Here is a 560,286-nt window from a genome sequence, read left to right on the forward strand (position 1 = left end):
TATTAATTGCCTAGGAGCTCAGAGAGCACAACCACAGTTGATCTTTTGAGTTCGCACAGCTTCCCTACAGGACCAAGCCAAAGGAGTTTAAACAGCTCCTGTAACTCATCAAGTTGTTGGCAGCGAGCATGGCAGCCACACACTTACATAAATAGCACTGGGATTGGGATGGCGGGAGCATATACATTTCACCACAGTTACCCCTTTAGGGGTAGATTTAGATTTAGAAATAGATGAGACGTGGGTGTTTGCCAGTTTAGTGATTTCACAGGTGAAATAGAAAACATTTAGGTTTTCCTAACATTGAAAGGACAACTGGTGAGGCCTTTTCAAAAGCCCCTCTGTGCGACCTAAATAATTCGTGACTACCTTGGACAATCTGACACCTTATCTTTAGCCCAGAGCTTCAGATAGGGTCTAGAGTCTGTAGCATTATCCAAATAAGAAGAATAAAATCTACCAGAAGCATTTTATTTTACTGAGAGTTTACTCAATGTATGTTTGTGTTAAATATCAAGAAACTCGGCAATAGCCTGGAAAAAACTGAAAAGACTTAATACTTCTACCTTGTATTTTGAAAACAGTTTAATAAAATCTTTAATGGGTGGTTATTTGAAGCTAGAAAAACAACTGAAGTTTGGCAGATTCCTTTAAACTTGCTGGGGGTTTATATACATTTAAATCCTGTGATGGTTTGTATATGCTCTGCCCAGGGAGTGGCACTATTAGAAGGTGTGGCCCTGTTGGAGTAGATGTGGCCTTATTGGAGTAGGTGTGTCACTGTGGGCCTGGGATTTAAGACCCTCATCCTAGCTGCCTGAAAGCCAGTCTTCTCCTAGCCGCCTTCAGATGAAGATATAGAACTCTCAGCTCCTCCTACACCATGACTTCCTGGATGCTGCCATGCTCCTGCCTTGATGATAATGGACTGACCCTCTGAACCTGTAAGCCAGCCCCAACTAAATGTTGGCCTTTATAAGGAGTTGCCTTGGTCATGGTGTCTGTTCAGAGCAGTAAAGCCCTAACTAAGACAACCCCTCCCCCTTTTTTGTTTATGTTTTTCCAAGATTTTTTTTCTCTGTTCAACAGCTCTGGCTATCCTGGAACTCACCTTGCAGACCAGGCTGGCCTTAAACTCACAGAGATCCACCTGCTTCTGCCTCAGGAGTGCTGGGATTAAAGGCGCATGCCACCATACCTAGCTCATAAACCTCTTTCTTTTTGATGTGATATATTCTGACACAAGTGTCATGAGTTTGTAGGAAGTGATAGCTTGAATTTTAAAAAGATAGTCACTGCGCTCTCCAGCAGCTCATAATCAGGCCTGGAAAGATGACATCTTAGTTTCCCTTCCTGGTGCTGTGATAAGATACTCTGACAAATGAGTAGGATGAGGTAGAAAGGACCGGTTTATTAGGTACTGATGTATTGATCTATTTAGTGATTTACTTACATCACTGCCTGTACTGCATATTTGCTGACACGATTTCGCTGCCTGGAACAGAATGACCCGGAGAGACAGTGGAAAAAAGGGATCGTTGCCCTTACCAACCTGCTGACTGGCACTTCTGTAAAATCTCCCTCGCTTGCCCTGTCTCTCCTTGTGGTTTCAGAGCTGTAGTTCTCAATCTTGTGAATGCTGTGACCCTTTAATGTAGTTCCTAAAATCAGGGTCAATGTTTTAGAGTCTAAAATGAGAATACAAGCTGAACCCAGGACTGAGGTGTTTGACGAGATGTCCTGGCTTCAGTCTACTGCTGTCATCTCCCCTCTTCCACTCTCATTGGTGCTAGCTTACAGTTGAAGGAAGGTACAGTCCATCATGGTAGGAAAGTCAACACAATAGGAGCCTGAAGTAGCTGGATGTACAACATCCAGTCTGGAAACAAGAAGTGACGAGTGCATGCTGTTGCCCAGCTCCCCTTTTCATCTAGGGAATGGCGCCACCCACAGTGGACGTGTCTTCCCTCTTTAATGTACTCGATGTAATCCCCCATGGGTATGCTCAGAGGTCTGTCTCCCAGGTGATTTTAGATTCTGTCTGGTTGATAATTTAACACTATCCATTATAGAAAAAAAACATGGTGCATAAATGTATTTTTAAAGTTTGCATTTATTTATTTTGTTCATTTGGAGGTTAGAACACAACATATAGTAATCACTTCTCTTCTACTGTGTGGGTTCTGGAGACTGAACTCAGATTGTCAACCCTTGGCAGCAAGCATGCTTACCTGTTGAGCCATCCTCCGGCCCTAATATTACCTCTTAAAACAAGTTAAAATCTCCAGTTAAGATTGTAGATAGACCAGAAGCACAGTGAGAACTGCTTCCTCTCTTTGTGTCTCTCTCAACCTTGATTTGATCTCTGGAATCCATATATAGGTGAAAGGGGAAAATTGATTCCACTGAGGGGTCCTCTGACCTTTCCATGTGCAATGATGTGGGTGCTCTCACACACACAGCTAAAAATAATATTTTTAAAGGGGATAACAAAGCTATTGTATGATGGCTATTTTAAAAATCACTTAATTGAAAACTTCATAAATTTGTACACTTCTGTATTCTTTTTTTTTTTTTTTTGTTCTTTTTTTTGGAGCTGGGGACCGAGCACAGGGCCCTGCGCTTCCTAGGCAAGCGCTCTACCACTGAGCTAAATCCCCAGCCCCACTTCTGTATTCTTTATCTTTAAAAACAAAACGGAACAAAACCAGAAAGCCCACATTTCCTCATCGTTTGTACTTCCTACATGTACTGCCTCCAGTTTGCTCCATTAGGGCAGCATTTCTCAATCTGTGGGTCTTGACCCCTTTGGAGGTCAAACAACCCTTTCACAGGGGGTGCCTGAGACCTTCCAAAAACACAGATTTAGCATTACGAGTCATAACAGTAGCAAAATTACAGATGTAAAGTAGCAAGAAAACTAATTTTATACTTGGAGTGCTGTGCCAAGAAGCATTGGTGAACCCCAAAAGACCACCAAGGAGCAGGCTCTGAGGTAAAGCAGCCCCCGAACTCTCATCGGTACAAGGTGTGTGTGTGCTCATGGGAGCAAGTGTGGGAGGGTGTCTATCCTGGCAAACGCCTAACTGAGTGCCTAGTGTAAGCTGACAGGTGGGTGCTCCGAAGCCAGACCATGAACAATCACAGTCTGAAAGTCCATCTGAAACAATCACACTAATCTTTGATTAAGTGTTGTTAGGAAGTAACCATGGAGTAACTCTGGCCAGGGACAAGCCATGGGTCCTTCCTGGTACTTGGGTTTAGCTGCAGGTCAAGTTCTCAGGCTTGCTCTTTTTCCGCTTAAGATGGAGGCTGGCTCCAAGATGGAGTAGGTTTGGTCTGCGGGGAGGGGGCTATCACAACATGAGGAACTGTGTAAAAGGGTCTGAGCATTAGGAAGGTTGAGAACCCCTGCATTGGAGAGATTCTCTCCTGGTCTACTTTACCTGCCTGCTCTATGTCATCTGTGATTGTGTAAAGGGAAGAGAAGGTAAGTTTCTCAGGTAAGGAGAACAGAAAGTACAACAAAACAAACAAACAAAAAGACTGGTGGTAGCACACACCTTTAAACAGCACATAGGAGGCAGAGACAGGCAGATCCATGAGTTCAAGGCCAGCCTGGTCTACAGAACAAGTTCCAGGACAGCTATGGCTATACAGAGAAACAAAACAAAACAAAATAAACAACAAAACAAACAAACAAAAAAACCTTAGAAAGTCACCACAACTTGTTTCCTAATTCCTGTATTCTCATTACTTAAAAAAAAAAAAAGTTCACCTAACTATAATGCATAACCAAGAACTGTGGAAACTTGGAAGGAGGGAAGGAAAGGGCTTGGAGATGTTGGGAATGTTTCTACAGAGGGAATAGAACCTGCCATGTTGTTGGGAGATTGGACAGGACCTTCATAGATGGTGGATGTCTTGGGGTCTTCTATGGAAATGTCAAAAAGGACGACACACTGAGTGTGTAGGAGGACGCTCTATTAGGAGCAATCTAAGACTTTCCAGGGAAGAGAATGGATTGGTTCACCAGGGCCAGGGGACAGAGCATCCTGAAGTAGAGGGCAAGGTGTGTAATCCTGTAGACATGCTTCCTTTAGAGTGGTTTTGAAGAGACTCAGGTGTGTGTGTGTGTGTGTGTGTGTGTGTGTGTGTGTGTGTGTGTGTGTGTGTAAAAACTTTGCCAATTACTGTGTTATTTATCACCCCCGTGTTTTTATCTGTAAAACAGCATTGTCTGTAGCTGTCCCTAAGTTTGGAATCACAGCAGGGTATTTGAATGTGTGAAAGGTTTGCTTTTCTCCTGACTTTTCTGGTCACACTTTGTTTTCCCCACAGCCTGCTGCGTGCATGCTTTACTTCGGACGGACAAACTGAATACTTCAAAACATCACGGAGTCAGCAAGGACACTGAGCAGAGTTCAGGCTGATTAATCCTCACTGATAGCTTATCTGGATTTAGAATTACCTAGGAGGCTCACCTGTGGGCGCATCTTGGGGAGCTTTCTAGAGAGGCTGAACTCGGGAGAGAAGACTAGCCCTGAATGTGAATGGAGGCATCCCTGGTCTAGGGTCCTAGACGGAATTTCACCAGAGGATGCCACTGAATACTGAATCCATCATCTCCCTCTGCCTCCCGTGACTAATGTGACCAGCTGCCTCAGGCTCCTGCTGCCAGGCTTTGCCCAGGACTCCAGGATAAACTACACCCTCAACCCATGAACCACACACAGTAAACCCTTCCTTCCTTAAGTTGCTTTTGTTGGGTATTTTCTTATAGCACCGAGGCTAGTAATTAGCAGAGTGAGAGGAGGGATTTTTATTGGTTCTTCAGGAACTAGCAAAGAGTCCTTTACTCCAAAAAGCTGCAGAAGGCCTGCCAGGCACCCACTTCACATGATTTATTCCCTTTGAGACGCCATGCATTGAATGACAATGGAGGAGATGGGAGGAGAAAAGAAATGGGAGTGGGCATAGACTCTGACAGTTAACACTTCCACCGTTATTTATTGTTAATCACTAGGAGAAAACAATAGTAAAGTGTTTACCAAGAAGGGGTTAGCTTCTGCTTCTAGGAGCACCGCGCTACAATTTTCACCCAAGGCAGTCCAACTCTGAGAAGAAGAATGTGTTGTCTGTGAACATCGATATTCTGTATCCTTCCCTTCCTCTTGGGCCTTTGTCTTCTCACAGCCCAAACCATCCCCAGCCTGGTTGGAGCGAGCCACCATTGGTCAATCGCAGTTCTGTCCTCTGCACTGTTAGTGAAACAGCCTCCAGCTCTGATCTTGCTGTTCTAGATGATTCTGCTGCCTCCTATGCCAATTCTTTTGGCAGTTGCACCTGCGGTTTGAGCATTCGGGGAAGAAAAAAAGTGAACCTTGGAAATATAAGAGCTGTAAAGCTAAAATCATTAAACTTACATGTCTTGATGGATGCAGAAGGCGTTAGAAATATTGGCCACAGAGCTCTCCAAAATCACCACAGAGGCAGACGAACCAAAGTCATTGTTTTGGGCATTTACCAATCCAGGGCTTGTTCGAAGGTCCGTGAGATTATGGGGAGATGGGTCACAGAAACAAGGGAAACTCGAAGCCTGGTGCCTAGAGTTTACCTGATGCTTGGTGGGTGCTAAGTGTCACTTTCCCCCCGCTGTAAAATGACAGTAATCCAGTCCATAGTGTGAAAGATTAAGTTATATAATGGGAGGGAGTGATAGACAGGGACAATTACTTTAAAACAAAACAAAAAACAAAAAGCCAAAAATCAATTCTTTCACTGTGTCTGTCCTACACCAGGCTTTGGAGGAGGAAGAGGAAGGAGAGGAGGAGGAAGAAGAGGGCTCTGAGCAGACGATGACTTTCCTGAGGTCACAAGGCTAGGGCTGCTGGAAAGACAGCTCAGCTGTGAAAACCAGCTCTGCAGACTTCCAGAATTCATTTCCCAGCACCCACGTTAGGCAGCTCCAGTTCTAGAGGATCAGGAACCCTCTCCCGGCCTCTCCAGGCACCCACGCTCACATGCACATAGCCTCACACAAGCATCTACGTATAATTAAGAATTATATATGTCCTAGGGGCTGAGGAGGGGATAGCTTCATTAGTAAAGCGCTTGAGTGGCAGATGAGTTAGACCTCCCCAAACGACATTTAAAAAGCCAGGTGTGGTGGCGCCTGCTCACTGTCTCAGTCTTCAAGGGATAGACACAGTGACCCAGAGGCTCACTGGCCGGCCTTCCCTGCCTGCTTATCAAACTTATAAGGCCAGTGAGAGGCCCTGTTTCACAAACCAAGATAAATAACGCCTAAGGAATGATGCTGGAGATTGACCTCTGACATGAAAATGTGAGTACTCTCTCTCTCTCTCTCTCTCTCTCTCTCTTTCTCTCTCTCTCTCTCTCTCTCTCTCTCGCACACACACACACACACACACACACACACACATACACACACACACACAGTCTATCCTTCTCGAAGCACATTTCTAATATAATGTTCAGTAACATCTAAAAACAGAATACAGTTCTTAAGAAAATATCTAGGTAAACTTCACAAGGACGCAGTAACTACAAAGAGTCACATCTGTCCAACTCCAAACTCTACATTCAGCTTCTGTTGCATAGCTTCAAGTCTAGTCAGCTCTTAAAAGGTTTTAAGTGGCGCTCTGCCTTAGGAGGTGACTCGTCCATCCTGTGTGCATTTTTCAGGAGATGCTGACGGTGCTAAGAGGATTGGAGTGTGTTAACAGCTGAACATGTTTTCCTCTTCCCTGCCCATGTGCGCCTGTCAGAGTGTGGGATCTGCGTGCAGTCAGTTCTTTGTCCATGCTCTCTGGAGAGGAATGTTTCCCAGTGTCCTGCCCTCCAGAGGGGACATTCAATATTCTCTTCAGGCCAAGGGCAGTCCCCATGTGCCTCTCTGACCCTCTGCACTTCTGGTGTCAGATTTCAAGAGAAAGGGAGTGGCTGTGCCTGGGTAGGATTTACCCATGAAAACCACCAATAATTAAGAGCATTGGGATTTAAAAAAAAATACATGGAATACTTTAATTTGTGAAGCTGCAACAAATAGCTAAAACAGTATGATCTTTGTGTGTGTTTAAAAACACATACGTGGAGGTTAAATAAATACTATTTTAAAAAGCAAAATGTGGGGCAATAGAGATGGGTCAGCAGTTAAGAGCACATGTTGTTTGAGGAGAAGACCCAGGTTCAGTTCCCAGCACCAATATGGTAGCTCATAGACATCAGTAACTCCAGTTCCAGGAGATCTGATGCCCTCTTCTGACCTCTGCAGGTAACAGGTACCTGTGTGGTGCACGTACAAACATGTAGGCAAAACATGCATGCACATAAAATAAAAATAAATAAATCCAAAAAAATTTTAAAGCAAAATGTAGCATTGGCCCACTCTAGGGACCAGGTCCATAACGCCATGTTCCAAACAGTACCAAGCCAGGGTCTCAGAGCATGGGATAAAGACCGAGTCACCAAATAATCATTAACTGCCTGGAAAAGATTAACAGGGCAGAGACCTTGCACCAGCTTATTTTCTAAAGTTTAACCCTTTAATTCATCCACAGCAGTAAGCCTTCTGGGAAAAGCCTGACTTTTAAATGAAGTTGTAAGAAAAGAGGAAGACATGTTTTGTCGTTAGAGATACCATTTCTCAGCAGAGCAAGCAGAAACCAAGGAAAAGATGACTAGATTTGATGTTGAAAAAAAAAATCAAACTTGAGCTGGGTGTAGTGGCACATACCTGTACCCTCAGGACTTGAAAGATGCAGAGAGGAGAAACAGGAGTTCAAGACCAGCCTTGCTGCTTACAGCAACAACAACAGCAGCAACAAACTTTAATTAAAGGTTAAAATATCAAAATCACAAACAGGAGAAAATCAATTCCTGTTATTAGTAGGGATTCCTTTCTGTTTAACTCATTAGTTTGGTAATTTTTAAGTGTATTTGGGATGTATGAGCACATACAGCTTTATATAGAATACACACACACACACACACACACACACACACACACACACAGGGATACTGGGAGATGTGGCAGGATTGTAAGATTTATTTTAGGTGGTTATTTAAGACATTACCTTGAATCTGGACCAACACATCAGTGGGTACGCAGAATATAGAGAACAAGACATGCATTAAGGAATTTGAGAGATGTACACTGTGTTCAGAAGGGCCCTAACCCTGAAGCAGATTACGGTATAAAAGAAGTTCCAGATAAGGTAGTTCCAGACAAAGATGTAGAATGGGCACTATTGCTGGCTTGATTTTGTGTCTAGGAAGTAGCATTTGAAATAAGACTTGGAACTTGTATTGATTTCAATTGGTAGAAGAAAAGATCATTTGACCTATTGTCCCCAAGGATGCTGTAAAATTGTTGTCATCGAACTGTGGTCCCTCAAATAAGCAGCATCAATATCACTAGGAAGACGGTCAGAAGGGGAAATTCCCAGTCTAAGACCTACTGAACCAGAAATTCTAGGGAAGAGCCCAGAGATGTAAAGGAGATTCTGATAATAGATTTTACAAAAATGGTATGTAAAAAAAAAAAACAAAAACAAAAAAACCCTTCCCTACGAATATTAGGGGAAGGCATTGACTCTTGTCTATTCTTCTGGTTCTATTTATTTTTCAAGTAGGTAAAAACTTGTTGGAGCTAAGTCCAAGACTTTTAAAGAAGAATGTGTGGGAGGGTGGACTCGCCAAAGGCCACTGAGTTGAAAAGCAACGTGGCAAGGCCTACACACAGGAGCTGGTGTGAGAACAGGCTGAAGGAAGACACTTGGAGAACCCTGGATTACCCAAACGGGACTGGCCTTGATTAGGTTCTACCCACACAAGAAGAGAAGGTGGTGAAGAGGCTCAAAAAAAGGACAGAAACCAAAGAACCTGGAGAAAAAGAAAGAACTTGATAAACAAAGCCAAGCGTGGGCAGGGACAGAGATGAGTGCTCAGATCTATCGTCTTAACCTCTGAAATTGCTGGTGTGCCACAGGGGCTCTGGTGAGCCAGGGCTGCACGTGATGCTATCACACTCAAGTCTGTCTGCAGAGAAAGCTTGGAGATGCTATTCCATTGCTGGCTTGGCTGGGAGCAGTCTCCCTGTGCAGGTGAGCCCAACGTGGAGTGGAGAGCATGTTTCAGTCCCCTTGATGAACTTGGCTCAGTTAACTTGCTGATTCTTATCTCAGTGAAAAGTACAAAGGTTTCTCTGTAATGGTAGGTGGTGAGTGAATCATAAACATTTTAAAGATAGATTAAAGAAAATGTGCATTTGTGGGGACGGGGAAACCTTGCTATGTGTTGGCATCAGAGTTACTGACAGCTATTAACATGTAGGGAAATGAGTCGGTTCTTACCTAAGAAATGCACGTTCTTAGACAAGACGTTAAAAACAGGAACAAACTAAAGAATTCTTCAGGAAACAATACACATGAATGAAGCGAGATGATCGAAGGTCAGACGGCAGGAGAAAAACTGGAGAGGCCACTAACCAGCCTACAGAGAGGCCACCATGCAGAAGGAACTGCCTGGAGAACATTTGCCTAGCATGTGCAAAGCTCTGAGTTCAATACCCAGTAAAACACACACACACGCATACGCATGCACACACACACACACGAACACATACACACACACAAACACACACACACACACACACACATATACCACTTCTGCCAGGCGCATGAAAGTTTTACATGGCTGGGTTTAATATTTCAGTGGTGCCAAATATTTGAATGTTTTCCGTGACATATAGAATTTACAAAATAATACCTTTCCCATTTAAGTCTGGTGGTGAGTGAAGTCTGGTGGTAAGCCTGAAGTCTGGTTTGTAGCTACCAGGTTTTAACATGGACCCAGAGAGGATATTTCGCTAACTGAGTTGAGTTCCTGTAGTATGTAGCGTTTGAGCAAAGCGTATAGGTTTTTCCTTTTTTTTTTTTTTTCTTTTTCTATTGATTCCCATTCAGAGATCCCAGGCCAGGAGCAGTGGTATTGAGAGAATAAGCTTTAAATTAAGAAAAATTAAAAATACAAACTGAGGGGTTGGGGATTTAGCTCAGTGGTAGAGTGCTTGCCTAGCAAGCGCAAGGCCCTGGGTTCGGTCCCCAGCTCCAAAAAAAAAAAAAAAAGAAAAAAGAAAAAGAAATACAAACTGATTATCAGGATATTCTCAAGAATACATAAAAACAACATTTCTAAGACTGAGAGGGAAAGGAGTGTGTTTTAAGGATTTCCAAGGTCAAAAGACTGACAGGTGTGTTTTGAACAGTCGATATTCTAATTTTAGGAGTTGCTGTTGTTAAGTTTCTACTGCTGCGATAAATATCATGACCCAAGGCTGCTTGGGGAGTGAAGAGTTTATTGCTCTTCACAACTTACAGCTGCTTCACTGAGAGGAACGATGGCAGGAGCTGGGGCAGAAGCTGAGGAGGAGTGCACTTTACAGGTCTGTTCCTCAAAGCTTGCTCAGTCTGCTTTTTCATACAACCCAGAACCACCTGCTTAGGGATGGCGCCACCCACAGTGGGCTCAGTCCTCCTACACTAAACTCAGCTTTAATCAAGAAAACGTCCACAGGCTCGCCCACTGTCCAGTCTTGGGGGGACATTTTTTCAAATGAGGTTTCCTCTCCTCAAATGACTCTAGTCTGTGTCAAGTTGACAAAAAACCAACAAGGACAGGGCTTAAAAGCATGTGCACACACACACACACACATACACACACACACACACACACACACACACAGAGGTATCAAAATTGTGTATTAATTTTCACCTCATTGTTGCACCTGTAGTTCAAATCCACAATACCTCCATCTCTCCTCTATAAAGTGGACCTGGTCAGGTCTCATATGACAGACCAAAGACAGACCTTTGTGCTGACAGTCATGACACTGCCATTGCTAGTGTGTATGGCAGTTGACTGAGTCTAAGATAGAGCTTCATGATGCTTCGGTTCCTCTGGCATGAGGAAGAACCTTGCAGTTGAAGGTGTTTACAGCGCATGCTACCATTGCCTCCAATGAGCCAGTGCCTTGGGCTCACAGCCTTGGGCAGCTGCATTGCATTTTAAGTAATGACAGCAAACGGGGAGAAGGTGATGGGCAGAGGTAAGAAGTCTGTGCTGGCTTTGAGCGTCTGCCAATCTAATATTATTTCAAAAGACAAGATTTTTAAAAAGTGACAGCAAACCACTGAACTGAGAATGGGACCCCTGTTGAAGGAATCTTAGAAAGGACTGAAAGAGCTTGAAGGGGCTTGAGACCCCATATGAACAACAATGCCAACCAACCAGAGCTTCCAGGGACTAAGCCACTACCCAAAGACTATACATGGACTGACCCTGGACTCTGACCTCATAGGTAGCAATGAATAGCCTAGTAAGAGCACCAGTGGAAGGGGAAGCCCTTGGTCCTGCCAAGGCTGGACCCCCAGTGAACGGGATTATTGGGGGGAGGGCGGTAATGGGGGGAGGATGGGGAGGGGAACACCCATATAGAAGGGGAGGGGAAGGGGTTAGGGGGATGTTGGCCCGGAAACCGGGAAAGGGAATAACAATTGAAATGTAAATAAGAAGTACCCAGGTTAATAAAGATGGAGAAAAAAATTAAAAATAAATAAAATAAACATTTAATAGTAAAAAAAAAAGTGAAACACTTTGAAATGATTACTTTATGGTCTGGCTTTAAAGCAGACATCTGTCCTGTGGGAAGAAGACACAGAGAGGTGGGAGCAGTTGGGCGTTAGTGAAGCTCGTCCAGCAGTTGAACGATGTGTGTGCACGTCATCCTCACAGAGTACTTGTAGAACTAAATAGAAGAAGGCATGGGTCATAGCCGAGATAGATACATGCGCAAAGACAGACATTGCAGTCTATGTCAGGCAACTGAAGGCAAGAGGAGCTGTCAGGGGCCGGAAGTGCAAAGCCATTTCAAAGCACATGTCAGTAAGCAAGGCTCCCGTTCTGAAAGGCTTTCCCTTTTTAGCTTATTGCTGCTGTTGTTTTAAACAATGGCACTAGGGGCCGGCTCAGAGAGCAAAGTGCTGACTGTGCAAGTATCAGGACCTGAGTTCAGATCCCCGGGGCCCACATGAAATGCTGGGTGATGGCGCATTGCCTCCTGCAGCCCCAGTGGTTCACTCCTTCCAGAGTCAGGAGGTTTCTGCAGATGGTCACTTGAGCTCCTCTCCCTTTAACATGGACTCTTGTTGCTCTCAGTATATTGTTTTCTGACTATATAACACCAAGGCAGCTTGACTATTGTCCACCCATGACTTCAAAGTGACAGTTTTTACACACAGCACCCTTACCTACTCCAGCAGTGGTCTGGCTTGTGTCCTGTCCAAAGGCAAGCAGAGGACCGCTGCCTGGCCTCACGTGATTTCTAGCATTCTACAATGACACCTGTCCTAGGACCCATCCAGCTTTTTCCAAATTACAGAGGAAAAACGTCTTTGATGCAGGAAATGGGACAATGACAATACGTTTCTAGGAGATGGGAATTCAAGAGATTCCTACACGCATATGTGAATAACGGCAGTTACCTTAAGATTAGATAGCTCAGTAAAGCTGGGGAAAAAATCACAGACTCACATGGGTATTTGTGTTCTATATCCTAAAAAAATGGGAACCTCTATGATGAAATAATATATTGACTATGTTGTCCACACAATCTTAGCTCAATTACATATATACCTATTCAATATATACTTACATGTTTGTATAATTATGTATTTTATACACTTAATAGAATGTTATATTATGTAATGCACATCATAGTATATAAAATAATATATATTTAATGGCAGTCACGTGTCAATCAGCATGGCCCGTGGACATTGATCTTCGGCCTGTATAACTATCACTGTCATAATGACCACAAAATATCATTTCTATAACCTAAGCTCAGGTAGTAAAGCCATCTCCCTGGTCAGCTTTATCACAGACTTTTATAGAGACACTATGAATATTACAACAGAAATAATAGATATTTTAAACTCTGTTGGCTCATGAGCATAGTGACCTGACGTCTGCCATTTGGCTGGCTGCCTAAAAGGCAAACAGAAATGCATTCGCAGGTGGTCTAGCTTCGTCTGCTGACGAAAAACCGAGTCCCTGGACCCTTTAGTCCAGATCCTACTTACAAATGTGCTTAATGTTTTTTCCTCATTCGCTCCTTCAAGGAGGCTTCTGGGGGTCTCTAATTCTCAGCTCTATGTGCTTAGAATGGTCTGGTTTTACATGTGCGCATTAAAGATTCAAAACAGCAAGCTAGGTAAAAGTTTGACACCTCAAAACTGAGTTTTAACATCAGTGCTACCACTCCCTAGCGGTGTCTGCTAGACATGCTATTAACTTCCCAAAGCATCTGCCTTTCCTTCACAAAATGGGGAGAATAACTGTGCCAACCTTCTAGAATTCCAATGATCAGATGAGTCAGCTTATACATGTATGTACTCAATAGACTTAGTTGCAAGTATTGTATATATTATACATGGGTCTGTCCCATAGAGGAACTAGTAATTTAACTGTATCGGTGTTACACCTCTGCTTAGGAACAATCAAGACCCCACGGCGTTAAACTAATGGGGCTAGGGCAGGGGAATAGCTCATTTGGTAATGCCCTTGCCTAACACGGACTTGCCTACTCCTGGACTCAGTCCCCACATAAGCGAGTCATGGTGGGGTACACCACCCTCAGCTACCTAGCAGATTCGAGGTCAGCCTGAAATATGGGAGAGCCTGTCTCTAAAATAAAATATAACATAGACAAGAGGGAGGAGAGGGAGGGGAAGTGGGAAGTGTTCGTCATTTCACCCTCCTATTACTTACAGGTTTTAGGTAGGCAACATTGCTGTGTCGGATGTCATTCAAGAGCTGGTCTCTGGGAGTGATTTCCACCAGCGGGGGCGGCCTATTTCTCGGCACTGGCTTGAGCGTTTTGATTACATCTTTGAGGTTGGTTTTCTCCTGCGACTCTCTGGCTTCCGGCATTCGAGATTTGCGTTGAATTCTCTTCAGCTTCACCACCCTGAAGGAGTCCGGGTCTGTCTTGTACTGTGGGGGTTGAGGCGGATTTTTGATCATTTCCTTTCTTGCACCGAAGGGGACTTCTTGAGCAGCAAGGGACCGCCCAGGTGAAGGCTGGAAGAATTCTTGCATTCTGGGATCGGGCATGGGTCCTCCCAGCCTCTCCCACATCCCAGGGGGCAGCCCCAACCCGTTCTCCAACATGGCTATCAGCTTTCTCTGCTCTTTAAGTTGCTGCTGCTGCTGCTCCTCCTGTCTTTTCTGTCTCCGTTTATCCTGGTTCCTGGTAAGCAGATTGGTTACCACCATTCTGGGACCCGGAAGCTCGAAATGGTAGCCCATCTTCAACAGGGTGTTGTTGGCCTTCAGAAGCCTTGATATTTCCATTTCGGCGTGGTGGCCCAGCATATGCCTCTGGTTGTGAAACCGAAGTTCAGTCAGAGTTTCGTTGAACTGGAGGCACCTCATGATGGCCACAATGCCCTTCCCGGTGATAAAGTTGGACTCAATATTGAGGGTGGTGATGCTCCTGTTTTCACGTAGCATGTTAGCCAAGGCGAATGCTACACTCTCATCTGCACCGACGTTGGCTAAACTGAAGCTTTTGATGTGTTTGTTTTTCTTCATTGCATTGACAAAGTCCAGCAACATTTCTTTAGGGATGTTTTCGATGTTGTTCAGGTTGAGTTCCTTCATGTCAGGGTCGTTCTGTCTCACTCGTCTCAAGCTTCCGTCCAGGTCTGTCTGGTTCCCTGAAGGCCTTGCACTTACCTTCAGAAAACTGGTATCAAGAGCTAACTTCTTAGGGTCTAATTTGGCTATTTTCTTCGCACCTTTTCCTTTGGTCTCTGCCGTGTCCTTTTGCTCTTCCATTGCTCTAGTAGCCTTTTGCTCTTCCATTGCTCTAGTAGCCGGCTGCTGGCAGATGCTGGCATTATTGTGGACTTGTTCCTTTGCTTCATTTTTTCCTCTGTTGGCTTGTTCACCATCTCCATCCTCTTCATCTTCATCACCCTCTTCACCCTCATCCTCATCTTCATCATCCTCTTCATCTTCTTCATCCTCCTCATCTTCGTCATCTTCTGTTTCTTGTACATTGTTGCTCCCATTTGATTGTCTTTTCTTTGCAAGGATTTCACTGTTGAGCTTTTCTTTTAAAAACTGGGGCATGCTTGCAATGCCTTTCTCTCTTACTTCGTGCTGTTTTTGAGTATTTTCCTAAAAGATAGGTTCACAGCAGTTAGAACCCACAGCAGTGAAGAAGTACAAAATGCAGCAATGTCTACCGGAGTTTAAAAATATTTTTTAGGGGCTGGAGAGATGGCTCAGCAGTTAAGAAATGATTGCTGCTCTTCCAGAGGACTGGAATTTATTACCCCACTTCCACCCCCACACGACTGGCTTCTGGCTGCTTAAAGCTGCTCGAAGCTGCTTGTAACTCCAGCTCCAGGGATCTGACGCCCTCTTCGGGCCTCTGTAGACACTGCATTCAAATACACTAAGGCTAGTCACACACACACACACACACACACACACACACACACACACACACACACGGAATGCACACAATTAAATATAAAAAAAAAGTCTTTCAAAAATATTTTTAGGGCTGGGAAAATGGTTTCATGGGTAAAGTACTGGCTGCATAAGCATTAGAGTCTGAGGACCTGAGTTCAAACTTGCAGCACCCACATAAAGTAAGATGAAAGATGGGAGATAGAGACAGAGGAATCTCTGGAGGCTCGGGGCCAGTTAAGCCTGGCATGCAGTGGTGATTATGATACTAAGAGATCCTGACTCAAAGAGGTGAATGCTGTGACGCCTGAGGTTGTCCGGTTGTCCTCTCTCTCTCTCTCTCTCTCTCTCTCTCACACACACACACACACACACACACACACACACAGGCACACATGCACACTCACTCATACACTCACACACACTCTCTCTCATACACAAAAACACATACACAAAAGATTTTGTAAAACCTTAAAGCCAGGCCTGGTGGCACCTGCCTTTAACTACCACCCTAGAGGCAGAGGCAGGCAGATCTCTGGGCTCTGGGCCAGCATATGGTCTCAATAATGTGTCTCTGACTACCCAGACCAAACTAGGGTCTTGAGAGAGACCCTGTCTCAAAACCAAACTAAACCAAACCAAAACTTAAATGAAAACCATTTTAAGTGAAATAACTCAATCTAATAAACCTTATGTATAATATTATTCTATGTATGTATACATACACATTTATATATGTATAGGAAAAAAGCTTCTAAAATTACTATGGAATTCCTGTTTTTGTTTTTGTTTTTCCAAGTCAGGAAGGTAACCCCTGGAAGAACTAAAGGGTCTGGGGGTGCCTGCTACTTGCTCTGTGTCTTTTGGTTTTAAGTTTTCCTTGTGTTGCTGATACAGAGGAGCCCACAATAAGCAAAAATAACCAAGTAAAGAGGGACTTTTGCAGACACATGCTTGGGATTGTGCCCATATATACATAAATATGCATATACACATTTCTATCCTGCATAACCACCTGTCCATATGAGAATATTTTACACTGTTTCTAGACCACCTAATGACTACTACAAATAATGTCAACAGGGACACTGTTTTGTTTTTAAAAAGACAAAGAAAAAGTCTGTACATATACAGTCCATGTGGCAAATAAATAATAAATAAATAAATAAATAAATAAATCTTTTTTCGTGTTTGCAGTTCACAATTCATTGAATTCAAGGGTGGAGTCCTTGAGGGTACACAAGACCAAGTGCATTAAAACAAAAGCCAGTTAATTTTGCTTTTAGATTCTATACTTTTAAAAGTTGCTTCTTAAAACATATTTGGAAATGATACTGATTTTTACATCCCTGTATCAAAGCCTTTGTTCCCTGTGTCGTTGAAAGGGAGCGTTTGTATTCCACAGAGCTGTGTTAAGAATAGCTTTCTGCTGGGCTATGGTGGTGCATGCCTTTAATTCCAGCACTCGGGAGGCAGAGGCAGGTGGAGCTCTGAGTTTGAGGCCAGATTTGTCTACAGAGCTAGTTCCAGGACAGCTAGGGCTACAGAGAGAAACCTTGGTCAAAAAAAAAAAAAAGTTCCTTATACCCTTTTTAAAGGATCCACTGTTCTCATAGACATGCATGATGTTGCATTTCCTGAGACTATGAGACAGACTATGGTGCAGAGAAATGAGACTTCTCTGATAATCTGGGGTGTGTTTTAAAACCTTGGTTTGGATCCTGGCTCTGGGAAAACCGCCCTCATTACTCACTAGTCTCTGAAGCAAAGAGCCTTGAGGGAAGAGGCAGCCTTAAAATGGAACAGGATTAGGGTAAGATGTACAACTCTGCCCTGTCTGGGAAGGGAAAGTCTGTCAGATCAGCGTTCACCAGTTTCACCTGCATCGACTGCTCCTCTTTGTGTGCATCTGTGCATCTTGCAGGTGTAATTCCCAAAGCTCATGGAGAAGTCTGACACCCAGTGTTCTGAGCAAGAACTTAATGCTGACGATACAGGGCCAGGTTGGATCTGACAGTTGACAATGCCGGCCTTAACTACCTCCTAAAACCTATAACATCCCATGCCTCGGCTGTCCCAGCAGGGGGAGCCAATCGTCAAGCTGTTTAATGCATGCCGGGGAAGGAAACAAGAGCACTGGTTCTGTAGTCCTCCTAAGGCTAGTCTTGGTGTGGAACTGTCTTTGAACCCATGGACCTGCAACTGTAAGAGGTCTGCAAATGACATGGCCAAGCCCTAGCCTGATCAAGCCGGAGATTTATTTCCCGGACTTCAGTTCCTGCTTAATGTTCACTACTTCCTTCCGTCACACCAATGTGATAAGATAGACCTGTAGGTGGGCCGGAAAAACCATACTAGGGAAATCTGTCTTCTGGTTTCTCAGTCATTTTTAAGTGCAACATTACAATTTTCCCTTTAGGGCCATCAAGACAGTTTATCAGGTACCTGCCACATACCTGACCTTTACACACACACACACACACACACACACACACACACACACACTTATGCTCACACAGAGACACACACACACATGCATGCACACACATATGCACGTACAACTAATAATAAAATGTAATTAAAATTTAACTGTGGTTTATACATAGTAGGTTTGCAAAGCTCATGCCAGCTCTAGCTTTTAGACTGAAGTGTCTCAAGAGAGGACTATGTTGAAGATGCCTTCTTAGCCACTGATTTCCAGATGTCACCACTGATGCCCGATAATATACAGTGAGCCCACATTTTCAGTCTTGGGTTTGGTTTAGTGGGCATGGCCAGATTTCCTCAGAAGTGGGGAATCTTTGATATTATATGTAAACTATTGTATGTGCATAAATACTCTGGAGAAATGGGGAGTAGAGTTTGGACAAGCTTCTCAAAAGGAGAAGCAAAAATTTAAAAAAAGTCTTAAGAGCTGTTTCTGAGTTAAATCATTAATTACGTATCAGGGCTACAGACCACAGACTCCATCCACACAGAGACCCCAGTGCCAATGTTGACAGAGAAACACTGACAAGAGGTTATCAACTCCCCCTCCCCCTTGCAATTATACCATTTGTCAGAAAGTTACGGGTTGGGATAGAACTTAATACTATGATTTAATTTAGATGTGGCAAAATCTAAAACAGAACCACACACTGTGGTCTTCAGAAATCACAATTGCGAAACAGTCCCTGCCAGCCCAGTCCCGGCAGCCATTTGTGTCCCACACAGATCCCTGGTTACCTCAGACTGCACAAAACTGACAGGAACTCGTTCATCTTCCAGCATGCGTCTAGACGCCTTTTGCAAATACATGTAATCGACGAGAGACTTATGGTCAAAGTTTCCTGTGGGAGCCTTGTCAGTTTGATCCTTCTGGATCATCCCCACAGGAAGGTGGGGGTCAGGGGCCATGACTTCCATCTCGGACTGCAGTTCCTTCAGCTCTTCAGGGGATAAGTTGGCCAAGATCTCATCTTCATCAAGCTCCTCACTAAGGGTGTCTTCTTGATCTGAGTTCCCACTGTGCTCCGACATCGTTGGCTTTTTCTATCTGTTTCTAGATCACCAGAAAAGAAATAACCCAGTATATGTTTTTAAAAATGGACTCAGTATGAAAACTCCTCAATGTCTTCTAATCAACAAAGATCTCAGGCCAACCCACCCTTGGGAGATTTTCTCACTCAATGGTGTTGGTTGAGCTGCTGGGAGTGTCTATAGCTCAGCTCATGTGGGATCTATATTAAGCAAGGTTTTCTGGGCAGAGTCAAGTCGTGGAGCTACTACATGACTCCCTTTTTGGCAACTTGAGTCATCCCTACAAATCCATCTGACATTTCAGTACAGCTGCTGTGCGGGACAGCGAGTAGCTGGTCTATGGAATCTCTGCAGGAATAAACCAAATTCTTTTCCAAAGTCCTCCCGCCCCAGGGTCCAGTTCCACGCAGCCCACACCCACATGCTCCAGGGCAAGCCTGCGGCTGCTCATTTAAACAACTCACAAAACCTCAGAGTGAAAATCCAGCCAGCAAATGCAGTTTCTCCTGGAACAGAAGCGTCCCTTGTAGGTAGAAGGTGAGCTGGGCTTTGCCGGTTCTCTCCAGCAGGTTCTGGTAACCGTGCCACTGAAGGGAACAGCTCAGGTCTTGCTGTGGTATTCGCCCCTGTGTAAGTGAAACGGTGCAAGCTGCTGTTATCTGCATCTAGATCCTGTGACCCGACAGATGGGGATACAAGGCCCTGAATTTCCATGTAAGGAGGGAGGGGCTGAACGTCTCAAACCATTTATGTCTTTAGTAAGTGTTTATCAAAGCTAGCTGAATTAAGATGGATCTGAAGAGAATTTTTTTTTTTAAATCGTACTGTTGAATTACTGGGCAAAAAGGGCTGTGAAGAGAAACTTTTTTGTAACCTGTGCGGGAGGGACACTAATTTTTTTTCAAATTCCTAAAATACATTTATGTTAACCCAGCAACTCTACTTTTCAAGGTGTATCTCTCAGACACACTCCCAGGAAGTTGAAAGCACAATTATATACATTAATTGGCTACAGAAAGCTCTACAGCTGCACAAGACAGGATATTTTTGAGACAATAAGTTATAAACGAATGAATGTATTCAAATAAGAATAAGAGCTGGGCCGGGTTCTGAACACCTTTAGTCTCAGCGCTCAGGAGGCAGAGGCAGGCAGATCTCAGAGAGTTCAAGGTCAGCCTGGTTTGCATAGTAAGTTCCAGGACAGGGAGTGCTACATAGAGAGACCCTGACTCAAATAGATAAATATAAAAATATCAGCGAGGTAGATCATTGAAAAAAAAGAAACCAAACATTTCAAGTATTTTTAGGGAGAGGCATGAGTGTCTGAAGGGCTGGGCTGGGGAAAGGCTTTACCATTATATTTGTATATATTTTTATATTTTTTCCAGAGACAGAGTCTTTCTGTGTAGCCCTGGCTGTCACGGAACTCAGTCTGTAGACCAGGAAGGCCTTGAACTCAGAGATCTGCCTGCTTCTGCCTAACAAGTGCTGGCCTTAAAGGTATGTGCCACCATAGGCTAACTTTTGTCAAATTCTGAACGTTGCAATGCTTTTCTCAGGAATTTAGATATTTTTGTACAGACTGGAACATAACATAAAGAGCTAGAGAGAAAATGAATTTTCCACCTTGTTTCCTGGTTGAGAGCAACTGCAATGAGTGCTCTGGCTGATTTCACACATTTCTTAGAAACAGGGTCTCCGGTCATTGTGTCATCTATATAGCCTTTGGCAGTTTGAACATGGAAGTCAGCTCTGCCCTCGGCTGCATCCCTCGCCCTGTGTTCTTTGGTTTATTGTTTGTTTTTGACATAGTGTTTGTTATGTAGCTTTGGAACTCACTTTTTGGTGTGGCTGGCCTTAAATTTGCAGCTGTCCTCATGCCTCCAACACCCAAGGGTCATGATTAAGGCAAGCACCACCATGTCCAGTCTGTGTTTTCTTGTTGATTAGATGACTTTTGAGGCAATTCTATATTTCTAGAACCACATAGTTTTTAAGATCTCCCTATAAAGAGCAAGTGCATAGTTCACATAACCAATCCTTAGTAGTTTCATAGCTAAACTGTTTTCACTTATCAGAAGTACAAACAGTTCTTCAATGAACATCTTTTTTTAAAAAAACATTATTTATTATATATAAGTACACTGTAGCTGTCTTCAGACACACCAGAAGAGGGCACCAGATCCCATTACAGATGATTGTGAGTCACCATATGGTTGCTGGGAATTGAACTCAGGACCTCTGGAAGAGCATTCAGTGCTCTTAACCACTGAGCCATCTCTCTAGTCCTTCAACGCACATCTTACTAGCTACATACTTGTATGTACCCAGGTTTATTTACTTAGGTTAAGTTGGATAAATTCTAAGAAGTCAGATAAATTGCAGGGTCAAAAAATATGAAGAACTAAATGCATTTCAGTGAATGTCTAAGTGGTTCTCTTAGTGTTATCCCATAGTAAATTATATCCATATGTTACTTACACACACACACACACACACACACACCCCTCCATGCTCTAGAGTTCTTCTTCCAGAGTCAACAAATCAATAGATTAAAAAAGCTTTAGAGAAACAATGTATCTGAACATGTATGTGCTTCCCCACCCCCAGTCATCATCCCTTCAAACAACACAGTGTGTCATGTTTCAGCAACAGCTACAGAAACAGTTAAGGAAAAACACGAACAAGGTATAAAATATAGAACATTAATAAGACATTAAAAATGCTTCCATGAAAGAAAACATTATATTAACAGCCATGAACGAGAGGCTTTAAAACTGTTGGCAATTTTACAGAAAGCAGCTGAGAGCTTTTAGATGAAATTGCCTCTAAAGAACACAGAAGCTCAGCGTTGAAAGGGAGACAGGAAGCCCTCTCAAGAAAGATAATCCGAATTCTGCTGACAGAGAGGGTTTTGCAGGTCTCATTAGTTTGACACTGAGATGAGTTAGCTGTGTTTGTTCTTCATGGTGCTTTACAACTGTCACCTCAGCATCCAGCATAAGCACAAAAGCAAGCAACTACCTGTAGAGGGACATGGCCCAACAGGTCACAGATCAACTGACTCTAGATCAGAGTCTAGAGAAGAAATGAAATTGACTCCCTCCTAGAAGCTGCTGAATCAGAATTCTTTTTTTTTTTTTCCCCCGGAGCTGGGGACCGAACCCAGGGCCTTGCGCTCGCTAGGCAAGCCCTCTTCCGCTGAGCTAAATCCCCAACCCTGAATCAGAATTCTTGAAGTTGGGTCTTGGAATCCGTGCTTTTGGCGGTCAGGGGACATCCTCTGGTGATTCTGATGTGGAAATCTAGAACAGCCCAACCCAGAATTGTACCTGCCTCAAAGACGTTGTTCATTCTCCTCCCATTGCTTTTCACAGGTCTGTGCTCATCTCCCAGACTTTAACAAAACCAGAAATGATTGACCCTGTCCTGGGCCTGGGAATCCCAGGGCAAGGGCCAAGCACTCATCTGTCAGGCCAGGTTTACATAATTCAAGACACAATGTTTGGTGAGCACCTGCTTTGTGTCATGCACCATGTTAGGTAGCTAGGAACGTGGCAGAAATTGAGGCAGAGAAAGTCACCGTATTCTAGTGAGGGAGACGATGGCAGTCATTTCTGGTTGCATGAAGTGCTGAGGAAGATGGATTCTATGTGTTAGAGAACAGCAGCAGAGAGCGATTCCACCTAGGAAGGGGAGTCGGAGAGAGAAGTGCAGACCTAGGAAATGCAGCGGAATGGCACACGCAAAGTCAGGCAGGGCAGATCTTGGAATGTGAGGTGACCGAAGCCTCACATGACTGGACACTGTTGGGCATGGGAGATTTGGTGGCAGGGAGGAAGGCAGAGCTAGGCAGGGTGTGTCTTTATGAGGAGGGCTAAGTCGTCCATTCTAAGCATCACCAGCAGAGGGTTTTACATGGAGCCTAGTTTATGCTTTCAGAAGGCCACTTTGACTACTGCTTAGAAAGCACATTGGAGGAATTCAAGGACAGGCAACACTAAAAACCAGATGAGTGGAGACCCTTGCCTTCAGATAGTCCTTAATACTGAAAGAATGTAACATTTTGGAGGTATTGGAGGTCTAACTCCATAGTATCCCTCTCCCCCAGAGTGCTGACCTTTAGTGACTGCAACATTTTGGTGTATGCCCTGTACTGCAAACCCCGCCCCCTGCCCCCCCCCCCCGCCTCCCCTGCCTCAGGAGAGGAGCACATCTAATTTTAATGGAAGACAGAGAGATGGAGGGAGGGGTGGGAATGAAAAGTAGGAGGGAAAGAAAACTGGATAAAGAGAGTAAGGGAGGAAAAACCACATCAAAGAAAGCCACTTGCTGTCTAGTCTATACATCTCAAATGATCTAATTTTTTTTAAATAAATTAGGAAAAAGGTTAGATACACACTGACTTATCTCTGTAAGAAATTAATACACACAATTTGTGTGGAAAGATAATAATTTAATTATATATACACACACATTTACTTGAAAATGGATTTGGTAACTCTGGAAAGCTGAGAAATGGACACTTGGCTGTGGAAGCTGAAGGGAAACCTAACCCTAGAGGAACAGACGTAAAACCCGCCGTCCACAGGATACACATTTGTATTTTGAAGTGTGGTGACTCCTCTGTGACATGAGGTTATAGGATTCCTGGCTTTTAATCAACCTGAAGCTTGCACATGTGCATTCGTGTGTGTGTGTGTGTGTGCGTGTGTGGTGTGTGTGTGTGTGTGCATGTGTGTGTATGTGTGTGTGCATTTATTTATTTATTTATTTATTTATTTATTTATTTATTTATTTTTCACCATTCACTGAGGTCATCTCCTTTCCAAGGGCCCTCCCTGATCTCTAAAACTGGGCTTGCATTTCTCTCAAGTCCTTGTCTAGAACAAGGCACCTGCCCTACAGAACTGTCACTACTAGTCACCCCTCAATCCCTCCCCTCCAGGCATTTTTTAACCTGCAGCCCTGCTACCTACATAACCACAGAATAGCAATTAAATGGAACCTAATACAAAAGGTAGAATTACTTAAAATATTATGAATTTTTCTGTGATTTTTATTCTAACTCAATTCTGCAGGTCTTAAGGGTAAACTGTATGCCACAACAGAGTCTTAATGTCAAAAAGTTGGACACACACGCTGAAAGGAAAAAGTTTAAAATTGCCCCCTAGACAAAAGTAGAAGCCAAAAGCAGGCCCTGGAACTGCCTGTTCCAGAAACTAGCTGATCACAGAAAGAGTAATTGCACCAGCTGGTTCAGCCACTTTGTTCCGGAAACTAGCTAACCATAACAGCAGCTGACCATAGTAGCAGGAATTGGTTAACCATAAAGTTAGATTAAAATCTTAAAGAACAATCATGAGAAACAGGTTCTTCCTTGTGATTCGGTATGTTTTTTTCCTTTAAACACCCCTTCTCCCAACCATTCGAGGTCAAACTCCTCTACCCCTGTGTGGGATATGAGTCTCGACCCCAGTGCACTGGTTTCTGTTGACCCTATCAATAAACCTCTTGTTAATTGCATCAAGATCGGTCTCTTGTGAGTTCTTGTGGGGGGGGATCATGTCATCCCGAGACTTGAGTGAGGGTCTCCCCACTCTGGGAGGGTCTTTCAATGCACCCACCCCACACTTACTTTGTAGAACACTTGGGAAAAAACAATGATATAATCGGTAGTAACTTAATGAACATTAGCTATTAGCTGTGTCCAATATCTAACAACTCTGCTCAAGACTGAGACTAGAACGCCTTAATCATGTTATTCTCTCTAAAACACATACATGATACTCGTACGAACATATGAAATCCTCCTAACATATGAGAAGTGCAGATCGCCGGAGAAGACAACACATCCTTCTTGGTCCATTTCCTTTTTTAAGTTTTTCCTCCTATATTGATCCTGGTTGTGAAGATGGTAGGTAAGCCATCTCTTGCTTCAGCTACATCCCCAGTTAAAAATGGACACAGCCTCTAGAGTAACTTCCAAGTGGTGCTAAATAAATCAGTTGTGACCTGTTTGTGGTATGCTACTCTCTTGTGCAATTCTCTTTGGATCCCCAAGGCCCTGCCGACTGGCTACAAATTGCCTGAAGATTTCATGAGTGTCATACAAATGCCTGGCTCTGCTCAAATTTCCCTGACCAGTAGTGCAGGCCCTCAGAATGGCCTCTGAATTGTACAAGGCAAAGGTTTCTCTAAGGTCCAGTACCTAGCCTGCCTTGCCAGATCAAGTTCAGCTACCTTACCTTAATTGTTTTATAAGCCAGATCAATTATTTTTTTATTGAATTGTAGCTGGAGGGATGGCTCAACAATTTAGAGCACTTGTTTTTGCAGAGGAGGAAGGCTTGGTTCCCAGCACCTACATGGTAGCTTACAACTATTCATAACTCCATTTTCAGAGGATCCAGTGACCTATTCCAACTTCTCATGTATATCCACACTGTGCATATAAATACAGGCAGGCAAAACACGCATGCACATAAAATAAAAATAAATATAAAATTAACTTTTAAAAATTAAATTGTGTCTATTTTGGTTTTATTCCAAAGGAGAATGAGACTGTTACCACAATCCTATTAGGGCAATGGTATACATTGACTACTGCAGTTTAGCACTGCCCTTCTGATCACTGTTGCAGCTGCTACAGCTGTTTCTAGTGATACCATTGTTACCAGTATTGTAAAGATCCTGCTGCTGCAACTGCTATTGATCTCAATGCTATTCTGTTAAACTTTATTGAGTACTTACCACTCTTAAGCATGTGAAAGCATTTCTTTTTTTCTCTCTTTTTAAAAGAAATATTTATCTTACTTTTTTTAAATCTTTATTAACTTGAGTATTTATTTACATTTCGATTGTTATTCCCCTTCCCCGTTTCTGGGCCAACATCCCCCTCCCCCTGCTCCTCCCCTTCTATATGGGTGTTCCACTCCCCATCCTCCCCCCATTACCGCCCTCCCCCCAACAATCACGTTCACTTGCGGTTCAGTCTTGGCAGGAACAAGGGCTTCCCCTTCCACTAGGCTATTCATTGCTACCAAGAGGTTGGAGTTCAGGGTCAGTCCATGTATAGTCTTTGGGTGGTGGCTTAGTCCCTGGAAGCTCTGGTTGCTTGGCATTGTTGTTCATATGGGGTCTCAAGCCCCTTCAAGCTCTTTCAGTCCTTTCTCTGATTCCTTCAATGGGGGTCCCGTTCTCAGTTCAGTGGTTTGCTGCTGGTATTCGCCTATGTATTTGCTGTATTTTGGCTTTGTCTCTGAGGAGAGATCTACATCAGGTTCCTGTCTGCCTGCACTTCTTTGCTTCATCCATCTTATCTAATTGGGTGGCTGTATATGTATGGGCCACATGTGGGGCAGGCTCTGAATGGGTGTTCCTTCTGCCTCTGTTCTAAACTTTGCCTCCCTATTCCTTGCCAAGGGTATTCTTGTTCCCCTTTTAAAGAAGGAGTGAAGCATTTGCATTTTGGTCATCCTTCTTCAGTTTCATGTGTTCTGTGCATCTAGGGTAATTCAAGCATTTGGGCTAATAGCCACTTATCAATGAGTGCATACCATGTGTGTTTTTCTGTGATTGGGTTAGCTCACTCAGGATATTTTCCAGTTCCATCCATTTGCCTATGAATTTCATAAAGTCATTGTTTTTGATAGCTGAGTAATATTCCATTGTGTAGATGTACCACATTTTCTGTATCCATTCCTCTGTTGAAGGGCATCTGGGTTCTTTCCGGCTTCTGGTTATTATAAATAAGGCTGCTATGAACATAGTGGAGCATGTGTCTTTGTTATATGTTGGGGCATCTTTTGGGTATATGCCCAAGAGAGGTATAGCTGGATCCTCAGGCAGTTCAATGTCCAATTTTCTGAGGAACCTCCAGGCTGATTTCTACCAGTCTGGAATCCCACCAACAATGGAGGAATGTTCCTCTTTCTCCACATCCTCGCCAGCATTTGCTGTCACCTGAGTTTTTGATCTTAGCCATTCTCATTCTCACTGGTGTGAGGTAAATCTCAGGGTTGTTTTGATTTGCATTTCCCTTATGATTAAAGATGTTGAACATTTCTTTAGGTGTTTCTCAGCCATTCGGCATTCCTCAGCTGTGAATTCTTTGTTTAGCTCTGAACCCCATTTTTAATAGGGTTATTTGTCTCTCTGTGGTCTAACTTCTTGAGTTCTTTGTATATTTTGGATATAAACCCTCTATCTGTTGTAGGATTGGTAAAGATCTTTTCCCAATCTGTTGGTTACTGTTTGTGACAAGCATTTCTTATACAGGTCAAGTTTTCCTAGACAACCTTGAAAGAATTAGAAAGAACCACAACGTTTGTCAGAAATGACATAAATATCAGGGATACAAACAAAACAAAACAAAACAAAACAAAACAAAGCAAAACAAAACAAAACAACTCATCATTTATCTGGGATTGCCCTGTATCCTGTACTCCTCCTGCCTCAGTCCTTGGAGTGCTAGGTTACGGGTATGTGTCTGAAGTCATAGCTCCTAGGCTTCTGTTGCCTCCTATAATTTGTCCAGTACAAATGCATTTAATATCCAGGGCTGAAATCACACAGCATCGAAGGTGATTATTCAATTACTGTGTGTGCAAGTGTGTGTGCATGTGTGTCCATGTGTGCCCATGTATGCAGAGGACAGAAGTCAACCTCTAGTGTCATGCCACAATGCCATCTAGCTTGGGTGTTTTGTTTTGTTTTGTTTTGTTTGAGGCAGGGTTTCTTATTGGTCTAAAACTTGCCAACTAAGGGTTTGGGGATTTAGCTCAGTGGTAGAGCGCTTGTCTAGCAAGTGCAAGGCCCTGGGTTCAGTCCCCAGCTCCGAAAAAAAGAAAAAGGAAAAAAAAAAAAACTTGCCAACTAGCCTAGGCTGGCTACCCAGCAAGCCCCAGCCAACCCCCTCAGCAAGCACAGCATCGTGCCTATTTTTTGTTTGTTTGTTTTATGTGTGTTTGTTGTTTTGTTTGTTTTGTGTTGTTTTTCCGGATAGAGTAGGGGACTTTCTAAGGATTGTACTCTGGTCCTCATGCCTATGTATAGTACACTAGCACTTAGCTGAGTCATCTCCCCAGCCTTGGTTTGCTATTTTATATAAATCATTAGAGATCTGCTGAGGATGTCAAGACATTGGCTACACACACACACACACACACACACACACACACACACACACACACATTCTTGAGTGAGGTACGTGGCTGTGTTATATGCCCTTTGGGAGGTAGAGTCAGGCAGATCTCTCTGAGTTCAGGGCCAGTCTGGTCTTCAGAGCAAGTTCCAGGAGAGCCAGAGCTACAGAAAGAAACCCTGTCTCAAAAAAGAAAAATCGGATCACACTGGTCTGGAAACAGACATACATGATGGCAAAACACCCATAATACAGAATTTTAAGAGGGGGGAGGCAGGGAGAGAGGGAAAGGTGGAGAGAGGGAAGGAGAGAGGAAGGGAGGGAGGGTGGGAGAGAGTTGACACAGTGGGTGGAACTGTATGATGACCCAGGTGCTTGCAAAGACAGTAAAGATGGTGTCATTTAAGATGAAGACTGCTCTACCAGCATCGCCTCTGGGATTTATCCAAAAGAACAGAAAGCAGGGTTGCAAAAGAGCCAAGCAGGTTGTCTGTCAGCGAATAAATGGGTGAGTGGTACATGCTATCTACACGTGAACATGTAAGAACTTGGTTGTACCTCTAAAAAGACAACAGCACAAGTGGGCCTTGATAATAGCATGTGACATGAGCCAGTCACAAAAGATTCCATCCCTGGCAGGCTGGCGCGGTCACTCCATAGAAGCAGACAGCACTGTCGTCATTGGCAGGACTGGGGACATGCGGAGTCTTTAACCCGTACAGAGGTCAGTTCCGTAGGTGAGAAAGTTCTACCAAGCTGCACTTTTATTTTTCTGTGATGATGAATTTTGTATTATACATTTTTTTTAGTTAAAAATATTAATGTAGGCAGAGCAGATTTCTGAGTTAAATGCCAGCCTGGTCTCTATAGTGAATTCCATAACAGGCAAGGCTACTTAGAGAAACTCTGTCTCCAATATGTATGTACACGTGTGCGCGCGCGCGCGCGCGCGCGTGTGTGTGTGTGTGTGTGTGTACGTACAATAAAAGGATCTGAAGCAGCTGGTGTGATGACAGCACTCAGTAATCCCAGTACTCAACAGAGAGAAGCAGGTGGATCTCTGTAAGTTTGAGACTAGCCTGATCTACATGAATTCCAGATCAGCCAGAGCCTCATACTGAGGCCATATTTTTTAAAGAGAGAGAGAGAGAGAGAGAGAGAGAGAGAGAGAGAGAGAGAGAGAGAGAGAGAGAGAGGAAGCTAGGCGATAGTGTACAACTTTAATCTCAGTACTCTGGAGACAGAGATGCATGGATCTTTGTGAGTTTGGCCAGCCTGGTCTACAGAAGGAATTCCCTGGACAGTCAGACTCAAAATTAACCAACCCATTAACCAACCAACCAACCCATCAACCAACCAACCAACCAACCAACCAACCAACCAACCAACCAACCAAGAAAACAAACAAACAAAAGGAAGGAAGGAAGGAAGCAGGTTGGCAAGTATGGCTTTGCTACTTACTAATATGTTAGCTGTGTAACACTCTATCTACCTGTGTTTACCATGTGAACTTTTTTATTTTGGATCATTTCCCAAAACAAAAGCTCATTAAAAATACTGGAGGTAGGACAATGGCTTGATGGGAAAAATCACTTAAAAAAATTAAAATGATTCATAGCATTAAGTCCACAACAGGGTGAAGTAGACTAAGGTAGAAAAGACTAGTTATTAGATAATGGTTTATGGAGTTTATTTAGTGGTTGGCTCAAAGCGGTGCCTGTAGGTCTATTTGCCAAGCCTCACTTCGCTTGCTGTCTGGTACAGAGTGACCCAAGGAACAGCTGAAACACTGGGCACTGACCTTAACAGCCCGCTGACTGCCATGCACCCTTCTGAACAGCCTCAACTGTCTGCCCGCTCCACCTTGTGGTTCTAGAGTATAAAAAGAGACTATAAACTGGACCCAGGACTGAGGTGGTTCATGAGTTGTCCTGGCTTTGGTCCACCAGTGACATCTCCTCTCTTCCACTCTCACTGATGGCAGAGGGATTATTCCAGAAAGACTTCAGCAGAAAGGCTGAGGGATGCAGCTTTGTCCTTAGAGTTTGCCTAGCAGGTCAAAGTCTTAAGGGGTCAAGCCCTCGCACCACTGATGCTGGGCATGGCACTGCAGGCCTGCAATCTCAGCACTTGGAAAAGGGAAACGAGAGGATTCCCAAGTTCGAGGTTGCCCTTGTCTATATATGGAGTTCAAGAGAAGCCTGGGTACCAGGAGACCTTGCTTTGTTTTGTTCTGTAAGTCCACCAACAGAAACACGAATCAAGATATTCTTACCCAAGGAATACGACGAAAGACTTCTCAGTAATGTAAACAATCAGGCAGTGTTCACGGCAACACCTCCACATTTCAAGGATATCAAGCTGAATGGAAAAAGCCAGACAGGAAGAACACACGAAGAGTGTTTTTTATGAAGGTCAAATTCGAGGTCGCCTGGGGAGAGTCAACCAAGAGTAACTGCTTACAGAGGGTGGGACTGACTGGAAAGTGGGTGTCAGGAGCATTCTCAGGTGACTGTTGTATTGGGGTGCTGGATACATAGGTGAATGCATTTGCCAAAGCTGACCCGTGAGAGTACTTAAGATACAGATATTTTGTTCAGCATAAATTATGTATCAATATGTCAATGAAATTTTAAATAAAACATGAAGGTTAAAAAAACAAAGCAGGCTAGGTGTATACTGACACAGGGTATGAGCACTTCAGCTAATTGAAATGCAAGGAGAATTCAGATCACGCAGGTGGTTACTCAAGAAGCAAGAGAGACATCGGAGAAAAGGCCAAAGCAACCGGAAACCTTAGCAGTGTAACCAGGAACTGCGTACAGTGTCTCAGGAATTATTTTTATTGAACTTTACTAAGGTACAACAGGCTTTTCCCTTTGTCTTTTTCCAAATATGTGTTTGAAGATTATGCTCAGTAAGTCTGTTTGCTCTCTGTCTTTAAAATAGCCTCTTTTCAAGTATAACCATATATATTTATTGTTTTAAAAAGCAGAAAATACAATATGTGGACAAGGAAACCCCTGAAATAACAGGCTACATGATGATTTTGCTCACTGTGTTGGGGTTCCTCTAGTCCCCTTTATTTTATTTTATTTTATTTTTTAGGATTTATTTATTTTCTGATTATGAATATTCTATCTGCATGTTCACCTGCTTACCACAAGGGGGCATCAGATCTCACGATAGATGGTTGTGAGCCTCCATGTGGTTGCGGGGAATTGAACTCAGAACCTTGGGAGGAGCAGCGGTGTCTTTAACTGCTGAGCCATCTCTCCAGCCCCTGGGCTCCCTTTTAAAGGCTGCCTGAGTGTTTTCCTTTAAAACAATTTCCTGTCCTCCCCCATCACATGATTTATTCTCACTCTGCTGCAATTGTGGCTGTCTTTGTTGAGGACGGTCCAACTGTGATGATATAATTAATCATGCCTGCCCCTACCTCCACCCACATTGGTGTCTCTGGAAGTCTGAAGCCTTTTTCTCTCTTCATCTGTCCCTCCTTTCTCTTCTCTTTTTGCTTTCTGAGGTAGAGTCTTAAGATGTGGCCCTGGCTGACCTGGAAATGGCTGTATAGTATCCAGGTGTCAGATTTATAGAGCTCCACCCACCGCAGCCTCTGAATACTTGATTTTCAGGCTTGTGCTACTAAATATGTCGGGCTCTCTTTTTCAAAACTGGATCGGTTGTTACCAAAAGGGAAAAAACGTCTTTCTTAATTGACCATTTTTTAATAATTGAGCATGAGTTTTATAATTTTGAGGGAAAGTACTTATGCAGGAATGTGTTTTTATAAATTCACAAGGCCAATTCCATAGACTTGTATGTGAAGCATAAAGTTCAGTTGCGGGACGACACGTTTTACGTATGTGCCAGGTGTATAAACACAAACGAGCTTGTTCCCTTCTGCCCCTTCAGGAAGTCACTTAGCTGGTAACTCTGTCAAATCATTTTAGCAATACTTTTTTGAGATTTACCTTTTATCTTGGGTGAACTCTATCATAAACTGCAAGATACACAAGCTCAGAGATATTGACTGCCTCGTCATCTTTCTCTAGGACAGAGAAAGAAAAGCTCAAAACAATCTATTAAGTGGATGGATGGATGAATGGATGGATGGATATGTGTATGTATGTATACGTGTATGTATGTATGTATGGATACATGTATGTATGTATGGATGGATACATGAATGGATGATGGATGAATGGATACATGGATGGATTAGTGAATGAAAGGTACTACCTTTCTGTTTATGAAAGGCCAGTAGATTGCTGGAATAATTGGTAGTTTCCTGTGATAACTATTCACATCCCTCTTTCTGACATCCTGTTGTTCTTTTCTAGGTATGTCAGTGGGGTTTTCAAGAAAGTCATGAATGAGGGTGAAGGTAATAAGAGGTAGAGTTGGGGGAGGGCAGAAAAAAGATACTACAAAACCTTGTAGGACATTTAGTCTAAATGCAACTGCTTTTCAAATGCCCTTGGGCTGAGGGTGTCATTCAGTTGGTAGAATGCTTGTCTGGTGTGCAGAAACACTGAGTTCATTCCCAGTACCCAGTACTTGCCTGTGATCCCTGCAATCAGCAAAGGGAATTGGGGAATCTAAAATTCATGGTCATTCTGGGTTACACAGTGAATTCAAGGCCAGCCAGGGCTACATCAGGCACTATCTTTCATAGACAAGAAAGCTGGGAAATGTTTTCAGAAAGTTCAGTTTTTAATTCAAATTTCAGTGAGTGGGTAGCTGGATCTGGCTGTCTATCCACAAAGGCTTCGTCCAATGAGGAAAAGAATGTGTGTGTGTGTGTGTGTGTGTGTGTGTGTGTGTGTGTGTGTTTGCACATGTACTCAAAAGCACACTATTGTTAGGGGAATGAGAGATTGCAGATTAGAAAAAAATAAAGGAAAGACAAAGACAACAGTTAAATTAGGTTGATTATTAAGTATCAAAGGGCTTAGGGCATCTTTTAGGAAAAGCCTCTGATGTATTTAAGCAGGCCAAAACTGGCTCTTCAGGAATGGACATGTGCAAAAGAAGCCTACTCATCCAGCTGTTATGTTAGAAGCTACAATATCCAAGTCCTCCACTTAAAAGAATCATGCAACCTCCAGTAAGGCATGCCCATCTATGCCTGCACAAAAGCACTCAGACTCCCCCTGTGCTACTCAACCAGCAGGAGAACTCTCTCCCTCTCTTTCTTCTTGCTACCAATTTCCCTGATGCCAAGACACTGGAAAGCAGAAGTGAACTTGGAGAACTGGCCTGCTTGCCTGTTGACCATATATAATCAAGCCTTTTCTGGTTGTAAAAGTCTGGTGCCCTAATGTTGTTTTGTATGTGTGTTGGGCTGAAAAAACCTTGTTCGGTATCATATTTTCTGCGTGCTAAGCTTACAGCCACATCATTGATCTTCTGTAGAAGAAAGGTTTTATGGAATATTAAGTGGTTGAATACATTAGGTTCATCTAATAAAATTACAGAGTAACATACAAGTCAAGAGTAGTGATATAAGCACCTGTAATCTCAGCACTTGGGAGGCAGAGGCAGGTTGATCTCTGTGAGTTTTAGATAGGTCAAGGCTACAGAGTGAGATCTCACTTCAAAACTAAACAAAAAATAAATAATGTTTTCTCCCCAATTCAAGTTCAAGCTGTGCCTTGCATTGCAATTCTAATAAGTTTGCAGCATTATTATTACTATTCAACAGCCTAGTTGAATAATAAAAATTACATTTTCTTCAGATTGCCTGGAGCTACCATTGCCATCTCATTCTCTCTGTTACCCACGTACTTGTGGATGCACACTGGGAATGGCACCAGCCTTTTGAAACCTCAAGCCTGCCACCAGTGACACACCTCATCCAACAAGGCCACGCCTCCTAATCCTTCCCAATCAGTTCCACCAACTCGGGACCAAGTACTCAATCATATGAGCCTATGGTGAGCATTCTTATCTAAACCATCACAAAAACAAAGCAACCCCCTAACAAACAAACAAAAACAAACAAACAAACAAACAGTACCCCAATAAACTATGTTCTCCTGGGCGATCCCAGCTCTTCAGTATGTAGATTTCCCATATCTAGATTCATCAAAGGCTCACAAATTTTGATGCCATTGCTGGAGCCAACTGAGAGAGTGTGTGTAGGTGTTCAGAAGGCGAAGTGCTACTCAAATGCAGGTTTGCTCATTAGCTCGCACTGTTTCAGGGTTAGGGATTCTGATTTCTTCCTGTGTTCTATAACATTGTCGGTCCTGACCTCCTTGCTTTTGGACTGGGCCACATTGTCTGTGTCCTGCAATCCCAGATTAATTATCAGCTCCTCTAAGAAGCCTTATCTCTTGGCCTTGCATCAGCCTGTGCTACTTCTAATAGAGCACAGTTTTGTGTACTGAGCGCATACATGGAATTCTCTTGCTAATTCTATTTCTTCTGGTGCTAGTCCGTGTTGTGATTCTGCTATCTTCTTCCATTCAGTCGCCTTGGTCAGACACGGGGATGGGGGTTTGTGTGCACTTGTTCTTTGTTTGTTTGTTTGTTTTGTGTGCATGTGTGTGTATGCACTCGTTTTTACATGCAAGATTAACTAAGAGTTTGTTGTGACTCCTAACTGTGTCTTTCTTATAGTCTAACTTTGGGATTATGAGTAAGGGCTATGAAGGATACCGGAGAGAATATGCAAGTGGTTTTTCCAATGTTTTTTGTTTTTTTCCTTTTTTTTTTTTGTTGTTTTTAAGCAACTCCCCTTTCACTGAGTAAAAAGGGGTGAAATGCAAATACATAAATGATAACTTAGTAAAAGTAAAATGGTTGTTATTTTCTTTATGCTAAAAGATTTGCCAATATTTCTAGAATGAGGAAGCTTTATACAAACAAGGACCAAATCTGTTTATTCTATGTTATCAAGGTTCAGTCCATCCAAAACTGGTCAAGTATGTCGGTGCCTTGAAAGATGAGTTGTTAAGTGGTTGGGAAGAAAGGTAAGATATATACGGTAAAAATCACTGAACGAACATGCAGGGTCATTAGAAACACCGAGAACATCACAGCTCACGCGGCTGCTCCTGCACTGAACTGTGGAATTGGCCTTCTCTTCAGTTGCTACAGAGGAGTGTGTACACAGAGGGCATTCACCTCCCACTCGGTCAGGACATGGATATCATCACCTTGCAATTGTATGCAGCCACCAGCGTGTCAGCTTACACAGCAAGGCCATCGGAGGTTGTGTGACTTCGTTGGAACAACCTGCACCAAAAATAACAAATCAAAGTCCAAAATAGCCAACTATACTGTAGCTGGTTCTTGCCCTGCAGAAGTCACATTTCATTCGCCTTGTGGGAGCTTACCAATCTACATAGAATGGTAGACAGGACTGAGAAAATGCTACAGCCAAGCAGAAGTGAAGCGAGTCCATTTTGCCCCTGGTTCTGAAGGCATAGCCAATAAGCAGGATGAACTGAGCTTTTAGGCAGGAAAGCTTCAACTGTCTTCAGAATTTCCCACTTAACCCCACCCCCCAGAGTCTGAATATTTTTACCCATCCAGAAATGCGAAACAACCATTAAAACTCCTAGGAAGCTTAGGACTAGAAATTCTTGCATTCTTACACCACCACCACTGTTATTTTAAGTCACCGTCTGACCCTGTGACAAATGGGATTCCTTAGGTACTTCACATTCTCCCGGGGTCTATTTTTAAATGAATGAAGGTAATATACGCTAAGTGCTTCCAAAGAAGTTTTACCCTGTTGGTTTTATTTCTAATATTTTATTTATTAAATCACTCCTTGATTGATTTAACCATTGACTACTGCAGTAGACTGCCAGCATCTCTGGTCTTTGCTTACTAACATCATTTGAGAACAACAAAAAAAAAAAATAGTACAGATATGATGGAGGTTTCTAAAATTGTGTATATATATATATATGCATATATATTTGTGTAAATGTAGTCCACTAAAGGTTACGGAGAGCCTAGCCAGCAGCCAGAAGGGTATCTGTGAGAAGCCCTGTATGTACCTGATGTTTTGAAGGTGGTAGGCAAATTATTTCATCATCATCATTATTATTATTATTATTAATATTATTTTACTAAACAGTTCTTGAGGTTTTTCCATATGTTATATGTTATAATTCCAGCGACCATGGTCTTCTGATGCCTTTCAAACTATGTGTTCCTAAGGTGAAGACAGATGGTATTCCAAAACTTCATGAGAAAAAAATAAAAACAAGAAAATCACAAGCATACTTTGGTTTAATGTACATCTAGCCCTTAAATTCATCCTGATAGAGCTTTCTTGGCATCAGAGTAAACATCAAAGCTTACATTCTTTTTAAGAGCTTGGACACAAGGTTTTTAAATCTGTTCACTTATTAGTCCTTTAAATAAGAATACAAATGTTAATGGCGTAATAGTAATTCTTGCACAGTAGGCAGGATAAATAAATAGCAAAACTGCTCTGCTGCTACCAAGGTATCCAAGCAGCTGGCCAAGGCCATGCCAGGGCACGACCCAGCAGAAAATGACAACTACGACTGGGGCTTATGTTACAGATCCGTGATGACAAACACCACTCTCCTTTGTCATGTGGATGGCAGACATCTCTAATCGATCGTGGATCTCTAACCTGAGGCACATCCGCCACAGAGCCTCATACCAACCAGCCACTCTCAAACAAGCTGCTTTCTGAGATAAAACCTGTGTTTAGCCACAAATAAAATAACTTATTTAAGGAGTGGGTGTCGTTCTCTTTTGCGATTACTGTCTGGGCTTTGGGATTCACACTTTTTTTGGTGATGCATATGAGGGGACCAAGAACGGAAAAGCAAAGTCAGATGTGAGTTTGTTCTGCAGAATCTGTACCTTTTGAAACCTCTCTGAAGGCAGAGGAACGAGAGCAGGAGATGGAGGAGGGGAAACGGGAGAAACATCGGATGAACAGGGCAAGTCAGGCCTCAAGCGGAGCTTGCGGACCCTACCTCTTCCTCTAACAGATATTAGCACACATCTCCAATGCTGATCGCAGGGCACCTGACGCCGCCATGTCACTCAGCATCATCCCAAGCTTTGAGGAAGCTTGATTATTAGAAATCATGTGTGCAGAGCTGGCGCGATGGCTCAGCCGGTTAGTACAGTCGGTGCTTGTTGACGTGGGTTTGATCCCCGGGACCCCAATGGTGGATGGGAAGAACTGACTCCTGCGGTTGTTTTTTGAGCTTTACGTTTGTGTCAGGTCTCACACGTGCGTTTGCGAGCATACATACTGATAATACAGTTTTGGGTTTTTTTTAGACAAAGAATTAAAGATTGTGTGAGTGAGCAGCAAATCAGAACTCCAAGCACGCCCTGGGCTGAGGTGAGGTATAAGGGAGAAACATGAGGTAGGGTAGGTGCACAGGGAGGCTCCCGCCTCTCTCCAGACCTGAGGTGTCTGCGTAGGGTGTCAGTAGAGCCCACAGATAGAGCTGTTGTTTCAGGCCAGGTCAGTGGGGTTGGCTTGTGGTAAATCCTGCTGTGTGGCTCAGCTAGGCTGGAAGGGGTGAGTTGTGAGATCTCCCCCCTCCCCCCATTTCCTTGTAGTGTCTCCCTGGACGCCGGGCTCTGGCTCCTTGGTGTGATCTATAAAAGGCAGCCCCCTCTGGGGGCAGGAGTGGGGACTTGACACTGAGACACAAGATAAAGCTGAAGTGATAAAGTGGCAGCAATTGGTTAAAAAAGAAAAGGAAAGAGGTGGAGGGAAGGAAGAAGAGGAGGAAGGAGAGGAGGAGGGGAAGGAGGGAGGAGGAGAAAGAGAAGGAAGAGGAGGAGGAGGAGAAGAAAGAGAAACAGGAAAACATCCACACTCCAAGGATACCTTTGTTTACATCATCCAGGCTGTGCCTGCTCTAGAGGCAAATGGGACTTGTGGACGAAGGGCTATTCACTAGGCTGGAGTCAGTTCATAAACTTGACTTCCAGATAATCTATAGAAACTAAGATAGAATTTTATTTTTAAAAAGTAGTTGGCATTCATTTAAATAAAATTTAACTGGCCATCCTCTATTTTTATTTCTAATTCTAACCTGGGCGTGTTACAATTTAAAATTGTGAGATTTTAGTGTAGAAGGAAGGGAATGCAAATGCTGAATACAGGACAGGCTACAGCTCCAACAGAGAGTGCTGTGCTTATTGCTATCCTATAGACTCAGGAGCTGGGAGAGAGAGAGAGAGAGAGAGAGAGAGAGAGAGAGAGAGAGAGAGAGAGAGAGAGAGAGAGAGAGAGAGAGATTTTCATTTCACATTTTACACAGCTAATAAGAGACATGGTATTGGATTCCAGAAGGCTAAACTCTGACCAGTTCACTATTGGTCCATGTGACCTAAGAGCCTCCAGACACCAAAGAGCCCGGGTTGAGAGTTCATTAACACAGTGACCACCCCATGAATGAAAAGGCCCAAGGTGGGCAGACTGTCACCGTGACGATCACACTGTCTCTAACTTGACCAGCAATGCTTCCCATTAGAAGAGTGGTTCTCTACTTGAAAAGAGGTGCCCCTTTAGAAGACATTGGCATGATGAGGTACAATTCTGGTTATTAAAAATGGAGGAGTATCATTGGTGTCCAGAGGTTGAGGCCAGAGATGGGGCTACATATTCTGGAATGTAGATCACCCTTCCTAACAAAGAAATACCTTCTGGAGGAAATGCTGAGAAGGACCAAGAATTTCCTAAAGACAGTCTGTCTTCCTGTCTCTCTCTGTCTATTTGTCTGTCTGTCTCTGTCTGTCTCTGTCTCTGTCTCTGTCTCTGTCTCTCTCTCTCTCTCTGTGTGTGTGTGTGTGTGTGTGTGTGTGTGTGCATGTGTGTGTGTGCGTGTAGGGACTCCCCTTACCATAAACTTAGAGTAGAACACAGCACATGATACTCCTTCTTAGATTTATACACCGAACTTCTCTTCATTCAGGAGTGGAAGTGAAGCATGGCAGGAGAACATAGTCAAGCACCACAGAGACCTGGGGCCTCACAGGGGACGTTAGTATTTGTACTCGTGAGAGCCTTTCTTATTGCAGAACCACTGTGGAACTGCGGCTTGAAGATGAGTAGCACTATGCACCAAAGAACTTAACACATTTACCTGCCTCATAAACACAAACAGAGCAACACACTTAAAGTCACATTTACTGCATGAGGGCTCCAATTTGAGTTAGTTTGTATTAGCCACATTATCCCTGTCCCCACCTCTGTGGTACCAGGCATCATGCTCATAAGCTTGAGATGCATACAATGTTGGCTTTGTTTGTTTGTTTGAGGCGGGGCTTCTCTATGTAGCCTTGGCTATCCTAGAACTCACCCAGGACAACCTTGAACTTAGATATCCCTCTGCCTCTGCCTCCTGCGTGCTGGGATTAAAGTCCTTCACCACTGCCCCCTGGCTTTCGTCTTATTTTTAGTTCGAGACCAGCCTACACCAGAGCATGCTTATCGGTTCATGTTTGAAATTAATATACACATATAATCTTTTTCACAGGTCATGCAAAAATAAGAAGTAAGAGTTGCCTTGTTGATGAATACACTACTAGTGGCTTGCTAGAAGCCACGGTTCTAGTGGTTAAAAATATATTGTTGATCAGAATCTGGGTCCTCCAAGTTAGAAGCTATTTTCTTTCTCTTCCAGAGTCTGATTACCTTGCTAGTCTCCTCCATGGTAACCTGTGATACGTCCCCAACAGAGACACTGGGCTAAGGATGTGCATATCCCTTGAGATTCCTGGTGCAGGTCCAGCTCAAGCCTTATTCTTCTGTGGAGACCATACCAGACAGACCATAAATGTCACAGCTTCTGAGCTTCTGGGGAGTCCGCTGGATCTTCTTGACTACCCTGACAGTCTTCACGTATCTAATCTATGCACCTAAAACTACAAATTACCATGTGGTTATCAAGTTGCCTGCATTAACTGGAGCCAGAAATTTAAGTTTATTAGTGACTTGAATTCCACGAAGCTCTTCCAAACGGGACCTTAGCCAAAGGATTAGTTACTGAAGGGGGCTCATTAGTGATTGGGCTCATTTCTAAAGTAGCCCAGTGGCATTGTTCCCAAAGAAAAGGGCCAGTAAGCCCAGATCACTGTCCCATTGGGGACTGTGCGTTTACATATTCACTGTCTACCTTTCACAGGGACAAATCTTTGTCCCCATTCCCAGATGAAAGAGGACCTCCGGTGTGAAACCGGATGAGTATCTGCTTGTTTATCTGTGAAAGGGAGTTGTGAGGTACCTTGAGGTACGCTGTGAGGATGAAATGGGGTTGGCATGATGCACCAGTTCCGGCGGGCTTACCTATTACTGTTCTTGCCATCATTGTGTCTACTAGTAAAATGACTCTCAAGTCGCTCTACCACTCAGGGTAGCTTGTGACCTGCCAATCACAGGCACCACCATGTTTTCAGTTATTTGCAAGCAATCTTAGGACAGCTTAGGACTTGGGCACACGTGGATCTTCTTCGATTTCTCAACTTTTAACTTACTGCCTCATTTCAAGAACTCTCTCCCTTCAGCTCCCCCTCCAAATGAAGGAAAGATAAACAGGCCATTTGGACAAACTCCCCCTCCACTTGAGACATTCTTTCCTTGGGATTTGAAGAAAATTATAATTATTTTAATGTGATACACTTGATAGCAGACAATAAAGAAGCCATTAGAGGAAGGACAGCCTGTAACTATTGGCCCGGAGCGTAAACCCTGTAATTGGCAAGTAGCCTCCAATGTTAGTACCACAGAATACTCTCTGCTGACTGCTCTTGGACAGAGACCACCAGTATTCCCTGATACTCGGCGAAAGGAAGAGGCTAACAAAAGCAGTATCTTTTTATTTATTTATTTTTCTCAGGACAAAAGATTGAACCTCAGTTCTCACACATGCCAGAAAAATACAATGTTTAGATCTTTAACTCTGTTTTTAAATTTTTATGTTGAAGCAGTCTTTTTAAATTTAATGTATCATCATCATCATCATCGTGTGTGTGTGTGTGTGTGTGTGTGTGTGTGTGTGTGTGTGTGTGTGGTGTGGAGGTACGTGTATACTTTAGCATGTGTGTGGAGATCTGAGAACAGCCTTCAGAGCATCAGTTCTCATTCCATGTAGGACCCTGAGATGGAATTCGGGATGTCAGGTTTCCATTTGGCCTCCACGGGTTTTAAAAATGAACCCAGAAGTGCCTTGAACTCACTGTGTAGCCAGGCAGGCTGAGAACTGGGATCTTTGTGCTGCGGCCTCTTTAGTGGCTAGGATCGCCAGCTTGTATATCTGCTCAAATACAACATTCCTTCTCTGAGAAGATGTAGGACTACTGAGTTTGCATCAAAATATACACAGAAGTTACTTCCTCCAGAAACTCTACCTGGACTCCAATCAGACCTGTAGTCACTTAGGTGACTGCCCACACCCAGTGGCCTACTCCATTAAATACTCTTCTTATTGCTATGACAAAAGTGACTTACAGAAGGGATTATTTTGACTCACAATTCAGGGACACAATCCATCTGGAAAGAAAGTATCTTAATTTTGTTGTAAAGAGTCACTAAGGCAACTTATAAAAGAAATTATTTAGTGGGAGGCTTGCTAACAGTTTCAGGGAATAAATCCTTAGCCATCCTGGGAGGGAGCATGGGAGCAGGCAGGTAGCATGGCACTGGGACAGCAGCTGAGCTTACTTCTTACTAGACAGTTGGAGACACACACACACACACACACACACACACACACACACACACACACATACAGAGAGAGAGAGAGAGAGAGGGAGAGAGAGAGAGAGAAAGTGCGAGCTAATTGGGAATAGTGTGGGCTTTTGAAAGTTCAAAGCTCACCCCCAAATAGCACACCTCGTCCAAGAAGGCCACATCTCCTAACATTTCCTGGACAAATCCAACCATTATAGACCAAGCATTCAAGTATATGAGCGTATGTGGACCAATCTCATCTAAATACCACAGAGGGCATAGAGCAAGAGTTGAGTCAGCTGGCCTTTGCAGTCACAGCCAGACACAGAAAGAGTTCTGCCTCTCCTTATTCTGTCTTAGCTCATAGAATGGCCTGATCTTCCCACCTCAGTTATTCTGATCAAGAAATCCCTCATAGTCAATCCTAGAAGTTTGTCTCTAGGCAACTGTAGATCCTGCCAAGCTGACAACCAATGTTAACCATCACATGAGTTAGGTGCAGGGCACATCATGTTTTATAGTTGCCTGTCAACCTGGCCTAGTACTGGAAACCCCTGTGGGTGGACCCTGAGTGGGAGACTATTGCCTCCCACTACCTAGCACATAATAGGTATTCTGCAATCTTTTACTTGTATTTTATGTGTACAAGTGTTTTGTGGACATCTATGTGCACCATGTGTATGCAGTGCCCGAGGAGTCCAGAAGAGGGCAGGTGCTGGGAATGGAAGCTGGGGCCTCTGAAAGTGCAGCGAATGCTCTGTCGTCCCCAAGCTCCCTGACGGCTTACCTATTACCTCGCAGAGCCCGTAGTGCTTTCTCCTGTTTGTCAAAGATGCTAGTGTTGGAGTGTGAGCTACACATGCAGGATATTTGAACCAGGTGTGGTACTGTGCTCCTTCGGTCCTACCACCTGGGAAGAAGGATCAGGCAGATCTCTGTGAATTTGAGGCCAGCACAGAGCACAGAGTATTCCAGGCAAGCCACAGCTACACAGTGACACCCTGTGTCTCAAAAGAAAAAAAAAGATATTTGAGAACCTTTAGCATTATAAAATGCTCACATTTAATAGTCACAGAGAAAGAGAGAGAGAGAGAGAGAGAGAGAGAGAGAGAGAGAAGGATAATAAAAACAAAACAAAAAAGGAACAAACAAAAAAAACAAAAAACAAAAACCCCAAGCCTTTGAATTGTGCTGGTGCTTCTGCTACAGAGAGCTTTGTTGAGCTTTTGTGGCCTTGGAAATCTGAAGTCTGAGTGGGCACCAAACAAAGCAACACAGCTGCTTCCTGTCCAGGGACAAGGATCCAGATGTGACTCAGCTCTCTTTAGTATCAAGATTCAAGGGATTCTGAATGAGAATTTACCTCTCAAACCCTTCCTTCCAGAATATATGCTAAGCTGCCACTGCTGTTTTAAAAACAGAAGTTGATAGGCTACAGTTTTTTTTAAAAAACAAAAACAAAACAGAACAGAACTTTATTGTTTCAGCATTTGGGAGACCAGAAGTCTGAACTGCAGGATTTGGTAGGATTGGTATTTTCTAGAAGCTCAGAGGAAATCCCTGCTTTGTGCTGGTCTCCTGGTTTCTGGTCACCTCCCATGCTCCTTGACCTAAAGGCTCTGTGATCTGCATCCTTTCTCACATGGCTGCCATCCCTCTTCGTGTTTGCCTCTGTTGACTTACAGTTTTTATCTCATTTAAGAACCTCAGAAAGTTGACCTCTAGATTTGGATGATGTTTCTTCTTGAAATGTGTCCCCAAGAAGAAAAGTTGTTGTCTTGCATTTTTTTTCAACTCGAATTTTAATGGCGGTTCTTAAATGCTTTAACCTCCCTTCTAGCCCATCGCCCAGCAGAGGTAGTGGAAAGGAAAGGTTATTAGGATCCAGGGGAAGTAGATCTGTTTAGAAACTGTTCTTTGGAGACATCTGCACTGATGGGAAATCAACAGTTCAGTTCACATCAGCAGTAATAGCCCCATCCACTCGCAAACACTTCACGAATCCACCAGCAGTCCAGTTCAGTAGAGTCAGGAGAGCAAACACGAATCAGCAGGGGTGGCACAATCTAGCAGAAACAGCAGCAGCGACCAAGACCAGCAGGGATGCCAGAAGTTCTCTGCCATGCCTCTCTCCACGAAACAAGAACAATGAAGCATTGCAAAGTGTTGCAGCAAGCCACTGTCACTGCTCGTTGAGTCCTAGTTATACTTCCTCCAAACATCAGTTGTCCTCCCACGGGTCTTGCCTCATCATGTGACTCTGTCTTAGCAAAACTCCCTGTGAGTCTGTATCAGTTGACATCACTCCACCAATTGGCCTGAGTCTGAGGAAGTGGCAAGAAGTCACCAGAGCACCACCCGAAGCTCCTCTTTTTATGAAGTCACAACAAGCAGAGCCCAACAATACAATGTAAGATGAACCAATGCTTGCACACCATTAGCGAGGAATCCTTCATCACGAGTCCTTTCACGTGTCTGCTTTAGCCTGTGTCTGCCTCAGGAAAACACTCCTTCACATGTCTGCCCCATCAAAACACCATCTCACACAACTGACTTCCCAAAGAAACCTGAAGTTTCCACTTCAAAAAGTCTGTTCCAACACCTAAACTCTACAATCTCAAGATGTGACCTTATTAAAACTTTAGAGATACAATCTCAGTACACTGAGATGGTTAGGGTGGGTCCTGGACTCACACAATTGGTCTTCATAAAAAGGGGAAGTTTGGTCACAAAGATTGGCAGAATAAACACCTGGAGAACAGGGAGGCACAGGCCAGGGTGGGGTTTGCACAAAACCAGGGCCAAAAAAGACCTCTATTGAAGATAACAGGCACTAGAGAAAGAAGCGTAGAACTGACTTTCCCTCAGAAGCTTCGGGGAGCATCGGCCAGAACAGAGCCCGCATCTTAGATGCTCAAGTTGCCAGGCGATAGATTAGTGTGGCTTACATCACTCCATTAATTCACCTCTATTTACAGAACTTCTAACAAAGAATGGGTCTCAGTGAAGTTCTCAGGCCTCTCAGCTCCAGGAGCACCTGTGCATGCCTTCTTTCCTTCCTTCTTCCCTTCTTTCTTCCCTTCCTTCTTTTTTCTTTCTTTTTTATTATGGGTTCTGGAGATCTGGAGAACTTGCAAGGCACTACATTGCTGGATAACAATGTGGCTTCAGAGTTCGAGGGAAACATATGTTGAAATAAAACATGAGGTGGGGGGCACGCTGGAGAGATGATTTAGCAGTTAAGAGCATTGGCTGCTTTTCCAGAGAACCAGGGTTCAATTCCCAGCACACACATGGCAACTCATAACTGTCTATAACTCTAGTTCCAGGGATCTGACACTCTCAGACATACATGCAGGCAAAGCACCAATGTCTGCAAAGTAAGAATAAATAAATCATGTTTTTAAAAAGTGTGTGTGTGTGTGTGTGTGTGTGTGTGTGTGTGTGTGTAGAGATGGTTCAGTGGTTAAAGCACTCGAGTGCTCTTCCAGAGGTCCTGATTCAACTCCCAGCAAGCACATGGTCGCTTATAGCCATCCGTAATGGGATCTGAGTGCCCTTTCTGATGTGCACAAAGACAGAGCACTCATGAACACAAAGTATATGTATAAATAAATCTTTAAAAAAAAACATGGTCCTTTATTTCTCTTATGCATGTGTGCACTACATGTGAGTGTGTGTATGTGTGTGTGTGTGTGTGTGTGTTTAAGTCAGAGAATACCCTCAGTTATTAGATACTACCCACTTTTTTCTTTTTTGAGATAAGGTCTCTAGCTGGCATAAAACTCCTCAAATAGGCTAGGCTGGCCAAACAAACAAACCCTAGCCATTGAGTTGTCTCTGCCTCCCCAATGCTAAGATTAAAATCATGTGCCACCAAGCCCAGGTGCTCAGGATCTAACTCAGGGCTTCCTGGGCTTGCTTGGCAAACACTGCACTCACGGAGCTCCCTCTTTTCCTCCCAAACCCCCATGCTTCAAGACAAGGCCTTGCACTGTGTTCGGCCTTTTGAATAGCAGGGTGACAGGTAAGCATCACTAAATCCAGTAGGGTCCCTGAAAGCTGAAAGCACACAGCTTAATGGAGGAAGAGACTGGTGAGGGACAGGACTCTCTGTCTCTCTGTCTCTGTCTCTGTCTCTGTCTCTCTTATACACACACACACACACACACACACACACACACACACACACCCCACAGTAATCCTGAGGTTGGCAGCTGTATAAAGCTACAGTTAGTGTTGCTCAGGGAAGGGTTTATTTATTTGGGAGGGACCTGAAAAACTTGCCTAGGTCTTGAAGGATCTGAGTTAGGAGTTGAAGTGGTCTAATGTTCCACCCCTCTATAATTAAAAAACAAATGCCCCAAATCTTCAACTGCTAACACGGAGGCGAACCTCGAGACATCTGTCTGTGTCAGCACACAGCCACGTTATTAGAAGAAATAACTGCTCACCACACACTCAATTTACTAAGCCCCAAGGAGTTGGAAGCCACTGGTGTTTCAGAGCCAGGTTGGCAATGTGATTACAGGTATTTTTTAAAGCCCCCAATTCACACGTTCTCAATCATTTACATTGCACGGTAAATGGAACTAGATTGTTGGAGGTTGGGCTGTTTGTTCTGCCAAGGAAGTATTTATGTTGCCCTGAGCTGGAGATCTCAATATAATAAACAGCATTTGCAGGATGGACCGGCAACACACTGTGTGCAGAGCATTTCCTGTACCAAAGCAGCTGTGGTGGTGAAGGCAACAGAAACCCAGCCTCAGCCTCTGCCTTGAAGCCTAAGACAGTGAGCCATGTTTTGACATCTATCTCGTTACTGTTAAAGCCATCTACACTTGCTCCTCTGTGCAGAGCACAGAAACGAAAGTCTTAACTGTTGTGTTTTATAAAGCACAGTCTAATACAGTGGGAGGGAACATCTTCGTGGGTCCAGCCAAGGTGTTCCCCTGCGGAATCATCACCACGTGACTGGCCTAGTGCAAAAGGAAGTTTACTGGGGGGAAGGAAGGGGAACCTGGAAAGGGAGGGGGACAGAGAAGGACAAAAAGAGAGGGGAAGAAAAGATAAGAGGAAGAGGATGGCTGGGAAGTTGTGGGGAAGAGAGTGATGGAAAGAGGGGAAGGGAGGGAGGGAAGAGGGAGCTGGAGAGGGGGAGGGGGAGGGGAGGGGGGAGGGGAGAGGTTGGCTAGCATTTGGCTAGCATGTGGCAAGCAGCTGCTGTAAGATGTTGCTAGGTAGCTGTTGGGTGGAGCCTAGAGGAATTGCCAACACTAACCAGGGAGATCCAGACCGTTTTGAAATTGTAGCTCTATTTACTAAACCATCAGGTTGCCTGGGTGACAGGGCAAAGGAGGGCATTGTCCAATAAAGTAGAGGGCACGCTGGGGACATAGACGCACCCTGTAGGCTCATCCTTGCTTGCTTCAAATTCAAACTTAACTGGGTATTCTTTGTTTCTGTTTGTAAAACACATCACCAGTAAACTCTATCACGTGGCCAGTAAAATGACAGCCTACAGTAGAAAACTCTGAGCCCAAATCGCTTTGCTCACAAGTAATAGTAAGAAGGTGGGGGGACATAGCTCAGCCAGTGGAATGCCTGCCCAGTATGTGCAAAGTCCTGGGTTCTGTCCCCAGCACCAAGTAAACCGAAACCTGGTGGTACACACCTCTAATCCCAGCACTCGGGAGGTAGGGTTAGGAAGATTACAAATTCAAGGTCATTCTCTGCTGCATATAAAGTTGGAAGCCAGCTTGAGCCATGTAAGACTCTGTCTCCTCTCCCCTCCCCTCCCCTCCCCTCCTCTCCTCTCCTCTCCTCTCCCCTCCCCTCCCCTCCCCTCCTCTCCTCTCCTCTCCTCTCTTCTCCTCTCCCTTCCCTCCCCCTCCCCTCCCCTCCTCTCCTATCCTCTTTTCTTCTCTTCGCTTTGCTTTCCTTCCCTTCCCTTCCATCTCCTTCCCTCCCCTCTCCTCTTCTCCCCTCCCCTCCTCTATCTTTCCCTCCTCCTCTCCCCTTTCCTACCCCTTCCCTCCTCTTCCCTCTCCTCCCCTTCCTCCCCTCCCTTTCCTTCCTCTGTCTCTGTCTCTCTTTGTGTCTTGCTGTGTCTCTCTCTCCCTCTCCATATATGAATGCATAGAGAGTTAAATACTATCCAGCTAGCATGTGCTGCAGCTCTAACCCAGCATGCATGAGGCCCTGGGATCTTCCACAGCCCTGTGCTTTTCCTTCATATGCCTTTTGAAAGGTGACTTGCACCAGGATGCTCCTGTGTGGGGTGATTTCCAGATTGTACTTGATTATGTGACCTTTGGTGTGTCTGAGCACTTGTCCTGGGCTCTCGTTCTTAAATCTAAAGCAAACAAAGAAGTCACTGGGCACTGTTGTTATACATTGGCAGAGTACCAGACAGGGACAAGCCATTTGCTGTCTGAAGCAAAGGAAAAACCAGACACATCAATTCTGTCTTTATTTAAAATCTGTTTTTTTTTAAACACAGAATGTGTGTGTGTGTGTGTGTGTGTGTGTGTGTGTGTGTGTGTAAATTAATTTTGACTTCTAAAAGATTGTGTTAAAAATCTTGCTAGTTTGGCTTGTTTGATTTTTTTTTTCCACCTGAGAAAGTACTTTACTTTCTATCAATCTTTACAGTGGCCTTCCGTGACTATTAAATATTTAAATCTTACATTATTGATGTTTAAATTTAATCCTGTTAAATGTTACCAACTCTCTTCCTTGCAGAGTCTCATTAGAAACAATAACAAGACCTGACTTACTTTGTCCCAAGAACTGTGGCACACGCTAAGGTCTTAAATGTTATTGAATCCTTACAATTTTCTATGTTTTTAAACCCAGAAACAACTTCCCCAAGAACTCAGCAAGTAATCTGAAGTGTTGGGGGCTAGAAATTAGAAACTGAGTTTTTGCTTGGCTTGTTTCCTTCCGTCTGTAGCCTACAGCACCTTGTTCATACAATATTGAAAACCCTGAATCCAGGGCAGCTAGGAGCTCCTGCCTGCAGGAAACCCGAACGGCCTCTAGGTGTCCTTCTTAACCAATATTGCATGCTTCGAAAGGCCAAGCGGAACCCAAGGATCAGAAGAAACCTGGCGTAGTCTGGAAGGTTCTGTTCAGATAAAGGGCTCATGCACTGAGCCGGGCCACCTGTCCGTGGCCCGGAAAGTCTGGACACTATCTGTGTGTGCCACTTCATTGCACAGACTTTTCACTCATGTATGGAACTATCCCAGCTGCCCCTGGACAGAGGAGAGTTTGCCTAGGGTTAGGTAAACCCAGGACACGTGACTAACTGAGGCACCTATTAACATACCGAAGCTGACTCTGGCTACCTCTCACCAAAACACGCAGTACCTGTGGCTTCTCCCAGCACTTCTTGTCCCTCCCCCTCCCCTAAACCTCTGTAGCCCTGGGTTTGGGCTTCCCTTCCCCCAGCCTCTGATCCCTATATAACTCAGCCATTTTGGCTACATGCCCTCTTGGCTCTTGATTCCTTTCTTGGATCACTTGCCACCCACTTCCTCTCTCACTCCTCATCCCTGACTGGCCCAGTTTAGTCTGGACCCTTCCAGATGCCTCTGGCTATCCTCTTCCTCATACCTACAACAAAGTCTTCTCTCCTCAGCCCAACCTAGGAGTGGTCTTGTCCTCCTTTTGCAGTCGCCTAGAATCTCAGGTCCACAGGACACTTCCCATACTGAAGGGTTTTGTTCTCAACTCTGTCTGGATTTTTCCCAGGATGCCTGAAAAATAAATTCTAAAGAAAAAAAAAATTGGCACTTAGAACTCTTTTCCAAATTTAAGTGCCCTTTTGTATTTTTTTGCTAAATCTTTTGCTTGTTTGCTTTCTTATGTGTGCCTAAAAGACACGGACTTGTCTTTGAGCCAACAGCATGACCTGACCCAGCATGAGCTAAGGAGGTGCCTGGGCGTCTGATTTTTAAGGTGGTATTCAGTCTTGAATACTCACAGGTATAATTTGTCCTTGTAGGACAGCTGAGGCAGGAGGAAGTGGAAAACACCTATTCAGGTCTCTAGTGCAGCCTCCCTGTCTGTGGACTCTGGGCAGAAGGAACTCACACTACACAAAGGCTGTCTCTTCTACTGCAGTAACCGGAAGCCACCCTTAAGTGCCTCTAACTACACATGGGGCACAAGACTCACATCCAAGAGCTTTGAGTTGGGATTTACAGTGGTGGCCTTGCTGTGAGGATTAAATAAGTGGGGAAAATTCTAGGAGCTGGGACTAGAAATCAACCCTCAGCTGGGATGTTTATTTCAGTACTGTTATTTGAGTGGTTAAATGAATGCACCTCAAGTTTGGGGCTGGGGGATGACTCAACAGGTAAAGCAACTGCCCCCTGACAAAGAGAATCTCACTTTGGATCCTGAGAAGGCAGAGGAGGCTTAGTGATAGATGGAGCTGCACATCTGTAATCCAGTGGTCCTACAGCCAGCTGGGAAGCAGACAGATTTCCCAGAAGTCCGTGGGCCTGCTAATCCGGCATAAATGGTGCCAGACAAGCAAGAGACTCACTCTCAAATAAGACCTAAGGTTGTTCTTTGGCGTCCACATGGGTACGGTGGTAGATATACCATGACATGTGCATGCTCTGCACTCATACACAGGAACACACACACACACACACACACACACACACACACACACACACAAAGATAAAAAAAAAAACCTCAGCTTTCTGGATTAGGAGCAGCACTTACTATTTTCCCACACAGGTTACTTTATTTCCTAAAAAAAAAACTTGCCTGGTACATTCTGCACTGTGTTCTTTGCAGCCATTACACTGTGTAACTTATACAGTGCCCTGGTGAGTCCTGTACCCAGGATGAACCTGAGCCCCAGAATACTAGTGGTAGTTTCAGAAATCAGCAAGCATTGAGCCTGGGATAGACTCCAAGCCAGATAGTCTGTCTCCGAGACTCCCTGACTTCAAAGCCCACACCTCTAACCACTACTTTGTGAAGACAGTGGTGTCTGTCCAGACACCACCATCAACTCCCTGAAAGGCTTCTTCAGTAATTGAAGGGTGCCTGGGATTCCTCTCCCAGCCTGGAGCTCCTGGGATTCCTGATGAGATCTTTTCAATTTCCTGGCTTTTGATCTTTTTAAGATGCCTAGATCTTCTGAGGAAAGGGCAAGCTGGAGAATAAGTTCCCCAACAAGAAGTGCGTGTGCATGTGTGTTTGTGTGTGCGTGTGTGTGTGTGCTCGTGCAGGTGCTGCTACGTATATTGGGAAGGAGAGGCCTGGGATGATGGCTGAGGCTCATTCCCAGCAAGAGAAGCATTTGGGGTGCAAACACCACAGCTCATTTTCCTCCACATTATTTGCAAAGATAATTCCAGCCCACTGGCTGTTCCCTGACCCTTCTTGGAGACTCCTTTCAAGTCGAACCTTGATGGAGAACATCCGAATCGCCCATCTTGTAAACCACTCCCCTACAAGCCTGAAAGTTCACGGACTGGACTTTCCTCCCTGATTGCTGGTTTTGACAAAGTCACCCTGCTGAGCTGACTTCAAGCATTTCCTCCTACTTCTTCCCCAAGCCTTTGCTCTTCTTATTCTTTCTTTTCTGTCTCCATTTTCTTTGGTTTCCATTCTAAGCAGTTTCCCTGTCACTCACCGCTTCCTAAGCAGCAGCGGGAGCTTCACAGAGCATTTGATGCAGCATCAAGCGGGAGGCTGAGAATTCCAGCTTTAACACTTACTGTGTGGTCATGACACCAACGATTTGGCCACCTTAGTGAGCCGCTCTTCAAGGCCTTATCAGGGCATACAACCATCTACCACATACAGTGGTAGGAGAGGGTTAAGTGAATAGCCCAGTTTGAGTGTCATTGTTGGGAGAGTTGTCTGTTCTGTTGCTCGGACTTCTTCAACATTAGCCTAAGCTGGCCTCCTGTTCTTTTAGTTTCTAAGGTCTTGCTTCCCAATATCTAGGGAATGACCCCATCCAGCATCAACTCCTCACAAGGACTCGGGGTGTCCCAGCAATCTCAGGAAGCATCTATGCCTCCTCCATCGTCTCTCATCGCCCTTCATCTTCATGGAAATAATAATCATATAAAGTCATTCAGAGACTTATGCTTCTCCCTCATGGATTCCAGCCCACTTTTTCCAATTGCCTGGGTCTGTGACTTACAGATATGCAGTTGGTACGCTGCCTGTTAGTTAGTGGTTAGGGTGCCTCCTATACTTTCCTCAATCACGTGCACCTTGTCTGACTCTCATCAACAAGCGTTTACTTCTCTTCTCCTCCATGTTAAGCTTAGGAACACAACGGCCAGATGCAACCCTGGTCGCAGGTGCTAAGGTTTCTCAAAGGATCACAGTGGCCACTCAGTGGGGTGGTGGATAGTTTGCTGTGTTTACTCATTGTTCCTGGCCCCTAAATGTCAGTCATACTCCCCGATTATTGGGTGAATCCAAAACATATCCACAGACTTCCCTGACACTCCACAGAGGCCTGCACAGCTGCAGGTGACACTCACAGACTTCTTTAACCTTGGTGGCTCTGTGCACGACCAGCATTGACGAAAATGACCTGAAAATCCCAAGTTGGGTCAACTCCTAGTGTCCTTCCAGCCCCAGGTCACTGTTCTTGTCAAGGCTGCTGGTACTTGAAAGCAAAAGGAATGGAGAAAGGCTGTGCGCGCGCGCGTGTGTGTGTGTGTGCGCGCGTGCACGCGAGCTCATGTTAAGGGCAGTGTCTGATAAGCATCACAAAAGCAGGACTCCCATTTTCTCCTGCTGGGAAGATAGACTCTTACTGACTCCACCAAGGAGGAAGAAGGTGGGGGTGATTTTTTAAAGACTTTTTGTGGAGGGCTAAGATTCTGCTTGGAGTCTAATGGAAGATCAGACTCGTCCTTTGTGAGTGCCCAGACATGCCGAGCTGTCGTGCAAGGTGGCTCCTCAGAAACCCCATAAAGGGCACGCCATATTTCATATCACTCTACTGTCCTTGAATCATCAAAACTGGGGAAGGATCAATACGTAGTTTCAGCGCTACTAATCAATACTTATTTCATTCTGCTTATGGGTGCTTGTAACAAGTATGTATGTACTGGAGCCAAGAGATTTTATTAACCAGAACAGTTTAGGGATTTGATCCATGGGTGAACTCGTGCAGCATTGATAATTAAGTCTAGTGAGAAGCCTGCTGGGATTTGGCGACACCCTAGTTACAGGTTATCTTAACCTGTGCTTACACACAGGCTGACTCTGCTTTTTGTCATTGGCAAATGAGAATTAGTCATATTAATTATGAGAGCTGGACTTAGAATATATCACACAGTTTTCACCAATCCACTGAAGATCTCCTTCCAGCCCAGGTATGTTTTCTGTTTTCACTAGAAGTGAGAAGGCCCAAGCACTCCTCTTTCTACCCCAGGCACCTGACTGGGGTTGGAAGGAAGGCAGAGCAAAAGACAAGACCTGGGGGAATTCGGAGGAGGGATAATAGGGCCAGAGCAGAGGAGGTAAGGTTAGCCGCCAACTTTAGTATTTAAGTAGCCCAAGATGGTCTTGAACTCATCTCATCATGTAGTTGAAGGCGGCCTTGAACTCCTTCCTGCTCCTCCTGCCTCTACTTCCCAGGGCAGGGGTTATGGGTACGCCCCACCACCACAGTCAGCTGAAGTACACTACTGGGGATGGAATCTAAGACTGTCCATGCTAGACAAGTACTCTATCAACTGAGGCGAATCCCTGGCCTGCGCTGCCACAATGAGCTTTTGAAAGGGGAGGTGTCTTGTTACCTACAGGGTTAGTCTGTGTCACAAAGTGTTTTCTCTCTCCAGAAAAGGGTCGCGGCTCCGATGCACTTTCAGATTATAAAGGTCAGTGATGACTTAACTTCTTAAGGAGCATTGGGTGAGTCAGGCAGTCCTAGTGCACACACCTTTAATCCCACCATTCGGGAGGCAGAGGCAGCCGGATCTCTGAGGAGTTTGAGGCCAGTCACAAGCCTGCTCTTCAGAGAGGGGGGGAGGGGGAGAGAAGGAGGGAGGGAGGGAAGGAGGGAAGGAGGGAGGGAGGGAGGGAAGGAGGGAGAGAGAGAGAGAGAGAGAGAGAGAGAGAGAGAGGAGAGAGAGAGAGAGAGAGAGAGAGAGAGAGAGAGAGAGAGGTCATGGATGGATGACGCACATTTCCAGGTCAGTGCTACTGGGAGTCTGAGAGCTCCGGTGCAGGAAGGCAGTGAGGTGTATAAAAATGAGTCAGTATCCAGACCCTGACTCGACTGAAGAGGTGTTTGTTTTTGAGACAAGTCTCATTAGTTTTCCTAGGCTGGTCCCCTGGGCTCACGGATTCTTGTCAAGGCCTTTGCAGCTTTAAGGACTGTAGGCCTGTACCACTGTGCCAAGGGATGGAGTAGCTTCCCATCTGCCAATGCTAACAATAAACACCAGCGTCCATTTCCAGATCTCTGTTAAATTAACCACTAATTGGTGGGTTTGGATTAATTTTCTCATAATAATCCAGTTTGTTTTACCTTACAAGTCTACAACTTCACAGTATATTGGAAAATTTAAAAACGTGTATTTTACCATTGACAGTTTGAGATGCACTGTAGCACAACACAATGGAAACTTAATAAAACCATTATTCCAATTCTGAAAACGCAATATTAGGAAACTCTTTAATTTAATTTAAACCTCTGTTCCTAAGAACAGGCCAAACTAATAGATCAAAATGATTCTGAAATTTTTATTACTTTTCACATTTGTTAGTTCCTGGATACAAAGGGGGAATTTATTTTATTTTTTCAGGTATAGAAAAGCAGAACAAACATCAAGGGAGGTTAGTCTATTTATTAAATTCACCTTATATATCTGTTTTTTATTTTATGTGTATGAGACTGTATTGTGTCTGTGTACCATGTTCATCCATATATATATATATATGTATATATATATATAGATACACACACATACACACACACACACACACACACATACACACACAGGCCAGAGAGGGTGCTGGATCCCCCAGGACTAGAGTTACAGCTGCTTGTGAGCTGCCATGTGGATGCTGGGAATCAAACCCAGGTCTTCAAGGAGAGTAACCAGTACTCTTAACCATTGAGTCATTTCTCAAGCTCCAAATATTCACATTTGTGAGGCAGATCAATATGCACTGAGAGGGAGTGAGCCCTAATATGTCAGATCTCATATATATATATATATATATATATGTATGTATGTATATACACACACATATATAAAATATGTTATATAACAGTATATATAATATATATCAATACATACCACATTATATAGAATATATACCTGCATACATATTTGTCATATATTTTATAATATGATATACACTGCCATATATCTACATCATATAATTATAAAACAACATCATATATAATATATGGTATATATGATGAACTATTACAGACAAAAGTGACTTGTGGGAAGAGTCATTTTAACCTGCAATTCCAGAACTGGAGTTGACAGTGGTGGGATGCATGGCACGCCCCCAGAGGCAAGAATCTGGCCGGTTAAATGTTCAACTCTACAGGAAGCAAAGAGAGAAGAGGTGGGGAGGGGCTAAGATCCTCACAACCTTCCTCCTCCAGCTAGGCTCTGCCTCCTACGGCTTCCACAATTTCCCCATACAGTGCCCTCAACAGGAAGCAAGTGTTCCAATGAATGCACCTTAAAGGGACATTTCTTTCCTGAACGCTTGCTGCTCTTCCACAGGACCTGAGTAGTTCTTGTCAAGCACCCGCACTGGGTGGGCTCGCCACTACTTGTAACTCTAGCTTCTGGGGATCTGACACTGTCTTCTATATTCTGGGCAACACTTGCAGGACATGATTACATGTTATATGTAATTCAAATGCCTTCTATGAGTAGAGGAATTATGTGTGTGTGTGTGTGTGTGTGTGTGTGCGTGTACGCGTGTGTGGAGTTAAGAAGAGAATGGATACATGTTGAAAATTTGCCTTTATCTGTTTTTGTTTTTGAGTAATTTCCACCAAAGACAGATGGCAGACCTGCTGTGCTTCTATGCGGAAGCTAAGTCACACTTTTTCCTTCAAGACTGTATTTGCGATTCTGAGCACATCACTTTTTTAGCAGGAAAAGGCGGACTTTCATGTAGGGCACATGCACAGAAACATTTATTTGTGTTTCCTTACATTTCATTTCCAACCTAGCTCTCTCTAATAAACAGGGTAACACAGAAGGGGAAATGCCTTCCTCTATTGAAAAGGGTTTGTATTAAAAGCAAAGATGAATTACTCATTATCAATCAGTTAATATTTTCAAACCTAAATCCTAAAAATTCCCATCAGTCCTTCTCAGTGAAGTGATTAACTCTCCCATTTGATCAATTCCAAGACACCCTGTCGTAAGGCACAGCAGTGGGCTGGGGTATATATTGCAGTGGTAGAGAATCTTGTGTACAAGAACCTAGGTTCAGGTCCAACACTGAAACAACAGAACAAAACAATATTTTATGTATGAATAAGAAAACAAACAAAACAAACAAACAAACAAACAAAACATCAGCCAAATTCACAGCAACCCAAACCATGGACAATTCCAATAAGACATGATGAATATATGAACCTTATTTTCTGATTGAATGATGAAAAGTGTGTATCTTGAAATCAACAAAACCTTGTAATATTAAATGTATTTGTGTGCCCAACGCCCTTGAGATGGATCCACACGGCCTCTTGTGGATCCCAAACATAAAGACAAGAACTCGGACATGTGTCAATAGCACACCATAAGTTTATTGCCCTACATAAAAAAAAATTAATAGGTCTCAAAAAGTCAAAACAGTGAAAGAATATGCAAAAGGCGATTTCCAATTTCGGGAGGCTATACAAATATGCAAAAAGGAATAAGTTATTTTTTTTAACTTGTGTCTTCTTTTTTTCCAAAAAAATTTTCCCCAAACTTCATTTCTAATGATACAAATGACAGAGTAGCAGTTATCAAATCATTTTTTATGTATATATTACATGCTTTGGAATACAAGTAGAAAAATGTTCCAGAAAACTTGTTGAGAAATGTCTCTATTCACAATATGAACAAGAAACTTGTATAAAAGGGAGGGGAAGGGAGCACCTTTTGTGGGACTCTGAAGCCAAAAAAAAAAAAAAAAAAAAAAAAAAAGACACAAAGAACAAGGCTGCTCTAGAGGCAGGCAAGGTCCTGTGAACAGCTAACCTACACAAACGACTTCCTCCGGGGGGTATGAGGTAGTTTAATCCTCATAATTCAATCTCCTGCAGCTTGGAGTAAATTCTTTCCTGCCAATCTCGGCTCGTCACTCTGTGACTCGGATTTACTTCTGGAGTTCAGATCGTAGGCTTCATTTTCTACGGCTCACCACTGTAAGGCACACGATTCATCTACGGTGATGTGGGTTGGCTTTGTCCTTTTGGGGTCCTTTCTGTTAGCATCTCCAAACACTTTTTCAGATAAGCTTGCCACCTCGAGCCCACCATTCAGATGACAGGCAAAGGTCACCAGTCTGAGCGGTGTTGGGAAGCACAGCAGGGACTGGTGGCATGTACCTTTAGAACGTTCTCCAAGCAGAACTGGCCAGTTACTTCATTTCCTCTAGTTGGCTACCTTTAAGTTATAGTACGGGATGCTACAGCAATCAGAAGGCTAGAATCCATACTAGGGTGCTTATGAAAAACGTCATTTTTGCAATAGCCTAAAACATTTACACTCATTCAGAACTTCATGAAAATCTAACTTCTCTTCAAGTAAGTTTCCAATACTGTCTAAATTGTCCTCATCGGTTTGTGGTAACAGGGTGTTTTCTGTCAGCTCGTGAGTTCAAACCTTGTGAAGGTGAGTCATGATTCAGGAGCTTCTGGGTTCCCTCTCTCCGAATTCTGAACTGTGGTCTGAAATCTCCCATCCTCCTCTCCAATGGGACAAACTCCGTGACCATCTTCCCAGCTTCGGGGCTTGCCTTTGGCAAATGTTATCCCCTTCATAAGAGCTCGCTGTGGGTCAAGGCTTTGTGCAGGCCCTCTTGACAAGAGTCCCACAACGGGATCCGACTTAGTGATGAGTCAGTGCCTACAATGTGGAAGGCAAGTCCTCATCCAGGGCTTTGTGGGGCTTAGTGTGTGATTCTCTTTCAAACCACATTTAAGTCTTGTCTTCGACCTTTCATGCCTTTAGTTTCTAAAGCCTTCTTGTAGAAGATGAACAGACTTTGCAAGGCACACTAGTGTGAGAACGCGCAGTGCTTGGTCAGGAGGTCCAGCTGCATTCAGACTAATGTTCCGGGCTTGGAGTCTTCATGCCAAAAGAGCCTCTGTTCACTACTCTCCAGGCTGTCTTCCAGCTGGTTTCCGTCTGTACCGTCCAGCGGAGTGCTCTCTGCGTACTGTCTGTTAAAGGGAACCAGGAAAGTTACTACTCGGATCTATTTCACTCCCTCAGTACAAACAGTCCAACAGGTTAGAGGAAAGCACTGTTAAGGAAAAAAAATTTCCAGAACCTAAGACGGGAGGGGGGAAAAAAGTGCATACTCGGTTCACAGCACAGTGAAGCATTGTCTGCCAGGCACACAAAAGATCGTTGGACTCTCAGGAGAGTTCTACCTTTGTTTAACTTTCATTTACTATTGATTAGGGCCCAGGAGGAATTAAGTTACATGTTAACTTAAAGGCGTTTGTCTGGAAGAAATACAAACATATCCTTTTGTAGAAGAAAGTGTTTCCAGTTTATTGCCCCATGGGACACTGCCTGATCTGGTATAAAATGGAACGTCTTATCCTGGAGCTTTCTTTTATTGTTTTGAATTCCCTTTAAAGAAGCATAGCAGGGTTGGGGATTTAGCTCAGTGGTAGGGCCCTGGGTTCGGTCCCCAGCTCTGGAAAAAAAAGAAAAAGGAAAAAAAAAAAAAAAGAAGAAGAAGCATAGCTAGCTTTCTTATCAATAATAAAAAGTGGATCTTTGACATATGCTTGCTTCTTAATTTTTTATATAATCATATTTTAACTTTTAAAAAAGGCATATTTTGGGCAACTCTTCTAAATAAAAGAATAAACGATGGGTTTTTCTCAGGAGTAAGATGAACGCTTAAAAGTTAGCAGAGATAGTTTGGGATATACATCATATCCTAAGGGCTTATGAGCCAAATATAAATTGTCAATGACTCAGGAAATTACATCACATAAGCATTTTGGTCCTAACACTGCAGGGGCCGGGGGAGAAACAGACATATTTGCTTGGTATATTCAAACAAGCACAGTATACATACAAACAGTTCAGCTAAGCAAACCAGTTCTGTAACAGTTAAAAAGAGGTTAGATAGTTAGTAGATTTTGTTTCCAATTCCAAAGTCTTTTAGTAAAGCAGAGTTAAAAAGTCTTTGGAAGGAGAGCTTTGGGAATAGATACTATGTAAATTCAGGATGTTTAGTGTTTTCAGGAAATGTCAAAGCCAAGTCAGATTTCACAACCTCACACAGCAGCCAGGGCAGGCCAAAGTCCTGCTGTAGGGAAAGAAGCAATCGGCAGAGCGCAGCACTGTACTTACTACGGCTGGCTACACTGAACAAGACAGAGCTTAGTACTGATCTCACTTCTGGAGCCACAGCCATCCTCTGCCACAGAGGGCCTCGATTGTGATTGTGCCTAGTGATGGGGGAAGTTAGACAGGAATAGGAAAGGGAGAGGAAGACAGGAAGTGAAGGAAAACAAGTTCATCTTGAAACTGTAGCAGCTGAGCAGGGATTGGTCTGCTTCAGGGAGCTCACCAATACCAGGTTTACCAAACCTTACTGGGGAAAAAAACTTGCCAATTAAAACTCCGAGCTTTCTCGGAGCTGTGTTATTTAAAAAAACAAAAACAAAAACACTCAAATGTTGCTGAGCATTTTAAAACTTTAGACAATCTAGAGTTATTCGTTTACATTATGAAATGTATTTTGCCTCTCACTGCTACTAGCACAACTAATATGTTAATTGTAAAGGATATTGTTATAAGATTTTCCACATGGAGGTATTCCATCTCTGATTTAAAAATCATGCTTTTTGTTTGGTTGGTTTGCTTTGGTTTTGAGACAGGGTTTCACCTTTTTGTCCAGACTGATTTTAATCTCACTAGGTAGAGCTTAGGTTGCCCAGAAATTTGCAGCAATCCTCCTACCTTAGCCTCTTGAGAACCTGAACCACCGTGGCAGCTTTAAAAACATGTTTACATAAAAATGTATCATGCGGCCTTAAGGCAAATTTATTAAACTTTGTGAATGATTATTGTTGTGTTTAGCTTATTAAACTGAATTAGATTAAAATGATCAGATTGTATCGTAGTTTTTAAGAATCCTACATGTGACGGGTTGAAATATGTGCTTCTACTATTTCGGCACCATAAACGTTGCCTGTTCATCTGAAAAGCAGGAACTTACAAAACACACTTTTAGCTAGGTGGTGGCGCACACCTTTCATCCCAGCACTCAGGAGACAGACAAGTGGATCTCTGAATTCGAGACCAGCCTGGTCTACAAATCAGGTTTCAGGACAGCCAGGGCTACACAGAGAAACCAGGTCTTAAAAAAAATCCAAATCTACTAGACAACCAGCCAACCAAACAAAAAGTTTAACCACATAGGAATGTATTTTTATGATATCAAAATTTTTTAGAATGAGAGATATAATTTCATAATAATATAAAATGCAAGACTGTATTTACTATACCATTATGATCATGTTAGAATGGACAGAGGAAAAGAGCGAAGTATGTCAAATGTTAGTCTTCCTGTCTCGAGCTGTAAGGTTACAGCTCCGTTTTATCTTTCTAGTTCTTTATTACTCTCCACATTTTCTCCACAGTGAGTGCCGGTGGGTGTGAACACCCACCCACACCACAATGGAGCTCTAAATAGCTTCCCATTTCCTGCACACTATGTCCCCTTTGACACCAGCCTCCTCTGTCCAGTCATCTTGCTCTTACTGAAATACATAGGCAGACTTGGTAAAAATAGATTTTCCTCTCAGAATGTTTAGCAGTTCCTGGATTCAATGAAAGTGGTGTTAAAGATATTGGAACCGGGGCTGGGGATTTAGCTCAGTGGTAGAGTGCTTACCTAGGAAGCGCAAGGCCCTGGGTTCGGTCCCCAGCTCCGAAAAAAAAGAACCAAAAAAAAAAAAAAAAAAAAAAAAGATATCGGAACCATCTTTGTGCACTGAGTCAGCAGAAAGGAGAGAAACGCTGTCCAAACACGAAAAGTCTTTGCAAATGTATTAGCCAGAGTGATGAGAGCTCCATTGAAAGGGTTCACCTCAAACTTGGGGGCTCGAGATTTGGATCTTGCTGCGGAACTTATTTTTAAGTATTATTTATACAAGTCCCAGCCCGCTGACGTCCTATGAAGTACAGTTTCACCAAAAGTCTATTTTGAGCACACCCTTTGTTGAGTTGAGACAATTGGCTTAATATTCCAAGCCAAGAAAAACTCCATGGAATGTGGGGAAGAAAAACAAGGACAGGGGTGGAAGTTGGGGGAGGAGGGACTGAATTCTTCCAATTAGCTCAGGACACCAACTGCCAGTGCAGGCAGCTGTCAACCTGCCCGGTTCCCTAGCACAGACACTGCACAGGCTGTAGTCTCTACATCAAGAGCAAAGGAAGAAAACAAACAAACCAAACAAAACAGAACCAGAAAAAGCGTGTCTTCACAGCGCGATGGGTGAGGGTGGGAGAGTGAAGAGGAAAGAATGAAGCTAGTTCCTCCCCTGCAGAAGAATTCATTTTAATAAGCCCGGGATGATACAATGATCATTGCTCCATCGACCTGCCTATCATCTATGCCAGGGGAGTCTCGTGTTCATCACAAGAAGCCACGGTTCTTCAGAGTCACACTGTGTGCACTGTGTGTTCCCTTCACTGCCTACAAGCGACTACCTCAGAAGACAAACAAGAGAGCTGGCTGTGGGGGCTGGGGATTTAGCTCAGTGGTAGAGCGCTCACCTAGGAAGCGCAAGGCCCTGGGTTCGGTCCCCAGCTCCAAAAAAAAAAAAAAAAAGTGTGCACCGAGTCTTAGTGAACACGAAATGCAGCAAGTGGTGCGATCCAACGCAACAACTGTTGGCTGGACTTTGGTACAAATGGCTTTACTGGGGGGCAGGGATTGTTTTCCCTGCAGGTTTTCTCCTTTCCAGAAAAGACTTGAAAGGACATTATCCACAATACAGTTAGTTCTAAGCACACCCTTAAAATAGACGAGAAAGAGAAGCCCAGCTTTGAGACTAAGACTTTAAAGCATATAGCCATAAGGACTGCCGGATTTGGGTGAGCTAGATGGAGCTCAGGAAACTTTAAGAGTCCAGTTAGCTTTGTCCTCAGAGCGTGGACACAGACAGCTTACGGGGAGGGCAATGAGTGAGGCTATTTTCCAGTGAAACATTTACTAGACAAGGTGGCAGTTGGGTTGGGCCTATAGGCTCTTGTCTACCAAATCCTACATTACACCTCTTCACAGTCAGACCACAGTGTAGGAGCCACACATCCTTCAAAGAGGACCAGGCTCCAAGAACCTGGCCAACGCGTTCTCACCTGTTTGGAGAGGGCAAGGGATTGTAGATGTTGCCATAGTAGCTGGTGTAGGGAGAATGCACTGGATTTTCGTATTCAGAGAGCCCAGTGGTTAACTGGGTCCTCCAGTTCCCAGAAGCATTTGTAGAAGACACTACAAAGAAAATGGGAAGAGAGAGAATGTTAGTTGAAATATTCCAAGCCGAATCTGCTGCTCAGGTTGCTTCACAGTCAGGTGTGTGTAGAGCAGAGAGACGAACGGTCTTGGTTCATTTGTATTTGCCCCTGCTGGGGATGGGTCCAGGCCTTGCCCCTGTTCTATCCCTGAGAGAGACCCCTATTTGAGTCAGAATTTGCAGTCAGTTCATTCTGCTGGATCAGTAGCTGGCTGAGTGACTTGGGCAAATAACTTCTCCTTTTTAAGCTTCGGTTTCCTTAGGTGTGGAGAGGATAACAGCATTAGCACATTCTCCTTGGTTACAACACCAGGACTGAAGGGAACTAGGAACACATTTAGCCTAGTGCAGAATAAAGACTCAGAACACAGTAAGTATTACTATTAACAGAAAAAATTTCAATAACACACATTTTTAAGTAGTCCAGAAGAAAAAATAGAAGAGGATTCTCATGGAGGAAGAGAACCTTCAGAGCCGGCCAGATGGTATTTGAGAACAAGCAGAGAGGTCTGTGGAGGGAAAGCATCCAGCCAGGTGACTTGTTGAGACCTGACTACTGAAGGCAACACTGGCCACTGGCAAGACAGGGCATTTTCTGTTGTTGAATAAAAAGTGGTGGGGGCCAGGGGAGAAGCTAGCAGAAGGTGGAAGAGGTTAGTTTTGTAGAAGGGTGGAACCAGGAGAGAACAAGGGCACAGTTTGGAAGCAGAGCCTGATTGAAGGAATGTCACTGGTCATCACTGGGTTTCTGCTATTCTCTTTGTAAAACCAGTCTTGCTCCATTCCTGGGCTGCACAGGCGGCTCGACAGCCCTGTGTGTATCCAAGCCTCACACAGACAAGCCCTGGTCATGGTTCTCCCTATTCCTCATTTGCTGTTCCTGGTCACTGACCTCTTTCCACACCCACAAGCCACTTGCAATCACCACTGACAAACTTCAAAATGTGTCAGTGGCCATATTACCGCCTGATTCACCCTAACAGATGTAGGATCCTCATGCAGGGTTTCCAAGACTGAGCACTAAGGGGAGGGCTCTGAAGTTTGTGGGGGTCATACTGTTAGAGCTGGGACAGAAGCCCTACTTTGTCACCTGCCAGCCTAGGGGACTGACAGAGCCATTTGAACTATCTATCTAAACCAGAGTCACCTTGATTGTAAAATAAGAATAAAAACACACCCAACTACAGCACTCGCCCTACAGCCCTGCTGTTCCCACTAAAAGTGCACCCTGGCACAGAGCTGTCAAGAAAAGGTGGTTACCATCACTCCTGAAACTGAGTCACCACGAAGCCTTCAGGTGGTGCAAAATCTGACTAACCAGAAACAGGAAATGTAGCTCTCCACGTGAATGATTCGAGCCTGTAGAAATACACCTCTAAAGCTATAAAGTAGGGGCAGGGAACATTCCAGAAGGGATTTCCGGGAGCCTTGATTTCATCCACTTAATGCTTTATAAAGGATGCTCTTAGCCAGGTGTGGTAGGGCAGTCACGGGAGCGGCCTTATGAGTTTGAGGCCAGCCCAAGATGCACAGTAAGATCCTATCTTGAAACGCCAAAGGGAGGTTGGGGTGAGGAGGAATGCTCTTGGTGGTACAGTCAGCGGAACTGATACCAGGTCTGAACCAGGAAGTATTAACTCTGTTTTCACCCTTGCCCTAGATACGAAGCCAACAGACAAGGCAGTCAAGAGTTTTGAATCACACCTGGTTTTCCCTGGGTGTTCACCCAGCCCTGTGCATCAAAGGCCATCCACAAGAATTTCTAGACCCCTGTTTGCTTTTATTCTTGTAGAGCTCTGTCTATATGTAATCTGTGAAAGCTTTTCATGCTTCACCCTGAACTTTAAGGAAGTTCAGAGTGTCCTCTGAGCAAGACAGATGTCCTCTAGATCAGGGCCATAAACTATAAGAAACAGTGATAGAAGCCTCTTCCTGTGTTGATGTGGTCATAGGTGGGATAATCCTAGCGGAAGTCCAGGTCATAGAAATAGTAATAAAATAGAACCCAAGCAGAAGTTTCTATGGCAATGTCTCTTGTCAGCAAGCTTATGAATCATAAAGGTGCAGTTCACTCTGACTGTTCCACAGGCTTGGCAATTCCCACACATGTTTCAGGGAGGCAACAAATCTCAAGACCAGGTTTTTGTGTAGTTTAAGGATTTCATGCATTTCTTCAAATCATAAATTCCTTCAGTTGCTGACTACACCCTGAGCTTGTAGAGGTCAGAGATCCTTTTAGTACTGAGCTCTCACTATGGAGGGCAGAGCAGTGTTCATCCTGTTTCTCCAAATTAGAACAGGTGAGGGTGTGAAACAGGTACTCTGCAAATGTGAGCAGGGGGAGTGGCCAAACCCCATATAAGGGTTAGAAAGAGAATGCTTTCGATGATCGAAATTAGCTACCAAAATCCCTGAGTTTTCAGTAATGATGGTGTCATGGAATAGGTTTTCAAACACCCCAGGCAACCACTGAACTATGACCCCAGCTCCCCCAAATTCCTTACATTAGCAATTCAGTAGAGAATCATACACACTGAGATAAGATAAGCAAAGTATGTAGAAAAAATACTCGCCAAATACCAGTTCTATCAGAATTACTGTGGGTGTTATGCAGGCAGGAACATCCTTAGATTTATCACATCTTAGCCAATAGGAAGGGATGTGTGATTCGTAATGCCTTCTGCTAGCCTTGTGTGTCTTCCATAATTCTTTCAAAACATCAACCTCCAATGGTGAGAATACTTTTAAGAGATGGGGCTATCAACACGAGATGAAGACCACACAAAGCTGGTGTAAGCACCAACATAGGACAGCGCACAGACTAGATCCTCATGGTGTCTGCCTGGCTCAAATCTACAGACAGCTTCGTCCAACTCTAATGCTCTGTGAAAGCTGTTCAAGTTGGCAGCTCTTATTACGGATTCACCTAATAACCGCCACTCTTAATGGTCTTGGGGATCAATTTATGACCCTGGACAGGAGTAGTGTGGGGTGGGTTGGGATTGTGATATACGGTGGCCCTTGGAGTGATGTGCCTCCCCCAGTATCTTACCTGAAGAGTAGGAAGATGCTCGACTGCTTGGAGAACAGGGAACCTGGAGCCCTGCAAATCCAAGGCACCTCTGTGATCCCCTGTCTGAGTCAAAGCTAGTCTGTGGGCTATGCCCCTGATCCTTTTGTCCAGAAGCCCTCTGATACCAGCCACGAAGGTGCTCGGCAACTATGGCCTTGTGGATGTTTTTGGTGATGTGCTCAGATTTCACAGCAGCCTTCCTTGGCAGCCGGAGAGTTGCATAAGGGTTATGGGGCACTCGGTCCACCTCGTCTTCGTGGAAAGACCTGCTATAGTCCCTCTGGCGGTCGTATCCATAGTGAGCTGAGGATTGGTAAGAAGGATTGACACTGTACTGTCCCTCAGTGTCATTCTCGTAGACGTAGCCACCACTGTAATACAGGTCGCACTCCGCATACGGTGGATATCCGGCGATATAGTAACCGGAAGGAGGTGGGTCCTGACCTTTTGAGTAGACGCCGTTCCTCAAGGTATCCTTTTGTGCTAGGTTGGGCATGCTTCCCGAATTGGAAGTAGAAACACTGTGTTTCTTAGACCTTCTTCTCCCCCTGGCACGGGTGTCTAAGGTCTGGGTGGTGTAGTAAGGGCCGGCAGCAGGCGTCACACAGTAATACTCTGAGCTTGACTGGCTGGTGTACGAAGACCCGTCGTCAAGGATCTCTGTGCTGCTGCTTCTTTGGGATTTGGAAAGGGTGAAAAATGGCTTATCGCTGTCCATCTCAGAGAGCAGGTGGGACTGGGACTCCAGGCTTCCGCTCCGTTGGCGGCAGTGTTGAGACGAGGAATCAGGTCTGAAAGGAGAGAAGGGAAGATGAATGAAGCAGAAGAGGGATCCAAGGGAGGGAAAAGGACACTAGGCTGAGGACAGGGGTGGGGTGGGGGATGGGGGGATGGCACCACAGCAGAGTGTGTGCTGGGTGTTGAGCATGGAAACTTGAGTTCAAGACCTCAGAACCCATGTTAAAAAGCAAGACAGGGTGCCTGTAATTGACACTAGGGAGGTAGTGGCAGGCAGATCGCTGAAGCTTGCTAGCCAGCCTGTCTAGGCAAATTGGTGAACTCCAGGTTCAACGGGAGACCTTATCTTAAAAAATAAGGGGGAGAGTTGCTTGAGGAAGGTACCCCATGTTGACCTTTGGCCTCCACAGTCAAGTATACAAGCACCCACACACATGCATCACACAGGAACACAGGCAACACAGAGAAAAGAACGTGCTGAATAGATCCATAACCTCTAAATTCAATAGGACTTTGTAGGTTGCATAATAGAGTCCACCCATTCCCGCCACGCACTGGTTCGAGTGTAAGCTCATCACCACAGTCAGAATTAGGGAAGAACCAGGTCCTGTTTTTGTGAAAGCCAAATCCTTTCTTGAGGCTAGAGAAGATATCTGTGATGATATGTAGCCTGCATTAAAGCTGGAAGATGCCCTCCAACAGGGCTTTGGAGGCTTCTCTTCTCACGTGACATTCAGTTACATAAGAGTAGGAGAGAAGGAGGGGAGGTGGGGTGGAGCCTGGACCGAAAGCAGGAATACCAGTGCTGAACCATGGCGTAGCTGTCAGCTGTAAGAGTTAGGGCAGGGTGTTCAACATCCCTGTTTTGCTTCTGTGTTCGTAAAACGAGATGGAAATGGTCCCTGATATGCACTTCATAACAGGCTTGCTGTGGGCACTAACTCAAGTAGCTTGGAAAAAGAATTTACAGGGCTGAGGTTACAGCTTAATAGTGCTTGCCTGGCAAGTGTGAAGCCCTGGGCTTAGACCTTGGCACCACGTAAGCCAGGTGTAGTGGTGTACACCTGTAGTCCAGCACTGGGATGGTGGAGGCAGGAGGATGAGGAATTCAAGGCCACTCCTGGCCACGTAGTGAGTTCAAAGTCAACTTGAACTATCAGAAGTGGTGTTGCTAAATAAATACCTTTTAAAAATAAAAGAAGGGGCTGGAGAGACGGCTCAGTGGTTAAGAGCACTGCCCGCTCTTCCAGAGGTCCTGAGTTCAATTCCCAGCACCCCACAGGATGGCTCACAACCATCTGTAATGGGGTCTGATTCCCTCTTGCTGTGTGTGTGTGAAGGCAGAACACTCATATAGAATAAATAAATACATGTCTTTTAAAAAGAAAGATAAATAAAAGAAAATGAAAACATTTAGGGCTGAACTCTGCAAGAGTCCCACTGCAATGATTCTCATCTTTGCCCATGAATGATGAAGAGTGGTACTAGCTAGGTGGGGAAATACGCAAGTACCAAGAATCCAACATATGCCTGGATACCACCATATCCAGTACATGGTCTTTACTGACCAACTGGAAACTGTAAGTTAGCAGGGAATGGGTTAGAATGAGTCAGGGTGAGCATTGCAGAAAGTCACTTTAAAAGATTTAGAAAGGGCTTGGGGATTTAGCTCAGTGATAGAGCGCTTGCCCAGGAAGCGCAAAGCCCTGGGTTTGGTCCCCAGCTCCGAAAAAAAGAACCAAAAAAAAAAAAAAAAAAGATTTAGAAAGGCAGCAAAGGCAAGGCAGACACTCAACCCAAAACTGACAGTGAGGAAGCTGAGGAGAAGTACTTACTCCAGGTGGCTGCTGCTGTAGGCATTCCGAGTCAGGACTGGCGTGGTGGGCATGCTCCGTCCTCCCTGGGGCCGCCTCTCTAGTGTCTTGTAAGGGCTGCTGTGGGTGGACAGCATTTCTCTGTGATTACAAAGGAATTGAAGAAACAGTGAGTCTCTCCATACTCCTGGCAGATTTGTCCTGTGTTCATATGAAGTTTACCGGAAAGGGATGGGAAGAGTGTTTGGGAGAGGATGGGAAAGAGCGTCTCTAGAGGTGAGAATCCTGAGTGGTCCTCGGTGACTATTAGTGGAAGCACATGTGGTCTGACTCTCTGGGGTCATGGATCAACTGGCAGCAAGTCGGTGAGGCTCGGCAAACCCTTCTTCTATCAAGTCTAGCAGTAAATATTTTGGGCCTTGACATACACGCAGTGTGGAAGAGGGCGGGCGTGGCTGTGTTCCAACATAATTTAACATAGCTTATAGACATTACCAAATATCATTACTTTTGACCCATTCCCTTTAATTTCTTGAAAGTAATTTTTTAAGGCAGTCAGCTCATGGTGGCAGAGTTGACCTGGCCCGTGGGCTACTATTGGCTGGTACTTGACTAAAGTGTATCGTCTTTACATTGTGTTTCTCTGCTTCCCCGAATGCTAAGAACATAACTGTCTAAGGGGAAGGCATAACACTGGTGCCAAAGCACATGATTAGCACACACAGATCCTGGCTCCAGCTCCCTGATGCCCAGAAGGAAACTTCCTGCACAACTGTCTACTTCCTGTGAATGTAAGCAAAGAGCATTATAGCTCAAAAGTACAAAATAAAGATTTGGGTAACCATAATGTGAGACTGCACCCACAACATGAAATGTTTTTGTAACTGTATATAATTACAAGTATCTGTATTTTTTTTTTTTTTTGGTTCTTTTTTTTGGAGCTGGGGACCGAACCCAGGGCCTTGCGCTTCCTAGGCAAGCGCTCTACCACTGAGCTAAATCCCCAACCCCAAGTATCTGTATTTTTAAAAAGAGGTCTTAACTTTGTATTTTAAAAATTTACTTAAAAATTGAAGTTACATATAATATTGAAAAATATCTATTTATACTGTTTTTTCGTTTTATTGTTAATTAACTAATTAATTGTTTTTAGTTTTAGTTTTGAGGATAGGATCTCTGTTGGTAGCCTGGACTGACTTTCAGGCTATCCTTAGACTTACAGTAATCCTTCTTCAGCCTGTGATGTTATACTAACAGGTACACATCACTGCTCAGGGCTCTACAATGTCATTTAGATGAATTTATAACCATTCTACCATGTGGTTTTATGATAGTTTATTTAAACTGTCTGCAAATTGTCAGTTTCTTTAGAGTCAAGGTTATAAAATTAAACTCTGGAATCCTAGGCCTGTTAGAAATTGACTTGAAAGTCTTCCTGGGGGTTTGCCAGAAGTGATGGAAACTTGGAGGTGTGGCAAGTAGGACTAGTTAGGACACCGGGGGCTCCCCTGGAAGGGGAAATTGGGATTAGCTACATCCTGTCTCTCTCTTATTCTCAGTTACCCTGAGGTGAGTACACTGATCTATCTTATGCTCCCCACTACAATGCTCCCCTAAATACAAAACCAAAAGGAAAGGGGCCAGGTGATCGTGTCCTCAAACCTCTTGCAGCCAAGAGATTTTTATGATTTCCTTGTTTCAGGTATTTTGTTTATTGTAAGAGCTGGTTAGGGGGTTGGGGATTTAGCTCAGTGGTAGAGCGCTTGCCTAGGAAGCGCAAGGCCCTGGGTTCGGTCCCCAACTCCGGGGGGGGGGGGGGGGGAAGAGCTGGTTAATACCATTCCTCAATCTCCAGCATCAAAGTCCTTGTAACTGGATCTAAGTCACACAGACTTTAATACCAAGGATAGAGTTAAGGACCTTTTCAAAGCCTTCTTAGAACATGCCCATTCAGCTGGGCAGTGGTGGCACATGCCTTTAATCCCAGCACCAATCCCAGGACTCAGGAGGCTGAAGCATGTGAATGCGCAAGTTCGAGGCCAGCCCGGTCTATAGAGGAAGTTCCAGGACAGCCAGGGCTACACAGAGAAACCTTCTCTTGAAAAAAACAACCAACCAACCAACCAATCAAGAACAAAAACCAAAAGCTAAAAGAAACATAAAACCAAAACTAACCAACCAACCAACCAACCAACCAACCAACCAAACCAAAAGCCCCAGCTTCAACAACAAACCTCTGGGTTAGTTTCCCTCCCTCGGTTTCATAAAAGAACATCGTCTGGAAGGACGAGTAACAAACAAAGAAGAATTTTTAGCTTCCTTCTTAGCTTCCAGGCATCAGCCTTGAGATAACAGCCACTCACCTGGACTGCCTGGTGTCCACGAACTGTTCATTGATGGAGGATTTTCTGAAGTGGATTCTCTCAATACCAAGAGACTTGGGGGGTAGAATTCTTGGAGAATGAGGTACTGAACTTGGTCGCTGCCCAGCAAGAGTGAAGGAGTCATTGGCTAAAATGAGTCAAGCAGTAATGAATAAAGATGAGCAAACGGACAAACGGAAGAGCTTGGCAACCTTTCCCAGAGGAATTGGTAGGTCAGATGAACAACGGTTCTTCTCAAGGCCACGTTGGTAGGAATGCGTACATTTTGTGTAATTACGTTTTATAATTGGCATGTTAGAAAGAAAGAAATACTGAGGCCTGAGCCAATTTTTCTCAACTCCCAGTGAGCACTCTGAGTAGGAAACTCACTCAGATGCAATGGGGGACGGTGTCACTTCCAAAAACTTTTAATTAAAGAAAGTCTGCAAGGCGTCTGGTGTGGCGGTGCACACCGTTAAGCCCCGTACTTTCGAGGCAGAGGCAGAGGCAGGTGGATTTCTTTGAGTTCGAGGCTTGCTTTGTCTACATAGTGAGTTCCAGACTAGCTAGGGTTACATTATGAGACAAAAAAAAAGAAAGGAAGGGGGTGGGAGGGAGGAAACCCCAACTTGCAAAAAGTCAAGAAAATACGCCAGGTGGATATTGTTCCCTTTGAGGACCTTGGGCCTCTGAGGCCACAGGCTCATCCTATGGGGGATGGGTGTTATTGGCGCAGATGTAGCATGCTCACCACCAACAAACGCATTTTCAAAAAAAAGAAAAAATGCCGAGTGCATTGGACGGCAGCTCGAAGGAGGACACTGAAGTAGTGAGATTTTATTTTATTTACCGTGAAACTCAGAAAAAAAGCAGTCTAGGGGAGGGGTAGGGGTGGGACAGGTGCAGGGCAGTGGCTTCCCGGAATACTTCAAATCACATCAGACACATAGCCAATCAGCTGATTGCTCATAAAGAATTACAAGAATTCCTTCCTTGTAATTCCTTGTAATTCCTTCCCTTGATAGGAAGGAAACACATACCATCCCAGAACACACTGAACTGATGTTGGCCACCGTAACACATGTTGTTTACTTATAGGAAATGGTAAGAATGACATGAAAATCTAATTCTCATAATGTGCCTTTCTTCCTGAGGAAAATAAAACCAATCCCCACTTCTCTTTTAGAAAGTCGTGGTATGCAAAGTGTACACTATAGTTTCCTGGTTTGATGCTGGATTCCAGATATGTAAAATATCACCGCTGGGAATCCTTAGGTGAAAGACCATGTAGCTTACACTGTTCTCCGCCTTTATTTAAAATACAAAGAAATGCAAAGTTTAAAAATAGGACTTCAACACCCTTTCAGATAGGCTTACTCAAGCTCTGGGTTTCTGATTAAGTGGACCTGTTTTTAATATTAGCCTGCATATATGATAATTGTAGACCTCCCTCCCTAATCGTTTGTATAGATGAAGTTGGTCTATTCTCCTTTTCCTCAAAGAGAGACAAGTAGGCTTCCCTTTATTGTTGCTCTTGTTAGGGTCATACGCTTAGAGCTCATTACATAGCAAAGGAAGGCCTTGAACTCCTGTCTGCTTTGGTTCTGCCTTCCAAGTCCTGGGACCGCAGGCACGCACCTGGATTATTTGGTTGGGGATCAAACTTAGGGCATCATGCACGTTCAGCACTCTACCATCTAAGTTACATCTTGTGCCCGAGTTTACTTAAATTAAAAAATTATCTTAGGAGGGGGTGGGGTGGGGTGGTGGTGGTGTCAGCTATTAAGAGTGCTTACTGCATTTTATGAAGACCTGAATTCAGTTCCTAGTACCCAGGTCAGGAAGGGTCAGACAATGGCCTGTAACGCCAGCTCCAGGGGATCCAGCTTGCTTGGGTACCCAGATATATATGGTCTACACACACACACACACACACACACACACACACACACACACACACACACACACACACACACACACAAGTAAAAATAAATCTTAAAAAAATGACCTTCGCTCCTCAGTGTCTAATATTTTTAAACAATAAAAAGCGCCACTTACGATCATCATAGGTGGTGGTGTCGGACAAAGAGCTACTTTCGGATGGAATGATGTCTTCTGTGAATATAAGTAGCTGTCTTTAGTATAATTGTGCATTTATACAATTAGAATGAGTTCAGCGAAGCAATTTTCAACCGAGCGCATTTTATTTCCATTTAGATAAATGTAAGCAATTACAGTACATTAAGAATAATTAGCTGTTGTCGGAATCACTTACATTCTACTGGAGATAAAAAGCATCTGACCTATTGTACAGATGTTACAATGGATTAGTCATTCCTCGGTACCCAGAGGGGAGACTGGTTCCTGGTCTCCCCAAGGATAGCAAATCTGAGGGTGTCCCATAGTTCTCTTGCACACTGTGAGTACTGTCTCTATTACTTATTATTCGTAATATGGTATGAATTCTGTTTAAATAGTTGTCCTGTTGTAATGCTTATCAAAGAACATTTCCCACAAATATTTTGACCTGAAGTCTGCAGATGTGGAATCTGAGGATAAAAGGGCTAACTATTTTTCTCTTTTCCTTCTCTCTTTCTTAATCTCATCTCCTCCCCACCTCCTTTCTGTAGATACAGTTTTATATAGAAGCCCAGGCTGCCCCTGAACTCTCTACAGTACTAATGATAACCTTGATACGCCCAAGTCCCAAATGCTAGAATTGCAAGCATACACCACCGTGCCTGGTTTATGCGGTGTTAGGGATTGAACCCAGGGCTTCACGTATTCTGGGCAATACCAACTGAGCGATATCATCAGCTCTTACAATCAACTTACAATAAGATTAAAAGCCACAAAGTTTGGCTCTTAAGCTAGTTTGCAATGTTTTCTATACCTTGAAAGGAGACTGCATACCATATTTGATCTAAGGAGCTCTTCTGTGCAATGAAGAAACAGTGCTTACAGACATGAACCAGCACTCTCACCTTCAGTTTTGACAGCCCCCAAATGTCCACAAATATCATCAAATATTTCTGGGGTGCAAGTATGGAGGGCAAACTGTCCCTACTTAAAAAGCACTGAATCAGAAGACTTGAAATCTTGTTTTTGTCATTTATCGTCCGCGGGAACTTGGGCAAGTGGCTTCATCTCACTGAGGATCTTTTGGCTCAGCTCTGCCATGAGGATAACAATGGTGCCTACTGCACGGTGCTGAGAGGAGCTATTAACTAATGGCGGGCAGAGTTTAGCCAGCTCCAGGCACACAACAAATGCTAGATAAATACCAACCACACTTGTTCGTTTTATTACCCATACTTGACTGTCTGACTGTGAATGACAGCCACGGTGCGTTGAGCACTTCTGGTGCCCCTTTGGTAAAAAGGAGACATCTCAGATGTGTTGATATGATTTTTGCAAATCATCCCATATTCAGCATTGACTGTTTTGGTGGAAGGTTCTAGCCCAATACAGCACCTCAATGTAAGTTTTAAAACCACTGTGAAGGTACCGTCTCCATTCAAAGTCAAATGCTAATCTTTATTAGAGCTGGGAGGACTCTCTCTTAATTCGAGTCACAGTGGAACATGAAGGCAAGATGCCAGGATAGTCAGCTGCTGGGTTCACTTACAAAAACATCTCTCCGATATATGCTCAACCCACGGCACCATCTGCTGCCCAAATGCCAGCCACCAACAAGGAGAACACTTGGGTCTAGCACAGCTTGAGGGTGAATTGGCTGTGACAAACGGCCATGAACATTAAGCACACTGTTAATCACCCATGTCTGAAGGCGAAGAATGCAGCCCTCATCAAACCAACTGCATTGCCCATTTAGCCTCTCCAGCTATAGTGGACCAACATTTGTGTGGTAGTGTCTGTGTATTCCCTCCCAGAGAGTCAGGCCTCATCTTGATGACTCATAGGCTCTAAGCCTGCTCTGCTCTAAACCCAGTTACCTCAGTTTATCAAGTAGAAAATGTGTGACTATTTCATGTTCCAGTGAAAACGAAAGGTACCAGTTAGGATCATAACGCACCATCCAGTGGAGCGTTATCATACACCTCATTTCATCAGGTGTTAACCCATGAAGGGGAGGGAAGGCTTGGGTTTAAAGAAACACCATCACATTTCAACCACGTTTGAGTCTAAAAAATTCCATCAGTTTTTGCGTAAGGTCAAATACTTTAAACTGACATAAAAAGACTCCTCCATTTGTCTATTTTCCTGAATATGAGCTTCATAGATACATGATGTTGAGAGTCTCGGAAATAGAAGAGAATTAGCCAGCTTGCAACTCCCTGGCTGTTAGTATTTTGAAATAGTTCCCCATCAGTCATCCTGTGTGCAGGTTTATACAAAGTCAGGATTACCTTGTGGTTATAATCTTATCTCTCGTTTTCCCGCATTCCCTGCTATCATCTGCCATTTGCCTACTCTTAAACACTCCTTTGCAATGGGATAATCTCGGGACCCCTTCTCTATCTGCACACGTGCGTGTAAGGACGGGTCTCTAAGAAAGATGCAGGGTATGCTGTATTCAAACATTTGTGGGAAGGCTTCTATGGAAAGCTCAGTGTTCTGAAGAGCCGGCATCATGGAAAGTGATATGGGGCAGTAAGTAACTCCAGTCGAGTTACAGGGAGTCTGTTTTATCGTGAGCCAACATCCCTGTGAGCCTTTATCCTGAAAGTTCATGTCCTGTCCTACAGAACTGCAATGGTGAGCCCACTGCCACTGTCACACGCCTTTGATACTGAAAATTTTGACCCTGGGACAGTTGCTTTTGATGCTGTTGTTCTGCTCTTTAACCACGTGAACAGGCTGAGGACTGGAAGATCCCGACCAGCAGGAGACCTGAGTAGGGGACTGCCACAGCTCTCCATTACTAACCTGGAGGGACAACGGCAGCTTTCTGACTGGGCTTCTTGCCACATCGGATTCGGTATTCGTTTATGGAATTTTCAATCTCCTGCAGTCTTTTCACAGCATCTGTGTAATCTTGCTTTCGCTTTTTCTTCACGGTTTTACAAAGGTCTGGCTCACTGGCAAGCTTCTTTGCAGCTTCGACCAGCTTTTGCTGTATCAGGAAATTGCTCTCCAGTTCTTGTAAAGCTGGATCCTGCATTGAGACAATGACACGGCTTTTTTTTTTTTTTTACGGACACACGCGCAGTCACTCTCTTGCATTATGGCTGGGTAATAATGAAAGATTCTTGCATGTTCCTGAGTAGTACACCCTTTGGGCATGAAACTGTCCAAGTTTTAATAGCTCAAGCATCCTCAGACACCCTCCAGGAAGACAAGACCTCTCTCGGCCACCTTAACTCCACCTTCTCATGGTCCAACCTCTTTTTCTTTTTAAGGAGGAAAATGACTTTACATTCATTCACGTGGCTGGGTTAAGACCAGTTTTCAGAAAGAGACTCTAACGTGTGACTCATGTGTGCAGAATGTTACATTCATATGTGGCCCTTTAGAGACACGTTGTTAGGACCTGACTACCCTTTCTGGTTGTTCTTGGTAGCATGACTGAGTGTACTACTCATAATCTTTTAATTCTTTAGCTTTCTGAATTTGCAAAAGGAAGAAAGTACTTTATGAAAGCACGCTGAAGATTAGACGACACACCACGCTAGGCTTAGGTCAGAGCTGAGTGCACGGGCAAGCACTCAGCAAATATCAAAACTCGCCTCCATTAGGGATGGAAGCTGAGATAGTAAAACTCCTGTAACAACCATGGGGTGGGTCATAATGGCGTAATTGCTTGATATGCAATTGAGAGAGCACACGCACTTTTGGCCATCAAATCTTTTAACTTAATTATACCAAATGTTGTATATACTATCTCATTTAACCCTTACCGCTCCCTTCAGAGGGGACGTCTGCCATTGCGAGCACTTTACAGATGAACCGACACTTGAGGGCAGTGGAACTATTTGCTGAAGGCTACTTGGTTTTAAGTGGAAGGATCTGAGGCTAAAATTCAATCTTAATTTCTGTAATACTATTGATGACTTCTACCCAGGGCTCACAGAATGCCCTCCATGACATGGGGAACAAAATCGTAAGGAACTCAACTTTGCTCAGAGTGTGCGTGAAAGTGTGCAACTTGGTCTATTGCCGTGGCTCAGAGAAAAATCTACAGCATGACTCAGAACCCCAGGGTGTAGATGGAGAGTAGGGAACAGACAGCTCCTCTGTCTTGTGCACAGCACGGCTCAGCACCACACTCATACCTCCTCAGTAGGCAGTAAGTTGTCATCCAACTTGAACGTGGTCCCCACTCGCCTCCTGACCTGAGGGGGCTTCTCGCCTATGTTCAGTGGATACTCCTTTGGCATTCTGCCTGTGAGCTCCTGTAAAACACCACAGGGTCAAGAGTACATAATGGGCACAGTCATCCAACACAAAGACAGCGAGGCCAGGGCCACTCACGGCCTCACGCAGGCAAATCTTCTTCAGCTCCTCGACTTTCTTCAAGAGCTTTTCCTGCAGCAGTTTTTCCTTCTTCTTGAGTTCGAGAATCTTCTCCCGCTTTTGCTCCTCCATGCCTTCCGAGTCCTGAGAACCTGGAGTGGGGGCAGGGCGGGAAGGTTCACACAGAGCCTGTTTCCTTCCTTGCTGAGTAAGGGACAAAGGGCTGGGGAGGCGAGCTGCTCCCAAATGCTGGTTTTATTTCTTTTCTTCTTGTTTCTGAACATAATGAAAGGAAACCAGGAAACCGCTCACGTGCTTCTGGGCAGCAGAAAGAGCCTGGTAAGAAAATGTCTCCTGCACTTTGTGGCTTAGTCCTTTTGGAAGCCCCAATAAAATGCTATGTGGTTCAGGCACACACAAGGAAAAATTACATTTCTTTATTTCTCTTCTCTCTCTCTCTCTCTCTCTCTCTCTCTCTCTCTCTCTCTCTCTCCCTCTCTCTTTCTTTCGGAATGAAGGGAAGATGGTCCCTGGGAAGGTCCCACCCACTCCATTTTTCTTTAGAAGGTAAGCAAGCAAGGTGCCGGAATGTTCGATGCAAAGGAACCCCCCACTCCCCTACACCCACTGCTGCAGACCCACAAGCTGAGAGGGAATTAGATGAGACAAGTCAGTTTAGTGAAGTTCCATAGACTTAGTGATAAGAGACTCCAAACGTCCCACAACGGAAAGGACTGGGCCTAGCGGTTACAGATTATACACTTGCATTATGTTCTGTGGAGAATTAGTGGCGTCAACCTAGCAGGGAGTCAACATCTTTCAAAGAGCCTTGGGTACTCGGTATTTTTTATCTCATGCTATTTATAGAGCCTGACCACCTACAATTTAACTTCATATTCTTTAAAAATAGTTAAAGGATGGCGGTGCATCAGAAGGCAGAAGCAGGCAGATCTCTGTAAGTTTGAGGCCAACAGGTGCTATACAGTGAGCCCCTATCTCAAAGTAAATAAATAAATAAATAACTTTAAAATATTATTCAAAGCTTTTGCATACTGTTGCATTTTAATAAGACATTTTTGGTTTGGTTTTGATTGTTTTGTTTTTGGGGTTTTTGTTTTTGTTTTGTTTTGTTTTTTGCCTCACCAAGACACATTTGGAAATGATTTATAGCAAACGCACAGAGAAGATTGTTTATACTTTCTAGAACAGGGAAATACCTGAGGATATCAGGCTGCCATTGCTGGCCATGATGAACTGACTCTTGGCTTCCAGAGTCACCAGTTTGGAGACCCTCTGTGTTCCGGTCTCGGTTAAATCCATCGCGATGTCATCTAAGCTTCTGGCTGAAGGAATTTTTGCCTATGAAGTAAATAACATTGAAATGGAGTTAAACACAATCACATTTAAAATCAATACAATGATTAGGTTACTGTGCAGTCAAAGATGTCAACACCGGGCCGTTTAGATCTGTGGAGCGGCACTTTGAAAACAACAGAAAACTTTAATTTTGTACATGGAAGGTTTCAGTAAAGCATGCAGGATCTAGTCATTAACTTTAAAATGTCCTCAGCAATGTCACCACTGGAGGACAATAGGCACACCAAACGTTACAACCTTTAAATTAGCCATATATATTTCCCACCTCTTAAAAATATATGAAAAACAAAAGTTTGGTAGCAAAGCATGAAACTTTTTTTTCTTATATGTTTTCTGGGAAAATTCATTTAAGAACAGAGAGGAAAGGGACTGGAGCCCCTCTAGGTACTCACTTTGCTCTGCTTCCGGTCCAGGTAGAACTGATGCTGGCTAATGGCCATTACCCAGATGGACTTGATGAGGGAAGAGTTTGCATACCAGGTTTGTACAAACAGGCCACTCTGTCCAAAGGTTCTTCTGGACACTGAAATCCTAAAACATGAGGAAAGCCAGGAGTTACTCACCCCTGGGCCAGCGGCACATGGCCTGTCTCTAGCAGACAGAGCTGTCCCACAGCACCTGACTTCCGTTTTTCTGCTGCACAGTCTTTGCCAGACAGGGCCTGAGGTTCTGATGTTGACCTAAAACCACTCAGCCCCAAGTGATCTCTGTATAAATTCTGACACACTCAGAGCTGGATGAGAGGTTAGTCAAATGAAAGGCTGTATGAGAGCATCTAGTCGGAAGGCACGGGGAAGTGGGACTGACTGCTGCAAGTTGTGAGAGGAGATAAGATCCATCATTCAACCACGAGCTGCAGAAACAGCACCTGCCCAAGGTGACGAGGGCCCATCGGAGGAAGCACCTCAGGGAGCACTGAGGGAGTCTCAGCTTGCAGGAGGTGAACTTGATGACGCTGACTAAAATTGTGTTGGACCACATGGGTCCAGACTGCTGCTTGTCTAGTGGGTAAAAACAGGAAAGGCAGGCAAAGAGGAGAGTCAGAGCAATGAAAGGCAGGACAGTAAGGAAGACACCACAGAACCACAGGGAGAGGAGAGCGGAGCTGGCCGGGGAGGGCAGAAGGGCCTGGGATGTGTGTGGGGGGAGGGGCTGGTGCACCAAAGCTCTCAGGGCTAATCTCCTTGGGCCATCTATTTGTCACAGCAGTTTCCTCCTGTCCCTCCGACCTCCAAACACTATCTAGTGTCTAAAGAGTAACCACTGAAGGATGATGCTTCTTGATTACTCAGAGAACCCACATCCTGACTATTCCACTCATGGGAATAACTTGGATGACTGTGACGTTTTTCTTTCTTTCAGGACTCACCAACACTCAAGATAAAAACTAGGCAACGCACCAGAATAGATAATTCTCTTAAGACGTTAAACAGCCAATTAACCCCTGCAGAGAGCTCTGGCTATAACCGTAGCCGGAGCTACACCCAGTCCTGAAGGGAACAGCAAACAACCATGGCTGCTTCCTATCACCAATGGCTTTAAAACGAAGGAAATGGCATTTCCTTCAATCCAGAAGTTCCCCCAAATGGGGCAGAAACGTGAGAGGAAGCCCCGGATCCTGCCTCCTCCCTACGCACCGCTGATCCTGGTACACTGACCGGCTGCAGTTGTTGGCCCAGCATCCGTAAGTATATGAGCAGCACAAATCGGACTCAGTGGGTTAAAAGAAAAAGCGTAAGAATTGGGTAGAGGGCTGGTCGAGTGATAGAGAGAAGTGGTGGAGAATATGAGCAAACCACATTGTATATGTGTATATGACTCCTCAGAAATTAATAAATGTTATATTTAAATAACACACCCACACACACACACACTAAGAATAATCAGAGCTGGAGAGACTACGCAGGGAACTGGACCGTCACATCCGTATCACTGGTAGAAATGTAAAGCAGCCCAGTGCTTTGGGAATGCCTGCCGGTTTCCCTAAAGGTTAAACACAGTTACTCTTGGACCCCAGAGGCTTCACTGGGAGGTAAATCTCCAAGGGAAATAAAAGCAAATACGAACAGCTATGCCCATGCAGCCCCAGCTCATACCAACTCTGATCACAGCTCATACACGCTCTGATCGTTACCTTCGGGGGTCGTGCACCTCCACAGCAAATTTCTTCTCACGGAAATACAAATTTTCCAGCTGCTTCCACTGAAATAACTGAAAGAAACGAAGAGAACCGTGTAGCTCTTATTACTCTTAGTTTTATACTAAGTCTGTAAGTCAGTCTCCCTAACCAAAAGATTGCAACTTCCCCGCAGAGGTACAGCAAGGAGGTCAAGCACAAACAGGTGATCTTTAAACGTCGGACGAGTCAACTATGACCCGAAACCATTTTATTTCCTAATGTTTACCGAGTAAACTTCACCTCACCAGTGAATCTTCCTTGAATAATAAAACCCAGCATCCGCAGAACTCGCATCAGTTTTTCCCCTGACTCAACCGCAGGACAGCAAACCTGCACGATTACTGTAAGCGCAGACCTTCTGCTTAAAGACCTAGACCTCACATTTAAATGGAAAAGCCACTACAGGGGACGTCTCAGAGAAGATCAAAGATAACATTTCAAAGGCTTGCAAAGTGAAAGTAAAAGAGCTTCCCAGGCTGAGGTGAGTCTGAGCCGGGCAGCCTCTCACCTAGCCCAGCCCCCCAAACTGACAGCAAACCGAGCGCCAGGAATTCGGCGAGAGCTGGAGTCCGGGTGAGGGCTGACTCTTGTAGCTTTCTCACGTGAAGAGGCTGCCAGGTATGGTCAGAGCTCCCAACCTCTGTCTGCCTTTGTCCAGCTGCCTTTCTGATGGCAGGACTCAAAGTGATTTTTTTTTTCATTTGGATGGAGAAACAAGCTTGGTTGGAAATGTGTCTTCAAAAGCCAGATACTTTGGTAAAACTGTGCATATTGACAGGACTGAGAGTGCCTGGCTGTTTTGTTCAGCCCTTTCATCAGGTTTTGGGTTGATGCAGGCTTTTCAAGGTCTCATGTTGGACCGGGTGGTCCTCTCTTCCAACTTGAGACATTACTAGGATCTGCCTCCACGTTAAAGCGATACCCGGCCTTTCTTCGAACACACTTAGTTGTCTAAGAAGCATTTCTTGCTCTGCAGCACACAGTCAGCAAACACAGTTCCCAGAGAACAGAAGCTTTCCACAAGTGTGGGAGCCCAGAAAGATGGGCTGAGCTGTAGGCTTGTAAGGGCCATCGTAGGGCCAGTGTTCAGACTGAACCTTGAACCCCAAACAGCACAACCGTCTAGCATGCACCAGCTGTCTGCAACTGCCCCGCTCGACAGTTTTAAAGAATCAGTAAACACATAAAGCTACATACCAATGTCCTATGGTTTCTGTGGAGTTGACGATGTTGTCATTTCCTTCAATCCAGAAGTTCCCCCAAATGGGGAAGAAACGTGAGAGGAAGCCCCCGGATCCTGCCCGCCTCCCTACCCACGATGGTAGCTCTGGTACCTTCTGAATCGAGTTTCATAAGACACTTAGGTGTAACTTGGTTTCACAAACCCGAGCCTCCCACGGTTGACACACCACTGACATCAGCCACTCTGCCGAGGGACACCTCCCAGGCGCACTCTTTCCCGTCAGGGAGAGGGGAGCCAGGTTCTCTCTGCTAGGTTTTCTCAGAGGAGAGTTCTAAAATGGGGCAGCCTGGACTCTCACAGTACTTCCTGGCAGGTGAGCCGACTTTGAATCCAGGCACGAATTTCACCCAAGGCTGTCTGAGGAAAACCTTTTTTACTCAGGTCTACTCACTGGCACAGGAACAGGTTCAACAGGAAGAGTCAGAAGGCAGCCGGGCTGTGTTTTCCTTTGCGTCCATTCCCACACACATAAAACCAGGGCTCCACTTGAAACCTGATCTCTGCGAGCCGTCACCTCCCCCCTCTTATCACTCACGAATGGGAAATGCTAGGCTGACTCCATTCAGCCTGCCCAGAGCACAGAGCAAGCTGGCACCAGGCAAGGAGAAACCCTACTTAAAAACCGAAGGGTTTCTAGTTATTTACAGAGAATCGGAAATAATTACGTGGCAACTGGATTTGCAGAAGAAGTTATGGGAGACAGGCAGGGCTTTGTGTGTGTGTGTGTGTGTGTGTGTGTGTGTGTGTGTGTGTGAAGAGCTCCCTCCCCTCCTCTCTCCAGATCTTAAAAGTTTATGCAAAGGGTGCTTTGAGATACAGCCAGAACAATATGAAAGTGGCCTGGGACGGCTAAATAATGTGGACTCTGGGTAGAATGGAGAGGGAGTAAGTGGGCCAGGAAACTTCAGCGTGAGAAAAGCTGGGATGAGGTTAAACTGACAGAATTAGTCGCTGTCCACGTGCATGTTTTTTGCTCGAGTTCTCCTATTTTCTGGAAGTTGGTCCTCAAAATTTACCCTCGAATTCAAATTGAAATATAATTGGAAATTACAATAATACTTAATTCTCTTTTTTTTTTCTTTTTTCTTTTTTTTCCGGAGCTGGGGACCGAACCCAGGGCCTTGCGCTTCCTAGGTAAGCGCTCTACCACTGAGCTAAATCCCCAGCCCAATACTTAATTCTCAAAATTATGAGTAAATTGACATAAAATGAATGGAAGTTGACATAAAATGGACGCCAGTCTGTCGGTTCAGAGCCCAGATCTCTGTCATCTGGGGAATCCTTTAGAAATTCCATGTGCCTATCAGTGTGATCCTATCAACATTTACTACGTTGCTACAAATACTTTTTATTGTAGCTGCGCCTGACCTAACTGGTGGTTAGATGTAAGATAGTGTTGCTTGATAGGTCTGTTTTTCTTTTCATGAAGTGTGCACCATTGTTCGTTCGTTCTCCCAGTACACTTTTCAAGTGTTTCTGAGAGCTACTTTTCAGGGGGGTGGGGGAGATGAGACTCTGGAAGGGCAGAGGGAGGTGGATGCACCATTTAAGGGTGCACTAGTGTTTGGGGTCTAGCAGACGACTGACTCTGGGACTGACTATGGACTTCAATCAGGATGTGGGCTCTTCTCTTGTCCCAGTGCATAAGAGCACAGAATAAACCAGAGGCTCCCTCTGGGCAAACTCCTGTGGAGATTTCAGACCAATGAAAAGGGGAAAGGGGAATTGCTTAAGGAACTATCCAAGGCAACTTGCCTGAGTTGAAACTCTTAGAGAAGTAGCCTCTGAAACAGATAAGAAGGACTCTTCATCTCCAAGAAATGAAGATGAGGCCAAAAGGGTTCTGAATAGGAAGGGAAGGTTTGGGCTTAAAGGGGGCAAAATGAAAGCAATTTTACACTACAGATGTACTACATCTTGGACGTAGTTGTCAGGCACGGTGTGTGTCGTGTTGTCTGAGTTAAGACAGTGAAGTATTATTCCTGCATGTGTGCACACAAACATACTTGCAATTTCCCTACTAAGACAGAAAAAAAAAATTGCCAAGTCAAAATCCCAATCCTGAAGACTTAAAGAGGAAATAGGAAGAAAAGGGGCAGGATTTGCTTCAGTAGCGTTCGGAATGTGGTAAGGACATGTTTTCTAAAGCTGGCTTGAATTAATGTCCATTGTTCATGTGCACTTAGTGGAAGCCACGCGTTGGAGAATCTGTTGTTTTACTGATGCTGCTAGTTGTGAAAGGGAAGTAGCTGAAGCGTGAAAGAAAGACTATCAACTAAGTCTTCCTGGTGTCTCTCTACTCTAGACCCTTTGCTATGATTAGTTGTCCCCTTTGGAACCAACAGAAGGAAGCAGACACAGGCTAGCAGGCAATTTCTTGGTTACTTTGATAGCAAAAGTAAAGGAATGGATAAAACATGGAAGGAGGAGGTGTCAAAGAGGATATAATCAAGAAACCACAGCAGGAAAACATCAAATCTCAAAATCATTGACCATCCGTCTTCAAACGAGGAAGAATCTAGGCCATCGATGCTGAAGCAGAGAACTATGTGGCAACAAATGCTGTTGAGAAAATGAACTCGTGTAAAATACTGTATTCACAAGATGTTTTCTTCCTGTTCAGACACGAAGGCAGCTGAAGGCTATAGGGAAAAACATGCCCCGTTATTCAAAGAAAGGAGTGTCTTAAATATTTAAGGCATTTTGTCGATATCAATAGTTGCTATTCCATTAGATCCCACCCATGAATAAGCCCTTGAAAAACTAGACAGAATTACCTCTGCCACATCTCCACCTGAACTGGGGCTGGCGAGATGAACCAGCGCAGGCCATTCTTCCAGAGAACCCGAGCACCCAGAGGGCAGCTCACAACTGCAAAACTAGTTCCAGGTGGTTTGACCTCTTTTGACCTCTACAGGCACCAGGCATACATGTGGAACACAGACACACATGCAAGCAAAACTCTCTCACACACAAACGTACGTAAATAAAACCTTCAAAGCGAATCAAAACAGTGTGGTATTTTAAAGGGGTGGGAGTTCTGAGGGACTTTTGGGAAATAGGTCTGATGTATACCCAGTAGATTTTGACACCTTTCTTCTCAATGATGGGCTATTGATGCTGGTGTTGTTAGTCATATAGCCCTGGCTGTCCTGGAAATCACTCCGTAGACCAGGCTGGCCTTGACTGCACAGAGATCTACTGGTCTCTGCCATCAAGTGCTGGGATAAAGCTATGTGCTACCAAGCCTGGCTCAACAGTATTTTTTAATACCTCCTGTGGGCAATGCTTTGAGCTGTGAGCAGGTCCCGTCCCTCATGGCATTGCACACACGGGACCTCCCTGCCTGGCTAGGCTTACAAGTGGACCCACTCACTACTCAAGAGCTGAACTGATCACCAGGGTGCTTAACTTTGCTAAGCCTCAGTTTCCTCTTCCGTTAAACGGATCAATGACGCCTGCCTCCAAAGGTTATCCAAATGTAAGTTTATGTTTATAGGGTACTAGGTTGGCCCTGAGCCTGACTTGGAATATCCATCAGTGAGTGGTTGAGCTAATGCGCTGTGAAGGGCTTGCTGAACACTCGGCTAATTGTTACTAAATGGACAACAGCCACTTAAGAGCAGAAACAGAACTAGCGATAGCTATCTGGCTCCACAGCTGTCTTTCCACAGAGGAAACAGCTCAGTTATTCTGTTGACATAGCTGTGTCATCAGGCCTCCAGTTCTCAATTCCTATGACCACACTGGGCTGGGAGTGTGGCTCTCTTTGGGTGGTTTCCCGATGCATCCTGGGAAGGGTCTCATGGGTGGTTTCCTGATATAACCGATAGGAAGGAAATCTGTTCCTCTATCCCGTACCTGACAGTCACAGAGAAATAGAGAAACAGAGGGGTGGGGCAGCGAGCTCCTTTCTGTCTGCAGTAGCCAGGAAGAGGGAATATGCCCTGACAAGCAGAGGAATGCTGGACAATCCGCTGCGAGGGGCAGGGTTTTGCTTGAGGATTCTAAGACCCCTTCTTCCCTCGGGGGAGCACTTTGGACAGAAGGGACCTGGTTTTCTTTAACATACTGACAAACTGCCACTAAACAACACCCAGGTCTGACAGTAAGGTGGGGTAGGAAAAGCTATCGCAAGGAGTTGGGACTTTCCTTTGCTCTTGGATTGTAGGTTAATCATTTAACTACAAATTCAAATGGAAATGACTAAATTCAGGATAGCCACAGCCAAGGCACATCGAACAGTGAGTCACTCGGCGGAGGGTGACTCCCCGATTCCCCACGATGGGAAGCAAAACAAACCCGGTATCACTAATTATTCTAAAGGTTATATCTGGTGAGTAAAGATATTGCTAATGTCTTCCGGGGTACCAAAACTTAGGTGCAACTGACTCTTCCTGACAATCAGTCATGGACGCACGTCTTAAGCTGAATCCTATCCAGGAGAAAACAAAGACTCACAGGAGCGCCACTGCACTAGCCAAGACACCCAGGCAGCAGGGATGGATCTGGTATTCACATGTAGCCACAGTCAGGATCCGAAACTCCAGCATAGCATCAGAGCACGTCGCTTCTTTTTTTTTTAGTCACGGAGGTGGGGGGGGGGGGGGAGAAAGATCTAACATTTGTTGTATTTTTTTTTATAGGAAGAGGAGGAGAGAAGAAGGACTGGAGAGAGTAATATTCACTTATACCCCAGATTTCAAAGAACAGAGAAGGCAATTGTGGCAGCCATTTGACGGGGTAGGACGAAGTCCCTGAAATGGGGTTTGATTTCCCAGCCAAGGTTACTTTTAGACCTATGCTGATCCTCCTGCCTCAGCTTCCCAAGCGCTGGGTTATAGATGTGCCCACGTGACCTGCATATCCCTCAACTCCAGGTACCAGTGGTGTGCAGCTCATGGAAACTGAACTCTTCCCCACCCACACCCCACCTGCAGGCCGCCTGGTGATGGGAGGGGACTTGGCTAGTGATCACATGGGAAGGGAGGATGCTACCAGGACGAGGGCAGCACTGTGCCCTGTGCTTCTGTGCTCAGGAAGATCCCAATACTTCCAAGGAAACAATAATCCAGCCGGGGCTTAGGGATGCTGAGGGGGGAGGCAATGTTTTGTGTTCTTTCTGGGTTCTGAGAGGTGGGATATGTAAATAAAGATACGTTTGCTCTATCACAGTAAGCATCAATTTTGCTTCTTTCGCGTAGATAGTACTTCTAAGGATCAACATGGCTGCTCAGGTACTTTTCTAAATATAAATGCTACCTGTCGCCTGCTAGAGAGACTTAACTATCCCAGACTAAAGGGGTCCTGCATGCCCAACAGTATCAGCTCTAGTAAAAACACGTTTGGAAGAGATCCCAGCAGAACATTCTCAGAGTCTGAAAACTATGTTTCTTCAGGAGTGATTTCATAGCCGTATGTACATAAAATGTCATGCCTCGCATGTAATCACTTAAACATGTTGGATATTTTGCAAATAGGTTTAGATGAAAAAAAGTTCTGGGTATTAAAAAATGTGTCATATAAAAGCCAGACATCTAAAAACGACATCATCTCACTGAAGTTTCCCCTGTGGCCAAGTCTCGACCCTCCCAGGGCTGAGAGATAGACTTCCTCCCTGTTAGAACTTGCATGGGGGCACATGGGCTCGTCAGTCAGACAACCAGGCCTGGCATGGTGCTATTCCCAGGTGTCACCACAGATGACCAGGTACTCCCTGTCTCTGTTTATGGTTTATATCTCTGTGTTTGTCTCTGTCTCTCTCCCCGTCCCCACACCCCAGGACTCATTGTTTCTCAGTCTGACTTTGTATTTGCTCTGAATCTAAGGATGACTTTGAATTTTTGATTTTCATACCTCTATATCCTGAGCACTGGGTCAAAGGTATACTACACCATGCTTGGTTTATACAGTGCTGGAAATCAAACTTAAGACCTCATATGTGTTAGGCAAGCACCCTGCCATTTCTAGGCAAACACCGAGCTACAACTCCAACTCTATGTGCCACTTTTCTTTGCGTGTGAACAATTCTACCATTGGTTAAGGCCTAGGTATAGCAAGTAAGAGGGTGGCCAGCTGGTATGAGGTGGTTCCCTCTGTGCAGAGACATTTCCTCTTCTTCAGAGAACACCTGCCATTCCCACGCAAGAGATTCTCTCATTCTTGAAGGTGTGGTCAGTGGTCTCCTTTGAACATTCGCCCTCCCTCCTTCCCACGATCGAAGAACAAACCGCCATGTTCTTTGCAAGCATTCCATCATTCAGGTCTTAGCTTAAATGTCACTTTTCTCAGGGACACCTTCCCTGAACACACCAAATGTCCCTCCCCATCCCGTGCCTGTTCTTCTATCTCAACAGAATTGCCAGAGGAAGTTCAGAGTTTGCAATTATATGTTTGCCTTGTTTCCACCGACCATCACTCTAGAATATTTTCAGTGAAACAGTAAGTTAGCAGGCACGATTTTCTCCGTGTGTGTGTGTGTGTGTGTGTGTGTGTGTGTGTGTGTGTTAACAAAAAGAACTTGAGTTATGGCTTTGGCCACAGCCTGTCAGCATGAAGATAATGCTTTCCCAGCATCCCTTGCAATGAGATGGGGACTTCCTGAAGGAGAAAGGGTTCACTCTAGAATGCCTTTTATCTTCTTCAACTATACTCAACTGAATCTTGGAAAGTCCTCATCACAGAATTAATTACAGGCCCTAACTGGGATTAAGCACAGAGGTGGAGGAAGATGTACTACTATGCAGGAAAATATGGCACATTCACTCCGAGCGATTTCCTGTAGCCTGCTTGGATGCCTACAGCACCGTGGGGTAAGAGGGGAGGGAGACTTCTCCGAGCTTCACAGATGAGAAAATGAGGGGGCAGAGAGGTTAAGTGGCAGTTCCAAGTCCTAGCTGGTCAGTGGGAATGAAGAACTGGTTCTCATTTCAAATCCCTGTGATGGGATTGGCGGTCTCCTCCCACTGGCTCTGCAGGTTTAAACAATCAGATTGATTATTGATGGGGCTGAAGCTTAATTACATACTTTCCCAAACAGGATGGACTGGTCCTCCGGCCACATTTTGTAATCCAGCGTTTCTCTTCCACACCAGACAGTGTGTTGTATTGATGTAGACAGTGCTCTCCTGGGTCTCCTAGCATCAACCCTACTCTGGGTAGAAGGACCTTCTATGTGGTCCATGGCGACAAGCTGGCAGTGAAATGAGCAAGGGGAAGTTGAAACAGTTATGATGTCTGGGATTAGATAACCAAGCTGCTGCCTTTCAGTAGAGGAGTGAGTGCTATTATAACAGTTGAACAGAAGGACTCTGTGTGTATTGCTTAACACATCCGCCTCCAGACACGAGGGAATTCCAACAGTTTTTAAAAAATCAGTTAACGGGAAGCCAAGAATGAAGATTTTCACCTCAGGGATCTCTTATCATGCTATGATGTAAAACGATGCTAATCTTGAAAGGCTTTTCTTTGGGATGGTCTAGGAGAAATACCTTGAGTAGCAGTGCCATATTGGTCCCCCACCTCTGCTCTCTTACAGGTCCTGTTTTCCCAGAATGAAGTCCTTGCTGTCCAGCCAGAGTTGGGTCATGACATACACACCAATGCCTTACTCGCCCACTGATGGACTGTCTAGTTTCTTGTGAAAGACATTTTTTTTTCTCTCTCTCTCTCAAAATGCTAAACAAGGGGCTGGAGAGATGGCTTAGGGGTTAAGAGCACTGTCTGCTCTTCCAGAGGTTCTGAGTTCAAATCCCAGCAACCACATGGTGGCTCACAACCATCAGTAACCATCCAATGACCTCTTCTGGTGTGTCACTGACAGTGTGCTCATATGCATAAAATAAATAAATAAATCTTTTAAAAATGCTAAACAAGCAGTAAAAAAAAAAAACTAAGAAGAGGGGCTGGATCAGTTGGTACTTGCCTTGTGTGCATGAAACCTTGGGTTTGAACCTCGGTCTCATATAAACAGGGCATAATAGCTGAAGGCTGAGGAATCAAAAATTCAAGATTTCTTGGCTATACAGCAAGTTCAAGGCCGGTCTGGGATACACGAAAGCCTGTCATAAAGTCATTAATATTTTTCTTTTCATTTATAGCAAGCATGTCTTCATGCATTACGGGTAACACAGGGAGAAAGGGTTTACAAGTACAGAATAGGGACTGAAAACAGGGACTTCTAATACACCAGGACTGCTCTGCAGCACCAGGACTGCTCTGCAGCACCAGGATTGCTTTGCCGCAATGCTGGGTTTGCCCCTATCCATAGAAAAATATTTCACATACTCTCTTTAAATGTTTGCTTCTCTCTCTCTCCCAAGGAATGATTTGTCCTTATCTGGTGATAGCTGTTTATCAGGCGCAGGACAGAATATAATCTCATTCAGTTCTCATGCCCTCCTCATGCAGCTAGTGGGATTACAGTTGTGCAAGATGAGGAAGACACTTTTAAAGAGGTGAAAACTATACCCAGGATCCCCCAGCAAATAAGGATTGGAGACATGGCTCAGTGGGAGAGCGCTTGCTTAGCCTGCCGGGGCCCCTGGGTTGGATCCTCAGCATGGCAAACACACACACGAATTCATACACAGAACCAAGATCACAGAAAATAGACATCGGGGTTAGGGTGGAGGATGTTCCCTCAACTCTTGGGCTGCAACATGGTGCTTCACTGATGGAAACCACTTGGGCCCCTGCCCAAACCCTGGATTGGCACAAATTTAAAGTAGAATAAATGAAGAATGCTTGCTTGTACCCTGGTAGTAAAACAAACATGGTCCCCAACATTTAGAGGCAATAATTAACAGACATTATCTAGAAGGGCTCCCTGGCCTTTGTTAACAGGCCTTAAACAACCTCTTTAAGAACCAGCCTTTTGGCATGAGTCTCTGATTCTTGGTATGTCTCTCTCCTGGTTTGCCTTTACATCAACAGGGCAGGCACATGGCCTTTCATTTGTCAACATGACCTTGATTCTTTCCTGGACATTGGAGAATTTGCTGTAGGCACAGATGCTGAAGCAGGAGCCTTCTTTTGTGTGGGTGCTCCCAACCCTTCAAATTATGCATCCTATTAACACGAGTGCAAGTTGGCCAGGAAAAAGCCTTGCAGAACACACTCCTGTCCTCAGCTCAAATCAGTAGGTTACAGAAAGCAAAATCTGCAAACAGATTTTAACGGATGAAAGCAAGATCCGCCATTGGATTTCAACACACAAGAGCAGGGTGCAAACCGCAGCCCAGAGTGGGCCCCTGAAATGATAGAGAAGAGGAGGGCAAGGAATCAACGGCACAAGGAGAGGGCTAACATCCTGTCAGACGTGAGAGGCAGATCTTGAAAATGAAAGAGGTAAACGGCAGACTGATAACAGGAAGTGGCCGCTGACCCTGTCTAGACTCCGGAATGAACAAGCGGGCCTGATTGTGATCGGTGTGAAGCAGTGTGTGCCGTTTCTTTATGAAGCCGTGAATGTACGGCAAGGCTTGTGAGTCAGGAGCCCTAGAGAGGAAATTACGCTTCAGTGTTTGCTGTGAGGATCTGACTCACCATATTATGTGGGGAGAAAAATCTGATGGCTTGTTTTTGTTTCTTTATGCACTGTAAACACAGATTTATTAAGGAAAGGGGAGAAAGAGCTCAGAGTGGAAGGAATGTTGATACTGCCTTTTTTTTTATTATTAAGAAACATTTCCATGTTGCGAGAATTTCATACTTCTTGAGGCCACGCTAGTTGATTATACGTTGACTTGTGAATTGACGTAGCTCTATCTTGCACACAAGTGTAGTAAGACCGAACAAGACTCGTGTGTGTTCTTTACTAAGAAGGTAAAATTCAGGACGGACTAATGAACAAACACACAGTACCACAGGTGAGCTATGCCTTAAGAAACCATGACAGGCGATAGCTTGGCTGGGGCTCCTTATTATGCCCGGTACCCTAAGTCCACTGCCCCACCCGTGGTGGAAACTGTAAGGTCCATCAAAAGAGAATTGGTGGTTAGTTAGGTGTGGTGGTTCAGACCTGTAATCTCGAAATTGGGTGGAGGGTGGACAGGAGGATCGTGAGAGAGAATCTGTTAAAAAGATTATGTATTTCCACATAATGGAACGCTGGGAAGCTTTAAAAGTGGCAGAAGGGTAGGGAAGCAGCGATTGTCTGGCTTTTGCAAGGCCCCGGGTTTGGTCACCATATTTCCTTATTCCACAGTTGCTCACAGGGCTGACAGAAACTGCCAGCCAGCTGATGACAGGCACAGGAGGATGTGGTGGTTGGAGGCTGCCTTGCTGCTTTTGTTAATACTTCTCTAATAAGCAGTGCCAAAGTGCCAAAGCCCGATTCGTCTGACCCAGCAGAGCTGGGCGAGCATGGGAAGAGAAGCCATGCTCTGCGCAACGCAACCTTCTGTATTATCTGTGTCAGTGTCACGACCGTGGAGTGGGGACAAGAAAGGCGCTCGGTTTCCATAACTTGAGGAAGATTGTGAGCACTGCTCGATGCGAGAAGGGGTCTCAGAAGACACAGATCATGGTTAGTTTCCAGGGTTGCTTTATGAAGGACACAGCAAAAGGCAGGTGGGCATGTGGCATTTTTGACTGTGATGCTGGGTTGTGAGAAGGAAGGTAAGCTAACCATAGTTTGCTATTAAGAGGTCACTGTTTCACTCCTACAGCCCGAGGGGGCGGCAGCAGAGGAAGGAAGAGTAGAACCTCATCCAGAACAGGGCAGGTAGGTTTTATCTTACTGTACATGAGGAGACCGATGGCCACTGGACGGTGATCTATACAGATTCGTTAAATCATAATTAGTGACAATGTGCACCGTGTGCACTTATCCTTGAGGTGAGAGAGTAGAGGTTTCATAAACAAGGTATTTCCCCCCTAATTTTAATTTGCTTTTTGGAAACAGGATCTCATATAGCCCATGCTGGCCTCTAACTCAAAACGTAAGTGAGCAGGACTTTACTTCTGATTCTCTATCCCTACCTCTCAAACACCATGATTACAATGGCATAATGATAAATAGTAACTTATTTAGCTTTGAAAAACCCAAATGCCAGAGATTCTGGCCCTTTAGCCCATTAATTTTTTTCTCTCTTCAGAAAGCAGATACATTTGCTATAAAAGAGAGTGAAAACGAAGATAAAAATAGCTGTGGTTGTAGAAAGATTGCTTATAACCATTTCATTGGGAAATAGTCACCACAAAAACTTTGGATTTAAACCAACGTGTAGGGGCTGTAAGCCGTACCGCGGCGGGCTTCATCGCCAAACCTTAGTGCACAGTTTAGGTTATCGGCTGGGAACAACACGGCCAGGTGTGGTGGCATGTGCATGGCATCCTAGCCCTCGGGAGGTGGAGGCCGAGAGATCAGTTCGTGTCACACAAGAGTCCGTCTCAGTGAATAAATGAAAAGATGGCCCGTGGCAGAACTGGGTAGATTGTGCATAAATGAGTCATTTAAAGGGTGACACTTTAACGAGAGTAACCTCTGCACCACAGCTTCACCTAGCAAAGCTCACTACCCGAGAGTGTTCAAGGTGCTACTGAAAGTGACACTGTCGATTCTAGAACATTCCTTAAATGTCTGCAGAGGCTCACACTTACTTTCCGAGGCTTCACCTTGTCTTGTAAATCATACTGGCCGATTCCTTTGTAGCTGATCCCAAGCCACCATGGAAGTCCTTGCTTATCCTAAGAAGGTAGAAAATACATGAGACTCAAGATCTAACTATTAAGTCTTCTAGATGGGAAATGATGTTTTTTACTAATTTCTTTCTATAAGAAGTGCCAACAAGCCAATATGAATTTGTGTTGGTAAGCAGAACTAGGCTGAGAAACTTAAACTTGTTAAAATATTTCCTTAGGGTCTCTTCAAATAATAAGCATGCATGCAAAGCCAATAATAGGGCCATTATCATCCAAGAGACTAAAGCATTACTGTTTTGATTAAATCGTTGGAGAGAATAAAAAAAATTGAATTCAACCAAGAATTAATTCAGCCCAAAGTTAGTTATGGTTTTTACAAAAGACCTTTGTTCTCTCAGCTAAGTCACCATCTCTAAAGGCTGGGAACTTTCCAAGGGGAAAAAAAAAACCAGGAGAGAAACAGAGGTGCCCAGCCCCAGTGCTCAGAGCTCAATTAACAATGAACAGAGGAGAAGTAAGAATACCTTTTGGGGAATTGGACAACTCCATACCGGCATGAATAACCAGTCTGAGATACATATGAAGAGCAGATATATATGATATTGTATTATAGATATAGTATGTGTTTCTAAGTTTGTTTATTGGGCTTTATTTTTCCAATGAAAAGATTGTATTGACAGAGGGAAACATTTAGGGTTCGGAATGTGCACAGCAGAATCAGTGAGAATTAAGATTAAATTTGGACACATTTTCAGCACAGGCATCCTCAATATGAAAGTGTGCATTATCTGATTTCCCTACGTCTGCAATGGTCAAGATGTCAACATTGCCATGACATCGAAAGTCACTGGAGAGCTTATCAGTTTTGAGATTATGCTTCTTTCAAACAGAACTCCCTTTATCTACGCTGCATCCTTTACCATGACAACGTTTCTTAGTCAGCTTCTTCCTGTTTATCAGCACAGGAAGACAAAGCACACTGATGAGGGCGTGATAATGCCACATTTGCAAAACCTTCAGCACATCCTATGGATGTTTGCATAAACATTGAGGGCTGGCGTGACTGTCACACAGAGGAGTGAGCCAAGTGAAGACCAGGAGCATTCACGGGGCAAACAACGGAAAACAAAAATCACTAAGGGCTGATACGAGGATGACCTAGAGCTGCAGGTGGACTCAGTGGTATGGTATGGACTTAGCATGCCACAGGTCCCAGGTTTGATACCCAGCATGCAAGGGGAGCAGGGAGGAAGGGAGACAGGTAGGGAGGGAGATGGATGGATGGATGGATGGATGGATGGATGGATGGATGGATGGATAGATAGATAGGAATATGAGCTAAGAAAGAATACATCTGGGAAAGCACCTGAATGTAGCATTTTGCAAAAATGCTATGCTTTATAGTCTGTTATAAACAGTAATAGACTTAAAACATTTAAGAAAACAATTCTATTTAAAATGATGAAATTTTGGGGCTGGAGGGATGGCTCAGTAGTCAAAAGCACGGGTTGGTCTTCCAAAGGACCAGAGTTCAGTTTCCAGCATCCACATGGTGGGTTACTCTTGAGTTCCTGAGAATCTGATGCCTTCTTTTGGCTTCTGTGTGCACTGAGTGCATGCAGAACACAGACATTTATGCAGACAAACACACACATATAAATACGATAAATAAATATTTAAAAAATTAAAACACTGCAAATTCTAGTCACAGTTCACACACACATTTAGATGTTGTTCTGTGACTTGCACTGCTTGGTGGGGATCGTGGGAAAGTCTGGAATATAAGAAGTGCTTACCTTCACTGCATAGTAATGGACTCCATAGGTTGGTAGGGCTTCTACTATTTTCATATACCTAAAGAAATGAACACATTGTTAAGTTCATCAAAACAGTAAGAGGGTCCTTTGGGAAAAACTGATTTCAGGAAACACAATTTGCTTCTGCTTCCCTCCTTTAACTGCGACTAAGCCCCTGGACTCAAGGAATCGTAGAGTAGTGAACCATTGTAGGGAGTAATGTGGTTTGTACCTTATGTAACGGTCAGGGGCTTGCTAACAAAACACAGTGAACATTTCTACAACTCACAGATAGATCACATTAACACTGCAAACTTTAAATCTATTTATTTGTGTTCTCCCACCCCCACCCCCTCTCTGAGAACCTCGCTCTGTAGACCAGGCCGACCTACGATTAGAATGCTGGGATAAAAGTCGTGTGTGGCCCGCTATTCGTGGCCTATTCATGTATTTCACGCATGTGGTAATTTGTATGCACATACATCTGTACACCAAAAGAGCTCATCAGAATCTACAGGACAATTATGAAAGTCTGGGAGCATCTATATGAGTGCTGGGAATTGAACTCAGGACCGCTGGAAGAGCAGTCAGTTCTTCTAACTGTTGAGTAATCTCCCCAGCCCCACATTACAAATATTTTTTAAGGCAAACACTTAATATGCAAACAGTAAGGATCAGCTTTCGAGCTAGGTATGGTGGCAAATGTCGCTGCTTCTGTTTTTGTTCATGAAGATACTATGTACCGTTAAAGAATGGGCTGAACTGTGCAAGAGTTCTCCATCCCTCTAGGAAATGAAATCCCTATTTAACTTGAGAGGACTTTTCCCCCTCAAGATAAAATAATGTTTTTATTCATTATTTGAAACTTTAATACAATATATTTTTATCATGCCCATTCCAATTAGAAAGGTTTTCAAATGGCATCTTGAAGATTAATCTCTTTGGACACTATAATCGCTAACTTGGTAATTTCTTAGGTAACTGCCCTACATGTGAATGAATATAAAGGGCGAGGTGAACGTGCCAGCATCAAGCTGTGATACAAGTGCACAAGCTCAGAGCAGGGATTCGAACCCCGCACACAAGCATTAACCAAGGTAAACAGTTAGTGTTTGTAACCATGTGACAAGGACCAGGAGAGGCCAACAGGCTTCTTTCAGGTAAGGACCCTGCCTAACGTGCACACCAGCCTGACTAAAATCTTTCAGGGAAGTTATCTTTCTATCCTTGCTCCATCCCTGGCACTCTCCTCTTCCCCCAGCCCAGGAAACAGGTACAATGAATGGGAGTGTCAGGGGCTCAACCTTAGAACTGCCGGGTTCCACCAGCTGCCCTAACATTGCAGTGTGTCCTGAGAATGAGATTGGTGAAGAAGTGACAGTGTGAAGAAGACTGTGTCCTCACCAGGGGACAGGCGACCCGAGTCCCTGTCTCACTTCTCACATGACCTCTGCAGCTCACAGCAGTGCGTACTCTTTCCCATAAAGTTACAGCCCTCAGCAGTTACCACTCTCCAGCTACCGGAACAGTCATGATGAACAGCAGATTGGTTTCCAGAACTTTCAATAACTTAGAAGTTATTATATCAAGTGGAGAGTCCTTAATACATCAATGGTACCTCTATACAGTCAGAGTATAGTAGACAATGGGTGTAGCGGCACTTAGAGTCCCAGCATCTGGGAAGTAGGTAAAGCCTGGATTTCAAAGCTATCCTTAGCTACTTAGTGAGTTCAGGGTCAGCCTGTGTACATGATATCTATCTATCTATCTATCTATCTATCTATCTATCTATCTATCTATCTATCTATCTATCCATCTATCATCTATATATCTGTATTATATAGTTTTATGCCAGTTTCACACAAGCAAAAGTCATCCGAGAGAAGGGAGAACCTCAATTAAGAAAATGCATCCATAAGATCAGGCTGTAAGCAATCCTATAGGGCATTTTCTTAATGATTTCAGGGAGGAGGGTCCAGCCCATTGTGGGTGGTGCTAAGCCTGGGTTAGCAATCTGGGTTCTATAGGAAAGCAGGCTGTGCAGGTCATGCAGAGCAAGCTACTAAGCAGCACTCCGCCATGGTTTCTGCATCACATCCTGCCTTCCGGTTCCTGCCCTGCTTGAGTTCCTGTCCTGACTTCCTTTGGTGATGAACACTGATGTGGAAGTGTAAGCTGAATAAACCCTTTGCTCCCTAAGTTCTTTTGGTCATTGTGTTTTGCCATAGCAGTAGAAACCCTAAGATACCATCCATCCATCCATCTACCCATCTATGTATCTATGTATGTATCTACATATGCATGTATGTATGTATCCATCCACCCGCCCACCCATCCATCCATTCACCCACCCACCCACCCACCTCTAATTAATGACTATGGTCTGTTGGCAGTAAGAGGAAGCAGAACTCCCAACAGCCAAGTGTATCGTGAGTTCCATCCATAGAGTCACAAACTGAATTTCCATCTTCTCTCAGAATATGTTGGAAGGTTTGGCACCACCATTCCTGAACTCAAAGCTAAGTCACCTTACCTGTGCCCAGAATCATCCTCACCATTTCCTAGGTGGCCAATACTTCCTTCTCTGTTACCTGCCCTACACTGGGGAGCATCTGAACTGGTAACACCCACTTATGGAATGACCAAGTTGTTTCCTTTAAGACTATATTTAGATGAGAAGAAAAAACAATACTTACTGGACCACAGCTTGACCCCGAGTGAGACCTTTGATTTTCAAATAATGCTCAATCACTCTGTCCTCACTGCAAAACAGGGAAACGAGCATGGTGACCATGTGTCTTTCTGACATCCAGAATCCATTTCTACGTTCTCGGGCAGGCGCTGGAAACCTGAGAAGAACTTCCTCACTTGGAAGGCAAAGTGGCATCCTCTGCTGTTTCTGTAGAACCTCACTCCTTAACTCAGTAGGTGACTGTTTCCACTATGACCTTTAACTTTTACATAAATATACGATTTGTACTCATATTTTAAAATGTTGACTGGGAAAGGAAGCAAGTTGACATTCTCAAATGGAAAACTAATATTCTAGATTCATCACAATAGATACAAAGTTGCAAATATTAAATACTAGTTGGAGATCACTGTTGAGGCAATTTTGAGCCTAAGACCTATTCTCTGGTTGTTGATTTAAAAAGAGATGTAGCTCCCTTGGTAGAGTGCTTTCCTAGCATGCACAAAGCCCTGGGCTTTGATGTAATCCCTGATATGATGTAATCCGGGCATAGTGGTCCATGCCTGTAACTCCAACACTTGGGAGATGGAGGCAGAGAAGCCAGAAGTTCAAGATCACCCAGAGTTACAGAAAGGGATGGGACTTTTTTGTTCTTATTGAAGGAAAACACAAGTGTTGTGAGGGAATGAAATGTGCTTTGAGTCTGAATACCAGCTGAAATATTCTTATTGACATTTCGGACACTGTGTTGTAGAAACAACTTTGATCGTATCCTGTAAGGGGAGAGACTTGGAAACTTCAGCCTTTCTTCAGACCCTACTTTACCCTACACTTCAGCTAGCTTTTCAGTCACACCCTGGTGCAAGAGTGACAATGCAGGTATCACTCTGAGATCGGTCATCCTCCACCCCACCTCACCTCACCCCAGCCTCCTACCCCACCTCACCCCCAGCCTCCCACCTCACCTCACCCCCAGCCTCATACCCCACCTCACCCACAGCCTCCCACCCCACCCCACCTCACCTCCAGCCTCCCACCCCACCTCACCTCACCCCAGCCTCCCACCCCACCCCACCTCACCTCCAGCCTCATACCCCACCTCACTTCACCCCAGCCTCCTACCCCACCTCACCCCCAGCCTCCCACCTCACCTCACCTCCAGCCTCCCACCCCACCCCACCTACAGCCTCCCACCCCACCCCACCTCACCTCACCCCAGCCTCCTACCCCACCTCACCCCAGCCTCATACCTCACCTCACCCCAGCCTCCCACCCCACCTCACTTCACCCCAGCCTCCCACCCCACCTCACTTCACCCCAGCCTCCCACCTCACCTCACCTCACCCCAGCCTCCCACCCCACCTCACTTCACCCCAGCCTCCCACCCCACCCCAATTTTTTCCACATGAGAGAGGTTTGTTGTGGGGGAAGGAGACAAAAGGGGCAAAAGAGACAAAGGGGGAAAAGAGAGAGAAGAAGGTAACCTACATTTTAAAGAAACTTTCATTTAACAGTAATTTGTTCAGAAGTTCCCAGTGTCTGAGTGCGGTGTAGGCTCTGTATATAATTTCAGTGTGTATTGGGAAAATGTATTCCAGCTTTCATATGTAAAGCTATCAAAATGGGAAGTTTTATCATCCCTATTTCATAATTTTTGTGTGCATGAGCAAAAGAAGGCCATTTTCACGGTTTGGAGACAGAAGCCATGGAGACTATGTTTACAAAGAGTACATGTAATTTGAATGGAAAAAAAGTGATTCTCTTTCATCTCCGGCTAGTACTCAGTGCTCAGAGGAGGCCCGGGTCTCAGCCCGGGGCTGTCTTGGCTTACCAGTACGCAAGCGACGGATGTTCCTGAAGAGTTTTGGTTGGGAAGACTGGCAGTGTCTTCAAGTCTTTCCTGGCATTCTCATCGCTGGGAAGAAACACAGTGTATTACTATCAGAGTGTCACCTCAAGCTTTGAGAATAACCTGGATGGTTATTGTAGGACCTTGGTCCCTGTTATTCACTAGAGACCACCCTCCAATGAGACAACTGCATCATATACTTCGAAGTCTCCAATACTTTCTGTGAGCATCAATTTCATTATGCAAGATAGATGGGACTGGACATGTTTTCGTATTTACTTTTACACAGCATCTTCGTACTCTACTATACATATTTCCTTGTTCTGATAGTGTCACCCTAATCACCTCCAGGAACTCCTAACATCCAGTGTGTTAGAATACCGGTCACCACAGAACCACTCACAGACTGTCTACAAGTTCTTCAATATAGACATCCCACAATAAAAAGGTTTACATAGACATTGCTGTCACTCCTGTCCCTATCATCTCTGAAGTACAATAGACCCACACAACAGGCTTTGGAAAGTTAATCTCTGTAGAAATCTCTGAAATATAAGAGGAAGGGAGAACACTTTTTAATAACGCAAGGGTACCCTCACATCATCCACAGTGAACTAAAATGTACTTGTATAGTGTTTGAACATTCTATAATTATAAAACTAGTAGTTATAAAATCTTATAAATGTTTATAATTTATAAAATTATGAAAACACTATATAAATTAGGCAAATTCTGGTGGTCACCAGAAAGGCGTGGTCTTTGTGGAGAACACATAAAATGAGCTAGTGAGAGCTGGTTCTCCACAGAGTCATATTAACTCTCCCTCTCCCCAACGGCCACATCTTCCTCTCTTCCTATTGACTAAACTTTGTTGAAAGGCTAAGGATGAGGCACTAAGCGGTGCATTTGGGGGTATTGTCCTTGTGTTGGGCTATGTGCCAATCTTCTCATGTAAGAGTTATCGTTATTCTCCATGTTTTTCTGGCAACACTGTGAGGTTGAGAAATACTGGCTCTGTTGCTAACTGTTCATGGCTATTATGTAGAGGAGAAACGCATTTGAAGTCAGTCTGCTCGGCTCCTAAGGCCCGGTTCTTAACCACTGTGCTCTAACCCTGACTCCTAGCTGTCCTTCCAAGGCTCCACCTACGATGACCTTAGAATGCTGAGTGTTCTCAACTCTGCAAAGGCACAATCCCTTACACCTTGTGATGGCGAACTTGGCTTGTCAACTTGAGGGCATTTAGAAACACCATGGAAACACACATCTCGGGGGTGCATATCAGGTCATTTCCAGGATGGTTTAAATGAGGAGCAAAAGCCCACTCTGAATGTGGGTAGCATCATCCCGTGGGCTGAGTCCATGGACTGAAAAGTGGGGAAAGCCAGCTGACAACCATCATTCACCTCTTTTTACTCACTGACTATGGACTATGACTATGACTATGCTATTGTGAATTCACTGCCATGCCTTCCCCGCCATGATGGACTGTACCCTCAAACTGTGAGCCAACATAGACGGATCCTTTCTTAAGTTACTTCTTGCCTGGTATTTGGTCACAGCAATGAAATAAGTAACTAATACACACCCTTCCCCCAGATGCAAAGGAAAACGCTGGCAAGTTTTAAAACTTACCATTTGGGCATTTTTTTTAACATTAACTTCCTCTATTGGTATCTTTTTCTGTGACTGTGATCCAACACCATGACCAAAGCAACCTACAGATGGAAAGGTTTACTTTGAGCTCACAGTTCCAGAGACATAAGAGTCCATCACCACGATGGCAGGAAAGCGTGGTAGGAAGCTCCAGATGTGGCAGCTGAAACAGAAGCAGAGTGCTCACATCTGGAACTGAATGCAGGAAGCAGGGAGTGAACGGAAGATGGCAAGGGCCTTTTGAATCTCAGTGCTCTCCCCCAGGGACATGCTTCCTCTAGCAAGACCACATCTTCTAAGACTCTTCTAATAGCCACCAACTGGAAACCCAATATTCAAATGCCTGGACTATGGGGCACATCTCATTAAAACCACCACACTTCCCATAATACTGAAGCACACAGACCTCCTTGTAGAGGACCATACATTGAATCCAGGGTGAATTTCCTTCCACACTATTCATCTAGACCTCATAGACCAAGTGTGCATCTATATGATGATGGCAGGGACCCAAAAGAAAAAGAAAAGAGGAAAAACAACAAGGAACTGGGGACCAAAGCATGGCGTCCGTCTGTGTGGCACACGCCTACCATCCTGTATTAGACGTTGCTCACTCTTATTACCTAGTTGAAAAAGCTTCTCCTTGGGCCTGCAGAGATGGATTGGTGGTTAAGAAAGCCGGCTGCTCTTCCAGAGAACCTGGGTTAAGTTCTTAGCACTCACAAAGCTCACAATTGTCTATAACTCCAGTTCCAGGGGAATCAAACACCCTCACACAGACATCCATGCAGATGAAACACCAGCGCACATAAAATTAAAAATGATTATATGGGGATAAAAAGAAGGGAGGCTGCTCCTTCGTTTTCTGGTTTTATCTATTCTAGAGATTTCTACAGAGATGAACTTTCCAAAGATGGTTGAGTTGGCCAATTGCATTTTGGGGGATGGTAGGGAAATAATAGAAGAACGACAGCAATATCTATGCAGATGATTTTATTGCCAGATGTTCATGCTGAAGAACTTGAAGTGGGCTCCATGTACACTCAATGTGTTTTCCTAAGAGGAGGGTTGGGGGTCTACCACAAAGGTGAAAGACTCAGCTCTCTTAATCACTACAGGAAACGCAAAGTCTCTTGGCTCCTGTTCTCACATCAGAACAACTCTCTCTACACACTTGGAATCTGAGCAGTAGCACTTAGTCAAACTGACAATCTTGGGAAACTGGTTTGTGCTTCCAAAAAAATCAAAATACACTACAGTCTATTTTATTCATATTAAAGGTCAGCTGTCAACTCTTAGGACTATTATTTATTTTCTTAATTATTTCATGCTCTGTTCTTCAACTCCCACGCCTCTATTCTCTTCTGTTGATTTTTGAGACCAGGGTTTAGATATATAGCCCAGGCTGGCCTCAAATTCATTATCCTCCAGCCTCTGACTCTCTAGTACCAAGCAGAAGCCACCACACCAGGCTAGGACAGAGTGTTTTGCAGTTACACCAACAAACCATGTATGCTTCTATATTTCAGTTGTAGGTGAACCACAAGGCATGTCTCAAGAACCCATGTTCCCAGGTCAGCACCTAGAATCGCTTTGTTTTACAGTTAATTTTGTGGCAATGAGACTTCAATAGACTGGGAAGTCGTCATGTCTCATAAATTTATCTATTCACTTGCGATAAGTGTAACATGCATACCTAACATGAAAACTTCCATATGATGTACTTACTGACTTTTAAGTTATAAAAACAAATAGCATTGGAGAGATGGCTTGGTGGTTAAGAGCACTTGCTCTTGTAACAGACTTGGGTTCAACTGGCAGCACCCACACAGAGGGAGGCTCATAAAAATCCATAATTCAAAAAAAATCCATAATTCTAGTTTCGGGTAATCTGAGACCCTTTCCTGAATTCTGAAAGCAGTAGGTACTGTACACATGTGATAACACACACACACACACACACACACACACACACACACACAAGCAGGCTAAGCACTCATACACATAAAGTAAATAAGAAATAACCTCAAATGTTATAAAAATGCAGTCAAGACAAAGGAGAAAATACTGGTGGAGGAAGAAAGGGAGGCATTGACCCCCTATTCTAGCCAATACACTCACAGATGAGAGTAAGCACTAATGGGTACTTATAGTTCTGACTGGCAGAGCTTTGGTCCTATGTCCCACCCAGAGGCAAGCATCTGAAACGCTGAGCTTATCAGTGCTCATCATGGCTGCCAAGTCAAGCACAGTCTGTGTCTCGCACCTAAACAGAGAACTAGCTATGTGTTTCAGATGATAAGTACTGTCTGCTAGAATTTTCATACACGAATTTTGGCCTCGGAGATGTCATTCTGCCAAGATCTCCTTCAAGAATGATTCCTATTCTAGACAGCCAGAGCCTCTCCCAGTCATAAAATGTGATGTTTCTGCTATCTTCCTTCGTGGTAAAATGTGGCGTTGTCTAGAAATGCTGCTGGCTGAATAAATCCATAAATCTCTAAAGGTTAGTCATGAGCCATCATGCTAAACAATGGATATTCACTCGTTAAGAGCATTCTTCTATACTAATTAATCACTGGGGGCGGGGGGACTAATACAGACACATTAATAGGAAAGCAGCGTGGTGATTATTTCAAGGAGTCCCAGCTAGTTTAAAGAGAAGCCAGCAGGAGCTGGAGAGATGGTTTATCCATTAAGAATATACACTGCTCTTACAGAGGACCTGAGTTGGGTCCCGGCCTCCATCTTGGGTGCTTCACAACCACCTGCATGGGATCCAGTACACAATTCTGAACTCTACAAACACCAGCACTCACACGTGCATAGCCCACACAGACACACAGACAAGCACATAAGTAAAAACAGGACGACTTTTTAAAGGAGAGGAGCCGACAATGAGATGATCATATGCAGAGGCTTTCCACCCATGGACTCAACCAACTACAGATTGAAACTATGAAAAACTGAGCCTGTGCCAAACACAGGCTCGTTTCTTCTGGTCATTATGGTATAAACAGTACAGTAGCCATTGGCCCACATAGCATTTTCACTGTGGTAAGCATAATTCATGGACAGGTGATTCAAAGTAAACGGGAATGGTGTGGGTTACGGGCAAATGCTAGACAACTTTATCCAAGGGACTTGAACGTCTGTGGGTTTTAGCAGAAAGGGAAGGGAGATCTTAGAACCAGTTCTTCCTGGACACCAGTACACTACTCTGCTTCAGTAGCAAAGCAGAGATGGATCATGGGGGTGGAGGGTGGGGGTGTGCAAGGCGGTGATTTGATTTATATGGCGCTGTAAAGGAGCATACGAAACACTGTGTGTTTGTTAGGACCTGTAGACCTGTACAACGCTTGTCTGTGTGGACTTGTATCACAAACGTACCACACATCTGCAAGATATTAGGATATGTAGTGGGCGGGAAGGAGACTAGCTAGAGAGGAAGTCTGCACTCACTGCTCAATTTTCTTTTAAGTTTAAAACTCTAAAAAAATAGAAGAAGAAAAAGAAAAAGGGGGTCTCCTTTAGGTTAGTGGTTTCCTTCCTTCCTTCCTTCCTTCCTTCCTTCCTTCCTTCCTCCCTCCCTCCCTCCCTCCCTCCCTCCCTTCCTTCCTTCCTTCCTTCCTTCCTTTCCCTCCCAACCCCCTGCTTTCCAAGACAGGGTTTCTCTGTGTAGCCCTGGCTGTCCTGCAACTTGCTCTGTAGACCAGGCTGGCCTTGAATTTAGAGCTCCACTTGCCTCTGCCTCCTGAGAGCTGGAATTAAAGGCGAGCTCATCACACCCGACTGTTTTTCAGTTTGGGGCAATTTTGCTCCTCAGGAGACAAATGCACTGAAGCCTTCTTCATAGTCACAGCTAAGGAAGGAGCTGCTATTGGTATGTTTTGGATAGAGGGTAGAATACTGTTCTACAGGGCACAGTACAGCTCCCAACTGCAAAAAACTGTCTCACTCCATTGTTTATAGAGCCAAGTTTAAGAAACCCTGAATTAGAGCATTACGAAAAAAAAAAATCTGAGGTTGCTGGGCATAAAGGTTGCTAGGCATACCTGCCTAGTGTGTGCATGGTTTGGGGTTCACTAGGATACAACTCCTCACCCAACAATGTGGGCCTGTGGCACCTGCCTTTAATCTGAGCACTTGGGACCTAATGGCAGGAGGATCCGGAGTGTGGTACAGAGTGAGTTCAAGGCCAGCCTGGGCTACAAAAGACGCTGCCTAAAAACAGAATGAAATGAAACAACAAAAGAAATTAAAAAAAAAAATGTAGCAAACAGGAAGAGGAGGAGGAAGTAGAGGAGGAAGAGGAAGAGAAGAAGGAAGTAGAGGAGGAGGAAAAGGATGAAGAAGAGGAGGAAGAAGGAGGGAGAAGAGGAGGAAGCAGGGGGTGCCACCACAGATTTTAGGTATGGTCTGTAATTCTGCCATTAGGAGGCTGAAACTGAGGAGGCTCCCAAGTTTGAGGCCAGCCTAAGTAACATAGCATTTCCAGGCCGGGACAGCCTAGGCTACACAATAAGACCTGGTCTTTAAAAAGAACAAATCATAGGAAAGAAAAGAATTCTGAGAACTCTATCCTACTCTTTTTTTTTTTTTTTTGAAGCCTATCTTTTACACACAATGGCTTTATTTTCTCAAAGATGCTTAAAACATGCTGGGCTGGGGAAATAGCTCAACTGGTAAATGCTTGGTGCACAAACAGGAGAACCTGTGTTTGATCCCCAGAACCACATGATAAAGCTGGGCACAGTGGTACACGGCCACAATCCCAGTGCTGGGAAGGTGGAGATAATCAGATCCCTGGTGCTCTCTGGCCATCCAACCTTGCCTCTTTTGTGTCTCAAAACAAGGTGGATAGCTCTTGTGGAGTGATATTGAGAGTGACCTCTGGCCTATACGTGAACATTCACACCTGGGCAAGCACATGCATACACACAAAACACATTAACTTACACTTGACAGAATTACCTGAGACCACTAAAGTTGTGACATTTATTAAATAATATTTTTGTCGGTGCCGATCACACAGCTGAGTAGAAACTACTGCTCGCACTTGACTGACATGTCTTTCCATAAAGTCAGTCCTGGACATACATGAAGGGATAAGGATTTTAAACTTTAATTTTGCCATCCCTGAGGTGTGGCCAGTTGTTAGATGGCCCAACTCAGGGCATCACCACACTGTGATAAAGAATGAAGAAGTGCCCACTCTCTTCCATTGGCAGAAGCTGAAATCCTCCCCCTTCCTAATTAATCTAGTTGGCCCATGCTTAACTGCGTGCTAGTGGCAAGGGTGGCTGGGATGTGTGCTTTTCGTTATGTGGAGCCCCAAACCAAAGTTCTAATTGTATGAAAGAGAGACTAGATGCTTGGGGAAGGCAATCGATCATATTTTTCCAGTCTCAGAGAGCTAATTTTTGATAGATCGGAATGCTGCATTTAAATTGTTTATAAGACAAAGAAGCGACTGAATAAACAAAAAGCCCAATTCGGCAGAGTTTTAGGCAAAATATCTGAATTATCTGAATTTAACTGGAGAACTGACCTTCATATCAAACACACCAGCAGACTACTACTGTTCCTTTCAGTCTCACTGGAAGTGTGCTTGTGTGTGTGTGTGTGTGTGTGTGTGTGTGTGTGTGTGTGTGTGCTTGTGTGTGTGTGTGCTTGTGTGTGTGCTTGTGTGTGTGTGTGTGCTTGTGTATGTGTGTGTATGTGCTTGTGTGTGTGTGTGTGCTTGTGTGTGTGTGTGTGTGTGTGTTTCTTCTCAGCTTAACTTGGCTCCCAGTTTAAGATAACCAATTATCAGTGTAGATTGTTAGTAGCATAAGGGTGAAGGAAACCTATGAGTAATTTATACAAGCATAGAATCAGGACCTTCTCAAGGAACACAAATTCCCATGAGAGAACACAAACTTTTCTCTGTACCTAAAAGTCTCCTTTTGCTAGCTTCAAATCTGATGTGCCGTGCAGAAGCACACACTCTTTGTAACCATGTGATTCCAGTTTCCTGCAGAAACTTTACTTAACACCAGGACACATCCAGAGATTCAACACTGACACCAAGGAACACCGAGCTTTGGCATTTAACACTAACAACAGTGACAGCCCATGGAAGACTCAGAGGCGGACAGCCTGGCAGTGAGGTCACTCTCTCAACAAACTGCAGCAAAGGGGGAACTCAAATGCCAACAGACGAAGGAAAATGCTCAACACTTCCAGGAAAAGCAGATTCAGCTTCAGGGACATCCTGACAATCAGACAATCAGATTTTTTTTGAGACCGTGATTCTATGTAAATTATCCCTAGATAAAAGTCAGTGGGGGCTCTGATCCAGGTTTTCGTGAGGGTCAATCGTTAATGAGGTTCTTTGGAAATCTGCATAGCTAGAAACATACGAACTTGGGTGAGGTTCACACCAGCATTGTTTACAGTACACACACACATAAAAAGAAAATACATACATATATACATAAACACATACATACATACATACATACATACATACAAATATCCAATAGTATGGGAGGAAAGTGCAATTCAGTACAATGCTTGTCTAGCACATATGAGCCCTGGGTTTGATTGTCAGCATTGCATAAAGTCAGGGTGACAGTACATAGATGTGGTCCTAGCATGCCAGTGGTAGAGACAAAGAGGGTCAGAGTTCAAAGTCACCCCCAGTTACATACTGAGTCTTCAGAGACCCCAGAAGCATAAGATCCACTCTCAAAACAACACAACAAACAGGTCCCCGGAAGTCCCCTAAAAGCGGGCTTGATAGAATGGCAGTTTGCTTATGTAATGTATTCATGTAGCTAAGAAAATGGACTCTGCTACCTAGACCATGCATGAATCTCATTAACATGGAGTAAATAAACATCTTGGCCTGGTGACGCTGAATTCCTGTAATCCCAGCCCTCCAGAGGTTGTCACTGGAGGATTCTAAGTTCAAGACCAGTCTGGACTACATACTGAGACCCTGTCTTAAAAACAGAACAAAACAAAACAAACAAACAAACAAAAAAACAATCAACCAACCAACTAACCAGACAACAGACAGTTCCATATACAGAAGGCTCAGTGTAAACAAAATGAAGCCGGACAGTATGGGAATGCTTCTGAGAACAGACATGGCATTGTATTGGCATGGGATGGGGGTGAGGGAGGGGGGGAGGGAATGGGGGAGGGTGCGACACAATGGAGATGACAGGGGCGAGTCCTGGGGGCTGTGGTTCTGTGGATGCACAGTCTCCATTTTGTTCTGTACACGGCCTGTGCATTTCTACATATTCTTCAGTATAATAATTCACAACGGACCGCACCAAACGTGGCCAGCAAGTGGACAAAGGGCTGCAAAAGGATGAGCTACCACTGAGGATGGGAGTGTGGATGCTAAAGCTAGAAGGCGGAGCCACAGCAGAGAAAGGAATCCAGCAAAGGAACTAATTTACTCCAGAGGGTTAATTCCGATCGCGTTCAGAATTTAGGACCAAACAGGATTTCACGTCTGAGCGCACCGCAGTGACTGAGTGACTATTTGTTCCCCCTCCTGGGGACTGCCCCTGGGGGCCTGGAACCCAGTGAAGCCATGCAGTCTGCTTGCAGGGACAGCTAGGGCTGGCTTCAGAGCAGAGGGCCCCCCTCCCTAAGGCTGTCCAGGCAGCACTGTTTATATGAACCTGGATCAACCTCTGAGTGCAGACGGAGGGCTTGAGAGCAGCTGGGGAGGTGAGGAGACCTGGGGATGTCTCTGCCTTTCACTAGCAATAAACCCACTCACCCTGGCTAGACATTCCTGACCCTGGTGGTGATGGGTATGTGATCACAAAGATGTATTTGACCAGAACTGTCATGAGACACTGCTTTCTCAAGCTCCAGTCAGAAAGCCCAGAGATCTGCATTCTCTGCTTCTCGGTGAAAATATCAACAGGCTTTTCTTTGTTATTACAGGGGAGTCGAAGGAATAGACCTGCAGGTCAGCAAGATGGCTCAGCAGGCAAAGGGGCTTGCTGCCAAGCCTGACGATCTGGGTTATGTGTCCAGACCTATATGGTAAAGAACTGCCAGAAGCTGTCCTCTGACCACCACTTGTGTACTGTGACATGTGTGTACCTATGTACACACACACACACACACACACACACACACACACACTAAAATAAATAAAATTTGATTTAAAAGAATTTTTAAAAGGACAGGCTTACATTTTATCTGATTGCCCATTCTGAACCCTACTATTCCAGCCTTCTCCTTTTATATTCCTGAACAAAGCTGTTCTGACCCTTCTCGGAAATCATCATTCAAGTAAGGATTCCTATGCTCATTCCCAGCTTTTTTTTCCCCCTGGGCTGCTTGTTTTATTCCGTTGACCTCAGAAAACCCTGTTGGAATGCGACACCCCAATCTTTTTGAGGAAGCCACATGACTGGCAAAACCGAAGCTCCCCTCTGCGTGTGCTGAAGCACAGGTGTGCGAAAGTCACCCCCGGCAACTGGAAGCACCTGCTTTCGTCACACACTGCAAGCTCGCTCACAGTAGCGATCAGCCACCTGCCATTGGTCGGACTTGGCATGGAAGGGAGTGTCCGCAATTAACAGCACGCACTTGTTAGCACAAAACAATCTCTGCTGTTTGTGCTCGTGTGTGGGGAACCCTGGGTTTCTAGGGCAGCTGAAAGAAAACAAAACAGGGCTGGGCATGTCACTCGTTTGGTAGAGCGCTTGCCTAACGTGTATAAAGTCCATCATTCAGTCTTGAGCATTGTACAAATCAGGCGTGGAGGCCCACAGAAGCCGGAGGGGCAGAAGTTCGTCATCCTGAATGTATACTGGATGAAGCCAGGACCGAGTACACTCTCCCCTCAAATAAAAAAAATAAATAAATAAAAAAGAAAAGGAAACAAAGCAAAGACCAGGCCCCACCCACATTTTACTTTGTTAGTGCCTTAGCACTTAAGACCCAGAACCAAGGTGCCATAAAAAGGTACAAGTTTAAAGTCAAGGACCAAGTAGAAATATCTGCAGAAACTTCATGTCCCTTACAAGATTAACTTGAGGGGCTGGCGAGATGGCTCAGTGGTTTAGGATTCCTGCTCTTCTAGAGGACCTGAGGTTGGTTTCCAGCACCCATGTTGGGTGGCTCACAACCACCTGTAATCCCACCTCTTGGAGATCTAGTGCCCACTTCTGGATCCTGTGGACACACACCTGCACTCATATGTGAACAAACACAAGGACCAGTACGCATATCGCATAAATAAAAACAAGAAGAAATCTTTTTAAAAAGCTAACCTGGAAATGGATCTCTTTTAACATTAACATTTAAGCATGTGTATGTGGATTTAAAAAGACCAAAACTATAGTTAATTTTCCTGGTTGAGCTTGCCATGAAGACACATTCGTAGAAACCCAGAGCTTGGGAGCCTGAGGCAGGAGGCCTGTTACCTGCAAGTGTACAAATACTTATCAGAAATGAACTGAAGGGTTGCAAGCAGGCCTCCAAGAATGGAGCAAAGTCCTTCAGCGGGGGGTTCTGTTTAATTCCGTTTTCCAAACAAAGATTTGCTGTTGGGGAATGGACCCAATTCCTAATACCTACGAGTCCTTGGCATAGCCTGGCAAAAGGTTTGCTGAGGGGCCACTTCTCTGCGTGTGCTAAAAGCCTACACAACCCCTTCAGGTTGCCACCTCTCATGAGGAATGGGAGACACTTAATAATCCCTAACAGAAAAGTGCTCTTTCCTTTCTGGCAAATAGTTGTTAACAGGGGTTAACCAAACCATTATCTGAGCTGGACCCAGGGGTTAGGGATAGCACCTTATCTAAATTATGTGCTTATTGAAAGAACCTTGGTTACTACTTAGAAACATAATTTCCTTGATGGTTAGGCAGGTGTGGATGACACCTGGGGGTTCAACACTAAAGGGTAGGCTCCAGTTTCCTATTGGGCAGACCGAATGCTGTCCCTCATACGCAATCCTGTTTCATGGGTGGAACTGTGGCTCAGTGGTAGTGTGATTGCCTAGCATGTACGAGGCCTTGGGCTTGACTCCCAACCCTGCAAGGTAAGGAAATAAATTCCCGTTTCTTTCAGTAATCTGTGGAATTTGGCCTTCAGTAGTAAACTTAGCCTATTATCCTCTTCACTTGGACTTGACCCCACGCCCTTCCTTCTCTCTCCCCTACTTCTCTCTCTGAGATAAGGTCTCGTATATCCCAGGCTGGCGTTTATTTGCTAGGAAGACCTTGAACCACTGGTGTCCTCCCACACCGAACATGACAGGCGTGGGCCACCATAGCCAGTTTCAGTAGTTTAGGAGTCGAGCCCAGGATTTCCCGGATGCTAGGCAGGCAGTCTGCCAACTCAGCCACCTCCCCAGACCTATTCAGCCACATCCATTTACTCGTTCCTAGAGAAAATGGTGGTAATGGTGGCAAAACCACACCACGCACAATCCCTTACACAAAATGAACTCACACACCTATCCGTTTGGCGTGGTGTGAAAGTGTCATTCCGATGTTCGCTATTGACCTCTTCCCCGGCTAGGTTTGACTGTATCTTTCTCATGCTGCAGTGGCAAGCTTCAGGGCCTCGTCAGCTATGAAGCCAGCACAGTGAGCAACCAGCCCTGGGTTGCCAGCCTCCGATGCGCAGAAAGTAAGGTACACTGAATACGTTCAGGCTCTGTGGTCAGAGATGCAGCTCAGTTGGGAGAAAGACTGCCTGGCATTATGCACGAGGTTCTGGGTTCCACCCCAATCCTGCATGAGCCAGGTGTCATGGTACACACCTGTAATCTCAACACGTTGTAAACAGGGGCAGGCTGATCAGAAGTTCAAAGTCATTCTCTGCGTAGAGAATGGAGCCCCAGCTGACCTACATGAGAACACGTCTCAAACAAAGACTTAATCCAGGTTCTTGGGCTCCATTCAGAATCTGCTAAATCACAAAGGCAGCAGTCTGTACACTATCAACTGGGTTAGAAGTCGGTGCAATCGAATCAACACAACACAAAACAGGCTCTGTGGGCAGTGACAGGAAATACCTCTCTGAAGGGAGAGAATTGACCAGGAGGACTGACCCAGCCTTCTGGCTACCCAGCACAAGCAGGGCAGTTTTAGGAGGCTCTGGGTAACCTACTGGTGACACAGCATGATGCCACCACTCACTCCCTTAAAGTAGTCTTCGAGGACATAGGTCCAGAATCACAGGGTGGCAAAGCTCAGACCAAACCCTTGGTCTGCAGTTACATCATAAACATTGTCATCCACGTTTCTGAGATGGGAAAACTGAAACTTTGGAGGTGAAGTGACTCAAACTCATGACAAGGACAGTGCAGTTATAGTTCCAGACATTTGTTTTAGCAACCTAGTGTCACCTCTCCCAGGTTCCTCGAGGAGGGGACAGAAAAACAGCCAGGGAAGGGGGAAGATCTTTTTAGTAAGAGACTTCAGATTTCCTTATTCTGGTGGCCTGGATGAATTCCTTCAGAATGTGTGTTCTATGGGTGTTGACGGCTTGCTTTTAAATCTAGATTAAACAGGATTAATTTAAACTGGATTAACTGCATGCAAGGATTTGAGCGCAGATAACAAGACTTAATGTGTTACTCTTTGATCATTTGGTATGTCTCGAAGTAAATCAAACCAAACCACAGACTGCATGTCTTTTCGTAGCCAAATACACCAAATTCAGCCACCTTTTGCCATTTTGGGTGGGGAGTTTCTCATGTAGCCCAAGTTGGCCTAAAAACCTGCTATGTAGCTGAGTCTGGCCCTGAATTCTTGATCCTCCTGTGGCCATCTCCAAAGTGCTAGGATTACACTTATATATAATTATGCCCAGCTCCAAATTCAGGTTTTTGAAAACTGGTTTATATATGTGACAAAGCCAGACCACAGTTATTTTCAGTAAAACCTTAAAACAGAGAGTGTAAACTCAACCAAGAGGCCTGACTCTCGGATAGTCCTGATGCCCAACTTTTATACTGATACCCATGGCACAAATGACTTATAGTAACATTCCTTCTCATTGACCTGTCAACTCTGAACAAGGGCAGATAGTGTTCTATGACCTTGTGTTTAGCATCTTCTCGACTCTACTTCTCAGGTCCTGTGATTACTGGCCTATGTTACCATACTCAGTTTCTGTGGTGCTGGGGAGTGAACCCAGAGCTTTGGGAATGCTAGAACTTCACTCTACCAACTGAGTTTATCCCTAGCGTGGAAATATAGGAGGGGCCTTTCCTTCCTGTCATCCCCACCAGGGATATAACACTATGCTATGGTTCTAGATTCTAATGCTATCTTGTTTTTGTTTGTTTGTTTGTTTGTTTTGAGGCAGAGTTTATCTACAAAGCACTGGCTGTCCTGAAACTCACTAAACTATGTAGAGCAGGCTGGCTTTGAACTCACAGCGATCTGTCTGCCTCTGCCTCCCCAGTGCTGGGAAGAAAGGCACGTGTGTCACCACATTCTGCAACATTTCTGATTAATTACTGTAACCAGTTTCTAAAAAATGTCCTATAGATTAAAGTCAATTCTGTTAGCAGCTAAAACAACACACTGCCTTCATCTACTGCCTGTACAGACCCAAAATCTAAAGAGCACAGCTCCAATCAGCCAGGTAAGTGAGCAGAACTCACTGGTTCTGGCTCCTGACTTGACAGATGGAAAGGAGGCCCAGCCATGTTTGAAGTAGCAAGGCTCCATGGTAACTAGTAACAGGTCCAATAGACCAGCGAGTTGGATCTTGAAGACATGGAGTTGAGCCACCAGGTAAGAAGAAGAGCATAGAGTCCCAAAGAGGGGAAGATGAGACCACGAGGGGCTAGGAATAGCTCAGTGGATGGACAATTGGGGACCCTCCTAACCGCCCAAGTTAATGGAGTCTTACCATTCTTGGAGTTCCCCTCCCACTTCCCTGTCATACATTAAACCAAATCAGGTGGTAGCTATTTGCAGAGGACAAAGCCAAAAAGAATTAAGTAGCCATTGTGTGCACCTCTGCTGATGCCAGGCTCCCCTTTCATCTCCACAAAAGAACCTTCTTCACGGGGCTCCAGGTGTGAGCATTCATTCTTAGGCTGTCTCTGGTCTCCCGCTTCCTGGGGTCTCTCAGCTCTGCCTCCAGAGAACAATTCAAAGGGGAAATCTAATTATTGGCTTCTCAGGATTCCAACCCTGGGCACTCGCTCCCCTCAAGGAATGTTCAGCATTGCCTTCGTGTGAATTATTTTATTTTGTCTTCATATCAGCCCAAGGTCGCTGCTATTTCTAATTTGCTGAGAAGTAATCTGTGGTTTGAGGCATACACCTGTCTCCCCTGTTGTACCAGAACAGACACAAAGACAGCTAAAGGATACCTTGAAAAATGACCAAAAGACCAGCCAACCAGTGTTACACTTATTTGTAACAATAAGCTTTGGGGTTTAGAACTCGATTTAGGACTGGGGATGAGGCACCCCATGCTAGAGTGCTTGCCTAGTGTCTTAGTTACGGTTTCTACTGCTGTGAAGAGGGAGACAGCATGACCATAGCTGCAGTCGGGGCTGGCTTACGATTCTGAGGTTCAGTCCATTATCGTCATGGCAGGAAGCATGGTTGCATGCAGACATAGTGCTGGAGAGGTAGCTGGGAGTACAACACGGGCAGGCAACGGGAAGAAAGTGACACTGGACCTGGCTTGAACTTCTGAAACCTCAAAGCCTACCCCCCAGTGACACACTTCCTTCAATACCTCTTAATAGCGGCATTCCCTGTGGGCCTATGGGACCATTTTCATTTAAAACTGCACACCTAGCATACTGCATGTCCTGGTTTCAATCCCTAGTACTGCATAAACCGGGCCTGGTGATACAGGTCCATAATCGAAGGACTCTTGAGGTGGAGGGAGGAAGATCAAAAGGCCCAACTAGTCACACTTAGCTACACTGAAAGTTCCAGGCCAGCTTGGGAGTCATGAATCTGTCTCAAAAACAAAACCTCCAGGTTCTACAGCTAAAGAGCACTGGCTGTTTTTCCAAAGATCCTGGGTTCAATTCCCAGCACCCATGTGGAGGCTTGCAATTGTCTGTAACTCCAGTTCTAGGGAATTGCAGGCACTAGGCACATATACCTACTTCTGGCCTCAGCAGGTCCCAGTCCAGGCACACTCATGGTACACAGTCATATATACTGGCAAAACACTCATACATATAACAAACATTTTAATTAGAAAATACAAACCAAAACAAAGTATCACACTGGATTCAGTTCCAAGTTCCCTGTTCCTGTTTTTGTGGTCTTAGATAAATTAGCTCTTATAAGCCCAAGTTTCCAAATTAAAAACAAAATATTTTTTTGAGACAAGAATCTCACTTTTCGGCCCTGGCTAGCCTGGAATTCACTATGTAGATAAGGCTGGCCTTGAATGCTGAGTAATCCTCCTGCCTCTGCCTGCCGAGTACTGAGGTTAGGGCATGTGCCACTATGCCCCAAATTCATTTTTAAAGGAAGGATGGTGGTGACGTCCTCATACTGTTCTTGAGAATATTGTGACGGATGTTAGAAGGCACCGCTCGCGCTCCGTGAATGTTCGCCTTGCTTTCCTGTCACAGCACCCAAGCGAGCCTCTACTCAACACTTCATTCAGATCCCCACCTTCAGAGCAGGCTGCCAGGGGAACTGTTACCACTATGTTTATTCTTATTTTTAAATCCATGTTTTTATTTTGTCTTTGAGGAGTGTGGGCACACCTGCCATGGCAAAGGTGTGGAGGTCAGAAGATGTCTTGCAGGTGTCTGTTCTCTTTTCCCACTCCTTGGGTCCCAGGGATTAAACTCCGGTTATCAGTCTTAGTGGGGAGTACCTTTCGCACTGTGTTACTGAACTATTATTGTCATTGAGCTTAGTAAATAATCAAGTCCCTGTTGCCAGAACAGATATTTTCAGCAGTCACCCTGAAATACACTTTGTTAGCTAACTGAAATTCCAACTGAACTTTAACTTCTAGGATTCTATTTGTTAAATCCGGTAACCCCAAGGGTCTGTGACACACTGCAGGGGGAAGGGAAATGACACTTCTGTGTGGGAAGCGAGAGTCCATGACAGGGAGGGGTGTCTGATCTGGACACACAACATCACAGTCACATACGTTGTTGGTGCCACCAAATACCTTGCTGGTCTCAGGACTCTTCCTCTCTCGGCCCTCTTGCCAAGACTTGTCCTGACACCGGACATCTGCTAGTATTCTGGAAAGCTCTTGTCAGTCCTTTGTCATTACCTTTCCTTCTGTGGCTAGACTTAAGGTTACAGGCTGGACTGGGACCAACTGTCAACTTTCTTTTCTAAGTCTAAAGAAAATGTGATGTGAGTTGTTGTTGTTTTTAAACCATTATCCTGTCTGCTGAGGACTCCTGTCATGTCTGCTTTGAACTGTCAACTCTTGGTTTGGCAAAAACCAAAACAAACCAAACAAAAAAACCTGTAAGAATTATCTAGGCTGAAAAGAAGGTTAATGTAGAGACTTGTAAATACTTTAAATAAAAATGTTTTAGCTCTCATCATAAGTCTGGGACTTTGGAGAGCCACTTATTTAGTGGGTACGGAATTACAATGTGCAAAGCGAGGCAGTTTCAGAGACTGTCTGCTTATGGGGAGCGCAGTGAACAGGAACGACCTATACTCTGAAAATCCAGAGCTAGAAAACCGGAAGCCAGGAGAACAAGAATCTACACAAGTGCTGTTTTCTTCAAAAGCACAGAGTCAGACTCGGCAAACTTCCTACTAGAGAAGCTGAGGTTATATAAAGTCAACTTGAGGCCTGGAGGCTTTGTCGGTTCTTCCTGCCTTAAGTAACCCAGTGCACTGACAGGTAGATTAGCTGCATTGGCCGTGTCGGTATGGCTGATTGCGATGGTTATGTTACAGCTCCTGTCATCGCTCCATGTTTCCAGAACCACACTAAAAGACGTGCAAGCACTCATCGGCAGGAATGCATGATGCCTTCCTCACCATGTCAGCCTTAGCTCCAGGGAATGGCATGCCTCTCGGGAGTCCCGAGTAGCTCAGGCCTACCACTCTCTATTGGTACAGAAGACTGGCCGGTCAGTGTCTGAGACAGCCAGCCATTGTCAACACCACAATGAGCTTCACTCCAATCTCACAGAGTTCTCAGGAGTGGCCTGGCCTGGTCCACTATTCTAGAGAGAATTTCACTGGGTAAAGAGAACAAGAGTGATCTCCTAGGGGTAGGGGGTGGGGTGGTAGATTCTGTTCTCTTAGTTGTGTCCCATCCTTCAGACGTTTGATATAAGGTAATTTAAGGTACACACTATACAAGCTGTAAGGCCCCCATACCCTGCAAGACTGTGGTTAGCAATATAAAGACCACAGAACACTGGTCAGCATGTTCGTCAGACATTAAACACTGCTGATGTGGCCCTTTTAGAACTCAGTGTATATGAGTAGACTGAAAACTTGGAGAAATATATAAGAAACTTGGTCTGATTTTTTTTGTTGTTTGAGCTAGTGTCTTATGTAGCTCATGCTGGCCTCAAATTCACCACATAGCCCAGGATGATGACCTTGAAATTCTGATCCTCCTGATTCTACCTCCCAGGAATGCACCAACAGGGCTTAGTACTGGGGATTGAACACAGGACTTCGTGCATGTTGCCAAATGGGCAACAAATGGTTTAAATTTAACCAAACAACACAAAGAACACACATGAAGAAACACACTTCTGTCTGTGTGTAGGTATGCTAAATTTCTTTCCATATACCATAAAGTCTTATTAAACAAACAAAAAACTTGTCTAGAGATTTTATTTTACATGTATGAATGCTCTGCCTGCATGGATGTCTGTCTAATGCTAGTACAATGCCCACAGAAGTCAGTAAAGGTATTGGATGTCCTGGGACCTAGGTTACAGGCTGTTGTAATCCTCCTCACAGGTGCTCAGACCAGCACCTAGGTCCTCTGGAAGAGCAGCCAGTGCTAGAAACCACTAAGCACCTCTCTGGCCACCACACACTCTTATTAATTCATTAATTCCATCCTGAAACAAGACAGACATGTTCAATTCTGACAGTTTCCATCTTTGCTCTGCTAGTAAGTGTGTGCTACAAGTTTGTGTTTTGTTTGAGATTCAAGGAAACCCCTAACACACTTGACTCATCCAGGGCTCCAAAGCGCAGTGCTGTAAAGTGGGACAGCAATAATGCCATTTTCATAGGGCTGGCTGCCAGGCTGCCAGGCTGCCAGGAGGGTGGAGGAAACGATAAAGCAGCCACACTAGGCTGCTATTACCTAGTCACTGTTACTAACTGAGACAAACTGGGTTCCAGACAGGGCAGCTACCACATCCTCCATCAAATGCTCTGAAACCAAGTGGTTAAATTCCAAAGCTCTGGAGCATCACTAATACCGCTTGGCTCATGCAAGGACTCAGTACAGCGCCTGACTTGCTGTTGCTTTCTCAAACTGCTGTAATGAGCCTGGGGTCACTGTTGTTTCTCATTGCACACAGACACCCTATATAGAATGGCATCCAGACACTGTTCTTGCTTCACAACCCTTAATTGCTGCTCTCTCTTCCTTCTCCTCTGATTCCCCACATTATTTTGCCCCAAACAAGCTCTGCTCAAACTCTTCTTCCAAATGCCTGTAAAAAAAACAAGCCCTGCCCCTCTCGTGTTCCTTCCTGCCAGGGATCCTTCAGAGTACTTAAGGTTAACATTATCGTAGCCAGTAGGAAGCCCTTGCTCTCAGAAGACTCATTAAGAGGTGGAGTGGGGACTTCCATTTGCTTTAAATAGCTGACAGCCTGAATTTTCAAGTCGGTCCTTACACCGCAAAGATAACAAGCGCTTTGGTGACACAACACAGGCAAACAGAGAATTCCTGAAAGCTGACCCAGCTAGGCTTTATCACTGAGCCACCAGCCACAAGTGAGTTTGGAAAGGCAAAAGGGGTTTCATTTGGCTTTGTTTTTAAGATCAGGAAAGCTGAGTGTTACTAAGTAACTAAGTGTTTAGATGCTTCGGTTTGGAAGTGGGAAAGGAGAGACAGATTTTTTCACTTTGCTTCTGGGTCAGAATAAGGGTCTGGTTAACACCTACCTTCAAATGGGAAGGAAATCTTACCAATTTACCATGGTGCTATAAAAATGCACCCATTTCCTATGGGAAAGGAACTTCTCTGGATGCCTGAGGGGAATTAACTGAGGGGTGGTGGTGGTGGTGGGGTGACACAAGATTTATCACCACCAAGCTTCATGACAACATGTGAGCTGTGACTTGCCCCCTCCCCATAAATAAATGAAGAAATTAAGAAATAATCTGTCTTACACACACACACACACACACACACACACACACACACACACACACACAGTGTCAGTTTCAGATACACACAGATGTTCACCATGACATTATTTACAACAGCTAACACATGGGCAATGAGTTGTATTTGTAACAGGAGAACGGTACACACGTCTGTCCATTTGATGGATTAGGCAGATATGATGGCAGGGCTTGTAATCCCACCAGTGAAGAAGGGAGGTAAGAGGGTCAGGAGGTCAAGGTCATCTATGGCTCTACAGTAAGTTTCAGGCACGCTTAGGCTAGAGGAGACATCGTCTAAAAACAAAACTGCAACCAACAAGGCACAGACAAATTCTGATGCTATATCAAATCGAGGATTCCAGGAACAGCTCCGGTCATCTCACAAATATTAATCTGATCCTTGTACCAACCTACAGCGTGCTTACAGTTATTACCAGTTCTATTTTATGTTCCAGGAAACTAAGGCGGGGAGGTAAGTTATTTTCCTCTAGATTATACAGGTAAAACATGGAAGTCTTAGGGTCTGGATGAGCCCATTGGCCTCTACAGTCTTTGCTCTAACCATGATGACATGGACTGATCATATTTTATTTTGCCTGATTTTCCTACATTAGTTCTATTAAGAAAAATGTTTGGCAGAAGAATATACCCTGGCTATCAGGGAGGAGATTAGACAGGGGTGGGTGGTATTGAATTCTTTTCTATTGTCACCTTCAGTGACAGATACTTATGCCTTTTGTTCTTCTTATCAATACTTAATGCCTTTGTAAAGTACACTTTGTAATTTACAGTTCTTCTATTCCACTAACTTCCTCAAGACCCCAACTTACAGATGAGGCTTGGCTTGGAAAGAATAAATGACTCATTTGGGTGACACTGTTAGTTTGTGCAAGGCTCAGTTTATGTAAGACTCAGGTTATGTTCTTTCCACTACTCAGTTTGAGATGGATAAACTCAAGAGAGTGCTTGACATATCTTCAGCCTAGACTTCCTCAAGGAAACTACTAGAGCCTGGCTGAACATAAGGAAGGACTGGATAAGACTCACCCAGAGCTAAGCCAACAAGAGCAAACTGCCATCTAAAGTTGAAACATGTACATCCCTCAATTGCTCACAGCCTCTGTCTGTCAGGTCCTGGGCTCTCCCTAAGGAAAGCTGGTGAACTCAACCTCTCTCTTTGTCTGCTACCCCGTAACTACAGCTTTCCAGGACCCACCTTTATCTTGAAATTCTTCTCAGAAGGAGACAGGAGACTAGACAGGTGTGGGTTACGGGGAAAGTAACCACTGTCACAGTTGAGGTGTGGTCGGAGCTGACGGCTGCAGCCCTTGACCCAGTGACCTTCACATATTTAATTCACAGCAGTTCTGTGGGCTAGGCTGCCTTTCACTGATGCGGATGCAGAGGCTTACAGTGTCTGATGCCTGCAGCCCCCACAGAGTCAGGAGTGGGGGAGAGTAAGCATCTAACACTACAGAGGCTGAGACCATCATAAACTGACTTTATCACTGCCCATACAACCACAGACTTTATCGATAATCAAGATCATACATACATGTGTACATGTACGACTGAAAGTAGGAGATGATGACTGGGGTTAGAAGTCAGGGGATAAGGGTGAGATGGGGGGGGGGCAACAGCCAAACATCATTTACTGCTGTGAAATGTCTTATGGAATCAATCCCTATGCATAATGAATTCATACACACACAAACATAGGCTCACATAAACACATGCACACACACACACACACACACACACAAACACACCACATGTACTCTCAATGGGAGTGGATGGTAGTAACTGAATGATAGGGTGTCAAGTGGGGCCCCCTACTCTATCATGCTAATGTGCAGGGTGAGGAGAGTGGATTATTTTTCAAGGACTGGAAGCTATCAAGCTTGGCAGGCATTATTTTATCAGCCCATCACCAAACACAAAGCTCAGCTTAGGGGAAGGAGTACTAGGTGATCTGTAAATAAAGCTCCCACAAGTGGACCGTTAGCCTGCCAGAGGCCAGGCTTTCCATGGGTCATTGGCTTGGGCACTGCTTCCCAGCAGAGGCCTCCCCTCCAGCTTTGACAATTCCCACTTTTCTACCTAGGACCACTGCATAGAAGGGAGAGCACGGGAGAGGGTGAAAACGCACGCATTCCCTGCTGATGTGGCCAGCGAGACACTTAGCCCCAGTGTGAGGGCAGCAACAATGCGGGACTGCTGGGTCAAGTGCATGAAGGGTGAGGTCCCTTCAGGGCAGCTGCAAAAGAAAGCCCCTATTAATCCCTTAACTAAGCAGCTGATGGATTTAGTCTGTTTCTGCATACGTTAGAGCCCCTGATACACAGCATCATTATACGCTTAAAAAAAAGCACTGTGCCAGTTAGCAAAGCTTTTCGGTTTTCTTCACCTCGGTAACCAACGTGATACAATAGGGACACTTTGGAGGGCTTCTGAGTATAGTTTCCTGTCACTCTGTCCTGAAGCATTGTGAGAAAGTTTTGTTCTTAGAGTCATTCACAAAAAGAACAGGTTTCTACTAGTGAAGGAAGAGCAGATCGGAGCAGCCAGCCACAATCTGCCTTCTTTTGATTTTGCATTCATTGTTATTTAAAATAACTCATTCCATAAAACCGGGGAGCCTCTTTCTACCCAGTAAGTCAGAAAAGGAATCATTACCTGGTATAATCTCCCTTGCTTTCCTGAAATAAAAATAAAGACATGATCAATATGTATTTATGCTAAGCTCGATGAATGGTTTATTCTTGGCTATTTTCTCCCTCTCAAAGTCCAGAGCTTTCTGTTAAGAAAAGTAGTTAAGGAGTACCACCCACAAGGTCACTATTGGTAAGAAGATACAAGGATCCTTGAGGTGTGTCTTACCCTTAACAGAAGAGACTAATATATAACTCTATTTTTATATATTATACATTCTTCAGGCGTATATTATGAAGAAGCACTGATAATCACTGTTACACTTCTAAGGTCACAGAATAAATACATTTGCATTGAAGTGCCAAACCTTTTAGACTATGACCCAGGTAAATCAACACACACTATTTACTTTTTAAACAAGTTCAGGAAACGACTTTGCTTTTCGGCTGCCAGTGCCTTTAAGAATTAAAGGGCTCTTTACACAACCGCAGGGAAAAAACATGTACAAAAGTTGCTAAATTTAAATGAAAATTACAGCTGTTTCTAACAACTGCTACCTCCCAAGGTCAAGTAACTGGGAGTCCTTTTCCAGGAACAGGGTCGGAACTCCATCCCCTTAGCACAGTCTAAACCTCATGATGTCTCAGAGAAACACTATCACGTGCTAGTTCATGCAAACAAATTTTAAAAGAGAATCCAGCACTTCGCATCTTTCATTGGTGAGCCATTTACTGGTTTGAAAAACCCATCAAGTGCTGGCCCAAGCAAAAGTTTCGGAGTTGCAGGCAGTTAGCAGGGAACCAAGGAACAAAAAAAGGGGAGCTGGTTAGAGGCGGCGAGTGAACTCTTACCTGCAAAACCAGGGCTGCCAACTTGAAGATGGTCTCGCTGTCTACTTCAATTTGCCCCTGTGGGTGGAAGAGGAGAACATCACTGAGCACACGTCTACCCTGGGCGGGAGCTGAAGAATCTGTCACAGCTTGGCACCTCCACTTTACGGTCAAATGCAGAACATACCATTGCAAGGAAGGGGGGTGAGCAGGGAGACCTCAGGGAGGGATAGGAAGAACCGGAAGAACACACTCTCTCTCTCTCTCTCTCTCTCTCTCTCTCTCTCTCTCCCACACCCTCCCCCCAATTGGGTAGGATAATTTTTCTTAGAAAAGACGAGTAACTTTGAGGCTAAAAATTTAGACAAATTTTAACTGGAAAATTCTTGGATACTTTCCTTTTATCTCTGCAAATTAATTGTTAAGCTCTGCAGGTTTTCCTATATTTGTTTGTTGTGGGTTTTCCTGAGATAATGTCCCCTCTCAGAGTCACCGCACAGTTACCTCAGCATATACCTGACGCAAACGTTGTTAAGGCACAATTTCCCTTCATTGTAAGGAGCAGACTATGGAGTGAATATTTATTCCATCCCAGCTAAAATGGGATGTCTTAAACATCAGTAGCAGGAAAAGCGAGGTCTAAAACTCTGTTGCTCTGAAAGTCTGATGAACTCACATTCATCATTTTCCCGTCTTTTTATTTCTTCATCCTTCAGGATCCCAGGGAAAACTGGGGTCCTGGGGTTTGATTGACAAGACTTTTTGGGGGGGGGTCTGGAATCATGCTTACCTGTGGGTGAACACTTCCATGTACCTTCACACCTTTGTGTGTGACATGTATGAATGGCAGTGCAGCGCTGTGTAATATTACAACAGTAAGCAGGTATAGAGGAACCTTGACTTTAGAGGTGGGGGGTATGTGAGCTTGTAAGGATTAACGTGCAGAAACAATGCCTACGCTTGTTAAGTGCAGAGTCCTCTCTGCTTGAAAGTGAGCGGTGTTTAAAGGCCTGGGAATTGCCTGGTACTTTTTCTTCCTCCCTTTTATCTGTTGAACTGAAGCTCTAGCATTTGCTAGTTATTCCAAATCCATCCCTGAGAGTCATTAAATAGTTTTAAGCCAATGCACAGTAGGACTTTACAGGGGCGTCGTACTCATGAGTGTTGCTGGAAAGACTGAGACTGTCTTGTAGCATTAACTCGGTTAGAGTTCTCCACCAGAAAACAAACTAATGATAATTCTTATAGAAACCATAGAACGAATTACACAACAAGGGAAACCAGAGCTGGTGAGACGGATCGGGAGGTGAGCAAGCCCGGTGATCTGAGGATCTGAGTTCTATCCCTGGGACTCAAGAGTTTGAGGAGAGAACCAGCTCCATAAAGCTGTCCTGACATGAGCCCTCCCACCCCATCCCTATTAAAACACTAAAAACAAAAACAAAGAGAAAAAGGGAAACCCCAGGGTATTACACCAGCAGTGATAATTATCGATTCAGTTGTATTAGAAAAACAATTTAATTCACCCATCAACACACAGTGGGTCCTCCCTTCTGAAACCCAAGGCAGAAAGAGCTGCTTCAAAGGTTTGTTTCAAGAGCTCACAGACCCCAAGCCTTGGAATTCAAAGCTTGCCCACAATCTTTTAGGAACTGATTATGAAATCAAAGAGAAGCCAGGCTGAGCTCAGGAATCAATGGCTCTCTGTCTTCCCAGCAAGACACTGGCTTTCTAATCTGAGGGATGACAGCAGGTAATCCACCAGGTGAGGTTGGCGTTGATTAGATTACATTCTAGAAAGGTCAAATTCCTTAAATTCAAACACAGAGAAACTATGGAGAATGAGGAGAGTTGCTGGCAGAACTAAAAAAATAAAATAAAATTAATCCCTGAGTTCCAAAACAGGCCACACCTCAAAGTTAAAGTCAAATTTGTCTTCACATATTAAGGGAAAGAAAAGGTGTATATATATATTTTTTAGAGTATTATACAAATCAAAGACGAATAAAATAAGTTGAAGTTTTCTGTCAACACCCTGGATTCCCACGGACTTCGTCTGCCTCATAGGAGCCTTAGATGAGTCATCTGAAAAATATTCTAGACACCACCTTTTCAATTTAGCAAATGGAAGTTCAGCAGACAGATAAAAAAAAAAAAAAAAAAGATACCTAAAGCAGATATCCCTTAGGGAGCTGCCACATAATTCTCTATCTCAGAAGGGTCATTAAATATTAAAAATGCTAAAAGGAGGATGGGAGTACCAGGCTCAGACAGCACCATGTGGAGGCGTCAAACACCAACTTACCTTTCCTAGCTAATGTGGCCCAAACCCAGTTTTGGCAAGAGTGAGGAAGGGTGGGGGAGAGGGAGGGAGAGGAATGTCTCAAACCTTGTTCCAGATAGGGAAGAAAACGACAGTTTGGCCAAAGCCCCATTTTCTTTTCTAGTCCTCATTCACCGCACCACATATCGTCCTGTAGATATCAGAGGCAAACCGTTCTGGGACTCATTTGTGGAGTTCACTAAACAAGGCATCCATCAAAAACAACCCATTTGCCCTTTCCTCAGCACTTTTCATTTGACAAAAGTCAATTCAGACTTTTAAGAGTTCTTAAAAGTTCACGCCTGAAGTAGCAACTCCGTTTTAAAACTGTAGACTGCCCAGGGAAGATTTCTTTTACCTCAGCCATGGCAACAGAGTAACCAGATACAGGGCAAGCTAACACTTGAGACTCGGAGGGAGCTCCTCACAGAGAAAGGTGAGGACATCCTTCAGTGGGTTTCCATGACTGCCAGCAGCTAAGAGCCAGATGACGGGGCCGAGCACATGAAGGTAAGCTGAGACAGTGTCCTGGCCCTTCACTCTCAAGGCTACTAGAGCTGCGTCAGTGGTTCAACCACCAGGCCAACTTCCACCTTGTGCCTGTGCCACTCACTGTGCTGACGAGGTGAATTCTAAGTCCCCAGTTAAGGGGATGAATAAAAGAAAAGTCCTAGGACCAGAAAGGGAACAGAGTGAAATAGGACCCAATGGGTTCAGTCAACACTGAAGATCCAGGAAATGGCCTGTAGCTTCCAGTCTCCTCACAAGTGGCTCTGGACTTCCTGTCCTGTATTCTTCCTGCTCTATTCTGCACAGCTAACCTAAAATTTCATTACCCAATCACTCCCTCAGCAATCTTCCAAAGGCATGCTTTGGGTGAAAAGCAGATTCAGGCAAGACAGAGGAAAATGACTCCAAATGTTGTCTCTATCAATGATGGAGCTGTATGTTATCAACGCATACACATTCTATAGGAGGGCAGGAAATCAGGTGTGAGGACTCATTCTGGACAGATGTTGTATTTCATGGAAACTTATTCTACACCATAGCAATGGGTATTAACAATCTGTCGTAAGCTTGGGAGAAGTCAGTTTGCTTCCTAATCTATTGCTATCTATTTTAAGAATAGGTTTATAGTAAAGAGAAAGGAAATTGCAGCACACCCACAAAAAGTGTGCAAGTGGCTGAGGAGTAGAGCATGTGCTTAGCATGTATGAGGCCTAGGTTCAAACCTTAGCATTGCTAAATATAAACAAGTAAATGAACAGCAAAAGGGAAGAGAAAATTACGGTTTTAAATTGTCACAATACTAATGGATTCAGGCAATAATGTATTTTGTTGTTATTGGCCTTGTATGTATGGTTCTGGGCATGAGACTTGATCCCTTTGCACACTAGGTAAATGCCCTACCACTGAGCTACACACCCAGAGCCCTACACAATAATCTGCCATAAATAAAATGAAAGTTCAGTTGTAAACGGATGGGATAAGCACATCTCCCAGGGATGATGTGAATAGTATCTTCTCGTGTACCACTTACCAAGAACAAAGGGGAGCACAGGGGATCTTCTTCAAGGAGAGCCAGATAGCTCTGATTTCAACCCAGGGACAAGGATGCGAACATCAGAACAGAAAAAAAAAATACCAGGTGCCTTCTGATGCTGTGCACTGAGGACACACACATACACACACACACGTGTGTGCTTTGCCAGTAGTGTATCTTACAGTTGCAACTCAAACGATGAGAGGATTTCCCAGCGGTATCTTTTGCTGATTTCTTTGAGGTCAGATATTCCTACCACGGCCTATTGCAAGCAACCAGTATGACTTCGCAGAACTTGGGGTTAAAAAGACACACGAGAATTGGCTAGTGTAAGCTCTCTCCAGCATACCATCGTGTACAACGTCTGTCAAAAATAAATCACACCTTTAATCCCAGCACTCAGGAGGCAGCAGCAGGTGGATCTGGATGAGTTTGAGGCTGGGTTAGCCTACATAGTGAGCTGCCAGACAGCCAGGGCTATACGAGATAAACAAAGAACGTCACTAGATTTAGTAGTGAGGAAGCATTCAGGAAACGTGATGCTGACGGCCGCCCTAGAAAAGATCTTGCCGACACTCATGCCACTGTACCAAACATCTGAGAGATGGAAACCACAGGGACATGACGACTAACTGAAGTACGTTATCCCGGATCAAGGAGGAAGGCAAAGAGGGTGGAATGCTGAAATGCATATTCTGCAACAGTTGGAGTCCAGTGTTAGATGTTCTAAGTGGGATTACAGTCAGACAGCTTGTACCGGGTAAGGCTTGTACCCGGTCTTGAGAAATACCCAGTGGCATTCTTAGGGGTTAACTGCTGTGATTTATAGCTTACTCTTGGTTCAACTAAAAACTCTACACTGGGTACAGAGAAAGTATAAATATGAATGCTGCACACTGTTAGGAGCCGATATGGTTTGGTAAACGTATACTGTTGTGCTTTGTGTTGTTCCTCCAACTCTTATACATTTGAAGTATTTCATAGTAAAGTTTGAAAGTTTGTTTAGAAGAAGAAGAAGACCCCATTCTCCTGGACTGGTAGACATCATTCTGTTTGGCCTGATGAGTGATTCTCCTTTGGAAATCACGTCTCTCTTTTTCGACTGTACTGGAAATGTAACCATCCTTGTTTGGGGACAAGTGGTGCAAGCTGGCCCAGATACCTTACAGGGTTTTACCAAATCAGAGCCGAGGGAAGAAAGTTTTCTCTCTCTAGAGAAAGCTGGGAAGATATGACCCAGATGGGATGAATGGCCGTACATAGATAGCATCCTTTTGACACTGGTTCTCAGTTATTTACACTGCTGAGGGAGGCTACAACTTCCCAGTCTCGCTGGAACTCAGACATTGCTAATGATGACGGAGATACTGGATAGGATGCTCCCAGCGTGATTTGACCCTAAGATAGCAAACCACAGTGAATAGGTGTGACAAAGACACAAGCAAACACATCTACATTGCTCCTTAGAGATCTTCTGTTTTTGTTTTTTTTTGTTTTTTTCTGAAGACATGTGAACACAGAGAAGTCTGCTAACTCAGAGGTGAACATGCTATTAGTCACAAAGCCAGCCTGGTGGGATGGCCAAGCTCTATTCCTTTGCAGGGCCACTCTCCCCAAGCAACGTGCTTGTTCCATTTTTCTAGAGATCACTATGCATATCACAGGTCATGCCATCGACTACCATATCTGCCTATATCCTCTGAGTCCATGACCTAACACATTTCTCCCAGTGATACATTCATTGTTCATTCAGTTTTCTAGACCACAGTGGTGTAAACTGTGGGCTGTGACCCCACACGGGGTTGTGTAACTGAAAACAGAGTAATGAAAAGCTTGGCGGGCTGGAGAGATGGCTCAGCGGTTAAGAGCACTGACTGCTCTTCCAGAGGTCATGAGTTCAATTCCCAGCAACCACATGGTGGCTCACAACCATCTGTAATGAGATCTGGTGCCCTCTTCTGGCCTGCAGTCACATATGCAGGCAGAAGGCTATATATAAAAATAAGGGGCTGGGGATTTAGCTCAGTGGTAGAGCGCTTACCTAGGAAGCGCAAGGCCCTGGGTTCGGTCCCCAGCTCTGAAAAAAAAAAGAACCAAAAAAGAAAAAAAAAAAAAAAAAGAAAAGCTTGGCAACAGTGGAACACACAAGACCAAAGCATAATTCAAACTCAAATGTGTAATGAATCTGAGTTGTTTGTGTCTGTTTTGCCTGCGCTGATCGCAGGACCACAGGACTTGACTGCAGTCTTGGGTCTACACATCACAGACCACGTAACACCAATGAGCACTGTCTGAAACACCTCAGCCTAGACCAGAGACTACTAGATATTGTAAACTACAAAATATGTTAGATTTTCTGTTCTTATACAAACAAAGTAGCTTAATTATAGAAATTGAAGACTTTTAATATTTTCCTATCATCATTTTTGAGGGTACAGTGATCAAATAGGTATATCTATTTATATATCAATTAGGTATATTTATTTTAAAAGCTGATGTTTGATCATGGATGAGGGATGGGATGACTCAGAGGATGGGAGGAGTGCCATGAAGATCTGTGTTCTCAACGGGGGATACTGTGGCAGGAGTCTTTCAGGAAAAACTACTCTGATACCAGTGAGATTGGAAGAGAGATCTCTTCTCTTCAATGGTGGACTGACTCAAGCTAGGACAGCTCCTGAAAGGTTCCGACGATGGGTCCAATTTGTATTCTTATTTTATACTCCAAAGCTACAAGCTGGGGCAGGAAAGCAAGTGAGACTTTAGAAGGGTGCATGGTAGTCGTCAGGTTGTTAAGGGGAATGCTCCACTGTTTCAGCCACTCCTCCAGGTTTTTCTGTTTCAGCCTAGCAAGTGAAGTCATGCTTGGCAAATAGACAGTACAAGCAGTGCTTCAATTAAATCACTGAATAAGTTAAAAAAAAATCAGTGTCTAATAGTTGGTCTTTTCTACCTTATTCTACTTCAATGTGATCATGGTACACATGAACGCATGAGCAGCTGTGGTTACTTACTTGTACAAGGCCTGCACAAGATCAAGCTAACAAGATGAGTCAACATTCCCGTGGGCATTGTTACAAAAGCAAACATGAAAACAAACACGAGAGCAACAAAAAAGGAAAGGATGTTGTGGTGGTTTGAATGAGGAACCCCCGTAGGCTAATACTCGAATGATTGGTTCCCAGTTAGTGGAACTGTTTAGGAAGGATTAGGAGGTGTGGCCTTGTTGAAAGAGGTGAGTCATTAGGGGTGGGCTTTGAGGTTTCAAAGGAGCTCTCAGCTACTGCTCCAGGGCCATGCCTGTCTGCCTGCTGCCATACACCATGCCATGATGATCATGGACTTATCTTCAGAAACTGTAAGCAAGCCTCCAATAACATGCGCTCTTTTATAAGTTGCCTTGGTCATGGGGTTTCTTTATAGCAATGGACCAGTGACTAAGACAGATATGAATGTGACAAAGTGATTTTTGGGGGAGAAAAAGTGAAAGGGTGGGGAACTATGGGTAGATAGGCTCAAAATACAGTGTATACATGTAAGAAATTGTCTTATACAAATAAGAATAACTAAAGGATATTTAAATATTGACTTCTGAGAACTAAACAAGATGATCCCAAAGCCTGTAACCCAGCATTGGTAGTGGAAGCAAGAGGCTGGGGAGTTTAAGGCTATCCTAGGCTACATAGCAAGCTTGAGAGTAGTCTGCTAGCCTGGGCTAGAGACCTCATCTAGAAACAGAAAAGGGAAGGACAGGACAGGAAAGCTGGGTGTGGGTAAAGGCATCTGCCGCCAAGCCTGACAACTATGTTTTTCTGTAGGACCTGTGGTAGGAAGATGGAGCCGACTCCCACAAACTTTGTTTTGTATCCCACTCTCATTGCAACACATGTAATACAAAACATACAAGAATACTATAAAGATTGCTGCTTGCATTGTTCATCCGAGTTGCATTTATTTAAAAACAAAAGTCATCCAATGAATTTGGGCTTGGGGATAGGTCAGAAATTCCACCAGTTTCTAAACTGACCTTACGCATACTCTGTCATTTTTGTTAAGCGAATTTTGTACAAAGCCCCATTCTCAGAACTCACGAGGATAACATCAAAGTATCAGGCAGCAGTGTCAAATGTTCGGCCGAGTTTTATTTGTTTTTACGTAACGTGAACAAGTATATCCTTCTCAACAGTATGCAAATTTGCTTTCATCTTGAATAAGTGGTAAAATTACTTGTAAATTGCTTTAAAATAAATGTATGCCAATGTGTGATGTGTGAATTTATTTTATATACCACCAGTCAAGCAAAAAGTTTTTGGGCAAGAGCTCTGCTCTAGATTGCAGGCCCAGAGCAAATGGCTTCTCTGAGGACTGTCCCATCTAGGATGCTAAATGGCATCAATGGTCTACTTACTTGATGCAGACAACACCCTTTCCCGAGTTGTGACAACTAAATTTGTCTCCAGACACTGCCGAGTGTTCCCCTGGGGACAAGACTGCTCCTAGTTAAGGACTGCTGTTCCAGATTCCCAGCGTTTTATTCTACAGCTAGCCCAGAGTCACCAGAAACCTACATAATTGAGCCCTAAGGGTTAGCCCAGATAAAACAGCTTTTGGGGAAATCTATGGTTCAGCATTACTCTCTGGCTTCAGTTGAAAAAACAATGCGGCAACACTCAGAGGTCATTATTTTAATAACCCCGGGTGGTTACTGAGGACACTATTGATTACATCATATAATAGCCCTTTATGAGGACCCATGGGAGGTATTTCCAAGCCTTAGTACCCAGGTTGACTATGTCCCTTCCTGCTTCGTATAAGTCTTAGTAGCTATGGTGAGCTACACATTGCCAGAATGTTCTCTGTCGTGCTCTGGCTCCTAAGAAGAACCAAGTTTAAAGTTGTGTGCTGACAGCTTTACACTCGTCAGACTACATTTAGTTTACACTAATTGTCTTCCTCGCAGCATCTAATTATTTCTGCTTATTTTCATAAAGATGACTCCAGTTTCATTTCTTAGTACATGTGACTTTTAACAAGTGAGACAGATACAGCTGAATGAGCAGAGTATAGGCGGATGCTTTTGCTCATGTGTGTTTGAGGTTTTGTTTTTGTGGAGGCAAGGTCTTAACTTTGAGATTCCCCCTACTCTGATCTCTCAAGTTCTGGGATTACAGGCATGTGCCATCATGCCCAGACAGCTAGGTGCATTGCCATGCATCTGTGTAGCACCTTTGACTTTCACACATCCATGCAGGCACCGATCGATGCACCATGGTGCACACTTCCTACACACCCTCCATTTCAGACCATTCCCTGCTGACACAGACAAATGAATAACTACTACAATTAAAAAATTAAAGTTCCCAACTCTCCACTCTTCCACTCCTCCCCCTCCCCCTCCTTTTTTTGGACAGGGTTTCTCTGCATAGCCCTGGATATACTGGAATTCACTTTTTAGACCAGGCTGACCTCAAACTCAGAGATCCTCCTGCCTCTGCCTCCCAAATGCTGGGATTAAAGCATCGACCACAATGCCTGGCTCCCAAACTCTTTTAATGATGTGTTCTGTACCAATACTTTGGATGTTACTCTGGTTGTTTGTTTTGTTGTTCTGAGACAGGGTCTCCTATAGGCCAGGCCAGACTCCAAGTTCCTATACGGTGATATTGAACTCCTGATCCTCCTGGCTGTGGGTACTGGGTACTGGGATTATAGTCAGTCACTACCGTGACCAACCTTATATGTCACCTCCAAATTCACATGTAATTGCATCTATGTCTATATTATCTGCTTTGTTTGGTGACACTTTGCCAAATTCTGTTATTTCATAAAATTGACTCAATATTCCTTATATATCTGGTAGGATAAATAAAGTATTTTTCATATTAATCTTTGACATGATCTTCAACTTCTATTTTTTCAGTTTGAAAACAATCATGTCATGTTTTTTAAAAAAAGTACCCTATTTGTCTTCCTGTTGAAAGCATAGCTCGTTTCTCCTGAAACTGCCTAACGGTGACTGTAATTAGAGTCTGTACTAGAAGGTCATTCGAGTTGTATGCTAGGATCAAGACTCAGTATTTGAGATTTTCCTTTATGAATGGGCTATCCCTTTCTTTGTCTGGTGGCCATCACTGCATAGGATTCTTTATGATAGTTAATAATGTCAATAACCTCCTGTCACTTTACTCCTATTTCCAGGCATGTGGTACGATTGTCTCAGTTCTTTGCACCAAACAGGATGCATCTGAGTTCGCTGTATGCTGAATATACCATGCTCCTCTCCTTCTGCTGTTGGACAATAAGTTGGGCCTGGACCAACTTTGGGGCAAGGTCTACCAAAACTTACCATTCATTACGTCTTATGGTCCAGGTAAATAACATATAACAATCATAGGCACACATGCCACAGACATGTATGTGTGCCTGGTACAAAACAGTCATTAGCATCCTCATGGGCATGCAATTGACAGCAACCAGAGTGCAAACTCCCAGACGACCATCAGTGGATAAACGAACTGTGGCATGGTCATACCATGGAAACCCCTTCCCTGACAGGGTTTCTTTGTGTAGCCCTGGCTGTCCTCAAAGTCTCAGAGATCCACCTGCCTTTGCCTCCCAAGTGCTGGGATTAAAGGCATCAACACCATCTGGCTATACCGGGGATTGTTCTACAGCAGAAAAAAAAAATAAAACTGTGAGTAGAAACTATACTCAAGAGTCTGATGATCTCAGCACCTGAACTCAAGGAGCCAGATATTCAGAGAACACAGGGACTCCTGCCCTGAAGAGGACATGGCCAGCTAAACCCGTCGCTTTACCTCACAGTGATTGAATTGGGAGGAGAGTCATAGCTGTGAAGGAACACTGCTCTGACACTGGCACTGGACGCAGCATCACGTCCACATTCATGAAACCGAGCTGTGCACTCAGGTTCTACACACTTTGCTCTTTGTGCTGATGCTTCAAGGTAAAGTCATGAAACAAACAGAACTCCCAGTCTCAACATAGCCTCTCTCCATCTTCTCCAAGAGCGACTCCATCCTCCGTCCTAACCTGCATACCGTGCGTGGTGACCGTTCACACCTTCTAGCACAGTACACACCTGCTGTTCTTTCTTTATTGCCCCCTAGAAAGAATCTTCAAGGACATGGATGTTTATCTGTTTTGGCCCCAGCATGATCTTCAGGACCCAGAATACCCCCTGCTCTGTAGCAGGTGTTTGGTAATATTTGTAGGCTATACACAGAACACGGAGGTGATAAGGATCTAGATCATGCTTTTAGTAAGAAGCGCTTTTTCTATTCGTGGAGTCATTGCACACTGGGTTTGCATAATCTTTTAACTTAGGGTAAACAAACAAACAAATACTTTATCTTTTTGAACTGTGAGGATACTAATCAGGCTACACCTGTGAAAACCATAGGTAGAGCGTGCGAGTGGTGGTTCTGGTCACACAGAGTGGAGATTATACACAGAGAAGCGTCAGATTCCAAAAAGACATTTACTCTTCTGGCCTCACTGTTTCATATATGGCAAGAACACAAGAACACCTGGCCCTCACACTTTATGGAAGCTGGAAAGAGAAATTATAGAAAGTTAAGCTAAGTGAGATGTATCACGAGAAAAAAAAAAGTGCAGAGTTTTTATGGGCGTGTGTCCTAATTGCAAAGACACAAGCAGCACAACCAGCGACCAGAGTATCTGCAGACAGCGTCTCAGAAACTTGATCACAGTGAAGATAGGGATGGGGAGGGAGAGGAGAAGAGAGGGGGAGGGAGAGTGGATGGAGAAGGAGAGGAGAGGGAGAAAGGGAGGGAAAAAGAGAGGAGGGAGGGAGGCAGAGGGAAAAGGGAGGGAAGGAAAAAGGAAGGAGGGAGAAGGAGGAAAGGAAGAAGGGAAGAGTGTGGGAAAGGGAGAGAAAGAGAGATTAAGTACCTAGCTGTCAGTTCCAGGAGAATAATGCAGACACACTTGTGGAGACAGAGAGGAGAAAGGAGGGCAAACCAGCCAGACTACGCTTTCCTTGCATGCAGCCCGGCACCTGTAAAGTGTACTTTCTGTTGAAGGCAGATAGAGGGCTTGAAAGTTTGTTCTTGGAAGGAGATTCCAAGTCACTTAAAGAGAAACCAGATTCTATCCCCCATGAAAAGGAAAACTGGCTGATTCCAAAGCCATAGCAACAAAAAATGTAAGGAGAGCCTGGGCTTGTCCAACTGTGTGCAAAGGCTTTGGACTGGGAAGGGGTGGCACAGGGCTGTCATCCTCTGGGAGACTAGAGACAGGCAAGAGATTATCGTTCTACCTGCTGTACATAGGTAGATCCTTTGTCCAGAAAGCAAAGTCAAACAAAGGGCGAGCAAGTGATGCAACAAACCAAAGGGGTATGGGGTCCAACTTAGCAGGGATTCCATCGGCCATGGTGGGAGAGGTGAACGGCAGCCTTGAGAGCAATGCAATGAACACAGAGGAGCCCATGAGCCCTTGCAGATTCCTTAAAAATACTTTAGAGGACAGGGATTGGGAAGAAGGGACAGTTGTTCTTTAGAAGAAAGTTGAAGGTGTCAGACTTCAAAATAGCCATTGACAGTGGCCACATTGTTAACTGAATTGGGAAAGGCCACCCTGACAATGCAAGAAGTTTTGCCAGACTGTGGGGGGAGAGGACAGACTGTCTCCAAGTACCCATTCCAGACAGTTTACTACAAAGAGGTAAGTTGGCTTCACAATGGAGAAACCTAGCAGACATCAGCTTAACTGTAAGCAGGATGCACCGATTCTGTTTGCCTCCCATGAGACATCCTGAAGGACATGAGACCATTTCTGTAGCATCCTCACAGTGGGATCATTACAAGCAAGATCTGTGCTCCTCAAAACATGTGTAGCAAAAGACTTGGGGATCTGAGAGGGGATCCAGGGGACCAGGCTCACTGAAGCAGGGCAGGATGTGCATTTCTATGTTTTCTCCTTATTTCTAGATGATTCAGAGACACACCCAACCTGGCATGGGTTTGAAACTCCAGAGTAAAGCACAGTGCACAGTGCAGAGGCATTTTCCGAGGCAATCTGCCTAGTCTCTTCCAATGTAATGGTATAGTAAAAGCCATAGGAAAATGGGACCCCAGTGCTTCAATGTTGTAGGTAGGAACAGTATGTGATTCTCGAAGTGTCCTGGGTCAGAAAACAGAAGAATTAAGAACCAAACCAAATCAAACACTAGAACCAGAGAGATCTGAGCCAGGACTGTGGATCACACACTTACGTTGTGAACTGTGGGTCATAGCTAAGAGATGCTTATGTCACTAAAGACTGCACACCCATCAGCTACGTAGGTCCTAGCATCCAAGACATATCCAAGGTAAGTATCTTTGAGTGTATTACTCCATACTTTGGTGTGTGTTTTCATGTGTGTCCATATGTGTGTGTGTGTGTGTGTGTGTGTGTGTGTGTGTGTGTGTGTGTGTGTGTGTATGCACGTGTGCACTCCAGTGGAGTCCAGAGGTCAGCCTCAGGTATTCTTCCTCAGGAGTGCTGCAACCATGATTCTTAAGGCAGTGCCTCTCACCGGGAGTCAAGGCTAGCCAATTACTAGGTTGACTCAGGACAGTGCCCTGAGGATGTTCCTGTTTCCCCAGCATCGCAGCATCGAGATTACACATACGTACCAGGCTATGGTGTGTGTATATATATATATATATCTAAAACATGTGTTCTGGGGATGAAACTTGTCTCCCTAGACCCGCTTCTGTTTTTTTCTTTTATTTGATTATTATTATTACTACATTACTTTTTTAATTAAAACATAGTTAATCACTTTCTCCCTCTCTCAACTTTTTTTTAAAGCTAAACTTCTTTTACAGGTTTATTTTATTTTTAATTCTTTCTCTGTGTGTCTCTGTGTCTGTGTGTGTGTGTGTGTGTGTGTGTGTCTGTGTCTGTGTGTGTGTATGTATGTGTGTGTATGTATGTATATTTGTGTGTGTATTTGTGTATATGTATGTACATTTGTGTATGTATGTGTGGGTATTATGTTAGTTTATGTGTAGCTGTGTGCACATGACTGCAACTACAAAGGAGGCTGGAGGCATCCAATGGAACTGGAATTGCAGGCAGTTGTGAGCTGCCTGGTGTGGTCCCCAGATTCTCTGCAAAAACCCACTCTTAATCTCCCAGCCAACTCTCCAGCCCAAAGCTCAGCTTTTGATGACAGTGTCCTAGCAGACTATGTGTCCCCTTTACTTCAGCTCTCACTCTTTTTTTTCCCTCCATCTTTATTAACTTGGGTATTTCTTATTTACATTTCAATTACCTTTCCGGGTTTCCGGCCAACATCCCCCTCCCCTCCTATATGGGCTTCCCCTCCCCATCCTCCTCCCATTACCGCCCTCCCCCCAACAATCACATTCACTGGGGGTTCAGTCTTAGCAGGATCAAGGGCTTCCCCTTCCATTGGCGCTCTTACTAGGCTATTCATTGCTACCGATGAGGTTGGAGTCCAGGGTCAGTCCATGTATAGTCTTTGGGTAGTGGCTTAGTCCCTGGAAGCTCTGGTTGGTTGGCATTGTTGTTCATATGGGGTCTCAAGCCCCTTCAAGCTCTTTCAGTCCTTTCTCTGATTCCTTCAAAGGGGGTCCTGTTCTCAGTTCAGTGGTTTGCTGCTGGCATTCGCCTATGTATTTGCCGTATTCTGGCTGTGTCTCTCAGGAGAGATCTACATCTCGTTCCTGTCAGCCTGCACTTCTTTGCTTCATCCATCTTATCTAGTTTGGTGGCTGTATATGTATGGGCCACATGTGGGGCAGGCTCTGAATGGGTGTTCCTTCTGCCTCTGTTCTAAACTTTGCCTTCCTATTCCCTGCCAAGGGTATTCTTGTTCCCCTTTTAAAGAAGGAGTGAAGCATTCGCATTTTGGCCATCCTTCTTGAGTTTCATGTGTTCTGTGCATCTAGGGTAATTTGTCAGCTCTCACTCTTGAGCACCTCCCCATTCCCCCAACCTGAGGGTGGAGGCCCCACTGGATCACCAGGAAGAGGAAGCTATCACCCGGTCAAATGCCAGACTGGCTCTACCATTCTTTACCTTCTTTATAGGCTCTTGGGCTGACACGTTTTCAAAGCAAGGGAGTGAATGTTTATGAGTCTGCCTTGGAAATTGGAGGCAGGGTGAGGTGCAGTCAAATAGTTATGTGTGCAAGAGAGACCGGGAGACTAGGTAAGTAGGTCAGGTGCTGCTAATAAGCGTACAGATTCTGAGGCAGCCACATCTGACACCCAAGCTGAGACAACCGAGGCAGAGATGAATAACCATTATGAAACAGTGAGAACCAGGTGCCCAGCTTCTGTCCTCACCCGTACACATGTAAGATTACATACACAGCACGCTTTAATTACAGCCTCCTAATTGCTTAAACGCAGCCTGGCACCAATTTACAGCGACAATTTGAATTTGTAGCAGGAGAGCATTCTGATAGAAAACTAGTCATTTAAATAAAAAAAGTGCAAGGTGTTCCCAAGGCAATCAGAGATGATTAGAGGGAGAAAAGGATGAATCAGGAGAAAGTGGTGGCTCTGATGTGAAAATTAAGCCTTGAGTGAATAGTGTACCCTGCTAAGGTTCCTGCCCTATTCGGATGTTTTACAAAATATACAAAATATACAAAGATAGCTTTTATTTTCAGGAGTACTGTGCCTCCATCTGATTAGGTAGTCCATCCATCCACACACCCACCCATCCACCCACCCACCCATCCACCCACCCACCCATCCACCCACCCACCCATCCACCCACCCACCCATCCACCCACCCACCCATCCACACACCCACCCATCCACCCACCCACCCATCCACCCACCCACCCATCCACCCACCCACCCATCCACCCACCCACCCTCTGAGCAGCACATACAACATTCCATGAGCTGGAGTACTGGATTAAACCAGGAGAAAGTGAGACAAGCTCCTGTTGCCATTCTGTGATTCCTTCCCTTTCTCCCTGTGGTCACAGTCAGCTGAAACTAGTCGCTTTGGCTAACAGTGATTGAATCGGGAAGAGATTCATAACTGGGAAGGAACACACTGGAGGCTTCTCGAGGATAGGACGCTCCAAAAATTATAAAGGAGGTGGGGGGAATGGGCAATAAACAGGGAAATAAAAGAAGAGTAAAAGAGAAGCTTCAAGCAGTAAAGCAAAACTAGAGGACATCTTACGTTACAATCCATGGTAAAGGACTACGGGATCAATAAAAGGCAGCTATTTCACAACAAACATGGTATCCAGAATTTAACACAAGAAAGTTGAAAGTAAATGATATTGTTTTCAGACAAAACAACGAGTGGTCCGTCATGCATAAGACTGGAATCAGAGGCGGGAGAGATGGCTCGACAGTAAAGAGTACTTACTGCTGTTCCACAGGCCAACTGTAGTTCTCAGAGCCCACAGCAGCCGGGCCTCTCTGGCACTGGCTGCACTATCGTGTCCCACTCTCGTGAAACCCCACCGAGCTGTGCACTCAGGTTCTACGCACTTTGCTCTTTGTGCTGATGCTTCTATGTAAAGTCATGAAACAAACAGAACTCCCAGTCTCAACACAGCCTCTCTCCTTCTTCTCCAGCAGCGACTCCATCCTCCGTCCTAACCTGTTCACTATATGTGGTGACCATTTGCACCTTCTTTTTTTTTTCTTTTTCCGGAGCTGAGGACCGAACCCAGGGCCTTGCGCTTGCTAGGCAAGCGCTCTACCACTGAGCTAAATCCCCAACCCCCATTTGCACCTTCTAACACAGTACACACGTGATGCCATCTTTATGGCCTGCTAGATAGACTCATCAAGGTCATCAAGTTTTAGCTATTTTGGCCCGGGGAGACAGAGTCTCAAAAAACCAAACTCAAACCCCAAAAGCAAACTAACAGACAAAAACATGACACAGAGAGGCTAAATGAACGGGTACACAGGGGACAAAGAAAGAGACCCTAGAACTCTCTTCATAGATCAGGCTGGCCTTGAACTCGCAGAGATCTGTCCATCCCTGCCTCCCATAGGCTGGGACTGAAGGCATGTGCCACTGTAAATGGCTGTAATGAAATTCTTATAGCTTACCTCTGAGATGATGGTATCCTCACAATATAAGTATGGAGTATAAATGTCTTAGGATAGTGCATGTTAAAATCACGCTATTATGAAATACGGGTCTTTCAAATGGATTTTGAGAAGCTCTTTCCAATGTATTCAGCAAATATTTGAGTTCCTACTTGGGCCAGCAATATATCAGTAAACAAATAATTTAATATTTGAGGAGAAAAAGGGGGCTGATTAATTTGCCAGAGGGTGTTCCGTCTCCTGCTTTATGGCCACATCCTTTTACAGTGCTGGGCTCCAGACTTTTATCTTCTAAGAGGGGAGAAAATTACATTTCCTTTCACCAGTTCAGGGAGGTGACAAAGACAAATGACAGTTCAGGGGAAAAGGCCCTGAGGACTATGGTCCAAATGGCAGGTGTCACACAAGCTCATATTATGAGAACCCTGATTCCCACACTTGCGGCTGGGGAAGGGAGCATGCGTCTGAGCACAGCGTTTCAAACAAGCACGGTTTCAATGTCAGACACACTGAGGGAAAACCCACAAAACCCACATGAAACAAGGAAAGGTGCAGTATTTATTACAGACCTTGCAACAGTCCTTTAAAATGCAACATTAGCTTTCTTTGTTCCTCACGGACTGGCTGCTCTTCAAACCAGCTCTGATGTTTGGTTTAGGACTTCGCTTGGTAAACACTGTGTTTACATGGCTGGGTGTTGGAACACCACACCCAGCTGTCCCGCCTGCCAAATTCAGTTCTGGCTACTGAGTCTTGAAGTTACGTCTTAATCGTAAGGTGGGTTGAGAACGAGACACACACATCCAAATTCACGTCTGTAAACATTCTCAAAGATCAAATGCTAAACTTAGCAGGGTCTCTGTAATCATCCGGTGTTGGCTATTGAGCTCCACGGAGTGACCGCAAGACAGGAACCACAAGTGTGCGGCTGACAGTCACAAGTGTGCTGCTGATAGTCATGGACTGGGTAAAGAGGAACATGCTTCCTGTTGGGTTGAGCAGAGTGGAAACCCACCCCTCCGTTGTTTTAGGGGCTTTGTTTGTTTGTGGCAGGATGTCATGCAACCCAAACTGGCCTTGAAATCACTATGTAGCATAGGAGGGTGACCTTGAAGCCATGATCCTTTGGTTTCTCCCTCCCAATTGCTGATGGTACAAAAGTATGCCACCATGCCTCTTCTTTCTTTTTCCCTTCTTTCCCTTTCGTACTTTCAGTGTGTGTGTGTGTGTGTGTGTGTGTGTGTGTGTGTGTGTGTGTGGAGAGAGAGAGAGAGAGAGAGAGAGGTGTGTGACATGGTGTATGTGAGTTGGTCCTTGCCTTCTATCTTCTTTTGAAACAGGGTCTCTAGTTCCTGTCTTTGTACATAAAGTTTTATCTTTGCCTCCCATGCACCTTTGGAGTGATGGAATGACAGTCATGGGCTACTGCATCTAGTTTGTTGTAGGTTCAAGGGTTCTGAACTCAGATCCTCACATTTGTGCAGTGAGAACTTTGTCCACTGTATCAGCACCCAAGCTCTAAGAATTTTTTCTGAAAGCACCATCAGTTAGGATAGCAAAAGTCCATGAGCACCTACTTAAATAAAGCCTCCTTGCTACGAACACTAAATTACTCAAATATTTTCCTTCCTGTTATCCCCCACCCCCAGAAATAAGGCTAACCATACAACCCACGCTGGCCTAGAATTGGAAATTCTTCTGCCTTAACCTCTGAAATTCTGGGGTTACAAGCATGTGTCACCACACCTTTTGAGTAAGTTTCAAGGTTAGAACGGTTCCATCCCAAACACAGGTAGGTTTTCACTATTCGTGATCAAGTCATTGACTTTTTTCCTTTCTTTTGAGACAAAGAGTCTCTGCATATAGCTTTAGCTTGCCTCCAAATCAATATGTAGACCAGGTTGGCCTTGAACTCAGAGATCCGCCTGCCTCAGAATCATGAGTGCTGGCATTAGGGGTGTAAACTAACATACTCAAAGCCACTGACTTTTGATGGACTCATTTTTCTATTTTCCTTTCCATCCCTGAGTTGCTGTAGCCATGCAGTAACTTTGGGTCTTATGACAAGAAAAAAGAAAGCCAATTCGAGTCAGGGCAGCTGAGCTGAATAGTCAGAGTAGAGAATATTTTAGAGATTTGGTTAAGATGAGGTTCCATACCTAGTTGAGTATATGCTCAACCCCTGTCCACCGAGAAGCAATTGGAAGCTGGCTGCTTGTTCCACAGAGATACATACCTGACTCTAAGAGCTGAAGTAGCCCTGTGTCTGGTTTAACACTTCTCCCATGTGTTTCCAAAAGGGGCTCTTCAGTGAGTGCAGACTCAAGAGGCAGACACACCAAGACTCTTGGCCCCCACATCAATAGAATGCACTACTAAATTTGTATTCCCATGACTTCACTGTATTGGATTTCAAGGTTCCCAGTACAAATCAACTCTGGAAAATTGAATTTAGACACAATAGGCCACTGTTTGGTAGCAAATATGGAGTAAGATTGAAAGCTGAAAATGTCTAATTTAATGGTTTAACTCAGAATTGCTTCTCAGTTTGACCTGATCCTTTCACAGGCCCATTTTGCAAAGTTTGATCCATTTATTTTCTAGTACAAGTTACATCTGGTTTGTTCAGTTGATAGATAATTCCTGAGAGCCTGTTATGGATGTTTGTCTGTGGACCAGCAGTGGGGAAGATCAAGATGGAACTGGACCTCAGAAGTGGCTGTAAGAGGGGCTGGGGGAACTCAAGAGTGGAGCCCTTAGCATGCGCCTGAGGTGAAGTAACAACAACGACAACAACAACCATGATAATTGATGATGGTGATGGTGATGGTGATGGTGATGGTGGTGATGGTGATGGTGATGGTGATGGTGATGGTGGTGATGGTGATGGTGGTGATGGTGATGATGGTGATGGTGATGGTGATGATGGTGATGGTGATGGTGATGGTGGTGATGGTGATGGTGATGGTGGTGATGGTGATGGTGGTGATGGTGATGATGGTGATGGTGATGGTGATGGTGGTGATGGTGATGATGGTGATGGTGATGGTGATGGTGATGGTGGTGATGGTGATGGTGGTGATGATGGTGATGGTGATGGTGATGGTGGTGATGGTGATGATGGTGATGGTGATGGTGATGATGGTGATGGTGATGATGGTGATGATGGTGATGGTGATGATGGTGATGGTGATGGTGATGGTGATGGTGGTGATGGTGATGGTGATGGTGATGGTGGTGATGGTGATGATGGTGATGGTGATGATGGTGATGGTGATGGTGATGGTGATGATGGTGATGGTGATGATGGTGATGATGACTGGAGAAATGGATACCAGTGGTAAAACAGCTGTCACCAGAGAAGAAGCAGCAAGGAATGGAATAAATTTGGCTAAGGGATACAGACTGGTTCCAGAAATGACTTCTGCTGTTTAGCAAAGGAGGGTATCTATGGTTAAGAATAGGTAATTGACTACTTCATGACCTCTCTTAAAGGGAATTTAGAGTGTTCTTATCATAAAGGCTTGCATAGGGTTGAAATAATGGCCACTTATCCTGATCTAATTGCATTAGGTAGATGGTATACATGTGCTTAAATGTCCTACAGTCCCACAAACACACAGACTGCTAGGTGCTGATGGAAATGTTGCCTGGAGTCAGAAACAAAGAATGCCCTGGAAGAAATCATGGAAGTGGTGGAGAAACTGCTTCCAGGTCAGGACTCAGGAGCAAAAGGGAAAATGAAGGTGAGAAAATCATTTAATGGAAGTGATGGACTAGGAGTTGGATAGAGCCCCTGATAGGCAGACAGATAGGGAGAGGAGCCATGACTAGATAATAAAGATGGTGAACTTCCACGACTTCTTCTTCTACCTCCTGACCTAAGACAAAAGCTTGTTAACTCCAGGAAAGGCCTGGCTGGCTTTCTCTCCCACCAGGAAGGCCACCCTGTCAGTGGACCAGCTTAGCATGTTTAAGTCCGGATCAGGATATGTTCACAGCAATCTTGTGGGCCTATTAGATACCTTATCTTCATTCAAACTGGCCAACCCCAATTTAAGAAAGTACTTCCCTCTCAGGGCAATGGTGGTGCATGCCTTAAACACCAGCACTAGAGAGGAAGGTAAATCTCTGAGTTCAAGCCCAGCCTGATCTGCAGAGTGAGTACTATCCAGGGCTACACAGAAAAACCCTGTCTTAAGACACCAAAACAAACCAACCAACCAAACAAACAAAAAAGCAAAGCTGCCCTCAAAGACCCCTTCAGTACAATATCCCTTGAGAAGAGACTAGATTTTAGACTCTTAAGTTCTTTCTTTGCTTTATAGAGGTCTTTCTTATGTGCCTTGCTGTGTGTTTCATTACCCTACCAAAAACCTTTTTACACAGGCTAATTCTGTCTGTCCTGGAACTCACTCTATAGTCCAGGCTGGCCTTGAACTTAGAGATCCACCTGCTTCTGTCTCCTGAGTGCTGGTATTGAAGGCATGTTGCCACCACAGCCCCACTTTATAGCATTTTTTATAACTGTATTAGTTTATGATTAATTATTGTTGTTACTCTTATACTATGCCTGGTTTATAAATAAACTTTGTAGGTACGTACATATAACCAAAACCAGTACATGTAAGTGTTCGTTCAGCTTCAGGTATTCACAGGGCAGAAAAGGAGAAGCTACTACAGTAACAACAGTAAAATTACACAAGCCAGGCCATGTGTGTGCTAGACACTTCTAGATGTTACACATATGTAGGAAGAAACTGTTACTATCTCCTCTCTATGGCCAATGACAGAGACTTAAAAATGTAAATGGCAGGGCCAGTTTGGTGGCAAGGCCATGTTGCTGAACCCAAGTTATCTAAGTCCAGGGTTCAAACTCTACCAGACCACCATGCAACTCTTCAACAACTAACACATTTCACAAGAGGGATAAAGCTATGCCAGATGTCTTTGCACACCAGATCTTTTGCTTTTCTAGATCATTCAAACTGAAATCTCAACTTTCACTGAGTTTGTCTAGAAAGAAGGGTGAGTAGATGTTTTTGGGTGGAAAACAGTCAGTAAAATCTTTGTATTCTTTTGATACACATTAAAACATTTAATGACTCCTGATTTCTTCATATCTATCTTTATTCTTTGTATTTATATCTATCTTTCTGATTTAAACCTAATTCTAGGCACTGGGGAGATGACTCAGTTTGTAAAATGTTTACCATGCAACCATGAGAACCTGAGTTAGATCCTTGGCACACACAAAAAAGAAGAGGAGGAGGAGGAAGAAGAAGAGGAGAAGTAGAAAGAGGAGGAAGGGCAGGAGGAGGAAGGGCAGGAGGAGGAAGGACAGGAGGAGGAGGGAAGAACAGGAAGAGGATGAGAGAACAAGAGGAGGCAGAAGGAAAAGAAGAGGAAGAGGAGGAAACGGCATGGCTTTACCATCTTAGCACTTGGGAGGCTGCGGCAGGAAGATCAGAAGTTGAACAACAGTCTGGGTTCACAGTCAGACCCTGCTTCAACATACAAGTCAATAAAGTGTGCTTTTGAGAAGGCTGTTTGTTTGTTTTCATTGTTATTTCTCCAGACATGGTTTCTCCGTGTAGCCCTGGCTCTCCTGGAACCTACTCTGTAGCCCAGGCTGGCCTTGAGCTCAGAGACTGCCTGCCTCTGCCTCCTGAGGGCTGAGATCAGAGGTGTGCACCACCAAGCTCACTTTTCTTTTCTTTTTTTCGGAGCTGGGGACCGAACCCAGGGCCTTGCGCTTGCTAGGCAAGTGCTCTACCACTGAGCTAAATCCCCAACCCCCAAGCTCACTTTTCTTTTTCTTTTTCTTTTTCTTTTTCTTTTTCTTTTTCTTTTTCTTTTTTTTTTTTTTTGTTTGTTTCTCAGTAAGGCACAGACTCCGTCAGCCTTGGAAAGGCGGATTTCTCATCTTTGCAAGTGGCCAAATGACCTTCCGAAACAGCCCTGCTTGTAAGAGAGCTTAGAGGCCTCCAGAGTCTCACGCTTCTGTGCAAATGGCATGGAGCTTCTGAGGACATTGTGTAACACACTGTTACCCTGAGTATGGTGAAAGTGAGATTTAGGATTCAGGGTTGAGCCATCTCAAGTCTGCTAATGAAGAGCAAGCCACATGAAGTCTGGGTCAAGAAATGGGGTAAGAGGAAAGACAAAAATAAACACGATTGCTTGTTCTTGCAAGAGCTCAGCTCTTTAATTGGGTTGCTAACACCTGGCTCACCTGCAGTTCCACATTTATTTAAGGTGCAGAGATATGAATAGGTATCAGGAAATAGGTGGTGTCCAGGAGGTCGAACCGGCTGTGCCTCTGTGTCCTCTCTGTTGGCAGACTGTCTCCTCCTACTGAGCTCTCCAGCAGGAGAGATCGATCAGCATGACCCCTAGCTCAGAGTCTCTTGACTGACTTCAAAACAACTCCATTTAAAAAGAAATGGGGGTAGGGCCTGTAGTAAGGTTGAATAAGAACAAAGAATACTAGCACATATGAGTGAAAATGCCATAAAAGCCAGTACTTTGTATGACAATTATAAATAAATAAGAAAGACACTTTGAAAACAGTAACAACAAACAGTGAGAACACATCTAGGCTTGCCATGGCACTCCCATGAAGTGGTATAACAAGTGGTATAACGTGTATATAAGTGTCTTTAAGGTTCACACACTGTTTATTGTGTATGCTATATGGCTGGGAGCACGCACACATGTCAGAGGACATCTAACATGTGATGTGGGACTCAATGTGGGTTCAGGGATAGAACTGAGGTCCTCAGCTTGACAGCAGGTGCCCTCATCTCCCTGTCACCCCCCTCCCTGTCCCAGTGTCTGTGACAAAGGGTTACAGGATGCTGCTGTGATTGCCTGCTGTTACTTGTGATCCTCCTGCCTCTATCCTCTGGGATCATAGCTTCATGCCACCAAGCCCAACACTCTGTCTTAAACTCATATTGGCCTGAAGCAAATGTTTGTGTTAAGAATCTGATCCCAAAGTCTTGGGTATGCTATGTAAGTCTACCACTGGACTACCTCCAAACCCTTATGAAATAGATCATAAAAATTGTTCATTAGTATGTATGCATCTGCGCCTGTGTCCATGGGCACCATTGTGTGCTCAGAGGATAATTTTGCAGTCTTGGTTTGTTTTTTTTTTTTTTTTCCCTCCACATCTGCTGGTCTTTCTCCCTCACCCCACTTTATCCAGACAGGGCTTGGGTTTTTTTTTTAGCTGTTTTTTTCAAGGACAGTATTTGTGTGTTAAGTTTAAAAAAAAAAATCCCAATTCTACATTGCAGAACTAAGAAAATGTCTCCAACTATTTTTTTTAATATTATTCACAGAAAGAAAAAAGGACTATGAGGTCACAGAAATGTCCACTTTCTGCAAGATACCTGGAACTTTAAGGAAATACTGTGTCTTATACCGTGAACAAAACTCACTGAAGACAGAACTTTTAGACTACGGAAAGCACAACAGCTATGGTAATGAGAAGGTGATACACATCAAGGGCTCTCGTCCTCATACAGCGCCATAACTGATCTACTGGGAAACAGTACTGAAAGATAAGTAGTTTGCTCTCTGGAGCCAGTCTCCCCTATCTGATCACTCCACTGATGAGCAATTTAATGTTCGTCAAATCATTTCATCTATTCGTGCCGCCACGTCCTCTTTTCTTAAAATAGTGATGACTGCATCCCAATTGAATGTGCTAAACCAGAACAGAGCTATATGCCAATCAGTTTTCTATTTCCACAATAAAATTCAAGAAAGAGAAAGGGACCAGGAGATAGCTTGATAAAATGTTTGCTGAACAAAAAGGCAAGCGTGAAGACCCAAGTTCAAATCCCTGGTATTCACATGAAAAGAAAAAAAAAAAGCTGAGTATGACGTCATGTACCTGCTAGCACTGGGGAGGCAGAGACTCCTGGGGCTCACTTGTCAGCTGGTCTAGCCTACGTGGTGAACTCCAGGCCACTGAGAGACTGGTCTTGTAGCAGGAAATCTAGTAGAATTGTTCTGTCTAGGGTAGATATCACAGTGAAGTAGTGGTCGTCTAGAAGTACTTGGACCTTGAAGAAATCTTTGTAGGAAACAATGGTTGCTTTCTGTTATCTGTGGAGTTCTTTTTCTGAAGGCGCTTTACAACCTTTGCATGACTTTGGTCACAAGATGGTCTTGGCACACTTGGACTGTCTCCCATTATTAAGTACGGCAAACAGTGCACAGCAAGGAGTAAGTGGTAGGGGTGTGGTGTTTTCCTTCAGGAAACATATAGATCAGATCGGGGCTTTGGTATGAGGGATTTGATTTACCTCCCCCCACCCCAAAAACAACTTTTATGTACCAGTCAGTAAGTATGCTTTTGTGCAACTGTTCAACAACATTCATTTAAAGGCCGGATCTCCCTGCTGCCAGGAAGGCCTTATTTTATCCTATAGTGTGACCCTCTTACTTCTATTGGATCTATGAGACTCGGAATACTCACATTGTCTCAAAAAATAAGGAAGGTGGAGGGCCAAGGAATGACACCTAAGTTTGACTTCTGGACTCCGCATGCGCGCGCGCGCGCGCGCGCGCGCGCACACACACACACACACACACACACACACACACACATGGATACACAGATAGAAAAGGTTTGTTTTGGCTCATATTTTGGAGGTTTCAGGGCACTCATGGCTGAGCCACTGACAAGGCTGTACAGTGGGGAAAATCATGAGACAGACCCCCAAACCACCCACTCCTTGGCCAGTAAGCACAGCAAGAGATGAGGGTTCTGGGGTCTTGGTTGGGGACATCATCAACATGTCATCAGAGCCTCTCATTGGATGCCATTGCTTCTCACCCTCAGCTTCCTGGGGGACTAAGCTTTATTGCCTGGGTATCCAGGAGGGGGTCAACAATGTGAGCTCTACAAATTGCTGCTCTCTTCCTGATTTTCTGAAGAGTACCAGAGATCAATTCGTGCACTGGCTCGGCTCGTTCTTACTTTCTGCCCGTTTTTGTTGTTTCCCCCAGGAGATCATCGATTAACAAAGAGAGAAGTTACTAGGTTCAATGGATACTTATCATAATTTTACACACATACACACACACACACACACACACACACACACACACACACACACACAAAGAAAACAGCCCAATGCTGTCATAATTTGCCAAGTCTCAGTTCAGGTCATTGATTATTAAAAAGGCTTGAAATATATTCTGGCTGATCACTGTACTTTAGATGTGGTGAAGAAAGCCCTGGGGAGGGAGGGCATACAGTCCCGTTTCCTTTGGTTTCTCCATGTGGACCTCAGCTGGCACACGGGCAACTCCCACAGTTTGTCTTTATTGGTTTCAGCATTTCTACACCAGCATCAGCTGGCACAGGCGGCTGCTCTCTGATGGTGAGGTGTGGTGATGTACTCTCACCAGGGAAGATGAACAGGTTCAAGGGCTCCCACTTCAGTGGTGACTCAGAGTAAGGACAGATTCTCAGTGCTGTGGACTGTTTCTCTGTTCAATATAAGGACTAATGTACTTCTGAAAGGTCTTTTCAGAAGGGATACCTTGTCCCCCAGCCCTGTTTGTGGAAGGGTATCATGGACAGAGGTGTTTGAATCTCCCTGGGCTAAGAAAGTCAGCATATACAAAGTTTGGAGATAAGGGAAAGAGAAAGCCCAAATTAAGGATGCCACAGGACCCTCCTGAGGTGAGTAATTCTCCATTGGAAGCAGGGTATGGGCTGGTGATACGGTTCAATAGGTAAAGGCACTTACTATGCAAACCTTATGACCTGAGTTCAATCCCTGGAAGCACAGTGGAAGGAGAGAACAAACTCATAGTCGTTTCCTGATTTTCCACACATACACTGTTGACAATACCCACTACACACACACACACACACACACACACACACACACACACACACACACACTCAATAGAAAAAGAAGCAGATATGAAACCACTAGCTATGTGACATTGTGTATGTTATGTAACTTCTGTGCCTCAGTATTCCCTTGTGTGATCTGGGAATAATAAGAGGTCTTAGCTAATGGGGGGCAGCATGAGAACTAAAATAAAATAAAAAACTGCAAACCTGAGTGCATGCAAAGAGTGTAGATTGAATTATACCTATTCCCAACTTAGTGACTGCTATGGCCTGCTCTACTCTCATGGGGACAATATCCTGAGGCCTAAGTTATTAAGGACAGTTTGGTTTTCCAAGAACAGTGACTGAAACAAAGCAGAGATAAGCAAGAGATGCTTTAAAGGCCAGGTCTGCCTCTGGCCTAACTCCAAGGACACTGTTGCCATTTACTAGTCATTAAGGTAACTATCTGGTCTGTGTTTTGGCTTTTATTCATCCAAAGGCTCCTTCCTGAGCTGCCTTGGAGATCAAATTCAATGAAATGCTCCACAGCCCAAGCAGTGGAGAGGCTCTTCACTCATTCCTTTCCTTCCCATTAGGAAGGAAATGAAACCCATGTATTCTCAGTTTTAAAGTCACTATCTCACTATCCTGAGCCAACCTGGAACTCACTCTGTAACTCAGGTTCAGCCCTGTACAAACCCATGTTGACCCTTCTTCCTGGTACCTCGGCCTCCCAAGTGCATAGATTATAGGTCTGAGCTACCACATCTATTCTAAGGACTTTGAGCAATTTTAAAAGATGTATTAATTTCATGTATATGAGTACACCATCACTGTCTTCAGACACATCAGTAAAGGGCTTCAGATCCCAGTGGAGATGATTGTGAGCCACCATGTGGTTGCTGGGAATTGAACTCAGGACCTCTGAAAAAGCAGTCAGTGCTCTTAACCGCTGAGCCACCTCTCCAGTTATGCATTCTTAATGTGAAATCTCAACTCAATCCCACCAAGTAAAAGTGAGGAACGGAATTGAAAAAGGATATTCCCAGACTCCTGTGTCTGTTCTCGATTCCTGTTTCTTAAAGCCAGTTTTAACACGTGTTCAGGTTGAATACACCCAAAGCCCAGGGGCTTTTCCACTGAAAACCTTGCTTACAGGGGCTGAATTTTCACTCTTTCCACATTCTGAGTCTGTGGCTGGAGAGGGGCAAGGATACATGAGTCTACTCATTAATAATGAGCACTTGGGGAACTAGGGAGATGGTTCAGCAGCTGAAAGAACTTGCTGTGCAAACATGACGACCAGAGAACACGTGGATAAACCTGGCATGTTGATGAGTGTCTGTGACTGCAATGTTCCTGTGGGGAGAAGGCAGAGAGACAGAATTCCCTAGAGATTCCAGGGTCAATAGACGGGGCATAAATGCTGCAGACACAAACAACGTGAGACCTTGCCACAAGCAAGATGGGCGATAAAGATGACATTCATGTGTGTCTTCACACACAAACACATACATACATATATATGTATGTATGTATATATATATATACCATATAAACATATATAAACAAAAATAAACATTTTTCTTTTTAGCGTGGGGATGGGGCAGGGTCTTAGTTCGTAGCCCTGTGTGGACCAGTATGGCCTTGAAACTCACAGAACTCTGCCTGCCTCTGCCTCCCTAGTAGTGGAATCGAAGGCATGTATTGCCACACCCTGCTCCCTGTTTAAATAATGAGTATTGGGTGTAAACATGACAGAGGCATTCACAGGTCATGTGATGAGAAATGATGCCCTAACCTCACCCCTGCTGTCCTGAGAGAGCTCTTTGTGGGAGAGTTTAGGTACCATTTTAAACCACAGAGCTAGCACAGGCCCCAAGTAGCCCTCATACTGAAACCTCACCTCAGAAAAGAGGTCAATGTTATGGTCAAAGCATACTAAGATTTGCAATGTGTTTGCTCACACTTCAAACTGCAGCTGGGGCTGAGGGCCAGCAAACAGAAACATCCCGTCATGTGCAGTGTTTAATGAGATAGCCATACAGGAAGTGTGGTATGTCAAAAAGACAACTTGGGTAGATTTTTTTTTCCTTTTTCTTCTTCTTTTCGTGGTTGTGGTGGGGAATCTCATCTTTCTTGATGTTTAATTGGAGTTTAAAATGCCAGAAGAAACATTAAGAAATCCATTGAGCATCTCTAGAGATAAACAGCCACACACCGATACAGCAGGTTCCAAACAGACCCTGCTGGATGAAGATGCTTTCTCATGCTCTCAGGTCCAGCCACACAGCTGAGTCTGGATTGCACACAAACACTTCAAAACTGAAGCCGAGAGAACTTGCTTTCCAATGCTCAGTGGTTATGAGCACTGGCTGCTCTTCTAGATGCCTGGTTTCAATTCCCAGCACCCACACGACAGCTTACAACTGTCTGTAATTCCAGGATCCAACACCTTCACACGGACATACATGCAGGCAAAACACCAATGCATATTGAAAAAAATTAAAAACCTGGAAAGAACTGGCTTTCTGCTGGTTGTGGTGGTAAACATGCTTGTAATTCTACCACTGGGGAGGCTGTGGTAGGATTATAAATTGGAGGCCACCCTGGGCTACATAATCAGACCTTGTCTCAAATATACAAACAATAGCTCTCATTTCCTTTCATTTTGAGCTAGGGTATCGGGTATTCCAAATTAATCTCAAGCTTACAGTATAGCTGAGCATGACCTTGAGCTTCCAATTCTCTTGTCTCTACCTCTCTAGTGCTGCAATTACATCCCTATGCGCCCAGGCCTAGTTTGTGCAATGCAGTGCTGTGTATCGGACCCAGAGTATGCCAGCCAAGCACTCAGTCAACAGACCTACTTATCCTAAGCCCATAATAGCTTTCTGTAAGGTAACAACTGATCTTTAACACCTAAAATATTAGAGGGAAACCCATGGGCATTTGATTTTAAAAATTAGACTGGCAATGAGATTCTTCTTTCTACAAAAACTATTATTAATCTTTTAAAAGAATAATTTTGGGCTGGAGAGATGGCTCAGCGGTTAAGAGCACCCGACTGCTCTTCCAGAGGTCATGAGTTCAATTCCCAGCAACCACATGGTGGCTCACAACCATCTGTAAAGAGATCCGGTGCCCTCTTCTGGTGTATCTGAAGACAACTACAGTGTACTTATATATAATAAATGAATAAACCTTTAAAAAAATAATTTTAGTGCTGAGAGTGGTGGTGTAAGCCTTTAATCCCAGCAGAGATAAATCGATCTCTGTGAATTAAAGGCTAGCCTGGTTTACATAACAAGTTCCAGGCCAGCCAGGGCTATAGAGTGAGACCCTATGTCAAAAAGAAGCCAAATTATTATATATTTCATATATATATCATATATATGTGATATATATGTGTACACACACACACATACACACACATTTATACACACACATACATGCCACATATATTCTTTGCAATTGTACACATGTATGCAATGTACCTAGAACATATCCATCCTCAACTACTCCTTTTCACTTCTCCGGATGTTCCTCAACACCTCTCTCTTCCATATTTAGGTCCTCCCCTTTTTTTCTAAAACCCACGAAGTCCAGTTAGTGCTGCCTACTGGGTTGTTGACTGGCCCACTGGCCTTCTCTTACCTAAGTGGCCGTAGCTGCAGTGAGTTTATAAAAGCAATGGCCATATCATGTCCAGAAGACAGCATCAAGCACCCCTCCCCGACCTTCAGCTCCTGCATTCTCTCCGCCAAGTATCCTGAGCCTTCCTGTAGTTCAGACCGATGTCCTATTTAGAGTTGAGCATAAATAGTTATTCTTAGCACTTTGATCACTTATAGGACTCGGCAATTAACATCTGCCTATTATACAAAGAAGCATTTCAAACGAGATGAGAGCAGAATTAATCTCTCATATGACAACTATAATTATAATTGACCGGAGCACAGGTAAGTGTTATCAATAATCCTTAGAAAGTGTAAATTATGGTAAGTTTAAATGCATAGATAATTGTTCCGTATTTTTCTTCTTCTAGAAAATTCTACATTATTGTTTATATCTTTTCTGAGACATCTCATGAAGGCCAGCCCAGCCTTGAATTCGGAATGGATCGGAGGCTGGTCTTGAACTCTTGAACCTCCTGCTTCCCTGTCCCAAGTAACCATAGTTACAGGCACACCACCACACCTGGCCTCTTTTGTTATCTCTTGACTTCTTAGGAAGTAAGAAATGTTGATTGTCAGCTCCTCAGATTTATTTCCTGAATTGTCACCAGCGGTTCATTGAATGCCCAAGTGGTGTTAAATTGTGCATATGTGAGCTTGCTCTGTGGTAAACAAAAATGAAAAAATCCTTATCTCTTTTCCAGACTCTCTTGGATATTCAAAGTCAGAAATGAGGTATTTCTTCCAACACAGCTAAAGGTCACCAGTGGCATATTCACAATGCATATGGGCAATAGTATTTACAGAGTCACTGGCGCTACCCAGCATCTCAAATGGCATGTTACTGAGGCTAAAGCTGGTGACTGTAAACCGATTTTCATATCAGCATGCAGAGCGTCAGCTACTGTATTAGATCTTGGAGTCATATTTCTCATAATGAAGCATTTAGACAGTGTGGCTGTGTATTTGCAAATCAGAGCTCTCTCTTCTTCTGGCTCATTCTGTGCTCTGTGCGAGGAAAAAAATAACAAGCCAAGGGGAACTCTCTGGCAAGGATGAAGTTGGGGGAGGTGCTGTAAGAGTAGGTTAACACATCATGGATGAAGAATGTGCTCTATGCACTGTGGAGGGAAGCTCATTGGCTCTTAGAGGTAGCAGTGAGCCCCAATTCTAGCTGTCAACACTACTGGCTCACTTTTGCCAATCAATAAACCCACCTACACATCCACAGCTGTGCTCATAGAACTTACTCCTGTGGCCAAGGTTTAAGTGATATCCCTTCTGTTGAATGTCTTTAACCAACCAAACACTTTAAGGAATTATTTAAGACTAGACTGACAGACAGATGCTCCATCCTGTGAACGATCATTTGATCGTGTAATTTGTCTTCTGACTGTCCCATACTAATTACATAGAAAATATCCACTCTAAATTCCTTCAATTGTTTTAAAAACAATTATCTGAACAGTAGTCTCACATATTCATACGTAATAGTCAATATTATGTTTTATAACAACTGTAAAACTTAGCTGGGCGTAGTGACTACTCATGCCTGTGATCCTAGCATTTGGGAGATGGAGGCGGGCAGATGGCCGTGAGTTTGAGAAGAGTCTGGGATACGCAGTAAAACCCCACTTCTAGATAACAGTGTTCTAACTTCTCTGAGAAGACGTGAGAAAAGTCCCATCGAGAGAGGAGGACCTGCAGCTGACAGGCTACAAAGGGATAGACTGAAAAGAGTTCTGCTTCCCAATATTCTTCAAGACAAGCAGAGTTTAATAAATAAAGCTGCAGGGGTTGGGGATTTGGCTCAGTGGCAGAGCGCTTGCCTAGGAAGCGCAAGGCCCTGGGTTCGGTCCCCAGCTCCGAAAAAAAAGAACCAAAAAATAAATAAATAAATAAATAAATAAAGCTGCAAGAGAAATACCACCAGTTTAAAACTGCAAGCTTTAATTTTTTTAAAAAATTTTTCTTGGCATTAATAGCAGCACAAACAAGACAGAGGAAGCCATTCTGTTGGAGCATGGTCAGCTGGGCAGTGATGTCACCCAGGTGACTGTGTTTCTCCACACAGGTGTTCACAACCAGTGTGGCTGCAGGATACTTTTTACTTTGTGAATGCTGCATTTGGGTACAGGTGTTGACTCAGCAGACAACAGTTAGGGAGACTTGAACCTCAAAAGAGAGGGTGATAGCTGGTGGTGGTGACATTGGAGTATTTTCATATAAATAGTTTCATATAAAAACTAGCAAAAGGTTCTGTTTCCGAGTACTTCAGCCTCCAGCTGAGATAGAATGACAGGGATAGAATGTGTTCTCTTATCTGAAAAAGTCCACCCCCTTAAATCTCAACAGTTTTCAAAACACGGAGAATTTGACAATATAAACAGTGAGCCTTGAGCAAGCCAAGGCTCATATTGTCCCTACTTTCTGCCGAGGCTTCCAGACTCTGACCGTGATGGAACACAGCAGACACCTTGACTTGAGGAATTGGAGTTGAAAGATTGAAGAACTGAACTAAAAAGATTCAGCAGAACAGAGCCCCAAGGGAAGAGAGATGGGCCTTGTGGGTACTGAGCAGACTAGCAATCACCCTGCATGAAGGATTACCTGAAGGTGGGAACTCTGTGAAAGGCTGGAAAGGAACAGTGTTCGGTCCTAATACAAGATGAAAAATGGTGCTTAGGCCTTGAGGCAGACTGGGAAACCTTTTAATTCCTGGACACCAGAAGCAGACCCAGGAGTTTTGCCCTAGTGATGGAAATAGTTGACAGTAGAATGAGCTCTGTCTGGGATCGTCTACCAAATCATAAAAACCAAGTCTGGAAAAAAAAACCATCAAACTGCGTCCTAATAACTAGACGGCACTCAGAAACAGATATAAAGAATATTTACATGTGGATAAAAGCAAATAGCATTCAAACACGCAGCCAAGATTGAATTCTATGTGTAAAAATAAACATGTCCACCTCATGAGTATGAGCAATTACTTTCATCTTTAAAAAAATGGCAAAACGTGTATATCAAAGAATTGTTTTAAAATAAATCTCTACATGGTTTGTTATCAATAATTTCTAGACCTATTTTATATACCTAGATGTCTTGTGTCATCTTGTGTCATAGAAAAAGAGGTCACAAGGAGGTTATTGGTCACCAAGCTCAGCCAAATTAGTGAGTTCCATCCAGGTCCTAGTGAGAAACTGTCTCAAAACACAAGATGGCTGGCTCCTGAGGAAAGGCACCCAAGGTTGTCCTCTGATCTCTACATGCACACACATGCACTGGCACACATATGACCCATGAACATGTAAACACACACAAATACCACATCTCCCACATACACACCCCTTTATAAATCTAATATAAAAACCCAAGACACTTACATCACAAGAAACACACACACACACAAAGCTGTATATCAAGGTACCGACATATAATCAAACAGCCCAAAGTGGAAACTTGGGAAAGCAGCTAGAGAAAAAGACACACCACACACCGAGCCACCGAGACTTGGCAGGGTAGCAGGTTGCTCACCAGCAATAACATAAGAAAAATCACTATTTTTGTGGAAATGAGAAAAACTGCCAGTGCATACTTTTATATCCTACGAACTGACACTCAACAACTGCAGACGAAGGCTGGCCAGTGCCTTCAGAAAGAAGCCTGAAAGAGTAAATCACCAGCAGATTTTTGCGTTATGGGGAATGTTACCCCATATGTCTTTTCTACCCGATGTCTTTCTGGTAGAACAAAAAAGTTAAGCCAGGCAGAAAAGAATGAAGACAAACAGAAATGGGGGCCCCTGCTGGTAAATATACTTTTTTAGTGTTTAAATATCCTTGAAGGCGATCAAAACTTTACACAGAAGTAGCAATGTCCCCAGCATCTGCAGCAGAACCAAAAGTGAGGCATGATGGGAACACTGACACAGAGAAACAGAAGGGTCTTACAGGACGTGTGGGGTGCTGGAACTTCGTTCCGACAGATGTGGTACTCTGAGGATGAATACTGTCAACTCAAAAACAATCACGAAGAGAGCAAACCAAAGAGAGCTAATCCAACCCAGGCTGTAGAGTGAAATAATAAACACTCAGTGAAAGGCTGGGGAAGTTCTAAATCCCTTGCTGTGCAAGCACTAATCCTCAGAGCTCATGGGAAGCCAGGCACAGTCTGTGTGTAATCCTACTGCTCACAGGAGACAGAGTGCAAGGAGACTAAAGGGCCAGCAGACAGTGTGTGAGCACTGTCTTGAGCAAGGTGGTAGGTGAGGACCAGCTCCTCCCAGTGTTGCCCTTGGACTTCGACACATGTGCTATGACAGGCATGTATAGTTACTCACACATGGACAGATACATACATATCACACACACACACACACACACACACACACACACACACACACACACACACACACAAATTCAATAAAAATAAAAAATAATAGGAAGGTGCCAGACTTGGAGCAGGGCTGTCAGTAATCATAGCATATATAACTAGAATCAATACTCCAGTTAAGAGACAGAGTGTGAGCGCCTGGAGAGAGGAGAGCCTGGGCAAAGCTTTCCTCAGAAACCCAGTCAGCCCCCTCCCCAAGGCCCACATCCACCCCATACAAAAGCAAATCAAACTGAACCAAACTTTCAGCAGGCATTTCAACTTAGCTGCAACACTTCAACCTGGAACACCCCCCCCCCCCAACACACACACAGAATGTATGTTTACTGAGGTATATAAGAGTGATTGTCCTTGACGGACAGAAATAAACGAAAACAACCTCCTCTGGCCCATGTCTAAAGAGACCCGACCTGCTGCTGCTGAAAGTGGTCAGTTGAGCTGAGCTGCCAGCTCTGTTTCCTTGGAGCTCGGGTGGGAGTGGCGGTAGGGACTGAACAGGAACTGGGGTTGTGTTTGGAAGTATGGTAAATGTTAAAATGAAGAGGCTTCCTGCACTCGGACAGGATCCATCTCTCTGCCTTTCTTGTTCATCCCCTGTGGAGCCCTCCTCAGCTACCTTTGAGGCAGTGACTGAGTGGAGGTGTAATTATCCCTGTTTACCATTCAGCATCTCAAGAGGGGATGGGGAGGGGTGGGATGGGTTGAGGAGGGGGCCTGGGGAGGGGTGAGCTGAAGAGAGGACCAGGGAGGGGTGAGTTGGGGAACAGATATTAACCAGAGAGACTGTATTAGTTCCTTAGTTAGGTTGTGAAAGGGCAGGCCAGACCCTATTGCTGTCCTGGGGAAACATTCCACGAACCCACAAACACGTGCCTTACCTTGTGTACACAGGCCTTTGCGTTCAGAAAAAACAGCTCCACTGTGTTCTTATCCTTTAGAAAGGATATGCTCTCGATGTAGAACCTGAAAGACAGTATATAGAGTTCATTTCTTCAGACTTCCAACTCTTGGCGTGATTTCATTTCCTCAACGTTAAGGAACCATATGGCTCTACTTTTGTTTTCACGGTGCGCATCACCTCAGTATGCGACACACACACACACACACACACACACACACACACACACACACACACACACACGCACGCACCTGCAGATGAAATCCACACAGAACTGTGTGTAGGCCGTGAGTTAAAGGGAGACTCAACACACTGTGTGTGCGCTAGACTTATTCGATGAGCACACAAGCCCAGTTAAGAACCCAGAGCAAGCAGGCCATGCCTGAATCTCAAGGCATCCTGCGGGCCCAGTGGCAGTCAGAGCTGGGGTCCGTGGGGGGACTCCAGGCCCACCTTACCCTGTCTCACAGAGTTACAGTTAGGCAAGCTCCTTCTCTTTCTGTGGGGAGCTAGGGTTTCCCTTGGCTGGAAGCCAAGTCCCCATAGCTGTGAGTTTTGCTCTTTTCTCATGCAAATCAGGGCACTCTGGGCCTCCCTCCCCACGCCCTTTCTAAGATTTCCCTGTACAGCCTGTGAGCCTACAGATTCTAAGTTCCCTTTTAGCTGGGGTCTCTGACAGCTTTGAGGTGGAAAGAGAGGGAGGCTGAGAGCATCAAACCTCTTTCTCATCAGCACTCAGTGCTAAACGCAGTCTAGGGAGGACCGGGGCTCTGTGCTGAGCACAGGTCAACCTGAGCCCCAGCATTTTTTCAGTTCTAGAACCATCTTGTTAAATAATACAGGAGAGGCATAATGTCCCAGTACAACTCACACAGCTGGGGTCCTCAAAAAAGAATTTGCTCTCAAACCAGTGAGAATCAAAACGCAAGAGGGCCATGGTAGGGGATGATGTCCTCAGGCCTGTGAAGTCACGTGGGGCTTGGGCATTTGCTTTCCTCTCTTGTTAATGAAATATGTGAACCACTAATGCAGCTGAAAAGGCTGTAAAAGAAGTCGCCACAGAAATGTTAAGATCGTTTGGAAAATGCCACCTCTGTGTGTTGCCTTGTCAGGGGAGGCTCCAAAAGGAGGATAAATCTGGGATATTTGTACTTAAAGGGGTTTAGCTCACTGTTAAGGGAGATTAATGAAGGCTGGGGAGACTTGGGTTTTAAAAAGTGTGAAGGCAGGAAAGGAAATGAGGAGTTATGGGAAAACAGGCTTTCTCGAATAAAAAAAAATCTAGACTGTCACCTTTGTTTATTAACATTAACAGAGGTGTGTAGTCTTGGGCAAGTTACCCGGCTTGTGTCTTTTTCAAGGTAAGTGTCATGACTGAACTTATAATTTTGGAGAGTTGAAATTAGATATTAAGTGAAAACTGTTTCTAAAATATTCTCATGATTACTAAGAAAGTCTCTTCCCTGTCCTTACTGAATTCCTGCGTGGCGGTGGTTTCCAATCTTCCTAACGCTGTGACCTTTAACACGGCTCCTCATGTTCTGGATAAAACCATAAAATTACTTCCACTGCTACCTCAGAACTGCAATTTTGCTACTGTTATGAATCACAATGTAAATATCAGATATGAACATGGTCTTAGGCGACCCCCATAAAGGAGCCATTTGATCCCAAAGGGTTGCAACCCACAGGTTAAGAACTGCTGCTGTACAACAAGAATTAAGTGACGAGAGCTTTCTAATCTAGATCCTTTTGTATAAGGGGGACCTACTGATACTTTCCTAGGAGGGCTCTCCTGTGAGCCTAAGGCTTTACACAACAAATGGAGTAGCCGGTACAATGCCTGTGTATGGTAGGAATCCAGTAAATTCTAACCACTGAGGTTCTGTGAAACCTTACTTTATTAATCAGCTTAAAGAGTGAGATGGCATTTGAAGATCAAGAGGACTCAAGTTTCTGCCGAGCAAAAGAATAAATCCATAAGAGACAAACATTGTAATTAAACAGAGCCTTCTTCCGACAGGGTGATAAACAGTCTTTGGAATTTACCCTTCACCAAGACTACAGTTGATACCTTGGGGATTCTTTCATAGTTTTAGTTTGTTTTACCTTGAGCGCGGCTATGAGGAGCAAGCTGGTGAAGTAGCCTGAGAGAGAAAGAGTGCTCCCGAAGTGGCCTAGGAGGGAGATAGTGCTCCCAACAGAGGCTTTTTATTGGGTAAAAATGGGTAAACTAATCACAAGGGGCCTCTTGGAGAGTGGGAGAAGCAGGATAAGGACTCATACGAGGCTAAGAGAGGCAGTAAAGAGAAACCACAGGCAGGAAGCCTGAGGGAAGAGAAAACAGCAGGAGGTGAAGAAGGTGACAGTGGTTCAGCCATTGTGATTATGGATAGTGGCTACCAAGGAGAAGAGGACCAGGCTGGCTGCTGCTGTGGGGCCAAGATTAATGGTTCTGTCTCCCTGTATCTCATTCAGCCAGTGGTGGTGATCATTTCCTTTTTAAATCTTTGTCAACGGCATGCAACTTACTGTGTAGACCAGCCTGGCCTTGAGCTCACAGAGCTCTGGCTGCCCTTGCCCCTGGAGTCTGGGAACAAAGGCTTGCTTGTGCCACCACACCTAGTGTCTTTCTGTTTCTGACTGTCTGTCACTGTCCCTGTCTCTCTCTTTCAAAAAGTCTTTGACTCTTATCTATAAAGATAACCTAAGGAGGTTTCCAATAAGGGGCTAAAGGGCAGCATCAGGATCCGGCCTGTGGACTGGCCTCCTGCCGTGTGCTGGGCTGTGTTCAGTATCTCAGGTATTCTCCCATTTAACAGTCGCAGGCTCAGGTTTATTATCCCCCTTTCAGAGATCTAGCCGCAGAGCGTCAGAGCTCTGCTTGAAGAACAGGCTACATCTGACTTGGCCTCCTTTGGCGCTGTGGGGAATACTGTTAACTTCTTTCTGGCTGCCTCTCCAAGGTGCTGCTGTGTGAGCAATTGTCCAGGATGCTAAGCCCTCAGGAACGGCAGCTATCTCATTTATGTTAATAAACACATTGAGAAACAAGACCTGTGTACTAACAAGATTAGTGTACTAACATGTATGGACATATGTTTTTCTCTATGCCTTCAAAACAGCAAAGCCAGCACCTGTGGGCAGCAGCTAGCAGGTGATAGACATTGAATTAACGTATACAGTTGGAGCTGTCTTGAAGGGAGGCGCTCTCCCCGAGTAGAGATCTCTAACCCAGAATCCCCCATCATACCAATAGAGTCCCAAACCTATTTTCCATCCCAAGATTCTTTATTTCTATTCCCCTTTTACCTTTTTCCCCCCCTTTACCTTTTAAAACCACAGTCTGTATTCAATAGAATATTTGCTGTCCAAATTTTCATTTTTACATTGTTGAGAGCACAGTGATGAATTTGGGTCATTGTTGTCAACACACCATCGGCCAGCCAAACTAATCACAGGCTCACATGAACTTATTTATGACTAGAAATTATTTCTTTACCAAACACTGAATACCCGATTGGCACCAAACGTTGGGAAAGATGATGGGGAAGTTAGGGACGGTTAATGACAGTATGGTTAATGACAACAGTAACCATTACTTATCGCCCTCTAGGAGCTGGCAACTGGGTTAGAATTCCCCATATTGTTTCTATCTCCACTGTTTAGGTCAAAGAGAACTAGAGAAAGTAGGTGCCAGACAGAAACATTCAGATCTGTAGATTGGGCTACCGAGTGACAACTTGGCTCAAAAGGCTCAACTCTATCGCACCGTTCTCGCCCAAAGACACTGAAGACGAACAGGCTTTCCTTCAAAGACCATACGTCATAAAGGAAAAGCACATACACAGCCGTAACACACCACTCGGATTCCTATCATTCAGGCATACTGTACTCTGAACTATTGCAGTGAGCACCTCTCACACAATAGAACTGTGCAAAAACCATAAGCGCAATGGATTTTCACATTGACGAGTTCATAATAATCCCTTCACGCTATTTAAAATCCAATTCTCATTCAGACTTTCTCTCTCTACTCTGTATCTGAATCAATAACACCGCATTGATTTGCAAAGAGAATCACATGTGCAAAGCCAGAAGGCGGCTGGCTGGTTATGAATGGGTGAGGTGGAGCAGGGAACTATCCTCGGAGGACCTACTGTGATGTGTAGGTATGTGGCAGAGACTTGACCAGGCCAATTCTTTCACTGTGGAATTTACCACGGGTAGAATGACAAAGATGTCGGGATCTTACTTGGTCTGCCAGCACCACTCTAATGCACGGCTCTGTCCTCTAGTCCTCCTGTCCAGATCCCCACTGAAGCCCTGCCTCCTTCCAGGCTTTGTTTGATTCATTTTCCTGAAATGATGTTCCTTTCTATGTTAGCTACAACCTGTTTGCTGGCAACCAACGAACCAGATTAAGTTCTTCTCTCTCTCTCTCTCTCCCTCTCCCTCCCCCTCTCCCTCTCTCTGTCTGTCTCCTTATCTTTCTGTCTCTGCCTCTCTCTGCTCATCGGTAAAACCAGACACAGTAGGAAGCAAATTCTGGCTCTATCCTTCATAGAAGACTGAAGAAAGAGATGCAATGCTCTCTTCTCTTGTCCACAGAGTAGACTTCCTAGTGTATGTTCCAAGCAAATACAATTCTTTCCTATAGTAACCATCTCAATGAAACACACTGTGAGCACAGTGTCATGGGAGCCTACAGGAGGGATGCAATTAACTCAGTTGATAAATAAAAGGGAGCATGCTGCCAAAATGAAATCCATCGGCTAAGTGCCATAGGAGAGAGGACAATTGAGCTGGGTCTTAAAGAATGTATGAGGTCAGCAGGTGACGGGGGCAGGAAGGCCATTTCAGGCAGAGGGCATATCGGTCTGAGCAGTTCTCTTGCCAGGCTTTGAGGACTGAAGGACCCACATTGCTGGTGGCCTAGCACCAAATCGATCTGTAGCTCTTCCAGTTGTGACTAGATCCCTCCATAACAGACACCGGGCTCATCTCTGACTGTATCCTACTTCCAGCAAACAAGTTCCTATCCTATTTCTCACTAGCCTCTGCCAATCCTCCCTGGTTTGTGCTTCTGCCAGAGCATCCAATTACCAGCTTTCTGAATCTACCATCCCGTCAAGGTAATCTCTGTGATGACTTCAGGTACAGAGGGTGTAATGAAAAGCACAGGCGGTCTTCAGGGATGATGACTTTCTAGACTCATGAACACCTATTGCTTTCAGCTCTTTTAGAAAAAGGTAGTGTTTATTCTCTGTAGGTTTACTCTGAGGAATTTCACCATGAGTCTCTTAATCTGATGGCCGGGGTAAATGTTCAGTTTCAGAACCAACCCTGGCTTTTTGAATAGATGTCTCTCTCACAAACACGATGAAGGATAATTTCTTGGGAAGAAGAATTGCTTGGGGAGCTCCTGTCCTTAGTTTTCCTGCCCTTCCAACACATTCTCACCTTCCATGGTTTGCTCGTATGCTAGGTTCTAGAATTCTAGAACATGACATTTCAGTGCCATGATGAAAAAGACAGGCTGCAGTTGGAGGAAGATGGACTGCTGGTCAGCTAGCAAGATGGTGTATGGGAAAGAACAGGGTGTGGAAAGAGTGGCTCAGCTGGTAAAGAACTTGCCCTCTTAGTTCAAGCCATGGGACCAACATAAAACGTTGGGTATGGTGGCACTCGCTTCACACAGGCGAATCCCTGGGGCTTGCTGGCCAGACAGCCTAGTCTACTCAGCGAGCTCCAGGCCATTGATACCCTGTCTTAAAAACCCAGATGGACATCACCCGAGGAACATCATCTGAGGTTGCCTTTTGACCTCCATATGCACATATGTATGTATATACATGTACACACACACACACACACACACACACACACACACACACACACACAGACATTACTGGAGTTCCATGGGTGGCTCTCCTTTGAACGGTTACTGACGTTTGGGCAGCCAACATGTGTATGTCATGGTATTTATTCACAGAGGTCAAAACAATGCTGTGGGTGGGGTGATACTGTTCTGTATTTCAAAGCCTACACAGATCTGTCTCCCAACTTCAGGTCTGGGGTCCCGGTGTGTCTCTCTTCCTGGGACAAACATAGTGGGAAGCACACACTATATGGGATACAATGCATGGCAGTAGTAGTTATTAGTACATTTGTTATTGTAGCCCAGGCTGCTCCTGAACTTACTATGTAGCTTACATAACCGTCCACCTTCGGCTCTTAATGCTGGTCCTCCATGTGAAACAGAACGGGAAAATACGGCTACACAAATGGTTGCTTGGTCAGTTGTGACTTACATTCTCCTCAAGTGAGCACATTTTCTTTCTTTACTAAGGTCTTGGCTGTGCTTTAGTGACAACCTTCTCAAGAGGTGAAATGGGCAAAAATCACTCAATCATTTTGTAGTCAGAACAACACTGAGCTGAGGCCTGGCAAGAGTTGGGCCGGGAACAACACACCCCACTGTAGTTTCTCTAGGCTGGGGTGGGTAGTTTGAAGAACTTAGTTCTGGCTGGGGAGATAGCACATTCATCCACAAGTGCTTCCTGTCCTCTTGCCCCCATTAACTCACACATACAGATGAATCCACCTGCCCACAGGTGCTTACATCTGCGAACATATAGACGAGAGAGAGAGAGAGAGAGAGAGAGAGAGAGAGAGAGAGAGAGAGAGAGAGAAAGAGAGAGAGAGACATAGGTAGGTAGAGATAGATAGATAACTCATTGTAACCATATGCCTCAGAAGAGTCTCATCAGATTTTAATCTACATTATGTACAGGGTGATCAATTCCTATTTATGGCTTGTAATGACCCTACATGCACCCTCAAGGCCGAATTGTAATTTAGTTTAAATGCATCTCTGTCTTCAAGCAAATCTCTTTCTCCCAGCTGTCACGCAGTGGTTGTATGGAAGGAGGTCCACTGCACTCTTTCACCTCTGTGAAGGGAGCAGTCTCGGAGAACTCCCAAGAGAAGCATTCTTTGCTTCTCCTGTGCACTCAGGGCCAGAACTGCACTTCCTCCTTCCTGCATTTCCAGACTGGCTAGCAGAGCCAGCCAGGACACCCAGCTGAGCCTGTAGGGGCCTGTCCTTTTGCTCTTTCCCTCAAAGGAGACTGACTTTTCCAAGCTCTCTAGGAGGGCTGGTGACCTTGTGTGAGGAGTGTGAGGACCTTGCTTTGACCTGCTAAGGACAGGAGCCAGCATCCTAAAGGATTGTTTATTAAGTGCTTGTCTCTTCAAAGCAGAGTCCTGTTGACCTCCTGGGGGGCAAACAGAGGCGAAGGCTTTGCAAGGAGCTGGGAAAAGAAGCAGGGGAGGGATGTCTGGTGGGGAGAGGACAGCTGGGTGACAAATGTGAAGGCCTTCCACCCTGAGCAGAGGGGACTAAGTCAGACCCAAGCCAGACAGTCTCAAATCTTCCACAGTGAAAGGTCGTATATCACCTAATGGGCTGTTTTATCCACTCAGCACATGGAGACAGACTCTGTGGTTTAAAGATACTTATAATGCATCGGAAACTTCCCATCCAACGGACCCTCACACACTAGATTAGCAGTACTTGTTCTGCACCAAAACTTTCACAGCAGAGAAGTGAAAAGGTTGAGATGGAAACAAGAATGGTGGGGAAAGGCGGCTGTCCATGGTGGGGGGACTGAAGGATGTGGATGTCGAGGTTTTGATGATCAAGGGCTTGGGCTGGGGTGTTGGTAGAGGGTGAACGAGGCCAGGCATGCCTCTCAGTGTTTTATAGCCCATAGACAAGCTGGCCCCAATATTAGCTCTTTGAGAACCCTGTGTGAAAGAGCATACAACACATTTAACTTAAAAAATTTATTATCTTTGTTATTCCTGGGGGTAGGGTTTGGGGAGGGGTGGAGTGCTCAGGCTACCACAACATGTGTGTGGTGGTCAGAGGACAATTTTGTGAACTTGGTTCTCTCCCTCCCTTTCACATGGGTTCTGGGGGTTAAACTCAGGTCACCAGGAGTTAAGGGTAAGTGCCTTTGCTCCCTCAGCCATGTCACTACTCCTAACTTCTCATCTTTACTGCACCCTAAGGCTTCTTTCATTGGCTTGAGATACACATGGGCGTGTGTGCGCGCGCGCGTACACACACACACACACACACACACACACACACACACACACACACACACAGACAAACAGGTATTCATTATTCATGGCCTTGTTTTTTAAAAGCCAGATACAGGAGGCAGAAACAGCCTGCTATGTGATCAAGGAGCAGAAATGTAAATCTGTACAAAACTTGAATCTGGTCTGGAAATGAGTTTTGTGTCTTTCATGAACTTGAGTTAGAATGGTGGAACTTCATGAGTGGAAACCGAGACACACTTCAGGAAGTTCAGAAATGGTCTGGCCAGTGGCAGGGTCAAAAGTGATACTAAAGCAATTCACAGCTACTCCAGGGTTCTGGGACGCTCTGCATCCAGAAGGGATTGAGATGGGGGTGGAGGGCTTTGAAGACTCACCCCCTGGCCACCCTCTGCTGAGCCCGGGAGGAGTCTATTCCTGCTCTGACTAATCACACTCCTCTTTAAAAGGATGGTCTCCCCATACCCTGTGACTACCACTCCTTCTCCTCAATGCCTGAGGCAGTGCATGCGCAGCCATCACAGCCATGGGAGAGCTTCTTTTTATTACTCTTCGCACTTGAATTAAAAAACAAAGCAAAACAAAAACAAAACCAGATTTAGGAAAAACATAAAGCAGGGGTCAGTAATTCCTCACTAAAGGCATTCTACTCAGGGGCTTAACCCACCAACATCTGAACTCAACCTTTTTCTTTTCAAACAGTCTATTGGTGTTTTTTTAAAATGTGCATTGGTATTTTGCCTGCATGTGAGTTGTGTGCGGGTGTTGGATTCTCTGGAACTGGAGTTGCGGGCAGTTGTGAACTGAGCAAACCTGAGTCCTCTGGAAGATCATCCAGTGTTCTCAACTGCTGAGCTATCTCTCTGACCCCTGGAACTCTTTTCCACTGTGTTCAAATACTTCACCAAATTTTTTTCATGTTAAATACTCTATTTTGTGATATTTTTCACCTAGAATTTGCTTGAAGTATCTTTCTATGACAATAAATCTCTCCTCATTGCAGTCTACAGATAGACAGACAGACAGACAGACAGATAGATAGAAATAAAGTATTTTTAAAAATCTAGCAGAGTAATGAAGCCCAGTGTTGTGGTTATGATGTTCCCTAGAGTAGAATTAATTCCTTATACCTTTTATTTTTGTGACAAGGTCACGCTATGAAGCCTAGGCTGGCCTTGAACTCAAGATCCTCTTTCTTTGACCTCTTGAGTGCTGGAATTAGAGATTGTGTGTACTACCATTGCTGGTCCTTGCTCATCTTATTCCAGAGGCCTAACCTGCCCATGGCAGGCCTGAATTTGATGGCAAAGTATGCACCATGCAGCAGGCTTTCAAAAGCTCCTTGTTCCAATAATCAAACAAAATGGTGGCAGTTTCCCCTCATATTGCCTAACAGAATTCTCTTCCAAGCTGAGGACTACTCAGTCCTGAGTGTCTCCAGGAATGTTTGGGGTGCCACAGAAAGGACACGTACAGTCTGGGACAGAGCAAATACGAAGGAAGGAAAGGAAAAGAAAAAGACCCACAGGAAAGGAATGGTGAGCCTAAGAGCTATTCAAGGGGATAAGGCTGGTGAAAGGTCCTGAGGTCCCAGTGGGTGGATCAGGGTGGTACCAGCCTGCACCATCCCCCCCCCCCCCCCGCTGCCCTCCCCTGAGGAATTGGGAACCTTCCCAGTGAGGTCAGGCAAGCCTCTGCACTCCTGATGTAGGCAGGCTTGTAATAGCTCACTTAGTATCAGCATTTCAGATGCTCACATCTGGGTTCCATTACCAAAGAGGCATATGTTTGCCAAGGATAACTTACAGCTGTAAGATAACGACCCCAGTCAGGGAGGAGAAGTCCCCAGAAACCTGAGGGAGGCTCACGCTCACATGGAGATGGTTCACATTCATAAATAATAGTATGCCCATTCACAAAAGGGTCATGTGTGCATTGGTTCAAATTTTGTATGAAAATTTCAAAGATTTATTTAGTGTGTGTGTGTGTGTGTGTGTGTGTGTGTGTGTGTGTGTATAATACTGATATCATAGAGAAAACACTGTGCTTTTTCTTTGATTCTTTTCATGCCTCCTGTATGAGGAACTATCCTGTGTCAGAGATATCTGTCACTTGTGCCAGGTTATCAAGCATAGATTAATTTTCTTTCTCACTGGTGGGACTGCCATGCCCAGCCCAGGAGTAAAGATGACACATATCAAACGTTTAGCCCATTGCCCACTCCAGGGCTTGTTATATTACGGGAAAGAGGAAACTTCTCCACAGGAAAAAGCACACGTCACTTTCTTCATTGGATAACGTTTTGTGAAGTCATTTCATACTCTCTGTTTCCTCTTGTATCCTCACAAGACCTCTCTCTCATCATCTCTAAGTGACTGGAGTGTGGGAGATGCAGTATAGTTCCCTCCCCTCTCTCATTCTTTCCTGCACTCCTGCAATGACTTCCTACCTCTGTTCCTTCCAGTGTCCCCTCCACACCTACACCATTCCACTCAGCACCACAGCCCCTGTGAGTCTGGTATAGAAACTGTCCAGTTACTCTCTTTTTTTATATATTTTATTTATTTATTATATATATGAGTACACTGTAGCTGTCTTCAGACACACCAGAAGAGGGCATCAGATCTCATTACAGATGGTTGTGAGCCACCATGGGACCTCGGGAAGAGCAGTCGGTGCCCTTAACCACTGAGCCATCTCTCCAGCCCCCCCAGTTACTCTCTTAAACCCCACAAACTTCGGTGCTTTGCCCCTGAACTCCAAGAGCGCTCTCTCTCTCTCTCTCTCTCTCTCTCTCTCTCTCTCCCTCCCTCCCTCTCCCTCCCTCTCTCTCTCTCTCTCTCCTCTCCCCTCCCTTGCTCCCTCCCTCCATCCCTCCCTCTCTCTCTCCCTCCTTTGGGTTCTCTCCAGAAATACAGCTCTCTGCCAGCCATGCTTCCACTGCCCAGTCTGCTTCCTAACTGGTCTCCTGGCCTTGGATGAACTTCCCCAGAGATCCGATACCTCCTTGCCTCGTCTCTGCCGATAACAACTTCTGTGATAAGATATCGTGGACTATTCTGATTAACACAGCAGCCCTGGCTTCACCAACACATCCTGGTTTTCACCCCAAGAGCATTTTCTTTTCCCAGAATATCTTACCTAAGACACCCCGACACATTCACAGTTTGACTGAAAGAAGTTCAAGTTTTGACTTTGAAGAAGCTTTGAGCCTCTCTCAAGGGTCCATTATCATCCATCATACGTGCTGATTCTCGTGTTTGTTCAGATGCAACCTGCCTTATGGCACAGGAACCCAGGAGACAAGACACACAAGGACATCTCCGAGTGACTTAACGGAGTTATGATTCACAGGGGGAGGATTGAGAGAGGGGCTCCACAGCAGAGCTCTCTCCCACGGTATATTAGTAGAACCTAGGCCAGGGCCGAGGACGAGGTGGACTTTGGTCCTAAAGGGGAGAGGTAGTGCATAGTTTGAAATTTTTTCTAATATGATTACACTGGGCTCCTCTTCTCCCTCTGGAGGAAATGAAAGACAGCATATGCCCTCACCTCCTCCTTACAGCTTGCTTACCCTATCTCTGGTGTTAGCATTAGGGTATGCCCAAATATGGCCTTAAGAATAACAGTGATACCCATCCTGGCAATGTGTGGCCACTGGAGGGGATCATTTCTCACTGTGTGACAGCTCACCACCTTGATGGCCACTGCAGTAGTTTGAATATGCTCAGCTGTGTCTCCTGAATGCTGGGTGTATACTGCCACGCCTGGACTTAAGCTTTTTTTTACATAGAACTTACTCTGTCCCAGGCTGTCCTTGAACTCAGAGATCTGCTGGCCTTTGTCTCCTGGAAAGCTGTGCACCACTGTGCCTGATCCAAAGCTTTTCCTGGCCACTATACCTCAAGATCTGGGTCAAAAGTGTGACTAACATTTCTGGATAGTTGTTAGTTCCAGATTAAGAGTCCAAATGAAGACAATAAACAGCTAATAACACCTAACATGACATAACTATACCTTGTTCAACTGCAAACACAAACAATAAACTTAACTGGGTGGAATCTTGTTCTGAGATCACTGGTGTTGCTCTCTTTGGACATAGGATGCAGTTCCATTTCACTTTCTGGTGCCCCTCTATTACTTGAACCAAACATTTTGTAATTTTCCTTTTTAAGCTTGCTACACCTGATCAAAATGCTCTTCAAGAGGGTAAACCAGAAGGCAAAGTCTATGCTGGGTTTTTCTGAAACTTCTTTTGTTAATGCAATGAATCTGATTCTCTTCACCTTAGACTTAGCCTCAAGCAGACTCTTCAGACAAGGGCAAAAGGCAGTCACATTCTTCACCAAAATACCACAAAACAGTCTCTAGGCTACCTGCTAACATTCTTCTCCTCTAAAACCTCGAGCCAGGCCCCCACAGTTCAAATCACCTTCAGCACCAATGTCTTTCATAGTCCTACTGGGATAGCCTATTAAGCCCACTTAAAGCATTCCAGTGCTTTCCAAATCCGAAGTCCTAAAATCCACATATTCCAGACAAAAGTATGGTCAGGCCTATCACACCAGTCCCTGGCATCAACTTCTGTCTTAGTTAGGGTTTCATTGCTGTGAAGAGACACCATAACCACGGCAGTTCTTATAAAGGACAACGTTTAATTGGGGCTGGCTTACACTTTCAGAGATTCAGTGCGTTATCATCATGGCAGGAGGGATGGCTGAATCTAGGCAGACATGGTGCTGGAGGGGCCTAGAGTTCTACATCTTCACTGAAAGGAAGCCAGGAGCAGACTGTCTCCCAGGCAGCTAGGAGGAGGGTCTCAAAGCCCTTGCCCATAGTGACACACCCACTCCAACAAGGCTCTACCTCCTAATAGTGCCACTCCCTGGGCCAAACATATTCAAATCACCACAGCCATGTATAAAGGGCCTCTATGCTCTAATATGCCCTAGCACATTACACGGATGTCTATGTATGACGGATCTCTGTGCTCTGTATTCGAGCACATTACTAGGTGTCCATGCATTAGGAGCCTCAGTGTTCTCCCAGCATATCACCTGGTGTCCACACATGAGGGACTCCTGACAATTTAGATGCCTTTATAGTATTCAAAGATCAAAAAAAAAAAAAAAAAAAACCAAATGGGGCTGGAGAGATGGCTCAGCGGTTAAGAGCACCGACTGCTCTTCCAGAGGTCCTGAGTTCAATTCCCAGCAACCACATGGTGGCTCACAACCATCTGTACAGAGATCCGATGCCCTCTTCTGGTGTGTCTGAAGACAGCTACAGTGTACTTATATATAATAAATAAATAAATCTTTAAAAAAAAACACCAAATGATATCTTTGGTTTCGTGTGTGTGTGTGTGTGTGTGTGTGTGTGTGTGTGTGTGTGTGTGTGTGTGAGATATCCCTGACTCCTGCACCCAGAGTCCATCACTATTAAAGGCTCTCACTAAGCAGTGTGCTGGCTGACCAGCAAGCCTCAGGGATCCACCTGTTTTGCAAGTGAGCCTAATAATATCTAAATTTTTCTAGTTAAAATTAAAAAAAAAAAACTCTAGTTTGAGTTCCCTGTTCACATTTTCTAGTTAATACAAGCAACCTGACAGGTTCTTTCCTCAAATGGAGATGTCATTAACAATTCTGTGTTCTCTAATTGGTGGTGTAAGAACCTCAGACAAACAAATGTGACAAAAGCCATTCACTAGCTGTCCCTGAACTGTGAGCCTCCATTCTGTGATCTCTGTGAAATTCATTCAGGATTCAGAGAGTTCTACCCTGTGTGCTTCTTTCTACGTGATCATTTCCTTAACAACTGCTTACTTTGAAGAGTAAAGGCTATGATGATGTCACTGTCTTGAGTTAAGTGAATCATTAAAGCCTTGATAAGGGTTTCAATTATGCTAGCAGAGAAGAGAAAGTTAACACCAAGCTGTTACAGGACATTTGAGATAACGTGCTAAGTAGGGGCTAAAGCCCCAGGAACAAGCCACCACCAACTGCTGTGGAATCCCAGAAACCTGCTGCAAAAGATAACATGGCCTTGTGAAGGACTGTCAGGAAGGGAAGGCAGGGTTTGCTCTCTGGAATTTTCAGACACACGCCAGACCTAGGCAGCTGTCGCAGAACAGGCACACAAATGTTGTCACTAAATAAATAACATTTGTCAAGATGCTCCAAAGACGCATTGCTCTGGCTGGGCTGACACACAGCAAAAACATGGCACGTGCCCACAAAGATTAATGTGGAAGGAGCAAAGAGACATATTTTCCCCAACCTTAGTAAGATACAAACAGTAAGCCACTAAACAACCCACCCGGTTTTCCTTCCAGGTGGGAAGGGAGAGGTGGAGGAAGTTCCTGTGGAGAGGAACTTCTGGTGGAAGGGAACGTCTAAGTCTGTATTTTCAGAGTTTGAAATGTTCACAAGGATAACTTCACTCCTTACAGGTACCTCACTCACAACAAGTTTCCCTTCACTTTCTGACTAATGGGCAGCGTTCTCCTTGCTTCTGGTGGGACCTCCTTCCGCTTGCTTCTGGGCACATACACCTTACATCAGACCCTTTCAGTAAACTCCAGCTGTTCCTTAGGATCCTGGGACACCTCTCCTGCTATGATTTAGACAAGTCACTCCCTGTGCCCTCCCTGTTGGGTGTTAATAAAAATGAAAACAGTGAAATTTGTAAAATTTCACCATGACTGACTTTGCCTGAACATTATAGAAAGGAGGAGGGGAAGGGGAAGGGGCAGGAGGAGGAGGAGTCAGAGGAAAAGAAGGAAGAGGGAAAAGAGGAGGCGAAGGCAAGGGGTGGAGGAGGGGTGGGGTCTCCATCATCACAGTATAAAATGAGATGTATCTTCATTAAAGTTCCACATGATCTTAGACTATTCCTCATGTTGAATTAGTTTAAAATGACTTCACACTTATTTATTCTGGGTGCACACGTTTACATGTATGGGTGCAAGCCTGTGGAGGAGAAAGGACAACTGTTGGAGTTCATTTTCTTCCTTCGCCACTGTTCACTGTGTGTGTGTGTGTGTGTGTGTGTGTGTGTGTGTGTGTGAGAGAGAGAGAGAGAGAGAGAGAGAGAGAGAGAGAGAGAGAGAGAGACAGACCCTGCACCCAGAGTCTCTCACTAAGCAGTGTGCTGGTTGCCCTCATGGATCCACCTGTTTTGACTTCAGTGGGTCTGGGATTACCAGTGAGCCAGGGATCAAATTCAGGCAGTCAGGCTTGGTAGTGAGTGCCTTTCCCAGTAGAGGCATCTGAATCAACTTTACAAAAATAAATTTGGTTTATGAACAATCTACCAGCAATACAGAGTTGCTGTAAAGCTTTACTCAGGTTTAAAGTGGGGGCAGGTCTATGACACAAGGAACTGTGGGCTCCATTGGCAATGTTTCGTATCTTAAGCTATGGAGAGGGCAAGAGGGTTGGTTAGTCTTTAAACATCCCACTTCTCTTAGGTTGGTAATAATTAATGCTAAAATACATTCCTGGTGGGCCAGCTCTGAGAAAATCCCTGATTTAGTTAAACCCATGGGTCTCAGGCCTTTGTTATTCCCAAACAGAGTTCATAGAACATGGTGAGGGTCATGAGAATTCTCCTTGTCCATTTCTGCGTGAACTGACTCAGATCTGTGAGCTGTTGGCGCAATGCTTTCTCCGTGCAGTTGCTTTGCTCTGCATCTTCGATTTCGATGAAGACACGGAATTGTATAAAACTTAGTTGTCTCAATCTCTCTAGCCCACATTATTCCCAGCATAAAGTACAATAGTAAATGTTTGCCAGATTTCAGATTTGAAGAATCTCAATAGCTTATTGATTTTAAAAAAAAAAGACCTCAGGCTTAACATTAAAATACATCTCTCAGGTTCCTCAGCCTCATGTTTACCCTGAGTCTTTGAGGAATAAAGCAAGACACTTCTCTCCTTTATCTTCAAAGAACACAACCCCACATAGTCTCTATGGTAACCTAGACCAAGACAGCAGGCAAACTCTCTCATGGTAATGCTCTCATAGGTTCTCTTCCCTTTTTATTCACTATCTCTGACTTCTAGAAATCATGAAAAATAAAAATAAACAAAAAAAAAAAAAGAAGGAGAATGCTGGATGCACCCACACGTACCTGACGGCAAAGTGCAGGACGGCTGGGCCTGGCTTCTTCGGCAGATCATGCTCCAGAACTCTGTGGTCTAGCTGCAGCCAGTTCTCTTGACCCCTGTGAGAACAGAGCAAAGGCAGAGCATGACACAGAAAGCTCAGCAACACATGGTGCTGGCCCAGCTGCCTGCAAACACTCACGCCCTCACACTAGGCAGAGAGTACAACAGGCCATGAGGCCGCTTCCGCGATTTCTGTCACACCTATTGAACCCGTCTCCTTGTGAGCCACCATTTCCAACTGGAGAAGCTTGTCAAGAGGAAGTTGCACATTAAACAGATGACCCACATCTAAAAATCTTTGATAGCCAAAAGTCTGGAAATAATTCAAATACTTTCAGGGTATTGTTAAGATAATTATCTAAATCTATATAGAGAAAGGCAATGCAGTCATAAAACAAGCTTGCAAAGTTGCTTGGAACAATTTTCTGGATTCAAATCTGGATATAAATTTAAAAAGCAAGGTTCTCTGGGCCTGGTGATGCATGCCTTTAATGCTACAAGTGAGTGGGGGGCAGAAGCCAGTGGATCTCTGTGAGTTTGAGGTTATCATGATCTATATAAGTCTGGGCCAGCTAGTGCTACTCAGTGAGACCTCCTCTCAAATAAAATACATGAACAAACACTTAAAATTCTAATAAAAAGCATAACAGTGAGTATAATATATTACCAATACTGCCTTTTGTTTATGGAAGCAAAGTCTTGCATTAGTCCAGGTTTGCTCTACTGTGCCCTGCCTGCCCATTTTTTAACTAACGGAAATCCATACATATTACGTGCACATATTTATAAAAGCTGTGAGTAAATAAGAAACAGATAATGCTTTGGGAGGTTAAGACATTGAACAACACTAAATTAATCTTTATACACATACAAAAGGTTAAATGTGACATAGTTTAGTCAGGAAGGAGGAGGACTCCAGTTTAGTACAGTGAAGGGGACTCAAATACAGCAGTAGTTTTCCATGTACACACAGGCTGGCGCTCTCCTGGAACTGTTTCTGTGGACACACGACTTACAGATGTTTAAATATCTATTTACTCTCAAGCCTCATCAGTTCACAGGCATAAACAGTTCTCTCAAGACCTTGACCTTTACGGCTCGACGCTCCATGGATTCTTTCCACGATTTCAAAGGCTTGTTCAGCTGGCCTAACCGTCTTAGGGCCTGTTTGAATGTGCTTACGCTAAATCCAGTTTCAGAATACACTTCTGCTGGTGGGAAGGGGATGTCAAATTCCAGCAAAATCTGTTGTAAGCTAGAAAACATGTTCCAGCCTATTTTGGTCCTTGGATAAATAATTAAAAGGCAGACTCAGGAGATTCGAAGCTGTCATTCATCGTAAGTAGATAGAAAAGGGGGCTGGAGAGATGGCTCAGCAGAAACAAACACTGACTGCTCTTGTTCGGTTCTTAGCTCATACACTGCGGTTTACAATCAATCATCTGGGGGCTCCAGTGCTTTCTGTTTTCTGTGGGCACTCCACACACATGGTACACATACATACATGCAGACAAATAGGTTTACACACAATAGTTTTAAAAAATCAGGAACAAAGCAGGTAGGAAAGGTGGACCCAAATAGTAACCATATAAATGGTAACACTTAGGGCTGGAGAGATGGCTCAGCGGTTAAGAGCACTGACTGCTCTTCCAGAGATCCTGAGTTCAATTCCCAGCAACCACATGGTGGCTCACAACCATCTGTAATGGGATCCTATGAGCTCAGGTTGGATTATGAAAGGATTTCTTCTGGTGGTCAGGTCAGATAAAAGCCACTAGGACATTTGTAAAACAAGCCCTCCCCTGCCCCCACAAAGAAGTCATTTCCCTGGCTTCTGGCAGAAAGGTTGTGGCTCTCCATTGATTTACCCTTAGTTGCACATCAAAGCCCAGGCTGGCCCCCAAGTCCGTCAGTCCCCACTCACAAGTCCCTATTGTACATTTAAAGGTTCAAGCTAGCCTCCTGGCCCTTCCGTCCTCACAGTTGCTTGTCTTCATGGCCCACATGATTTTCTGCTACCCCTCATCTCTGCCACTCATGAGCTTCTCTGAGAGACAACCCTGTCCAGACGTATCTCATAGACATGTCCAGTCTACTTCTGTTTCTCTCTGCTCTGGACTTCTGATATCTCTGGATATTTCCTCTGTCTTAGTCACAGTAAAACCTCCTAACCATACCATGGAGGCACCATTGCAGTGGTTTCTTTACCTTATCGATCACGTTGGAAGTCTTTACTTATTCATGTTATCTTTTAGAGTAAATATGCAAGAAAAATGTCAGGCCCGGAATTTGAACCCAGAGCTCTCAATATGGGGTAAATGATAACAATATGGGGTAAAGGATTTCCATATATATATATATATATATATATATATATATATATATATATATATATATATGTAAAACACTGGGCTTAGTTTCTATGTATTTGTTTCTATAGTTACAAGATATGGCTGCTGGGAACTGTCCCAAGATTTTCTTGGTGGAACTTTGGGAAAGTTTCTTAGAATCAGTGGTATTGTGTGTAAGAAAAACGAACGAAACAAAACAAAATCAAAAACACAAGTCAGAAGTTAAAGATTCTTGCATTATACTTTGTCATGTTTAATGTGATAATTAAGGGCACTTCAGCTTCAAAGCAGTTAAAAGTAAGTGTTTAAATACACGGCACATCAGTTTTACGTCAAGTTTTCACATGGCAGATCAGACTAATTTTGAATTCTTCCTCCTCCCTTCCCTCTTCCTCCCCCTTTCCTCTCCCCTTCCTCATTCTTTTCTTTGGGAGAGATCTGAAAGAGGAGCTCACTGTGCAGTCAGGATGGCCTTGCACATCAATCCTCCTGCCTCATCCTCGAGGGGGCGTGACAGGTCGCCATGGGTGGGCGTGTCCCTTATTCTTTCCCTACAGAGATGTGGCATGATTTCAGACGTTCCAAGTTTTCTATGAAGCCACACAGAACCCTGTGTAAGAATGAACAAGGCAAGTGCACGGCACACAGGCAGCAACTGGGTTGGACACAGGATCAGGGGCAAACTGTAATTAAACATGGAGGAGAAGTTTAATACAGAATTCTGGACAGAGATAGAACGAGGTGCGGGTACCTGTTACCTCTTTGGACGAAAGTATAGTCAGAGTGGGGACACAACAAAAGCGGCTGTCCTTAACCTCGATAAATACTCCAAGGAGATACTCGTGTGTATGTAACAGAAATAGACATTTAAAGCATAAAAGTACATATTAGAGATCAAATTTTCTCCTTCTGCTGGGAGTTGAATCTCTGGGTACGTAGGCAAGAGATCACGTGAGCTGTCACGGGCCTGGAGCCCACATTCTGCTGTTGGTAATCGAGACTGGCCTCCCTCTGTTAGGAAGACTCTGGCCTTGGATTCTACATGCAGGTCAGGTCAGCCTCAATCCCATGATCCCCCTGCCTCCATTTCCGAAGGACTGAGATCATAGCCATGTACCACTAATACATGTATTATATTTTCAAAATTTCGTTTTTAAAAGCCATTTTACAGTCCCTCCAACTGAATGAAAACCCCGAGGAATAAAAAGAAGATTACCTATGCCTAAGTGCAGAGGTGTGATAAGATTCATTTAATGTGTTTATTTTGCTGTTTTTAAGTGTTTTTGTCAATAAGTATGAAGCGTCTGCAAAGCTTATGTGTTATTTCTTCAGCAACAAAAGCCATTCAGTAAAGTTTTTCCAAAATGGATGAAGGGAGGTGACAGAAAGGGTCCCTTGTGGAGAAGGAGGGCTGAGGCTGCCCTCTAGAGGTGGAAGACTGCCCTGCACACCGAACTGGGAAGCCTAGGCAAGGGCAGCCTTAGGAATTGCACCCCTCTGTGTCAGGGTCCTGCCTTACTTGGTCGGCTTTGCAGCCTTCCTTATATAACTGTGGTCTACCTCCCTGTTTCTCTTCTGGCTCCCTGAGCTGGGGTAAAGACAGTCATTGACACTGTCCCTGCAGCTCTGCCTTCCTCTGTTCAGTTTACCACAGTCTCAGGGCTGATGTGGCACTAGGGATGGAAAATGCAACTCAGTCAGTGAGGGCCCTGAAAGGGAGGGGTCCGACTTGTTGGCTTCATGGGGGTGGACAGAAAGGGAGTGCTGGCGGGAAAAACCTTCCAAAAATATTCACCAGACAAAGAACTAGGTTTGTGACCAAGACTTTCTGAGGAGACACCCTTAGACATAAATACATTTCTAGGCCTGTTCCCGGAAAGGCCGAGAACTTCTGTCTCGAAGAAAAGACCAACTTGCACTTCTGAAAATAAACACAGGTAACACCTTCCCCAGCTGGTTATAACTCTGACATTAGGCGTTGCCTGTTACCTGTAGGGGAGCCCGGGGCACACTGTTAGGAAAACTGTTAAGGTTTGACTTCTGTGGACCAAGAAGAGTATATTAGAAAGGAGTCCACAGATCCCAGGGTAGACAAGGAAGGTGGTGGCCCAAGTCCTCAAAGGAAGCCATTCATCTTGTGCCACCTCTCTTTTTGGTGTGTGTGTGTGTGTGTGTGTGTGTGTGTGTGTGTCTGTGTGTCTGTGTGTGTGTGTGATGTGTGTGTCTGTGAGTATGTGTGTGTGTGAGTGTATGTGTGTGATGTATGTGTTTGTGGTGTATCCACACACATGTATGCAGAGACCAGCAGAGAGCAGTGGGCATCTTGCTTTATTTATAACTCTCGGTCTTACTCCCTTGTGGCAGGGTTTGTTATTGAATCTGGAGTTAGGCTGTCAATCAGCAGGTCCCAGCAATCCCCTTTCCTCTTATGCACTGCTAGGGTTAGAGGGTGGCCAGGCTGGATGAGATCTCTGTGAAGCAAGCTCTCTTACCCTGTGAACCCCTTTTCCTCGATAGAGTTTCATATGTTGGTGAGGCTGGCCTAGAGCTTTCGGTACTCTTGTCTTCCCAGTGCTAGGATTACAGGCAGGCAGCGTCATCCCCATTTCTTTTCCTTTCCTTTGTGAAGGAAGTTCGAATGTCTGGACGAGGTGCTGTGCTTATGGCTTCTGCCTTTCACGTGGTTTGACCCCTTCTTTCAAGCGCTGCCACTTTAGTTCTAAATCCTGTTCCTCCTCCATGGTCTGTCCTCCCTTCAGTGGCTGAAGGTGCATTGCCATCTCCGTGCCTTGAGGGGTTCACCTGTGATCTTGTCCTCTGCTCAGCTCTTAATCATTCTCAGGCTAGTGTGTTCCCACTTAGCAAGGGCACAGTGTGTATTAGTTTCAAGTGATGCTTGCCTAGACTGTCACCTTCTGTCCTCTCTGTGGACGCTGTGTGCCTTGCCAGGTCCTAGAGATAATTCTGTGAGACCACTCCAGTGCTGTGCAAAGCCTCTCTTACCTGCGTGCCTGTGCTCTGGATTCTGCATTCTTACTTAATGTGCCTGGAGGACAGAATACAACACTGGATTATGGGCCTTCTGTAGGAGGCTGCTCTGTGGCTGCTATGAATTCAAACGCTAAATAGTGGCCCCCAAGATCTGTTTCCCTCACTGAGGATCCTCATGCACACAGAAGGATGCTACATAAACCTTGCCCCCTGCCCCAAGTTATCCCTGATTGGCTAATAGAATGCCTACAGCCTGGGCTGTGCAGAAAAGAGCGGGGTGGTGAGGTTCCCAGGCTTGGAGTCTCAGGAGGGACCAAGACCAGGAGAGTGAGGAGAAGAAGGAAGAGGTTGCCATGGGGTAGCATGGATCATGAGCTCATGCCCACAAGGGCTGGCCTGATGGAGCAGGAGTGGCCCAAACGAAACGTGGCAAGTGGCATCTCCGGGTTATTGACAGGGAAACAGACAAGATAGCATAAAGGGTTAATATCTGCCCAGCTCTACTGCTCTAAAGCTTATAAATCTAACGGTCTCTGTGATTTTAATTTGGGAACTAAATGATCTGAAGTGGAGTAAGAATCCTTAGTAGATATTTAAAAGCAAGAAGGGGATGTAGCAAGGCCCTAGAATAATAACCACAACAGTCTCCCATATGGCACTTGCTGTGTGAGGGTTATTGTTATGTACAGGTTATAGGTGTGAAACCTGAGTGTCAGAGGTGTCAAATGCTGCTGTCAGATCACGCGGCTTTGGAACTCTACGGTATTTCCCCCCATCTCATTCTTAGCCAAATCTTGGACCTCTTTCCTTCCTGCACATTAGCCACAGCCGCTCTCCCCACATTTCTTAAAACAGAAACTAAGGCAAGCATGGTGGCACATACATATAACCCCAGGACTGAGGGCAAGGCAGGAGGGTAAGGAGTTCAAGGCCAGCTCGGACCACTTGAGGTCCTGTCTCACACACCAACAAACGTCATATCAAACAAAACACGAAAGTTAAACTGGGTTCCGTCTTTGGACAATTTGGCCTTTGTTCACAGAGCCAGTTCTTGGTGTTTGATGCATGCTGTCTTCCAGACATCATCCTGGCCCACTCCGTCTAAAACTGGCCCCACCAGCTTTCCTTAATATGGCCTCTCACATCGTCTTAGAGTTTCTGGTATTCCCTTATCATCTCTTTGCTTGTTAAACTAGATCCCATTGCAATAGCATTGCAATAGCAACTCTTAGAGCGGAGATCCTAACTATGCTGCTCACAGCTGAATCCCTGGGACACGGAATACCATCTGGTAGCCTGTAGACATTTAGGAGACATTCCTTAAACAGATGCATTATTCTAGTCTTCAGACTTTTAGCTTCAGCTTGATAAGGTCTCCTAAATGATAGGGCTCATGGCAATTACAGTTCCTAGCATATCAATCAGTTACTATGTTTTCCTGGCCATGAGTCTTATATGCTATCATTCTGCCTCTGTGTGTGTGTGTGTGTGTGTGTGTGTGTGTGGCACTTTAATCACTGACTCATGTGAACTGCTTGAGGCTTTCTGGCTAAGTACTTGTGGGGGAAAAAAACCTGGGCACACACATTTCCTATTTTATCCAGCAGAGGGCAGACAATCAAATGCCTCTCCACCAGCTATTGGGTGAACATGTCTTTGGGTGACTCTGAGTAAGAGGGCAATGTCCACCGTGTTTCCGCCCTGCTTTGGGTAAATCATCTTCAGTAAACATTATGAGTCAGGCTCTAAGTTTTTCTGGGGTTTGCATATCTCTACACAAGCATCTTGTACATCTGGGGTTAGCGGTCAGAGTTGACAGTTTTGTTTAGACTTCCTAGAAGCCCTGGGCTAGGAAGCATTACAGGACATAAGGTGTTAAAAACAAATCAACTCCTTCTTGAGGTTATTTTCCACCTGGTTTTATAGGACAACTGAAAAACCGCTCAAACAGAGAAAGTTATGCAAAGAACGTTGTGGTTGGCCAGCATATTTTGTGTCTGGAACACATGTTCTTAGACCTTAGTATTTAAGGGACTCCTCAGAAAATATCTTCAGAAAAGGGAAGAATTCCTCTCCTAACATCTCAGACACATATAATACAGACAAATTAGGTTAATATAAAACAAATAGGAATACACACACACACACACACACACACACCCATATATATATATATGGAGATAAGTCACAAATTGGGCTTTAAACTCTCTAACCATGAACATCAAAACATTAAATTAACTTCACGATACTCCTGAATGGGCTGGAGAGATGGTTCAACAGTTAAGAGCACTGACTGCTCTTCTAGAGGTCCTGAGTTCAATTCCCAGCAACCACATGGTGGCTCACAACCATGTGTAATGAGATCTGATGCCCTCTTCTGGTGTGTCTGAAGACAGCTACAGTGTACTTTTATATAATAATAACTAAATCTTTAAAAAAAAGAAAAAAGAAAAAAAGATACTTGTGAATACTGACGAGTGTTTTCATTACTGATCTATGAAGTGAGTTGGGGAACATTACCACTCATTCAAGTAGACACGTAACATGGACTACAAACTTATTAACACACATTTGTAAACACACTTTGAGGTTTCTTTCTTTCTTTGTTTCATTATCCAGCTTCCCAGCTGTGGCTCCCCTGGAGCTTGATATGTAGACCAGTATGGCCTAGAACTTGTACCTGTCATCCTGCCTCAGCGTCCCGAGGGCTGAGATGGCTGGCCTTTGCCACCACACCTGGTGGTATTTAAGACTTTTACGTTCTCTGTGTTCCTTCCCTTCTTCCTTTATGGCATTTGTAGGGAAAGGTTTTTCCATACTGAGACACTCATAACTAAACAGGATACAAACACTGTCTCCCTCGTCGCCCACCACAAGAATCAGCGAGCGCATAGTCCAGGCAGAAGGCAAAGACAGGAAGACCCCGAACACTCACGTGTCGTCTATAAACGTTATTCCAAAGTACTCCTTCTCCTTCAGGTTGAAGTGGGACGCCACGAGGTCTAGCAGCTCTCTGGATAAAAGCTTGGGCTGTCAAAACACAAATCCGATTAGTACCTGTTTGCTCGCCAGTCTCTCCCAGCCCTAGCACCTCCTTCCGCCTTAAACCACCAGGAGCAGCTTTTGCTTGCTTGTGTGATTTTTAAAAACCCTTCTTCAGGCCATCAGCACCATTAAGTTCTGAGCCTCCACCTGGGGAAGGAATTGCCTATGAGCTTTGGGGATGCTATGGGCCTGGGGGGAGGAAGTGTGGTTTGGAATCTGCCAGAACTGATGACTGATGTTGGCCTTGCAGGGACTGGGGAAAACAGGGGCACCACTGGACAGCAGCCTGAGTGGCTCCCTTCTCAACCCTGAGCCTCATAGCTCATGATGATGGTCTGAAGTATGGACATCTGCAGTTGGAGGAGACAGAATGGGGAGAGAAAGACAAGGAAAGGAAGCCGGGAAGAAAGGGAGGAGAAAGACAGTATGAGGCGAGGGGCAGGGACGGAAAGAAAGCAGGGGTAGGAGAGAAAGAAGCAGGCAGAAATCTCCGTTAAAGGTTGGCGAAGCTACCACCATGCTATTCCTCTGCTTTTTTCCAAAGACGTGAGTGTCTTTTCTTCTGCATGTATGTTTGTACGGTGTGTGCTTGGTGGTGCTTGCGGAGGTCAGAACTGGAGTTACGGATGGCTGTGAACCATCATGTGGGTGCTGGGAATGCAACCTGGATCTTCTACAAGAGCAGCAAGCACTCGGGTCCATGGAGCCATCTTCCTCCTGTCCTATTAATTTTAATTGCACCGTGGGTGCAGTGTGTGAAGAACAAGTCTTAAGAGAAAGTAAAGCAGACCATAGGTGTAGCCTGCCCACAGGACTTCAACAATTTTTGTTGTTGTTGTTCTTCTCTCATAAAATATAGCCCCACCTCATCCTCCCCTCCTTCCACTCCTCCCAGTCCCCTGGCCCACTTTCCCTTCTATCCCAGATCTATTGCCCCTCAGTTTCCCTTCAGAAAAGAGCCCTGGTACAACCGAGCAAGGCATAACAAGATACAATAAGACTAGGCCGAAATCGTCATATCAAGGCTGGGTGAGGCAACCCAATAGGAGGAACAAGGTCCCAAGAACAGGCAAGAGAGTCAGAGATACCCTCTCTCCCATTGTTACGAGTCCCACAAACACCCCAAGCTAAACGACCACAACATGTATGCCCAGGACCTAGCTCAGATCCATGCAGGCTCCATGATTGCTGCTTCAGTCTCTGTGAGCCCCTATGAGCCCAGCTTAGTTGATTCTGTGGGCTGTGTTCTCCTGGTGTCCTTGACCCCTCTGGATAGGCTCCTACAATCCTTCTTCCCTTTTCCTACAGGGTTCTCTACCTAATGTTTGGCTGTGGGTCTCTGCATTTGCTCCCTTTAGCTGCCAGAGGAAGCCTCTCTGATGAGGACTAGGCTAGGCATTGATCTATGAGTTTAACAGAATATCTCAACCATTTTTTTTAAAAAGAGACTTTTGGTCCAGTGTGTTGGGCAAATAGAAAGAAAGTTACCAGCAAGCAAAATAGATAAAACTCAACCAGTGTCACATGTTTTTTTTTTTTGTTGTTGTTGTTTTGTTGTTTTTTTTTTTGTTTTTTGTTTTTTGTTTTTTTTTTTGGTTCTTTTTTTTGGAGCTGGGGACCAAACCCAGCTAAATCCCCAACCCCAAGTGTCACATGTTTTACAAAGAGCTTCCACTCACATTTCTTAAGTAGCTTGACTTAATCAGGATGTTGTCAGGAAGACTAAGCCACAATAACTCATGTACAGACCAAGTTTGCTGAGCTAAGAGCCACCTCTTCTCCCTCAGTCACCCTGAAGCACTGAGTTCCAGGAACAGTTAGGTGAACAGCCTGGACACAGGCCAGCATGCCCCAAAGAGGGCCCGGAAGGACTACCTGAGACATCCAATACCTACCTGAACCAGAAGCTCCAGTCTTCTGTCATCCAGCAGGTGAACCTGGCAGTGCCTGCCTTCTGTCATCTGTGGGGACAAAAAAAAAAAATAATCAAGAGATGGATCAGGCCTGGTCTGCCACAAATCTGCAGATTTATCTACGCGCAATGTTTCAGTGGGATTCCCCGAAGCAGACTTACTATAGACTTGCAAGACTTCCTATAAACTGCAGTCTGCAGGCTGCATGAGGCCAAGGACAGCTATGAAAGATTTTGTGCCCATCACAAAATCACACTTACTTAAGGCAACATGAGGGTTTTTTGTTTTGCTTTGTTTGTGTGTTTGTTAATAACTCGACTGTGAAGATTTTGAATGTGAACTTTGGAGATGTAATAGGCTGTGTCTCAATGTCAAAAGGTTGGGTATGCCTGGGGACAGTCACGTGGATCTAAAGTAAGAACACGATGAAAAGCAAAGACTGCTTAATGTATGCAGGAAACAATAGTAACCACAAAACCAATGCTCAAATAGTAGACCACGTTCACACAGGGCACAGATCATGCAGAGAGAAGCAGGTCTCCCAGAAACAAGCATATGTTTCCTTGAGCCACGATGATATTTCACCTTCCACCATGCCTGTGCTCTGGTAAATTTGATAACTTACATAACACAAGGAGAGAGACACGAGACTGAAGTTCAGATGCAATGGCTTCAACTTTTGAACTCTTTGCCCCCTTTTAATAGATCACCGTTTATAGTTAGCAGTTAAGGTGTACAGCTGACAGTTTGACATATCAATTTTCAATATGTTTTTTTTTACATTGAAAAATCACAGTGCTGGGAAATGCTGGTTGTAAAGAGACGACCCTTCTCTTGGTAAACTCACCCTTCAAACCATCCCATCTGTAGCTGTCACCACTCTGCCCATTTGAGGGACACCCTCCAGGCCACCCTCATGTTCATTTCGGATATGTACATTTATCCATATTTTCTTCTTTTCAACATGGTCTTGTTATTTGGTCTAGTCTGGCCCCTAACTTAAAAGCTCCTGGCCTTTGCATGCTGGGCAGTGGGATTACAGATGCAAGCCACTGTTTCCAGTTTGCCTTCCCTTTTCCCCTCTCTCTGTGCAGTGCTGAGACTGAACTCAGAGTCTCACACAGGTTAGGCAAATGTTCCAACAATGAACAACATCCCTAGCTCCTAGTTTACACTTCTATACTAAATGTCTTTCTTTAATATCGTTCAGTTAGACACTTACCCAAATGAAGTGCGCACTGTTCTTTGTGTGAAACCATCCGTCCATGCTACCCCTAAGTGTGTGTGTGTATGCACACTCACATAGACCTTTGAGTGTGATGAAGCTGGCCTCATGGCTTTGTCTCCTGTTCCTTTCCCTCTGATTATTTCTTGGAAATTTGCCTCTAGGGCTTTGTTTTTCTTACATGCTCTGTGTCACGGGACTGTGTATGGTGTGAGCCTCCTTCTGAGAGATACCCAAGCTATCTCCAGCACTGAGGTGAGCTCAACACTCTGTCTGTTTTTGACCACAAATGTTGAGATTGCTGGGTTGTATTTGAAAAGCTTGGGCAACATTTTTTCCCTTTCAGGCACTGTACAAAACCTCAGACATTTGTAAAACCAGTTTGAAAAACAAATTGGGTTGGAGGTGGTGGTGTGCACCTGCAATCGCAGTGCTTGGGAAGTAGAGGCAGGAGGATGAGAAAGTCAAGATCAGTTCTGGCCACAAAGTGGATTCAAGGCCACTTTACTGGGTTACTGGAGCACTTACTTGAAAGCTCAAAGTAAATAAATGAATAAATAAATAAATGAATAAATAAATAAATATTAAGAAGGTTGTATTTGTTGGCACATGCTTGTTCATCTGGCTATGGATGAAGCAGCTCACAAAAGTGCAGGAGTTCGAGACCAGCCTGAGCAACATAGTGAGACCCTATCTCAAAAACAAGGTAGACTCCATTACTGGACACCAGCTATATACATGTATTGTACTAGGTGTTTCATATATATATATATATATATATATATATATATATAATCTTTTTAATGCAAAAATATTTCTGCACTTTCAGTTTTGATTGAATTCTGCATTATTTTTCACCTGTGAACTAGCTTAGCAGGTCAGACCATGGGGTTATAGACTCATGGCCCACAGAAACCACAGAACTGGTGATAAGAGGTAAGTGGAAAAACTTTGCTTAGTTCATGACTGAAGATGACATTCTTAACTAAGCAATGAGAAGGTCAAATACATCCTTAGGGTGGTTCAGTGAATAGGGATGTTAGTTCCAGTCACTGAGCTGGTCAATGCATATTAAGTATATAGTCTCCTTAGAGTATTTCTGAAAGGCCTGGAGCTGCAGCTTAGAGGTGAGAGGCTTTGCCTAGCATGCATACCACCCTGGGCTTGCTCACAGTAGTACTACACACACTGGGTATGGTGGTGCATGCTTGTGACCTCAGCACCAGGGAGACAGCAGCAGGAGAATCAGAAGTTCAAGGTCGTTTTTGACTCCATAGGAATTTGATAGCAGCCTGGGACACATTGGAACCTGTTTCAACCATCTCTCCTACAAAGGTCTGCAAATAGTAACACCAGAACAATGTCCTCATTTTATAGGCTAGGAAGCTGACACTCAAACTTTGGGATAATTTATGTGAATTATTCATGTAAAAATGTGAATAAGGTGTTTGGGCATAGCTACTTTGACTACATGGGCAAGGCCCCCAGTCACAGGTATAGAGGTGAATGCTTGTAATATCAACAGTACGTAGGAGGCTGAAGCAGGAGGATTGCCAGGGGTTCAAGGCAAGCCTGGGCTACATAGTGAATTTGAGATCTTGTATCAAAAAAACAAATCACATTAAACTAAAAGTACAACTTAACACAAATGAAATAGAATTCCGATTACAAATAAAAACAGAGGTGACTGAAAAAACCACCACTCATTTTCTAGTTCTTCATAGCGTAGGGGGCTGTAAAGAAATGTGTTGGTTTAAATAGTTTTACTTTTGTACCCATAAGAATTAACTATATATGTGACCTACAGAAAGTTGAAAACACACACACACACACACACACACACACACACACACACACACACACACGGTATAAGTCCATAGGAAAATACCATAACTCATAAAATATTTCAAGTTACTAGGTTGCCTTATAATCCGAATCTATTTATTTCTCTTTTAAATATGTATCCATTGGCATATACCTTTAATACCAGTACTGAGAAGGCAGGCAGATCTCTGTGAGTTTGAGGCCAGCCTGGTCTACATATCGAGTTCTAGGACAGCCAGGACTATGAAGAGACTATGTAGGTCTCAAACAAAAAACAAAACAAGGCTTCCTGTAGCTCAGGCTGGCTTCTGGTTCCTATGTAGCATGTAGGCAAGATGACTTCAAGCTGATCTTTCTGTCTCCACCTCCTAAGACCTGGATTACTCTAGACTATTAAACAATGACTGTCATTTTGTTGTGACAAACTGTGCAACAACACATAACTTAGAAATGACCACCTGTCCCAAACTGGGGCAATCAGAACTTCAATCCAGGAAATCTAAAATTGGATCTGAGACCTTGGCTGCTGTGAGGTGACTGCTGTGTGTCTTTCCACTTGGCATGCTTCTCTTGGTCTGTGCATTCCACAAGACTCCCAAGCATGTCAGAGTGACCCACTTCTGTTCTCTGTTAAGCTGACTTGCACTGAATTCTGTTCTTCAGAAAAGAAGGTAGGGTAGTGCATCTTGGAAGGATCTGCCCATTCTGCCTCCCATCTTCCCATCCCTACAATTACATGAACAGACCTCTGTGCCCTCCTCTTTCTAGAGGTTCTGGGGAGTCTCTACTCAGGTCCTTATACTTGGTAGGCATGTCCTTTACCAAGTAGACCTGCTCTCCAGTCCATACACCATGGATTTCTGCAATTAGCCAAAACAGATTGGCCAGACTCCAAAATGATGGGCCCACAACCTCTGCTCACCATCTCGGATGTGCAATGGAGGGCAAATGCCCTCTGAGAGACTGATGGGGGCTGGGGGTGGGGGCAGAAGAGAGTAGCAGACACTTCCCTGGATGGTTTGGTAAGAGATGATGAGGGTCAGCGGAGGAAGGCAGGGAGAGAGCACACAGTAGTATTGGCCTATGTTCTGAGCCTCCTGTTCAATATTCCCCGAATCCCTTCCCCTGCAGAATGGTGCTTCCGAGGGGATGTCTTAGAGATGATTTGATTGTCAGTAGGAACAGAAGGGCTTGCCCTTGTCACTTGGAGGCTGAAAAGTGAGAAGTGTATTTTGTTCATCAAAACAACACTCATGAATAGACTGCGGTTGACAACAGAAACCAAGACAGGCCATAAAATACACATTTTTTGGGAACATGGGGTTTGGTTTCCTCCATGGCAGTATGTGGCAGCATAGGGCAGAATGGATCCATTGTTGGCTATGGGTAGTGGTTTCTGGTTCCCCCAAGTGTCTGACCTGTGGGGAGTCCTGTCGGAGGAGGGAGCAAACCTTGACCCAGTAAAGTTCCTCAGAACTAGAAAGGGTTCAGAGGTACAGATGAATTTTCTGCTGAGCACGGGGATATCGCTCACAGGGATTCACCTGGGTCATGGATTCAGATATGCCAATGTCTGTTACTGATGCTCGACTCTGGATAAGTCTGTGAGGGTGTTTCTAGGGACCATTAGGTCACAAGGACTCTGCCTTGACAGATGGAATAATCCTTTGGTGAGTTCATGGTGATGATGGTATTACTGAGAGGTGCTAAAAGGCAGGAGGCAGCCTGGTTGGAGGAAGGAGGTCCCTAGTTGAGGATCCTTGGAGGCTGTGTCTTGTCTCATCCCCTTCATGTGCCCTTCACTGCCCCCCACCCCGCCCTCCAGCAGCAATGAGGTGAATAAATTCTCCAGTCCAGCCTCCTACTACCATAATGCTCTGTCTAAAGGTAGGGGTCATGGGGACCACAGTGGGCTGGGTCCTTCTACAGCAGTGGACCCTCCAGATAATCCCTCATAGACGTGTCCACAGACCAACCTGATAAAGACAGTTCTTTAATTTTTCTCACAGATGTTTCTAGGTTTTGTCAAGTTGGCAGTTAATGTTGGGACACGCCCTGTTTCTTTGAAAACTGCTTTACAGGTAAACTTTTCTGGAATCCATACACACTCATTTTAGAGAAACTCAACTTCGGGGTAAATTAACAAGCCAGTTAAAAGGCACATGACAGAGAAATTGTGCAGAGCTGACGGAATGAGGGAGAGAGAGGAAATAAATAAAGGAAGAGAAATGGCCAGGGGTTCCTGAATGCCTTCAGTCTGCATAGCCAGGGTACTTTAATAGCAATTCTAACAGCATGGCTCCCAGGCACCCTCTGCAATCCAGGCGTTACAACACAGTCAACCCTGTGACTCCCTGAGGCAAGTACTTCCTGCACTTTGACATCACGAGGGTAACCGAAGGCAAAGCCCTTTGACCACAAGATTCACAATGGAACAAGAGTTCAGCGGAGAACCCCAGTTTAGCCAATACGGCAATGCACACAGTCCCGAATCCAGCACACAGTGACCGACCAACATGGGAAAGCCTTTCTGTGAGGGCCATTCTGGAAGGATCATATGAACAAGCAGAAAGGGAACAACTTTACCACAGAGCAGGCAGGGAAGCTCATCACTTCCAGATAAGTATCTGTCCATGGGAAGCACTTAGGACTATGCACTTTATAAATAGAATAGGAAGAGCATCTATTAATGTTTGAGATGGGGGGAAAAACGGTCAGATTCCCCCAAAGCCACACAAGTCACTATACCTGGACCTGGGAGTGAGACTCTGAATTCTGGCTCCTGAGTCAGAGCAGAGCATAATGAGGTATTTAAAATTACTCAGCTTAAAAAAAAGCCATCTAATTAAAATTTCAACAAATCAGTTAATTATACATATTTATAGTAACAAATTTATTATATATAAATAATACACAAATTATACACACACAAAAAGAAAACTTCCAGGCCAGGCATGTCTCATTTATTTTAAAGCACAACTCAAAAATACTCGATTTTCTAATTTCCACCAGGGCTGTGTTTAAGAAACACGTATGTGGAACTCCTTAAATAGATGTCTAAATCTAGAATCACTTTTGAGACCCACAGAAACCGTGGAAGTAGTTTTAGAATTTACCTCTATCGGTCAATAGTCAAAGATAGCTAATAGTAGCAACTTCTCTAATAAATATCCCACCATGCATGTATTCAAATGTGATCTCTTTGGAGACCTCTGTGCAGTACCCGCCCAGATGATTCACCTTCTCCCACCTCTTCCTCACCCAACTCTAGGTATCTGGAGGTTAGAATGGTGCATGCTGGGTTAGAACTCCCACCTCAAGACTGCGTTTGCTTCCCAGCTGATATGAGCGGGTCCTCAGCCTGCAAGTGCTGGTAGCTGGTGGAAATGCTTTGTCCAGTGGGTCAGTGGTCATGCGGGGGAAGGTCTACAGGGAAGTGAGAATCTGCTACAGTCTTGATTTCTACTGCCAGCACCCAGATGTGGCAGCACATGGTGACGGGCTGGTTTACGAGGGAACACTCACCACCTGGCTCCAGCCTCAGCCTTTCTATCTGACCTAAGAGATGTGAACAGAGCCGGGTGGTAAGGAATGGAAAGTCAATCCTACACAGGGCAGAAGGGACCTACTCAGAATATTTAGGGTCAGACTAAAAAGTAAGAGGAAACAACTATGGAAAAAGAGCAAACTCCTGGCCGCCTTTGGTTTTGTTTTAGCTGATGTCTGGAACAGGGAAACACTTGACAAGGAAGTAGCAAGCTCTTTATTTCCCCTCCTTCTTCTGGTTCCCTACTGGCTTTTTCTGAGACTCAGCAGAAGAGACCTTGCTTCATAAAGATGACTTCTTGGGGTTTCGAGTGGTATGACCCAGGCAAGGTCAAAACTGCTCTCTGGAGGAGGGCAGCATCAGCTCTGTGACCAGGTCCACAGTTCCCATGCAGCTGGGTAGTGGTCCTATTGCTCTGAGGACATGGCTTTGGGAGTGATACCTTCTAAACTCGGACTGGACCTCTCTGCCTTCCACTTAGAGATGTCCAATCTCTTCCCACATAACACACCCAGAACCTAACTTCACTTCCGTTGAGAAGAACAGGTCTATGATGGTTAATGTTGTCAACGGGCTTTTACTTCACAACCCTCTCGGCATGCCTGTGAGGGAGCCTAGATGAGTTAACTGAGGTTGGGAGACCCGTCTTAAATGTTGGTGACACCATCCCATGGGCTGAGGCCCTGGGTTGAATAAGAAGAAAGCTAGCTGAGCACCAGCCTTCCTCCCCTTACCCCCTTCCATTTCTGACTATGGATACAATGTGACCAGCAGCCTTAAGCTCTGTCTGCCATGACTTTTGGCCATGGCAGATTGAGCTGTGAGCCAAAATCAACACTTCCTTCCGTCAGTTGCATTTGTCAGTTATTTCGTCACAGTGACAAGAAGAGACGCTAACCCGGGCTCATCCCTTCTACTTGTCTTTGTGCCTCAGGTCTCACCTCTACCTCAGCACATCTGCACTGGCCTCCTTCTTTCCTTCATATCAAGCCTTGGTCCTTTCTTGGGATGTCACATATGCTGTTGTCTCTGGCCGGAACACCCTGCCCCCCACCCAGTCCATCCTCAGGTCCCTTCATGTCTTTCAAATCTGAGATCAGATGTCTATTGCCTTCTCTGGATGCCTTCCCTGCTTCATCTAACAGGGAGCCTCCTCTACTCTACCGTGCTGTTCTGTGTTCCTAAGACCTACAGTTTCTCACTCAGCTATATCTGTCTGCTACTACTAGAAAGATCTACTCCTACTACTAGATCTTAGGTTTTATAGGATGGGAGACTTTGACTGTGTTGTCCCTTACTACTAGGCCTTCGATCTAAAAATCAGGGTCTCCAAATCCTTCTGAGTAGAGGCTGGGAGTAACATGTTTCTGAGAAAATCATGCAAGTCTGAAGTCTTGACTAAGGATCCCTAGATCCCATGTAGAGCTGGATGCAACAGAACATACATCAGTGATCCTAGTGTGCCTCTGGAGAGATGGACTGTGGAGACAGAAGAATACCTGGGAACTTGCTAGCCTGGCACAGGAAGTAGTGAGCAAAATGAGACCCTGCTTTGGAACCAAGCAGAAGGTGACGACAGATACCCAAGGTTGTCCTTTGACCTCCATTAGTGTCATGGCACCTGCACAAGTCTTCCTAATGAACGAATTGAACCCAGATGCTAACACACATTCATAAACATTTACTTATACCAGTGGTTCTCAACCTCCCTAATGCTGTGATCCCTTAATACAGTGCCTCATGCTCTGGTGACCCCCCAACCATTTTCATTGGTATTTCATAACCGCAATTTTGCTACTGTGGTGAATTGAAGTGTAAATATCTGTGTTCTCCGATGGTCTTAGGTGGCCCTTGTGAGAGAGTCAGCCCTCGTTGAGAACTACTGATTTATACTGATAGAGAGTGATCTGAAGAGAGGCTGTCCCAAGCAACTCCCAAGCCATGGCCCAAAAAAACTGAGACACTGGGAAACAAGTTTTCCAACCGGAGAGCAAGGTGAGCTATTAAACTCCTCATCAGATGAGAGTCTCTGGAGTGAGAAGGGGGTGGGGGTGGGGATCTAGGCCAGTCTTACTTTGAGTCCTATTGAATGGATGGAGTTTTATATTTCACCCAGATGATGTCAATCCCAGAAGAACAGGGCTCTTTTATGTCATCTCTGGGTGGTGACTGAGCGTGAGCCATTGACACTCTCATCCCGAGAACGGCCTGCACTGACACAGATGTCTCCAGAAAAGTCAGCTGTGATTTCTCCTTCAGTTCTCTCAAGACAGAGCCTGTCTTCCCGGCAGGCAACGCCACCGCCTATGAAGCATTGACTTAGCGGCATGCAAAGTGGAAGACTCCTGTTGCAGGCTGCTAACAAGTCCCCAAAGCAGGAAGCGCTGCTACTCTGATTAGGCAGAGGGCAAAGCAGAGACCTGGAGGGGCTGGTCACACTGCTGCAATGTGGGGCGGGACTCACAGGTCCCTGGCAGACTCCTTAGGAGTTACGGTAAAAGAGACAGAGGTGAAGGAAGAAATATACATAGTAAAGAAAAGGAGAAAATGGATCGATGAGGGAGGAATGAAAACATATGTGGGAATTCAGTTTGCTAAAGATGAAGTTGAATGTGGTGGTGCATGTGTGGAATCCCAACAACTCAGGAGTCTGAGGCAGAAGTTCAAGAACAGCAGTGGCTAAATGAGACCTCTTGTCAGAGCAAACGAAAACGGAGGGAGGAAACTGAGCCACCGAATCATTGTCTTAGGGAAAGGTGACAAGGAACAGCCAGGCTGGGTATCTCCTGAAATCACTGCCTGCATTTTCTAATGGGCTTTACATCTCCATCCAGATGGAATTTATACACTCTTGAGTGAGCAGCTTCTTGGCTCTACCCTGCCTCTGTGACGGCCCGTGGTGTGGGATGACCAGTTGTGTGGCCTCCTGGGCCTGAGTCCACATTAACTTGGTTTGGGATTGAGTCCGGTATGCAATGCCATTCAAACATTCATGCTGTCAATCACGCGCTCACACCTGCTCAGGCCACAGCCTTCTGAGGAGAGCACAGGACAAAGGGGACCATCAGATGGTTGCACGAGAGCACTGCACACAGACCTTGTCCTAGTATTTGGAGCCTCAACGTCATGGCCACTGCAGCAGCAGAGTCTTTGGTGTCCTCTGTGATGTGAGGGTCACTGACCAGTAGTAAGTGGATACGTCCCACTACTGTGACATTAAATGTCTAAAGGTTGCTAAGTGTCTACTCCGGGTAGAATTGTTCCTTTGCAGAAAAACCGCCTTAGAGACAAAGAGGGAAACTCTGAGTAATTAAACCAGTAAGAAGGTTTCCATTCATGGGATGAGCTTATGGCTTAGTAGGTCAGAGGGATTGTTACCAAGTCTGATGCCTGAGTTTGATCCTGGACACCCACAAGATGGAAAAAGAGAACAGACCTACGTTGTCCTCTGACTTTCACATGTGTCCTGGAACGTGCCCACTCCTACCTACCGACTTACCTGCCTACATAAACAAACAAACAAACAAACAAACAAACAAACTAAGGCAGAAAGGAAACAAGGAAGCGGGGCTTGGAATCAAGCTGGACAGTGAAGAGAGCCCAGAGCTCAGCTATAGCTCGATTTCTCTTTACCCAGGAGGCACAAGGAATGAGGCTATGGTTGGAGAGAATGCTTCCTTGTTCATTGTTGTCCACAAGCGTCTGCTTGGGGGTTGGTTCAGAAAGGAGAGCCCACAAGAGGCTAGCTGGGAGTTTAGATTCTAGATTCTGAATCGTGTGTAAAGCTGTGTTGTTTTCAGAATCAGTACCATGGGGGAAGATAGTCCCTGGGATGGCATTTTACAAGAGGCCATCCCATCAAGATGGTAGCCTGATATTATAAGGCTGGCTGGAAAGAAAAGAATAAAGTCACCAATCCTAGAGCTCAGGGCCTCCAGGAGATACCAGCCTGGTACCAAGGAGCTGCAGATGGGATTTGGAGTCAGGAAGCTTGGGAGATCTGCAATTCCTGCATTCAATGGTGAAGCAAGTGGTGGAGAGCTCTTAGGCTAGCCGGCCTGGCTCAGAAGCTCATCAGCAGAAAGAGTAAGGAAGATGCAGCTTCAGCAATTCTCAAAAGTTGTCCTCTGACACCATACACACACCCCTCCACTTAACACACACATATCACACCACACATGCGCGCGCGCGCACACAGAATTTAAAAATATAAATAATAAATTTCTCCTAGCTGTAAAACATTCACACACGCACATCCACAATTAATGATGTTGTTGTTCGAGGCAGGGCCCCATTCTGAAGCTTAGGCTGGCCTGGGGTTAGTTCATTGTGCAGCTCAGACTTTGTTGTTCTGAGAGCTGTGACTTCTGAGTCCTGGAATTTCAGGTGTGTGCCACTGTGCCTGGCGTCTTGTAATTCTTTGCTGTGCTCTTTGACATTGGAAATTAAAGCCAGGGTGCTGCTCATGCTAAGCACATACTCCACCCCTAGACTTCCAGCCTTTCCTTTTTGCTTTGTCCCTTTTGTATTCAAGACAAGCCTCTCTCAAAGGAATAAAGGATAACCCTACGACAATGTGGTGGACACAGGCCTTTACCCTAGTGCAGGGAGTTCCAACGTGATTCGGTAACTGTACTGCAAACCTTAAATGCTTAGATTGCCTAAATGGCTTATTCGCCCCTTCTACCCCCCAAATGTTTCTTTTGGAATATTGAGATGTCAAGCAGGCTTATTCAAGTTGAAAATCAACCCATTAGTCAAACCCTGGAGAGGGCAGCAATCCAATATCTGGGTTTTATTCCTTTCTTATTTCCCTGTCATAATCAATAAACTACCTCAAAACCACTCTTCAGAGACGAAAGCAAAGCTCAGAAGTGGAGTACTTGCTGAGAAAGTGTGAAGCACCGCGCTTCAAACACACCATTGAAAGCCACCCTGTGCTGGAAGTCAGTGAAGGCTGCTGTCCGTCTCTTGGTTTTTGTATGACTGTGACCAGACAGTTCAGAATTGAACTCCTTAACTCCCAGACACACAGAAAAAGAAACTAACATATGCAGGTAGATTATTTTTATTAAGTGTGTTTATTTACTTACTTAATATGTATTTAATGTTTCTATTTCTCCTTTGAGAATGTCATACAAAGTATTTTGAACATATTTTTCCCCTCTACTATTCCCAGGTCCTCCTTTATAAAATGTTTTTAAAGTGGAGTATTCATTGGGCATGGTACCGGCTTTCAAGAGGTCATTTTCATGCAAGTGTATGATGTGTTTTGAGCACACTCCCTCCCCTATTTTCTCCCTTACTGTACTGGCTGGTTTTGTGTGTCAACTTGACACAAGCTACAGTTATCACAGAGAAAGGACCCTTGAGAAAATGCCTCCATGAGATCCAGCTGTAAGGCATTTTCTCAACTAGTGATCAAGGGTGAGAGGGCCCATTGTGAGTGGTGCTGTCCCTGGGCTGGTAGTCCTGGGTTCTTTAAGAAAGCAAGTTGAACAAGCCAGGGGAAGGAAGCCAGTAAGTAATATCTCTCCATGGCCTCTGCATCAGCTCCTGCTTCCTGACCTGCTCGAGTTCCAGTCCTGACTTCCTTTGGTAATGAACAGCAATGTGGAAGTGTAAGCTGAATAAACCCTTTCCTCCCCAACTCGCTTCTTGGTCATGATGTTTGTGCAGGAATAGAAACCCTGACTAAGACACCTACCCCAACCTCACTTCTACAGTTCACTTGGGTTCCTAGACTCTTTCAGTTTCACTCTTAGGTCACATGGACACACATGATCTTTCTCACCATGCTTCTTTGTATGTGCGTATGCACATTCACACATATGTGAGTGTGGGTACATGTGTCTATGTGTGTATGTAGAGGGAGGACAAAGGCTAAGCATGGTATTTCGAGACAGTCTCTCTCACTGTCCCAGAGCATCCAGATTAGGCTAGGCTTCTGGACCAGCAAGTCGCAAGGTTCCACCCATCTGTTTCCCGAGTCTTGGGATCACAAGTATGGGTTGCCGTACATGTTTTGTCGTGGGTTGTGGTTTTGTTTGAGACAGGGACTCTCTGTATTCTTAAGAGTTTTCTATGTAGACCAGGTTGGCTTTGAACTCACAGAGAACTACCGGTCTCTGTCTCTGTAGTACAGAGTACTGCGATTAAAGGTGTGTGCTGTAATGCTCAGCTTCATGCATGACTTTTTTAAAAAGTGTTGTGAGGATCAAATTCAGGCTCAAGTCAGTTCCCCAGGCCTACCTACATCATGTATGCTTACGCGCATTTTGTCTACTGGGTTCTCACAAGTACCCCATGAAACAAACAGCTTCAGCTTTCTCTTTTATTGTTAGAAAGCTGGACCCTTAAGAGTTTGAGAGTAACTCACTGAGGTCCCCACAGCTAATGAGAGACTGAGCCAACTCAACAAGGGGCTCACCAGATGATAAGAAAGGGCAAGGCTGGGGCTGTAACGTCACAGATGGACGTGTGGTGGGAAGCACTCTCTCCCTGGAAAGGGTTGGAAGGTGCTTCTGTAACCAGGACCTCCTGAGGGCCCAGAAGTCACTATCAAGAGTTCATGGCCACAGCGTCACTTAGGTTATTTCTGCAGATCCTCTTTCTTGAAAACCAGTGGTTAGGGTGTATTTTTAGACATTGTGGTACAGTACCAATGAGTCCAAGAAGGGAAAAAAGAATGAGAGAGAAGAAAAGGACAAGGAAGGCACAAATATTGGAAACAGGAAAAGTCACAAATGGGTAACCAAGGCGTAACTAAGGCGTAACCAAGGCGTAACCAAGGAACACTGCGGCAGGTCTGCAGCGCAGGTTAGCTCCTTCACAGCGGAGTTGGAGAAAGTGGAAATTCTGGCGTTGGGGTTATTTGAGAAGCAGACAGCCTGTGGTCTGGAAACTTTTAGTTCTGCCAACTGTTTTCTCCTTTCCTGAGAAAAACAGCCAATAGGGAGAGGCAGGGGCAGAGCGTCTTTCAAAAATTTAAAAAGTAATGACATGGGCTGTCCAGGGAAGGGCTCTTCCAGATGAATGGCTGTACTTGTGATGTACAGACGCTCTGGTTACTGCTTCGTGCCCGTATAGCAAGCACAGCAAACCTGACCCTGAGCCGCTGCAGGACAAACAGATCACGTACGTCACACGAAACACAAATAAACCTCAGTGGACCCGAAACCCCCTTACCCCCTTTCTGAGCACATGCCTCACCGCTACTCTGCCTCCCTTCCTCAACTGCATTCTAACCTCCGATTGGCGTCTAGCAATCTGTCTGTTCTTTGCAATCCACACATAAGCACAGGCTAAAGAAGTCCTCAGGGGACTCACAATTAGTCAAAACGGACTGCACTAGAGCCAGAGTCCCAGCCTCTCTTATTAGTTGGTAGAAAATACACTGGGGCAAAGGATTTAGAAAAGTTTACCAAACTGGGGGAAAAGTTAAGTTCATTTGGGCTTTTAGAAAAATAATCTCCTCCCCTCATTTCTTCCTTTCCTGCTTGCATGTTTGTACTGGAGATGGAACCCAGAGCCTTTCAGTCACCGGGCAAGTTCCCTGCCAGTACACTACTGACTCAGTCCAGAGAAACTTGAACCTCAAGACCCAGGCCTCATCCACAGCGTCACAGAAGAGACATTCCTCTCAGTCTAGAAGCTACCAACACACAGTCATGAACATGTCTTGCTGCTATGCAGGCTGTGTTTTTAAGTGGGTTTGCGGCGTCCCTTTGAAGTTTTATCGTGGAATTAAATGTCAGTGAAATGAAACAAAATGAAAACTAGAAGAGCACAGGTTAGGAGACGACGAGGATGTGAAGAGGAGAATGGCCCTTCCCCTCTATAAACAAACAAATAAAATAAAACAAAATTATCCAGCAGCAGGTAAGGGACGAGGAGAAGAAATCCTTTTCGAGAGGCTGTGTGATGGGATCAGTCACAGCAGCGCCTGAGAACCCAGCAACCATCCTCCTGCTGGCCATTAGGCACAAATAATAGCAACATTTAAAGTACACATCTAGTGTCCTTTAAGTACATGCATAGGAGCAGTGCAATGCACAGCTTGAGGCAAAGGCATCTGCAATACTCCATTGCCCTGTCACCTACCTTCCACAGCTCTACTACTGAGGGCATTCGTGTTCAGTGAACTTGGAGGGGAGCGACAGACTGTGGGTCACCGCTTCTCAACCTGGTAAGAATATCCCCATCACAAAGACTGGCAAACGCCACAAGCCGGTGCTCCTGTCCCAGAGGGCAGGCTGTGAAACCTCGGCCAGCACAGCACAGAGTAGTAACCCGGGGTCTACTTGAGGACACTGTAATAATCACCTACATGTCCAGGATGTGCAGGCCACTGACGAGACCACGTGATGAAGATTAAATACCAGAAACTCAGAGATGTACACAGCCATATCTAAGCCACACTTTACTAAAATTCAACTTTCGAATGGTTACAAATAGAATCTTTCAAACAGTGACAATCCCACCTGCCATCAGGGTAGCTGTGTGCTGGGCACAGAGCTTGGTAGACGCAGGTCATTGCAACAGCACAGGTGTGTCTTACTGCATCTGTGGGTAGGTTCACTGCTAAGCTTCTGACCAGAGAGAGTCCACTCCCATGTCAAATGCTCTGTCATTCATACACGCTCTAGGAGGAAAAACTGTCTCTTGTCCATTGGCTTTTTGTTTTGAGTCTTTTAGATGGTAGCCAGTTCACTGTAGGTGCCAGAAAACATGTACAAGATACATGAATGAATGAATGAATGAATGAACCCCATTTTCATCTCTGGCTCCTGGCCTGATATTTTACCCCCTTCTACAGTACAATTCACTCAATGCTTCCTTTGCCTGTTGCTTTGAAATTTATTTATTTATTTATTTATTTATTTATTTATTTATTTATTTATTTATTTATTTTTGTGGATGTGGGACTGTAATTTGGTTGGTAGAATACTTTCCTAACAGGCACAAAAGCCTGGGTTTGGAGTCCCCAACAACACGTAAACCAGACGTGGCCCCACATGCTGACCATCCCAGGCTGGAATTTTAAGGCCATCCTTGGCTACACAGGGAGTTTGAAGCCAGCACCTTGGCTACAAGAGATCTTGTCTCAAAACTAGCCAAACAACCCCCAAACGGAAAAAGAAACAAAAAAACTCCCAAAACAAATATCTTGAATGTATTCATGAGATAAGGAATCTAAGCAAAGGAAGCTAAGGAACTGCCAGGTTCCAAACAGATGTGCTGCCACCGTCCTGTCCCTTGGGATCTTCCCTCTAGTAACCAAGGAGACTGCAACCTGATGGCCTGCTGCAAGATAGTGAGGATTTCTCCTTGAGCAGCAAAACAGAGCACGTGCCATTCTCACGAGCCCTGCCTTTCTGTTCTGTTTAGTTGGCAAGTTTCTCCCCACTTCTCCTGCTCTCTCCCATTCTCACTTCCTCCCCTTGGAAGGGCTGCGTCTTGGGAGAGGAAATCTCACCCAACACATAGGGCCGTATCCAGGGAACAAAATATTTTCCCCTGTGGCCAGCATGGGCCCCATTCTGACACTTGTTCCCCTGGTGTGGCTTTCTAAAGTGCGAGGCACAGGGGGTGGCCATGGGGCTGGATGGGCGTGGTTGCGTCCATACTTCTGGGAATCAGGCAACACTTTGTGTAAACTCTCTGCAGTCACTCGACCCTGTGACTAATCTAGAGTTCTGACCACACTCTGGCCAGGTGAGAACATAAGCTGGGGTTGGCTTTAGCCATTTAGGACAGGGCAAGCCAGGAGAAGAGGAGTTCTCCGTTTAGGAGCCGTACAGGTCTGGGATGTCTGATCCTGGCCTCTGGCAACATGGTTGGCAATGGTAGGCAAGTCATACCCCACTCTAAGGCACTGCTGTGAAATGGATAGACTTTTGCTGAATGCATTGGTTCTCAATCTGTGGGTTGTGGCCCCTTTGGGTGTCAGAGTGACCCTTTCACAGGAGTCACATATCAGATACTTTCATTATGATCCGTAACGGAAGCAAAATTGCAGTTATGAAGTAGCCATGAAGACACTTTCACGGTGGTGGCTCACCACAACATGGGGAACTACAATAAAGGTTGTAGCATTGGGAAGGCTGAGGACCGCAGGCTTAATGCATGGCACGCATTGCCTAGGCAGCAGCTGAAGTAGCTGGTGTCGTACATTCCTGTGACAAGGAAACAGCTGTAGATTTGAAGCCAGCCTATTCTACACTGCGACTTCCAAAGGGCAGCTAGAACTACACAGTGAGGCCTTGTTCTGAAATCTCTACAAAGACCGAGCATAAAGAGTGCAGGCTTGGGGTTAAGCCAGCTCTATATTCTATATTACCTGTGTGATCCTAACACTCTCCGCCCTTCTTCTCCAGCTATGGATTCCTTTAGAATAGATGCTTCCAAAGACCGTAGGCTGGGTGAGAGCTGGGCCATTCTCTTAGCCCCGGAGCCCCAAGATGAAAGGAGCAAGGAGCTCCCTGATGTAACCTTCTAAAGCTACTCCCCCTTTGTCCCTCCCCGTCTCCTCTTCCTTCTAGAGACAGGATCTCAGTATGTAGTCCTGGTTGCCTGGGACTTGCTGTATAGACTGGGCAGACCTCTAATTCACAGAGGTTTGCCTGCCTCTGTCGCCTGAGTGCTGCTATTAAACTCATGGGACACTCTACCTGGTTCCTGTTTTCTTTCCTTTTTCTTCTATTGGATATTTTTTAATTTACATTTTAATGTCATCCCCTTTCCCGGTTTCCCCTCCAGAAACCCGCTCTCCCATTCCCATTCCCCCTGCTTCTGTGAGGGAGCTCTCTCACCCACCCACTCTCTCCTGCCTCCCCACCCTGAGATTCCCCTACACTGGGGCATTGAGCTTTGACAGGACCAAGGGCCTCTCCTTCCATTGATGCCTGACAAGGTTATCCTCTGCTACATATGCAGATGGAGTCATAGGTTCCTCCATATGTGTTCTTTGGTTGGTGGTTTAGTCCCTGTGAGCTCTGGGGGGGTCTGGTTGGTTGATATTGTTGCTCTTCCTATGGGGTTGTGAACCCCTTCAGCTACTTCAGTCCTTTCTCTAACTCCTCCATCGGGGACCCCATTCTCAGTTCAACGGTTGGCTGCGAGTCCTGTTTTCTTTTTAAGACGGAGTCTCATGTAGCCCAGGCTGGCCTTGAAGTCCCTATAGTTTTAATTTCTCCTGTCGTTCTCCCAAATGTTGGGTTATAGGCATGTGCCACCAGACCTGGATATTATTTGTCACTTTGAGACAGGATCCCAAGGTGTAATCTGAGTCAAAATACTATCACTATGAACTTTGTGGGTCCCAATTCCACATTGCAAGTGAGTTCACTTTTGATATGACTTCTCTTTATGGTTCCACAGCAAGACTGTGTCAGGACTTCTGGTTCTGGGATGGATGGCGTGGGGGTTGGGGTTGGGGTTGGGGGTTGGGGTTGGGGTTGGGGGTTGGGGTTGGGGGTGGAGGTAGGGTAGAGAACTCTTTCTATAGTTGGCAGACTTACTATAAAATTCTCTAAAATAGTAGTTAAAGCTAACAAACACATAAGCCAGCTCTGGCATGCATTGTTCTTTCCACTTATTAAAACTAATTTTCCTCTATCATAAAAACTTGGAAATAAATAAAAATACCACACACTAAAATGAACCATACCCAAAGATTATACAGCTTAAATGAATTCATCTCCAGTTAGAATTAGCATTCCAAACAGAAGCTGTGAAGCCTTGTGTTGAATTTGACACTTTCAGTATTGAATAGATTCCACGTACTTGCCCACCACTAAAATTGAAACAATCCGTGACAGAGCTAGACTGGAAAAAGCATGTAGCGTTTTATATATATGAGCTCGTGTGCAATAACTGAATTCACTCTGTCCTAATTGAGTAGAAATTAAGGTTGTAAAACTATTCCAGAGTTGGCGTGGTTGAACACGCGTGTAGTCTTGGCACTCAGCCAAGGCTGAAGGAGCACCTATTTGGAGCCAGCCTGGGCTATGTAGTGAGATCCCAGGGTGAATCAAGTGGGTGAATGTAGATCTTGCCTGGCAAGCTTTCAGCAAACAGCAGTGGTCTGTCAGGGTGGATCTGGCCGGCTTGGAGGCTCATCTTTTTTATGACCCTAAAGTCAATGAAAAATGCACCAAACAGTTTTACAACAGCTCCTGGGGCAGGCAGGAGGAGCCCTGGCAAGCAAATTGGAACAGGGAAGAATTCTATCACAAGAAGGGATTTTTCATGTTTTTTTAACTTTTATTATTATCATTATTAATCATGTGTGTGTGTGTGTGTGTGTGTGTGTGTGTGTGCGTGCATGCACATGTATCTGTACACAAGCTATAGCACACATATGGAAGTCAGAGGACAATTTTCTGGTGTCAGTTTTCTCCTTCTATCCCGTGGGTCTCGAGCATGGAACAGGTTGATAGGGAAGCAAATGCTTCTACCCACCAAGCCGTCTCACCAGCCTTGAAGTGCCTTGTTGAAATAAACAGATGTTCTCATCATGTGGATTGGGCCAAGAGTGTCTCGGAAGCCAGGACTGGGAACCAGTGAGCCATGCTGTCCCTGCAGCCCGTGAATGTTCTGGTGGGAAATCCGCTATCTGTGGAGCTCTCTGTTTTGTTCTGCTACAGCTTCTTTCCTTTTGTGTGCCAGACAATCTGAGTTCTGCTACAGACATTCCTGCTGCAAACGTAATAGGAAGTTACTTATTAAAATTGCATTCGGGACAGTAAGGATGTTTTTCTTCTTTAGTTGAATAAGCTGCTACTGTTTCCTCTCTTTTCCTGACCAGGAGCATACCTGATTCCCACGCCATGCGGTGTGTTCTGCCTGTTCTCTGCACTGCTCCTCTGATCCCTTTCAAGTGAGTGGACCGACTTTGAGCCAGGCCCTTCTCTTGGGTCCAACACAATGATCACACACTTGGTTGGGCAGATGAATATCAGACAACTGAATCTCATGCCACAGATGAAGGGACCAGATATTACCTATATTTAACTTATGATTCATGAGATGTGCCATTTTAAGTAATCTCCCCACTTTCCAGGCTGGGATAGGCTTGTGACCAAGAAAAAGCCTTCTGTATCCATGTCCAAAGATTGTCCTGAGATGAAGGAAATGCTCTAGAATGTGGTGGCTCACACTCTAAGGGTGAAGGGACAGTAGAGTCAGGTGTAACAAACTCGTGGTCAGGTTCTGCAGCCTTGGGAATTTGGTTAAGGTTTTGAGCCCCAGCCTCTGAATTTGTAAAAGGGGAGGATGTTGTCACCATAGCCCTTGACACAGACACTCATCCCAGACTACCGGGGTCTCACACTCACTCTCCTTATTCCTGCTTGTGATAGTCATGGGTTAAAAATAAAGTGGCAAGAAGCCCTTTCAGTGATTTGAGAAAACGTTGGGAAAGTCTTGGCTCCATAAATGGCCATCAGATGCCCATAGTCATCCTCAAGCCCAGTCAGTAACCATGACATCATTCTTCTCCCAGGCATCATCATTCGGGCAGGCCTTGACTCAAATCTCAGCCCCATGTCTCTATGGGCTGTGTGACAAACACACCTTCGTGTCCCCACAAAGAACAGCAGGTTCTCATCCTCTAGAACTTTCTAATAGAGTCTGGGGACTCAACAGTGATGCATGTCCTGAACAGTCACAGCACTCTTGCCTTGCTTTTGAGTGAAGGAGGCAAGAAAACCAACCCATGGGATGACTTCAGATCAGCAAGTGCTACACAAACAGGAAGCAGGGAGATGTGGGAGAGTTGTTGCTGTAGGAGGGCAGTTAGGAAAGGGCTGTTTGAGGAGACTGACATCTAATCTGAGATGGTAATGCTGAGGAATCAGCCTTGGTAAATCTGAGACAAGAACATTCCAGAAAGAGAAAGTCAAGATGGCCAGAGGCTGTGAGACAAAAACTTGCTCAGTTCAAGACACTGCTGCACAAGGTTCCTCCCTTCCTTCCTCCCTCCCTCCCTCCCTCCCTCCCTCCCTCCCTCCCTCCCTCCCTCCCTCCCTCCCTCCCTCTGTTCCTTCCTTCCTTCCTTCCTTCCTTCCTTCCTAACCTTCCCCTTCCTTCCTGCCTGCCTGCCTGCCTGCCTTCTTTTCTTTTTTTTACCTCATTATAGCCAGGGCTAGAGAGATGGCTCAGCGGTTAAGAGCACTGACTGCTCCTCCAGAGGTCCTGAGTTCAATACCCAGCAACCACATGGTGGCTCACAACCATCTATAATAAGATCCAATGCCCTCTTCTGGTGTGTCAGAAGACAGCTACAGTGTTTTTCATATACAAAAAAAATTAGTTAAATAAATCTTAAAAAATTTTGCTTCCCTGTGCCCCAATACTATATCTCCGTGAAATTTTAATACCACAGACACAGTCTATTTCTCTAAGGCAGAACTAAGCTCTGTAAGGTTTCAACCTTTTCTCTATCCCTCAAGAAGCAACTTCTATTTTCCTTGGCACTCAGGTCACATATAGAGATTGACTGGCTTAAGAGAAGCAATGGCAGAAAGTGTAGCTGGAGCATAGCCAACAAAGACCGGGGCAAATACGAGAGTCATGAGAGGTTCACCAATGGTTCTCAAAGGGTGTCTCCTGGACCAACCCCATGTTTAGAAATTCAGAGCTGGGGCAGGGATGCATCTCAGTAGGCGGCATGCAAGGACACCCTTGGGTTACACACTGAGATAAAGATCAACCTGGGAAAAATGAGACCCTGTCTCAAAACAAATGTAGATTCCCATGATGCACTTGTGACCTCTTTCCACAAGGCTTCCTGCATGCTCTAACTCCGATCCACGTTCAAGTCTGAAGCCACTGGGCTTGCACGTTCTCTTAGGCCACAGAGATTGTGATTCCTATGACGAACGCAGGGCAAAGCTGCTGGAGGCTCTGAGGCCTGGAGGAGGCAGTCTGGGGACATTTATATTTATGTAAGGCGAGTCTAGCTACTGGGAGATGAGACTGGGGATGGGGAATGATGGGAGAGAGGGAAGCAATCTAGGAAGTTTGACAACTGCTCCTCTACTGCAAAATGGGAGAACAGTGAGCAAGCTGCTAAGAACCACTGGATTGCACTGAGTGACACGCAATGCCTGGGAATAATTTCTTAGCAATGCTGTTCTTAAAAAAAAAGTAATGGCTTCAAAGGTAAAAAGGAGGAGGAAGAGGCCATGGCAACAACTCTGTAAGACTGTTAAATAAATTAGAGTGAATGTTAGTGAGGGACTCAGCATAAACCCATTTAAATATTCATAGATACCAAACTACATAGTAAGCTCCTGACAAATGCTAAAACTATTCTGATCCGGCCTCCAGTTCTTCCTTCCAAACTTTTACTTGTTAAAGTTGAACACACATCCATCCCACATCCCCTACCTCTCCAATAGATTCCCCTTATTTGAGTCAGCACAACCAATTCAGTGAGCCAGGAAGCTAGTTAGGTATCTCTGTGGTCTGGTAACTCTGTGACATGCTTACGGGCAGCTTCAGGTCAGGGCGAAGGTACCTGGTGTTCTATTCAATTTCCTTTCATTTCCATGCCCCACCCCTAGCCATGGGGTTTAGCTGTTGGGGCCCCAGAGAGTGAAACTTAATGTATAATCTAAGTTTTAGGGTCAGTTTCATGATTAACTCTGGAGTGATGTTATGTTGGTTAAGTATGAAGTGTTTTCTGAGGGGGGGCATTACAGTGTAGGGTTAACAGATGTGTAAGACTAGTGTGCCAGGCTTATTACAATCGGTCTGACCCTGGCATCCCTGAGGTTTGACTGCCCACCCTCAGTAGGCCAAGTAAAAAAGTTAGGTAAAACTATTCTTCCAGTGTGGCCATATGGGAAATCGAGCAAAGAGAGTCAGTGATCCCCCTGTCTGCTTTTAGGGTCCTAGTACAAGGTTTAGGCTTAAACAGAGGATAAGACAGTGGTTCTCAACCTTTAGGTCGTGACCCCTCTGGGGGTCTAATGACTTTTCATGGGGTCCACATATCCTGCATATCAGATATTTATATTACAATTCTTTTCTTTCTTTCTTTCTTTTTTTCTTTTCTTTTTTTTTTTTTTTGGAGCTGGGGACCGAACCCAGGGCCTTGCCCTTCCTAGGCAAGCGCTCTACCGCTGAGCTAAATCCCCAACTATATTACAATTCTTAACCATAGGAAAATTACAGTTATTAAGTAGCAGTGAGCACTTTATGGTTGGGGGGTCACCATAGCATGAGGAACTGTATTAAATGGTCCAAGCATTAACGCTGGGTTAAAAGGTATGCAGAACCAAGTAGTCCGGGCCAAGCTGTGGTCTATCCATCACCACTGCCTCAGCTCAGTCTCTCCTGTAAGGGGCTCTGCCAAATTATCAAAACAGCATGAGACCTGTTTCTGGGAGACAAGCTCCATGTCTGGCTGGCACCAGACTTCCAGACTTTTCTATCACCCAGGATAAGATTTCTGGGGAAATTCCAATTGTTTGGGCTCCATTGTTTAAATCGCCTGATAGGCAAAGGGAGGCACACACAATTCTACTTAGAATATCTTCATTTCTTCCTGGTCGATCGAACTGATTCTCACAGACGCTGACGAGACCTCGGAGCAAATCATTTAATTCCTGTAAGTCTGTTTTTTTGTTTTTTTGTTTTTAAATCTGACAGACATAAAAGATTACAGCTTCAAGCACAGTTCCCAGACTTTACCATCCACCAAGATCATTACTAAGGGTTGAAATGGCTGTGGGAACGTGCAGCTTCATGAACCATTAAGGAAACACCATTATGTAGACCTCCGAAATATGAGTACAGTTGGCTTGGGATGAACATTGTTGGAACAGGACTGGGCATTAAATAAAACATTTCCAGGCTGGCTGCTCCCAGTACATGCATTATGTCAGTCTCAAATAACTCAGCCAGCCCTGAAGAACACCTCTCCACGTCTACAGATCACATGCAAGTCTGGGAGAGTCTTCTTGAGAAAGGGGCAAAGTTAGCTTCAGAGCTGATCTCAGTCATCTGCCCCTTACACATCTCAACCCCTTCCCCTTTCTTTTTGTACCCAATTTCCTTCACTCTCTGTCTGTGCTGTAACCACACAGGTCTCCTTTTGGATTTCCTCCACCCCATCTTCTTTCTATCTATGGAAACGCACATTGGTTCTAGCAGCAGGGGAGGAGGCAAGGGAGACCCAGAGCATGCTGGCTAGCTAGACTGGCTGGGTTCAACTGAGAAACCCTGCTTCAGTAGACAGAAGTGATTAAGGAAGACACCCGTGTCAATCTCTGGTCTTCACAAGAATATGCACAGAGATCCACGTGCACCTTTACACACATGCGCACCAATAAACATATACACTTGAATACATACATACACACACAGCACACATACACAAACACATAACACACACATACATGCACACACCACACATACACAAACATATAACACAACACAATAAATAAATAAATATATATATAGATAATTAAAAGTATTTTAAAAAGAGGAAGAAATGTTTCACGTCTGACCTTAGTACTTGCCTAATGAAGTGGAGTGTTTACATCTCAGGGGGCATCTGGCATGGGCATAGTTACCTGAGCAACCTTCTATTACCCCAACTCCAATACAGGGATGCTTATAAAACCTCTTCAGATTTACAGATAAATCTGCCAAAGCTGATGGCTGTTTGCATGGTGAGCAGAGCAGAGCAATTGCTCTCTGGTCCCACTAGGGTGATCTTACTCTCAGTGCAACACAAGGCGCTGTACCAGGAGGGTATGGCTACCTCTGGACCTGGGTGTTACCAAAGCTATGATTTCTCCTCTCAGAGGAGCAGTATAAATAGCTTCAGAAGGGAGGGAGCAGTCCCTGCTCTCAGATTCAAAACACCTTCTCCAGAGTCCTGGTCAATGACAAAACACCAGACTTGGAGTGCATTCAAATAAGGGTGGTAGCATTTCTGGGGCATCAGGTTGCTATGGATGTGCCCTCAGTGAAAGAACTAACAGATGAGGTCTTAAAGGTAATCAGGCTTCAGGCCCATTCCTCCCTGATGAAGGAGCTTCATGCAGTGTTAGGTTAGTTTGACAGTTTGATCTTCTGCCCTCTCCCACGAAGGTCCTTACCAGTGTCAGGGAGAAAACAGCAGATTCACTGAAAGGGCTGCAGGAAGTCATCCTTCGGGGAGTGGGGGGGGGGGAGAGAGAGAGAGAGAGAGAGAGAGAGAGAGAGAGAGCCTCAGAACCGTGGACATCCATGATCAGGCCTTGTAGTGGGAGAGTATGAGAGGAAATAACTGCCGTGATGCATGATGGGAGTCCTGAAGGGAGAGAGACGGACCCTTCCGTTCTGGAGAACTTTCTGACTCTTGTTTACATGGGGTAAGGTGCTCCATACCAAGCAACCTAGGCTGGCCCAGTCTATGTCCCAAGGGACACAGAGGCCGGCAGATACTGAGGACAGCCATAGACCTATCCTGTAGTCGCAAGGAGGAGGGCTGCAAGTCTACAGCACAGCTTGCTTTGTGTTCAACTCTCTGGGAGCTTCAGGGGTTATGGCCTGATGTCTGGGGGGAAGGAGAAAGGCAGCTAGGGAGCCCATGTTCACAGTAAGGTCAAACGCCGGGCCTCCCAGCCTCCAGCACGGTGAGAAACAGTTCCTGTTTATTGCATTTTAAAAATAAATCACCCACTCTCAGGTGTTCTGTTAGACAAGACAAGCAGACTCACAGGCATCCCATATGAAAGCCAAGGACCTTACCTTTCTCAGGGAGATTCAGTCTAAGATAGCAGACCCCAAGCTGAGACCTCTCACAGTATTGTAAAGTGCCAAGATGAATTTGCAGGTCCCATCTTCCACAATAGAAGCAAAGTGCATTGCAAAGACTCCAGAAAAACATTCTAGAACTCTCATCCCATTGGTTTTGGGTTCAGGTCTTTAACATGGACGGAAAATGCATCCTTAAAATGCAAATACATCCCTACCTACCCTCAAGCCAATACCAAGTCTGCAAAAGACATTCTATAACTATCTTCTCAGCCAGAGATTTGCGAATCTCTGCCCAGTGAATCCAGACGGGTCCACAGGGTCGAGTGGAGAAAAGTCTGGAAGATGCTCTGACAAGGACAAGATACCAGCAGATACACACTGGGATCCAAAGGGACCCCTGATTCTTATTCATGTAAATACAAACATTGCATTCCCTGAAGAACTATCCACTTGCTATACACCGGTTCTTCTGGTAATTTCTAGACACTTTCGCTACATCGTAGCTTTTACTTACTGTATAACCAACAGTGTTCCCTACCTACCTGTGGAGGACATTGTTAATGACAGACAGGAGGCAACTCTATCCCCTCACATTATAAATGGGTTTTAAACCATCCCATCAGAAGGGATCGCACAGTGTGAGAGTAGGAAGGCAGGGTTTACACACACACACACACACACACACACACACACACACACACACACACTGCTGTTAGCTACACACACTCAACTCTTCCTTTATCTTTGTTTCTGGGGGACAAGAGTACGTCAACATCAGAATTTCCAAACATATCAGAGAGTCCCCGTTTGCCCAAACAGACCTGATTTGATTTCTCTCTAAATATGCAGGATTCTTATGACTCAGATACAGTGATTCCTGCAAAAGTCAGTTTAATCCTTTGACCTCAAAATCATATTAATTAAATTCTGCTCATCACAGCCGTCTCAAGTCATTGGCTCTAATGCTCACCGAGTGAGCAGTCAGTCAGTGAACTAACAGTAAAGCATGGGTGAGTGGCAGAGAGTGTCGGGGTGAGCGGCTGGCTGTCCTTGCTGACCTCTGGAGGCTCTCCAAGACTCTGTGGCCGTACGTAACACATCTTTATTAATTTAAGCCTGGTGCACATTGAGACTGTGGGATCCTTTGGAACTGGAGTTAGAGATGATGGTGAGCCGCCATGTGGGGATCAGAAATCGAACTGAGGTCTTCCGAAAGAGCAGCAAGTGCCCTTAACTGCTGAGCTACCTCTAGCCAAGTGTCCGATTCTCTTTGCTCTTGTTTCTTGCTTTGTTTGGGGGACAGTGCCTCTCTATCCCACCTGCTCTGGCTGTGAACTTCTGGGTTCGAGGCTCCTCCCCCTGCTTCTGCCTCCCATGTAGCTGGGGTTCCGAGAACATATCACCACACTATGCTGACTTTTATAGAAGTCTGATCTAAGGAACATCAAAGAGTTGGAATAGGTATAGTCACAACCCAATGCTTCCATTTCTTCATAGATAGCACCCCCAACTTCTGCTTCCAGTTAACAGCGGCAGCAATTCTCCATCCCCAACTTCACTGGACTCTGTTGGTCCTACGCACACTGCCACTGACTCTAAGGAACCCGGATCATTCTAGTCTCCTGATTTCCTTTCTAGGTAAAAAGCAAAAACTGGTGAAGAAGAAGAAGAAAGAAGGGAGAGGGGGAGGGGAGGGAGAGAGGGAAGGGGAAGAGAAAGGGGATGGAAGCAAGCATAGAGACGAGCGTTGTTTCCATTTGTAGGGGTGCCAGGGAAGTAAATCAAACAGTTTCGGAGCAAGAGGAAGAGTTTCTGGGCTTCGACAGAAGAGCCTCCGCACTAGTCCCACTCTGCACCCAGCAAGGAAGACAAATCTGAAGCAGGCAGAGGAAAGGCACATGCTGTGTCTCCAGTTCAGGTTTCTGGGCCCTTTCATTGTTTACCCAGTGCTAAATCTCATTGGAGCCTGTTTCTTAGGGACCTGTCTGTATTAGCATACAGATTTCTGCAAGCAATTGCTCTTAAAAAGACCTCCTGTGGGTTGGGCACTGGCGCAGGCCTATCCTTTAATCCCAGCACTAGGGAGGCAAGAGGCAGGCAGGTCTCTGTAAGTTTGAGGCCAGCCTGGTCTGCAAAGTGAGTTCCAGGACAGTCAAGGATACACAGAGAAACCCTGTCTCAAGCAAACAAAACAAAACAAAACAAAACAAAACAAAACAAAACAAAACAAAACAAAACAAAAGAAACAAAGACCTCCTTTGTAATGTTGCTCTCAAATTTCTGTCCCAAGATGCTTCTGTGAAAAGCTGCTTTTCCTGCATGGCAGACAGAGATGCTGCAGATGGGGCAGAGTGACCAAAGGCCTTGGAGCCCTGCAGGGGACAGCATCAGATAGATCCGGGATTCAGAGATCTGGACTGCAGGCTGTGCTCGGCCCCTGGCAGGGTACAAACTTTGGAGAACAACACTTCCACTTCTTTGTATTTTATTTTATTTTGAAATGTACTTATTCGTATGTGAGTATGGGCATTTGTGTCTAAACATGATGAGGTGGGCATGATGTGATGAATGTGTGGAAGTCAAAGGACAACTTGTGGGAGTCGGTTCTGCCCTTCTACCATGTGGGTCCTGGGGATCAAACTCAGTTCTTCAGACTTGACGGCATTCTGGGTTTTATTTATTTATTTGTTTGTTTGTTTGTTTATCGTTTGTTTGTTTTACCTGCTATAACCTTGCCTGGTCAGTGATTCGGGGACCTTCATGGTACAGCGGGCAGGAGTGGACATTGGAAGAACCAGGGGTTCTTAACATCAAGGAAAAGTGTTTTCCAGGCACAACGGAGCAGCTGCTCACAGGAACTCACGGCAATGGTGACAGCATGCACGAGGGCTGCACAAGCTCTAGCCACACAAAAATCCCAGCGTAGAGGATAGAAGGAGGACATGGCATCCCAGTGCTGACTGACAAGCATTGGCATTTGGTAACTGCTGCGAGAGGAAGAGTTGGTTTTCTTCAACCTCAGTCACCAGATGTGGAGACCAGACAGAATGATTTATAGGCCTTACTCCAGTTTAAGCATTTCATGGCTTGAGTATACAGTTCTCCTAAATCAGTGGTGTTTGTCTCCCCATGTCACCATATTCTGATGGCCATCAAGCAGACTCTCTGTGGGCGGGCAAAACACCTTCCTGCCTATCCTGTGTTCCTTCCCCAGACTCCAGATGGGGGACCCAGTAAATAGCATACCAGAAAACAGAATGCCCTCTGGCACAGAGATTGGAAGATCAAAGCTTGATAGCCCTGCATGAGTTAGTTTCTGACTTCTTAAAGGGGCTGGGAGCAGGATGGCTTTACTTTGCAAGGAGAATCTCGTGTAAATCAAGTCACGCTAGCTCTATAACACTATATATTCTCAGAATCCAGACCACAGGGCTGCACTTCAGAAAATAACACATGCTTTTAGACATCAGACACTTCTAGGTAGGACCGATTTAGAGACAGAAGACTTGTTTCTAAGGTCAAACCATTATGTTCTATTATGGTGGGAGGTCCCATCAAGGTCCCCACTGTGACATGTTTGTTTCTTTAAGGTTTCTCTCCTCTTACCCGACCCCACCTACTTCCTCCACAGACTTCCTCCAATTCCCCTCTCCCTGCTCTCCCCCACCCCCAGCTTTGCACTCAGCTGCATTAGATAATTTCCTTTCTTTTCTGAAGTCTACCCAGATTTCCCTCCCTTCCCCCATTGCCAACAACTAAGGAAGAAAGGCTGTACACACGACACTGGCCTTTAATGATTTTACCATAACCACATTACAAGGGGGAAAGAGCAAAAAGCTTCCCTTTAATAAGGATGTAAGACTTCCTCCGACAAATCAGAAATGTATATTAATTAATTGATAGCTATTCACAAAAAAAAATGTCATCTTCGAGGTCTCTTCTGTGAGCTGATGAATTCTGGTCACACAGAAGCTTCGCCAAGAAATAGCGTAAAGGTAACGGACAGGATTCAGTCGTCCTGCTTTCCCTAGGCAGAGCAGGGCACACACATCAAAGGGTCCTTTCAGCAAGGACACTAATGAGTTCTAGCACACTAGAACCTTCGCTGCCAAGCTGCACACACAAATGGAGGGAGCCCATCTTGCTGATGAGGTGATTAAGAATCACAAATCAAAAGCACTTCTGTGCTTCGCGCAGGGACCCTTTCCACTGCTTTCTGCAGGATAACTGAAGGAAGGAGCCTGAATCTTTCAAATTACAAAATAATTAAGAGAAAGGAAAGAATAGAAAAACAGTAGGTGGGTGAGGCTGACGGTGACCTGGAATGACACACTCCAGCAATCACTGAAGAAAATCAGGATACCAGCCTTTTCAATCTTTTAAAGAAGCCAAGGCAACATTTTTTTACACACATCAGGAAAAACTTCTAAAAGACGGGGCGTTAAAAGCCGTTTCTGTTAGGATATCATTCCGGACCTTCCCCAGCAGGAGTTAGCAAAGAGTAATTCCTTGAAACCATGGAGAGATAAGCACGTCTTGTTAGTTTTGTTTCTAAACAGTTGGTTTCAGAGATGCTCTGCTTCTAGGAACTGTCCCCCATATAGCATTAAAACCTGTCCAACATTTTGCTCAAGATGCTCCAGGACACTACCTGCCTGCAATTTGATGGTCAGAGACATTCCGCTTACCTCCAATCCATGATCGAGGCTCATTTAAAGGGACTGGCGAGGAGATGCGGGATGCAGGACACATGTATTCAGCGCTGTGGGGTGTGTGTGTGTGTGCCTCTGTCCTCCAACTACAAGCCGGTGGAAGTGAGGACCCAAAGCCCCCGGACACCTTCCGCTGCCATATAATCGCAAGGAAGTGACCTTACTGTTTGTTGCTTTGATTAGAAACAAAAGCCTTTCAACATGAGTCAGGAAAGCAACAGAGGAAAATCCAGCTAAAAAGCCTGCTGTTTCTTTTGGCCTCCTGAAGCCTCTCCTCATTATACACTTTAAACACACGATGACATATTGTGTCCTGAATTCTCAACTCCATAAACAATGTCTGACAGGAGTTAAGAATTGCCCAGAGATGGGCTATACTGGGTACCATTCAAACTCCAATCTGGCTTCCCGTCCTATGCATATTCTGGGCTAGCCTGGGGATTTAATGTATGGAATAGAGTATTTAATGAACTCTCCTTCTCAGAGACATCACATGCCAATGGCTTTTCCACTCAGGAGTAAATGTGGAGCTCCACAATGAAAACATCAGTGTCATTCAACATCAGGCACACCAGGCACAGAGTGTCTTGGCAGGCTAACCATGGACTCAGAGAGGGCTTGTTACATCATTTGCATCTCGCAGAATAATTTACCAGTGGAATTATTCATGGGCTAGGGAATATTCAAATTATGCTATACTTCATCGTAAAATGAGAAAAACAGGAAGAAATGTAATTAATCGACTTGTTTTTCTTGGGGCAGTTGAGAAAGAGCTCCTAACATGGTACCATGGGTCTTCCATTTGAGGACTAAGAGCCTTCTGGTAATATGGGTGAAAACCCAAGTTCTGGAGTTAAAGGCACCTTGATGTTTGTTAGTGGTTTGTCTTTGAGAAAGCTATTTGCTCTTTTGTAGAACAGAGACAAAAATCCCCATGTCTCAAGGGTGTTGGGGGAGGTAAAGGAGATAGCACAGGTTGGGCCCTGGGAATCCGATGGCCACAAAGTGTCAGGTACCTCAATACTGAATATGGCTGCCTCCATACCTGTCAAGTATCAGAAATGGCTTTAATATCTTGTCTTTTCAAATATTTACTTACTCTTACAAGAGACCGGGGAAGACCCAGCCAGAAGCCAATTTTATTTTATGTGCGTTGGTGTTTCGTCTGCATGTGCGTCTTTGTGAGAGTGTCAGAATCTTGGAGTTACAGACAGTTGTGAGCTGCCATGTGGGTGCTGGAATTTGAACCATGGTCCTCTGGAAGAGCAGCCAGTGTCCTTAACCGCTGAACCATCTTTCCAGCCCCCTCCAGAAGCCAACGTAACCAACAACAAGTTTGAATGCAGACAGAGGTCACACAAGCAGAAAACGTGACAAAGAATTTACTCTAAACTTAGTGATTATTGGTGCGCATGCTTTCTGACAACTGGAAGAGCTGGGAGCTAGAACAAGTTGCTTAAGCACTCTAAGGAGCCGTGCAGTCAGTGGTGTTGCTGAGGAACCCACATACACATGCTTAGAATAAGTGAGAATGTATACAGAATGCTCTGTAATGATGGCCCTGGGGACATTGTGAGTCTCAAACAGTCTGTGCCCAAGTGAAGATGGCATGATTATGAGGGCTGTGAAGATAACGCAGAGAGGGACTTAAAAAACCTCAGTGCCAATGTACACATGTAGAAGGGGGATAAAGGTAAAATCTTGGGATGTGGGAGAGTTTGCCACACACAAAGGCCTGGGTTTACTCTCCAGCACCATGTTTGCAAAAAGCACAGTAGCTGTTACCAGTCCTCAGATTATTAATTAGACTCTGAAGGCTTATAAGTATTAGATTACTATCTCATCTCCGACTTTAGTGTTCCAGGAGTACTCTATAATTGTTTAGAGTGACAAAGGGACTGGGATGGCAGCCTAGAGCCACCAGGCCACACCCTAGCAGGCAGCTGGGCTGGAGGTAGGCAGGCTTCGCTGACAAGGTCTGGATGGCTAGATTAATGGATGTGTTTGTATCCAAACTCTTTCTGTTACTGAGTATATAGTTTCCACTTCAACTTGTGGATGGAAAGATTCTCTGTAGCATGTCACTTGTGAGAGGAAAGACAGTGTGACTTGGACATCCTTAACCAATTGCTCCATGAGGCTCTGGATCCTGGGTGTTATCAATGCAAGGTAGGATGGACTCTAGGCGTGATGATAGGAGAAGTGTAGGAACAGAGCATGCTCAGAGTGGTTCATCCCTGTAGCGTTAGGCTATCACACAGGCATGGGGTGGCCACTTGGGAAACACTCCTAGACAAGTGGCATTCAGAGACCAGGGGTGAGTGAAGCCCACTCTATCTGACTTGATTGTTCTTCCTGAGAGGCACCCAGTTCTGGGGCAGACTTAGCCTGTCCTGTTTAAGAACCCCATCTTAGTTCATTTTCTGTTGCTATATTACAGATAGGCAAATTTATAAAAAGAAGTAAAGGTTCATCTCATGGTTCTGGAGTCTGATAAGTCCTAGGGCATGTCATGGCATCTATAAAAAGTCTCGCTACATCATGGTGTGAGCATCATATGCACAGAGACAGAGTAAGCTTACTCACTTGGGTTTCTCTTCCTTTTTGTTCAAAGCCAGTTAATAGCATAATGGGTACTCCACCCTTATGACTTCATGTAGTCCTAACTACCCCTCAATCCCCTCCTCCAAATACCATTAGCACAGAGGTTTAGGAAGTAAGCTTCCAACACTCAAAGACTGAGGGGTCGGTAACCCACAGCAGAATCCCTGAGCAAGCAAACTGACATTTTTGAATGGTTCTAAACAAAGATGGGCATCTGTGAGGCAAGACTATGGAACTTGCATCGTGGTGGGGATGCAGGCTCACATACTGTGAACTTAGTTCACAGGCTGTGGACTCAGGCACGTGCCCTGGGGGCTTTCACTGTCCCCGGAAGCAAGATGAAGGAAAGCACAAAGAGTTTAGGGGGAAAATATATATAGATAGCTCCAGTTTATTTTGAAAATTTAGTTATTTTTGATTTTATATGTGTGAAGTGTTCTTCCATTATGTATGAGCACCATATGGGTGAAGCACCTTCAAAGGCCAGAAGGGGGTGCCAGGTTTCCTGGAACTGAAGTTAGAGGCAGATGTGAGTTGCCATGTGGGTGCTAGAAGCCCATCCTGAGTCCTCTGCAAGAGCAGCAAGTACTCTGAACTGCCGAGCCACCTCTCTACTCCTCAGGTCTCTCTTTGTTTTAAAGGACCAAGCACACGCACGCGCGCACACACACACACACACACACACACACACACACACACACACACACACACGGGACTATAGGGAAATCAACTTGGAAAACATCATGCTCCAAGCCTCAACTGATTGGACTTTGTGGCTCTGGAGGAGGGAAATGGGTCTGATACCCGACTGTCTAGGACCAGCATCTCTTCCGTATATACTGTCTTCTGTTCTTCATTGTTACCAACCTGAAACCACTTGGAGGGCTCATTTCATTCATTACAAGGACAGTTACTTTGGCTGTTCACAGGGTGCCAGGCACCATCGCTGGTATCATGGGTGCTCAGATTTGCATTGTGGGCCCACAGGATCCCATGCTCTATGTAAGGCTTTATTTCTTTACTACAGTTCTTTTGTTCTCCCTTTGAGACAGGATTTCTCTGTGCAGCTCTGGCTATCCTGGACCTCACTCTGGAGGCCAGGCTATCCTTAAACTCAGAGATCTGACTGCCTCTGCCTCCTAAGTGCTGGGATCAACGGTGCGCAACACCACCACCCAGCTATTACAGTTCTTTTTTTTTTTTTGGTTCTTTTTTTTTTTTTTTTTTTTTTTCGGAGCTGGGGACCGAACTCCGGGCCTTGCGGTTCCTAGGTAAGCGCTCTACCACTGAGCTAAATCCCCAGCCCCGCTATTACAGTTCTTAATACTACTGCTATTATTTTTTGTTGATCGGGGTCAAAGTCAGGGCTGTGTGGATGCTGGGCAACTGCTCTTCTTGTTAAGTACATCTCCAGCTCTTGTATTTTTGAGACAGAGTCTCAGAAGTCTTGCCTTGAATGCACAACCCTCCCTCTGCCTCCCAAGTGTGGGAATTACAGGTCCTGCCATGCCTGGCTCCTGTTGAGTAAGACTTGTGCATTTTTATTTTGCATAGGGCCTTTCTGCCTGGCATTGTGCTGGGGGGCAGAGGCCAGTGAATGAGCAGGAGAGGCAGGGGATATGACCACAAGTCATGATGAAGAGGGCCGAGGACCCTGCCCAGGGAAACCGCTGAGCAAGGCAGGAAGACAGGCAAGGCAGGCGAGGGCCGCTGCAGGGACTTGGGCTGTGTACAAGGCATCTCTGTTATACTCAGGACGACGCGGTTAAGGCACCTGGGAAGCTCTCAGCAGCTACTGAATGAAAAAGAACTTCTGTCTAAAAAGGAAAATCACCAACTACAGAAAGTGAATTCACAAGTTCCTAAAATTGGGGCTGATAAGAGCACCGAAAGTTTATTTAAGGTCTCCCTGAGATCACATGCTGCAGCCGTTGGACGGTACGCTGTGTCCAGGAAAAACTGCTCCGATGGAAAAAATCTGTTACTCATGTTCTCCTCCCGGCAGAAAAGAGGGAACTTTCTTGCACTGGGCGGGTTCCTGCTTTCTTAACCACAAATGGAAAAGTCGAGGTGAGAAGCCTGGGGGAGAGAGGCAGGCATGCCCGGGGTTCTCATGGCTCTCATAGCCAGAGGTCAAAGGCACGTGCGGCCTTTCAGACACTGGACACAAACTCTGTAAAATCTAATAACTTCCTCATGTTTGGAAAAGTAAAGACAAAAGCGCCTTTGAACACCATGTTTGAAGTCCACTTCACACACAGGACCCAAGACCCGGAGCACTCAGTGCTAGGAGCCTCCCAGTTGGGGGTAAGAAAACAGGCTCTGCACCCAGAGTCCAGCGTCCAGTAAGGACTTTCAGAAAGGCTGCACAGACAATGTGCAAAGAAAGTGGCACGACTTTCCATGCAGCTTCCCGTCTCACTTCCTTCCTGGCTTTCTGCAGAATCTGATTTTTTTGCTCTGTTTCGTTTTCCCCTTTCTCTGCCCCTTTACAGAGCTTTGAAAAAAAAAACACAAAACTATCTCCTCCTCCTCTCCCTCCTCCTCCTCCCCCTCCACTTCTAAAACAGGGGTCTTTCTATGTAGCCGGCTAGCCTTAAGTTAGAGTTACTCCCGCCTAAAATGAACTTTTTTTTAGATGAAGGAAGACTTCAGGACACACACAGTGGCTGACTGGCATCACACACTGTGTCCACCCAGTCTCTGCACGCACCTTTTAATCTGGCCACTCTTGAGACACGGAAATCAGTAGCTCTCAGTCTGTGGCTCTTGACCCCAACAGGGTCATATCCTGCCTATCAGATATTTACACTACGATTCGTAATAGTAGTAAAATTGAAGTTACGAAGTAGCAATGGAAAAATCTTATAGTCAGGGGGTCACCACAACATGTGGAACTGTGTTGAAGGGTCACAGCGTTAGGAAGGTTGAGAGTCACTCGATTATCCCCTCCTTTCTGTCCTCTGGGCCATCTTAAGTCAAATCTTCAACTTCAGGTAATTTTGTCTGTAAAGATTTCAGTATAAAAGATCATAACATTCTTTTTTAACATTAAACCCAGATAACTAAAAGAAAAAAATCCTCAATATCTTTAAGATATCTGTTAAGAGTTTAGATTTCTAATTGAATGATATCTTTTCTTATTTGCTTATTTTATAGGTCTCACTATGTAGTACAACTTGGCCTCAAATTCATGACTCCCCTGCTCCAGCCTCCAGAGTGCTGGGATTATTAACATGTATGACTGCATCTGCATCCAAATCTTCCCTTCTCACTCTCACTTTCCATCTCTGTCTCCTTCTTCTCTCCCTGAGTCAGGGTCTCTCGATCTCTCTGTGTGAGCCCTGGCTATTCTGGAACTATCTATGTAGAAATGTTGACTTTGACCACACAAAGATCTGTCTTCCTTTGCCTACAGAATGTGCTGGGATTAAGGCTGTATACTACCATGGCTAACCTCATTCCCCTTGCCCCCACTTTGTTGGAAATAAGATCCCAAACCAGATGCCATAATTTGACACTGGTTCACATTTCTCTCAGATTTTGGGTAATCTATAGTACACCATATGGTTATCTATTTACTGAAGATGTGGAGCTGTTTAGCCCATCAATTCTCAGACCACCCAGGCTTGCTGACTATGTTTTTAAGGTATCATTTAAAACACTTCTATCTACTGTGGTTCCTGAAGGCCTCTGCTTTTGGCTAGATCATTTGATCAAGACTCCTTTAGATCCTGTAGCCTGTGTGTTCTTGCATTTGGAAGGATAGTTGTTCTCTTATGGTAGAAAAACCAATAGTCATGACCATGGTAATTTATTTAATCAAGGACGTCAACGTGACAACTTTCTAATTCTGCTAGCTCTATTCACTAGGGTACTTCAGTGTGGACAACTCTGCCTTCATCTGCAAATGGGTGATGCTCTGTTCAATGTTTCCGAATGACTGGTCACCCAGGAGTGTTACCCACTAAGGAAGGACAAGCTTTGTGTTTTACCCTTCCTTACCTGTTCTTAAGATACCTAGTTATACAACTGCTCCCCTTCCTTCTGACCCAGACATGCACCACCTCTTTCAGTGTTATGCAGCTGGGGACAGAAAGATCACTGGAGCTTTCTCCTCACCAGCCTGGCTCTGTTTGGCAAGAGACTCTGTTTCAAAACGATAAGGCAGCAACTGGTAGAGTAGAACACCCATCCTCCTCCTCTCTGTATCTGTACATAAATGTGCTTGTATATCACACACACACACACACACACACACACACACACACACACACACCAATAGAATTAGAATTTATAGCCAAGACATACACATATACCCTATTCATTAAATCCATGGTATAAACAGCTACCAAGATAGAGAACACATCTAGAAAGTTATCTCTGACAATTTTACAGACGTGCTTCAGATTTACGCCAACAGAGATTGTTTCCGTCTATTCTAGAATTTGATTAATCTGATTTAGAGATGGGTTCTTTTAAGCATGGCTTCACACCCTGAGCAAAGTGTGTGTGTGTGTGTGTGTGTGTGTGTGTGTGTGTGTGTATACATGCGTGCGTGCATGTGCATGCACTCAGACATACATATGCATGTTTACTTTTCTTCGATATGCAAGAGCTAAGCAAACAGATTATAGGACAACTGTGTCTTTAATTTTTTATGAAAATGACAAATAGTCCCCTCTGCCAACTGTCTTATCTATCAGTTTACTCTCCTGCCAGGTAATAAGGACAATCTAGTTGTCCCTTATTATCACCAGAACTTGGTGTTATAGGTCTCCTCCTCTTTCCTCTCCCTTCCCTTCCTCCTTCTCTTTCTTTTTTGACAGTTTTAAGGGAGGGAATGGCCTTACTCTGTAGCTCAGGATAGCTTGGAACTAACTTTGTAGCCCAGGCTGCTGTCAAACTTGTGATCCTCCTGTTTTAACTTTCCCCTCAGTATTGTGATTACATGCCTGCCCGTCCCCCTCCCCCGAGTGTGTGTGTGTGTGTGTGTGTGTGTGTGTGTAGAGTTCAGAGAACAGCCTTCAGGAGTCAAATCTCTCAATCTCTCATTTTATGTGCCCTCTGGGCATTGGACCCTTATGGCCAGGCTGTACAGCAAACACTGTTACCAACATAGCCATCTCACCAACCTAGTTTCTCATAAAATAGTCATGTAAGACAGGGTGATAGCAGAGACTACACCACGGGGTGACTAGTTTCAAGAACATAAGTTGAAACGATAACTGAAGATTAGGAAGAACAAATACTTACATACACTTTCATACACACCAAACCCTGTCCTCATCTTCACCTTGAAGGATTATCTAATATAAATTTTGTAATTTGTTTGAGGTTAGAACTATTATTAAAAATGAGAAATTGAGGCACAGAGATTTTTTTTGTTTGCTTGCTTCTGTGTTTTGAGATAGGGTTTTTCCATGTAGCCCTGGCTGTCCTGTGAATCGCTCTGTATACTAAGCTGACCTCAGAGTCAGGAATGTGCTTGCCTCTGCCTCCTGAGTACTGGGATTAAAGGTGTGCCTCACCATACTGATGTTTTCAATTTACATAAAGTCACACAGCTGGGAAATGGGCTGTAGGATCTGAGTCTCCATGTGCAGTTCCTTGTGGACATGCTCTTCTGCCTGTCAAAACTGTCCCTGGAATCCTCTCCTCCCTCTAACATTTAACCAAGAAGTGCATTACATGTGAAGTGGCCTGGACTCTTTCATGTATAGAACCTTGATGTTGTCAGCTTTCCTCTTATTTCAACCCATCTTCCTTTGAGCTTGAACATTTTCCTTTTATCGACACATCCCCTGGTTTTGATTTCTTTCCTCAGGGGGTTCCTATTTTGAGCCTCTTTTATTCTTACTGTTGTTGCAGGACTCTTTTCCAAGTCCCAATCTCGAGTGGACATTATATCAAAAAGGTTTTCAGCAGTAACAATAACGAAACCAAATGGAACGTGTCTGTGATAGTTTATATTGATTGTGAATTTGACTCCTTGGAGACAAGCCTTGAATACACTTGTGAGGAATTGTCTGAGTACATTAGCCGGTGTGGGAAGACTCACCCTAAATGTGCGCCCTAGACGCTGGAAAAAGGAGAGCATGAGTTGGATACTATCACTCTCCCCCCCCACCCCCACTCTTGCCACCATTACTTCCCTTCACAATGGACTGTGCTCCCTCAAACCATAAGCCCCTCCTCCACTAAGTTTCTCCTTGCCAGAGATTTGGCCCATGTAGGAGAACAGTAACTAACACAGTTCCTTGACTACTATAGGTTTTTTATTTCAGTATCCAGGTCTAAGACAGTTTCAAGGTTAGTGAGTTCTACCATTAACATTATACCAAAGGCCCCGGGTTTCTTATCTTTTTCTATTTAGCGTGTTTTCCACAAGCTGACATTCACGATTGCAGCATGGCTGCCACTCTTCCAGACATGAGATCTCCACCCTACCCTACATTTTTTGAGGAATAGACAGCTTGTCATTGCCCACCGTAAGTCACATGCTCAGTCCAATCCCATCACTAGCAGAGGAGTAAAGGCACTAGGGTCAGCTTCAGCTACAGCACCACAAGCTCTAGGTTTTCTGGGGCTTTAGGTCAGCCACAATACCTACAGTGGCCACATCCATCCATGAGTAGCCTCACCCACGTCCCCAGTGCTATGGAGATGCCGCCATCTTCTGTGAATTCTAATACTGGAAACAAGCCCAAGCATCCAGCCTTTGAGGAAGTCATGGCAGTTGGATAGCAGACTGGTGTAAATCAAGATGCTGGCTAGGGTTCTGGTTCACTCGGTGTCAGTATACATTGGCATAATCTCTTTGGAAATCCAAACCCCTCTAGCAATACCGCTTCACGCTATGCATCTTACAGAAATCTGACCTCAAACATGTCATGTACATGAATGTTTATAATAGCACTGCCTTGATAAAGACAGGAAATAACATAAATATCTATCAGTAGTTAACTGATGGCATTGCAGTGCACTGATCGCACAACAGTTTGAGAAACAATAAGACACCACCGAACCAAAGACATACTAGTAAGCCTGTATGAAAACTTCATGGTAATGTTATAGGATGGTCTCACTGCTTCAGAATTTGTGTTGTAATATTCTAATATGTGGGTCATGGTATGTTAGAAAATATCGTTAATAAACACTAGGGGAAATTGACTGTCTAAGTCTTTGTACCTTTAACAATTAAACTGGTGAATATATGTTACTTTAATGACAATTCTATGGTTCTCAAAAGAGCATAAATATTCCCTTCTGCTCTACAGTAACTGAATCAATAAACAGTGGTTATTATTAAGTGGATACACTGTGTAAATACCAGACACACTACAACAGGCTGGCTCTGTGTAAGTGAAAGCCAGGTGATATCAAGAGCTGTGTTCCAGAAACAGTCTATATACTGGTCTAGAAACAATAGGTTTCTTCTCTTTTTTTCTCTTCTCTTTCCTTTCCTTTCCTTTCCTTTCCTTTCCTTTCCTCTCCTCTCCTCTCCTCTCCTCTCCTTTTCCTTTTCCTTTTCCTTTTCCTTTTCCTTTTCCTTTCCTCTCCTTTTCTTTCCTGTTTTGTTGAGACAGAGTCTCTGATAATGCCCAGGCTGGCCTTGAACCTGGTCTTTGCACCTGTACCTACTGAATTCTGGAATCAGAGGTGCATGTCACCACACCTGGCTTAAGTAAAGTGTTCTGAAAAGAACATTTTGCAAAAAGTTTGCATACTCTTGTGATACAAATTTAAATTCAGAATCGCAATAATAGAAAAAACCCCTGAAATTCCTCTCCTCATTCACTTACCCTTCTTAGGGTATAAAATATTACTGCTTTGGCATGTGCACTTCTACTCACATATGTGAATGTACATGATTTGAAATTACCTATAGTTATATAAACATACATATTTATATACATCCATATGCATGTTCAAAACATGCACCCACTTACACACACATATGTGTACACACACATACACACACACACACACATCATATATTGCTTTACACTGTGTCTTTACCTGAAAATATAGCACAGATAATTTTCTAGGTCTGGTGAGTTTATGTTAGAGAGTGTCTTAGTTTCATTCCTGTCATTGTGATACACTAAGTCAAACAACTTAGGGGAGAAAGGATTTATCACAGCTCACAAGTACAGCATGGAAAACAAGGTGGCAGGACCTTGGAACAGTTGGTCATATTACATTCAGAGTCAAGACAGGAGAATGACAAATTTGTTCACACATGCTTATTTGTGCTCAACTTACTTTCTCCACTCTTCCACAGTTAAGGATCCCCTGCCTAGAGAATGGTGCCACCCAGAATGGGCAGGCCTTGATTAATATAATCAAGATAATCTTATCCATTGGCATGTCCGTTTACCAAACTGATCTAGACAATCCCTTATTGACACAAACGATTCTACATGGTGTCACGTTGACATTTGAGGTAATCATCACCCAAGAGGACTGTCACTTAACTCACTGGTTTGCTAATAATGAGACAATAACCAAATAAACATCTGGTCAAGGGGATCATACCTTACATGTGGTTGCATACAGGTAAATTGTCCTACAAAAAGATTGTAATAATTTACAAAGCTAAATATATTTTTTCTTCTCAGAAATATTTCCACTAGTTATCATCTTAGGTAACTTCACCTATATGAGAGAAGAGAAACGTTTCCAGGATGCCTTTCCTTCTATTTTTTGTTTATTTTGTAAGGCAGGGCTTTGGGTTCCTGTTAGGATATCACTCTAAGCAGTCATTTGTATCCTTCCCCTTTAAATTCAACAGTGTTTGTCTGAGTACGCTGGGGGTCAAACCCGGGGGCTTGTATATGCTAGGTGAGTAACCGTATCATCGAGATATATCCCACACATGTTCTGTTTGAAGTTCTGTGCCATTATGTATACACTGGCCTGGAACTCACCATGTGCTCCAGGCAGACCTCAAACTCATGACCCTCCCATCTAAGCCTCCCAACTGCTGGGAGGACAGGCTCCCAGCTGCACACCTTACCTAGCAACAGTATTTTGAGACATTGCAGCTGTCTACTAGAAGAGCGCACTAGTCTCCAAGGGGTTAGCCATGTACTCTGGGTAACAAAGGGAGTTAGGAATGAGGCACGGGGCTGAAAGTAGGCTGTCTATCAGCCTTGGCTCCCACAAGATGTGTGAATATTGCTTAAAGGAAACAGATGATGTTCATCTTACTGAAAGGTCTTTTAGGGCAGACTGGTGTCATTTAGTTCCTGCATATAACAAAGCTGCTGTCACTCGGGATGGCACTGTGTGGCCCCATGCTCCTTCCTCTCCTTTTCCTCGAAGGTCTCCCAGGCCTGTGACTGCCTACATCATCTCAGACAGAAGTAGGCTACAGGTCAACCGCCATGCTGTGTTTGGTAGCTGGCTCTTGGCCTTGGCACCTGAAATGCAGTCACCATTATGTTCCAGGTTCCCAGACAAGTAGATTAGCTAAGTCAGTAGGGGGTTCAGCACCCCACAAGGCCTCCCCTCTTCTACTCCTCCCACCCTACGTATGTGTGCTTTAAGCAGTGGACATGGATAGCTCTCATCAAAATTTTACTTGGTGAGCTTCTGTAAACTTGATAGGCGTTCCCTAAAGAACATTCCCGCAGTAGACTCTATCCACGTTGGTGGTGATTATATCAGTTGGGCTATAAGCTTAGAAGTGATGTTGACCAAGGTTAATATGGCAACTGCTATGTACTGTGACAGTATCAGCTCATGGATTTACTTCCTGGAGAAGCTCAATACAGTCAACATATGCACCTGTATATGACGGTTGACCTGACTTTCAGCTTGACTGCATGGAGAAGAACCTAGGAAGCTGGTTAGGTATACCCCAGTGTGTGTGTGTGTGTGTGTGTGTGTGTGTGTGTGTGTGTGTGTGTGTGTGTGTAAGGGAACTTTTAGAGAGGTTTCACTCAAGGGAAAAGACCATTGTTAAATGTAAGAGACACTGTTCCAGAGGCTGGGGACCCAGAGTAAAATCCAAAGGGAAAAAGAGAAACCCAGCTGCCCAGGGATTTTCCCTGTTTCCTGGTTGCCAGGACACAAACTGTTCTATCCCCCAGACCTTCCTACCATAATAGACTTGGAACCAATGAGTCAAAATAAATCCTTCCTCTCTTAAGTTATTTATGTAGGACATTGGGTTGTAGCGGGAGTCAAACTAACATAGCACACACATGCCCACATGTGTAAAACTTATTTCATATACATGTAGATTCTAGACATGCATTATTTATTTATTTATACAATCTCCTATTGGCTGAGACTAAAACAACAAAAATATAAAAGAAAGAGAAAAGGAAGGCAACACACAATTAAATATGATTTATTTAAAACACATATTATCCAGGTAACAACATGCCAAACCTTTGCTGTTATTTACAGATCTTGAAAACAATCACACTTCCAGCACTGACTACGAGACAAAGGACACTGTCCAGACTCCAGCAATTGCCTCTCAAAAAATTGGCTTGTGAAGTTTATTAAAGAAGAGTGCATTCACTAAAAAAATATTTCCAAAAAGAATTTAACAGCCAAGTCTTATGAGCTTGGCTGGACCTATATTTGGCATCGACACCTTGAAAGTTTAATATATACAAACCCTACAGGAGAAAGTGCCCATGAATATCACAGGAGCTCAAGGTTAAGAGTCCTGGTATTAGCTTATTTATTAAAAATAAAGTATTCCTCTCTTTAGTAAAAATTTGCAAAACACCTAAAATTTCATTTGTTCCTAAGATTATGATTCTGTAATTATTTGAGGTTGATGATTTAACAATAACTCCTAGGGTCAGAGTCTCTTTATACTGTCTGTGCTTTGCAGAATTAGAAAACACCTGCACACAGCCAAGAATGAAGCAAAGCACATTTTAAATTAAACACTAAGAAAGACCAGGAATGAAAGGGTTGGGGGAGAGACTGAGACACAGAGAGACAGACAGGGGCAGAGAGATAGAGAAAGAGGGAGACACACTCTTGCTTTTTACCCCTAAGATCCCAAGAACATTAAACAAAAACAGGTCCTACTTACTGCCCTTAACTTTAGTGGATGAGAATGAGACAGGGACTGATGGGTAAGCAATGCCTGGCAAATGGTAAAAGACATCAAGAAAAGAAAGTAAATGGCTTGAGACAGCTGCCAACATCTGTCAGGAAAAGCAGGATGCCTTCCAGAGCCCAACCACAGGCCCTGGCAGGAAATGGCAATCACTTGGCAGGCAGAGCTGTCGAGGGCTGCAGGACTGCCAGCCTCCCACCTTGGGGTGGGCACAGAGGGTTCTGGTCATGGGTGAGTTGCAAAACAGCCCTTGGGTGTGCCTGCTTTCCTGTCTACTCTGTCCCAAACACTCTCCTCTCATGAGATGATCCACAAATGTGCTCTGTAGCACTTTGCCCTGACTCATTCTTTTCAATAAGGAAGAAGCTTACACACATATGCAAATATCAAACCATAAGTCATCCTCCCAGAATGAGCCTTCCATAGTTTTCCAGAATACAAAAAACCCCCACCCCCCAGACAAAGCTGCAGGACCTCAGCATCCTACTATGTGCTGATACTGGCCATCACAAATAGCCTTCTACCTGCTCTATCCCAGAGCCACCAAAGCGTTCAGCTAGCACACCCATAGGCTCACCCGACAATTACTCTCTGGAGCTCACACCAGGTGTGAGCACTGTTCCAGAGGACAGCAGGGTTTAATCCCTACCTACCTCCCACTAGCGTCTGGCCTGGAAGGTAAAAATGAGCAAACCTGTAGATTCATAAAGCCAGAGATGCTCACAGTTATAGAGGAAAATATCGTGGGTATGGGGATGACAATGGGTTGTATTCTGGGTAGGCAACATCTAAAAAGAGACTGCAGGAAATGAAGGCAGAAGGGCATTGTGCACTGCTGGGTCGGGGCGGGGGTGGGGAGATTGAGGTTGTAGGAAGAGAACACTACACGGAGTGAAGGCTTGGACGTTGTACTGGGGATGGCAAGACAGTATCACTGAGAGGCAGATGGGACAGCATTAGGGGGAAGGCTGGGCCTTGGGTGGAGTTGGGAAGAGCATCATGGAGGTACTCATCTCAGGAGTCCTTGCAAGATAATAAAGGTAACTATTTCTTAGTGTCCCAATGTGGCTGAGACAATGGCTGGGCAGGACAGTGGCTTGTTCTGACCGATTCTGAAATGGTCTCTCTGGTGGCAAGGTTTAGAATAGGCTATAGGGAAAGAGTGCCAGGAGCGACCCATCAGGAAGGTGCTGCACAGGTCCAGCTGAGACAGGAAGGGAGTCTGGCCCAGAGCAGTGGGGTTGAAGGTGAGGAGAATTGATGTTCACCGTGAGGGTGGAGCCAATTGGTTATGTGGTAGGACTGTGGAAGAGAAATTTCCACCAGGCACCTGGAAAGGTGTGGTTCCATTTTCTACAGGGGAGTGGGTTTAGGGGATGAGACCAGGCGTTGACATGTGAGTAGCAAGTTTAAGATAAAATCATTCAAGGAGTGCAGGCAGTTCAAAAAACACTTGAATTTTATCAGAAAGGGTCAACCAACTAGAAAGCAAGCTCTGTGAGGGCAGGCACTTTCCTTTTGTTTATTGTTGTGTGTCCACAATTTTAGACTTGAGTTGAGGTGTAGCGGATTCTTGGTAAATATTTGTTGAATTAAGGGAAATGTAATGTCTACACTCTGTGTGTGTGTGTGTGTGTGTGTGTGTGTGTGTGTGTGTGTGTATGTGCATGTGTGCATACGCGCATGTGCACGTATATCTGAATACACATGTGGAAGGCAGAAAACAATACCAGCTGTTATTGTCAGATACTGGCCGTGTTGTTTTGTTAAGACAGGGTCTCTTATTGCCCTGGACTTGCTAAGTAGGCTAGGCTGGCTGGCCAGTAGCATGAGCTTATGTCTACCTCCCCAGTTCAGGGAATTGTAGGGCACACGCGCTCTATGTCTCTGCCTTGCTGCTGGTGCTGTTGCTCTTTTGTTTCAGTGTAGGTTCTGGAGCCCCAGCTCAGGTTCTGGAGCTCGGCTTGTGCCTTCAAGGTGAACACTTCACTGACTAAGCCATCTCATCAAACCCCACTTCTACACTTTCAATGGCTTCCCACCACACTGGTGAAAATTCCAAAACAGCCAGGGAGCAGGTGTCTCCTTCCTATGCTGTGTGGGTTCCAAGGATCCAACTCAGGTCACTAGGCCTCTACAGCAAATGCTCCAGCGTGAGCCGTCTTTCTAGCCTTCCTTTTTAAGTAAAGGCTCTGTTCTCATTTAGATAATGAATATTTCATTGCATTTTAGTAAGACAGACTAATTTTGATAAAAAAATATTTGTTGGACCCTACTCAAGGCAATGTTATATAGTTCACCTAGACAAATGACAAGCAACAGGGGCCAGACTGGTCACAAGTGGGAATCTAGGGTCTATTGTCATCTGCAGTTGGGTTCAGAATTGGGAAAAGAGAGTTTAATTGCTCCGCTTAGAGATAAAATAAGACAACTAGATGCAGGCATATTAGCCTTCCCTGAATAAAACAGGGCAACATCAGCACCAGGACTCAAGCAACCTAACAGAAAGCTGAGCCATCAAATGATGTGGTCCTGATGTTCCCAGACAGCCGTCAATTACCCCCTTTCTGGTGCTTATAAAGGCTGCAGGTTTTCACTTGGGGTAAGGGAAGAAAGAGGGACAAGGTTTCTGTACGTTTTAGAAGCTCTAAAGATTATACTATGTATAAATATTGAGTCATGGATATCTGAAGACAACCATTCAACATGCATGCATGCATCCATCCATCTATCCATCTATCATCCATCCATCCATTCATCTATCATCCATCCACCCATCCATCCAACCATCCATCTACCATCCATCCATCCATCCATCCATCCATCCCTCCCTCCCTCCATCAATCTATCATCTATTTATTGTTCAGCCAACCGGTCCCATATCAATTTACAACCACCCACCCATCTGTCTATCCTCCATCTACTATCTACTTAACCATCCACAAAAAAGTAACAATGTTTTTAAATAGCTGTGCATTATATTTTTACAATAATCTCAGAAAACCAGCTCTGCCAGGGCGGGGGTTAGGGGAGAAACTATCACTGTTCACATTTACAGCAGAGAACGACTGAGTTTCAGAGACCGCAGCATAGCTAACAAGAACTGTGTGTGTATGTGTACACAAGTATGCAAGCGTAGTGTCCCAGAGGACAACACACTTGGGTACTGTCCAACTTGACTTCTGAGTGAGGGTTTCACTGGTGTATAACTCACCACTGGCTAGGATGACTGCCAGTGAGGACCCAGGATTCACTTCTCCTTGCCCAGTGCAGAGATTACAAGCACATGCCACTATACTAAAGTTGTTTTTTTTTTTTAAACACAAAAACATAGATTCTGGAATTGAACCCAGTTCCTTGAGCTTTCAAGGATGACTTTACTGACTGATCCATCTTCCCAAGCTTAGAATTTGAACTCTTGAAGCCCAGGTCTCTAGATAACTATTTTCAAACTTTCCTTCAAGTTCATCTGAATGGATGGATAAGAAGACACTAATGAATCTGATTCAACCCATCAGATTATGACAACTTATTTACCTTTCAATATCTGGAGAAGTGAGTTGGTGACTTGAGGCCTCAAGATGAGTCGTTTAGAGCATTACCACCCATTGGCTAATACAGTCATAAAACCAGTAAAATGGTCACGCGACATCATCATGCTGAGCCAAATATAGGCACATCAAGCATATAGCAGGAGTGTCCAGTGACACTTGTGTTCTACACTTACCACAGAGAAGCTCCTCTTGTAAGTCATGAGGGAACACACATGTCGCTGGACTTCAGCTACTTTGTGGGTTCTTCTTCCTTCTACCCTTCTCCACCCTTTCAACTCCCTAACACTTGATAAGGAAAAAGGATAGAGAGGAAAAGAAAGAGATCCTTGAATAAAGTCAGGGGTTGGAAAGGGGGCAAGTTCCTTGGGCAAGTTTGATATTCACCATCAGAAAAACTTATTTTTCTTGTTTTTTTCTTTGCGCATGACTACTGTCATGATTTGAATATGCTTGGCCCAGGGAGTGGCGCTATTAAAAGGTATGACCCTGTTCAAGTAGGTGTGTCACTGTGGGTGTGGGCTTTACGACCCTCACCCTAGCTGCCTGGAAGCCAGTATTCTGCTAGCAGCCTTCAGATAAAGATGTAGAACTCTTGGCTCTGCCTGCACCATGCCTGCCTGGACTTTGCTATGCTCCCACCTTGATGATAATGAACTAAACCTCTAAACCTATAAGCCAGCCCTAATTAAATGTCCTTACAAGAGTTGCCTTGGTCATGGTGTCTATTTACAGCAGTGAACCCTAACTAAGACAACTATTTTATAAACCACAACCAACAACCATCAACGGCCAGAAACCCATACCACCTGTCAGGGCCCAAGCATGATTATAACCTCTGAAAAGTCCCCAGAATTCCAAATTCACATGCTCTCAGAGACTATCTACAGATGGCAAGATCACACCCCTGATAGCGCCTGAGGCAAATCACAGTCAGCTGCTGTGGACAGTCTACAGCAGCCCATATCCCACACCTGGGGTTAAAATGAAAACACATTCTTATAATATTTTTTGTGGGTTGTTTTTTTTTTTTTTAAATTCCAAAATTGTCTCTACAACAAACTTTTACTGTAATTCTTTAGAACACTGAAAATCTGGGAAGGTCACAATGACCCTTAACAAGGGATGGGCATATTCTTCAGGGGAGTCCAGAGCTAATGGAGCTTAGAGATGCATTCCGAAAACAGGTCGAGAGAGAAAGACAGGAGACTAATGATGCTCAGACACAAGCTCGACAAAGCTGTGACATCGTATAAATAGTAGATGTCATGTATAAATAAAAGCAGATGGGATGGAATTATTATTGGCTGTCAAGGTCTGGGTAAGACTCTTTCTGTGGGGATAATTTCTTATTGTGTAACCCAATAAGCTTCAACTCATTGTAATCCTCCTGCCTTTGACTCTTGAGTTCAGGGATTATAGATGCAAGCTTTCTCTTCACTGGCAATCAAATCAGGGACCTTGCAAATGCTGAACAGACACTCTACCACTGCCATGCCCTAGGTGGGTCTACTTCTAGGGAAAGGGGGAGGTACAAATTAGGCTTTGTCTAACTCTGTAATTGTATTATACCACAAAAAAAAAATGTTTGAGACCAATAACAATCTCCCTTAACACAGAGTTGCAAATATCCATCAATATGCTTTTGTGTCCCCTTCCCCCCTTTGACAGGAAGTTGTTATGTAGCACAGGCTGCTTAAAAAAAGAAAAACAACTCATGATTCTCCTGCCTCAGTCCCCCTAAGGGTTCAGATTCCAGGTGTGCAACCGCTTGGCTCAATAAGATTATTTTTCTTGCCTCTTAAATGCTAATATTGTTTGTGTGTGGTGCCTTAGAGTAGTGTAGGCCTCATGCACACGTAACTCAACCTCTAGGAGTATAGTCAAATTCAGATGGCAAGGCTCAGTGAAAGCACTGGATGAAGGGAGAACAGCTCTTAAGCAAAAGCTCTCCCAAGGCACAAGATCCAACTGACTAAAAGCAGTTGGGATGTTAGGAGGAAATGAGACGGCAGAACTCGCCACATCCACCTGCCTCTTTCACAGAAGGGTCTATTTCAGAATGAAGACACGTATGAGCACACACGAAATGCCTGTGAGATGGCAAGGAAATTGTCACTGTTTTACTTTCCACAGAGGTTTAATTTTTGCCTTCTTTCCATTCTGAATGTCACATGGTCTTGCTTATATAATTTAGAACAACAAATCTTATTCCTTATTTCAGGCATGCGAGCTCTTTCACAACAACCAGTCAGGACACCAAAATATAACGTTCAGAATAAACCTAAGCAGGGGACGGACAAGAACTTTTTTTATCCTGCGAGATGGAAAAAGAAAAACAAACACTCGTTTGAAATGGCAGGAGAGTCCGTTCTTAACCTCCTGTTTGCCAAGCTCTGTGGTGAAAGTTCAGAAACGTATTTTAAAGAGCGTGAGACTAAACTTGTTGACCTTAAATAATATGACTTTTTGAGAAATAGATTTATGTTATGTAAGGGGGCTCAAAAAAAGTAAAGGTCATTCTGCTTTTCTTTGCTTTTCAGGGTGAGGATAAATGAGTGTCTTAGTTCCCTGCTGCTAGTTGGAAGATAGTAGTAGTAGTAGTAGTAGTAGTAGTAGTAGTAGTCATAGTCATAGTCGTAGTCGTAGTAGTTAGTAACTACTACTTGATTCCATGGCTATCTGGTCTCTTCAGCAGAGGGTAGGTACCTGTCAAGTGGCCACTTTGAAGGTTATACAATGTTTTTAAACATTTTAAAATGATTTTTTTTATTTTATCTTATGTTCATTGGTGTTTTATCTGCCTATATGTGTGTGTGACAGTGTCAGATCTCCTGGAACTGGAGTTCCAGACAGCTGTGAGCTGCCACGTGGGGGCTGGGAATTGAACTTGAGTTCTCCAGAAGAGCAGCCCATGTTCTTAACTGCTGAGCCATTTTTCCAGCCCTGGTTGTGCAACTTTTAATAGCTGAATTCAACATCCTCCTGATCGTATGGGCTTCACCTTTCACTTCCTTCCTGCTGGCCCTGCTTTAGTTCCGGCCTGGGTTCAGCACCTGCTGGGAGGCGTTTGTAGAAGATGGCTCTGATGTTACCAGACCAATCCTCTTCGGCTGCTGAGAGCACTGTGAACAGACAGCTTCAGCTCCCTCCCTCCCTTTAAAGACAGCTGCCTCCTTTAAGTTCAACCTAGCATTCAAGGGCCACCACGGGGCCAGAGAGAAAAGCCAGTGTTTCTGTTCCAGCTAAGGAGAACTCTAGGCTTCAGAGTGACCCGTGAGGTCAGTTGCGGCTTTACTAATTGTGAACTGTAAATAAACTTCTCTCTTTGCTTAACTCTGCTCACTTCCTAGTCTCTTACACCAGGGACAGTCCTCCCAGGTCTGCTGGTAACCGTCCTGTTTAGTAACCCCAGTTCGATCTGATTGCTAAGCAGCACATCTGCACCAGCATTTACTCTGCCGCCTGGCTCCTGCACGGTGAGTTGGGTCTGTGGACCTGTTGTCACCAGAGATCTGTGAGAATTAACATAAGCTCTTTGCTGGCCATGTACTTACTGTTAAAGTCCCCCCCCCCCCAAAAAAAAGCACTCCAGTTCCCATCCTGGTAACTGGCATTACTGTGAGATTCTATGAGCCTGAAAGACGACACTGACCTGTGCTTGCCGCCATGTGACTGACTAGATATCATGGAAGCAGTCCAAATATTCTGTCTGTCTCTAGGGCAGTATGTTGTCACTACCACTTGCGTGCAGTGCCCACAGAGGTCAGAGCAGAACACTGGATACCCCTGGAACTGGGGTTATAGACAGTCACAAGTCATCGTGTGGGTGCTGGGACTTAAACTCTATTCTGAGTGATACCACAATATTGCCAGCACCACCTTCTTGAATCCCTTCCCTTCGGGCCTCCACTATTAGGCTCTTGGAATCTACCAGTCTCACTACTGCCAGGTAATAGTTCTAAGTCAATCTCTCCCTCTCCTAAAAGTCTGAAGGAAAATGTCAAAAGTACGAGATCATTTGAGGGCAGGTGTTACTCTCCATCGAAATTGCTCTGTCACTCTTTCTGCTCATCAAGCTCTGAAGAAAAAGAAACCCTCTTCTTTACAACCACCTGTGCCTGGAATGCCCTACTTTCTGCCTTTACCTGCAGAATTCTACTTGTCCTTCAAAGGGCAGCAAAGAAATTACCTCCTCCAGGAAGCCCCCCTGTTGTCTGCCTTTCATGATTACTTTTGTCTGTTCTCTGAGCATCACCTGAAAGCCAGTCCTTTCTCTAAAGGATTTTTTTTAAACATTCTCCCCTATTTAACATTACATTTATGAGGGCAAGGAAACGCTCTTTGATGTGGTAACTGGTAACGCAGTGAGCAATTGTTAATTATTTTAGGTGTGAATGAACAAGCAAATTAATGAATCACCAGAAATATCAGTCATTATGTGTAAAACAAAACACTGAGTAAAAGTTAAGTTCAGCACTTGCCTTGAACATTTCTTAATTAAAATCTTAGGTTTTTTTTTTTTTTTTTGCACTGGCATGACCTATGCAGTTGTGGTGTGCAGTGCCTGTGTGGAGTGTGTGTGTGTGTGTGTGTGTGTGTGTGTGTGGCAAGAGCAGGATTTGGCGTCTTCTTCTATTGCCTTTCCTTATTTCCTTGTGTCAGGGTCTCTCACTGAACCAAAGCTTGTCATTTTGGTCAGGTTTGTAGGTTGACCAGTAAGCTGTAACTTCCGATGCTGGGCTTACAAATATGCTATGCTAAGCCTTTTCCCAAGTGCTGAGCATTCAAACCTGGCTCCTCATGTTTGCATAGCCACTGCTCTACCCAGTCAGTCCGCCATCTCCCCAGCCCCTTAGGTTCTGATGAAAAAAAAATCTTTCAAGTTGTGCTGTTCTGTGATAGAATTGTGGACTTTCTTTCCTTTAACTTTTTTTTAAAACCCCACATTGCTTTTCAAAATTTCAAAATTTAAAATGGCAGGTGTTTTATGTAAAGGGGAAGATGATAGTTTTTTTTTTTTCAGATTTATATCAACCACTCAACTTGAGGAACATAGATAGCCATCCTCCCAGGAGGATCAAAGTAGCCATAGATGCATACATGGATCGTGACAATAAATCTTTATTTATAAAAGCAGGAGGCAGTTTCCAGAATGGAAAGCAAAGGGTCAGAGCAATCGAAGTGCATGAGCCTTGAAATAACAGAGATCGCCCAGAGTTTGGCATAGAATTGTCTTGGGTGAGGGGTGGGAGTGGCTGTGTTCAATTAAGCTATGGAGACACACAACTCAACCAGTCCATCTCGTCATAGTGAAAGGCGAACTCAGAAACCCGACTACAAGATGCCTGTAGTTTCCTAGATTCATGTACGGGCCTAAGAGAGAATATCAGACCTCTGGAAGGGAATGTTTCAAATACCCTACATCTAGCCAAAATATGATGCCAAAGGGATTCTTGTCTACTTTTTAAATGAACATTTACTCACTAAAGATGGGAACTTAGTTTCCTCGCAGCTTGTCTCAGGTATAAAACCAAGAGCAAGACTGTCAGTGACCTTTTATCACAGACACGCAGAGCTCAGTGTTAAGGGCTTTATATAACCAAGAGCTGGCCTTTATTAAGCGTTTTCTTATGCCTGTGAAGTGTCAAGTGTTTTATGAATATCTCTCCTGAGTTTCCCATTTGAACTCTACTGGAGTTAATACAGCGAATGCTTCCTTGTTACCCAGGAGGAAGTGAGGTCCAAAGAGGGGAAGTCATCTGTACAAGGTCAAGTTGAGCCTGAATACTGTCCAAGTCCTTGAACGCTGTGCCCTTCTTCTGTGCCAGCTGCCTGTCCCAGAGGAGCTGACCCAGCCTCTTCTAGTCACTGAAATACCCCAGAGTCTGTTCACATTGATGACTCCATTCAAGGTCTGTAGGAAATTCTACCTTGGGGACTGTGGTGAGGACACAAATCTGACCCCAAGTAACAAACTGAGGGCTTTGTTAGAGCTTGTCCCACTTCAGGAGAAGGAAAAGGAGTTAATCCTTTGTCAACAACACTCCCTCTTCACTTTCCAACGCACATGGCTTAGATAACGAGTTACAACGTTGCTGCCCCCTATCCAGGAGAGGTATAAGCAGGACAGGCAGGTGACTGAAGCATGAGCTTTGAGAATTTTGCCTAAATTCAAGGTAAGCTCTCAAGTCTGGTACCTGACCAAACTCAGGTCTTCCCTTACACAGTGAGTGAGTCTTTGTCAAGCAGTCTCTCTCCTCCGGGCTCTCCTCCTGCTTTATATTTAGTTCTGTTACTACAAAAATGCCTTATAGTAAATACTTTCATTATTCATAGTCGGTTGGCAAATTAAATCACTTGCAGTTCCAACATCTAGAAATGGAGGAAGTGTTCAATTCCAAAGAAATCCTTCCCAGCTTGCCAGCCAGGCAATAATGTCCCGGCCAAATCCTTTATGAATAGGTGAAGGATCGTCTTTCAAGTGTGGTATATGAATAACAAAACACTCTCGGGGCTGCCAGATATTTCAGGTAATGGATATCTCCTGCCCCACCCTGATTTCTCCAGAGTGATTCAGCATTGGGTTTCTTCACAAACACTATTGAGACTAGAAGCATGAAAAATGACGCCTTAAAAGAAATCAACAAGATGATAAGAAAATGTGGGTTCAGTATCACCCATGACTCTGGTGTGCATCCAGTTCATACAGCAGCCAAACGGGAGCACGGCCTTCTGCATGATTTAGAATTTGTAATTCTAGAATAGCAACGCTTGTATTCTCATCATGAGCCCCACACTCAATTCAAACAACTATAGCAGCAGCAACAACAACAACAACAACAACAACAGCAACAACAACAGCAACAACAACAAAACTTTGAAAGCTATTTGTGTCTTTATCTTTGAACTTACCTTGAAGAATAACTTTTTATTGAAAAAATACTAGATTTGAGATTCTCATGAAGTGGGAGACTCGACTGGTTGCATTTTAAAAATGTGTAAGTCTGTCTGTCTGTCTGTCTGTGCCTGAGGGCTTTAGGTTTCCTGCTCTATAACTCTATTCCTTATTGCCCTGGAATAGGGTCTCTCATTGAACCTGAAAATAGGACTGCAGTCAGCAAGCCCCGGCAACCCTCCTGTCTCAACTACCCAAAGGTTCACATGGCCACACCCAGTTTCTTCCAGAGGTTCTGAGTATTTGAATTCAGCTCCCTCATGCTTATAGAACAATTTCTCTCACTAGCAGAACCATTGCCCCTGCCCATGGCTGCATTTTAACCAAACGTTGCCCCTTCCTCATGGTAGCTTCCTTTGTCTGTCAGAGTTCGGGGAGGGCCCTGATCTAACCAAATGATCAAACCACGGATGGATCCTCATCACCGAATGGGGTCTAATCAAGGTTGGGGCCTTGCTAAGAGGAAATGGGTGACCAGGAGCATGAACTTTGAAGGGTTCATCTTTTCCGTGGTCCCATCTTACGTATCTCTGCATCCTGGTTACCATGACGTGGGTATCCTCCTGTTTCCATGGTCCTCCACCATTTTTCTGCCCAAGAGAACAGAACTAGCCACCTCCTGGACTGAAACCTTGGGCCAAATAAATTCTTCCCATTTTTAGTTTTTTTTCTTCAGGTATTTGTCAGAGAAGTGGACACCACCTAACTCAGCAAACATGGGTCAGTGGGGCCCACCCCATTCTCAGTTTTCAGAACCAGGTTTGCACTCTGGTGTTTCTGGACCCTTTTGTTCGTCATTAGCCCCTTAAAGAGTCTTTTATTTTAATGTATAGTTTCGTTCGGCAATCTTCACTTCCCATTACAAAATAAACCATTTGCTTATTTGTGTTTGCATGTGGGTGGGTGGGTGCCATGTGTACAGGTGTAGGTCTGAGGACAACTTGTAGGTGTCTGTTCTCTCTTTGTACCATGTAGGTTCTGGGGGTTGAAATCAGGTCATTGGACTTGGGGGGCAATCTCCTCTACCGGCTGAGGCAGCTTCAATGCCATACACTGTACATTTGCTTACGTGTTATTATTATTATTATTATTATTATTATTATCATTATTACTATTACTATTGACACACTGAAGATTGAACTCAATGCCCCACATGGGCTAGGTGAAGGTTCGACCAATAAGCTACATCCCAGCCTGAGGAGGGAGCATGTTTTCTTCCTACCTCTCCCTGAAATCATTGTTGCTCCTTTTGGGCTATCTCATGCCACTGAGAATGCACAAAAAGTAATCCTGCTCCCTGTGTCAATTAGTGGTTTGTGGCATCGGGGTGGTACACGGCCATTGGGGTGGTGTGTGGTATCGGGTGGGCAGAGCGTAGTGCGTTAGCAGCCCTGAGGATGCACAGGGAATTTTGATAGGGGCTTTATGAAATTCACTTTCTTTCTGGCTATGTTGATAAGTAGGCCTAATGAGCTACTGTAGTTATGAGATGGCAGGAGAAAGAAGTCGGACAAGCATAAGCCCAGTAAGTGAGCATAACCAGGGCTGAGGGATGAGAGCTGTCTGTGTTCCATTCCAATCGCCCCTCACGTTTACTCTGCAAGGAGAGCTGCAGGCTGTGTGGTTGCTGCCTCTTCTTACTCGGTTGCTCTCTTTGAGTTGGGCCTCTTAACCATATTAATCATATTTTAAAAAAAAAAAACCAACCTAGATGATAGAACCGATAATATTTACTGGATGCTTTCTAAGCTCCAGGCAGTGTGCTAAATGTTCTACATGTCAATTAACTCTTATTAACCTCTTTAATTAGCACCGTTCTATTCTTCACCTGACGGAGGATGAAAGTGAAGCAGTGGAGGGCTGATTTCCCTATGGCCACACACAGGAAGAGCTTGGATTCATCCCTTCTCTGTCTCTGGGGTGGAGGGTGGAAATCGTTTTCTCTACTGCTTCTCAGTCCATATAATCCCCACTGCCATTTTACTGCTAAGCACTTGAAAAACCATCTTAATGATCTTTCTAAGCTAGCAATGGAGCTCTGAGGCAGTCTTCACCTAGAATCACCTAGGCCCTGGGTTCCGGGCATGTGATTGCCCAAACAAACAAACAAACAAACAAACAATGTTCACAATCAATCAAGCAATTTAGGCCTGTGGCTCACCTTGGGATACCATAGCTCCCCTGGGGTGAAAATCATCTCTTTTTTGTTTTGCTTTTTAAATCTTAGTTCTACAAAGGATGTTAATGTAAACATCGTATTTTTCTCTGCTTATGACAATACTTATAAAGCCAACTTTATTTTGCATGTTCTTAGTGGCCAGGAGGATGAAAGGAGAGAGACTCGGTTGACACCTGTTTTACAGAGGAGAACAAAATATTTGAGTAGCAGAGAACAAAATATTTGAGCAGCTTACCCTTTCAAAGTGCTGTTGGGTTTAAGATGAATGATTGATGATTCGTGCTATGTATTTGCAACCCCAATGCTTGGGAGGCGAGGATGGGTGGATCCATGATGCTTGCCGTCTGGCCTGTCTCACCTAACTAGCAAGCCACAGGCCGATGACAGGATGGTGGCTAAGGTGGACAGCATTGCTGAGGAGGTACCCTTCGTGCCTGCCTATGTGTGTGCGTGCGCGCACCCACACAACCATGAACATGTACACACAAAACAATTTCAGAATTAGAAAGCATAGCTACTGGTTGGTCTTCCAGAGGAGCCAAAGGCTCTCGGGCTTTTGGAACTATCATCTCTGAATTCAGTAACAACATTAGCAATAAGCCATAAATCCACTGAATCCACGGGGGAGTGGGTCACAGAGTCTGGCTGTCTGGCTACAGTATTCGTGCTCTCCTTTTGAAAGTTCCTCAAAAATTAGAAAGAAGAGGCAGCCCTACCCGATGGGGGTGGGGTGGGTGTATTTACTCCAAACCAAAGTGAGACTTCCCAAGAGAGAAAAGACCTGAAAGAGAGACACATGCCTAGCTCCAATAAGCCTGTGCAGTTGCCTGTGGCCAGATGGGCTCTAGCCACAGCTCCCTAATGCTCTCAAGCCCCGCTGGGCCTCCAGGGCTCTCAGTGTGCCTCACTGATTCTACTTCAAACTGCATGGTATTACAGATATGTTAGCTGAACCAAGAGCACTGAAACCACGGGATAAAATGTGTGTGTGTTTTTTAATTATTGTTTTAACATTCATTCCTTAGAACTCTTGTAGTCTGTCCTCAGTTGGCCTTTATTCTATCTGATTGATGGGAGACTATGACTCTTCAAAATCAAAGCTTGAGTCACATACGGGACCCACTCTGACAGATACATTTCAGCCCTATTAGGAATAGGGTCAGGTGATGTGTAAGAGATTCCGAGAACTGTAAAAATATATCCAGGAAAGAAGCCCAGGTAAAATCTTTATAATTTAGTCACGTAGTTTTAATTTTTTTTTATCTTAAAGGTATTAGTAACCCCAAACAGAGGATTTTTATATCCATTTACTACTGTTCACAAAAATCCAGGCAAGTTGCAGTCCCAGAGAGGATGAATGGTCTTTGCCCTCATTGGGTAAAGTTGCTGCAGATTTTGCCTGCAAGATGGGGCCAACCAAGCAATAAAGAGGCTGTGTTGTGCGACAGATTAAATCCAAGCGTAAGCATTCCAGCGCTCAGCCAAGCCACGCTTCCGTTCCCTAGCCTGTCAGCCTCCCTCAAAGCGCTCACAATCCACTGTTCTTCCTCCCCAAAGCCAGTCAACACAGAATCAGGTTTTCCTAGCTATGCCTTGCAAACTGGGGCTGTCTGGTGGAAAAGTGCAATAAAATCAGAAGGAAGAAGGCAAATTCACTAAGACATGCTCTGACAGCAAGCAATGATGGGAAATCCTAGCTTCCGAAATGGCCACCCCAATGAAATGAAATGCAATTAAACAGAAATCATCCTCTCAGCCTCAAAGTCGCTATCCACAAACCCTGTGTTGCAAAGCTACAGACCCTTTCCTAGTGCCAGATAGAACCTCCAACCTAATGGGTGTGGGGGATAACTCCCAAGTGCCCCAGGCCCAACTGAAAAAAAAAAAAAAAGCCATCATCAAGCCACAGTTAGCTAAAGCTCCTGAGGATTTGCCCCAAGTGCCAAGCTACCCGCGAGGAGTTGAAAACAAAGATATGGGAAGCCTGAGGTTATGAAATCATACAGGTGGACCGGCTCTCAGCTGAGCTCCGGGCATCCCGCAACGGCCCCAGGGCGCCAGCTCCTGGGCTCACCTGGTACACATCCCGCAGCCCGCACCACGTCCTCAGCACCTGGTGGCAAGCCCGCAGCCTCTCGGTGTACCATCTCCGCAGCGTGGACACGGTCAAGTTCCACACGAAGCGGCTGCCGCTGAACAGCAGGTCCTCCACTCCGCACATGAACACCGAAGCCATGCCGCTGCTTTCCCTCGGAGCCTGGGATCCGCGATACTGGGCACGCCACGCTGCTGTAGCTGACAGCCCCCAGGGGGGGGGGGGGTCAGATCTGCCACTGAACTCGCCTTTCACTGTGTGTCCCGGCCAGGTTGGGGCGGCATGCCCCGGGATTGGGTGCCCGCCAGCCAACGGCTGCGGCTGGCACGGAGGCTGTGTCACCCCGCCCGCCCCCCAGCGCCAGCTTCCTAAGCTCCGTCAGGCCAGCCCTGGGTGCTCCCTGGGCGCGGGAAGCCCTGGCCGGTGAGGACTCCCCGCTGCGCTGCTCCAGGGCACAGGGCTGCAGGCAAAGCCCAGCAACTCTTTGCAAACCTAGTGGGCAGCTTCATTTCAGCGCACTTGCACACACACACACACACACACACACACACACACACACACACACACACACACCTAGACCCAGTACCGGGACCCTTATATTTTACTCTTTAAGGTCTCTCTGCCTTGCATCTTGCTCTGTCCACGCCTCAGTGATAAACACCTCTGGGGAAGCTATAGAAGCAGAAGGGGAAGAAAAAAAAATGCAGCAGCACGTCCCTTTAGATCTCACTCCTGAGGGAATTGTGCATGTTTTCTTGGCTCTGCTGAAGCCAGATGAAGAGCTTCAAAGCAACAGTGTGTAAGCGCCTCCAGACTGTCTTTGCTCCTAACTTGAGGGTCTCCAAGAAAATTGCTAGCCTGCTGTGGCCACCAGCAAAGCAAGTTCCCCCGATACCCTTATGAGGCTAGTCCCAGGGCAGCTGTGGGCTCAGGAGCAAAACAAGGCGTCTTTGATCCTCTGTGAACAGCATTCAGTTAAGACTCCCTGGGAACCAGAAGCTTCGAAAGAGGATCCCTGGTCAGTTGGTGCAAAATTCAACCTCAGGATATGCCTAGCCATAGTTGGCATCACAAACTTGAATGGGGAACTTGTTGCTCAAAAGTAAATAAGAAATAAATGCATAAATAGGAAAACTAAAAGCTCTTCCTCAGCTCAAGAGGCCATGGGACAATTCATGCTTTTTAAGAGCTCCACAGGGAATGGTATTATCTGAGGAGTTTGCAAAGGGAATCCAAGGAGTCCCACATATCCCGAGTTTGTAATCTTCCTTGAGAATGTTTGTACATTGCAGCCCCCAGAATCCTATCCCATTTCCAGAGCAAGATCGCTGCAGCCTGGAAGCAATCCTAATTACTCTCGCTGGATCACATGGGCACACACAAAGACAAAAACGAAGTGAGGAGCGCGGGGGGAGAGGGCGGGGTCCAGCATCAAGGGGGCGGAGTCAAGAGAAGGCAATGGGATGATAATGATCAAATCACATTATACACGTGTGTTAAAGTATCCTGAAGCCCATTATGATATAATTAATACAAAATAAATAATAATAATGATAAAAGCAATCTACTGCACCAGATTTCAGGAGGGAGGTATTTTTCTCTGAATCTACCTGTTGGACAATGGTGACGTTTTACTGGTCGATTCACACCCGTGCTAATTATCTTTGCTATTAAGTGGCTGAGAGGTAAGAGGCCAAAGCTTTTCTTCCAAACTAGCTCCAGAGGCCTGAGGACAGATTATCTGCCAGTCAGTCAGCTTCATTTTAGGTTTCAAATGTGCCGTTAGCCATCTTAATTCAGGCCAAACGCAAGCATCCAAAACAACACAAAAATCTGTCCTTGGAGCACCTGTTGGTTTCAAGGTGGCTGTAATCGGAAAACTTTTAAAATGAGGTTTCTTTCACCACCAGAAAAAAAAATGTTTAAGGGAGTGTGTGGGATTCATAGAGGACACAACCGCTCTGAGATCTGGTGCTCTTTCTTGGCAGCAAATCTGTGTGCCTATTCATATTAACATTCTGGCTGCACTTTACCAGGATAACAGTCGTGGTGTTTACACACACAATCTGACACAGGAGGTTTTACTGAATTGGAATAAAATGAACCAAGCATAATTTGGGGAAAAAAGTCACCTGATGGGAAATTACAAAAAAGGGGGGGCTTTTAGAGTAAATCATGATCCACACACACACACACACACACGCGCGCGCGCACACACACACACACACACATATTTATGATGCAGTGTACTGAGTTCTCGGAAATGTTGGCAGCCTAGGGAATACCAGAATAATACTCCCAACAAGTCAATTCCCAGTGTCTGTGACACCATCCTCTGAGAAAAGGTGCTCTCAAGATACTTGGGCAGGTACGGATCAGCTCTCATGTCAGCAATTGACTGCAGCCTGGGACATTTTCACTCAAGGTTTCAAAGCTAGTGATTAAGATACGCTTTTTCTTTTTCTTTTTCACATGTACGTGCTTATGGGAGCCCGCGCTTGCTCATATGGAAGCTAGAAGTCAGTGTCATGTATCTTCCTCAATCACTTGTACACGTTATTAGTATTTGTTCAGACAGGGGCTTATGTCGTCAGGGTGGCCTCGGAACTGCTATGTAGTCAGGACGATACTGAACTCCTGATCCTTTCACCTCTCCCTCCTAAATGCTGAGATCACAGGAATGTGCCAGCACTTCACGCAGGTTATGTGGTTCTAGAGACTAAACCCAGGGCCTGTGCATACCAGGCGGGCAGACATTCTGCTGGCTGAGTTACATTCCCAGTCCCTCTACCTTATTCCTCCAGACAGGGTCTCTCGGTAACCCAGAAGCTCACCTTTTGGCTGGATTGGCTGGCTAATGAGCCCCCAGGATCTGCCTATCTCTACCTCCCAGTTCTGGGGTCACAGGCACACACAGTCACCTGGCAGTGGCATGAATGCTGAGGGTCTGCACTTAGGTCCTCAGGTTTGCATAGCAAGCACTTGACCGGCTGAGCCACCACCCCCATCCCTACCCTTGTCCCAGGCCTGGACAACTTTCCTGCAAGCGAGACATGGAATAACAGCGTTTGCCGGACTGGTCAGTCAACAGCACTTGGGAGCTTGCCCGGATTGCAAGTTTTCAGTCCACCTGTGGACCAGCAGTCACGGGGCCTGAGGTTAGTGGTTAGTGAGGTTAAAATTGTCACCCTGTGGAGGAGAAGGATGGTGGGTGTGGGGCTAACCGTGGTTTCAAATTCCCCAGCACCTTGAATATAGTCTTGAAGCATGCAAAGTCTGAGTGTACTCGGCGTCAGGGGAAGACCAAGTAAACATGCGCTTCCGTGTTTAGAATGGTGGCTGGCAAGAGGCGAGCACCCAGGACACCCAGCCACCATCGCTACCAAAAGCAGAAATTCTCTGAACTTTTTGGATTTAGGGAAAACAGTAAAGATAAAATATCCATTAAAGGTTTGGTTCCTGCATATGTGTACTTTGCTTGCATGTAAGTCTATATACCATGTGCATGCAGTGCCCATGGAAGCCAGGAGAGGGCGTCTTATTTATTCTCTGAAATGGTAGCTGCAGACACTTGTGATCGGCCATTGTAGGTGCTGGGACTGGAATCCAGGTCCTTTGAAGAGTACCCAATGCTCTTAACCGATAAACTGTCTCTCCCAATATGCATTTTTAAGGCGGGGTACAGGCACCTGTGTTTGTAATCCCAGTGCTAGGGAGGCAGAGAAAGAAGAAACTTGGGATGCACTGGGCAGCCAGCCTGACTTAATCCAGAAACTCCAGGCCAGTAACAGACACTGTCTCAGCCAAAAGAAAACAAACAAGATAGAGTTCTATGATCTCAGCAGGCACATACATGTACACGTGTGCCTGCACCCATACATGTACCCACACAAGCACGCATACCCAATAAGACTTTTTGAAAAACATTTTTAAACGACTCTTTAGGTCATTTTTCTTTGCTAAGGGTAGGGTCAGAGGTGACTTGAGTTGAAGAGCAGTTCTAATGATTTGCCCCAACTTCCCCAAAATGCTTCTAGAAGCTCAGTCTTCGCCATCAGAGACAGCTTTTCCTGTGGACTCAGGAAAATCGAGTACTCTCAAAGCTCGACCATAAGACAGAAGCCTCATTGTTCCCATCAAACACAGGTTCAGTTAGATGCCTCCTCTTCCATTTCAGGAACCGATGGGATGCAGGTGTATAGTCGGAGAAAAGAGAGCAGCCTTGATGACCAGTCACAGGCAAGACCAGGTCCCAGACTCACGCCTTAATGCTGGTCTGTAATTTTCCATGGGAAGAAAGCTAAGTCACACCAGTTTGAAAATGGCCTTGTTTCCCCGTCCTTTACTTCAAGAGGTGAATTTGTCCTCACCCCAGCATCTGAGATCCCTGCAACACACTGTAATTTCCTGTAGCTCTCTCCAGAGGCTTAGGGAGATGCTTGGCTGACAGCATTACTCACACACCTGGGAGCACTGCTGTGGACGTCAAAGAGAAGTTGCCATCATCCCGAGGCTCCTGTAGGCTTTGCCTTAAACAACCGACAGGAAGAACGGCAACGGTGAGCACCAGGAAGATGGCCCAAACTGACAACCCCTGGAAATGGAGAAGCAGCCAGCCCTAACATGGTTCCCATCCGCTCCCTCTGACTGCTCAGGAGTCCATCTGAGTTGGGCATGATGATGTAATCCTAGGCCTGGAGAGGCTTGAGGCTGATGAAGCTCAACTTCAGGAGTAGCCTGGGCTACGTGATGCGTTCCAGTCGTGCCGGTGTTACACGGAGGAAGCCCGTCTCAAAAGAGCAAGGCGAAAAGGGAAAGAAGCAAGAGCTCTCCTGACATCCATGAACATCGTTCAGGTGTACTCCTCACCCGAGAAGCCAAGTTCTGCAAACTCACACAGGCCGGACACAAGGCTGGTGAAGTGGGTGCAAGCAAGGTCCAGTTCAATGGCCTCTGAACATGAGCGGTTTTGCACCCCGCTTTTAAATCTGTGCAATGTTTTTGTGTATTTCTGGTTGTCACAACCAAGGAGCGCTCCTGGCACCTAGTTAACAGAGAGAGGCCTGGGATACTGCTCGGTATGCTGTAGGGCGCATTTCAGTACCCCAACTACTCCCCTCGTGCTGAAACATCCTCCCTGAAGGGCCAGAAGAAATGAAGTAATCGGCCACGCCAGCCTTCACACCTCACAAAGTATAAGGAACCCAAAGCCTTCAAAGAAAGACCTGGAATTTTGTTTCCCACTGTTTCATTTTCTCCCCTTTTAATAATTATCATAAAAGGAGCTATAACTTCTATCATAGGCTATTGGTATTTCCCTGCCTTGCTTTTAGCTTGTTTTATGGAAGCTAAGCTTTTCTTTGGCACTTTGTTTCTTGAGATGTTGCTCTCATTATATGGCCAGTCCGGCCTGGAACTCACTTTGGGTTGTGGTTTGGATAAGAATGGTCCCCATGGGCGCATATATTTGAATGCGTGGTCCCTAGTTGGTGGAACTGGTCCTCCCCTGCCCCACTTGCAGATAAGATGTAAACTCTCATCACTCCACCAACATGCCTGCCTGCCAGATGCCACTCCCCCCCATGAGGTCACAGACTTAACCTCTGAAACTATAGTCATGGTGTCTGTTCACAGAAATACAAAGTAACAAAGTAATACAAAGTATACTATGTAGCCCAGTGTACCCTTGCACCCATAGTCCTTCTGCCCCAGTCTCCCGAGTGCTAGGATTACAGGTATGTGACCCCAGGCCATGAACTGTTGTGAATGCTCGGCAGACAAGGCAGGGCAAAGGCTACTTGCAGTTTGCTTTTCCTCTGCTCCATGAGGAGTCATAGAGCATCGCTCAGAAGCAGGGCAGCCTGACATAGTTCCCTGTGTAGGGGTCTTCATGCCTGCTGGAAGGCATCTAGTGTCTCCTACGGTTTATTTGGATTGTCAACTAAACAGGATTTAGAAGAACCACGAAAGGGAGCCTCTGAGAGACTTTCTACACTGGGCTAACTGACTCGAGAAGATCCATCCTCTACATAGGTGGCCCCCATTCCAAGAGGGTCCCAGACTGAACTGAAAGCAGCACGTGAGCCCTGGCATTCATTTGTTCCATGGCTTCCTGCGTGCAGACAAGGCGACCAACTGCCTCACACTCCTGTTCCATGCTTTTGTCAGGACTCTAACAGCAGTGGAGAAAGCAACTGATACAGACTTCCCGCTTTGTCCAGTAAATCCTACAGTGGCCCTTCATCAACAAGAGCAACACCAAAAAGCCTTCCACACATTTCTACATGTTCCTGGGCAAGCCGACAGCTTGTCTTCCCCTGAAACCACCCACAGATCTTGGAAAAGAGTCTTATCCATCCATAGATCCTGACTGGCACAGAGCAGGCAGTCTCTAACTGTTGACTGAACCAAACAATGAATGGCTATCTGAGCAGTGAATACAGAAAGGAGTCCATCCAGTCTCCAAATACACAGCCGTCTTTGCCAAAATGCATCATCTGCATCATCTATCAGTCAGGGACTCAAGCAAAGCACTTACTGGCAGAACTGAGACCGTCTCTGTCTTAAGAGGGCCTTTGAGAAAAATGGGGATGTCAGATGTCTGAATGAGGATCATACAGGAGCAGGCACTGCCACAGGAGGATCACAAGGGGCATGTCATGCAGGGCGGAATCAGGAATGCCTTCTGGAGCAAAGAGCATTTAAGCCGAGATTTGACAGCTGGGAAGGGCTAGTCAAGGAGGAGGTGATAGCCTAGAAGTCTGAGGTTCAGACAGCTGTGATAACCAAGGTCCTGAGGTCAGAAACCTTCTGTGTTTGCAAATTTTAGGGAGAAAGCATGCAAGGGTCCAGGAGATGCTAGGGATGATGGATCAGGAAACCCAAATAGGGTGTGCATCACAGTGTGCAAAGAAAGAGCTTGAGGTAGATCTCAGGAACTATTCCAGACTAAGTAGAGTTCCTCTGCTTCCGCCACACCCCTAATTTGCATAATAGAGGAAAGGGTGCTGGGCCTGCTGGGACAGGCCTTTCATGCTAGCTACTGGGAGGGTTAGGGTACAAAGATTCTAAATTCAAGGTCTGCTTGGGCCACAGAGTGAGTTGAAGACTAGCCTTGAAAACACTAAAACCAGGTACCGAAAATAAGCAGTAAAATGAAGGTTGTGGAAAGAGGTTAGTGGAGTACTTGCAAAGCACGTGCAAGCCTCTAGATTCAATCCTCAAAATGCATGCTTGTACATGCTTGCGTGCGTGCACATGCACACACATTTGTAAATAATAAATACAGAATGGAAGAAGTTGGAGAAGTTGTCCCCTACAGGCCACCCTTTGCAGCAGCTGTTGCTCTTGCAGAGGTCTGCAGACTCCCTGCTTACCCCCTCACACCCCCTGAAAGACTTGGCCAACAGGGCCATGTTCTTTGTGAGTCCCACTGAAGCCAAAGGCTAGGTGTTTTATCCTTTCCAGTTCTCATTCTCCTTTCCCTGTGGAACATTCTGTTCTTCAGCCCTGTCTTCAAGTAGCAGGAGAGGAGGAAAGCAGGCGGTAGAGCAGGTCTTCAGGTGCAGGAACCTGTAGCCATTCCTACAGCCAAGGACCTGAGATGAGCTAATTCTCTTTGCCTACGAATGGCACCCCGAAAAATTGAAACTATGATAAACTAAATAATGCTCCATGAGAAGGCAGTGATTCAGCTTCTAGTTTGGCAAGATTATTCTATCTCTAGAAGAACAGGAAGAGTAAGGATGGGGAGGGGGAGGGAAGGGAGGGGAGGAGAGAGAAGGGAAGGAAAGGGAAGGGAAACAAAGGGAAGGAAGGTGAGGGAATGGGAAGAGAAGGGAAGGGGAGGGAAGGGGAAGGGAGGGAGAAAGGGAAGGGAAAGGGGAGGAAGAAATGTTAGAAAGAAAGGGGAATGGGAGGAGAAGGAGGGAGAGAAGAGAGAAAGGAAATGCTCACTCTAAAAACTTTATCCCTCATTGTATCACACTGTATTCTCCCTACTCAAGGCAAGAGGAAGGACCTTGCCATTTTTGTATTTGTGCACTTCTAGGCTCCTGGGTGTTCCCATTTTGCTCATTAACCAACTGAGCTGATATGAGAAACTTTCCCCAGTCCATTTTAGACCTCACTGATGTAGCTGTGAAACCGTTTGAAGGAAGGCGACTGTTTGATGCTGGCTCTAAGGAAGCTGGTGTGGACCAGACAGCAAGCTGACCTGATTTCCAGAGGCAGTGGTGGCGGTCTTGTGACTGAGTGCCCCTCAATAACCTGTCACCTTGTCACCTCATTTCCATCCACATAGACAATGACAAAAATAAAGTGTAATAATTTCCATAGCATCCTTTTCTCCTAAATAAATACAGGTGGCTTCACATACGCCATCAGTTGATTTTCACAGTATTTTCCCGGATCAGATGGAAAAGGTCATTTGGTCCCAGTTCTTAGATATGAATCTGATATACAGAGAAATCAGAACACCTGCCAAAGACCAGTGGGAAGATATTTATAAGGTCATTCTTATATGGTGTAGCTTCTAAATCTTCAGTCCTGCTCTGGGAGACAAAAGTTCCTTTTGTATTTATCGGTTATAATTTACTTTGTCCTCATATTGAAATTTTAAGGTATTGTCTTATTTGGGGCTGCCATGACAAAAGATTCATACTAAGTGGTTTCAAAAGCAGAATTAACTGTTCATCATGGTGGAGGCTGGGAAGCTTGAAATTAAAGGCCCAGCCCATTTGGCTTTGGAAGAGGGGTATTTGTTATAAAAAGTTTTAATCCCAATCCGGGCTTCTACTCTGCCTTTGACCATTTAGCTTCTGAATAAAAGAGAAACAACCTTTATGTTTACAATAAGCCTTAAGCAGCATAAGAGATGGGCAGATAGCTACCCTCAAGGGGAAGGAGGAAGAGAGAGACTCCATGGGTTGGGAATCAAGAGAACACGGCCCTGAAGGTTGGCCAATTGGAGTTAAGAGCAGCCCAGATGAAACATAGTAAGTAATAACTTGGGGTTATCAATGGGAAAGTAGATACTAATAGCATAAAGGATAGATCTTATAAAGGTTGTGTGTGTCTTTTATGCAGGAACTAAATGGTCAAAGGTGAGGTGGAAGCCCCAGATTGGGATTAAATACATTCTGCAAAAAGCACTTCCTGGTTACGATGGCTCCCCATCTGTATTCACAGATATCAGAGCTTCTGGATCTTCTCAATCCCTCGTATGGGTACCATCTCCATAAGAGTTCATCCTCATGATGTATCCCAAGCTTCTCCTTTGCCCCACTGGCCACACCTCCACACACCATTTCATGGGGATCCACACTTCAAAAATCAATGTTGGGAAAACAAACAGTCAGTCTACAGCAGGTTTGGATGGCTCCGAAATGCACTTTACTGGGGATGGAGTGTGACAAAAGCCACAGCCTTTGGCTTTACCAGGATTACATAAGACAGCAATAAAAGGTGGCCCAAGAGAACAAGGACTGAAACTGTACACGGATGACAAGTCACCTGAGACACAGGGGCCGTCTCTCCTATAGAGCAAACAGTAGAAGGGCAACAAACAGTGGTCTACAAACAAATATGAGCAATCTTGAAAACAGGCTATTTTCCTGTCTTCACTAAAGATAGAGAAAATTTGGTTTTCTGATTACTGCTAGGAATTTCAAATATTTGGCCCTCGGCAGTACAAGCAAAAGAAAATCCAAAGCAACTATCCAAAAAAAAAAAAAGTATTTCTTGTGTCTTGCTGTTCTAATATTAACTTCACAGTTGAGGGTAGCAACAGAATGTACTTCACTATGGAGTAGACTCCCTGCACCAAGAAGCAGAAGCCAGCTTGTCCTAGGTCTCCAGGCTGGGGATTGTCTGTCCTTACAGCTCAGAAACCCATGTGCCAAGAGCTGTGGGCAGTATTGAGAACACAGAGGAAGAGAGGCATGATCTGCTTTAGGTCAGCAAAGAAAGGAAGGCCAGATGGCACCAAAGACATTGAAGGTGGATGTCTGCACCAGGAACGAGCTGGTATTTAGGTTACAGGTCATTTTGGGTCAAGCCTTGTCAGCTTGTATATATGGACAGATGATGTTTGGCTGCCTCGTCATCATCTCTCCCTTTTTCAGAGACTCTGACTCTGTGGGCTGCCTGCTAGGATGGACTAGGGTTGATTTAGAACGCTCTTCCCAGAATAAGACACAAAGTGGAGCCTTCTAAAAATATGTCCCCTCAGCTGGGAATGTAGCTAGGCTCGAGGAGCATTTACCTACATACAGTACATGGAGGCCAGAACTCCATTCCTGACACTGTAGACACTGGGGATGGTGGTGTTCGTTTGTGCTTGTAATCTCAGCACCTGGGGAGTAGTGTGTGTGTGTGTGTGTGTGTGTGTGTGTGTGTGTGTGTGTGTGTGAGAGGTCAGAAGTTCTGGGTCATCCTACATAGTGATTTTAAGACCTAGTCTACATGAGACCCTGTCTCAAAAAATAAAATAAAACATGAAATTGAATAAAAATATTTTTCCTCTTTGAAGAAATGGAAAACAAGAAAAAAGAGATACAACATCATTAGTCACCAGGGAAGTATAAATTAAAACCACAATAATAAATTGCTTTGAACCCACAAGAATAAAGTAAGAAATATTAATAGTAACTAATTGTGCTGGCTAATATTTACGTCAACGTGACACAAGCTAGCATCATTTGAGAAGAGGGAACCTTTACTGAGAAAATGCTTCCATAAGATCAGGCTGCTGGCAAGCCTGTAGGGTATTTTCCTAACTAGTGATATGGGAGGGTCCAGCCTTTTGTCGGTGTTGCCGTCCATGGGCAGACAGTCCTGAGTTCTATAAAAAAGCAGAAGCCATGAGGAGCAAGTCAGTAAGCAGGCTCTTCATGGCCTCTCCATCACCTGCCTCCAGGTTCCTTCCCTGTCTAAGTTCTTGTCCCAACTGCCTCTGATGATGAACTGTGATATAGAAGTGTAAGAAAAATACCCCCCCCCCCCACTCTCCAAGTTTCTTTTGGCCATAGTGTTTCATAACAGCAATAAAATCCCTAAGACACGTGCTAGCAAAGACATGGGGAAATGGCAATCTTTCTGTTCTTCTGGTGGGAACAGAGTGTGTTGTGGCCACTGTGGAAGAGATACATTTGTTCAAGATGCAATTGCTTCTACATATGACCCAGAAACTCCACAGGAAGTAAAGCAAACATTTAAAAAACTGATATGTGAGGGTTCATAGCAACAGTATTTAGATCAGCCAAAGGGTGGGGAAAAATTCACATGTACTACATGATGAACAGACGCTAAATGTACAGGGCTGAGGATGAAGCTCGATGGTAGGGCCCTTGCCTTGGCATTCACAAAGCCTTTGGTTCAACACCCAGCACCACACACAGGAATATGGTAATGTAATGGTAATGCATATGCTTGGCCCAGGGGCCTGGAAGCCAGCGTTCTGCTAGCAGCCTTCAGATGAAGATGTAGAACTCTCAGCTCTTCCTATACTATACCATGCCTGCCTGGATGCTGCCATGTTCCTGCCTTGATGATAATGGACTGAACCTCTGAACCTGTAAGCCAGCCCCAGTTAAATGTTGTCCTTTATAAGACTTGCTTTGGTCACAGCAGTAAAGGCCTAACTAAGACACCTTCCATGCAACTGAATATTCTCAGCAATGAAAAGGAAAAGGCATATACCAAAGAGAGTTGAAAACATATGTTCAGCAAAACCTTGGAACATAGGTATTTACAGTGATGTTATTTAGAGTAGTTACAAAGTGGAAAACTCAAATGTCTATCACCTGATGCGCAGATATACCGAATATACTCTACCTGCATTGGTCAGTCATAAGTAGGAATCAGGCACTGACAGATGTAACTCTTTTCTAATAGTGATGGTGTCATATTAGGTAAAAGAAACTAGGCAAAACTATAAATATCCTAGAAATGGAGAATAGGTTAGTGGGCATGAAGTTGTCAGGATATGGGTGGGGTGGCTGAGAAATGTCTTGGCATTGGGTTATAGCCACAGGAACTAAAGCTATGCAGGAAGCTGCTGAATCATATGTAATAAAGTGTGTGAACCCTAAAATAAAAGATAAAAACACAGGACACAACTTTATCTGGACTTACAAGTATTCTACAAGAAACACGCAATCTTGCTACCTGCAATCGAAAAACAAGGTGTTAAACTTTCTACCGATATGAGTGAAGAACATAGATTATAAGAGAAAGTAAAAATAAAAACAGGGGTTTGGGGATTTAGCTCAGTGGTAAAGCGCTTGCCTAGCAAGCGCAAGGCCCTGGGTTCGGTTCCCAGCTCCAAAAAAAAAAGAAAAAAAAAAAAAAGAAAAAAAAAAGAAAGAAAAAAAAGAAAAACAGGAAAAAATGTACGTGAACATAGCTGTGAAACCTAAACGGATGGTGGAACATAGAGTGGATTACTATTGCTTTTTCTGTCGCAGGCTCTCTCATAGTCAGGCTAGCCATGGAGTCCAGGCTAGCTTCTAACTTATATGTAGCTGAACTGAGGATAACTTTGAATTCTTCATCTTCCATATTCACAGTGATGGGTCAAGCCTCCATTACTCTATCTTGTATGAATGATTAATAGCAGTGTTTTCTGAGTTGTGATTACTGGATGGCTGGACTTGGTGGAGGGGCTTCCTCCCCTAGTTTTCTACATCAGCACATGCTAATTTAAAGTTTCTAATTTTTTTTTTGGTTCTTTTTTTCGGAGCTGGGGACCGAACCCAGGGCCTTGCGCTTCCTAGGTAAGCACTCTAACCACTGAGCTAAATCCCCAGCCCCTAAAGTTTCTAATTTTGATGTGCACACACTATCAACAAAAGGCAAAGCAGTGAGTGCGGGACAGCACTCCACATCCATTTGAGGCAATCTGGTGAAATTGAATATAAAGGAATAAAAGAAAGAATGGGGGGAAAAAAGAAAGTCCCGAGAGAAGACTCTGATGTGTCAGGACTGTTAAATTGTTTCTACCCCACAGGATGTCAAGTCATATAAATTGTCTGAGCAGAAAATGAAATTGGTGTTCTTCGTTGCCAATGGATGAACAGCCCACACTGAATTTGTCATTCCTCCCGGAAGAGCAACCAAAGTTGGTCCAACTTTCACTATGGGATTTTCTAAGACTTCGGCCTACTGAGAAGCCTGTGAATGAATGTCTCCATCTATGATTGAATGTCCCCATCCTGTGAATGATTGTCCCCATCCTAGGAATGCGTGTCCTAACCCTCACACTTTCATTTCTCTCACCCTAGAGTCCTTCAAAGCAAGAATTCCTTCAACAGACACCACAGAGCATTAGCCTGCTTCACACCCTGACAGATCTATGCTAGTCAGTGTATGCTGAAATTCCAACTTCTTCAGGGAAAAATGATGGTTTAAGTCTCAAAATCCAAACAATAACACTGAACTGCAGGAGTGGTTCTTCCCCTCTCAGCAGTGTTTGAAGCTGCTCCACTGTTTATTGTTTTAGTTACTTTCCCATTGCTGTAACAAGACACCATGATCAAATCTTATAAGAGAAGGTGTTTAATTGGGCTTAAGGTTTCAGGGGGTTAGAGTCTGTCTTAGTTAATAGTTTATTGCTGTGAAGAGACACCATGTTCACAGAAACTCTTATAAAGGAAAATATTTCATTGGGGATAGCTTACAGTTTCAGAGGTTTAGTCCATTATCGTCATGCTGGGATGCATAGCACCACACAGGCTGGAGAAGCAGCTGAAAGTTCTACTTTTGGATCCACAGGCAGCAAGACGAGACTGAGACATACAGACTTGAGCACCTAGGACCTCAAAGCTGGCCTCCAGTGACACACTTCCTCCAATATGCCACACAGTGTGATACCTCCTAATAGTGTTGCTCACTACAGGCCTATACGGGCCATTTTTTATTCAAACCACCACAGAGTTGATGATTGCAGAGCAAAGGCATGAGAGCAGGAACACCCATGAGCTCACAACATGATCCATAAATAAGAGGCAAAGGGAGCAAGTACGGTGTAGTTTTTGAAAACTCAAAGTGATATAACTCCTCCAACAAGGTCACGTCTCTTAATGCTTCCCAAAGAGTTCTTCCAACTGGGGATCAAATGTCCAAAGCCTACTGGGGGCATGCTCATCAAAACCACCATGCTTCTCTTCCATGTTCTTCCTCGCTAGAAAGGGTGACACTATCTCACTTAGGGTTCTAATGCTTTGACACCAGCACCTTGGCACTTGTTGTTTCAGACTGTGACCATCTCCTCCAACCTATAACTCATCCAGTCAACGCCCACCCATTTTTCATGTTGATCCATCTATGAGGATGAGACTCCACCTTGATCTTCCCTGTCCTAATACCCATCATGTTTGACGTTGCCTGATCCTGGCATGAACTCCATGAGCACAGGGACTCCCTGTGTTTGTCACTACTATGATGCCTGGCACAGTACTTGGCGTTGAAGTATTTTCCAATTATGAGAAAACCTGAAGCTGGTATCAGACTAGAACCAGCCACCATCCGAAAACAAAAAAGCCAGCTGGGACAAAGTGATGGAGACCCAGTAGTCAGACACAGCTAAGTGTGAGGTGTTTCTAATTAGATGAGGAGAGTGGGAGCTAAGTAAAGAAGGTGGCGGGCCATAGTCTAGGTCTAAATCATGGTAATCTTAATTTGACCTGATTCCGAGTGGTCCTGACAGGAGTAGCAGGGATTATCTGAGGTATATTTATCCCTCCTAAGTGGCTTAGGTCTCCAAAGCGCCTTTCTGGAGTGCACTGGGACACGCAGATGTTACTTCTGTTTCTAGGAGAGGTTACATTAGGGGAAGGGTAGGATGATGCAGATCGTGTCTTTACAAGTTTACTCTACGTTTCTATCGTAGAACTCCTAAGCCCGTATCCTGATTAGTCACAGAAATAGAGAGAGTATTACAGTTAGCTACTGGCAGTTTTCACTGAAGCTTTGAATGTTCTTTTCCAAGCACACTATTCTGTTTTTAGAGAAGAAAAATAATTAAAGACTTTAAAGATGTGCAGTTTAAGAGTACACGAACACCATATGCATGTGAAAGGTATAACCACACAAACATCGGATTACAGTTAGCCAAGGAAGCATTTTAAAAAACTCTGTCATTAAAGAATGGTCCTGTGGTGAGGAAATTAATTTAATTTCTTTTTATTGCAGTGAAAATATATGAAGACAAGACCATTTCAACTATTCCATCAAGTACATTACATTCAAAGGTAACAAGCCAGGTAGATGTCCCAAGGCAATCTCATCAACATTTTAAATTTATCTTGTTTATCTTAAAGATCCCTTTGAAGTTTCAAATGCTTTTTTGAATACATTCTTTGAATGACTTTGAGCTTCTTTCTTAAGATTCACACCAGCAAGAGCTGGAGAGATGGCTCAGCGGTTAAAAGCATTGACTGCTCTTCCAGAGGTCCTGAGTTCAATTCCCAGCAACCACATGATTGCTCAAAACCATCTGTAATGGGATCTGATGCCCTCTTCTGGTGTGTCTGAAGACAGCTACACTATACTTGTTTATATTTATATATATACATATATATCATAAATAAATGATAATTAAAAAAAAACAACCCCCACACAAGCACTGTTGCTCTAGGAAGTCGTGTTGATCGACTCATTCTGCGGAATCTCTTGTGGTGCCTCTTACCACCCTTCTGAAGGAAGCCTATGGATGCGGTGGGAGACATGATCACAGACAGCAGGAGACCCCAGCACTATAGTCTGGGCAGACTTCAGAAATCTTCAAATTTAGTTAAAAAGAACATGCCTTTCACAATAAATTCTTCAATATCCCTGCCTTTACATAGACAGTACTTCTAGGATGTCATAAGTCTTACTATTATATCATACTATGAGACACACTACAGTGATTTTCCCACTTCTTGTGTCTGTCACCTGATGTAGCCATTGGTTATTGACTACCCACCATCTCTTCTACCCCAGCCAGGAGCATGAGCTAATTATAGCAATCACTTCCTTCTTGCCATAGATGGGTTTAAGGAAACACATTGATTTCAGCTTGGGCCCTTAAAATCCAGGGAAAAGTTTAAGAGGCACAGTTCTGGAAGCTTTGCAGAGACATCCTCCTGTGGCTGTGAGGCTGGAGCTGACACAAAGGGGTTGACTTAAACACGGCAATCACTAAGAAAGCAACATGGAAGCTTTAAGAACCACACATGAGGGTTGGGGATTTAGCTCAGTGGTAGAGTGCTTGCCTAGCAAGCGCAAGGCCCTGGGTTCGATCCCCAGCTCAGAAAAAAAGAAAAAAGAAAAAAAAAAAAGAACCACACATGAGTTTCATTAGCTTAGGATCTCCTGAGATAATGTCTCCTTATGAACAATGAGATGAGGGGCTGGAGAGATGGCACAGTGGTTAGGAGCACTTGCTGCTCTTCCAGAGGACCTGGGTTCAGTCACCAGCAGTCACGTGGTGGTTAAAACCATCTCTAATTCCAGCTCCAGGGGATCCATGCCGTCTTCTGGTCTCTTTGGGTACCAGGCATGCAAACTGTCCACATACATACATGTATACACTCGGATAAAACAAACACAAAATAAAAAAATAAAATCTGAAATAAAAATAAACTCAGAGATGGTAGGTCTACGTATTAATCGAACCAACTGACGTGTGGATTCTCTGTCACTTATGGAGAACTTCAAGGACACATTTTACATTTGACTTGAAATCTCTGTGAGAGGTGAGTTTATCATCGTATCGCAGAGCCCGAGGCACACTGCCACATGGGGTAGATGTACAATTCACGGATGTGGGAGTGAACACAGCCAAATTCCAAAGTAAGCCAAGGCTCAAGTTTTCTATCACTTCCGGGCCTCGTGGATCCCTAATCTCCAGCTAGGCAACCCTCTGTATGGACTACAACTGATTTCCAGATACTGTATATGACAAGCAGGAATCAAACGGGAAGAAATGAACTGAGATCCAAGCGTATAAATAAAATATGACAAATACATAACAAGAATAAAATAAATTGAAGGGTAACTGAAGGGATGTAGCTCAGCTGGCCAGGGAGGTCCTGAGTTCAGTCTCCAGCACCCAGAGGGGCATGGCGACATATGCGACATGCTTACTATCCCAGTGTTTCAGAGGGGAGAACGGGATTCCTAGGGCCCACTAGCCTATTCAGTCAGCTCCTGGCCACTGAGAGATCTTGCCTCAAAAAATAAAGGAACGACGGGAAGAATAGGGGGGAGGGTAAGGGAGAGGAGGGAAAAGGAGGGAGAAAATGTTAAGGAAGGGAAGGTGGGCAGACCTAAGGATAGAGACCTGATAGTGTCCTCTGGCCTCTGCATGCATGCACATGCAGGTGTGCATGTACACATGCCCCATGTGCCTGCACACATATAAGTGCTTATATGACCACAAACAGGGGCTGGAAGAGAAGTGGCCCAGAACAGCTATGTAATGTGAAGAAAGTATAGCACTGAGGTCCTGGACTGCAAAGACCATGCAAACTCAGAATCCAACACGGTACACTCTGTGGAGTACCCAGTGTGCACGGTTGTAGTGAGAATTTTGGTCTCTTAAAAAACCCAATTATGTTAGTGAATCCCAGGTGTGGGATAAGAGGCTGCTTCCCGGCAGGTGATTATGCTATGCAGGGGTGTGGCTTTGCCAGCTGCAGACAGTTTCTGCGAGTGTTTGGAATTCTGGGAACTTTTCAGAGGCTATAGATGGCAGAGCCCGGAGAGCGGCTGCTGGTTTCTGTTGCCACTGTTTGTCAAGTGGTCCTGAGAAGAAGAAATTGGAGCTATCCTGACGACAAAGGTTAGTCTTGCCCCAAGGAGCTTAGCACCCCTTAATCAGCAGAAAGTAGTCTAAAAAGGTCTACACCCCCTTTCCCCTCTAACCTTTTTCTCCTACCTAGTGTTGTGGGGTTGGAAGGGATTAGGGTGGTGGAATAAGGTTCGGAAGGGTGGCAGATATAAGAACACAATAGCCCCCAAAGCACATTTACACACAGCAGCTGACAGTGTAGAGGATCCTGGATGCAACGCATGCCCACGCAGCAAAACCACAAAGTCTACACAAGATCCTCACCACTGGCCTTAGTTCATTTGTACAAACTCTAGACTATGAGGTGCTTTGGCACTCAGCACAGATTCATGGGCCTCAAACAGGTGCTCCCAATGGAGATTTATTCCTCTTGCTGTGGTTGTTATCCCTGATAAAACGACACTTGTAGCCTGCTGTGCTGGTACCCACCTGTAATCCCAGCAGCCCAGAGGCTGAAGCTAGAAAGCTTGGCTATACAGTGAGAACCTGTGGCAGAGAAAGGAAGAAAAAGCAGGCAGGGGAATAGCTTAGTTCGTTAACAGCTATTGGCATAGGACTTCTGTGCTCACCCAGTCTTAGCATCTTCATTTAAAAACTGATCTAAGTGGGCAGTTACTTCATTAACCAAGGAAGTGCACGAGTGGTGGACACACGGGAGGCATTGTAGCGTAGACTAACAGAGCATGCTGCTAGCGAAGTGCAGGGGTTCAAGAAGAGGAAACCTTTAATAAGCAAAGAGGAAGCTCTTGTCCTTCAGGTGAGTGGAGGAGCAGACTCCAGCTTCTGCCTCTCCGTCAGGCAATCCGTGGATCCTGGCAGACAGGAGAAGCAAGCAGGGCAGGGCAGCTAGTGCAGAACCCTTCAATGTCTGCCCGGGGAAGTCTGCTTAACCCGCAACCCCAATGCCAACACACATACACGTGTGTGCGCGCGCGCAGTACGCACGCACAATACGCACGCACGCACGCACGCACGCACGCACGCACGCGCACTGCCTGAGAAGCGGAGTGGAGCATCAGCTTCCTCTCGTCCAGGTGTGTGCCTTGGTGTCTCTCCCTGCCTCTTTCACTTTAACCAGTCAGAGGCAATTCCTTTACTCAGAATATTTGTCTTTCCTTTTACTTTTTTTGTGAAAATATTTTATTTTATAAATTTCATTAAATAAAAAATTCAAATAAGTAAAAACATGACACAGCAAAGTTAACCAGATTCAAAGTCTATATACAACTCAGTGGACCTACGGTTAGAATTGCCATTTAGAATGGAAGCTGTGAAGTTTGACATTCGATTTCATACTTTTAGTGTTGAGACTAGTTTACTCACGTATCCACCACCAAAACCAAAGAATCAAAAAAAGAAATCAATTTCTTTAATATTAAGGACAAAAAGCTTGGACCCTACTATAGGAAATAGAGGGATCACGAATATCTTCATCTAGTATATATGGATTTGCTTTCATAAAATTGCCAATACTCAATCACTATAGGCTATGAATCAGGTATGTCATCGCCGTTATTGTTGTCATCGTCGTCATCGTCATCATATTCATTATCACCACCACCACCACCACCATCACCATTATCATCTCTGTTTTCAACCTATAAACCCAAAACTTAGTGAGAAATTAAGAGAGTAATGTTTTAGACCAGTGGTTCTAAAACCCCTGGTTTAAACCTTTATGGTTCTAAAACCACTGGTTTAGACCATAAGGTTGCTTCCTTATGCTGCTTTAACACAGTTCCTCATGTTGTGGTGACCCCAACCATAAAATTTTTTTTGGTTGTTACTTCATAACTGTAATCTTGCTACTGTTATAAATCATAACATAAATATTCGATATGCAGGATATCTTATATGGGACCCCCACAGATTGAGTCAGATAGCTCAAATTCCACAGAGCCAGAAAGAGGGTACAAGAGAAGCCGTGTTACAGTCACGGGTGCCTACCAAAAAGGACTCCTAACTGCTGTGTCTTGTGCTTATCACAAACTCTGCACAGAAGCAGCTCTCCATCCAAGTTTGCAGAAACAGGTGGGGCTGAGAGGAGCTAGACCTTGGCTTAGCAACCCATAGGAGGAATGTGGGGTGCCCTGCGCAGAAGCTGACGTGTCTCTGACAGAGCTCCTAGCTGCAAATGATGGAAACACGATGCCATCTAATTTAACAGAGAAAAATGGACTGACCGATAAGACCATGCAAGGGAACCTTCTACTTCTGTCTTGACTTGTTCCTGTTTTTGGTTTGACTTCTTTTTGGTTTCTGTGTGTGTGTGTGTGTGTGTGTGTGTGTGAGAGAGAGAGAGAGAAAGAGTGAGTGTGTGTGCATGTGTGTGATTTTGTTTTGTTTGGTATTGTTGTGTATAGTTTCTGTGTGCTTGTTTGTTTGTTTTGTTTTTGCATCCACATCGATGGACTGAATGCGGTCTTTGCTGATTGCATCCACTCAGCTGGCTACAAGGTAAACAGGATGAACGGTGTCACAAACTCATGCCCCCACTGTCTCATACTCAGAGGGGAAAGAGAGCTCCTCTCTGCCAGCTAGTAATTAAATCACGGGAGATGTGCTGACTGACAATCATCATACCGAGGCGAGGAAGGGAACGTGTGTAGTGATTGGCTAATCCAGATGCAAGAACCGTTAGTGTACGGGAGTGTGGAGTGCCATGATTGACAGCTTCTTGTAGTACAACTTGATCAGCAGCAGTCTGGAGGGAATGCTTGTCCCAGTAAAGACTTCTTGTTTCCAGAAGGTACAGGGGTGCTGAGTAGAAGGAACAGCCAACATCTTTTTTAGAGCAATTGCTTTGGAAGCACATGGATGTCCCAGCGAAGGCAGGAAGCACCACCAAACCGTGGCATCCTGGCTCTGGGATACATCACAGCTTCTTGCTCATTCCAGGTACCATGTTCCTCAACTCTTCCTTCCTTTGTACTGTCGATAAACTAACCCATGGTGATTTGCTCTCTGGCCTGGGGGAAAGGCCTTCTAGTGTCTTGGCGGCCCACTGAAATAAATTTAATTTTAACCTGGTCCCTCTATGAACTGGACTTGCTCATATGCAGTGTATTAAAGAGGAGTAGCCTTTAAATTAATGTGACTTTAAATATTTTTGCACTTTCAATAACTTGGTTGTGTGGTACTTTGGATATTGTACTTACTAAGTTCTTCAGTCTGATCCAAAGCAACGGTACTGATTCTCTCTCTCCCTCTCTTTCCCTCCTTCCCTCCCCTTCCCTCTTCTTCCTCCTTCCCTCTTCCTCTTTATTGTTCCCAAGAAATATCAATAATATCAATTTCTTAATCTCAGTGGGATCCCATGAAACCAGAAGCTTAAAACACTATTTTGAGGGTCCCTGGCCCCCCATCACCTGGGAGAGCATTTTTACCCTATTTTCCATAAATTTAACACAAAAGGGCATAAGGAGCCAAGAGCCAAAGGTGCCAAGAGCCAAAGCGTTTGCCAAGATTGGTTTACGGCTTTTAAATGGCCAACGGTTCACACACAGTCTCTCTGGCTCGGCTTCTCCAGTTCCAGGTTCGATGAACAGTGGTTCTTGGAAAGCCCCACACTGGACTGCAGCTGGCACACCCGGTTTACAACTTGGTTGTCAGGATGCCAAACTGCACAAGGTTCCAACCTTCCCAGAGTTGCTGGCTCCGCCCACTTCTCCATGGAACTGGTAATGCTCGGAAGTGGGAGAGAATCTCCCAGTCCTTTATAAATAGTCTCGCCACATCTCCTTGGTAAAATACTTACTTCTTGAGGGGAAAAAAAAAAAAGAAAAAAAAAGAAAGAAACCAGAAACTGTGAAGTGAAGCCGCCTCCTCATTCACAACTTCCCTCTCACCTCCTCCTCAAAGGAAGCTTGTTCAGCTGCTTACTGGCAACAAATGCATCCTGGGGCAGGTCCCCACAGCAGCCAATGAGTGCCTGTGCAAACTAGCTCTTCTCCATCTCCAAGAACTGCAGGTTTCAGAGCAAGTACCTGCACTTGTGTTTGAACATGTTGTTTGGGGGTTATTTCTGAACTATCTACGAGGTGAATATGGTGAGTGTGGCCTGGTTTGTGGCAGATGAAGGTCCCAGAGACGACCAGACCGTACAAAAAGCACACATGCGCATTTACCCTATATTGGTGGTTCTCAAATTTCCTAACGCTGTGGCCCTTTAATAGAGCTCCTCATGTTGTGGTGACCCCCAACCATAAAATTATTTTGCTGTTACTTTATTACTATAATTTTGCTACCGCTATGAATTGCAACATAAATATCTGATACTCAGGATATCTGATATGTGATCCCCAGAGGTTGAGAATTACTCCCCTTATAAATCAACAACAGGGGCCTGGTTACAAAAGACCATAAGAATTAGCGAGAGAGAAAGAACATAAACACAGTCAGGGGCTTTACTAATATAGCCATTCAATAAAGTCAGTATTAGCTGAATTTTTAGAACATTCTCAGTGGGGCCTAGTTTCTACGTCTTTTTCATGTTGTAGGCAGTGCATGGTAATGAGCCTACTTTTTAAAGGGAGGAATTTTCATACAAAATAGTCCCTAATTACATGACTCATACTCTATATGGTATTGTACCAAAGAAACAGAGAGAAAATTCGTTTCATCGCCTTGACTTCACACAGAATGCTGTCCCAGGCAGGAGAACCCAAAGGACACCCATTACATTTAATTGTTGTCTTACATGGCTTTCGGATCTGATAGTGTCTCCTGGGCTAGGGAGAGAGAATATTTTTCCTCTCCAGTGCTGCAGCCAGTGTCTGAACAGCAGTTGCCCGGGCATGGCTCAGAAGAAGGGCTGGCGCATAGGGCAGGCCAGCAGCATCTACCCTGGGTACAAGTGGAGGTGGGACAGCCACCTACCTCTTTGCCTTGCAAGTGGACATTAATGAGATGATTTTTTTTTTCTTTCGAAACATCAGGATTTTACTTCTGGCCATGGTAGGATGTGGGGAAGGAAGAGGGTGTGGATGGGTGTCTACTGAGTTACTGACCTAGATCAGGGGTCACACTACCTTTCTGCAAAGGCTCAGAATAGTTTGGACCTTCCAGAAGAAAAGAAATTGTCTCAGCTGTGACGCAGTCTACTACTATGTCGGGGAAGCAGCTGGAGACAATGTGTTCATATGCGAACATGGCTATATGCTAATAACATTCATTTACCATTTAAAGGCTGTGGCTGACCCTGCACATAATTATGAGAAACAGAGAGAGGAGATAAAACATGGAAGAAACAAGAAAGTGGAATGAGGAGGATGGTTTGGTATGGAAAGGGGATTTGGGGCATCTCTGGAACATTCCTTTTGAAGTAACAGAGACCCACTCAGAATTGGGACTTAGTGTTCCTTTAGGCTAATGGTCTGCTGGAAGCCTCGGGTGCAAACAAGACATTGTGCTCACCTGAAGTGGTTCAAGAGCCAAGGGGCTCCAGAAGGCATTGACTTGTTTGTGTGAAACTTTCCCCTATTGAGCAAGACAAGGCTCTTGTTGAAAAGCAAATGGCCTCCACCAACCAATGCATTGAATACAATCAATGGCACTTGGGATGCATTCAACACAATCAACAGCACTTAGGGACTTGAAGAGTTAAGATAGGGCAGGGCTTCATGGAATGAAATATGTGTTTTGAAAAAAAAAGTGATGTAAAACAGGGAAATGAAATTCTCAAAGAAGCAGGGTTTATGACACTACACAGGCGGGTCTGAGTAGCTGGATAAACAGAGGCAGCTGTCCTGAGAGGGAGGCCAGGGGCTGTGTGAGGTTCTGGCAATAAGACAGAGCCATGGATAAAGAGGACTCCAAGAAGGAGAGGCAGAGGATGGGAAGACTGACTTCTCTCTTATCCGTGGGGCACTGCTATGAGTGTGCATCTGCAAAGAGACACTAGCGAGAAGCTCAGGGCTCATCCACAAGCTCTAGCAAGCCTAGGTTAAAATCCCACTTGGGTCATAACCTTAAGGGAATTATTTCACCCCATCAAGGTTCTGGCTTGCCACCTGTGAAATACAGAGGAAATTTCCTCCTCTCTAAGACTTCGTGAAGAACACGTGTGCAGATTCAGAGAGACAGCCCTTGGGCAATGACGGGCTTTCCGTAAAGAACTCAAGCGATCACCAGTCCACTACATCAGCTGTTACCACAGGGACCTGGTTTTGGCCTATCACTGGCAGAAGCCGAAAAAGGAAAATGGGAGTAGGTTACTTGTGAATTCTGGACTGATCTTTACTCTGGAGGCAGAACTCTAAACTTCTTTTGTCATGTTGGAGAGGCAATCTACTGGGCTATAGATAAATTTCCAAAAAAAAAAAAAAAAAGTACAAAAATGAAAACCAACTCAAGCAGAGAGTTGGGGACACGAGCCCTACGTGTCTGCGTGTGCCGTGGAAAGTTGTGATGAGGAGGAAGCAGGGAGTTTACCCTGTGTCATCAGCCTTTGACAAGATGACAAGAGGAAAATAATGAGGAGGTCCCTTCTAGACAGCGAGGGTCTCATGGGGTGGTTCTGTTGCCAGTGGCATCTATCACCTTTCCTGATGTGCAAACCCTGGTGTTCCTTTTTTAGTCTCCACTCTCCTCAACTCCTCACTCTGGAAGGAATCTTGTTTAGCACACGCCAGTTAGCATGTGAATGGACCTGGGACATAAGGCAACCCATCAGAGAGAATGTGAGCCTATCGCTTAGAATTCTGGGAGGTGGGTCTATTTACCCTTTCTTCCCTGTATAGGAACAGCTTAACTACAGTGTCCGTGATGTTATAAAGGAGGACAAACTGGTCAGAGAGATCGCCTGAAGGAAGTACAGAGCAAAGGGAGTCGAGGGCCCGTTGTTGACCTCTTGATGAAACTTTGTCTGAAGTAGACAACTCAGTTCTGTGAGCCAATAACCATCTCTTACTGTTGAAGCCAGTGTAAATTGTGGTTGCCTCCACTTTCAAAATCCCCAGAAGCTCCAGACAGTGACCTCCAAACTCCACCCTTTCCTCAAAAAGATCACACTTCCTGAAAACAAATGCTATTTCCCAGGACACAGAAGAGACCCTGGCTTCCTGCCCTCAGGTTCTGTGGCAGAGGGGTAAAGGCCCACCCTTTCGGCAGCTCCCCACCTTCTCCTCTGAGGACGACGTTTATTCTTGACCAGGTCCCTCTATCACAACAGCACTCTGATGACAACTTAGTGTCTACCCAATTGAACTAACATGGAGTTCTAAAAGCAGCTCTGAAAACCAGGCAACTCCCACGCCCTTCGGATGTCACAGAGTGCGTGGGGGAGTGGCTGAGGGTGTGAACTCAAGGCAGTCTAGGGGAACATGGGTGTGTGAGTGAGTGTGTGTGGCAGTGTACAGCGTGCAAGCCAGTGTTCCGGAATGTGTGTAGCCCAGGAGGGTCCGAGCGTGCCTGAGTGTGTATACTGTGTGTACCCTGTGAGGCAATAGCCTCTGAGAAAATGCTGCCCCTAGGGGTAGACCACCAAACATATACTCAAAAGAGAAAGGAAGCAGGTAGGGCGTAGACATGAGCACCGAGAAGCAACACAGCCTGGTATCTGACCCACAAGGCACACTGTCCACTTTTTGCAGTACTGGGAATGAAACTCAGGATATCACACATGCCAGGTAAATAGCCTACCACTGAGGTACACCTCAGAGGCATCCTGTCCTCTTTTAACGAGTAATGCTTGAAAGGTCATGGAAGGGGGCAGGCTGGAGAGCAACTGGGTTTTTGTTGCTGCTATTCCGTGCCTACTTTTAAATTGTAAAGGAAAGCACTGGTGTTTGGAACCCTCTAGTCAGCATTCTAGAAAAGGAGTCACCTAGGTTCGATTCACAAATCCTGCAGGCTGGCTCCTCAGAGACAGCTCGGGATAGCCTATCTGACTGACAGGGAACATTGTCATTAATCTCTCGGCGATGCCACATGTCATTCATCTCTCAGTGGTGCCACATGGTGGTGACAGTTCAGGACTCTCAGAAGACTGATTTAAACCCAAAGCCGCCACACGAGCTATCCACATTTCCTGGTGGTCTTTCTGGCAGCTTCTAATTCTTAGGCTATCTGTGCTACCATCACTCTTCCGCATATGTGCTGTGGATTCTCTATTGGCCGCTTTTGCTTGGGGAAAGTTTAACTCATGGCTGGTTTAACTTTTCACTGCCCCAAGACTCTTAACTCATGAAAGGCACACACAGGACCTCTGCCTGGAGCAAGGTGTGCCCAATTAAACGAGTCTAAGTAACACCATTCATACCTGGGGCAGACAGGAAGAGACAGCATGGCTTCCTAAACTGACTTCTCATCCCACGGGATGTGAGTCACCCTAGGCCTGATCCCTCAGCAAAGTGAATCTCTTTGTCAGGAGCATGGAGAAAAACTATGTGATGCACAAGAAAGTCTCTACCTCCAAAACTGAGCCTGTGCACCTTCCTGGGGTCACTTTGAACCATCCAGGAGTAAAGGGGTGAGATGTTGACACTATGCTTGATATAAACCAAATCAGAACAAATGCTTGACTCAGGATTTAAAATTTTCCATTTTTTAAACCAGAGTTTTGTGAGTAAGTGATGGAGTGCTCATACATATATCAGAAATATTACACACTTGATCTAGTTAGACAGGTGGCACTTTTCTTTAGATAAAGGTGACAGTGGAAGTTTACTGGGGTTTTGACCGTGTCCCAAGTACTATGCTAATCACTTTCCATTTATTAAGTCTCTGAGAGACACATATTGTTATCCTCACTGTCAGACGTGTAGACAGTAGGAAGGGAGAGGGAAAAGGAGACATAGAGAGGGAGAGAAAAAGAGGGAGAGAGAGAGAAAGGAGGATGAGGAGGAGGGAGAAAAGGGGGGGAGGAGGTGGTGGGAGGGAGATGGGGAGGCGGAGGAGGAGGAGGAAAACATTAGGACTCAGACAAGGTTTCCCTAGATCCCAGCTGCCTGGCTCATAACCCATGCTAACTGGCTGACTCAGTGGAAACATAAATTTAAACAACCCTTTCAAATCAGAACTGAGGAAAGATGAGCTGAAGATCCCTGATATCACAAGAAAGGGACACCTGGAATTTGGAGAAGTTGTCACTGACATTTCACCACGGAAACCCACAAAGTGTCTATTTTCAGGATCCCTGTTCTCTTGAAAGCCCCAAAGTTAGTGAGAATAAGCAGAAGCAGGGAGAAACAAGATAAGGGTAGTGGAATGTGGATTTCCTGGAGTGGACAGTCCCTTGTTTAATGGCCTCCCCTCCTTCTAATGGTCAAAGGGAATCTATCTGGTTAAGTGTCTCTTGAAATACAAAGGACCAGAGTGAGATGAATGGTGTCTCCATAGATTCAGACCATTCCACATGTTGATTTTCTCTTCATTTAGAAATTAGTCTCGCCATCATTTAAGGTATATTGTAGGAAAGAGTTAACCTGTTTGAATGCTATAAGGGGTGGATCCAGTGACAGAGCTGAGAGGGTGCCAGTGACAAGTTCCACAGCCTCCCCAGATTCCCCAATTTCAATGGGGAGGTTCACAGGCTATCAACATCAATGGTGGGTCAACGTTAACATGATGTCCTCTTTGGTCCCACTGCTACTCCTATCTCTGCAGTAATTCCCATGGCAACTACTATCCTCTAATACCTCGTGCAGTGATTGGCATATATGATATACAATAGTCACTTATTGAAGGGTGGATTAAAGTCGCACAACTGTATTAATACTTGAGATCACCAACACCAATCAGAGTAATTATTATTTACTGAGTACTTACAGGCTGTTTACACAAAGGTCAATTTCAGCTCCCCTCCCTGTGACTATAATGTAGGCCTTGTCTGATCATCTCCAGGTTACAAAGGCACAGGGATGTTAAGAAACTGATTCAAGGTAACTTAGGTCAGATTTGACTCTGGGCAATTTGATGTTCCAGTCAGATCTCCCAGCCTTGTACCAAAACTCCTGTCAGAAGGCAATTAAGTGTCCTGCCTACTTCTCAAATCCATCCCCACCATCCGCCCCGCTCCAGAACTACACTGGTAGAGTCAGTCGCACGTCACCGAAATCCTGCTTTATAACCAGGTCTCCCCAGATGTCTTCAGATTCTAAGACAATAAATATGCAAAGGTTCTTGAAATAGCCAGGGTTCCCACCGTCCCATTTCCTCCCAGTTGCTGTGCGGTTGGGCTTGATTGCCTCACTTATCTCAGGACAATGAGACGGATTCGCCAAGCATCCAAATGAGGTGTAGCTTTTTCCGAGGCTGCAGGGAGAAGACATTAAAACTGTGTCTCATACGCTGTGAGCTGCATAAGGAAGCAACAGCAGCAGCAACAACAATGAATGTGCAAACTTCTCAGAAAAAGAAGTGGAGGGAACGTTCTAGTTGCCCACCAAGTTCTGGTTCCACAAATGCTTCTAAACTCCCATGGGGAATTGGAACCTTCTGGAATTTCTCCATTCTGGACTATGTCGGGGCACTTATTGTGAAATTTTTATTATCAGGTTTGGTTTCTTTTCAGGAAGATGGTGTTGGCCTGGAGAGAGGTTCACACATGGACTGGTTTTAACTGGGCTTCTCAAGATGCGTGTTTCTATGTCCAGAGCAAGACTAAGAAATAGCATTGTTACATTTCATCACTTCCAGAGGGGAGAGGGGGCTACAGGTAAGATGTCTTCCTTCAGATCAAATGCAAAATACACGCCACCCGTTCCAACATGTTACGTGGCAACAAGGCATGCCTCTCATAACTAAGGATGTCCTAAAGAACAAGGGTGCCCATCTGAACCCTATTTGGAAGGTGGCGTATAAAACAAGTCTACACTAAAGCCAGGCTCTTTTCCCCACCTTCACACCTTGAATCCATGTGGCTAAGAACCATCAGTCTTAGAAAGCAGCCAGTTCTTCCCATCGGCAGGGGAAAATGATGCTTCCTCGTAATTAAAAGGTATTTCTTCAGTGAAAGCCCAGTGGGAAAGTCAGTAGTAACAGTGTGAGAGATCTAAAACCTTGGGAATAAAAATTTTCAATTCCCCCAGGAAGCAAACTGTGCTCCTCAGAGGAAGCCAGTGACAAAGGGCCTTTTGTCAGTGACGACCCTGACTTAGGGAGGATCAGTCTGAAGCTCTGAGTCAGCTCCTGGGACACCTCGCTGGAGGAGATAACAAAGCCAGAACTGAGCTGGTCTCTGAAACTCTTCAAGGTCTCACCAAATATAGAGAAACTAACATAGCAACCAATCAAACTGGTACTAATGTCACTGCTCCTCCCTTATCAGTCATGTTAGAGGCTACCCAACCCTTCCAGAAAATCCCCCTTAGCTCTGTATAAAAGGGGACCTGAGAGCCCCTTAGGTCATCGCTGTTTTGATAAATGGTTGACTCCTGTGTGCTGATAACTTCTGCAGACTAAACACTCTTTGTCTTTACACACTATTTGAGTCTCGGGTCTTCTTCAGCGATTCTTGGACGCTAACAGGTGTATGTTGGCAGGGTTGGACCACTAGGGCCTGCTCACTGCTGTAGGTAGACTATGCTGCAAGCCGGATCTGTCAGTGGGACCTTTAAAGGGGTGGTGCTTTAATGTTTTCGTAAATGCTGTCTGAGGGAAAGTACATATCCAGAAACCAGCTTTACCAGCCGTCTGTAGGTGGCTGAACAAAAGAAACACCCATAGGGGCTCTAACACAGTTTCTACTTACAATGAGATATACAACAAAGGTCCCGACCACTGCCCTAAGGGATAAAAGGAATAATATTCCAGAGATTGGAAAGGTGGTCCAGTGGGCAAAGGGCTTGCTGCTTAAGCGTGAAGACTCAAGCTTAGATTCCCAGCATCCACATAAAAGCTCGATGGGACTATACACATCAGTAACTGCAGCGCCGGAGGATAAAGACAGACATGCTCGTCAGTCATGTCAGTCTACCAAAACCAATGAGCGACAGGTTTAGAGAGACTCTTAAAAAAACAAAACCAAACAAAAACAATGACGTTTCAACCGGGGGTTCCTCGTTTCCTGTGCTCATGGCTAGGTTCTGTCTACCTGTCTGTTGCCTATGGTCCCAGTTCCTGGTTCCTTTCTCCTAGTCCCCTAATGCAGTGACCAGCAAACCATGGCCTTCTTGTGTGCTATTACTACTGCGGAAGACACCCGGCCTCTCCCCGTCCTGGTTGGGTATGATCTAGCCATCAGCTCTCAGATAAAAAGCCACATCTGGGAGAAAATTGTTCCTCATTCAGTGATTCAGCCAAGTTCTTGTGTTAAATAACTTCCCAGAATGACATTTTTTTTTTTTTTTGATGTTGCTGTCTCCAGACTTAACGCAGCCTGCCGGTTCATACGTATTCATAAGTCTCTTTGATATTTGTCTTTTCCTGGATCCATGGAGATTTTTTTGAGAGCAGGAAATATTGCCCATTTAGTCTGAATCGTGCCTCCACCTCCCATGACACACTGAGGGGTATCAAGCTGGTTAGTGGTATGAGAAAAAAAATGCTCGAAAGCACCTGCTAGATACAGTAAGAGCTAAGCAAAAGCAGCATGTGAGCCGAGGGGGGAGACCATCCCTGTACCCTCTGTGCTCAGGGGGATGAGAGAAAGACCCAACATTTGAGACCAAACTGCTATAGGGTTAGAACCTGTGTTAAAACAAGCAGGCAAGCAAGGGAAGGGGCTGAAGGTCCATGTTAGAGCATTTGCACAGTGGGGAACAGTGGGTTGGTCCCCTGCATCAAATGTTTAGGGAGAACAACAAAAGCAGTACAAGATAATTTCATTTCCCTGAAAGATGCGATGCTACTTATATATGAGGAAAACTGGACCCTTTTGCTGAATAAAGGGATCCGTCTTTCCAGGTAACACGAAACCATGTTGGGCCTCATGCTGGTATCCACTGGCATCATTCATACGGATCTCTGAGCAGGTAACTTCTAAATCAGCTCCCATGAGGCTGCAGAGCATACACTCCGGAGACCTGGTTGGGGGAGTATTATACTGTAAGCCAGATGACTGATCGCTGGCCAAGCAAATTGTCTTTGAGCCCAAGCACGCTGGAGATCATGAGTTGGATTCCAAAGCTCTAGTGCTTTTCTTAGGGGTTCTGCAGCAAACCGCCGTAGAACAGAAAGCCTGAAACAGCAGAAGGGCGGCTGCCATGGTTCTGAGAATCAGAAGCTCCAAATCACTGTCACTGAGCTGAATTCACCAGGGTGGGGAGTGGGGGTGGAGGCTCTGGTCCTTGCATCTCCATGCCTCTGGTGGGTGTTGTCACTTCTTGACTCGTGGCCCCATCGCTCAACTCTCTGTCTCTCTCTTCATATCACTTTGTCTACAGTCTCTCATAGAAATATGTATGGTGATATGTTAGGTCTAATCCAGATAATTTTGGGGTGACCCCCCATTTTGAGAACTGTAATTTAATCACCCCTGCCAAGTCTTTACAGATTGCAAAAATTAAAACTCCATCCCTCTGGGCTATTATTCAACCTACTACACTTGTCTTTTCAAATCAAAATGTATCCACACACCATAGCTCTGATTTCTGTTTACATAGGACAACTTTACTAACCAGTATCAATCAATACTGAAGTGGGCTTAGACTATGAGGCGACAGGACAGTATGAGGTGATGGCAGAATGCCGACATGGGTGTATACTCCCCAGGTAACCCATGCATTTGTGTGCAGCTAGGGCTTTCGATGTGCCTCTATCTTAGAGAAGATGACAAGGATGGGCTGCCGTGACCCTGGTCAGCTTTCATCATATGTCAAAGGCACGGCAGCACCACCCCAGTGAATGCTCTCCCATGGCATCAGGACAGATTGGAGAGAAAGGTGGCCTGCTGTTTTTGAGCTCTTTTGGAGCCAGCTGTGCGTGAGAGAGCTACAGGTGGCTGAGGGCTCAGTCCTACAGCTGTAGTGAGCCAAAATCTCCCAGCAAGCCAGTGGGGACAAAGGAGGAATCTGGGCGTCTGAAGAGATCATAGCCTGGGCCTGTACCTGAATTTCAGCCTGGTGAAACCCTGAGCAAAGGGCCCAATTAAATTATATGAGAGTCCTGACCCACGGCCACCCATGCGTGCTGAGTAAGCCATTGCATTGATGGTAATTGGCTGTGCAGCAATAGAAAATTAATGTGCTTGTTTTGCAAGGGGTTTATTGTTCAGATCTGAGCTAGAGAATAGATAAGGGCAGACTACCCAAGCGAAGAGTCAGGTACAACACATGCCCAGGCAGCAAGGTATTCTGGGAAGAAAATGTCCGCTGTGTAAGTGAGATTGCTCAGAGCCAGGAAATAAGATTAATGTTAACTACAAAATATACTGGGAGACAGGTTTGAGGGGAATTAAGAAATGGAGCAGGGAGATGTTTAGCCAAGCCTTTCAACTGCAGGGATGAAAGTCCGATTCAAACAGGCCAAGCCACCATGAACTAATCCAACGATGGACATGGAAAGTTCAGTGGTTTCTGCATCAGCCTGATGCCTTCCCGGGTCTCTCTCTTACTCCCTCACTGCTCACTTTGATGTGAGGCTGTCCCTTCCCAGTAACTAGTCAGGGGTTCAGCTGATAGCTGACTTACTAAACAACCCCCAAGGTAAAGGGTTCTTCCTAGTCATCCCAGCAGGACTTCCTGCTGTCTTCACTAGCTCTGACCCTGTCACACCTGACTCACATGCCTGACTTTGACCCCATGAGGAAGGGGACAGGCCTCATCCGAAACCCAACCAGTACTCAGCAAAGGTCACAGACACCTATTGCCTTACAGAAAAGATGTTGGCTGCATGTTCATGCTCAGGTAAAAAGGGCCGAGACTGCCCAAGTGAGCAAACCAAGGAGTGGTAAAGGCGGGCTCTCTGCGTGGCATCTGGCTTCACGTTCACTGCCACACCCATTTTCCCAACAGCCTCTTGCAGCAGGCACACTGGCGTTGGAAGACACTCTGGCTTACATTTTACCCAGTCCACTGACCTAGCAACTGGCAAGCACAACTCAAATCAAGGCGCATGGGTTTCCAAAGTATGGAGTTAAAGGGTGTCTTTCTAAAGGAACTTTAACCAGACTAGAACATAACACCCCTCTAGGAAGGCCCACTTCAAACCTTCCCATGGGGATTTAACAAGTGCCCTCCTTTCATTTCCGTGCAGCAATTCATTGGCTAGGACTTTAGAGGAAAGTCCACGGGGCTCTGGGAAAAAGAAAGTGGATCTCAGTAAGCCTAGGAATTGTGGGGGAACAGAGATGTGGAGGAGAACAGTCTGTGGAGGGCCATCAGAAGCCCCAGCATTGACAGCCATGACAATGCCAGAGGCAGACAATGAGAGAGGAAGTCTGTGAAGGAAACAGGTTCAGGACTCTCCCCCTCCCATGCCCTCACTCCCATTGTAGGCACAATGAGTCAACCTGGAGAGGAAGCAAACAGAGACTTCATCCTCCCACAAACACCTCCAACTTATCCCCAACAGGGACACAAGAGCATGGATAAGACATAAACAGGCTCTCATCCCCCACCTCCACATACCCAGGTGTTACAGCTCCCAGCTCCACACACTCAGGTACTCTGTGGTACCCTGCTACCCCCATCACACAGCAGAGATTTCAGTCAGGGTGCCAGGGCGAACTTTCAAAGGCTGGTGTCAGCCTAAGATGTGCTACTTAATAACAGAATGGCAGGCTGCCAGTGCAGCTCTGCTAGAGCGCTAGCTTGCCTGGCATGCAGGAAGCCCTGGGTTCAGTGCCCAGCATAGCATAAACTGGACACAGCACTCAGGACAAGGAGACAGGTAGATCAGAAGTTAAAGATTATCCTCAACCATGTAAAGATTTAGGGTTAGCCTGGACTGCATTTAAAAAATGCCAGATGACTTAATGCCCCTGGACTTTAGTATAGGGTTGAGGTAGACAATGATGATGATGATGATGATGATGATGATGATGATGATGAAGAGGAGGACGAGGAGGATGAGGAGGAGGAGGATGAAGAAGAAAAGAAGAAGAAGCAGCAGCAGCAGTAGCAGTAGGAGCAGGAGGATACACACACACACACACACACACACACGATAGATAGCTAGGCACAGGAGCTGGAAAACACAGCTTACCCTCTCAGAACATGCTATCTCTACATGTTCTAATTTCCCACAAGAATCCAGAATTTTGACCTTTATATAACAGCTCCTTATCTTTAAATGTTGGAAACAAGCCCAGCCTTGTAGCCCGTAGTCACATGCGCATAGTTCTATTTAATTAAAGATGAACAAACATTAAATGTTCAGTTCCACCAGTACGTCTCACGCATTTGATGGTCACCCATATTGGGCGGCTGGCATATTAGGGAAGGCAGATCAGGAAAAGGCAGAGTCACGGCTAAGTCTCCTGATGGCCCTGGTGTAAACGATCTCCAGGAAAATGGTCAAGATCAAGACAAAATGGAGCAGACTTTACATTCGGGAATGTAGCTGCTGGAAATTGATCATTAACCCAAAGCACTCACACACCAGATGATGACTATATTCAACTTCGTGGGATCAAAGGTTTCTTCTAACTAGTCACCCTACTACACAAAGGCAGCAGCAGGCAATACAAAACCATGGAGGTATGAACGTGTTTCAGGAAAATTTTATCAGGAACCAAAATGTGAATTTTGTATGGTCTTCATAGGTCAAAGGAATAGCTACCTAATTCACTCTCTCCATTTAAAAATGAAGGTGCCTGTCTCATCTTAACATATGCCTCAAACAGGGAGCTGTATGCTGGACTGGGCCCACAGGCAGTCCTGTGGCCTGCTGACCACTACGTTTGCCCTGGAAACTTCCTGAGGGCCTCAGTGGACAGCAGATGGGGGAGTGGTAGAGTTAATTTAACCAATTAACACCAATTTAATACCCTGGCCATTTCCCCATGCAAGACCTACACTTAGCCAACACTGGTCAGAGATGGAGGGAAGGACCACCACAGTCTTTCTATGAGGACTTTCACCAACATAGGCAATCCTCATCATTCAAAGACTCCAAATTTAGAAATTTGTCTGCCTTCTCAAATTTATTTGTAAACTCTAAAATCAACACTTCTTGAGGCTCTTGTCCAATCGTCCTGTGACATAACACAGATCAGAGAAAACGTGAGTCTCCGACGCACATGTTTCCTGCTGAGGTGTGACAGGGAACTCACTGCTTCTACTTTGGCTTTCATGCTGTTGTGTCATCTCATGGCCTTTAGGCACATCCAACCTGTGGCCTAAGGACCCCACAGGAGAGCCAGGAATGCAGCCCAACACATTTGTGGACCACAACATCATGTCTTGATCGATCTAAGCCATGTGTGATTTATATACTTTTGTTGGTGATTTTACTGGTGTTTAAAAGGAGTCCCCAGAGTGCTGATCTACAGAGTTGGCTATGTGTGAGTATTTGTGCCCCTCACCCCTTAAAACACCCGTATTGGAACCTAGTCACCAGTTAGGTCCTGAAGACAGACCCCTCATGAATGTAAGCAGTGCTGTTATAAAAGCAGCTACAGGAGCTGCCTTGCCACTTAACACCAGTAGAGGGCAGCCCTAAATGACACCATTTATACCTATGAGACCTTGCCAGACACCCAGACAGCTGGCACCTTGACCTTCCAGACTCCAGACTGTGGGACGTATATGTCTGTTGATTACCAGTCTTCTGGGTTATGCTTTTGTTTTAGAACAGTTCCTAGGTAGAAGGCCATGATGTCCTTGAGAGGAAAGAAGGGAAGGGCGGGAGTGGGAAGCCATGGTAAAGGGCAGGGAGAAGGGTGTGTTGCTAAAGGTGACTCTGGGCTATGAAGGAAGAGCTTGTGTCAAAACCCAAGCCCAACCAGATAAAACAAACAAAAGCTATCTCAAATAATGAGACTTTAATGACATTAAAAAAAAAAATTCACCAGGCACACTGTTTGCTCCCCGTCTCTTGTAAATTGCACTTTAGAAGAAAGGTTAAAATGACGTTAATAATCCAATATTTTGTGATATCATGTTTCTGTAATTCAGTGGTTGGGATTTCCCACAAAAAAGGGCAGGTGACTAGAATATAGCATATAAATCTATTAAAACGAAACCTCACTTAGAGCTAACTTACTTGTGAATTCGCACGCTGTTATCCAAATAGGGAAGCACCCTGGCCCACCCTGGCCTAACAGCAGCAGGACCCCAATGGAGACTGATCCGATGAGCATTTTGTCTTGCTCCAAATGGGTAACACAGGATGGGAGACCATCCTGTGGCACTACACATCAATGAAATGTAAACATTCGTGGCACAGACCACCCAGAGCTTGATAGGAGACCTTTGCTTAGCTACAGAGTATGATTTTCATTTGCAAATACTGTGTAATGTTCCGGTGCTATCTCCTAGAAATGCGTCCTGTAGGGTGGTCCAGTAGGGGAAGTTATTTGGAAACGGAAAAGGATGTTGGGAGGTGATGCAGCTGAGAGCCAAGACCCAGTCAGAGCCAAAAATCAAGTTCATTTAGCAAAATGCTAACAATAAGTTGGTGTGTTGGGGACACACACTCTCACAGTCATCCCTTTCTCCCCCCCCCCTTTTATTTTTTTACTAATTCGCTCCTCTTGGCTATCTTTCAGTGATTACAGAAAGCAATCTCCACTTTGCCGCTCTTTTATCACGGCCTTGGTTCCCTTCCAAGTATTTTTAAATATTATACAACTTTACAACATTTATTATGTACCTGACTCTTTTTATTTTCATTATTGTAAGCACTATAAACGTGAATCCATTTAATCCTCACTTACTTGGCGTAAACACAGTCACGGCCTTAATATAGGAGGGACTGTAACAGCAGCTGCTTCCGCTGGTAGCAACATCCCGCCTATTATCTTTCCATTCTCCTTCCTGTTCTTTCTTTCCTTCGTGCATTAATGCTCAATTTACATTAACCCTTTCAAATGGACAGACTGGAAGTCATGACCATCACCATGGTGAAAACCGAATAGTCTCGTCACCTCAGAGACATTTCCACATTGATTTGCGGTCTACCCTGCCGCCACCCTAGCTCAGAGTCCATGAGATTTTAGCCAGACACCCATGACTCTGAAAGGATCTTTGAAAAGAATTCAAGAATAGAATATAGATCGGTTAGAGACAATTTCATCTTTCATCATCAGTAGCTCCAACTTAAATCCAGCACCCCCTTCAGTTGCTAATGGGGGCATCAAACTATAGTTTCTCTGGTTGTCACCCCCAGGAAGCACAGGTCTGTTTATAACACACATCAGGGACCTAAGTGCAAAATATTACTTATCCTCCAGACAGCTTGGCATTACAGTGGCCACAAGATCTGTCCCCAGAACTCACATTTTGTCTTAATAAAATAAGCACCATTGGAGACCCTTTTCATGGCACCAAATGTCAATCATATGGAAATATTGCGGAAATCAGTCAGGGTGTTCACATCACAGACATGTTTAACATTTAATAATTTATTTCAATATAATTTAAATTTAACTAGTGCATTTTTTTTTCCCCTGAGAAAGGATACTTGAGCTTTGCCACTTTGCTGATAGGGATTTGCTTTCCAGAGCATCTGTTCCCGGAGAGAACTGATGGGTAGGTAAAGTAAGTCATTGGTAACTTACTCTACTATGACAGGTAATAAAGAAAATAGGCAACCACGGAAAAAACTCTTTCCCAGCTCAAGGCAGCGTTTCTGCTGAGTGCAAGATACTGATTGGATAAGGTTCCCTTGCTGGGCCCACTGGAGGAGGAACTGTATAGATCTTTATCTTAAACCTGTGTCAGCTGAGCAGCGTGCCCCAAGGCAGGGAGTCGCTAGTGGGAGCGTCGGTGTTGCTCAGCAGCGCCACCTGCCGTGTAGGTGAGAATCTGCACGGACTGCAAGGACTTGGCTCCTGCTGGCTTTAGCAACTGCCAGGGGGACGGGCAGCTGAAAGAGAGGGCAGATTCAAGGAGGCAGTGCCACCCGGAGAACGGTTCATCAGTCACAACACCAACTGAGCACAGCAGGCAGAAGCTGAGCATCCAGGATGTCCAATTATTTGGGATTGCAGGTTGAATGTCTCCCAAAAAACATCAAACGCAAAAGATCTTTTAAGCATCAGCAGTGGAAAACCCCACACCACAAAACCGTCTCATGGACAGAATTATTTAAAATACTGTATTAAATCACCCCCAGGCTTATGTAGACTACAGGTAACAAACCGCGTGAGAAACATACAGGAAACCTGTGTTTAGACTTGGAGCTTATTCCACGGAGTTCATTACGTGCGTGCAGCTTTTCCAAAGCTAAAAACAAAGAAATCTAAAGTCCAAAACACACAGTCCTCAAGCAGCTCGGACAAGGAACGCGCATCCTATACTTAACCACCTGGGTCGGATCATCAAGACACTTTATTTTGCCTTTCAGTTTGTGACCTCCGGATTAATTTTTCTTTCTTAGTTACGCTAGGGATGGGAACAGGTGATTTTCATTAAGATATACAAATGGAAACTCTGTGTAAGGGGACACCCCTCGGTGATACTAGTACTAAAAGCTGAACATCGAACGAACGAGGCGCGCCCCTCCCCCTCCCCCTCCCCCGTGGCCGTAAATCGAATGCCCTGGAGAAGACACAAGAGCCGACCTATCTGTCGATTACCTTGAATCCCCGTGTCAGTTCCTAGTCGGAATAGGAACCGCTTCTTTCAACGTGAAGAGATCCATTTAGGATTTGCTGGGGAACACGGAGTTAATTTGCGAAGCCCCTGGCTTCAGGTGAAGCTGTAAACTCCTGAAGCACAAGCGGCTCCATAACACAGATGGGCTTGGCGTTGACTTCATCCTTCAGTCAGGACTTGGAAGGCAACAGCCTCTTTGGATCTCCTACCTCCCATCTTTGACAAGGCTTAAGGCCTCAGGCCGCCCCCGGAGAGGGAGGTGAGCTGTTGCTCTTTAAAGACACCCACTGTAGAGCGCTTACCTAGGAAGCGCAAGGCCCGGGGTTCGGTCCCCAGCTCCAAAAAAAAGAACCAAAAAAAAAAAAAGAGGCACCCATTACTTCTCAGACTTCACCGAGTGCTCTCGCCAGCCAGGCTCATCTCTCACTGTGATCTCTCCACAGTGCTTTCTTCCCAGTATCCAATGTGCCCGCGTGCCCTCCTCCTGACACTACAAGTCCCCCCACCCCAAGTACTTCTGGCAGGCTCTATAACAAAGGCCAATCTCTTCAGCGGTCGTAGAAATGTGGATGGTGGGGCATTCCACAGGGAATCTTCTAGAGAATGAACAGAGAGGTGGGACACGGCTGCTCGTTATTTCCTCACCATCCCACGTGACGGGTGGCGGTGTCCTGAAGCCAGCTTTAGAAGCGTGCTGCGCTGCGAGGGGAAAGTTCGCTCCCCAGTGCTCCATTTATGAATTAAATGCTGACCCTGGGGTCTAGCTGTCAGATCTCATAGCTGATGGAATTGGAATTCAGGAGCGTACATGGCTGCTTTTGTCTTCATCTCTCATCTTAGCACCTACGGGTACCATAAATGTCTGGTAATTATACTATCAAATTCCCAACCCCACACAATCTTCACAGTGGCAGCACTGGCTACACAAATGAGCCATAGGGGGTGGGTGTTAAGTGTAAGTCACCAGAGACTCCAATACCAATTAAGCCAAGGAGCGGGCCTCGCTTCACCTCAGGAGCTGTGCCTAGTGGCCGCGCCATCGTGCCTCTGATTCTGTAATACTAAGTATGTGCTCAGCGTTCAATAGAAACACGGCTGTCAGAGGCTAACTAGGCTAAAAGTCCACTAGCCGGCAGATGCTCTCATACCTGACACAGATTTCACTGATAGCACAACACACATGCACGTACACACATACACACACACACACACACATACACACACATACACACACATACACGCACACATACACATACACAAACACATACACATACACACACATACACACACGCACACATACACACACAGAGAGAGACACACACACACACATGCACACACACATACATACACACACATACACATACACACATGCACATACACATACACACACATACACATACACACACACATACACACATACACACACACACCGAGTTTTCTCAGCACTTTGTTCACAGAATCTGCTAGCTCTGTGGACTTGCTAATTAAAATGGGATGTGTCATATAACAGTATCAGGAATCCAGAAGGTAGGTCACAGGGTGGCCTGGGTTTGGGCCTGTGGCTGATGATGGGATGTAGCAGCACTCCTGTTTTAATTAGGTGTGGTACCTGAGTAGGGCAGCATGGGGAAGCTATAATAAAAATAGCTAGGGCTGTAGAGACAAACACTTTACTATGGGTCAGAAAAAACAAAACACCATTTTCTTGAGACATGTCCTTAAATTCCAGGTCCTCCAACCTCAGGCTCCCCAGGTTGGGTTTTCTTGTCTGTGCACCATATATGACCAATTTCTCTCTCTCTTTCTCTCTTTATCTCTCTCTGTCTCTCTGTCTTTGTCTCTCTGTCTCTGTCTCTGTCTCTGTCTCTGTCTCTGTCTCTCTCTCTCTCTCTCTCTCTCTCTCCTCCCCATAAAAGTTAGAGAAATTAAATTGAATCACTAGAGAAGGTTCAAAGCGTGGAAGGAACTTACATGAGAACCTTCAAGGTAAAGTTTCCCAGTCATGTTAACTAACAGCCTTTTGATTAGTAATATCTGCCTGAGTCAAGAAGGGTTCTTGAGACCATTTTGAGTTCTGTGAACAAGGGGTGCTGTGGGAGATTGATGATGTCTGTCCTGGCATGGGAAGGGAGGGCGGCTTCCTCACTTTAGTCATATCAGTTCTAATCTGATCTGGGGCACTGACCAAACTGTTCATGGTTCTCAGAAGTTTCCTCAAAGAGGACAACCAGGCCTGGCAGGAAACAGTTCCTGCAGTGCCTGATGAAGTTCTCCTCAGTGACCACTTGCAAGATCCACAAGGTGCTCCTGGAGCCTTTGATGACAGAAAGGCCATGTCCCGAGGAGAAATGGGGTTGAGAACCCTGGAGGATGCAGATTTGAGGCGGGGGTGAGGGGTGGGGTCTGAAAGTGAGGCTGTTTAAAGGGCTCCTAAACCTCCTTCTTGCATTTATTGAACATTATTAATGTATACTTGGAAACACCAGCTGGCCTCAGGTGTGCAGAGGGATTACTTGGGGAATGTTTTGCCAGAATAGGAAAGGGCCAGGGTAGCGCTGGGTGCGGCATGACTGCCCCCTAGTGGTGGATCTGGAAAATACCTACCTAAAAGATCTTCAAAAAACCTGCTAGAAAGAGTGGCTAGGAGGTCAGTAGCTATGGAGCCATTTCCATCCTGAAGGACAGCTCTGCCTTTCCTTAGCTGTGTGACTTTGGGCATGTTGCCCAGCTTCTCTCAGTGTTGTCATCCGTGAAATGGAAATGACAATATCTCTTTGTTCAATAAAGGCTTCAATGAGCAAATACCTGTAATTGGAAGTTAGCTAGTAATTTGTTGTTGTTTCTTTACTTTTTCTAACAGGAGAATGAAGCATAACTTCAAAGGAAAATAACAAGGTCTGGGGTTTGTGGAAATAGCTTAGCTGGTAAAATGCTTGCTTTGCAGATACAAGGATCTGAGTTCGATGCCTCAAACCTGCTCAGAGCTTTGTTTTATGATAAAATATTTCTTATGGACTTTTAAAATTTTATGTATATGCATGTTTTTTTTACACACACACACACACACACACACACACACACACACACACACCCCATGTGTGTGCCTGGTGCCCATGGAAGTTACAAGAGGGCATCGGATCACTTTCGGGCATCAGATCACCTGCAACTGGAGTCATAGACAGTGGTGAGCTGTCACATCCATGCTGGGAATAGAACCTAGATCTTCTGCAAGAACAAGAGCTTTCAGCCATTGAGCCACCTCTGCCATTTTCACATTATGTACACTAGTGTATGTCTATGTAGGTTCGTGCACAGGAGTGCAGATGACCGAAGAGTCTGGAGCTAGAGTAACAAGCAGGCAGTAGGAAGTGAAAGACACTGGGACCTGACTAGGGCTTTAGAAGCCTCAAAGCCCACTTCCAGTGACACATTTCTTCCAACAAGGCCACACCTGCTAATCCTTTCAAATAGGGCCACTGCCTGGTGACCAACCATTCAAACCTATGAGCCTATGGGGCTGTCTTAGTTAGGGTTTTACTGCCGTGAACAGACACCATGACCAAGACAAGTCTCATAAAAGACAATGTATATTTGGGGCTGGCTTACAGGTTCAGAGGTCCACTCCATGATCATCAAGGCGGGAACATGGCAGCGTGTAGGCAGGCACAGGGCAGGCAGAACTGAGAAATCTACATCTTCATCTGAAGGCTGCTAGTGGAAGATTAACTCCAGGCAGCTAGGATGAGGGTCTCAAAGCCACACCCACAGTGCCACACCCACTCAATAAGGTCACACCCACTCAGCGAGGCCACACCCACTCAACAAGGCCACACCTACTCAACAGGGCCACACCTACTCAACAAGGCCACACCTACTCAACAAGGCCACACCTACTCTAACAGGGCCACACTTTCTAATAGTGCCACTCCCTAGGCTGAGCATCTACAAACCATCATAGGGCCGTTCTCACTCAAACCACCACAGGGGTTCTCCCTATCATCTCCCCCTATTCCCTAGGGACAGGGGCTGTCAGTGTCTGAAACTGAATTAGGCTGACAGACCAGCCATTCTCAGGGATCGTCCTTTTCTGCTCCTCGGTGCCTACACATAGCCCCCACACAACCATGCTTGGCTTTCTTACATGGCGTTGGGCATTTGAACTCAGTCTTGTGCCTGTGCACCATGTGCTCTTACCCCTGAGTAGTCTCAGCAGCCCACAGTGTGCTGCTCTCTGTTTTCCCAGTGACTCTTAATGTGCCCTTGATGCCGATTCTGTGGGAAGAGCTTGGATATCAAACCTAGTGGGCATCTAGACTTTCCGACATCCTATTCACAATCGGGCAAAGAGCTGAGAATTAAGCGGCTGTTGAGTGTCCAAGCCCTGAAGAGACTGTTTATATTAATTCTATCCTACCCCAAGACACAGGGGAAAGGGGCAGAATCATGGAAAAGGGGACAGAAAGATTATGAGTCAGAGTTACAAGACAGTCAAAATTCCAGGCCTGAATGGAGAACAGGCTTCTGAGGCTCTAGAAGAAGAGCTCCCAGCTGGTGGCTGCTGGGGAAGGAAGAGTCCAGTTCCTTTAGAGGCGTGGCCTCTGGAAGGTTAACTGTTCCTTACTGTAGCAGTTCTCAACTCGTGGCTCGTGACTGCTTTGGGGGTCACAGGGGTCAGCAAAGACCATCAGAAAACACAGATATTTACATTACAATTCGTAAGACTAGCAAAACTATAGTTATGAGGTTGCAACAAAATTTTTATGCTTGAGGGTCACCGTGACAGAAAGAGCTGTATTAAAGGGTCATAGCATTAGGAAGCATGAGGACCTATGCTCTGGTGGATGACCCACCCCTGTGTACAGATGGACAGCGGTAGTTGGACTCAATGAGTTATTTAAAAAAGAACAAGAGAACGTTAGTGATGAAAAGGGCAGTACAGGGAAGATCAGATTAAAAAAAGAAAGAAAGGAGGGAGGGGCTCTGATACGATCAAGCGACATTGTACACACATATGAAATTGTCAAAGAACAAACAAGATCACCAGATCTCAATCATCAGCTTTGTTCCTTTGTTCCTTAGGCCTGAGCTAGTTACCTGTTTAACTGTGAATAGAAAAACATAAATAAGTCGGGGCTAGAGAGCTGCTCCATGGTATAGACCAACTGCTCTTCCAGGGGACCTGGGCTTGACTTCTAGTACCCACATGGTAGTTCACAACTATGCTAGAGGACTCAAGTCCCAAGGACTCTGAAGCTCTCTTCTGGCTTCTGTGGGCACCGGGTATGCACTAGATATACAGACAGATGCAGGCAAAACTCCCCATACATAGGCAAAAAAAAAAAGTTTTAAAAGGAAAAAGTATTCACGAATAGAATGAAGGCTTGTGCAACATTTTAGAAACACATAGGCAATTCATCTAAAGCACAGAGCAGCCGCCACTTTTAAATCTTTTTTTTTCTTTTTCTTTTAGTTTATTTCTCTCTAGGAAGAGAACCCCTATAAAATGAAACTTTCCCAGACAACTCTGGGCCCTTTCGCTTTTATTCCAACTTGGAAGGGTGCATGTGTTCTTTTGTCTTCGTCAGCGGCAATGCGGATGTGTGGATGGTTGTGGTAGTGTACGGTTTGCTCTCTCCCTGTTGGACACCTCAGAGCATGCTCACAGCTCAGGCAAGGCTTTGGTAGTCATGGAACTGAGCGCTTACCTTGGACGAATGGCTTCTCTCGCCCTCAGTCTGTTCTCACAGGAAGGGTCCTTGGGTTCTGTCGGACCTGTACCAATGTCATCTTTTTCTCCCCCACATTCTGTCTTCTGGGTTTCTCCTCAACTCCTGGAACACAGAGCACAGAGGTTCAGTCATCTCCGCAGCCGTCAGAAGGACCGTCAGTCACAAGTCACTGACAATTCCAATTTATTTCTAATTTCCCCCTGGCTGGCTACAGTTTAATCACAGGTTTAGAGATTCAGATAATTAGATATTTAGAACACAGCTCTCTCAGAACACACATGAGAACGTGCTGTCCTCCTTAACAACCAAAGATGCAACCGTGACTTGACCTCTCCCTGATGACACATATCGTCACATGACCCCTGGACATCTGGTGTCAAGCTTGCCTGGTCTTTGTTGGCGTGGGGTGGGGGGGATTCTGAAGTGCAGCAAGTTACCTACGACGATACACTCCGAACTGTCAGGGTGGGATGGAGAACTCTGGATAACACCGTCTTAGACTCAAGTCTCAGGATGACTGAAAGCAGCATGGCAGCTTTGAGTCTGGGTTTGAATAGATATTGACTGTGTGGTAAGATTGAATCAGGCTGTGGATGCCGAGGAACGGTTACGTTAGTGGGGGCACTGTGCCTCGAGACCATTTAGATGTATCTGTCACACTCCCTATAAACGACATGGCTTTCCCTGTGAAGACTCTGCTTCATTCAGTAAGCGTGCCTCCCACTTGCCGACGCTGGCCTAGGGGGACAGACACAGCAGATGTGGCTTTCATTGTTTCATTGTGTGGATGAATGAGACTCCTGTCACCCCCCTCCCCTTCGCAGCTTCCCACCCACTTGCTCCTCTATACCCGCTCTGGATACAGGTGAGAGAGAGAGAGAGAGAGAGAGAGAGAGAGAGAGAGAGAGAGAGAGAGAGAGAGTGTGTGTGTGTGTGTGTGTGTGTGTGTGTGTGTGTCCAGGAGGCAGAAAGAACTCAACACGAATCTCTACAAGCACCTTTGCCCTGCTCTGCTCACGGATGCAGCAGAGTAAGTTGCTTTTCCCATGCAGAAGCCATGCCAGTCAGTTTCTCATGCTATGACAGAGATCTTAAATTCTTCCAGAGGAAGAAATTGTTGTCTTGTTTATGGTTCCAGAGGTGTGTCCCCTGGCTGGCTTTCTCATCTCCATGAGGTAGAATAGAACATCACGGTGGTAAGAACGTGTAGAGCAGGAGGCTGCTGTCACAGGAAGGACATCAGGTGAGAAGGGGAGGGGGGGTGAGGCCCTTAAGGACCCACCGTCATGACTTTCCAACTTGACCGCATCTTCAAATATTTGCCCCACCTTTCAGTAAGAATGACACGATTTTGAATCATTCACTAATGTGCAGACCCATGGATAAGCCAGAGTCCATCGGAGAGCTTTAACATATGAGCCATTTGGGAGACACTTCACACCCAAATCATGACAGAAACTCGATGTTTTAGGAAATCAGTTACAAATAAAACACAGCGCAGGTTGGAAGTCCCATGCGATATTTTCCCACATCTTTCTAGAAGAAAATCCCAAGTTGTTACAGGAAACAAGTTCATTTACTTTAATCTTCCAAAGCCGATAGAGGCTACCTTTACTTAAGCTGTTTTTCAACAAACATCAAAGTGCCAAAAGCTGGCCATGGTGACTCCCACTTGCAATCCCAGTACTCAAGAGGCTGAGGTAGGAGGATTGCCAGGAGCTCATGGCCAGCAAATTCTAGGCTAGTTTGACTCTATATGAAACCTTGTCTCAGCAAAGAAGTGAAGCCAATAAGATTTGATTTAGATAGAACTGTGTTTAGAGAGGGTGGTCATGGGAGGAGGATTCAGTACAATACAAAGATGGGAATGAAGACTTGGTCCATTCTCTTGGGCCCTAATGATTTTGGGGTAAACCATTCATTTCAGAAAAATGTATGCTAGAGATGTGTTCTAGACTAAAGCCCTACCTTGCAGATAAAATAAAGGAGGACCTGCAAGAGAAGATCGTGCAAAAGGTTACAGAGCCGCCTTCAGAAGATGTACACACCTATTTCATTACATCCTGTGCCACGCCTTTTCATGTATCTACCAGGCCACAAAAACCCTGTGAGCAGCCCAGCCTTGCAGTGCTGACATAAGCCATATTGCATACAGCACACATAGGGAATCAGTTAAACCTCTTAGGTAAGCAAACACGACACAGCTTATATAAACTCGGAGCACAAGAGCAGAAAGGCGGAAATGAACAGATGCTTCCCGATGACCTAGAATGGCTGCTATTGACTGAGGACCAACCATAAGCCATCTAGCATGCCATGCCCATCCCTTTCGGTGACCCTAACGCCTCCAGCAACTCTGAAAATAACACGGCCATCGATGTACCATGAAAACGAGGAAACCGAGCCAGGAAAATAAGGTAGCCTGTCTGAGGCTGCACACAGCCAGTAAGTTCTTAGATCCTATGACTCCCGCCATGCCTATCCCACACACACACACACCAGCTTCCTGTCAGCTCAGTACGCCACGGAAATAGGCATCTGCTCGGAAACCCCAGAGCCCAGGAATAGAAGCAACTCATTTATAATGAGCAAAATAGGAGAGAGAAGAAATGGACTTAGAGCATCTCTGCGGTTTCAACAGACCCCTGCTTTGAATACTTGGTTCCTAGCTGGTAGCATACTTGTGGGTGATGGGATCTGGCTGGAAGGAACAGTCACTGGTGGTTTAACTTTGAAGGCTATTCTCGGCCTCCAGTACCCTCCTTTCTCTGCTTCTTGTCCATCATGGGGCAAGAACCTCTCTTGGCACGTGCTCTCCTGTTACAGAATTCTGCCCAAGTGGATGCAGCCCGGTAACCATGGGTTGACCCCTCTAGAGCCAGGGATAAGCAGTTAAGTCTGTCATCTAAGTTGTCCTTTTGGGTATGTCGGCTACATGAGAATAACCAATACAAACACTATAGGAATCTATAGTTCTACAATTTGCCATCATTGGGGGCATGCCAAAAATCAGGGGACACACCAGCTGCGACAATGTAATTAATATACGACTAAATTCTTAAGAGTCAGCAGATATCTGTGGTATTAGGTCCCGAAGGATGAGTCAACCCCTGTCAGCTCTCAGTACAATGGATGGCTTTGGGTCAACAACAGTTTTCATTTTCTAGGGTTGACATTACAAAAGGAGGCAGACTGTGGACCTAAAGAAGCAAAAGCTAACTCCTCATGGTTCTTAAGGCTGGAAGTTTGGGATCGAGGCAATGACAGGGTGAGTGGCATGTAGTCTGTTTGCTTGGCTTGCAGATGGCTACCCCACACTTTCTTCCTATGATCTTCCCTGTGTGCATGCAGCCCTGGTGTCTCTCTCTTTCTGTGTTCACCCTTCCTCCTTTTACAAGGACACTGTCAGATTATATTAGGACTTGTCTTTACAGACTCATTGTGCTGTCTGGCTTTTATGTCAAGTTGACACAGTGAGGGACATCTGGTCAGGAGCACTGAGAAAATGTATGTATTGGGCAACAGGCAAGTCTATTGAGTATTATCTGATTAGTAATTAATGCGGGAGTGTTCCACCCATTGTGGGTGGTGAGAGCTCTGGGCAGGTGGTCCTGGATGGTATAAGAAAGCAGGCTGAGCAAGCCATGAGGAGAAGCCAGTAAGCAGCACTCCGTCATGGCTTCTGCATGACTCCTGACTCCTACTTACTTCCTTGAGTTTCCGCCATGACTTCTCTCAGGGAATGAAGTGGGACTTGCTAGTTGTAAGATGACGTAAACCCTTCGCTCTTCCAAGTTGCTTTTGGTGATGGTGTTTTATAGAACACTTCCCTACAGAAGCCAGACAGAAGAGGGCATCAGATCCCCTGGGTCTGGAGTTATAAGTGGCTGTGAGCTACCTCGTGGGTTCTGAGGATTAATGTTGGATCCTTTGGAAGAACAGCCAGCGTTCTGAACTGCTAAGCCCTCTCTTCAGCTCTAAAATAAAATGACATTTTCTGGTGTGTGTGTGTGAGTGTGTGTGTGTGTGTGTGTGTGAGTGTGTGTGTATGTGTGTGTGAGTGTGTGTGTATGTATGTGTGTGAGTGTGTGTATGTGTGTGTGAGTGTGTGAATGTGTGTGAGTGTGTGTATGTGTGTGTAATGTGTGTGTATGTGTGTGTGAGTGTGTGAGTGTGTGAGTGTGTGTATGTGTGAATGTGTGTGTGAGTGTGTGAGTGTGTGAGTGTGTGTGTATGTGTGAATGTGTGTGTGAGTGTGTGAGTGTGTATGTGTGTAATGTGTGTGTATGTGTATATGTGTGTATGTGTGTGTGTGTGAGTGTGTGAGTGTGTGTATGTGTGTGTGAGTGTGTGTGTGTGTGTGTGTGTGTGTGTGTGTGTGTTCTTGGCATTAGAAGCAAGCACCTCTACTTACTGAAACACCTTGGTGGCCCCATAGGTAAAAATTTAAATAACCAACAATAGTTTTTATATAAATATAAAGTGAAACTGTATAAAAAAACACCACAAAAACAAAACACTGAAAAAAATCCTTTGAGCATAGTGAGGTGTAGACCCCAGCACACCACAGCGGTCTCAGCACAGCCGGCTTTGCCTTCCGAGTTGCAAGTGATAATGTCTTCTTTGAGCACCATAGGAGACAGTCGGCTTCACATGTAAACAATCAGCACAGGAAGATGCAGAGGATTAAGGAACAGAGCAACTTTACATATAAAGTATTCAGCAAAACCTCTGAGAGGACCTGAAGCACAGGAAGTCAAGGCTGCCACCTCACCAGCCTCTTGAATTTGCAGACACTAAACACATGAGGTAAGAAGCCAGTGAAGTTGGCTTCATTTCTTAGCGTCTATCACCAGCGAGTCTCCCTTCCCAGTCCCTTCTTCCCCAATGAAACCATGTTATGTGTCCCACATCTGGGTAAATGCTGAACCTAGCCAGGGTGTTATGATTGTATGAACTAGTCAAAAACAAACAAACAAACAAACAAACACAAAAACTGCATAATGTTTAGCATTGATTATAAAAGAAACAGCAAACTCTAGCTAAGAACCACCTCACACCCATTTGAGTGGCTCTGCAAACAGGAAACAAGAATGGACCGCAGTGTGGACAAAGCTCGCTAGACACCGCTGATGGAAATGTGAGGTGCCGCTCTGTTAGAGTTTGCAGAAACTCAAAAGATGAGTCATCAACTTTCTTCCTATGGGCTCCTCAGCCACCTCTAGGCATTGCCTCAAACACAGGAGGGATATAAGCAGACATTTGTATGCTGATGTTCATAGCTGTGCTTTTCACAGTAGCCAAGGTGAGCAACAATCAGACACAATCCCCTGACAGATGGATAAGCAACGCGCACTTCACCATCCAATGGAAGCTTGTTCAGTCATGAACAGAATGAAGTTTAGACACAAGGTAGGATGGGGGGAAGTCTCGAAAGCAGTCCAGTAAACGACAGGAGTCAGCACACCAAGACAGACATGGCATGATTCTACCTATGTGGTGTCCTGGGAAAAGTCCGAGTCTAAGGCAGAAAAATAGAAGACACCAGGAAGTGAGGAACTGAGAAATGAAAATGATTACCCAATGGAAAAAGAGTTTCAGTTTGAGATAATGAGAAAGTTCTGAACATGACAGCTGGCTGCAGTTTGACAAAGGTGTACATTTTGAAATGGGAACTTTCGCCCTTTGTGTCTCTTACCACTGGAAGAAAAACTGATCAGAAAAAAAAATCACAGGATTAAAACGTCGGTGGGAGGATGAGGAGGACCTGTCCCTCAGCTGTCAGTGATAGGTGCTGCTTTGCTAAAAGCCTAATAGTTGACAGTTGCCTGGTTTGCTTAGAGGACAACTTCAGAGCTTAGAAACCAGGAAGAACCTCCAGGGGAAGTATCATGCCGGGAGGGCTCTGTGTGATGATGCAATGGGGCACAAAGGTTATCCTCTGCTCTTGGGGGTTCAAAGCCACAGAGGCAAGCATCTCTTGAGGTCCTTTCTCCCAGAACAGCCCCTGCCATTGACCCAGCCCATCAACTCGGTGTCCTTGCAGAAGTCCATAGGGGTGAAATATAGTAACACAGTCAAGGTAAAAACAACAAACTCCATCCACGAGCCTCGCTCAAAACAACCAAATTTCCTCTTCACATTGACTTCACATCCTGTCTTCACTTTTTGAAAATGTCAGAGCCACACAGAATTTAACTCCCCTGGGTTGATTTCTCCAGTCCAATTTCTCCTTGGCTATCACAGGTCACCATCACCATGAATTAAATAAATATCTATGTATGTGTGCATGTGTTTGCTATGGTTTTGAGGGTTCTGAAATTTTCTTTTTTTATTTATGGTGAAAACAGGTATGTACTCAGAATTAAGCTATCTGGACTTAGTTTAGATGATCCCATCTTGTTGGCAGCATCTAGAGCATCATAACCAGGAGCCGAGCAAACATATGCCTACTTCTCTCCTAGGCCGTATCAGGGTATTGACTTTGGCCACATCAATGTCACAGTTTCTTCACGGCCTGATTGATCTGGTGCTTGTTGGCCTTGACATCCACAGTGAACACAAGCGTGTTGTTGTCCTGTTTTCTTCATGGCTGACTCGGTGGTCAGGGGGAATTTGATGATAGCATAGTGGTCAAGTTTGGTTCTCCTGGGTGCACTCTTTCCATAATATTTTGGCTGCCTCCAGAGCCCCAGGGTCTTGGGCTGCAGGAAGGTGGGTGTCGTCCCGATCTTCGTTTTGTGGCTGTGGACGTCTCTCGGCACTGCCTTCTTAGCTTTCAAGGCCTTCGCTTTGGCTTCGGCTTTGGGAGGGGCAAGAGCTTCCTTCTTCGCTTTTGGTGCCATCTTGGCGAAAAGGCGAACTTTTCTTTAAAAACAGGGCTCCATACTATATGCGTCTTATATATTTTTACTCCACATCTTTTATATCTTTTAGATATTTTCATTTTGCTCCACAGAGCACTGGATCCCTCACTGTTGTGCAGTGTGCTCTGTTCTCGTATATTTTTTGCTCACAGTAATGGACACCACGGTGCATGCTGTATTGGTGAGCTGTCTGTCCCCGGGACGGAATACTAGGCAGAAGCAGCTGAGAGAATGGAGGATTTGGGCTGGCTCGTGGTTTCGGGGAGTCTCAGTCCATCACGGCAAAGCAGACGTGACAATGCAGTGCTGCATGGTGGCAGGAATGTGAAGCAGAGGCGGGAAACAGAGAGAGCTTGGGGTGGGCTTGGAGGGTGGGCATGCATATTGGGGCCTGCTCCCAGCATCAACTTCCACCACTCACATCTCATTTCCCGAAGGCTCTACAACCTTCAACAGCGCCCTGAGCTGGAGACAGGGCCCTTAGAACCGGAACCTGTGGATTACATTTCAGATTTAAACCTTAACATATGTCATAGTTAGCTTCCATCACCAAGACAATATTCCTGGCAAGATGAAACCCTGAACTGAGGAAATGCCTCCTCATGTTGGCCTGTTGGCATGTCTACAGCACATTTTCTTAGTTGTTGACTGACTGAGGAGGGCAGGGCTGGGAAGCAGCCAGGAAGTACCATCTTTCTGTGGTCCTTGCTTTAGGCTTTTGCCTCCAGGTCCCTTCCTTGACTTCCCTAGATGACAGGTTACTACTGTGGTGGTTTGAGGGAAAATGGCCCCCATAGGCTCATATGTTTTGATGCTTGGTTTCCAGTTGGTGGAACAATTTGGGAAGGATCAGGAGGAGTGGCCTTGCTGGAGGAGGCGAGTCACTAGGGGAAGGCCCCTGAGGTTTCAAAAGACTCCCCCACACCCAGTATACTTCCTCTGCTTTCTGCCTTCAGATCAAGATGCAAACTCATAGCCGTTCCTACTACCACACCTGTGCTCGGCCATCATGGATTCTAAGCTTGTGAAATGGTAAGCCTAATTAAATGTTTTCTTTTACACGTTGTCTTAGTCACGGTGTTTTGTCACAGCAATAGAAAGATAACTAACGCAATTCTCTATAAACTAAGTTGCTTTTGGCTCTTTATCACAGCAATAGGAAGCAAACTAGGACACCATGCAACCTGGGTTTTCTCTGTGGAACTGTGGAGGTTGCATGGGGTTCAAACTGTTTGAACTCGAAGCCACACTGGGTGGAAATGGGTAGGAATTTTTACTTGGGGATTACCCAGATGATCTGAGTATTTGGGAATTTGGGTTAATGTCTACATGTTTTGGGATTGGGGTGGGGGTGGGGGTACTCAACTGTATCTGGAATAATCAGGCTTGCTCCACACAAAGCATGAAGAGGCTTCTCTTCCAACAACGTCTAATTTGAAGTAGGATCTTTGTGTTACCGAGGGTGTACATCTGTGAGTCTAATTAGGGGCTGACAGCTTGCTCTCCGGTGCCAAGTGCCACAGCTGAAGTGCCTGTTTGCCGTCAGTCCCTGCCAAATGCCACCGTCAGCCTTCAGATTTCTGCTACTCCGATAGGTATAAAATGCTGTCTCACAGAGCTCCAGGCTTGTGGGATTTGATTGTATTAGTGATGAGGGAAACTTGTCCATCTTTCTGCGGTTCATATCCCTCCTGAGAAGGCACCCGTTCTCCACCGGGTAATTTGAATTTCCCCTTTGATGGTGGGAGCTGTGCTACAAATTTGGGGTTGCCAGTGTCCTCCGCCAGTTTGTCATTTGTTTTTGATTTATGCTATCATATCACATGGAAGCACATGGTGAGATCTACGTAATCTTAAGTGGTTTGTATTTGCATTCCTAACTTATAAAATCTACTCTGATGGCATAAGGATAACCTCCATTTTTCTTTTTTTTTCATCTTTATTAAATTGGGTATTTCTTATTTACATTTCGATTGTTATTCCCTTTCCCGGTTTCCGGGCCAACATCCCCCCTTACACCTCCCCCCCCTTCTCTATGGGTGTTCCCCTCCCCATCCTCCCCCCATTACTGCCCTCCCCCCAACCTCCATTTTTCTCACCTCATGGTTTTACATTTTCATTTCATCATATGTAGCTTTTGATCCACTTTATGGTTTGGTTATGCATAAAGTGTGAATGAGGAATCGTATTGTGATTTTTTTTTTAGTTAAATCGGTTGTAGTAACATCATTTCCTTTTGCTATTCTCTGCCCACCCCCCACTTTGAGTTCCAATATACCCTCGTGCTTTGTGTGTGTGTCTGTGTGTGTGTGTGTGTGTGGTAACATTGTGTGTGTCCATCTCCCTGTCTGTGAGTACAGGCACATATATAACATACATGTAGAGGTCAGAGGATGACCTGGCTTAGCCCTGCCTAGTTCTTGTATTTTATCTCACATCACCTTTTGTTCATTAAACGTCAACCAAACCAGCTTTCTTAAATCTAAACATATCCAGCTAATTTCACCTTGGGACTCCTGACCTTGTAGCTTCCCCTTCCAGAATTAGTTCCATACTTATGTGTATGGCTGGTTCTTCGTGTATGCCCCTCTGCTTCCAGAGAAATGGTGTCCAGCCACTAGACAAGAGCCTTCTAACCTCCCATAATGGCCCACCTCCTCTATTTTGATCCAGTACATTTATCTTCTTAAACCTTTTCAAACTACTTTTGTATACATATGTTAGTGTGTGTGTGGCCACATGAGCGTAGGGGCCAGAGGTCAGCTTCAGTGGTTGTGCCTCAGGATGCTGTCCTTTTTTTTTGTTTTTGTTTTTGTTTGCTGGTTTTGTTGTTGTTTCTTTTGGAAATACAACCTCTCACTTTTACCTGAAACCTTCTAGTTTGTCTGGTCACGTAAGATACAGGGATCTTGTCTCTTCCCCTGTTTCTTACTTTTTTACAAGTGCTGGGATTACGAGCACACCCCGCCATGTCTTGCTTTTTGATGTGGGCCCTCAGGTTTGCATGGCAAGCACTTTACTGACTGAGCCTCTCCCCAGACCATTGATATTTGCCCACAGTAAGACCAAACTCTACAGGACTGAGGACCATACAGTCTTATTCTTTCCATGATCTCCAGCACTTACAACAATAGCACATAGTAGGTGGTCAGTCAGTAGCTTGCTGTTAGTCAAGTGAGTAAGTGAACTTCCTTGCTCTTGACTGTTCCTTCTGTTATGTGACACATGTGTTCCCAAATAGCAAATGCTATGCAGACACCTTTGTCTTTTAACTCGACAGCAGTGGGCACACCACAAAAAAATTCATACTCTGAACACCCAGGGCCTAAGGGGTTAACACAGTGAAAGTCATGTGCCCTACTCTAACCCAGGTCTACTCCTGAGAGATAGCTGTCAACAGTTTCTTTGTTGGAAACTCTTTGTTTTTTTGGATTTTATTTTTAGTATGTATCCAACATTCCACCTCCATGTATGTCTGCAGGCCAGAGGAGGGCACCAGATCTCATGACAGATGGTTGTGAGCCACCATGTGGTTGCTGGGAATTGAACTCAGGACCTCTGGAAGAGCAGACAGTGCTCTTAACCACTGAGCCATCTCTCCAGCCCTGTTGGAAACTTTTAAAAAAATCATTTAAAAAGAGATTTTAATGAATATACAAAGCATAGATAGCATTCTACGAGGCATTTCCATACATTCTTATTTTCCTGTTCTCACTCCTCTTTCTCAAGTCCCACTAGCACATTCTGTTCCTGGAATTGCCATCCCTCCCTCTCTTCTTCTCCTTCCTTCCCTCCCTTCTTCCCTTTCATTTTCTCTTCACTTAATTTCTTTCAAAATTATTTTTGATGTACACACATGCACCATGTACATGCAGTGCCCATGAAGGCCAGTAGAGGGCACCAGAAGCTCTGGGTGGCCCGAGCCATCCTGTGGACGGTGGAAACAGAGCCTAAGGTCTCTGCAAGTGCTCTTAACCACTGAGCTGTTCTCCCTGCCCTGCCCCTTCCATGTTCATGCCACGTGTTCGGTTAGCCTCTCCATCCCCCTTCCTTAAAGCCTCCCCTGCCCCCCACCCCAACTCGGATGGTCCCCTTATCTAGTTTCATGATCTCTATCTGCATTCACCAAGTATACATAAAATCACAAATCATAATTTGTGTATGAAAGAAAACATGTCTGCTGGGTTACCTCAGTCAAAATGATTTTTAAGTTCCGTCCAGCTTTCATTGCTGAATATGTTTTATCCCTTTATAAACATCTGTATGTCCATCTGACATCTGCCTCTCTATCCACTGCAGATTAGACGATACGGAAGATCCAATATAATAAGCCTGATTCTTACAGAAAAGTATTAGTTTTTTTCCTGGACCTCGCCACTGTCCCCCTTCATCTGGCCTTTACCTTTTCCTCACCTGTGACAAAGGTAACAACAAATACAGTGTTGCAGACACAGTGGCTGAGCTGTTAGAGCATTGCTGGATCTGAGGAGGGGACAGAAGAACCCCAATTTGTGTTAAGTTGGTCAGAAGGCCAAGGGGGCTTGTGGTTGGTGTCTAGGGGGACTGATCCCTTGGCCTGCAAGTTCCGACCAGCAGCAGAGTCAGTGTTAGGGAAGAGCTGAGTCTGACTGTGTGAGAGACGCCTCCTGGTATTCAGAGAACTGGAGATCTGACTGCTGTGGCAAATGTATGCATTGGATATTAGAACTGTGATTCAGTTTTGCTAAAAATTAATTCAAACAGGTCATTCTAGAAGTCCAGTCTCCCTCTATGATTTTAGACAAATTGTAACATTTCATCATCATCATCATCTTCTTCTTCTTCTTCTTCTTCTTCTTCTTCTTCTTCTTCTTCTTCTTCTTCTTCTTCTTCTTCTTCTTCTTCTTCTTCTTCTTCTTTTTGGAATTGGGTAATGGCTAATTTTTCTTCTACACTTTTTAATTTTTCCAAGATTAACACCCCTCTCTCTGCTTTTTCAATGAGAAAGGAAAAAAACCCAAATATTTTTAAAGGGTAACATTTCCCATGGGTTCTATCTAGTAGGAGAAAGGCTTCAGAGGCATTTCTGCGCCTTGACTCATGGCTGTAGGCCCATACCCCTCCGGAGCAATTTTAGAAAGGAAGGGCTTATACATCCCGGAAGTCATCATGGCGGAAGCCTGGTCATTGTCACTCTGCATCTGGACTCAGGAAGCAGAGGGCAATGGACACGGGTACTCGGCTAACTTCCTCTTTTTACTCACTTTGGGACTCCAGCCTGTAGAATGGAGTTCCCCACAGTTAGGGTGAGTCCTCTCACCTCAACCCAACCTAGACACCACCACCACCACTGTGATGCCTAGAGAGTTATCTGCTGGCTGATTCTAGAGGCAATCAAGTGGGCAATCAAGATCAAGGGCTGGACAGGGAAGAGAGGAGACATAGGGCATGAACTGCCCAACAGTCCAGGGCCAAATGAAGACTGTTCTAGATTCCTGGGTATGTGCAGTTACCACAGCATCCTGCTTATTACCCCAACTTCTCCTGATGCTCCATCTCATTCCCACCCTCCCCTGTCCTACTTTATCCTGCCCTCCTATCTGCAGCTAGTGTTGGTTCAGCCAAATGATTTAGACCGTTTTTCTCCCAATTTTCACTGGAACATTGCCAAGGACTCTGGGTCCCATGATTCATTTCAACTGGGTTCTTGCTTTGCTCCTTGTCGCTTTGAGAACTTATTTCAAGACATGGTCCTCTCTGGCTAGCATCTGTCCTTGCTCAATAAACCCTTTTATTCCCCCATTGTTCTTAGGAGTTTGAGTTTAACAAGATTTCCATAAGCTGAGACAATGCCTCTATGTTCTTTGCGCACGTGTGTGTGTGTGTGTGTGTGTGTGTGTGTGTGTGTGTGTGTGTGTGTGTGTGTGTATGTCTGGGTTTGGGATCACAATGTACCTAAGGATGACCTTGAACTTTTGATTCCCTCCTTCTCCGTTTCCCAAAGGCTGGGGTGACAGGCATGTACCACCACAGCTGTTTTCTGTGCTGCTGGATCAAACCAAGGGCTTCATGCATGCTGGGCAGAAGCCCTGTCAACTGAGCTCCATCCCCAGCCCCTGACTGCTTCTGTTCTTGGCTTAGTTTACTACTCTCCACAAACAACAACATCTCTACACACGCTTTTCTGTTTTAATGGGAAAAAATTGGATCTGTGACTCCAAACACTATGGTTAACAGCCCAAGGATCAGTTTTCAAGTAAAATCACCTATCACGTGGAGAAATTAAGCAGTTCTTAAATATTTAATCATACCCTGCAGTTTTTTAGACTCCTGGGCTCCAAAATTATTGACAGAGTAATTTCTAAGCCATAATTAACAAAAACAGGCAATCTTCCAAAAAGTCTCTCGAAGCTAAAGTAACCTCCTGAGAGATTCACTGCATAGCCAGCAGGAGGCTCACACACAGCACACCCAATAAACAAGAACAGGCAGAAAAGTTGGAGCTGCCCTGAGCTGGTGTTGCTGCTGCAAATGGCTCTAGGAAGATAGGGCTGTGTTTGGAAGACTAGAACATTGTATTAGTCAGGAGTCTCTCTAGAGTCACAGAACTTATGGAATGTCTCTGTATATTAAAGGAAATCATTGGAATGATTTATAGCCTGCAGTCCAACTAACCCAACAATGAGCAACTGTGAATGGGAAGTCCAAGATTCAAGTAGTTACTTAGTCCCACAAGAATAAGTATTTCAGCCAGTCTTCTGTATAAGCTGAAATCCTGAAAAAGTAGGTTCCAATATATGTGCTGGCAGGTAAATGCAAGCAGGTAAAGAAGAGAGAGGAGGAGGAGGAGGGGGTGGAGGAGGAGGGGGGAGGGGGAGGGGGGAAGAAGAAGAAGAAGAAGAAGAAGAAGAAGAGGAGGAGGAGGAGGAGGAGGAGGAGGAGGAGGAGGAGGAGGAGGAGGAGGAAGAAGAAGAAGAAGAAGAAGAAGAAGAAGAAGAAGAAGAAGAAGAAGAAGAAGAAGAAGAAGAAGAAGAAGCAGCAGCAGCAGCAGCAGCAGCAGCAGCTGCCCTTCTTCCATTGTCCTTACGTAGGCCTCCAGCAGAAGGTATTGCCCAGACTGAAGGTGTGTACTACCATGCCTGGATCTAAGCTGTGTTTGGAACTTGCTCTGTCCCAGACTGGCCTTGAACTCAGAGATCTGCTTGCTTCTCTCTCCTAGGATTAAGGATGTGTATCACCACCTTGCATGGGCCTAAGCTTTTCATAGCTACTATGCCTCAAGATCCAGATCAAAAGCCTGTGTCTTCCAGCCTAGAGATCTGGATCACAGGCGTGCCCTCCATTCCAGAAATAGTCAAGTTGACAACTGGGAATAGTCATCACAGACATTTCCAGAACCTACTAAAGGTCTGGAGAATTATGGGAGGGGAATAAAGAGGTCTTTTCAAGTAGAGTTCCTCTTACAAGTCTATAAACATTGTTTTCTGACCTTCAGAGTAGCCTAGTCACTACTCTTAGGGCTGACAAAGGATGTATGCACCCTACCCAACACTCCATTTCATCTCTTGGCAAAGTCTCACCAAAAACTGCTTCGTTACCTATAATCTACCTGTTCTTTTTCTTCACCGTCCTCCCAGCCTTAGGAACACTCCTCCTATGATATATCCCTATACTGGCTCACAGCCCTTAATCAATGATGTCATCACCCAAGTACAAGCACGAGTGTCTTTCCTTATACTGTGCCATTAGCCTGTGTGTGTGTGTGTGTGTGTGTGTGTGTGTGTGTGTGTGTGTGTGTGTGTGTATACATGCCTGTGCATGCATGCAGAGGTCAGAGGTCATTGCCAAATGTTGTCCTTATTGTTCTTCACCTTAGTTTTTAAAGACAGGATCCCTCAGTGAACCTAGAGCTTACTGATTCATCTAGACTGGCTATTTAGCAAGCCACAGGCATCCTCCTGTCTCCGCCTCCCTAGTTCTGGGATTACAGGCACACACTGCCATGTCTGCCCTTTTACACAGTGCTAGGAATCCTGACTCAGGTCCACACTCTGGTGTGGCAAGCCCTTCAGAAGTACAGCCATCCCCCCAGCCCTGGCTTTCTTACTTGACTCAAGCAGCTCTTTCTTCACATGATAGTTGCATTAATAGACCTACTCCTCTCTCTCCTGCTTTAAGCCTTCAGTGACTTCTCACTTGACTGTATCCTGAATTTTAGCTCCATCTCGGTTTCCATCGGCAGCTTCATCATTCATTCATCTATTCCCTTTGCTTTGGTCACCCCCTAGCACCGACCTCCTTGTCTGCCCCTTCTTACCACAGTGTCTTTTGCACTTACAGTGCCCTCTTCTCAGGCAACCGTTTCTCTGCATCTTTCCTTAGTGATCTCATCCCACTATTCCAATTCAACTCAATAGGGGGAAGATGGTGCTTGTCTCATTCACGGGGACACCCCCTTCCCAGGAGAAGATGTGCAGTAGATGCCGAGTGGCCACTTCTCAAATGAATGCATGTATTGCTTTAGGCTAAATCTGGAACCAACATCACGGTGTTTCTTCTTCATTCAGAGTCACAGTTTGCTGTCTTGGAGGCAAGTTGCTCATTCTCAGGAGAAACACAGCTCACTCTATGACTGTCCTATCACCCAGCACCAGTCAGATTCTCTAATATGGAACTCATTCTCAAAAAGCATCAGAGTCTAATGAATTTAAACCTCAGTGACAAGTTAAGATGATTCTCTCAATGCTACTTGATGTGAAGGGGCAACGGTGCGGGCTGTCGCTGCTGAAGGTGAAGACGTGGAGCCTGAGTCAGTTGAACAGTATATGGCAGGGACAGATGGGGCTTTAGCTTCTCAAGTGTTGAGGAAACTTGTTTAGACCTCTGCGTTCTTGCCAAGCATTCGGTGTGAGGGGGATTCAGTTACAGCCTAAATAAGGGGATCAATTCTTTGAATTATTAGCCTCAAGTCAAGATAATTCCCCTCTATCTCTCAGAGTGAAATAGTACTGGTAAAAGCAATTTCCTGTGTAATATCATGACTTATAAATCTCTTTGTGGGCATCCATTGCTTCTGTGTCATTGGTCAAATGTCAGTATCATATCTTTTGTTTATTTGTTTGTTTATTTATTTATTTATTTATTTATTTATTATACTTGGGATTGAACCCTAGGAATCATGTATCCTAGGTAAGTGCTCTACCGCTGAGCTGTCCTTGTCCCCAGTCCTGTATTTGTGTCATATTTGTGGCTACAGGCCCCAAGACCATCTAATGTAATAGTTCACAACTCTTCTAATACTTTGACCTTTTAATACAGTTCCTCATGTTGTGGTGACCACAACCATAAAATTATTTTCATGGTTATCTCAAAGCTGTAATTTTGCTACTGTTATGAGTTGTAATGTAAATATCCGTGTTTCCCAATGGTCTTAGGCAGCCCCTGGGAAAGGGTTGTTCAACCCCCAAAGGGCTCGCAACCCACAGGTTGAGAAATGCTGCTCTACTGAATAAGTACCAGAATCTTGACTGAGAGTCAGGGTCTTAGAAGGCCAGCTTCCAGGGATGCTACTGAATCATTAAGGAAGACATTGCCAAGAGCATTAAAAGGGATCAAATTTGTGAGCTGGTGAGATGGCTCAGTTGTGAGCTGGTGAGATGGCTCAGGGGCTAATGACATCTGTTACCAAGACTGATAATCTGAGTCTAACTGGGACTACATAGTGGAGAGAAAGAACTGACTCCTCCTGCGTGTTGTCCTCTGACCTTCACATGCACATAGTATCAACATTCCCACCCCATTCAGAAAAATAAAGGTAAAGAAAAAGGAAAACTCAAATTTGAGCCAGAGAGATGGTTCGGTAAAGTGACCCGTTGACCTGACTGATTCATGAAACTGTCTTTTGACCTCAACATGCATGTCATGGTTGCTCTAGCATATATACATAATTACAAATTATTTTTAAAATCAACTTTATTTCAGTATAATATGTAATAAAGTGGACACAAGTGTGAGCTCCAACAGATATTGACAAATAAACATCATAATCTTGTACCCAAGTAGGGCAAGTGGGCAGTGCCACCAGACAGAAGAACTGGAAAGGCTGGGTGAGCTGAGATTCAGGGAATCTTAGAGAATTGAGATTAGCAGGAATGGAGCCACTCCCTACCCATTTCTGCATGTGCTCTGGAACATGTAACCATGACACCCCACTGAGAGGACCATGGGCAGTCAGTCATGTAAGGAAACACCTGGAGTCCTTCCTCATGCAAATAGAGCATCACTAACATCTCAAACTGAGCCAATAGGAAACACCTACTCCTAAATCCTACCCTGCCCCTCAATGTTTGTATAGTCTCCACCTGGAATATGTACACATGACACAAAGTGCACCAGCTATTTCATTGGGATCGCCAGAGAGTCGCTGTTTTTATTGAGCTGCAACACTTGGGGAAGAGTTCTCTCATCTCAAGCATTCACTGCTGACCTTGGACCCATCTGGCTGGCCAGGTTCATGTGTCTACCACCAATGCTAGCTCCTTCGCAGCGTCTGTTGTCGCCACTGCCATAGTAGCTGATGAGAGACCCAGGATGTCCGTTACCTGTTCGGAGCAGGCTGCCCAAACCCTCTCGGTTCTCTTCTAAGAGTTATAACATTCCCAGCGTTCCCAGCCGGACTAGAGCCTGGCGGAACCTCCTCATCCCAGCTCTGTTTTGCTTTCCAGGTAGGCACTAGACACTAGTAGTGGTGGTCTACTACTGCAATGAAGACACATAACGTCTCGAACCCCTGAAAGTTTCCTTCATACCCCTTTGTACTCAGGCATCCTCTTCCCTACCTCCTGCCTCCTTGTGCAATTGGTGATGTACTTTCTCTCACTGTATTTTCATGAACTATGTCTAGAACCACGCAAATGGAGTCACACGGTATCATTTCTTTTGTGGGTTGGGCTTCTTTTGATCAGTATAATTTGACTGATTAAATTGGTTAATTTTGACAAAGCCTTACTCAGTAGCCCAGGCTGGCCTGGCGCTCTAGCTTCCAAAAGGCTGGGTTGACAGGGTCACACCTCAATGCCATCTTGTTTCTTACTTCTTAAAGGGCATAATATTTGTTCTTTTGTGGGCCCAGTACGATACTTTGAGACACATATACAACTTGTGGTAGGGGCATCTGTGTAATGATCATTTTCATAAAGTATGCTAGTGTCGTTTCTATGTTGGGAAGGTTAAGATGTACAGCCCAGCACAATCACTGTCGCACAGCTTCTACATGGCATTGAGTATTGTAAACAATCCACACATGGTTTAAAGTAAGCATGAAGATGAATAAATATTTTGCCATTTGATGTGAGGAATGTAACACCTACAGATTCGATATCCATAGGGGTCCTAGAACCACTCCCACCCCCACCCCATGAGAACCAAAGTGTAATAAATGCACTCATACAGGCAAGAGACCGTGGAGGGCTGGATTTACAGGAAGGGCTAGGGTTGAGTTAGGAAAAGAAGGGAAAGTCTCTGCTTTCTTCACTTCCAATTACTCTCTCTCTTCCCTACACTTCATTTTATAGACCAAGGGCTCAATTATTCATACAATCTTTTTATATCCAGCCTCATAAAATTGTAAGGTGAATCATTACAAAATTAATATTCAACAGGCTTTATATAACTGCTTAATGCGGTGCATAACTCAGACTTTTATCACACCAAAGCCTCTCAAGATCTATAAATGCAGCCAAATTACTAAGATGGTTCTTTCCTTCTAAGACCCCCTCTGGCACCTCCACCTAACAGGATCACTAAATTTAGAACTAACATGACCAGGAAAGTTAGCTCGCCAGAGGGGAGGCTCTTGTGACATTAGCCAAAACTGCGTTCTAATGAGCCTGTTTGGAGAAGCTTGGGGACCCAGTAAGAAGAAGAGAATTCACACAGAAAACACTGCAGATTTTCAAATCACATACCCAGTGAGTTTTTTATTTTTAAATCATCATAACAACTCTCCCCTCCCCAGGAGAAAGAAAAGACAACAGAGTTCATTTATAAAGAAGCCTAGACCCTCAGTCATATGAATGTGGACGTTTGGCCCAGAAGGAACTGGAGATATCCGGTCCTTCAGTCCAATGGTCCTGTTTTGCAGAAAGAGAAACCGAGTCACAGCAAAGTGAAATCCAGACAATCAATTCAGAGGATTCAGGCCTGCCTCCAACCCGGACTCTCAGCCACTAGAGACCTGCTCTCCTTGGCTTTCCTATTAGTTTTCACTGTTACTGGTACAGTGTAGAAACTTTTGAAAAAAAAATCAGATGAATACAAACAAAATACTGCTGACCATTTTCCAGTTCCAACTCTGAGATAAATACTCAAAGGCTTCCCAGGGAGCTGGAGGAGGAAACTGGGAAGCTGAGAGGGTGATTTCTGTGTCACATGTTTATCAACACCACTTACTCTCTAATGCATAATAATGTGGAGACCCCAGGAATCACTTGACCCTCTCCAGCCTTGGCTCCCTCGTCAATACTATGGAGCAGGTAGGTTTGGCCACTCCTTGATTCTGCACTGCTTTGAGAATGAACTAGCTGAGGGCTTATTAACTGTGACACATAGTGACCACCCAGCATGCAAGCACTGGGTGAGCAGCCACAGTGGGTGTATTGCTCTGGACACTTCTCAATGTGTACATGTTCTTTGGGTTTTATTTTTTTGATTTCATTTCGTTTTGCTTTTGTTTTTGTTTGGTTAATGGCAATACATGCTACTTATATGTCCAAGTCAAGAAATTTGTCTTGTGAAAGTATGTATTCAGAGTCTCTTAAAAGAAACAGCAACTATTATATACCCTTGCATAATACAAAATAATAATTAAGTATATATAAAAATCTTCCCCACAAACCAACTTTCAGTGGATACATAATAAAGAATGAACTGGAATTTTGGGGGGATGATAAATACAAAAACAAAATCAGTTCATCACCACCACAGGGTAGTATAAATGAGAACGCACTATAAGTATTCAAATTCATGCATTTGAAAGCTTGGTTCCCAGTTGGTAGAACTGTTTGGGAAGGATTAAGAGGTATGATGTTGTTTGAGGGGTTGTCTCACTGGGGTTGCCGGTTTGCTCTCCCTCAACCTGCTGCCAGTGGATTAGATAGTGTGAGCTCTCGGCTACTGTTCCAGTACCAGGTCTGCCTACCCCCATTTCCCATCATGATGGTCATGAATTCACCCTCTGAAACTGTAAGCCCAATATGCTCTTTCTTTAAGTTGTCTGGGGCATGATGTCTTAGCACAGCAACAGAAAAGTAGCTAAGACAACCCTTTCTTTGCTTTTCCTCCAGGGCTCTTTGTCCTCCTGGCACTAAACACTAACATGCCCTTATTCTGGAGAATAATCTGCCAAGTCATGCTGGAATTGGTAGATCTGTATGAAACCAAGCATCCCTGCTGCCTGGGTACCACAGCAGGCAGGGCTTGGAAGGTAACACTTTCCTTTTGAGCAGGGAGTAAAAACAATGCAGCACTTCACCGCTACACTGTACCTAGATCCTGCTCCACCCATTATTGTATTAAAACAAACAAACAAACAAGCAAACAAGTCCAAAATTGCTAGGTGCTGGGGATGTGCCTCAGTTGGTAAAGTTCTCACTGCCTAGGCCTGAAGACCACAGTTCAGACCCCTACCACTCATGTGCTTGGCAGAGGTCACATACTGTGACTTCAGTACTGGGGTCGTGGAAAATGGAGGAGCCCTGGGACTTGCTGGCCAGCTAATCTTTGGACATAATCTAAAATTCTGAGATGTTAGCTGCCTACGTTGCTGTTGAGATTTGAGCTTCTGTGGGCTAGTGGGGAGAATGGCTTTCCTAGCAGAAAAGGTCACAGGACTAGTCTCAGTCAGTCAGTCAGTCAGTCAGTCAGTCAGTCAGTCTCCATTTATTTACTTACTTAGGTTTTTTTTTTTTTTTTGAGGTACTGGGGATTGTTTCTTATCTTCTAGAGATGTGCTCTAACACTGAGTTAACCCCCAGCTCATCTAATTTCTGTGTACATATGTGTGAAGTATATTCCTGTGTGCATATTGTGTGTGTGTGTGTGTGTGTGTGTGTGTGTGTGTGTGTGAAGGTCAGAGGTCTTTATCTTGTTTGTTGTTGTTGATTTGTTTTGTTTTGTTTTTGTGACAGACTCTATTACTGAATCTACCGCTCTCCAATTTGGAAAATTAGCCTGTGCCCCACCTTCACTGAAACTCTGACCCCCTTGTACGACCACAGAGAGAGCTTCTTCCAGGGCTGCTGCCGTCTCAGTGTTAACCTATGATGTCACTGTGGCCAGGATGGTGATTTCCATGGGAAGCAAGAAAGGAAGATTTTGGAAAATAAAAACTATACTAGTCTACTCTCTGCTTTCCCTACCCCAAAGAGATAAATGCCAAGCGATTGCTACCTCTGTTCCTGAGACTCCAGAAAGAACTACTGCCTTGACAATAATCAGGCATCGATGGCTGATAGCCACAGGAAGCGCCATGAGAAGGCTAATAGAAATGTACCCTGGATCGGTAGGATAGTAAACTAATTGATGAGTGTATGAGTTATCTTCCCTGTTGCTATGATACGATATTCTGACTAACACAACTTAAGGGAGAGAGGTTTAATTCCAGTTTACAGTTTAAATAGGCTGAGAAGGCTTAGAGGCAGGAGCAGGAGGCCAGATGAGGAGGAGACTATAAGATCTCAAGACCTGTCCTGTAACCTACTTCTTTTTATCAAAGCTTTACTACTCAAAGGTTCCACAGCCTTCCCCAAGAGATAGCCGGCAGGGAGCCAACTCATTTGCCTATGTGGACAGTTCACAGGTAAACCACACGATAAGGAATATCTGTACACGCCATGTGCTGTCCTCCTTGACCTACTAAAGTTCACAGCAATGAGGGATCGTGTCTTGCCCAAGACTCCAGAGACAGTACAGCATGTGGCAAACATGGAGTTGCTAACCATTCTTTACTGGTTGCAGCTTAGCATTCCTCTCTGCACGCCTGGCTGTCTTTTCTTCTTTGGTGGGCTGGATGGTTTCCTGTCTTGTAAGCATTAGGTGGTCCTGGCATGCTTCAACCTATTCAGATCCCTTCTGTAATGAATAAATTATGGCAAGATAATTAAAAAAAAACCTTGGCTTTGTAGGGAAGCTCTGCCAACAGCCAGCACACAGCTGTTTTAAGGATATGTGTCCTCTTTTAACAAAAGGCAGGTTGCTTGCTTGGTCATGATGGTTTAAGGAACGACAGCATGCTAAACTGGGACAAACAGGGAAGCAGGGGTTTTCTCCCTAGACTCCTGCAAAGTGGATTTCTTTGTATAGTAGAGCTCCAAATAAATAGAATACAAAATGAATGTTCATAAGATCACGGTTGTTGAGGAATGGCTTTCAAGCGTTGTTGTAATTTGTTCTAATCCTCTGCAGGAAAATAGAATTCGGCATGAATTTTTATAATGATAGTGGCGGTCTGATCATTTACTTCTTCACATGCTGACAGCCATTGCTAAGTGCTGGCAAAATGCAAATGTGTGAGGCCTGGGGATGACAAAAGAGATCAGGAGAGAAATAATATCGCTTCTCACATGAGGTCTATTGGGAAAGATTGACTATTAAGCATTGTAATAAGCGTGCACACACCAATAAAGAGGGCAGTATTTAGAGAGCAACTGGGTGGGGGCGAAGGATCCACAACTGGATTAGAGCATAAGGAGAAAGTCCCCATGACTGGAGGCCAAGCAAGACTGTGCAATTCTATTTCCTGCCACTTGCCTGGTGGGTGACCTTGAACAAGACCCTTGAACTTTCTATCGCAATTTCCTTATCTGTGAGGTAGAGCTAATAATGCCTGCTCTGTTGTCAAGAGGTGGGGTACAGTCTCAGCTCTCAGGCAAGTCCGACACAAAGTAGGGCTCAGCGTGTATTTGTTGACAGAGAGAATCATTATCAAACACATACTGCATCTCTAATACAGAAGGGGTCACTTGGGAAGATAGTGATGGAATGGGAGTGAGGAAATATCAGTCTTGCTTTATGCCCAGAGAATTTAAAAAAGCAAGATGCCAAAGCTATGGGGAGGTGCAACCCTTGTGCTGAGTCTGTGTGTAGCAGCGAAGCTGTCTAAAGCCCTGAGAACACGTGAACTACATTTATGCATGGCCATGTGTGTGATGTGCACCTCAGTCGTAGGCACACCAACCGAAGAAAACAGAAATGTGTAGAGTAACTTTACTAATGTGTCTGACCTGGACTGGAGTCATAGCTTATAGTCAGTAAAGTGCTTATGAAAGCGTAAGGACCTGGGATACCAAGAACCCGCATTTAAAGGTTTGTAATGCACTTGCAATGCTAACACTGGGGGAGCGAAGACAAACAGATTTCTGGGGCTTACTGGTCAGTCAACCCAGCCTGCTTGGTGAGCTTCAAGCCCAGAGAGAGAGACCCTGTCTCACACACATGCACATGCACATGTGTGCACACACAAACACACATGAGTGCAGCCCCTTCCCATAGGGATAAGCATAAAATTCTGACAACCCAATATAGTCAAAATATTACTATCTTAACTTCTGAGCGGTATAACCTTACTAAGGCATTACTTTGATTCCATTTCGTGTATGAGCCATTGAAATCAGGATGTCCTTCCATCTGCACCCTCTCCTAATTTGGACTGGCCATAGTTCACATGTTCAGTAGCTATATATCACCACTGACTCCCATACTGGACAACACCCACGGTTCCAGAAGTCTGCAGATGGGAGACTTTGCTGAAGATGCAGGCAGCTGAGGTGTCTCAGGCAGGAGGTGGACTTGGCTTGGACAGGCTCTCAGAGGTCCAAGTGTTCGGAAGAGCCGTCCCGCAGACTCTTGGGTAGCAGCGTCCTGCACATGCCTGCATCACAGCTATTATGCCTCAGAGATCCCCTCAACTTTCTCCCATGGCTGCAGGGGCCATGCACTCAACCCACGTGACCCAGTGTGTCTCAGGCATTGACCTGGACCTAGGTCTATCTTTTTGCTTCAGTCCCATCCTGACTTCCAGGGACTAATAGCAGAGCCAATTAGCAAACCAAGGCGAGGAACAGATCAGCTGTGGAGTCAAACGCTGCATGGTCCTCAGAGCTCTCTAGTCTGCCAACAGCGACCACTGATGAATTTCTGCCTGGTCTTCAGCATCCTCGTGAGGAGGAGCCACCCTCTGATCTACCCAGTGGTCAGCAAGTGAGATGGGAACTTCAGTGTGTCTAGGGATTTGAATTTCCTTCAGGTCTTTAGTGGCTTTCATGCAATGCCCATGGGTTTTGAAATGTCTCTAAGTCAGCGAGCTTGCAGTGGTGCTGACCAACACCACTCAGGCCAAAGCCAGCATCTGGCAGGGCTGCCCACTCGAGGCTTCTGCTCTAGAGTCACATGGTCAGGGGCTTTACCATCATCTGGCTTTTTGTGGCTTCTCAGATACATGTTGTTGTGAGGCTTAAGTCAGAGCCATTTCACATCATTTTACTCTGAGGCTTAACTCAGCGTATGCACACGGAGGGTTTAGCATAGTCCCTGGCACATGATAAAGGGAGTTAATAGCTGGTGTCAGCTAGCTCTAAGGAATGCGTGAGATTTATTTCTAACTATTATTTAGGGACCAAGTCACAGGAAGCCCCTGGAGACAAAACATCAGAAACCACATTCCTGCTCCCACAAATGAGTCCCTACCTCCCCATTTCTGTCTCAGGACTCAGTCCAACGACACTTCCATTTTACCCTGTCCATTTATCAAAGTCAGTCTATTTGCACAAAGGATGTAAGACATGAGCAGGCTAGGTGAAAAGATGTTAGCTTAAAATTTCTAGAAAGCAGTCGAATAGCAGGCAACTGAGATAATATGTGTGTTTTTTGACTTGGCTACTCTACTGCAAAGAATTCATACTAAGAAGAAAATAATAGTTTTTTTCCCCTTTGAATAATGATTTTGCCTAAGAACATGTATGACAGTGCAGTCTGCTTCAGAATCAATTAGGGAAATTAAATGCCGATAAACAGAGGTTTGGTCACAAAAGGGATGCTAGACTAGAATGCTAATTTTTCTCCATTACTGCCCCCAACCCTACTTTTAAAGCACACATTATGTTAATTTCAAGCTCCTGCAGTAAACTCTCCAAGATCAGACTCACTATTCAATAGTGTCACATCCACTATTATCTGGATCACCCTATGTAAGTTGGCACATCGCAGACAACAATCAATATTTAAAGCTTGTAGACCATAGTTCTGATTTGTGGAGGAGAAAATGCATGCATTCCTGGGAGTATGTCTATTAGTGTTCACTCTGAGATCAGGGGTCAGAAGACTGCAGACCCTGGGCCGACTAAATAAAGCCTTTGGAACACAGCCATATTCATTTCCTTACATATCGTCTGTGGTAACTTCACCACAATAGCAGAGCTGAGTGGGTATAAGACTGTGTGGTCCAACAAAGTTGAAAATATTCACTCTCTGGCCCTTGACAGAAAAATGTCTGCTGACTGAAGCTCTTGAAGACAGATCTTCTTCCTTTCTGAGTAGTCATATTTACACAGACACATAAACATACACAGGCACACAGTATATGCGTGTGTACATATACATATGGGTATGCATGTTTCTCCAATTAACATGTACTTTTATAACCACAGAAAGTTAGGCTTGGTTTTACAAAAGCCAAATGTAAGGAGTAAAGGAAGAAAGGGAGCTACACTCTCATATTTACCAAGGTAGAAACTGTCTATAATCAGCACAGAGGTTAAAAACGGATGAATATTTTGACTCTGGTTTACTGGTGTCTAAACCAGGAGTGGGGAAGGAATATGCAGTCTCAGGGCTGTGTCCTGCGAAGGATCTATGAGTGTCTTTTCTTTTCTTTTACTTTATAGTTCTTGGTTTGTACTTTCTGAGTTCCTAAGCATGCTTTGCTTTTGTGCTAACATAAGAAAGAATGTGGATAATGTTGAAAAGAAAGGTAGAGAAAAGGAAATGCCACCCCCCATGGGTAGCAGCATCTCTGGCAGAGTTTCATCAGACGCCAGACGCAAGAACTCAAAGTGGTTTCTTTGGGTTGTTTGCAAAAAATGGGACCATGGCCGGGGTGGCAGCGTTTAAGTCTGGGGTCAGAGCTTCCCTTTATTTCATGGTCCCCCTTTTTCCCTTTATATACTAAAACACGTTTGAAATAAACCTCCACAAAGCATAACTTAGTTCCTTCCAAAGCACAGCTTACTGTTTCTAGGAAAAGCCTTGGGATGTTTTCTGCATTAGCAGGTGTAGTGCCTTCCTGCTGTAGCTCCAGTCTGCAGTGTCTTTCCAAAGCCCATGTGATAAGGGTTTGCTCCTCAGAGTGACATTATTGGGGGTGGGTGGGTGTAGAACCTTCTGGGGTGGGGCTGAACAGTGGAACTTATGGTCACTGAATGTTCTCGAAGGGGATAATGAGACTCTGGCCCCTTCTTCCTGGTCATAAGGTGCAGACCATTCATCTCCCGTGCATTCTTAACACGGTATCCTGCCGCTGGCCATGAGCAATGGAGCCAATAATCATGACTTAAAACTGATGACCTGTGAGCCAGAATAAACTTTTTCTGTCTATAAGTTCACTTTTGTTTGGTATTTGTTACAGTAGTGGGTGGGTGATTTGTTTGTATCTCCTTGATTTTAGTCTTAGATTTCTCCAATATCTCCTAGCTTCTCTGCCTCCAGGATGGGTTCAGGCAAGTAACATCTCCTGGGAATCCCTTAAGAGTGGAGAAGCAGGGCTGGGGACATGGCGATGAAAAACACTGACTCCTCTTCCAAGGACCCGTTTGATTCCCAGCACCCATATGGAGACTCAGAACAATCTGTAACTCCAATTCCAGGGAACCCAATGTGCCATCTTATGGCCTTTACAGGTACTGCATGAACACGATAGACAGATGTACTTGCAGACAAAATGCATACAATAGTTAAAAGAGTGGAGAAGCAGTGGGTAAAAGGCCCAGCCTGTAGACCACGGAGACTTGGCACAGAGCATGCCCAGTACTGTGGGAGGACATCTTTTTTATACCCTCCCCCCCACACTTTCACCTCCTATCTGCCATGCTGCTAGGCAATGCCCTCCCAAATGAAGGATTCAAACCAAGACACTCAAATCACAGCACAGAAGTCCAGAAAGCTGTCAAAGATGCCTTTCAAATAGAGCCCATTGGTCCACAGGATACACTATTCATTTTACAACTATTTATTGGATGTTTTCACTAGGACATGCACATGCTGAGTAGGTAAGAGCAAACTAGAAAGACACAGATGATAACACACAGCGCCTAGCGATGACTGCATGCTACTCTGTGAAGCACAAGGCGGTAGGAAAATGTGGGGAAGGCCAATCTCACCTGAGATCCAATTTCTCCCTCCCCCTCCCCCTCTCCCTCTCCCTCTCTCTCTCCCTCTGTCCTTCCCTCTCCCTCTCCCTCTCCCTCTCCCTCTGTCCCTCCCCCTCCCCCTCCCCCTCCCTCTCTCTCCCCCTCTCCCTCCCCCTCCCCCTCCCTCTCCCTCTCCCTCTGTCCCTCCCTCCCTCTTTAAGAAAGCATTTACCCTGAGCCCTCACTTAGGAATTAAACCACTATGTTCCTTCCATACACAAGGGTTGAGCAAAGAGGTGCACATTTGCTGGTCTGATTAATGATATAAAAGAGGTCTGAAAACTTCAAAAAGCATATGGCTAGCAAATATTCTCCCCTTTTGTCTTACTTGTGTTAAACACCCCTAGAGCTGAACAAATGCATGTCTACCTGCAGGGTATTAATTACTGAGAGGCCCAGAGTGACCACTAACATTTAGACATGACCTAGAGAAGCATTGTTGCAAATGGAGGCCCGGATTGATGGACTCTATTCTTGCTGTCTAGAGATGAGCGTGGCACTGAAAGTGATACACCTTCTTTCAAAATGCAAAGCTCCCGGTTCACAAAGCTGCCGCTAAAATGGGTTTGAGGAGCTCCTGCCTGCCAATTGAACCTGGAGTGGCTTCAGAAGAACCAGATGATGCTAAGCTTAGTCAGAGACACACTTGCCTTGCAAATGTGAGGACCTGAGTTCAAGCTACAGAACCCATGTGAAAAGCTGGTCTCAGGGAGACATGCTCTCAGCAATGGCCAGATGGGAGGCGCAGAAAGAGAGGTCGCTGGAGACCTCCTGGCCAGGTATGGCCTGCTTGGCAAAGTTCCAGGCTAATGAGAGACTCTGTCTCAAAGAAGTGAAAGGTACCGAGGAAGGAACATTCACAAAGCTTTAGGGCAGACAAACATCCCTCCATACTTTGAATCAGCGTAACTGACTGAGCTTAACTTCTTCCTCAGCATGCACACTTCTGCGCAGTGTATCCGTGCCAAGAAAACATGCTATAAAGCCATCTTGGCATTTCTGTGCTCATGATCGATGGCCCTTTTTTCTTGCACCAGTCTTGTGTGAATTTTGCTTCATGTTTTTATTATTCTCGCTGCATACTAATTCTTCAAACATTTTAGTAAATTATGGCTCCCTGATTCTGCTCCAGAATTGTTTAACTGATTTAATGAGTTCAGTCCGATGACTGCATTTCACCTTGGTAGTAGCTCAAACACTCGAGAAAGAAAAGTAATGAGAACAGGTAATGCAGGACCCAGTGCAGTTACTTTTGTACCAGATATTATTCATAAGAAAACATGGGTATAGAGTAGACATATACATGTTTTAATTAATTCACTCATTCATAATTCAGTACCATGTTTATGAGGTTCTTACATGAGCCAGCCACTGTGAAAGGGAGGAAAGCAGCTTAAATACAATTTCTGAGAACAGCATCCCCCTGCCGGGCCATGGAACACAAAAGACTCAGTCGATCTGCACTGTAGTCCTTCAGTATCTCTAGGACTGGTTCTTAGAGCCTGTGATGCCAAATCTATTACACAAAACAACACGGTATTAGCATGAAACCTGCACACACCGGCCCATACACTTCTCACTAATTTATTTAGACACCCTCTTATTGTGTCGGCTAAGCTGGTCTTAAACTCCTCGGCTCAAGTTGATTCTTCTGTCTCAGTCTCTGAAGTAGCTCGAACTGTAAGCATGTACCACTGAGCCTAATTTCATCGTCCATATGCTTCGATTCTTCTAGATGATGCTTTACTCCCCAGAGTGTCAGGGCTAAGGACACAGTTGGTTACTGTGTTGTTCAAAGGATGGAGACTAGAACAAAAGTCCGTAGACGCAGAGCACAAAGGTGACTTTCTATTTGTTCTGTATTTGGTTGGACGGGAGAATTTGGAATTCATGCACACAGAGTGTTCGTTTGCTGTGTGTTTAAAACTCTGGTTTCGTTACTTCTCACCCCCGTGATGCAGGGCATGCCAGTTAACCAATTCACTTCCCCTTGTGTTCGATGTAGATCAAAATAGCCCTGACCTCCATTGGCCTGTTGTGGATGTAAAATGTGTCAGTATAAGTAAACCATGCAAAAGACCCTGTGGGACACAGCAGGCACTTGGTAATTGTCGCCTGTGTCACTATTATATTGTACTTACCTATAATAACTCACAGCAGTCCCAACCGGTTATCTCCCATCAACCTGTCTATTTAGCTATCCAATAGACATCACTATTTACTGTGGTTTTCTTCATCAAATTATAGGGTAGAGACATGCTTGATGTCCGGCTTTGGACTTGGCTTACAGTAACGTACCAGTAAACATTTGCTGAATGGTGAGTGAGCCCATGATCCTCTATCAAGATGTACAGCTCCTTTCACTGTCCTCTAGCCTTTCTCTGCAGAGGCTTCCACCAGACATGTCCATCAAACACCATTTGTTGGAAATTCCACACCGTTTTATGTCCAGATGGTGCCACGGCAAAGAGGAGACTTGCTGGCACGCCTGAGATTTGCGGTGCCAGGTGACAAGCCAACTCGCTGTGTTATTCATCACAAAATTCCACTGGCCAGCAAACCTGCCTGCTGTCAGTGAGTTCCGTGTTGGTCAGGGGCAAACAGAAGCCAGGGGCTTTATTGCAGAAATAGGAGATGTACTAGGAGGTAGAGAGGCAGCCAGTGGGGGCGTTTCCTATGGCTGCTTTGCCTCTGCAACCCTGGGTGAAACACGGTCCCCTCTGTGCCTCTCTGCTTATTGCTCATGTAAACAGAACACGTAATTGTCCTCTGTCATGGCCAACCCTGATCGTACACCAGGATCTTCTGGTAAGCTTTTAGAAAGGGATCCTTCCAGGCATTTTTGTTTGCAAACTTTTTCAAGGATGGTCCAGAGACCTTTTGTAACTTTGTGGGCTGTGTGATCTGTCACAGTCGCTCATCCTCTGTTCTGCCACTGTGCTGCCAATGCAGTAACAGTCATGCAAAGTAGAGTGGGTCAGAAGCAGCCAGACTGCTGATGGACCACAGCTAGCTAACTACTGCCCTAGACCCTCTACTGTCTCCTAGCCAAAGGATCAGTCCTTTGAGTGTATACAAAATCTGTGGCCAGTGACGAGGGGACCACCAGGTTTGAGGATGGACAAGGCTCTTCTGGGTCTACCTGGGAAAGAGTGTGAGGAATGACTGCTTCCACTCAATGTGGTTCTGATGGTTACTTTAATAAGTCTTTCAACTGAATCATTTGGGGCTATAATATTTTGGTTTCTGAAACTCCTACTCTCAAAATTCAGTTCTTTCTTCTACAAAAAAAAATAGCGTTTTCATCCCATTTTGTCCTTTGAAAGACTTCTCTGTGTGGTATGCCCTGTTCTTTGTGGCAATTTCATCACTCACAAAGTTTGATTTTCATGTTGTCTCTGATAAGAAAGAAAAGAACACACTACAGATGAGCCTCTGCTTTAAGAGAAGGGAATACAGGATGGAGGGAGGTTATTTGGTAGGTAAAAATGTTTGCTGTGCTAGTATGAGGTCCTGAGTTCCAGCCCTAGGAACATTCATGAAGAAGCTGGGCATGATGGTGCATTCTTATAGTTCCAGTGTTGAGGAGGAGGAAGAGAAGGAGGAGAGGAGGAGGAGGAGGGGGAAGAGGAAGAAGGGAAAGAGGAGGAAGGGAAAGAGGAGGAAGGGAAAGAGGGAAGCATGCAGATCCTTGGGGTTTGCCAGTCAGCTTACTTGGTAAGCTCTAGGCCATGAGAGACCTAGTTGTATAAAACAAGATGGATAGTGCTTTGGGAATAATACTCAAGACTGATCTCTGGCCTACACACACACACACACACACACAAACACACACACACACATACACACACACACACACACACACACACACTCACTGACAAGAAAGGAGAATGCAAAAAATGTAAAATCCTAAAATGAGGTGATACATATGAGAGATATGTGCTCTAGCTATAGATACAATAGATACAGATACAGATATAGTTAGTGTTCAGGCTATGGCTTCCATTTTGGAGAGAGCCCCTGTACTTCTGAAAACCAACACTGTTGCTTATAGTATAGTACAATCTAAGTTTTCAGAACAGCCTCGGTTTTTTTTGTTTTTTTTTTTTTTATTAACTTGAGTATTTCTTATATACATTTCGAGTGTTATTCCCTTTCCCGGTATCCGGGCAAACATCCCCCTCCCCCCTCCCCTTCCTTATGGGTGTTCCCCTCCCAACCCTCCCCCCATTGCCGCCCTCCCCCCATAGACTAGTTCACTGGGGGTTCAGTCTTAGCAGGACCCAGGGCTTCCCCTTCCACTGGTGCTCTTACTAGGATATTCATTGCTACCTATGAGGTCAGAGTCCAGGGTCAGTCCATGTATAGTCTTTAGGTAGTGGCTTAGTCCCTGGAAGCTCTGGTTGCTTGACATTGTTGTACTTTTGGGGTCTCGAGCTCCTTCAAGCTCTTCCAGTTCTTTCTCTGATTCCTTCAATAGGGGTCCTATTCTCAGTTCAGTGGTTTGCTGCTGGCATTCGCCTCTGTATTTGCTGTATTCTGGCTGTGTCTCTCAGGAGCGATCTACATCCGGCTCCTGTCGGCCTGCACTTCTTTGCTTCATCCATCTTGTCTAATTGGGTGGCTGTATATGTATGGGCCACATGTGGGGCAGGCTCTGAATGGGTGTTCCTTCAGTCTCTGTTTTAATCTTTGCCTCTCCCTTCCCTGCCAAGGGTATTCTTGTTCCCCTTTTAAAGAAGGAGTGAAGCATTCACATTTTGATCATCCATCTTGAGTTTCATGTGTTCTAGGGATCTAGGGTAATTCAAGCATTTGGGCTAATAGCCACTTATCAATGAGTGCATACCATGTATGTCTTTCTGTGATTGGGTTAGCTCACTCAGGATGATGTTTTCCAGTTTCGGTTTTTAACTTGCACTCTCAAAGGGTTCTCATGTAGAAGCTAGGGAGATGGCTCCCTGGGTAAAGTGCTTGTTATGGAAGCATAAGGACCTGACCCCGGTACCACAGAAGCCACAGAAGCCTGACAGTGGTGGCATGTGTTCAAAACCCCAGCCTTCCAAGGGAAAGATGGGAGGCACAGACTGGCAACCTCTAGAAGTTAGCAGGTCAGTCACTCTGGAAGACAGAGCAGTAAATGACCAAAAGACCCTGCTTCAAACAAGGAGTGACGCCTGAGGTCTTTCCCCTCCCACATGCAAGACGGATCACACACATGCACGCACGCATGCACATGCACATTCACAGACACACATACCCATAATATCCTAAACACACAAACAGGTATTATTATATATCTCATTGGATAGTAAATACCACAGCCATCTGTCTTGCTTCTCATGGGTAATGAAATAGTCAAGTTGATCGCTCTACTTGGTCTAAACTTACTCAAGACTCTGCATTGCTGTCAGACGTTCTCCCTATCATCTCACTTAACACTCACAATATTTGAGTGATAGTCACAGGATGCCCTTAGGTTGGGTTTTCCCTGAGACAAAGAGTTAAGGGTGAGTACATCAGGGGACATGTTCCCACAAAGCATAGGTAAGGGACTGAAAAGCTGAGACAGGAAGGGAAGGAAGCTTCAACATGGTGCATTCCTATCTAGGTTATCATTGGGAGTGACTGGGTCTCAACCTCACCGGAAGCCCTCCTGACACAGTGTGACGGGCCTTGCTACTTCCCACAGGACTAAGAGGCTGCAATCTTATCTGTGGTTCAGTCTTTCAGCAGTTAAGCTCCCTCCTGGACCTGCTTTCCCTCCCTCAAGAGTGTCGGGACTGTTCGGTCTTCAAAGGAGACTTGTTCCTATGGCTAGACAGAAGGCTCAGTGAGTTTAGCAGTGTGCGTGAGAACTGTCTAGAGACAGCCTCCTCTGGGGAAGGCCCGGGGGCTCTTTCAATCAGCTCTAGGCAGACTGAGGTTAGAGAGGTTAGGTCACAGTCTTGGAACTGCTAGACTAGTGAGTGGTGGAGACCAGACTGCTACGCAGTCATCCTGGCTTTCAAGGGTTTAACCTGAGCCACAGGGCAGCCCCGCCTGAGCCCACACCTGCATCAGGTGTGTTCCACCCGGATCTGAGCACAGGCTTTGTTTTCTGACCAGAGGAACTCAGGCAATGTCTGCAAAATTCCCACAGCTGCAGAGCCGGGTCACCATAACCTCAGCCTTAGCCTCCAACAGAGTCCTCCGGGCCTCTGAAGAAATGACAGTACTGATCCAACCCCACCCCTGACCCCAGCGCTCTTCAGAGCACAGTGATTTCACAGAGCCACTTCCTAGGTTATCTGTCTGAGACCATGCCATCAGTCTGTCACTAAGCAGTAGCTGGCCTCCTTACATATTGTCACATGCCTGTGTCTACCTTCTTTCCATCCTGCTCACTCTGTCATTCCCTGTCACTCCTGCTTCCCTGGGATTCAAATTCATAGTGAACTGATAGCATTGACATTTTCACTGTGTAATGATGTAATCCACACACAGTAAATTTTGGTAAGTACTGACACCTAGGCAACCCCAATTCTAGAATAATACCCTCAGTCCACAAGGGGTCTCTTCTACTTCATCCACTCTTCTCAACCAGGACAACCAAACGTTTTTTCACCATTCCATTTTACCTACCCTAGAACGTATAAGTAAAGTCATAGTCTACTGTACAAGCCTTGGTCAAGGGCTGTTTATCAGAGAACCTAAGCTAGGCCTTGCCCTTCCTGGATAGAGTTTTAAGGATTTCTCACACTTCTGGTCCGCTGATGAGCACAGAAGAGGAAGGAGCCAAAGGAAGGACAAATACTATCCTTTAAGGTTCCTTGTCAATTGCTTTCTTTGGGTGACACGAGAGACATGATGTAAGTGTGTTTTCAACTTGGATTTCTTCCTGTAAGGAGTCTGAGGGTTAAGACACCCTTTGGCCCACAACTAAGAAGCTTTGTTTACATTGAGTGGCAGCCTGAAATGACAAACCCTGAAAGGGGACAGGGCTGGGATTTGATCTCGACAGCATCTAACCTCACTCTTGGCTCTTCCACAAAATGTTCTACTTATAGTTATTGGAACAGAAATCCTTCTACTAATTTAGTGTCCATGATTCCGAGGAAGCCCCAGGAGCAAATATCGGCTCATGACTGAAGCATGAGTTGAAAGGGTAAGAAAATGTGTCTGGGAGGGAGAGCTCTCCTCACTAGGAAATGACTGACCTGCCTTATGAGAGCAGCTTCGGAAGGCTTCCAACTAGAGCTCCACACTGGAGAAAAAAATACTTGGGGCACTGTAGAAAACCCCAATCGCTCTGTACAGGAGACTGGCTGCTGGACCACTACACTGGAAGTAAGAGAGAGAGTATGGCCAACAGGCAAAGCCTCACCTTGATTCATCTGGAAATGTAAAGAATTATTTTTCACTTGAGAATATTTATGGGGCAACTACTGCGAACAGGCTGAGTTACTGAACAAATGCTTGGTTGACTTCACTACACCTATGACTCACAGCAATTTCTTTTTTTGAGCCATGGTGTCAGTATGTAGCCCAGGCCTATCTTAAACTCATGTGCCTTCTTCCTCAGCTTCCAAGTGCAGTGAATTCAAGCAGACACCACCACGACTGATAGCGTTCATTGTAGTTTAAAAAATATGTTTATCATCTTCTCTGGCCATCAGTGCCCATTTTGAACTAACTGGCAAGGGCATGCTGGCTGAGGAGTTCTCTGGCTACAGAGCACAAGCATTTACTCACCACTCTGAGTACATCTTGACAACCCACTGGCTTGACCCAGGAATGCAGCCAGTATCACAATAGTGTCCGTGCTGCCCCTTAAGGAATGTCTGGGAGGTTAGAAAGCAAACATCACCTGAACTGGTGAGAGGTGGGAAAAGGTTTTTCTTTTATAGAAAGTACAAAACTAGGAAGCTGTGGAGATGTTTGCCTTGCGAGCATATGGACCTGAGTCCTAGTCCCAGAGTCTAGGCATAAGGGAAAACAAAACCCAAAACTCCTAAGTATACTTGTAATCCCTGAACTGGTGAGGCAGGGGCAGGCAGATCTGGCTTGCCCTGGGTGGGAAGCCTAACATACTCAATGAGTTTCAGGCCGGTGAGAGACCATGGCTCAAAGGCCAAGGTGAATGGTACCTAGGAATGACACCTGAGGTTGTCCTTTCATGCACATGCATATATGTACACCAGAATACACAGGAACACACACACACACACACACACACACACACACACACACACACACCATGAGACTTGGATGAGCAGTTAACCAAGTCTGCAAATATTTAAAATACAGAGATTCCTCATAGAATTGTTTCTGTCAATACAGAAGGAGAGATAAAGCTAAAATTAGAGCATCACTATTTGGCAATGAAATAATGGACCCATCTCAGTCTGTTGATACCGCAGACTAACTACCCCATACAATGGGCGTCCAGAAAGAACAACACAGCATTCGTGTAAATCAGTGTCAAATACAAAAAGGCTGAATATGAATCTGAGCAAACCCCTGGATCTATTTACAAAAGCCCAACAAATAGAAGAATGGAGGGTATTATACCAAGAGGATGGTATTAGCTAAGTCCAGACACTGAGAAACTCTTTGGCCCAAATAGCCCAATTTAGACATTGGAGAAATATCTAAACTGTGAGGGAAAATGGATCAGAAATTTCTAGAACTAAAAAGAGACTTTATAGACATGTCTATAATGCCAATAGATTGACGCTATTTGAACCTCAACTCAATATACATTAAAAATATGAATCGGTTGTTACATTATGTATATTTATTATGCTTCCCACATACTGTTTGAATAAATAATGTATGTATATATTACCAGAGACATTAAAGTTTAACACTGACCGGGTTTTTCTTCCATCTTTAAACGCATGAGTCTGTCTTTGTGACAAGAGTCTATCTTTCAGAGATGTTAGCGGAAATCCTCACGATTCATATGACGTGAGCGGGTGACAGAGATGTGATTCCAAATGAGAGGGACAACAAGGGTCAGACCCGGCACGGTTGGCTTTGCGAGTTAAGTGCTGAAGCTAGACTAAGCACAAGAATTTCTGTGTTGCCTTTTTAAAAGCGCGTTCAAACGTCCATAACAAAGCTTCCATGGAAAGCAGAGAACTCTTGGAAAACAGTAAGACCTTAAGGAGTATGCCTGCCATCAAAAATGCTAGGCTTCACTGAGCAAAGTGGAAGCCAAGGACCTAGGCCTTGATCGTGTGTCCCTGACTAATACCCTGGGCTCTCCGATACATCACTGAGGTAGTGGTGAGTTGTGGGAGCGTGGACTCCAGGGCCAATGAGAACTGGGATTGTAGGCTGGCCCTGTAGATATGACGGGCCACTCTCGTTCCCTGCATCCAACTCTCCTCATGTCTGAAATGAGGTTCAGGTGACCTTACCAGTGACTTACTGACAGCCAGTACCTGGATGGTATGCTTTGGACCCGAATCCCTCTGACTCCAGATACACCCATGCTTGTCATTGCTGTGTCACTTGGTCTCCAATGGCAGGTCTCTCTCACTATATGTGATAAGTTATGGAAACTCAGCAGAAACCTGAATGTAGTGGAGCCTTGCCGCTGGGTTGGGGACACAGTATGTGGTCTCAAGGTCTAGCTTCCTAGGCTTCAGTTCTAGCTATGACTGGAAAGTCAGGTGACTCATTGAGTCTCCAGGGCTTTTATTGTAGTAGTTGTTGTTTTTTCTTCCACCCTATAAAATAAGTCCATGAAAGAAAATGCCTGGTGTTTTTAAGAAGAACAAACAAGATGACCTTTTTCTGTCCCAGTCCATACCTCCTGCCTCCAGGGACCAGGCACCATTCTGGCCAGGGCTGATTTAGGTATGGGAAGATGGACTCATAGCGCGGTTGCAATTTCTTCAAGGAAGGGGCTGGGGGGTTAGCTTGTCTTTGATCTGAGGACTCAAGTCAGCCTGAAGCTTCTGGGTGCCTGCACATGGAGTTAAGCAATATGAAGAAAAGCAGTTATCCAGGCCCAAATCTACCCCTATAAGTTCCAGTAATACCACACATTCTCTATGGGCCTGAGTCACTCTGAGCACAGGGCAGGGTCTGATAAAGAGCCACACACAGCTCTGCAATGTGCTGTCAACACTTACATGGATATATATGACCAATGTTCTCTACTTAGCATTTCTTTGTTTGTATTCTATATGTAGGAGCATTTTTTCCTTCATGTATGTCTATGTTCGTTCTCTCTCTCTCTCTCTCTCTCTGTGTGTGTGTGTGTGTGTGTGTGTGTGTGTGTGTGTGTGTGTGTGTGTCTGGTGTCCTCAAAGACCAGAGAAGGGCAATGGATCCTCTGGAACTGGAGTTACAAATGGTTGCTTACAGAATTACAGAGCTGCCAGGCAGATGCTGGGAACCAAATCCAGGTCCTCCACAGAAGCAGCAAGTGCTCTTAACCACTGAGCAATCTCTCCAGCCCCCCTCCACTCACTTTTCTTTCTGTTGATTTGAATCATTTTTCTATTTAAAGTTGTTCCAAATGATGGAAAATTTCAAATACATGCAAAAGGAGACAAAAAATGTAATGAACTCCAGCAATCTTCAATTCGTGGACAGTTATGGTTTGTTCATACCCCACTGCCACAGTTTACTTTCTTTGCTGTAATAAACCACTGACCAAAGGCAATTAGAGGGGAAGAGGGCTTATATGGCTTATAGTTCATCACTGAAGACATCCTAGGCAGGAACGTGGAGGTAGAACGGAAGTAGGGACACTGAAAATAACTGCTTTCTGGCTTGCTGGGCTATCTTTCCTATACGGCTAAGGTCCACCTCCTCAGGGACACTACCTCTGAGTCAGTTGGGCTCTCTTTTATCAAGTAGTAATCAAGAAAATGCCCCACAGGCATGGCCATAGGCCAATTTGATGGAGGCAATTCCTTAGTTGACATCACTTCTTCCCAGGTGTAGCACGACAACTAATGCTAATTATCACGTCTACATACTGCCTCCTATTATTTCCTACTATTCTGAAGCAAATCCATAGTAATGCCCCTTTTATTCACAAAAATTTCAGACCCTCTTATAATGCTTTCTTGCATAGAAGACATTGTGGTGGCTTGTCTGTTGTTCATGTCCTCAACTGCTGTAACCGGTGATGCTAACGTCTCAGTCCTTTCCCCTTGCAGCTGGGGATATATGGATCCCACCAAAAGCCCAGAGGCAAGCCTATCTGCTCCTGGTTAATTTGATTCCCCTCACCGGGAACACGGCCTAGAATATTACTTAATATTGGCTGTTGCCACAGAACAGGACATTATGGGTGAAGGGAGAAACTTCTGGGCAATTTTCCGCTCAGTAAGAGGCAACCACAAAAAAAGGGGTCTCCCTGGATATGATGCTCAGAACGATGAGAATTGACTGCATTTGCTATAGGGATCTTGTTGGAGTTAATACCAAGGATGGCCCAAGACAGGGAAAAGCAGATCCCTTAATGAATCAAGCAGCCAGAAACCCCCACAGTGTGCTGTTAGCCACAAGAATATGCTTTCTTGTCAGCCTGTTTTTAAAACAGCTCAGGGATCTGTTACTTCTGTTGAATGTATTTACCTTTATTGCTACAGAGTCTAATAGTTGTTTGGTCAGAGTTTTAAAAATGAAGCAATCATAGATCTGGTGAGATGGTTTGTCAGGTTAAAGTGTTTGGTGTGTAAGCCTTGCCACCTGTGGGGATCTGTGGAACCCACGTAAAGGTGGGAGGAGAAGACTGACTCCCCAAAGTTGTCCTCTGGCTACCATATGCTCGCCGTGACATGTGTGTCACATATATACAAATATACATGTATGCAAATACACACACAATGATAATAATAATAATAATAGTGGGGGAGGGGAGCCACAGAGAATCAGATTTGGAGGCTGTAATAAGTAAGACACAACAGCCTGGAGGCAATCAGAAGTGGGTCCCTGGGTTGCGTGCACAGGCCTGGATATGCTAGAGGAGCTTTACAACCATCCCATACAGTTTTCTCTCCACCCTTCGCATCCGGCCTCCATCTGGACACCGCAGACAGCTGTTCTCCCTCCCACCAGCCTACGCACATTCCCACACTAAAAAGGACAGTCTCGGTCATGGTCACTCAGCCCCTTCAAGGTTAAAATCCAGACAGGAATTACACACATCTCACCACACCCTGGCCAGAAACTAGTGTCATGGACGTAGAGCACTGCAGGGGAGGCTGGAAAGGACAATAGTGTTTTTCTGGGTAGTCATAGGCCAGTTCTGATACTTAGAGGAAGGAGGGAAAAATCATCATGGACATTAACATCAGGGTCAGCTGGGAGAGAAACATGGAGGGGTAACGTGATGTGGTTCAGCTCAAGAGGTAAACGAAACTTTAAGTAACTGCTCTTAAGAACCCCCCTAATGATTCAGCAAAATCAGCTGACATAGCCGTCGGTGCCTAATGCCGCTGCATGACTTCTTTCTGGGCAGGTTCCAGAAGGATCCCAATAGTTGGTATTACCTTGTTAGCTTAGTTGATTATCTAGTACTCGTTAAATTAACCACGGACCGTTCCAGTTTCCTTTCACTTCAAACATCTTTTTGTCATGGTTTAATTATATCCTGCTGGCTAATCACCAGGATCCCATAGGGAGGTGCTAAGTCACAACATGCTTATTAATCAGATAACCCAACTTATGGAAAAATAAGGAAAGGCAAAAAAAAAAAAAAAAAAAAAAGAACTGACAAAGTTGGCTGGCATGCTAGTGTACAGGCCAACTGACCTGGCTGTGGATGAAGGCTGAATATTATTAAGATTTCAGCAAGACTTGAGTGTGCTGACAGCAGGCTCTAAATGATGCATGAGGAGCCACCCATGCAAATCTCTTTTTCAGTGGTCCCCTCAGGGTCAAGTAGCACGTTTCAATTACAATTTCTCCAAATTGCTGCATTGTGGTGCACGCTTCAAATTAATAGCAGGATAGCCCAGTTCTCCGTGGGACACGGTCAGAAAAATCCAGCTTGTAGATTTGTTGAAAGATGCCCTCAAGATACCCAGCTGCAAAACGCATTAAAGGCTCCAAGATGATGGGAATATTTCTGATCAGTATTCCCCACAGAGGTGCTTTTGGAGAAAACAAGTTTATTATTTATAGTAGCAAATGCGATTTCTCAGCTCAGTCAAGGCAGCTTTTTGCATTTCCATCAAGAAGGCACTGTCGTGCAGACCATTATGGAAGTCATATTTACATTCACTGGCGACTCTGGGAGTTGGTCAAGGTGCACACTTCTTCCTACGGGCTACTCGTGTCTGAGCCTGCAAGGAGAGGCCAGGATGGGTCCTTTCATTGTGAGTAGTCCTCAGTCACTGGAGATTTTTAACATAGCAAGACTCCGTTTGCACGTCCCACTTCAAGTGACCAGTCTAGTTTCAAGGGGAGGTCTCGGAAGGACTTGGAGATTAGATGGCCACAGCATGCAACCTGTGCATTGACTAAATGTCTTTCTAAGGTTAATGGCTGCACTGTTAAATGTGGGAGAGAGTCTTTTTGCTGGTAATTTGTATTTTGCCACTGCCCCTCCCATAATTATTCACTTAAAAGATCAAGAACAATTAGGGATCATTGAAATTGGGGCTGTACTCTCAGACTCCAAGCCCCATGATTCTAAGTAGAAGACAAAAGACATGCTCATAAAAGGTTGGAAGCCAGTGGAAAACCCTTAGCCCTTCTCACTGAGAATAAGTTGCTCAGTCACAACAAAAGAGCGATGGTTGAGACAGACCTCTGCTTTCTTTGCTTTCTCCTCTTGTTCTAAACACAACAGAAATGCAAATCCCTCACCTATTCTTAGGCTTTCTACCAGAGGAAGGGAAAATTGTCTATGTAACTGGAAGTTAAGAATCCATTCTACCTGCTCTAGTCACCTCAAATGTGGGCTTCGAACTCCATTTTCAGACTTGGAATGTAATAAAACCCTTTTTGACATTAAATTAAAGTTGTATTAATTTAGATTTTTCACAGCAAACTTCTTCCCTAAAATCATGACCAAGGGCATGACAGTAGACACCTTTAGTCCAAGTGTTCAACGAGCAGAGGCAGGTGAATCTCCGAGAGTTCAAGGTCAGCCTGAGCTCTACAGTAAACTCCAGGTCACCCAGGGCTGTTCTATGAGACTCTGTTTTAAAAATCAAACAAATGAAAAACTGACCAAACAAAACTATGCACACATACACGTGTGCAGGCAAAAGCACTTCAGTAAAACCATGACAGAGTCGCGGTGAACTGAATAAATGTATTCTTTTGGAAGCCGAAACTCTGCTTTCCAGCCCCCTAGACCCCAGAAACCACCTAATACCCACTCATTTGTTTCTCAGAGAGAAGCTCGTAATGCCAAAGCTCAATTGTTTTAGACTTTGGTCTGCCCTCTTAAGTGGTGGGAAGGGTATGGAGAGTCTGATAAACGCTGCAGAATGACAGTATTTTTAAAACATTCTAAACCTGTTGGAGGTGTGACTCAGTGGCAAAATACTTGCCTCGAATTTGCGAGGCCCTACCTCCAATCCCCAACACTGCAACTGCGTGGGATGGATGGATAAACAAATAAATACTCCATAAAAGCATCACGGCTGAGAGCTTCCCTGTGGCCCTAAGAATATCACAGAACTGGGAAGACTGGGAATTATGGGCCATAGCCCTGGAGACATCTGGAGAGTGTCTGCTCTGCACTTAATGATCAAAATACTCCCACAGGTACACAATCTGGTTAGGTGAAAAGGGAACGTGATAGAGGCGAGAGAGAGAGAGAGAGAGAGAGAGAGAGAGAGAGAGAGAGAGAGAGAGAGAGACAGAGAGAGAGAGACAGAGAGACAGAGAGACAGAGAGACAGACAGAGAGACAGAGACAGTGGAAAGGAAGGGAGGGAGGAAGGGAAGGAAGGAAGGGAGGGAGGGAGAGAGGGAAGGGGAAGGAGGGAGGGAGGGAGAAAGGAAAAGGGGGAACACTGAAGAAGGAAAAAACTAAGGCTTTCTGACATGAGCCACAGCTTTAAAAAGTCTTTCTTGAAAAGGTAAGCTTCAAGCAACCACTTCACACAGTGAAGACTGCCCCTAACCCCCAGAAGCATCCTTATTCCAGAATGGTTCCTCCAGGAACATAAGAATCAACACTTTTATTTGTGTGTTTGATTGTCTTGAGATATGTAGACACCTTATGTCCCAGGCTAGCCATTCTTTTTTTTTTTTTTTTTTTTTTTTGTGGATAACACACATTTTTTTAAATCAGGCTAGCCATTCTTGAGATATGTAGATACCTTATGTCCCAGGCTAGCCATGAACTTGGGATCTTCTTTCCTCAACTCTCCAAGTACTGGGATTGATCATAAGTGTGAATTATCTCATCCAGCTAAGAAAATTTACATCGACATCTCCTGACCTGTATGTGCGACCACACCTGGTTCACACATTTTAGACTCATTCTTGAGGCAAGTAAACACTTGGACCTCTAGTCTGAGAAGACTCCATGGTAGAATGAAAACTGACATATTTGACTGTGGGAAACTTATTGATTGTAAGTAGAATTGCCTTCCCTCCTATGCATGAGAAAAATGATGGAAAGTAAAGACCAAGATGGGAAGGGTCACCAAAGGGTCATTTCCCCACATTTCATGCTGGGAAACTTCATGAGGAGAAGGTCCAAGAAACCTGGAAACTGTTTGTAGGACAGGAATGACGGATCACTTTGCCAACTGCTAAAAATAAAAAGCAAGAAATGTTAACTAACCGTGGACCCATATAGTTATTTTTAAAACTGACAGAAATAGTATGGAAGACTTACTTTCCATTGTATGACCTTATCAGAGGCCCTGAATGATTTTTATTTGAGAGAAAATTTATTTATTTTTCAAATAAAAGCCAGTGTGAAAATGTCACAATATGACCTATTAGTTTGTGCACCGAATATAAACTAATTAAAAATAAAAGCCAATTCTATCCAACACATAACTAAAAGGACAGGGACACCACTCAGTGAGGTTTCTGCTTGGTTAGCTTACTGTTGGATCTGTTAGAAGTAAAATTAATGTTAACTTTCTTTTCTGTTTGTGCAGACCAAACAAACATGGTGGCCATGTTTGTTGCTTTTGCCCCATTTCCTTGGTTTAGTTTTTTTTTTTTTAAATGTGAATATCTTTCCTTTTTCCTTATGAATCATGTCTTGACAAATTATTAAGTCGAAACCTTTTTGAGTAATAGGAAATTAAAAATCAGCTAGGTTCACCTGTTTAGCTCCTTGTGAACACAGGACCCTCGAGAGCGTGGTGTAACGATCATTGAAGACACGTACAAGTGAAGAGCAAAGGTGAGCTAGCAGTTCGAGACAACAAAGGGTCCCTGTGGGTCTCCCTAGTATCACTGTCAGTCAGATTCCCATGAGGCCAGTTGGGAATGCTCATGAAGGAGGGGACCTGGGGCAAGGGGCAGCGAAAGAGTGGTGTATAGTGAATGTACACTAGCAAAATGGGATGACTGTCCCATCGATCAGTGGCATGTCGTTGGCATGTGAAGATTCATATCCTGCCTCAACTTCTGCAGCTTGGCTGTAAATTTATGCTCTGTTTTCCTTGGTTTGGTATTAATATCAAACACCAGCTTTCTAATTGTTGGCAACTATTTTTTTAAAAAGTTGTTTAAGGTCTAGTAAGATGGCACAGTGGGTAAAAGCACTTGCTGCCAAGTCTGATGACCTGAGTTCAATTCCTGGGACCCACGTGGTAGAAAGGGAGAACCAAATCCCTCAGATTTGTTCTCTCAGCTCCACTCCTAGGCAGTAGTGTGTGTGCTACACACTTATAATGATACATAAATACATAATTGCAACAAAAATGGAATCACTTAAAGTACTATGCGGACAAGAGAAAACATTTCTGCAAGCTAGGTAGACCTATTTATCACTTTTTTATCTTTGCCTTGTGACTAAATCACTAAGGTTCAGGACTTGAAGGCAGGACTTGGCCCTGGACAAAGTACTAATAAATAGATTTATGCAGGATCTTAATGCATGAATGAAGGAGAGTTACATAAGGAGAAGGGAGAGGGAGGGGTGGCATACCAACATGTAGCCAGCAAATTAAGCAAGAAGTCACAAGACATATTCAGGAAATATGCTTGGCTCATTAGAAAACTCATATCGACCTAATCATGGTACTGCAAACCTGTAATACCAGCAGCTGGGAGACAATTAGAAGTTTAAGGCAGGTCTAAGCTGCAAGAGATCCTGTTTCAAAAAATCAAAACCCCAAACGACCCTTCCCATTCTGAAGTTAGATAGAAGGCTTGATAAGTAAATGGGCAACATGATCTGAATTATTAAGCTGACACATCCGTGTTTCATCTCATAGGCTGAGCATTTGGAGGACTAAAAATTGATGTGAATCCAGAAGCCAGGTGAGGTCATTATATTTCTGGCACTAGAGTGACAAACAGTTATAAGGTGCCATGTGGTGCTTGGATTGAAACCCCAGTCATTGGCAAGAGTGGCAAGTGCCATTTCTCCAGCCCCCTAGAGCATTTAATTGTGTCTTTATTTTTTCCTGTTTCTGTGAGAAAATATACCACAGAACTTAGGGAGAAGACGCTCTCTTGGCTCACAGTTCTAGGCTACAGTCCATTATTGTGGAGAAACCAAGGCAGGAAAAATGTGGCATACCTAGTCACACATGTCCATAGTCAAGAGCTGAGAGCAACTGATTAGCTAATTCATGCACACTGGGTTGGTTTGAATAGGAATGTCACCCATAGACGCATATTTGAATACTTGGTCCCTAGGGAGTGGCACTATTAGGAGGTGTGGCCTTGGTGAAGTAGGTGTGGCCTTGCTGGAGGAAGTATGTCACTGTGAGGACAGGTTTTGAGGTCATTGCCTGCTGCCTGGAGATCAAGATGTAGAACTCTCAACTCCTTCCCCACAACCATGTCTGCCTGCACACTGCCATGCTTCCCAACATAATGACAATGGACTAAACCTCAGAACTGTTAGCCAGTCCCAATTAAATATTTTCCTTTATTAAAATTGTCCTGGTCATGATGTCTCTTTACGGTAATAAAACTCTAAGGCATGCATTAATGCTTAGATGGCTTTTCCTGCTCATTCAAATTCAGGATTCCTTGTTAGCAGATGTGCCACTCACAGTGGGCAGGCAAGTGTTCCCACTTCAACAAGTGTAACCAAGATAAACCTCCACAGAGATGCACACAAGCCATCTAGATAATTCCTCATTGAGATTCCCTTCCCATGGTTTAGACCATGTCAAGTTGACGGCCAGCATTAATCATCACAAATAGTTAAAATGGAAGAGAAAAGAGCTTGAGAGAGTAGATATTGAATTGCTAAGGAGAGTTAAGATGAAGCTCATTAATTATCTAAAAATTATCAGCACCCAGAGTTGGGCATCATAAAAACTCTATACCATGTCAGAAAGATGGCATTTAAAAAGGCATTCACCTGAGAATCAAGAAGTATACTAACTTTTGTGGTCAATAATTTTTGCCCAAAATGGCCAAGAATGTTTAACAAGGAAAGAGAATCCAGCAAAACTTGCCACAGTGATTGGACAGATACATGAAAATTAAGAGCTGGGCCCTCCCCCGCTTCATGCCATGAAATGCAACAATAACAACACACAAGGCACCACAGACCTGACTACAAGACTGACACAAACTCTTAGAAGGAAAAATTCTGTGACTTTGTTTTAGGCAACAGGTCTTTGAAGAGTAAGTACATCAAACACTCAACCAGTGGAAGAGAAAATGTTAGGACTCCATGCAAATGTCAAAACTTTTGTGCTTCAGAGGAAACCAAGAAGAATACCAAAAAGAATAACCTATTACAAATCAGGCTGTTAAGGAGCGCTTTGGCCTTAATGATAAAAACTGCCAAAAGATGTGAATAAATATTTTATCAGATAAAACAAAAATTACTAAACTATGAAAAGAGTTTCAGCATCTTTAAGGAAACATTAGCCCAAATAACAATGAGGCAATGTTTTGTTTTGTTTTGTTTGGGGCAGTCTCACTAATGTAGCCCTGGTTGGCCTAGAACTACGTAGAATAGGTTAGCCTTGAACTCACAGAGACCCATCTGCTTCTGCCTCTTGAGTGCTGGGATTAAAGGTGTATGTCACTACAGCAGGCAAGATGACAATTTTAGTGCACGGGAATGGAAATACTAAAAAGGTAGACAATATCAAGTGTTGGCAAGGATGTGGCTAGAACTAGATCCCACATTGCTGGTGCAAATGCAAGATGGTAAAAGGACTCTGGAAACCACTTTGGTAAGGTTTTAAAATGTTAACCGTAGAGCTTCCCTATGACCCCAGATTTCTACTTCTATGCATCCACCAACGAAGGAAGGAAGTGTATGTCTACAGGAATCCCTGAACAAAAAACCACAGAAGCATTCCTCATAAAAGAGAAAGAAAAACATGAAAGCAGCCTGAGAAGTGGATAAAAAAGATGAGAAATATCCATATATCATAATTATCAAAATACAGGATAGTTGGGAGCTGTGGAAAACATTCTGTACGCATCTAGCAGTCTGCCCCTGTGATTTGAATTCCCCAGCAGGTCAAATTCATACTTAAAAAAGATTTTGTTTTGGAGAAAAATTGTATTTCAGTTTGCTTCTGGACACAGTGCAGTCTAGTATCATCAATAGTTCAAACCTCCCAGCTATTGATTGGTAAGACATAAAGCCACTTCTATTTGAAAAGTTCAACATTCCCATGAAAGCATACCTTCATGCCCTGGTCGTGTGGTCTGTTGAGATCACAGAAAAGGTAGTGGCTATTACTGGAATTTCTGCCTGTGCTCTGTAAATAGCAACGGTTTCTGTACGGACGTCTGTAAACGCTACCTGGCACTAGTCGGTGGTTGAGATCATTACGTATGAATGAGAAGACCTGTTTTACCCGCACAATTGAGGATACTTCACTGGAGACAGAAATACAGGCCTCTGGCATCAAACATGCTGACCCATCAACCATTTACATTGACATTATCTGGAAATCATGGGCAATCCTCTGTCTGAACATGACCGATGATTTTGCAACACCTACTTGAGGCTGGCTGGCTCAGTTATTCTGATTCGTGGGCTGTGTTTAAAAATTACAGCTTCATGGAGTGTTTAACATGCTCAGCTTAACAAATTTGGGCTTCACATTCTTGCGTGGCCAAATCTTCAAGTCCTAGTGCAGCAAACGTAAAGTCAATGCAAGACTGTGAGAGGGATTTGTCATATCTTGTAGGACTTACATTTAGCCATGTGTGTATGGCTGTCCGTGTGGTTGGTGACTGCTCTAATTTTTGTTTATTATGTTTTTGAGACAGGTCTCACTGAGTGGCACAGACGGTTCAGAACTCCCGATCCTCCTGTCTTACCCTCTTGAGTGCTGGGATTGCAAGTCTGTGTCATAGCATCTTGCTTTAACGATATTAACCATATTTGGGTTTGATCCAAATATCTGAGGACAAGGTGTTCAACTTAGTATATCTGAGAAGCAGACTGTTAATCTCATGTTTCAAAATGGGTTTATTGGAATTTTTGTCACCATATAAATATATGGAAAGCCACTGAATGGTGTGTTAAGTGGGGGATATTTAAAATGCAACAATATTCTTGTGGTTTAAGGAAGAACTGCCCAGAGAGGCAAATGTGTCCCAGATTATAGCAGTGTTTGTGAAGGTTCTGGAACCTTTACGTGGATTTGCTGAGGAAATGGGTCACTTAGTTTATAGCCTCACCTACCTTGCTTTCCTCACTGCAATGCAATCAATGTAACCAGATACATCCCAGTTCGGCAGCCAGACTTTACAGCCATGATGGTTTGTTCGTATCCTCTCCAACTGTGAGCAAGACAAACCCTTCCCTCCTACTCAGGTTGCTTCCCATCAGTTATTTTGAGCACAACCATGAGGAAAACTAACTTTATAAGTGATATTTAAGTTTTATCTCAATATAAACCCTGAAGAACCCATGCGCCATGTGTTGCCTGAAGCTCGCAGCATTCGTTATAGCCTCACCTCTGCCGTGCGTCCTGTGGGACATCTGCATTTGGTTCTCCCTTTGTCGGAAACACCTTGATTCTTCACAGTGTGGCGTCTGTCTGTCAGAGCAGGTTACACTCCTGTCGCATGCAGCCCATTGTATCTGTGTGTGGTGTGTAAGTATCTATCGGTAGCCTCGGTATTACTCCCTAATTCACATCTGTATAATGCGTCTGCTTTCTTGATTAAATACAGGTCTACTGTCTGTCTTCCTCACCAGAGCAAAATTTTTCTCTGAGAATGGAAGCTCTGTCATAGGCAGCCCACAGCACCAGGCCTGGACTGAGACGTTGTTGGCTTTCTTTCTTTTAGGCTCAATAAAGAACAAAACGTGTGATTGCTTTTGCTCTTGGGATAGTGGTGGGAGATGGAGGGTTGGGGCTGAGAACATGACTTCATGGTAAAGCTTTTGCCTAGCATGTGAGAGACCCTGGGTTCTATCCCCAGCAACACACACAGACAAAATAGGACCTATTCTTCAAAAATCTACACCCATTGGCCACCCCCCTCCACACTGATGTCAAGAACAAGTAAGAATTTCCTCCACAACTCTGACATCGGTAATGAAAACCTCTCAAGAACCCAATTTCAGAAAAACATTCCTCTTCCTCATGGACGGTCCAGCCTAGCTCATTGAAATCTGTAGTCTCAAGGAGAAAAGCAAGGGACAAAGGGTAGCTCTAATAAGTGGGAATCAAAGCTGAGCCCGTCCCAGAGGAGCTGAGACAATGGGTGTCTAGGAGTCATGCAGGGCCGGGTCTATTTCTCAATGAGACAGCTCCAGCCAGCCCCTCCCCCTGATAAAACGAGGAGCCCTTGTACAAAGAGGAGAGCTGCAGAGCTCACTGTGTGTGGAGCTTGCCCTAAGATTTATAGCAGGCTGTGACAGCAGCTGCAGAGCACTGGGTCCCTTCAATATTAAATTAGTGTGAGAGGAAGGGAGGAAGGAAGAAGAGGAGGAGGAGGAGGAAGAGGAGGAGGAGGAGGAGGGTAGGGGGAGGAGGAGGAGAAGGGGAGGAGGAGGAGGGGAGGAAGAGGAGGGGAGGAGGAGGAGGGGAGGAAGAGGAGGGGAGGAGGAGGAGGGGAGGAAGAGGAATGGAAGGAAGGGAAACTATACATTTTCTAAAAATAAGAAAAGCAAAAATATGTCTTCACTAATATTTTTTTTGCATACAAAAGCTAACGAGAGAGATACTGCCTAAGGTACAAGAAGCCCTGGGTTCAATCTCCAGCACTGAACAAAGCGGCTAGTGATGCACCCCTGTGACCCTAGCACTTGGAGATGGAAGACCCTCTGCTACCCAGCGGGTTTGGGGCCAGTCTGGACTCTATGAGACCCGTCCCAATAGAAAGAGCTGATACAAGACTCTAAAGCTACTACCAGCTGGTTTGCATTTGACTGCATTGACACCTAGTTGGAGTGAAAGAAAAGTTTATGTATAGCTACATATGCATTCATGAATTTCTTCTCTACAAGAACAAAGAGAGGGGCAGAAATCAAGACAGAGACACGAGAGAGAGAGAGAGAGAGAGAGAGAGAGAGAGAGAGAGAGAGAGAGAGAGAGAGAATGAACCCAGAGGAGCACCATTATGAATATAAATCCATTTGATTAGTGTTCAGTTTCTCTTAAATCGAAGATATCAAAACGCTCAGACGGTTTACCTGTTAGACCAAGAGAGACATCAGGTCCAGAGTACTGGATGACACGAAAGTCTCCAGCCAGCTTCCCAGGAGGAATGAAGAGTAAAGTCAGGGGCAGCAGGGAAGTGACTGTTGTAACCGTGTCTGCAGTATGCACAGTAGTGACCGGCACTGTGCCTCAGGGGCCACTAAATATTTAGGAGCAGGAATGTCCTCATGTTCAAACAGGAGGACATGTGGGATTACAGAAGGCCTCTTGCACCTAAGCCACCACTTCCCCCTCCTCCACTCCACCCCCACATGTCCCTGAAAGTTCTGCCAAGAACAAGTGTGGTATCAGCTGATGATGGGCTCTCTTCTTGGCCTTGCAATTACATCCTACCCTGGCAGGAGGTGAACCTGGCAATCAAGGCTCCCTTTCATCTCTGTCGTCTGCATCTGGCATGTTTGAGGACTCAGAGCACGTGCTGGGATTGCATGCAGAAGTGAGAGACTGCAAGGCCTGCATGGAATCCCAGTTTTTGGCACTTTCCTTCACAGGAGCCTGGCAGGTGAGCTGGGGCCAGCAGTCCCCATCCCACTTTGAAGGAAGATGAGCATCTAACTATCCTTGGCACTAGGAGCTGCTCAGTAATCGTCAGTCCCCTGTATTTAAGGTTTCTGAGATGTTCCAGTAGGAAAGGAGCTTACTCAGCCTCTGAGCAAATGTGGGTGACCAGATGTCTACCGGGCTAGACTTGAATTCGGCCCGCATCTCTGGTCCAGATCCTGCTTTACAGGCATCTATGTACCCTGCCATGTAGGCTTTACCTCCGGCCTCTTGGCACAAAGAAATAATCAGGAACTTGTCACCATATGTTCTGGACTTCCCCAACTAGACCGTTTCTGCATATGACAGACCAGTCCCTGGGGTGGCTTGTACCTATAGAAAGAGGAAGACAGAAATTCTGCCTCACAGTTGTAGTGACACATGGTGACAGAGATACTTATTACAAACTGGCCTCAAATGAGGACACACAGCTATGATTAGATGTCACTCCAGGTGACGTCACTTCTGTCCCAGGAAAGGTGAGTAGACAGATCTCTTTCCCTCAGCCTTCCCGTCTGATTCTCTGCTTCTGGCCTGGAAAGAGATGAAAGCTTTTTGAGGTGGGGCTGCTGGGATGCAGGAGACAGAAGGCCACCACCCCCCTGTACACACACACACACACACACACACACACACACACACACACACACACACACGCGCGCACACACACACACACACACACACACACACGCACACAATGGTTATGTATTGACAGTCTAGTGCAGTCTTATGCAACAAAACCTGCCTTTAGTAGCTATGTTTTATGGGTTAAAAAGAATTTCAAGCCCAGTTCAGAGAATGAAGCCAACTTAGACTTGGGCACAGTTTTTAAATGGCGATTCCAAATTCTAACTCTCTCACAGATTCGCTGGAGGCCTTGAGGCAGTTTATTTCACTGTCCAGTCTGTCCGTGTCCCATGGTGGGGTGTGGCATTAACAGAAGTGCCTACTGTAGGAAGGCTGTGGGCATATAAAACTACTGTATAGAAAGCCCCTGAGACAGACTGGTGACTCCTGTGGATGGTGTAATCTATTGCTCTACACCAAAGGGACAGCAGATAGCAAAACACACCCGTGCCTACATTAGTGATCCAACTGGAAACCGCTCTCAATGAAAATTTTCCAGGCTGCTTACCAAAATATGAAAAGATTAATTTCTATCACTTCACTGTAGGATTTTACCTAGTCAAAAGAAAAGTTTTGTGCTTCATTGAATACAAAACTACACTGTACTTCTTTCCCGAGGCTCAGAGATCACAGCAGAAAAGGGAGTGGAACGAGTTTAAGAGCCTGAGGCATTGGATAACTATGAGGAAAGAGTACGCTCCAGACACAACAGGGCTGCTACACACATGACCTCATGTGGTTGTTACTACAAGGACAGGACCAGTGTAAGCTCAGGATAGATCAAATTCCAGCACAGAGAGGGGAGGTGGGCACAAAGTTCACCTCCAGATACAGAGGTATTAGCAATTGTTAGCTGCTGGGAGGAGAGACAGTTTTCTCTAAGCATGGTGCATGTAGTCCCTGGTAAGTGGACGTCACTCCAGTGGAAGACCACAGCACCAAGGATATTTGGGTAGCACAAACTGGTGTTGATATATTCTTAAAGGGCACAAGATAACTCAAGTAAGATAGGGAATTGGGGGTTATCGTAGATGAGCTGGGAGGGGGAGGGGTGGCTATGATCAAACAGCACTGCACAAAACTCTCAAAGAACTAGTAGAAAAAGTTAAGGGATCAGATGGTGACAGTTTTACTAGGAGCTTCAATCTACCTTTGAACTTTATGTCTTCATGGCTATCGGGACAGCCGTTTCCCACATGGACTTAAGCATTCGTGAAATATGCCCAAGAGCCAAGTCAGATGAGGTCCCTGTATGGAGAGTGGAGGTGGGCATGAAGTCTCACTCCAGCAGAAGGGCTATTGGCAACTGACAGCTGCCGGGAGAGGGAGAGCCAATTTAAGAGCGTAGCCACTGGTAAGTCGGCCATGCTCCAGAGGAAGGCCACACATCAGAGAATGTTCGAGCAGCACAAATAAGCCTACACGGGTTTAGGGAGTGTGGCATAAGGTTGGGTGGGTAGGAAGGGGGGTGGATTTGAGAGGAGTTGGAGAGAGATGAATATAATCAAAACACATTGTGTGAAATTCTCAAAGAAAATATATATATATATATATATATATTCCCTAAGACACATAAAAAGTGACTCCTATTATTTGTTTATATCCAGTACACGAAGTAGAAGAAATATGTTCAAGGCAGCTTGCTCAGGAGTGACTCTTAAAGCCCGACAGCTAGATGTTATTTGGCAGAAATTAAATGCAGTACAAGAGGATAAAGAAGCAAGACCAAGGCTTCTGACCCTGGGCGATCGGAGTAGCTTGCTTCAAGTGTTCAAGCAGGAAAAAGGATATTTATGTGGGAAGCTGGCTTCTCAGGGGTCCATGCCTTCTTTTTCAGCGTAGTAAGTGGAGGAACACGTGCACAGTCATTCATCTGAGGATCCATATTTCCTTCAAGAGTCAGGGTTTTAAAAAAGGAATATTACTTTATAGATTCCCTTTTCTCACTGTTCTAAGTAATCTTTGCTAACATTTTTCCAGGATTTGGGTCTGGTCCATGACTTCCCAGATCTCTTCTCTCTCTGGATTAAAATAGCCATTAGCATACTGTAAACATGGGCTGTTCCTGGCTTTGCAGAGCCATGTCATGTCCTTATACCTGTTTTGCTTTTGGCATTGTGTTCTGCTTCTATTATGGTACCTGGGTGGGTACTCAGAGCCTTGCGCATTTGAGGTAGGGACTCTTCCACTAAGCCCTAACCCTTGCCCATGCTTTCAATTAAAGGCTGATAGAAGACACATCTAAGACAAAGGTATAAAGGCCGGTCCACTGCAGCTCTGTGTGTAGGAGTGAAAAGTTAGGAATACTCTAAATGCCCATCAGTATGGTACTAGATAAATGGACCCAACACATCCATATCACAGAATGGTGCGTAGATTTGAAAACAAATGATTCAGTTCATTTCAATGATGGCATGATTTTTAATATCTATTTGCAAAATAAGAACACCATATAAGAGTGTTCTCCAGAACTGAAAAGCATGCATATACTCACTTACACATACACATGTGCATAGACCACCACACACACATACGTTATCTCAGAACTTAAAATCCATACTCATTTCCTAAGAAGGAATCTCAGTGGCAGAGGCTAGAGGGTGATAAATCTCCTACTAAATAAAAAGATAGCTCATCATTTATGTATGTACCTCCTCGCTCATTTTTTTTTTAAATTAAGTCAAAAAGCTTGGCTAGTATGAAATTCATTTTGCCTGTGGATATTAAAAAATAGACCCTTAACATGCTAAACAGTATCATAAACATACATACACATATACACACACATACACACATACACACACATCTACACACATACACACACATACACACATACACACACATACACACATATACACACATACACACATACACACACATACACACATATATACACACACATACACATACACATATATACACATACATACACACATACACACACACACACACACACACACACACACACACACACACACACCCCACTTGTGCTTTTCTATTCTCAGTGTCTTTCCTGGAGTCTCCCAGAAGATGAACAACCAGGAATCCATTGTAAGTAAATGTAACCAACGTTTCTCGAGTTTCCTCATCAATGACCTTTCTTCTGCTGTGGGATGTTTGCTTTGATGCTACCTTGCAAAGTAGGGGGACCCACAGCATTGGTTGTACGGGGTGTGGTCACAGTGCAGACTGCTCCCAGCTCAGACACCAGTGCACAGCTGTAAAATTGCCTTCTTTTATCTTAGAAATGGCTGTGCTTTTAAGTATCTTGGTCAGAAGTGCTCGTCTATTTGTCTGATATTTCTGTTATTGTTTTTGTTGTGTTTTGTTTTGTTTTAACTTTCTGCAGTCCTAGGGATTGAACCCATAGCCTTGGGTGAGTAGGCCAACATCTACCATAGTTCCAGCCATAGGGGTTTATATTTTGTTAAAAGTTTCTCTTATTCATTTTTAGCATAACTGTGACTTAACTTTCCCATCCTTAAAATGGATCTGATATTATCTATAGTGAGGTTCATGGGTTAAAACTAGGTGTTCTAGGGTTAGGGGGACAGCTGTTGGGAAAGTACTTGTTTTGGCAGTGTGGGGATCTGAGTTTGAGCCCTGGGACCCACAAAAAAAATGACAGTGTACGAGTCCGTGCTTGTAATTTTTATGCTGGGGTAGTACAAACAGGCAGATCTCTGGGACTCAACTGGCCTAGCTGGTAACTTCCAGGCAAATGAGGGACCCTATCTCCAAAGGGGTAAATCAAAAGAAAAACCAAAGGGGGCAGCATCTAAGAAACCATACACCTGCAGGTTGTCCTGGGGCCGCCATACGCACTCTATCACAGGTGCATATGCTTGCCCCCCATGTGCCCCTGCACACACACACACACACACACACACACACACACACGCACGCACACAGAACTCCCCCCCACACACACACACAAACAAGACACTGCATGCAGTCATCACATGCCTCTTGAAAGTCAGGCCTGACATGCTGATGTTGTCAAGAGGAATCAAAGACCGGCACTGAGGGCCCCGGGAGCCAGGAGGAGCAGTGGGTGGTTTTCCTAGTGAGAGAAGCAGTGGTGGGGGTCATGCCAGTTAGACCCGTTTGTCTGAAACCAGAAAGACCCTTAGAGGAAGAATAGAGGTCATGGGCAAGGACACACAGCAGCCATCCTGGTCACCATGGCCCCGGGAATGTTTAACAGGCTTGGGAAAGAGTCAAGCCAGCTATCAAGGAGGCGGCTCTTATCTATGGCTCATTGGTTGCTGAAGAAACAACGCTATTTGTAAACACTGCAGGATTCCCAGAGACCAATCCTTAGGTTTGGTGTTCATCCACCAGCTGCCTTCCCCACAGGATCCTCTCACCAAATAACAAAAAAGTGTGAGGAGACTGTACCCAGGAGGCTCCCACAAGAGTTTAACAGCCATGTCAGATTAAAAAACCACAGCATGTGGAAAACAAATTTACCCTCGTCTTCAGATTTCCTAAGATGAGAAAAGTCAGTTCAATCATTCACATATTTGCAGATACATCAATTGGGAGCCTATGTGGGTCAAAACCGAACTGTCATAAGAAGTGATTCTTGTGGGTACTCACCCACCTTGGGGAGGCTGATAGTGGGAACACGCATTAAATAAAACAAGCAAAAACAGGGCTTGTTGGCACAGGGCATTGATCCCAACACTCAGGAGATAGAGGTTGGTGAACCAGTATGAGTTCCAGATTCGCTTGCTCTACAAAGCCTTGTTTACATGCCATTTCAGCCCTGTAAGTGAGACAGAAAGACAGAGAGAGGGAGGGAGGAAGGGAGGGAGGGAGGGAGGGAAGGAGGGAGGGAGTGGGGGGAGAGGGAGATGGAGACAGAGACAGAGATAGAGATAGAGAAAGGAAAGGAGGGAGGGAGGGAGAGAGAGATACAGAGAGAGAAACAAAGAGAGACAGAGAGAAGGAGGGAGGGAGGGAGAGAGGGAGGGAGAGAGGGAGAGAGGGAGGGAGGGAGGGAGGGAGGGAGGGAGGGAGGGAGGGAGGGAGGGAGGGAGGGAGAGAGTATTCAGAGAGTCTCTTGGCCACTTAGAATTCTCTGACCATTTTCACTAACCACAGACTACAAGCCTTTTCTGACAATAGGGGTCTGCAAACATACATATTTATTTCTGTTAGGCATGTTTCTGTCCATCACAACCTATGGCATCCCAAACAGGGAAGACTCCTGAGGGACAGTGATGTAGAAGGTTTCTATTGCAAACATCTCCAGGTATGGGGAGGGACACAGCATTTTGTAGTTCACTGGCTGTCCAGCAGTGACTCTTCAGATGACAAAGGACGCTTGGGGAGATAAAGATCAGATGAAGCACGGTTTGTATTCGAGAAATTGGGCTCATAATCTTTGACCTACTATTTCAAAGGCCAGAAACGCATCAGAAGGAACTAAATTAGACGTGTGTAAAGATAAACTTGTAAAGGTGATTTATCCTGGAAACTGCTCAAACATCCATCATTATTTGAGGAAGAATTAGCATGTAGTCAGGGCTGGGGATGCATCTGAGTTGGTGGTGAATTTTCCTATTGTACACGAAGCCCTAGGCTCAATCCTCAGCACCATAAATGGGAAGTAATAGCCCCCATCCTCAAATCCCAGAGCCCTGGGGAAGTAGGAGCAGGACCATTAGAAGTTCAGGGGAATATTCAGCTATATAGGGAGTTTGAAGCCAGCTTGGGCTGGAGGACTTGGCTGTAAAAGTTGCTCAGTATTAAATCGTGGGGTTCTCAGTAGTAGATTTTGGGTGCCCAGAAAGGGGAAGCCCCTTATGTTCCCCAATAGTAAATGAAACAGGACAGATACAGAGGCCCACATACTTTAGGACTCAACTAACCTGATAAACCCAGAGAGGAGACACACAGAGCACAGGCTGGAGGTTGCCTGGATCTGGCAGGGGTGGGGATCACACCAACTATGACGGTTACAGGTTCCTTTTTGTAACAACGTGTTCTAGTATCAGGTGATGATGGTTACATTGCTTTGAATACACTGAAGATTGTTGAACTGCATGCTTTATATGGATGAATCTTATGATCTATAAATTATATCGCAATAAAGCTGCTATAAAAATCATTCCTCTCCTTGTTGGCTTAAATGGGGAAAAGTTATGAACGAATAATAGAGTTACGCAAGGGGCTGTGAACTGGTGTAAGTTTGCAGATGAGGGCAGTAAAGTTGGAATAGGACACTTTACCCCAGGGAAAGACAAGGGGACAGCTGCTCCCAGCAAATATTGTCTCCTTAGCTGGCGGTCTGAAAAGTGGGAAGTAGTCGCCCTGTGAGAGCTGCATCATGGGAGTAGAGAAATCCTTCAACTCCCATTTATGTATTGGATTTCAGACTTGTAAAACATCTGTTGGTGGTGTTTTTCATCTCTCTCTCTCTCTCTCTCTCTCTCTCTCTCTCTCTGTCATTTTCTGCTAGCTTCTTGTAAGGCACTGCTCTAAGGGCTCTACATACAAACATTTAATTCTCACAATAACCCTCTGAAAAAGCTAAGAAAGAGCCCATGATTTTACAAATTATCCCCATACTCTCACTAAATACAGTATACTGGAACAGTAATGCACACACAGCTATACTATACTGGAACAGTAATGCACACACAGCTGCACTGTACTGGAACAGTAATGCACACACAGCTACACTGTACTGGAACAGTAATGCACACACAGCTGCACTGTACTGGAACAGTAATGCACACACAGCTACACTGTACTGGAACAGTAATGCACACACAGCTACACTGTACTGGAACAGTAATGCACACACAGCTGCACTGTACTGGAACAGTAATGCACACACAGCTACACTGTACTGGAACAGTAATGCACACACAGCTACACTGTACTGGAACAGTAATGCACACACAGCTGCACTGTACTGGAACAGTAATGCACACACAGCTACACTGTACTGGAACAGTAATGCACACACAGCTGCACTGTACTGGAACAGTAATGCACACACAGCTACACTGCACTGGAACAGTAATGCACACACAGCTACACTGTACTGGAACAGTAATGCACACACAGCTACACTGTACTGGAACAGTAATGCACACACAGCTGCACTGTACTGGAACAGTAATGCACACACAGCTACACTATACTGGAACAGTAATGCACACACAGCTACACTGTACTGGAACAGTAATGCACACACAGCTACACTGTACTGGAACAGTAATGCACACACAGCTGCACTGTACTGGAACAGTAATGCACACACAGCTACACTGTACTGGAACAGTAATGCACACACAGCTACACTGCACTGGAACAGTAATGCACACACAGCTACACTGTACTGGAACAGTAATGCACACACAGCTACACTGTACTGGAACAGTAATGCACACACAGCTACACTGTACTGGAACAGTAATGCACACACAGCTACACTGTACTGGAACAGTAATGCACACACAGCTACACTGTACTGGAACAGTAATGCACACACAGCTACACTGTACTGGAACAGTAATGCACACACAGCTACACTGTACTGGAACAGTAATGCACACACAGCTACACTGTACTGGAACAGTAATGCACACACAGCTACACTGTACTGGAACAGTAATGCACACACAGCTACACTGTACTGGAACAGTAATGCACACACAGCTACACTGTACTGGAACAGTAATGCACACACAGCTACACTATACTGGAACAGTAATGCACACACAGCTTACAAATTCAGTCACCTGTCATTTAAGGAAAAGGATACCTGTGCAAACCTCAGAGACTATTTACACAAACAAAGAGGACAATATAATCACTACACACTGTCATCTTATGAGATAGACCACTGTTACATTTATGGCTGATTACTGACTGGAGCAACATTAAGAAACACATGACAATAAATATGCAAATTTTGTGTTGTCTGCCTTCTTTTTAAACCTATAGGACACAGAATCAAAACTAAACTATGTCTTAAGTATATACAATATTGCCTTCAGAAAAATATTAAAGAGCAAACAGAATCGATCTTTGTGGTGACTAACTCATATTCATGAGTGAGTATGTTTTTGTGTGTGTGTGTGTATGTGTATGTATGAGAGAGAGAGTGTGTGTGTGTATATATAAGTGTGTATGTGTGTGAGAGTGTGTGCGTATGTATGAGAGCGTGTGTGTGTGTGTGTGTGAGAGAGAGTGTGTGTGTATGTATGAGAGCATGTGTGTGTGTGTATGTGTGAGAGTGTGTGTGTATGTATGAGTGTGTGTGTGTATGTGTGAGAGTGTGTGTGTATGTGTGCTCACCCATGCACACTCGATTTTAGAAACAATGCCAGTCCTATGACTGGAGACAATGACCTCCCTCTGTGCTGGTGATTCTTCCTGCTGCTCCTGACTCACCCTCCGTCCTGTGGGAGGTGACAGGAGAAGGGATGAATATTCCTTCCCCTTCCGTGCTCTCTCCCACTGCTGGGCCAGCATCCCTGGGCCAGGAGGAGGGATGAGTGTGCTGGGCCATGTCCCTGGCAGAAGCTCTTTCCTGTGTGACTTAGCGTGACGGAGATGCCTAATCTGTAGTTCCAGCTGTGACCTGGTACAGGCAAGCTCTGTTCCACACTTTGTCCTCTCTGCCCTTCAGAGGCTAAAATGCTTGCCCTCATGGTTGATCTTGGATGGTTCTTCTTATTCCACCTTAGTTCTGAGAGCCCCACTCACGCCTCTTTGATTTGATTATTTGAACTATATGTGATGAATTTGCTCTATGCTGAGATCCACACTGACTGACAGTCTGCTTCACTTCCAAACAAGAGAGCAGCATTTCTAGGGAGCAAGGATGACCCACGCAGCATGGACAAAACACCTTGGAGATCCTCCTGGCACTACTAAGAACAGCTGACATTATAAGATCTATTTTCCTAAGTCCTGATATGACTTCTGCCAGATATACATATGTAATCTCAACCACATGCCTGACCTTAGTCTCTTGTCTGAAGCCAACTCTGGAGCAGCCTGCAGGACAGCTACTTTCCACTGTGCTTTCTATCCAAACCAAAGTGGCGACCTAGCTTCGAGCCCTGGCTTCTGGAGCTTGGCTTGCTCTGGTGGCAGAAGGCAGGGGGTCAAGGGGGGTCCAGGCTGTCATCTTGTGGCTTCTGGGGACCTTCTAATACCCTTGACCTCAGAGTAGATCCTTCTCTTGGAGCCCAATTTCTTACCATGTGCTCTTGGAACATAGACACATAATCTTGGCGAAGTCACAGAGCCAAATCCAGGAAGTGGGTTGCAGACTAAAGTTAGCAGTGGACTACAAGGCCAGACAGATATTCCTGTTAGGACTAACAGGACTCCCTGTCCTCCTGAAATTAAGGGACTTGGAGGCAGGAAAATTAGCCAGCAGTTAAGAGCATTTGCTGCTCTTGCAGAGGACCTGAGCTCAGTTCCCAGCACTTACATAAGGTGGCTCACAAACACCTGCAACTCCAGAGCCAGGGCATCTGATGCTCTCCTCTGACCTAGGAGGGCACCTGCACATGATCTATACATTCATACATACTGTTGGTCATGCACATGCATACTTTTGAAAAATGTTAAATTAATGGACTGTATAACAAGGTAGATGCTACTGTGTCACTCACTAGTGTTTGACCCCGCCCCTTCCTTCCCTCCCATTTTCTGAAGACAGAACAATAAAGTAACAATTTGATGAGGAAAACTTTCAGCAGAACAGGAAGACATCTTCCAATCACGAGAAATGGATAGATTGCAGGCATCTAGGTTGACTCATTCCTGCACAGCTTCAATGTTTCAGTCAAAAACCTCAAGGTTGCTGGGTGGCAGTTTTATCTGAGGGTTCTACCTGTAGCCTGCTGGAAAACCCTCCCAGCTCATTGCCAAAAGACAGTCACAACTCCCCCTCCTCTCTAACCCCTGTCCTGGAGCGCTGGCTCAGAGCTCCCTGTTGACGGCTTCCTTAAACTTAGCACTTGTCAGTCCACTGAGGAGCTAGAATGATCTTAAGTACTGCCGACATCAAGGGAATGTCCTGCTCAATGGTTACCTCCTACACTTACAATAATCCCAAATTCCACTGTAACACAGGAGTCAGAGCTGGAGGTCTTCAAACCATACTCTTACCTGGCCTTGGGGTAGTTTGAACAGACGAGCTTTCTCCTGTTGGAGAAGCCACCAAGTTGTTTTCTACCTTAAGACATTTGTACCTGCCGGTCCCTCACCTGGGGCTCTACCGTCTCACAATCCCTTCTGTCCCAGCTCAAGTATCTTCTTATAGATGAATTATTTAATTCAGTAGTCTTTCTTCATTTTTTGCATCACCGTTAAGTTGTTGTGAAGAAATACTTGGCATGAACAAATTAAGAAGGGCTTGTTGCCATGGTTTTGGGTATGTCAGTCCATCAGGGTAAGAAAGGACTGGCAAAGGAACAGTCAGGACAAGAGAGAGCAATGGGAGAGCACTCTTGTGTTGTCTGTCTGTCTGTCTGTCTGTCTGCCATCTCTTTTCTCTTTTACCCCTGCCAGGCTTCCAGCTTATCAGATGGAGCCGCTCATATTCAGGCTATGTCTGCTCTTTCATATATCAAGCTACTCTGGAAACATCCCCTCAGACATACCTAGAAGTATGCTTTGAGAATAACCCTGGGTGTGGGAGGAAATGGCTCAGTGAATGAATGAAGCTCTGGAAGCATAAACCTGATGATAAATCCTGTTTTGAATGAAAATGGCCCCCACGGGATGAGGTCTCTAGTAGGTGGAAGTATTTTGGGAAGGATTAGTGGGCGTGGCCTTGTTGGAGGGAGTGTGTCAGAGGGGGTGGGATTTAAGGTTTTAAAATCCCAGTGCCAGATCCCCAGTCTTGCTCTCTTTGCCTCCTTCTGGACTAAAATGTAGCTCTTTGCTACTGCTCCAACACCATGCCTGCCTGTCTGCAGCCATGCTCCCCACCATGATGGTCATAAATTCACCTTATGAAAATCTAGGGCTGGAGAGATGGCTCAGCGGTTAAGAGCACTGACTGCTCTTCCAGAGGTCCTGAGTTCAATTCCCAGCCACCACATGGTGGCTCACAGCCATCTATAATGGGATCCGATGCCCTCTTCCGTTGTGCATGAAGACAACAACAGTGTACTCATAAAATAAATAAACCTTTAAAAAAAACGAAAATCTAAGCTCCCTACTAAATATTTTCTTTTATAAGTTGCCTTGGTCATAGTGTCTATTCACAATAAAAGAAAAGTAACTAAGACTATGTAAAAGGCAAGCATAGCAGTACCTTATGTCTATAATTCGAGTATGTCTCTCTGGGGAGATGGGAGGTGAAACTGGAAAAAGATCACTGGATACTCAAAGGTCAGCCAGCCTTTAACTAGAAAGCTTGAGACAAAGAGACTCTGTCTCCAGCAAGGTAGAAGATAGAAACCAACAACTGAGGTCTTCCTCTGACCAACACACACATGAAGCAGGATGTGTGCTCTCTCTCCATTCTGACTCCAGGCATCTTTCAAAGTGGCCAAATTGTAATTGACCCTCATGACCACCCATCACAGTTACATTAGCTGGCATCCACTGCTTGTCTTAGTTCCCTTCCCAAACAGAGCATAAACATCCCGAGGGCAGGAAGTCCATCTGGTCATGTCATTGCCTCTCAACATACCTTAAATTCTCAATAAATACTTGCTGAAAGATGTCCTGGGCATCAATAGAAGCTTTTAATAATAAGTCTATTATCAACTTTATTAATATTTATTTATATTGTAAAGCTACAGAGGGTCTATGAACATACCCCTACCTAAGACATTCCAATGATTTGAGACATAAGAGATACTAAATACAGCTAAAGTTATACAAATTTTTCTTGCTTAAGCTACAAGACTCATTCCTTGAAGCACACATTGTTACCTGACATGTCTCAGGCTTTCTCAACAGCTCTGAAGTGGGCATAGGGACAATCATATGCTCTACAACACTTTGATATCACAGCTAGACTGACTCCAAGGCTGGGTGGCTAAAATGTGTCCTTGAGTGGTATATATTGTACATTGTTTGCTGGGAAAAACTCCGGCCATGAATTATGAACTAAGAATATTACATTCCCTGGTGGACAGGGAGTTCTGATCAAGGGTTAGCGGTGGGATAGTTTCTCAAGTTCTATTTTTTGACACCTTCATTTTGCTTTTTCTTGGTCATACACATTTTGCTTTTTCTTGTTGTTGAATTTGGACAGACCTAGGATTAGGTAAAGAGTTCTAAAGTCCAGGATTTCATACTTGATAGAATAAAATTCTGTCTGAATGAAGTCTATCAAGTTCCTAAAATTCTATCAATTTCTTCCCCCTGTCCATCCAGTACTTTACCAAAGTCAGTTAAGTTTACCCACCAAAGGTTTCTCAAATTGGTCCATTTCAGTCTTTATTACCACTCCCCTTATTATTTAATAGATTTCTGTTCCTCTGTAAGCAGAACCAACCCTCATGTCAACCCGGCCCAAAGTAAACCTTTCAAAACACCATGTGACTATACACAGCCTCCCTGACACTCTCAAGGGTTCTACTATCTTTCTTAAACAGTGTTGGGTTCTTTGTGACTTTCCTTAGGTCTATTCAGTGTAATTGTATCTTCATAGGCAATTGTAATTGAATGTGGTAATTGGTCACCTCTACTCCCTCTTAGCCTACAAGAGAATGTCATAGTCCTGCCTGCATCACACCGTGTTATCAAATCACCTCAGCAGAGGCTCTGATATGGTCTGGCTAAGCCACTGAGCCACTGTAGCAGTGGTTCTCAGTCTTCCTACTGCTGTGGCCCGTTAATGCAGTTCCTCATGTTGTCGTGACCTCACCCATAATATTAATTTTGTTGCTACTCCATAACTGCAAATTTAGTAATATCATGCATTCTTATGTAAATAGCTGTATTTTCTGATAGGCTTAGGCAACCCCTGGGAAATGGCTGTTCAGTCTCCCAAGGGGTCACGATCCATAGGTTGAGAGCCGTTGTTTTATAGCTTTAGCTCCTAGAACTGTGTCTTTGATCAAAGAAAGAGGTGAATGTTTGGTGAATAAAAATGAAGTTTCTCTATTCTCTTTTCCTTTCTTCTTCCTCCTTCTCCTCTTCTGTCCTCCTCATCTTTTCCATCCTCCGCCTCTTCTACTTCTTCTCCCCTCTCACGGTATTTGGATTTTCCACCTTGCACCATAAAGCCAGAGTCCGTTTCCTAGATCCTTGGATTTCTCAGCTTCATCTGTAAAAATAGGTCTCCAGTCTGCAATTTTCTTATCAAGGTGAAGACTAAACTGTTTATTTGTAATAACATATTTTTATCTTGCATACTAGATAGTAAAAAAAAAAAAAAGAACAACACTTTGCTATGATGTGCAATAGAAGAAAAGGCTGGGACATCTACAATCCTTAGAACAGATATCTGAGCCCAGTGTCTACTTTTGCGCTCTTATATTCTGATCTTTTTCTTTTTTAAACATTTATCCATTTTTATTATATCTAAGTACACTGTAGCTGTCTTCAGATACACCAGAAGAGGGGATCGGATCTCTTTACAGATGGTTGTGAGCCACCATGTGGTTGCTGGGAATTTAATTCAAGACCTCTGGAAGAGCAGTCAGTGCTCTTAATCGCTGAGCCATCTCTCCAGCCCATATTCTGATCTTTTACATAGACACACACACACACACACACACACACACACACACACACACACACACACACACCCTAGACATACACATACCTACACACAGTCAGACAATACATATGCACACACAGAGAATCCAGTGTATTAGAATCACTCAGAAGGCTCTATTCTTTAGAGCTGTCTGTCTGAAGGACTATCCCTTTCCTATAACCCTTATAAGCCTTCTCAAGGCTCAAAAACAAGTTCAAACGGGGAAGCCTTGGCTGCATATCCGAAGCTGCCAAATGATTCTTGTCACTGGAGAGCACTTGGTAACACCAACTAGATTTTGGCGTCTTCAGATCTGAAACCACAGGCATCTTTCTGTTTTCACTGGGTTCCTTACACAAGCATATACCAAGGCTGACTGGCTTCTTGTGGAACATTCTCGGCAGCACTCTCCCCAGCTACTGTTTCCCAGAATGGTACAGATGCAATATTAGAAGTAACACCTTGGGAGCTGCCCCAGCATGCCATCTGCCAGGAAGTAGTGTTCAATATCAGTTAGGTGACCTTGGACCCAACCCAGGGCAGTTGATTCTGAATGTAACAGGAGGAGTTCAGCAGGGCACTTTCCCCTATAATAGTAAACATTTCAGTTGCATTCAAGAGCATCTCCTATGTGCGTCTCACTCTGTACCTTTGAAAACTCCACTGGATGAGCTTGGGTAAATAGCCCACCCCTAAATCCATCAACACAGCTAGATGGTTCAGTGCCTTTCAGTCATCCCAAGACTAGACAAAGGCTCCCTGGAAATCCATACACTGAGAATATCGACTCTTTTTCTTTAAAATTGTTGGAGAACCTCAAAATCCCTGAATAGTTTCAATAGGGACTCCCTTTTAAAGTCTTCATGGTAACTTGCATGAATAGTGAAACAGATTCGAGCTTCTGGCAGTTTCCCAACATTTACTAAATCCACCATCTGTAATGGTTTTTTTCCATCCCAATTTTACAAATCCAATTTGTCTTTGTTATAAGTAATAGCTAATAAGATAATATGGCAAATGAACATTTACTGACTAAGCCAGAGGAAATACTAGGAGTAGATTTTATTTGAATACCTAATCTGGTTATTTAGGTCAGGCCCACAATATTTTCTAACTAGAATGCAAACCAAGCCTTCAGAGTCCATCTCCATGCCATAGATTCCCTGAATACTAATTTGTGTGTGCCTTTAATTGGAGAAATCTGTGCCGTGAGTTACTGGTAAATTTCAAGAAATGAAACAACAGTCCTCAGTTTAAGCGTATGGCCCATTCTCTTCAGACAGTTACTAATTTATTTAGTGTGTGTAATATGTTTGTGTGTGTGACACCCTGTGTGCATGCAAGTCAGAGGACCACTGTTAGAAGTCTGTTGTCTTTTTCCACCATGTGGATTCTTCATTGGCCCGTGGGCACTCATGTGGGAGACTGTCTTAATTAATTTAATTGATGTGGGAAGACCCAGGCTTCTGGGAGCAGTACCATTCTGGAGGTAGCGGGGTCCTGAGCTACAAGACAGGGGAGAAATCAAGCTGAACTCAAGCAAGCAAGTGTGGTGCATACATTCATTTATTTCTTTCTGCTCTTGACTGTGGATGTCACCTGACTGTCTGCTTGCTTCTGCCTCTGTGGATCCTAGTACAATGGACTGCCACCTGGAACTATGAGCTAGAATAAACCTTTTCTTCCTGAAATTGCTTTTTGTAAGCAGCAGAAAGGAGACCAGGGCCCTGGGGTATGAGGAATTGGCAGAGGAGAAGAAGGCAGAGGCATGTTTCTGTGGCCAAGTCATCTAGGTCCCTCTACTTTTTTTGTCCCAGTCATCAATCATATGGATGTTGTCTCTGTCAAAGACTGAGGTAGGAGGAGCTCTTCTCTAGATGTTACCCATGGTAGAATTGATGGAACCACTCACTCCATGTGACTATGGCTGGCACATACAGCTGAGTGCTTTACAGGCATCGAGCCCCAAGTCTTCTCATTTAATCCTTACAAGCATCCAAGAGGTCAAGGTTCCTGATAATGTTCATCTTGTAAATGAAGAACTTGTCGGGTAAAGGAGCAGAGTTGGGAAGCAAAGATACCTAGGGAATTACCAATCCCATTTTAGCATGTCTCATCTTTTTTACGGGGAATGGGGGGACATAAGACTTCATCTACAAAGTCCATGCTTGACAGCCATACAACTGAACTGTCAACTTTTTTTTAATCTGCTAATCTCATAATATTTTAAAAGTAAGTTGAAAATTTTGGATTGCATTCACTGCATCCTAGGGTTGGGTTGCACACAGGCATAGGCTGTGTTGACTCTCAGGGAAAGCCCAACTCTAACAGACTACACTGAGGCTGACCACAGAGACAGCAGAACAGAGAGGCACAGAACAAGCACAGCCTGGAGGACGGCCATCGCCAGGCATGCTGGGTTACTGTAGCTAATGGAGTCCTCTCGCTCACTCAAGGTAGATGGATGATCTTTCTATTACTCTAACGATTGCAGAGACATGTGACAACATTAAAGCACAAAGGTTTCCCACTCCGGAAACGAAACCTTCTAGGACTATTCTTAAGACCAAACACAAGACTTGGACGTTTTCTCCCTGTAGCTGAGGAGAATAACCTCAGCCCCCGCTTTCCATCGGACATTTGCCAACTCCACCTTGGCCAACAGCAGTACCAGTCTGGGCCTGACCCGGGCTCCATCATGGACATTTTTTGGCTTACAAGTTAAGGCCATGTCTATACCTTGGTATCCGTTCTGGACTGTAGAATCATAAAGTCAACTTTTGCGGCCCAGATGCATTCTTAGCAGTTTTACTATTGATGACTCTCTCCCACATCCCCCGTGAACATGCCGCCTGTGAACTCAGCCTTCAGTTCCAATGGCTCTAGTTCTAGTGCCAGTTGCTTACCACAAGCGGACACATGGAACCTCCCTGGATGCCTTATTTTTAGCCCTCGTCGGATATCCCTGACCCCAGCATGTTACCTAGATTACTAACCGTATCTTATTAGTGTCCATAAAGCGTGTTATTTTCTGTCTTTCCAGGCTTCCTTGCTCATTTGACTCATGTCCAAGCATCTCCCCAGCTTAGCAACTATGTCTATTTCTAGACTGTTGCCCCACCCATTGGAAACCACCTCCCTGTGGCTAACCATTGCGGTGGACCATAATCACCAATTTCATCCAAGACATACTCATCTTAATTACTACTGTATGTAGAGCTGACGGTACAGAGATGAATAACATATGTCAACAGATGACAAGATAGAGCATCGTCCTCGCTTCATACACCCAACAAGTTTTATGAAGACTGGTTATGTGCTCGACCTGAGGCAGCACTGGTGATTATAACCACAAGAAAGGCAAACAGAGCCCTTGTCTTCATGAAGCTGACAGAGAGAGACATGGTGTGTGTGTGTGTGTGTGTGTGTGTGTGTGTGTGTGTGTGTTTTGTGTGTGTGATGAATAAACAAACAGGCAAACTTGAAATGCTAAGAAAGGGGATTGAGTATCAGGAATCAAAGGTGTCTACTTAAAAGTTTTCAAACTTCTGAGATCTTAAAATGATTTCCTAGCTTGTACCTATCTTTGATCCCAATAAACAGGAGTATTTAACTGGTACAGTTTTGGACTACATGTAACAATGAGTATGTTTTGTCTGATCTGAAAAAAAATGGAAATGAGTAATATTTAGGGTAGAGAATGGTTCTCCAGTTTGCCCCAGCACCTCTCTCCTGTAGGGGCTTCCACTTGGCCTTGACCATATATTTATGATATTTGGCATATAAAATTGTTCTCACCAGCAATTGATATTTGTAACCACAGACTCTGCCTTTCAAATACCTACAGCAATAAGATTGGATCCCTGTCTTCTACACTGCCCTTGCAATTTGATGACTTTGTAAGTTTAGTTGATTAAAAGTTCCCCTTATCTAAGTGTCACAATGAGAATTAAGCTGAAATCCATGTATTTGTGCTCCTCCGTGCATACTGAAGAAGGCTCACGGTTGACTTGCAAGATAGAATTTAAGTCTGCGGGATAGAATTTAAGTCAGCCTCGACGATCACTTCAGCTCATCATTCAAGAATCCTAATGGAGCCCTTGAACCTGGGGATGCAGAAGTGCTTGCTCTGAAACGCCCCTCCCCTTAGAAACAGACATAAAACATAAAATGGATGCCGTAGCTAGAAGCCCAAGAGCACTCAAACGTAGCTTGGACCATTTGCCAGCCAGTGGATAAAGAGCTACTAAAAGCAGCTAAGGGGGGACTAGAAGCCCTGAAGTAATTCGGGAAAGGGAGGCTGTGAGCTCTGTGATCTGACTGAACAGAGCACCCAGCGTAATTACAGTTGAGCCCTCACACCTGCAACCCTGAAATTACAAATCAGGTAAAATTATGGAGGAGTGGATGCATAACAAAATGCTTTCTTCCAGGGTCACAGAAGGGCAGGCCCTGTGTTGATGCAGAAAGAAATAACCTTAGCACGCATGTGCGCATAGCGAATACCTGACACCCTATTCCAGAAGTGTCTGCAAGTAGCCTATCGTGCTCCATAAAAGAGAATATGATGGCTCAAAATAAGGCTACTCCTTCCTTTCAGATCACAGCCCTGCCAAAGTGCTCAGCAAAAAACCACCCTCCGAAAGATTTCCATTTTTCTCTGGGCTATTCTTGCAGAAGGATTTTGCTTACTCTGTTAGGGGATTAAATTGCATTTCCATAAAACACTCAGGACAGTGATGACAGTAATGTTAATAACTACCCTTCTAATTAGACCAAACTCCTTAAAACATAAGCCAGAAGCCAACGTCATAACCTCAGAATGATAGTGTCAAAAGTCAAGGCTTAATGAAACTTTGAAATGAAGTCGGCTCAGAAATCGACACATAGAAGCCAGCAAGATGGCTCGGCTGGTGGAAGCAGCCGACACCAAGCCTGATGACTTGAGTTTGATTCCCAGATCCAACAGGGCAGAAGGAGAGAAATAATTCTTCCACGGTGTCCTCTCCATGCACATTTATGCACATGCGCATGCGCGCGCGCGCGTGCGCACACACACACACACACACACACACACACACACACACACACACCTGTAAATACGATGTAATAAAAAATTTAGGAAGACCACATATAAACTAGTAATCTGTCATGTTGATAAAGTACAGATGCTTTTATCTTTTTTCGCTTGGCATTTTCTGCTATTGTTTTTATTAGCAAAGAGGACAATAAATCCATCCTCATCTGGGTAAAAATAACCACAGATAAAGCATTAGGCACAGCTAAGATGAGGAACCAAAGATAACGGCAGATTTTACTTTCATCTACTGGATTCCCACACCCCTCTCTGGAAACACTGCCAGCACCCCAAACATGCCTGTAATAATTGGTAGAAATCTACATTCTAGGACTGAAGAGCTCAACAAATGTACTGATGACCACATCAGATACTTGGACCTCGGGGCTCTACACTCAGGAGACAGTTGAGGGCAGAGAAGGGGGAAACAGCAGTAGAGCTCTGTGTGAGACCTTGTGGGAGAGCAGGTGCACGTGACTGTGGGCAGCCTTGGCTGTCAGTCTTCAAATGCTGACCACTCTGTTTTTTGAGGCAAGGCTTCTCACTGGCCTGGGAACTCCAGAGAATCACCTGTGTCTGCATCCTTAGTGGTAGGATTAGACTACTGTGCTCAATTATTTAACGTGGGTTCTGAGATATAATTCAGAATCCCATGCTTTCTGGAAAAGCACTTTGCCCTATATGTCTTTTCCCTGGCCCTGTAAGGTAGACTTGATGGACCGGGCCAGAAACCTCATATAACCCTTCTAGCACATACCGTTGCTTAGAACACAGCCTCTTGCTTCCAATCCTCCAAACTTCAGCAAGAGGTGCTGCTCAACACAACCCAGCTGTGTAGGACCCAGGAAGTAAATCTGGGTCCTTGTGATCTGAACCTCTTCCGTCAGCCCCAGATGTCCCTGTCCTCTGGGTCTGGGGTCAGCCTTTCCACTCAGTCCTGAAGCAGGCTGCTACTGAGTGGTGCAAACTTGGAGGGGCAGAGGCACCCCGCTTCCCTTCTTGGCATCCCCATCTCAGCACCTCCTGTGGCAGACCCTGTGAGAAGCCAGTCAGAAGGAGATCTGGCAGCCCAGCTTGCAGACTTTCCAGTCAGAGAAAGAATGATGGGCCTAGGATAAGTTGCCAGCTAAGTGACCAGTACAGAATCAAATTATCCACTCCACAGTGAAGGCCAGTAAGGCCTTCCTAAGGATCTCTCCTCTGGCAGAGCAAGCCTTGGGAATCCAACTGCATATTTAGGATGGCAAAGAACAAGAAGTGTGACTGTTGGAAAAACATTCTGGCCACTCAAAGACACCATATGAAAGCAAGAGAGTATCAAAGAATGGTTAGATGCCAAAATGTGCAGTTCTGTGCACATCTGACCCCAAGCCCAGATGACAGATGGTGTGATCATAGCAGTTTGACTGCAAAGCTACATTCCAGGCTGCAGAAATTAACCCAGGCCCTTACAAAAGGGTGAAAGGAGTAGCCGAGTATTCCTGAGCCCTGGGCTTCAGTCCTCGAGAGCTAATAGAAAGATCACTGGAAAATGATGCTAAAACTCATCTCCCTACATGGAGAGGTAAAGATGGGGGAGCAGTCAGGCAGCATTCAAGTGTTACTGTGAGGAACTTAGAAATGGCTCTGTGGGTATGGATGTCACTAGCCTGAAGACTTGAGTTTAATCCTAGTAACTCGCGTAGTGAAAAGAGAGAACCAAGTCCAGAAAGCTGTCCTCTGGCATGCATTGTGCTAGAACACATCCATTGAACAAAGAAAAAATAAATGCAAAAACTTATTTTCAAAAATGTGTTTTGCTGGTGTGATGGCTCAGAGGGTAAAGGTGCTTGCTGCCCAGCCTGAGTACCTGAGTTTGAACGCAGGTTCCCACACAATAGAGGAGCTCTAGGCGGTTGTCCTCTGAGCTTCACGCATATGCTATGGTATGCACACTAACATCCTGGTCTGATCCTATGGCTCTGACTTCAAAACCTACAGATAATCACAAGTCAGCATTCTTCCTATGTTCTAGGTAGCAGGAGAAACCTGGAAAGGCAAGGACTTCCATCTAACTCAGTTTCCAGAAAGAATGCTGGCCAGAAATTGGCCACAGCCAAATTTACATAGTATTAGAGGATGGGAAATTTTTTTTTTAAAGAAAAGTGCGCACACACACACATATTATATATATCCTCAAAGGAAACTGAAGTTAGATTCTTAAGAATGCAGGCATTGGATTATCAATAGACAATGTTAGCCACAAGCAGTAACAGTGTGGCTTCAGGTTAGCCAGGAAAAGCACTGACAGTGAACACTCTAGGTTCTTCCCTCACTTATTGCCATCTACCTCACAAGCTAGCCCAAAAGTCCTCTCCAGGTCTTGGCTCTATTGGGGGATCAAGAAGTAACCAGCCTGGGTGACTATCTACTGAATCACTAGTCCTCGCCTTTCCTCCACCTAACGGTGCTTCACCCGCCAGCCGAGGCGTAGAAATGCTTCTCCAAGGGTAGGAGAGTAGCTGAAAGACCACAGGGATTCTGTCCACCTGCTCACCTGCCACGGAGACCCAACCTTCATAGGATCTAGCAAAGCTAATTCTAAATGTCAGAGCAGCAGATTCTAATTTAATACTGCTGCTTACTACGGTAGCTAATACTGCTGAGTCGGTCAGCAACAGCTCAGCATGAGGAATAATTAATGGTGATTGAAATACCATCAACTGTATCTTCCACTGACCACGAACCAGTTGTCAAGCACTGCACTGGGCATTTTACATCAGTAGCCAGCTCACAAGGTCTGTGTGGGACTAATTACGTGTGGTCATATGGGTTCCTATACAGGCTGTGGGTAAGTGGCAGTGCTAGGGTTAGAGTCAAGCCTTCTCGGCCAGTGGAATAACTCAGCAAGTAAAGGCATTTGCTGCCCAATGACGCAAGTTTGATAACCCGAGTTAGCAAGAAACAATTCTACAAAGCTGTCTTTTGATGTCTACATGGGTGTCCTAGCACATACCCATTTGCATCACACAACATCTCATTCATTTAAAGTTAAGTCGTATGACGCCAACTACAATGACCATTTATCTTTATGAAAGTTTGCTGTCACTGTCTTCAGACACACCACAAGGAGGAATTAGATCCTATTACAGATGGCTGTGAGCCACCGTGTGGTGGCTGGGAAGTGAACTCAGGATCTCCGGAAAAGCAGTCAGTGCTCTTAACGGCTGAGCCATCTCTCCAACTTGATCATTTATCTTTATGTTAAGATTTAAAACCCTTTTTTGATTATGCTTAGGTCTGTGTGTCTGTGTCTGAGTGTGAGTTTATGCACACCAGAGCAGGTGCCCATAGAGGCCAGACTGAAGCTAGAGATGTGGGCAATTCTTACGTAGGTGCTGAGAACTACTGAGTGGACCTCTGCAAGACCAGTACATGCCCTGAACTTCTGAGCATCTCTCTAACCCTACAGTGAATATTTAAGGAGTCTGAAGTAACTAAGGCTCAGTCATGGGCTCAGACTTTATGCTCTTTATGTACTTGGCATTGGCACGGAACAAGCAAGAATGCTTTGTATTTAGTGATCTGCTTCAACTCCATATGGAAGCCAGTGTAATAGGAGCCAGGGACTGCATGGTCCATCTCAGATTCACATGAAGGCAGGGACCAGGCTTCCTCCACCTTGGTGCTCTGTAACTGCTAGGTTACCATCCATATCTGTCTGCCACAAGATAGCTCAGGGCTTCTTGCTCCCTGTGTTCTTAGTCAGTGGAAATTAGGAGACTGGGTGGGGCTCAAGGAGCAGGTAGAGGGTGTTTCCTTTCAAAGAGAACAGGCTGCAAGTATCACTTCCCTTACATTAAATGGAGCTCCTGATAGAGCAATGCTATACAAAAGGAAGCACATGATAGAGCAATGCTATACAAAAGGAAGCACATGATAGAGCAATGCTATACAAAAGGAAGCACATGATAGAGCAATGCTATACAAAAGGAAGCACATGATAGAGCAATGCTATACAAAAGGAAGCACATGATAGAGCAATGCTATACAAAAGGAAGCACATGATAGAGCAATGCTATACAAAAGGAAGCACATGATAGAGCAATGCTATACAAAAGGAAGCACATGATAGAGCAATGCTATACAAAAGGAAGCACAGGAAATTTGGCCTCTATGTCAGAGCCATGTGCCAAGATAAAAGGTAAAGGGTGAGGCCACTCTTCAAAGAGTGCGAATGGGTATTAGTGGGCAAAACATTTTGTGATACGTTTTTCACATTGACTCCCATGAGGAGGAACAATCTGAAACTCTTGTTTAAGAGGATGTGAGTACATCTGTATTAAGACCACACAGGATAGGGTAGGGCGGGGTAGCCTGATACAGTGCTCTCTTATCCATAACTAAATGGAAGAATAGGAGTAGGAAGAAAAGCAAGCAAAAGTTCATCCAGGTGTAGTGACTCATGCCTGGAATCCCAGCATTTATGGATGGAAGCAAAAGAATGAAGAGGAACCCAAGGCCATCCTATGCTACATTGTGAGTCTGAGTCTAGCCTGGGCTACAAGAGACTCTATCTCACATACACATACAAAAAGGAGGCAAACAAAACTTCCTGCTGACCATGCCACACATGCACTGGGGATAGGTCTTGGGCTTTAAGATATCAGGGAGAGCTTGAGTCTTTGCCAAAACACTCATGCTAGTTTCATGATCTAGACTCAAATCCTATAATGGTAAATGTGTCCGTGTGGTTTATAGATGGGTAGATCCATATGAAAAGCATTCCAGGTAACAATGCTGTACTGGTTTGCATATGCTTGACCCAGGGAGTGGCACTATTAGAAGGTGGGGCCTTGTTGGAGGAAGTGTGTCACTGTAGGGGTGGGCTTGGAGATCCTCCTCCTAGATGCCTGAGGATAGTCTGTTCCTGGCTTCCTTCGGATAAAGATGTAGAATTCTCAGCTTCTCCTGCACCATGCCTGCCTGGATGCAGCAATGCTGCCATGCTCCTGCCTTAATGTTAATGGACTGAATCTCTTTTTTTTTTTTTTCTTTTTTCTTTTTTTTCGGAGCTGGGGACCGAACCCAGGGCCTTGCGCTTGCTAGGCAAGCGCTCTACCACTGAGCTAAATCCCCAACCCCTAAGGACTGAATCTCTTAACCTGTAAGCCAGCCCCAATTAAATGTTGTCCTTTATAAAACTTACATTGGTCATGGTGTCTGTTCATAGCAATAAGACCCTAAGACAAACACACAGAACGGGCTTGACAGGCATTTACCAGGGAGCAATTCTGAGTCCAGCAAGAGTTTACAAAGGCCCAAATTACTCTCTCAAAAGTCCCTCATATATCTGCAAAATCATGATAGAGCATCTGTGAATGGTGGCCCTCAGTCTGCCACTGTCACATGGTCTTTGATTCTTAGATCTACCACAGTAGGACCTGTTGGCAAAGCTCCCACACTTCCTGCCTCTGTTTTCTAGTGTTTCCCTGCCAAGGACTTTTCTCTTGCTGACAAAGTCAGAACACAGGTTCAAGCCCAAGAAAGTCATCTCCACCCCCTGGAAGTCACCCTCAGTGGCAGACTCACAGCTCAGTAGAACAGGCTACCATACGTGTCTCTGCTCCTGCTCAGCTTTCTTGGTGGAATTTACTTCTAGGCATCCAACAGTACAAGTGGGATGGGATGGGAGCTACTTTGATTCCTTGTCTCTTCCTAATTTCACTAGTGGTGTTTCCTGTTTACCAAATAAATGATGTCACTCTCAGGATGTGATTCTGATCCCAAATAAGGCATCACAGCTAAAAAAAAAAAAAAAAAAAGCTATGATCCATCTTCAAGAGGGGAACAGGCTGATAGGTACACATACATACTCACACACTCACACGCATGTGTGAACAAATGCACACACCACAGTACACTGGCTGAGGAGTTAGATTAATCTAGATTTCACTACCAGGTGAGAGGAAATGAAAACACCACTAGACTTCTGGTGCCTAAATTTCCCAACCCACAAAATGAAGCCATTTATACACATCCTTCAGGTCTGCAGAGTAATAAGTGAAATGACCTCTCGTGTCTTTAGCATTGTTCCTAAGCACAGCTGTCAAACAGAGTTGACCTCCTTCCCCCCTCATCTCCATTTTATGAATAAGGAAACTGAGGCTCAAGAAGCTTTCCCATCTCTATGTGGTTTCAAAGGTGTTTCTGTGAGATAGCTTGGATTCCAACACAGATAGTCTACTCCCAAGCTTTCTTATTGGCCTCATATGTCTTTCCTGGAGTCTACATTTCCTGGGTTGATGCACAGAGTCAGGCTAAACCTCATTCCCATGGCTCCTTCACACTGTGCTCTGTATCCCACATATCTGGTTCCCAGTTCTCAAAGAGTACCACATTTAGGTGCCATTCACACCTGTGCTATATACAACTCCTGCCCCCCCCCCACCCCCGAGCATGGATTGCACTTTCTCTCACTTAACTAGGACACACATCTCTAACTTGGGGGCAAAGATTTTCACACATCTCCAATGAAGACGCAATGTCACCAAAAATAGATAAACCTACAGCAGAGAGATGAAAGGTGGCCCAGGGCGGAACACATGTACATTGTGTATTTCACCCAGAAACACAGATAATGCTTCCTCTGCTTTACCTTTGAGGGAAGGCTGAGATTCTCTTAAAGAAGGGTTGTCTTAGTTAGGGTTTCACTGCTGTGAGGAGATACCATAACCAAGAACAACATTTAATCGGAGGTGGCTTATAGATTCAGAGATTCAGTCCTTTATCATCAAGATGGGATGGTAGGGTCCAGGCAGATATGGGACTGGAGGAGCTGAGAGTTCTACATCTTTATCCAAAGGGAGACAGGAGAAAACTGACTCCCATGTGGATAGGAGGAGGGTCTCAAAGTTCACCCCTCAAAGTGACACACTTCCTCCAATATGACCACACCTACTCCAACGAGGCCACACCTCTCAAGAGTACCACTCCCTAAGTCAAGCATATTCAAAGCACCACAGGGAGTGTCTTAATTTGGGTTTCAATTGCTGTGATAAAACACTGTGACAAAAAGCAATTCTGAGAGGAGAGGGTTCATTTTGCCTTACAGCAATGATTCTCAACCTCCGGGTTGTGACCCCTTTGAGGGTGGAATGACCCTTTCACAGGGGTCACATATTTGATATCCTGTATATCAGATATTTATAATATAATTCACAACAGCAGCAAAGCTGCAGTTATGAAATAGAAATAAAAATAATTTTATGATTAGGGGTCACCACAACATGAGGGACTGTATTAAAGGATGACAGCATTAGGAAAGTTGAGAATCACTGGTTAATAGCTTATGAGTCCATTACTGAAGGAAGTCAGGACAGGAGCCTGTGGAGCCAGGAACTGGACTACAAGTCGTAGAGGAATGCTTTTTACTGGTTTGCTCTTCATGGCTTACTCATCCTGCTTTCTTTTACAGTTTAAGACCACCTGCCCAGGGGTGAAACCACCCCATGTGGGATAGGCCAACCAATCATTAATCAAGACACAATGCCACAGAATTGCATAAGGGGCTAATCTTATGGTGACATGTTCTCAATTGTGGTCCCCTCTTCTTAGATAGCTCTAGCTTATGTCAAATTGACATAAAATTAGCCTGCACAGGAATGCACAGTCCTGTGTTAACCCAGGTCCAACCAGTAGCAAGACGCGGGCCTGGATGAAAAGAGAACCCAAAACTCACATCTGGCTATTAGAAGTTTAGAAAGGTGGCTGAGGAGTGGCTTAGACGTAAAGTGCCTGCTATGCAAAGGTGAAGTTGGGATCTCCAGGACTCAAGTAAATAAACAAAACAACTGATTCGAACCATATCTAAGCACTCTATTCTAGTGTTGTTGATTATGTAGAATGTATTTCCATTCGTCTTGACTCGTGTCATGGAATTGTCTCATTTCTTAAATTTTCATGGGCTAGCCTCGGCTAACATCAACTCTGTCTTCTACATGACTTCTTACATGACTCGGCCGTTAAGAATTAAATACAGGGTGTTATCCTGGATTAGGCCTCGGCTAAGAGGGCATGTGATTGTTTAATATTCTATTCATACCACATAAATTCTATATCAGCAATTGAAAACATTTTCTTTTTTATTTATCTATCTATCTGTTTGTTTGTTTGTTTTATGTGTATGGATGTTTTGCCTGCAAATATGCCTGTGCAGTGTCTGTGGAGGTCAGAAGAGTGTGATGGACTCCCTGGAGCTGGTTTCCAAAACAGTATGCTCTTAACCCCTGGGCCATGGCCTCAGTTCTGTTTACCTGCAGTTTGCTTTCTTATCATTTCTATGTTTACAGGAGAAGCCCTTTTCCTTCCTCCTTTGCTTTCTATCCTAGCTACCTGTTTGGCACAAAAGAAATAGCTTTGAGACCTTTCCTACTCTTGTTTGTTTTTTGAAATAAGGTTTCAAATAACCAAGAGCCCAGGTTGGCCTCAAACTTATAGCAGTCCTACTGCCCAAGTCTCAAAAGTTCAGGGTGACAAGCTTGAGGCATCACACCCAACTTCTTTTTCAGTCTTCGGCTTGGCTTTCTCATTAAGCTCAACCGTTTTTAGCTTTTGATTTCAAGAGAAGAGCTGGGAGGCCATTGGTGGGTTGTTCATTGGCCTGATCAGTGCACCTCATCAAGTAGGGATGCCCAATGAGAGCAAGAGTACAGGGAGCCTGGGAATACTGTCTGTCAAGTTTGCAATCTCTTACCCACATGCTTTGAAACACCACAAGGTAATTGCAATAGTGACGCCAAAGACTAACACCCTGAGCATGGGAACGACCCAAATGTGCCACCATTACTCAGTGAGCATGCCTTCCTGGAATATGTCCTGTGCTGGTTGCCCAAGCCTTCAACGTCTTGAAAATAACATCATCAATGCACGACAAGGTGCTGCAGAACTCAACCTACCAATCTGTGTCAGTCAGCCAAGCAGTGCCAAATGACAAATCAGAGGACCATAGACAGTATGTCCAATGGTGAGGCCATTGGTTTAACAGAACTGAGATTTTTCTTTTGTCTGGAGTCATCATGGGCATAAGGGAACAGAGCTCCATGGTATCACATCTTGTGACCCAGCATCACTGACCCAACGCTAAGACAGCCTGTCATGATGTCATGCTGTGATATACCACCATGATGTAATGCTGTGAGGTACTGCCCTGCTGTAATGCCCTCATGGAAGACCCTCACCAATAGAGGGTTGTGATGCTGTGACATAAAGGGATATATGACACTATGTTCTTGAAAGACCCACCCCATGAGTCTTAACTCAGAGTTGCAACAGGCTTGAACGAGCCCAGGCACGCCCAGATACCTAGGGCTGAGTCACCGTGAAAACTAACAGACCATAAAAGGAAAGGAATGCAGAACAGACCAGGAGTACCACTCACAGGCCACCTGGCAGGAAGAGATAAGCCCCCAGCCCCCGACATCCAGGACGCCCCAAACCTGCCAATGTGTGTAGCTATACCTTATTACCTCATCATGTGAAATAGCCAATCATATGTGAACATGTCTATGTGCCTCGTTTGAATCCACCAATCCCCGTAACTATGCATCTGCTTCTGTACGCCCGCTTCTGCTTCCCCAATCCCTATAAAAGCCCCATGCTGGAGCTGCTGGGCGCGCAAGTCCTCCGAAGAGACTGTGTGCCCGCAGGTACCTGTGTTTTCCAATAAACCCTCTTGCTGATTGCATCCGAGTGGACTCGGCTCGGTCATTGGGCGCTTGGGACTCCTCCTGAGGGAAAGGTCCTCTCTGGGGGTCTTTCATTCTCACGCGTGTGGAGATTCTGGGATAACCAAACACTGTGGTGCTGGGTAGTCACTAAACCTGTGTGCAGTGCCTAAGATTTGATCACAACAGTACCTGTTACTGTCTCAGGTGCTTGCTACACTGTATGTTTACTGTTGGTCTTTATGGTCACAATTCTTTTGATTGTTTGACACAGGGTCTCATGTAGCCCAGGTTGACTTCCAACTCACTTTGTACCTGAGAATGACTTTGTACTCCTCTGGATCCTCCTGCCTCCACCCTTAAGAGCTGTGATTACAGGTATGCGCTACCTTTTATTGATATTTTGAGTGCATTTCTTATATGACATTTCCAAGAGACCCAAGTCTCCCCGGGCACTAGGGCAGGAAGCTCAGCACTATGAAGGCCTGTTAAGCACTGTTAAAGAGTTGCTAATGATACTGATAGGCCTTTCCTGTAAGTATCCAGGACCCCAAATAAATTTATTTTTTATTTAGTGAGTTAAGACATTGAAGGTTTTGGGGAATTTGATTCTCTGGCAGCTGTTGGGCAGGCTGTCTTGAACCAAGCAGCCTAGCTACTGCATGGACACCCTGAGGAAGCTACATTTTAACTACAGCTACTTGCTGCCAAGCCACAACTCCAGCTCCAGAGTACTCCCTGCTCAAAATCTCAAACAGCTTGCATTGATCTTTTTTGTTTTTATATTTTTAATCACTACAAGCCTCATTGGACTTTACTGGACATTTTTCACCCCTGCCACTGAGGAAGCACTTCCCCAATGGCTCTGGAGAAGACCTATGATTTGTTTAAAGACAATCCTTCCTTTGCATGGTGGGCAGTTCCCATGTTTGATGGGAACATCTTCTTCACAGCTCTCTGCTGACTACATAAGCAGTCTGTTCATTTCCCTTCTGTGTGGAGTCAGCCAGGGCTCAACCTCAGGGCTGCCTTCAGTAGCACAATTAGAAACAATAAAAGGCTTTTCTGAATGGCCTTTTCTTTGCCTACTTTTGATTTCTATTGTAAGCCAAGAAGAAGGCTGAGGTGGTGAACACTGAGAAGGAGAGCAGCAACAGCAAGTCCAACAATACCACAGAGGCAGTGACTAGCAAGAGGGGATAGAGACACCAGGGCAGAGACAGCAGAAGGGACAAAGGACAGCAAACATACAGAAAAGGCTGTGAAGAACCAACGTCAGGGTATTACAAAGTCTAGTCACGTGTGGCATTCTGGGGATTGGCCCAACCCAAAGGACTGAGGGTCAAGAACTGTGACGCTAGCTACTGTTAAGAGGCATCAGTGTGAGGGGTTGGGGATTTAGCTCAGTGGTAGAGCGCTTGCCTAGGAAGCGCAAGGCCCTGGGTTCGGTCCCCAGCTCTGAAAAAAAGATCCAAAAAAAAAAAAAAAAAAAAAAGAGGCATCAGTGTGGCACCTAAGGCCTGGGAGCATCGGTCACAGTTGGAGCTGTGACACTAGCTGCCTCTGCTGCTAAAAGCTGAGTACTTCATGAGCTTCCCAGTGCCAGGCTGCTAGTAATCAATGACAGACCCATCGACCACACCTAAGCTTCTGGTCTCTACAATCTGGAGCCACAAGCCAACCATGACACTGGGCCTGCACACACACTCACTCACATGCTCTGGCTCTTCATACATGTGTACACAACGCAGACATACAAAATAAAAATAAACAGAGCAATAAAGTTTACTATGAGGGCTGGGAGATGGGCAGTTGTTAATGTGCTTGATGTTTAAGCACAGGGACCAGAGATTCACCTCCAGAATCTATAGAAAAAGCCAAGTGTGGAGGCCCCAGTTTGTAATCCCAATGCTAGGGGAAGGCAGAGATAGGAAGATCCCTGAGTCCCAGTGCCTGGGCAATCTAACCTACTTGGCAAGCCTCAGGTCAGTGAGAGCCCCTGTTCTTTAAAAAAAGAAAATCAGACAAAGGCAAACAACACTTGGCCTCCACAGGCACACAAACACATGTACACAGGCATCCACGGGCACACACAAAGGCTTACTATGAAACGGCCTCCTTCGTCTCGTGGTTCCTGTATCTACCGATTGCATCACGAAGCAGTAGTAACTGACCTGTATCGTCGAGGTGTGTGGAAGTGCACTCTGAGGTGTATACTGGACAATTGCTCCTAATGACTCGGTTCTCAGATCCCGTCTCCACCACTAGGTGAAGTGTGAGCATTAATCTATCAACTCCCAAAGCCCCTAAGTGAGGTAAGACCTGTCCTCCCTCCATGCTTTAAGACAGGAAACTGACCCACAATGTGTTTAAAGCATCTGCTTCAATTAGAGTAGTTAGAAGTGGAGAGAGGGACAAATCTAGGCTGTCACCTCTCAAGTCTGTCACTCAACAACATACCCACACAGACTTTAAAACCCAGATTGGTCTCTTTTCTGTTAAAGAGGTTTTGGAAAAATATAGCTCCTGGGTCAATTTCTTCCCATTATTTGATTTCCATAGATAAAGGTCCACCAGAATAAAATGTTTACATACATGTGTGTGTGTTTGTGTGCACATGTGTGTTTGTGTGTGTGTTTGCGTGCACATGTGTGTGTGTTTGTGTGTGTGTTTGTGTGTGTTTGTGTGTGTGTTTGTGTGCACATGTGTGTTTGTGTGTGTGTTTGCGTGCACATGTGTGTGTGTGTTTGTGTGTGTGTGTGTGTGTGTGTGTGTGTGTGTGTGTGTGTGTATGAGCCAGTGCATGTGGAGGCCACCAGGATCTTTCTCAATTGCTCTTCACTTTATATTTTAATTATTTTAAGACTTATTATGTAATTTTAAAACTATGTATATAGGTGTGGCTCTGTGCAGGCGAGTCTTGGTGCCCTCAGAGACTAGAGGCATCAAACTCCTGAGAGCTGGTGTTAGGCGTGGTTGTGAACCTTATGATGTGGGTATTGGGAGTCATATTCCGGTCCTCTGCAGGAGCAGTAGGTCCTCTTAATCACTCAGCCATCTAACTTTTTGGAGACAGGGTCTCCACTGTCTTAGATCTTAGTAAATGTAGGCCATCTAGCCATAGGGCCTCTCTAACACTGTGGTTACAGGCAGGCCGTACCATGCCAGAGTTTTTTACGTGGTGTGCTGGCTAGTTTTATGTCAAATTGGCACATCAGAGTCACTTGGGCAGAACGAACCTCTATTGAGAAAATGCCTCCAGCAAATTGGTCTATGAACAAGAATTAGTGATTGGTGTAGAAGGAGCCACTTCAATGTGCTCAGTACTACCCTTCGGTAGCTGCTCCCGGGAGTGTATCAAAAAGCAGGCTGAGGAAACCATGAGGAGCAAACCTGTAAGCAGCATCTTTCCATGGCCTCTGCATCAGCTCCTACCAGCAGGTTTCAGCTCTAACTTTCCCCAGTGACTGAGTATGCTGTCGGAATGAAATAAGCCCTTTCCTCCCCAAGTTGGTTTTGGTCAGTGGTATTTTATCACAGCAATAGAAACTCTAACCAAGACTCATAGGTTCTAAAGGAAACTCAGGTCCTCATGTTCACAAGGCAGGCCCTTGCTAACTGAGCCATCTCCCCTGCGTCTGAACCCCTTATTTGATTTACTGTCTCTCTAGCTCTACAAAGGCAGAGTTAAGAAGTAATTGCAGCCTTGGCCACATGGCCTGAGGAGCTCAATATATTTAAGATCTGACCCACTGCAAAAAAAAAATGCCAACTTCTGCATTATAGATTCATGAAGCATTCTTCTGATTGCAGGTTTCTCAAATACACTACTTAATCATAATGTAGGAGATTCTAAAAATCCTCCCAAAGCCCTGGGCTCCAGGCCTGAACTCACACGTTAGACGTTCAGAAAGTGCAACTGTGCAGAAGATACCTAGGAGCCCAGGAATCAGCAGAATCCCATCTGTGCAAAAAGATGCCCAGAATGCAGATGATGTCAACGATGCAAAGCTTTAATCTGAGGCCCTCGCCGGCCCTGAATTCTGTCAAGGCCAAAGAGGGAGAAGCAAGAGAACTCAGACGGCAGAGATGGGCAGCTCAGCTCATGCTCACACTTGGCAAGTGGTGCCCTGCAGTTAGGGTCTCAGCCTCAGGTCCAAATCCCTGCTCTATCTGTGGATGAGGAGGAGGTGTGGTGCTCATTTCCCAGTTTGTTGGACCACTTGGCCAAGATCCTAACCAGGAAGGTCTAAGCAAGCTGCCGGCCATTTTCTAACTAGGCTGTAGAGCTTTGTTGCTGGGAAGCAAAATATGCGGATTTGTTGCGAATCTAATGACAGTCTCATGAATTTTAGGCTGGCCTTAAACTCACTGGGTATTGGGTGACAAGATTTTTCTGGGGGTGGGGAGAGTGGGTGTACAACAGGCACATCTACTAACCCTAGGTAGGGAATTCACACAGACCAAAGTACAGATATCATCAAGTTCTATGCCAGTAAACCAATGAGTTTTATTGGTGTTACTTACAGGAAGAGAGGGAAGGGGTTACTCACAGGAGCAGATATTACTCAGACAGCTATGTCACTAAAGCCCACCCACCCCAGCATGGATAACAGCTCACAAAACTGGAACCTGGAACACACTGCACAACATGCAGGAAACTCAACTGGTTGGAGAGGGAGACCTCACCAGGTGCCTCAGTTGGTCTAAACCTCTTTTAGGGTGGCTCATCTGGGTGCAGAGTCTTCCTTGCATCTCTGATGAGCTGAGTTTTTGCAGCCAGGCTTCCCCTCCGAGGAACTCTCAGCTTTAACTGCTTACTCTAGCAGGGAGGGATCTAGAGAATCTGGTCAGTTTCAGGAACTTTCTGAGCTGTCTTGAATTGTTGTGCCTTCCTTTTCAAGAAATTTCTCTGCAGGATGGAATATTTCAGTCTCAGAGGAAACAGTTACACAACACTTGGAGGGGCAAAGTTGCAAGGAAGAGAGACAGGTGCCTAAAAGAAGCAGAAAACAGCCTAGCTGTGTGTGGGAGGTTTTAGATCAGTCACTTGGAGAAGATACTGATGAGCTGCCAGCAGGCTGTGTGCAGTGTGCACCAGTGTCCCAGCTTTGTGGTGAGATGCAGCTGTCTTTGAGTCAGTTCTGCTCCTTTAAGTGATCCCTCAGCCATACTTCTATAAGTAAATGCAATAAAACTCATTGATTTACCAAGGTGGACTTTGGTGATATCTGCCGAAGGGACTCTATCCAGCTACAGCCTGGCACACAGGACTCTGGCAGGCCTTGCTTTTCTCACCCATTCCTCTTCATTACTAAAATCTCGTTATATTCCTAAAGCTAGCCACCAAGATCTATTTCTTTATTCAGCCACTTCCTCCCCCGAGGCTAACTATCAAGGTCCAGCTATCAAAGAATGGAAGTCCAGGAAACAAAAAGCCCCCTTTCAGCTTTCCTAATAAACCTATCCAGTCAAAATTAAACTCCTTATCCTAACACAGGGTTTCCCCTTTTACCTTTATAAACCACCATTTGCCTATCTGTCTCCTCTCCATCTAGAGACAGTCTTTTGTCACTACCCCTCCCCCAGACAAATATCCCTTCCCCCTCTCCCTTGTTCCCTTCCTCATCACCCTTGTCTCCTCTCAGTCTTTGTCTCTTATTTCCTGTCCTTTGTCCCTCTGGGGCAAGTAAATCTCTTTGTGCTGAGAACTTGGTCTTGAAACATCTCGGGCCATACTTTGGTTAGCTGTGTGAGAAGGTGTGTGTGTGTGTGTGTGTGTGTGTGTGTGTGTGTGTGTGTGTGTGTGTTGCATCTCCCCAGGAAAACTTTTGTCTGACCTTCCTATTTCTGTCTTCCTGGTGATGAGTTACAGGCCTGCACCACCACTCCCAGTTTTACATAGTACTGAAAAATCCAACCTAGGGCTTGATGAGTGCTGAGCCTGAAAACCTCGTGGAAGCCGGGCTACACCACTGTCCTCGTCTTTGTCTTTGAGGCAGGATCCGCAGATGTAGTAGAGGCTGGCCTGGAACTCACACTGGGCCTCCTGTCTCAGAGGACAGGTATGAGCTGCCATGCATGGCTCAATGTCGGTGGCTATTTTTGAAGAGGCACTTAACACATGCCATTCAGCTGTCAACGAACAGGACGATGGCAAGGAGCCGTAGGTGATGTTTGTCCTAATAAAGCCATGTGCAGGAAACATGGAGCCCCATTAATATCCCCCAAGGTAGGACACAGTCCAACCAAATAGCAAAAGGTACTGACGGCAGAGAAGAAGCTCTCGATCACCCAGAAAAGAGTGTCCTTGGCAAAATATATTGCGCATTCTTGGACATCGGTAATGGAAAAGAAATCAAATATAGAGAAGAAAAAAAAAAAACCTGTGGCCTGAAGGAGGTCGAACTTGTAGTTCTCTCGGATAGTATGGCAAAGGCATCCATCTCGCACACGCGTTTCCTGACAAACTATCAGTTTTAATGACTACATTTGCAGCTTTTCTCTGAGATCCACACAGAGTATTTTTCCTGTATGAGTTCCCAAGGAAGACTAAACTAGAGATGAACTCGTGATTAGAACTGTCTACGGTGGCCGAATCATCCCCGAGAAACACTGTTTTCTTCATCATTTTCTTCTTCATTTAAGTCATACTCTGTCTCCAGGAACCTGGAGGCCCAAGCCTTTCAGATGCTGGAGGGATAGCAAGAGCGAGCTACAGAGGTAAATTTAAAACAACATGCTTCTCTCTCTCTCTCTCTCTCTCTCTCCCTCCCTCCCTCTCTCTCTCTCCCCCTCCCTCTCTCTCTCTCCCTCTCCCCCCCCCCCCTCTCTCTCTCACACACACACAAATTGAATTGATTTAACATGGTTGGAGCAAATAATTGTGCTATGTGTTCACTTTCGGTCTCACAGCCTCACTGGGACAAGGTTCTGTGTCCCAGTCTGGGACACATGGCTTCCATTAGTTTATCAAGACCCTGGTTTTTACTTTGCACACTTAAATGGGGCCAATTTGCTCATGTGCGATGGCCTCAAATGCCCTTATCTCTTCTGTTGTATTCAGAAGCCACATTCTCCTGCTTAGGAATTTATCTAAATACGGAAAGGCTATTTGATATGACCAGTTACACCAAATGCCATTTTTACTGAACAGCGAGTAACTTTACTGAAACCGTCAGGCTACGAAGGAACTTCCTTTTAAATCTGGGAACTTTTAAAAAAAATGTTAAAATTATAAAAATGTATTGCTATAAAGCTTGAGGACTCAAAGTCTTACAGGCTGTAGGCGTCACCACGCATTTGACAGACGAGCTAGTTAAGACACCTCAGGACACTCCACTGCCGAGGTGGGATGTGAACTCTGTTGTTCCCAGCACTGTTTTCCCACTTTCTTGTGTTGCTAAGACCAGAACCCAGGGCTCTGAGCGTGCTGGGCAAGGGCTCTGCTGTAGCTCCAGATCTCTGCTCTGATTCTCTGACCACTGTCAATTCTAGACCACAACTCACCTCTTTTCTCGCCAGCTCCTCCTGGGAGGATTCTGTCCCGGCATTAAACTTGGTTAAATTAGCAGGATCGGTGCAAGCTGTTTAAGCTCTGTGGCTGTGTGTGCCTGACATTCTAGTCACATAGGCCCCTTCTGCTCTCTTGCAAGGACTGAATTGATGGGATGGGCTCAGTCAGGTGCAACCAAGAATGGCAGAAAAACAACCCCTACCCCCACCCATTGTTTGGTCCCCCACAGACACTGTTGGCTGTTGGAGGCACCAGCTGGAAGGTTGATGCTGGTATTTCCAGAAAGACCTTTTGAATCTGGAGAGTTGTGATGGGGCCCCATGCTGCGGCAGGGGCATAATTATTTCCAATAACTGTCTAGGCTGCTTGGTGAGTTTCAAAGCCAGGGGCCTTCTTATTGCAGCCAAATATTTAGGGATGCTCTGGGAGGGTTTATATTTACTGCCCATGTCAGATTGCATGGCTGAAATCTCTACTCTGCTAAAGGGTTATTCAGCAAAACAGAAAGGAGTGTTCATTTTTTCTCATTTCTTGCAAATGTTGTATTAACAGTAGCATTGGTGGTCATTTACATACCCTGATGCCAAACCACACAGAAAAATCTTTTATAGATAATAACTGAGGAGAGAGTATATACAAGGTGGTAGGTTTGTTTCAGCCTCTTCCGGAGAAACAGCCAGGTTCTTGAACTGTGGATGCTGAGGTGATAAAAGAGGGGAGTCTCCTAGAGCCAAGTGGCAGTGTTTACTGTACCCCCAAGCCTGTCACTCACTAGCCACATGATCATGAAAAATTCCTGAAGTTTTTCAGGCCTGTTGTCCACCTCTATAAAGTGCGGGTGACTTTGGGGTTGGTGGGGGTGCATGGGACATTATATGGGAAGCACTGGGCAAGCTCAGGGTGCTTGTAGAGCTTGCATTGATGCTGCTGACTTCACCTGGTGGGAGGCTCACTCTGTAGAGAGGAATGGGACTCTAAGTCAGCATTCCAGACCGATGATGCTTAACATCCTCTCTCTGACCATTGCTGCTCCCTCCCCTCAGACTGGGATTGAACCCTGGGTCTCCAACATGCCAAGCTACACCCTAGCCTTAACTTGGTAAAGGTTCCATACACCAGCAAGATCAGGCAGGAGTTTAATCATTTGAATGTAGCCAGATATAGCGGGAACCCTGATCACCTCCCTCTTATAGAGGAGGAAACTGAGGTATGGAGGCTAAGCCTGATCAAAACACTCATTTAATAAGTATCAGAGTTAGATACTGAACTTGGTTGTATTAGGCCAGACCGTCATATGACACAGTCATATGACACATTGTCACCACTTGTGACAATGACCCTGTTTCTTTAGACAACACTTGTGCAGCATAGACTCCAGTTACTCAAAAACGCTGGGTGGCTTGAGTCCAGTCATAACCTCAGAATGAGCTTTCTTGGTCATATAAGGGGTGGAGAGCAGGGATTCTATGGTTTGAATATAGTTTAAGCGTGTCTCATAATGCTTCATGTGTTGGACACTTTGCTCAAGTCTGGCAGTTCTAAGATGTGATAAAAAACCATTAAGGAAAGACATAGGGGTTAACGGAAATTAGGTCCCTGGAGTCAAGGTGCTTAGAAGGCCTCAGAAAGTGAGTTCTTATAAAAACAAGTTGCTATAAAAAGATGAACTTTTACCTTTATGGCTTCTGGTCTGGCCTTGCAATCCCCCATCACCCCGTTTTAAACAGCTATTTCCCTTCCCAATCATTCCCAGTCTGCACCAATGCCCTCATCAAACCCAAGCATAAGCCCACACAAAAGTCTTACCTCTAGAACTCTGAGCTGAGCCAACCTTTCTTCATACAATACCCAGCCTCAGCTATTTTGCTACAGTAACAGTAAAGAGAGGAAAATGAGGGTAAGCATGACAAGGCGTAAACATGTCCTGCGTGTAGCTGAGTAATTCTGTGTAGCTGAACATGAGTTGATGCCATCGAGATGAGCTCTCTCACTCACTGAGCCTTTACGGTTATACCATCAGGCATCGAGAGTTTGATCCTTCATTTCTGGTGAACAAAGGTGCTTAAAACTTATTTTTAACTGTTTCTCACATAAAAAGATTAAGGAATATAAATATCTAGCCTACTAATTACCTCAAAATGACTACCCACACATCATCACTCCTCTGCCTCAAGCACTTTCCCTCCATTGCAGCTGCTTTTTTCTGTTCCTTGAACAAATACTCTGGCAAAAAAGCAACCAAAGAGAGAAAGGGTTTGCTTTCTGGCGTGTGGTTCAGACACAGTTCTTTAAAGGAAGGAGAACAGTTACCTCACACCCACAACAGAGATACGGAACAATGGCACTTTCCCCTTTCACTCAGCCTGGAGCCTTTTATGATGTGGGGCCACCCACATCCAGGGTGGGTCTTCTCACCTGAATTAACCCAACTTGGCAAATCCCTCACCGAAAGGCTGCTGGCCAACCCAATCCCTTACCTAGAATTCCTCCCCAGGTGATTCCAGATCCTTCCAAGTTGACAACTGGAAATGATGTTACATTCTCCCTTTCCTTCCATGTCATCCACCAGAGGGTTACACGTACCGTAATCACCAGGGCTGGGCAGTTCTTTGGTATAGGGTATCCAGGGTACTGTAGACTTTTCTGAGAGACCTGGCGAATACCCACTAGACTGGCATTGTTCCAACAACCAACAAATGTCTTGGATAGTGACAAATGTTCCCCGGGAGCGGAATCATCCCTGGTACAGAACTACAACAGCATTTTGATGATGTTTCCTGTGTCCTTTCTCCTTTGCTATATGACCACACATCTTTTAGCATAGTTATTTAGCTCCCCCTAGTAGAGTGAACACCTTATCAAATAACTTAAACTGTTACACAAACCCTAATCATGGCCCTCCTGAATGGAATCCTAGGCAGGGTGACCATATAATTTACCGTCCATACTGGAGACACGGATATTAATCAGGACTGACCCCAGGCAAGTCAGCATGGCCAACCTACTTCTAAGGACCCTCTGCTGTGAGTAAGCAATATCCTTGCAGCCAGGCACAATTAGGGCTCTTTTCCCACTGCTTAATTGTACATGAAGTGACAGGAGACAATTAAAAGCTGTGCATTCCCCCAAGGGCAAAGTAACACAGACCCAAATAAATAGCTCGAGGCCAAAGAGCTACACAGTGGGGGACTGCTTTGCCACTGGGCCCTAAAGAGGAGCACTCTCCAAATTCTCTCCACCAAGACCAACCTAAGCAACTTACATCACGTTAGAGCAAGGCAATGGCATACAATAAATGCCTTCCAAGATTTGCCCATACATGCAGAAAAGATCACGGCCATACCTGAGAAGAGGTTTTTGGACTTGGTGTGGATATTTCATCCACACATCTGCACATTTCCTTCTCGGGTCTCATAGACAGTAGCACACCTCTGATCAGTTTCACATTCCCATCCCATAATCCCCAGTATTGACCGTGTTCAGGAGCAGCTGGGGTTCTGCTGACACACATGAGAAACTATATCGATAACCTATTTGTGGGAGCACAACTTAGCCCAAATCACATTGTGCAGGACTCAAAGAAAACAGGAATTGGTCGTCTTCACTAGGCCTCTGCACTCTGCTGAAACACCCGCTCCTGACCTAAGCATATCATTCTCTTCCCTAGCAACTGTATTCTTATGACAGGTCATGTGGTCTGAGTAGGTCTCTCCTCCAGAAGGCATTTATTGCAGGAGCTCCTTCCAGAGAAGTGAACCAGACTGACACTTTCTCTGGAAACATTAAAAAGAAAGCGTGCAGTTTTGCAGGCTAAAAGTTCAATATCACATGACTATCCCCCCTCCCCCTTTTGAGCCTATGGCTAGGGGGTTATTATGAAAAAGATTACATGGTAAGACAGGAAGACAGAGATATTCAGTGGTCACCTCTCTCTGGAACTGACCCAGGTCCTACAAAAATTACATTAATTCCTTCTAAGCAGGTGCCCTGTGACCAAAGTTCTTTACTTCTCCACATGGCCACGCTGGGAACCAGGTCTCTAGATCATGGAGCTTTGGAAGACATACTCAAGCCATATCCATCTAAGCCAGCAATAGCTATACTATACATACCATACAGTCCTTTTTACCGTGCACAGTATGTAGCACAGAAAAGTTGGCTTTTAGAAAAGCAAGAAGCAACCAGACCTCGAAGATGCTCATCTCTAAGTAAAATACACCCCCTACCTGTTAATGGCATAAACCCACACAGAGGACAAGACATCGTGCTTTTGTGATGTCTATAAAGTAGCCCAAGCCCATTTAAAACTCCATGGCCCACTTATCAAGACAGTACTAATAGAGACACATTCTCTGTGCGCTTCAGACTTCTGACAGTAACTCACAATGAAGTGTCATGTTATGCCACAACCTAAATGTATACATCACCCCCACACCCTAAATCTGGCTCAAAGTCCCAAGAAGCCACGGAACTCTTACCAACTTATCATGGTGCCAATCTCTTGTCTTGTCAGATATTGTCTTCTAATATTGGTTGTCATCATAAAATAGTTTATGACCTTCACTATGAGAAACACTATCCCGTGAGAGAAATGTTTAGAAATAGATGTCATTACGAAGAGTGTGTGTTTATTTTAATGATATTATACTTACAGGAAGGCAGTTTACAAAAGAAAGTAAGTTTGGGCGCTGAATTACCAAGATGGCTTTTATCAAGCATCTAGCAACAGAAAAATGCCATCCCAGGGTATCTTTCTCATAGCTCAGGGACCACATTAGCTAGACGGGAGTAGTGGGGTAGGAGAAAGTCCTACGGTTTTAGAAATGAATTCATTATCCCCCCCAAAGATAATCTAAAACAAAATAAAAATGATAAGAGAAAAAAGGGAGAGTAAGAGAAAGGGGGATGGGCAGATGGAGAAAGAGGTCATTTGTAGATTAAGCTCCAAGCCCTCACTTAGAGTGCAAAGACAACTGTGCAATTCTTGAAAGTTATTGCAGACTAGATATGACAGCCATGTATTTTAACTGCCTTTCATGCACTCTGTTTGTGTTGTCAGTTAGCCAAAACTTCCTTTCTCTTCCCTCAAAGGCACTGCAAAGCCATAATTAAATCTGTGCCATAAAATGGACAAGTGGGAGACCTGAGTTTTGCTAGAAATAGAGGCTAGAAATGGTAAACACTTCAGAGACCTGGGAAGCTCTTCCCACACTCTGGACTGGCTGTGAAGTTAGCTCCTCCCTTCCATAGACGCTTTAGCCTCAAAGGTCCCTTAACTTTTCTGCAGCTAACCTGTGAATTTGCAAACAGAGTGACATTTAGGACAAGCGCTTGAATGCCCTAAAGAATGATCTTCTGCAAACTTTGTGGACAACGACGAAAATCAAACCTCACTGTCGACGTGCTTTAGGTAGATTTCCTCATTTTTCTGCCACTGTCTTATTAAAATACTTTCTACCTGCGTTTCCAAATGTATGCAAATAAAGTGTTTGGTTAATATGTGTGCAACGTCCTGAAGAAATGACAGATACTCTCTGTCCCAAGAAATCCTGAGTTTTTCTTGCCTTCTTCTAGGAAATAAATGTAGCACTCCAATATGAGTATATATGTGTGCCTTTGTTTACAGAAAATCTGCTGGCTATTTTGTGACACTGAATTTGTGAACTCTTGATTCTCCATCAACTCTTACATACCAACTTAAATTTATGAGGAAAAAAAGGCAAGGTGGCTTCTGTTGTTGATTTGTTTATTTCTTTTTCTTCATAATCATTAACAGCACATGACCGGAGTGAATTCTAACGACCCTGCTCTGCCAGGAGTCTAACATGAGACTTGTTGTTAGTGAACTCTAATTGCACAGTCCTTACTCTCCCTCTAGGTTTGCCTTACTATCTCCTGCACTATTCATGATGCCCGCAAACTGCCTATCTGGCTGCCTGACACAGATCCTCCTTAGGTCTTTTCAGCCCGCCGTATGACAGATCAAAGAGCAGTTTGGGAGGGTTAAGTAAGGTGAAGAAGCTTTTCTTTCCCCTCCAGACACTAGATTTGGAAACTCTACAGATCCACTCCCTTTGGGACATGAGTCAGCATGTCAGGGTTTGCCCTGTAATCTTGAACACATCCTCTTCAGTTGGTTGGCATGTTTCTGGGGCAAGCTCAGGCTAACCCTGAAGAATCATGCATCTTCCCCAGAGACTGACTTCCCTGTCAGCACCGCGGTGGCGTCTTCCTTCCCCAGAGGCAACCTTGCAGACGCAGCCCTCTGGGTACCAGCAAATACATCAAGTCAACCCGCAAAGTTCACAGGAGTTGGCTCTGGTATGTTTACAAGTCCTAGCAGATCTGAGGAATGTTCAGGATAATTATTACCGCACCCAGAGGCGCCCAACCCAACCCTCTCACATCTGGAAGGAAGGAAGCGCCACACAAAGGAGAGTGAGAGAGACCTCCTTCTGCCACTGAATTCTCAGACTAAGGGAAGACTGGAGCCCAGCTCTTCCCTTTTTGTAAAGGGACCTAGCTCTAATCGGGAGCATCTTTAAGAGTGCAGGATGCTCTTTGCAAAGGAAGACGTAGGCTTCTAGTCCAAACAAAACAGCATTTCTCAAATTAGGGTTAAATGTGCCTTCTCCGGTGAAAATGAAAAGTGAAATACTCCAGAAAATTGACAGGGAGCGGTTCACACGCACACAGCCTCTCCAATACCAGCGCGCTTAGGATGTGACACGCCTATTTACAAAGGGTAGCCAAGCCAAGCCCTGGACGCTCTCAGCTACCGCCAGAGAGCCCTCTGCTCCTTCCACCGCCTTCGGAGGGCTTCTCCCGGCAACAGGGTCTGGGATTCAACGGTTCTTCTCCCTACCTCCTACTAAAGCAAAAAGCGCGTGGTCCAATGCAGGCGCGTTCTCAAAACCCACCGGCTTCAAAGCCTCAGACCCGCCAAACTTCCTGTCACCACACTGCCAGAGCCACCAAAGAGCGGCGCCAAGTGCCTAAGAACTCTAGTCCAGGCTGCACCAGCCAGAGAGCCTTGGGGCGGGGCTTCCCGGTGGCAGGAGATTGGGGACCTGTTCTGCGGGTCCCCAGCCTGCGCGCCTCAGCGGGGGCGCACTCAGCGCACCTAAGGTGGAACCTCGGCCTTCTTCCTCCAGCGACTGAGCTCTCTGATAACCTTGGGACAGTCGCCTACCTACCTGCTCAGCCTCCTCCTTCCTCGAGCGAGCGGGGCTGTCGCCTTGCTACTTTATTGTCTGCGCTGTGCAGCGCGCGGGACCCGGAGAACCCGCTCCGCGCCAGTCCCGCAACTCCACGGCGCGCGATGCTTTCCCCCGCAGCAGCTGTCTTCCTCTCGGTGCTCTTCCTCTCCTCCCAGGGTTGGGCTGAGCGTCGGAGCCGCGCAGTCGAACTCCGCGGCGGCTAGCCCCGCAGCCAAAGCCCGCAGCATCCCCTGGCCCGGTATCCTCACCAGAATAACCACGCTCCGCGGAGGAGCCCGGAGCCGCCTTCCGAGTGTCTCCACCTCCCTCAGTCCAGCCTCTGGCCGCTGTCAGCACCGGCTCTCCACCGCTCTCTCGGCACTGCCCCCGCCCGTCGCCTCTCCAGGGGCCAGGGCGGCCCTGCCAATGAGGCTCGGCGGATGCGCTGTTCCGGCCCAGTCATTGTATCGGGAGGAGGAGGGGGGAACAGAGCAGGGAGGGGGCGCTCGGCCCCGTGGTTGCAGCTCGCCTGGCCTTCTGCGCGCGCACAGGCGGCGGGTAACGAATTCGAAAGAATCTTGGGGTACAGCTAGGAGGCGGCGGGAAAGCTAGCTTCTTTGCACCACCTTAACTTTGAAACGCTATGGGACCCTGTATTGTGCTTCCAGGATTTAGACATCCCGGGACCTTAGAATAAGGGAACCGGTGAGAGATACAACGTTCCCTCAGGACTTGAGCCTGGAGAAATGACTGGATCTTAGATTCCTGCAACCAGATGGCGCAGAATGAAAGAAGAATGAGGAAGGGGTGTCTGATACTGTTCCACAGTAGACATTTATGATGTGACATTTAATTCTCGGACTCGGAGGTGCTGTGTTGCGATTTCTTTGAAGACTCGGAGAGATTCCCTCCAAACAGCCAATAGTGACAGAGCAGAGGTCTTGTAGTCTTATCTGGTGCTGACCTTAACACAGTGATTGGGAGAAAGAAAGGAAACAATTCAAGAAAGACCCCAACCAATATTTAACCAAATGAGTTGACAGAAAGGCTGGGTGGAGGAAAGCACGTCCTAAAGCTCTTTTAAATGCCCCCTCCCCCCACACACCTCATTTCCCTGCATACTTGCAGTTATTTCATTTTTCAAAGTAAATCCATTACAAAACGAATTATCTTTCAACTACACAATTACATAGCTCTGTTTTGTTGAGCAGTTAGTTGACTTATCACTTGTGAATATTTAATGTCTCTACAATACTGGGTTTTTACTCCTCTTCCTTTCCTCCCTCTCTTGTCTTCTGTTTCCGTTGTTCTCTTCCCGTTTCCTTCTTAACAGATCACAGTCCAACATAGCCTGAGTCGGGGAGAGGACCTTGGTTTTTCAGGCCTTGGTATCAGTGTTGTTGATGGGTAGGGAACCTAACAGGGAGAAGGCAAGGTCTGAAGTGACAGACACTTGAGGTGGCTTGGTGTGTGATAGATATTGTGGGTGCCTGCTATAAGCTTTAATTAAAATTTCTTCTGGTGCTGAATGGACTGTTTGATTTCCATTAAATACAAAACACTGAATGAACAGCTAACATTTGTTGAGTGGTAATTACTTGCCCTCCCAAACTTGAGCCATCCGGTCTGATCACTTGACACCATCTCACTTCCCTCCCACCTCCCACCCCCAAGCCTAGGAAGATAAGGAAGCTCCCTGCAGCCAGGTCTGCATCTAATTCTCTCAGCTTCTAACACCAAGTGGGAGCACACTCAGTGTCAGTTGAGTTTCTGGACCTCTATTTTATTGAAGAAACACATAAGGCCCAGAGGTCAGCTGACCAGCCTGAGATCAGGACCCTGGGAAGAGGTGGTACTCAACTTGCAAACCTCACTACAAAACTCCTGTTTAAGGCATTCACCCGTGTAAAAATATCCCTCATAAGCTAAAGTTTTTGAGACTTTTGTTTCCTTCTAGGTGGGGATATTTTGTAAACCAGGAGACCTTTCAGAAGGTGGGACTTGGGTGGTGGAAGTGAGTCACTAGGGGCGAGCTTTTGAAGGAAGTATTCTGGATTAGCTCCCCAATTCTCTGCATCCTGGTCCATGGTGATATGATGTTGCAATGAGTGTTGCTATGGCTTCCTCCCCACCTTTCCCACTATGCCAGACTGGACTCTCCGAAACTGTGAACCAAGATCATCTTTGCTCCCTCAAGTTGTATCTGTAGGTGTTTGGTCAGAGTAAGGAAAGATACTGAATGTGCACGCACAGAGTTAAGGAAGCCAAGGGACTACATTAGGTCTTGCTTCAAAAAGGAGACTTTCTTTTTTGGCTAATCAATTCTCTAGGAGACGATGTCATACAAATGAGGGAGGAAAGGGAAGAGGATCAAGGCCCTCGATATCTGTTTCAAAGTATAAATGATACGTAGAGCTGTGTCTAAGTTAAATACGATTGTAAGGTAATCCAAACGGGACAACATCTAGACAATAAAAATATTTGAGTTTCAAAAACAATAATCAACATCTCTTGTAGTCTGTGTAAAACTAGTAAACAGTTAACTCCATGCTGGGTCAAATGAAAAATCCACTGCCATGAATTGAATAAAAGATGTGTTTTGCAGGCAGCGGTAATTTGATAGACATGAGGCAAATATCTATGGTCAAAATGACAGCCACGGACATCGGAAACCTGAAATACAGAATTTCCAGGTTAAAAAAAAAACAATCAAGTCTTCACTAATAGCTTTATTACACAAAAAGGAATAGTTTTGATGGAAGATTGTTAGAATTTTCCTATCTGTTTGCAGCCCTATAATAAGGTTTCTGGGTTTGTTTGTTTGTTTTTTGGGTTTTGTTTTGTTTTTGTTTTTTCAGCATAAAGGGTGTTTTGGTATGTGTGTCGTGAAATTGAGCTGTGTTAACAAAGACATGTTCCATAAATATCCAAACTAGAACACTTTAAAATATTCCTTTATTTGGATTAATGGTAGATACATGTTTATTGGATTTTAAAAGAGAATTTACGTGTATTGGTATTTTGTTTGTACATAGATCTCCTTGTGTGCCTGGTGCTCACAGAGGCCAGAGGAGGCTATTGGCTCCCCTGGAGCTGGAGTTACAGTGGGGAGCTACCACGTGGGTCCTGGGAATGACCTCTGGGAAAGGAGGCAGTGCTCTTAACTGTTAAGCCATCTCTCCAGCCTCCCGTTTAGAGGGATTTTTTTTTGTTTGCTTTTGTTTTTTGTTTTTGTTTTTTTTTTTTTTTGACAATACAACATAAGCGTGGTGGGAATGGAAAAGTACCACAAGTTCACTGCTCTGAATAAGAATATTTAACCTTTATACTTCAGACTTCAAAAATATATATGCAAGGCACATACATGAATCAAGTATTTTATTAATGTGCCATGTATTATTTACCCATACCAATTAGGCTTCTTTGATGTTTTTTGTTTGCTTTATGTAAAATTTGAAAGACAAGGTTAAAAGAAGGTCATACCATCCCTGCAGCAAGATTTTAATTTTAGCAAGTTTGTACTTTCCAAAGATTTCCTGCTGATCACTCAAATTTGGGATAAAAGCACACATGGTCCATAGCTAGCGGCTTGCAAGCGAGCAGTGTTCATTTATGGGTAATTAGAATAGCCACACTTGGGTTCCCTGCGTGTAAGGGAGGTCATTTAATTACCAACCCTAGGAAGCACTGACTCCTACAGTTTCCATTCTAGACATTGAGACAGAGGAGGACTCAGAACCAGGGAGGAGACGTGATGTCTCTAGGTGAGTTAGCTGTTAAGTCAACTTTGGTTGGCTTCCAGGTCTAAGTGACTCAGCATGGTGGCCCCATCTGGGAACCATGATTGGGGGGGGAGGTCTTTAAGAATCACATATTGATTCAGGCTTGGTAGTGCACAGCTGTAATCACATCCCCCAAGAAATATACATTCTAGATCATCCTGAGCTAGGGAGAAAGTTCTAGGACAGCCTAAGCTATAATATGAAATCCTGTCTCAAAATTAAAAAAGAACCTAGTGATATTGGACATACTAGAAACTGTTCTTGAAGTCACTCCTGTTCAAGGACAATGGCCGTGTTTTCTTTCTAGAATATTCTTTTATTAGTGGTAACTGCTGATGAGGATCATGGCCACCCAAAGCTATACTCCAGACCATGTGGTCCCTTCTTAAAGAATGCCATGATGTCATTCACACGTTTCTGTTTAAGCTCTACACAAACTCTCCATCCCAAAGACACCAAATGTACATTGTAACTGCCAAGAATAATCTGCTCCTCGCTGCTTCTATGGGAGGTGTTTACTGTCATAACCCCAGGGCCTTTTCATATACAGCAAGATGAATCCAAAGCCTCTGTTTCCAATAAGGCCTCCGAGGCTGTTGTGTTTTATACTCAAATACAGCATTAAAATATTGTTTCTAATATTTGAGTACGAGATGTGATATGAATAAGCAAAACTAGTGTTTTAAGTGAACGAACTATGGTGCCCTGAAATTAAAACAGAGTATGAAAGCTTAAATAATGCTGTTTAAAGTAGGGTAGATATTATGTTTAATGATAGGGAATTGCTTTTCAGGGTCAATACTGGCAATTTCGTAATGTTCAAGCCAATGCGAAGCTATCGCAGCAGCTTAGCTGCGAACATGGACATATGCCGCACGGCTGCTCCTCCCTCTTGCTTCCAAATTATACAAGTAAAATAATCGAATGGGAACTTCACAGAAATGCATGTATAACTGTCTTTTAAGGGCCTAGCACTATGCCCCTCACATATGAAAATGCTTTCTAATGATGTTCCTTTGGCACTTAACTGGTTGAAATGCCTTGGAGAGCAGCCAATGCAGAAACCCAGCCCATTATGAACTAGCCTGAGAGTAGAACAGAGATCTGATGAAATGTTACGTCGGAGAACTCCGGCAGCAGCATCTTTCCCTCCAAAGGGCGAGGACACTCGGCGGGACATAGATGACCATTCTTTTACTGTTCTGCCACCATGTTAGCCCATGCCAAAGTTCCTGAACTACAGAGGGGGAGCAACTCAGAGATGGCCTTGACAGGACCCGTGCCAAGGCAGGCTAGTATTAGTTCTGTCCTGCACGGTAGGATTTTGTGTGGCCATTTTGTTTTGTTTGTCACTAATGGTTAAAACTTGTCGATTTTAACCTCAGGATGTTGGTTGGTAGGTGTGCTAGAATCTATTTGAAGAGAAGATTCTAGACCCAGGCCACCTTTTGACACCATTCTAAAAGAGGATGTTTTAAGTGTTATTTTTAATTGACAGGTGATCATTTTACATATTTATGGTTACAAAATGATATTTCCATACCTGAATATGACGCATGATGATCAAGTCGGGGAAATGAGCATATTCAAACAGTTATCATTTCTATAATGAGAATAGACAAAATCTTCCCTTATAGCTATGTTGACATACACAGCACAGGGTTGTTAACCATACCCAACCACCTGAACAGCTCTTTAATTGAAACTTAGCATTTTAACCATCATTAAATCCTCTAGCCCTAGGGCAGTTTTTTTTTACATTTGTTTATTTTCTTTTATAGCGGGTTTGTGGGGTTTGTGCATTGCCACATTACATGTATAGAAGTCAGAGGACAACATACGTGAGTCATTTTTCTCCTTTCGCCATATTGGGTCCCAGGAATTGAACACAGATGATCGGGCTTGGCTACAAGCTCCTTTACCCACTATGTCTACCCAAGGCAACAAAGCTTTTCTATTGGCAGCTTCTCATTTAGTGCTGGACGTGCAACTTTGGGCTCTACAGATGCTTTGTAAATGCCCAACCGCTGGTATGCTCCAGCCCTCAGTGTGTGTATGTAGACTACACATATGAGCAAGATCATAGGATGTTTTCCCTCCAGAGTCCGGCTTATTCCATTGATCGTGTCTTCCAGGACAGCCCTCGCTACTGTAGATGACCGAAGCCTGAAAAGGGTGTCTAACAAAGAGTGGTAGGGAAGAGTCCAATGTTATTCTAGAATTTTTCTATAAATGTTGTGATGTCCTTCTATGCTTGGGGGGGGGGTGTTATTTCATCCAAAAAAAAAAATGACACTTTAAAAAGGAAGCAAAGCCGAAGTTTGTAGCAATGGCGTGTCTGTCTGTCATGATTTCATATACATATGTCATATTCAACTGCATTATTCTATAGCATGTAAGTGTGCAAGTGTAAGGTGACAGATGTAAACAGCAGGCCTAATAATGTGAAGAGGGGGCATGTTCTTTAAAAGTTTCATCAGCTTAGTAGAGTTCTCTTGTACCTTCTGACATGGCTAGGAGGGGTCTTCCGATCTGTGGGTGGCTTTGCTGCATCGTCCCTTGGACCTGTTTCACTTGGGATGCCTTGCTGACTAATGCCAACACCCTTTCTCTGATCAAATTTGAAGGATTCGGGACAACTTTGTGCCCAAGGGTGACTAATTCAGATGTTTAGACCTAAGCAAAGAACTTCAACGGGAGCACAGGTGTTGCGGTTGAACTTGATTACATCTTCCCCCAGAGATTTGTGTGTTTGAACACTTACTTGGTCCCCAGGGGATGATAGTCCTGTGTTGGAAACTTGTGGCACCTTTAGGAGATGGAGCACCAAAGCAGGAAGTGCATCACCAAGAGGCCTAGAGAGATATCGTAGCCCCATTTTGTGTTCACTCTCTGCTTCCTGTCTGTGGATGCTCTGCGGACAACAGCCTCCCGTTCCTGTTACCCTGCCTCCATTGCCACTGTGTCTCCTCGAACTGTAAGCCAAAGTTACCCATTGTCAGATTGGTATTTTGTCACAATAACAAGAGAAACAGCTAAACTAAGAGGGTCAGAATGACAAAGCGGAGGCCACCACAAAGTGGGAAATATGCACCATGTCCGCGGGGGTCCCTGCTACCCCAATCCAATGAAAACAATGGAGTCTGTATTTGGGATTTTATTCCTTAAAAATCTCTGATTATTAAACGCTAGCAGTAAATCTGAAGCCATTTTAAAAATAATTAGTAAAACAAAAGTTATCTGTACTCCTGATAGGACTCAAGGGCCCCAGTTTGACTGCTGGCCCATCCCAGACTCTTCTGTTTGCAAATGGGGAAAATGAGGCCCAGAACACGAAAGTAATTTGCCTAAGAATACAAAATAATGTCACAGGACACTGAAGCACGGCTGCTTGGCTTTTAGCCTAGGGTCTTTCCAGTACAAACATCTGCTTCCATTTCCTTTCTAAGATTTAAGTCCTATTCCCAATTACATGATTTCAAATACTGTTCACTGTTAAAAAAAAAATCACCACACTATTCACTGGCTTTGAAGCATGCAGTTTACCCTGAATGGTGTTCTAGTCACATGATCACATATTCTAAATCATTTCTAATGTTTATAAGACAACTGTCGTTGCACTTCCAGTCATGTCTTTTCAAGGACTGGCTGTGACTCTATGTCCCACATTTCTTCTCCCTTACTGAAAAGTCAAATATGTAAGAGGTACCATGCTGACTGTTCTATCGTGAACGAGAAGTAGGTGGGCAGCAGCGACAGAGGAACACACTGTGAGACAAGGTAAAGGCTCAGCCGTGCACTGAGCCATGCAGCTCCCTTGCTTGTGCTGTCAAAGCAAACAAGACACACTGCTAACTCGTCAGGACCCAGGACTCTCCGGAGGAAGTGGAGATCATTTTTCCAGGAGTTTTAGAAACTGGGAACCTTCACAATATATCTGAGATTACTTCCTTTTTTTTTTCTTCTGCAGAAAAGTTTTTGTTTTGCTTTTCCATAGCAAGCACATGCACAGCTACCGCTTGGGACACACTGCTACTCTTTGCTTTTATTCAAAGTAAAACAATACAGAAAGCTGAAGCTCCCTTGGTCTCCTAGTCCCAATATTATTCTTTCCAACTTTCCAAAAGTAGCCAGTAGCATGAAGTTGTCCAATTCTATCTGATACTGTGTGTGTATCCGTGAGTAGCTCCTACTATAATACTCTGTACTCCTGCTATTCCGTACCTTAGCCTGTGTGTTTCACTTAAGTAACATCCTTATAAAGGTTTATCCATGGTGATAGATAAGAATCTAATTTAATTTTTAACCACTTGATAACATTCTTCACTTTATTTGTTCATATTAGTTACTCATTTTCAAGGTCTGAATTATTTTATTTCAAAACATTTAAACCAGGAGCTAATTTTCATGAAAAACATTAGCAATAAGTTTTAAACTGGTAATTTTCCTTATTATCCAGGACCAAGGTAGAGAACATTTTCTACTTTCTTCTCAGTCCAAGATTCTTGATCTTTCTGGCATTGCATGGAGTCTACTGGAAAACTTAGGTATGGAAAATTGTTATAAGTGATATTTTGCACAAGGGAAGGTTAAAAGCTCTTGCTTTGAGATTCCTAAAAAGAATGAGGCTTGAAAAAAGTTTAATTAAAAAGTGGTGTATATACACAATAGAGTTTTATTCAGTCATAAAGAAGAACAAAATCATGTCATTTGCAGAAAATGGATAATTTTGTGAATTAAGTCAGTCTCAGAAAGAATAACTTTTTTCTCATTTATGAATCCTGTGTTTTATAGAAATACATAAAACTATGTATTTGAGGCATCAAAGTAGAATCAAACCTAGGGAAATGAAGGGGACTAAGGAGGGGGTGATGAGGGCTGGGGCATAGGACAATAGGTTCCAAGCACATTATATAGTTGTATGGACATGTTCTTATGAAATCCATACCATCCTGAATAGGGAATCTATACCAACTAAAGTTTTTTCTTGTGATATGGTAAGTAGTTTCTACAACTATGCTTCTTAACAACAGTTTTTTGCTTTGTTTTTTTTTTCTTTTCTTTTCTTTTTTTAGGAGCTGGGGACCGAACCCAGGGCCTTGCGCTTGCTAGGCAAGCGCTCTACCGCTGAGCTAAATCCCCAACCCCTTAACAACAGTTTTTGAAGGAATTGGCAACTTGTATTGTGGTTTTAAATTAAGGTAAATCCAACCATGGCATAATGAAGAATGCATTAAATATCCATGGTGGTAACAAGTTGCCAGAGACAGAGATAAGGAGAAATTGAGAAAAAAACATAAAGCGAAAGGGTTCACTGTCTTGAAAACCCATGAAGCACTCAACATTTCTGAGCTTCTGTTTCTTTCTTAGTGTACACTCCTTAGATAGTTCAGACTTCCGTCTTAACGTTCTCTAGTACTGGTGACCTCTGAACCCCCTGAATTACCAGCATAGGTATGAGGAGCCAATTTGGAAATTGCTTTCGTTTGAATAAAAATAAATACAGAGAGGGTGCGTTGCTAAATATTGTGTATCAAGGAAAGCAACCTTTTTTATTAGAAAGCACAGCCCCTGGATATATTTCCAAGTTGCTTCTTTTTAAATGATCTTGTCAATTGCCTACCTCATTATAAAACAATCTGGTAGATGCTGTTAACAGAAATTGCAGGCTGTTTGTCTCATGGGCAAATTTGATCTTCAAGAAAAAGGGTGTAGATTTATAGCCCATGACATCTTAAAGAGTCTTTCCTTTTAGTCATAAGGCATAGCCAATGAATACTTTTTTAGAGCACTCCATCTACATGATTTTGGATGAAGTGTCTTGGAAACCAGAAGGGTGCTCATTTTACTAACAATGCGTCTCTGATTTCTGCTGTGCTGGAGGTGAAGTGAGTGCAGGCCTTCTTGGATCTAAATAAATTCCGGAAAATGGATGTCACTTGAGTAGCTGCTGAGCCATTAACTAAATCTGCATTTTCATTCTTAATGTTAAGGTCAGGATTCCACATGAACTCAATGAAGATTTGGGTCTGAGAAATATCAAATACTTTTCCTAAGATAGCTTATGTGTACAGTATCATGGCTTTTCCTACCCTGCATTCAGTTCCTCCAGGCTCTTGGCATGGGCTACCTCCTTCTCTTCATTCCAGGACCAACAAAACAATCAGAGAATACATTTCCATGCTTGCCCTCAGGGAACAAAACCCTACATTTTCTGCCTTGTTTATTTATCTGGTTTTAATTGTGTTTCCTTAGTAAAGGGGCAGCTTCAAAGCATGTTTTTGTGTTTGTTTGTTTTTGTTTTATTTTTGTTTTTCATTGTCGTTTGCTTTGGTACATTTACATATTGCTGTAACATCAGCACCTAGTAGGGATTTATTAGGAATTTCTTCATATAATGATTGAATGTCTTTTTTTCTTAGTTAACTGGTGGATCATTGGGGCTTTGGCACAGATCCCAGCCCTGGGGAAATCTTTCTTAGGATTTCTCAGGTTCCACCCAATCATCCGATCATACACTCAAGTGATGCTATGGCCTCTGTCCTTTTGGCACCCTCCTGGGTCTCATTTTCCTTGAATTTTTGCATTTCACAAACAGACATTTTGGGGGTTACCCCTTAAGGAGAAGGGGTACCCTTAGTAGAGCTCAGAGATTCCCTGGCACTTGCAATGGTGCAGAGGAGAGCCACTCCACAAAAAGATTTACCCATGTCAAAACAGCAAGGTTGTTACAATGGCCCAGGAGCCCTGCTCCAAAGAGATGAGAATTCCCATCCGTCTGTGTAATTCTTTGCTTACTGTCTGTTTCCCATCTCTCAACTATGAAATAGTGTAATGACAGGAACCTGACATTTGAAGGTCATGAACAATTACAACCACCGGGCAGCTCTCTTAGCTGTTGGCCTTACCCGAAATCAAGCTGATGAATTCTATAGAGCCCTCCTCAGTAAGAACAAGGCAGAGTGGACATTTAATCATTTAACCATGCATAATGGAATTCAAGAAGCTCACTGCCAAATGCAAAGGGCCAAGCAATTCAGACCATGCAAGTGTCCAGATACACAATGATCCATCTCAGGAGCACTGTGTGTGTGTGTGTGTCTATGTGTGTGTGTGTGTGTGTGTGTGTGTGTGTGTCTGTGTGTGTGTGCCTCTGTGTGTGTGTCTATGTGTGTGTCTCTGTGTGTGTGTCTATGTGTGTGTGTGTGTCTATGTGTGTGTGTGTGTGTGCCTCTGTGTGTGTGTCTATGTGTGTGTGTGTCTATGTGTGTGTGTGTGTGTGTCTGTGTCTGTGTGTGTGTGTGTGTCAGGGTGTGTGTCTATGTGTGTGTGCCTCTGTGTGTGTGTCTATGTGTGTGTGTGTCTCTGTGTGTGTGTGTGTTTGTGTGTGTGTATGTGTGTGTGTCTGTGTGTGTGTCTGTGTGTGTGTGTGTGTCAGGGTGTGTGTCTATGTGTGTGTGCCTCTGTGTGTGTGTCTATGTGTGTGTGTCTGTGTGTGTGTGTCTATGTGTGTGTGTCTATGTGTGTGTGTGTGTGTGTCTATGTGTGTGTGTCTGTGTGTGTGTGTGTATCTATGGGTGTGTGTGTACAAACACTGTCTATTTGAGAGAACATAATTTAAGAGGAAAGCAGATGCCCATGTTCAACTGGCAGAGAGAATGGCTATGCAAAAGTCAAAAGAAACAAACCCTTGTTAAGCCTTGGCAACTATGTGACAATTATGACAAGAGACAAACTTGCCCTCTTGTTAGTTTTTGATGGCAAAGAGGAAGACCTAATTTATTCATTATACTGCTTAATGGATCAAAATTATGAATGGCAAGAACACATGTCCTTCAGATTGTCTTCTGAATTTTTAAATAAGAAGCCAGGATTTCTGCTGACTCATCCATGGCTATATGTATCAAAGTAAAGCATTTTTACATGAAGAGTTTTAGGCATGGTACAGCACAGACTGCTGTATAGGTGGTCCATGTCATTTACATTTGTCACCAGAATATTGTGACAGTGCTCTGAATTCTACCTTTAAAAAGATTTGATTTCAGCCTTTGAAGTTACCCGCAAAATTTTCATTACTGACTTCCTCCAGGAATTCCAAAGATTCACCCTCTCCATCTTCCCCAGTGCAAATAACTCCAAGCTAGAAAAAAACCATTAGAACATAGATGGTAAAGCCTGTTTATTCTGTTCTCATTTTCATTTTAATCTCTTTAAGTTTCCGAAGAAACCAGATATTTCTGACCTGGTGTATCATCTTGTTTTATTCTGTCAGTCAGGACAAGCTGATCTTCACATATTAGGGGGAAATCTATTTAATTAGCTCAGCAGTTAGATTATTTCCCTAATTCCGAGTAATTTTTTAATCTTCTAGGATAATTCCTGACACACATTTTAAAACGTTCTTCTTAACCATGAGCCTCCTGGTTAAGCATTTTCACAAGAAGGGAGATTCTGTAAAACCACACAGTGCAGTCTTGAAATAGACGTCAACGATTCACTTAGGAACCGATTTCTAGAGGGTTCCATCAGTAATTTCAGGATCCAGGTAGCATGCTTGAACCTTTGTAATTATACTCACAGGACAGAGATAAGAATCTTCCATGTCTGACCCTTGTCCTTTAGACCCTTCGCCACAGTTCTTCTACATGCCCTCTGGTTAATTATCAGCTCTTATGCAGGAACAATTTCCTGTGGAACATCTGACAGTGTCTGGAGATATTTTGGATTACACAACTGTCCAAGTAGAGATACCATACTGAAACCTGGGCAGTGGGAGACAGAGAGGTTTCTAACCATTTCTCAATGCATCCAATAGATCTCCTATAACTCATCCAAAATGCCCAAATTGCCATGGTTGAGGAATACTGATTCATGGTGTGGTGTGCATGTGTGTGTGCGTGCACACACATGTATGTGTATAAACTTGTGAAAGCAATAGGGCGACCTCAGTTGTCATTCCTGAGGAGTGCTGTCCATATCCATTTTATTTTTAAGACAGGGTCTCTTGTTGGCCTGGCGCTCATACCCATTCGGCTAAGCTGGCTGGCCCAGGATGCCCAGGTATCCACTTATCTCTACCTCCTCAGTGCTTGGATTTTGCTTGAGTATCAACAAGTCTGTTTTTTTTTTTTTACATAGATCCTGGGGATTAAATTCAGGTCTTCATGCTTGCGATAGCAAGCACTTTACTAACTCAGCTGTTTACCCCAGACCTAGGTCTGTTATTCTTATCACCAACCTCAACTGAATCAAATGTGTACCTGCCTGACAGTTTTTAAGCAGGGTATTTTAAAAGCCAGATTAGTCTTTACTTTCTTATCCTTCAAGGAGGTTAAAATATTAATGGGGAAATCAATTGTTTCTTCAATTAAGCCTCCAAGCATTCAGACTCCATCATTGAGCTCTCAAAATAAGTCCTTTATTTTGGTCCAAGGGAAGACCATGCAATTATAGCTCTTCAAAGTTCCAACGGAAGCCTCATTAGGGAAATCCTGCACTGGAACCTTCTCTGAGACTTCAGAGAGAAAGGCTATTGATTTCCTATAGACTTTTATTATTTCGCAATGGTCTATATTTATGTTGTGTTTTTATTCTATAAGTGACAAAATGTAAGTAAGTAGTGTCAGGTGGCTTCACTGGGGTACTCTCAGAGCTATGCTGTCCCTAGAGGTGTGCCCCAATGTATCTGTAACAAGGCAGCTTACTGGGCAGCCAGATGTGATAATAATGTTCTGGTCTCAGCCACAAATGCTTACCTGATAATTTTCTTAAACTGGATTCTTCCAGTCAGACAGACAGATCTCTGGAGAAGCTGCAGAGAGATGAGGGCAGTGAGACCGGAAACAGCTGGAATTAAATGTGGTGGAAGAGCCTTCAGGTCTAGTTCTAGCTCCATCCTTAATTCTGTAGGCAACTTCAGAGGGAAGCTACAGCTCAGGTTGCCTGGGGAACAACAGCCCGTCATGAGTTTCCTGGTTAATACATGGAAACTTTCAGTTACTTTTTGGATTTCTATCCAGGAAATGAGCAGTAGCTTGTAAATGTGTTCTGTCTTTTGAAGAAGGTTCCATGCAGGAAAATTGGCAGAAGAGCAACAAACACTGATAGTAACAAGAATCTGGGGACCCGTGACTCCTGCTACCTTATAGTCCAGAAGTGTGTCAGTACGATTGAAGGTTCTAAGGCATTTATTCAAGCATCCATTCAGTCAGCAAATAATGACTGACTTTACACCATGTACCATGGCTTGTTCTATGAACTGGGAGCGGGGAGGGAATAGGTGCACAGTACGTGTGTTCAACAAATAAGCTGGCACTTGTAATGGTGCTGGAGTGAAGTCCCCTCCTGTAGGGTCACCTCATCAGCCTTCAAGAATGTCCCTAAGAGGTAACACTGAGTTTGGGAGGGGCAAGCTAAGTAAGAGTTAGCCTGATGCAGTCTACATGTAAGGGCTAGACAAGAGAGCCATGAAGATTACCCTACACATAAAGACCAAGGTGCACGATAACCTGGAAGAAATGAGAACAGAAATCAGTGGACAGACTAGAGGCTAACTTCTAACACACATTTAAATGGAGAGTCTATAAACCAGGATCCATGGGCCCCTCCTTCTTCTAATATTGCCAATCTTTCAAATTTATTCCACCATCTTTACCTACATAGAACAGCAACTATTGTGTGTGGGTTGGAGGACAAAATCAACCAATTACTGTGGATTTCGCCATCACTATGGAATATTGCCAGAGATAACATGTCTTAGGTAGAAAGGAAACAAACACATAAACTATCATTCTCCACTTACCAGCAGGTATGTATGGTCACCCAGCACAGAGGTGCAGTCCACAAAGGGCCCTTTGCTAGGGCCAGCTGTTGAACCTTAGTTTTAAGGTCTCAGGAGAAGATTTCGAGATGGTTGGGTATTCCAGGACATGAAGGAGTTGAGGACATCGGGTTTGGATCAAGTTGTATAGGAATGCTTCATTGTTTTATAAGTTGGAACTGTCTCCAAGTGTCTGTCAGCCAAACACCACATGAATGAAGGGAAGATGAGTACGAGATGTTCTTTCAGGTGCCAAATCATGTGGTCATTTTGACTCCTTGCTTTGGATCAAGATCTGGATATGCAGAACATTTTTATTTTTCTCTTTATTCTAGAAGGAAGGACAAGTTTATAACAATGAAATAACATAATCATGTTGCATACACAGTAACGTGCAGATGTAACCAAAGCACAAATGGATGTAACATAAACAGAGGAAAGCAGAGCCTCAGGGACGGGGGAAATTCAGTAGAGCAGAGATTAGCCTTTAACCTACTAGGAGTTCAACTTCTCAGCTACAGCTATGGGACTATGAGGAAACAAAGACTGAAGATTGCCAAAACTTTTGACTTTTCAGAAGCCAGAAACTCCAGTTTTCAGAAGATAACCTCAGACTCACAAAGTTGAAGCCAATTCAGAAATCAATGTTAACCCGGTACGAACCAAATAAATCACGTGTAGGTTTGCAAGGCCCTGTTTGTGCACAGAGGTGGGTTCACATCTGTCTCACTGTCTTCACTTCTCTCGCAAAGCCTTGTCCTGCCATCCCTGGGACTGATGGACTGAAACCCCGAATTTGACCCATTATGTCTCATAATGGGAATGGTGATGGAGGAATTTCCCATACACATTAAGCAATGGAGGTGCCATTCATGTTGGTCAGGGCTGGTAGAGTTGTCAAAGCTGATCTTGGAAGTAGCATAGGTAGGTAAGTTCATTCTTTACAAAACTGGGACGTTTGTCACCTGGAGCTACAGGCAACGATACAAAGCAGTCAAATTAAACAGGGTAGCTTGGTGGTTAAGAGCACTTGTTGCTTTTACTAAGGACCTAGGTTCTATTTTTAGTACCTACATTGTGGTTCACAACCATTCATAACTCCAGTTCCAAAAGGTCTGACACTCTTTTCTGATCTCCATGGGAATCAGCTAAATACATGCATGCAGACAAAACACTCAAATACATTAAACAAAGAAAAAACCAAACACCCAATAAATACCAAATAAATACCTTAGGCAAACATTAATAGAACTTGACTTGTCAACCTTCTGTACCAAGTAGTCTATTCTATGAAGGAACTGTAAGCATCTCAACTACATGTTCAGAGGCATACCTTGTTGTAGAGTTAACATTCAAAGAAACAAAGCACTTGGAGATCCAACTCAGTTGACACAGTACTCGCTCAGCAATCAGGAAGGCCTGAGTTTGATTCCTGGAACCATGTGAACTACATATGGTGGTATATTCCCCTAATCCTAGTACCGAAAATTGATGACAGGGTGATCAGTATTCAGGAAAGGGAAAAGAGTCAGAGGTCCAGGAAATTTGCTGTGAGACAGTGTCTCTTAAAAGTGAGAGGGAAGCTTCACCCATGATGCCCCAGCAATATGGCCGCCTAAACAACACCTGAGTAAGAACAACACATATAGACATGCTGATATGGGAGATGGGATTTTTATAGGGTCCTACCCAATCCCTCACAAGATGAAACGTATTGACAATTACTAAAATAGTTATAGTCATAAACAGCCTCCCATAAAAATAACAAACCCCACCAAAGCAACCAAACAACCAACCAAACAAAAAACTATAGACAGCTAAGGACCTCTTAGAGCAGGAGAATTAGTCTTTCAAGAGAAGATTCCCTGCTAATTGGATATGAAGTATGAAGTGGTCAACCCTGGAATCATGTGCACATAAGCAACACTAAGCTCTTGACCAAGGGCAACCTTTGTAAAGGACAACATTTAATTGGGCCTGGCTTACAGATTCAGAGGTTCAGTCCATTATCATCAAGGCAGGAACCATGGCAGCATCCAGGCAGGAATGGCACTGGAAGAGCTAAGAGTTCTGCACCTTGTCTTGAAGGCAAAGAGTTGCAGACTGCCTCCTCAAGCAGCTAGAGGGAGGGTCTCCAAGTCCACCCGCACAGTGACGTACTTCCTCTCTTCCTCCATGGGCCACACCTACTCTCTATGGGCCAAGCATATTCTAACCACCACATAACATGTGTAAATATATCAATTATAGCATATGTATATATTAAAGAAAAAGAGGCATGAATCTGAGAAGGGAAGATAAGAAAGGTGTTGGAAGGAGATTGGGGAAGGAGGGAAATGGTGTTTTATATTTTAATTTCAGAAAGAAAAAAAGAAGGAAATGTGACACAGTGAAATCAGGTCTCATGGGTGGTGACCACTCAAACTGAAATATGTGAACTTAAGCAATAGAAACAGGCCCTCCCGGGCTGCCTTGCTGGGTCAGTGACGAAGTGCTTGCACGTGGTCCTGGATTCCATCCCCATGACAGCAAGCGGTAAAGCTCTTTAATTTATTCATTACTTGTTTCCCCTTCCAACCTAGATTTCAGTCCCCATGCTTGACTCAGGAAACCATAGACAGATTGCATAAAGCAACAGAGCTAATCCTTGCCTCTTAGTCTTCCAGAAGACTGTTACAGGTGATCAATAGATTTTCAAGAGAAACATGATGAGAATATGACTTTCTCTTATTTCCCGGCTTCCAAAGATGATCCCTCACAAGATGAAACTTAATGATAATTATTGAAGCAATTGGTAGTCATAAATTATTAGTAGTCATAAATAGCTACCAATGACCATGTTTCAAACCATGGGCTAGCCACATCACAATTAAAGTTTGCAGGCATCCACTCAGTCTTCCTGGTAATACTTCAGTGCCTGACACAGCGAGTGTTCCCATTTAACCTACAGGGAAACAAATGCGCATAGAGAGCAAACCAATCTAAGCTTGTCAGCAACAGGGGCAAGATCCAAACTCCATCCATCTGGCCTAGCAGCTTCTATTCTTTGCAGATAATATTAATGTTTATCAATTTAGAGGCAGTGGCACATACTTACCGTTTTCTTTATAACAAAAATCAGTCTAACAAGCCCTTCCAAGAGCAGTGTTCCAAAACACGAATGAAGTGTGAAAATTAGCCTAGCTACACTGGGTTCCAATATGAATGAGACCTAAATACTTAGTTGAAACACCTAATGGCAGCTGTAACCAGCTTGTGGGGCTTTGTGATCAATACAGGTTCTCAGCCCTGACCAGCTGCAGTGTTAGAGTCAGCTCCTCAAGTAAAGAGCCTTCATTGACAAGTTAGGCTTCCAGTTAGTCAGACCTACTCACGCTTAATTGGCTCCCTGTGCTTGTTAATAATTGTGAAGTCTGCAACTTTTAATATCTAATTGTTCTGATGTCATTGGTAGACTGCCTCCTGGGGCAGGATTTCCTAATATCCTCAACAGTTCAACTACAGCCTTGGTTGCTGAGAAGGCTGCCACACATGAGACAATCATGAAAGCATCACAAGGCTACAGGCCCATGGCTCTGCTTTCTCTGTGGAGTCTGGCTTACCAGTTAGCCAAATGGGGGAAGCTTGGTAGAAGGTGCCATTGAAGCTGCCCCTGGTAAAGGCTGAATTTAAAGAGAAGTAAGAGCTTTTCATGGTCGAAAAATCAGACTACTTATGTTTATTTCCTTCCTGAAATTTCTGTGTTAAAATCCTATTGCCCAAGCCAAGGTATGGTATTGGGGGTGAGGTCTTGGGAGCTGATCCATCCCTCTGTGAAAAGAATTCCAGCGCTGGGGAGAGGGTGCAGTGACTAAAAGTGCTTACCTTGCAAGCCCTACAACCTGAGTTCAGATCACCAGAAGTCATGTAAAATCTAAGTACAGTAGGGCAAGTATGCTAGAATGTCCTCACAAGGAGATGGGAGGCAGAGACAGGAGACTCTCTAGAAGCACATTGACCAGATAGTCTTGCTAACGAAATAGCAAGTCTCTGTCTCAGACAAGTGGGAAGGAGGAATAGCAGTGCTATTGTTCCCTGGGCTTCACATGCCTCCTACTCTGACATTTGTTCATTGTGCCACTGTGCACCCACATTCAGAAACATGCACACATATACATATTACATACATACAGAGAGAGAGAGAGAGAGAGAGAGAGAGAGAGAGAGAGAGAGAGCGAGCGAGCATGAACTTCGGAGAACCCAGGTAAGAAAGTGTGGTGTGTGTAGATCTGGGAGGATTTAGGGAACTATATGATCAAAATATTTTGAATTTTATATTGTATAAAATTCTCAAAGATAATACAATTATTTTACTTTTAAAAAAGTAAAATAGCAGCTCTCATTAGCCACGAACTTGAACTTCCCAGCCTTCACAATGGCAAGAAATCAATTTCTATAGCTCATAGGCACTCCATCTGTTTATTTTGTTCTAGTAGCCTGAACAGACAGGACACTGGCCAAAGATGAGCAAAGATAAGCAGCTCTTCCGTCTGACCTGTTTGTTGTGATATTTTCCATACATTTTACAGGCACTCTGGGTCTGCAAGGAGGAGCAGCAGGTGCTGCTAACATGCTCTGGGAGGCTGGTTTCCTGGGAAGTGTGATCTCCAGGGAGACTGGCAGGCTTGTGCTGTAAAACGCCTTTCATAAGGATCTGTGAGAGGTACAATAAGGCATAGAAGATAGCCGTGTTTGGGGTTTCAGTGTCAACCAGTCTCCATAAATGGATCCTACTGAGTAATCAGGTATTGTATTAGCACACGTTACATTGGCTGTATTCCTGACTATTTACTCTCTCCCAGGCAACATACAAAGAGATTTATGTCTACCATCCCAAAGGAAGGCAAACATATTGGAATCCAGGGTTCACAGCTAGGGGTGACTGAGGATTACTTTTCTCCTCCAGGAGCACGGGTAGTTCCTTCAGCACTGTGGAAAGCACTCACAGAAAAAGCAGGCCATGGTGGAGCTCGCCTAGCAATGGCAGGAGAGGAGACAGGTGAGCCTGGAGCTCACTGGCCAGCCAGCCTAGACAGGTGGCTGAAAACCAAGTCTCAGTAAGAGACGCTGACTCAAACAATGAGGTGGAGAACAGCAGCCAAGGCTGACCTCTGGTCTTCACACCCATGAACACAGATGCGCAAGGACACTTCCACACCCATAACACAAAACGGAGTGTGAGTTTCCACCAGCCTCGACCCATCTCCTTCATTGGTTTGTATTAAAACCCTTTACTGAAAGGCAACACGGACTCCAATCTGTCTCACCTGATAGACTTTCTGGTTCTTTTGGTCCCATGGTTTTCTGTGTTTCTCTTTCCTTCTTACTCCTCTGTACACAAATTTGAAAAGGTGGTGTATGGGGCCAGCTTACTTTTTTATTCTGTCTTCCTTTCTAGACCTTTCCAGTAGGTAGGCCAACTTACTCTGCTATTTCAATACAATGAAATGTGTTTTCTTTTCCTTCTTAGAAGAGCTGTGTTCTATTTGATCTATGAATCCTTTTCATTCATTATGTATTTTCTGAGGGTCTGAGATTCAGGTGCTGTTAACCCCTCCAAAGAGCAGTTCTCTTCTAGCCTCATGGCAAGCACTTAGTATTACTGCCTCACAGTTCAGACTTTTAATTAATCCCATGAGGGTTTATTCCCACCTGACCTTTTAGCGGTTAAACTGAGCCCACAGTTCTGTATGAGGCTCGTTCCTCTTGAATTCTTCCCTTGCCAGTATCTTTATTTTTTGCTTGTGGCACTTAATACATGAAAAGTGTGGTCTGCATTCAAGCAGACAAACTCCAAGCTGTTGACCGGGAAGGAGAAAGAAACATTTAAGCGGTACTGTTGTCTAGACATTCCCATCTCTTGGATGGCAATGTGGTTGATGGAGCAGGCAGCCGAGAAACAAATGCAGAACAGAGGTTGCACAAGACAAGATGGGGGAAGCATTTCCATCCCGAGACATTTGTATACCATTGTGTCACCGCTCTCTCCCCAACAAACTGGCTCCCCTACAGTGACCCAAACTGTGGAAAAACATATTATGAGAAAACAGGAGGCTCTATTTTAATGCATCTAGCTTTAACCCTGCACACTACACTAGTGCTTTAAGTACTGTATTTGTGTTTAAAGCTTATTGCTGTTTGAGACAGTCTTATTAGGGTAGCTCAGGTTGGCATGGAACTCATGGGTATGCAGCTCATCCAGGCTTTGAACTTTCAATCTTCCCTCCTCAGCCTCCTGAGTGCTAAGGCCACAACTCTGCCCCACTACACACAACTCTTAGATGCGGCGTAAAGATTTAATTTTTAAACTTGTGTATGGAGGGTTACTTTTTACATATGATGTTCTCATAAGTTCCAGCATGGCGAAATGGAATCTGGATCTCATGGGAGACAGGACCCCTGAATCAATTTGCTTTCCCCAGAACATAAGGTAGAAACTCTGGTGTTTTCTACTGTGTCATACATCCTGCTTTCTTCATGATGTTCTGAATTATGAATTTAGGCAACAATAATGTTCTTCATTGCTACAACAAAACAACAAAAGATTCTCTTTCTTGCCAGATTTTTAGGACTAGAAGAGGAAAAGAGTCAGTTCTACTTTCAAAAACTGTGTCATGGTTTGGATATAAAATGCTCCCCAAAGGCCCATGTGTTGGAGATTGGATCACGAGAGAGATTGGATCAATGACTTAATCCACTGATAAGACCATTGCTGAATGGGGTAATTAGAAGTTGGCTATAGGAAGTGGGTCACTGGGGACACCTTCATGGTGATAGAAAGGGCCCCAGACACATATCTTCAATATCCCCTATCCCAGGAAAGAGAGCTTCCTTACTGGTATAGAACTGTCTAACTGGTGGGAAATTCAAAACCTGAGTGCATGGGAGCTGACAGAAGCAAAATAATTCCTTTAGCTTTGGATAGCCAGAGCCCTAAGAATGAGCAAGTTGGAAAACATGAGGCGAAAGCCTGCAAAGATTACCACGGTAACTGAGAACAGCTGGTGAACAGTTTGATAGCTCTTCCTTGGCTGACACCACCTTTCATCCTCTTTGTAGATGTTCAATCTGCCAATCATTCAGCTGGACCTCAGTACATTTGTCCGCCCTGGGGCTTCGTGAATAGAAGGCACAATGGGGAGAGTGGAGTTAGTCCTCAGGTGCCTTTGTTCCTTGGAGGAAAAAAGTCCAAAGATTTCAGAGTACATCTCCTAAACAGCTTGGTCATCTAAAACTCCTGGTACTTGAGGCTTCTGCTCCAGGCCAGTAACTTACTTTCAGACATATACCAGCTACTGCAGGGAGAGGGACTAATTCCTGCCCTGGCCATCAGAGACCTGTGACTCCAGTTTTCCCAACCTGCAAGATAGGGTACCCATTGCTTCTGCTCCTCCTGCTGGTAACCTGCAGACGTACCCTGCACAGTACTATTCTGTTTGACAACCCTGAGGCCCTTCTAGAGCATTCTTCTTCTGTTTTCTGAGGTTCTGATCTACAAAAGACTGGACTCACCAGGCCAGCTGAGGGCTTTGGGGTTATACCACATAATATCTCCTGGCTGGTAACCTGAACCCTGCTATGGGGCTGTAGCATCTGAAACCTCTTAGCTAGTCACACCTAAGCCTTCTAACAATGTCTGGGTGGGAACACTACCAATCACTCTCAGTTGGCATCCTGTTGTCCTTAAGGGTCTCTCAGCTATTACTGTGCAATTCAAACTGTCATTTTCTGTGAAAAATAAAGTTACTCTTTTCATTCATCAATGTCTGTCCCCTCCATTCTTGGCTGGAAGATAGGACAGTTGGAGACAGGAGAGAATATCTACCTACTGAAGAACATGCCTTGTCATGAATCTCTCTCTCCTTCCCTCCATCCATTCCTTCTTTCTTCCCTCCTTTTCTCCATATTTATTTTCCCTTCTTTCTCTTCCCCCTTTTCTTCTTCCCCCTTCTATTTCTCTTTCTTCTTCCCCTCCCCATCTTCCTGGCTGGGGTGAGAGAGCCATTTTCCTACAGGCCTGAGAGAGACCTCTTAAATAGTGAGCTAAGTAAACCTTTCCATGTTTGCATTTATGATCTCAGATACTTTCTCACAGTAACAGAAAGCTTACTAATACAAACAATCAATCCAGCCACGGTAGCCAGTGATAGATGAAATCTCTTCAGTGTGGTTCTTTCTAAGACTAAGTAAAATGGTAAGAGAACAGATGTTCATGGATCATGTCCTGTGACTTTTCCTAAAAAGATGGGAACAAATGAATATTTAGCCAAGACAGGGCACCGATGACAGACCACAAAAGCTGTTCTAGGCCAGTCTAATCAATCAATGTGTTTACTGGGATTAACTACAGAAACATGGATGTGGGGCCACTTACAGGTGACTCAAAAGCAGCTATAAAACCAACAGGCCTGCCCCAGTAGGTGACAATTGAAGTGCTGCGTTCCTGGGCCTCCCCATGACCTGAAGGCAACTCATGGTCACAGAATCTCTTCTCCCCAGAAATAGTTCTTGTTTATACCTTAGGGAGGGGCATTGTACATCTTGTAGCTCCTCTGGGCCAGGTATGTTTTGTTTTCTTTTTTAGTCTTATGAGGTTTCCTTTACCCTCATGGAAGGAAATTACTACACAGCAGGACCAGTGAACCCTGTAAGGAAAAAGGCAAAGAGAAGTAACCTTGACAACTACTGCTGCGGTTTGAGTGTAAATGTCCCCCCATAGTATGAGGCATTTAAACACTTTGTTCCCCAATGGACAGGGACTGCTTGGGAGGTTTGAGAGGTGTGGCCTTGTTGGATGATGTCCTAGAGGTGTGCTTTGAGAATTTAAAGACTCCAGACATTTTGATGTCACTTTTTCTGCTCGCCACTTGCAGTTTAAGATGTAAGCCCTCAGCTTGCTTCTCCAGTCACACTGCCTATCACCAAGCCTTCTCCTCTCCCACAATGGCAGTAATAGATTCCTATTGCACTGGAGCCCAGATAGCCTTCTTTCTGGAAGTTGCTTTGGTCATGATGTTTTATCAAAGCAATAGGAAAGTAACTAATGTGCCTACTGTTGTTCCAGAGGCTGTGCTGTCTGACTTTAATCTCTGCTCTCGAGTTTTGTGAGCAACTCAATAAATTATTTTTTTATTTACACACAGTAAAAATTCTCCTGCTCTAACCCAAACAACCCGTGGCCAAGTTAATAGCCATATTTTGGAACACATAACATTCTGTGATTTTGGGTTCCCTTAGCATGGGTTGCATTACATTCCCAAAGATCCCCCAGCTCATTCCACCAGTGTGGATGAATGTAACTGCGAATGACAGAGACTTGAAATCAAAGCAGCTTTAGGGAGAAGATTAATCTCTTTGGCCATTATCACTAAAACATCCAGGACTCGCTTTTGGCGTGACCTAATGATGCCATCAGAAAAATACCTGGGTTTTGTTTGTTTGCTTATTTTTATTTTTCAGGAGATGGTTTCTCCATGTAGCCCTGACTGTCCTGAAACTAGCTTTGTAGACCAGGCTGGCTTTGAACTCACAGAGATTTGCTTGCTTTTGGTTCCCAAGTGCTGAAATTAAAGGTGTGCACCACCACTGTCCAGTTGTTTGATTGTTTATTTGGTTTTGTTTTTTTTTTCTCTCAGCTCTATTTCTCCCCTCTCTCTGGGACCTTCATTCCCATGCAGCTACTCTAGCGCAAGCACAGCCGTCAGTGATTCCTTTGGTGCTCCCTCCTGGTTTAGGATCCTGATGGCTGTGGGTGCCAGGGGAAGGCCCAAGCCCATTTCTTGCTGGCTTGTGCTGGGAACCCAAAATATTCTAGGCTGGTTTCTGTTGCTGTGATAAAACACTGGTCAAAAGTCACTTGAGATGCAAAGGGTTCGTTTGGCTTATATTGCCATATCACAGCATATCATTAAGAGAAGTCAGGGCAAGAACTCAAGGTAGGAACCAAGAAGCAGGAACAGAAGCAGAAGCCATGGAGGAATGCTGTTTACTGACTTTCTTCTCCTGGCTATTCCTACCTTTCTTACATAGTCAGCTCCAGTGGATTATGGAGGGCACCACCCACAGTAGGCAGGGACTTCCCACAATGATCATTAATCTAAAAAATGCATAATAGGTACGATGACAGGCCTCTCTGATAGAGGTAATTCCTCAGTTGAGATCTTCTCTTTCAAGGTATACTTAGGCTTGTGTCAAGTTGACAAAGGTTAATTATGGCACGAGCCCATCCGTGAATCACTGTGGTTTAGGAGACAAAGGTCCTCTTGGGATGGAAACTGGACAACACTGCCTGGCCCTACAAAAATAGCAATTTCCCTTGAGCAGTACAGATAGAAAATAAAGCAAACATGCTCTCAAGGGGATGGTTCGGTTGTTTCTGGATTTGATTTTTGTACAAATAAAAGAAAATCTGTTAAAAAAATTCTCCCACTTGTTAATTTCTGAATCTTATGTGATTAACATCATTATTTTTCAACCCAGTTCACCATTGTACTGTGTGTGTGCACATACGCGTGCCTTCATGTGTGTATGAATGCATGTACATTTGTGTATGCTACCTATGGAGACCAGAGGTCAACGATGGGTGTATTTCCTCTGGCACCATCTACTTTGTTTTTTGAGACAGAGACTTGAATCTTGCCACATAGGCTGGGCTCACTGGCCAGTGAGCTCCAATATCTGCCATCTCCTCAGCCCTGGAATTATAAGCACGCAACACATGTCTGGCTTTCATTATTGCATTCTTAATTTTTGTTGTCCCTTTGCTTTCTTTGCTGCTGGTAGTACTTATGCATAGCCTTCTTATTTCTGGCAGCTAGTTCTTTGATTTAAGGTAGCATTACCACAAAAGTTATGCTTTACATAAATCATGTTGCTTTGTCTGAGGTTCTTGTTACATTCACCAGGATAAATAATTTTAGCATCAATCCCATTATTATGATTCAAGCCATTGTGTGGCTTTCACTAATCCAGATTGCAGGAACGCCCTTTGTGGTATTCTTTGAACATTTCTTATAAATCGCAATGAATAATCCCATGGATCTAGCAAATAATCATGTGTGGGTATGTGTGTGCATGTGTGTTTAGAGTAGCTTATAGGCTGTGATTCAAGTATTCCAACAATGGCTGCCTCCTGATAGAGAGGCAAAGGATCTAGTAGTTGTTGAGTCCGCTAGACTGGATGTCATAGCAGTGCTAATGTAGTGCTGGAGTCCCAGGGAAGTCCTAAAGAGTTGATGGTCTTCAGTCTACCTTGGCATTCCAAAGAAGCAGGTTCTAATACAAGTAAAAAGTGCCTCAGTGACAGGATAGGTGAACTCACCATCCAGGTGAGCGTCCTTTTATGTGGGTTACTACCAGAAGGTGTAGTTCAGATTTAGAGTGGGATTTCTGCCCTCAAACGATCCAACCAAGAACAACCTTCAAAGGCCTGCCTAGCTGCTTGGGTTTTGTTGATTCCAGATGCAGTCAAGTTGACAACCAAGGTCAGCCATAACAGCAAAGCAATATTCACCATTCTTTCCTTCTCGATTCTTTGAAAATTTGCTGATTCTTCTAGTTCTCTGCCCACTCATTTTCTGCTTTCTTTGTGGTTTCCTCACCTCTTTTAGCAATTTTAAATATCGTGACCCCTAAGATTCTGTTCGTATCCCTCTGCTCTTCCTACCCGCTCCCATACACTCATGACTTCTGAGGTAGGCAAGCACACGGCATGGCCTAGCAACTTGAGACTCTTCTGGGCTTAGCTTATGCACATCCTCCTCTTCTAAAAGCATACTGGACAGCCTTGATCCTTTACCTACATGTACTGCATACTCTCAATGATGTATCTGGCCACCTTGGCCTCTCCATCCACACCATTCTCTAATCGTAGTCCTCTATAAACACTGAGACAAGTTCCTCCTTTTCAGGCAACAATCAAACTTAGACAGTGTCTGTTGAAACAGTTTCCCAATGTTTCTTTCTATCAATGTGTGACAAATGGTGAAGCCAATCTCTCCCAAACTAGTTTTGGGTACATAAGTAACAAGGCAAAACCGTGGCCTTTAGTGAACATTTAGGGAGAATTCCCTAGTTTTCCATCTTGTCCTTATGCATGCATATGATTAAAAGCAGATGCATCATGGGATGAAATTTTGTTCCAAGACAATGTACCAATCAAAATACAGATTATTGTCTATGCTACCCTATACAGTTAAACCTCTCCTTCTCTTCAATGCCATAAAAGGAAGCCCGAATGATGCTGTGGCTTTTGAGTATCTTCACGTGTGGTTGTGCTCTATCCTCATGTGTGGTACAGCACTCTTCCCTGGGGGGATGCTGGCTGTGATGGTGCACACCTTTAATTCCAGCATTAGGGAGGCAGACACAGGTGGATGGCTAAGAGTTCAAGACCAGCCTAGTCTACGGGGTGACTTCAAGAACCACCAGGGTTACAGAGATAAACTCTGTCTTGGAAAATAAAAAAGGATCCAAGGACCAGAAGACCCCCAAACCCTCACCACAATAACACATCCACTTGCATATTTCCTGATACTGATTAAAGTTGAACCCTCTTCAGAGTGTTCCAGATTTCCAGACCTGGCGGATAGCTGACTTCTGTATGAACATTTCTATGCATTCCCAAGACACCACCCAAACGTGAACTCAGAACCTTTCCCAGAAATCCTCCCCAACTCCCTACTGTCGCCTCGATGCGTCGCTCATGTCTTCCCTGAGCAGCTTTTCCAGGCACCATAGCTACAGTCACATCTCCCGGGCTCGTTCCAGGTGGTCTTCTATCATCTTCAGGATACAGCTAGCTCAAGGTGAGCAAACCTCTTTCTTAAAAGGGCAGATAGTAAATAGTCAAGCAGCAAAATCAAAGACACTCAGCAGGTACGTGTGTAAATGTATAAACCAGCCATTTTAAACCAATGCGACATTTTTTTTTTGTTGGCTGCCCACGGTGCATCTTCATCTGCATGACCCGCTTCCTCTCTATTGCCATTTCTTGCTTTTCTCTGCTCTGTCCTGGGCCTACCACACTCTCATACCGTTCTTTCCAGTCACATTCTACGCTGTTTCCGGCCTCTCAGCCTTGCTAACTTTCTCCCTCTGCCTGGCATAGTTTCCTCCTTCTCTAAGTCCACATCCATTTGCAACTCAGCTCAAGAGCTCCTTGTCTTGGAAGATTCCACATACTTTCCTTTTATTTCTCGGTCATTTACAGGTCCCCTTCTGAGCTCCCACAATTCTTGTATGTGCTTCCTTCATCTTTGGCCTCATGTGGTAGCCAATTTGGTTTCGGTCTGACCTGTGCTACATGTGAATTCCTCGGTGAACAAACCTAGACCATACTTTTCCTAGATCCTCAATAACTAGTAGAGTGCTTTACCCAGAACTCACATTTAAGAAGTGCTGATTGTTACATAATTACTACACCACGCATCTTCCTTAGTATCAGAAGAGTATTGTGTCATAAATGAATGTTCTGAGATACCAGCATTTCCTCCTACCTATGTACATGGTCCATGGCCTATTTGTGGTTTAGAGAGATCTTTTTTATTTTAATAGTCTGAATATATATATATATATATATATATATATATATATATAATTAGAGCTATATACTACTAGAGCTATATACACACACATATATCCATTCCTTTGGGCAGTCTATAGCTCTAATAATACCAAGGCTGAGGATCCGCTAGCCATTGACCTGCTATTGAATAGCAAGGTGTGTCTCCATCCCAGTTGGCTTTTTCTCAGACCCCTTCCATTGTCACAGAATCTGTTGATGTCAGACCCAGAAATCTATCACCCATGTCTAGGGGAAAGTGGTCAACAAATAAGCCTGTAATGGGGAGCTACAGCACATACTCCATAGCACATGACACATGTAAAGGAAAATTTAGCCTATGTGGTAGCTTAGAAAAAGAAATACCGGGAAACTGAGAAAACAGTTTGTCCATAATGTCAACCATTAAAGGCAGCCACTGATTTAAAAAATATGGTAGTAATTTTTCTGTAATTTTCCTCATTGCTGTGATTCTGTTCATGCAACTTCATTTCTCATTTTCCCCTACTACTTAGCATCTGTCTACAGCATTCTTTCAGGCCTTTGAAAGTTTTTGCAAATGTTACTTTAAACTGTTATTTAATGATCATTGAATGCCTTTACACTGTGATGGCCATGATCACCACCCCTTTGGTGGAGGCATCCAAAATAAAAGAAGGTAACTTAAAAACCTTGACTTTCTGACCCTCTGATTGTCATTGGTACATTAGTCAAATTTAGTTCTCTTATTGACATAAGCAAGGAACTGCTTGCACAGTTAGATATAGGACTGGAATAAATGAGGAGGTAATTTCCTATATCCCGTTGTTTTTCCAGAGAGGAAAATGGAGACACGGAGAACTGCTGATTTGTCCTGGAGGTCACAGCCACGAGCCCACTGCAGTCAACACAGATCTCTTTCCAAGAAGTTCAGTCCAAGGCCATGCTGACTCAGGGGCAGACAGCAGGCTGCTGGTACACTGAGCATCTAACTTTTCCAGTCTTTCTGTGCCACTTGTGTCTGAGATTGTGGTGCCAGTTCAGTGACATCACCTGTGCGCCCTTCTTTCTGCTCTGCAGGAAGCCAGCAAGTAACCCTTGCTTCTCCCTGCAACCTCCCCTGAATAGTGTACTCTATGAATAAACATGTGGACAAAATTGTGCACCATTTGGCCTGTGTGTATATGGGAAGAGATACCCAGCTCATCTGCGCATGGATCTTGTTATAGTCTACACTTGGATGAATATTTATGTCTTTGTTTGTTCTTTTGTTTAGATAAGGCCTTTGGCAGCCCAAGGTAGCCTCTGCCTTATTATGTATCCAATCTGGCCTTGAACTCTTACCTTCACTTCCAAAGTGCTGAGATGACAGTCATGTATCACCCTCCCGTTGTTTTGTTTTGTTTTGGTTGGTTGGTTGGTTTTTGTTTGTTTGTTTTTGTTTTCTGCTAGGGCTCAGTCCCAGGGCCTCCTGCATGCTAGGCAAACACTTTTCCCGTGGAGCTACCTACCTACTGAATCCTGTGTGAAAGTCTTTAGAAATCATCATGGTCACTGTCATTGTCGTCGTTGTCATCATCATCATCATTGAGACAGATAAATGAGTGAAAAATAAAGATCAAGGTAACAAGGGAAAGTATGCATGGGCTAGAATGTCTGTGAGCCAAAACAGAGAAAGAAGTTTTGTGTCTGTGTTCTATTCAAGAATAAGGGTGTAAGGCTAAACATAGATAACAGCCCATGTATAATATAAACAGGTATCTTATTTACCTTTATTTGTCATGGCCACCAAGTTTCCTAAGTGTGGATGAGACCATATGCTGCCTTTTGAGGGATGTAACCACTCGTGTTCACTGTGTTTACCGGGAGCAGTAGACGGCCGTACAGCATTCTAAGTTCTAATCTTGACTTTGAAATGAAAATTGATGTCAGTTTCTCCCACCCCATCAAGCTGTTACAAATGCTAAATGCCTCTGACTTTGAGAAACCTCTCCTACCTCATCTGTCAATGTCCTTTCATCATCCAAGAGCCAACATAACATTAAAATAAACTCCTTCCTGGCACATCTGCAGCTCCCCACAGCAGTGCTTTCTCACCCATGAACTCAGAGATCCCTGAAACAATTGCTGGAGATGAAAATGGTGGGCCTATGTTTCTGGGTAAAATGTCCTAGAGAAAGAGAGATATACAGCCTACCTTTACCATCATCTCCCAAGGAAGACAGACCAGGAATTATTTGTCCTGGTAACAAGAACTTGCATTTCAAACTGGGAAACCCTACTGTCCATGGTTTCATGTAAAGTCTCCCACTAAGGGATCTAAAAGCAGAAGAACAACAGACACGCATAAGAGCCAAGTCAGGATAAAGCCATGCCAATGGTCCTAATCTACTGAGTAATGACTGTATGCTGTTTGATGGCTAAATCCTTTACACTCACTGCCTTACTTGGAGCTTCCTAAAAACCTGAGGGCTAAATCAATTAGCATCACGCTTACCCTAGAGAACCAAAGGCCACAGGCTACGACATGTACTAAGGCAGTAAATGAGCCTTGTCACTTACTATTATCTACACTACATCCACTTATCAGTATTTAAGTCACAGAAGCAAACATATTCGCTATTTGCCTACAACATGCACTACCTAGGGATGACAAGTAAGAAGGTGATACAATTTTGCCTTTCAAGGAGCTTACACGTATTTTACTCCTTGGGATAAAGAAAAAGGGGAATCAGTTGTTCAAGATAGAGTTGAATAGAGGCTAGAGGTATAACTCAGTTAGAAGACTGTTTGCCTAGTACCCTTGGGGTCCTGGATTAATTTGCAGCAATGCATAAACAAGGCACGGTGGTTGTATCAGCCTTAGCTACATAGCACATCTTAGGCCAGCCTGGAAGAAATGAGGCTTAGTCTCAGGACCAACATGGTGGCTTCCTACCCTCCATCACTCCAATTACAGGATCCACTCTTCTGTCCCCTGCAGGCACTACACACATGTGGTACACATACACATACGTGTATGGCTAAAACAGTCATACACACAGAATGAAATAAAATAACTCTAAGAAGAGAAAAGAGCAGATAATGTAGCACAAAATCTTAGATGAACACGAAGTGCTGAGAGGTTACTAAGGAGAAGAGATGTCTAGATATTGGGGACAGGGTCAGTGAAGGTCTCTAAAGAGGTCGTATTTGAGAACAGCCTTTGAAGAAAGAGAAGTTAGCTATGGGAAGACCTTAGGTCAGTGATTTTCAGGCAAAGGGACCACACAGACCCTAAAACAAGAAGTAACTAGAACATATGAAAAAAAAGAGAGAAATGTCTGACATTATTAATTTTTTAATGAAGGTAATTCTGGAAATTTCCATTTGCAGCTCCATATCAGTGCTCAAAATAAGCTTGGATTTTGAAGCTTTTTTGATGTAGTATGCTCAACGTGTACTCTTTCTCTCAACCATTGAGCTGCTAGTCTAGAAAACTGTTCCTACATCACGAGAGGGTTAGCTCTTTGTCATCTTGACCCAAGCTAGTGTCATCTGAGAAGAGGGAGCTTCAAGTGAGAATTGACTCCAGTGGCCTGTGAAGAATCAGGCGGTACAGTCTCCTCAGTGGCTTGTAAGGAAGCCTGTGGAACATTTTCTTTATTAAGAATTGATGCGGGAGGGCACAGCACAATGTGAGTGCTGCCATCTCTGGGTGAGTGGTCCTGGATGGTATAAAAAATCAAACAGAGCAGATAATGAGAAGCAAGTTCCTCCGTGGCCTCTACTTGATACCTTAAGTTCCTGCCTTCCCTTTGTGCTAGACTACAACTGTAAGCTGAAATAAACTTTTTCCCCCAAGTTGCTTTTCGGTACAGTGTTTATGACAGCAACAGAAAGCAACCTAAGATGCTTAGCTACAAGAACTGTGTTTGTATCTGAGGAGTAAACAGGACAGAGAGCTACCATTCTGAAAGAGTCATATTCTGGCTACATTACTCAATGCCCACCTTCACTCCAAGATCCAAACTCTTAGAGCAGCCCTACCTATCATGTGCATGGTGTCACAGAAGACAGCAAAAAGAATTGCAGTGACTTGTAGCCTGGCTCTTCAATGTCTCCTGGGACTTACGGTAGAAGTGGATCATTTGGCCACTGTTAAGTTCAACAGAGCTGGCCTGGTAGATAGGCTACTTTGAACAACGTCACATCCTACATACTATTCTACAACTTTTACACGCAACTGACATTACTTCTCCGCTTGTTTTCTAGCAACCAATTTGCAGAGGCCTTACCTACATTCTCTTAGCTGAGACTAGAATGCTCTGCATTTTGTTTAGCTTCTTGTTTTACGTGAGAGAATAAGAAGGTTTAGTAAGGCTGAGTGTGTTGTCCTGGTGCCACTGTTGGTCGATGGTAGAGACAGAATTTAGGAATACTTCCCTTTTATTTATGCATGCTTATGATATGAGGGGAACTCTTCCTGGAAAAGGTCAGAAAAATAATTCAGATGTCAGCAAAATCCCAAACTATACAAAGCCAACCCAGCCAGATCCTTTTTAAGTCTACAGTTAAACATCCTGGAGTCCAAATACGGTGACTTCCGGGGCAGGAGAGTGTGCAGCCCCGCAGAGGGGCTGCGGGTCCTGGCCGGGACGCACAGGAAGCCTTGCCTGAAACTCCTCACATCTGCCATAATTAACGCACTTTTCTTTGTTCAGACGCACTGTTGAATTCGACTGTTTGCAGAATTGCGATTCGTTTGAGGGGGTCAGTTATGCCGTGGCCTCACTCCATCGGCAGTTTTCCAAACTTATGAAACCCCAGTCACTTTTCTTTACAACTCTAGGGCTCTAGCTAGGCTTCCAAGATATGCTTTTTAATAACAATTTCTTCAGCTAATTAAGAAGTCAGCGCATCTGTATATTTGTGCTTTGCTCCCTTTTAATAAAAGCTTTCTCTCTTCCCTGCTCAAGTCAATTGACTTCTCAGGGCAAACACCAAAATATTTGGATATATCACCCCTCCACATACTCATGGACTTAATAACTCTATGCATAGTTGAGATGAAGTTTTTCTGAACTAGAGTTTATATTAATGGGTCTCAGTCTGCTTGGTGCCATATTTCTTCTTCATTTTTAATCTTTCCACGATGGCTTCTGAGTGATTCCTTTTTTTTTTTATTCCTGCAGTTTATTCTGTACAGCAGAGTTTAAAGTGTAATTGTGATGTATTCCCTCCATTCCCCTCCGCTCTCCCAAGAGCTCACATCACACTCAGAAAAAGAACACAAGGCTTGAAGTGCTGGAAAATGAACTCTGGTCTATTTCCTCTCCTGCCATCGCTCCGGCAGAAGCCATTTGTCTCTTGCATATATTTTATTATCCGGAAGCTGAATTTATCTCTACCTGGAGGTGGTCTTCAGAATGAAGGGAGCTCTTTTTGCTCCAACCCTTCAGTACCAGTAAAATGGAAGCAGGGAAAAGAAGTTCCCAAAAGAGTAGATCAAAAATGTCTTCCAGCCAACTCCTTCCAAATGACCACTAGAGCAATGGTGTTCCTAATAGGAGTGTCACATGACAAGGACACTTTTGTATGGGTTGTGGCCTCTCGGCTGCCCAGTTTGAGTGTGGAGTTGAATACAATGTAGGTGTTCAATGCATTGGCGGGTACAACACGCCACAATAAAGCTTTACTTATCTAGACCATCTTGAAGGCAAAGAATGGGCTTAATACAGCACACAGGTAAATATACCAGAACTAGGGAGCTTACTAGTCATAGAGTCCATTGCCTCCAGGAGGCAAATTGATTTCCAACTTTGTGCCTGAAGCTTGCAAGGGCAAGGGCCCTTCAAGTATTATGTGCTGCCAAAGGGTTCATTTGGGAGGTATCCATGGAGCCTGGCCTCACGGAGCCTGATTAAACAGAAATGCTGGGGTTTCAGGAGGGGGAGAGATGTGGGGGAAGGGTTGTAAACTCAGCTTCTGAAAGGCCCTCAGGGTGTGTCCCCAGAGACCACCCAGCTGAGACTTTCTGTCAGGTTTTCAGAGTGAATAACTCACACAACTAATTAAGAATAGTCACGAATAATTAACATCTGTGCTACCAGACAGCTCTGCCTGGGGACCATTAAGAAGCACAGCCAAAAGTGAATGGTATACAATGAACCCTGGGTGTCAGGAGGAAGAAAGAGTCCTGCTTTTGTCTCCCTGGCAGACTGGATTGTGAGCCGCATTTCAAAAGCCCTGGGGAAGGTCTGGGTCAAGGGGTGGGCAGTCTTGTCCTGGTCACCCTGGAAGCAGAGGGCAGCTCCATTTGTGGCTTTATGATGCTTGTCCCATCTGCCCTGTGTCTCTCTTGCTGTCTCCATCCTGCTTTTTCCCTTTTGATTTCTAACCAAGGGAACAAACTGTAGGCTACACACACACACACACACACACACAGCATATATAAAAGTACCACACATCACATACACTCACACACACTCACACATACACATAAACACATAACACACACACACACACACACACACACACACCAAACTCACACACACAGCATAAACACATCACACTTACACATACACTCACACACAGGGCATATACAAACACCACACATACTCACATACACCATACTCATACTCTCTCACACCACACTCATGCACACACATATACAATGCAACACTCACATACACCAAACTCACTCTCATACATTTACATTCACACACACACACACTCAAGCACACACACACCACACTCAAACACATGCGCACACACACATTCATACATGCATACACACCTTGGTGTGCACAAACACTAGTGGAGGGCATGGCTTATAAGCACTGATGAGTCAAGTTCTATTTGGGGGAGAACAGGATGGAAAGTACAAAATTGGAAAGTCCTTTTATAATCTACACATACCAAGAGAGTTGAAATTCAAGAGGACTGCAGCAAAATTGAATTCAGTCTGAAGTTTCCTTGTAGTGAAGAGTTGTATTTAACAGTCAATTAGACTGATCTTTCCTCCCTCCCTTAAGAAACAAACACACCGCCCCCACCATCAACAACAACAACATTGGGTCTATACAGCCCTGACTGACCCGGAACTAATTAACACATAGAAATCAACCTGTCTCTGCCACCCCAATGTTGAGATTAAAGGCATATCCCACCATGCTCAGCTCAATGATCTCCAATTTAACTCATTTTAACTTTTAAAGCATTCCTATTTTATCTCCTTTTTGTTTCAAAGTTAGCTCTCTTCTGTTTGCATGAACCATAGGTATATTAACTCACATTACATATTTTACAATATGAAACAAGGAAATAAAAATATACCATATAAAAGTACAAAGAATGATATAGTATATAAAACTTAGCCTAGATGTGGAAAGAATAAACAGGAAGAAGGTAGCAGATTGTAATGGTGAAGCCAGAAAGAGCATTGTTTCCTTTGCATCTTTTTTCCATTTTGTGCCATGCCCATCTGTTACTTAAGCAAACAAAAACCAGTTTAAAATTACTGTAATAATAGCTCAGAAACACATGACACAGGTTGGCCAACCATTCCTCCTTTCATGCCCCATCAGCATTGCTAGCTGTGATGTAATCTCAATCAGTAGTCCCTGGCCTATGTGTGGGAGTTATAGAATACACACACATATGAACACATGTGTACTCACACACTCAATGAATAAGTATTTGTGGATGCTTTGCTCATTATTCTGTTTGACCTTATGGGCTTCTTTTAGCTACAGAGAGATAGATGTTGGATTGGATCTATGAGGAATTAGTACTGTTGTCTTTAATTTTCCCTCCCCACAGTGATTCATAATACACGTGTATTGATTTATGATTTCCTCTTTGGGGGAGGTAGCTTTGAATCAGGCAAGCATAGGGGGTAGTTTAGCAACCTAGGACTCCACTTGGCCTGGGTTACACACATCCCTCTCCTAATTCTATCTAGCAACTTCGGACCTCACCTGCACGAAGCTGCACACACACCCTCCCCACTCCAAACAATGAAATAAGTTTCTCTTTCCCTTTGACAACTATCAAGCATAAAGAGTGTCTATTTAAACATATTCCTAGTTATATCTACATATGAGAGCAGCAGGGATGACCTAGTCTGGACTAGTTTTGGGTACATGTGCAATAAGGTACACAGTGTCCTATAGGTAAACTTTTAGGGAAGGGCATATTTGAGAAGGCATAGTGCATATGATTGAAACCAGATACCTCATGGGAAGAGACACATACAGTAAATAAAAGGTTACATAACTCAAGTCTGTTCAATCAAAATAGGGAACCATCCATGTTATAGTCTTTAGCAAACAAACCCCTCTTTCTTTTAGATGCCATTAAAAAAAAGCCCCAAGCAATAATAAAGGGCCCATGAGTATTCTTACTAATATGGCCTACTATCCATTTTGAAAGTGATAGTATATAAGTATAATATATAAGTATATTTCTGATCTGTGTCTGTAGGAAGCCATATTGGATTTGGGCCTGGCCACTTTGTGACTGTATGGCCACAGTTAAGATTACTGCCATAAAGCCTTGAGATTGTTGGACATGAATTTATGGCACAGGAAGAAAATACCAAGTATCTCCTGAGCAAACACCAGGTGTCTCCACCATGACCCCTGCTGAGCCTGGCTGATGAAGGTGGAACCGACACACCTGGGCCACACCTGGGCAACACACCTGGGCCACACCTGGGCGGTGGTCAATTCGCTCCGGCCTTTTGCTTTCTCAGCCTTTGGCCTTGAGATTTAGGCTGGTCTTCTCGGATTTCTCCCTAATTAATTCAGGTCACGTAGTTGGTCTATTGCTACCGAAGTCTCGAGCCAGGTAGTCACGAGCCAGGGTTTCCCACTGTGCTTCCCAGATATTACCTGGGGAACTTGGGTATATAAGTGGTGAATAAAGCTACAAGAGACTCTTCTGCTCTTCCTCTCTCTCACTCTCTCTTCCTCTCTTCCGCTCTTCCTCTCTCCTCTCTCTCTCTCTCTCTCTCTCTCTCTCTCTCTCTCTCTCTCTCTCTCTTCCTCTCCTGGCTTGACACGAATAACCTGTGTGTGTGTGTGTTTCTGTGCGTGTGCGTGTTTCACCCGATTCTCGGTACCATGTCGGTGCTGGCGCCGACATGTGTCTTTTAAATACATTATGTTTGTTGTTTTGCAATCTGCATGCATTTATTTTTTTGAATCAGACACCTAGAACCTAGAAACACCCAGTACAGACTCCTACCTCTATGAATACTTCATCACTTTTTTCTATACAGACCTGTATATTGTATGTTTGTGTGTGCACATGCACATGTGTGTGTGTGTGTATGTATATGTGAACAATGTGTATCTTCTAAATCAGTTGTACAAAGTACAGTTCGAGGCTTTCCCTTCATTTTAAGTAGCTAACCTATTCAAGGCTATTTTAGTAGTAAACAATTCAGGTATGTTTCAACTTAATGCAAGCCAAAGAAAGAGAATTATTTTTTTTTGAAATATTGAGCTGTTTTTTAGTTAATGTTAGCTGTTTAAATGAGCATCTAACTTCCAATGGTCTGATGAGCCAAAGATTTGCCTCTGATCCCTTTCATAGGCAAATCTGGTTCTCACCAGGTGACCTTCCATAAAGTGAGTTGTATTTCTTTATCGGATGGCAGTCCTGGGCTTTGACTCCTCTGCTGGATGCTGTTTCATTGGGCAGTCAACAAATCAAGAATGAGAGTCTGCAATAGTCCTTGGGGGAATAACAAGCATGTCTGGTAGTGACTACTGTGCATATTCCATTAGATAGCACTCAGTCACATGTGTAAAAGTATCTTTTATTCACCCGATATAATTGTCATCTCTGAGGCAGAGTTAATGCAGACATATATTATAGAAGTTATTAAGGTTAAATAAAAATCTGTGGCTCCGGGTAGAGAGCTTAACAGATGGATATACTTTGGGCTAAAGTCCTGATTTTTAAGTTGCTTACTGGTATTAGAATTGATAGAAGGTGTTTAAGTTTGTTTTATGAATTACCCCGCTAAAGGCCATATGGCTCGTTGATGCCGGCTAGCGGGGGTTTGTGGTTAATTTGATATTTACCACCACAGGAAGCTCAGATTCTCTTAACGTGGGTTCCACGGGAACTTTGGGTTCATTTCCTGATATCATAGAGTACAAAAGCCAATCAGGCTCATCGTTTAACTTACTTCCTTTTTAAAAAAAGTTGCTAATTCTTCATAATGGGTGTGATGTTGAGTTTTATGATTATATTATTACTCTGGGAGAGAGTGCAAGATATAAGCTTTTCTGGTTACCAATTGGGTCAAAGATTATGTTGTGTGTTCTTTAATGTGATGGTTTGAGTATAGGAAAGTGTGCGGCAGCAGGAGACACTGGGCCGCTGCGGAGTTGGGATGTCTTTCCATCAAGATATCTAGCAGATATCTTGGGGCACCGCAGTGTCAGACCTAGCGAAGTACAAGACCACCATACTTTTTTTTTATTTTTTATATTTTTACACATGTGTACATGGATTCATGTTGGGCCACAATATCTAGCTTGGGTTCTTCCTGAATAACTAAATCATTTTTTTTCTTCTTATTCTCCTGGTAGACTTAAGATAGACTCTTATTTTGTCTGTCAGATGAAACAGAGTACCTGCTCACAAGTTAGTTTTCGAATTCTAGTTATAAATGTACTGAGTAAAAGGTCAGTTTTCAGTCTATGATAACTGTCCTGACTTATCTAACAAGATTCCTTTAAAGGGTAGCACTTAGCATGAAATCTCATGGAGGACAGCACAGCAGACAGCAAAAAGACAGAGAACTCTACGAAGAACAAACAGCTTGTTTACACTGGTTGTCATGGCGAAGGGAATGGTATTAATCAGACAACATGTCACAGGGATATACAGCAAAAAGAAACTTAGTAGACCTTGATAATAATTTTCTAGTCTTCACACACACACACACACACACACACACACACACACACACACACACACCTTAGAATAAGGATCAACTTAAAGCTTGACTTTTTACTGTAGAAATGGGCTAGGTAACACGATTGTGAAGACAGAGTAGTTTTGCCACATGTGACTATATACACAGTAGTGGGAAATTCTAGCCAAGCCTAAGCTATGTGTTAATAGTCAACAGCCACACAGCCGTTTCTTCTTCTGTTTAGTTCATTTGTACTGTTAGAGGAGCAAAATGAAGTCATTCAGAGAGTTTTTTATAAGACACGATTGCATTGAAATTGATGAATGCTGCAATTAATAGGCAGAGACTGGGCTGAGATATGCCCATTTAGTCTACAGGAATGTTGTGTTCTTGGTGTATTTGCTATGGCTTGTTGACACATGGTCAGCACTCATTCTCTCTCTCCCCTCGTTGTCATTCCCACAATGGATTTCTCTGTTATGGATGGGAAGTTGGCAGGCAGAAATGTGTTTCTAAGGATATGTTGGCATGGCATTTTTTCATTGCAAAACCCAGCCTGGATAGTAACAGGTCCTCTTATCAAGTACAAGGTTCAGAGTTTTAAAAGCTGTTCTACTAAATGAGGCTAAATTTCTCAATCCTGACAATAATGATTCAAAATCAAGTACAAAATCAAGAGGACCAAATAGACACTCCCTGTGTGCTTCTTTGGCTAGTGGGAATTGGGAGAAAGACACCCAGGCATTAGTATGTTTATTGGTTGAGGACTGAAGTGAGCACAAACATGTTGCTAGCTAGCAAGTGCTATGAATATTATGCAAGCCACACTACACAGTCCTGCTTTGGGTCATCTAGCAGTCAGCCTTTCATATGAAGTCTTGGATCTAGAGCTTACAATGCATCTGATATTAAGAAACATCACTTCTGGGGGTTGGGGATTTAGCTCAGTGGTAGAGCGCTTGCCTAAGAAACATCACTTCTCTGAGCCACAGTTTCCCCTTCTGTTGGTGAATGTCTTATTTATTTCAGACTTTTCTAAACTTGTTTTAAAGAGTAATTGAGGAACTCCAAAGTGTTAAGCATAGTTTCTAGCTTTCAATAAAAGTCTCTCAGAATGTCCTACCTCTTTCTGCTGAGCTATTTCCTATGAGTAGGTTCAAGGATTACAGAATCATTGCCTTCAATTTGGGACCTACAGGTGACTCCTTTGAGCTTGAACTGGTAGTCCCAGTCTTGTGATCAAGCAGATGGCCCTGATTAAATAAAATGGGTCATACCTAAAACCAAAAGTCATAAATATGGAAAAGAGGCAGAGAGGAAGAGGGTAGTGATAAGAAGGAGATTGTGTTGTGGAGAGTTGCTAAAGGGCGCTTGCGGCACGCGCGCGCGCGCGCGCACACACACACACACACACACACACACACACACACCCAGAGTTTTATGCCAATTTGACACAAGTTAGAGTCTTGAGAGTAGAAGGAGCCTCAGTTGAGAAGATATCTCCATAAGATCCAGCTGTAGGCAGGCCTCGAGGACATTTTCTTAATTAATGTTTGATGAGGGAGGGCCCAGCCCATTGTGCATGGTATCATCCCTGGGTTCTATAGGAACAAGCCAGGAAAGCAAGTGGTAGGCAGTACTCCTCCTTGACTTGTGCACTGGCTTCTGCCTTCAGATTTTTTCCCTGATTGAGTTCCTGTCCTGACTCCCTTTAATGATGAACTGTGATGTAGAAGCATGGGCCATATAAGTCTCTTTAGTCATGGTGTTTCATCACCCTGAGATACCCCCACACTGTCCCCACACACATACACACACCTACCCACCATGAAATTGTTCAAAAACCAACTTAATAAAAAAACCAATAAAGTTATAATGTATAACAGATTTCCTAACACAGCAAAGGTTCCAGACATTCACATAATGATTTACTGTTTTGAGATATATATATTATGTAAGTCACACTGCATAATCCTGCTTTGGGTCATCTAGCAGTCAGCCTTTCATATGCAGTCTTGGATCTAGAGCTTACAATGCACAAGGATCTAGACCTTCATTCACACAAGAAAAGCAGGGAAGGGTAAACTGAAAGTCGGAGAAATGGCTGCTCATATATATGGAAGTGTATATAAAGGTGAAATAAATGTCATAGTTCCTGCCTTTGAATTATTAACCATACTTCCTGGGGCACATACCTTAGTGGAGGTAAGTGCCACAGCAGGAAGTATGTATCTAAGTGACAAATTGATGATGTAGTCTGTATTTCTTGAAATTTAGATCTTATTTAAAGAAAGGTGTTCCCTCAGCCTCCAAGAATTAACTTGACTTATTTATATTATAATGCCAATTAAATAGGAACAAATAAAAAAGCACAGTTAAGTTCTTTATTACTTCTAAGCATCTCTGAAACAAAAGCAAATAAAGAAATGAAGTATAAGCTACAAAAAAAAATCAACAAACTCAAATGCATAGAACTCACTGTCTTCAATAACTCTGCTTGCTGAAACCAAATGGTCCTTTAGAAGATTTGTTATGGGGAAGTAGGAAGGGATTCTCACTAGACAAGGCTTTCTGAAAGAGGAAACACTGAATTCTATGTATTTGAATTCACTGAGTTTGAAGGAGGCCATGTGACATATAACCTGGAATCTAACATCTAACAGGGGTAATTTGGCTATCTGAGAACAAAAGTGAATGGCTCATTAGAGCTTTTCCATGGGAGGGGAAATTTGTGAAACAGGATTCCAAAGTTAAGAGAAGTTTCTTTCAAACTAGGGTGTATCTGTGCTTATTGGAAGACATATAAGTAGGGCTCAGTTAAAAGAGAGAAGAGACTGTCACAGAAGGGAGAGAGAAAGCTGACTCACTTCCACATCCACGGTGCCTTTCTCTCCTCCTTCAGGATGGGTCCCCTACCCCTCCTTACTCCACAGTGAGGCAGATGCTGAACTTCCTTTAGCAATCACATAGTTTTTCTAGAGATATTGTTGTTGTTTGCTTGTTTGTTTTGAAACTTAAACAGAGAACCACCATTACAGGAATCTGGCCTTATAACTTTATGGTATCACCCTTAATGGAAAAAAAAATCCCAGTATGCATTGCCAAGGCAAAAACAAAACTTGTTTTGAATTTTACTCTTGGTAAAAAATCAGCTTCCGCTGATCCAGCCACAAATGCACTGAATTAATGAAATAGAATTTTAAGTGGTACATTATATAAGTGAAGGTTCAATGTGACCTTGGAAAGGAATTGGATCAGGTGAGTCCTGGAGAGCTTGATGGATTTAGAAGTTAGTAGTGGCTGAGTGGTGTGTGGGAAACACAGGCTTTCATCCTGGCTGTGAACTAGACATTATAAGAGAAATAAGCCCCAGTGACAAGTGAGGTCACTGTAGTTAAGACAGATGTGTTTGCTATTTGAAATTCGCTAAGAGTAGACCTTAAATTTTCCTATCACATAACTACATAAAGTACCAAATATGCTAATTATCTCAACTGTGGCAATTATTTCCTAATATATATAGATATCAAAATATCATGTCAGGATTGGGAAGATGAGTGTTGTCTTAGTTAGGGTTTTATGGCTGTGAAAAGACACCATGATCAAGGCAACTCTTATAAGAACAATATTTAATTGGCGGCTTACAGGTTCAGAGGTTTGGTCTGTTATCATTAAGGCAGGAACATGGCAGCTTCTGGGTGGGCATGATGCAGGAGGAGCTGAGAATTCTACATCTTCATCGGAAGGCTGCTAGGAGTAGACTGGTTTCCAGGCAGCTAGGAGAAGGGTCTGAAAGTCCCCACCTATGCTCACAATGGCACACTTCCTCCACCAAGGCTGCACCTCCCTAAGCCAAGAATATGCAAACCACCACAGGTGTCTCAAAAAATAAGATGGAGAAAAATTGTGGAATGCATTCAACATAAACATCTGGCCTCAATTTAACCCATTCTGCATGCATGTTTGCATGAATGTATGCACCCATACCCATAAACTACAAAAACACCCATGCTAAGTTTAACAGCTTAAGAATACAGAACTTTTATTTGTCAATTATACTTTAATAAAGGTGAAAATTTGAATATATATATATATTAGTATTTAGTTTTGCTAAGTGGTATATGACTTTAAAATGGCTACTGGCGGTACTTCCTGCTATTGTGTATATAACTGTTAGAGTATTTTTTTCTTGATTAGGAACAGGGGCCCTTCGTTCACATAAGAAAAGCGGGGAAGGGTAAACTCCCTTCCTGCTCCCAGGAAGCCTACCCAGTCACACTGAGGAAGCAGCAAGAAACAATAAAATGTTTTCAAGTGAGAATAAAAGAATGAGTTGCTGGTGTCCTAAGGATCATGTGGAAAGTGCCAGGGTTTAGGAAACCTATATGCACAATATAGGGAGAAAGGGGAAGAGAAAGAGAAAGAAGGGACATCAAAGTCATGTAGGTGGCATGGATTCTGTCTAGGAAGGATGTAAAAGGTCAATACATTCTCTTTAACCAATGGCTTTAAAATTGGACAAAGTTGGCAAAAGCAACTTTGGGAGGAATACAAATCAACTAGAGGGAAACAAGAAAGCAAGAAGCCTGTGTTAGTGGTAACGTGCCAGCCTGAGGGAGGAGGAGCAGGAGTTTACCACTCTCCTGCCTATGGCTTCTCCACTTGAGTTGGTAAGGGTGGACTGACAAAATGAGCAGCTTTGAGCATAAATGAGAGTGCTGACTTGATTCAGAATGCAGAATGGAAATCTGTGCCAGTGGCAAATGTTTAAACCCACAAATAACCCACGCATGTGATAGCATGATTTCTGATGCATTAGAGGCAGAGAGAAAGACTAGTGAGGGTTTCATGGGGGAATGAGTCCACCTCTGAAATATTTCCTAAACACTCTGCGGATAAATCCAGGGCTATGGCTATGTGGCCAGCAGTTTACGTGTACCTGTGATGGAGAATGGAGAGAGCTGGGTACAAGGCAAATGTATTGAGGTGGTTTTCAAACTGTACAAACATTGTACACAAATCCACCAGCAAAGCATGTGAACTCCATTGACCACGAGTGCTTCAGCACAAGCAGGGATCAGTCCCTGGTGACTACACAGTGTAAAACAACAGGTGCTAAATTAAAGAAAAACTGGGCAGATCATTAGAGGCAGAACACTAGTGTCTGACCATCTGCTTACACAGCTTGCATACTGATAAATTTCAAGAGCAACAAAGAAGCAAAAATAAAAACCCATGTGGAAACACAGAACCCAGAGTTGATTGAAGGTAGAACCACAAATGGCCTGATTTTAACAGAACAACCCCAAAATTCCATGAGCTAGAAGATCAGAAGTGTCATTCTTTTCACAAAAACAAGTAGTCGACGAAACCCATCTGTCTGGATGTTGAAATGAAAAGTGACGATTTCAAGAAACCACAATAAATAGCTTCCTAATGTCCAAAAGCGAGCACTTAAAAAAGTAAGGAGAATTATTTTAAAGAATTGAACTCTATTAAAAAGAAGCAAATGAAAACCACCAAGGTGGATAAAGACGTTTGAATGAGAATGAACTTAAGAGCTGAACAGAAATGACACGAGAGACAGTGAGCCTGAAAGTAGGACAATAGGACGAGTCCAGTACAAAAGGGAATGACCTGACTGAAAGAGAAACTAGAATGAGGACAGCTGTGTGACTCAGCAATTCCACTTCTGTGTGAACACACGACAGGCATGGATCCATCATGTCAGAGACATCCGCACCCCATATTCACTGCAGCATTAACAGAAGAGTCAAGACACGGAAGGAATCCTTCAGCAGAAAGGATTTTCATGAAGAAAATGTGGTATGGGTGAACAACAAAATGCTATTCAAACTTAACGGATGCCTTTTCATCTATGACAATACAGGTGAACATTGAGGATACTCTGCTAAGTAAAACAAGCTGGATGATTGAGGACAAATATTCCAGGCACGCAATTCTATGTAGTATCTAAATAAGCCAACCTAATAAAAGCAGAGAGTGGAATGATGGTTAGCAAGAGGATGCGGCCAGAGTGGGAGGAAGGGGGGCTTCAGTATGGTTTGGTAGAAACAAGATTTCAGTTAAGAAGAATGATACCGAGTTCAGGAAATGTCTTACATGGCACAATAGCTGTAATTCATAGCAAAGTGTTCTTCACTTGAAAATTATGAGACCAGATAAGAGAATGGGATTCAATAATTTATCAAAGTAACTGCAGAACACAGTCAAGTGGGACTTACCATGGAATGCAAGGCTTGTTTAACCGCATTGTGCCATGACTCAGATTAGCTTGAAGTTCTGTATCTATCCGTGTTCTTGGTGGCAAATAAGAAGAAACAGATATAATTTTCTTGGTTAGAGATCCAGGCAGCTGACAAAATTAATTAGACAGAATTAGGCATAGGGAATTAACTCAGAAGGCTGGGGGATTGCGTGGCACAATCAAAATCAGGCCATTGAACCAATTTGATTAGCCTTCTGCTGTGCCATCAGTTGAAATTGATCTAGCTTGTCAGCCTCCTAGATTTCACTGTTGCTCTCATCAGGACCAGTGTTAGTTAGCTATCACATTGCTGAATCCCACGTTGAAGGTCCAAGCAGATTGGATAAACTGGAGTTGGTTTATGTTTAGGCTACCAGGGCAGGATGGTGCCAAGCCCCAGATCTTCATGCTAAAAATACTGAAGTAGCAGAAACCATGCTTAATGGAGTGTACAACTAAAAAATAAGGAACATATCCTCCCATCTTGCTGGACAGACCCCTGGAATTACTAGGAAAATAATGACTATTCTTTAAACCAGAAAGCCTTCTGTTCTTCACGTTTTTTTCTTTCATCTTTCTCCTTTTGGGAAAGTTTGAACATGTCTCCAAAACAAAATTTCTCACTTTTATTTCCAAAGTCACTGGGACAAATTGAATGAACTGTTTTAAAAGGAGGTCTAATTGAGGACTAATTTTGCATCATGATGCTTTCTTCATGAATAAAACTGTATTTACCTCCTTCCTACTCCTTTATACTTAGCTTTTCCCCACTGTCCCTACACTCTTCTCTACTCCAGGCCATTTAGAATATATATATTTATTCCTAAATATATTTCCTAAGTTCTTGCAGGGTGTTATAATACAATCATGAGACATCTCCACAGACTTTTATGTTAAACATTTAGTACTCAGGTAGTGAGGCTATTTTGAAAGGTTCTGGGAATTTAGATGGTAAGCCAAGCTGTCAGAAGTGGGTCACTGTGTCTTCAGTGTTCTTTTGTTCCAGGCTCCTTCCTGACTTGTAGGCTCAGATTTTTGAAAACATACATTAATTAAGTTAAACCCTTCAACCTCCCTTCTGTTCTATCAACCAGAGATAGCAGAAGAAGACGGTAAATAGAACAAGTTGGATGTGGACATGTTTGGAAGTGGATGATTCCAGTCTTCATTATCAGAATATCAGTAGTCAAACACAAATCCAGTTCAATCAGCAAGCCCCAAACGTGAATTTGTAGCAGCAGCTCAATCCAGATGAAACCACAAGACTCTGTCAAATCAGAACTAGTCCACAGAAGTGGCAAGAAGCAGCTGGAATACCATGAGGCCCATTTCTCTTTACGAAGTCACAACAGGAGAATATCAGTGAAGACCAGTGAAAGCATTGCAAGGTGAACCGGTACAAGAGCAGCCTCTCACTCTCTGTAGGGTTATATTTATATTCTTTCTAAACATCCTGCACCCTCTCAAGCATCAGCTCCAGCAAAACATCATATTCCTTCTCACAAGATAGCTTCCAGAAAAACATCATGTGTCTGCTTCAGCAAAACATGCTCTTATAACACAGCTTCTGGAAAAAAAATCACATGACACACTGAATCTTCAAAGAAACCAGAAATTTCCACATCGCTGACTCTCTATTTCCTTTTAACAATGAGGTGAAGCTCTTCCTCTGCTACAAGCGCCTACCACAAAATTGTCTACACAACTGTGTAAGTTGTGAGGCCCCTGAAACAAATGAGCCAAAATAAAATATTTCATCACAATGATAGGGTAATTGTGATTTTTTTTAATGATTACCTTGAACAGTGGTGATCTCTTTCCTAGCTGTATACACAAGTATCTTAGGGTTTTATTGTTAGGAAGAGACACCATGACCACAGCAATTCTTTTCTTTTTTAATTATCTTTAATCTTTTTGTACAGTCCAGTCCTTATTCCCTCCTGATTTGCCCTCTGACAGTTCCTCATCCCATTCCTCCTCCCCCATCTCCAAAAGGATGGTCCCACTTCCTTACTCCACCCAGCCCCACCCTGCCAGGCCTCCCCATTCCCTGGGGCCTCAAGCCTCTCTAGGGTTAGGTGTGTCTTCTCTCCTTTTCTCTTAGTGAGGCTAGAGCAGGCAGTCGTCTGCTATATATGTGTTAGGGGCCTTGTACCAGCTAATGTATGCTGCCTGGTTGGTGGCTCAGTGTCTGAGAGACCTCAGGGGTCCAGCTTATTTTAGACCATGACAATTCTTTTAAAGCGAAATATCTAATTGTGGTTAGCTTACAGTTTCAGAAATTTAATCCATTATTATCATGGTGGGAAACACGGTTGTATGCAGGCAGACATGGTGCTAGAGAAGGAGCTGAGAGTCCTACAACTTGATCCACAGGCAGCAGAAAGAGACTGTGTTACACACTGGGCATAGCTTGAGCATAGGAAACCTCAAAGCTCATACGAACTGTGACACACTTTGTCTGACAAGGTCATACCTACTCCAACAAGACCACATCTCCTAATAGTGCCAGTTCCTTTGACCAGACATTTAATCACACGACTCTTTGGGGGCTAGTTTTATTCAAACCACCACATAGGATTTCATAGGATATTTACTCCATTGTCTTATTCAGGTCACTTCTGTTCCAAATGCTCTGATGTTTCTTTAGCAGTTTGTATGAATGACTAAGTATAACCTCTACTTCAAACCCACTGAATTATCTTACTGCTCTCACTACTGCAAATAGAAGAATATCCCAACTGGAAGGAAGGAGAAAGGAAGAAAGAGGAAGAAGAAAGGAGGAAGGAGGAAGGGAGGAGGAAGAGACCAGTAACACAAGCATGGTTGGGATCAAGAGAACCATTGCTGTGCTGCTGCTGTACTGGCAGCCTGTCTTGGTAGTGGGTTTCTGTAGGGGAGCAGTCTCAGGCTGCCATCATCCAGAATGAAGCTCTGGGGTCCATACTATCTGCATATGCTGTTAACAACTTTACTCTGACGAGCAAAGACTCTGCCATTCCCATTGGCCTAAGACACTGGTACCTGTGACATAGCTGCACTTATATTAGCAGTGCATATTCCCCCAAGACGTCATCCACTCTCCACACATTCATCAGTAGGGATTTGGTTTTCCATACTGGCTAGTCATCCTTTTGGTTAATCGTATGTAAAAACTTCGACCTTCCCATTCCTATTTTGATTTTCCTACTATTCCTCCTTTCTATTAATCTCATTTTTTATTGGATGCCATCTTAATTTCTTTTCCCTTAGGTTTACTAAGGCAGCTTTTAGTTACACAGGACTCACACCTTCCTAAAGTCAATTAACATGCCAAATAGTTTTCTGTATTTTCTGTTTCTTTGTGATGAATTCAGAATTTCAGAGTCTGGTTCTTTTGAACTTTCAGTGGAATTATTTCTCCAGTTTCTGTGGGCATTCCTTATGTATTGCTTTTTAATCTATATAGAAGGATGGCAGGCTATATTGCCTTTTGTTTGGCAATCATCAGGTGCCATAATTGGCAGTGATTCTATGGTTTGGCCACTTTCTTTCCTGTGCTACTAATGCATATGTTGATGTCTCGTTTGTGGCATACTCTGAGTATCTTCCGATGCACAAAGCAACTTTGAGAAAGTACAGAGATCCCACACTGGGAAGTAACTTCACGTGCCCATCTCTGCCCTCTGCCCTCTGCGTCTTGCAAGGACTTACTCATCTGGTGCAATTCTTTTGATCTCATGTGATCCCATTACCACTTATCTAATATTCAATGAAACACATGGAAAACTACAGTTCTGGCTAGTACCATGGGCTTGTCCTGTGTCCTTTTCTATCATGCATATCAGTTTGCTGTCCATTTGATTTTCAGGATCTTTGGCCCCTGTTAGAGTTTGCTGAGATAGAACAGGAATGAAAATGGACATAAATAGAGCACTTTGTATGAAAGGTTCAACCAGAAGCACTTAGAACAAGGAAACACGTGTGTAATTTACTAGAAAGTTAATTGAGAGTGCAGAGAAAATGACAGCTAGAGGCAATTCTACTTCATGTTAAACAGCTATCACCTAAGTGCATATTGGTTGTATGTTGACCACCAGCACAAGTTAAGTTTTTTCCTTCATAGGAACTTGGGAGAGTAACTGGGGCGCAGGTAATCAGATGTTATTCTACATCAGAGCCACAGGGGAAAACTCTCTGAGCTCTTCCCCAAATGATAATGAATGTCAAGGTCTCGGAATCTGAAAGACGGAGAGCCCATTGTTCAACGGTAGAAAAATGATCTCTAATTAGTAGGGCTTTGGCTTCGTCGCATGTATTGCCTTCCCTTTGTTAGAGAAGAAACTAAAATGCAGTTTACAATGAGTTCAGTGGTTTCTCGAAAGTGAAAGCATCATTAGGTTTTAAGTGTTATATTCTTCCAACTTTCCTATAGATTTGGAATGGTAATGACATTACAGAAAGTTATTGACACCACAGAGATGGAGAAATTATTTTTCAATAGAGAGACTCATTTTTCTATTCCAAATGCTTATCTGCCACATCTCAGATTCACTAAAAGAGCCTTTGTCTCATATTTTAACATATTTATTGGTATACATTATTAGAAAACCACCGAACATTTCCTTCATGCAATAAACTTAGGCATATTCTTAATTACAGAGTGTCCTCTATCCTTAAATGTTTGAAGCTTTCGTGATCTTAGCAGAAATAGTATTTATATAGTATAAATTTCAAAACTAGGAGAATAAATGGGGTCTATGACCAAATAAAAAACAATAAATAAAAAACAGACTTTTTCTTGGATTGTGTGAAAATGACAGGGTTATACATGCTTTCAACATGTGCGCTCCATAGAAGTCCCCCTTTTTATTCAATAGGCTGTCTCCTGTGTGTGTTGCCATTGTTAAAATAACAGCATTTACCCTTGTCAGAAAAAAAAAAATAAAGTGGCACCAGGCTGCCATTTTTCAAATTATGCAGCATTGATTTAGTGTAGACTGCCAAGAAACTGTCTTTATAAACCTGCTATGTAAATATGTTAAGTCCTTAATTCAATAATTTTTCTCTAAGCTCCTCCCACTCCTGCTTTGTCTTCTCTGCTCCAGCTCTTTACAGATTTGGGAACTCATTATTCATGGGTGGAATGGAACTCAATGAGTCGTGAAAAGGTAATTTATGAAGGCAAGGAACTCTTATCTTCAATGTGCATAAATAATAATAATTTATTGTCATGATACAATGACCTGTTTTCTATTTAGAGCTTCGGTTTTAAGAAAAATTAAGTGCAACATAATTTCCATGTAAAAAGATCAGTTTATGAGCCACCTGTCTGTCAGAGGCAGACCTCATTTGGAAGCAAAGAGGATGCCAATAAATTTCATCTTTTTTCTTTTGGGAAACAATACAAACTCAAAGTTGTGACGTTCACTTTTGCTCTTTGATGGAGAAGAAAGGATGGTTTCAGGAGCAATCACTGAATTTTTTGTTTCAACATGGGGCTACACAGATATTAAATCTTACTGTGAGTGTAGAACATTCCTAAAATCTTATCTGTTTCCAAGTTCTAGGTCTAAATTATATGCTTTTTTATATCGTAACTCTCATGCCAGGAAGGCAATCGATGACATGACTCCTAGCTAAACTTGTATGAAGCAGTTTACTTCTGGCGCGCTTAGATACAGCAGCATTAATTTTGTCTGGCCGTGGTTTGCCAACTTAGTAAAATGAATTTAAATGATGTTACACATGCTCACATGCCCACACCAGCATGGATTCTAAGCAGACAACGTGATGCGTGTGTACGCATGCGCTCAACCATGGAGCCACAATACAGGCATTCTAAGACATCCAGACGTTTCTTTTTAAGCTTCTACCCCAGATGTACCCTCACCCCCAAGCAGTAATAATGCACACTCCCCAGGTGTGACATACACTCTTAACGTAACACCCGGGAACTGTTAGTCTCACCTTCTGAACTCACACATTGAATATGACCGGCAGCATCGTGTCCCCACTATTGTGGACTGAGAGGGTCTGTCGCCAAGGAGTCACAACTGGTAGAAATTCTGAGCCACTGTCCTCAGAGCATACCCTTTAGCTTAAGAAAGAATTTGTCTTCTCTGTTTCTTGAAAGAAAGATTCTCTCTCCAGTTTCTGGACCACGAACTTCCTAGCTGTGCCTGTTTCTGAATGACCCCCACCCCATGGGGAAAACAGATTTATTCATAGGCAATTGGAGCCCATCTGCAGAACTCAGAGTAACGTAGATCCAATCTCATATATGTGACAATAAATATGGGGTACTGGTCCTCCTGGGGGCGGAGGGGGGGGAGGATGCTTTTAATGGTCAAAGGAAGAAAGAGATGCTGGGAGAAAAACCAAACAGTCACAGTTGTATGTCTAGTCGGCTAGGTAATCACTGTGTAACAGCACACACAGCCTGCTTTCTCCAATTTGAGAGTTCTTTTATAGTTCTCACCGGTCGAATCCCTCCCCAGGTGAGCAGCAGGAAGAGATCTCTCATTTCATGGTAGGGGCAGGAGTTGTGAAGACGATGCTTGACTAAATCACACCAATAAGCAAGCCCTACTCTCAGAGATGTCAATCTTAATAAGCATCCTTCTCTGCTGCGAGGCATCCTACAGCTTCCTGGTGCTGAGAGGACTACCGAGAGCTCTGAGGGGGAAGTACAAGCAGCACACAGGAAGAGCAAACAGCCTTGGGGAGGGGTGGGGAAGGGTTGGGGGGTGGGAGTTGTGGGGGAGGGGAGGGGGGGATACACCATCGGATGTTTTGTATGCCAAGCTAGGATTCTGACACTCAAACTCTGAAGAGTGCTGGGGCTCAACTCCCACAAATGAGCTGAGGCTCCGGGGAAGATACCAGGGTGCCGCGCAATCAAAGGAGATGGATTTTCCATTCAGTTATTATGTTCCCATAAACATTCCTGACTGAGTTGTTCTTTGATAAAGTAGCGTTCATCGTGGTGCCAAGCTTTGAAGCCTTAAAAGGAACGTGCCAGTGAGTGGCACCATTTTAATCCATCATGGATGCCTGAGTATCAGCAAGAGTTATAGAACATCAGAGAGATCAGCCTTGCTGTGTGACATACCGGTTATTATGCGTCCACAGGTAGAGAGAGGCGCGTGTGGCCTCTTGCTGCATTTTGCTTCTCAAGTGTATTTTAGGAATTTTATGGTAGCAGCCCCAACCTTTCTCTTCTTGCCAACAGTTTTATTTATAGTCTAGCACATTCTGTTTCGCTTAAAGGATGCGAGCCTGAAGAAAAATTTATTAGAGCCAACTAAAAAGTTGGCTGGGTTGGAATGCTCCCTTCTCCCTGCGGATGGCTCATAGCCCTACCGGCTGCGGCAGACAGCCACAAGCAGCTAGCATCCTGGGACATCTAGGAGATGTCTGGAGAACTATCCGGACCTCTACGGTCTGAGTCAACAAACTTAGAGGAACTTTCCTTAATGGGTTTTTTTTTTTTTTGAAGAATGCATCTTCGTTGTAGAAAATTAGGAATTGATCTATAGTTTCAATTATAATTCCCCATAGATTTGCAAATGGAGATAACAACCATTCTTATTGAATATGGTTCTGTCCTGATCCTCTCACTGCATTGTAAATGTTTGCTTGTTTCAATTAAAAACTGCCTTTAAAAAGCCAGTGAAAGTAAAGTTGAGCATGGTGGTACACACCTATAATCCCACCACTTGGGAATCTGAGGCAGGAGAACTGTAATTTCTAGGCCACCTTAAACTACACAGTCAGATCCTGTCTCAAAAAAAAAAATAAGCAAACAAACAAAAAAATGAGTTAAGTAAGAAGGTCAATAAAAGTATAAAATATAAGGGAATGACTAGGGATCCAATAGTCTTCTGAGAATTGCTTGTTTAGGGGGAAGGGGAATTAAAGATTTGCCCCATTTTCTATAACATAGCACCACCCACCCATAGAATACATCTATAACAACTAGACTGGCTAAAGTGGAAAAGACTACCATTACAAAGTCAGTGAAGTCGTGACACATCTACAGTTCTCCCTGTTCTGACAATGGAATGACCAAACACTGGGAACCATCACAGGAGCTGATTGTAGATCACAATGGATGCTAACACACAGATCGGCAATTAGGTTTACTCGGTACAAACAACACACACTATACTGAACAAACATCTGTCTAAAATATTCTTTTAAAAAAGATTTAGATCATTTTTGAACATGGGTGAGTGCCTATATGTATGTATATATGCACTCTGTGTGTGTGTGTGTGTGTGTGTGTGTGTGTGTGTGTGTGTGTGTGTGTGCATGCCTGTGGTTAGATGAAGGTAATGGATCCCCTGAAGCTGGACTAACAGAATGTTGTGAGTCAACATGTGCATGCTGGGACTCAAACCCAGTACTCTGGAAGGTCAACTAGGTCTTAGCCTTTGAGCTATCACTCCATCTCCCTGAGTCTGTTCTCAACAGCTTCATCTATAATGGGTGAGAAAAGAAAGCAGCTGAGGTATAAAAGTCCACAATACAGGATAGGATACATGACTATCCAGAGCTTTGTGCTAGGAGAAAGAGGCCAGCAAGGAAAGGCAACATGGTACACAATTCCGTCAAAGAAAGTTCTAGAACTTCTAGAATATTTGCAGCAATATTCTTCAGCAATGTGTAAAATGTCTCAGTCTTGGGGAGCTCTCCTCACTGAGGAGTGTTAGTTCCTGAAGGCCGTTAGTCTGCTGAGCTGAATGATTTACTATGTTTTAGTTTTGAATTCTTTGTTTCCTAGCAATAGTGAGCCCCCCTTTTTAAAAAATTTTTAAGAGGTGTTTTTATTTTGTTTTCAGTAACATTTGCCTTGGTAATTACTTGAACTATCTTATATTTCTCTCTCTGACATATTTCTTGGGGGCTTAAATATGATGATATCTTTGTGGCAAGTGGTTTTTTTCCAATTTGTTTCCATTTTTGCCTTAGGATTAAAGAGCCAAATCATTTTGGTATAATAGTCAAATTTGTTGTTGTTTTTCTTTAATACTTTTCTCTCCACTGGCTAAGCTTCAGAAATCTCTGCTTAACATTTTTTTAATTTAATTTTTAGATTTAAAAAACATTAATCCGAATTTACTTCTTCATTCTTTTTGAGCGTTGACAATCTTGCGAGACCTTTGTATTAAACATTTTCCATTGTTTATTCTGTGGTTCCTCATAAGTCAGCATCTTATGTATTATGTAGCTGGGTCTGTCATGGAATTGGGTATTTACTACAGTAACCATGTGTCTTTTACACAGCAGCCCATGGGCCAACCTATTGTTGCTATGAGTCTTAATATTTAATATGGCTCGTTTTAGCCACTCATTTAGTTTTGAGATAACCTTTAGTTTAAAAAACAGATTTATTTATTTATTTATTTATTTATTTATTTATTTATTTATTTACTTATTTGCGTATGCTGTCTTCAGACACACTGGAAGAGGGCATCGGATCCCATTACAGATGGTTGTGAGCCACCGGGTGGTTGCTGGGAATTGAACTCAGGACCTCTGAAAGAGCAGTTGATGCACTTACCCACTGAACAATCTCTTTAGCCCCATCCTTTAGCTTTTATGGTTGACTTGATTCTCCAAACCCTGGAGTTGATTATCAGGTAGTGTGTGATAAGAAGAGAGATTTTAAAACAATTTAAAGCAATGAACAACTTTTTTCATGCAGAAATACTCAGGGACTAGTATAGAAGTAAATTACTAATATAACTAACATTTAGGGGGTTACACAGGCAGGAGCTATTAAATCTTTTGCACAATTACATTTAACTCCCCCTAAAGCTTACATTAAGTAGGTACAACTCTGCTTACTTATTTGTGAATAAGAAATTTCAGCCTTTAGGAGGCAGGACCGGCTGGCAGAATTGGTTCTCAGGGGCAGGCTTTGGAAGGTTATACTTACCTAGGCTCTTTCTACTTTGCTCCAGTAAGAACAAGCACCATGCTAGCATGAACTTGTTGTGCTGTCCTGCCTACTCAGCCAAGGTGGATTGAAACCATCAGCAGACATAACTCTTCCCTTTCTTTAAGTTGTTCTGGTCAGAGAAGTGGCCACAGCTACATAATAGAAGTCAATGCACCACTCCGAAGTGCCCAAATCTGCCTTCAGGCATATGCGTGCCCAGGCCGGGGCCTGTTGCTCTCACTGGCTAGTGAAGGAAGCAGCATAAATGCCCATCAACTGAGGATTGTCTGGCCAAAGAGCACTCGTCGCTTTCGGTGAAACCCGGGTTTGTTTTCTAGCACCTATGTGATGGTTCACATCCAGTTACTCCAGTTCCTTCTGGGGGATCCAACATCCTCTTCCGGCCTCTGTGGGCACCAGGTATGCATGTAGCTCACATGTAAATATGCATGCAAAACACTCACATGCATACAAGTAAATAAATAAATCTTGCAAATAAAACGTAGAGGGCCGGAATGATGGATCAGAGGTTAAGACCACTGGCTGATCTTCTAGAAGACCTGAATTCAAGACCCAAAATAGACAGCTTACAACTGTCTGTAACTCCAGTCCCAGGGGATGCTCTCTTCCAGCCTCTGCAGATGTTGCATGTATGTGATGGGCCAATACATGGAAGCAGCCAAACACTCATACACACAAATATTAATAAGATATAAACATTTAAATAAATAATAAGAAAAGGAGATCAGTGACACTTGAAAACATGTCCCCTGGAAGAAGCCATATGGCTGTCAGGCACAGACTGCTTGAAATCCATTTGTGTGGAATATCTGGAAGAGGTAAGCTCTCAGAGAGACCAGAAAATGCAATGGTTGCCCAGGGCTGAGAAGAGGATTTTCTTGCATACTGTTTTAAGCTGGAACTAAATGGGAATGTTGGTTGCTGAGAATATACGCAATCCATTAAATTGTACAGCTCAAAACAGTCCGTTTCATGCTATGCAAGTTTTACCTCAGACAGTGATGGTGGATACTTTGCTCACAGAATCTCTGCTTTAACCACCCCACTGTGCCTTTGTAGGATGACTAAGTAGCCACTGCTTAACAAATCCTTTGGATGAGAAATGGCTTTCGCAGAGCAGCTAACCATCCAAGCAGGTATGAGAGAATGATCGGAAAGTCAGCAGACAGTGTGTACACATGAGGTAGGGGCATTCTCATTAGGCAGACAGGAAAGTTTGTGAAGAAGCATAAGCTCTGGAGATATGTCTGGAGATGTGGCTCAGAGCTTTAGAATGCACAGTGAACTTACAGAAGACCCAAGTTTGGTTCTTAGGCTTCAAGAGAGACTCATAAACACTGATTGCTTCACCTCTGGGGCTGCAACACTCTCGCCCTCGGGTGTCTGCACTCACGGGTACATACTCACACATTGGGACAAACACATACCGGTGATTAAAATAAAATAAAACTTACAGAAAAGAGAACCTATGAGCATGAAAGAGAGGGATTGAAAGAACCTGGTGACTTTGGCTTTGGTGGGAAAGAGAGGAGTGTCACAGTTAAAGTTAAAGCAAGATATTAATTCAACAAATACGTACCAATTCATGTTTGCAAATGCCAAGGACTGGAATCTCATGAAACATTTATAGGTAGCAATATAAACTCAGGCTTGCTTAGACATTCACGATTTCAGTGGTGTCCAAACATCCCCAGCGCTTAGCCCCTGTGTATCACAGGGAGTCGCTTATGTACCTCTAGGCAGAGTTTGGAGCCAACATGGGCAACCTTACACACATTTCCACATAGACTCACTTATGTTTCGTGCCTGCATGCTTAACAGATTGCTCTCCATTGACCTGCCGCTGTCATTGACCTTGTTCTGCCCATGTCCTTTTGTCTCTGGCAAAATATCAATGGCTGAGTGTTCTTCCTGTTGTCTTCCTTTGCCATAAAAGTCCACACGTCTCCCTCTCCCTCTCCTTATCCCTATCCCTATCCCTTCCTCCACCCTTCCCCCTCTTTCTCAATCTCTCTGTCACACACACACACACACACACACACACACACACACACACACACACAAGGCAAGTCAGAAATACTTATCACACCACTCTCTCCTCTTTGGTGGGGTAATTCCAAGTTGCATTTTTAATACGTTGGCCCACAGTCCCAGGCAGAATGCAGCTACAGGGACTCATTGTTTGACTCCCAGTGACCCGCTGACTAACCTCCTCCCTGTGATTGTCAAACTTCCTTTCTTCCTGGCTTGCCCTCCTGTCTTGTCTCAGAGTCTGATATGAAAGAAAGACCAAGACAGACATATACTCACATTTCAACTGAAGCCATGTTCTTAGTACTTCAGTGAGAGTCTAGTCAGGAAAAGAGAACCCACCAAAGGTATTTCAAAGAGACTATTAGGAATTAGCTACCAAGAAAGAAGTGTTTCTGGGCCCATAGACAAGGTAAAAAAAAAACTAATTTCTCATTTCCAGTTCATTTGAGCATTGGTTTCATTTTTTAAGATTTATTTGATTTTTATTCATGCATATGCATATGGGTTTATATGTGCACATGTGCCTAAAAATGCCCAAAAATGGCTTTTGATCCCTTTGAACTTGAATTAAAGGCACTTAAAAGTCACCTGATATGGGTGCTTGGAATCAACCCCAGTTCTCTGAAAGAGCAGGAAATATTCTTAACAGCAGAGTCATCTGATTTTCATTTCTGTGATTCAACTGGTGTCCATCTTTCTTACTAGATTACAAATTCAAGAGAGATTTGGCAGTGAGGTCGTCTCTCTTTTTGTCCTCTCTTGTAGCCCTACTGTGCAGCACAATGCATATCACAGAGAAGAAGCCCACGAGATTTCTGATGGCAGAAATGATGTCCTGACAGTGCGACAGAGCCTGCCTGCTTGAGCTCATGAATGCCAGTGACAAGGCTCTCTTCACAAGTCCATGTTTGCTAATGTCAGAAAGTGGAAACTTCTAGTTCCTTTGGAAAGTTAGTTTTGTCAAATGATGTTTTGCTGGGGCACACAGGTAAAAGGATGTCTTCCTAAAGCAAACATGTGAAAGAGTGTTTTCCTGAAGCAGACACTAGCAAAAGGATGTCTGGATATAGCAAACACCTGAAAGGATCTGTAATAAGGGAGTATTAATATGACTATGCAGACAGTGAGAGACAAGCACTGAGCATTGGTTTGGTCTGCTCTGCTTCATCATTCTTCACTAACGATTCCCATCTATAGGTTTGCCTTACATAGCGTTGTTGAGCTCAATTTGTAGAAAGGCTGCCATCAGGAGAACTTCGCCCCAGAACTGCAGCGTGAGGTTCCTGCAACAGCTTGCCAATTCTGAGGCTTCATTTTAGGCAGGTTAGTGAGCCTGGTGGTTTCTTCAGGATCCAACTATAGCTGATGGTTCATACCTGGTGTCTACCTGCCTAGAGGACCAGTCTCCAGATGCTGAGTCATATTTGGTGTTGCTATGGGACTGAACTGCTGAGAAAGAAGATTGAGCTTGCCCCCAAAGAACTATTGATGGTTTTGTCTACTTCCCCCATAGCCTAATAACTTTTCCCTTCTATTACCTCTGCTGGGTGATAGGCCAGAGGAGAGGTTGAACCCTTATTAAAAGCAGGTTACAAAAAAGTTTTGCCTACAATGTCAGGTTTGTAGTTAGAAATTGGCCACCATGGAAGTACTTACAGCACAGAAATTAGCACGCAACACATAGTTTTTGTTGTGATTTGCAGGACTCGCTGTCACGTTTTCACTTGCAGTCCATCACTGAAGTCCAATCCACCAACACCCCACTCCTGCTACCAATTTCTTAGCATTGCCAGTGTTGTAGTAAAGTCCATAACCAAAAATTACTTGAGATGCAAAGGATTTATTTACCTTAAACTTACTTAACACAGCTCATCCTCAAAGGAAGTCAGGGCAAGGGACACAAGCAGGAATCTAGAGACCACTGTTTATTGGCTTGTTCCTTGTGGCTTGCTCAGTTGCTTTTTATACAAGCAAGAGGGACCTGCCCAGGGGTGGCACCACCCATAGTTTTCTGGACCTTCCCACATCAATCACTCACTAAGAAGATGCCTCCAAGGGCCATTCTGGTGGAGGTGGATTCTCAACTGAGATGTCTCTTCTCAAATTACTGTAGCTTATATCAGGTCAGGGGGTGAGGCTCCTTGATTAGGGAGGGCAGGCATAGACACCACACCAGCATACCACTAACTAATAGCCCTTGACACAGGGATGATATGCATTGATTTCCATATCTATGCCAGTCATAATTGCGCTCATTAATAGTCTTTGTAGCATCTGTATTTGCATGAGCAAAGGAAGATGTTTTCTTGGAGTTTCTCCCAGGCATGGTTGGCTCACATAGCTTCAAGGACATGTGGTAACCACCTTCTGTATTCCATAGTTTATCAAGCAGAGCAAAGTAGGATCAACAACTTGCTTATCCCTCCCAGCATCCACAAACCCATACAATGCCTTATGGATTGCACAACAACAGGCTTTACACAAAGACCTTCTGTGCAGCCTCTTGCAAATGCCTGCCGCCCTGATGCATGTTGTGGTCACCATTCTCCAGTGGTTCTCAACCTTTCTGTTGCTGTGGCCCTTTAATATAGTTCCTTATGCCGTGATGACCCTCAACCATAAAATTTTGTTGCTACTTTGTAACTGTAAATTTGCTGCTATTATGCATCCTAATGCAAATATCTGTGTTTTCCAATAGTCTAAGGTGACCCCTGTGAAAGAGTTGTTTGCCCCGCCATGGGGATTGCGACCCACAGTTTGAGAATCACTGCTCCAGAGTTCCTATGCTGAGGAGTGCTGGTTCCTGTGCATAGGACAGTAAATACTACCCGTGAGACTTTCTGGTTCAGCTTTCTTCCCTTCCCTAGTCATCTGTCTACACTGCAGAGACAATCGTGTCTTCACCTGCAAGAAAATGTAAATGGAATTCAAGGAGGAGGAAGATCTGCGAGCATCTCACCATTGCCTAAGATATCCTTGAACCAGCCACTTCAATTAGCTTCCTAAAGGCTTCAGTAGAATGTGAGCAAATTAATTAATATATGTCAATGTTAAAGCATGTGTTTCATTGTTGCTTCCTATCAAAGTCTTTCAGTTTAATTGTCTCTCGGCTCAAAAGCAATGAGGGAGATTAGTGTAAGCTTCTCAAGGCAGAGGCACCAATCTCTCCTAGTAATTATAGTCTTTGCTAACATGTATTTGTGGGTGCAAATAATGATTAGCAAAAGGCAATGCATGATGATTTCACCGAAAGATCCATGATCCCGAAAATCCTTTAGCAGTGTGAACAGTCCTGTGCCCACCAGAGAAAGTGGAAAAACTAGCCACGGTCACCTGTTGACATCCTGTAAAGTCACTCTGTGTTGGAAACCTTCAGTCACCAATGAATTTTAGGATATGTTCTCAGCTAACCTAAAAGTTGATTTTGCCAAGAGAAAATCCTACTTTAAGGAACTAGGGACAATATGGAGCCAAGGGACAATAGAGGCCAGCATCGCCAGACTGAGGGATCTGGAGGCCAGAGATAAATTTATTAGAGGTATGTGCTGAAGAACTCTATCTATAGAAAGGAAGAGGAGTGTGTACCAATCACAACCTACATTGCTTTAAAAATGCATTTTATCAATTATTTGATAATAGTTTACATGAATAAAATGTGTTTTATTTAAATTTTATTAAAATTCATTAAAATTAAATTTTTCAATTCACTTCCATTTCTCCCCATAACTTCTCCTAGACCCTCCTCCAGCTTATTCTCTCAATATCAAGTCCTTTTTATATAAAAAGTATTTTATATTTAATTTCAATTTTTAGACTGCTTTTGCTAGATATTACTGGGAAATACCTTCTATAGGCATATAAGAAATAACAACGAAAGAGGCTAAGTACTTTATAAGTCACATACAAGGAACTACATTAAAGAAAGTTTGATTATTTAAGTGTAAACCACTTTGAACCACCAAACTTAAACTAAACAGCCATTTATGTACTTGGAGCTTATGTCAGCAGGCACTATGCCAGGTCTTAGAAAAACTACGATTTATAACATTTTCTCCATGTCTCCCGATTTCTCATAGTCTAACATTGAAAAGTTTCAACTTTTCTGTTTTTTGTAATGGGCTAATCCTGATCTTAGAGAAGTTTTAAATGTCACATTGTCGGTTGTTAATGCTAAACAATGAAGCTGATCTGATACAGAATTTAAGAAAAAATGAATATAGTTTTCATAAAATGGAATCCTAACCTCAAAGCAACATTCTAATGCCCGCCATAATTGCTCTCAGAGGATACATTATTGGCATGGGCTCAGAACGGAAGTGTTTATATACATACGATTATCTTCACAGGTCCAAATTCTCCTGGGCTGTTCTCTCTAATGAGAAGACAACGTATGTTTGCTTGGCTGAACTGAGACCATTATGCTTTCTAGCTGCAATAGATCTGGGTGGCTTAGCATGCACTCTAAAGCTGTGACAGCTCTTACGCTTCTGTTTTGACATGTCTCAAGCCTGCACGTTGCAAACAGAAGGCACACCATGGTAGTCTTTACACCATTTGTGCAGGGTATGCTGCATGGCGTCTACACTGTAAGTAATACTCTGGACCCTCACTCATTGGTTTGGCTGGCGTTTGACAATTGAGTTCTGACTGGCTGGCTTCCTTACAGAGCAACAGAATTTTGTATTCTTCAATATCTGACAATATCTATCCATCCCTTGATGGATATTCAGGTTGTTTCCGATTTCTGCCTACTATGAATAGAGTAGCAGTGAATATAGTTGAGTGTCTCTGGAGTAGGATGAATCATCCTTTGGGCACACGTTCAGGAGTGGTATAAGTAGATTTTTTTAAAGAGTTTTATTTATTTGTTTTATGTATATGAGTGCACTATCTGCGTATAGAGCCTGTGTGCCAGAAGAGGGCATCAGGTCCCATTACAGATGGTTGTGAGCCATGATGTGGTTGCTGGGATTTGAACTCAGGACCTCTGGAACAGCAGCTAGTGCTTTTAACCACTGAACCATCTCTCCAGCCCCCTGTAAATGGATCCTGAGGTAAATCAGTTCCCATAGTTCTTAACCTCTCTGTTTCTGGTTATGGGTGTTTAATCCCGCCTCTGTACCGGTATCCTCTTCAAAATACTAAACAAAACTAACACAGTGTTCCCAGAATTCTTCTCAAAGGAACTGGCTGCATTGTTGGTACCATTGTTGTTCAGGTGTCACAACGCAGGTATACAAATAAGCTGTAAGAAAGAGAATTTGCTAAACTCTTCTGTTGTATTTTCTGCTAAAAGTTTCTCAGTGGTTTTGTGATTGTCTAGGGTTTTATAGGCAAACAAATGAGGAATCAAATATTAGTTCCCCATTCACTAGTTGAGTTTTCACACAGGATTCTTTTGTTAAAAAGTGTTTCTAGGATAAGGTCTCACATACCCTAGACTGGCCTGGATTTTTCTAGGTCGCTAGGGATGACCTAGACTTTCTGGTTCCCTTGCATCCGCCTGTGGAGTACGGACTTACAGATATGTAATATGAAGTGCTTTGGCTCAAACTCAGGAATTTGCCCAGGCTAGGAAGGAATTCTCCTAACGGAGTCAAATCCTCAGCTCTATGGATTTCTATACCTTCAGCTTCCTAATCCCTCACATCCTAACTGGTGATGGTGATATTCACCTCATGGTGTTGGTATAAGATTCAATTATATATAAGACTACATATTTGGCATCACGCTGGTGCTTGATAGATGGTTTTCTCCTTCCTCTTGAAGCTACATCAGGTTGTAGAACTTGCACGTTAGGAGACGTATTTGTTAGCTTCCAACTTTTTATAGTTTCTTTGACGCATTAAATAACTTAAGACTGACTCTTTCCAGTACAAGTACAGGGCAAGACACTGAAGTGGGACACTTGAGCCTTTACCTGTCTTTTAAAACATGCTACCTGTGACAGGAACCCTTCCTGTTCTGTGTCATTCTATGCAGACAAACACTCAAGCAGAATGTTTCTCTCTCACATCTACTGCTGGTAAAGTGACTAGTTTCCAAATACCTGAGGCTGACAAAATCATGACCCTTCTCCTGCACATGGTTTAATCTTCCCAACTCTGATGCCAGCTGCTGCTTCTAACTGGGTTCTGGGTAGAGCAGCTATGTTTTTCGAAACCATACAGGAAATGAATCTCCTCAATGCTCCTTCAATAGATTGTTGTTCCAATAATCATAGGACTGAGGAGCTAAGGGTGAATGTCTGAGTGTGATCATAGACTACTCCGATGAATAAGGAGGCTTTAGATATTGTTTTCAAAAGTGTTTAGAGGACAGTTGGAGACCAGGTCCCACTGGAGACCTGGAGAGGAACCAATGACAATCTACCTGAACTGGATGGTGAGATGCTGTTGGTGAAGGTACTATACATCTTGGTTGCACAATACAGAGAAATAATGCTGGAGCTGATCTAAAAGATTCCTCCCTGCTGATTAGACTTCATAATATGTGTGTGTGTGTGTGTGTTTGAGTGTGTGCGTGCATCTCTGTGTGTGCATCTGTGAGTGTCTGTGTGTTTGTGTGTGTGTACATGTGTCTGTGTTTGTGCATATGTGTATCTGTGTGTTTGTCTGCGTATGTGTGTGTGCACATGCACGTGCTTGTGTGTGTGTTGTTTCTGTTATTATTGTTGTTTGTTGTTTGACCTGAAACTGTCTGATTCTCTGTCACTGGTAATCACAAATTCTTTTTATCACAGCACTGAGTTATTTTCAAGATTTAGCCTGATCCGTGTGAAGTGTGCATCTTAGCAAGAAGTTCAGGCTCTTCATCATAGCCCTGCTACAAGACAAAATGACTTGTCATTTCTTCTTCACTATATAACTCTGTCCTGACCGCCCTCTGTGACCCGATGCCTGGGAGACAGAACCTGCTCTGTCTCTGTCTTCCATCACAAGAATATTATGCCAGACTCATCCAAGGCGTATCAACCACTAGTTGGGGAAATCCAACAGATCCAAGGTAAATAACTGTTGAGCTTGGAGGTGACTTATGTGGTGCTATTTTGACCATTGATAAGCAATAAAAGGACTACCATTTATGAAATGTTTGCCACATATCTTTAAATATGCACAGTGTTTTTATCATTGTTCTGTCAACAGTATGGAAGGCTCTTTCTTTTTTAATGGAGACTCTACATTGTATTAGGTTTTGTACTTATGTGCAAAAAGGATGGAAAAGGAGTCTTCCCCTTGGGGTAATTTAAACCAAGAGTGAGACAAAATTCGCAGTCCTCATTTTTTCTCCCTGTGTCTTTCATCTACTTGTATTTTGTGGTCTATGACCTGTTATTGGTCTATCTGTTATATGTGTGATGGTCTCTCCTTATTGCCTTTCCCTCCCAAAGGGTTTTGATTTGTATTTATTAAACAACACAGAAAACATGTTGTGGGTGAAAAATGAAGAATACTTTAACAGAGTTCTACAAAAACTAATAGTTACTTCACTGATCCCAGTGACACATTAGCACTCAAAATCACACACACACAATTGTCATCGACCTATACCCACATCTTGCTTTCAACCTTTTGGCAATTTTCAACAATGATTACCGTGACAGATCAACATATACATGTACGTACATTATTCTTGGTCATGGATATGAACATAATTTAGGATTAAAGCTATAGCATTTAGCTATATATAACCCACAGTTACATGGAAAGTACAGGGCATCAAAAAGTTGGTTACATTACTTTCTTAAAGGCAAATTAACTTTAAGTATTCTGAGCTAACAGTAGGACGACAGCAGGTCACATATACAGTCTTAAATGAACTCAAGGCATATCATTACCTTGGTTACAAGATCTGACAAAAAAAATTCAGTCTCTTCGAAGGCAAGAGATGCTTTCAGAAAAAGATATAAGGCATTGAGAGTAAGCTAGAGACATTTTGAAGTGTGCAGAGTATGAACATAAATTCTATGTAAACTTATATGGTTTTGTAAGAGGTGCTGGCATTTGTGGACTTTGGTCTCTGTAAATAATGATATCACAGACCCCATAGGAGATCCCTGAGATACCATTCATTCTATTTTGTAGACAAGAAACCTGAAGTGCAGTGAGAGGATATATTTTCATGAATCAGGACTCCAGAACAGGCAAGTTGACTCCAGGGTGCTTTGGACCAGGCACTTCTCTGTTTGACCACTTGTCACAATGACATACTGGTGGTTGATGACTTTTGCTGATGAGTTGGTGATTTAAAAACAGAAAGTGTGGGAAAATTGATTCATGACACTTGGATCAGTTTTGTGTGTATTCATATTTGTGCTTATATACCTCAAGTGCCAATGCAAAACATATCTCTCACTGTGAATCTCAACAAAAACCAAGAAGATGTCTTAATAAGTAATAGCTATCCCTATTATTACTTCTGAATGAAATGATTTAACCAAACTATTGCTTCCACCAAGACTGTTGTTGTTATTATTGGTTTTTTGATATATGTCTTACTATGTAGTCTTTGACTGGTCTGGAACTCACTCTGTAGACCAGACTGGCCTTAAACTCATAGAGATCTGCCTGCCTCTGCCTCCCAAGTACTTGAGATTATTTTTATGTGATTCTTCAACCTTCTCCTGTTTGGAACTCTAGCCCCAAGGGAATGGCACCTTGACATCGCTTGGATAGGAATGCAGAGTTCTTTTTCTCTGTCAGAGTTGCCATGATTCTGATGTTACCATCTATGCTGGTTACTTTTTATTGTCAGTTTGATTCAGCCTAAAGTCACTGGGAAAACAGAGCCTCAATTGAAGAATTGCTCATATCAAATTGATAGGAAGTCATATCTGTGAGAGACTGTCTTTATTGATGATTGATGTGGGCAGGGCCCAGCCCACTGTGGGCAGCACCATTCCTAGACAGGTAGGTCTGGACTATATAAGAAAGCCGGCTGAGCATGCACTAAAGAACAAAATAGTTAGCTTTAAGACCCTGTCCCAAGTTCCTGTCCTGACTTCCCTTAATGATGAACTGTGACCTGGAAGTCTAACATGAAACAACCCTTCCTTTTTAAGTTGCTTCTGGTCATGATGTTTATCAAAGCACCAGAGAGCAAACAAGATTACTCATCCAAACCTTCTTCTTCTCTTCTCTGAGACAGGAAATCCTGTGGATAGATGAACACAGAAGATACGTTTGAACTGAATGCCTTTTTCTCCAGCAAGCCCAGTAAGATCTATAACCACAAGGCAGGCTAGATAGCTCTGTCTCCTAAAGACTTGGACTTTCAAAATGAATCAAAGCTTTCATCTTGCTGTTTTCTTTCCAGACGCCTTTGGTGGCTTGACCAAGTTAATCAGTTGGCGAACATCATAACTGAAATGAATATGTATTGTTCACACTTCAAGAAGTCATTGAAATCAATGCTGTAATTGATAGGTCCTTGAAGGGTCATTTTGGGCACACGATTCTGCTCATTGACTCTCTGCTAAATAGTGCTAACAAAGCCCAAAAAGCAAGAAAAGATGTGAAAGGTAAAGGATTAAAACAGAAACAAGCCTGCCAAGTTCTTGCACCTGGCCCCAACAGGCTGCAGCATTTCCCCCTCTATTGACGAAGAATTCGTTCCTGCTCCAACCCACTTGATGACTATATTTTGAAGCCCCATTTAAATAAGTACAATGTAGATATGATAGAAAATGTGGGATATTGTAGGGGAGGTGTCTGCCTGTGGCATCTTCCTGCAGGAAAGCAATCACAGAGCTAAATGAAAGAAAATTGAATCTTGCTTACAAGAGAAGGTGTTTTGACATTTCTGTTGACAGTATCCTAATGAAACACTGGTGCTTTGGTGATGATCCAGGCTGTACGGGGCACTATGGGCACTGCAGTTTTTATTACCTAAGAGGATTATGCTCTATGTTCCCCTCTGTGTAGTAATGAGATTGCCTTCCATCCTGACACACTTCTAGGGGGTTGACACCTTTCACAAGACTCTAACCCCATTTGGGCTTCTCCATAGGCAGCCACTCAGAAATATAATTGCGGCTTCTGGGTCAGTGGGTGAGGGTAACATTTATGCTCCCATTGTTCTGCTTTCTGAGGTGTGGAAGAGCATCTTACACAAGGGTTAAGACAACTTGTATGGAGTCCAACACCCCTTAAAATTGCCTGAAGTTAGCCATACGGCACAATGCTTTTTACCCACAATTAAAGCCAAATCAGGGTTCCTTCCAGCCCTGAAGCAGATGGCTGGTTCTGTGGAGGGTACCAGCTGAAGCAGTTGGCTTATACTGATAGGCCATATTGTTTGAAAACTACATCTTTCCACACATCATAATCACACCTCGGGACAATATTCTGACTCTTTGCGGGAGACGAGAGAACTGAAACCTACCAAAGGACACAGATTGCTATCTTCCACAGCAGGCTTGTTTGTAGAGCACACACCCATTTTGGAAAACTGCTCTGTTTTCAAGCTCCCACCCCTTCCCTCAGTCAGGAGGATCTGCAGGCATAGATACCATGGCACACAAAGGGAATGCAAAGTCTCTAAATGGACTAGGCAAGTCAGGTGTGACGGCAACACTGTCACCTCAATATAGAACTGTAGCATCCAGTGCCCAGAGGGGTGTCCACTGGCTGTGCTGCTTGCTGTTTCATTTCCCTGCCTTTGTGCTGTCTGCCTTTCATATGGGGGAGGATTTTGCTTCATTATTCATGTACGGAATAGCTTTCTCAATTTTTATTCAGCTCAGGTAACTCCAGGAGCACCCCTATAAATCAGCCCTGTGAGTGTAAAAATGAAATTCCAACTTGCAGTGTTTGATTTCCATAGCATAAATCCCCCGGCACCTGACTTTACCCATAGGAATTCCCTTGAGGTGAATTTGATGAACATCATTCATCCCTCCTCCAGTTGGCTCCAGTAGCCGAAGGCTCCTTTCGCCTTGCCTTGCTGTCAGTAGGGCACAGTGTCTTGGGGTCCATCATGTTTGTTATTCAATGGCTATACGGTATGCAAGGTAAAGTCTAGAAATTGGGACCAAGCTCACAGCAGGTCTGCATAGAGAGTGAGATATTCCTGTTAAAATGTTCCCCAGCAGGCTTGGAATTAAACAAGTCATCACAGAAATAACTACATTATTTCTGAATGGAGCAGGAAGCTGACCTAGGTCTCAGTGTCACTTTGCTCCACTGTCGCTGTATTTTTTCCTTTGTCCCACGTTCAGTCATCATGTATGAATAGCTTTATAGTTTGGGGATTTTACTTTGTTTTGTTAAAAAAATGTATGGCTAGATAAAATATTACCTCTTCTCTCTATATTGACTATAAAATAGCAGTTACCATTAAAAGCAAAGCATTATGTAAGAAATTTGACATACATTAAGTAGATTATAATAAAAAGTATTATAATAACCGTCTTCATTAGAGTTTTCATTGCTATGATAAAACACCATAACCAAATGCCATTTGGGGAAGAAGGGGTTTATTTTATCTTACAGCCTGTAGTCCATTATGGAAAGGATTCAAAACAGGGTCAAGGTAAGGCTGAAGGCAGTAACTAAAACAGAAGTCATGCTTGGGGACTCTTATGGAACAATAAAAAGAAGGATTACAGGCCCCAGAGGGAATAGGAACTCCACAGGAAAACCAGCAGTCAACTAACCTGGACCCTTGGGGCTCTCAAAGACTGAACCTGCTCAGAGAAGAAAGGGAAGGGATAGAGGAAGGATTGTGAGAGGGGGTGACAGGAGGGGACAGTAATCGGGATGTAAAGTGAAAAAGTTTTTAAAAAAGAAAAGAGAAGCTATGGATGGAAACTGCTTATTTGTTCATTTTCCTTGGCTTGCTCAGTTTGTTTTCCTATATACAACCTAGGACCACCTGCACAGCAGCCCCTGGTTGGGTAGGTGCTCCTACATCAATGATCAGTTAACATATGCACCACAGGCTTACCCAGGGGTCTGTCTTGTGGGGGGTATTTTCTCGATTGAGGTTGATGACACTAACTTGTTTCAAGTTGACATCAAACCAACCACCCCAGAACTCATAGTCACTCGTAGACATAGAGGCACTTACCATGTGCTAGTTTAGAGGCTGCACATAGTTCCTTGCCATGGAGTCCTCTCACAGACTCCTTCCTGGGGTCTCCCTTCTTGTCTGCTAAAGCAGATTCTTATATAATGAAAAGCAATCATGGGAGTGGTATCCATTCCATCCCCTCTGTTCTAATTTATTGCTTAGATGCAAAGTACCAATTCTACCAAATGCTGGGGTCGGGGGTTGCCCAAATACAAGATTAGTACATAGTTGTCCGTTAGGGCCACTGCCATGGGGACTTTGCATACACATATGCATAAAGTGATAAAGTATACCTCTGCCGGTTGATTTCTAGACCTCAGTGCCAGAGAGTGTGAGACACCAAGTCTTCAGAGGCTCAAGAACCAACATTGCTCATAAGCTCTCACAACTGATCGTAGTCTAGGTGAGAGAAGAAGGTTTTCCTGTTGTCCTAAAGGCACCTGCAGTGATTTATCTGCTCCTTTACCTACACCATACAAGCGTTTCAGAGCTCCTGGCTGTCATTACTAAAACTCATACTGTTGAATCCTTTTGCCTTTGTCTTTACTTCCAGACTTTGACCATTGGTGATTAATTGCAACCTATTTGCTCTCACAAGGACCTCTCCAGTCCTATTTTAGTGCTGCTGCTGGGGTCTGGACCCGTGGCTTCCCAGGTGCTCAGCGAGCATTCCATCTCTCCACTACCTCCCCTTTTGCCGGAATGCCATTTTGCCTGAGCCTACATTCCAGATATTTGGCAATCATTTCTGTTTGGGAAAGCGGTAGCTGATGACAGTTTTTCCAGGACTGTATGCTAAAACCATAGACTACTTGCCTAGACTTGAAGGGCTCTCAGGGTACAGGGCTCCTCAGCACTGAAACTCAGCCAGTTTGGGGAAAGAGAGATAACTGGTCATCCTCCATCTATTCCTGTTTCAGGGAAACATTAGGAACACACGAGCAAAGCCAAGATGGTTTGGGATTGTGAACCTTCCAGACTGGAGGTTTTTTTTTTTTTTCAGCGTTAAAAATAAAGATGATCCAGTCATTATGACAGGCCCCAGTGTCTCCCCAGGCCCTGAAGATTGTATTTTTCTTATTTGGAGGAGGGATTTAAGGATCTAAAGATGAGATTATCCTAAACAATCCAGCTTGGCTTTCATTACCAGGGAGGCAGAGAAATGTTAAGTTGACAGAAGAGAAGTCTGAGATAAAGCGGCTAAGGCCACAGAACAAAGCGTGCCAGGGAGCAAGGCAAGAAAGATATAGAGCAGATTCTCCCCCAGAAACAGGAGTTTCTCTTCCTTCCCCTCCTCTTCCTGCTTTTCTTCATCTTCCTCATTTTTCTTCTCTTTCTCTTTCTCCTCTTCTTCTTCCCACTCTCAGCTTTTGTTTTCGCTCCAGAATTTATCTTATTTAGTGCCTCTTTAATTTACTGTAAAATGTACTCTCAAAATTCTATTCATACTGTTCACAGTATCTCAGTTGTCTATGAAGGTTCTGTCTTTGTAACCAGCACAGACACTGAAGAACTGAGACACTCAGAAAAATTATAGGTCATTCTCTGCCCACTTCCTGCTACAACCCTTCCTTCCAGCCTGGGGAGGGTGATACACACACACACACACACACACACACACACACAGAGCTTCATTCTATTTTCCCAACCTGCACTGCAGTGTTTGGAAAGTTATAGAAAAGTTTCCACTTTTACTGATTTCTCTTAATTTTACAGTTACCTAGTTTCTCTATCTTTTTCAAAAAGGAAGCACCATTCTGCCTTGCTGCTATTATCATTTTATAATAGGAAAAATGTGTTAAAGATCACAGTTCAGAAACTATGCTAGCATTTTCTGTACAGTGCTTATTTACCAGAGTTTTATTTGGGTTTTAGTGTGTGTGTGTGTGTGTGTGTGTGTGTGTGTGTGTGTGTGTGTGTGTGTGCGTGCATGCACACATGCATGCTTGTGAAGTAGACATGTACATGCAGGTGCCAGAGGAGTCCAGAAGAAGTCATCCAGTCCTCTAGATCTGGAGTCACAGGTGAGCATCCCAACATGGGTGCTGGGTACTGAACTTCATTCCCTTTAAGAGCAGCAAGCTGCCTTATCCACTTAAACATCTCTCCGCCCCGTCCACTGTTTTATTTATGTAGCCACCCCTTCCTCAGGACTTAATACTCTCCTTCCCAAGGCTCACTCTTTAGCTGGTCTCCCAATAAAGCACCGTGGGTACCAAATGATTTCTGGTTGTGGACATCTTAAGTAGACTTAATCTCACCGGGAGGATGTTTAACAGAGTACAGAACTCTGAGGGCGGTTACATCCTCTGCTCTTTGAAGTCCATTACTTCCAGCATTGACTTCTGACATCAGCTGTTGACAAGAAATCGACTCATCTTCATTAAAATTCTTCCCTGGAAAATCTGCTTTTCTTCACAGCTACATCTCAGAGGGTTTTTTTCTCTCCCTTCTTCCTTCCTTGCTGTTCTTCAGCGTTTCCGGTGTGCTAGCAGTGGCGGCTGCTGCTTTAGATTTATTCTTCTTTCTGTGCATTTGTCCTCATCCTTCATTCCTACTCAGAGAACCACTCATGGCTAAGATATTGCTGTGGCTTCATCCCTTCATTCTCTTCCGAAAATTTATCACCTAAACATTAGACCTTGTCAATCATCTCCCTAGGCATCGATTTCTCGGACAGCAGTATTTGTTTCTTGCTTCCTCGGTCCTATCTATACCTCTGTGAAGTTGTTAATGTATCTTTTTGGTTGATGCATGGCCTCATTGATCAGTCACTGAGGTCGTTCATTGCAGTGAGTATTTTCTTATTTCTTATGCTATTTTATTTGAAACTAGTAAGCATAATTATTTTGAAGTTGTTTATGTTTGTTTTAAAATAAACTATTATTTTTTAAAGAAATTGCAGATAAAAGCATCATGTCAAAAATAACCAGACCCAAAGTCTAAATTGTATGTTCTAATTGAACTAAAATCTATACTCTATAAAGAAGATTCGTTCATTAAATCCATCACGCATCAAGGATTCCTTCAGCTGTTGATTGTGTTGGCTATTGCCAAGTCACTTTCTCCTTCTGGAATTGGTTGACTGAAAGACTCTTTAGTTCCTGTCTTCATGTGTATGTTTCTCTTTGTCTCTCTGTCTCTCTCACAAACACACTACACACACACACACACACACACACACACACACACATACACACACACACACACACACACAATTTGTGAGTGACCCTGTAGAACATGGTTTTCAACCTTCCTGATGCTATAACCTTTTAATATAGTTCCTCATGCCGTGGTGACCCCCAACCATAAGATTACTTTTGTTGCTACTTCATATCTGTAATTTTACTATCATTATGAATCATAATGTAAATTATGATTATGGTATGCAGGGTATCTGATATGCAATTCTTAAGAAGGGGTCCTTTGATCCCAAAGGAATCGTGACCCACAGGTTGAGAACCACTGCCAAAGAACATCCCTCGTTCTGTCCTAGATCATATTTCTCTTGTCATTTCATGCACCATCTTCCCAGAGATAGAAGATGTGTATCCCACACTTATGGTCCCAACTTGCCCCAGGGCTTGGCTGTGAGCCTGTACGTCTTCCTTCTCCTGAATACTTGTCTTTGTCTAAACTCAAGATTCATACAGCCACCCCCTTGCTTGTGAAGCCTTCCAGACCTGCCAGGCTCATCTGGACTTCCATACACACCATATTATCTTGAGAATAACTATCCACATGACTCTCTTTCCTACATGATGGTTAATTTCTCATGCTCTAGACGGACTTAATCATAATACATCTTACATAATAGGTGAGATTATGGTGCCAAGCCAAAGAATGCTTGCACAAATTAAATACTGGCAGAAATGGTACTATGGAATATAGTTAAGTAGAGTGTTTGTATGCATGAAGTACTGGATTTGATTTCCCAGTACCATATAAACCAGTTGTAATGGTATATGCCTGCAATCCCAGTACTTGAGAGAAAGAGGCAAGAAGACAGAAGTTCAAGCTCACCCTCAACTACACAAAGAATTCAAGCCCTACCTTGATTAGAGACCCTCCTGTCTGAGGAAAAAAGTGGTAGAAATACAAATGCATCTCAGTGTTTGGTGAATGTACAATATAAACAACACATTCAGAAATTACTACATGATTGAGTCTTATAAAACATTCCTACTTAGTTTTAAGATTTATTTTATGTGCATGAGTATTTGCATACATATGTGCATAATATAGTATTTATACTATATGTGTGCCTGGTGCACACAGGAGCCAAAAGAGAGAGTTGGATCCTGATGGAACAGGAATTACAAATTGTTATAAGCATCCATGTGATGTGGGGAATTGAACTCTGGTCCTCTGGAAGAGCAGCCAGTGCTCTTTACCCTTGAACTTCTTGATTACTCTCTCCTACAAGCTTGTTACTGTGTGGTGCTTCCCTAAATCAGATTTCAACACATATGTCTCTAGTTTTGCAGCATTTTACAAAATAAACTGGTATTAGATCTTCTGTGTTGTTTTCTAAGAGTTCTACATGTCAGGCTATGGGTTTTAATTACACAATGCTAGTAGAATAAAGTCCACTAGTGTAATAAAGATCTTTGGTTTTGTAAAAACACAATGTGGCATCTTGGTAGTGGTCGGGGCTTCATATGCTTCAGTCTTTCAAGTAGGCTGAACTCCAAGATTTCCCTGGATTTCATCTCCACAGTACAGAGAATGTGCTACTATGTCGATGGATTTGCTAAATCTAATAGAAGTTGGAAGATTTGTAAGTGACACTGGCAAAGTTTCTCAAAACTAGATTTTCCCAAGATTCATGCCTGTGAATCAATTTGTAGCCAAATATGAAAACATCATGTGAAACTTTACACCCAATGAATTGCAAGTATGCAATATCTCCAGACATCTTCTTTTCTATACACTGAGATCATGATAATTTTTCTTAAAAATAATTTTAAGAAAAATATTATATATTAACAATAGAGTTAAAGATGAGGGCTTCTCTTGTATAACAGTTTCCTCTGAGATTGAAACATTCTATACTGCAGATAACTCCTTAGGCAGGAAGGTTAACAACTCAAAATCACTTCAGGAAGTCCCTGAAACTGACCAGATTCACTACCCCCCCCCCCCCAATGCTGAGAGTATCTCTGAGACCCATTGAGGCTAAATTACAAAGAAGACTCTGAAATCCGACCAGCTTCCTGGAAGAAGCAGAAACTAACCAAGCTGCCTGGAAGAGGCTTAGATTAACTGAGTCACTTGGAAGGGACATTGTCTAACCTGTTGAGCTTCCTGCAGACTGTGCAGTGTGCTCCAGTTTCCCAGATTTTGTGACTTGTCACCCATAGAGGGGTAGCTTTGGAGATAAAGGTGTCTATGAGTCATTTCTGCTCTTGAAGTAGCCCTCCCCTACACATTTGTAAGTAATTCCAATAAAACTCATGTGTTTACCAAGTTGGACTTTGGTGCTATCCACACTTCAGTCTGTTTTGTTCTGCCTCTCTGGGGTAAGCAAATGGGTATTGTGTCTCCCCAGGAACAGTCTTATAACAGAACAGCTTCTTTATTGGTTAATAGTCTGTGCTTTTTAGCTAGGGATTTGACATTTAACAAAACAGTTTGCTCTATTGGAAAATGTGAGGACAAAAGCATAAAGAAACTACAATTAACCTTACAAACATAGAATGCAGAGCCCTTTTAAAAAGAAAAGGGGCTTGGCTGGATTCTTCAAAAGGGCAGTATTGGAGCTGGCAAGATGGCTGAGCAGGAAAGGCACTGCTGCCAATCCTGGCAACATGAGTTCTATTTCTATGGCCCATGTGATGAAAAGAGAGAGCTATTTCTCTTTGTTCTCTCAGCTCCACATGCAGGCCATGGTATATGTAAACACACACACACACACACACACACACACACGTGAGCGCACACACGCACACACGCACACACATAAACATACACCCTAATAATAATAATAAATGAACAGATTTTTTTTTAAAAATCAGTGTAACAAAAAAAATAATGGTAGAAAGTCACAATAACAACAACAATAACAGCAAAAGACACAATGACCAAATACAAAGTATATGTCTAAATGTGTAGTTGAAAATCATAATCATTAATAGCATGTAAGAAAGAATTCAGATAATTATGTTAATATAAGATTTAATAGGCATATTATGATCCTAGGAATCTCTGGTAAGCTGGATAACAGTATTGTAGCTGTGCAGGAGGAGGTCCTTATTTTTAGGAGACAAAAGATAAGGAAAGTGTATGCTGTCTGCAGCTAGAGAGGAAGGGAGGGGGGTAAGGGAAAGAAGGAAATGACTAATAGTGTATATTCCAACCGGAATATATATGATGAGTACATGGGTGTTTATTGTGTTACTTTATGTCAACTTTTGGGGCCACTTGAAAATTAATGAGAAATTTGAAGAAAATCACATAGGATTTGGGGATCCAGCCTGATTCCCAGCTCTGCCCCATATCAGCTTACAAAGTTATTGCAATTCTCTGAACCTTGATATTCTCATCTGAAAGGATTGAATCGCAGTAATTTTTATGTCAATGAATTGTTATTAAAAGTACACCAGGCAATACCTAAAGTGTTCATGTGTTCTATATAGACTGGTATATATCGCTGTCAGTGTGACCATTGCTGGTTTTAAAGGCATGAAGGAGTCATGAAGAGCAGCTGAGGATTGGCATTGAAGGGCAGCAACAGTCTTCCTGCAGAGGGGTCAGGAGAGGTCAAGATGGCATTTCCAAAATAGAAATGCCAAGATCAAAGTGGTCATGGGATGAAGCTGAGACACATGGCAGCCCTAAGCAGGTGAGCCTAGGTGTTTGAGAAAGGGAACTGAACAAGTCATGGGAGCAAGCCAGTAAACAGCTTTCCTCCAGTGGTCAGTTCCTGCCTCCCTGTTGCTGCTTAAGCTTGTGTCTTCCTTTGATGATAAACTGTAACCTGCAAGCCAAATAAATCCATTCCTGTCATAGTGTTTATCATAAATGGGAAGGAAACTAAAACGTGGATACACTTATAAACCAGATTCTAATGGAAGAAGTCTGCTCATCTTCAGCAAGTTTCTGATACACAGAACTCTGCTGCCCTTCAAAGGCTGTGTGCAGAAGGATTAGGATTATTTGGGAGTCAGTCATTGGCTTTGGTCTTGTTAAGGTCATGGGGGATGCTAACAATGATAACAGTGGCCTGGTCAGTTTTGTAGGTATTTTAGTTTGCTTTCTTGTCAATATCACACAAGCTAGAACTATCTGAGAAGATAACTCAATTGAGAAAATGACTCCATCAGATTGTCTGGAAGCAAACCTATGAGGAATTTTCTTCATTAATAATTGGTGTGAGAGGGCCCAGTCCACTGAGAATGGTGTCACCCTTGGACAAATGCTCCTGGAATGTATAGGAAGGCAGATTGAGCAAGCCACAAAGAACAAGCCAATAAGTAGTGTTCCTCCATGGTCTCTGCTTCAGTTCTGGTCTCCAGATTCCTGCCTTGACTTCCCTCAATGATGAAGAATGGTCTAAGAGCTATAAGCTGAAAGAAACCCTCTCTTCCCCAAATTGCCATTGGTCACAGAGTTTTATCATAGCAACGGAAACCTAGGACAGGCAACTTCTACCAATTGAAACCTTATGTGTGCCAAACTTTATCTAAGTAGTGTTCCTTCTGTTATTTAGGATGAGTATATCTTGGCCTAATATTTCACTTCTGAGAAAGCTGAGCTGTTACAAAGTGTTCCTCCCTTATGTGAGGTCCAAATGAGATAAGCAAATGTGCTTGAAACTGGGAAGAGCTGCACAGATGCAAAAGACAGTCTGTCTCCGGGAAGGAGCAGGGTACAGTGTTTGCTTCCTTCTCTAAACCCTTCCTGTGGTAACCTGTGGACACAGATGTGCTGGAAACCCAAAGTGGGATGTAAAACATGGTTTTCTGCTTGAAATTGCAAGAGACAGGCTGGCCATTGCTCCCCAATATCCTACAATTTGAGTTTCTCTGCCCATGTTCTTTTCATTAGGAGAGCACCCTTTGCAGCTTTCTAGAAGCCTGTCATCTTATGGATCCTAATGGAGAATCTTGAGAGAATCACATAAACTACTAAGGACTTGGCCAGAATGAAAATATGTAAACAGCTAGCATGTTATGTTTGTATTGGTAATAAAATATTAGTGCTATTTTTCAACCTTAGAGTTTGCGGGGGTCCTATGTGTCACATTGCTAAATCAATCATTTAGGAAAACCCACAATTTGAAGATTTTTTCCTGATTCTCAGCGTTGGTATCATTTTCAATGCCATTGATATTCTGCAGCCACGTCAAAGCACCAAAGGCAGCTGTGACTAAAATGCAATCCCCAATTAAAATGAAGCAAGGCGGGGCATGTCACATAGAAATATTCTTTGTCCCATCCTTAGAAGTTACACTTGGGTGTTGTGTGCATCCCAATGTGGGGAATCTGAAAATTAAGTAAAAAAAAAATTAAGGTATTACTAAGATTTAAGGTAGTACTAGGTCACAGTGCTGCTTCTCTGTTTATTACTTGCCAAAAATGATTATCTACATTTCATGAGGACCCATATTTTAAAAATACCCTTTAATAAATCTCACTACAAAGTTAGGAACAGCATGAAAAACAGGCAGCATCGAAAGTGTGCTGTCATGTGGGGAAGTTCTCTGAGAAAAGTGCAGTCAGTGAATGGAACCTGCTGTCCCATAAAAGTGTCACTGTCAGAAAGAAAGATATTGTGCGTCTGGTGGCTCCAGCCTGAGATTTTAGCACTTGAAAGACTGAGGAAAGAAGGTCGCCTCTAGTTCAAGACCAGCCTGGATGACATAGGGTTTTTGTTGTTGTTGTTGTCTTTTTGTTTGTTGGTTTTTGTAGATCCTACAGATAGATAGGTAGGTAGATGGATGGATGGATGGATGGATGGATGGATGGATGGATGGATGGATGGATGAACAGACACAGAGATAAAGTTTGGTTTAAAAATCCAAATGCTGGCATTGTCTAGAAAAGTTTCATACACCAGCATAGCTGGCTCTCCAGCATCAGATTTTCCCCCATCTCCACCTGCCATCTTGCCATAGCAGAGCTGAGATCACAGACATGCTCTACCAGGTCCAGTTGTACATGGGTTTCAGGGATACAAACTCAAGTAGGTCCTCACGCTGGTGCATGCAGCAAGTTCTCTACCCATAGAGAATCTCCACAGTCTGAATGTGTTCATTTTTACTTTTCACAAAACAGAGCCACCGAAACTTGTTACTAAAATATTTTGGCTTATATTAAAGTACCACATTCCCACCTGCACATTAACAACTCACAGGCAGTTGAGGGTGGAAGAACTAACATTTCTAACCATTGGTTCCATGGAAGAGAGAACTACCAATAACAGGAGGAAAGGGGACATTGTTTTTAGAATGAAATCGTATTAATAATAATGGATTGTTCTGCATGTTCTGAGTGCGTGCATCAAGCTGGCTGATCTTTTGGCATTATTATTTCATATTTGCCATGAACAGCACACATTGTAGTATCTTCAAAAAGGCCCAACAGATACTTCTCTCCTGCAAAACACCATTCACTACACCCTGAAAATGAACACCTGTTTGAAGTCTTGAATCTTGAGTAATTTGTGAACCAAGGTATGGGAAGGGGAGTTTGAGAATCAGAAGTTGAGGGGACTCATTCACCAAATGCCACAGTCTCCAACCTAGAAAGATCAGTCTTGTCCATCCCTCTCAGAGAGGCCACTTGCTTTTGTGGCCAGTTGTTTCCTGGGTGCTCCATCTGTTGTTTTGCAAGTGCTCAGCTTTGCCTGAGTCACAGAACTAAAACCCACCTCACCTACCTCTGTTCCCCTGGAGTTCATGGATCTGGAGGCTCCATGAGCCTTCGTTAGAGAATCCCCATCGTGTGTGCTGCAACCACAATCTGAAGACCCTGGTTTGTTAGGAGCCCCATGGAGCGAGATTTTCTATCAGGATGCTACAGTCTGAGAACATCTACGTGGCTTGTTTCATAGATAAACATCACAGAGAAAACACATAAATCACCGCACAGCAACAACCTCAGAAATTCATATATCATTTCAGAGCAACGACCAGAAAAGGATTCCTTTTGTTTTAAATGTCATCAACTGTCAGGAGACATTCCTTCCCCTATTGCAACAGGATCCCTCTATTGTGTTACCTGAGATCCTGGGTTGAGTGTCTGCAGGTGCTGAACCAGTATTTCAGGGTCTGGATAGTAAATGGGAGAATGAAGGACAAAAGGAGGTGGGGGTCAATGAATGCTGGGGGAGAAGGGGCTGTGTTCCCTGTCCTTGCTTACTTAGGAAAACTGTACTCACACAATATACCCTTTCAACTCTCCTTCATCCACCAGAACAGGATAGAACTGGAAGTTCCCTATTCTCATGCTGGAGCAATCAATTATGTAGACATTAAGTACCTGATTATGAATCAAGCTGTAACACATGTATATTCTTTCATTTAGCAATTCCACATGCTCGAGCTTTCCCTATCAGGTATTCAAATGAATCATCAAAGGGACTCACCAAACTCTCTGCCACAGCAAAGGAAGACAGCAGGATGCTCTTCAATGGAGGACAGATTAGGTAATTGTGGTTAGTTGACCGGTGCAGATACGAATGGTACGTTCATTTGAATTTTAGGTAGCTAATCATTAATGAAGATGAATATTAATGAATTAATAATTGTCAAATAAAAAATACAATTTAGAACAAAAGGCCGCCAGGCAACTCCAGTGTGCCGGACTAATCTCAAGAAAGTTTATCAGTGAGGTGTCTGTCACAGTCCTTTGGTGAGTGATAGTGACAGTGGTGTGATTTCTATTTTCTTCCTTTTGGTGCACCTTCGGAGGGTTGGTTGAAAAGATCAAGTGGCATTTTGGTAATTAAATATTTGTTTTTGTTCAGAAAAAGATTGTTCTTTCTGTAAAATTCACACTCCCCTTAATCACTTGCTAAGACATAGGGGGCTTGGGGTGGGGGTGGGGGGCACCGGAAAGAGATTTCCTCAAGATTTTAGGGCCTACAAGGTGAGTCTGTGGCATAGGATGACCTTTGTGATTAGCATACGGGGTCTTGTGGGTCATAGGTATCACCTCATGTGTGTCATGAGATGATAATCCTATTCGAAATTTTATCCAATTCACAGTTAGTAGTTTTTCTTCCACCGTGTCCCTGATCCTCACCAGGAAACTGTAGCATCCCTGTTTTAGAATGAGGAAACCCGCTCCGTTTTCTCATTTGTTAAAGACAAATGACTATCTTACATCAAGAGTTCTTCTGAGAGGAGAATAAGCTAACAGACATAAAATGCTTGAAACACAGGCCAGTGTACACTGCGTTTTCACTTGAGTCCTCACAGAACAAGCTGTTACTGATGTGGTCAACAGGACTAAGTGGCTTAGTTTCTCAAACCTCCAATGAGTCTGGTTTTCCTAATCACGCTGTTGAAATTTTCTTTGAAATGACAGAGCTGCGGCTACTCCCCCTAGAAGCAGGAAGTTCTGTGAAGGGCCATTTCAGCAATGAAATAACTCAGTACGTTTCGGTCGACAGTTCAGAGATTGCTGGGCATGTGACTGTTCCCAGATGCTCACAGTGCCCAAAATGGACTAAAGTGAGAGTTTTTGGATTTGAACCAAGTAAGAGGATATAGGGTTGTGGATGGATTAGTGTTGTTACCGTGGGAATGTTCCCTTATCACAGGAGTGGAGTTGGTATCAAGTGTGTGGGCCTATCTTGCTTTTTTTTTTCCAGCGTAAAGGCCACGTCAGATGCCAATATCAGGTTCGTAGACTCCCCCACTCCAGAATGGGTGAGTCAGATATTTATAAGATACATAGTCTGTGACATTCTGTTGCAGCAACAGCAGGCAGACATGTATTAAAACTTAAGGGAGCTGGAAGTATGCATATTTTAGAGGATACATTCTGATCTCTTCTGCCCCTTCCTACTTCTTAGTAAAAAATAACTTGCTTCCTTATCTAATTAAAATAAAAAGGAAGCATTCTAACTTTAGGTGCATATGGCTCAGCATATAGCAACTTGAGTGATATTTCTTCTTAATTACTAAGAAAATTAAATAAGATGGAGATGATGCTAAATCACATTATTAACTATGTTATCTACACAATGTAATTCTGCTTCATCATTCAATTTTGCATTAGAAATATATGAGCAAATGATCACAACGTATATAGAAACTAAAAACTGACAGACTATTACAAGGCAACATATAACTATAAGACAAAATGGGGATAATAAACAATGATGTTAATTATTCACCTCATGATAAATTCACTGAATGATATATGTTTATATGTATGTATATGTACATGTACATGTATATGTATAAACAACAGATATATATACAACAAATATGTATGTTGTATACAGGTGTGTGTGTTATACAAATATTTCCTGTTCACATCTCAGAACAACCCTAGGGGATAGAGGTGATTATTTTCCCCACATTACAGGTGAGCAAGTTAAACTAAGAATAATTTTTCTAGGGACCAGCTGGGATTAGAATCTAGGTGTGACTATATCCAAATTCCAAGTCTTTGGCCAAATAGGGAGAATGAATACATGAAAGGTGTGTCTGGAGAAGGAAAAGGAAATGGAAGAGAATGAGGAAGAATGGGAAAGAAAGAGACAGAGGAGGAGAAGAGGGAGTGAAAGAAAGGAAGGAGATGAAGAGAGGAAGAGGAAGGGGAAGAAAGGGAGACCGTGGAGGAGGAGTTCAGGACACTTTATCGATGTATTCTGTGGAATGTATCATTCTCCTTTGCACAGTGGTTCTCAATCGTCCTAATGCTGTGGCCCTTTAATACAGAACCTCATGTTGTGGTGACCCCCCCACAACAATAAAATTATTTTCATTACTGCTTCATAACTGCAATTTCACTAGTTATAATTATTATGTAAATATCTGTTTCCAACTGTGACCCCTGTGAAAGGTTTGTCCCCAAAGAGGTCACAACCGATTTCCCAGAATGACAGACCCTTTCCTGACATATCCCACCCCACCCCCCGTTTGCAAAACAGAGGCTAAGCATCAAGAGATAACAGCACCTCTCATTGATTTTCCAGCTCTGTTCCCTATCACTGCTAAGCCTGGGTTACAAGAGAACAAGTTCTTGAAGTCAGCCTCCTAGGAGCGGCACAGTGTTCTGTACAATCTGATGAATTACCTACATTAAGTGTGCTTTCAGGTTTGAATGAGTGGGTTTATTAATTAAAGAGTATATTAAAGTACTAGTATGTAGAGGGATAGAAGCCACAAAGAGATAACAAAGTGTGAAAATAGAAGTACACACTATCCAGCAAAGACGCTGGGAGCAGCCTGATTGACAGAGCAAACAAAGGTACTGTCACCAGCTTAGAAGTGCCCAACAGAATCTCCTTGGGAAGCTGATGTCGCCTCCCAATTGAGCTTTCTCTCTACTGATGAGCTGAACTTTCCCACTGCAGACAATTTTATATCATGAGATACACCCTGTTGAATATGGCTCGCCTTCTGTCTGTTCTCAATGATACAATGTCTTCGCTCTTGGACTATTTTGGCATTCACATCCTTCTCTGTCAGAGCTCTGCAGGCCATCATTGGATAATAGATCTTAGAGTTATTTGAGATAAATAATCTCAGGTCTAAAATGGGGGTTACACTGCTTCCAAAGTCAATTTTTCAATGAGCTAGAGCAGCGCATGACAATTTGCTAATATAACGTCCATCGCACCTGGTGGTAAAGAATCTGCCTAGCAATGGGTAGAGTCCAGTCACCTGTCACTCCAGCAACTGGAGAGCCTACAGAAGTGGCCTCTGAGAGTGACCTCTCTCTGTGACCCAGGGACAGTTAGTGGACCTGGTGTTAACCAGGTCCTGTCATTAACTGTATCTGGGGCTGGAGAGATGGCTCAGTGGTTAAGAGCACTGATTGTTCTTCCAGAGGTCCCGAGTTCAATTCCCAGCAACCACATGGTGGCTCGCAACCATCTGTAATGGGATCAGATGTCCTCTTTTGGTGTGTCTGAAGACAGTGACAGTGTATTCATATACATAAATAAATAAATCATTAACTGTGTCTGGGGACCAGACACCTTCCATGACACCTAGCCTTCCATGAAAGTCCTCAGTCAAGTCCTCAGACACCAACCATCTTTATCTGCTCTCTCCAGGAATGTAACAAATGTCGTTCTAACATAACACTGCTCTCGTTGACTGACCTGAAATATATGCTGGGAAGTAAGGACCTACCATCCCTGTAATAGCAAGTTACAGTCCAGGATGTCAAAACAAGCACCCATTACTGTCCATGTGGAGAGACAGCTTATGGATTAATGGTAATTTGAGGCTCTAGGACTTTGTTGCTTCTGGTTATTTTCCAACTTAAGACAGTATTTTAAGATCCAACAAATGAGCCAGGTAACGGTGGTACATGCCTTCAATTCCAGCACTTGAGAGGTAGAGACAGGAGGATATCTGAGTACTTGAGGCCAGCCTGGTCTACAGAGTGAGTTTCAGGGCCGCCTGGGCTACACAGAGAAACCCTGTCTTGAAAAATCTTAAAAAAAAAATTAGATCAGAGTGTTCTTTTTAATGCAGCTTTTAAGCTGCACTGATTTGTAAATTATTATATGTATAAACTAAAGTTTACAGCGATGGTCATATATTCATTTAATCATGTAAACTGAAAAATAAATTGATATAGTAAAATTGGCACAAATTTGCATTTTGGTACCCATTTAGAAGCCATATAAATTGTAATTTTAAAGGATGAGATGGGAATAGTAGTAGGTATATACTTTAATCCCAACAGAAGTTCCACTGCTCTGGGAGGCAGAAACAGGCAGATTTTTGTGAGCTTAAGTTTAAGGCCAGACGGTTCTAAGTAGCATGTTCCAGGCCAATCAGAGTCACACAGTGAGACTCTGCCTCAAAAAAAAAAATGCATCAACAGACTGAAATCCACTGAATATATACTATTCTTTGCGAATGAATTTGAAGTTTTTCAGAAGTAATGATGGTTTTACACATTGTGTGTGTGTGTGTGTGTGTGTGTGTGTGTGTGTGTGTGTGTATGTGTGCGTGCGTTGAAAGAGAGAGAGAGAGAGAGAGAGAGAGAGATAGGGTTCTACTTTATCTCAAGGTAGCTTAGACCTCCACTGTGTAGCCCAGGCTGACCTTGAGTTCAAGGCAACTCAAGGCAATCCTCCTGTCTCAGCCTTCCAAATGTGGGATAACAGATGCTAGCCACCAGGCCAAGCTGTCCTCAGACATTTTAGGCAGCTTCTCCCTTCTCTTCCTTCATCATTGCTACTCCCTTAAGGCATAACTCTACTGATACTATAATAAATTAACTTCCATATTTTCCAGATAGATGAAGAAACACCATTGGCCAGTGTTAGATACTATTGACAATGAATTCAAGGGAGCAGCTGCTTTTCTTGGTTAGACTTGTGAGGCTTACGTCATCTTCTGTAATATTGCATGTCCATTCCCATAGGGGACCAGGTAGTAGTACTTTACTCTAAAAATACCCTTCCTTTTCCACTGGGATTTCTAAGTTGTCTGAAAACTCCCTTAACTGAGTGCACATGTGTGTGTGTATGTGTGTGTGTGTGTGTGTGTGTGTGTGTGTGTGCATTCATAGCAATGGAACATGAAGTATAGCAGCAGTTTTGTTGCTTTTAGGGAAATGGGTTAGTTTTCCCCACAGAGGTATAACATAGCCTTTGTACAAGAGAAATGTGTACCTGCTACCCACAGGAAAAGGCCAGATTTCACGGAAACATGACTTAGAAACTTTCAGATTCTGTCTAATTTTCTCTCTTGCTTCAGACAGAGGTAAGCCTTACTCCAGCCAAGCCTTCTGTATGTTTGTGTTTTGCACTGGACACTCCACTGGCCCTGAATTATACACATCATTTTTAAAGATTATTTTAGCAGTTGCTGTTGTTTGGGATACAGGGCATTTGTTAGTCCATCTGTCTTTGAACTCACTGCATAGCTAAGGATGGCTTTGGTGTCTGAACCTCCTGTCCCCACCTCTTCAGAGCTAGAATTACAGAGTGGCTTGCCACTCTGCCGAGGTTACGCAGTACTAATGATTTAGTCCAGGGCTTGAGCATGCTAGACAAGCACCCTACCAACTGAGCTACATCCCCACACTTCACAAACGTTATTGTGGAAAAACTTACATGGAAACTCAATATGCACCAACATCTTTCTTGTCCTTATTCCCCAATAATATAGCAAAGCAAGCATTTCCATTGCACACAATAAGATAAATAAGCTAGGAACAAGTTAAAGTATGTGGAAGGATGTGTGTAGGTTATATGCAGCCATGAAGATATATCATCATACAATGGACTTGAACATCAGTAGATTTTAATATCCCGGAAGGATCCAAACCTAGCCTTTGTCCCTGTTGTCCTCTATACCAGGAATTCTCTCAGAATCCCCGTTCCCTGATAGATTTACACAAAATTTAACTTACTTATTGTGTATTGGCATATATTCCTTGTACATACATTCCTTGTACATATTGGGCTGGATTTGAAAAAGATGGTTTCCTTCAAGCTTCTCAAAATACTCACCCCTCTTATCCCTCTTTTTCCTCTTCTGCTGACCCCCTTCTCCCCCACCTCCCTTCTTCTTTCATGACATATCTATGTGATTTGATGTGTCTATATAGGATCTAGAATCCACAAGTAGGAAAAAAAGTGATCTTTTTCTGAGTCTGGCTTATTCTGCTTAACGTGAGGATCTCAAGCTGTATGGTTTTTCTTATAAGGAATACAGTTTCATTCTTCTTTATCGCTGAATGAAATTCCATTGTTATATACACCTCATAGGCATTATCTATTCATCTGTTGACCTAGGCTGATTCCATGTCTAGGTTACCAATAGACATAGTCAAGAGTTTTCCGAATAAAAATGGATACTATATACACACAGTGAGCATAAATGCTCAAATGTCACTTCCTCTGTCACACCATCCCTGACACCCTGAGCTAGATTTAGCCATGCTTTCTCTTCCATATCTTTAGTATACTTTAATGTGTCTATAGTGTTTATCAGTCACAAAAAATGAAGCAAGATCTTTAAACATCCAAATTGCTTCCTGGATTTTTGGAGTTCCAAGACCTCTCGGAGCACAGTGGTTCTATGAATGTGGATGAGTGAATGGCAGACAGAGACACGGTCTTAGAAATCAATTTAAGTTTCTTCTAAATAAACAGGACTCCAATGAATTTTGCATCAAAAAGACATGAAACTCCTATTGAACCTATGTAAGTGTATTTGAACACACATTGTTGTAGCATCCATCAGTTTTCCCAAGGGAATTTGTGATATCAATTCCAAGTCTCCAGTATAACTCAGTCTACTTAAAAAGACAAAACTTATATTTGTTCTGTTACATGGTTAAAACAAAAACAAATAACAAAGCTGCGAAGGACATTTGCGCTTACAAGCTTGCAGGGTCCTGCAAGTCTAGAGTTTACCCCATTCATTCCCATGTCCCATGTGGAATTATCAAATGACCAGGGAGTGTGGGTGGGTAACAAATGAGGGAGATTCTTCTCTCTTCCTGTTGAGTCAGACCTCCAACTGGAGGAAGTGACCTTAATTTGTGGATGGCTTGTTGTTTGAAATTGGAAGCTACATCACAGCCCTGCTCCTTGTGGCTTTTCCTTCCTAGCTTCATAAATTTCCCTTACATTTGCAGCCAGAGTGAGTTATTTACCATTTCCCAAACTGGTGTTTGTGTAGCATCACAGGCAAAAGTTAATATGTGCTCTAGCTGCCCCAGGGACTCCAAGGCAGCAGTAATGAGAGAATTAATCTATCAATGTGGTCTCTAAAAGGCACCTCCAGGCTAGATTCTTGAACAAAAGGCAGAGGGGAACAGAAAAGATCTGTTGGTACCACCATTACCTAAATGGATGCAAATGAAGCCAAATTGAAAATGTCTGGTCTTAGCAGAGGGCTAAGAATCAACAGACCGGCAATTTGCATGTTTTATTGTAATGGTGAATCCGGACACAATGACTGAGCTGGGATACAGGCAGCTCAGGAAGGCAATTGATCCTCACATTTACTTTCCCTGTCTTGACAAGAGTAGAAAATGGCAAGGCTTTCGGAACTTGCAGGAGCTTCCAAGCTGGGAGAGCATGCTGACAGTTTAAGAGAACCTGGCATTGGTGCCAGCGAGTTGGTGAATCCCACTAGGCATCTTTTCCTGTTAGTTCTGGTCAAATGATGGTTTTTGGTGCCGAGTAATTAACTTTTATTGAACACTAATTCAGGTACGCCATTAAGTTCTTTATACACATTTCATCACTCAAGTCTCCTGGCTCTTGGGTAGATCCATCCTAGTTCCAACATCACGGGGAGAAGGCAAGGTAACAGCCCAGTTCACATAGCAAATGGGTGAGTCCAGACATAAAAACTTATTTGGCTAATCCCAGAGCCAGAGTTGTGGGCACGTAAAGTCATTTCTCTTTCTATTATCAAATCATCTGTTTATCAACTCTTTCACTCAGTAAAATTTATGAAACAAATCCACTAGTTGTTAAGTACTTGGATAGAAGGTAATACAAATATTATCCCTGCTTCCAAGTCCTTGTCTGTAATAAATATGCTAGAAATAATAAAAAAATTGTGGTTATTTTATGAAAACAGCAGAGAAGGTATTGTCATACTGCTCATCCCTGTTCCTCCTCCTCTTCTTCCTCCTCTTCTTCCTCCTCCTCTTCCTCCTCTTCTTCCTCCTCCTCTTCCTCCTCTTCCTCCTCCTCCTTGTTGTCGTTGTCGTCAGGACTCTACTGAATCTTTACTATGTGGTTGCTACTATACTTAATGGCAGAGGTGGTATTTAAATCCAGGACTTCCTGATCTTGAGGTTTCACATTTTAATGACATATGTGTACAAGTTGACATATGTGCATATTCGTGTGTGTGCACAAGCACGTGAAAATCAGCAGAACAAAGGATAATCTTGAATCTCTCTCTCCTCAAGTACTATCCACTTTTTGTTTCATTGAGTTTTGTTTTGTTCAGGGTCTGTCATTGGCCTGGAGCTTGCGCCTGGAGCTTGCCAAGTAGGCTGGGCTGGCTGGTCAGTGAGCCCCACAGATCTGGCTATCTCTGTGTCACCAGTCCTAGGATTACCAATCAGTGCCACCATACCTGGCTTTTGCACATGGGTTCTGGGGCTCAAACTCAAGTCTTTGCAGTTGAAATTGCAAGCACTTTACCAGCTAAAGGATATCTTCTTTATCCTTAAAGCCTTATATTTTAATCAAAGTATCTGCTGAAAGCTAAGAAAACAGTGGCTAAAGGCTAAGAAAACTGTCCATTTAAAGATTTTTAAAAATTATTGTTTGAGAGTTTTGTGTGTGTGTGTGTGTGTGTGTGTGTGTGTGTTTATAATGTGTTTTGATCAAATCTGCACTGTCCTCCATCTCCCAACTTTCCCCCCTCATATTCCATTCTTTTTTTAAACCTACCATGGGTGCAGGACTATCCCCTAGAGCACGGCACCCTATTAGAAGTCACATTCCTAAAAACACTGACACCCACTCTACCCCAAAAGCCATTAATTGCCAATCTTTAGCCAGAGGTGGGACTTCATGAGCCTCTCCCTTGTTAATGATGGCATTTTGACTGACTTGATCTTGTACAGGTCTTGTGTACACAGCTAAAACCATCACTGTGACATCATATGCATAGTAGCCTTGTTATGGCTGAAGAACCCTGTTTCGTGGCAGTTCTTTACAACCTCTAGCTTTTACGGTCTTTCTGCCTCCTCTTCTGCAGCGGTTCCTGACCCTTGGAGGAAGGAACTATGTCACAGCTGTCCCATTTAGAGCTGAGCGTGCCACAGTCTCTGATTGCACATGGATCAGTTGTGAGTTTCTGGACTATTTGTCATCTACTTCCAAAACACAATTCTCTGATTGTGGGGTTAAAGACAGGCACTTCAGAGGCAATTTAATGCCATTTCCCAGCAAGACTGGGGAGATGGTTTAACAGTTGAGAGCATTTGTTTGGTTCCCAGCAGCTACGTGACAGCTCACAACTGCCTATAACTCTGGTTCCAAGAGATCCAATACCCCCTCCAGGCCTCTTTGAACATTTTCACATATGTGGCTCACATAAACTCACACAGGTAAAAACTATGTAAGAAAAAAAAAACATAATGAAAGAAAGAAAGAAACAAAACCTGTCTCAGTTATACCATTCCTGGACAAACCCCAGAGGACTGTATCTCCTACTGTAGAGATGCCTTGTTCATTTATGTTCATTGCTGCTCTATTCATAACAGTCAGAAAATGGAAACAGCTCAGATGTGCACCAACTGATGAAAGGATAATGAGAATGTTGTATGCTTACACAATGGAATATTATTCAGCTATTAAGAAGAATAAAATTATGAAATTTGTGAGTAAACTGGGAATAATGATTCTGAATGCGGTAACTTAGACCCAGAAAAACAAACACCACACATTTTCTTTCATACGTAGAGCCTAACTTTGAATCCCTAGATAGCATGTTTAAGTTGCAGCACTTGTCAAAGTCTGGAAACTAGAAGGGTCCATGAGAAGTGGGGGTGTATTAGAGGATGGACAGTAGAACACAGATTATAGTTTGAAGGGGAAAAGGAATAATGGGGAACAGAGGTTGTCTTAGTTAGGGTTTTACTGCTGTGAATAGACACCATGACCAAGGCAACTCTTTTAAGGACAACATTTAATTGGGGCTGGCTTACAGGTTCAGAGGTTCAGCCCAGTATCATCAAGGCAGGAGCATAGCAGCATCCAGACATACATGGTGCAGACAGAGCTGAGAATTCAACATCTTCATCAGAAGGCTGCTGATAGAATACTCACTTCCAGGTAGCTAGGAAGAAGGTCTTAAAGCCCACACCCTCAGTGACACACCTACTCCAACAAGGCCACACCTTCTAAAAGTGCTCCTCCTTGGGTTAAACATACACAAACCATCACAGAGGGTAACTGCAGTGGAGGATGGGAGGGAAAACTGGAGGAAGTAGTGTAGGAAGGGAGACCAACACTAAAGACTTTTGAAAAGCCATATAGAAACCTACTATTTCAGAAGCTTCCTAAAGCACACACACACACTCACATACACTACATATATACAACATGTATATGTACATGTACATGTGTGTATGTGTATATGTATGCATATATGTATATATGTGTATATGTGTATATGTGTATATACACAGCTATACATGCATGTTGTATATATGTATAATACATGTATATATGCATAGGCATATATACATCATATATATGCTATGTGTATGTATATATGTATATATACAACATACATATGTTGTGTGTGTGTATGAAATTACCCTATTAGGGTGGATGTCTCTCCCTAACACATAGAATATTAAACAAAAATGCTAAGATTAGGTGTCTCTTTTTCATTTGTTGGTCAGTCAGATTTCATAGACACCCCCAAACATTACATACTATTGCCACTGTTCCAGCTTTCCCTCTAGAATATGACAATAAGGTCTGGTTGCTGAAGACATCACTCTTGAGTCTTAGGGTATGGAGAAATCGAGCTGGTACTATTGTGGCAGCTTCATTCCTACTGGCCAGCTTTCATAGTGCTGGAAAGTTCTACACATACTACTAAGGGGCAAGGTTATCAAAATCTCACCCAGCTGTGAACCTAGTGAGCTAAGATAAGGACTGATCTTGCAAGGTATGTCCATGGGTACAATAGTGGCACAAATATTTTGGGAGTAACTGTAAAGGTTTGTGTATTTAACCCAGGGAATGTCACTATTAGGAGGTGTAGCCTTGTTGGAATGGGTATAGCCTTGTTGGAGTATGTGTGTCACTGTGGGCACGGGCTTTAAGACCCTAGTCCTAACTGTCTGGAAGTCAGTATTCTGCTAGGCCCCCTTCAGATGAAGATGTAGAACTCTCAGCTCTGCCTGCACCATGCTTGCCCAGACTCTGCCACGCTCCTGACGGCCTGAACCTCTGAACCTGTAAGCCAACCCCAATTAAATGTTGTCTTTTATAAGACTTGTACTGGTCATGGCGTCTGTTCACAGCAGTAAACCCTAACTAAGACAGTAACCATTTCTGGATTTGCTTCAAAGAGTCATGGTACAGCAACTGGGTTACAGCAGCTTAAGAGTAAGAAAAGCTGCCACACTCTAAGGGTTTTGTTCCTGTAGATCTTTGGAACTGACAACACCTGCTCTTGTTGAGTGGTCTTCCTCTCCTTCCTGAAGGCCAGTCTTATGTGTACAAGGAGAAAATGAAGTTCAGAAAAAGAATAAGTGACTCACCTGAGTTCCCCATACAAGGGGTGCAACATTTAGGCCTAGGTTCATTGGCTCTAAAGTCCAAGGTTTTGTTTATCCAGAATGTTCCCAGTACAAATGTTCCGAAAGATTCCAAGCTTTCCAAAAGGTAGTTAACAGCTTGAAGGATTCAGTCTGCTATTTAACACCAAGGTTACTAAAGTCCTCCTTGTCTTAAGATTCATGTGGTATTATTTTTCTCCTGTTTTTAAGATGCTTGGAAAGATGATGATGGTGGTGGTGGTGGCAGTGGTAGAGGTGGTGATGAAGGAGATGCTCTGTGTGTGTGTGTGTGTGTGTGTGTGTGTGTGTGTGTGTGTGTGTGTGTGTGTGAGTGAGTGTAGACAGAGTCAAGAGGAAAAAGAAAGAAAGATGTTTAGAGACAAAAGAATTGTCAAGGACCTGACGGAACCTAGGTAACCTACTTAATAGACTGTGAGGGTCTGGCTTTCATGTATGGCTAACAGCTTGCTTCTGGAGGGTTAAGCAGCAGGGAGAGACACTTGGAAGAAGGAAAATTTCCATGTTTAGTTTACCTTTAACTTTGTGTATCCAAAACCAAATATTTGCTACACAAGGCCATTCCTGGAGTGTGGCTGGACTTTGGATTTAACTTCCTCTCCAGGGGTCGGGATGGAGCATTGGAAGATGATCCATGAGAGGAATAAGATCATTTATGAAGCACCTATCAGTAATAGAGAGCTTTCTCTAATTCTCTCTGCCATGACTGGAAGGTAATCTTCCCTCCAGAATTCATGTCATTGTTTAATTCCTGCTGTGGTGGTCCTAAGAGGTAGGTAGGGCCTTTGGGTAAATGAACTAATGTCCTTATGAAAGACATTTCAAAAAAAGTTTATCTTTTTTTGGGGGGTGCAGCGAACTTTATTGATGGTATTCAAGAGAGAAGGGAGGGCTCCCTAGGCCCCTCCTGTTATTATGGGGTCTGGGATGGAATTGTGAGGGAGATGTTCAGTGTTGGGGGCTGAGTTGGGATGGGGACTCCTCAGCAACTGGGGGCCTCTCTTGCTCTCAGTATCCTTGCTGGGCTGGGTGGTCCAGGGTTTCTTACTCCTTGGAGGCCATGTAGGCCATGAGGTCCACCACGCTGTTGCTATAGCCGTATTCATTGCCATACCAGGAAATGAGCTTTACGAAGTTGTCATTGAGAGCAATGCCATCCCCAGCATCAAAGGTGGAAGAGTGGGAGTTGCTGTTGAAGTCACAGGAGACAACCTGGTCCTCAGTGTAGCCCAGGATGCCCTTTAGTGCACCCTCAGATGCCTGCTTCACCACCTTCTTGATGTCATCAGACTTGGCAGGTTTCTCCAGGCGGCATGTCAGATCCATAATGGATACATTGAGGGTAGGAACACGGAAGGCCATTCCAGTGAGCTTCCCGTTCAGCTCTGGGATGACCTTGCCCACAGCCTTGGCAGCACCAGTGGATGCAGGGATGATGTTCTGGGCTACCCCACGGCCATCACACCACAGCTTTCCAGAGGGCCATCCACAGTCTTCTGAGTAGCAGTGATGGCATGGACTGTGGTCATGAGCCCTTCCACGATGCCAAAGTTGTCATGGATGACCTTGGCCAGGGGGGCTAAGCAGTTGGTGGTGCAGGATGCATTGCTGACAATTTTGAGGGAGTTGTCATATTTCTCGTGGTTCACACCCATCACAAACATGGGGGTATCAGCGGAAGGGGCGGAGATGATGACCCTTTTGGCCCCACCCTTCAGGTGAGCCCCAGCCTTCTCCATGGTGGTGAAGACGCCAGTAGACTCCACAACATACTCAGCACCAGCGTCACCCATTTGATGTTAGTGGGATCTCGCTTCTGGAAGATGGTGATGGGCTTCCCGTTGATGACAAGCTTCCCATCCTCAGCCTTGACTGTGCCGTTGAACTTGCCATGGGTAGAGTCATACTGGAATATGTAGACCATGTAGTTGAGGTCAATGAAGGGGTCATTGATGGCAACAATCTGCACTTTGTCAGAAGAGAAGGCAGCCCTGGTAACCAGGCGCCCAATACGGCCAAAGATGAGCCCTATTGTGTTCTAGTTAAACAAACTTGTCAGTGTTGTTCTTTAAAATAGATTTAAGTATGATCACTTGCTGTCTAATTTTTAATCTTTACTTGCATTTTCTTCTCTTCTTTTGGAGGCCTATAACCTGACAATTCACAAGTTTTCTAGCTCTCCAAAGAGAGCTTTGTTTCACATACTTTCCTTTGTTATCAAAGCATGGGTCCTGCTTACTGTGTGGTTGGGCTGCTCATTGGGAAGCATGTTACTAAGAAGGTCAGTCATCCTCAGAAAGATCTATTGAAAGATCCATAGAATAGAGAATGTAAGGCTATTGATCCAGGAATCCTACTTTTAGAATCTAATCATAAGGAAAGTATAAGAAAATAGATATTAAAAATATATATTATCTTCATGTATTATATGAGCTTAAGGTCACCTTATTTAAGTTTTTCACTGTTATAAAGCACAATGCAGCCATTATAATATAGCCTACATATTATCATAATGTATACTAAACATACTGTATACAATATATATTATCATAATGTATAGTAAACATATAAACACAAAGTATATAATGTCTTTCACATATTATACATAATGATATTGATATAATTTATTACTTGCAAGATTGAATATTTAAAGGATATTATTTGGAATTAAATTGTAAATTGGAGTCTACTGATACCACAAATTGAATGCCACAGAATAATGAAAAATATTCTGGGGATATATGTATTAATAGGAAAATTATAATATTAGTTACATTTAGTCCATTTATGCCCTGACATATATATTATGTAAACAAATATGAGTCAGAAGTCTAGTGTGGTAGTGCACACATCTAATCCCCACACTACGGATGCTGAGGCAGGAGGATCAAGAGTTTGGGCTAGCCTGTCTTACATAGCAAGATCCAGTGTCAAACAAATAAACAAGTAATAGCAGAGTTTAGGTACATATTTATTTAAATGCTATCATGAATTCTTCCCAGGCAACAGGTTTACTAAAATGTATTTACTGAACTTTTTGAGTTTTAAGAATATTTTAATAAGTATATATTATTTTTCATTATGACAACCATTCTCAAATGTTAGAGCCACAAGTATCTTCAAAGGATCAAATTCAAACTCTTCATGCCATAGGAAGAGTAGCTAATTGAACATTATAGGCAATTCACCCTTGAGAAGCAGGTCATTTGGTTAGGTTTCTGACAGGAACATTTTCATTCACCGGTAGGAGTAGGCTTCCATTTAGTCTGTCTCAGTTTCCAAATTTGAATTAGACATCTCTGAATCACACACTGGCGCTGTGTGGGACCCAGTACCACGTCAGTTTAAACTAAAGTGCAGAGAGGTTATTTATGCTGGTTTGGGCAGCAGCGCTATAGGATATGAGCATAGTGACCAGAGTAGTCTGAGAGGGCTGTGGTGGAAAGCCACGTGAAAGATGTACGAGGAAGAGACAGAGACAGAGAGAGACAGAGAGAGAGAGAGAGAGAGAGAGAGAGAGAGAGAGAGAGAGAGAGAGAGAGAGGTGAGGGAGAGCACAAGTTATGATCAATGAATATAAAAGGCATGAGAGGCAAGCATGTACATCCACGTCAATGTCAGGTCAATCTTTTGCAACTAGGTAGGCTGGGCTCTTTGCACCTTCTGGGAGTTAGAGATCACTTACATTTGAAACCATTCACAAGATAAATAATAGATAGTTCCTCCCCAAAACCACAGTGCTCAGTTTGTACAACTGTGCTTCAAAGCTCTGAGTTCCACCAGGAACAGGGAAACTTATGCGGACAGTGGGGGCTACAGGCAGTTATGAGCATCCCAACGAGGGTGCTTGAAACCAAATTGAGTCCTCTGCAACCCCAAAGAAATGCTTAAGTGAAAACATGTGTTAGCCTTTCATGTACTTCTGGGCCTATCAAGTTGATTTCTGTTGAAATTGATCAGATAGCCTCAAAATGATTCCTCAGAAGTACAAAACTGGGTTGGGGATTTAGCTCAGTGGTAGAGCGCTTGCCTAGCAAGCACAAGGCCCTGGGTTCGGTCCTCAGCTCTGGAAAAAAAAAGAAGTACAAAACTTACTGTTTCTGTCCTGATGAATATGTTCTTCCTACCTCTGTGGTCATCAATAAGCCTTCTATTTCATTTTGCTGCTTCAATAACTACTTGCGTTATGACATCAGACTTTGAGTTGCTGAGACAAAACACCTAACACAAGACCTTCATGAGTGGCCTGACCCTGCAGCCCATATAGCCTATTCCAGGCCAGGCCTCCCTTGTGCTGTGTGGTTTGGCCTGTACAGTTCAAGCCCCATGTGTTTGTAATTGTATTGACTTTATGATGTTGGAAGGAATTAGCTACCACCTAAGTCTCTAGGAAATGACAGGAGGTTGTAGGGCCTGGCTGACAGAGGTGGAGAGCTGCTGGCTAACTTGTAAGGGTCAGAGCCCTGTTAACATTTCTATCTAGCTCTCAGCTTCCTAAACAGCCAATGTGAGAAGCATCAGCTGCATGGGTGGAACTCCCCTGTTGCCTCTACTTTCCTCCATGATGAACCTTAGCCCCAAAACCTGGAGCTAAAGCAGGGATCTATCTCTTTAAGGTCTTTCCACCAGGTATTTGGTCACAACTGTAGGTAAACAAACAAACAAACAAATGCCTGACCCAGGATTGGGCGCCATTTCTGTTATGCTTTTCCTGGGACCATCTCTGTGCTAGGCTCTCTTATCAACCTTTTCTAAGCTCTCAGCTTGGTGAGATCAACATCAATACTTTCTCTTTTTTATGTCTGAGACACTGCAGCAAGAGTGACCTTCCACTCAGCTAGAAGACATGGGAGCTCCAGTTTGCTATATGAAGCAAGAGAAACTTCTGGGTAAATGGGCACAGCATAAGAGACAGAGGAAGGTGAGTTGCAAACCTTAAGCTTTAGGACTGTGATGATTCCAATTGGCCTTAGATTAGTTGCTAAGGGTACAGGGTAGAATTGTTCAATGGGCACAGGGGACACAGAGCCCATTCCCTAGTATCTGTTTAAGATCCTGTCCAATACAATTTCTTAGATATTAGATTACAAAACAATATAACCCAGCCTAGGTGTGTTTTTCTTAATATTCCAAAAATGACTAAATGTGATTTTTATATTTATTGAGGAAGGTCTCATGAAGGCAGAAGTACTTAGGCATCATGAAAGGGACTTACAATTCAGCTATATCTTTTAATCTACCTACTTACTTGCCTGCCTACCTACTTATCTACCTATCTACCTGTGTGTGTGTGTGTGTGTGTGTGTGTGTTGTTACTTTTATTATTTTATCTGCATGTCCTAAGTGTGTTTGACAAATGTTCAAATGCTTTGGTCAAATGTTTGGTCAAATCCAACTAATGAAAGCAATCACCATGTCCTTTTGAGTCACATTTTCCTGGGACAGTCTGCTCCTATTTGAACAAGACTTAGGTACAGCATTTCCTGATTTGGGTCTACAATAAGATGGGCACTAAAGGACGTCAGGTAGACTTGGCTGAAATAGGACTCAGGAGAAGTGAGCCAGAGAAGAGGGAATCTACCAAACAGCCCTATCAGATGATCTGGCTTCAGTATCTTACATTGTGGGGCTATTCTTCCACAATCACCTTCTCAGGCAGGATATACCCTCCAGTGTCTGCAGAAGCCAAGGATGGTGGTGTGTTCTCATCACTCAACTAGAGGTCCAAGACTTGAAGGTTTTCGTGTATGCATCCTAATATCATAGACTCGGGGGTCCTCTAAGTCAGAACCTGACCTGAGGTTTTCTGGTGCTTTACAGCGATCTATGTAATCCTGAGATCCTGTAATAGCAAAGCCCTTTCTGGCTAGGCTCAAAGACTATCCAGAGAGTCAGGAGGGCTATAGACCATGATGCTGATGCCCTTAGAGCAATAGTCCTGAATCAGTTTGTCCTGGGTAGGGTATGGGTGGCACCTGACCTGACTAGCCACTGCTTTATATTTCAGTCCCTGCTTGTTCAACAGCCTCTCAATCCAGAAGTGTTTGCAGACACACAGTTGCCTCCAACTCATCAGTGCTTCCATGACCTTCTAGGAATTTAAGGACATTGTTTTAGTGGTGAAAGCATTGCCTTCATTGTCTTTGTGGAGTAACACTTTCCCTGCTAATGTCCCTATGGCCAGTGAATAAGCCAGAGGTCCAGATAGTTCAGTCTGGGATGCATGAAGTTTCTTTCAGCACTTTTCTCTCAAAGCATGTGGAACACAGCTTGCAGACATTCAAGAGGTCCTACTGCTTCACAGCCTTCTTCTGGATTTTCTCTTGAAGGGCTTCTCCTACTTTGTCTTAGTCAGGGTTTGTTTTTCTGCACAAAACCAACATTATAACCAAGAAGCAAGTTGTGAGAAAAGGGTTTATTCTGCTTACACTTCTACATTGCTGTTCATCACCAAAGGAAGTCAGGACTAGAACTCAAGCAGGTCAGGAAGCAGGAGCTGTTGCAGAAGCCATGGAAGGATGTTACTTACTGGCTTGCTTCCCCTGGCTTGCTCAGCTTGCTTTCTTATATAACCCAAGACTATCAGTCCAGGGATGGCACCATTCACAATGGGCCCTCCCACCCTTGACCACTAATTGAGAAAATGCCTTACAGCTGGATCTCATAGAGGCATTCCCTGGAGGGAGGTTCCTTTCTCTGTGATAACTCCAGCGTGTGTCAAGTTGACACACAAAACCAGCCAGTACAAACATTTTTCTCATTCTGATACAAATAAGCATAGTCAATGTGGTGCTTGGCCAGTATCAATGGTCACCTTCTCAGTTTCCTAGACTTTGCCGAAGGGAGACTTCCAGGTGTCCAGGCCCACGTGAGCATTGTGGTTTTGGTGCTGAGGTCCATGTAGTTGAGAGGTGGTCATGATTGCTGTAGAAACAGCACTAAGTGAGCAGACAGATGCCTATGTCACAGCCAAACCTTCTTAAAAATATTCTCAACTACAGGGCAGGAGAGATGGCACAGTCGTTAACACTTGTCACACAATCATGAGGACCTGAGCTTGATCCCAGTATACATTTTAAAAATCAAGCACAGTGACATGTTTTTGGATTCCCAGCACTGGGAAGGTAGAGGCACGTAGATTCCTAGAGTTCTCTGGACAGTCAGCTTAATCTAATTGGTAAGCCAATGAGATACCCTGATGTAAAAAGCAATGTGTCATTGCCTGAAGAATGACAACATTCAACAGTAGTTGGTCTCTGGCCTCTGCATGCACATGCATACATGCATATGCACATATACACACACAGTAACAATGAAAATGAATCTTGATTGGGAAACATGCAAGCCACACATAATAGACAGCTCTGACCTGTGGATGAGTCACACAAGACAGATTGCATTATGTAAGACCTACTGCATGGCAGATTGTAATTGTATTGACTTCATGAAGTGGGAGAGGATTAGCCACACAGTGAGAAAAAAAAGATTCAGGCCCTAGGGAGGGGATATTAAAAGTCATATCTCAAAGTGGCAACAAGATAAAGGGAATAGTGGGACTTCTGGGGAGGCAGATGGCCTCTTAATTGGGTTTTTGGTATCATGCATTACTCTCTTACCCGTCTTTCAAGTCTTTATGTACAATGATATAATACAGTGTCAAATTCTCTCTCTCTGTCTCTCTCTCTGTCTCTCTCTGTGTCTCTCTCTGTCTCTCTGTCTCTCTGTCTCTCCCTCTCTCTTTCTGTATGTCTCTCTCTCTGTGTGTGTGTGTGTGTGTGTGTGTGTGTGTGTGTGTGTGTGTGTATGGTAGATGTCATCTACCTTTTTATTTTATTTGTGTATATGAGTGTGTGTGTGTGTGTTTGTATGTGTATAGTCATGGAGGTGTGTGCAGGTTCATGTGCAAATGTGTGCACTTGCATGTGGAGGGCCAAAGTTGAGGTTGAATATCTTCCTTAATCACTCTCTACTTTATTATCGAGTCAGGGTCTCTTACTGAACCTAAAGCCTGGAGATCCAGCTAGTCCCTCACTAGTTAGCATGGCTCAGGGATCCTGTGTCTCTACCTCTGGAATGCTAGAATTAGAGGTGGCCTCCATGTCTACCTTGCTTTTATGTGGCTCTGGGGATCCTAATTGTAGTCCATTTGCTTCTATGCAAGCATTTGAACAATGAGTCATCTCCCTAGCCCCACCCCCATTCTTTGAATTTAGGGTTTCACACTGGCCTGGAACTTGGCAAGCAGTCTAGGCCAGCTGGCCAGTGTGCCCCAGATCTGCCTCTCTTCACTTACTCAGCACTTCATTTACCAACTGCCTTTTGTACATGGGTTCTGGGGATTAAACTCAGGTTCCCATTCTTGTGATCCCAACAATGGCAAGACGGGAGGTGGAGACAGGAGACTGGCCAGGTAGCCTAGTACTCATATTGTGACTCATAACCATATGTAACTACAGTTCCAGAAGATCCAATTCCTTCGATGACCCCTAGGGGCTCTTGCACTAATGTGGTGTGCATTCATAAACTCAGGTATATATACATACACATAAGATAAAATCAAATACATATTTAAAAAATATAAGAAATATCAATACTAGATTTTGAAGTATCAGCAATTATTACTGCCGTGGAACAAGCCTACATCTTTTATAAAGAGCCTTTCTGTGCTTAGAAGTGTGTCAGACATCTGGAGAAAAAGTCAGTAGGGAGAAAAAGGTGGTTTCTATTTGTAAGGACTTGGTAGTGTTGTTGAGGAAACCTATGAGGTTTTCTTTGTTACAGAAAACCTTCCCAAACTTGTCTACTTGGGGCATTGTCTCCCCATTTTATGGTGACTCCATTTAAATTCCTTTTATATGTGTAAATATTTTAGAAATCTTCTACAGTAGTAGGTTTGCATATGAGTTTTTTTTATTGGTTATTTTATTCATTTACATTTCAAATGTTATACCCCTTCCCAATTTTCCCTCTGCTAACCCACTATACCATGGTCGCTTTCCTTGCTTCTATGAGGGTTCTCCCTGACTCACCCACCCACTCCTGCCTCCCTGCCCTAGCATTCCCCTACACCAGAGCATCGGGCCTCCCCAGGACCAAGGACTTCCCCTCCCAGTGATGCCCAACAAGGTCATCCTCTACTACATATGCAGCTGGAGCCGTGGGTCTCTCCATGTGTACTCTTTGGTTGATGGTTTAGTCCCTGGGAGCTCTGGGAGTCTGGTTGGTTAATATTGTTCTCCCTATGGGGTTGCAAAAACCTTCAGCTCCTTTAGTCCTTCCCCTAATCCCTCCACTGGGGTTTCCATGCTCAGTCTGATGGTTGACTGTGAGCATCCACATCTGAATTTGTCAGACTCTGGCAGAGCCTCTCAGGGACAGCTATACCAGGCTCCGGTCAGCAAGCACTTCTTGGCATCAGCAATAGTGTCTGGGTTTAGTGGCTGCAGATGGGATGGATCCGTAGGTGGGGCAGTCCCTGGATGACATTTCCGTCAGTCTCTGCTTCACTCTTTGTCTCTGTATTTTCTTTAAACAGGAGCAATTCTGGATTGATATTTTTGAGGTGGATGGCCCCATCTTCCAACTAGGAAGAGTGCCTAACCCCTGGATATGGTCTCTATAGGTTCTCTCTCCCCTTTGTTGAGTAGTTAAGCTAATGCCATCCCTGTTGGGTCCTGGGAACCTCTTGCACTCCTGGCATCTGGGACTTTGTAGTGGCTACCCCCAGTTCTTCATCCCCCACTGCTGCATACCTCTGTTCAATTTTCTGACTCTCTGTATTTCTCCCCCATCTCCTTCCACACCTGATCCTGACCCCCTTTTCCCTTCCCCTTCTCTCCCCCCCCCAAGCCCCTCGCTTCCTCTACCTCCCTTGATTATTTTGTTCCCCCTTCTAAGTAGGACTGAAGCATCTACACTTTGGTTTTCCTTCTTCTTGGGCTTCATATGGTTTATGAGTTGTATCGTGGGTATTCTGAGCTTTTTGGCTAATATCCACTCATCAGTGAGTACATACCATGTGTGTGTGTGTGTGTGTGTGTGTGTGTGTGTGTGTGTGTGTGTGTGTGACTGAGTTACCTCACTCAGGATGATATTTTCTAGTTCCATCCATTTGCCTGCGAATTTTATGAAGTCACTGTTTTTAACAGCCGAGTAGTACTCCATTGTGTAGATGTACCAAATTTTCTGTATCCATTTCTCTGTTGAGGGACATCTGGGTTCTTTCCAGATTCTGGCTATTATAAATAAGGCTGCTATGAACAGAGTGGAGTATTTGTCCTTGCTATATGTTAGAGCCTCTTTTGGGTATCTGCCCAGGAGTGGTATAGCTGGATCCTCAGGTAGTACTATGTCCAATTTTCTGAGGAACCGCCAGACTAGACTGATTTCCAGAGTGGTTGTACCAGCTTGCAATCCCACCCACAATGGGCACATCCCCAGGGCAATAGTGATTAAAAAAATACATGGTATTGGTACAGAGACAGGCAGGTAGATCGATGGAATAGAATTGAAGATCTAGAAATAAACCCACACATCTATGTTCACCTGATCTTTGATAAAGAAGCCCAAACCATCCAGTGGAAAAAAAGACAGCATATTCAACAAATAGTGCTGGTTCAAGTGGCAGTTGGCATGTAGAAGAATGCAAATTGATCTATTCTTATCTCTTCGCACAAAGCTCTTGTCCAAGTGAATCAAGGACCTCCACATAAAAACAGATACACTGAAACTAATAGAAGAGAGAGTGGGAAAGAGAGAACACATTGACCCAGGGGAAAATTTCCTGAACAGAACACCAATGGCTCAGGCTCTAAGACCAACTATACACAAATCGGACCTTATAAAACTGTAAAGCTTCTGTAAGGCAAAGGACACTATCAATAGGACAAAACAATAACCCACAGATTGGAAAAAGATCTTTACCAACCCTACCTCTGATATAGGGCTAATATCCAATATATACAAAGAACTCCAGAGAACCAAATAACCCTATTAAAAATGTGGTACAGGGCTAAACAAAGAATTCTCACCCGAGGAATCTCAAATGACCAAGAAGCACCTAAAGAGGTGTTCAATATTCTTAGTCATCAGGGAAATGCAAAGCAAAAAGATCCTGAGATTCCACCTCACACCAGTCAGAATGCATATGACTTTTTACTTTTTTTCTTTTTCTTTTTCTTTCTTTCTTTTTTTTTTTCTAGAGCTGGGGACCGAACCCAGGGCCTTGAGCTTGCTAGGCAAGCGCTCTACCACTGAGCTAAATCCCCAACCCCCTCTTCAGCTCTTATACATGAAGCACATCTGTGTAAAGTATAGGAGCCAACATCCATGGATAAGGGAGAACATGCAATGTTTATCTCTGGGTCTGGGTTACCTCACTCAGGATGATTGTTTCCTGCTCCATCCATTTGCTTGACGCTTTCATAATTTCATTTTTTAACAGCTGAATACTATTTTATTGTGTAAGTGTGCCATATTTTCATTATCTATCCTTCAGTTGATGAAGGTGGCTGTTTCCCGTTTTTGAGTATAATGAATAGAGCAGCAGTGGGTGTGGATGAGCAATCGTCTCTAGAGTAAGATGGATGGGCCTTACAGAATTAGGTCGTAGAAGCTGCAACTCAAGTGTCAGCCTGTGCCAGAGTCCCAGGCATTTGCATCTGGTCCAGTTATGCAGCTTCCCTGTATCTGCAGTGTGATGTGAGACTGTTGGGTGAGGATCCTAGGTACACAGTGCATGCTATTGATCATGACCATAACTTCATAAAGTAAAAGTGGTGTGCTTTGAATGTAAAGTGCTCTCGGCAGCTTCGTGAGTTTCAATGCTTGGTCCCTGGTGGGTGCTGTATATGGGGAGGTTGTGGGAACTTTCAGAGCTGCACCTAACTGAAGGAGGTGAGTCACTGAACATGCTGATGGGTGGAGGCTTTGTCCTGTCTGTGCCAGCTTTTGCTGGATCTCCCTTTGCTTCTTGACCCATAGAAGATTTAACAAGCAGAGTCCCAAGTTCACTCTGCCACATCTTCCTTGCTGGGCTGGACTGTATCCCCTTGAACAGTGAGCCAAAGTGAATCCTTCCTTAAGTCATTTCTGTCAGGTATTTTATTCCTTCCACAAACGGCTTTTTAGTGTCTTTTTTTAAAAAATTATTATTTTGATAAAACACAGTGTTTTCAGTGGTCTAAAATTTGAAAAATTAATCAAAATGTGCTTTGTTCCTCACTCCCCCAACTCGCTAATGAGTGACAGAACTTCCAGCCTGGAAGTGGCTGGTGTGCTTGTGAAGACTGTCATGTGTGAAGTGTTTATTGTATTGAGTCTAAGGGAGACAGCCAAGCAGCCTGGCAGCTGCGGGAACTTAATGGAGATGGAGCTCTCTGGGGAGACTTCAGTGCCTCCTGGAGCTGGCATCACGGGCAGCATGGGGGGCATTTGTGGCTGGCTCCTGGGCAATGGGGACAGCAGCAGGAAGGAGTTTTGGCTGTCACCTGCCCTGTCTGTGGGCACTGCAGGAAGTCCACTGGGTGTGGAGAGGAAGCAGTGAGAATTGCTGGAAGTCTAGATCCTGATAATGCCCTGGGGTGGTGAGATGAGCGTTGGCCTTGCCTGCCAGTGAGTTCCTGTGCTGGGAGCGGAACAAGAAGAGGCAGTGAGACCCCTGTGCTACCCACTGGGAAACTGGTGTCTACAGGTCCCTCTCCTTCCGGGTCTGGCAGAGTTCCTGAAGCAGAGGTGGTGGTAATTCTGTCAGGTATTGGGAAGGTTTCAGCCTCAGAGCTTTCTGACCAGCCACACAGACATAGCACACTCCAGGGTCACATTAACAAAGACAGATGTGATGTCAGTGAATGATTTCTCTTAAGAGTACACAAAATAACATCAAGCCCCATGGTAAGTTTTGTGTTTGGAAATACTCTGTGTGGAAGCTATTCTGTGTTACTTGGAATGAACCAGCTGTTGTAACATTGAGGACCTGGCTAACTAGACCTTTCCAAGGAGCAGAGCACAGTTCCAAAGTGAATTACACTTTATTGGTTTCCTGAGACACTGGGTTCTAACTAATGATTAGAGAACTATTCCCACTGTGGTTCCCTAAAACGTCTTATCTACAACTCAACCTAGCACTGCCTAGAATCTGGCCCTAGAAGCAAGTATCAGCAGGCAGCATATGCAAAAGAGAAGATTCAATTTGGGAAATTTTTTTATCTTGTTTGTATTTGAAATAGAATCTAACTATATAGCCCAGGTTGGCCACCAAGTCCTCATGTAGTCCAGGCTAGTCTTGATCTTATAATGGATTCTCCCGTGTCAGTCTCCCAAGTACTGTGCTTACAGATGTGCACCACCACAGCTGGCTGGGGAATTTTGATTTTAAATGTAACGAAGCTTACTTTACCTAGAACTCTAGATACTGACTGACACATACCCCAGTTTCTAGTGAAGTATATTCAGAACTCAAGGCTTTGGTGTTGTCCACTGTGCCCTGGGGAGTCCTGTTTGTACTAGACACAGCCGTTTCAATGACATAGTCCTTTGGAAACAGAGGGGTAATGGTGTATAAAGTCCTGGTGATCTCAGACCTTAGCAGAAAATTTTTAGCTTCACCTATTTCCATAATTGTTTTTGAAAAATCTTTCCTAGTGTGGTCCTCCCTAGAATGCAAATATTTCTCTATTTGTTAACCAGCATCTGGGCCTACCTACCTAAGGATGAAGATATGAATTCATGCAAAAGATGGAGACAGAGACAATACAAAAGGGCAAGGTGTTAGAGCCCTAAACATCTTTAACCATTGATGCATACATTCTTTTTCATGGCTGTACTCTCTGCTTTTGTGCAGTCCCGGGCAGAGTTCTCATCAGATTCTTGTCTGGGAAAGACACCCGCCCCTAAGCTAAATTTATCAATCCCTACAACACCAGTTTTACTTTTTGTGACTTTGGTTACCTATGGTTAGGAAGTATTTAAATATGAAAGTCTAGAAACAAACAACTTATACCACGTGACCAGAAAATGGAGCTGAATCTGAATTGATGTTAACGGATCCAGAAGGGAGATGCTGGAGAATCAGAACTGCACATCCTTCTGGCCCTACCACCAGCAAACTGCCTCTCAACCTCAGAAAAACACTGGTGAGGGATGTAGGAATGGGTATTACCTACCAAGAGGGCATTCTGAGTCCTAGGGCCTGACCCTCCTGATTCTCTGGATCTCAAAGGCAGTCGCCCTTGGAGAATCAAGCTCACAGCCCCAAATGTCGACCTTTCTTTGGATCAAAGTGGAGATTCTAGTCTCTCCGACGATAACCTAGACACTCCAGATGAGATTGAAATCAACATGGATGAACTTGATTCCTGTTGAAGCAGATTCTTTTGAGTAAGTACACTGACCATGAAGATCCCAAGGCCAACAAAATCTCTGGTTAAGAATCAGAGTCTATTCCAGAGTAAACAGCCAAAGAAGAACGAGAAGACAGCTGGCTATGGAAGACAGTGGTGATAGGAGATCAGGACCAACGGATTGGCATGAAGGTCATTGATCACCATAGGAGAGTCATTTCTCGTGGAGATATGTAATAAGTACTTTAGAGCAGATGGTACACATGATCGTGTACTCGGATGGTATGACTCCAAGGCTGGATGAAGAAACGCTACCAGATGATTGGCAGGTGGTTGTGCAAGAATTCAAAGTCATTTGTCATTGTCCAGCCATCTTGGTTCATCAGAATGATCCTTGCGGTGAGTCTGCCATTAATAAGTCTTTTAAAAATGAACACAGAGACCTGCCTATCACCATGCCATGTGGTGCTGGTGGGAAATACACCCAAAGATCTGCCTGTCGCCACATGGCACAGGCAGGCTGTAAACACATAGAGGTACACCTGCTGTCATGCCATTTGGCCCAGGAGGAAGAGGACACCCAGAGACCCACCTATAACCATGCCACACAGAAGGTGGGCAGACTGGAGACCCCTAGAGGCTGACTTGTTACCATGCCAGGAGGTTACCCAGAGGTCTGTCAGCTGTGTGGCCAGCCTGCACTACAATATGGAAATGCGTGTGGTGGACAGATGGGAGACAAAGTGGAGCAGTTGGAGTATTATGAAGAGAGATGGAACTGGAGACAGAGTGGAGAGGAACAACCTGCCTCGAGTAGCCAGCCTAAGACCACCATGAAGTCCCAGCCTGTGCTGCCGCTGAGGGCCATGTCCGAGTTGGTACCTATGCAGCAGCAGGGGTCGGTTTCACTGTCCAGTGCCTATATTACCATTAGGGACCATGGGGACATTCCTGGTGTGGGAAGCTGCCTAGGACCATGTAGTTGTCCAAGGACTTTGCAGAACTGGCCCTGCCCTACATGGGCTGCCGCACTCTGGAGAGCTGGCCCCGTCTCTCAGCAGTGGCAGCACTCAGGAGAGCACCCCCTGCCCCCCGGGCAGCATGGTATAGAACTGGTCCTGGTTTCAGGGTAAGGATGAGCCAGCCCTAAGGGTGAAAGCAAGGGACAGCTGACCCTGCCAGTCCTCTGCTGTGAAGTGGCACGGGCTCAGAGGTGGTGCCTCCTGTACGGGGGATGAGCTGCTTTGTTTTCTTTGGGGGGTGGTTTGCAAGGGTGGAGGGTGGCTATGAGGAGACAGGGAGCTGAGTGGGATTGGGGTGTGTGATGTAACTCACAAAGAGTCAATAAAACCTTTTAAAAACTGCTAAAATGATTTATGCATTTTAATCATGTATCATTGTTCTCAGCATGAAGAAATCATACGCCACTTTGATTCATCCCACCAAACACTTAAATCATCTCTTTGTCCAGCGTATCGAGAATGTATATGCTACCTTCCTTCAGTGTTCTTTGTCATCCCGCTTAACAGACTAGCTCACAGGACAGTTCTTTTGTTAAATAAACCTTATTTTACTTTATAATGACCCCAGCATTCCAGAATACCAACTGATGATTTCATTTCAGGATATTATTATAGTTGTCATCCTTGGTTATTATTGTTGTTATACTTATAGTTTGTCTTGGACATGTGTATGGGGTGGGGGAAATAGTATAGGTTTTGGTTCTCTGTTATCTTGCAGAATTGATGGAGCACACTTTGCACCAGTGAAGGCAGAGAACTAGATTCATTTCCTTGTAGCGGTGTGTGAATGTGACAGCAGCTGTGTCTTCCACCCATCAGCACCTCTCGCTTTGTGGTAAGTCGCTGTCTTCACAATGTAATCACAGGAGTGATGGTCCCTGACTTTTGACCTGTTCTGTGGGTTAGAAGCGAGTCATAGGTCCCAGACTTGTTCACCAATGTGGAATTACATAAGGTGTGACTCTCAAGGAATTACATAAGGTGTGACTCTCAAGGAATTACATAAGGTGTGGCTCTTGGGCCCTTTTAAAGGTGAATCTGCCCTAGAACCTTTCTACAATCCTGACTGAGACATTATTTTTCTTTGACAGAACTGAAATCAGATTAATCCAGACATTTCCTTATATTCTGTGTGGCAGGGATATACAATAGCTTTTGTGGGATAAGTTGCATGTACCTGTTCATGTGGGCATGCATGTAGAGGCTACAGGTCAACATTGGATGTCTTTTACTGCTCCCTTCCTTACTTTTTGGGACAAGTCTCACACTGAACCTGGAGCTTGTGGATTAGTCTAGGCCAGCTGGCGGAGTATGTCCGGGCATCAGCCTGGCTCTGTTCTTCACCCTCGACCCCAGCACTGGGGTGACACACACGGCAGCGGCGGGGTTACTGCAGCATTGACCTTTTACATGGGTTCTAGGTTTTGGACTCAGGTCCCCGTGCCTGAGAGGGAAACCCTTGACAAGCTAAGCCATGTTCCCAGCCCTGCTAGATTTGTTTTGCTATTTAATTATCTATTTTTAAAATTTAGATTGTACCTTCTTGCTCAAGTTCTCTCACCTCCACATTTTTAAACAGAAAAGTAAGGATGACACCATCTGACAATCTTTACAGTTACTCCTGTGGCTCTCCAGGCAGGCCCTGGTTAATGCTGTCTGTCTGTCTGTCTGTCTGTCTGTCTGTCTGTCTGTCTGTCTGGGCAGCCTTTGGCAAATGGCCCCATTACACTAAACTTTGGTGTCTTCCCTCACATGCAAAATGGGGATAAAAAGGCTCGCTAAAGCAAGCTTTGGCCACCTTATTAAGGCTCCAGTGACTCCCCCATGCCCCAAAATGGATTCTAATTCTTTACCCAGAAGATCTCTCTGCTCCCCTCTCTGTTCATTCTTTCCCAGTCAGCATGTCAACTACGTAGCCCCCACTCAATGGCTTCGTCACCCAGCTCTTCTTACAGTCTGTATCGCTTGAGTCCCTCAAGGGTTAACAAGACCACAATGGCTTTCTAGACCTCTGCGTCTTCCTCACTCTGCCTTTCTTGCTCCACAGCAGAGATCATCTGAATCTTTTCAGAAACATGTGAGCATTTACCCTTATGCCCTCAGGCAGCGTGCCAGGTTCTGGGAGGCAGAGTCCTCGCTCCCCTACTCCTCCGCACTCTGCCTGACAGGGTTGCTGGGTGAAATGGCCTCATTTTGTAACATGCATGTACATTAGATATACAACATAGCTGTAACATGCATGTACATTAGATATACAACATAGCTGTAACATGCATGTACATTAGATATACAACATAGCTGTAACATGCATGTACATTAGATATACAACATAGCTGTAACATGCATATACATTAGATATACAACATAGCTGTGCTATGTAGATAGGCACAGCTCCTGAGAGATGGTCTAAACATAAAGACAGAGGACAGTATGAAAAAATATCAAAACAGTTTAATACTCAAAGAACACACCACTGGGATTCCAGACAGAATGAACAGAGTATGGATTCTGAATTTGCTCTTAACCACTAACATCTTTACCTTTTCTCTTGTTTTTCATCATTATTATTATCATTATTATTATTATTATTATTATTATTTAATCTTCTTTTACAGTCCAGTCGTTATCACCCTCCCTGTCCACCTTCTGAGTGTTCCTCATCCCATTCCTCCTCCACTTCTAAGAGGATGTCCCCAACCCCACCCCACTAGACCTCCCCACTCCCTGGGCCTCAAGTCTTTCCAGGATTAGGTGCTTCTTCTCTTACAGAGGCCAGACTCAACCGTCCTCTGCTGTACATGTGTCAGGGGCCTCATATCCGCTGGTGAATGCTGCCTGGCTGGTGTGGCTCAGTGTCTGAGAGATCTCAGGGGTCTGGGTCAGTTGAGACTATTGTCTTCCTATGGGGCTGGCCTTCTCCTCAGCTTCTTCTAGCTTTTCCCTAACTCAACCACAGGAGCCCGGGCTTCTGTCCATTGTTGGGTGCAAATATCTTTATCTGACTCTTTCAGCTGCTTGTTGGGCCTCTTGGAGGCAGCCATGCTAGGTTCCCGTCTGTAAACACACCATAGCCTTAGTAAGACTGTCAGGTCTTGGGGCCTCCCCTTGAGCTGGATCCCAATTTGGGCCTGTCACTAGACCTTCTTTCCCTCAGTCTCTTCTCCATTTTTGTCCCTGTAGTTCTTTCACACAGGAACGATTCTGGGTCAAAGTTTTTGACTGTGGGATAGCAACCCCATCCCTCCACTTGATGCCATGTCTTTCTGCTAGAAGTGGACTCTAAAAGTTTCTACCCACCACTGTAGGGCATTTCATCTAAGGTCTCTCTCTCCCTTTGAGTCCCGAGAGGCTCTCACCTCCCAGGTCTCTGGTACATTCCGAGGTTGCCTGTTTCCATTTTTTTGTCCCTAAGGAAGAGAAAATGTTACCTTTAAGCAGGATCTCAGTGTATAGCCATGGCTAGTTTGGGACTCTTTATGACGACCAGGCTGGCCTTGAATTTGCAGTCATCCTCCTGCCTCTGTCTTCTGAGTAATGGAATTGCAGGCAGCTGTACCTTGCCTCAGTTTTTAACTTTATTTTTTCTTTTTGTTAGTTCTTACAGGAAAGATTAAGGAGATTTGTGGCAGAGACACTGCAGTTTTTGTTTGGCACACAAGTCCATTGAATTGAAATTATATAAAAATCTATTGGGGATGTTATTGGAGATTCGTGTCCCTAAAAGAATGGAGGGAATGCCTCTATTAGATCAACATTAATAGAGGCATCAAAAAATAAAAGCTATTCTTAGGGTTGGGCAGCTGCTGTAAAGCGATTGCCACAGAAAAAGGAGGAGGACCTGAGTTGGACTCCAAGTGCTCAATATAAAAGCAGCAGAGTATGCCTTGCCAGTCACTTCAGCTCTGGGGAAGACAAAACTGCAGGATGCCAGGGGCTGGCTGCTCATCTAGCCTAGCCAAACCACTCCAGTTCAGTGAAAGACTCTGACTCAAAAAATAAGAGGGAGAGTAACAACACACACACACACACACACACACACACACACACACACAAATGAAACTATTCTCATCGGTACACATTCATCTAAATAACCAAAAAATAATACCAACTTATTGAAATCAATTTGGGACATTTAGAGAGTCAGTTGAAAATAATCATTTTAATCATTTTATTTTTTTTTCCAAAGGGTTGAAACGAACTGCTTCTGCAGTAATAAGAAATAAGCAATAAATTATTATTATTATTATTATTATTATTATTATTATTATTATTATTATTATTATTATTATTATTATTATTATTATTATTGACTTGAATTTGCTGCAGGGGTAAGGGAAAAGGTAATAAGTTACAAAACCCTTTGTCAGACACTGCCACCTGCTGGCCAACCTTCAAAGTGCAACTTCAGCCTCAACGCAACTAATTCATTGCTCCAAATTCCAGTTATTAAAACTCCTGTGAAACCTGAAATTAGCGTTACATTTGAACACTAATTAGTTGTGCATAAAATGAAAATCTATCAAAATTGTTCAATGCATTTTTGTGGTGCAAAAAGTACCAGTTTCTCTCTCTCCCCCATTAAAAATGTATTATGCCCATAATTTACCCGTCTGCATGGAGTTAAATCAGCAACATCTGACGGCCTGGAGGCCTACCCTACCCACGGCTTATTAGACGAGAGCTAAATTACTTTAATTTTCTTGGTCAAGTGAGACTCACCACACTTGTTCTTCACGCCATGTGGATGTAATGGAAGCTGACAAGGGAGACCCGAGTAGCTGCTGTTCAGCACAGGAAGCGTTGCTGAATGCAGAGCCAGGTGCTTCGGACTCTGTCGATTGCAGCTCAGGGCTTTGTGGATGTTCGGTAAACAGGAAACTGGGAAGGTCATTCCCATGGGAGCGCAGACTGGAGAGCAGAACCTGGGACTGTGACAAAGGACCTTGCAGGTTGCCCTTTAGAAAGAGCCAAGTGAGTTCTCTCAACTACCGCCCTCCTGTCCTTCCTGAGTTGAAAAGCAAATTCTCTTCCCATGAGATTAACGAGGTTTTGCTAACACTGTGTGTGATGCTGTGCCTGGAGTTAACTGTCCACAGTGCGTTCGTGAGCAGCCTTCTCGTTCAGTCTAGCGTTCCCGGAGTTACACTGGACTACACTGAAGTTACACTGGAGTTACACTGAGCCGCTGTGGCTCAGTAGTGTGAGTTCCCTCGCGCCCAGCTCCTCAGTGAGAGTAATGAGAGTGCCAGCTCCCTGCTCGGGGTTTCTTAACACAGAAATGAACATTTCTGTGAGCTTCCCCGATAATACATGGTTGTAGATCTCGTGTGACTATAAACATTTTTGTCCCCAAAGCATCCCTAAGCTTTCATGGGAATTTCTGAGTGATTGGGGAGAGGGCTGTCAGTGAGGTGCTTTTCTTGTAAACATGAGTTCTATCCTAGAACCCACATGGTGGGGCAAGCTTGTGACCCCAACCAGAGGTGGCAGAGAGAGGTGGACGTCTGAGGCTCACCAGCCATTCTAGCCTAATTGCCAAGCTCCCAGGATTCATGCTAATAGAGACACTAACCTAAAGAAGTCAGGAGAAGGCATTTCTGAGGGTGGTGTATACCCAGGACTGCCCTCTGCCCCGGATATGTACACACGTACACATACATGTGTGCACATCATTAAAGATCTGAATGGGGCACAGTGGTCGTGGGGATGAATGAAGGTGGGCAAAGTACAGAGTGCCTGACGCACATAGATGTTAACTTCTGTGAAAGGATCAGACTAGAGGTCAAAACGATTAGTGAAACAAGATGGTGACTATGATCTGGACCCGTGAATGAGCTACTTGTGGTCCACCGGGAGACCGGCAACCTCTTTCTCAGTTGGTCTCCGCCAGCTCCTGGAATTACCCTGCCGATGTCCTTGCCTGCTATGGAAACAACGGTGCTTCATTTGCCTGCAAGGAACTGGGCTGTGACCTCCCAATTCCTCAAGGTTTTAGCAGCAGCCCTTCACTACCAGCGGAATAAAATGCTTCTATGTCAACCAAGGGCTTGTAGCCCAGAATTTAGAGGGCACGTCTTCAGTTAAGTAACAGGGAGCCAAAGAACTCCCATAATGCTGAGGGAAGTGTATAAATACTCCTTTCCCATTCTGGAAAATAACTTACTTAAAAAGAAATTCAAAATATGCTGAATACGGTATATAGTGCATAGCAGAATCCATTATTGTGCATTATTAATGTATACTAATGAAACATTTTTAAAATAAAAAAGTACACTTTCACTGTTTGCTTGCTTGCTTCTTGAGATTGCTTTGCTGTCTTATAGCCCAGGCTGGGCTTGAACTCGCAGAGCTGAGGATGAGTTTGAATTTCTGATCCTCCTGCTTCTACCTTCTGAGTGCTGGGATTATAGGCAGAAGACATGTAGCTCTGAGAATTGAATCCAGTTTGCAGGCTAGACAAACATCTACCAACTGACCCACAATCCCAATCCTGAGCTAATTAAACATTAGTTGCTGCCAAAAATACATCCTTGTATTCAGTAAAGTACATGATAAAGAGTAAAAAAAGCAACAGGCTTGGGAATCTGAAAGTCTTCACTGTAAATTTTTCTTGGGTGATTTTAAGGTATGATCTTGGAGAATTAGAGATCTGCTGAAAATTCTAATTTTTATTCTGTAATATTCTAGTATGAATCCTGGCATTGCTAAGAGAGGCATTGAAATCACTAAGAGGATTCTGTGAAGAAAAGGGTCTTTCTCGAGGCACCTACGTGAGTGTGAAAGGAGATAGGAGTCAGTCCTGAGGCAGTCAGAGATAGGACAATCAGAGCCTGGGACCGGATTCTGCAAACTCCGGGTAGGTTTGTTCCTTGGACCCACGGAGACCTAGAGTCTCCATGGAGATCAACAGTCTCATCTAAAACTGCCCTGAATGCTGGTTGCCTCTATACAGCGTGGACAGCTTGCATGGGATGGTGGTCCTCCAATGGCAGATCCGCACTGTAACCTCTAGAACCTGTGGTTATGATCTCTCTTTAAAAGGCGTGAGGGCATGTGCATGGCGTGCATGGCAGGGGGGCGGGTACAGGGGTGTCCTTCCAGATATAGTGGCTGCAAATTCTTGGAATGAGGTCCTCCTGTATCGATCAGGTGAGCCCTAGATCAGTCACAACTGTCTTTTGTTATAAGAAGCACCGAAATAGACGCTGATGTAAAGAGGAATCAGAGGTTAGAGTTGCGAGGTCTTAAACATGTGATCGCCGAGGGTGGCTGATTCTCTTCTAGAGACTTACGGGGTGCCGTGATGACCGATGCCCTCATTTCAAACTTCTGGCCTCCTGAATAATCTCTGACAGAAGAATCTCTTTTGTTCTTGGAAGATACCCAGCTTGTGATAACTTATTACAGTAGCAACAGGATGTTGATCCACCCTGCCCAACTCTGCCCCATGTTTGCCTCTGTTCTAGATCCTTCCATTAGACCATGAAGCTCCCACTAGTCAGGAAATCCGGGGTGATTTCTGCTCTGTGTCCAGATACTGTAGCCAACTCCCCCCAGATTCTGTCTTCTGAGGTGGCTACCCTAAGGAGGAGGGCCAGACCTGACCGGTATTTTTGCTTCGATTGGGTGAAAAGAATCACAGTCAAGATACATAGGATGGAGGTTAGCACAGGAAGAGAAAACCTCCTAGGCATTTTAAGAGATTTAGTGGAGAGTTGGTGCACAGATGCAGGAGGGCTTAAGCAGCTAAATTCACCCACAAACACACTCTCCAGTTTTTGCCCGACATTAATGAAAGAAAAGGAGGGAGCTGGAAGTCATTAACATTTAGCACATGGACGAATGAACTAGGGTTTTCTGAGTGGGTTCAAGGTTACTCTTGGGAACGCCAGAGCTCAAGGACGGAGCCGCCTCCTGCTTCTTGGCTAAAATGTTACTGTTTAGACCCAATCACAGGGTTCGAGAGTAGATGGTCAAAAGACTCGGCTCTGAAGCTTCCCACTTTTCACTCCTACCTGCCTTCCAAGTCTGCCCTATGCTTCCTGTTAACAGAACCCAGCAGGAAAGCCCTGACAATGTCGATTGGGAGATTTATCTTGTGCATTACCACCGGACAGAATAGAATAAGCCGGGTTTAGATCTGAGAGATAACAGCTTAATTACTCATATAAATGATGATTGATTGTGCTTTGGGGCCCCACCATCGGCAAAATACAACAAGGATGAATTGTGAGCAGCCTTGTGCATATGTATAATAACTGAGTCATTTATGGCAATTTTCTGTTCCATGTCTTTCCTCCTCACTAGATTTCAAACACCACACATGGTGTATTTTCTCCCCGTGGTAGCCCCGGGGTCTTGCAAAGATTGTCAGAGCTGGCTGCTTCTAAACAGCTGTTAACTGGCTCCTGCTTTTCTGGGATTTTGTTTCTGTTGATTGATGCTTCTGCCTTGTAGTAAGGCGTCTTCTCTCCTCCCATAATTATGATATAACCCTTGTCTTTCATGCTGTTATTCCAGAGGTGGGGTGCTGAGTGAAGAGGCAGATTGGCAGGTGGCTGCTTGCAGTCCAAATTACTTCATTCAGCTGTCTGCTCCAGACGCCCCTCCCCCCATGTTGATGTGCTCACAGAATTACTTGTGTCACTTTGGTTTGGGAAATTCCTCTAGGTTTTTCTTTATGAAGTCTCAAAGAGGGGGGGATTTTCCTTCTGATATGTGACTCCTCCACCAGTAGCAGGAGACCCTGCCCAACACAGCTTCCAGAAACCTGAGGAGCTCTCCCAATTCCTGCCTAGGGACCTCCACTCAGGGAAGGCTGAACCCTGGGGCCTGGGGTAGCCCAGTCAGTAGCATGCTTGACTAAAAAGCATGAGGGCTTTAAGTTTAATCCTCAGAATATACCTTTAAAAGGTGTGTGCAGGGAGCACCCTAGGTTCCACACGGTCAAAGGAGAGAAGTAACTCACACCAGTTGTCCTCTGATCTCCACATGTGAACACACACACACACACACACACACACACACACACACACACACACACAGAGAGAGAGAGAGAGAGAGAGAGAGAGAGAGAGAGAGAGAGAGAGAGAGAGAGAGATCACTGGGGCTGGCTTGATGCTCAGTAAGTTATAGCACTTGCTGTGAAGCAAAAGAACCTGGATTCAAACAAATTCTTAGCACCTATGCAAAAAAGCCAGGCATGGATTTCAGTACCTATACCCCAATAGTGAGAGATGAACAGGGGAGCCTGGGACCACCATGGTGTAGCAGCTTTGCTGAAACTGTGAGTTTCTCATTCAGTGAGAGACCCTGATCCAAGGCAACAAGACAGAGAGTGATGGAGGAAGACACAACATTCTCTTCTGGCCTCTTCAAGGTAGGACACACACCCACACCCACACCCACACCCACACACATGTATATAAATATATGCACATACACACGTGTACATACATGCAATATACCACAAGAAAGAATTTCAGGATAAGACAGAATGAAGCCAAGTTAGCAAGTTTATTAGGTAGAGATAAGATACAATAAAGATGTCAAGGTGAGATGGAGACAGAGACAGAGAGATAGATAGAGCTAGAGCAAGAGTGAGAGAGAGAGAGTGAAAGAGAGAGAGAGAGAGAGAGAGAGAGAGAGAAACAGCATATACTCAAGACATAGATGCAAGTTTCTGAAGTGGAAACTTAAGGGTTCATTGGAAAGTCAGTTGTGTTAGACAGTGTTTTGCTGGGAAAAGCAGGTGAAGGAATGTTTTCCTGAAGCAGAAACAGGTGAAAGACTAAGGCATACTCATGAAGGAACAGTTCACTGAGGCAGACACAGGAGAAAGGATGTTCTGCTAAAGCAAGCATGTGAAAGGACATGTAATGAAGAATTCTTTGCTAATGACAAGCATGTATTGTTCTGCCTTATATTGCCTAATTGAGCTCCATTTGTCCAGACTCCATAGATGGAAATGCACCAAAAAACCTCTGGCGGTGTGCTGCAGTTTCTTGCTGCTTCCTCTCACTCAGGCTGATTGGCAGAGTGATGTCAGCTGAGACAGATGCATGTGCTGAGGCAAGACCTGTGGAGGACACATTCTGTTTGAAGGTAGTATATAGAGGACAGTGATAGAAGCTGAGCTTGGTTTGCTTATGGAGCTGGCTGTGCAACACTTGTTGGTCTCCAGGGTCCACTGAGAGAGGCACAACTGAGAACTTTTCCTGGTGTTCCTGTTGTCCCTGTCCCTCCTGCTGCTGACTCATGCTGAGGCTGAGGCCTGATTGTCTCTGCTGCTGATTCATGTTTGTTATCCTGACTCTACTGAGCTAGATTGCTGATATATCCATGCAGTGTTTGTGAGTGGATCACGCTGCCACTGCTAACCGGTGAACTAAGCTGCTGATTTCCAGACAACACGAATGGGAGTTGCTCCAACAAACCATTTCTAAACAGGTCCACTTCTTACGTATCCTCTTTTCTACTATTTCTCATAGGTGGTAGATTAAAGGGGAGGTTAAAGTGTTTAACAATCATTAAAAATAAGGATTGAAAAAATTAAGTTACAGGTTTCTCAAAAGAGTCAGTCATGCCTAAATGTTTGTGGCTTTTGAAATTGTGCTGCTAAAATAATGAATTTACAAAAAAAAAAGTCACCTTTCAAAATTAAGTAAAAACTGTGTGAACCAGTTTACTTATTTCTCTTGAGGAATTTTCTGTTATAAATAAAGTGGTTTATGAGGTTCATTGTTAAGATTTGGGGGATCTGCCATCCCAGTTGGTCTGCCTGTGACAGCCTGCAGAAGTGAGTTAGAGATTCCCCTGAGACCCATTATCTAGCTCTGGGCTCGCTCTTTGATACAGAGGAGCCTTGCAGGACCCCAAGAGCATCCTGTTTCCCCATAAAAAAGATGGGGACACCAGAACTAACCAGCTTAGAACCCTGACTGACCAATCCCATCCAGGTCGGATCCATCCACCAACCCAGTTGAGTCCAACTGGGAAACGGCCAGCAGAGTGGGGTCTGCCTGAGACACAGCCAGCAGTCAGTTAACTTCACCTCCGTCGTCTGGTCCACAGCAACCCTCACTTTCCTAAGAAGTCCTGCTACTATCAGGGTCATACAGTTAACACCAGGGAAAAATCAGATGCTTAAAGGACAGCATAAGGATATAATCAACAAGATGCAGGGCAATATGGCACCACCAGAGCCCAGCTATCCTGCTATAACAAATCTGGAAATCCTAATGAAACTGAAACTTAAGATGAGGATCTTCAATCCAATCTTATAAAGATGATAGAAGCCTTTAAAGGTAATACAGGAAAATACATCCAAACTGGTAGAAGCATTAAAAGAGGAAGCAAATAAATATAAAGAAATACAGGAAAATGCAATCAAATAGGTGAAGGATATGAATAAAACTTTAAGACCTGAAAAAGGAAATGGAAAGCAATAAAGAAAATACAAACTGAGCAATCCTGATTTAAAAAAGAAAAAAACTAGGAAAAGAAGAGGAATTATAGGTGGAAGCACTACCGACAGAATACAGGGATGGAAGAGTCTCAGGCGTAGAACATACAATAGAAGAAATCAATATATCAGTTGAAGAAAATGCAAAAAATCTAAAAAGTTCATAACACAAAAAATCTGGAAATCTGGGATGCCATGGAAAGTCAAAATCTAAGAATAATAGCAGTAGAAGAAGAAATTTCCAGTTCAAAGGCCCATAAAACATCTTCAACAAAATCATAGAAGAAAATTTCCCTAACCTAGGGAAAGAGGTGCCTGTAAAAGTACAATAAGCTTACACAACACCAAACAGATCAGTCCAGAAAAGAAAACCCTTCTGCTATATAATGATCAACACAATAAATATACAGGACAAAGAAAGAAATTTTAAAGCAACAAGGGAAAAGGGCAAAGTAACATGTAAAAGTGATATATCAGAATTATATTTAATTTCTTAGCTGCTACATTAAAAGCTAAAAGAGCCTGGATAGAGGTCTTGCAGACCCCAAGAGACCGCAGATGTTACCCCAGACTACTATACCCAGCAAGACTTTCAATCACTATAGATGAATAGCCCAAATTTGAAAAAGTTTGAACAGCTTTCCACTAACTCAGTCCTACAGAGAGTACTAGAAGGAAAAGCTCAACCCAATAAGGCTAACTACACTCGAGAAAACATAAGTAATTTTACTCCACTAAAACCAATAGAAAAAGAAACACACACACACACACACACACACACACACACACACACACACACACAATCACTCAACCATCACCAACATAAAAATAATAGCAAGTAACAATCATTGGTCATTATTATTATTTTTTTTTTTTTTTGGAGCTGGGGACCGAACCCAGGGCCTTGCGCTTGCTAGGCAATATTTCTCAATATCAATGGACTCATTCCCTAGTAAAAAAAATACACAGGCTAACAGAATGAATACATAAAAAGACTCTGTTATTCTGATGTATATAAGAATCTCAGCAACAAAGATAGTCATTATCTCAGTATAAAGGGCTGGAAAAAGGTTTTCCAAGCAGATGGATCCAAGAAACAAGCCATTCTAATATCTAATAAAGTAGACTTTTAACCAAAATCAATAATAAAAGAAAAAGAATACAGGAAAGTCACCTCATATTCACCAAAGGAAAAATCCACCAAGAGGACATCTTAATTCTGAACATCTATGCCCCAAATGCAAAGGCACCTACACTCATAAAAAAAATTACCAAAACTTAAATCACACATCAAACCCCACACATTAATAATGGGAGACCTCAACTCCCTACTCTCAGTAAAGGACAGGTTATTGAGACAGAAACTAAACATAGAAATAACAAAACTAACAGAGGTTATGATTCAGATAGACTGAATAGACATTTTTAGAACTGTTCACCTAAACACAAAAGAATATACCTTCTTCTCAGTACTTCACAGAACTTTTCTAAAATTGACCATATAAAACAGATACAAGAAGATTGAAGTCATGCCTTGTATCTTATCAGAGCAGCATGGTTTAAAGTTGGACTTCAACAACAACAGCAACAACAGAAACCCTGCATATTCTTGGAAACTGATCAACTCTACTCAATGATCACTGGATCAGAGAAGAAATAAAGAAATTAAAGACTTTGTAGAATTTAATAAAAATGAGACCAAACTATGGGACACTATGAAGGCAATGCTAAAAGGAAACTTCTTAGGACTAAGTACCTTCATAAAGAAATGAGAGAGTTTTTACAAATTAGTTAGCAAATCTGAAGGCTCTAGAGGAGGAAAAGAAGCAAACACATTCAGAAGGAGTAGATAGCAGGAAATAATAAAACTCAGGGCCAAAATCAATTAGAAACAAAGAGAGCAATACAAAGAACCAATGAAACCAAGAGCTGACTGGTTCTTTGAGATCAATGAGATAAACAAACACTTAGCCAAACTAAAAGGCAGAGAGACACTATCCAAATTATCAAAATCAGAAATGAAAAAGGTTGAGATAATAGACATTGAGGAAATTCAAAGAATTATTAGGTCTGACTTCAAAAGCCTGTACTCCCAAAAATTGGAAAATCTAAATGAAATTGTTAATTTTCTAGACAGATTTTAGACCAAAGCTAAATTAAGGTCAGGTAAGCAATCTGAAGAGTCCTATAGCCCCTAAGGAAATAAATCCAGTCATTAAAAGTCTCTCAATGGGCTGGAGAGATGGCTCAGTGGTTAAGAGCACTGACTGCCCTTCCAAGTGGTCCTGAGTTCAAATCCCAGCAACCACATGGTGGCTTACAACCACCTCTAATGAGATCTGATGTGCTCTTCTAGTGTGTCTGAAGACAGCTACAGTGTACTTGTATATAATAAATAAATAAATCTTTAATTTAAAAAAAGCCTCTCAAGAACAACAACAAAAAAGCCTGGGCCAGATGGTTTTAATAAGGAATTCTAGCAGACTTTCAAAGACAAGCCAATACTCCTCAAATTAGTCCACAAAATAGAAACAGAAGGAAAACTGTTAAACTCATTTTATAAAGTCATGGTGAACTTGATATCTAAATCACACAAAGAATCAACAAAGAAAGAATTTCAGACTAATTTCCCTTATGAACATTGATGCAAAAACACTCAATAAAGTACTTGCAAGCTTAATCCAAGAACACATTAAAGACATCATCCATCATGATCAATTGGACTTCATCCCAGGGATGCAGGGATGGTTCAATATATAAAAATCTCTGAACATAATCCACCTTAGAAACAAACTGAAAGAAAAAGCCATAGACGGATGGATGGGTGGATGGGTGGATGGATGGATGGATGAATGGGTGGGTGGATGAGTGGATGAATGGATGGATGGATGGATGGTGCAGAGCCCCTCAAGCCAAACCATGCTCCTTATTTTCTCTGGTCTTTTTATAGAAAGGTTCTTAGAAAATTACCTCATAGATTAAGTGTTACACAAAATGGGAGTTACAAAAGGATGTTGATATTAAGCTCAAAGCAGTTTTTCATTGTATGTGCTTACTATAAGCTCAAAGCAACAGTTTCACAAGGCTTTGTCTTATCATGTGCACACCTGTGGCTTCGTCCTTGAACCTGAATTCTTTTCCTTGAACACAAAATTTTCCAAGCCTATATCTTTTTGTATTGCAATATGAAATTTCATTGTGTTTCTTATTATGCAGCCTTTACTTACTATTCTGAGGAGTGGGCACATTCTACTCTTGATTTTAACTTAACATCTTTCTTTCTTTCTTTCTTTTTTTATTAACTTGAGTATTTCTTATTTACATTTCGAATGTTATTCCCTTTCCTGGTTTCTGGGCAAACATCCCCCTAACCCCTCCCCCTCCCCCTCTATATGGGTGTTCCCCTCACCACCCTCCCCCCATTACCGCCCTCCCCCCAACAATTATGTTCACTCGGGGTTCAGTCTTAGCAGGACCCAGGGCTTCCCCTTCCACTGGTGCTCTTACTAGGATATTCATTGCTACCTATGAGGTCAGAGTCCAGGGTCAGTCCATGTATAGTCTTTAGGTAGTGGCTTAGTCCCTGGAAGCTCTGGTTGGTTGGCATTGTTGTTCATATGGGGTCTCAAACCCCTTCAAGCTCTTTCAGTCCTTTCTCTGATTCCTTCAACGGGGGTCCCATTCTCAGTTCAGTGGTTTGCTGCTGGCATTCGCCTATGTATTTGCTGTATTCTGCCTGTGTCTCTCAGGAGAGATCTACATCCGGTTCCTGTTGGCCTGCACGTCTTTGCTTCATCCATCTGGTCTAATTGGGTGGCTGTATATGTATGGGCCACATGTGGGACAGGTCCTGAATGGGTGACTTAACATCTTTCTAGTGAACAACTAAAACCATCTTTTAAAGCTTTCTTCCTAAGATTATTTGAATCAAATCCAAAACTCTATAAAAGTCATTAATTCACCTAGATAGCATTAATTCATGAAAGTTCTTTATGCTGATCTGCAGCAAATCTGCCCAATAGAGGTGGGCTGATGCCCAGGAGTTTTTAGGGTCTGTGACAGGAAATGGTATATCAACTGCAAGAGGCAATCCTGAGGTGAAGTCTCTTTGGGACCTTACCTCTCAGAGCTCACCCATCTTAGACCATGCAAAAAGGTGGGTCCCCTCCAGGAAGGCCACCTGTTAGCCTTAGCCTTTCGTAGATGTCTTCTGATACTGGTGTGTATACAGACTGGTACAACCACTCTGGAGATCAATTTGGCGGTTTCTCAGAAGATTGGGGATAGTTCTACCCCAAGACCTAGCTATAGCACTCCTGGGCATATACCCCCAAAATGCTCCCCCGTTCCACAAGTACACTAGCTTTACATGTCCATTGCAGCTCTATTCATAATAACCAGAGCCTGGAAACAATGTACATGTCCCTCAACTGAAGAATAAAGAAAATGCAGTTTATCTACACAGTAAAACACTACTCTGCCATTAAAAACAAGGACAAATGTATAGAACTAGAAAACACCATCCTGAGTCAGATAACCCAGACACAAAAAGTGGTATGTATTCACTTATGGGTGGATATTAGACATAAAATGTATAAAGGATAACCGTGTTATAATCAAGAGATCCAAAGAAGCCACATAGTGAGGGCCCAAGGGAGGATAATTGAATCTTCCCCAGAAGGGGAGAGAAAATAGATATCAGAGGTAGATGGAAGGAGGGAACTGGATGGGAGGGGAGCAGGTGGGAGGGGATCATGTGTAGAGAGGACAGGGGAGGGAGAAGGGAATTGCCTGGAGGGCAGGAATCTCTAGCATGTGCCAGAGACCTGGGATGAGGGAAACCTCAGAGGGTCTATGGAGGCTGCTCTAGCTGAGACTCCTAACATTGGGGGGCTAAGGACTCTGAAGTGGCCTCTTCCTGTAGCCAGGCAGGACTAAGACAGAAACCCACCCACAAAACCTTTGACCCAAAATGTGACCTGCCTTCAAGATGTGCAGGGACACAGTTAGAGCAGAGAGGGAGGGAATGGCCAACCAATGACTGCCCCAAACTGAGACCTACCCCACAGACCAGAATTCCTGGTGCTATTAATGATATTCTGTTATGCTTGCAGACAGGAACCCAGCATAACTGTCCTCTGAGAGACTCCACCAAGCTGCCAATGGAAAGTGACACAGAGACTCACACCCCAACATTAGATGAAGCTCAGGGAGTCCTATGGGAAGAGTTGGGAGAAGGATTGAGGGACCTAAAGAGAACAGGGATTCAACAGGAAGAACAACAGAGTCAACTAACCCGGATTCTTGGGGTCTCCCAGAGACTGAATCACCAATCAAAGAGTGAGCATGAGTTGGACCCAGGCCCTCTGCACACATGAGCAGCTTACCCTTGATTCAGGGAGCAGGGACTGTCCCTGAGCCTCTTGCCTGCTCATCAGTCAGCCTGCCTGCCTGTGGATTCAGAGCTAAATGGATTGCCTTGTCTAGCCTCAGTGGGAGAGGATATGCCCAGTCTGCAGTGACTTGATTTGTGTGGGGGTGGGTGGGTGGGTGGGGGAATGGGTGTGATGGTGACACCCAGATGGAGGGGCTTCCCCTTCTCAAAAGAGGAGAGGTGGTAGAATAGGGAAGGACTTGGGTGAGGGGTACTGAGAGGAAAGGAAGGGCTGATATTGGATTGTAAAGTGAGTGAGTGAATGAATGAATGAGAGATTTGAGGGTTCATGAGGGCTGGAGAGATAGCTCAGGAGTTAAACACACTGTTCTTACAGAGGACCCAAGTTTGGTTCTCTGCAGCCACTTGACACTCACAGTGGTCTATAACAGCATTATTACGAACCTGATGTCTGTCTCTAGCCTCCTCAGGCACTGCATGCACACAGTACATACACATGCATGCAAACTAAACACCCATTCCCCTAAAATAAATACATTTTACAAAAGATGTATGGGCGAGAGTACAGAGTGGTAATATAGTTTTAAACTCAAGGTCACAAACCTTAAAATCAGGGTCACAAGCCTATTAGAGCTAATCTAGCCAAGCCTATGTGTTGTTTTGAACACCCTTGTTTGAGGTGGCATGGGAAAACCAGCGTTGTCTGTATAGGTGATCCTGAGCCAGAAGGAAAGGCAAAGTTGGTCCCCCAGTGAGGGGCTCCATTCCCTCCCTGTGTTGTCTTAGTTTTCTCTGCTTTTCTATCCTACAGCACAGCACATGGGATGGTTTTCCCCTCGGGAACTGAAGAGGAGTGGGTGCTGGGAATGTGGCCTGTGGGTAGAATGCTTGTCTAACATGCACAAAGCCCCGGGTTCCTTCTCCAGCACTGAATAAGCCAGGTATGGTGCCGCACACCCGTGAACAGAACGTGAGGGCTGTGAGGTCATCCTTGGCTGCATAGCAAGTTTGAGGGTTGCTGGGGATACACGAGACCCTGTCTCAAAAAACCAAACCAAACCAAAACCATCAAAATGAGGTTGGAAGTGACTCACATCTAGTCAAAGAAAACCAACACCACTGTTTAAGTACCCTATAGCTCACAGTGGTCCCCAACAAACCACTGACTGGCTCCAAACAGTCGCACTATTATTTAAAATACGTTTTAGTTCATGGACACCCAACAGTAGTATTTAGTAAAATGGCCATCAGATTAGAAATACTTCGGCCTTGAGCTAAACTTCTTCCTGTACCAGGTGTGTATCAGACTCCAGGTCTCCATCTTCGAAGAGGACAATTAAATCAGGGCTTCTTACACTATGATGAGGATTGAGTCAATAGAAGCTGGTGTCTGGTGCTTGGAGCACAGAAAAGTAACACATGGCCAACAGGGAGAAATGTTATGCATTTATACAAGCACGGACTAGCCCAAAATGACTTCTTTCACATTTTAATTGTTTGCCCTCCCTCCTGGGCTTACAAATAAATAAATTACATATTTCCCAGAGCAAAATTTAATAAGTCCTTGGCCTGCAAAGTCCCTGTGACTCATTCTGAGGCCGTGAATGGGAGTCACAATAGTCTTCAAAAAGTTCCCATAAAAATCGAGTTGACGATATAAAACTATGAATATGTACAGCTGAGGACAACTCTCTGTGGTTATGATCATTGACTCCTCTTTCTGAGGACCCAGGTTCCATTCTCAGAACCCACACGGCTCCCTGGGGTCCGTACCTCCAGTTCTGGTGCATCAGATGCCTTCCAGCCTCCATGAGCATTTCATGTGCTGATTCCTGTGGTGCACACAGATGCGGGCAAAGCGCCCCCACGCATAAAGTATAAGATGAAAGAAATCTCACAAAAGTTTTAAAAAGATGAAATAAACCATTTAAAATATGAATATATGGGTGCGATAAAAATATTTGAAATAAAATAAAATCCAAAGGAGTGATTTGATTGGCCAACCATGGGCCAATGAATTCTCCAAGGATTGAGAAACTGAGGTTGGCACACTCACCAGAAACATTGCCTGAGCACCACTGCTCAGGAAGCTGTCGAATCTCACACCATTGGCTTGCATATGTGGGTGAGGTTAGCACCCACTTGCCCAGATTGACAAGCAAAGTTCTCAGGCTTCCCTGACACCACATCATCCGTGATTTCAGAGACCTGGACAGCCATAGCACAGGGAGACTGAGCGCTGGCCTGCAGGGCCTGGGTGTGAATTCAGGGCGTCCATCTATAAAGACAGAATCTCCATCCTTCATCCCAGTTGCTTTCTCTAGAGCAGCAGTTAAAAATGGGCCTGTGGAAAGGGAAGTGGAAAAGATGGACAGTTTTCTCAGGTGCCATTTAGCATTGTTCTGTCTCAACAGTCCAAGAACATGAAAGATTCTGCCTGGAAGTCATCTGGGAAAGAGCAGTAAAGCAAGCTCAGAGAATAATGCTGTCCGCAGTCTCTCTGGGAAGAGTAAATGGTTGTCAGCCTGAAGAAACAACCGTGCTGTTCTGTGCCTAGATACCTTAGTTTTGTTCAATCCCGTAAGGATCTTGGAAACAAGACTCTCTGAGGGCTGGCTCCCAAGATGAACAATTCTCAGTAATTTCTTGTCTTCCACTGGGAACCTTGCCGAGAGGCTTCCAGGGCCCCTCAGTCTTAGCAAATGCATCACTTTCTTCCACAACAAGAAGATAAATGTGACCCAAGGCATGTGTTGACTTAGCTGTCTTCCATGGCTGGGTCGCTGGGACTTGCTCAAAGCACCTCTCCGTGAGAATGTGTTTCCAGGCAAAGGAAGTGTCACAGCTTGCAGTTAAAGTGAGGTTTGCTTCTCATTTTCTTTTCATTTTCTCTCTTGTCAGACATCCCATTCTATTGAATAAAGGAGACAGATAGACACTGTTTAAATAAGTACTTCAAAAGAAGGCTGTGTGTGTGTGGGGGGGGGTAAGACACATTTCTGCATACAACAGAAAAGAGATTCTGGTTTCTCTTTTTGACTGCTGAGCTTGTACGAAATCGAACATATTTACTTAATATCAGGGAAAAGAGCATAGCAAATCAAATGGTGATATGGTAGAGGGGGGAGTGGAGATAGCAAAGGTATGAGGATGGTACTAAGGTACGAAATGACATTTTTTTAAGTGTGTGAGTGTGCACACATCCATGTGTATGGTCTTACAGATGTTAAACCTACCCTGGTTTCATACGTGCTAAGTTCTACCACTAACTTATACTTAGCTACATATATATATATGTATATATATATATATACACATATATATATATGTCTTAATCTTATAAAAGTTTACAAAGCACAGAAATATGGGAATCCCTGTCCCCTGGGAGTACCTGCATGGCAGTGGATGTTGTGGCTGATCTGCTTTACCTGGTGGGTAACCAACATGTAGAGTTGAGAAGCATCTCTTGAATATCAGAGTTTCTCAGCTGCTAGGCAGCTCCATACCGAAATCTATACAGGTATCATCTCCCACAACTCTCTCGAGTCAGTAAGGACACAGCTAGGGTCATTCTGTCTGACCTGTCTGTTACTCCCTTGCCTCAGGCCCATCACTGAGAGAGAAAGAGAGACCATCCCATCTTTATTTGTCCAGCACTTGGCCCTGTTCAAGCCCAAAGTCCTATTGTCCCAGGAATCCCTCTGTCCTAGGTAGCCTGGAATGGCTGTAAACTCCATCCAGAGGACTTCCCATAGCAAACAGCAGATTGCTTACTTTCCCCATGAATAAGTAAATGTCCTTAATAACTTCGTACACACACACAAGGTATTGGATTGGGAGTTCAAAGGGGACACTGAGGCAGAGTGTCCTTTTAGGTAGAAGTTTATTAGAAGAGTTATTCAGCCCATGGACATACAGATGGGTGTATAGCAGTAGGTCAGTGTCTCTGAGGAGAGTTCAAATCCTTGAGGCAGAATGACAGACCCTCATCAAGGCCTTAGAAGAGGGAGGTGCCATACAGTCAGGCTGCCTCCTGGTTTCCCAGGCAGTGGGGGATTCCAGGGATACATGAGTTAGGGTACATCCGTTACAGGGTTAGGGAGTTGTGTCAGTACAATATCCCTCTGATATCCTAGAGTCTGGTAGCCTAGTCTTTGGAAGTGAACATCACAGGACATCAAAGTAGCCATATTAATGACTGTACTTAGTGGTATTTGATAAATCCAGCTTTGTGCAGCCACCATCTCATTTTAATTCCAAGAGGACAAATGTTTATCTACATTCTCAAGGGTCAGAAGGAAACATTCAAGAGCTTCATAGTGCCTTGTCTAAGGTTGGATAATTAAATGTGGAGCTGTGATCAAATTCATGTGAGCCATCTGAAGTTGTTGGAAGACCATCAGAGGTGGGAGGGAGCTCAAGGATTCATTCTCTATTTTCATGGAAAATACTGAATCAATGCCTAGAACTTTGCCATTTTAATTTCATAAGATTAGTCTAAATAAACAAACAGGCATGCTGCTGTATCTTTTCCAGTCTTCATCTCCAACCTATTCATGTTCCCCCTAAGGGACAGTCCACATGGATGCCCAATCACAAGCTGGAGATGAACTAGAAGGGAAGTCAACAACCGTGCTGCATATAGCCCAGGAAAAGAAGGATGGAAAGAGGAGTCTGTTTCCAGGCTAAAGGTCAACTAGAGAGCAGCACATGCTAGAATGTGTTTCCTGTCCCAGAACCCATGAAGTCCATGTTCGCAAAATCATGGCTTGCTGGAGGCACAAGAAAACTGTCATGTGTATGTATGTGGAGGCCAGCGGTTAAGTGGCTTCCTGTATTGCTCTCATGGGTTTTGTTGTTGTTTTGTTTGTTTGTTTTCTGAGACCATGTCTCTCACTGAACCCATAGGATCATCTGACTGGAAAGCTCCAAGGAGCCTCCCATCTCTGCCTTCTCAATACTAGGGTCTTAGATATGTTCCACTGTACCTAGCATTTTAAATGGGTGCTGAGGACCTGAACTCAGGTCTTCATGCTTGCGAGGCAAGGATTTTATTATTAACGGAGCCATCTCCCCAGCTCTGAGCAGACACACTTTCAAATAGGATGCCCATATCTTATCATTTAAAAGAAATTTTCAAAACAGTTCTTGGATTGGACATCAGAATAACAAGCCAAACAGAGGCTGTCCAAAACAAATGGGGGCAATGTGGTCACTTTCGTTGCGGAGCAACTTGCTAGAAGGCTGAAAGCCATCACTCCTTAGTAACATCCATGAGCAAAGGAAAAGAGGCAAAACATATTGAGAAATAAAACTCTTAAATGGTGAAAATCAACTCAAGCCCTGCCAACCTGAGAGAAACAGCCAGGAAGATTAAAATCAGTTGATTGCGAAACGGAATCGTGGAGTGAGGAGTGAAAAGCCAGAAAAGACACAAGAAAACAGAAACCCAGCCAAGCGAATGGGTCGCAAAAACCTGGGGCCCATCACACAGGCAGAAACGTAATTCTCCAGGGAGAGCCTGTACTAGACCACTGAAGTCTGATGACTGCAAAAGAAAATACGTTTCCAAGGGGAAGCAAGGTCCAAAAGGAGATCAGCTGACTTAGGAGAGGGCCAGCAGATGACTGGGGAAAGAGCTCCTGAGGAGATGTTAACAGAAACAAAGAGGCTGTGCCAGTAAAAACCACCTGCTGGGCTGGAGAACCATTGCTGGGAAAGTGTTTTGTTCTGCAAGTTCGAGCCCCAGAACCAATGTTGGGTTTTTTTTTTTTAAAGCGGGAATGTTTGAAGGCATTTGTAATCCCAGCTCTGGGGAGGTCCCTGGGGCCCGATAACATGACACCGTATCTCAGAGAAGATGACTGACACCTGAGATTGACCCCTGTCCTTCTTAGGCATGTGCACATACACACATGTACTTATGCCCACATGAACACACACATACAAACTGTTAGAAGTAAATCATTGTGGTTTATTTTTAGTTTTAAGTGCATCTAGACCTCATTGAACAATCACAGGAAAGCAAGAGGTGCTAGGCCCCTGTCTTCCAGAGCTGGCAGCTGCCTGTCTAGGTTCATTCCAGTGTTGTAAATTCACAGGCGGCCTGCTACATGACTGAGCCCGTGTATCAGAAAAGGAGGTGAACTCAAGTCCCAAGATATATACAGTATAAGGCTGTGTGTCCTGAGCCAATAGATGGGACTTTAGGGCTGAGAAAATGCACTGAGATCTCACTAAGGAACTCTGTCAGGGAGAATAAAACGGGACAAAGAAATACAGTTAGGAGTGTGTGTGTGTGTGTGTGTGTGTGTGTGTGTGTGTGTGTGTTGTGCCATTTCTATCCATCAGCCACTTTTGCCCTTCCTTTACACTGACACCCAAGTTTCCAAGGTCATAAATGCTGCTCTTTCACCACTCTCGTCTCCAGTACTCTTATTATGCAGTGAGGACAATTGTTTCTCAACACACACACACGCACACACACACACACACGCGCGCACACACACACACTGTCATCTACTAATTCAGGGTCTGGTCCATCAGACACTTGTGGTCTCTCAAGTCACAGACACAGGAGCAAATGGCAAATATTGCTCCCAGCAGAGACCCGTCTTTAGGGATGGGAAGGTTAGACAAATGGCTGTGTGTGTGTGTGTGTGTGTGTGTGTGTGTGTGTGTGTGTGTGTGTGTGTGTGTACACTCCCAGAAATAAGCAAGATTAAATGTGTAGTTGTCCAAAGTTTAGCAAAGATATTCTCTAACTCAGGACCCCCGTCTTTACAGGCCCCACTCCATCAGCTTGATGGAGCCTCCCTGGGTTCCCACAGTGTACAGAGCTTCCATTCTGTGTGGGCTTTAAGTAAATAGCACCTGCTTCTCTGCGGCAGCTGTTGCAAACAGCAAAGATGGATTGAGGCTCTGAATAGGGTCGTTAGAGAGTGGGAAGGAGAGATTGAGGGCAGGCTCTGTAGAGAGCAGCTACAACCCTCTCACCATTTTGAGGGACCTGATTCCTCTGGGTTGGGATGTTCTGCAAGAAGTGTGGCCCGTTCTTTGTTCATTTGTGACTGTGTTCTCCTTCCCCTCTGTGTGAGCCCCTCAGAGCTTTAAAGGCTTGGATTCATCACTCTGTGGATGAGTGACCTTGGACACATACTTCTGGTCTTAGTTTTCCTGTCCGTAAGGAAAGGAAAATTACAGCTGTGTCTTTGTGGCCACTGGAGATGGATTGAAACGCCCTAGGAAGTCTCAGGAGATTGTCCTGTGGCATATGCCAACAGGAGATGGCGCTCTTTCTTCTTTGCCAAGACGGAAAGGTTAAAGGACCAGAAGAGTTGAGTCCTCCATAAAAAAGCTACCCATATTGGCATTCAGTCTTTTGGCTCTAAGATCAACACAGGTGTTGGTCTCAGCTTTCAGCCAAGTCCTTGCCCCAGTCCTGCTTGGGGGAAATCTATAAACCTTAATGGTTTAAATGTGACATACCTTTTGTGGGCTCCCGTGTTTGAATACTTGATTGCCAGCTCGTGACACCATTTGGGGTGGTTAGAAGAACTTTTGGAGAAAGAGAGGCTCATGGAGATGTGGGTGAGCAGTGTCTGCCTCATGCCTTCGCTCCTGTAGCCATAGCCACTCCCACTCCACCACCATCCATCCATGTCTTCCCTTCCACAAGGCACTGTACTCTCTCAAATGGTGAGCCAGGTCTCTTAAGCTGTTCTTGTCAGGTATCTGTCACCCGGACAAGAAAAGTCCTTAATGCATTGACCATCACTTATACTGTGTACCAGGCACGGGGGCACGGGGTAAAGTACCCCACAGCCTGTCTAATATGGACAAGAGAGGGTGGGTGGGGTGGATTGGAATGGGTGGGGATCTTCTAAGTGTATGAGTGCAAATGCTGTTAGAAATGTTTTCCTCTCTCCTTTCTTTGTGTAGAGAGCAAAGGGAGTGTGGATCCAGACACCAGACTTCAGGTTTAACTCATCTTAAAGAGGAGACGGGAACTGTGTGATAGATAGTTCATGTCTATAATCCCAGCATTTGGGAGGCAGAGGCAGGGGGATTGGTGTGACTTCCTTCAAGATCTACTTACTGAGTTCTAGTTCATCCTGGGCTACAAAGGGAGGATGCAGGTAAAAAACAAAAACAGAAGATCTGCGGCAGAGTGTTCACTAAGCAAATTCAAGGGTCAGGGTTCAAGTCCCAGTACTACATCAACAAACAAACCAAACCAAAACAGCCGGGATGTCCTAGACAGTGTACATACTTTGTCACATCAGAAGATGAAGGTCCTTGGCTCTGTGAATTCTAAAGCAGAGACATTTAGCATTTAGAAATGAAGTAGCTGCTATGTTAATTTAATGCGAAGGATTATGATCTAAAACCACAGATGGATCCAAGAAGGAAGCAGTGGGCAAGCTTGGGGAATGCAGCCGTGGTGCTGGGAGGGACTGCCCAGTAACAAATACACACTGGGGAGGGGGTGTCTAATAAAATAGAAAGTCTAGGCAAATTTGCTTGCTTTCCTGTGGATGAGAGAATTCCTTCTGTCTTCTCAACCTTCACTCTGCCCAGTCACACATTTTCCTGTCCTTATAAACTTCGTTACCGATGGGCTATGAAGTCTTCATACACCTACTTCCTGCAGCAGAAGGCAGAGAGGGGAACGTGGGAGCACAAGACAAGTTGCCCATCACAGCAGACAGGATGCCTGAGGAGGAAGTAGCTGCTAGAAGCCAAGCACCTCTCTCTCCACCTGGGGTTCGAGGTAATAGGTGAGGATAGAGCCAAGCTGCTGCTGTTGTCCGTTTGAGAGTGAATGGATAACAAAATCATAATCTTTTAATTCTCAGTGGTCAAACATTATCTTTATTGAGTAGATGAGCATGTTGTGACCTGGGGAAATAAGAATGACTGGTTTCAAAAGGGGATCTGAAACTAATACTGTTACATGATAGGAATACCCCAATTAACTGAGTTTGTTATCTTGTCTCTTACCTCTAATTTTCGGAGAAGACGTTATGTTTTCCTTCCCCAACTTATTTACCTTGAAAATCCTCTGCCCCACCCACCACCCCAGTGCAGCCAATCAGTGCAAAGAGCACAGGGAAACCTTAACACCACGAGGGGAGCAGATGGGCTGTGATTTGCTGTATTAAGTAGGGCAACACAGAGAAGCAATCAATGTCATTTGAATATTATATGTAGAGAAAACAATTACGAAGCCCAGGGAATTGTCCCAAGATTGGCTTGGCATTGAAATTCTGGGCTGGAAGACTTGGATGCCTCAGAGCCATGTCTGTCAAATTCCACAGGGAGGCAGCATATCCTCATGGCAACTATAACCTGAGGGACTTGGGATGCTAACTTTTGTGTCCACCAGCAGCAGAAGGACTCAAAGAATCTTGGGCTTGAGGTCTATCCAGGCTCTTCTTTTTCGACATCTCAAAGTATAGCTGGATGTTGGGGGCACAACTTGTGCATTAAGGACAGCAATGCCACTGTTTCCACACTGGGAAATAACTGTATGGCACACACCCAATGTTTTATGTCACATAACCTCCCTGCAGTCCTTGAGCAACATCTGGTGGCCTGTCATCATTTCTCACCCAAGGAAACTACGGCTCAGAGTCAGGTCATATGAGACCTGGGAACCTCGATTTGCTGTATTTTCTTTGGAAAAGTCTTTGCACCCTGAGGTGACAGAAGGAAGGAAGGAAGGAGATTGGCTCTGTGGAATCCATGTTTATTGTTTAGATGCAAATTTAAAAGATCAGCAGCAAAATGGTGGTAGCAATAGTTAATATTTAAGAACAATGCCAAGCACATTGTGAAGGACTTTAACTATGCCATGTCATTTAATCCCGAAACTGTGTGGACTCTCTCTCAAAGGTAGTTGTGTGCTCAGAGCAAGCAGGCACTGTATACGTTCTTGTTTTAATCTGCGTTCTTCTCTATGCTGGTTATTTTGCTCAGTGCTGAGACCAAATATCTGGGGAAAGCAATTTAATGGGGGAAGAATTAACTTGCTGCATGGTTTGAGGGTGCATCTCTTGGCAGGAAATCCATGGTGGTGGGAAATTCATGGTGGCGGGACACATGGGATATGCTGTTGGATATTTCTTCTCTGCCCCCTGCTTGTCCTCCCCCAAATTCTACCACTATTTATTCTGTGGAATTTATCTTCTTGACAGTTAGTAATTAAGCACGGATTCAGAGATGAGCACATGGTTGATGTTGCTTCTTCTTCTCTTCTCCCCTCTTCCCCTTCTTTCTCTGTACACGGTTCCTTTTTATGACGTCTCCTTTTTATGACTTCTCCTTTTTATGACGTTTCTAGCAGTTGTATTTGCTTTCCGTCCTTTAGGCAGGGTCTTTATTTCCATTTGTACCTGCGTCCATCTCTGTGACTCTTTTCTCCCACTGTAGAGAGAATAACGAACGCATATTGGTGTGTGAATTTTACCGCTTTAAAGCTTGATACTCAGCAGTGGATGCTCACTTATGCCCACCTACTGTGTTCCCACTTGTGCCTACTATGTTCCCACTTTTTAAGGCAAAAAGTGTTTTTTTTCCTTACATTCTTTTTGAGATTTATTTATTTCATGTGTATGAGTGTTTTTCAAAATATGTATGAGAAAGGGGCATCAGATCCTCTGGGACTACAGTTACAGATGGTTGTGAGCCACCATATGGGTTCTGGAAACTGGACTCAGGATCTCTGGAAAAACAACCAATGTCCCTAACCACTGAGCAATCTTTCCAGTCCCTATGAATCAGGAAGCTAAGGCATTTAGAGCTTCAGGGACATGAACGGTCAGCTTTCATACTTTATTCCTGGAGTTCACAGACTTGCTAACCTTCTTTAATGGGAGTGGGGTGGGGAAGGATTTGATGTTGCTAACATAATTATAATTCAGTGTGTGGGACAGTAAAACCATACTTGGAAGCTTGGTAACATAGAACAGGTTGAGATCCAGAGACTTAGTGGGCACACACCTGAGACTCAGGTGACTCCCGGCACCTGCCAGATTCTTGACCTGTAAATGTGCCATGCCCCTCACATAAGGAAATGTGACTTGTGGTCACGTAGGCCCAGAATAGAATTCTCCATGCTAATGAGATACCTAGAGGCCCTGACAGCTTAGCCAGGTATGCTCTTCGAATGCCAACTTTTAATGCCCCACTTAGGTTCCACCAACAAAATCCCGACATCTTCCAAAATGGTGCCTTGGGAAGAGGAGCGAATGTTCAAAACACAGCATTGGAGACAATTCAAACTGAAAACCTGACAAGGACCTCACCCAGGGTTTCAGTTTCTAGAGCCTGGGCTTCTCCCCTCACTTGGAGACATCTTTTATAGTGATGTTTCCAACCATAAGCATCAATCATGACTTGAGGGGATAATTTTCAGATCAAAATCCACACGTACACCGTGACAGAGAGATGTCCTTGTTCCCGGAGGGGTCCTTTGGCAATCCAGGAAGCAAAATGCTAAGATCGATGTCTCCTTAAGAGATAATTTCATGATTCGGAGGAGAATGTAGTAAGGTCTTAAGAGTGAAGCTGCCCCTGGAGATGTGGGGACCTGTCACCAGGATAGAGGTGTTGGAGGTGATGAGCTGTAGGGGCAGACATTGACGAAGCTGAGGTTGGCTGCGGCATGCTCACTCCATACCACCCTGCATGCAAACAGACAGTAAGGTACCAGAGTAGCATTACCTGTAATTTACAGATTATCCCCTGGCTGCTTCAGAAGCAGATTCTTCCCAAGGATGAACCACAGGAAGTTCCTTTTTAATTATCAGGAATTATTAAGATTACCATTTAGTAGTGACTAATTGTTCCTATTTGGGCTCTCAAAAGTGCTTAATTACATTCAGAGAATAATGTGTTCTGGTTTTATAAATAAACCTGGATATTTTTGAAGTCACTTTTTAAAAACCCCAAAGGTATTATGCTCTAATATTGGAGCATATGGGGAAGTCAATGTCTCCTCCATTCCCAGGGTGGCTGTGTAACCTTACACCAGCCTATAAAATTAACACTATGATGCTTCCCTCTTCGTGGTATTGAAGGCTGACCAATAATAACCAGCCACTGGGTAAGCTCCAAGTCCCACAAGCTTTATATAGTTCAACATGTTATCTTTGCTTATATCTTACAGTTTTACAAGTCTCAACTAGGGCAATCCTCGAATGGAGAGACTATGACGTTCAATCTTTTGTTTTATTTGTTTAATGCCCAATCTTTTTTTCCTTTATTTTATTTAATCTTTCTTTTACACTCCAGATTTTATTCCCCTCCCATTTCACCCTCCATCTGTTCTCCATCCCTATGTCCTTCCTGACCCCCCCCCATCTCCACGAAGATGTCCCCACCCCCATAACCCCTATTCCACCAGACCTCTAAACTCCCTGGGGCCTCCAGTCTCTTAAGGGTTAGTGCATGTTCTCTGACTGAACCTAGACTCAGCGGTCCTCTGAAACTAGTTGGCTGTATATGTGTATAAGCTTCCTCTAGCTTTTTCCTAATTCAACCAGAGGGGTCAGCAGCTTCTGTCAATTGGTTGGGTACACATATCTGCATCTGACTCTTTCAGCTGATGTTGGGTTTTTGAAGGGCAGTCATGATAGACCCCTTTTTGTGAGGACTTCATGGCCTCAGTAATAGTGTCAGGCCTTGGGGCCTCCCCTTGAGCTGTATCACCCTTTGGGCCTATCACTGGACTTTCTTTTCCTCAGGCTCTTCTCCATTTCCATCCCTGCAGTTCTTTCAGACAGGAATAATAATTATAGGTCAGAGTTTTGATTGTGGGATGACAACCCCTTTCCTCGCTTGATGCCCTGTCTTTCTGCTGGAGTTCCCTCTCCCCACTGTAGGGCATTTCATCTAAGGTCCCCACCACCCACTTTGAGTCCTGAGAGTCTTTTGCCTCCCAGGTCTCTGGTACATTCTAGAAGGTCTGCCCAACCTCCTACCTCCCAAGGTTGCCTGTTTCCATTCTTTCTGCTGGCCCTCAGGGCTTCAGTCCTTTCCCCCCACCCAATACCAGATCATTTTTCCCCTCTTCCCTCCCCGTCCTCAACCCCCACCCCCTTTCCCACCCAGGTTCCTCCCAGTGCTCAATCTTGATTACCAACTTGAGATTTAGACTCACTATAGAAACACACCTCTGGGTGTGTCTTTGAAGAAGTTTCTAAAATAGATGAACTGAGGCAGAAGACTCAGCATAAATGTGGGGTGCTCCATTACATAGGCTAGGAGCTCCCATTGGAAAAAAACTGGAGAAAGTCAGTTGAGCACTACCAGGAATCAATCAATCTCTCTCTCACATTCTCTGTTCAATCTCTCTGTCTTTGTCTCTGTTTGTCTATGTCTCTATCTGTCTCTGTCTGTCTCTGTCTCTGTCTGTCTCTGTCTCTCTGTCTCTCTGTCTCTCTGTCTCTCTCTCTCTCTTTCTCTCTCTCTCTCTCCTTTCTGACTCAGATGACTATGAAATGTGACTAGCAGCCTCAGGTCCCTGCCACCATCACTTCCCTGTGACACCATCAAGTTGTGAACCCAAACGAACTCTTCCTCCTACAACTTGTCCAGTATTTAGTGACAGAAGAGAGAACTGATACAGACTAAAGCTCAAATATTAAGGACTTTGCCTTGGGTTTCACAGTGAATAAAGGCTCCATGTAAGATCCTGAAGGGTTCTTGCTCCAACAAGAAGCTGAATGGTAAAGATCGTGTCTTCCGATGGTCCACAAAACAGAATTGAAAGCAGCCCCTCCCCCCACCACACACTTGCATTTGTTTTAGAAACGAATGATTTCAGATGAGAGAAGAGATCAACTATGATTGCCTCTGAGATTGCATTGTTTTGAAGTGGGTATAAAGAGACATTTAACATTTCATCTGCTTTTGCCTCTTTTCACCATGCAAAGATTTTTCTGAGACAAATGTGCTATTTCTTACACACCTGAAGCTGTGGTTGCACATTTTGACACTAAAACCCCAATCTGATCTGAGAATCTTGTGTGTTTGATTCTGAAAGATGGGGCTAACAATCATTAAATACCAATGACAGTGTGAAGCTCCAATCTGTATCCCAAGTGAGATGCCCCTGCCCTTGGCTTCTGTAGCTAAAACGTGCATCAGCTCTTTGTAGGGCTCTAACATACCTCACCATACCTTTCACAGCCCACCCAGGACATTGGACTAGATGGCATTACCTCTATTTCTCAAGATGAAAATAAGAAAGAAAGAAAGAAAGAAAGAAAGAAAGAAAGAAAGAGAAAAGAAGGAAGAAAGAAAAGAAAGATCAAGTCTATAAAATCTGGTGCTGGGCAGATCTCTCAGACGGCAAGAGCACTTATGCATGCACAAGGACCTGAGTTCAAATCCCTGATGACCAAGTAAAAAAGCCAGGTATGTGCTATGAACCAGAGTGGTTGAGTCAACTGGATCCTGGAAGCATTCTGGTCAGTCAGCCTAGGCAAAGTGTCAGCTTCTGGCTAAGTGAGAAACCCTTTCTCAAGGTAATAAAGCTGACTGATAAGGGAGCACATCATATGTCTTCCTTTGGCCTCTGCCTGCTTGTGCACAGATACATGCACCCACGTGTTAACAGGTTTGCAACACACACACACACACACACACACACACACACACACACACACACACACACATAACACAGAGAGGGAGAGAGACAGAGACAGAGAGGAGAAGAGAAGGGAAGAGAAGAGAAGAGAAGAGGAGAGAAGAGAAGAGAAATAATTTTTAAAAGAGCACCTAGAAAAGACTAGAGTGGCAGATATATAGTCCCAGAACTTGGGAGTAGAGTCTCTAAGACCTAAGCCATGCAGTGACCTTCCTAGCCACTCTGAGATGTCTTTATACAGATTGAGACTCTAATGGGCCTTCAAGATTTTACTGATTAGCTGCCCGCTGTCTCTCAGGAAATGCAATTAAAATAGTTGGGCATAAGTAGATGCAAAGGTACACCCCACTCTCCAGGCTCCAGCTCTCTCTTTCTCCTCGGTCATTTCCCCAAATATTCTCTGTTGCTTCTAAAGACATAATCCGTCAAAGTTTGGCTGCTTGTAGGAAATCAGAGAGATGGCGCGAGGTGAAGGAATTTATGAACTCCAGGCTCAGCTAGCAGCCAGTTCCATCGTGGAAAGTTTACACGGAGGGGCTACCTTTCCCATCCAGGAGGACAGAGTAAGAGGGAATTTCCCCAGTCCCTATGCTCCTTCTTCAACCGCAGAAGTGCTATCTTGTGCCTAGATGTGAAGCCCCTTTGTACCCAGTGTGAGAGGCTGTTTGTATGAACTTTTTGAAAATAAAGTACCTGATGTCTTTTTAAATTTTGTTTTGCATTTTCGTTTCCTTGAAGAATCACAGGGACTTTCTTCTTAGTTAAATGTTCCTTTTGAGAAAAGCACCATAAAATATTTCCCTCCACTCTTCTCTTCCATTCTCTTCCTCTTCAGTGGAATCGGGTGTCCCCTTTTAAAATATAAACTAGAACCATCCATTTTCGAGACAAAAGGCCTACTTGCAGATGAACAGAAAACATTGGGCCTCTGCTGGCCCCTGCTGGTCTCATCACTCTACACCCAAACTAAGAAACTTTAACTTTTAAACTTCCTATTCAAACACAGAAAGATTAATAACTGCAAAGTTTGCCTAGTGAACCACTGACTGGTAAAATCCATGATCCTGATAAACTTTAAAAAACAGGGTGTAAAGCAGAAATGAACCCACACACACCGTCTTTGTGGAGAAAAAGATGTGCAAGATTGTTTCCTCTCCCACTCTGACCTTCTATTAGCTGATGAGGAAAGGAAGGAAGAGACCATCATTGGAATTACGAACACTATTCTCTGCTGAGTCAGCATGCCCGCCATTTTGATTAGGCTGGCTCCCAGTTCTAGAGGAATGAAAATAGCCTGCCTCAGTTTTCATTACTTGAAGTCTCTTGGATTTGTTGTTGCGTACTGTGGGTCCTCCTGACAACACCATTAAACCTGTCTGTATTCATCCATGTCAATGGAAGGATGAGGATATTCTAACTTCCTGAGCCCCCTTCTAGTGCTTCTTTCCATAAAAGCCTGTGGTGACAAAGCTCTCAACTGCTGTGGATCCTTCACGTATGGCCCCTGTAAGGCCCTTTGCTCCACAAACCTCACTGGAGTAGACTGTTCCTTGGCTTCGATGGAAGCAGGGAGATGGATTTCTCATTGATGAGCTATGTCGGCTCCTCCAGTTGCTCCTCCACCTCTTACACACACACACACACACACACACACACACACACACACACACACACACACACTTCCTTTCTTCATTTTCTCTTTTGTAAATAAATTCACAACATTTTCAGACAGAATTTACTTTTCTGTCTTTATTTTATCTTGAGCTTGCTTGGACGTCTTCACATGAGGGAACTAAAGCAGAAAGGTTTGAGTAGTGGAGTTGAGGGGAGTCTGGCCTGGCTCCAGTGACTTCGAGAGCCATTGCTCCTGACATTTCCAGTCTCTTGTCCTAGCTGTAGAGCCGCTCCTGGCTTTTGTTGGTGCGTGAAAGGGGCCAGTGCTGTCCTCCCTCTGGCTCCTCTTTCATAGTCAAGCAAACAATGAGCTCACCTGAGCTGGAAGCCTGCACCACAGGCTCTCTGATGGTGGGAATGAACAGAGGCACATGTATTCACCATGTCTGGGGCTCTGGAGTACAGCATCACCTTTGTCCAAGTCTGGACCTAGGTATAGCTCACCTAAGCCAGAATTCGCTGGTGAATTCCTTCCTTGCTCACTGCTTAGGGCATAGGAAGAAGGGTAGACTTTCAGAGCTGACTTTAAAAAAGGAGTGTGTGTGTATGTGTGTGTGTGTGTGTGTGTGTGTGTGTGTGTGTGTGTGTGTGTGTGTGTGTGTGTGCATGTGTGTGTGCATGTGTGTGTGCATGTGTGCATGTGTGTGTGTGCATGTGTGTGTGTGTGTGTGTGTCCATGCTTGCAAGGCAAGCTCTCTACCGACAGAGCTTTCTGCACCCCCTCTCAGTGTTAACAGAAGTGCTATACTCACCTCTATTCATGCTCTCCCTATTGAAGAACAGAATCCAAGACACCCCTACCCCCATTGCATCTGAGGGCACACAGATACTAATCTGAATGTGAAAAGTGGTCCTACAGGACTCCCCTCTGCTCATTTCTGATGGTACTGCAGTGCTGACCAGTAAAGCCAGCTGCCGTTCACAAGACCCAATTCATCAAAACCCAGCAACAATGGGTGTCTTGGGCGTAGTTTCCACACTCTACTCTTGTAGCTGAAGAGGCTGAGGGGCAGGACCTTGTTGTTCAGGATTGAATTTGACTTGAGACTAGCCTGGTTCTTGGACTCACACTTAACCAATCTCCAAACTGCTTCAGGAAAATGACCTGTTTCTTGAGGAAGAGCCAAGGAGGCAGGAAAGGAGGGCTGGATGTTAAAGTTCATATCACAGTCCACTGTTGTTGGACCAAGTGAGAGTGAGTTCCCTCCCCATAGACCTTGGTTTGTTCATTTGTCATAGAAATCAGTTGGGTTGGAGCAGGTGTTCTTTGAGTACAGTCTCTCTCTCTCTCTCTCTCTCTCTCTCTCTCTCTCTCTCTCTCTTTCCCTCCCTCCCTCTCTCACTCTCTCTCTCTCTCTCTCTCTCTCTCTCCCCTCCCTCCCTCCATCCCTCCCTTCCTCCCCCCCTCTCTCCCTTCCTCTTGTCCAGTTTCAGAAGCCCTAAAATATGTACAGCTTAGAAGACTCTTCTAAGAAAGAAATTCAGTGCCACAAATATAATGTTCTCTATGAGTAGGGTAGGGTTGCTCAGTAGTTGAGACCTTTGCCTAACATGGGCTGGATCTCTTAAAAAAATTATAGCAACGACAACAGCAAAATCCTTAGGAAAGTGAGTATACCCCTAGCATGAGAAAAGACCATGTTTTCATCTCAAATGGCTCTCTCTGGAGCATCCTGAGGCCCTCTGGATGTCCCTCCATGCTTGTTTAGTTCTTCTCCTGAAGAAGTACAAGGCTCTGTGCCTCAGATCTACTCTGGTCCACTAGCATCTGTGTTCTCTCTACTTGGTAGACATTATGGGTAAATTCAGAGGCTCCATCTGTCATGCTCCTGAATGTTTGGCTAAACTCTGTGGTTTAGAGAACAGCCTTTGCTAGAGACAGAGCATGCTTACAAGGTCAGCCATAGAAGGCAGTTCATTCAGTGTTCCACTTAAGTTTATACCAGGGTAGTTCTGTCTTCCCTGCTTCCTCCAATGGAGGATAATCATGGGATTCTTGGCAGAGGGCAGTCTAGAATTGGAGTTAAAGTCTCAAGGAGTTTTCTAATCTCAGATACCCAACATCCAGAGACTTGGGATTTGTGGGCCATTGCCACCTTTCTCATAAAGTGCACATGGAAAGCTCCTGGCTGATGAAAGTGCCCGTCTGGCTTGACCCCTGCTAGCCTATGTCTGGAGTATCGGCAGAAGGTCACGTGCATGCTTTTGCTTACTGCAGCACACATACCTGAATTTATATTTGCTGGATCTGTGGGAAAGTCTATTTTATGGCCTACCATACGGCATGCCTGCCTATGAGCACATACCATATGCTCATCCCAAGGATCCATACTTGTAGAAGACTTTGACTTTGTAGGATGGGCATATTATTTTCCAATTATACGGAGAAAGGAGTGGATGTTAACATAGTGTGAATGGCAACCCTGCCATGTACCTATCACATAGTTGACTTGGGAACCTGTGCCCTGAAGCCTAACCCTGTTCTGTCTCCAAGAAGAACAGAGGGGCAAGGCTAGGGATTAGAAACGGGAAACTCTTGGTTCTGAGACCTGCTCTGCTATTCTTCACTGTGCATTTGTGGGCAAGTTGCTTTCTTTTCTTTTCCTTTGTATCAGCCCTGACTGACTGGAATTAGCTCTGTAGACCAGACTGGCCTTGAACTCACAGAGATCAACTTACCTTTACCTTTGCCTTTGCCTTCTAAGTGCTGGGGCTAAAGGTGTTCATTACTGCTACTGGGCTGCAAGTTGCTTTTAGCTCCAACTCAGGAACCCCAAGCAACAGGGCATGAGCAAGTCTCATCTCCCAGGATGAAGAAGTCAATTGAAGGAGATAATATCAGAATGGCACACTATACAGTGTTGATATGTACATTGTCTATATACATAATATATCCATTATTCTTTTGGATCTTTGTTGTCTGCAGGTTATTCAGCAATAAATATTCAGTGTTGAATGAATATAATGGGAATTCATATTGGGTTAAGAGCAGGAAAACTGGCAGATGCTGTAAAACAAAGCAAATGGAAACAGATCAGTAAACTCAATATTCTTTTATTTCAGTTTTAACCTTTGATAATAAGCCACCCAGGAAAACGCTCATTCACACACACACACACACACATATATGTATATGTATATGTATATGTATATGTATATGTATATGTATATGTATATGTATATGTACATGTACATGTACATGTACATGTGTATGTGTATGTGTATGTGTATGTGTATGTGTATGTATATGTATATGTATATGTATATGATGTGTGTATATATGTGTATATATATATATATATATATGTGTGTGTGTGTGTGTGTGGACTCATGGCTCATCCTACAGAATGTACCAGCCACCATGAATGACTCTCAGATCTAAGTGTGAGTGAGTTACTGGGCAGAGCTTTTTAATGAGACCCAAGACTTCCTTTCGAATTGTTGCTGGCATCACACTAGCAGATTAATTTTTGAATTGATTGGTCTTGGGTATATCTTGGAGCTAAAAAACGGAGAGCAGTATCTCTTCCCTTCCCACCTTTCTAGTGTAACTTTCAGGTACAAATATAGACGGAAGTGCTGCTGTTGCTAGCACGACACACTTTCACAGAGGCTAAGATTAGACAGTTTCAGGAGAGGAGCTGGCAAGGCTGTGGTCCAGCTTTGGAGCCTCCTCTTTGCTTTTTCATACACTAAAATAAAATCGATGAACACACTTACGGTTGCTAATTACCTACTATGTGCTACTGGTGAGTTGGGGGGAGATCATGGAAACATCCTTGCTTAATGTATTTGCAAAACTGTTAAGGAAGGAAAATGTTGGAATTTAGAGGAGGAAATTTTACTAATCAGGCAGCCAGTGCCTCAGATTTCTGGACTGGGAGAGTTAGAACTCCACTAGGAGAATTTGCTGTAATCCCACAGAAAGAACTATAGGATTAGACTCAGCAGAGCAATCAAAGACCAACACTACATGACATTTATCTGAGGGAAACAATCCAACCCTAGCATAACTCCCTTTTCTTCTGTATTCTAATCTCTCCCTGCCTTTGTCTCATTTTCTGTCTCTCTTTGTCTCTATCTCTCTGCCTCTCTGCTCTTTCAAGACAGAGTTTCACTGTGTAGCCCTGGCTCCCCTGGAACTCACTTTGAAGACCAGGCTAGCGTCAAACTCACAGAGATCCACTTGCCTCTACTTTCCAAGTGCTGCGATTCAAGGTGTGTGCTACCCTGCTTCTAATCTCCCCTTTCACACACCCTGGTTTGGATACTTAGAGCTACCAATCGAATCTGCTGTTCAGAAGCAAAGATGTTCATGAGCTGCCATTTCTGAGCCTGAATTCCAAACTTATTATCCTCCTTGATTTACATATCCAGTCGCAAGCTGACATGGCCACACTGTACAAGCTAAGATCACAAGGAGAATATTCTCATTGCTCACAAGTGCCAGGTAAAGTTAGACTGTGTACAGAGAGGACTGTTCAGAAGTTAGTATGTCCTCCCCAGAAGATTAACAATGTGATTTCATTATCAATAATGCTTAAGGGCTATATAATAAATAAAAAGTTAGCCAGTAGACTGATAAACAATAAAATAATGGCATTAACCAAGATACTTAGGAATAGGCAGGTTACTTAGGGATAGGCAAGTTCATTCAGATATTTAAATATTCTGAGTAACCTTGTAAGCGTCTCCCCACTTCCTTCATGGTGCAAGATGGCCACTATAGATTTAGGCAAGATGGCAGTTGGTGTTTTAGACAAGACTTTCTCCTGCTCCTCTTAGCACAGGCAAAGGTGTATGTAATATAAGAGCTGAGTCTTGATTATTTCTTGGATGTATCATATACAAAAATTCTTTTAGCCAGAAGCTCTCTCAATAAACCTACCCTGGGGTCATTTTGATCAACTCTAGGTCACAAGGATGAATTAGATTCACAGAATTCTGGAACAAGATGCATATGGATGGCTTAAGAAATGGGGGCGGGGGGGGAAGTGTCAAGAACTAGCAAGTGAAAAGTGGGCCCAATTCAGTCAGCGAGAATTATTTTTTTTATTAACTTGAGTATTTCTTATATACATTTTGAGTGTTATTCCCTTTCCCGGTTTCCGGGCAAACATCCCCCTAATCCCTCCCCCTCCCCTTCTTTATGGGTGTTCCCCTCCTCACCCTCCCCCCATTGCTGCCCTCCCCCCAACAATCTAGTTCACTGGGGGTTCAGTCTTAGCAGGACCCAGGGCTTCCCCTTCCACTGGTGCTCTTACTAGGATATTCATTGCTACCTATGAGGTTGGAGCCCAGGGTCAGTCCATGTTTAGTCTTTAGGTAGTGGCTTAGTCCCTGGAAGCTCTGGTTGCTTGGCATTGTTGTACATATGGGGTCTCGGAGCCCCTTCAAGCTCTTCCAGTTCTTTCTCTGATTCCTTCAATGGGGGTCCTATTCTCAGTTCAGTGGTTTGCTGCTGGCATTCGCCTCTGTATTTGCTGTATTCTGGCTGTGTCTCTCAGGAGCGATCTACATCCGGCTCCTGTCTGCCTGCACTTCTTTGCTTCATCCATCTTGTCTAATTGGATGGCTGTATATGCATGGGCCACATGTGGGGCAGGCTCTGAATGGGTGTTCCTTCTGTGTCTGTTTTAATCTTTCCCTCTCTATTCCCTGCCAAGGGTATTCTTATTCCCCTTTTAAAGAAGGAGTGTAGCATTTACATTTTGATCATCCGTCTTGAGTTTCATTTGTTCTAGGCATCTAGGGTAATTCAAGCATTTGGGCTAATAGCCACTTATCAATGAGTGCATACCATGTGTGTTTTTCTGTGATTGGGTTACCTCACTCAGGATGATATTTCCCAGTTCCAACCATATGCCTATGAATTTCATAAAGTCAGTGTTTTTGATAGCTGAGTAATATTCCATTGTGTAGATGTACCACATTTTCTGTGTCCATTCCTCTGTTGAAGGGCATCTGGGTTCTTTCCAGCTTCTGGCTGTTATAAATAAGACTGCGATGAACATAGTGGAGCACGTGTCTTTTTTATATGTTGGGGCATCTTTTGGGTATATGCCCAAGAGAGGTATAGCTGGATCCTCAGGCAGTTCAATGTCCAATTTTCTGAGGAACCTCCAGACTGATTTCCAGAATGGTTGTACCAGTCTGCAACCCCACCAACAATGGAGGAGTGTTCCTCTTTCTCCACATCCTTGCCAGCATCTGCTGTCACCTGAGTTTTTGATCTTAGCCATTCTCACTGGTGTGAGGTGAAATCTCAGGGTTGTTTTGATTTGCATTTCCCTTATGACTAAAGATGTTGAACATTTCTTTAGGTGTTTCTCAGCCATTCGGCATTCCTCAGCTGTGAATTCTTTGTTTAGCTCTGAACCCCATTTTTTAATAGGGTTATTTGTCTCCCTGCGGTCTAACTTCTTGAGTTCTTTGTATATTTTGGATATAAGGCCTCTATCTGTTGTAGGATTGGTAAAGATCTTTTCCCAATCTGTTGGTTGCCGTTTTGTCCTAACCACAGTGTCCTTTGCCTTACAGAAGCTTTGCAGTTTTATGAGATCCCATTTGTCGATTCTTGATCTTAGAGCATAAGCCATTGGTGTTTTGTTCAGGAAATTTTTTCCAGTGCCCATGTGTTCCAGATGCTTCCCTAGTTTTTCTTCTATTAGTTTGAGCGTATCTGGTTTGATGTGGAGGTCCTTGATCCACTTGGACTTAAGCTTTGTACAGGGTGATAAGCATGGATCGATCTGCATTCTTCTACATGTTGACCTCCAGTTGAACCAGCACCATTTGCTGAAAATGCTATCTTTTTTCCATTTGATGGTTTTGGCTCCTTTGTCAAAAATCAAGTGCCCATAGGTGTGTGGGTTCATTTCTGGGTCTTCCTTTCTGTTCCATTGGTCTATCTATCTGTCTCTGTACCAATACCATGCAGTTTTTATCACTATTGCTGTGTAATACTGCTTGAGTTCAGGGATAGTGATTCCCCCTGAAGTCCTTTTATTGTTGAGGATAGTTTTAGCTATCCTGGGTTTTTTGTTATTCCAGATGAATTTGCAAATTGTTCTGTCTAACTCTTTCAAGAATTGGATTGGTATTTTGATGGGGATTGCATTGAATCTGTAGATCGCTTTTGGTAAAATGGCCATTTTTACTATATTAATCCTGCCAATCCATGAGCATGGGAGATCTTTCCATCTTCTGAGGTCTTCTTCAATTTCTTTCTTCAGAGGCTTGAAGTTCTTATTGTACAAATCTTTTACTTGCTTGGTTAAAGTCACACCGAGGTACTTTATATTATTTGGGTCTATTATGAAGGGTGTCGTTTCCCTAATTTCTTTCTCGGCTTGTTTCTCTTTTGTGTAGAGGAAGGCTACTGATTTATTTGAGTTAATTTTATACCCAGCCACTTTGCTGAAGTTGTTTATCAGCTTTAGTAGTTCTCTGGTGGAACTTTTGGGATCACTTAAATATACTATCATATCATCTGCAAATAGTGATATTTTGATTCTTTTTTCCGATCTGTATCCCCTTGACCTCCTTTTGTTGTCTGATTGCTCTGGCTAGAACTCCAAGAACTATATTGAATAAGTAGGGAGAGAGTGGGCAGCCTTGTCTAGTCCCTGATTTTAGTGGGATTGCTTCAAGTTTCTCTCCATTTAGTTTAATGTTAGCAACTGGTTTGCTGTATATGGCTTTTACTATGTTTAGGTATGGGCCTTGAATTCCAATTCTTTCCAGGACTTTTATCATGAAGGGGTGTTGAATTTTGTCAAATGCTTTCTCAGCGTCTAATGAAATGATCATGTGGTTTTGTTCTTTCAGTTTGTTTATATAATGGATCACGTTGATGGTTTTCTGTATATTAAACCATCCCTGGATGCCTGGGATGAAGCCTACTTGATCATGGTGGATGATTGTTTTGATGTGCTCTTGAATTCGGTTTGCCAGAATTTTATTGGGTATTTTTGCATCGATATTCATAAGGGAAATTGGTCTGAAGTTCTCTTTCTTTGTTGGGTCTTTGTGTGGTTTAGGTATAAGAGTAATTGTGGCTTCATAGAAGGAATTCGGTAGTGCTCCATCTGTTTCAATTTTGTGGAATAGTTTGGATAATATTGGTATGAGGTCTTCTATGAAGGTCTGATAGAATTCTGCACCAAACCCGTCTGGACCTGGGCTCTTTTTGGTTGGGAGACCTTTAATGACTGCTTCTATTTCCTTAGGAGTTATGGGGTTGTTTAACTGGTTTATCTGTTCCTGATTTAACTTCGGTACCTGGTATCTGTCTAGGAAATTGTCCATTTCCTGCAAATTTTCAAGTTTTATTGAATATAGGCTTTTATAGTAAGATCCGATAATTTTTTGAATTTCCTCTGAATCTGTAGTTATGTCTCCCTTTTCATTTCTGATTTTGTTAATTTGGACACACTCTCTGTGTCCTCTCATTAGTCTGGCTAAGGGTTTATCTATCTTGTTGATTTTCTCAAAGAACCAACTTTTGGTTCTGTTGATTCTTTCTATTGTCCTTTTTGTTTCTACTTCGTTGATTTCAGCTCTGAGTTTGATTATTTCCTGCCTTCTACTCCTCCTGGGTGTATTTGCTTCTTTTTGTTCTAGAGCTTTTAGGTGTGCTGTCAAGCTGGTGACATATGCTCTCTCCTGTTTCTTTCTACAGGCACTCAGTGCTATGAGTTTTCCTCTTAGCACAGCTCTTTCATCGTGTCTCATAAGTTTGGGTATGTTGTACCTTCATTTTCATTAAATTCTAAAAAGTCTTTAATTTCTTTCTTTATTTCTTCCTTGACCAGGTTATCATTGAGTAGAGCATTGTTCAATTTCCACATATATGTGGGCATTCTTCCCTTATTGTTATTGAAGACCAGTTTTAGGCCGTGGTGGTCTGATAGCAAGCATGGGATTATTTCTATCTTTCTGTACCTGTTGAGGCCCGTTTTTTGACCAATTATATGGTCAATTTTGGAGAAAGTACCATGAGGAGCTGAGAAGAAGGTATATCCTTTTGCTTTAGGATAGAATGTTCTATAAATATCTGTTAAGTCCATTTGGCTCATGACTTCTCTTAGTCTGTCTACGTCTCTGTTTAATTTCTGTTTCCATGATCTGTCCATTGATGAGAGTGGGGTGTTGAAATCTCCTACTATTATTCTGTGAGGTGCAATGTGTGTTTTGAGCTTTAGTAAGGTTTCTTTTATGTATGTAGGTGCCCTTGTATTTGGGGCATAGGTATTTAAGGTTGAGAGTTCATCTTGGTGGATTTTCCTTTGATGAATATGAACTGTCCTTCCTTATCTTTTTTGATGAATTTTAGTTGAAAAATTGATTTTATTTGATATTAGAATGGCTACTCCAGCTTGCTTCTTCTGACCATTTGCTTGGAAAGTTGTTTTCCAGCCTTTCACTCTGAGGTAGTGTCTGTCTTTGTCTCTGAGGTGTGTTTCCTGTAGGCAGCAGAATTCAGGATCCTCGTTGCGTATCCAGTTTGTTAATCTATGTCTTTTTATTGGGGAGTTGAGGCCATTGATGTTGAGAGATATTAAGGAATAGTGATTATTGCTTCCTGTTATATTCATATTTGGATGTGAGGTTATGTTTGTGTGCTTTTCTTCTCTTTGTTTTGTTGCCAAGACGATTAGTTTCTTGCTTCTTCTAGGGTATAGCTTGCCTCCTTATGTTGGGCTTTACCATTTATTATCCTTTGTAGTGCTGGATTTGTAGAAAGATATTGTGTAAATTTGGTTTTGTCATGGAATATCTTGGTTTCTCCATCTATGTTAATTGAGAGTTTTGCAGGATACAGTAACCTGGGCTGGCATTTGTGTTCTCTTAGGGTCTGTATGACATCAGTCCAGGATCTTCTGGCCTTCATAGTTTCTGGCGAAAAGTCTGGTGTGATTCTGATAGGTCTGCCTTTATATGTTACTTGACCTTTTTCCCTTACTGCTTTTAATATTCTTTCTTTATTTTGTGCATTTTGTGTTTTGACTATTATGTGACAGGAGGTGTTTCTTTTCTGGTCCAATCTATTTGGAGTTCTGTAGGCTTCTTGTATGCCTATGGGTATCTCTTTTTTTAGGTTAGGGAAGTTTTCTTCTATGATTTTGTTGAAGATATTTACTGGTCCTTTGAGCTGGGAGTCTTCACTCTCTTCTATACCTATTATCCTTAGGTTTGATCTTCTCACTGAGTCCTGGATTTCCTGTATGTTTTGGACCAGTAGCTTTTTCCGCTTTACATTATCTTTGACAGTTGAGTCAATGATTTCTATGGAATCTTCTGCTCCTGAGATTCTCTCTTCCATCTCTTGTATTCTGTTGGTGAAGCTCGTATCTACAGCTCCTTGTCTCTTCTTTTGGTTTTCTATATCCAGGGTTGTTTCCATGTGTTCTTTCTTGATTGTTTCTATTTCCATTTTTAATTCCTTCAACTGTTTGATTGTGTTTTCCTGGAATTCTTTCAGGGATTTTTGTGACTCCTCTCTAGGGCTTCTACTATTTATTTATGTTTTCTTGGAATTCTTTCAGGGATTTTTGTGATTTCTCTCTGTAGGCTTCTACTTGTTTATTAATGTTTTCCTGTGTTTCTCTAAGGGACTTCTTCACGTCTTTCTTGAAGTCCTCCAGCATCATGATCAAATATGATTTTGAAACTAGATCTTGCTTTTCTGGTGTGTTTGGATATTCCATGTTTGCTTTGGTGGGAGAACTGGGCTCTGATGATGCCATGTAGTCTTGGTTTCTGTTGCTTGGGTTCCTGCGCTTGCCTCTCGCCATCAGATTATCTTTAGTGTTACTTTGTTCTGCTATTTCTGACAGTGGCTAGACTGTCCTATAAGCCTATGTGTCAGGAGTGCTGTAGACCTGTTTTCCTGTTTTCTTTCACCCAGTTATGGGGACAGAGTGTTCTGCTTTCGGGTGTGTAGTTTTTCCTATCTACAGGTCTTCAGCTGTTCCTGTGGGTCTTGAGTTCACCAGGCAGGTCACTTGCAGCAGAAAAGTTGGTCTTACCTATGGTCCCGAGGCTCAAGTTTGCTCGTGGGGTGCTGCCTACGAGCTCTCCGCAGCAGCAGCAACCAGGAAGATCTGCGCCACCCTTTCCAGGAGCTTCCATGCACCAGGGTTCCAGATGGCATTTGGTGTTTTCCTCTGGCGTCAGAGATGAGTGCAGAGTGCAGTCTCTTCTGGTTTCCCAGGCGTGTCTGCCTCTCTGAAGGTTTAGCTCTCCCTCCCATGGGATTTGGGTGCAGAGAACTGTTTATCTGGTCAGTCCCTTCAGGTTCTGGTGGTGTCTCAGATGCAGGGGACCTGCTGCTCCTGGGCCCTCCTCTACGGGAACCCAGAGGCCGTATACAGTTTCCTCTTGGGCCAGGGATGTGAGCAGGGGTGGGCAGTGTTGGTGGTCTCTTCCGCTGTGCAGCCTCAGGAGTGCCCACCTGACCAGGCAGTGAGGTCTCTCTCCCACAGGGTTTGGGAGCAGAGAGCTGCTGCGGGCAGGGATCCGCCGGTTTGGGACTCCCACCGCTAAATCAAGAATTATTTTTTAATGTTGGCTTGGACAACTGGCAACTTGACATAGCTGAAAAAAGAAGAAACTATGAAATGAAACTCAGGAAAGGGATTAATCAGTAATAAAGGGCAAGGTGGAGAGACAGCAAGGACCTCAGCTTTGATAGGATTCTTTATGCCATGGCACACATGAAGCAAACACACATGTGGTTCTGCAGGCAGAGGAACAAGGCTTCTGGTCACTAGGTGTGGCCTAGAGACTTTTTATGTCCCAGGTATTCCCCTCTAAATCCCCAAATGACAGTTGCTAGCACATTGAACCCTCAGTCCTGGACAGTAGCTCATAGTCCAGACCTCGTAAGTTAACAGACTGTTGAGTACAAGCAGACTAGGTGAGGAATGTATGTGAGAAAGGAAGGAAGGGCACAGGATGAAACATTTTAGGTAAGGAATTAGAAAATTATTAGAGACAACTGGAGTAAAATTTTATTTCTAACCTGGAGAGTAGTGATGCCCAAAATAAAAATAACATGAATAATTATGAGGTGACATGATGATTTTAGTCAAACACACGGAGTTAAGTGCTAATAGGAGATCTGTTTCATTGATCCATGGCTCTGGTACTTCTGTTACAGGCTCCCTGCCATCATCCCCACCACCACATTGACTATGCTTAGTCATGTAATTTTCTTGAGCAATGAGACATTAATACTATGCAGGTAGAGGCTTGATAATAAGGCTGGGCCTCTTGGAGCCAGGCACTGTGTTGGGAGAAAGGTCAGCTTGACTAATTGCTGCTGGCTGTGAGCAAGGAGAAAGAGTAGGAGGGGTTTACCTTGTATGTTATTGTCTAAATCCAGTCAACTCAAGAATTGACAAGGGGTAGTGAAGCATCCGTGCTTCTCTACCTTCCTAATAGCATGACCCTTTATTTCAGTTCCTTATGCTGTGGAGGCTTCCAACCACAAAATCATTTTTGTTGCTACTTCATAACTGTAATTTTGCTACTGTTATGAATGATAATGTGAGTATCTGTGTTTTCCAATGGTTGTAGGCAACTCTTGTGAAAGGGTCATTCAAATCCCAAACGGTTTGAGACTCACAAGTTGAGAACAGCTAGCTGACTTATGTCAATAGGCTCTGGAAGTTGTACTAGCTGTGACAGATCATTGAAACAAAATCTACAGAGACCCGCAGTGGCATACATGCCCCTCAGGTTGAGAGATCTGGGCTTTACACTTAACTGCAACATCAGCACATGCTGTGGGTGATGTAATTTGAGTGTGTTGCCCAAAGTTTGCCTACATTGGTGTTACAGTGGGGGAAACCTAAAGCAGTACTACCTAGAGGAAGGTAATTATGTCATGTGAGCTCTCCCTTGATTAATGGATGAGTGTTGGGATTGAAAAGAGTGGCTTAGTGGTCAAGGAAGAGGAAGGACAAAGACCCCTCCCTTCCAACACATGAATAGAAAAATGAAAGGTTTTAATGTAAGAGTGTCATAAACAGAAATAATTTTTAAAAACCCTTGTAACTGAATTTAGTATCTTCTTTTCGTCTGGGTCTTTCTAAATTTCTCTCTTCGACAGAACCAACTAGCTACATCTCATGGAGAGAGTCATAATGTGACAAGGCTGAAGGCCTGGAAATTAGGAGGTTCCTCATTATCACCCATCAATAAACAGTACGGCCTGAGAAGCAATTGTCAGTTGCAAATTGGTCAAGCTGCCAGTTGTCCCAGCATTCCTGAATCCTGTTCTTTAGGTCAGGAAGAGAACAAAGCTGCAGAGTTGTGGGGGCCTCTGAACCAGGGGCTCAGATAAACAGGTCATCTTAAAACCCAGAGCTAAAGTTCTGCTATGATGTCTGACCTCTAAGAGCTCTCAATCATTAATCTCCATAGAAGAGCCTAAAATTTCAAGTTGACATTATTCATGTCTGTTTAATACTCAAATCATATACCCTGCTATAACTGAGGCAAAAAGGGAAACTGTTCCTTTTTCTATCCTTCACATATAGGAGTACATGATGTAAACACATGGATAGTATCTGTACATTTGGATGTATGTGAGAGTACAAGTGTATTAGCCAGGGTTCTCTAAATAATGGTACATATAGCTCCCAAGGCAGAGAGGGAGAAGGAGGAGAAGGAAAAAGAGGAAGAAAAGGATGAGGAGCAGGAGAAAGAAGAGGTAGAAGATTGATTGGCCTGACTTAGGAGCTATGCTCTGGGTAGCAGTAGCTGTCTCATGATGCGAAGGTGAAGAATTCAACAGTCGTTCAGTTCATGAGAAAGGATGTCTGTGAGTTCCAAGCTGGGCAGGTGTTCTGGAGAAATCCTGGAAAGCTGCTGATTGTCAGTTGATGTTGGAAAACTGAAGAAGTAGGTTCTAATGCAGGTAAAGGAATGCCTTGGGAACAGGGTAGATTGACGTGGAAAGTGGGAGTGAAGGCCCCTGACATAACCCTTGGCAAATACAGGGATGTATTGAAAGGACTAGGAGCTAAAGAGAGAATAGAAAAATCTCTACCTCCAGACATCTAGGAAAGAGCCTAGAGTTGGATAAAAAACAAGAACCTTGAACAGGATGGCGTGGTATAGCTATGATCCCTGCACATAGCAAGTACAAGCCAGCCTAGGCTACATTATGTGATCTTGGAAAGAGAGAAGAAGATAAATGGAAAGACAAGACAGTGAAGACAAAATGAGACCTTCTGCTCATCTCTTGTTCTTGTAGGCGCAAGCAGAAATGTAGTGCAGGGGTCCTAAAATGGGGCATGGTAACAGTTCCCTGAAACACATGAGTAAACCAGGACTAATTAAGTATTCAACGGGTGTATCTTGGTTTTTGTTTTTGCTTTGTTTTGTTTTTTCAAGACAGAGTTTCTCTGTGTGGCTGTGGCTGTCCTGAAACTCACTCTGAAGACCAGGCTGGCTTCGAACTCATAGAGATCTTCCTGTCCCTGCCTCCAAGTACTTGGATTAAAGGTATGAACCATCACCACCCAGCAAATGGTGCATTTTGTAATGAGTCAGATCTATTGCCTCTGAGAACATCCGAATTTATCATCTAATTGTAGATTTCTCTATTTATAATGTATTTCCATTAGCCTGAGGTCTTGAGAATCTTGTTAAACATTATGGCCTTGTCTGCTTTTATTTTGTTTTAACTGTGTCCTCTGACTTAAAGTGAGTGATTTGCTGAAAAGTAATATTACACTGAAGTCTGTCCTTGATGGTTCTTGGGTCACATACCAGATAGACCACATATTTTTATTTTATATTTATTCTCCAAATTTTCACAGGATAATGACACAGGATGAATATATGATTAGTCAAAAACACAGATGAGCCTGGCACCCCACTAGTATATTTGAGAATTGATGTGCCACTGGGTAAACCTTAGCAAGAGTATTGGAAAATGAAATTGGGGAAATAACTCAAACTGTAAGTCAAAGCAATTAAGAGTTAGCCAACAGAGGAAAAATAGGTTAATCCTGTTGGGGAGCAAAACATTAGTTGTGCAAAACGAAAAGATAGAAGAAGAGGATATAAAAAACTGTAAAACAAACAAACAAACAAACAAACAAATACCTCCACATTAAGGAACACAGGTGCTCAGAATGAAGGAAACATAAGCACAAAGGCTAAAATAAGACATGTATCAGGGGGTTGGGGATTTAGCTCAGTGGTAGAGTGCTTGCCTAGCAAGCGCAAGGCCCTGGGTTCGGTCCCCAGCTCTGAAAAAAAGAAAAAAGAAAAAAAAAAAGACATGTATCAGTGTGGATATAGTCGTGTGCCACCATGATTTCTTCTCAGGACCAGGGTACTATTCTTTTTTTTTCTTCCAGAGCCAAGTTGATAGCTGATGATCCAAAGGTGATGTTTTATCCAAGTTCAGGATTTTTTTTTTTGTAGAAATCAAGAATAGACTGCTATCCAGTTGGAACCAGGGCATGAAAGTAAAAGCCTAGCTTATCCCCATGAATGGTTTTCACTTCTGAGATTCACCGTGCGATTGGCTGAGATTTCTGTTGCAACTAATCCTGATTTCCTTTTTCTTTTCTATTGTTACAAGTGTCACTGTTATAAGTTACACCGTTGAAGGAAAAGGAAGAAAAGAGGGAAAGAAGAGGAAGGGTGGGGACAGAAAAAGGAGGAGGGCTGTGTGGTGGTTTGAAGAGGCACAGCCCTAGTAGACTCGTGTTTGAATGCTTGGCCCATAGGGAGTAGTACTATTAGGAGGTGTGGCCTTATCGCAGTAGATGTGGTCCTATTGCAGGAGCTTCATCACTGTGGAGACTGGTTTAGAGATCTTATATATGCTCAGGCTATGCTAAGGAGACACACAGTCTCCTTCTGCTTCCTGTGGATCAAGATGCTGTGTTCCCCCAGCACCATGTCTGCCTGCATGCTGCTATGCTTCCCACCATGATGACAATGAATCAAACCTCTGTAACTGTAAGGCAGCCCGAATTAAATGCTTCCTTTGCAGGAGTTGCTGTGGTCATGGTGTCTCTTCACGGCAATGAAACCCTAACTAAGATAGGGATGAAGACATGAAGTTAGAGGAGGGAAAGAGGGTAGGATACTGTCAAAATACACTGTATTCATGTACTGTAGGGAGCAGCGCGGTAAAACAAAGATGGCGCCGACATCCAGTCCGGTCTGGTAGTAAACGACTTATCGCACATCCGCAGGTTTGTCCCCTTGCCAGGGCAACCGCAGGATAATGAGGTGATCTGGCGCCCACCTGTGGTAAACAATGGTACTGCGCATGTGCTGGTTTTGCACCTGGCACCAGTTGGCCGGGACGTTAATATGCTAATGAGGGATTCATGCTCTGCCAATCCCTGAAGGACAATTAGCATAGCCTCAGCCTGCTGTGTATATAAGGCTAGCGCTTTTGCCGCTCGAGGTCCCTGTATCAGTAAAGAGGTGGTCCTACAATAAAGGCTGTTGAGAAGAATCCGACCATGTTGCGTCTTCCTTGCCGGCCGAGGTGGGCACGACAATGTACAAATACAATGCATGGTGTATGAATACAGTGTATAAAATTATAAAGGAATAAATAAAAACAAATAAGAGCTGTTTCCACAAAATTTCTTGTATGATCACCTGCTTCAGAAGCCAAACCAAGGCCATAGTGAGATGCAGTGTTGTAAATTTCAAGCATCAAGAGACAAGAAAGGTGTCCTAAATGTTTTCATAAAGGGGAAAAAAGGCAAATAAAAATAACATTAGATTTCTCAACAGCAACCTTGGAATCTAGAAAATTACATCGTAAATAATGAGAAAGTAATTCTGTCCTAGATTTCGATTTAATCCTGGATTATAGAGTTCTCCATAGAAACATGCAGCGGCTATCTAAGCTTTGAACCTTGAATGTCCCTCAAAGCCCTTGTGTTAACTTCTGGGGGATAGCAGAGGTTTCAGGAGAAGGCACCTCATGGAGCATCTTTGGCCATTGGAACCCTGGATAGGAATAGCATAACAAAAACCCATGTTTTTCTTCTTATTTTCACTGTTTTATGGTCTTGAAATGAATGACTTTGCTCCACCACATGCTGCCTGAGGTCATGTTTACCTCACCACAGGCCCACAGGTAATGGAACCAACTAACTATGGGCCAAACTCTCTAAACTAGTGAGCCAAATATAGCCTTTCTCTTTATACAACATTTCAGGGATGTAGTGCAATGGTAGGAAGCTGACTGACACCACCACCACCATGAAAAGAAAGATGAACCAAAAGCGTTTTCTCACAGTCCAGTACTCAGTGAATCTGTGCCTTCCCTGGTCTATTGCTAGAAGCAACTAGAAGAAAATGAAGCAAGGAGTAATGCGAGTAGACCAAGAGTGCACCAAGCATGTACAAGGAATACGGCTGAAGGAGAAGACCAAGAGAGCGGGAGACAGAGTTGTTGGAAGATAGTATTATCTCAAAAGCTGGCAGAGGGACAATCCTAAGAATGCGGCTCAGACAGCTAAGGGGAAATTTTGCATAGACAGCCTCAGAAGGATGAAGAAACTCAACAGTGGCAGGAAAGAAAGTCATTACTAGTGATGTAATAGTAATACATACAGTGTCTATTAACTTCACTAGGAGTATGTATTCATAAACAAGGGACACATGAATCTATTGAACAGAGTCATGTTTTCATACTTAGAGTAATGTCAACATAGACTCTTGGCTTAGTGCAATCGGGTATATGTTGGAATGTTGAAGAAAAGGGAAATGGTAGGAAACAGTGGAAAGCTGAAGCCTTATGCGATAGGCAGTGAAGTCAGGGGACACCTCTGAAACAATCGAGCCAACAATCACCAACCTGTGCAAAATGCGATGCCTAGAGGAGGTGAATGGAGAGCTAAAGGCAGGCTACTTCTAAAGGGTAGATGAAAAATGGTTTGGTCTCAATAACCTTTCAAGAACTGCCTGATTAGACTTGTGAAGTCATGCACCTGCATCTCTTTAATAAGTCATTGCAATTTTTGCTTAATAGAAAGTTAGAAGCGAAAGACAATGTCCAACTTGTAGTGAAGGTGGCAAACAGGAGGAGGGGAGATGTTGGGCTGGATGAGTAGTAAGGATAGCAAGCACCATTGCTGCCCAGAACACGTAACTTGTCTTAGGACAAAGGAGTCCCAGAAATCAGTGCATTTCCTGAAGTCCAAGCCATCATGACCCTTTCCTTTTAGATGTCTTTTGTTTTGTTCTTGTTTGTTTTGACACTGGGTTTCATATAGCCCTGGCTGGCCTCAGGCTAACTGTAAGTCTCAAGATGGCTTTGATTTCTGATCTCCTTGCAAGTGCTGGGATTACAGGTATGTTTCACTATGGCATTTTTAAAAAATGCAATACTGAAGATGGAGGATGGGGCCTTGTATTTGCTAGGCAAGCACTCTAGCAGCTAAGCTCTATCCCCAGCTTCATTATGACACTTTTACACTTGGTTTCTGTTGACAAGTTTGAAGAACGATGGCAAATCCATCCACTCTACTCTTAATGGCCTGCGCTGTGGAAGATACTGCTAACACAGCACACCCATGCTTCCTGTGACTCATAATATCCATCCAGAACACAAAGACAAGGAATGACAGCACATTAAAATTTTCCAACGACGTCTCCAGGGGTCAGATAACTAGACAATAGCTTCTTCCAGTTCCAAAAGACCTGATGAGTTTGGCCTCTCTTTGCACCACTTGCCTTACCTAGTTTGAAGGCCCATGTTCCCGATGTTGTCTGGGTCTTTCGGGAAGCAAATGCTAAGACATACGTAAATGAACATATGTGTATTAGGAGAAATGCTGGGAGGGGAGATAGAGAGGCTTGGGGAGCCAGAAGAGTTCATTACAAGTTCCTCACCACTGAGTAGGAAGTAGGTCCAAGTGAAGGCCTAATGAAAGAGGGGCAAGGCCACTTTGTAATTCTCTGCTCCCCAGGAGTGAGCCTACCTCAGTCAGACCAATGCTCACTGGGAAGCCTGGCTTTGGTCGAATCATGGTGCATAGTGCAGAGCCCAGCAACTGGGTCTCTTTGTCAGTTGTACTCCCTGCAGTTAGAGTTCTGTGATTCCCATTTCCAGGACAGCCACATTCCACCTAGGGAAATGGGAAGAGTTGAAGGTTTCAGATTGGCCTATGGTGGAGGTTTGACCCTAGTATTACAGAGGAACCAGAGAGTGGCTAGGTCTAGACCTCCAGCAACAGCAGACAGGCTAGTGCAGTTGATCATCTGCCTCTTAACAGGCTCACAGTGGCCTATGTATGGCAGCTATAGGGAGGGTAGGGTGGAGACTTCATTAACGGAAAGAATAAAGGCTTCAGGGCACAAAACTCAGTGTGTAGAGAGAATTTATCTTCTAATCCCAGCCCTATGAAGGTAGAGATAGGAGGATCCTTGGGGCTCAATGGCCAACTATTCTAGCACATATGGTGAACTTCGGATCCTTGAGAGACTCTTTTTCAACCCCAAGGTGGGGGCGAGAGATGGCTCTGTGGTTAAGAACAGTGGCTGCTTTTTCTGGTTCAATTTCTCGTATTTACATCGCAGCTGAAAACCATCTTTCAACTCTAGTCCAGAGGATCTGATGCCCTCTTCTGGCTTTTGTAGGCACTAGGAATGCATGTGGTACACAGGTATACATGCAGACAAAACCCCATATACATAACGAATGATCACTATTTTTTTCCAGGTTAGAGTTTGTTTGTGTAATAACTCTGACTGTCCTGAAACTCTTTTTGAAGACCAGACTGACCTCAAATTCACAGACATCCACCTGCCTCTGCCTCCTGAGTGCTGGGATTAAGGGCGTGTACCAGCGTGCCAGGCTAAAAAAAAAAACGAAGAAAACAAACCTCTTAGCAACAAGTTGGGAAGTTCATGCAGAACAATGCTCGAGGTTGCCCTCTGGCATGCATGTGTTTGTGCACATTTATGTAACTGCACACTATGAACACGCACACATACAGGACTCAAGTGCTGATGACAATATGGCCAAGAGACCTACAGCCTTTGAAGTGAGGGGGTGATGATACAACATCCTTTTCTTTTTCCATGGCTCAGACGAACCTGTTTTAATCAGCAAATATAATTACAGTAAGAGCTACATTTAGATGTTGAACCAACAAAAATGTTAGCCCACTAAGTATTTGTTCTTATGCAGTGAACACCAAGAAAACAGTAAATAGTATATACATACATACACACATAAATATATATATGTATATATGTATATGTATATGTATATGCGCATATGCAGATGTGTGCATTTGTGTATATGTACGTGTTATTTGTGTATATATGTATTATATGTGTATTGTGTATAGGTATACACACATGCACATAAACACACACACACACACACACACACACATATATATATATATATATATATATATATATATATATATATATATACTATTCTTGATCTTTAGGTGCTTTTGGCAGAGTTTTATTTAGTCATGCCAAATTCAACCAGTGTACATGTCCTTCCCCCTACAAATGAGCCATCTTACTCACTTAAGGCATTTGTACAAAACTAAAGGTCAGTTACTTTGCCTAGTATCCTTTTAGAAACATTGGATAGTATGGTTTTAGGTTTTAATTACTATTTTCCTACAAATCGGCATATAAATTCACTTGTGACACCATGTGTAGAATCCCCTCCTATTACTGCATAATTAGTTAGATTAAAAGAAGTAAAAAATCAAGTGACTATAGGTGTGTGGGTTCATTTCTGGGTCTTCAATTCTATTCCATTGGTCTATCTGTCTGTCTCTGTACCAATACCATGCAGTTTTTATCACTATTGCTCTGTAATATTGCTTGAGTTCAGGGATAGTGATTCCCCCTGAAGTCCTTTTACTGTTGAGGATAGTTTTAGCTATCCTGGTTTTTTTTTTTTTTGTTATTCCAGATGAATTTGCGAATTATTCTGTCTAACTCTTTGAAGAATTGGATTGGTATTTTGATGGGGATTGCATTGAATCTGTAGATCGCTTTTGGTAAAATGGCCATTTTTACTATATCAATCCTGCCAATTCATGAGCATGGGAGATCTTTCCATCTTCTGAGGTCTTCTTCAATTTCTTTCTTCAGAGGCTTGAAGTTCTTATTGTACAGATCTTTTACTTGCTTGGTTAAAGTCACACCGAGGTACTTTATATTATTTGGGTCTATTATGAAGGGTGTCGTTTCCCTAATTTCTTTCTCGGCTTGTTTCTCTTTTGTGTAGAGGAAGGCTACTGATTTATTTGAGTTAATTTTATACCCAGCCACTTTGCTGAAGTTGTTTATCAGCTTTAGTAGTTCTCTGCTGGAACTTTTGGGATCACTTAAATATACTATCATATCATCTGCAAATAGTGATATTTTGACTTCTTCTTTTCCAATCCGTATCCCCTTGATCTCCTTTTGTGGTCTGATTGCTCTGGCTAGAACTTCAAGAACTATATTGAATAAGTAGGGAGAGAGTGGGCAGCCTTGTCTAGCCCCTGATTTTAGTGGGATTGCTTCAAGTATCTCTCCATTTAGTTTAATGTTAGCAACTGGTTTGCTGTATATGGCTTTTACTATGTTTAGGTATGGGCCTTGAATTCCTATTCTTTCCAGGACTTTTACCATGAAGGGGTGTTGAATTTTGTCAAATGCTTTCTCAGCATCTAATGAAATGATCATGTGGTTTTGTTCTTTCAGTTTGTTTATATAATGGATCATGTTGATGGTTTTCTGTATATTAAACCATCCCTGGATGCCTGGGATGAAGCCTACTTGATCATGGTGGATGATTATTTTGATGTGCTCTTGGATTCGGTTTGCCAGAATTTTATTGAGTATTTTTGCGTCGATATTCATAAGGGAAATTGGTCTGAAGTTCTCTTTCTTTGTTGGGTCTTTGTGTGGTTTAGGTATAAGAGTAATTGTGGCTTCATAGAAGGAATTTGGTAGGGCTCCATCTGTTTCAATTTTGTGGAATAGTTTGGATAGTAAAGCCCTTGGTCCTGCTAAGACTGAACCCCCAGTGAATGTGATAGTTGGGGACAGGGCGGTAATGGGGGGAGGATGGGGAGGGGAACACACATAAAGATCGGGAAAGGGAATAACATTCGAAATGTAAATAAGAAATACTCAAGTTAATAAAAAAAAGTTAAAAAAAAGAAGTCATCTGCGATGTTACTCTTTAAGGGAGATGCAAACAACCATCTACGATCACCTGTTCAGCCCACAGCAGGCCCCAATGACAGACCAAAGGAAGGGTAGTTTCAACAAAAGGTTGGTTCAGTTTTGTGAACCAACAAATTTATTAGTGGATGACATGAAAAGAGCTGTGTCACTGAGAGTCCCACTTCATCATGGTGACCACAGGGTGAAAGCTGCATTACTGGAGCTTGTCTTTAGTAAATCTTCTACTGCCTTCATATTCTAATACCTCTCAAGAGCATGGTGGCTGGAAGAAGTGGGTGGAAAGACTATTCTTTTTCCTTCCTCTAGAGAGTGTTAACAACCGCATTACCATTACTGTAGACCTACATATCCTTGTGTTGTTCTGTTAATTGCATTGTCATGATCGCTGCCCCAAGTTATGTTATAGATAACCCCAGCTTTGTGGTAGCTATGACCAAGTAATAGCCCAAGAAAAACACCATTGATTCCAACTGGCATAAACATCAGCCATAAAGATACACCTGTTAAAGTTGATTCCTGTTTAAGTTCAGTACCATCAAAAGGGTTTTCAAAACCCGGGAGAGTGAATGGCAACCCCACCTGGAATGCTTCAGAAACACTGAAGTCTTTCTGTCCTCTTACTGGAGACATTGTGAGCTGTATACTTCCCTACTTCCCTATCAGAGTATCTGAGTCATCAGCAGCACACAGATGATTGCAAGTCAGTTACAAAGCTTCGCCTGCCTTAGTGTGAATCTCTTACCAACTGAACTGATAAGGAAACTATCCCAGAGAAGTTATCTGAGGTTGCACCATGAGTCATGGGGCCACATCAGAATCTGGACACTTGGCTTCATCTGTGCTTTTGTGTCTGATCATCAATGCTGCTGGCCCAGTGTTGTGCTGCCAAGAGTGGTCTCCACCCAAATCCCCACTCTAGTGATCTATCCGAGGTCTTGGCAGGAGAGCTATCCTTCTCATCAGCTTTCTGAAATGAAATCAATCCAAAGGACTCTGCTATTGACTTTAAATGGCACCACATGCTGATTCTTTATAGAACAAAATCGCCTATTGAATATAAAAACAGGGGAAGGATTTATCGTCTCCCTGGTGAGCATGGTAGCACACAACTATAATCCCAGTCACATGAAAAACTGGGGCAGAAAGATCTTGAATTCAGTGCCAGTCTGGGGTGTGTAGTAAGCCCCTAACTTGAAAAGAAAAATGAATACATGTATATGTATATGATGTATATGCATATGTGTATGTATCTATGTGTATGTGTTTGATTATGTGTATGTATATGTATAGCAAACACAAAAAACAAAAAAACTGGAGGTCAACCAGATGATTCATTGGGTTAAAGTACTTGCCATACATCTTAGTAACCTGAGTTCAATACCTAGAATCTACACTAAAAAGCCAGATGTGATGGCAGACATCTGTAATCCCAACATGTCTATGATGAGGAGGTGGAGTAGGGAAATCTTCTGAGGGCTCATGGGTTAGCTAGGTTGGAACATATCGTAGCAGAAACAAGAGGGATTCTGCTTCAAAAAGGGAGGAGAGCTCCACTCCAAAAAATTACCCATGACATCCATGAGACACACTATGGCACAGATGCATTTGCAGTCACAGCCCCCACCTCATCTTTATTAACTTGGTTATTTCTTATTTACATTTCGATTGTTATTCCCTTTCCCAGTTTCCAGGCCAACATCCCCCTAACCTCTCCCACTCCCCTTCTCTATGGGTGTTCCCCTTCCCAGCCTCCCCCCATTACCGCCCTCCCCCCAACAATCACATTCACTGGGGGTTCAGTCTTGGCAGGACCAAGGGCTTCCCCTTCCACTGGTGATCTTACTAGGTTATTCATTGGAGCCCAGGGTCAGTCCATGTATAGTTTTTGGAGAAAGTGGAAAGAAAATAGTCTTTGGGCTGGGAAATCATGGCAAAACACTTAATGCACAGTTCTGTGCATTCGTAAAAGTTAATTCTGCTTTCAAAAGTAGCAGGATTACCAACTAAAAGTGAAAAGAGCTCTCCAAATGATCAAGAACTCACTATCAAGTTGCTAATTGGCCCCACCTCCAAATGTTCCACCAAGGACTGTGAGTGTATTAGCTCCCTTGTCTGCACCCTTGTCCTTAGCATTAATGAGCACCCCAGGGACTTGTTGGACCACATCCCATCATGTGCGCACACAACCACACTGGAAGTTCAAAGCACTTTCCTCCTTGGGAACGCGTCGTAATGTCTCATTTGGAGTATATTTCTAACTCCATCTTAACAAAAGCAATTGCATCAGTAACATGGTGCCTTGAGGGGACGGTTCAGAATTTGTGGGAAAAGTGGTGGTACACTGGGCTCTTGGTCTAAATACTAAAAAAAGAAGGAAACTGGCAGAAGCCCAGCTCCCAAAGATATCACATCATTCTAACCATGGAATATAAGGAAATTCAAAGTGTCTTTTAATTACTATTTTTTCAAATTGCTAATCGCTAATATTGTCTACTGTTAGCCTTAGCTGTATTAACTTGACCATATTTTTGAGAATATATGGAATCCTGTTATATTTCTACTTGACTCAGGAAGATAAATATTATAGATAGAAAGATAGACAGATGATAAGTAGGTAGAGAGATGATAGATAGATAGATAGACAGACAGACAGACAGATATTTAAAATATTAAAGCATTCATCTGACACGTAATTTTCACAAAGAAAATGACAAGTTAAGTAACACATTTTATCTTAGGGATTAAGACTTGACATGTCAAACTTTCTCTAAAATATATTTACAATATCCAGCATGCCTGTGTGGGCATGTGTGCACACGCCCCTTAATAAACCTACCTTACTTTTTCTCGGTTACTCCCCTGCCTCACATACAAGCCCTCACTTGAGAACTTTCACGTATGTCCTCACACATTAGCAGTCACACAAGCCCTGGGACATCACATATCCTCAAATATTTTTTGCTTGTTCGTTTCAAGACAGGCTCTTGCTATGTAATCCAGGCTAACATGAAACTCAGCATGTAGTTCATCCTGGCCTGAAAACTATGTCGCTCAGGCTAGCCTGGAGCTCACGGTCCTTTTGCATCAGCCTTCTCAGTGATAGTTTTACAAGTTGGCTCTGCCAGGCCTTCAGTAAAATAGTCTTCAACATAGAAAATGGAGGTCAGAGGTGTCTGGTAAGGTGAGGAGCTTTCTATAAGGATGATTCAAGGGAAGAAATGGACCCCCTTTCCCATCTGCTCACAAACTCTATCACATACATGATGCTTGTTGGTATCAATGAACAGACCGCCCTATATTCCTTGGGTTATAATCTAATGCTGTGGTTATTTACTCTGCTGCCTCCATGGCCACTGGAATTGTTTCAGCTTGGCTCATGTCTCCGCTCTAGTCTCATCCCAGAATGAATTCAAGCCCCAGGGATAGTGTTTTCTTTGACTTTGCAGAATAGAAAATTCCTTATCTGTAGATGTCATTGGGCTGGAAGCTAAAAGTCCAGACTGTACCTCTGACTTAACAATGAGCAACCTTTCTCTAAGACAGTCTTTTGTTGATAGAGTTGTTCGGTAATTTCCTCCATGTATGCATGCAGCACGCACGCACACACACACACACACACACACACACACACACACACACAACCATGTATGCTTATTGGAAAAGGAGAGACATATCTGCTGCGATATTTTAAATGCACATGTGATGTGAAAATACTCTCTTCTGTTTTTCCCATCTACGACTGCATCCTGCAGAAAAGCCATACTTTAAGTCGATGGCATTGGTGGGGATGTGATCCCCAGTGGGCATGCCATGGGTGGTCCATAACTTCCTCCTCCTTCATTTGCTTCACTTACTTTCCTGTCAGCTATGTAGCTGAGCCTACCATGAGTCTGCTGATGTCAGTGGGAAATGGTTTTATTTTTATTTTATTTAGTTTTTCATTTCTTTGTTCATTCCCCACAAGAGATCGCTGGGCAGAGGTGCCAGTTTACACCTGACTTCTAATAAGGACGTCCAGCTGAAGCCTGCCTCCCCCTTCCTCCCTCCCTCCCTCCCTCCTTCCTTCCCTCCTCCTCCTCTCCCCCACCCCTCCTTCTCTCCCTCCATGGTGGGTTCTGAGTCTGGTTGCGGGGAGGGATTGGGAATGATAAAGTCAACAATACCTTTTGCTGACTCTCCACGGAAATCTTAGCTTTGAACAGGTGCAATTAGAAAAAAATGAAAATCAAATCAAAACAAAACCTTCAGAGAGCTCTGTAAGAAAACAGTCTTAGTCATCACTGCATGGTGAATTGATTTTTCTCTTCTCAGCAGATTAAAGGGGCAGTACCCCTGCAATCATTGATCTGTGTCAAGGTCTTCCATAAAAACAGAGAGTGGTTCTGTTTTATATGGTGGTGGAGGTAGGTGGTGATGGCATTTATTGTGAATGATTATAGATTATTCATTGTCTAGACAGAAAGTCTTTTTTTTTAATAATGATAAGATACTGCATTTATTTAGATACCAGATCGTCAGATCCCTCTCCAAGTTGATAATTCCTATGAAAATATCCAATCAATCAATTTCCAACAACTCAAAAAACTATACTTTATGTTAGCATCATTCCCATCAACCTTTAGAAGTTTCTCGGGTCCCAAGTTTGGAAAATCTTCCATAGCCCTGCTCCTTCCTGAACATCTGCCGCAGTTCTCAGCTTCTCCTAAAGCTGTCGATTCTGGCCACCTGCTCCCATCTCAGGAGGGACAGGGCTGCTGGAGGTGTTATGGTCTCCACAGAAGAGGACGTATCTGTCACCTGAGTTTACAGACAATCGGTCACCTGTGTTTACACACAGAATACTTCATTTCTAAGCTTTGGGCTCAACATTTTTAAAATGCAGGTGATAATGGCGTACGGCCCACAAGGTTGCTTCATAAATGAATGCTAAACTGAATGAGAGTACTTTTACCACAGAGGTAATGCTTTACTTACCACAGATACCATTGCTTTATCCAGACCGATCTTGCTACTCCCGGTAGGTCTATCAGAGGGGGAAATTAACGAAAAGACTAACAAGTTTCCTATGTCAAAAATAACATAGACTGGTCCTGGGGACATAGCTTAGCTGGTAGAGTGCTTGCCTGGCACAAACGAAGACCTTGGTCTGATCTCTAACACTGAATACACAAGGCATTTAGATGCATGTCTGGAGGAGTCTTAGCACTTGGGTGGTGGAGGCAGGAGGATTAGGAGTTCAAGGCTGCCAATGGCTATTAAGTTTGAGGCTAGTTTGGGATACATTAGACCCTGCCTCTGAGACAGAAAGAGAGGGGGGAAAGGAAGAGGGGGAGGGGAGAGGGAGTGGGAGACAGAGAGAGAGAGAGAGAGAGAGAGAGAGAGAGAGAGAGGAATACCATAACTTAAAACCTAATAACTTCTCCCTTAAATTTAACTAGAAAATACTAAAAGTAGAAGTGTCTAAGAAGCTCTGAAGGTTGAAGGAAGGCCCAGAAGAAACTGCTACCTGGAAGCCATGATAGGTCATAGGCAAGCTCAGTGATCATGCTTCTCTGAAGGTTACATTCGGCAAAACCTAATTGGACTATCATATCAGATTTACCCAGTTATTATACTTGTGTTTATTTGTTCCTTTTGACTTCTGAATGTGTTTGTACATTTGTCTTTGCACCACTGAGAGTTCAAGAAAGACATATATAATGACTCCACGTGTCTCCAATCCAGGTGAACCAACACCAGGAGCTGGTTACGTGGGCGGAGAAGGAACTGAAGAGTGAATGCGGGCCGTGAGAGGAGGGACAGGGGACATTAGTACCAGCCTAGGAGAAAGAGGGGAGAGCAGTTGCCAAAGATGGGACCATCTCTCAGAAGCAGAAATGGCAGGAAGTTGCAGGAATGAAGATGAGAAGAGAAGGGGAGGGCCCTCCTGCCAAACAGGAGCTGTAGAGAGATGCACCCAAGCCAGAGAGGTGTCACATATGCGAAGACGCCCCATGACTTCCTTCCTCCTTTTGGCAATCGCTGCTGCTCCGTGAGTCCTTTGGCCAAACTGCCAGGCAGCCAGAGGGCAACAGAGGCTGAGGAATGGAACTTTCTTCAGTAGGGAGCTAAGAGCTCGAAGTCCCAGAGCAGAAAGCCTAACCGTAGAAGGAGCAACTGCGTGTCGTTCTCTGGAGTGGGCCAGGGCATGGTTCTCCACACCGGCATTGCTGCTTCCCCAGTGTGAGTCCCCTTTGTAAAGATAAGAACTCCAAGAGGAGATTTCACAGTGAAATTCAAGAGAACAGCCTGAAAAGGAACAAAGAATATGTTTAAACTTGTGGAACATTGTAGCTCATGGCTTGTGTTCTCTGTCTACTACCAGATGACTTAGCAAAAGTTTTCTTTGTGTGTGTGAGTGTGTGAGTGTGTGTGTGTGTGTGAGTGTGTGTGTGAGTGTGTGTGTGTGTGTGTGTGTGTGTGTGTGTGAGTGTGTGTGTTGTATTTCAGAAAATCTTGATTATCAGTGTGATCAGTCATCCCTCCAGGATCTGGAGGAAATGATTAGGGGCGGCTAAGCTTCAAAATCATTTAGATAACTGCGACGACAAGGATTCATTTTTGTAACCTTAATCTCAAGAACGGTTTAAATAGTATTCACGCAAAGGTTTGCAAATGGCCCATTTGCAGTGGCCCAAATGGTGATGGATTCTGAATTTTGCTATTTTATATAATGCCTTTCTAAGCCCCTCAACAGTGATCATCTAGCATCTTTGTGTTCAAATATCAAAGCAATTAAAAAGAAAAAAAACAAAGGCAACTCTTATGGGGGACCCACACATAGAATGTTCCAGGGTAGCACAGGCTTTGCCTCATGGCCCAAAGGTAGGTTTCAACAAGATGGGCCATGTCTAACATTTCGCTATTGCTGGACACCAGCCAGTAAAGTGAGCCGTGCTTCACCATCTAAAAACTATGACGCAACTCCTTCCCAGGCTCCTGTTCGTTCCCACACTTGCTCTGTTCTCCAGGCCTTGATTCAAGAAGTTCACCCGTGGTGTGTTTATTTTTAAAGCAGTCATTGCAAGAGCTATCACCTTACTGACAAACAAATCAAAGGCTGACTGGATGTCAGGTTGAAAATATCCTTGGATGTGGGTGGAGTCTGGCACTATACATCTGCGAATGAATTTCCTGGTTTGGACGTTGCTGCATTTCACACATTCGTCTGCTGAGATAAGTAACCCTCTGTAGAAATGTTCTCCTTCCTGACATTTCTAGGAGAAATCATTCCAGCCACGTGGCTATAGGTTGGGCTTGATTTAGAAGACACCAGGAAGACTCCTGTTGCTCTGTAATTACTGTCTCCCTGGGTCTGGAACATAGAGACCAAGACCCATCTTTCTCAGTTAGATAGACTTGGTGTGTAGACTTGGATACTGTTTGGGTGCCTTCTGGGCCCATGTTATTGTCTTTTCCCAGATGCACATAGGACTAAGCCACAGCAGCCATGTTTGTACCAGTTGACTTCGTCCTCAATGGACTGAGTCATCAGTCACATGATTCATTCAGTATTTGTTTGTTTTTGTTTTTAATTTATTCTCCTCTCATATATTACATCTTATCTGCGGTTTCTTCTACCTCCTCTCATCTCCCCCTATCCACTCCCTTCAGAAAAGTGAAGGCCTTCCAGGGATATAAACTAAACATGGAGTATCAAGTTGCAGGAAGACGAGGCACATACTCTCGTTGTAAGGCTGGATGAGGCAATCAACTCAGACGGAGGAAAAGGGTACCGAAAGCAGGCAAAAGAATTAGAGATCTGCTCCGAGAGTTGCTGCAGGTGTCGTATGTGGGTCAATAGGAGGCAGAGAAGGGAGAGGCTATGTTTATGCACAGCGTTCAGTGTTCTCACCTGTGAATGTCGAAATGATTACTAACTGGCCTCACACTCCCTGAGAAAAAGAAAGTCTGAGATGACCACCAGTCTTGTCTGATGCTGCACAGGGTGGGAGAGAGCTAGGGACCAGAACCCCACCTCCAACCACTGTCCCTCAGAGGAGTGAGCCCCAGGAGTGAGCCTGAGACAGTCTACTCTTAAATGAGGGCACTCGGCCAGCATGTCTGAGGGAGGAGCAAGCCCGAGATGACATCCTGACTAGTTCTGTGGGGCCCAGACAGAGAGCTAGACTGAGATGACCCAATGCCCTACACTGTGCAGGCCTCGGGGAGCAAACCATGATTGAAATGACCCCTGCCTGTCACTATAAGTGCATGGGTGGGACATAGCATTCTTGAGACCACTCCTGAGACAACCATCTTACCAGGGTATTGTAGAAGAGCTGGCCCTGGGGGCAAAAGAGCAGGAGAGCTGACCCTACTCCTAGCAATACTCAGGAGAGCAAACCCACACGTTGTGGGAGTTGCGGGTGAGTGGGCCTGGGGTTATGAGTGTAGGACAGCTGGCCCTGCCATGTACCTCCCATGCAGTGGTATGAAGTAGGAAGTGATACCTCTTCCTACCTCCTCCCCTCCTCAGCACCTGTGAGGTGGGAGACCTGGTTCTGGGGTCATGAGAGCAGGAGAACTGATCCTACTTCTCACCAGCTGCAGCACTTGGAAGAGTGGGCCCCGAACCTCTCCTAGGCAGCACAGTAGAACTGTCGCTGGTGGTGGGGACACCAGTGTGCCAGCCCCAAGGGCAGGAGGGTGAGACAGCTGGCTCTGACATTTGTCTATCTTGTAGTGACATGGATGAGAGAAAAATGCCTCTCCTGTACCCCTTGCCACCTACAGCAGGCAAAGAGAGCTGGCCCTGAGGTCATCAGAGTAGGAGAGCTGTCCCTGTCCCTTACCGGCTGCAACACTCGGGAGAGTGGGCTCTGAAACTTGCCTGGAGCTGGCCTCAGTTGCAGGGGCCTAGTGAGTATGTGAGAGAAGGAGAGCAAGTGGGATGACCAGCTCAGATAACTCTCAGGCCCTGATCCAAGCCTTTGAATTGGCCCACCCCCACATCTACCTCATCAGTGAACTGCTGGAGCACATGAAGGGGCCAGTCCTAAAGATTCAAGACTACAGGATCTCCATGTCACAGGGCAACAACAGGATATCCAAGAGGAGTCCCATCGAGGTTCCAGTACTGATAGAGTAGCAGAAGCCAGAGGCCTTATACCAGACCAAGGAGTCATTGCAACAAACATTTTCAAGCAAAGGCATGTGGATAAAAGCGTGTGCTGTCAGACACACTGTGACACACTGTGACATGCTACAGCTTCCACAAGATTTTTTTCTCTCTGTTTGGAGATGACAAGAGTACAAGGTTGCAAGGGTGGAGGGCAGGTTCAAGGGGATGGGGAGATGAGTAGCATTGGGATGCATGATGTGAAATTCACTAAGAACCAATACAAAGTTTTTAAAAAAGAATCAGAGATAACCCCTACTCCCATGGTTAGGAGTCCCACAAAAACACCAAGCTACACAACATTAACATATACACAGAGAACCTAGCTCAGCCCCATATTGGCTCCCTGATCGCTAGTCTCCATGAATCCTTAAGAGCTTGGGTTAGTTGATTCTGTGAGTTTTCTTATGCTGTCCTTGACCTCTCTGGCTCCTACAAACCTTCCTCTCCATTTTCCAAAGGATTCTTGTGTTAAACCCAGAGTTTAGCTCTGGGTCTCTGCATCTGCTCCTAATAGTTACTGGGTAAAGCCTCTATGATGACAATCATGCTAGACTCTTGTCTATGAGTATAGCAGAATCATTAGGAATCATTTTGTTGCAGCCTCCTCCTCCCCCTTCCCCCTCCCCCTCCCCCCTCCCCCTTCACCTCCTCCTCCTCCTTTCTCTTCCTCTGGTTGTGTCTGGTTCTATTATGGGTCTCTGGTCTATCCAAGCATCTGGATTCTGGTCCTCCAGGCAGGGTTGTGGGGATGGGGGTGGGGTGCTTTCTCTTGTGGCATGTCTTTCAAGCTGTACTGATTATTGGTTGTTCATTCCAATGATGCATTTGTATTAATTGGGTAACCCCGCCCCCCGTGGTGATTTTGGAACTGAACTTGACTTTGTGAGGTAGAGGAGTGCCTTCCTCTGTAGCAGGTTACCCTTGACCTTGAGCTTATCTCACTATCAAGTCTTGACTGGTAGGACGACTGACCTCTGCTGTAATGCCCAGCTTAAATGTACACTTTATTTTTCTGTTGATCTGTGGGGATAGGCGCATAGATTGTCTAAATCTTGGCTCTTATTAACAGTGCTACAATAAATGTGAGAGAGCAGTCCTTCATTCACGCCGTCTTCCATTACTTTGGAGATATATATCAACCCAGACGGAGGACTGCTAGATTTTAAAGTAGTTCATTTAAAACTACACAGCATAGAGGACCCTCCGTGCTACGTCCACGGGGAGCATTCCTGATGACACTGTCCAATTTTCTCCACACCCACAGCATTTGCTCTTTTTGGTGTTTTTGCTGACAATCCTTCTTGCTGAGGCAAAAAGCCAGCTTGCTTCGGTTCTAACTTGTATTTCTCTGATCATTTGAGATATTAAGCACCTAAAAATTATTTATTTTAGCCAGGTGTGATGGTACACCCAGCACTCGAGAGGCTAAGGCAAAGTTTCAGGATAGTCTGTTCTACATAGTGAACCCTAGCTCAAACATATTTTATTTTATTTGTAAAAAAGTTTTTATTAATTGAACATATTTTTAATTGTTGTGCAAGACCACCAAAATTCTGTATGTTTATGGGGTATCGTAATATCATTAGGTATCGTAACATATCATTATATATTGCTTAAATCCGGGTAAAATATCTATTTCCTCAAACGCTGATTAAAATCACGAATTCTCCCCTCTAGCTTTCTGAGATACTCTGTAGCTGTCACATTTACCTTGCTATGCATTAGTACAGTGGCGTTTCCTGTTTCCATGGAGCTAAGGTGGAATACCCACACCCTTTCCCAGACTCCCTTTTTAGAACCTGGTATCCACCCCAAAATGATACATTTAAACTGCAAAAAATTTCAAATTACCTTGAAACTTTTCTTTTAAAAACTTGCCAATGTACCGTCTTCTACCAGATAACGCCTTTGTAAAAGTAGCTTGAAGAAGGCAACTCTGGGTCATTTTTCCCATTATTGTAAACACGATAGTGCATTTTAAATGCATTTTAATTATTTACGCACTTAATTTTGATCTTTTATTTATTGAAATCTTCACATGTGGGTGGAGTGTGTTGTGATCACCTTTTAGCCACCCCCGACTCTGCTCTTTCTCTCCCTAGCTCTAAACACCTACCACCTCTTCCACATTCAATTCATGCCGCCTGCTGGAATATCGACTGATTTTGCTGGTTTATAGATCTTGTGTGGGTAACCAGAACAGCAGCGCGTTCATGATTGAGTCGGCCATGTCATGTCCAGAAGTCAGCACTTCCCAGCCTTCCTCCCCATTCTCCAGCTCCTATGTCCGATCTCTCCCCTTTTCTGACATCCCCCCACCCCCACCCCCACCCCCACCCCCATGCCTAAGTAGGTTCGATACAGATGTTCCATTTAGGGCTGAGCACTCTGTAATCATTTAATCCCAGTGCTCTGACCAGTTTGCTAACTACTGCCCGCTCCACAACAAGTTTCTCTGGCCAAAGTTGAGAGTGGTGCTAATCCATGGTCATCAATCCATCAATCCGCATGTTTAGAAGGCAGTTGGAAACATCACCATTTAGCAAAACAACAGTTGTTGGGGCGGTTCCCCAGTTGGGCCTTTTACTTCCCCTTGGGTGTGTTTTTAAATTATGAAGAAGAACCACAGGGCAGACAGTCTTTTTCAGCCTTTAAAAAGTTAACTGCTTGTCTTAGGTAGCTTGCACGGATTTTAATCAGTCAGAAAACGGCAGAGATGTAGCATTAACGAGCACCATTTCCTGAACACCAGTGTTGTGGTCCTGTTTTAGGAGTGGGGATTTTACCAATTCACAAGCTGGGACATTCTGCTTGTCAGCAATTTTGTATTGTGTTGAGGAAAGATGGATGCCAGATCTTATTGCTCTCACAAGGAGCCCCTAAGACTTAGCCAGATGTTTTGGTCCCATTGGGCCTGTGGTGCATCTGTGCTTTGAATAAGATGTCAAAGGGTGTGCCCTACACGTCCACTGTACCCATGGATATACTTCTAACTGACCTAAGATTTCGTTGGTGGTGCTCAGGCAACAAACATGAACTTTCATGAAGTTAAGCAGGAATGGGAATTAATTGGAAGAATATTGTGTAGCTCAGAGTCCAGAAGGCACAGTTGGATATCTTCCTGGTGGGGAAGAACAAGAAGCAGAGGCTTTTGACTGAAGTCTCAGCAGGAACTTCTGGGTCCATTCTACAGGGGTTGGGAGGGGGGCAGGGAGGGCATTGTGGGCTGCCTCTGCTCCTGGGTCTTCTCTCCCAGGGTTCCTCCACAGGAGACTCAGCTTACAGGGCTAGCAAGTTTACTGATCCAGCTTGGGTCAGCACTTACTTCTCTAACCAGAGGATGTTAGATTCTGTTGATTGACACTTGGAATGGGGCCTGGGCAGTTCACCGTTGGGAAAGGGAAAGGAACAGAGGCTGAACCAACTCCAGCCAACAGTGTCCTGACTTTTGTTTTGATTTTTAATTCTGGATCCCCCTTGCCCTTAAGTTCTATTAGGAATTTACCCAGAGTTCTTTTTTCTCCTTCTCCTTCCTTCTCTCCCTTCCTTTTCTTTTTAATTTTTAAAATTAGACATTTTAAAAATGTTTTTTCAAATTTCGTATTTTCTCTCTCTAATTCATATCTTTCATGGTTTTGTTCTTTTTTAAAGCAAACTCTTGGTAGCATTGATACAGAAGAAACTGTAGAATTTGGAGTTCAGCATTTGAAAAAAATTACTTGCTGAACTTACAGAGGACCCAGGTTCCATTTCTCAGTGCCACGTGGTGTCTCAAACTGTTTATAATTGAATGTTGTCTTCTGGCCTCTTTGCGCAGCAGGCACATATGTGGCACAGATACATATGCGTACACACACACACACACACACACACACACAGTAAAAATAATACACACATACAAAGTAAAAGTAAAAACCTTTTTTTTTATTTAAAGAATGCTGTAGGTTTTGCTGAGTTGGGATATAAATACAAACCTAATGCTCAGCCTTCTTATGCTATATAATTTTTATGGCTGTTTGAGGGATTGAAGACAATTCTACCCAGAAAGTCATGTATCAAACACAAAGAGTATCCTTAATCTATCAACATTATTCGTGTAACTTTTACCAGTTCTTATTATTGACCTAAGTGATAATTTAAATATCACCATTTTCTCCCTGATTTTAAAGAACATACATAATTAGTGAAAATAAGCTTGTTCACAGTGCAACTTGAAACAGCTTAGCGTGGACTTGCACATGTTTGTTGCCAGCATTTAAGAGGTAGAGATAGAAGGACCGGGGGTTTCAGGCCTGCCTCAGCTACACAGTACATTTGAGGCTAGCCTGTGGTACATGATATCCTTTCTCAAATGAACAACAATAATGAAAACTTATGTCTTTGCAAGTAAAACTTTTTTATCCCAATATCAGTCCCAGTAATAGTGGTCAGTGACTTAAGCTATGAGTACCATTAACACACTTGTCATACACAGTTTTCCTGGAGCGAAAGCAGAGCTGACATATGTTATTTGTCTTTTCTTCATGTAAAACTTAAAATGTGGTGAAAAAGCAGAATATCAACCCAATAATGCTGGTACCTTTGTTGCTTCCTACTGCTGTAAAGAGACACCAAGAAAGCATTTAGCTGGGGTCTTGCTTACAGTGTCAGAAGCTTAGCGCAAGACCATCATGGCAGTAGGCAGGCAAACTGGCATGGCACTGGGGTAGTAGGTGAAAACTTTCATCGTGTCTACAGATAGCTGGAAGAGAGGCTGGCCCCGAGTAGGCTTTGAAAACCTCAGAAAGCTCAACCCCAGTGACACACCTCCTCCAACAAGGCCACACCTCCGAATCCTTCCTAAACAGTTCACCAACTGAAGCCGACCGTTAAATATGGTTCCACCAATCCTGTTCTACAAATTAGAAAAGCGGCAAGAACACAGAATTGAGGTGATTTACATATCTTGCTCAAGGTCATGTAAGCAGAGCCAGTGTTCAAACACAGCTGATGTCTCCATATGACACAGAAGAAGAGGCCAGACTACTGGTATCTGTTTAAAAGTCTCTTTGTATTTAGCTAATTGGAACAAATTTGAGTCTGTTGGTTCAGTCTGCCAACAAGTCTTTCTCAGATTGTGACTGGTGTTATATAAATACTGGACAGATATGACAGATATGTGTTAAGTGAATAAAAAAGATATATTTCATTTACAAAACTCCTTCGCAATGGTGTTCAAAATGCCAAGAAATATTCTGTGTAACTTACAATATTAGCTAAGATATCATTCTTTGACCATCCCCTAGTCCCCATGCTTACTCTTAAGCAGTAAGCCCCTGCCACTTATTCCTAGGCAGGAAGCACTCTAGTAGTCAGTGGTCTTGACCTTTGACCCCTGGATCCTGCTATTTTATCATGCTATTCCTGGGGACATTGAGCATCCAGTTCTTACACTGGATCCTACAGGGAAAGAAAAATAAATAGATTTTCATCTCTGACCTAACAAATGCATCTTTAGCTTTTGAAACTTCCCGACAGCTTTTTGTGTTAGCATGAATGGGAACATCA

At 44.1% G+C, this 560,286-nt stretch overlaps 2 protein-coding genes, 1 non-coding gene and 2 pseudogenes across 10 annotated transcripts; 2 read left to right on the forward strand and 3 right to left on the reverse strand.

The window, feature by feature from the left end:
• Window positions 1–4,984: 4,984 nt before the first annotated feature.
• On the reverse strand, window positions 4,985–19,753 carry Lmod3 (leiomodin 3). Of its 2 annotated transcripts, none has more exons than XM_006236972.5 (4): window positions 19,551–19,753; window positions 18,793–19,108; window positions 13,855–15,270; window positions 4,985–5,346 (listed from the first exon to the last, which is right to left on the reverse strand). In XM_006236972.5, the coding sequence occupies exons 2-4, from the start codon at window positions 19,084–19,086 to the stop codon at window positions 5,320–5,322; spliced, it is 1,737 nt and encodes a 578-aa protein (XP_006237034.1). In that variant the 5' UTR covers window positions 19,087–19,108; window positions 19,551–19,753; the 3' UTR covers window positions 4,985–5,319. The 2 variants fall into 2 exon arrangements, with proteins under 2 accessions (XP_006237034.1, XP_006237035.1); XM_006236973.5 differs by lacking the exon at window positions 19,551–19,753 and adding an exon at window positions 19,214–19,280.
• Window positions 19,754–56,702: 36,949 nt separating this feature from the next.
• On the reverse strand, window positions 56,703–383,076 carry Frmd4b (FERM domain containing 4B). Of its 7 annotated transcripts, XM_063285583.1 has the most exons (24): window positions 382,937–383,076; window positions 288,473–288,598; window positions 185,720–185,785; window positions 183,715–183,809; window positions 175,401–175,493; window positions 159,114–159,198; window positions 123,357–123,413; window positions 122,530–122,552; window positions 99,848–99,931; window positions 98,021–98,086; window positions 95,325–95,382; window positions 93,487–93,573; window positions 80,595–80,671; window positions 78,853–78,991; window positions 78,301–78,442; window positions 77,102–77,235; window positions 76,903–77,022; window positions 75,557–75,785; window positions 72,725–72,781; window positions 70,667–70,814; window positions 68,325–68,444; window positions 65,731–66,542; window positions 62,524–62,656; window positions 56,703–58,352 (listed from the first exon to the last, which is right to left on the reverse strand). In XM_063285583.1, the coding sequence occupies exons 3-24, from the start codon at window positions 185,783–185,785 to the stop codon at window positions 58,232–58,234; spliced, it is 2,946 nt and encodes a 981-aa protein (XP_063141653.1). In that variant the 5' UTR covers window positions 288,473–288,598; window positions 382,937–383,076; the 3' UTR covers window positions 56,703–58,231.
• A 92,643-nt stretch (window positions 383,077–475,719) lies between these two features.
• On the reverse strand, window positions 475,720–476,747 carry LOC134486822 (glyceraldehyde-3-phosphate dehydrogenase-like; annotated as a pseudogene).
• Window positions 476,748–488,922: 12,175 nt separating this feature from the next.
• Window positions 488,923–489,681, forward strand: Prune2-ps1 (prune homolog 2 with BCH domain, pseudogene 1; annotated as a pseudogene).
• A 63,695-nt stretch (window positions 489,682–553,376) lies between these two features.
• Window positions 553,377–553,508, forward strand: LOC120102724 (small nucleolar RNA SNORA17). Its single transcript, XR_005504325.1, has one exon. It is a non-coding gene; the product is annotated as a small nucleolar RNA SNORA17 (small nucleolar RNA).
• The last annotated feature ends 6,778 nt before the right edge of the window (window positions 553,509–560,286 follow it).

Source organism: Rattus norvegicus, chromosome 4 (assembly GCF_036323735.1).
Source record: "Rattus norvegicus strain BN/NHsdMcwi chromosome 4, GRCr8, whole genome shotgun sequence".
Taxonomy (NCBI): Eukaryota; Metazoa; Chordata; class Mammalia; order Rodentia; family Muridae; genus Rattus; species Rattus norvegicus.

Excerpts from the sequence above, each read along its gene's own strand:
- Lmod3 (XM_006236972.5), bottom strand. The coding sequence starts at position 19,086 with ATGTCGGAGCACAGTGGGAACTCAGATCAAGAAGACACCCTTAGTGAG. Across the intron at positions 15,271-18,792 it reads TCAGTTTTGTGCAGTCTGAG|GAAAATACTCAAAAACAGCA; the intron begins GTAACCAGGGAT and ends CCTATCTTTTAG. Across the intron at positions 5,347-13,854 it reads ATGTTGCCTACCTAAAACCT|GTGCAACTGCCAAAAGAATT; the intron begins GTAAGTAATAGG and ends CTCAAACCGCAG.
- Frmd4b (XM_063285579.1), bottom strand. The coding sequence starts at position 244,430 with ATGGCTTCGGTGTTCATGTGCGGAGTGGAGGACCTGCTGTTCAGCGGC. Across the intron at positions 72,782-75,556 it reads AGCTGCCGTTGTCCCTCCAG|AAGACATCATTCCATCCGAA; the intron begins GTTAGTAATGGA and ends TTATATTCACAG. Across the intron at positions 62,657-65,730 it reads AGCATCTTCCTACTCTTCAG|TGTCTTCTACAAATGCTTCT; the intron begins GTAAGATACTGG and ends TTTTCTTTGTAG.